The sequence below is a fragment of the Hyla sarda genome, chromosome 1, assembly GCF_029499605.1.
Source record: "Hyla sarda isolate aHylSar1 chromosome 1, aHylSar1.hap1, whole genome shotgun sequence".
Taxonomy (NCBI): Eukaryota; Metazoa; Chordata; class Amphibia; order Anura; family Hylidae; genus Hyla; species Hyla sarda.
In genome coordinates this window covers 556445402-557022117 of record NC_079189.1, presented here as the reverse complement: position 1 = coordinate 557022117, position 576716 = coordinate 556445402, and the positions used below count along the sequence as shown (strand labels likewise).

The window sequence follows — 576716 nt, the reverse complement described above, 5'->3', positions numbered from 1 at the left end:
TCCTAAGTGGCAAAATCAGTCACTATTTTAATATTTGCTATGGGCCCCACTCTCTACTTGAAGGGAAGACCATTATGTCCTAGGTGGCAAAATTGGTCACCATAACAGGACTACACAAAACTTTTCTAAAAGGCCTCTTCTTTTCTATGTCTTCCCTGTCTGTGTTCTGTGCTGTATACAGTCTCTAGCATCATAGCCTTATTATATAGCTTTATTATAACTCCTACTACTATTACCAATGTTACAGTTAATGCAATAAGAATATATGAATTCTAAATAAAGCAGAACAACAGAAATCACTGAGACTTAAAGTGGTTCTCCGCCTCTAGACATCTTCACTCCTATCCAAAAGAAAGGGGGTAAGATGTCGTCCCCCCCCCCCCCCCCCCCCCCCCGAGATCAGACGTTATATCCCCCATCCTTTGGATAGGAGAGAAGATTTCTGGGGGCAGAGTACCCCTTTAAGTTTGCTTTAACACATTAGGAGTACAAGACAGTAAGATGTGAACTGCTATGTAAAGTAGAAAAAAACAAAAAAACAAAACACACCCTTTTTCTGCTTTTGGTGTACTGCCACTAAAATGTATTTTTATTTATTTTATTTTTTTTATTCTCTCCAGGAGAACATCCCTCTGCTGTATTTCTATTCAACTAAGTATACAATAATATCCCAGAGCCACTTGTTAAGTATTTTATGAGACGAGATATTTTAAGCATATATGTGGAATAATGTATTACCCCGGAGAAAACTCATGACAGCGATTCATGTAGAGGGTTCTTGAGACATTATGATTTGGGCGGGAGCAGCTGCACATCTCTCCGTGAAGTGTCTATGAAATGAAAAATACATAAATAATAGTCAGACGTAATGTATTGCTTCCAGTGCTGCTCATTATAAAGCCCCGGAAATGTTCTTTTTGATAGTGAGATCCTTATATCGTAAGCTGAGATCAAACTATTTGCCGCAGGCATTTCTGTAATTTAAGGCATTTCTAGAAAAAAATCTAAAATTTAGGAATGGGCGAGTGACAAATATAAAATGACGGACCAAGACCATGTTTTCATCTCTGAGCTTAATCTTCTGTCTTTTCTTACTACCAGAGCTAATGTAAAATGTTGACACTTGGGTGGGTCTGTCACTAAGTATATTAAATAAGAGAACAACTCACTCTGATAAGGAAAGGATGCCTAGGAGAATAAGAAACGATTCTACCGAGTCTAGAGTCTTAGGCTATGTTCAGTATTTTGGTCAGGAAACGTGCAAATCTTCTCATAATAGTTTTTCTCTTTGTCTGTCCCACTTCTGATTTTGGCTACCATTTGCACCAAAATACTGAGCGAAAAACACTTTTTTGAACATAGGTTAGAAGCTTACTTACTTGTTTAATGTAATACGTAATTCTTCTCGCTCTTGTGGTCTAGTCAGGGTCACAATGCTTATCAAAAACATTGGGGGAGATTTCTCAAAACCTGTGCAGAGGAAGAGTGGTGCAGTTGCCCATAGCAACCAATCAGATTGCATCTTTCATTTTCCACAGGCCTCTTTAGAGGCCTGTGGAAAACGAAAGAAGCAATCTGACTGGTTGCTATGGGCAACTGCACCACTCTTCCTCTGCACAGGTTTTGAGAAATCTCCCCCAATGAGCTGAGCCTATGGGATTTTATGATTCTTCATCCTTAAATTGGTCAAAAGGGGTGAAGATAAATTGGCTCCAAGGCTGAAGTTGTGTAAATATAATAGACTATACTATAAAATACTCACCTCCTCCAGTACCGACATCCAATGCTCCCAGTCCCCCAGTCCCCCACCAGTCTTTGCTCTTTTCAGGTTCCTGTGCCACCCCACAAAAGCTGGTCCACTCAGTGTCCGGCCTCAGTCACTGATTGGATGAGTAGGCAGGTCCTGTCGAGACATGAAAGGAACCCCAAATAAGCAGAGAACAATGGGAGGCCAGGAGTATTGACCCTATGAACACTGTCTATCTCTCTATGACAACCTGCCATACATTAAACTCATACATGAACAGGAAAGATTCCACTAATGTCTTCCTTATACGGGCCCATCTTGCGAGGACATGTTGACCTTAAAGGGTGACTGTTAACTCCTATCCAAAGGGTGACCACAGCAGTTAAAACACGGAAGCTTGGAGCTTCCGTGTTTGTGACATCACGCCACGCCCCCTTGTTCATGTCTATGAGAGGGGGCATTATGGCTTGTACATAGCTGTCACACCTCTTCCCATAAACATGAATGGAGGGGGCATGACGGCTGTGGTCACCAGTCTTCCGGCACGGAGCAGAGATCGCTCCGTGCACTGGATGACTGGGTTTGCCTCCCCTTAGTGGCCGGCCCCTCAAAATCAGACATCTTATCCCCTATCCTTTGGAGGAAGATGAACCCTCTGCTCCTTGTTCCGTGGTTATGCAATGTTTCATAGTGTTATATTGAAATGCAAGGCAGCTATTTATAATTGGAATATATTATGTGACCTGGACGCATTGAGCATATTGTTCATCTGTACACGGGGTAGAGTGAGTGTAAGATGTTGCCCTCCGCCCCCCCCTCCTGTTGTTTGACTCTTCATTTTAACATCTTTTATCATTTGTATGTAATATTGCGGTAATAATAACATGATTTTTTTATGCATCTCTTTTTGAGTTGTTGTGTTTGCTCACGTGCCAGAATCTGTATTCATTGATTCTTTTGTTGCACGTTTCCTCCATTTAGTACCTGTTGGTTTACAACTATTATAACAATACAATACATTTGTATTCATAGTGACCTATTTGGCCTACTTTGATAGATAGACAGTTTATACAGTCATCATCTTCCCACAAACACACGCCTCACCCAAAAACTGCATGTCCCAAATTCTGCCTTCCAAGGGATTGATCTATTTTCCTATTCACAGAATGTGTCATTATTGTATTATGTGAATTGTGAAAATGTTACAAAACTCCGACCCTTCCCCTTTATAAAAATTCTACCAAAGTTTATGCAATATTATCTTGTCTCCTACAGTAAAAGAGAATAGAAAGATCTATTAATCTTAATAACTACCTGAGATGGATAGAAATTACGAAGGTTAAATGTTTAATACCTTGAATTAATTCTTAAGATACCATTATTTTTTCATTATCACATTAGTTGGAAGGATCATCAAACCCCAGGTAGGCTTCATAGAGGAAGTATCCAGCCTGCGTCCTATACAAGGTGAACATTTTTAACTGTCTCCATTAAATGTAGAAATTTTTACAAAATTTAGTAGCAGACTTTCCAATTTGACCTGCTGGAGTCTCATACTAGAGTTTCACTAAATAATGGTCAGTGTCAAGCACTGGGGAACTTGAAGAGGTAAAGAAACTTCTGTGATGTCATAGCAGATTTTTTTTTTTTAGACTTTTTCAAATTTTTAGTATAAAATGTAATTTTAAATGTAATTGTGATGTGATCGGGTGGTACCATAGTAATTGTGTTACTTGATACATAATTCTATTTTAACAATATTTTACACAGTCATAATAAAGTATAAAAATGTATAAACATTGTTAATTCTTATTTTTATTGGTTTAGTATCAACTTTAAGTGTTATTGTCTTCTTAATTAAAGGTGTATTCCAGGAAAAACTTTATATATATATCAACTGGCTCCAGAAAGTTAAACAGATTTGTAAATAACTTCTATTAAAAAAATCTTAATCCTTTCAGTACTTAGGAGCTTCTGAAGTTAAGGTTGTTCTTTTCTGTCTAAGTGCTCTCTGATGACACTTGTCTCGGGAAACGCCCAGTTTAGAAGAGGTTTGCTATGGGGATTTGCTTCTAAACTGGGCGTTTCCCGGGACAGGTGTCATCAGAGAGGCATGACCGTGCATGCTGGGAGTTGTACATTTGCAACAGCTGGAGGCACACTGGTTGGAAAACCTTCAGTTAGGTTCTATTACCTAACTCAGTATTTTCCAACTAGTGTGCCTCCAGCTGTTGCAAAACTACAACTCCCAGCATGTACTGACATACCATGCATGCTGGGAGTTGTACTTTTGCAACAGCTGTAGGCACACTGGTTGGAAAACCTTCAGTTAGGTTCTGTTACCTAACTCAGTATTTTCCAACCAGTGTGCCTCCAGCTGTGGCAAAACTACAACTCCCAGCATGTACTAATCGCCGAAGGGCATGCTGGGAGATGTAGTTATGAAACAGCTAGAGGTTACGCAACTACAACTCCCAGCATGCTGAGACAGCTGTTTGCTGTTTGGGCATGCTGGGACTTGCAGTTTTGCAACATCTGGAGGGCTACAGATTATAGACCACTGCACAGTCATCTCCAAACTGTGACCCTCCAGATGTTGCAAAACTACAAATCCCAGCATGCCCAGACAGCAAAGAGCTGTTTGAGCATGCTAGGAGTTGTATTTTTGCAAGATCTGGAGGGATACAGTTTAGAGACCACTGTATAATGGTCTAAAACTGCAGCCCTCCAGCTGTTGCAAAACTACATATTCCAGCATGCCCAAACAGCTGTCTGGGTATGCTGGGAGTTGTAGTTTTGCAACATCTGGAGGGCTACAGTTTCAGACTGTAGCCCTCAGATGTTGCTAGTCAACTTACCGGCTTCCGTAGAATCCAGGGAGCCGTCCTCTTCTGCCGCACGATGTCGCCGCCCGCTGATCTCCATTGCCGCCCGCCGATCTCCGTCGCCACCCGCAGCCTCCGGAGGGGTAAGTGGACCTTCAGCGTTCGGTCCCCTTCATTTCCACATTCTGCCCCGCCTATTGTGGGTGGGAAGGACGGGGAAAACTAAAGTAAACCCCACCGCCCCCGATCTGCTATTGGTGGTTGCGTCTAGACCACCAATAACAGGGATAGGAGGGGTGGCACCCCTGCCGCCTCTCTCCTATGCCTTCAGGGGGATCGTAGTTGTCTTAGACAACCGCGATCCCCCTTATATTCAGGGTCACCGTGTCACCATAGACCCATAATAACCCAGAATCGGCGCAAATCGCAAGTGTGAATTCACTTGCGATTTGCGCTGATCGCCGACATGGGGGGGTCTAATGACCCCCCTAGGCATTTGCACGGGGTGCCTGCTGATAGATATCAGCAGTCACCCTGGTCCGGTCCCCGTCCGGCACGCGGCGGGGACCGAAATTCCCACTGGCATATGGATACGCCCTTCGTCCATAAGTACCAGGACGGAAGGGTGTATGCATACGCCCTTCGTCCCCAACAGGTTAGAGGGGTACTCCCGTGGAAATTTTTTTTTTAAATCAACTGGTGCCAGAAAGTTAAACATATTTGTAAATCACTTCTATTAAAAAATCTTAATCCTTCCAGTATTTTTTAGGGGCTCTATACTAAAGAGAAATCCAAAAAAGAAATGCATTTCCTCTGATATCATGACCACAGTGCTCTCTGCTGACCTCTGCTGTCCATTTTAGGAACTGTCCAGAGCAGGAGAAAATCCCCATAGCAAACATATATCCTAAAATGGACAGCAGAGGTCAGCAGAGAGCACTGTGGTCATAACATCAGAGGAAATGCATTTCTTTTTTAGATTTCTCTTTAGTATACAGCCCCTAAAAAGTACTGGAAGGATTAAGATTTTTTAATAGAAGTGATTTACAAATCTGTTTAACTTTCTGGCACCAGTTGATTTAAAAATAAAAAAAGTTTTCCATGGGAGTACCTCTTTAAAGTCAAAGTGGGCTTGGTCCTTAAAGGGGTATACCGGTGTAATTATTATATATTTTTTTTTTTTAAAGAACTGGTGCCAGAAAGGTAAACAGATCTGTACACTACTTATATTTGAAAATCTTAATCCATCCAGTATTTATCAGCTGTTTTTCCTTTTGAATTTCCTATCAGTTCTTTTCCTTTTGAATTTCCTTTCTGTCTGACCACAGTGCTCTCTGCTGACACTGAGAGCACTGTGGTCAGATGAAAATAAATAAAAATGGGAAAAGAACGTCCTGTGGAGCATATAGCAGCTGATAAGTACTGGAATTATTAAGATTTTTAAATAGAAGTCATATACAGATCTTTTTAACTTTCTGGCACCAGTTGATTTAGGGTGCGTTCCCACAGGGCGTATACGCAGCGTATTTGACGCTGCGCAAAATTTAAGGCAGCAGCGGGAAATAAGCTGCGTATTCCTTGCTCACTATACACACAGGGCTTTCCGGCGGCAGCCCTATGTGTGAAGTGAGTTTTGGAGGCGGAGCCGCACGTCACAGACACGCCGGCACATGGCCCCGCCTCCAAAACTCCCTACACAGATAGGGCTGCCGCCGGAAAGCCCTGTGTGTATAGTGAGCAAGGAATACGCAGCGTATTTCCCGCTGCTGCCGTAAATTTTGCGCAGCGTCAAATACGCTGCGTATACGCCCTGTGGGAACGCACCCTTAAACAAACAAAAAAAGTTTTCGAGCGGAGAACCACTTTAGGGTCTATTCACATGTACAAATCTGTGCAGGATTTCAAGCTGCATTCAGTTTACATTGAAATCTGCAGCAGAAAATCCTGCGCGTCAAATCTGCACAGAATACTGTACATGTGAATAGACCCTTAAGGAGTTAAAAGGCCAGGAGGGAAGACGAAAAAGGCAAAAAATGGCCCTAAATGGGCTGTGTCCTTCAGGGGTTAATATTGCAGTAAAAAAAAAAAATTAAAAAAAAAAACACATGTATGTGAATATGTCCCCATTGATTCCGGGAGGGAAAAACTTCATACTTAGCACATAAATATTGTGTTGTCTCCTCCTTCTTTACCATCAGATTTGCTGGGATTTTCTTTTTTTCTAGACTTCTGAAAAACCAGAATATTTGACGGGAAGAGACATCATTGATCTGCTAAGCGGTGGTGACATGTATGGAGCAGCGCACTGGCGCAGGGTACGGTATTGCCACAGTGTTCTGCCGGCTGTGTGTCACAGGTTGTACTAGGCTTCTGACCTTGAAGTTTTTCCTCCTGTAAAGCGGATAAGCAGGTTAGTAAAGCAGCTCTCGGGCTGTCCTCAGGCTGACATGAAATTAGGAGCTAATTCTATTACACTGCATGTGCTAAACTTTAATCACTCATTGCAGAGCGTCTGCTCAGGGAGCCAAGTCGTTCACATCACTATATATTAGGGCTGTCATCTATACATTCACATGCCCCCTATTCTATGCTGCAGTTTATTCAATACATGTAAAGTAATGGAGGGAGAGAAAAAACCAGCTCAAGACCTCACAGCACGGATCCAGTTTCCCCAAACAATGCAAAAACAGACTTCAATGTCTACATGTTTCAGGTGCGACCGCACCCTAAGGGTGCTGTCGCACCTGAAACATGTAGGCATTGAAGTCTGTTTGTACACCGTTGCCTGCTTTTTAAATTTTTTGGAATAAAGATTACAATTTTGCAGAATTCACTAACCCAGTTAAAAGGGGTACAACAGTGGAAAACTATTATTATTATTATTATTTTTATTTTTTATCAACTGGCGCCAGAAAAGGAAACTGCCAGTGCCAGTCAATATTCCGGGAACCACAGCACCGATTATACACCCAGTTACAAATTATATTTTTCTCATTTACCTACATACATACACAATGCCATCCATGAGTTAACCTGTTGGGGACTGGACCAGGGTGACTGCTGATATCAATCAACAGGCACCCCGCGCAAATGCCTAGGGGGGTCATCAGAGCCCCCCATGTCGGCGATCGGCGCAAATCGCAAGTTAATTCACATTTGCGAATTGCGCCGATTCCGGGTCATTACGGGTCTAGGTTGACCCGGTGACCTGGAATATAAGGGGGATCACGGTTGTCTAAGACACCCACAATCCCCCTGAAGAGATAGGAGTGAGGTGGCTGCTATTGGTGGTCTAGACGTGACCACCAATAGCAGATCGGTGGGCGGGGGGGTTTACTTTCGTTTTCCCCGTCCTGTCCACCCACAATAGGCGGGGCAGAACGGGGAAAACGAAGAGGACCGGGCGCCGAAGATCCACTTACCCGTCCGGAGGCAGCGGAGCGACGGTGATCGGCGTGTGGCGTGCGGCAGAAGAGGACGGCTCCCTGGATCCAACGAAAGCCGGTAAGTTGCCTAGCAACATCTGGGGGGCTACAGTCTGAGACCATTATACGGTGGTCTCTAACCTGTAGCCCTCCAGATGTTGCAAAACTACAACTTCCAGCATGCCCAGACAGCTGTTTGCTGTTTGGGCATGCTGGAATATGTAGTTTTGCAACAGCTGGAGGACTGCAGTTTGAGACCACTATACAGTGGTCTCTAAACTGTATCCCTCCAGATCTTTCAAAACTACAACTCCTAGCAGTCTGAGACCATTATACGGTGGTCTCTAACCTGTAGCCCTCCAGATGTTGCAAAACTACAACTTCCAGCATGCCCAGACAGCTGTTTGCTGTTTGGGCATGCTGGAATATGTAGTTTTGCAACAGCTGGAGGACTGCAGTTTGAGACCACTATACAGTGGTCTCTAAACTGTATCCCTCCAGATCTTTCAAAACTACAACTCCTAGCATGCCCAAAGAGCTCTTTGCTGTCTGGACATGCTGGTATTTGTAGTTTTGCAACATCTGAAGGGTCACAGTTTGGAGATCACTGGGCAGTGGTCTATAAACTGTAGCCCTCCAGATGTTGCAAAACTGCAAATCCCAGCATGCCCAAACAGCAAACAGCTGTCTCAGCATGCTGGGAGTTGTAGTTGCGAAGCACCAGCTATTGCATAACTACATCTCCCAGCATGCCCTTTTGCGATCAGTACATGCTGGGAGTTGTAGTTTTGCAACAGTTGGAGGCACGCTGGTTGGAAAATACTGAGTTAGGTAACAAAACCTAACTGAAGGTTTTCCAACCAGTGTGCCTCCAGCTGTTGCAAAAGTACAACTCCTCAGTCAGTACATGCTGGGAGTTGTAGTTTTGAAACAGCTGGAGGTTTGCCCCCCCATGTGAACGTACAGGGTACATTCACAGGGGCAGGTTTACAGTAAGTTTCCTGCTTCAAGTTTGGGCTGCGGTAAATTTTTCGCCACAGCACAAACTCCTTGCGGGAAACTCACCGTAACATGTCATTGGGAATGTACCCTGAAAACACTACACTACACTAACACATAATAAAGAGTAAAACACTACATATACACCCCCTTACACTGTCTCCCCCCCCCCCCCCCCCAATAAAAATGAAAAATGTATTGTGTGGCAGTGTTTCCAAAACGGAGCCTCCAGCTGTTGCAAAACAACAACTCCCAGCTGGAGGCACCCTGTTTGGGAATCACTGGCGTAGAATACCCCTATGTCCACCCCTATGCAATCCCTAATTTAGTCCTCAAATGCGCATGGTGCTCTCTCACTTCGGAGCCCTGTCGTATTTCAAGGAAACAGTTTAGGGCTACATATGGGGTATTTCCGTACTCGGGAGAAATTGCACTACAAACTTTGGGGGCTTTTTCTCCTTTTAGAACTCATGAAAAGGAAAAGTTGGGGGCTACACCAGCCTGTTAGTGTAAAAAAAAAATATTTTTTTACACTAACATGCTGGTGGTGCCCCATACTTTTTATTTTCACAAGCAGTAAAAGGAAAAAAAAAAAAGACCCCCAAAATTTGTAACGCAATTTCTCCTGAGTACGGAAATACCCCATATGTGGGTGTAAAATACTCTGTGGGGCTCAGGAGTGAGAGCGCACCATGTACATTTGAGGCCTAAATTGATGATTTGCACAAGAGTGGCTGATTTTACAGCGGTTCTGACATAAAAGCAAAAACATAAATACCCACATGTGACCTCATTTTGGAAACTACACCCCTCACGTAATGTAATAAGGGGTACAGTGAGCATTTACGCCCCACAGGTGTCTGACAGATTTTTGGAACAGTGGTCCGTGAAAATGAAAAATTTCATTTTTCATATGCACAGCCCACTGTTCCAAAGATCTGTCAAATGCCAGTGGGGTGTAAATACTCACTGCACCCCTTATTAAATTCTGTGAGGGGTGTAGTTTCCAAAATGGGGTCACATGTGGGGGGGGTCCACTGTTCTGGCACCACAGGGGGCTTTATAAACGCACATGGCCCCTGACTACCATTCCAAACGAATTTGCTTTCTAAAAGCTCTGTTCTGGCACCATAGGGGCTTCCTAAAGGTGACATGTCTCCCAAAAACCATTTCTGCAAAATTCACTCTCCAAAATCCCATTGTCGCTCCTTCCCTTCTGAGCCCTCTACTGCGCCCGCCAAAACACTTTACATACACATAACAGGTATTTCCTTAATCGAGAGAAATTGGGTTAAAAATTTGGGGGGGGCTTTTTCTCCTATTACCACTTGTAAAAATTTAAAAACTGGGTCTACAAGAACATGCGAGTGTAAAAAATGATGATTTAGCATTTTCTCCTTCACTTTGCTGCTATTCCTGTGAAACACCTAAAGGGTTAACAAACTTACTGAATGTCATTTTGGATACTTTGAGGGGTGCAGTTTTTATAATGGGGTCATTTGTGGGGTATTTCTAATTTGAAGGCCCTTCAAATCCACTTCAAAACTGAACTGGTCCCTGAAAAATTCCGATTTTGTGAAAAATTTTAAAAGTGCTGCTGAACTTTGAAGCCCTCTGATGTCTTCCAAAAGTAAAAACATGTCCCCTTTATGATGCAAACATAAAGTAGACATATTGTATATGTGAATCAATATATAATTTATTTGGAATGTCTATTTTCCTTACAAGCTGAGAGCTTCAAAGTTAGAAAAATGCAACATTTTCAAATTTTTCATAAAATTTTAGAATCTTTCACCAAGAAATGATGCAAGTATCGACGAAAATTTACCACTACTATAAAGTAGAATATGTCACGAAAAAAGTATCTCGGAATCAAATTTATAAGTAAAAGCATCCCAGAGTTATTAATGCTTAAAGTGACAGTGGTCAGATTTGCAAAAAATGCTCCCGTCCTTATGGTCATAATGAGCTCCGTCTCCAAGGGGTTAAACTAAAAAACAAAATACATTGGTCCCTCAACATACGATGGTAATTCGTTCCAAATGACCCATCGTTTGTCAAATCCATTGTATGTTGAGGGATCCGTGCAATGTAAAGTATAGGAAGCTGTACTCACCTGTCCCCGCCACTCCGGACCAGGTCCTCACTGCTCCCGATGCTGTCCCAGGGGCTCCCGATGCTGTCCCGCTGCTCCGGTATCTTCTTCGCGATCCTCCGGCTTCTTCAGCATCTTCTGCAGGGTCCGGGCCTCGCTTTCTGGTGACGTTATTACGCTGCTGCGTCGGCGCGGCGTGCGTAGTGCCGTAATAACAACGCCAGAAAGCAAGGCCCGGACACTAGAGAAGATGCAGAAGATGCCGGAGGATCGCAAAGTGGACCCGGAGCAGTGGGAATAGGTAAGTGAACCTGTCCGGGATGCTTAAACTGCTATACGACAGCAGCTTAAGCATTTTGCGCTGTCGGATAGCAGTTAATGCGATGGCCCCGACATATAAAAGCATCGTATGTCGATGCTGACATCGACATGCGATGGCCTCTGAGAGGCCATCGTATGCCGATTTTATCATATGTCGGGGCCATCGCAGGTCGGGGGGTTACTGTAGTTAATCTTTGAGACACTTAAAGGGGTACTCCCGTGGAAAACTTTTTTTTTTTAAATCAACTGGTGCCAGAAAGTTAAACAGATTTGTAAATCACTTCTATCAAAATTTCTTTTATCCTTCCAGTACTTATTAGCAGCTGTATACTACAGAGGAAATTATATTCTTTTGGGATTTCTTTTTTGTCACAAGCACAGTGCTCTCTGCTGACACCTCTGTCCATTTAAGTAACTGTCCCAAGCAGCATATGTTTTCTATGGGGATTTTCTCCTGCTCTGGACAGTTCCTGGCATGGACAGAAGTGTCAGCAGAGAGCACTGTGGTTGTGACAGAAAAGATATCCAAACAGAAAAGAATTAACTCTGTAGTATACAGAAGCTGATAAGTTCTGGAAGGGTTAAGATTTTTTTTATAGAAGTAATTTACCAATCTGTTTAACTTTCTGGCATCAATTGATTTAAAAACCTGATGTCTAATGTCTCTCTGCAGCGCCATCACAGGGTAAATGAAGCATTACACAATATCCATTCAAATCAGTGGGATTGTGTAATACAAGACAGGAAAAGTCAGGTCCTCCAGAGAGAGAAAGTAAGATGCTCTTTGTAACCACTCTGTACTCTGGCCAAGAAATGAGTACAGAGTACAGAGTGGTTCTCCAGTACATTTTTTTTTTCAAATGAACTGGTGCCAGAAAGTTAAACAGATTTGTAAATTACTTCTCTTTAAAAATCTTAATCCTTCCAGTACTTTTCAGCTGCAGTATACTACAAAGCTGTATTTCTTTCTGGAGTTCTTTACAGTCTGACCACAGTGCTCTCTGCTGACACCTCTGTCCTTATCAGGAACTGTCCAAAGCAGGATAGGTTTGCTATGGGGATTTGCTTGTACTCTGGACAGTTCCTGACATGGACAGAGGTGTCAGCAGAGAACACTGTGGTCAGACTAAAAAGAACTACACAAGTTCCACTGTAGTATACAGCAGCTGATAAGTACTGGAAGGATTAAGATTTTAAACAGAAGTAATTTACAAACCTGTTTAACTTTCTGGCACCAGTTCATTCGAAAAAAAAAAGGTTTTATACCGGAGTACCCCTATAACCCTTTAACCCCTTAATGACGCAGGACGTATATTTACGTCCTGCGCCGGCTCCCGCGATATGAAGTGGGATCGCGGCGCGATCCCGCATCATATCGCATCGGTCCCGGCGCTCATCAACGGCCGGGACCCGCGGGTAATACCACACATCGCCGATTGCGGCGATGTGCGGTATTAACCCTTTAGAAGCGGCGGTCAAAGCTGACCATGGCTTCTAAAGTGAAAGTGAAAGTGACCCGGCTGCTCAGTCGGGCTGTTCGGGACTGCCGCGGTGAAATCCCTCTTACCTGCCTCCTCGGTGTCCGATCAGCGAATGACTGCTCCGTGTCTGAGATCCAGGCAGGAGCAGTCAAGCGCCGATAACACTGATCACAGGCGTGTTAATACACGCCAGTGATCAGGATGAGAGATCAGTGTGTGCAGTGTTATAGGTCCCTATGGGACCTATAACACTGCAAAAAAAATGTTAAAAAAAAGTGTTAATAAAGGTCATTTAACCCCTTCCCTAATAAAAGTTTGAATCACCCCCCTTTTCCCATAAAAAAAATAAAATAGTGTAAAAAAATTAATAAATAAACATATGTGGTATCGCCGCGTGCGTAAATGTCCGAACTATAAAAATATATAATTAATTAAACCGCACGGTCAATGGCGTACGCGCCAAAAAATTCCAAAGTCCAAAAAAGCGTATTTTGGTCACTTTTTATACCATTAAAAAACGAATAAAAAGTGATCAAAAGGTCCGATCAAAACAAAAATGATACCGATAAAAACTTCAGATCACGGCGCAAAAAATTAGTTCTCATACCGCCCTGTACGTGGAAAAATAAAAAAGTTATAGGGGTCAGAAGATGACATTTTTAAACGTATAAATTTTCCTGCATGTAGTTATGATTTTTTCCAGAAGTGCGACAAAATCAAACCTATATAAGTAGGGTATCATTTTAACCGTATGGACCTACAGAATAATGATAAGGTGTAATTGTTACCGAAATATGCACTGTGTAGAAACGGAAGCCCCCAAAAGTTACAAAATTGCGTTTTTTTTTATTTTGTCGCACAATGATTTTTTTTTCCATTTCACCGTGCATTTTTGGGTAAAATGACTAATGTCACTGCAAAGTAGAATTGGCGACGCAAAAAATAAGCCATAATATGGAATTTTAGGTGGAAAATTGAAAGGGTTATGATTTTTAAAAGGTAAGGAGGAAAAAACGAAAGTGCAAAAACGGAAAAACCCTGAGTTCTTAAGGGGTTAAGGACATACCGTTTTTCCGTTCTTGCACTTTTGTTTTTTCCTCCTTACCTTTTAAAAATCATAACCCTTTCAATTTTACACCTAAAAATCTTATTTTATTTTTTATTTTTTGCACCACCAATTCTACTTTGTAATGACATCAGTCATTTTACCCAAAAATCTATGGCGAAAACCAAAATAAAATAATTTTACGACAAAATTGAAGAAAAAAAAAAGCCATTTGTAACTTTTGGGGGCTTCCGTTTCTATGCAGTAAATTTTTCGGTAAAAATGACACCTTATCTTTATTCTGTAGGTCCATACGATTAAAATGATACCCTACTTATATAGGTTTGATTTTGTGGTACTTCTGGAAAAAATCATAACTACATGCACAAAAATGAATACATTTAAAATTGTCATTTTCTGACCCCCCTTATTTTTCTGCGTATGTGGTGGTATGAGGGCTCATTTTTTGCATTGTGATTTGAAGTTTTTAACTGTACTATTTTTGTTTTAATTGGACTTTTTGATCGCTTTTTATAATTTTTTTTATGGTATAAAAGGTGACCAAAAATACACTATTTTGGACTTTGGAATTTTTTTTTGCGCGTACGCCATTGAACGTGTGGTTTGATTAACAATATATTTTATAGTTCGGACATATTCACATGCGGCGATATCACATATTTTTATTTACACAATTTCATAAAAAATATATGGGAAAAAGGGGGTGATTCAAACTTTTATTAGGGGAGGGGTTAAATCATCTTAATTAACTTATTTTTTTCACTTTTTTTTTTTGCAATGTTATAGCCCCCATAGGGGACTATAACATGCATTATACAGATGGCAGGCACTGAGCAGTTCATTGCCATAGCATAGCATTGATCAGTGTTCTCACTGCTTGACTGCTCCCACCTGGATCTCAGGCACGGATCAGTCATTTGGCAATCGGACACGGAGGAGGCAGGTAAGGGACCCTCCTCATGTGTCTTAGCTGATCGGAACACCACGGTTTTACCGCAGTGGTCCCGATCAGCCTGCATGAGCTGCCAGGAAGCTTTCACTTTCACCTTAGACCCATGGTTAATGCCGTATATTGTCGATCGGGCTGATGTCCGGCAATAACCCTTCGATCATGGTGTCTAAATGCAAGGGTTAACAGGCAAAATCCCAATCAGCTGAGTGGACGGCAGGAGGGCCTTTATTTGTCTCCCCACCGTCTGATCGGTGCTTTGATGCTCCAGCCATGGCAAGCTAGAGCAGCAGAGCATTGATAACACTGAGGCAAAGCTCAGCATTGAACAGTGTATACAATGAAAAGATTGCATGTCATAGCCCCCTATGGGGACTTAAAAAAAAAAGTTAAATGTGTAAGAGTTGATAAAAGTTTGAATCACCCCCTTTTCCCATTTTTTTTAAAATAAAATAATGAAATATAGTCAAAAAATAAAAAAAATTCTTATTTGGTATCACAGCGTGCAAATGTCTGAACTATTAAAATATAAGGTTAGTTCACTGTCGATGGTGTACACATGAAAAAAATACCAATACCAAGTCCAAAATTTCGCATTTTGGGTTATTTCATATACCATAAAAAATTTATGAAAGTGATCAAAAAGTTCCATCAAAACAAAAATGGTACGGATAAAAACTACAGATCATAAGTGAGCCCTTCACACATCACCGTATGCAGAAAAATAAAAAAAAAGTTATAGGGGTCAGAAGAGGACAATTTTAAACATGCTTTTGGTGCATGTAGTTATAATTTTTGTAGTAAAATAAAATTAAAAACCTACCTAAATTGGTTATCCTTGTGACCGTATGGACCTACAAAATAAAGATAAGGTGTCATCTTTACATTTGTCAAAAGTTACAAAATGGCGTTTATTTTTTATTTTTTCAGTTTCACCCGACAAATATTTTCTCTTTTTTGCCGCTGTAGATTTTGTGGTGAAATGATTGATGTCATCACAAAGTACAGTTGGTGACATATGAGTCTGTAGGTGCAAAAGTGTAAAAACAAAATTGGCCTGGTCCTTAAGGCCACAATAGGCTAGGTCCTTATGGGGTTAAATACCATATAGCATAACTTTTTATTTTAAATTAAATACATTAAAAATTCTGAGGGGAATTTCTCTCTCATTAAAGGGGGTATCCAGGAATAGACAAACAGCTGATTTCTTCCAAAACAGCACCCCCCTCTCCCTGTCCCCAGATCGTGTGCCGTATTACAATAACAAACACAACCTGAGGACAGGTGTGGTCCTGTTTTTGGAAGAAATGATTTCTGTTTTGATTTTCCTGAATACCCCCTTTAAAGTGTTACTGTTTTGACTTCCTGCTTGTCAATGAAATCCGACTCTTTCACAACATTAGTCTCTATGGCAGTGATTCCCAACCGCGGTCCCGCGGCACACGTGTGTGTCGTTCAGCACTGCCCGTGGTGCCGCGGGATTTTGCCATGATTTTTTTATTCTTTACTATTATTTTTTTTTTTTAAATGTCCCGCCCCGGCCTGACGGTGCAGGGGGGGAAGGGAAGTCTGCGTGCGCACTGCGCACACAGCGTCCTCCTGCGTCTCCCGCGTCCTCCTCCCTCCCCCTCTGTTCCCTGTGTCCCCCGCGTCCCCCTCCTTCACCCTTCGTCTCCTGCGTCCCCCTCCTTCCCCCTCTCCCTTGCGGCGCAGTGAGCCGAAAATGGTGCCCTGGGGCGGAACGAGCTGCACCTGCGCCGAACTCCAGTGCCTCCTGTGGAACTGCAAGCTGCGCGGGCCGGCTTGCTTAAGGTACTGTACCCTTTCCACCCCTCTGTTCACCTTCTCAACCCTGTCTAAACCCCCCCACCGTCACCCAGTTCCACCCTCTACCCCCCCGTCACTCATGTCCACCCCCCCTGTCAGCCATTTCCGCCTTGTCCCCCTCCCTGTCCATCTCGATCACCCATGTCCACCCCCCCGTCACCCATGTAATCCCTCCCCGTCACCCATGTTCACCCCCCGTCACCCATGTTCACCCCCCCGTCACCCATGTCCACTCCCCCCCAGTCACCCATGTCCACCCCCCAGTCACCCATGTCCACCCCCCCAGCCACCCATGTCCAGCCCCCCAGTCACCCATGTCCACCCTCCCTGTCACCCATGTCCACCCTCCCTGTCACCCATGTCCACACCCTCTGTCACCCATGTCCACACCCCCTGTCACCCATGTCACCCATGTTCACCTTCCTGTCACCCATGCCCACCCTCCCTGTCACCCATGTCCACTCCCCCCCCAGTCACCCATGTCCACCCCCCCAGTCACCCATGTCCACTCCCCCCCCAGTCACCCATGTCCACCCTCCCTGTCACCCATGTCCACCCTCCCTGTCACCCATGTCCACCCTCCCTGTCACCCATGTCCACCCTCCCTGTCACCCATGTCCACACCCTCTGTCACCCATGTCCACACCCCCTGTCACCCATGTCACCCATGTTCACCTTCCTGTCACCCATGTCCACCCCCCGTCACTCATGTCCACCCTCTCTCACACATGTCCCCCCACCTATCATACCCGTCACCCATGTCCACCTCCCCTGTCACCCATGTCCACCCTCCTGTCATCCATGTCTGCCTTGTCCACTCCCCTGTCCATCCCTGTCACTCATGTTTACCCCCCCGTCTACGCCCGTAGTCTACCCTGTCACCCATGTCCACCCTCCCTGTCACCCATGTCCACACCCCCTGTCACCCATGTCCACACCCCCTGTCACCCATGTCACCCATGTTCACCTTCCTGTTACCCATGTCCACCCCCCGTCACTCATGTACACCCCCTCTCACCCATGTCCACCCTCCTGTCATCCATGTCTGCCTTGTCCACTCCCCTGTCTATCCCTGTCACTCATGTTTACCCCCGTAGTCTACCCTGTCACCCATGTCCATCCTCCTGTTCACCCATCTGTCCCTTTGTCACCCCAGTCCACCCCTCTCTGTCACTCCTGTCCCTCTTTTACACCCATGTCCACCCCCCCTGTCACCCATGTCCACCCCCCCCTGTCACCCATGTCCACCACCCCTGTCACCCATGTCCATCCCCCCCTGTCACCCATGTCCACCCCCCCATCACCCATGTCCACCCCCCCCCTGTCACCCATGTCCACCCTCCCTGTCACCCATGTCCACCCCCCCGTCACCCATGTCCACCCCCCCGTCACCCATGTTCACCCCCCCCTGTCACCCGTGTCCACCCTCCCTGTCACCCATGTCCACACCCCCTGTCACCCATGTTCACCTTCCTGTCACCCATGTCCACCCCCCGTCACTCATGTCCACCCCCTCTCACCCATGTTCACCCTCCTGTCATCCATGTCTGCCTTGTCCACTCCCCTGTCCATCCCTTTCACTCATGTTTACCCCTGTAGTCTACCCTGTCACCCATGTCCACCTTCCTGTTCACCCATCTGTCCCTTTTTCACCCCAGACCACCCCTCTCTGTCACTCCTGTCCCTCTTTTACACCCATGTCCACCCCCCCTGTCACCCATGTCCACCCCCCCTGTCACCCATGTCCACCCCCCTGTCACCCATGTCCACCCCCCCTGTCACCCATGTCCACCCCCCCTGTCACCCATGTCCACCCCCCCCTGTCACCCATGTCCACACCCCCCCTGTCACCCATGTCCACACCCCCCCTGTCACCCATGTCACCCATGTTCCCCTTCCTGTCACCCATGTCCACCCCACGTCACTCATGTCCACCCCCTCTCACCCATGTCCACCCTCCTGTCATCCATGTCTGCCTTGTCCACTCCCCTGTCCATCCCTGTCACTCATGTTTACCCCCGTAGTCTACCCTGTCACCCATGTCCACCCTCCTGTTCACCCATCTGTCCCTTTGTCACCCCAGTCCACCCCTCTCTGTCACTCCTGTCCCTCTTTTACACCCATGTCCACCGCCCCTGTCACCCATGTCCACCCCCCCTGTCACCCATGTCCACCCCCCTCTGTCACCCATGTCCACCCCCCCCTGTCACCCATGTCCACCCCCCCTGTCACCCATGTCCACCCCCCCTGTCACCCATGTCCACCCCCCGTCACCCATGTCCACCCCCCCTGTCACCCATGTCCACACCCCCCCTGTCACCCATGTCACCCATGTTCACCTTCCTGTCACCCATGTCCACCCGCACTCACACATGTCCCCCCACCTATCATCCCCGTCACCCATGTCCACCCCCCCTCTCACCCATGTCCACCCTCCTGTCATCCATGTCTGCCTTGTCCACTCCCCTGTCCATCCCTGTCACTCATGTTTACCCCCCTGTCTACCCCTGTTGTCTACTCTGTCACCCATGTCCACCCTCCTGTTCACCCATCTGTCCCTTTGTTACCCCAGTCCACCCCTCTCTGTCACTCCTGTCCCTCTTTTACCCCCTTCTCCACCCCTCTGACCCCCTGTCTCCCCTGTCCACCCTCCTGAAGTTCGCTCCGTTCCCCGGATGTCTGGGGTGCCGCAGCCCAGATTGCGGAGGTCCCCAGTGGCAGGACCCCCACGATTAGACATCTTATCCCCTATCCTTTGGATAGAGGATAAGATGTCTAGAGGCGGAGTACCCCTTTAAATGGGTACTCCGGTGGAAAACTTTTTTTTTTTTTTTTTTAATCAACTGGTGCCAGAAAGTTAAACAGATTTGTAAATGAGCAAAGTAGAAAAATAGTCAGCTCACCCGGCCACCGCACGGCAATACAATCCTCTAAGGATACGAAGAAAGCAGGTAGATGCCAGCGATTATGAAACTTCACCTTTATTGGAACCACGTAAAATCATCGACATGGAGAGACTTCAATAAGACAAACATTTAAAATTCCAGGAATCAGCGCCAAGCATGACTCGTTTCAGGTCATGTGACCTTTCATCAGATGCATGGTGGGAAGCAGAGGGGTGGAGGAATATATCCCAGCCTTCTAATGGAACAGGTGAGTAAAACATCTATCCTATGACAAGGGATTAACCCTGTCCATTCCAAAAGTTGAGGCACCCTTCTGCTAGACATAACAGGTATAAAGTCATAAATTATTAAGCACCTATAACATAGTTATAAACTGAGTGCAAACAATATATATGAAACCTGTATATTATTAAGGATACACAAAATGTACATTGGAAGGAAAAAAGGTTGCAAAAACACTAATAAATAGTGAAACAATAATATGTGTGAAATATCAAATGGCGACCAAAATGACGACCTAAAATGGCGACCTAAAAGATTTGTAAATGACTTCTATTAAAAAATCTTAATCCTTCCAGTACTTATTAGCTGCTGAATACTACAGAGGAAATTATTTTCTTTTTGGAACACAGAGCTGTCTGCTGACATCACGAGCATAGTGCTCTCTGCTGACATCTCTGTCCATTTTAAGAACTGTCCAGAGTAGGAGAAAATCCCCATAGCAAACATATGCTGCTCAGGACAGTTCCTAAAATGGACAGAGATGTCAGCAGAGAGCACTGTGCTGATGATGTCAGCAGAGAGCTCTGTGTTCCAAAAATAAAATAATTTCCTCTGTTGGATTCAGTAGCTAATAAGTACTGGAAGGATTAAGATTTTTTAATAGAAGTAATTTACAAATCTGTTTAACTTTCTGGCACCAGTTGATTTAAGTTTTTAAGTTAAGTTTTCCTCCGGAGTACCGCTTTAAGGATTACAAAACAGATGTCAGCATTAACTCTGTTGTACCAGAACCTACCTATTGCAGTGGCCCCTGTCTATACTAATCAGAAGCGCCAAGTTTATCAGGGATACATTGTTTTCTATAACTCCAAATGTCATAATCATTAGCCAAAAAAAAAAAAGTGAGAGCCTGGAACTGTATACCTCAGAGAGCACAATGAAGATCATTTGGAGATAAGTGCCTTTCATCACTTGTGTTGCTATGGAAGTACAGTCTCAAGTGGGAATATAATGTGGTTTTTCACTGATGAACACATTTTTGCCTATAGCTGGTGCTGTGTTTTGATTATATATTTTTGATGTTTCAGGCAATATCTTATTTCAGGTAATCACAATGTACTGCCTGCAGATAGATACCGCTCCTAACCAATTCATCTGTGAGATGTCATCTGCTGCTTCTGTTTTGAGGCTTCCTTTCACATTCCCATGGTCGATATGCCCGGAGGCAGCATGGTGGCACAGTGGTCAAATTTGACCAAGGACTATATCGGCATGGAGTTTGTATGTTTTTCTCCCACATTCCAAAACCATATTGAGGGGTTAATTTACTATTTGGATTGTCTGACCAAATTTTCCAATTTCCATATATATTATTGAGCTGCGAAAAAACATTCCCTAGTTCCTTTTTTAGGTTTTCAATAAGAAGAAGCAGTCCGGTAACAGATACTGAGTTCTATTTTCTATTTTCTGATGTTCTGCTGATTTCGGTGTCTCTGACTCATTTTGCTCTTATCAGATCCATTGTTCGCTGTTGAGCTGTGCGGCTTCTTTCATTTACTACTGACATCTCTTTGCTCCTTTGTTCACTTTCATCTTTGTACTGTGACAACTAAGCCTACAGGACCAAGCTAGGGGAAGCTTTGTCTTTGTCGCACTTCAGCCTCACCCTTGTCTTGCTTAGTAGATATTGGTTTTCCAATATTCTGACACTTGCCAGGATTATCGTATAACTAGACAAAAACTATCAGCCGTTACTCCCTAGTACACGATAGACTTTATATTAGTGGGGGCATCTAAAAAGGGGGACTTCAAGCACATAAGATACTCTGAGTCTTAACTAGTCAATCGGGGTAGTACATAACACAGGAATGTGTTAATTCCTGGGTCATATGTGACAGGTGACAAGAACCCCAAAGCAGCTGTCTAGGGTATCTCTTACTTCTGGAGGAGATTCTGGCTTAGCTGCTAATCCCCAGACTTGTTAAAGGGCTGAGCATTGACTTACAGGGAGCCTTCATCCAAAAGATGGCACCAGAGAGCAAGCTCTCTTCCTTCTGGAAGTGGACTACTGTGCATTTATTTAATTTTTTTACCCCAGTGGAACATTGCATGGCCTTTAAAATTCTACATGCCAGTTTTGTGCTCTCCTCCAGGAGAAACTTTACCCCTTTAGTTCTTTTAAATTCCATTTTTTGACTTCTTCACTAATGTGGATTCTCTATCCAGAGTCTTCACTATTCTTCTATGTTGATCTACAATTTTTCTGGGGTAACCTCTATCCAAAAAGTTATTCGCCATAGTGTCCAATTAATTCTTCAAGGTTCCTTCATCCTCCACCACCCTCCTCTAATGGAACGCTTTTGGCTTGTGAGGCATGGTCATAATCTTGTTCTGTCTCCTCTTTTTTCTCTAAGACTCCCCCCCTTCCCTCTTTTCCCTTTGGTTGATTTTGTTTTTGCTACATTTACCTGGGAGGCATGTCCCTAATATTACTGTCATGGTGATTGATGGTTTATGACCAGCAAAATGCCCCTGGCTAATTGATATGCCCTACTATATTATGGGATGTTACTGTTGATGTTTCTTTTTCCTTCTTCTTTTATTGTCTCTGCTGATGTTGTTGGAAAGTAAAAAAAAATATTTGGGAAAAAAAATCAATAAAACAAATAGTTTTGTGGGGCACTACAACATCGCCAAGGACCGCAGCGGGACAACTGAGGCATTTGGGGAGCAGCGGGAGGTAACTAGATGTTTGTTTTTTTATTACTCATTTAACATTAATTAGAAGACAATAAAACTGTCACTCTCCTGTCTGTGTATCTAACTCAGGAAAGATTAACTTTTCAAACTCAGTATCTTTTTTTTTTTTTTTTTTTTTCAAAGTAAAGTTTTATTAAGTTTCCAACAATAGGCAACAGCAGATGTCAAACAGGTCATCACCGACATTTCCATAACAGTAGTAAATGGTATCATATAGTCTGAACACAGGCCAGAAAAATTGAACTTCTATTTAAACAACACATGAAAATATGGCCCTAGTGGTGTGTCAGAATAGCATGCATATTGGTAGGTATATGGCATGACTAATTAAAGTGAGACAGGGTCTGGAGTGCAACAAACTAGAACTTAAGAAGTACATAAAAACTATCACCTCTCTTTACTTCGTCTTGTGTATTAACCGGAGATGTGTACGCATCCCATTAACGGCCAATTGCAACAATCCAACATAGGGGGTAGTACATATCTGTGGGAGTAAAGAAACGTGGTAACAAAACCTATCAATTACTACATGCATGCGGAGAAGAACTCTAGGTTATGCTATTTCCTAGACCTGTCTTCTTATATGTTTTAATGTCTGCTGTTATAGGTTGTGCATATATATATATATATATATATATTTGTGGTCAGGACTTATCAGTGTGCGTGGTCTTACCTGTTACCTGCTGCCAGGGAAACCTGATAGAGACATGATTAATACAACACGAAGCTTAACAACTACCTGCCCTTTGAACAGCGGTTGAAGTGTGCCTGAAAACCGCGTCGAGGGTCTGCCTTTAGAGGGCATCCCCTTATGTACATAATAAATGAAAGAAAGGGTGAGGCGGGTGGGTTTCGCCAACCCAGCATACTCCCCTAGGGAGGGGTAGCCGGGGATTAAATATCCTAAGCCCCTCCCACAAATGCAGCCTGATAGGCTTTCTACTTGTGGTCAGGACTTATCAGTGTGCGTGGTCTTACCTGTTACCTGCTGCCAGGGAAACCTGAAAGAGACATGATTAATACAACACGAAGCTTAACAACTACCTGCCCTTTGAACAGCGGTTGAAGTGTGCCTGAAAACCGCGTCGAGGGTCTGCCTTTAGAGGGCAAAAAGACAACACTATTAGGGTAATTTGAAAGTGAACTTTATTATAAAGCTAAATGATGAAACGCATCGGCCATCTCCCTTGAGGGATCTGGGACATACGTGGCGAACGCATCAGAGCGCCACCTGCCCAACTTCTGAATCACATGTACTGGCACCTTATGCCTGGAGGCCGCTGATGCCGCTTCGATCCGAAAGGAGTGCCCTGAGTATTCCCTGGAGTTGTGGCCTAACGTACGAAGTAACGTGCGAATATGTGACATGAACGTGGAAGTAGTGAGCGCCCCTGCACCGAAGGGCAACAGAGATGACTCCGGAGGTTTGTCGTGTAGCATGTTGGCCAGTTGTGACAACACCGCCACCGGGCACCATTTATTACCTGAAGGGAAATACCTCACCACTGCATCCCACCTGCATGTCTTAGTGACAGAAAGTGCAACCTCAAACCAAGAACCCTGCCCCCTCAAGTGAGCTTTCTGTAAGTGTGTGGTGCCCCGCCTAGCACACGAGAATTCTCCCGGACGGAGGAAACCATAAAAAGCCAGATACACCGCAGACTTTAGAATCAAGCTGCGCTCGAAACTGAACGGGTTACTGTCCAAAGCATCGGACAACGCCCTGAACAGGTCACCGCTGATAGGCCTCCGGAGAGCCGGAACTCTGGAGCTACGGGCCAAGACCCCTCTGAGCGCAGCCTTGACCGCCTGAGATGAAAGAATAGAGAGCCTGTCCGGGTGAGCTAAAGAAATGAAGTGCTGGATGCCTGACAGATAAGATTTGATGGTACTATGAGATAAGTGCAGAGAAGAGTGGCAAAAACCGATGAAAGATAGAATGACCTTAGTGTCGAAAGAAAAAGGAATATTGTGATGCGATAGATAAGACCTAAAAGTGTTGTAAGCCGCGTGGTATGCCTTCTTAGTGTAGTGGGTGCCAAGGCGTCAGACATTAAGTCCCGGGCCACTTTCGTGTAATAGGCTAACCCATGACTAGCTGGGCCAAACCTGGGGCCTGAGCTCCGACCAGCTCTGCCTGTGGGACCACCTGTGAAAAAAGACGGAAATTAGCCCTGGATAGCGCATCGGCGGCTGTATTCTCCACCCCCGGTATATATATGGCCACAAAATTAAACTTGAACTGCAGGGCCACCCAGACTAACTTACGAACGAACCTCATGACTGTGGTGTGATTGGAACTGCCTTTGTTTACTATGGCTACTGTCGCCTGGTTGTCGCATAGGAATTGCACCGTCTGCCCTGCCTATTTGTCACCCCACACTACTGCTGCTGCTACAATAGGCAATATCTCAAATAGAGCAGAAGTGCTGCCAAAACCCCCCAGCGTCAACATCTGTTCGGACCATTGCCCCGCCATCCACCTGTTGCCCCACACTGCACCATATCCGGTGGAAGATGACGCATCAGTGCAGACTTTGGGGGACCACTCGGAGGCTGGCGGAACAAACATTGCTGTGCCATTCCAATGCTCCATGTACCTGTCCCACATCCCAAGATCAGCCAGGGCTTGCCGATCCAGGGATACCCTACTGTGCTGGTGTGGGACATCGTGTAGGAGGGACAAGATCCTGGACACAAATGCCCTACCCTGCGGAATGACCCTCATGGCAAAAGCGAGCATACCTAGCAAGCTTTGTAATTCAACCTTGGTCGTGATGCGAGAGATCGTGAACTTGTGGATGGTCTGTCTGATTCTATTGAGTTTGTTGGTAGGCAGGCTAACTTGCATGGTAACTGAGTCTAGGATTACTCCCAGAAAGGTGAGGCATCTGGCTGGACCAACTGTCTTCTTGGGAGATACCGGCACCCCAATGTCAGCAAACAGCCCGAGTAATCTGGCCAACTGGTCTGGCTCTTCTCTCGGACCACTGAGCAGAAGAAAGTCATCCAGGTAATGGATGACTTGGCTGCATCCGGAGACATTGACCAGCAGCCAGTGCAATGCCTGGGCCAGTTGGTCACACAACCACGGGCTGCTTTTACAACCGAAGGTCAGCTTGGTAGCGAAATAATAAGAACCCTGCCACTTGAGACCGAACCATTGCCACTGATCCCTGCGTAACGGAAGCAACTTAAACACGTCTGTGACGTCTGCTTTAGCCATCCAGGCCCCTGGACCGAGTTTCAGGATGAGCTGAATGGCCTCGTCTATCGATGAGTACTGCATGCTAAATTCATCTGATGGTATGAGTGAATTGATGCTGGGAATTACTGAACTTCCCCGTCACCACCCCTACCGGGCTGACTCTCCATGAAGTGAAGGGAGAAACTGCAAAGGGCCCAATCATGTAACCTTTCAATAACTCAGTGTTTATTAAATCGGTGATGACTACGGGATCGTGCAGAGCCGTCAACAAATTATCACATTCATGTGTGGATTGTGGAATCGTGACCATGCCAGCGTGGAAACCCTCTGTCAACCCGGTGACCAACCACTGCACCCAGGCCAGGTCTGGGTGATCTACGAGTAAGGCAGCTAGGACTGCGGTGCGAGCCCCGCCTAGTCAAGCTGGCCCCTTTTGCCTGCAAGCCGAGCCCGGGTGTGCCCTAAAACAGTAAAAACAGACATGCAACAACCTGCAGTTGCTGTAGTTGCAGGAAGAGATGTTGTAATTGTTGCATATCTGCGAGCCACCGAGGTAATGCACCGGACGGCCCAACTTATCCACTGATGGAGCGGGCCTCGAGAAGGTATCTGAGGATGTGGATGGTCTGGCTGCCCCATGCTCCCCATGCTGCCCAAGCCCTGCGCACCATGCTGTGGCGTGAGTGATGGCCTGACAGTGAGCGCACGCTGGGAACTTCAGATTCGCAAAATGACTGCAAAACATCTGCGAATCCTCTAGGCTCCAGTCAGTCACGTAACCATCCTGGCTGAAAGCGTCCGCTGCCATAGCCGAGAAACTTCTATGATAGTCGTAGAAGTGGGTACCACCATACTTGTACGCATACTCAGTGACCCTCAGCAAGTACAGGTTGAGCTCCTCCCTTCTCTCCGGCCTGACAGAGCATATCACTTCCCTGTACTTGCTGAAGGCAATAACATACTCATGAATGTTTAATTTCCTTTTCAACCTAGCGTCCTTGCTTTTGAGGACCACTGATAACTCTGCACAAGCTACCGTCTTAGTGTCCTCCACATCAAAAGCAGATATCAGAAGTGAAGCCAAGTTAATGTCCTTCCCTTCCAGTATGTCCTTCCTCAGGGCCGCCGGGACAAAATGTACCGGTGACACCCTTGGTGGCCCTGGACGCCTACCTGGGTTGACCTCCACTACTGGGGCAGTCGCTACCGCAGGGGCAGGCCCCTGTGGGGCTACTGGGGCTGCCGCCTCCTGAGTACCCCTCTTCTCAAGAGACTCCAGTCTGCCCATCATGGATATCATCATGGCATGTAGTTCATTTAGTGTAGACTGGCTCGAGGTACCCTCCAGAGTGCCAGTAGCATCCTGATCCGCCAAGAGGAGCTTATATAAGTCCGCTTTACGAGCGGTGGCTGGGAAAGGAATTGCCCTCTTGCGCAATTCCTCCATTAGCTTGGGAATCGTCCACGCTCTGTATGCCGCAGAGGAGGACGTCCCTCGCATGGAGCTCCTGCCTGGAGTTTCGGGGATGGACATCGGGTCCTCGATGTCTGAAACGTGAGACATGACCTGTCCGGGCCGAAACGGGTGCCGGGGAAAAAGTGATAATAGTGAATATCTTGACAAAACTGAACAACATGTCCCCCTCAATGACAGCTACTGACCTGACCCCTAATGAAACCACAACAAATCGAAATATCCGATGGACACCTGTAACGCCTGTGGATAACCAAATGAGAACACTTATTACCTCGTACCCCTGACCGTGCCTGAAGTGTGCAAAGGTGTGGACCCTGAAACGAGTGATGACCGTAAGTCGAGTGCACCCCTTGGTACCCCTGATGCCACGTGCAAGGTGACTGACAGTGTGTAGGAGAGCGCTATGAAATGCATGACGCGTGAAGCCATGATGTGTATTATGACAGTGAATACCTCCTGATGGCGGGCCAAGATTACAGTACGCACCATCCCTGACTAACTAGCAACGGTCCTGAAGACGTGTCAGCAACCATCGCAGGTAAACGGTCACCCTTGAAGAAGAGTCAAGATAACAGCAACCGTTACCCATGTACCTGGAAATGCTCTGAACGCGTGCCAGACCAACGAATGCACTGTAACCCCTCTGACGGATTGGAGTCAGACTACTCTTGATAACAGCGTCTATGTGATACTGCTACTGTATGTACTATTTAAGTTGGTGTAGACCAATATTATGAGAACTGAAAACGGAAGGCGCGAACTGGCCTCACTACCAGGAAAGTGACAACCACAGTGTGACATAAGAACAGAAAAAGAAAAACCGAAATTGCCGTGCGGCTAGTACTAACCGAAGCCCTTAGGCGTAGATGCAATGTACAACACAGGAACGTAGCGACCATTTAACCTTAATACACCCAATCTGAAACAAAATAATAACCAGTGTTTCTGAGCTGAAACTAACCACAGAGTTACCTAGCTAACAAATCTGAAAATGACCCAACTAAACCCCCGCTAGCCCCCCTACTGCCCCACTCCCTGTTGATGTGAACCATAAACGTATGTGCGAGTTACTGGGTATCTATATGTATGAGTACATATGCGGGGGGGGGGGGGGGGGTCGGTGCGGGCATCCACCTTATCTTTTTTTTTTTTCGTACACATGCACATATATATATATACACACACATATACATGCACATATATACATATACACATTTTCTTTTTCTTTTTTTTCCCTCTGGTGCATGTATCCGAGGCCTGTGCCCCCCGAACACCGGTGCACCTGCCAGGAACCATGCTTCTTAAACCAACACTGCATGTACCCCACTACAAGTGCTCTCTTTTTTTTAATTTTTTTTATTAATTTTTTTTTCAATACGTGCATGTGTTTGAGGCCTATGCCCCCCCCAAACACCGGTGCACCTGCCAATAACACCACCTTCAATACCAACACAGTGTATGCATGAATATACCACTATACATGTCCCCCCCTCTTTTTTTTTTTTTTAACCTACCGCAGCACCACCTGCGGTCCGCAGGCGGAACTGCAGCCCAAACCAGCTACTCCCTTGGCCTGCTGACTCCCCTCAACCAGAGACCCAGCGCGTCACGTGAGACGCTGAAGCTGTGCGCCCACGTGGGACGCTTCTCCCGTCGCCGGCTGCGTTGAGAGCGACCGTGCCCAGCCGGTGAGGCCTGCCCCAGCACCCGCTGACCTACGTGAGGTAATACCGTCCCCCCCGAGTGCAACGGCACTCCAACCACGTGTGGATGAGGATGCGCAGGGAGGCTCCGGGTGTCGCGTCTCCCTGCCCACCCCCGCTGCAGCCACGCGCCACATGTCTCTGCATGACCGGCCAGCCTGGCCAAGCTGTCGGTGCCCCCTGAAGGATACTGCCGCCTTGCGGACCTTGGGTGCCGGAGACCGCCCGCCTGAGGGGAGAAAAGCTGCGGCCCAGGGCACCCAAGTGGGTGACCAACCCGCCGGTACTACGGCTCTTACCTGTATTACCAGTCCCACCTGTCTAGCGTACGCAACGACAATCCCAGCCGATTTCGCCAACCCAGCATACGCCCCTAGGGAGGGGTTGCCGGGGATTAAATGTCCTAAGACCCTCCCACAAATGCAGCCTGATGGGCTTTCTACATATATATATATATATATATATATATATATATATACATACAGTCAGGTCCAATATTGGGACATCAACACAATTCTAACATTTTTGGCTCTATACACCACCACAATGGATTTGAAATGAAACAAACGAGATCTTCTTTAACTGCAGATTGTCATCTTTAATTTGAGGGTATTTACATCCAAATCAGGTAAACAGTGTAGGAATTACAACAGTTTGCATATGTGCCTCTCGCTTGCTAAGAGAACAAAAGTAATGGGACGATTGGCTTCTCAGCTGTTCCATGTCCAGGTGTGTGTTATTCCCTCATTATCCCAATTACAATGAGCAGATAAAAGGTCCAGAGTTAATTTCAAGTGAACTATTTGCATTTGGAATATGTTGCTGTCAACTCTCAAGATAAGATCCAAAGAGCTGTCACTATCAGTGAAGCAAGCCATCATTTGGCCGAAAAAACTAAACAAACCCATCAGAGAGATAGCCAAAACATTAGGCGTGGCCAAAACAACTGTTCGACAATATTAAAAAGAAGGAGCGCACCGGTGAGCTCAGCAACACCAAAAGACCCGGAAGACCAAGGACAAAATCTGTGGAGGATGACTGAAGAATTCTTTCCCTGGTGAAGAAAACCCCCTTCACAACAGTTGGCCAGATCAAGAACACTCTCCAGGAGGTAGGTGTTTGTGAGTCAAAATCAACAATCAAGAGAAGACTTCACCAGAATGAATACAGAGGGTTCACCATGAGATGGAAACCATTGATGAGCCTCAAAAACAGGAAGGCCAGATTAGAGTTCGCTAAATGAAATCTAAAAAAGCCTTCACAGTTCTGGAACAATATCCTATGGACAGATGAGACCAAGATCAACTTGTACCAGAGTGATGGGAAGAGAAGAGTATGGAGAAGGAACATGATCCTAAGCATACACCTCATCAGTGAAGCATGGTGGTGGTAGTGTCATGGCATAGTGGGCATGTATGGCTGCCAATGGAACTGCTTCTCTTGTATTTATTGATGATGTGACTGCTGACAAAAGCAGCAGGATGAATTCTGAAGTGTTTCAGGCAATATCTGCTCATATTCAGCAAAATGCTTCAGAACTCATTGGATGGCGCTTCACAGTGCAGATGGACAATGACTCAAAGCAAACTGCAAAAGCAACCAAAGAGTTTTTTAAGGGGAATAAGGGGAATGTTATGCAATGGCCAAGTGAACCACTTGACCTGAATCTGAGTGAGCATGCATTTCACTTTCTGAAGACAAATCTGAAGGGAAAATGCCCCAAGAACAAGCAGGAACTGAAGACAGTTGCAGTAGAGGCCTGGCAGAGCATCACCAAAGATGAAACCCAGCAATGTCTTCTGATGTCTTTGCGTTCCCGACTTCAGGCTATAATTGACTGCAAAGGATTTGCAACCAAGTATTAAAAATGTAAAGCTTGATTTATGATTATTATCCTATCCCATTACTTTTGGTCCCTTAACAAGTGGGATGCACATATGCAAACTGTTGTAATTCCTACACCGTTCACCTGATTTGGATGTAAATACCCTCAAATTAAAGCTGACTTTCTGCAGTAAAAGCACATCTAATTCGTTTCATTTCAAATCCTTTGTGGTGGTGTATAGAGCCAATAGTTGTATCGGTGTCCCACTATTTATGGACCTGACTGTGTATATACATATTGGAGAAGCCGTGTTAGTCCAGTGATGCAGATACAAAACCATAATGACCAACAATTATATGCAGGAGGCATGACAGTCACATATACCATATTTTTCGCCATATAAGATGCACTTTTTCTTCCCCAAAACTGGGGGGGGAGTTGGTGCATCTTATACGGCGAATACACACCTATCGCTGCGGTTCCTGCGGCCATCAACGGCCGGGACCCGCGGCTAATACAGGACATCACCGATCACGGTGATGCCCTGTATTAACCCTTCAGACACGGCGATCAAAGCTGACCGCCGCGTCTGAAGCTAAAGTGACACTAACCCGGCTGTTCACGGCATCCCGAACAGCTTACAGGACACCGGGAGGGCCCTTACCTGCCTCCTCGGTGTCTGCTCCGTGCCGGGATCCCCTGCATGGCCGGTGCTCTCCTTTGACGTCATCACGTCGTCGCGCACGCCGTCCCGTCATCCAATAGGAGCGGCGTGCATAGCGATGTGATGACGGCGACGTGATGACGGCGACGGAGAGCGTGGATCCCGGGGAAGAAGACGTCCGAAGCATCGGGGACACCACGGGGACGCGGTGACAGCGATGGAGCGACATCCAGGGCAGCGGTGAAGAGCGGTGACGGGTCCGGAGCGGCGGGGACACGTGAGTACTACCTCCTATACCAGTGGTCTTCAACCTGCGGACCTCCAGATGTTGCAAAACTACAACTTCCAGCATGCCCGGACAGCCAACGGCTGTCCGGGCATGCTGGGAGTTGTAGTTTTGCAACATCTGGAGGTCCGCAGGTTAAAGATCACTGTTGGGTTCAGAATCTTTTTTTTCTAGATTTTGCACCTTTAAAATTGGGTGCCTCTTATATGCCGGTGCGTTCTATAGGGCGAAAAATACAGTAGCTACTGGATCAATGACTATGGAATGCTCTACTCTCATATTACCATTCTGCATCAAAAAGATGGAATACAATGACAAGGCTGCAAGGAGATTGCAGTATAACAGATTAATACTTGTCAGTAAGCACTTTATTAGTGCATCTTATATCTCCACTTTCAGACATTTTATCCCTGTAACTATTCAGAAGCTTTGATACAAATTCTACCCCTACACCCTAAATTAGTAGTAAACAAGTGTCTGTACAATAGTCGGTGTCTAATAGGGGTCAGTGCAGATCAGTGCAAGAGATCAGAATGTTCTCAACCCAGATGGTGCTGTAAGACAGATCCAAAAATAAGCATTAGGCACATGATTCCATTCAGCTTTTCTGTTAAATGACACAAATCCTGCTAGACTGTAACATGTAGTCGCAACTTTGTAACTTGTATTGAAGTAATTACAATTTTGACCGGATTGATTCCTAAGGATGAAGAAGGAAGAATGGCAGACTGAATGGGATTATGTCTGGAACATGAGATTCCTCCTAATATGATGACACATTTTTCATTCTCTCTAATTGACAATGTGTTATTTTATTTTATTTTTTTTACATCGGTATTCACAAAATATATAATTTTTTTTTACATCAGTATTCACAAAATATATAATTAAATTTAGCACAAAAACAATCACAAAATGCTGTGATTTATTGTAACACAGAGTACAGACAAAGCTCCTCGTATTCTTTATGATGACGCGTACTCAGTCACTTACTTGAATCTGCACTTATTTACAGTAATAGACTTTTCTTGTATATTTTCAGACTTTTCTTCAACCCTAAAGCAAAGTGATAGGTAAGGCAGTAGTCACACAGTATTTGGTATGGCTTTTTTGGTGTTTTCACAGCATTTTTTTTTTCAGTTCAAAATACAGTTTTCATAGTCTTTAGTACAATATTGTCAAGTGTAAATATACAGAGTTTTCATTTATGACACATTTGTAGCATTTTTGTTGTTTTTAAAAACCTCAGCATACCCTTGGGTATGGATGGCACTTTGTCTTGTGATTTCCTATAGGCTTCTGAAAAATGCATGTACAAAATCTTGCAAAATGAGTAATGCCATTGAAGTGTCATAAGTCACATGGTCTCCAGGGGGTGTGGCTATGCAGCAGTGGGTGGGTGGGTGGATAGCATGTACTACGTAATGGGTGGGTGGAATGGATGTACTACGTAATGCTATCCACCCACCTACTGCAGAATGGAGACTCTGGAACATGACTATAATAGAGGTCTGTATGGTGTGTTGTACATACCATGACTTGGGTGTGCATATTTAATGTATTCATATTTCATGTATTCAGCGTTGAGCACGCTTAGACAGCAGGACCTTACCTTGGTGAGATAACCAAGATTTATAGGGGTACTCCAGCCCTAAACATCTTATCCCCTAACCAAATGATAGGGGATAAGATGCCTGGTCACTGGGATCCCGCTGCTGGGGACCCCCACAATCTTGCATGCAGCACCCCGTTATCCTCAGCCTCTGGAGCTAACATCGCTCTGGGTCTGATGAATTACGATCACGGGGCCGGAGTATCATAATGTCACCGCTCTGCCCCATCAGTGCAAGCCTGTGGGAGGGGGCGTGGTGACTGTCACAACCCCTCACAAAGGCTTACATTGAGGGGGTGGAGTGTGACATCACACGGGGGCGGAGCCGTGACATCACAAAATTCTGGCCCCGTGATTCATCAGACCTGGAGCAATGTGTTGCATGACAGATTGTGAGGGTCCCCAGCGGCGGGACCTCTGTGATCAAGCATCTTATCCCCTATCCTTTGCATAGGGGATAAGATTTCTTTGGGCCGGAGTACCCCTTTAACAAGATCCTGCTGTCTAAGCATGGCCAGCACTGAATACATCCCCCCGTACATTAAATATTACTTCTCCCCCCCCCCCTCCCGTCATAGTTATTTCAAGAACACAGCCCATTTTCTAATCACCTTCCTGCTCCTCTGACAGATTACCTCAATTGTCAGATTAGACTATAGCTCAGGATCAGTAGGGGTTAACAATTGTCATGCTATAAAAAGTTACACCAACACCACAGGTCCTCTTTAACTATGCTTTTACCTTAATTATTTACATTAACATTATCGTGTTTACAATGATTTATATAACTATAATACAGGGTAGGGGGCAGGGATATGCAGGGCTAATCTCCACCTGCACCCCTGTCCCTACTTAATTGGTCTTCCGACGCTTAGAGGTAGTGAGCCCAACTGGGTCATGGTCCCTTCCTAGCTAAATGCACACAGAACCTAGCCTAACATGAGGGAAGGATAAATTAGATAATCAGGTCAGCAACAGAGAGTCACAACAGGGACAGAATCCAATTCAGAATTTGTGTCAATGCCAGAGCCAAGGTCAAATGCCAGGAGGTAGTGTCAGGGGAAAAGTTAGATACCAGAGTGGGGTGAGAAATCGCTCCAGGGGTCATAATATTAGGAGGGAACATCAATAGCAGAATTAGTAGTCAAGGCAGAAATCTTGCCTTCAAATCTTATAGAAACAGGGACTATTTTTATAGACAGGGGTCCCTGCTCATGTATGTACTTAGCATCAAGGAATACACTGTATGTCTCATCACTCAGCCCTTGTAAGATTATTGTTGTGTATACAGTGGGGCAAAAAGTATTTAGTCAGCCAAAAATTGTGCAAGTTCTCCCACTTAACTCCTTAAGGACATAGGACGTACTCATACGTCCTAAATCCGATCCGCGTCATAGCGAGATTTTCCCGGCGCCTATTCACAGCTGGGACCCGCTGCTAATAGCGTGCGGCCACGATCGTTCGGCCACGCGCTACTAACCCTTCCGATGCGCCGCATCGAAAGTGAAAGTAAATGCTTCCCGGCTGCTCAGTCGGGTTGATCGGGGTCATCGCGATAAAATTGCGATGCCCCGATCAGTTACCCGGAGAGAAGAAGGTCCCTACCTTCTTCCGTTGGTGTCCCGGCTCTGATTGATTGCTCCATGCCTGAGTTACAGGCTGGAGCAATCAACCGCCGATTGCACAGCTTGTTGCCATGCAATGGCAAGGCAACAATCTGTGTATGCAATCAGCCATTGCAAGCTCATAGGTCCCTATAGGAGCTATGAGCTCGCAAAAAAAAAGTGTAAAAAAAAAGTTAACCCTTTCAGGTATTCGCTTCTGAATTAAAAGTTTAAATCACCCGGCATTTCTTAGTAACAAAATAAAACAGTGTAAATAAAAATAAAAATAAACATATGTGGTACCACCGCGTGTGGAAATGTCCGAATGATAAAAATATATCATTAATTAAACCACACGGTCAATGGCGTGAGCGCAAAAAAATTCCAAAGTCCAAAATAGTGTATTTTTGGTCACTTTTTAAATCATGAAAAAATGAATAAAAAGTGATCAACAAGTCCAATCAATACAACCAGGGTACCTCTAAAAACATCAGATCACGGTGCAAAAAATGAGGAAAGGAGGAAAAAACGAAAGTTCAAAAACGGAAAACCCCCTGGTCCTTAAGGGGTTAAAAAGATGAGAGAGGCCTGTCATTTTCATCATATGTAAACCTCAACTATGAGAGACATAATGTCTGATTTTTAAATAATTTATTTGCAAATTATGGTGGAAAATAACCTCAGATCACGGCCCAAAAAATAAGCCCTCATACTGACCCATACGCGGTAAAAAAAAAAAGTTATAGGGGTCAGAAGATGACAATTTTAAATGTATAAATTTTCCTGCATGTAGTTATGATTTTTTTCAGAAGTACGACAAAATCAAACCTATATAAGTAGGGTATCATTTTAATCGTATGGACCTACAGAATAAAGAGAAGGTGTCATTTTTTACTGAAAAATGTACTGCGTAGAAACAGAAGCCCCCAAAAGTTACAAAATAGCGTTTTTTTTTTTAAATTTTGTCTCACAATGATTTTTTTCCCCATTTCGCCGTAGATTTTTGGGTAAAATGACTGATGTCATTGCAAAATTGAAAGGGTTATGATTTTTTAAAGGTAAGGAGGAAAAAACGAAAGTGCAAAAACGTAAAACCCCCTGGTCCTTAAGGGGTTAAAAAGATGAGAGAGGCCTGTAATTTTCATCATATGTAAACCTCAACTATGAGAGACATAATGTCTGATTTTTAAATAATTTATTTGTAAATTATGGTGGAAAATAACCTCAGATCACGGCCCAAAAAATGAGCCCTCATACTGACCCATACGCGGTAAAATAAAAAAGTTATAGGGGTCAGAAGATGACAATTTTAAATGTATACATTTTCCTGCATGTAGTTATGATTTTTTTCAGAAGTACGACAAAATCAAACCTATATAAGTAGGGTATCATTTTAATCGTATGGACCTACAGAATAAAGAGAAGGTGTCATTTTTTACTGAAAAATGTACTGCGTAGAAACAGAAGCCCCCAAAAGTTACAAAATAGCGGGTTTTTTTTTCAATTTTGTCTCACAATGATTTTTTTCCCCATTTCGCCATAGATTTTTGGGTAAAATGACTGATGTCATTGCAAAATTGAAAGGGTTATGATTTTTTAAAGGTAAGGAGGAAAAAACGAAAGTGCAAAAACGTAAAACCCCCTGGTCCTTAAGGGGTTAAAAAGATGAGAGAGGCCTGTAATTTTCATCATATGTAAACCTCAACTATGAGAGACATAATGTCTGATTTTTAAATAATTTATTTGTAAATTATGGTGGAAAATAACCTCAGATCACGGCCCAAAAAATGAGCCCTCATACCGACCCATACGCGGTAAAATAAAAAAGTTATAGGGGTCAGAAGATGACAATTTTAAATGTATAAATTTTCCTGCATGTAGTTATGATTTTTTTCAGAAGTACGACAAAATCAAACCTATATAAGTAGGGTATCATTTTAATCGTATGGACCTACAGAATAAAGAGAAGGTGTCATTTTTTACTGAAAAATGTACTGCGTAGAAACAGAAGCCCCCAAAAGTTACAAAATAGCGGGGTTTTTTTTCAATTTTGTCTCACAATGATTTTTTTTTCCATTTCGCCGTAGATTTTTGGGTAAAATGACTGATGTCATTGCAAAATTGAAAGGGTTATGATTTTTTAAAGGTAAGGAGGAAAAAACGAAAGTGCAAAAACGTAAAACCCCCTCGTCCTTAAGGGGTTAAAAAGATGAGAGAGGCCTGTAATTTTCATCATATGTAAACCTCAACTATGAGAGACATAATGTCTGATTTTTAAATAATTTATTTGCAAATTATGGTGGAAAATAAGTATTTGGTCAATAACAAAAGTTAATCTCAATACTTTGTTATATACCCTTTGTTGGCAATGACAGAGGTCAAATGTTTTCTGTAAATCTTCACAAGGTTTTCACACACTATTGCTGGTATTTTGGCCCATTCCTCCATGTAGATCTCCTCTAGAGCACTGATGTGTTGGGGCTGTCTTTGGGTAATACAGGCTTTCAACTCCCTTCAAAGGTTTTCTATGGGGTTGAGATCTGGAGACTGACTAGGCCAGTCCAGGACCTTTAAATGCTTCTTACAAAGCCACTCCTCTGTTGCCCAGTTTGGGATCATTGTCATGCTGAAAGACCCAGCCACGTTTCATCTTAAGTGCCCTTTCTGATGGAAGGAGGCTTCCACTCAAAATCTCACAATACATGGCCCCATTCATTTTTCCTTTACACGGATCAGTTGTCCTGGTCCCTTAGCAGAAAAGCAGCCCCAAAGCATGATGTGTCCACCCCCATGCTTCACAGTAGATATGATGTTCTTTGGATGCAACTCGGCATTCTTTCTCCTCCAAACATGACGAGTTATTACCAAAAAGTTCTACTATGGTTTCATCTGACCATATGACATTCTCCCAATACTCTTCTGGATCATCCAAATGTTCTCCAGCAAACTTCAGACGGGCCGGGACATGTACTGGCTTAAGCAGGAGGACACGTCTGGCACTGCATGATTTGAGTCCCTGTCGGCGTATTGGGTTACTGATGGTGGCCTTTGTTACTTTGATCGTAGCTCTCTGCAGGTTATTCACTAGGCCCCCTTGTGTGGTTCTGGTATTTTTTCTCACTGTTCTTGTGATTATTTTGACACCACGGGATGAGATCTTGTGTGGAGCCCCAGATCGAGGGAGATTATCAATGGTCTTGTATGTCTTCCATTTTCTAATAATTGCTCCCACAGTTGATTTCTTCACACCAATCTGCTTGTCTATTGCAGATTTGGTCTTCCCAGCCTAGTGCAGGTCTACAATTTTGTTTCTGGTGTCCTTCGACAGCTCTTTGGTCTTGGCCATAGTGGAGTTTGGAGTGTGACTGTTTGAGGTTGTGGACAGGTGTCTTTTATACTGATAACAAGTTCAAACAGATGCCATTAATACAGGTAACGAGTGGAGGACAGAGGAGACTCTTAAAGAAGAAGTTACAGGTCTGAGAGAGACAGAAATCTTGCTTGTTTGTAGGTGACCAAATGCTAAATTTCCACCATATTTGCAAATAAATTCTTTAAAAATGAGACAATGTGATTTTATCTCTCATAGTTGAGGTATACCTATGATGAAAATTACAGGCCTCTCTCATCTTTTTAAAGTGGTACTCCGGCCCTAATACATCTTATCCCCTATCCAAAGGATAGGGGATAAGATGTCTGATCGCAGGGGCGGTGTCGTGTTGTCACGATACTCCGGCCCCGTGGTCATCACGCTATACACTCGGAACTTCCAGCAGAGGCACCCCCGCAATCAGACATATTATCCCCCATCCTTTTGATAGGGAATAAGATGTATTGGTGGCTGAATAAATACTTTTTTTGCCCCACTGTCTTTATTCATACACAACAGTAAAACATTTGCTGGGTCAAATCCAAATCAATAGTCGATTCCCAGAAATCTCAAAATGAATTTCAGGAGGTTTGCTCATCCTTACTAGTCACCAATTTCTACAAATAAAACTGGTGACAGAAGCTGGTCTCTTCTCTACTATAGAGTAAGTTAGATGTAGCATGGGAGACGGTTGAAGAACACTGTCATAATGTGGATCAGCTTAGAGGGTGTGAATGGTATTTTTCCTGCAATGGTTATAGTGCAGCTGATATTTTAGGCTGTGAATATTCCACATAATCCTCTGTGTGCCATGGTGTAATGTTAGTAATAGTTAGAACATTGGGTGAGTTTAATAATCTGCGCAGGCATACATTTGCTGTGACAAGTCTAATGCCCAGTTATTTTGATGGAATAAAAACCACTTTCTGTTCTTGTCCTCTGGACTTAAAAGGTTAGAACAAAAGGCTTGCAGATAACAAATGGTCCCCAAGCCTTTTTCTATAAATACTGTGTCATTTCTTTAAGTAGATTACTATTCATACATCACTTAAAGTGGTGGATTTCTGCAATAATGGAAGCACAATTCAGGCTGCAGCGTCAATGGACCTGTGTCTCTCTTACTCAGACCTATCATTACCCATTCACCCAGACTTCTCATGCAGACTTTATATTTCTTGATTTGATTTAGATGTTGATTTTTTTTCTCTAAAATTTAGCAGAACTGAAGATCCAGGATAGCGGATCCTGATGTCGCTCAGACTAGACTGAGACAGCTGCACTTCCATTTCTTGGTGTGTGATGGTAGGGCTCCTGCACTCAACAGCATCATATACATGGACTTGCCCAAAGTACTTGAGCACAATTTACTGTATGTGTGGCTAAATTGTGTCTTCATTTGGCACATAATTATCCCCTAGAAGCAAAAAAAAATTATGCATTACATGTCTTTTTTATGTGTTTAGCTTTTTTTGCCTCACAAATCCCTTTGTTCTACTGCTCACTCATTCTCGCATCCACTGCTCAGGGAAGAGGCATGTCCGCAGAAAGTACTGAGCCCACCCTCACTCAACATGCATTCTCTTCCTCCCTGAGTCTGCTGTGCTGTGCTGGGCCTCTCCATCCAATCACTGCAGGCTGCTCTGTAACCCCCTCCTCTCTGTTTTCAATCTACAGTCTGATAGGACAGGAGTGAGCATAGAGGAGTGCTAGTCCCGCCTTCACTACCTGGACTTTGTATCAGCCTGTGCTTCACAAAGATGATGCTGCATCTGGACAGGATAAGGTTTTGGATGGTATGGGGACCCCTAGTGATCTTTTTTTATAAGCCATGATTTTTAAGAATAGGATATAAAATTCTTGTGAAGTATATATTGCCAAGATGAATAACAGATAAAAAGTTTTTGAATCTGACAGTGCCCATTTACAGTAACAGTTGCATCAACATTGGATAAACATTGTGAAAATGTAACTTTTTTATTGTATATTTTAAATAGATGTCTCAAGTAAATCTACCTGACACATAAGACAAGTACCTTAAGACAATTTTTAACCCTCTTAGTAACAGAATACATTTTTGTTTTAAAGATGGACCTTATATTTTGCAGGACAAGTTGTAGTTTCTATAGGAACCATTTTGGAGTACATATATTGTATAAAGTATTAAAAAAGAAATATTCTATGGAAAATTGGAAAAAAAAAAAAAAAACCTGTGATTCTACTGTTGTCTTTTCATAACATTTTCTTCTTCACACCCACACCTCAGCACCCTAGCATAGACTTTTACTAGAGCGATACATTCTGGACTGATGAACTGTTACTATTTTGTATTCTGTGTTTGGATTTACCATGTACATGTGTGTGTGGTTTGTTTTTTGCTCATTAAGTACTTTATATGAAAAAAAAATAATATTTTAAATTGTGCACTTTTAGGGAGGGAGTGGAAAGGGCGAGGACGGACAGGACAAATGACTTTTTATATATTTTTTTTTATCTCCATAGATGGCAATGTATTTTTAGGCAGATTCTGCAGAAAGAATTGACATGCCATTTCTTTCTGTGGAGGCTGGAATTGGAATTTTCGTGGCAGATGTTTCTGCTGTTAAAATTCCTCTGTTAAAACAATGGGAATCTGCTGCAATGGAATTTCTGAGTGGAATTTTTCCGCTGGATTAAACTCGGAAATTCCGCTGCGTCAAAGAAGCTTTAAGGGGTTAAGACATGCAATATAGCTGGCTACATTTTTTTTTAATTTAAGACAGTAGTGCACACCTATGTATAAAGCTTCTAGCTATTGGTACTGTACAGGCTAGACTTCAGTTTTTGATGCTACAGTACACTCCAAGGCTCAAAGCTTTTGGGCCTTTAATTCTGTTCCTGGAACCCTAACATCACATGACATTCATAAAACTGCTGATTATAATATGTGTAAATGATCAACCAGTAATTTCAAACATCAATACCAACTTACATTAAAGTCTGTGGGAATCCAGTGGCAGCACAATTACTTTTGGTCCAGGGCCTCGTGTTTATAAATCCAGGGATAAAAAATGAATAGCTTTCCTCATCTAGTGGTTCTGGTTTTATAATGTATGTATTTGGAGTCTTAAAGAGTGTCTGAGCTGCAGTGTCTACTGTGGGGTGCAGGTTCCTTAAAATATTTAGCCTGGCAGTCACATGGTTCCTAGGCCAGACCTGAAAATCTGAAAGGTCTTCTTTCACTCTTCCTCTTTTTTCTCAGAAGTCACTAGATAAGATCATTAGGACAGGACAGGGTTTATCACAGTAGCTTTGCTGCCCCAAGAAGTCTTGGTTTTAAGGCTACTCTAAAGGGAAAGGTTGCACTGTGCTTAACACATCCTGTCAGCTTAAGAGGCAGCACAAAACTGAACTAGCAAAACTGACCTAGAGCAAGCTCTCTAGAACATTCTCTGTGTAAGTTTATGGGAATACATGTAGTATATAGGTTAACCTGTTACTCAAAAGTGGTATAAATGTAATCACAGCACAATTAATACAAAACAATATAGAAACAATATAAAAGTGCTGAATCACATATAAGATGATGAACAATTAACCAATACCCAACCAAATGACACAGCCTGGAGGTGGCAGCAGCGTGGAGGTGCAGCAGCATGAGGACACCATATAGTGGCTAAATGACCCAGCATGGAGGTGGCGGCAGCATGAGTAGAACATATAGTGACTGAATGGCACAGCCTGGAGGTGGCGGCAGTATGAGGAGACCATATATTGGCTGAATGACAGCGTGGAGGTGGCGGCAGCATGAGGAGACCTTATAGTGGCTGAATGACCCAGTATGGAGGTGGCAACAGCCTGGCGAGACCATAGGGCCTCACAATTGAAAAGATTAAAGATATTTTTTTAACATTTAAATTGAAGATTTCAAATAGATGAACCTAAAAAGTTTTATTTAACCCCTTAAGAACCAAGCCTATTTTCACCTTAAAGGTGTACTGCCGTGCTGACAACTTATCCCCTATCCTTTAGATAAGGTGCCTGATCGCGCTGGGGATCTCACATGCAGCATTTTCTCATCAGGCCCCGAAGCGTACATCGGGGCCGGAGTATAGTGATGTCATGGCTCCGCCTCCATGTGACGTCATGCTCCGCCCCCTCAATGTAAGTCTATGGCAGGGGGAGAGACAGCTGTCTCGCCCCTGCCATAGACTTGCATTGAGGGGGCGGAGCGTGACATCTCACGGGGCCGAGCTGTGACGTCACGATCACCGGCCCCGTCATCTGACCTGGAGCGGATGTTCGCTCCGGGGCCTGATGAGAGCGGGATGCTGCGTGCGAGATCGCGGGGGTCCCCAGCGGCGGGACCCTGCGCGATCAGGCAACTTATCCTCTATCATTTAGATAGGGGATAAGTTGTCAGCACGGTAGTTCTTGTCCTTAAAGGGGTAGTCCAGTGGTGAACAACTTATCCCCTATCCTAAGGATAGGGGATAAGTTTGAGATCGCGGGGGGTCTGACCGCTGGGGCCCCCTGCAATCTCCTGAACGGAGCCCCGACAGCCCTCGGGAAGGGGGAGTGTCAACCTCTGCACGAAGCAGCGGCCGACACGCCCCCTCAATACAACTCTGTGACAGAGCGGAAGCGCTGCCTTCGGCAATCTCCGGCTCTGCCATAGAGTTGTATTGAGGGGGCGTGTCGGCCGCCGCTTCGTGCGGGGGTCGACACCCGCTATCTGGCCGGAGAGCCTGGTCCCCGTACAGAGAGATCGCAGGCGGCCCCAGCGGTCGGACCCCCGCGATCTCAAACTTATCCCCTATCCTTAGGATAGGGGATATGTTTTTCACCACTGGACTACCCCTTTAAGGACCAGAGCATTTTTTTGCACATCTGACCATTGTCACTTTAAGCATTGATAACTCTGGGATGATTTTACTTATGAATTTGATTACGAGATTGTTTTTTCGTGACATATTCTACTTTAAAATAGTGGTAAATTTTCTTTGATACATTTCTTGGTAAAAAAAATTGAAAATTTCATGAAAAATTTGAAAATTTAGAATTTTTCTAACTTTGAAGCTCTCTGCTTGTAAGGAAAATAGACATTCCAAATAAATTTTTATATTGATTCACGTATAAAATATGTCTACTTTACGTTGGCATCATAAAGTTGACATGTTTTTACTTTTGGAAGACATCAGAGGGCTTCAAAGTTCAGCAGCAATTTTCATATTTTTGAAAACATTTTTAAAATCGGAAATTTTCAGGGACCAGTTCAGTTTTGAAGTGGATTTGAAGGGCCTTCATATTAGAAATACCCCATAAATGACCCCATTATAGAAATTGCACCCCTCAAAGTATTCAAAATGCCATTCATAAAGTTTTTTTTTAACCCTTTAGGTGTTTCACAGGAATAGCAGCAAAGTGTAGGAGAAAATTCTAAATCTTCATTTTCATGTTCTTGTAGACATGGCCACTGGCCTAGCGGGATACCAGGAATATTCCTGGTAGGTCGACTGCACAGGGGGCCGGAAGGGGCCGGTTTTCTGCACTACACCGGCCCATGTGCGGCCACACAGTGGCTGCTCACTCACACAAGGTGCTGACACTAAGTTAGGACCTTCTGTGAAGTGGCCACAGAGAGGCGGAGCTATGAGCTGTAGTCTCCCAGCCCCCCCCCCCCCACTCAACCCAGTACCTGCACATCCAGAGTGCAGTGATTCCAAACCGTGATTTTTTTTTTATTTCCCTCCCCGGCGACGCAGGGGGGAGGGAAGTTTGTGTGCGCTGTAACAGGACCTGCGATGATGTCACCGTCATGTGATCAGTCACATGGAGGAGGAGGAGTCACATGATCAGGGGCTGCTGTTCTAGGCCTCAGCATACCCCTACGTCCCCCAGCCTCCCTTAGCATCCCCTCCCCCCTGCGGTCCAGAGAGGGGAAGTATGCGGAAGCTGCGCCGGGCCGGTGTAGTGACCCATGCCCCAGCGTCCCCCTCCCCCCTGCGGCGCAGTGAATGATTGCCTTGCCGGAGCCCTGAGTCGGTGCCCTGCCGGAGAGGGGAAGAACGGGGAAGAAAAATGGCTTGCTTAAGGTATTGTACCATATCCACCCCCCCCCCCTCTCACCCATGTCCATCCCCCCCTCCCTCACCCATGTCCATCCCCCCCCTCCCTCACCCATGTCCACCCCCCTCCCTCACCCATGTACATCCCCCCTCCCTCACCCATGTCCATCCCCCTCCCCCTCACCCATGTCCATCCCCCCCTCCCTCATCCATGTCCATCCCCCCTCCCTCACCCATGTTCATCACCCCACCCTCCCTCACCCATGTCCATCCCCCCTCCCTCACCCATACCCATCCCCCTCCCTCACCCATTTCCATCCCCCCTCCCTCACCCATGTTCACCTCCCCCCTCACCCATGTCCATCCCCCCTCCCTCACCCATGTCAATCCCCCCACTCACCCATGTCCATCCCCCCTCCCTCACCCATGTCCATCCCCCCTCCCTCACCCATGTCCATCCCCCCTCCCTCACCTATGTCCATCATGCCCCTCCCTCACCCATGTCATCCCCCCTCCCTCACCCATGTCCACCCCCCCTCCCTCACCCATGTCCATCCCCCCTCCCTCACCCATGTCCACCCCCCCTCCCTCACCCATGTCCATCCCCCTCCCTCACCCATGTCCATCCCCCCCTCACCCTTGTTCAACCCCCTCCCTCACCCATGTTCATCCCCCCTCCCTCACCCATGTCCACCCCCCCTCCCTCACCCATGTCCATCCCCCTCCCCCCTCCCTCACCCATGTCCATCCCCCCCTCCCTCACCCATGTCCATCTCCCCCCTCCCTCCCTCCCTCACCCATGTCCATCCCCCCTCCCTCCTTCACCCACGTCCATCCCCCTCCCTCACCCATGTCCACCCCCCCTCCCTCACCCATAAACACCCCCCCCTCACCCAAGTCCACCCCCCCCCTCCCTCACCCATGTCCATCCCCCCCTCCCTCACCCATGTCCATCCCCCCTCCCTCACCCATGTCCATCCCCCCCTCCCTCACCCATGTCCATCCCCCCCTCCCTCACCCATGTCCATCCCCCCCTCCCTCACCCATGTCAATCACCCCCTCCCTCACCCATGTCCACCCCCCTCCCTCACCCATGTCCATCCCCCTCCCTCACCCATGTCCATCCCCCCCTCACCCATGTTCATCCCCCCTCCCTCACCCATGTCCATCCCCCTCCCTCACCCATGTCCATCCCCCCTCCCTCCCTCACCCATGTCCATCCCCCCCTCCCTCCCTCACCCATGTCCATCCCCCCCTCCCTCCCTCACCCATGTCCACCCCCCTCCCTCACCCATGTCCATCCCCCTCCCTCACCCATGTCCATCCCCCTCCCTCACCCATGTCCATCCCCCCCTCACCCATGTTCATCCCCCCTCCCTCACCCATGTCCATCCCCCCTCCCTCACCCATGTCCACCCCCCCTCCCTCACCCATGTCCATCCCCCTCCCTCACCCATGTCCACCCCCCCCTCCCTCCCTCACCCATGTCCATCCCCCCCTTCCTCCCTCACCCATGTCCATCCCCCTCCCTCACCCATGTCCATCCCCCTCCCTCACCCATGTCCATCCCCCTCCCTCACCCATGTCCACCCCCCTTCCCTCACCCATGTCCATCCCCCCCTCCCTCACCCATGTCCATCCCCCCGTCACCCATGTTCATCCCCCCTCCCTCACCCATGTCCATCCCCCTCCCTCACCCATGTCCATCCCCCCTCCCTCACCCATGTCCACCCCCCTCCCTCACCCATGTCCATCCCCCTCCCTCACCCATGTCCATCCCCCCTCCCTCCCTCACCCATGTCCATCCCCCTCCTCCCTCCCTCACTCATGTCCATCCCCCCTCCCTCCCTCACCCATGTCCATCCCCCCTCCCTCACCCATGTCCACCCCCCTCCCTCACCCATGTCCACCCCCCTCCCTCACCCATGTACATCCCCCCTCCCTCACCCATGTCCATCCCCCCCTCACCCATGTTCATCCCCCCTCCCTCACCCATGTCCATCCCCCCTCCCTCACCCATGTCCATCCCCCCTCCCTCACCCATGTCCACCCCCCCCTCCCTCACCCATGTCCATCCCCCTCCCTCACCCATGTCCATCCCCCCCTTCCTCCCTCACCCATGTCCATCCCCCCCTCCCTCCCTCACCCATGTCCATCCCCCCTCCCTCCCTCACCCATGTACATCCCCCCTCCCTCACCCATGTCCACCCCCTCCCTCACCCATGTCCACCCCCCTCCCTCACCCATGTCCATCCCCCCTCCCTCACCCATGTCCATCCCCCCCTCACCCATGTTCATCCCCCCTCCCTCACCCATGTCCATCCCCCACCCTCACCCATGTCCATCCCCCCTCCCTCACCCATGTCCACCCTCCTCCCTCACCCATGTCCATCCCCCTCCCTCACCCATGTCCATCCCCCTCCCTCACCCATGTCCATCCCCCCTCCCTCCCTCACCCATGTCCATCCCCCCTCCCTCACCCATGTCCACCCCCCTTCCCTCACCCATGTCCATCCCCCCCTCCCTCACCCATGTCCATCCCCCTCCCTCACCCATGTTCATCCCCCACCCTCCCTCAGCCATGTCCATCCCCCCTCCCTCACCCATGTCCATCCCCCCCTCACCCATGTTCATCCCCCCTCCCTCACCCATGTCCATCCCCCTCCCTCACCCATGTCCATCCCCCCTCCCTCACCCATGTCCATCCCCCCTCACCCATGTTCATCCCCCCTCCCTCACCCATGTCCATTCCCCTCCCTCACCCATGTCCATCCCCCCTCCCTCACCCATGTCCACCCCCCTCCCTCACCCATGTCCATCCCCCTCCCTCACCCATGTCCATCCCCCCTCCCTCCCTCACCCATGTCCATCCCCCCCCCTCCCTCCCTCACTCATGTCCATCCCCCCTCCCTCCCTCACCCATGTCCATCCCCCCTCCCTCACCCATGTCCACCCCCCTCCCTCACCCATGTCCACCCCCCTCCCTCACCCATGTACATCCCCCCTCCCTCACCCATGTCCATCCCCCCCTCACCCATGTTCATCCCCCCTCCCTCACCCATGTCCATCCCCCCTCCCTCACCCATGTCCATCCCCCCTCCCTCACCCATGTCCACCCCCCCCTCCCTCACCCATGTCCATCCCCCTCCCTCACCCATGTCCATCCCCCCCTCCCTCCCTCACCCATGTCCATCCCCCCCTCCCTCCCTCACCCATGTCCATCCCCCTCCCTCCCTCACCCATGTCCATCCCCCCTCCCTCACCCATGTCCACCCCCCTCCCTCACCCATGTCCACCCCCCTCCCTCACCCATGTCCATCCCCCCTCCCTCATCCATGTCCATCCCCCCTCACCCATGTTCATCCCCCCTCCCTCACCCATGTACATCCCCCCTCCCTCACCCATGTCCATCCCCCCCTCACCCATGTTCATCCCCCCTCCCTCACCCATGTCCACCCCCCTCCCTCACCCATGTACATCCCCCCTCCCTCACCCATGTCCATCCCCCCCTCACCCATGTTCATCCCCCCTCCCTCACCCATGTCCATCCCCCCTCCCTCACCCATGTCCATCCCCCCTCCCTCACCCATGTCCACCCCCCCCTCCCTCACCCATGTCCATCCCCCTCCCTCACCCATGTCCATCCCCCCCTCCCTCCCTCACCCATGTCCATCCCCCCCTCCCTCCCTCACCCATGTCCATCCCCCCTCCCTCCCTCACCCATGTCCATCCCCCCTCCCTCACCCATGTCCACCCCCCTCCCTCACCCATGTCCACCCCCCTCTCTCACCCATGTCCATCCCCCCTCCCTCACCCATGTCCATCCCCCCTCACCCATGTTCATCCCCCCTCCCTCACCCATGTCCATCCCCCACCCTCACCCATGTCCATCCCCCCTCCCTCACCCATGTCCACCCCCCCTCCCTCACTCATGTCCATCCCCCTCCCTCACCCATGTCCATCCCCCCTCCCTCACCCATGTCCATCCCCCCTCCCTCCCTCACCCATGTCCATCCCCCCTCCCTCACCCATGTCCATCCCCCCTCCCTCACCCATGTCCATCCCCCCCTCACCCATGTTCATCCCCCCTCCCTCAACCATGTCCATCCCCCTCCCTCACCCATGTCCATCCCCCCTCCCTCACCCATGTCCATCCCCCCCTCACCCATGTTCATCCCCCCTCCCTCACCCATGTCCATCCCCCTCCTTCACCCATGTCCATCCCCCCTCCCTCACCCATGTCCACCCCCCTCCCTCACCCATGTCCATCCCCCTCCCTCACCCATGTCCATCCCCCCTCCCTCCCTCACCCATGTCCATCCCCCCCCCTCCCTCCCTCACTCATGTCCATCCACCCTCCCTCCCTCACCCATGTCCATCCCCCCTCCCTCACCCATGTCCACCCCCCTCCCTCACCCATGTCCACCCCCCTCCCTCACCCATGTACATCCCCCCTCCCTCACCCATGTCCATCCCCCCCTCACCCATGTTCATCCCCCCTCCCTCACCCATGTCCATCCCCCCTCCCTCACCCATGTCCATCCCCCCTCCCTCACCCATGTCCACCCCCCCTCCCTCACCCATGTCCATCCCCCTCCCTCACCCATGTCCATCCCCCCCTCCCTCCCTCACCCATGTCCATCCCCCCCTCCCTCCCTCACCCATGTCCATCCCCCCTCCCTCCCTCACCCATGTCCATCCCCCCTCCCTCCCTCACCCATGTCCATCCCCCCTCCCTCACCCATGTCCACCCCCCTCCCTCACCCATGTCCACCCCCCTCCCTCACCCATGTCCATCCCCCCTCCCTCACCCATGTCCATCCCCCCCTCACCCATGTTCATCCCCCCTCCCTCACCCATGTACATCCCCCCTCCCTCACCCATGTCCACCCCCCCCTCACCCATGTTCATCCCCCCTCCCTCACCCATGTCCATCCCCCCTCCCTCACCCATGTCCACCCCCCCCTCCCTCACCCATGTCCATCCCCCTCCCTCACCCATGTCCATCCCCCCCTCCCTCCCTCACCCATGTCCATCCCCCCCTCCCTCCCTCACCCATGTCCATCCCCCCTCCCTCCCTCACCCATGTCCATCCCCCCTCCCTCACCCATGTCCACCCCCCTCCCTCACCCATGTCCACCCCCCTCCCTCACCCATGTCCATCCCCCCTCCCTCACCCATGTCCATCCCCCCCCTCACCCATGTTCATCCCCCCTCCCTCACCCATGTCCATCCCCCACCCTCACCCATGTCCATCCCCCCTCCCTCACCCATGTCCACCCCCCCTTCCTCACCCATGTCCATCCCCCTCCCTCACCCATGTCCATCCCCCCTCCCTCACCCATGTCCATCCCCCCTCCCTCCCTCACCCATGTCCATCCCCCCTCCCTCACCCATGTCCACCCCCCTTCCCTCACCCATGTCCATCCCCCCCTCCCTCACCCATGTCCATCCCCCTCCCTCACCCATGTTCATCCCCCACCCTCCCTCACCCATGTCCATCCCCCCTCCCTCACCCATGTCCATCCTCCCCTCACCCATGTTCATCCCCCCTCCCTCACCCATGTCCATCCTCCCCTCACCCATGTTCATCCCCCCTTCCTCACCCATGTCCATCCCCCTCCCTCACCCATGTCCATCCCCCCTCCCTCACCCATGTCCACCCCCCTCCCTCACCCATGTCCATTCCCCTCCCCCCTCCCTCACCCATGTCCATCCCCCCTCCCTCACCCATGTCCATCCCCCCTCCCTCACCCATGTCCATCCCCCCTCCCTCCCTTACCCATGTCCATCCCCCCTCCATCACCCATGTCCACCCCCCTCCCTCACCCATGTCCATCCCCCCCTCCCTCACCCATGTCCATCCCCCCTCCCTCACCCATGTCCATCCCCCCTCCCTCACCCATGTCCATTCCCCCCTCCCTCACCCATGTCCATCCCCCCTCCCTCACCCATGTCCATCCCCCCTCCCTCACCCATGTCCATCCCCCCTCCCTCACCCATGTTCATCCCCCCCTCCCTCACCCATGTCCGTCCCCCCTCTCTCACCCATATCTATCCTCCTGTCATTCATGTCCACCTTGTCCACCCCCTGTCCATCCCTGTCACCCATGTTCACCCCCCAGTCTACCCTCTGTCACCCATGTCCACCCCCTATTCACCCCTCTGTCCCCCCTCTTTTATCCCCCTTGTCATCCTTGTCCACCCTTCTGTCATCCCTGTTTACCCCCATATCTCACGTGTCCACCCTCCTGTCATCCATGTCCACCTTGGCCACCCCTCTGTCACCCCTGTCCATCCCCCTGTCACCCATGTTCACCCCCCTGTCCATCCCTCTGACCATTCCCCAGTCTACACCTGTCACCTATGTCCACCCCCCATTCACCCCTCTGTCACCCCAGTCCACCCTTCTTTGTCACTCCTGTCCACCCCTCTTTTAACTGCTTGTCACCCTTGTCCAACCCTCTGTCATCCCTGTCACCCATGTTCACCCCCCATTGTCCACCCCTCTGACCACATACTTGTCACCCCTCTGTTACCACCTTGTCACTTCTGTCCTCCCCTGTCACCCCCGATGCCCCCTGTCACCCATGTACAGTCTTCTACACCCCTCTGTCACCCATGTACACCCCTCTGTCACCCATGTACACCCCTTTAGACCCTTCTGTCACCCATGTACACCCCTTTACACCCCTCTACACCCCTCTGCCACCCATGTACACTCCTCTTCACCCCTCTGTCACCCATGCACACTCCTCTACACCCCTCTGCCACCCGTATACCCCTCTCTAACCCGTTACCACCTTGTTACTCCTGTCCATTCCTGTCACCCCTGACAGCCTCCTGTCACCCATGTACAGTCTTCTACACCCCTCTGCCACCCATGTACACTCCTCTACACCCCTCTGTCACGCATGTACACCCCTCTGTCACCGATGTACACCCCTTTACATCCCTCTGCAACCCATGTAATCTACAGGACTGCTCCCTGGCCATGCCATCTGAGGGTTGTGTCTGAGGAGCCCACTGACTGTTGACTGGGGGTTTCAGATGTCACTTGTGATAAAGTGGATGACCGTGTTAACCAATCGATTACTGCAGATGGGTTGCTGGTCAAAATCAGGCAGTCTTGTGAGCCAGACAATTGGCCATCATCTGTATCGGCTCTCACATTTGGGGTTGTTTGTGATGAGACAACTTTATTTGTCTAGCATGTGTTTAAAATCCATTACATTTTATCTTATTGTTTATCCTTTGCTTGTTCTCCTTTCCCATTTAACATGTGTGGGTTTGGTTGTATAGGCTTTGATTTCATATGTTAGGTTTTGTGGAAAATAAAGTCATTCAAAAAAAAAAAAAGATATGAAGCATTAATTACACAAATATGAAAGTAGACAATATAAGTCACACTGTTTATTTACCATAAACCTCTTATTTTTCCAAAACAGCAAAACTAAATAACACTGTAATAAAAGATTGTATTAATATTTAACCATTGTGTTTTTTCCCCTCTTAGAATATATCATTATCTCAATTTTCTACAGGACTTGCAGAAAAAGCTCATTTGCAAACATTGCAATACCAGAAAGACTGTTAAACATGGAATATATATTGCTGAGTAAGCAATTTATGTTATCTGTAAATGTTGCTCTCTGCGGGTTATTCTGGGGTCTTTCTATTTTCATCTTCATTTTCCCTTACTCTCAGCAGCTTCCATATAAAGTTCTTGCTTTAGAATGCTGCCGTGAAACAAGACTCTCCATGAGGCTAGGTTTCCACGGGTTTTTTTTAAAAAATTTTTTGGAACCAAAACGCCAATACAGACGCCCATTCTGCCGCATGGCGTTTTTTTTTTTTTTGTGAAGAAACGCTGTGGCCAGATGTTTGCTGCAAGTCAATAGTTAACTGCACTCCACTTTTTTAAAAATGACCTCTTGTTGAGACTTTGGCTTTTTTTCAGAAAAAAAACGCCATGTGGGTTTTTACTTTGGCGTTTTTGCAGGTGGTTTTTATTCTTTTTTGGACTTTAGCGAAAAAAGTGATGGAGATACCTTTTTTTATTAACATTTCGTAGGGTACCATTAAAAAAAAATAATAAAAAAGATACAGTAGTGATGGAAAAAATTTAGCCGGCAATAATAAAAATGTAGTGTGTGTATGTTTTACATTTTTTTTAGTAGTACTACTACTCCCAGCATGGAACACACTGTTCCATGATAGGAGTAGTATTACCTGTACTAACTGACCGCCCCGAGTCCGTTGCATTGCTTCTGTATAATTTATAGAAGCTCCGGCCGCTTTTATGGTCCCCTGCACTGCAGTATATATACACATATTCATATTTCCCACAGAGAGCTGTGATTGGCCAGATGGTTCCAGCCAGTCCTTAGTCATTAGTGACACTTGCTGCGATCTGTCTATTAATGCAGGTACTACAGCTCCCAGCATGGAGCAGAGTGTGCTCCATGTTGAGAGCAGTAGTATCTGCAGTAAGGGACAGATCACAGCAAGTGTCAGTCCTGGCACTCACTCCTGCGATTGTCCTGAAGGGAATGTCGGGACCAGGGCCGGACTGGCCATCGGGCATACCGTGCATTTTCCCGGTGGGTTGGGCCGTCCATGGGCCAGGCCTATCTTGAATACTGCGGAGCTGCAGCCCGAGGCTGCCGCCTTAAGAGCTCTGCAGAGAGAGAGAGAGGCCTAATCTCCTCCCTCCTCAGTGATTACGGAGCTGACAGAGAGGAGAGACAGCCCGCCGCTAAGGAAGCAAGGCCGTGAGTTATGTCAGTCACTTATCTTAACTTATCTCAAGTCTCCTGTGATCCTGGCTGGGCTGTGAGGTGAAATCATCATCATTATCATCATCAGGGCCCAGGTCGAATCTCCTCTCTGGCTGCTCATCTGTAAGATTTGTTTATACCAGCAAGTTTAACACTTACACTGCCTGGCAGAGCAGCCAGTGATGAGGGGAAGGGAAACTTATAGTGCCATCAATGACATACAGTATGTCCCTTCTAAAGTCTTTTGTTCACAGTATGTCCCCAAGCCCCCCTTGTCCTCTCCAGACCACTCTGTCCATCCCTGATCCCTCCATCCATCCCTGATCCCTCCATCCATCCATCCCTGATCTTTACATCCATCTCTGATCCCTCTGTCCATACCTGGTCCCTCTGTCCGTCCCTGGTCCCTGCGTCCATCCCTGATCCCTCCGTCCGTCCATCCCTGATCCCTCCATCCATCTCTGATCCCTCTGTCCATCCCTGGTCCCTCTGTCCATCCATGATCCCTCCGTCCATCCCTGATCCCTCCATCCATCCATGGTTCCTCCATCCATCCCTGATCGCTCCATCCATCCCTGATCCCCTATTCTGCTGGGGAAGTTACTGTGGGGAGTTATCATTGGTATTACCCTGGTTTTGTGGTGTACATTTGTTGGACAGTTTGCCTCACATGCTGGTCAGAGACATTTCATTGCGACTTTTGCTTTAGAAGGCTTTTCACAAAGAATATACCAAGTGGTGATTTCAGTCGATATCATTCAGTGATCAGGAATTTATCATGTGCGACTTTTAGTTTGTCACATCTTTTGTTGTAACTGCGCTATCTGGGACGCAAATCTACACCAGCCCTGACTTGGCTTACAAAACTAACTGCAAACAGCATTGCACAGGCTAAAAAGTCGCAAACGGGGAACCATCCAAAGTGGCGTACTGAAGTCAAGGATGTGATCAGGTGCACGTCTTTTTACCCCATTAATTTGTGTGGTGGGAACTGTGTACCTGCACCAAATTTATCAAATGGTGCAGGACGTGATAAATCTGGTGCTGATCACATTTCTTACATCAGTGCTCCACTCTGTATGGTGATTCCTCTACGTTTTGTAAGCTAATTCAGGGCTGGTGTAGATTTGCACCTCAGTTAGTGTATTTACGCCAAAAGATGCAACAAACTGAAAAGGCGCACATCATACTTTCTGACCACTGCATGATATGAACTGAAATCACTTGATATGTTCTTTTTTTTTTTTAAACTTCTAAATGAAAAGTCGCTAAACTTTGGCACAAAAAAATTACTGCGACACAGAAAAGCACCAAAGAACAGCAAAAAAAGTGGTAAAAATATTCACAAATTTCCCCAAGTGTGTACATATTCTTCATTACTTATTCTGTACTGATCCTGAGTTATATTCTGTATTATACTCTAGAGCTGTACTCACTATTCTACTGGTGAGGTCACTGTGTACATACATTACATTACTTATCCTGTACTGATCCTGAGTTATAGTCTGTGTTATACTCTAAAACTGTACTCACTATTCTGCTAGTGAGGTCACTGTGTACATACATTACCTTACTTATCCTGTACTGATCCTGAGTTATAGTCTGTGTTATACTCTGGAGCTGTACTCACTATTCTGCTGGTGAGGTCACTGTGTACATACATTACATTACTTATCCTGTACTGATCCTGAGTTATATTCTGTGTTATACTCTAGAGCTGTACTCACTACTCTGCTGGTGAGGTCACTGTGTACATATGCTACACTGTGGTCCACTGTGCTCATACAATGTACCCGCTAACCACTGCCTGCCAGAGCTGCCACTGACGTAACAAGGAAGGTGAGAGCCCAGATTTGGAGGTACCACCACGTTTTTCAGCTCCTTGGTGGTTTAGCAAAATCGCAGCATGTTGAGCCTATGGCGTTTTTTCCCTGAAATCACGGCATTTTCCCCCCCGAAATGTGGGTTTTAACTTTGGCGTTTTTGCAGGCGGTTTATATTCTCTTTTGGTTTTTAGCGATCCAAAAAAGTGATGGAGATACCTTTTGTAATATAATTTCGTAGGGTACCATTAAAAAAAAAATTAGAAAAAAGCTACAGCAGTGATGGAAAAAATTGTATCTTTTTTATAACAACATTTTTATAAAATATTATTAATTTTTAAACAGGGATCAATTTATGTGGGCGGGCAGGGCACAAAAAATTTAGCCGACAATAATAAAAATGTAGTGTGTGTGTGTGTATTTCACTTTGTTTTCTTTATTTTTTAGGTAGTACTACTACTCCCAGCATGGAACACACACTGTTCCATGACTGGAGTAGTAGTACCTGTACTAATTGACAGATCGCCCCGGGTTCCGTTACGACCCTTCTGTATAGAGATCTGTGATTGGCCAGATGGTTAGTCAATATTTGTGGGAAATATGAATAGGTGTATATATACGTCAGTGCAGGGGACCATAGAAGAGCGGCCGGCCGCATCTATTATAATTTATACAGGAGGATCACAGCAAGTGTCAGGAGTGACATTCGCTGTGATCTTTCCTTAACTGCAGGTACCACAGCTCCCAGCATGCAGAGATGCAGAGCGGCTTTCTCTTGCTCTCCGCATCTCTGGCTATACTCTGGCCAGTGATGTGAATAGAACATCACTCATTCATATTTCCCTCTTAGAGCTGTGATTGGCTGAAACCATCCGGCCGATCCCCACTCTGGCCAGAAAATATGAATGAGTGATGTTCTATTCACATCACTGGCCAGAGTACAGAGCAGAGATACTAGCGCTGTATAGAGCCGCTCCGCATCTCTGCTATATTATGGACGATCGCATCGGGTGTCAGGACTGACACCCGGGGCTATATTTCTATTAGTACAGGTACTACTTCTCCCATCATGGAACAATCTCTTCCATGCTGGGAGTAGTAGTACTACCTAAAAAATGTTTAAAAAAAATATTGAGAAAAAAGGGAAACACATACAAACTTTATTAAAAATGTATTAAAGGTTCATTATAAAAATAAAAATGTCCTTAAATCATTTTTCCCATCCCTACTGTATCCTTTTTTTTATTTTATTTTTTTTGTTCCCAACACATTTTGAAAAAAAGCCAAAGGAGCCAAAAATGCTATTTCAACTCAAATGCAAAAACGCCAGAAAAAACATCAGGCCCAGGAAATTGCACTGGCGTGGAATCCTAGCCTAATATTGGTCTCAGTATACATTTAGTCAGTAACAGTACGATGATAATATGTATGGTGATAATATTCCTCCTTGTATACTGGTATTATTGGTAATATTGGTCTCACTATACAGGATTTGGTCAGTAACCGTATGATGGTAATATATATGATGATAATATTCCTTCTTGTACACTGGTATTATTGGTAATATTGGTCAGTATACAGGATTTGGTCAGTAACAGTAGGATAGTAATATGTAGGGTGACAATATTCCTTCTTATATACTGGTATTATTGGTAATATTGGTCTCACTATACAGGAGTTGGTCAGTAACAGCATGATGGTAATATATATGATGATAATATTCATTCTTGTACACTGGTATTATTGGTAATATTGGTCAGTAACAGTACGATAGTAATATGTATGGTGGTAATATTCCTTCTTGTACACTGATATTATTGGAAATATTGGTCAGTATACAGGATTTGGTCAGTAACAGTATGATGGTAATATGTATGGTGATAATATTCCTCCTTGTATATTGGATTTTGGTAATATTGGTCTCTGTATACAGGATTTAGCCGCAGAAAGATTGAGTCCATATTTTTAACACTAATTTGCTCTATGTAAGTTTATGGAAAAAAAGAATGTATTTTTTTACATCCGTGACTTGTCACTTTTTTACACAGTTATAGAAAATATGTCCTTTTGTTTTTTTTTTTTTACATACTATGTACACAGACACTACTTTTCCATAGACATAAAGCACATTAAAGGGAATTGTTTTATTTGACTATGCTACAGAGGCTGTAAAGTTAGTGTAGTTCATAAAATAGTTTCTGTACCTGGGTGTGATGGTTTTCTCACAATTCTAATGTGATTTTCACCCCAATACTTATTTTTAACAGTATACAAAATTACTGTTGTCTCAGATTTTTCCCAGGTTGCAATGCAGCCGAGACCTGACTCACTAGTCAGCTGATGACAGGGAGCCTGTCTGCTTCAATGGGTGGAGCGATCGCTTGGTGGGAGAGAGATCAATCTGCAACTAATGCAACAGCTGTAGGCACCCTGATTGAAAACCACAGATCTTTTGAATGGATGCGGCTCATTTATGTTTCAATAGGTGGGGTGGCTGATGTGTGGGAGAGAGGAAAATAGAATTATGGGATTTGTAGGCAAAAAAGAAAACTCAAACAGGAAATACCAGCTCACAAAGCGCTAGCCACAGTGTTCTGGTAATCTCACAACATAGCCATTTAGCCCCAAGACAAGTGCAGATCCTTCCTAAGCATGTCCATTACTGTCTGCCAGGTATGTACTAAAATCACCTTATGGTGGATAACCCCTTTAATGTTAAAAATACAGACACAATCTTTGAACAGTTTTGCAAATGCATTACTCACAATGAAAATGTCTAAAATACACAGTTTTACTCTAGCTTAATGTTTATATAGTATAAATTTTCTGTTACGTACCCAGTTATGATTAAAATTTGGCTCCTCCCATTTCTGGCCCTGCCTCCACATAGCCACTCCCACCATCAAAATGGGCTGCTTAATCTAAAATGCCCAGACCTATTTTTGGTCCCAGTCCGGCCCTGGTCGGAACTTAGCTGTGCTCACAGCTACAGAGTTGTATCTACAGATATACATATCTACTGCTCAGCAAGAACTTACAGTAAGCCTGCACAGCTCACTTAACCCTTTGCTGAGCTGTGCACTATGTGCCGGCCCAGCAAGGAAAGCATTAACTTACACTGCTGGACAGTATGTGTTAACCCTTTGGGCGGTACACACTATATACAGCTTTCTATAGATAGCTGTATATAATGTATACAGACAACGAAGTCCGCTTACTTCCCTCCAGTCCCGGCTGGGTCCATGTAGCTCCGCCCCTAGTGATGACATCATTAGAGGCAGAGCTACACACGGGAGCCAGGCTGGTAAAGGTCTGAGGCTCTTTTCACATTATCCGTTTTGTATAATGTGAACAGACCGTTCTGGCAGTGTCTTCCCAAGACAGGGAGACTCCAGCTGTTGCTAAACTACAACTCCCAGCATGCCCAGTCAGCCAAAGGCTGTCTGGGCATGCTGGGAGTTGTACTTTTGCACCAATTGGAGGCTCCCTGTTTGGGAATACATTGCATTATGGGCGCCTCCTCAGCAGACAGCGCCAAAAATGTCCTAACCAATTTTTTGTGTTTTTTTTTCTTCTCATTTCAGATCCGTGTATGCAGAGGATTACGGTGGATTCAATTTATTATGGCGGATGAACAGTTTTTTTTTCTTTTAATAAAATGGTTAACGAGGGCTGTGGGGGAGTGTTTTTTTTTAAATAAAATAATTTTTCCAATGTGTTGTTTGTTTTTTTTTAATTGAATTTTCAGGCTTAGTCGTGGAGGCTATCTTATTGACTGAATCCATTACTAAGCCGGGGCTTAGCGTTAGCCCCAAAAACAGCTAGCGCTAACCCCCAATTATTACCCCGGTACCCACCGCCACAGGGGTACCTTGAAGAGCCAGTACCAACAGGCCCGGAGCGTAAAAAATGGCGCTCCTGGGCCTAGGCGGTAATAGGCTGGCGTTATTTAGGCTGGGGAGGGCCAATATCAATGGTCCTCACCCACCCTGGTAACGTCAGGCTGTTGCTGCTTAATTGGTTTCTGTCTGTGAATAAAAATACGGGGAACCCTATGCCTAATTTTTTTCATAAATAATAAAAAAAACGCATAGGGTTCCCCGTATTTTTATTGACAGCCAGATACCAACCAAGCACCAACAGCCTGACGTTACCTGGGTGGGCGAGGACCATTGTTACTGGCCCTCCCCAACCTAAATAATGCCAGCCTGTTACCACCTAGGTCCAGGAGCACAATTTTTGATGCTCTGGGCCTGTTGGTACCGGCTCTTCCTGGCACCCCTGTGGTGGTGGGTACCAGGGTGATAATTGGGGGTTAGCGCTAGCTGTTTTGGGGGCTAACGCCCCGAAAACAAGGAGATGTGCGGCGGCGTGGGGGGAGATGAGTGGGGGCCCTTGCTCCCAGTGGGAAATATGAAATACCGCTCTGGCAAGTTTTGTAAGCCAGGTCCGGGCTGGCTTACAGTTACGCTGCTTTGGAGGTGGTTGAGACTTTTTGTGGGACTTTCGCACTTGATAAATCCCTGACCACTGCAAAGTGAAAACTTAAATTTGCTTTGGTAAGCTCTTTCGTAATTTTTTTGCTTGCAGCCAAAAGTCGCACAAGAAATTGCTTCGTAAAAAGAGCTCTAAATCGCTTGATAAATCTCCCTATGAGGTTATATAAGGTTAAGGATGTGGTCACACTACAAAGGTCATAGGAAGGTAAAAAAAAAATACAAGTACACCCAATACAAGTACCGTATCTCCAGAAGGATATAGATACTCTAGAGAGAGTTCAGAGAAGATACTAAACTAGTACATGGATTGTGAGATAAAACTTAAAAGGAAAGGTTAAAGGACCTTAACATGTATAGTAGAAAGAAGAGACAGAGGGGATATGATAGAGACTTTTATATAGATAAAGGTGATCAACACGGTAAAGGATCAGAGGAGATTTATAAGAAGAAAAACTACCACTAGAGGATATAGTTTTATATTAGAGGGGAAAGGTTTACGTAGTAATATGAGGAAGTATTACTTTACTGAGAGAGTAGTGTATGCATGGAATAGCCTTCCTCCAGAAGTGGTCACTGCAAATACAATGAAGGAGTTTAAGCATGCATGGGATAGGCATAAGGCTATCCTTCATATAAGATAGGGCCAGGGACTATTGATAGAATTCAGAATATTGGGCAGACAATATGGGCCAAATGGTTCTTATCTGCCGACACATTCTATGTTTCTATGGTTCAACCCCATTGTGCTGCAGTGCGACTTGGATTGGTCCAATAGAAAGCCATTTGATCTTTTGGTGGTTTCTAAGTTCAGGAGTTAACCATTAACCAATCTCCATCCCTCACATGAGTAGCACCCATAATAGGTTTTCACCAAATCGGTTAACTACTGGTCCAAACAGTATTGATGGCTAAAGACCAATGTCAGTAGTTTGTGTAAGGGGTAGAGGGGCTTCAGGAGGCGACCATTTCTAGGGAAGCTGAGAGACCTGGAAACATCCAATTTGTCCAATTCTTCCCAGTTAGGGCAGAGATTAATCCTATAGGAGGAAGAGAGCATTAGTCTATCAGTAGAGAGGGGGCCAAACCTGTCCAGAATGGCAGCCCAAAGAAGACAAGAAAGTACAAGAAAGAAAAAAGAAGAGTGAGAGAAGTGCTGGGGGATAAGAGGAGAGGAAGAAAAGAATATATTGTAGACATACAGGGAACAACGAGAGGAGAGGACGGGTGAGGATTTAGCAGCCACAAGGTACCTTACGACATCCATCACCCAAGAGTAAGTCCAGAACCAGCACCATTTCCTTCCCTCTGGTGCATGAGGATATGAGTGGTAAATCATCCTCTGTGTGAAGCCATGGCCCATTACCCTTAACAACCCTTTCAATTGACAAAAAAAGCATCATAAAGACCACTGGCAACTCGGTTTTTGCCAAAAGTTTTGAAACTGACACAAATTTTGGTTTCTGTGATTTTATTTAATTTAGCCAGATCTTTCTATGGTTACTGAAGTACAACTAAAATCGCTTTATTGCTTTTTATGTTTTATCAACAAAAACATTGTTTATGAAAACATTCAATATTTCTAGTGTTAACCCTTCTTCTTTTTCAAGACTTTTCACCCTGGCATGCTGGATATCTTATTGTGGGGCAAATCCTGATGAGACCCAATCCTTGCCTTATCAGTGCTTATCACAGATTCACAATTTTTACCTTTTTTTTTGTTGTTGTTGTTCTCCACCCGCTTTTTGAGGATTGACCACAAGTGCCAAATGAAATTGAGATCTGGAGAGTTTCTGGCCTTGGACATACATTTTTAATGTTTTGCTCACTAAACCTCTTATGACTTCTGCCTGGTGACTAGTGTTGCTCGGGAATATTCGCAATACGAATTTTATTCACGAATATCGCATATTCGCGAATTCGCGAATATTCGCGAATATAGCGCTATATATTCGTAATTACGAATATTCGTTTTTTTTTTTTTTCCACAGTACACATCACAGTGATCACCCCTCTCTGCTTCCAGCTTGTGTGGTGTAAAGAAGGCTCTAATACTACTGTGCGAGACTGGTGTGCGAATTTTCGCATATGCGAAAATTAGCATATGTGAATGTTCGCATATGCGAATTTTGCTTATGTTAATTTTCGTATATGCGAATTTTCGCATATGGTATTTTCGCATACGTGCATTTTTCGTATATGCGAAAATAAACCGAGAATATTACGAATATGCGAATATTCGCGAATATATGACGAATATTCGTCCATATATTCGCGAATATTCGCGAATTCGAATATGGCCTATGCCGCTCAACACTACTGGTGACATGATGCCCCACCATGCTGTATACATGTCCATCACCAAAATGATGAATAAGCCTATGTTCTCTGGTTGCTTGGTAGCATTCACCTTATCTTCTACAGACAATTATTCTTGCAGATGTCCCAAACAGTCTAAAGGGATTGATCAGAGAAAATAAATTTACCTCAGTCTTCTGTAGTCCAATCCCTGTAATTCCTTCAGAATGCCAATCTGTACTTGATGTTTTTCTTGGAGAGAACTGGCTTATTTGCTGCACCTTCTTGGCACCAGACACCTCCAAAATCCTTCACCTCACTGTACTACAGATGACACCTGCCTGCTGCTATCCTTGAGCAAGCTCTGCACCTTTGTTGAACTGGTCCCATAGCTGAATTCTCTTTTGGAGATAGCCCTGGCACCTGCTGGTTTCTAGGCATCCTTCAAGAGCAACTTCTCCTAACAATCCAGGTGCAATGGGGTAATGAACAATGCTATTAACACAGCATGATAGATCATCACATCACAAAGTAAAAGCAACAACTAAGTGACTCAGTGAACAAAACATTGAAATTATGGGTCCATGGCCAGAAAACTTCCCATTGCACACCTGTGATTAATCCTTAAAGGGGTACGCCACTCCCCAGCGTTCGGAACATTTAGTTCCAAATGCTGGTGCGGGCTTCAGGGGTCGCCATGCCCCCTCGTTACATCACACCCCACCCCTCAATGTAAGTCTATGGAAGGGGGCGTGACGGCCATCATACCCCCTCCCATGAACTTGCATTGAGGGGAGTGGGCATGATGTCACAAGGGGCAGGGCGTTACGACACGAGGGGGCGTGGTGATCCCCGAAGCCCGCACCAGCATTTAAAAAGGGGATGGATTAATTTTTTATGTGTCTAGCACCCATATTTCTCTCACAAATATCTTTTATCTGTTGCTCTGGTTTGCCATTCTGTGCTTCGGAGGGGACATGTCCTCACTCTGCATGACTCATTTTCCTTCCTGAGTGCTGGGTCTCTTCATCCAATCACTGCAGGCTGCTCTGCAACCCCATCCTCTCTGCTGCAGTCTGATAGGACAGTAGTGAGTACATAGGAGTGCTAGTCCCACCCTCACTTACTGGACTTGCCAGGTCCATGTTTTGCCAGGATGTACAACATATAAAAAGTTTTTGAATCTGACAGTGCCTATTTAAATAACTTGTGTATCAGTCTCAAAGCTTTTGACCACTACTGTATGTTTTCATAGGATATACTAAAAAGTCTAAGTCTGGGATTCTGACCTATTCCCACCTATCTACTGTATATACAAAGTAGATAGGTAGGAAAGACAGTGTTTTCCAACCAGGGTGCCTCCAGCTGTTGCAAAACTACAACTCCCAGCACAAAACTACAACTCCTAGCAACTCCCAGCATGCCTGGGCATGTTGGGGATTGTAGTTCTGCAATAGCTGGAGGTACCCTGGTTGGGAAACACTGGTATAGAGAAGGTGGTGGCACAGGAAACTTTGTTCTACTGCTACTGCAGTGTTAATCCTGAGAAATAAAAAGATTCTAAATTTTTTTCTAAGGTGGCCACTATTTTGCGTTTTCCCTGAAACAAATTGCAAAGCATATGGATTTGTAAAATCCTAATATTTTGAGAATTTCAAATCCCTTTCATGCTAAAACAATTCACTCCTCTCTAGTAAAAAAAAAAAAGTTGACTATTTGTGACATTACATGGCTTTAAATCTAACCAATTTCACTTCTGACAAAATTAGGCAGGAAGATATCTATATTATGTGTGTGGCCAGATGGGAGTTATTGGCTTCCTCTAATAACGAATCTCTGAATAATTAATTAATTCCCCTATGAAAAAAATACATTTTAGCAATTTAAAATCTTGTAAGAACCGTACGATGAACAATGACTTACCTACTCTGTTCATATCACCGGCTCCATTGTTACTGAAAATGAAAAGAATGGATCATAAATTGCACATTTAGCAGAAAAAAAGGTTACATTTCCTGACTCTGTAACTATTTTTGGAAGAGTTTGTTCTCTGGAGAATACATACTATTTCTGTACCATGGTTTTGCTGCTTTGCTATTACATAGAGATTGATAGTTCAGAGCACCATGTCCCAGATGTGTCTCGTCCTCTGGTTTAACATGTGCAGAATTGCAGCTTATTGCGAATGCTGGCCCGTGACGTAAACACTAAGTACTATGGGTAATGATAATGGGAACCACTATTAAAGCCACTATCTTACAGGGGTACTCAGGTGCTTAGACATCTTATCCCCTATCCAAAGGATAGGGGATAAGATGCCTGATCGAGGGAGTACCGCCGCTGGGGACCCCCGTGATCTTGCACGCGGCACCCCGTTTGTAATCAGTCCCCGGAGTGTGTTCGCTCCGGGACTGATTACCGGCGACTACAGGGTGGGCGGCATGTGATGTCACGCCCCCGCCCCCGTGTGATGTCACGCTCCGCCCCTCAATGCAAGCCTATGGGAGGGGGCGCGATAGTGGCGGGACTCCCTCGATCAGGCATCTTATCCCCTATCCTTTGGATAGGGGATAAGATGTCTAAGCACCGGAGTACCCCTTTAAAGTTATGGTAACTCAGTAAAGCAGGTAAAACATCTCCCCCCCCCCCCCCATTATATAAAATTGTTTATATCACTGTTGGACCACAATTCTAAATAGTTTTCGGACTGCTGTATGCAGGGGCACAGCCTTATCTTGTCACTGAGTACTAGGAAAAATGGCTTACAAGGGAATATGTTACATCAACATAGACCAAGATTAGTTTTGCTGCTTTGCTATTACATAGAGATTGATAGTTCAGAGCACCATGTCCCAGATGTGTCTCGTCCTCTGGTTTAACATGTGCAGAATTGCAGCTTATTGCGAATGCTGGCCCGTGACGTAAACACTAAGTACTATGGGTAATGATAATGGGAACCACTATTAAAGCCACTATCTTACAGGGGTACTCAGGTGCTTAGACATCTTATCCCCTATCCAAAGGATAGGGGATAAGATGCCTGATCGAGGGAGTACCGCCGCTGGGGACCCCCGTGATCTTGCACGCGGCACCCCGTTTGTAATCAGTCCCCGGAGTGTGTTCGCTCCGGGACTGATTACCGGCGACTACAGGGTGGGCGGCATGTGATGTCACGCCCCCGCCCCCGTGTGATGTCACGCTCCGCCCCTCAATGCAAGCCTATGGGAGGGGGCGCGATAGTGGCGGGACTCCCTCGATCAGGCATCTTATCCCCTATCCTTTGGATAGGGGATAAGATGTCTAAGCACCGGAGTACCCCTTTAAAGTTATGGTAACTCAGTAAAGCAGGTAAAACATCTCCCCCCCCCCCCCCCCCCATTATATAAAATTGTTTATATCACTGTTGGACCACAATTCTAAATAGTTTTCGGACTGCTGTATGCAGGGGCACAGCCTTATCTTGTCACTGAGTACTAGGAAAAATGGCTTACAAGGGAATATGTTACATCAACATAGACCAAGATTAGTAAATAAACAATGTGAGTTGTAGTGCAACGCCAGTAGGAGGGGGCAGTGGGGAGACTGAAAATGAACAGTGTTTGGTGACAGTAGTATGAGTGTGCTAAAAACAGAGATAGCCAGCACAATGACCAAATACATTGTGGCAGATACAAAAACACACAAAAAGACCAGCAGTAGCACTCTAGACCAAATATTGAGGCTCTTAGCGTACTTTTTGATCAAAACATGTCCCCAATCCACCACGCAGAGGTGGCCTCACTTCGGATACGACCCCAATAGCACAACTGGGCGCCAGTCCCTATAATGAACTAAAGTGCAAGGGCATCACAAGTCAAGAAAATAAACAGAACTGTACGGAGGTCAGGGAAACAGGTCAAGAAACAAAGGGTAAAAAGCTAGGGAAAAAAAGAGCCAAGGTAATGTATAAGGCAACTATTCAAAGTGGTAAAGTTTATCGGGAAGATATCACAGGCAGGTATATAGAGTACTGACTAACAGGTTCAGGACCAAAGTAAAACAACAGGTATCAGAGTAATGACAAGCAGGTTACCAGGAAAAATAGCGCACATAGCGGTTTACCAGGAATGAAGGTGAGTGAACAGGTAACTGAAGTCAGGACACTATACAGATCAGGATACACAGGCTCAGGCTATACAGATCAGGATCACATAAGAATAAACACAGAAAAACAAGACACCAGGCTAGGGGCAAATCAAAAAGCAATGAATCTGGACCTATACCATTGTGGAGTACAAAACTCAAAGAAGTCAGAATTTGGGTTCAAACAAGGAAAAATAAGAAATACTACACATGAGTATGGGCAAAGCAGAAAGCAATGGATCAGGACCTATACTGAGGTAAAGTACAAAACAAAGGTCAGAATGCAAGTCAGGATATAGGTTCAGGTAACAAATACAAACTAGACAGGATCAAACAGTCCATAATTACAGTCAGATTACAAGACAGACAGGACAAGGCTAAAAACAAGATAAATGGGTCAGAATTGCAACGCCATTGAAAAATAAAAAGAACAAGTCAGAACTGAAAAGTACAAGACTAAAATCAAGAAAATCTAAAATCAAGAGAAAGAGCCAGAAGGCTGAGGCAGAATGAAATACATGTCTTTTCTGCTGATTTGCCCAGGCCTGTAAATCCTAACTGACCAGAGCACAACATGCAAAGCCTGGCCAGGTGTAATCCTTACAGTAAATCTTTAGGACCAGAAGGGCGTTCTTCTAAGGCTTCTAGGTTGTCAATGAGAAGGCCTTGAAGGTGGTGGTTTACAGATAGAATATGAAATACAGTGTAAGAGTGTGGAAGCCATAGCTGATGCAGTCATAGTGAAGGAAGTGTTTGCTTAGAGTAGGGGCCAGCAGATAGGGGCAGCTGGCTGCCATGGGACATAGAAGATAAACTCAGAAGAGCATATACACTGAGACAGAGGGAAGAAGTGAAAACTCTATGGGGTGAAATTGGCCAAGACAGTGAGAGTGTACTGCCCCTTCCCTCCTTCATGCTGTGAGAGTATGAGCATTATTCTCAAGTTACACCCATGTTGCTGCATTGTTTCTTTTCTAGGCTAAAGCTGAGTGGTCCTTTAAATGGGCACTCTCATCAAAAAGTTTTTGCTATTGCACTCCTTATGGTAAATAAAAAGATCTTTCTAATATAGTTTGTTTAAAAAATGATGTTTTCTATGTTTTATTTGTGTTTAAAAAAGCTCCCACTAGGTGTCTCCCTTTTTGTCCAGAGCACATTTTCCCCCATCATTTGCACAGACTTTGGACTCCTGCTGGCCTGACAGAAGTCAAAAATCAGGAATTGCAGTCTGGAGTGCTGGGGGGGGGGGGCGGGGTGCAGCCTTAAGCAATCATATCTCACATCACACTGAACTGCTCTGGGCTGTGTGTAGCAGAGTGAGGGAGGAAGTTCTCTCCTGTATGGCTTCAGATGATGTCACGCCTGCTGGGGAACACCCCTTCCCAGTCTGTGAATCTGAATGAGACTGAGCAGAAAATACAGAGCAATAACAAGGTAAAAAACTAAAAAAATAATAAAATAAAGGCAGGGGGTGGTTTATCATGATGGGGGCAGTGAACTGGAAGGATTATACAATTTAACAAGATCATGAGAGCTTCTCTTTAAGAGAAGGTACCATTGCCAAGAAGGACTTGGACCCGATCTAGTGGTCAGTGGCGGTTATGGATGATTGTACACTAACAGCTGCAGGTAGTCGTGAAGGGACCTAGACAAAGTAGCTGGTGCAACTACTCGAGAAACACCTTGGCAGTGGGGATAACCTCCGATTTCTGGAGAATCTGTGGCATATGACATGGTCTTCAGGTGCTAGAATGACAGCAGTCAGGAGTTGTTTGTAAAATGTTATGTTCTGCAATCTTCAAAGAGGTTAACCCATGAAAAATATGGTGTATATTTCCACAGTATGTATGAAAATAAGCATCCTTTAAGCTTATATCACCTTTGTCATTAACATAAATTCCCACCCTCACTAGTGGGATGTTCTAGCATATAGGAAGTGAGCAAATAGCATGGGGGATGGGCATTGTCTTCATGGCCACTAACTTCCTCTGCACGATGGTGGGGGCGAGATGGGAGAGAGCAGATGGGGGAGGAGTGGACAAGTAACAGAGAAGTATGTCTTCATAGTAAATGGGCATTTTACATATACAGTATATAAAATTTATATATACACACATATACATCTATCACAAGCCCCCCTAAAATGACCATTTTCCCTTTCCCTAATTTCCATCATCCTAACTCATCTGCCTCAATTTGTTTTCTCGAACGCTTCACTGTACTTTAGACGACCCATGGCTTGTCCATGGAACCCCTTAGCCTCAGACTTTACACATATGAAGTTAGATGCTGTCCCTATGGGTCGCTGGTGTTATAGATGGCAGTAAAGCTCTGCAATGGGGTATAGGCTTCATCTGTAATCTCAAAGTCCACATTTGTCATCACTGGTGTGGCATTCTCGACGGTCGTCTCACACTTCATCTTTAGGCAAGGCAAAACACAACACACAACAAAGCAAGATTATTAGAATTATGAGTATGATTATTTTACCTGTCCTATATTGACTGAGATATATGTGCAACAAGTCTCCCCGAACATGTTATATACCCCCCTTTTTCCTCTTACACAATACATCATATCTGATTCTGTACCATTTTGAAATGTTATAGTGGATGTGGCTCTTAGTTGTTTGGCCTGACCTTAAAGAGCATTTACAAAGAAATGTATTAATCTGTGTTGGTAATAATAGATATAATTAATTTTACTCTTGGAAATCTGGGATATTATTGACTCAACTCTGGCTTTTTACTTGACCTATAGCTCTAAACTCATCTGGGGCCCCCCTTGGGACTCCTATAACATTAATATATACAAAAGGGATCAGTACATTCAGACAAGGAGATACTGATATTGGCCCACCCCAGGCAGTTAGATGAAGTCTACTCATATTCTCTGAAACAGGTAAGATGATTATGGAGTGTGTTGTCAGGTATCTTTATTGTTTTACCTAAGTCATAACAGATGTAAATAATGAATTCTGTACAAACCTTCTTTCTGCATTGTTGAATCCTGAGGCCACCCAATGTATGGACATTACTGCACACATAGCTACCCTCTGCTTAGTGTATGGGGCCATATATGTTACCATGGGGTACAGGACTGCTGGCACATACATTTTCTTACCAACTCTCCAGATGCCGTCTTTGCCCTGTACCATCTCTATCTTCTTCCATTGGTCTCTCTCAGCATGCATAGCTGGTTCCTGCAAGAGATCTAACCAGAAAATTCCACATTGCCCATCCACCTGTACACTTTGTACCATAACTATGGGGGAACAGGAGCGCTGCAGCCTTGGCAGCTTCCTTCACCATTCAGTCCCCTTGGCTTCTGGGGCTGTTTCCTTCATGTGGCTCTGATCTTTACGATGGCCACTTTCTCTGGCCGCTCTCGGACTTTGAACACTTGAATTACAAACTACAGATTGGTTCGCTCAAGGATTCAAAAACACTTTTACTTCAATAGGCCCATACTTGTGGGTGATAATAAAAGTGTACCCGTACTCATTGTGTCATACCTTCAGATATCTTACACATCTCAGTGAATACCTTCAACTCTACTTCTCTGAACCACCAGCTCAGATCGAGTGGCTTATTGTAGTAGAACTTCATTCTGCGTGTGGTCATTATATATCCTGTCTTATGTATTACAGATTTACATTACTTGGAACAAGCTTACATTTATAACTCAACATCAACCTTGGATTCTCTGATATCCTATCATGGCTCTTGAATTTTTTACCTTATAAGTTTAAGACAATCAGCATCTTCGTGTTACACTAAATTATCATTATAAAGTTATCCACTCAAAATTGATGTTATTCAAATAAATACAATGTAGAATGTATAGGTATATCACATTGTATATGCAGGTACTATAAACACATTAAAGTTTAAACAGTAGATATGTAGTTTCCTCAATCTGATGTGACTGTGTTTCAATAGACCAAGGCTGTTCTGTCAATCTTCCTATAAGCCCCCCCCATTCTCCTCCCACTCCTCTATGTCACTGGTCACCACCCCTTTGAGTCTGGCTTTTTGTCCCCCCTTCGGTTTAGTCATTCCTCAACAACTTTTGAGCAACCAGTGTCTCTATTAAAAAATCTTAATCCTTCCTGTACTTATTAGCTGCTGAATAGTACAGCAGAAATTATTTTCTTCTTGAAACACAGAGCTGTCTGCTGACATCACGAGCACAGTGCTCTCTGCTGACATCTCTGTCCATTTTAGGAACTGTCCAGAACAGCATATGTTTGCTATGGAGATTTCCTTTTACTCTGGACAGTTCCTAAAATGGACAGAGATGTCAGCAGAGGGCACTGTGCTCATGATGTCAGCAGACAACTCTGTGTTTCAAACGGAAAATAATTTCCATTGTAGTATTCAGCAGCTAAGTACAGGAAGGTTTAAGATTTTTTAATAGAAGTAATTTACAAATCTTAAAAATAAGGTGCAGCTCACAACAGAAGGACCGAGGCAATTGAAGCTAAAGCCGGACCCCACCGGCAACAATAATGTAAATTAATAAAAACCTATAGCTTATGCCTCTAGGACCTCACCAATGGTGCATAATGGTGTGGACAAAGATAAATATAACAGCATTTATTCAAAAATTGCTTTTAATTCAGATATAAAATGTAATATATATATATATATATGTATATATATATATATATATATATATATATATATATATAAATAAAATAGTAGCAAAATATCACATTATACTGGCATTTATCTAATGAAGATCTCACTGGGCCCTAGTGAGGTATCAAAGAATATGTGAATAAATTAATATTTAAATAAGTCCATGAATCTGCAGATAAAAAAATACATATACACATTTCTTCTGAGGAAGGGGTCGGAGGTCTTTGTTTCCCAGTACCCCGAAATGCGTCTAGAAATCTGGCACTATTCACACAGTCATCATCAGCGTCCATCTGCAAATACCTCAGCAACAGAGGAGTTAAACTTGTTCTACTCCGCCCTGCCTGGCTGTAACCTTACCATCCGTTGCATCGCATAGCCTCATCTCCTGCTTACACGTGGGACGCCAATCCCAGACCTTCCATTGCTCCTGGATTACCATCACCAGCAGACCCGTTGTCGCACCCGAGCTGACTGACACTCCTGCCGGAGTGCCAGACTAGTGCCGTCTGTGCTAAGCCGGTAAGCGAACCAGGTCCCGAGCGCTGCAACTGCCGCTTGCTCCCCTGCCATCGGAGGTCACGATACGCAACATCTATCTGTGCCCCCCTGCCAACGGGGCTGCTAAGGCAGATCTACCTATCTGTGCCCCCCTTCCACCCATTGGGGCACATGAGGATCATAAGGCTGCGACCCATCTACTACAACAGACCAAGCCAGAAGCAGTGGTGAGAGATACTCTGTATCATTCATTCATCAACTTTTTAATAATTTTTTCATTGACTTTATGTTACAATCATTTTGTTACAAATCCATACATTTTTCACGGAATTATTATTTTTTTATTGGTATTTTTATTTTTATATTTTTTTATCTGCAGATTCATGGACTTATTTAAATATTAATTTATTCACATATTCTTTGATACCTCACTAGGGCCCAGTGAGATCTTCATTAGATAAATGCCAGTATAATGTAATATTTTGCTACTATTTTATTTATATATATATATATTTATGGTCAGGGCCTTTCAGTGCGTATGGAACGTACGCCTACCTAACCTAACATACCATGATAACTATGACCCTATTTCCTATCCTGTAACAAGAATACCGGACATAACCTACCTTATCTAATCTGCGGCAGAGGTGTGCCCGTGCCGCCGTCGGTGGGTACACCTTAAGTGGGCATACCCTGAATGAGGCTGAAGGAAGACCTGAAAAAAGAGGGAGGGCTGATGGGTGGGACAGCGTGACGTCCAACGTGCACCTGAACCTGCACGTGCTGGTATTTATACCACCCAGGCCCCTCCCATAAACCCAGGTTGTCATTCAACCTTTCACTTATGGTCAGGGCCTTTCAGTGCGTATGGAACGTACGCCTACCTAACCTAACATACCATGATAACTATGACCCTATTTCCTATCCTGTAACAAGAATACCGGACATAACCTACCTTATCTAATCTGCGGCAGAGGTGTGCCCGTGCCGCCGTCGGTGGGTACACCTTAAGTGGGCAAAAAACAGCATGCCTAGGGGAGTGGTATAATATGCCCTTGTGATACCAGAGCCTGAGCTGCCGACCCAGCCTTCAGGCCATGTTCCCAACCCCCTCAGCGAATATCCGATATTACTGAGAACATCCCTATGATGACACCTACCTCACCAGAAGCCCTAGCTACCATCTAGACACCATGTGCATATTCGCCACCTGAACTTGCTGAATGGACTGACCAACCCGCTCCCTATCCTACTGTACCACATGACCAACTATCCGTAAACCTAGTATGTAGTTTCCAGGATTATGGCCAAAACCTGACAACTGTAGGGAGCCCTAAAAAGAAACCCAAGTGTCATGAGACACAGAACATTACAGATATATACTGCCGATTCCACAAACTATTCCCTAAATCAACGACCATAACTATGGGAGAAAACAACTAACTGAACCATGTTAACATGTGTGCACAGGTCACCTGTAAATGATCACTTAATACCGGTATAACAGTCGTATGCTGCAAACGAGTCAGAACATACGACTATGCAGTGCATCCCACCTGAGAACGTGACAGGCATGACGGGTATACAGCTGCCTATGTGTAGTGCCGTTACTGCTCTGAAAACGTGTCAGCAACAATAACCAAGTAGTATATCCCACCTGAGAACGTGTCAGGCATATCAGGTATATACTCCTCTATGTGTCCTGCTGCTACTGCTCGGGAAAACGTGCCCAAAACAATAGCCCAAATGATGTATTCCCCTGCAGACGTGGCAGGCAGTGTGAGAATATCCGTAACCTGTAAACGTAACCCGATTAAAAATGGTTGATAATGCGCCTATGTGCCTGATGCAAATGACCATCACGTGTAAGATCCGTGCACTGTGGTTACCATGAAAGTAAGCACTATGCCTAGCACGTAGTGTCATACCCGCAACAATGACGTAAGCGTATGACTACTGTATGCAAAGTAAGATAGCTTGACGTAGAACCTATAACGGTGGTATGTTAACGTAATCTGACCTATTCATGAACGTAGGATCAGGACTAAGTAACCTGCTTAAAATAACGTACGTGTACGGAGACCTTAACTGGGTACCCGAAACAAAAGGGCAGATAAGCATCGCGTCATGCAAGTAGTAACTTATACGTAGAATGCCCGAACTTACGTAGCGCATGTGCCGTAGTAAATGCTATGATAGTAAGCGAAATTACATAAGGTATACATACCCATATTATAGCAACCAGACTCAATACACCCGTAAATGATCACTTTAATACCGGTATGGCAGTCGTATCCTGGAAACGTGTCAGAACATACGACTATACAGTGCATCCCAACCTGAGGACGTGACAGGCATAACAGGTATACAGCTGCCTATGTGTGGTGATGTTATTGCTCTGAAAACGCGTCAGCAACAATAACCAAGTAGTATATCCCACCTGAGAATGAGTCAGGCATATCAGGTATATACTCCTTTATGTGTGCTGCTGCTATTGCTCAGGAAAACGGGTCTGAAACAATAGCCCAAATGATGTATTCCCCTGCAGACGTGGCAGGCAGGTTTAGAATATCCACAACCTGTAAACGGGACATGACCCAAAATGGTGAAAATGCACTCAGTAAGACATGTCTAACCCAATTACCATAGACACCTATGCTTACCACGGTGAGAAAACATGATCCAGTTATACTATAGCCCGGTAAGCGTGTAATATCGTATGGAAGGCCTACGGGTATGTGTAAGCTATATGGAATTTGATCGCATTAATCGTATGGAACACCACGTGTTATGCCGTATAGACACATAAGTGTATGATAACGTGTGGAAACCTATGCGTATGCCACGTATGTGACATGAGCGTGGTGTACCCTATGGTAAACAATAGTATGCAATGGCATATGGAAATATGAATGAAATCTCGTAATGCAACATCAACGTTTTAAGCCATCGGAAACCTGAGAGTCACACCATCTAAACCATAATCGTGTTATCCCTAATGGAAACTGAGCGTGTAACTGAATGGAACATACAAGTATGTATACTGTGTGCTAATTACCAGCACACACACCGAATGGTAAAACACCCGCGCGCACCCCGTATGCCAACCACAGGCGGGCACACCGTACAGAAAACACCGGCATGCCCGCCGTACAGTAGACCCCAGTGCGCGCACCCACAACCACCGGCATGCACACCGCATGGCAACCACCAGCGTGCCTACAGAATGGAAATGCCATTGTGTATACCGTTATGAAAATGCCATCGTGTGTACCGTACGGAAAATGCCATCGTGTATACTGTACGGAAAATGCCATCGTGTATACTGTACTGAAAATGCAACCATGTATACTGAACGGAAAATGCAACCGTGCCTGCTGTACAGAAGATACAATTGCGTATACTGTATGGAAAGTGCAATCATGTATACTGTACGGAAAAAAGCAATCATGTATACTGTACGGAAAAAAGCAATCATGTATACTGTACCGAAAGTGCAATCATGTATACTGTACGGAAAATGCAATCGTGCCTGCTGTACCGAAGATACCATCGCGTATACTTTATGGAAAGTGTAATCATGCATACCGTTCAGACAATACCATCGGAAAATACAATCGTGTATACTGTATAAAGAAAATACGAACGTATATTATATAGAAAAGTGAGCGTGTCTACTGTACTGGAAATACGAACGTGTATCCTGACCTGAAAATACTAGAATGCATACTGTACTGGAAATACGAGCGTGTATACTGTTCTGGAAATACGAGAACACTGTACTGGAAATACTAGCGTGTATACTGTACTGGAAATACGAGCATGTATTCTGTACTGGAAACACGAGCATGTACACTGTGTGAAAGAGTAAGCGTTCATACTGTACGAATTACAGTCATGTGTACCGTATGAAACACCAGTGTAAATATTGCATAAGAAACACGAGTGTGTACATCGTAAGAAACCCAAGCGTGTAATCTATATGGAAAATGCAAGTGTGCCTACCTTACAATACTGTGTGAATGTACAATCGCATATTTGTATGCAAATACCATCACATGTTGTAGAGAAAACGAGAGTGTATACTGTATGCAAATACAAGCATCTATACTGTATGCAAGACAAGCGTGCATTCTACCTGGATGATAAAAGCACTTACACTGTAGGACACACAGCGTACACACTGTATGCAAATCCAAGCGTGTACCCTGTATGAAAATCCAAGCGTGTTCTTGAAAATACAAGCGTGTCATACTGTATGACAATGCGGGCGTGTCCTTGTATGAAAACCCAAGCGTGTCCTACTGTATGAAAATACACGTGTGTTCTATTGTACGAAAATACAAGCGTATTCTATTGAACAAAATACAAGCATGTTCTATTGTATGAAAATCCAAGCGTGTTCTAGTGTATGAAAATACAAGCATGTACTGTAAGGACAATACGAGCGTGTATACTGTATGGTCAATACAAGCATGTATACTGTATGGAAATATAATCGTGTATACTGTAAGGAAATATAAGCGTGTATGTTGTATGGAAAAACAAACGTGTATACTGTATGGAAAATGCCAGCGTGTGTACTGTATGGAAAATACAAGCGTGTATACTTTATGGAAAATACAAACGTGTACACTGTATGGAAAATACCAGCGTGTATACTGTATGGAAAATACAAACTGGTATACTGTATGGAAAATACCAGCGTGTATACTGTATGGAAAATACCAGCGTGTATACTGTATGGAAAATACAAACGTGTATACTGTATGGAAAATACCAGCGTGTATACTGTATGGAAAATACAAACGTGTATACTAAATGGAAAATACCAGCGTGTATACTGTACGGAAAATACAAACGTGTATACTGCATGGAAAATACCAGCGTGTATACTGTATGGAAAATACCAGCGTGTATACTGTATGGAAAATACAAGCGTGTATACTGCATGGAAAATACCAGCGTGTATACTGTATGGAAAATACCAGCGTGTATACTGTATGGAAAATACAAGCGTGTATACTGTATGGAAAATACAAGCGTGTATACTGTATGGAAAATACAAGCGTGTATACTGTATGGAAAATATCAGCGTGTATACTGTATGGAAATGCAAGTGTGTATGCTATATGGTAAATGCAAGTGTGTATACAGTGTAGTAAATGTAAGTGTATACTGAACGAAAATATATGCGTGTATACTGTATGGTAACATGTAATGACTGCACGGTGTAAATGCTATGAGTGACTGCACGGAGTGAAAGCTATGAGTGATTGGACGGTATAAATGCTAGGTGACTGCCAGGTATGAATTCCGAGTGACTGTACGAAATAAAATTCTGTGAGCGACTGTGCATTATCAACTGTTATGAGTGACTGTATGGCACAACGTTGTGAGCGGCTGCATGGCATGGCTGCTACGTGAACCGTCAGCCACCATTAAACGTGGTCCGTGGGGACCCCGCGTCCGGCAGGGAAACCTCGGGTGTGATAAGTGGAGGAGGGGAATTGCACCGGAGACTTCTCCCTTGGCATACCCGCGGCCCTGTGGTCGCGGGGAGCCGGGCCCTTAGATGAGTCCCCCGTCTATAGGGAAGCCGGTGTATTGACCCGCTTGCAAGTTTTAGCTTCGCCCCTTTACATACCACGCGGCCCGGCGACGCCGCCCCCAGCCAACGGGGAGGACGCCGATCCCGCCGCCCTGAGCCACGGGGAGTGCGGAGGAGGAGAGCCCGACGCGAGAACCATGCCAGGCACCATGACAGTCATGGGCTCCGCCCCCCCCCGGACCACGCGGCCGGGCGACCGAACGAGGCCGAGCAAGAGGAGGAGGTGACCCGGCACAGAAATCCCGGTGAAGGACCAGGCGGGCACCGAGACGGCAGTGGGCCCCGCCCCCCCGCACACCATGTGACCCGGCGGCACCGCTCTGGTGAGGGGGGGTTGGGGGGCAGGGTGGGTAAACCGATCTTGCCACTCGGCCACGGGTGGCGGGAACCCCGGTAAAACTCCCAGGCAAGGGATTCGGACCCACACGCAGAGGTCAGAATCTCCTCCGCCGCTCCGGCAACCCAGTAGCCGCCAAGGCCCCTCCCCATGCACCGTCCAGCAGAGTTAAAATGGCAACGGGGGGGGGGGAGGGGTCCAGGGGCCATTGCAAAGAGAGCGGAGGAGAGTTCGGGACAGGGGAATCGGGGACGGAGTACGGGAACCCGGTGCGTAGGTGGGAACATAATAAAAAGACTGGAGGTGCTGAAACCGTGGCCGGGGCTGACCGAGGGCGCCCTCCGTGCTCCGGCTTACCTCCGGCGAGTGGGCTGCCGCGGATGTCGGCATGCCGGCCGGCCCCCGGCCGCTTACCATTACCCTGAAAACCGTGACTCCTGTGCATCAGCTGACTGGCGTGTCAGCTGATCCCCTACAGCGTGACGTCCAACGTGCACCTGAACCTGCACGTGCTGGTATTTATACCACCCAGGCCCCTCCCATAAACCCAGGTTGTCATTCATCCTTTCACATATTATAATTTACAAATCTGTTTAACTTTCTGGCACCAGTTGATAAAAAAAAAAAAAAAGAAAAGTTTTTCACCGGAGTACCCCTTTAAGGTAATATTCATTAATTAAATAGTGATCACTTTTTAATTAATTTTACGTTTTATTTTATTCTCCTTGGCCACACTTCTCTTGTTATTTCAATAATATAATCAGACCATTAATTGCATTTCCCTATAAATGTATTTTCTTTTTTTTTATCCATCTTGCACTCCTGTGAAAACAAACTTATTAAGAGGTTAACAAAATATCATCAAATAGGTTCATTATGACATAAACATGTACATACACAGCTTCACCAGAAACCATTCACTGGTCATACTCCATGTATTCCTAATTCATCATGCATGCTTCACTAGACTAGGTGTGTTAAAATGGCTGCCGGGGAGTGGAGGTGGGAACTAATTGGGTGAGCTAAAATGGCTGCTGGGGGAGGAACTTCCCTTCTGGGGGTGGTAACATGGCTGCCCCCAATACGGAGTAAGCACGTGGCAGAGACTAGCAGTCTCATTGCCAGCAACTCTATCAGTGAGGTCAGGTTACATCTGCAAACTCCATAGCCCCCTACTTGTCCCTGACTATATCTAAAGCCCCCAGCCCCCGCCCCCCCTTACCTTGGTGGGACCTATATTAATGTACCTCCAGCTGTTGTACAACTAAAACCCCTCTTAACCCCTGTACTTTTAAAAGATATCTTTAAAACACTAGTACATTAGATCTAGTATTAGAAGGGAAGTCCCCCCCCCCTTTGTCTAAAATTAGCTAGCTTAACATTAATCCATGGACACATTAAGATGAAACATGATACATTTACCCCATATACCATCAGTTGCAATGGGACAGGTCCCAGGAATATTGCAGGAATACACCGTCCTAGGCTCACATCCAGCGTCTATTTCATCTGGCGTCCTGCGCCAAACGTTCTAGACCTGCCGCCTACTTATGACAGCCTTGTCCTAGCCATGCCATGCCTTCTCATCCCAGACACGCAACTTGCTACTTACGACAATTTACTTTGCATTTCATTCCCCGATTATGACCCAGTCCCTCCGGCCAGGATCCTGCGTACTCACTCACTCACTCACTCACATTTCTTTTTTATTCCATACGTACAGGAAAGAATGGTGTCCCTCCTTTATTATCCCACATGCAAGAGAAGCATGAAAATAACCCAGAGGTCCTGCATTTCATTGGGTTGGAGAAAGTAGATAGTATAGTAGGAGAAAGATTAGATAAGACGCTCCTAAAGAATCAAACAAAATGGATTCTGCGCACCAATGCAACAGGACCTCTGGGGTTAAATGAAAGAACAGATCTTGCTGTGTGCTTTTGATTTCAAGAATCACCTGTCCGATACATCCGAGGTCACGTGTGAGGGTGTTACACTGGTGATTGGTGAATGTGTTTCACTTACCTGTATATCAGGGAAGCAGTTCCAGTAGGTAGTATGGCCGGAAGAAGCACTTCATTTAGTGCGAAACGGAGCTTGTTGCTGCTTCCCACTCCCCTATGTTTGTAAGTGAGTATTTTATGCAATAAAAACAGAAGACGAACATGGTGAGTGGACGGTTTTCCTTTTTCTCATTCAAATGTATTTTTCACTTGTCTTGAAACCAGAGCACCACCGTCATCGTACCTGCAAAGTATTTTCCTAATCCAGGGACCGGTGTTCCAACCCATTCACAGTGCCGTAGGAATATCCTTTTCTACTCAGTCACATATATATATATACATATATATATAAGGACCTATACCTCTCTGCACAGGCTGGCTGTGGGCAAAGCTTTTTTTTTCTTCTCTGCTCTGGTGCCACCTTCTTGCTGGGAGGGCACAGCACCCTGCATTAAATCCACATGCAAATCCCCAACAAGGAATCATTTTACTGCAGTTGTCACCCTGATTTTGCAGCCTCCTTTTGTGAGGGCATTAAAGAGCAGGTGCAGAAAAGGGCAGGGGCTTAAGGGGTTACTCTGCTCCCCAGCGTCCGGAACATTGAGTTCCTGAGCGCTGTGTGCGGGCTTCCGAGTTCACGCCCGCCCCCTCGTGACGTCACGGCATGCCCCCTCAATGAAAGTCCATGGGAAGCGGGCGCGACGGCCATCACGCCCTTTCCCATAGACTTGCATTGAGGGGGCAGGACGTGATGTCACATGATGGGGCATGACGACACGAGGGGGCGGGCGTGAACACGGAAGCCCGCACACAGCGTTCAGGAACTCAGCGGCGTAACCCTTTAAGCCCTCTTTTGAGCCTATGTATGCACATCCCTGGTGGCAGGGTTGTAAATGTGGGGAAGATGGCACCATGGTGTTAAACATGTTGTGCAGCGTCGGCACTGATATGCAGCAGGAAGTTGCGTCTGAGGGACAATCGTCTGAGGCATGACGGCGTTTTGGACGAGGGAGTTTCGATGAGGGAGGAGGGAGTTGTGGCTGAAGGAGGACGGCGATTGGTATGAGGGTGGAGGGGGGACACTGTTTCGCCTGATGGGGACGGAGTTGCGGCTGACAACTGACGGCGATTGGTCCAAGGGAGGAGGCGGGACGATGTTTCGCCTAACAGGAGACGGAGTTACAGCTTACGACTGACAATATCCTAAAATGGATGCCGTACACAAGGAACCGTTCAGATTCAGAGTTCAGGTTCTCCACAGCCCCTTTGGACATTGGGTATGGGGGGCTTTTTTGAGGGTTTGTTGCATTAATTGTTTCATACAAGCTGTCTTTTCCTATATTGGAGGAAAGCTCTGGCCTTGTATCCTAGGACTGAAAGGGGACCGAATAAATATATATTTTTGTTTTACTATAAAATATATCCATTTTTATTTACTCATTTAACTCCTCATTATAACATAGAGCAAACCTCTCATCTATTATATCTCGCATGATAATTCTTTAAACTTTAACAGGCCAATTGGAAAAGGGGCTCATACACCTTCAATAGCTCTCAGTCAAATATTTGCTCTATATACATGATGGTTAAAGGGTACATTATTGTGCAGCAACCACTAGGGTAGCGTGTATTTATAATGTTTTCTTAGAGTCCACTTATCAGTAGCACTCCAGCTATAGTTACAAAAGTGTGTTACTTGTGCATTCTATATTGCCGTATATATATATATATATATATATATATATATATATATATATATATGTGTGTTTCCATTAATTATTATACAGTATGGCGGCACCATTTATCAGTACTGTATGATGTCATTATTTAATTGTTCAGTATGGCAGCATTATTTATCTGTACTGTATGGTGCCATTATTCATTTGTACAGTATGGCAGTATTAACTTAATTTACTTTATTGTGACATTTTTGTTTACCATGAACCTATTCCTGGACAAACAAACAAGCTTCACTTCTATTGTGTGGGGTTACAAAGTGTACCTGTCACTTTAAAAAATGTTTTGACAAGTTATAGAGACAGGTCAAAGATTTTCATAGGTCAGGGTCTGAGTGTTTAGACCCTGACCAATTATTGAAACCCTATAGACTTAAATTGTAAATTTGTGCTCTTCTTTGAGCTTGTTCTAGTGATTCCAGTGTAGTTTAAAGTGGCAGTGCCAATTTAAATTACTGCATTACTATTTTATTTAGTTGTGTAAGGCCATGTTAACGCACAGTAAAAGCAGCAGATGTTTTCAGCCAAAAATATACAAAACTACGCCCACAAAGCAAAAAATTGCGATTTTACTGTGTGTGAATATAACCTAAGACTTGTGTATGGTCATTGGTAAAAATGGTGAAATGGATAATAAATATGTGCTGCCAGCGCAGATCATTCCGTCGCCCTGTCTTCTTAGGATCCTATGTTATATTAAGGACACCAACTTCTCTCTTCTATGCATGTTATATCAATTATTTATAGGTAGCATTAAGTATATATTTTAAAGGTTTTAAAAAAATCACTAAAGCCTTTCTTAAACCTCAATGTTGAAACAATATTTAAAAATGGTTAAATATCCGGCAGACAGAACTCTGCGGTGCGCAGTAAAAGTTCATGCATAATCAATGTGACGGCAACATTGGTTAGAGGAAGCTAAAAATAGAGCCGCTATATTAGGCTGTAGTAATTCCCATATCTCATCCCAACTCTGCTTTTCTACCTTAACACAAAACATCCCATTAATTCATCTGGCGGTATAATCTGGAAATTATCTGACGGGGATTCATTCTAAATGAAGTGTGTGTAGATTTACTAAAATAGGGAAAGCATGATTCATATTCATAACTTATAATGTAGTTAATTTGTATGTTCTTCTTATGTTTATATGGGTTTCCCCATGGTATTGTGGTGTCTACTGATGCTCCAAAAACATACTGTAAGGGTATGTTCACACTACGGATTATGAATTAAATTCATAAATCCATTCTGGAGGCCGCCGCATTAACAGCTATGCAGTGTTCGTGGACTTCCGTGCAAAAAATGAACATGTTCTTTCTTTGCGCTGAACAATTTTAGTGGTGGAGTTGTCCGCTGAAATTCCGCAGTGTGAACGGGTGTTGCGGAAACCCATTCACACTGATGTTTATGTTCACAGCACGCAATTCCAGTCATGCAATTCCGCAGGAATTACGTAGTGTGAACATACCCTTAGGGTAACTGACCTTAGTGTGTGTGTGTAAAAGGGGTATTCCATGATGTTTTTCTTATTTAACTATGCTACAGGGGCTGTACAGTTAGTGTAGTTCATAATATAGTGTCTGTACCAGTGTTTGATGGTGGTCTTGCAATTCTTACATGATCTTTTACCCCATGTTTATTTTTAAGAGTGTCGGTTTTTCCCAGGTTGCAGTGAGGCCTAAGACATTACATCACTAGTCAGGTGTTTAAAGGAGCCTGTCTGCTTCAATGCGTGGACTGCTGGGTGGGAAGGAGATCATACTGCAGTGAATTGTAGTTTTGCAACACAGCTGGTGGCACCCTGGTTAGAAAACACTGATCTATTGATTAAAGCAAAGCATTAAAGGCATTTCACCTGTTCTTCCATGGGTAGCTGAGGTTGGGAGGGAGAAAAGTGACCTCACACTTACAAAAAAGGAATCCTGAGACTTGTAGTTGGAGGGAACTTCAACAGGAAATAACCATTTCACAAAAAGAAATCAGCAGCGTTATAGTTGAATAACAACAGCCACAGATTCTTCCTAAGCATGCCCACTACTGTCTGGCAGGTAAGTACTACATTAGTAAATCACCTTATGGTGGATAACCCCTTTAAATATAGGAAAATTTAATTGTAAATCCCACTGGGACAGGAACAGGTGAATGACAATAATCTTTGTGCAGTGCTGCTGAATTTGTTGGCACCATATATAAAAAAGAATATCATTCTTTGAAGCACTGAGCTACAAGCTCTGCCTCTTTGGGTGCGTTCACACGCTATTACTAGCAGCGGGTTTCACGCTGCGGGAAACCTGCTGCGAGTTACACTACCATTGATTTGAATGGGTCCACAGACAGTTCGCAATAGTGTCAGATTTGGGGACTGTCCGCAGACCCATTTAAAGAAATGGTAGCGTAACTTGCACGGGTTCCCTTTAGTGGGAAACTCACTGCTAGCTACTAGCATGTGAACCCTTTAACTTTTTTCACATTTGATGTTGCGTTTTTTTAAATTTTTATTTATTTATTTTTTTTAATCAATTTTCCCCATCATTGCACTCAATACTCCATAATGATAAAGTGAAAACACAATCTTCACAAACAACCCAAGGAAGTCAGCCTGAAGGTTAGGCCACTCTTCATTGTGAGATGAAGGGAGAATGTACTAAGTTTAACCCAACAAGAAGTGTGGTGCCGCCTTAGTACCATTAAAACACACAAATCACCAGGCCCAGATAGCATCTAGTGTTGAGCGTGAATATTCGAAATGCTAATTTTCACCGCAAATATCGGCACTTTGTGATTTCGCAAATATTTTTGAATAGTGGTATATATTCTTAATCACGAATATTTGTTTTTTTATTTATGCGAATTTATGCGCATATTTATGCCCAAATTTATGCTAATATCGTCACTTCCAGATTGGACACTGATCCCTCCCTTCTTTCAGGTGAAAGATATTATTGCGCATGTGCACTATGTGAATTTCATTACAAATTTTCGTATGAAAAAAAAGAGAACGAACATAGCAAACATGCGAAATTCGCGAACATAGGACGAATATTCGTCCATATATTCGTTTGAATATCGCAAATTCAAATATGGACTCTGCCGCTCATCACTAATGGCATCCATACCAGAGTCTTGCAGGAATTATGTACCGTGCTAAACAAATCCTTATTCCTTATATTTAAAGATAATCTATAATGACAGGGATTGTTCCACAGGATTGTAACTTGGGAAAAGTGGTACCAATATATAAAAAGGGGTCAAAAAGGGATCCTGGGAACTATAGGCCTGTAAGTTTAACATCTCTTGTGGGTAAGATTTTTGAGGGTCTTCTCAGAGATACTATTCTGGAGTATCTTAATGAAAATAACCTTCTAACAGGGCACCGGTGGCTTTATGTGGGATTGGTCCTGTCAGACTAATCTTATCCGCTTCTATGAGGGGGTCAGTTATAGACTGGAACAGGGTAAATCTGCAGATGTCGTATATCTGGACTTTTCTAAGGCATTTGACACTGTGCCACACAAAAGGTTAGTACATACAATGAGGAGACTGGGACTAGGGGATAATATATGTAAATGGGGTAGTAACTGGATCAGAGATAGGAAGCAGATGGAACTTATTCTGGTTGGGTGACAGCCACAAGTGGGGACCACAGGGGGCAGTACTGGTTCCACTTTTCTTCAATATGTTTATTAATAACCTTGTAGAGGGATTACAGAGTGGAATTTCTATATTTGTAGATGACACTACACTGGGTTAGGTGATAACCAAAGAGGATGATAACATAATATTACAGAGGGATCTGGGGCAGCTGGAGAAAAGATGACATGACAAGGGGGCATCCTCTACATCTAGAGGAAAGAAGGTTTTACCATCATCACAGATGGGGATTCTTTACTGTAAAAGCAGTGAGACTATGGAATGCTCTGCCACATGATGTTGTGATGTCTGACTCAAGAAACCAGCTCGGGGGGGAGCTGGATTTTATTTATTTATTATTTATTTATTTATGTTAAGTATAATATTACATGTTATGGCCACTACATTTAAGGGGATAGAACATTGATCCAGGGATTTATTTTGATGCCATATTGGAGATGGGGATGAGTTTATCCTCTGTCATGGGGCAATTGGCATCAGCCTCTTTGGGATTTTTGCCTTCCTTTGGATCAACACAGTAGGGTTTTAGGTTAAACCTGATTGGACTCTTGTCTTTTTTCAACCTTACAAAGTATGTTACTATGTAAATTCTTCTATGCCAGGATTAGATAGATGGTGTGCTGGCATAAATTCTATAATGTTGCCTCACAGTTCTCAAAATAATGGTACCATACAGAGCTGAAATAATCCAGTGTACTGCCTATTTAAAGGGGTACTCCACTGGAAAACATTTTTTTTAATCAACTGGTGCCAGAAAGTTAAACAGATTTGTATATTACTTCTATTAAAAAATCTTAATCCTTCCAGGACTTATCAGCTGATGTTATGATCCACAGGAAGTTCTTTTCTTTTTGAATTTCCTTTCTGCCTGACCACAGTGCTCCCTACTGACACCTCTGTCCATTTTAGGAACTGTCCAGAGCAGAATAGGTTTTCTATGGGGATTTCCTCATACTGTGGACAGTTTCTTAAATGGACAGAGGTGTCAGCAGAGAGCACTGTGGTCAGGCAGAAAGGAAATTAAAAAGAAAAGAACTTCCTGTGGATCATACAGCAGCTAATAAGTACTGAAAGGATTCATATTTTTTAATAGAAGTAATTTACAAAAGTTACAAAATGGCATTTTTTCTTCAATTTTGTCGCACAATGAATTTTTTTTTCATTTCACCGTGGATTTTTTGGTAAAATGACTAATGTCACTGCAAAGTAGAATTGGTGGCACAAAAAATAAGCGTTATGATTTTTAGGTCATGAGGAAAAAATTAAAATGCAAAAACGGAAAAACCCTGCATCCAAAAGGGGTTAAATATGAGTTCAGGTGAAGTGACCATGAAAAAAATAAAATAAAAAGAAAACAAAAAAAATTTTTAAATAACATTTTCCAATAATAATTATTTATTTTTCAATAATTGATTAAATAACGCCTTTTCCCAAAGAACGAAAGAAAAAAAAAACAATATCTGAGATTTCTACATTTGCAAAAAGCTGGTGTGAAATTTTTTATGTACAATGGACTCTCACCCCTTTAAAAATATAATGTAAAACATGAGATTTACATAGCCACGCCCACTTTTGCCAAACTGGTGTGCCTAGTGTAAACCTTGGATAATTCTCATGTAAAACACTTTCAATATCTGATGTGAACTTTTTTGTGCAAAAATTTGGGTGTGAAACACGGCCGTTATGCCCCCTCCCATAGACATGCATTGTGGGGGCGAGGTGTGACGTCATGAGCTAACAATGCCGGCTCCATCGTTCGGAAGTGTTTGTTCCAAAAGCTGAGCAGTGGAGTACCCCTTTAAGCTTTGTGCTTTGGCATCTGACACTTTTGTATGTGTCCTATTAGGTGATGTAGGTTTGCGCAAAAAAGTAGGCTTTGCATAATAAAAATCTCTGCTGCCCACTGGTTTCTATAATTGAGCAAAATTTATCAAGTCCTGTGCGTCTTTTTGGTAAATTTTGAGCAACAGTGCATACAATACACCCATCAAACGGGTAAAATCCCTAATACCTTACACCATTGATAAATGTCCCCCATGTGTGTCCAATAGTATCTCCAGGAACATGCTGGTTTGCAGTCAGAAGGAACAAGTGGAAAGATTCAGCAAAGGCCCTGGTTACAATCAGAGTACGACAAAGACATGAGACAAGTATTGCAGCGCTCAATGGTGCAAGAAATTAGGATTGTTTAAAATGTTACTAACACTTAAAAAAATAAGCATAGATTGGAATGAGATATTGTCAGACAGATCCCAGAGACTTATCAACCTTATCATTAAATATGAAAAGCTTTGGAGGATGTCAGCCAGGAAATTATTACTATACAGTGTTCCCTCAACATACAATGGTAAACCGTTCCAAATGGACCATCGTTTGTTGAAACCATTGTATGTTGACAGTAAAGTATAGGACAGTGGTCTACAATCTGCGGACCTCCAGATGTTGCAAAACTACAACACCCAGCATGCCCGGACAGCCAACGGCTGTCCGGGCATGCTGGGAGTTGTAGTTTTGCAACATCTGGAGGTCCGCAGGTTGAAGACCACAGATATTGGAGGTTATACTCACCTGTCCCCGCTGCTCCGGACCCGTGACCGCTTGTCACCACTGCACTGGATGTCGCCTTCCATCGCTGTTGCCGCGTCCCCATGGTGTCGTCGACGCTCCAGCAAGGCCTCTGCTTCCCCGGCATCCTTGCTTTCTGTCGCCGCCATCACGTCACTACGCACGTCGCTCCTATTGGATGACGGGACAGCGTGCGCAGCGACGTGATGACGACGATGGAGAGCGCCGGCGATGGAGGGGATCCCAAAGAGGACGCGCTGGAGCCCCAAGGACAGGTAAGTGATCGTCAGCGGACCACACGGGGCACCGTAAACGGCTATCCGGTGGCAGCTGAAGCAGTCTGCACTGCCGGATAGCCGTTTATGCGATGGCCCCGACATACAAAAGCATCGTATGTTGATGCTGCCTTCAACATGCGATGGCCTCTGAGAGGCCATCGTATGTTGAAATGATCGTATGTCGGGGCCATTGAAGGTCGGGGGGCACTGTATCATGATATATCCAGTGTGAACAGTGATATCAGTGGGGGATCTGTGTAAAATAATAAAATTGCTTTTAACTTTGTTGATCCCCGGTTCGCAGGATGTCCTGTGTTTTCATATATTTAACTTGCACTGCAGCAGTTTTTAGTTTATGATTAGCCAAAGAAAGTTTATTCACTGTGTAATAAAACTACGACCAACGTTTATCATTGTCTTTAGACTGTTTTTTGTGTCTAGAAAAGGCGCAAAAAAGGAGCAAGCAGGGTTTTTTGCGCCTTTTTTGCACCTTTTGGTTTACACATTTCTGCTGATGTTGAGTAGCAATGATTTTGGCAATACACAATAGTGTTGAGCGGCATAGGCCATATTCGAATTCGCGAATATTCGCGAATATCTGGACGAATATTCGTCATATATTCGCGAATATTCGCATATTCGTTACATTCTCGTTTTATTTTCGCATATGCGCAAATTCGCGTATGCGAAAATTAGCATGTACAAAATTCGCATATGTGCAAATTCGCATATGCGAAAATTAGCATATGCGAATTTTCGCACGCCAGTCTCACACAGTAGTATTACAGCCTTCTTTACACCACACAAGCTGGAAGCAGAGAGGGATGATCACTGTGATGTGTACTGTGAAGAGAAAAAAAAAACAAAAAAAAACAAAAAAAAATATTCGTAATTACGAATATATAGCGCTATATTCGCGAAATTCGCGAATTCGCGAATATGCGATATTCGCGAATAATATTCGAATTGCGAATATTCGCGAGCAACACTAATACACAAGATATGCAAGGGTTTTCTGAACGCAAAGCCACTGAAAAGTCTCTAAAACTACACCAGCCCAGACTTAACTTAGCTTTTTGGTGTATGTGAAGAGTAAAATTTCAGAAAATGTTTCCTGCACAAAATGTATCAAATGCTCTGTGACCATTTAATAAATCTGGTTCCCCTACACATTACCAGCACACAAAAAAGTGTAGAGAAACGCTTCACTTACACCTACAATGATAAATGCTTCACTTACACCTACAATGATAAATGCTTCACTTACACCTACAATGCTAAATGCCGGCCTGTATGTTCAATTTATTTCCATTAATAACCATTTTTACCTCCTTCTAAGATCTATCTATGTATCTATCTATCTATCTATTACTAAAACTCAACACTTAATCAACACAATGTAACTCCAAGTCAATCAGACTTCAGTGAATTCCCACTGTCCACTCAGGAAGCAACACTGATTGACAATCAATTTCACATGCTGTTGTGCAAATGGAACAGACAACAGGTGGAAATTATAGGCAATTAGCAAGACACCTCCAATAAAGGAGTGGTTCTGCAGGTGGTGACCACAGACCACTTCTCAGTTCCTATGCTTCCTGGCAGATGTTTTGATCACTTTTGAATGCTAGCGGTGCTTTCACTCTAGTGGTAGTATGTGACGGAGTCTACAACCCACACAAGTGGCTCAGGTAGTGCAGCTCATCCAGGATGGCACATCAATGCGAGCTGTGGCAAGTAGGTTTGCTGTGCCTGTCAGCGTAGTGTCCAGAGCATGGAGGCGCTACAAGGAGACAGGCCAGTATGAGACACAGAGGAGGCCGTAGGAGGGCAACAACCCAGCAGCAGGACCGCTACCTCGACCTTTGTGCAAGGAGGAGCAGGAGAAGCACTGCCAGAGCCCTGCAAAATGACCTCCAGCAGGCCACAAATGTGCATGTGTCCAGTCAAACAGACAGAAACAGACTCCATGAGGGTGGTATGAGTGCCAGACATCTTCAGGTAGGGGTTGTGCTTACAGCCCAACACCGTGCAGGACGTTTTGCATTTGCCAGAAAACACCAAGATTGGCAAATTTGCCACTGGCACCCTGTGCTCTTCACAGATGAAAGCAGGTTCACACTGAGCACGTGTGACAGACTTGAGACGCTGTGGAGAATTTTCTGCTGCCTGCAACATCCTCCAGCATGACTGGTTTGGCGGTGGGTCAGTTATGGTGTGGGGTGGCATTTCTTTTGGGGGGCCGCACAGCCCTCCATGTGCTTGACAGAGGTATCCTGACTGCCATTAGGTACAGAGGTGAGATCCTCAAACCCCTTGTGAGCCCATATGCTGGTGCGGTTGGCCCTGGTTTCCCCCTAATGCAAGACAATGCTAGACCTCATGTGGCTGGAGTGTGTCAGCAGTTCCTGCAAGAGGAAGGCATTGAATGTATGGCCTGGCCTGCCCGTTCCCCAGAACTGAATTCAATTGAGCACATCTGGGACATCATTAGTGTTGCTCGCGAATATTCGAAATTCGAATATTATTCGCGAATATCGCATATTCACGAATTCGCGAATTTCGCGAATATAGCGCTATATATTCGTAATTACGAATATTCTTTTTTTTTTTTTCTTCACAGTACACATCACAGTGATCATCCCTCTCTGCTTCCAGCTTGTGTGGTGTAAAGAAGGCTGTAATACTACTGTGTGAGACTGGTGTGCGAAAATTCGCATATGCTAATTTTCGCATATGCGAATGTTCGCATATGCTAATTTTGTATATGCTAATATTCACATATGTTAATTTTCGCATACGCGAAAATTCGCATATGCGAAAATAAAACGAGAATATAACAAATATGCGAATATTCGCGAATATATGACGAATATTCGTCCATATATTCGCGAATATTCGCGAATTCGAATATGGCCTATGCCGCTCAACACTAGACATCATGTCCCAGCTCCATGCTCCACAGAGTGTCCAGGAGCCACCTCATCAGGAGCATGCCCAGGCATTGTAGGAGGTCATATGGGCACATGGAGGCCACACACACTACTGAGCCTCATTTTGACTTGTTTTAAGGACATTACATCAAAGTTGGAGCAGCCTGTAGTGTGGTTTTCCACTTTGATTTTGAGTGTCCATATCCAGACCTCCATGGGTTAATAAATTTGATTTCCATTGATAATTTTTGTGCGATTTTGTTGCAGCACATTCAACTATGTAAAAACGAAAGTATTTCATATGATTAGTTCATTCATTCAGATCTAGGATGTGTTATCTTAGTGTTCCCTTTATTTTTTCAGCAGTGTATGTATGTCCTAGCATAATTAAAATGGCTAGAGATATATCAATTAAACCAGGTATACAAGTTCAATTAGCCCTAACCCACCTTACACAAACCTTACCCCATTTGCAGGGGTGTTTATTTTGTCTAAAGTCTCATGCATGTCTATGAGACTTCCAGTACATCTCCTGATCAGGGTTACACTTGGGCTGCAGAGGTTGTCTGGGACTTTTAAACATCCTGAAGATTGTCTAGCAGGGAGGTGTAGAAAATAGTAACCGCTGGGTCGGGATATGAGGATGGGATATGAGATTAGAATATGATGTAGGGAATTGAACACAAGATATGAGATCGGATAATCATGAGGATGGGATATGTGGTTGGGATATGTGGAGGGGATACCAGGACGGGTTATGAGGTCAGGATATGAGGACGGGATAAGGGGACGGAATATAAGAAAGGGATATGAGGATGAGATATTTCATAGTTACTTTTCCTCTTCAACAAGGTTTAAGTAGGAAGAGTGGGCAACACTGGATACTCAGCTAGTCTCATAATTCTGGTTAGATAACAGACAGAGGAATTACAAATTAGGCTTTCTTCACAGTGGAACTATGTTTTGTTCTATGACATTTTTTCCTCAAAAATGGTATAGTTGCCACTAATATTTTTGGCATAAAAGTAAAAGAAAGAAACCCAAAACCTGATGAGATCAACAATAAGTCAATGGCAGCTTTCAATGTTCATTTGAAGCAAGTATAAAATGTCGATACTTTAAACTATATTGTACTCAAAGTGTTGTTAATGCATTGGAACAACACAAGAAAATGCCTACCGAATTTCATGATTGATACCATTTTTTAGGAAATCAATTTTTTGTAATAACATGCTCTGGCAGGGGATAAAATAAACACACACACACCTTACCTTCCTCGTTCTCATACCAACGCTGGTATCACAGAGCTCCAGTCCCTGCTGTGAAGCTCTTTTGGGTCAGCAGTGTCCTGCTTCAACCACTGATTGACTGAGGAGTACTGTGACATCACTAAATGACCCCTAGAACTCCTGGTAGCATAGGAGTAAGGAAGTTTAGTATTTTTTTTTTCATTGCCCCCTTCCTGAGCATACATATACAAACCATGCTGCCTGACAACCCCTTAGTTAAACAATATAGACAATTATAGAGAGGTAAATGCAAACAAAACAATTCACAACCAACTTGCTTGTTCATAGTTCAACTGCATTTCAATGATTGTATAAATGAAACAACCGTATAAACATGTGATCTTATTTTTGGAAAATGAAAGGGCTAGTATTGCTGATGAGCATAGAGCTCTATAGGATTTTTTGCAACTATGGTTATTCCTATATACTCCTGAATGCATAAATCAAAAGTAAAAGAAAATATGTAATATATTTAATCAGATAAAATGCTTTTTTCTTCCCCCACACTATTTTGCCCTGGGTTTACTCAGACAGATTTACTGAGGGATTAGTTACATGCTGCCTATACAAATGGAGACAGGAGGGTGAGGAGGGAGATAGAAGGGGGAGTGCCTTTAGAATGCAGAGTGGCACACAGAGAGGCTGCGAAGAGACTTCACAAGCTAACTGTAAGTAATAGGTCTCACACCAGGGCTGAATTTACAACTTAGACTGCTCACTACTGCTCCATAAAGCACTCAGTGGTGATGCTTCTTAGGATGTCTAAGTAGTTATATAAGGCAGGATCTCCTCGGTATATGTGCACTGTATGGAAGACATCATAGACCACAGGTCAGAAATGGTGCTGCTCCTTATGTCTACACACAGGACATCTTATTCTGGAAAGTTTAATTAAAGGAGTTTTACCATGATCCACATTCCAAAGCAAACTTAATACATTGTTAGGTTGAATGTAAACAAATATCTGCCTGTGAAAAATAACACATCATTTCCTTTTTTTTTATTTACACAATTTACCTTATTTCCATGACTCTTATTTCCATGGCTATCTTTGTATCCTCTCCCATTTTCATATGAAAATCTGTGTGGTGTGCAGAGCTTCTGACTATAGCATGATTTGCTTTGAACTTTATTTTCCAGAAGCCATTAGGGCAGATCCTTATTCTGGTGCTGCATAATGTGAGTCATCCAAAAATAAAATCTAATCTTCATAATCTCATGGTAAAGGTATCTCTTCTCTCCAATTCCTAGCACAGCATACAATGTTATTATAGTGAATAATATTCCTCTTCTCCCCTTCATCTAAGGGAATTTAGTATATAGGCTATAAAATAGACAGCTATAGCAGTAAATAATGTATATTTACCTCATGCTGGCCAGTGAATAGCCAAACTACCTCATACATACGTAATGCAGTGAATAATGTACTTCTAGAAGTTCTATAGTATCCAAGTGTACCTACACCTCCTGCACAGTGTATACAGAGACATTGCCTCTCCTCCCTGTCTCCAGCAGTAGCTGTAAGAACCAAGCAACTGAACATGCCTGCCCAGAAGAGAAATTGACCTACAAGACAGATCACATGGCATCAAGCAAAAAAAACAAGAGCATTCTGTCTATATTGGTAAACAACTGATTTCTGATAATTACTTGTGTTTGCTAATTTGTTTATTTTCCCCATAATGTATTAATTTAGACCTATTTTCCTTCTAGTTAACAGGGGTATTCCAGAAAGAAAAAAAAACAAGAAAGGGAATAAGTGTCAAAGCGGGGTCCTATGGCTGGAACACCCTGTGATCTCCAGAAGGGGGCTGTCTCTCCCCACTGAGCGCTACAGCCCACACCTTTCGAGATAAACTGGTCCTGGCAGCGATAGCCGACAGTCAACACTTTGCCTCAGAAGGTGTGGGCCGGAGCACTCAGCGAGGTGAGATGGGCCCCGTTCTGGAAATCGCATGGGAGGGTTGGGGGGATGGGTTGGAGCAGTTGGGGTTCCCACAATCAGCCACTTATCCCCTACACTATGGATTTACACACAGATAAATCCATGTACAAATAAATGTTTTTAATAAGAAAAAAATATATTTTGGAGAAATGGAGAATACGGTAAACAATAAAATAATCCGTTGATAGAAGTTTATTGTTAATTTTTTTATTAACTTTTTAATGTATTTATGGCTTTGAGCAAAGACAAAAGAAAAAATAAATAAAATCCTCCCTGATCATACAGTCAATCTGTAGGAATCAGTTTATCTATAAGATCATATTTTTCCAGCAGCATTATTTTCCAGTCTTTACAAAATACACTTCATCCTGTACAGAAGTGAAATTCCGTTTATATATACATACATACAGAGATTGCAGGCCAGCTTAACAATAGGCCTCTATAGTAAACGAATGTGAACTGTCCATCCAGATCATATATATATAATCTAAAAGTAATATAGCAAAACAAAGTAATATAGCATTGCATTGACTTCATTATATTCACATGGTTTCGGACATATGCCCTTTAGAAATTCCATTCTCATTTGATTCTAGAAATATTTTTGTTCTACTCCATCTTCACATCTTCTAAAAGTGAAATTTATGAATGATACAGACAGTAAGAATTAAAAAATGCCACACGGTTTTGATTCCATTTTTATTATTTCTTTTTTACAAAAAAACTATCATATCGTTGTAGTTAGTAATTTTCTTCATAATGTTAGAAATGAAATAGCATTGTAGTTACAAGTTTTAAAAATAAAGTTTGCTTTTTAAAGTAAATGAACAAAAAAATATTTATTTTCATATAAATTACATTTTGTGTATAGGATTAGCAAATCGTCTTGCAAACTGAAATATAAACATTTAATTAATTATTTTATGAAAAAGAAAGATTCTGCATTGCAGCGTATGTCTTCCTCATACTGGATTAACTGATTATTTGGTAAACTGATTTGAATGTACAATTTATTCAAAATGTTGTGGTTTCCAAAAGTTTAAAGGAGTTATATGGCATCAAAAAACTGTGTCAGCTCGCAGGGGGTTTGACCATTTGGAACTCTGCAATCTCCGGTATGGTGCAAAAACTCGTCCCATGAATGGAGACGTGTCGACCACTGCATGAAGCGACGGCCAACACGCTCGTTCCATGCATCTCTATGGGAGAGCTGGAGATACAGCGATTGGGTATCTCCGGCTCTCCCATAGAGATGCATGGAGGGAGCATGTCAGCCACAGCTTTGTGCCTTGGTTGACACACTGCATTTGTGCAGACAGCTGTGGTGCCGTCGGAGCACCCCCCCCCCCCATCCAACACCCATTGACCCCCCTAACCCCAACATGGGATAAGGGATACATTTTTGGATACTGGACTAACTCTTCAGGAGGAAGATGATAATATTCACTTATATATAACTGGTTGAAATACAATAATGGTTTATATAAATCTGGTTTTCAACAACATTTTCCTTTTGTAATTATCCATTTTTTTTAAGTGGATCACTCGATAAAACATTTTCCTACCAAAAGTCCAGAAAGACTGTTTTAGGGTAGAGTCACACATGCCATATTTTTCTGCAGCTGATTTTGTTACCCATTGACTTCAATAAGTAAAAAATATGCAGCAGCAAATAGGTAGCAGAATACAGCATGTGTAACCCTGCCCTTAAAGTAATTTGCAGTTTTATTTAACGTGTGTGATCCATTCATGCTGATCCTAAACTGTACTGCTGGGTGTGGGCTCTAGAGTCTCCTTCTGGCAGCTGGTAATAAAATATGTTATTTACCGTGAAAAAAAGCATTTTCTAAACTAAACTGCATAGGGGCAGAAAGTGGGGAAAGTGACTGAGCATGTGTGTCCTCCAACACTCAACACTCAGCTCAGTAGGTGGGCATGCACGAAGCTAAACACTCTGAATCCTAAGTGGTGCCATTCTATGTAAATATCATGATTCTATACTGGATTGTTTTTTAAGGGTAAGTATATGGAAAAGACTGTTAATTTGATCTATACAATGAATGTAATATCTAAGGCTGGGACAACCACTTCAAAGTACTATGCAGGGAGGTCTCCAGCAACATGTGGACACATGTGCCAAAGTCTCAGCTGATCTTCTATCAATATGTGTGTGCACTTTGCCATGGCTCTTCTAATCCTTAGTCATTTTTTAGAATTTCACAAAAAATAAATAATCACATAATTTTTACATGTAGAACCCCCCCCCCCATATATTTCATTATAAAAATAGGCCATATACATTAGCAGATAAACAACTGTAACTGAATACTTTCAAATAATGATATTAATTAATGAATATTAAACTATTGGATTGCATTTTTCAAAATGTGTTTAAAGGCCAAACACACGTAATATTTTAACAATTAAATTATAAATATTTATAGATATTTTGACATTTATTTTTCAATTTTTATATATTTTTGTCTAGTTACAGTATCCAAAGCCCTAACTTACATTGCAGTGTTGAACATAGTTTTACTTTTCAAATCAGGTTGGTTTCCATTTCCTTGGACTGGTATTTAGAAGCTTGTCACTTATTTTTATCCAATCTGTTTCCATTCTCCTTCCCTATCTTCCTTAGTAGAGCACTTTTTCTAAGCTTAAAGGAGAACTCCGGGATGTAACAACTTATCCCCTATCCTAAGTGTCCCATCAGTCGGACCCCCCCCCCCCCCGCGCGCGCGCGATCTCCCGCATGGAGCCCCAGTTCTCTGCATAAGAGAAGCCGTTTCGACCACAGCACTCAAGCTTTCCCACAGAGATGCATGGAGGGGCCGTGTCGGCCGCCACTTCGTGCAGTGTACGACATGCCCCATCCATGCAGAGAGCAGAGGATAGGGGATAAGATGTCTGAACGCTGGGGTCCCGTGACATCACAGCTCCGCCCCTCATGACATCACAGCCCGCTCCCTTCATGCAAGTCTATTGGAGGGGGCTTGACAGCCACCACACCCCCTCCCATAGACTTGTATTGAGGGGGCTGGTCATGATGTCACGAGGGACGGGGCTGTGATGTCATGATGATCTGGCCCCTGTATTGCCCATCATTATGCAGAGAGCGAGTTTGTTCTGTGCAGTAATGACAGCGGGGTGCCGCAGCCAAGATCCCGGGGGTCCCCAGCGGCGGGACCCCCACGATCAGACATCTTATGATGTCTAACGAGATGTCTAGGGGCAGAGTACCCCTTTAACCTCTATCCTTAGGAGATAAGTTGTTACATCCCAGCCCCATTGAATATGATATTTACTCTTTTTTTACCGTTATTTTGTAAGGAGTTCATGAATTTAAAGTTACTGTCTAGATTTCAAAATGCTCACTAATCCAGGCAATAGGTATTTATGCAGACCCATCAGATTATTCAAAAAGCTAAAAAAAAATTCAATTCCCCCCCAGAAAATGGTAATGGTATCATATACTGTAATAGGCATACATTTAGGTTTTAGACATGCCATTATGATATTTTTTTATGGAAATATTACTGTAGCTTCTCTTTTCATTTTCCTTTAAAATTTTATGAGTTTCAAAAAGGACTCATATTGATACTGGAATGGTTTCTGAAGTTTTTACTTAAGTCAGCATTACTGTCCTTAAAAAAATAAAGGTGATATTAATAAGTATAAAAGTCACTGCTATAACTAAACAAGGCTTTCTAATACCATAATGTAGCATTTGTATGTGCTACTTCTTATTAGGAAATCCTAATTGTAGTAGGGAATAATAGATTTAAACTTTACCTGTCATGAACATATTGAGAAGTTGGGGTCTGAGACCTCCACCAATCAGAAGAAATAGCAGGGATAAGAGTGCTCAGGCTCTTCCCTCTCCAGCTCACTGTGATTTCCAGAGCTGACAGATCTAAACAAATCTGTCATCTAAACACATGCTTCTCAAGGCTTGTTTTGCTGATTGGTGGGGATCTTAGCACTAAAACCTCTACCAATAAAAAACTTTTGCCATACCTCGTTTTTTGTTTTTGTTTTTTTACAACCTTCAGTCAAAGCCCTTGATCGGTATAGGCCTTGAATTGGAATTTTGCACCTTCCAATAATAATTTAGACTTAAGAGAATATGAATATTGCTTTACATATATTTAAAGGTAAAGGAATACAAGATAGAAAACATGAAAGATAGAAGATAATGGGAGTCTGTAATAAGTAGTGTTGCTCGCGAATATTCGCAATTCGAATATTATTCGCGAATATCGCATATTCGCGAATTCGCGAATTTCGCGAATATAGCGCTATATATTCGTAATTACGAATATTCGGTTTTTTTTTTGTTTTTTTTTCTTCACAGTACACGTCACAGTGATCATCCCTCTCTGCTTCCAGCTTATGTGGTGTAAAGAAGGCTGTAATACTACTGTGTGAGACAGGCGTGCAAATATTCGCATATGCGAAAATTAGCATATGCTAATTTTCGCATACGCGAATATTCGCATGTGCGAAAATAAAGCGAAAATATAACGAATATGCGAATATTCGCGAATATATGACGAATATTCGTCCATATATTCGCGAATATTCGCGAATTCGAATATGGCCTATGCCGCTCAACACTAGTAATAAGCACAGACACTTACACTTAGGACATTTGGAAATAACCCCATAAGAGGGATGTGTTCCACCACAAGGAGTTGTGCCTTTTAACTGAGCATTTCACTTGGCTTAATACCCATGCACTACTATATAACTGCATATCAATGGCAGACTATATACTAAAGTGTCATGACATAGCCCTACCGGTTTGTCTTCTTAGGGCATCTGTCAATTAAGTTAAATAATTTGGTCTGAATGACAGCTCCATTGTAAGCTTGATATCCATAAAGACTTTTAAGAGGTGGAAAGGAGAAGAAATTAGTGGACAGTTGGCCAAATTGGGCCGAACCTGCTTAAAGTGCAAATGACTCGACTGAAATTCTTGTATTTTGTAGATAGTGTAAGGAGAACCAATTCATGTGCATGACAACTATGCCTAGAAGAATTAGAAAGGGATGCCCATCAGTAAGATGGATGGATCCTATTAGAGAAATCACCAGCATGGCCTTCTAAAGCAGAAGACAGAAAATTCTGGAATAATGAGCTACTGTATATGGCTTTACAGAAGTCAAAACCATCCTGATGGCACTTACTGCATTGACAATGTCTGTCTCAAAGAGATTAATATATTCTATCTCTAGTTAGGCTGCATTCACACCACGATCTGACCTTCCGATGCACAGATACGATTTTAGAAGCTCAAATCCCCTGAAATTGTATTTGTGCATTGATAGGTACGGACAGATATGGAGCCATTAACTATCATGGGGCTGCGGACCCGATAGTAGTTAGCTAGTGACTACGATCTGGTCATTTTCTCAGGGGATCTAATTTTCAGTCCGAGTCTAAAATCGGATCCCCTGAGAAAATGACCAGATCGTAGTCACTAGCTAACTACTATCGGGTCCGCAGCCCCATGATAGTTAATGGCTCCATATCTGTTCGTACTTATCAATGCCCAGATACGATTTCAGGCGATTTGAGCTTCCGAAATTGTATATGCGCATTGGAAGGTCAGATCGTGGTGTGAATGCAGCCTAAGAAAAAACTCATAATTTATTATACCCCTGTTCAAACCCAGACTGTATAACGTTCTGTCCATGACACATTTTCCCTTTAGTAGTTTCCTGCTATTTGAATGATAAATTTACAGAACCAAATAAAATCATTTATGCTAAAGAAAAATGAATATTTGTGGAAATCCATTATTATTTGTGAATACTTTAAAATATGCTAACTTTATTATATTATTCCTTAATTATAATATATTATAATTGTTAAATGTAGTATATGACACAGTAGATGTGCTTTTATTTGTGGTTTTTATATTGAATCTCTTATAATATGGTTGTTTCCATTAAAGGGGTACTCCAGTGAAAAAGGGGATAAGATGTTTTTCGCCAGAGTACCCCTTTAAAGGGTTGTCCAAGGAAAGAAAAAAAACTATTAAATGAGTCTTGGCTTAAAAAAAAAGCCCAATACCCACCACTTCAATTCTGACAATGCCCAAGTGTCTGCTGCTCACTGCTTTATGGTGACCCTGAGGTCAGTCATTGCTGGCTGAGAAGTCACCAGAAAGCTGCGAGCAGTAGGGATCCAGGCATTGTCAGAATGGAAGTGGTGGAATATTGGACAGGTGAATATCCCTTATGGTCTATTTTTAAGGCACCCTGACCTCTTGTTTTACAGCTAAAATAAATAAAATAATTACAAATATCTGGCATTAATATAGCTCTGGGGATTTGGTGTTGTAACTGTAACTTGTAACTTTTGGGCCCCAATGAAAAAATCTTCAACAGGGCCCCAAGTGCCAATTATAATACTGGTCTCTTATGGAGCAGATGTGCTTTGGGGCCCCCTTAGGCACCAGGGCCCTGGTGCAACTATTTCCTCTGCACTCCCGTATAGCTAAACCCCTGCCACCAACCTAATAGTCTTGAAACCCCTTTAAAACTTGGTTCCACCTACAGCCTCTGCCGTTACACTTCACAGACAGGTTTTGGTTGAGTAGCTTGGGGGAATTTTAACAAGTCACTTGCCGAGGTATTTAAATACAGGGACACCAAACCATTGACAATGCTTATAAAAAATAACAAAATCTGTGCACCATACAGTAAAACCACACTAATAGAGAACTTGTTTTTAGGGGTTGAGAAGGCCCAGTTACCTTGCATGTTTATGCAAATTTAAGTTATAACCTGTAACTAATAAAAGGTTTTTAAACTTCGATTTTTAGGTGTGTCAACTTAATTGCATAGCAAAATACAGCGTAAGGGTGCGTTCCCACAGGGCGTATACGCAGCGTATTTGACGCTGCGCAAAATGTATGGCAGCAGCGGGAAATACGCTGCGTATTCCTTGCTCACTATACACACAGGGCTTTCCGACGGCAGCCCTATGTGTGTAGTGAGTTTTGGAGGCGGGGCCGTGTGCCGGCGTGTCTGCGACGCGCGGCTCCGCCTCCAAAACTCACTACACACATAGGGCTGTCGCCGGAAAGCCCTGTGTGTATAGTGAAAAAGGAATACGCAGCGTATTTCCCGCTGCCATACATTTTGCGCAGCGTCAAATACGCTGCGTATACGCCCTGTGGGAACGCACCCTAAAAGGGTAAGGCTATGTTCACACAATGGAATTTCCATGCGGAATTCCACAGAATGGAGTGCAATGCTGCTGCACTGTGCACATGGCGGAATTTCCACGAAAGTACATTGCTGTTTATGAGATGGCGCATTTCCCGCTCCGTTGTTGGTGGAATATCTGCACAGAGATTTTTCGTACACACATTCAGATTTTTAATTGCAATTATCATACACACAGTTAGGAAAATATCAGACATGAAGGGCACGTATAAAGGAAACAAGAAGACATGTATTTTTCCATTGTATTTACTATTATATCTTGTATTTGACAAAAAGCTCTACAAAATCTACTCTGAAAAACCATACTAGATGAGGACCAATGTGTTTCTAGATGCAAACAATCTCTTTATTAGGTCAGATTGAGTGCGGTGCTTTCATTTACCACACACACACTTAGGCTATGTTCAAATAATAGAATTTCCAGATGGAATTCCGCACAAAGATTCCGCGGCAGCAGAGTCCCATTGATATCAATGGGATTCTGCTGTGCTGTGCACATGGCCGAATTATCTGAAACATCTACTGCGGAAATAAATATTCTGACACGTCTATTCTTTCTGCGGAGTCTGCACAGAAATGCATTGCTGTCTATGGGACAGCACATTTCCTAGCGGTCCTAGTGCTGGCTCTGCTGTGAGTGGAATTCCTACATTCCCCATGTGAACATAGCCTTAATTTACTACTCTGCACTTTGCCCTGAATAGCAAGGGCAAATTGACAAAAAAAAAAAAGAGCCAAATGGACCCTGAAGTGGTCGGAGCACAATGGCAGTATGAATCTAGCCTTAAAAATCCCAGAGAAGAGGATTCCATTCTGCGCGTACTGTTACTTCACTGTACACAGACATCTATAAAATCTGATATGTTTATCCAGTATGTTAAAAGGAAAGATAATATTTGTGGACACGTTTACTTTTTTACCCTGCAAAATTACATAATAAGCCAAAAATTAGCCTATTTCATTTTATAGATAACCTACCGAAGACTGGATAAATGATGTGATAAAAAAGAGGTTGTGTATGGCCAGGTGCAGGCTATCCCCAGCACTAATCATTTACAATATCTTGACATATGTTTGGTAATAGCGTACATCATCAACCTTAAAGATTTATGGAAGAGTTTAACTGGACTCGGGAGAATTCCAAACACGTAACAAACTCCAGAAATTGTCACATCATCACACTAGAGCCTTGGTTTTCAAACTATGGCCCTCCAGCTGTTGCAAAACTAAAACTCGCAGCAGCTGGCTATCTGGGCATGCTGGGAATTGTAGTTCTGCAACAGCTAGAGGTCCACAGTTTGAAGACCTCTGCACTAGAGCTATTATTGGACTCTCTTCTGTACCAACAAAGTCATACAAATATTTGTGTATTAGCAATATCATCCAATTAAAACGCAACTGTCATCCTTTATTAACCCCCCCCCCCCCAGACTACTACAATGTTATTACTGATGACCATATAGTGAGTCTATTCATACCTTTATCACCGCTATTTCTTCTTTTCTATCTTATAAAATACTTTTATACAGTGCTCAGGCACAGTTGGATAGGCGTGGCTTGGGGTTCGCAAAGCCCCGCCGCCATGCCTATCCTCTCTCAGCGATGGGACTGCTGTGTCTTACTACACAGCGGTCGCATCTCTGAAAGGATAGGCACAGCCCATGCTCCCCTCCCTGCCGGCTCTAACGTGCGTGCGCCGCCGCCCTGCATTGACAGAGCGCCTAGACAGTGGGAGCGAGAGCTGAAGACAGCTGTTTCTTACCACATAGCAGTCCCAGCAGAGGATAGGCGTGCCGGTGGCGGGGCTTTGTGGACCCCAAGACACGCCTATCTGACTGTGCCTGACCACTGTATAAAAGTATTTTAGAAGTTAGAAAAGAAAGAATAGCGGCAATAAAGGTATGGTTAGACTCACTATATGGTCATCAGTAACAACATTTTAGTAGTCTGGGGACTTAATAAATGATGACAGTTGTGTTTTAAAGTGGATATGTCAGGTCTCTAATCTGAGAAGGAAATAGTATAGATGGAGAGACGCTGAGCTCGGTGATATATAATTTTTTATGATTTGGTTCAGTCTTTTTTTTCCCCCTCACCCACATAACGAAGGTCTGTGAGTTTTGCACTCCCTGCTCACACTCAGTGATTGAGAGCTCTCCAGGTATGCAAAACCATATAGCAAAAACTGTCAACCACTATGTGTTGAGAAGAACAGGCATTTTGTGTGGGTGGTAAAAGCTCTCCCCTCGTCTTACTGATGGGCTCCATTGACTTACTATGAAATCCATGATCTAAGAGGAGAAGCGCTCTTCCAAGTGCTTCTTCCAGCTTGTTCTAGCAATCATTGAGGGTCTAAACACCCATGCCTTAACCAATAAAAATTGTGGACATGTTTGACATGTCGTCTGATGAAAAAAGCAACCTGTGTATTGTGTGAAAAAGAATAATAAAGCAACTTACTAATATAGTGTAATTAGTCATAGTGAAGAAATATTCCATGTTAGCCATGCTCTTTCCCTTATAACCTGTGATGTCACAAGCTCTGAAAGCAGAAAGCTTTCCACTCCTCTACTGCCAGCACTGGACAAGAGCAGTGATGTGAAGGAGAGAGCTGGTATTACTGCTCATTAGATTTATAAATCATTAGATAAACCAGCAGTAGTTTCTGCCAAAACGGGCTACAGGATGCCTTATCTAATAAGTCATATATTTAAAGATCAATAATACCAGCTCCCCCTTTAAATCATTAGTCTCTTCCCATGTTGAAAGAAGGAAATGGGTGGCGGAGCAGACTACTTTTAGAGCCTGATACATGATGTCACAGCTTACTGGGGACAGAGCAGATCTGATATGGAGAGTCTTTACACTATGGCTAATAACATTATATTAGTAAGTTACTTTATTATACTTTTTGACACCATACATAGGTTGTTTCTCTAGCCAGCTAAATAAATGAACTGTGTATGGTGTCAAAAAGTATAATAAAGCAACTTTAACTCAAACAACCCCTTTAACTCATACAGGCAGTTACACAGTACAAAAACAATGGAGTGGATGGATCACCTAGACCAATATTTAAATATTATGTTTTATTACTAGACAACAAATAAAATACTATATAAATAATAAAATGATTTTATTAATATTTTATATAGTATTTTATTTGTTGTCTAATAATAAAATATAATATTTAAATATTGGTCTAGGTGATCTCTCCACTGAGGACTGAGAAAAAGTATATCTTTTTATATTTTCTATTATTTACTCTCAGGGTGTGGGAGTCCTAAGTTAACCTTGTCTACTCTATTGTGAGCTTCACAATATATATTTTTTGAAGAAGAAACTTTGATATTGAAAAGTTTACATGCTCCCAGTTGCTTTGTTCTCTGTCTAAATTTTTAGCCATCACACCCTATCCCATAGACTTGCATTGAGGGGTTAGGGTGTGATGTCACGAGGGGTCGTGTGGACCCCGAAGCCTGCAACCAGCGTTTATAACTAAATGCTCCAAATGCTGAGGAGTGGAGTACCCCTTTAAATCTATGTTGTCTAAAGGGAGAGATTGAAAATAAGTCTGTGTACTGTGGAGAGGGATTCTCCTGTACGGCAGATAAAACTTCCTGTGGCTGTATCAATATATATTACTATCTGATGAACAAAAAAACAAAAGCTAAATCTTTGCTAGGCAACCTGAACCCACATGTCAAAAAAACAACAATAACACATGTAAAGGTAAGTAAGGGTGATCAAACTGTGTATACAACCAATGGAACAAAGATAGGCATAAAGCTATAAGGCACAACCTAAAAGAATATTTAGTTAAATTTATAATTTGTATATAAGGCAGTAAATATCAGAAACAATGAAATATAAAATTCTATAGAAGCACAACAAAACACATTTTTTAGTTTAATTTTTCCCAACAAATCCCACCCTCAAATACTGAAAATTTTTTTGTACAATGGCAAAATATCTTCCTTTTTGTCTGCATCCAGCTAAGCTGAGATATACTATTGTTTTCACATAAAGCATATGTAAAATTCCAAAATGTTGACAGAAATGGGACACTATAATTATAGGTCTATTAAATCTTTGTTTTAACTAGTTGTGCTGAGTCAGCAGAGACGGACGTGCGGAGTAGGTGTTGGGGGGGGGGGGGGGGGTGGAAGCATTGTTAAGCCGCTCCTATTCACATTGAGAATGAATCTATTTTCCCAGTCTACTGTGACTCATTCTTAATTGTTAAGAATTCATAGGGATATTTTGTATTTGAAAGGAAAAGGCCATAACATAAAATAATAATAAGAAAAAACACCATCACATGCTCATCTATTTGTGGGCAGCATATTATGAAGCAGGAGTGGAAGACATACCTATATATACTTCCCATATTAATCTGTGAAACAAGCATTTCCCGCTTGGTTGGAAAGATATGCAAAGCAGCTCTCACACCGCTTTATTCAAGAAAATTTCCTTAAAAAAACAGTCTTTAAAAATTATCCCTTTTGTCCTACAAGGACAGGCCTCTCACTAGTCAGCCAGCACCCTGCTCTGTACTGGCCAGGGAAAACCCAAAACAGCTGTCTGCAGATGGGTATTGGTATTCTTTCCTACTGAAGTGATCTCTTGGCATACATTCCCAGTCAATTTCCAAGACTCCTAGATAGAGTGCAACAATGACTTTAAGAGAATGCCACTTGCAAAAAGTGAAGTGAGAGCTGCTATGCATAGCCTTTTTTCCAGAATTCCCAGTGGAGTACCAATGACCTATAAGTCTCCACACATCTTTAAGAGGCTCTCCTCAAAGAGAAACAGTACCCCTTTAGTTCCAGCTTGTTTAATTTGGATATTTATTTTAATAAGAGGGGGCATAAAGCTATAAGGCACAACCTAAAAGAATACAGGGGACACTATTACTATGTGGGGGAAGACATTGTGTTGGAGAAAGGAGCCTAAAATTTTCAAATCTCTCTTCTGGCATCAGGAAGTCCATATATAGATGTCTATATTGGAATGTTTGGCCACCTTTCATCGAAAGTATATTAATATTTTAAGGATATGCACATGAAATGTTCATTTTTAGTTTCTACTCAAAATAAATGCAACAAAAATTGAAGACAACATCAATGGTAATTGGGTCACTGCCTGGCCTATACATCTTCACGCTATGGCAGGATCATTATACAAATAAAACACTTCTTGTATATTCGTATTTTGACATAGATTGTAAGCTCTTGTGAGTAGTGCTCTGATTCCTCTTGTTTCAATTGATAATTAGTGTGTAATTCAGTAATGGACAATTTTTTTAGACGCTATAAATAAATTATTGCTATGATGGTTATTATAATTGGTATTATTACTACTACTATTCTCAGTTTTTTTTTTTTTTTTTACATTTTTCAAACTAATGCTTTGCTATTTAGATCTTCATAAGTCTACATACACTTTTATAATACAAGTTGAAATGCAGTTTAGGAAGGATCATGCTATTTAACACATCCTGATGAAAAAAATCCATCAAAACAATGTTCGAGTATGTCACAGATACATATAAGAATTTGGTATTGTAATTAGTCGTTCTCCTGTGGGTACACAAAAAAAAAAATCCATAATGACGGTCGCAGCCACTGATTCAAAAGTAGTTGTGCCCACTTTAAGAGAAGTTTGTAGTGGCTTCTGGTTCTAACTGACATCACTGCACCAAGACACAAAGCATGAGGACGAATGCGAACACTGGGCTGCTGTGAATGGTAACTACCTTGGTAGCTTTGGTGCTCCACTGCTCCTCTGGACAGGAGACTTACTGCTATGGGCCATAGCAGTAGGTCCCTAGACTGGAGGAGCAATGGAGCATCAAATTGGGGGCAGTATGGGGGGGCCTACAACTATATGGGTCTTAGAGGGGGCCTACAACTATATGGAGAGGGGGCCCAGAAAAGGTCTATTTCTGTATGGGAGCAGTATGGAGGCTGCCTACTATTATCTGGGGATACAGAGGGGACACTATTACTATGTGGGGGAATACACATGGGGAGTTTGCAGAGAGGTGGACATTGTGCTGGAGAAATGAGCCTAAAATGTTGGTCTGGCAGGTTCTGTGAAGACAAGTCTTGGGCAGGAGAAATCTCAATGGCGGTCATGGCCAGATAGTGAAGAAAAGGAAAAGTCAGCGGCTCTGGTCAGAGAAGACATCACCTGTAAGTAAGGGGGCCTGGGGAGATAGGGAGAAGGGCAGGGGGCCTGAGGGATAATAGGCAGAGGAGCAAGTGGCCTAATTGGGAGAGGACCAAGGGGCCTAAGGAGATAGGGGGGAGCAGGGGGCCCGAGGAGAGTATATTGAGTATAGAAAGCATATACAGTACAGACCAAAAGTCTGGGCACACCTTCTCATTCAGAGTGTTCTTTATTTTCATGACTATGAAAATTGTAGATTCACACTGAAGGCATCAAAACTATGAATGAACACATGTGGAATTATATACATAACAAAAAAGTGTGAAACAACTAAAAATATGTCATATTCTAGGTTCTTCAAAGTAGCCACCTTTGGTTTGATTACTGCTTTGCACACTCTAGGCATTCTCTTGTTGAACTTCAAGAGGTAGTCACCTGAAATGGTTTTCACTTCACAGGTGTGCTGGTGTGGAGGAGGAGGTGTGACGGTGTGGGGGTGCTTTGCTGGTGACACTGTTGGGGATTTATTCAAAATTGAAGGCATACTGAACCAGCATGGCTACCACAGCATCTTGCAGCGGCATGCTATTCCATCCGGTTTGCGTTTAGTTGGACCATCATTTATTTTTCAACAGGACAATGACCCCAAACACACCTCCAGGCTGTGTAAGGGCTATTTGACCAAGAAGGAGAGTGATGGGGTGCTGTGCCAGATGACCTGGCCTCCACAGTCACCGGACCTGAACCCAATCGAGATGGTTTGGGGTGAGCTGGACCGCAGAGTGAAGGCTAAAAGGGCCAACAAGTGCTAAGCATCTCTGGGAACTCCTTCAAGACTGTTGGAAGACCATTTCAGGTGACTAGCTCTTGAAGCTCAACAAGAGAATGCCAAGAGTGTGCAAAGCAGTAATCAAAGCAAAAGGTGGGTACTTAAAAAAACTTAGAATATGACATATTTTCAGTTATTTCACATTTTTTTGTTATTTATATAATTCCACATGTGTTAATTCATAGTTTTGATGCCTTCAGTGTGAATCTACAATTTTCATAGTCATGTAAATAAAGAAAACTCTGAATGAGAAGGTGTTTCCAAACTTTTGGTCTGTACTGTGCATTTAAAATAACAGCAACTACATTAAATGGGAACTCTCATTAAAACTTATTTTTGCTATTGCACTCCTTATGGTCAATAAAAAATATTTCTAATGTACTTTCTTTAAAAAAAAAAAAGCATTTTCTATGTTTTATTTGTGCTTAAAAAAGCTCAAGCACATAAAGCACATTTTCCCCCATCTCATATACAGCAATAGCAAAAATGAGTTTTAATGAGAGTTACCCTTTAATTACAAACATGTCGTTAATATGGGGAATACAATTTCTGGAAATGGGCTACCAAGGGGTACCACTTGGTTGGGAACTACTGGTCTACAATTATGGACCACCACTGTAATCCAGGAAAGCCTCTATAGAGCTCATTTTATAAGGGACCCTATAGAGCAGGGGTCTCAAACTGGTGGCCCTCCAGATGTTGCAAAACTTCAACTCCCAGCATTCCCAAAAGCCATTAGCTGCTGCAAATGGCTGTCTGGGCATGTCCATGCATGCTGGGAGTTGAAGTTTTGCAACATCTGGAGGGCTTCCAGTTTGAGACTCCTGCTATAGAGCCTTTTCTGGGAATCAATGGTGGCTCGAGATCACAGATCACCAATGAAGCCTTCTCACATGTATCTACGACAAATAACAAGAGACATCTTGGCTGCATTTTCCTTTAAAGGGTGTATTTACAATGGGTTGTGTCCCATACATCATTAACAGTCCATAGTATCTAAGATGCAAAATAGAAACTAGTGCCCCACATAAACCATACACAACCAAGAGTATATCATGGATTCAACAATGCGAAGCAAAGCAGCTATAGACAGTATCAATCAGTTTTTCATCTGCCACCATTTTTTGAAATTCAAAATGCAATGCTACTTATTGGAACTATAAGAGAACCATTAGCCAAAATGATGTGGTTTTCAAAACAACACAATCACTATTCCTATTTCTAACCTCGGGCAAGTTTGATGACTCTTTTTTTACTTGCTTCCCGCACTTATTGGGTGTCCACATTCCTTCATTCTGAAATAAGGTAATTGATCAAGGGGGGAAACTTTGTAAAGTATACAGTCGAAACGTTTCCACATCTAATGGAGGGAAATGAAGAAAGTTACTAGAAAGATCAAATAAAAGCTCAATAGATAATAAGCATTCCCATATTCCCGATGAAAAACAACTCTCAAGCTTATATGGCTCACTTATATCACGCAATATTTTTTAGTGCAACCTATATTAGGATTCCCCAAGTGCATAGTTTAGAGCAGTGATTTCCATCCAGTATACCTCCAGCTGTTACAAAACTATCATTCTCACCATGCCCAGACAGCCTTTGGCTGTCCGGGCATGGTGGGAGTGGTAGTTTTGCAACAGCTTGCGGAACACTGGTTTGGAATCACACCTTGTTATACTTGACTGCAGAACATATGGTTATAACTTTGAACAATCCCTTTTCAGGGGTTCCTGACATGAAGCTAACCATAGGATGTCCCAGTCAGCTGTGATCAGTGACAGAATCCCTATAGCGCCACCACAGGTAAAATAAAATAATAAAAAAGCCTATTAAAAATGTAAGTCTTTGGGCAATCTGAGTATTGAATGGACATGTTGGGTCCTTCAAAGTCCCCTTTAAAAAATAACCCTTTAAAGAAAACTTCCCACTCCAATTTGGCACTTTACAGGGCTGGTTGGCGGTAGTAATTGTACCCACTGGTGTAACTCTATTAGGGTACTATACTGCTGTACTTTCTTTCACAGTGACATATTCTCTATAGCCTGCCGACATTTGATACCATTATATTGTATATATGATCATCATGAGGCCTGTTGCACATAGCTGTACTGTGAAAATGAAATCTACAGGTCCATGTTGTACCTCTATATCCCTGGTACTAAACAGAGGCAAATGGAAGTTTTTCTTTTTTACAGAAAAAAAAGTCAATTTTCCATTGTTTGCTTTATAATGGATGTATAATATAGTAGCAAAGGCCTTTGTGCATACAACTTTTCCATGTGCATGAGACCGTAGGTAGACTCAGAAACCAAAATTGTAAGAGCACTATTAATTGTAATAAATAATGGGACAAAACATAGCTATCAATATACATCCAACAGCTTGAAAATGGTGCCGTAGGGAGCAGAAACGTTGCTTGACTGGATATGATGGAATAAATATACACTTTTTTCTGCGCCCTTTTGTTGGATATTGACTTGAAGTAACCCCGATCAAGGTTTTGGACGCTAACACCCACTGCACATTCTTTTGATGGTGCTGCATTTGATAATTTTCTATATATGTATATATAAAAAAAAAATTATATATATATATATATATATATATATATATATATATTTTTTTTTTTTTTTTAATATGAATAAATAAATTTGTATGTTTATACATGGGAGTGATCTATCCATCAAGGCTGGTAGAGTGGGAGGAGGCCACAAAGGACCATCTAGATGGTTCAGGCAGTATAAAATGATGACAGAGTCCCTTTAAATGGGGTTTTTATAATGTAGGTCACTATTTACAGAAGTCAAAACACTTTGGTAAATCATGATGTACGCTACACCCCTATTTTACTTATAGTCACAAATATCCCATCCATTTCACTTGAGGTCACATCATTGATCTGTGAAATGTGAGACACGGGGAGGTTATGACTACAATTGCGACCAAAGAAAAAATAAATGCTTCAAATAGATATAAAGGAACTGTCTAAAACCGGTGTAGATACAAAGTATACATTTTGCCAGTAGTAGTCAGAGTATTGTAATTAATTTCTTATCTCTTCTTATCTGAGTTTCTATTATAGACAATATCTCCATTTTAATACATGAAATCCAATATGGCTTTTCCAGCACCCCTAAGACCACCTTAGTGAGTGTTTAATTCTCCTCTGTTTACCCAGTTACAGCACCATATATGTTCTTATGGCTTTACCTGCCACTGTAGCTTATTTTCTTTTATTTGAATGCAGTGAAGTTGCAGTGTTCGCCACAAGAATAGTGCAGGCCCTGGGCAAACAATGGCTTGCTGCTACCCCTGATTGGAAGTGGAGTCAGATCCCACCTTGGCATTAAAATCTCCAGCTATAGGCTCCCACAACCTTCCAACATCAGTCATACTGGCATGGTATGGTGCTGCCATAGGAGGAGATAGCTCTCTGCATGGGCGATATAGCTGCTGGGAGGATAAATATGACAGAACACTGAACACATTGCACTAAGTACATGGCACCAGCTCTTATTCCCAGTTCAGCAAAAGGACTGTGATTTCATCAAATGGTTCCCCCTGAACTTGGGAGAAGCAACTGCATCCTAGCCCTGCTCACCAATCTAATTTAGATGCCTATTCGGAGGATGGGCTATTACAACCAAAGGGGAGTCTACAATAAAACCTTTTTTCAAACAAACGTATGTTGGTAAATGAAGATGTCTCATTAGTTTTCTTTCATACTTTCCTTCTGATTTAAACTGTCTGCTATGTTGTGTCTTTATTCCTGATTAGTCTGTCACTTCCAGTCTAGTGTACATCCTGTAACACACTTCCTGTTCCCACTGTACATTTTAGCTGGGAATTCAGTCAACTCTACCTGTTTCGCACTGTACCTGCTTGACTATATCCATGCCCACTACACCCACAGGAGCTTCCCATAAAGTGTTGGCTGAAATACCAGCTAGAGTGTACAACGGGAACAAGAAGTCCATTATAGCATGTACACCAGACAGGAAGTGAAGCAATAGGCAGAAATGAGCAGACAGGTTGTATCAGGAGCAAAAGGAAAGCAGAAAGGTAGTAAAATAACTATTTACCAATATATGTTTAATTATTATTCAGAAAAAAATATGTTTCATCACTGGAAAACACATTTAAAGGGGTTATATTAAACAGCAACACGAGCTGGGTCTGGTGTTGCAGCATTCACTTGAATAGAGCTCAGCTTCAGTACCAAACAGCTGTGTATCTAATACAGCCTTTTTTTTTTTTTTTTACAATAAACACTTCTTGTCATCATTGTAACCTGCAGCAACTCAATAGTCTTTCAGAAGAATGTGTGATTTGTATCAGTAATCTCAGTAGAAGGCATACAAGTGTATTAGCAGAATCTTATCATAGAACATTGCACATGGTCGTCAATAAAGCTTTGTCTTTTTGTAACGTTCTTACACATAAAGCTTACTATATACAGCCCTAAAATAAGGTTCTACGGTAGTTGTGATCTCATCACACATCAGGCTTGTATTGAGAAATAAACATATGTACACTTAATACATATATATACTGTATATGATTCCATACAAAAGTCGACAAACTGTCGTCACGATGGTCGCGCTGAATGAATATGTTTCTTGACGAGTTTAGGCACCAATGATTCCTAATGGATGAAGTCACCTAAATCACAAGACTAGTTTAAGGTCTAAACATTGAATTTGGCGTTCACAAAACAGTTGATCCCACTGCTTTTCTGTCCTTACTGACCCACCCCTATTTATTAAAAAATACATTTTATAAATTTATTAAACTATTGGCTAAGCTTTTATACTACATGCCTTAGGATATAATGATTCTTTACATTAACCACAGAGCAAACCGTGCGCATCTGGACAACATAATGAAGTCATTTTTATGAAACCGACACGTCTAAAATCTGAAGACACAATGAAGGGATGTTGTAATGTATGGATCACAAGAAGCCCACAAACAACCAGTGCTCTAGAATTTGTTCAGGCAAAAGAAGTGTTTCATTACATTCTCAAATACCTTAGATTATACATTGGTTTCTGCTATCCCTAAAGTTGGTCCAATTAGATTCTGCTTTACTAAAAGCCATGCAGTAGACATTGGTATTATTAATGATCGATTGAAAAAAAAAATCTGTGAGGTTAATTGAAAAAAAAAAAAAACAGCAAAAATTGCTTTACATTTTTGCAGTAAAAATACTGTATATACAAAGGACATGCAGATTTAGTCTTTGCAACAAGGAATTGGTTTTAAAGCAAATGTATTACTATTAGTAATTTCAATGACTTTAGAAAAATATTGAAGAACACGTGTAACTTCAACCTATTATGTAAAATCATAATTCTCAAGATGGCATGGAAAAAAAAAATATCCGATACAGCAGTATGATCTGGAAGCAGATGAAGTATAAACTTAAAATAAAAATTATACAAAACAGAGGGGTAAGTTGAAGCTCCTGGGATCCAATGCAAGATCTGTAAGAGAGCCCCCAACTAAAATACGTCATCTATAGTACTGGACTTCGTGTCCCATTAGGCCCCAAAGGTCAGCTTCCCACCATTATTGTGCCATCTATGACACTTATACATTGGGGGCTTCATGAAATAAAATGTTGATCTATAGGATAGGCATGGGCACTATAGAATTTAAAGGCCTGAATGTAGTCAGTTAGCAAAATATTAGGTTCATTTTCTGAATCTGAACATATATGTGTTTTGACTTGGACCCTAAGGCATTGTTTGTTTAGGGTCCAAGCACAAACACACACACAAGCCCAAGCATAGCCTATGCATGCTTTATTACGTCAGCATCTCATTTCGACAGGATGACAATGTATACGTGCCAAGGATGGCACAATTGTGGTTTGAATGCTTCCTGAGCTATACTCCAATATCTGTGACATGGAAACAGGGCTGTGGAGTCAAAGTCCAAATCAATTTTATGTGGAGCTGGAGTCAGAAATTATAGAAATGTACCAATCCTGACTGTAGCTTTAAAAAAAAAAAAAAAAAAAAAAGTATTATATCTAAATGTTAAATAATTAGAATTTTGAAAGGCTAAACATTTTATTTAAAAAAAAACATCCAATTAATCAGGCTATTCAGCAAAGTTTCCCTCCAATGTAGGGGACTCCGGAAGGAAACTGATGTCAATGAGGTCATTCCTGGCATCTGTCATGTCAGTTGCAACACTAGATGCTAGATAGGAGAATAAGCCTTTTTCTGTTTGGCTCAACCATTAGAAAATTGGTGAAAGTTAAAGCATTTTTGTATTGAGTTTTGTCATTAGTTTTGATGGACCTGATATATGAGGACCAAGTCTAAGTTGGACTGAGTATGGAGTCAGAGTTGGAAATCTTTCTTACCGAATCCACAGCCCTGAATTGATATATTTGAGAAAATACATTTTTCCGAAATGACCAGTTATTGGGGTAATTAGTCGAAATTGCCTATTACCAGTAAATTAGATTCCCCACTTTACGATTAAGGAAATGAAGCAGAAATGATTCGAAAATGTGAAGACAAAGAAAAAAAAGCAAAAAAACATATTTTTTTAATGTTTAAAGTAAAGGAAGACACACATATGTGAATTTATATGTATGGTTGTTTTAGTGCTAAACAGTATATATATATATATATATATATATATATATATATATATATATATATATATATTGATATTTACATTCTTTTTGTATTGTTGAGCCATCTAAAATATTTCTTGATATAGATATTAGGATTCTATAGATTTAAAGAGTTTTTTTTTTTGGGATGTTGTCAGTTTATTACAGTGCTGTTCATATGTACACATAAGAGGCATCATAAATTTGAAGCATAACGTGGTTTGTCTGTGTCTGTTTCTGTGGTTGGTCCTGTGGTGGTGGTGGTAGTGGTGGAATCCTTACTGGAAGCTGGGGCTGTTGATGGTGGAGTTGGAGCTGCAGCTCTTGCAGGAGGTAGAGCTCCTGAGGACATCTGGCGAAACAGGGCAACCCGTGGAGGGACATTGCCCCGGCTTCCAGATTGAGCACCTGTAGCTTGCACATTTGATACAGGCTGAGGCAGGGACGCCAATGACTCCCCTACAGTTGGATGTGGCTTTGCCACGAGAGTAGAAACTTCATGGGGTAAGGAAGGCTGTGAAGCAGAGAGAGGCCTCACATCTCTTGTTAGGTTAGAGTTTGGTAGAGCTTGGGTGCTCTTATGAACCTCATTGACTGGCGTTGCTCCAGATGTTGCTGCAGATTGTTGCTGCTGTTGTTGCATTAGAGAAAGTTGTGATGCAGTGGGGGAACTGTACTGAAATGTTCGGCCTGCCAATGGACTCTGTACTGAGGGACTACCCACAGCTGAAGTAAAAGAGGGTGAGAACATAGCAGCTTGCTGTGGTGTCTGTGGACTTGGTGTTGGAGACTGTAGGTTTCCATGGGAAAGACTGTTTGCAGTATAAACAGGTGGAGATTGGGTCCTCATTCTCAGTGATGTGTTGGTACTAGAATTTAGAGCTGGCATCTGTTGGTAGCTAACTGAGGGAGTCCCTTCTATCATCTCCCTGTCTTGTTTCACTATCTGCTTCAGTATCTCGCTCTCCTGGTTGTTGAATACTCCCGTGTTGAGGTCCTTTTGAAACCGTTGCTGGAGAATTGAGTTCTTCTTCCCTGTTGGGAAACACAATGGTATTAATATGTAGGTATAATGAATATCTATCAAACAAAGAGAGTTGGGGTACCAAGCACCATGATCTTAAACTCAATTAACATTAGGAAAATTACAACAGAACACATATGTGGACATCAAGAGTTCAGGTCCTTAAAAGCACTGTATGGTTTCCTTCAATAAGATTAAAAGGGATGAAGATAGATAGGTAGATAGATAGATGAAAAGATACATAGATATATATAGATAATATTAAAATATAATGGCAGCACTCTGTAAAATTGTAGTAGAAAAGACAGGTGCCATTTTTTTTTTATCAATTGCAAAAAAAATGTAAATTAACCAAAAATTCCTTTCGATACAGAATTACAATACATAAAGGCTTGTAAAACAGAAGGCACTGACGTAAGTCTTTACCATGTAAAGACAGTGGGTGGAAATGTGAAAATGTTTCTCAGCATCTTTCTACAGTATTCTTGAGACTGACACAAATTTTGGTTTTCACAATAATTTCTGCTTCAGTGTTGTTAGATCTTTTAGACAGATGTTAAATAGCTACTTAGTTATAGTTGTAAAAAAACATGTGCTCATTAAGTTCAACCAATGATGGGAGGAGTTGAACTATTTCTACATATACATTAACCCCTTAAGGACCAGGGGGTTTTCGGTTTTTGCACTTTCATTTTTCCCTCCTTACCTTTAAAAAAATCATAACTCTTTCAATTTTGCGCCTAAAAATCCTTTTAATGGATTATTTTTTGTGCCACCAATTCTACTTTTTTAATGACATCAGTAATTTTACCCAAAAATCTACGGCGAAATGGAAATAAAAAATCATTGTGAGACAAAATTGAGAAAAAACTTTTGTGGGCTTCTGTTTCTATGCAGTACATTTTTTGGAAAAAATTACACATTCTCCATATGATTAAAATGATACCCTACTTTTATAGGTTTGATTTTGTCATACTTCTGAAAAACATCATAACTACATACAGGAAAATGTATACGTTTAAAATTGTCATCTTCTGACCCCTACAACTGTTTTATTTTTCCGTGTATGGGGCAGTATGAGGGCTCATCTGAAGTTTTTATTAGTACCATTTTTGTATTGATCGGACTTGTTGATCGCTTTTTATTCATTTTTTCATGATATAAAAAGTGACCAAAAATATACTATTTTGGACTTTGGAATTTTTTGCGCATACGCCATTGACTGTGCGGTTTAATTAATGATATATTTTTATAATTCGGACATTTCCGCACACTGCGATACCACATATGTTTATTTTTTTTTTTTAAGGGGAAAAGGGGGGTGATTCAAACTTTTATTAGGGGAGGTGATAAATGATCTTTATTTACTTTTTTTTCACTTTTTTTCACTTTTTTTTTCACTGTTATAGCTCTCATAGGGGGCTATAACACTGCACACACTGATCTTTTAAATTGATCAGTGGTTTCTCATAGGAAACCAGCGATCAATGATTCTGCCGCTTGACTGCTCATGTCTGGATCTCAGGCACTGAGCAGTCATTCGGCGATCGGACACCAGGAGGCAAGGTAGGAGACCCTCCTCGTGTCCCAGAGCTGTTCGGGATGCCACAATTTCACTGCAGACATCCCGAACAGCCCCCTGAGCTAACTGGCAGTGATTTACTTTCACTTAAGACGCGGCGTTCAACTTTGAACGCTGCATCTAAAGGGTTAATAGCTTGCGGCACCACGATCATTGCTGCGTGCTATTAGCCACGGGCCGGGCCCCGCGTTATAGAAAGGGAAAGGTTTCAGGACGTACCGGAACGTCCTTGGTCCTTAAGAGGTTAATGTTATTTTGTTTTAAGAATGTTTCTAAAGTCAAATTTCTTATGGTAAAAGAAGGTTTGTTGCCTCTAGATATGAAACCTTTTTTTTCCCAGGTGGGAAAAGCCCCCTTTTGTTTTTAACCTCTTAAGGATGCAGGGTGTACCTGTACGCCCTACGCCCGGTCCTGCTACACAACGCGGGGTCACGGTGTGACCCCGTGTCATACCAGGTCGGTCCTGGCGGCTAATGACAGCCGGGACCCTGGGCTAATAGCCCCAATCGTTGTGCTGCGCACTATTGCCCCTTTAGACGCGGCGTTCAAAGTTGATTGCCGCATCTAAAATGAAATTGAAAGCTTCCCGGCAGCTCAGTCGGGCTGATAGGGACAATCGCGGTGAAATCGCGATGTCCTGATCAGCTAGAATGTGAGCGGAGGTACCCTTACCTGCCTCTGTTGCGCATGATCAGCGATTGATTGCTCCAAGCCTGAAATCCAGGCTTGAGCAATCGACCGCCGATAACACTGATCTTTGCCGTGTCAACCTTTTTTTCCCAGGTGGGGAAAGCCCCCTTTTGTTTTTAAGGGATTTTTATCTAAAACTATAAGTTGACCATATTTATCTTAAATGTCTCTTCTTAAGACTAAACACGTTTAATTTTTTTAATTAAATCTTTCCTCATAGCTAAGATGTCCCATGTCCCATATTAGCATAGTTTTGCATCTCTGTACCTTTTCCCACTCCACAAAATTATTTAACATCACATAATCATATAAATCTATAATTCACTTACTTGGTATTGTACAAGCTGATTATTTAACCTGTACAATACAGAGGTGGCCCTAAGATCAGAGAGACCACTTTGTAGCACAAATCTTATTACAAAAGCAAAAAAACATAGAAACACCTAGTCCATCTAGTTTGCCTTTCTATTTTATCTTAGGATAGGGCAGCTACATAAAACTAGATCAGTAAAAACCCCTCTAAATCCGAAATATAATTTGTCAGCTCAGATTATCATCTCTATTGACTTCCTTATATTTCACCTAATTAGAGTAATTTTTCCTTTCACCTGCTTTGACATCTATGATTTTTTATTGAACTTGGTCTAAACGTTCATACAGTAACACTGTCTTTTACATTAGTTAGGATATACCATAATTCATACCCCCATCTATAGAATGACCGGGACAAGCCCAACTGCGTGCAGCGCAGTTCCATTCAAGTGAAAAGGGTACAACTGCATTTCCTGCACAGTGTGAGCTGCATTCTTTGGGTTATGGCATAAAATAGGAATATAATAACAAGAAATGTTCTGCCACGCTGAATGCACTTAGGCAAGCAAATCATCAAGATCTACTGCTGACAGCTCTCTTTGTAAACAAATTACATCCCAGATGTACTCGATGGGAGACAATTCTTTAGGCGCTGACGGACATTGTAGCATGATTAGGCCACACAGGCTGCTCACTGTACCACAAGCAATGTGCAGCCTGGCATTGCTATTTTGAAAAATGGCTCCTGGGACACTTCCGACTAAAGACCATACCACTCGTTGCACATCTAAATGAATGTAACGCCAAGTTGTTAGTATACCAGGAATAAAGACTTGGGAGGGGGGGGGGGCAAGCTACCATACATTATGCCACAACATCATCCCAGGAGTATGACTGCGGTGAAGGCCTCTTCATGGCGTTGCCACATGGTCTCCAGGCAGTTGGATATCAACATGCCAATCATTTTTGGCTGAGCATTACATTAAAATAATTTAAGATGACTTCCATTCACTTGTGTCAGCATGAGCTATAATAACAAGCACAGGTCATGGTCAAGACTGGTGCTGTTCCTAACAAAAAGACATCCCCTGTAAGTTAATGCAGGGGTCTCTGACCCAGTCCTCAAGGCTTTGAATGTTTCCCTGTTCTATTCCACTAGAGTAACAAAAAAACGGAATGTTGGTGGGCCTGAATTACAGCATTCTGTATCATATACTGTACTCTACTGAGCAAATGGACAAAAATTGGAAGAGAAAACCCACTGTAATAAACATACGAAAGGAATGGTCTAGAAACTATGCTGACTACCAACAATGTCACATAACAAGATTAGTAGACAACTAAAAGTCTGTGTGCTTAAGCACATATATATGGACTAAAGAACTAAAAGGAAGCTAAAGATAACCATCATTTATGGCATATCTGGGACCATGACAAATGTTGTGTCAAGTGAAGTACCTACCAGCAACTAAATAGAGGAGAAGAAAGCATGGCGAACATGTGCTTCTCAATAGGAGCTGCTGGACAAGAACGCTGGTTTAGATTTTCCTCTTTTTTTTCTTGCACTTTAATGCATTCAGAATATTTTATTGAGTGGTGAGAACCTACAAAAGAATCCCCTCTACATAGATCCACCATGGTAACAAGTAAAAAACTGGGGAATCAACCCAAGAATAATGAAAAGAAGATGGGGATATAAAATAATTGTTTTAAGTTTACATAGGGGACTATTAATAACAATTGTTCAATCCATCTTTACAGCCTACTAGAAAGCAGACTATACAATTGTATCTCTAGGAGATAGTCATGTTCAGTAGGGATGAGCGAATTGAATCTGACGAATCCAAATTCGTTCCGAATTTCAGCCAAAATTTGATTTGCAACGAATGCGAATATTGCCGTGATTCGATTGAGTGAATCGCTTCATTAAACTCCATTTAGAGCGGTTCAGACTCCAGGGCATCTAAAATGTCGGATCCACATGTGAGGACATGGGTCAATGAATCCTGGGAAGGTGGGAACAAGGGTCGGCGGGATGACCCTGAATCACATGCAGCATGCAGCCTATCAGCAGCAAGCTACCCCTGTGATGTCACAGCCCTAAATAATCAACAGCCATCTTGTGGTCAGTCACATTAGTGTTCTATTACAGAGAGAGGGACAGAGTGCAGTGTGTGTTGCACAGAAAAGCATTTTTACAGCAGCGATTCACCTCCCAGTCACATCAGTGTTCTGTTGCAGAGAAAGAGGGACAGAGAACAGTGTGTTGCACTGGAAAGCTTTTTTACAGCAGCAATTCACCTCAAGCCGCAATCCAGCCTAGAAGCATTAATAGGGAAGGGTGTGAGATTGAGAGAGAAAGTGCAATTTTGGGTGTAGTACACAGCGACTGTGTGCTACAGCACTGGTGTGTACAACAACTGAAAAGCTAATAGTAGCCAGCCAGTTAGGGTAAGCAGAGCAAATCGTACTGTCCTCTATTAAGTGTAACCTGTACGTACATCTAAGTGGTGTACCATGTTGCTCCTGTTAAAGTCTTAAGGGCCTAGATACTGTGAAAGGCCAGCCAAAAGTACACACCTGTTGGTGTTGTAGACAAATATTGTTTTAAACGTACTGGAGCGCATTGTCCTCCCCTCATAAGTGCATACCACATAAGTACATCTAAGTGATGTACCATTTTGTTCCTGTTAAAGTCTTAAGGGCCTAGATACTGTGAAACGCCAAGCAATAGTATACACCTGCTGGTGTTGTAGACAAAACACTGTTTTAAGCATACTGGAGCGCATTGTCCTCCCCTCATAAGTGCATACCATATATGTACATCTAAGTGGTGTACGATTTTGTTCCCGTTAAAGTCTTAAGGGCCTAGATACTGTGAAAAGCCAGTCAAAAGTACACACCTGCTCGTGCTGTAGACAAATACTTTTTTAAGCGTAGTGGAGCGTATTGTACTACCCTTATATACGCACTAAGTATGTCAGGCAGAGAAGTACCAGGACGTGCACAGAGGAGTGGCAGAGGCCTAAATTCATCAGGTAGAGGTTGCAGCAGACTAGGGGTGAGTGGCAGCAGGAGTCGCAGTGAGAGGCCTGAGCTCCCAGTATCAGTTAGCGGTCATGTCTCGACCATCAACCCATCCACCGTCATCGATTGGTTAACACGGTCATCCTTTTCTTCACAAGTGACATCTGATACCCCCAGTACAGTCGGTGGGTTCCTCAGACACAACCCTCCGTTGGCATGGCCCGTGAGCAGTCAATGTTCACCCATAGCCTCTGTCCTATGCTGTTCCCTCCCCTAAAGAAGTATCTGATGATGTGGGTTCAGCTCCACTATTCAGTGAGGACGATCTAATAGAGGACAGTCAGCAGCTACTGCCAAGCCAAGAAGTGGAGGAGACATCTGCTAGGCAGGCAAGTAGTGATGAGGAGAGTGGTGTGGGAGGTGGTGTTGCCAGGGCTCAGGGTCCTGAAACAGACACTGTTGAGGAACCTGAGGAGGACATCAGTGATGTGCAGACACTTGTTGATGAAGCCTATCACACTTGGGAGCCGGGTGCAGAAGGGGCTTCATCATCATCAGGAGAAGAGAGTTGCAGGTTGCTTGTGAGGCAGCAGCTGAGCCAGCAAGGTGGTAGCATGGTTTGCAGTCAGCATGGTAGCAGAAGTAGAAATTCTGGAGCCAAACGTGCACCTGCTTCACAGCAGCCTACCTTCCCGGTAGTGGAACAGGGGTTCCTGGAGATGGCGGCAGTAGCAGTCAATTAATGTGGACTTTTGGTGGGAAAATAAGCCACTCGGCGGTGTGGCAGTTTTTTTTATCAAGCATCCGGATGAGGTTAACATAGCCACATGCAAGATATGTCGGCAGAAGGTGAAGCGTGGCCAGATTCCCAATGTTGGCACCACGGCCCTGCATCAACATATGCTTCATCACCACAAAGTGGCCTGGGAGAACCGTGGCTCCGATGTAGTGGTCCAGCCTGCTGCATCACCCAGTGGCACACCGCTCCCTCTTTCAGCCAGCCAAGGCTCCCCCACCTCAGCCGAAGGGAGCTGTGTGTCCTATGTTCACAGAAATAGAATAGTTAGCTCGTTAAAACGTAACCTTTAATAATATTTGTGATAAGATAGGTAGTCCTCGAAAAACTATATAAAATAAAACAGGTATAGGTAGGATGGAAATTAGAGCTCAGACAAGTGATATTGGGCTCCAAACCATCACTTATCACAACAACCAAATATCCTACAAGACATCATCTGTGCAAATACACACAAAGTGTTATTAATGCTGACGCATTCCCCCTCCAAAAGGGATAATGTGGAGCAATGCGGGGTTCATCAGGGGATACAGATGTAGGAATAAAATACATACACAGCGATGCAGCTGGTAATAGTAACTGCCAGCTAGTAAAAGATGTACGGTCTGATAAGGACCACTCACTCTGACCCAATGGTACAGTCCTTGATGTGAGATGAATAACCTGGGAAGCTGGGTGATGATGGCTGGTCCCCTCCTGGCAGCAGCAGCAGCAGCATGGCTCCGCCTACTCATCCTCCACCATGTCCTCAGCATCCACTGCCCGGACAAGTCTCAGTCGCCCTTCAGCATACCATGTGTGCAGGGCACGGCGGTGTCACGCTGTTCTTTTTTAATGGTTTGCCTTGGCGAACGGAGTCACACAGTAAAGAAATCGGAGCATGGCTTACTCCACGAAAACTGGAAATGGGAACCATGGTGACTGACAATGGGAAGAACATCTTGCATGTGCTGCGACTGGGAAGGCTGAGCCATGCGCCCTGCATGGCACAGGTGTTCAATCTGGTTGTGAAGCAGTTCCTGAAGTGTTCCCCCCATTTGCAAGACATCCGAACAATGGGAAGGAAACTTTGCATGCACTTCAGCCACTCGTACACCGCAAAGCACACCCTCCTTGAGCTGCAGCGTCAGAACGGTCTCCCCCAACATAGTCTGATTTGTGACGTTGCCACACGTTGGAAATCCACCCTCCATATGTTGGACCTTCTGTAAGAACAGAGAAAAGCCATCACCGATTTCATGATGATCCAAGTGGATAGGAGTACTCCCCTGTGTAACTTCAACGTGAACCAGTGGCAGCTCATACGTGATACCTGCTGTTTGCTCAGGTCCTTTGAGGAAGCCACATTATTAGTAAGTCGCCAGGATTACGGGATGAACGATGTCATTCCACTGCTTCATTTCTTACGATATGTGTTGGAAACGATGGCTGGTCAGGGCACTGGAGACGTTGCGCCTACATCTCATGGCCACATGAGCCCTGTGGGGGCTGAACTGGAGGGGGAGAGGCACAGTGGAGCACAGTTTAGGTTTCACCAAATGGACAGTTTCTCTAGTAATCTGTAGTGTTGCTCGCGAATATTCGCAATGCAAATTTTATTCGCGAATATCGCATATTCGCGAATTCACGAATATTCGCGAATATAGCGCTATATATTCGTAATTACGAATATTCGTTTTTTGTTTTTATTTTCACAGTACACATCACAGTGATCATCCCTTTCTGCTTCCAGCTTGCGTGGTGTAAAGAAGGCTCTAATACTACTGTGTGAGACTGGTGTGCGAATTTTCACGTATGCGAACATTTGCATATGCTAATTTTCGCATATGCAAATTTTTGCTTATGCTAATTTTGTATATGCTGATTTTCGCATATGCGAAAATAAAACGAGAATATTACGAATATGCGAATAGTAGCGAATATATGACGAATATGGCCTATGTAATTCGAATATGGCCTATATAATTCGTATATGGCCTATGCCGCTCAACACTAGTAATCTGAAAGGAGAGGAGGAGCAGGAGCAGCCAGAGGAGCTAGAGGGTTATGAGGAAGGAAAGACAGATGACCCGGACACGCCATGGCATTATGCAGTGGAGATGGAGGCCGGGAGTTCCTCCGAGTCACTTGCACAAATGGTATGATGCATGCTCACGTGCTTGCGTAGTGACAGCCGAATTGTCACCATTTGGCAGCGGAATGACTTCTGGATCTCCACCTTATTGGACCCTCACTACCACCACAAAATAGGGGCCTTTTTTTACACCCACTGAGAGGGAGGACAAAGTGACCTACTACAGAGGCATCCTATATAGTCAGTTGCCGATGCCTATCGGCGCCATCGTCCATCCTCTTGCAGGTCTGAATCGGGGGCCCCCCTGCACTCACCTTCCCCTGCCATGGCTGCTGGGGAGGGGTGGGCTGGCAGGAGCAGTACCAGCTCTATCAACAGCAGCCTGAGTCTACAGTCGCTGATGAGTACCTTTCTTCACCCGCACAGTGAAGCAACTCATCAGCAGCAGGTAGACCTGGAGCAGGACCTTAACCAGCAGGTGGTGGCATACCTTGACATGCCCATGTCAACACACCTTGAAAATCCGCTAGACTTCTGGGCAGCCAAACTTGACTTGTGGCCGCAACTAGCAGAGTTTGCCCTGGAAAAGCTGTCCTGCCCGGCCAGTAGTGTGCCATCAGAGCGGGTGTTTAGTGCGGCGGGGGCCATAGTCACCCCAAGGAGAACTCGTCTGTCCACAAAAAATGTGGAGAGACTGACCTTTGTGAAGATGAATTAGGCATGGATCAGCCAGGATTTCCACCCACCAATGCTTGTTGAACCAGAGTAGATTGACCATGGTGCCACACCAACACTTCACAAATATAGATAATGCCAAACAGATTTAAGGCGCTTCTCCCCAGTTACAAACATTCCTTCGCATCAGACCTTTTTTCACCCACCTACGTCACTGGGTACTGGTATTGCCACCCACCACACCACTGTATTACCGGGTCACTTTCAGGACTCCTAATGCTTCTGCTGCCACCTCCAGGCTGTGACATTTAGCCACTATATGGTCTATTCATGCTTCACCACCTCCAGGCTGTGCCATTCAGCCACTATATGGTCTCCTCATGCTTCAGCCAACTCCAGGCGGTGCCATTCAGCCACTATATGGTCTCCTCATGCTTCATCTACCTCCAGGCTGTGCCATTTAGACACTATATGGTCTCCTCATGTTGCCACAAACTCCAGGCTGTGCCATTCAGCTACTTTATGGTCTCCTCATGCTTCAGCACACTCCAGGCTGTGCCATTCAGCTACTATATGGTATCTTCTCATGCTGCCACAAACTCCAGGCTGTGCCATTCAGCCACTATATGGTCTCCTCATGTTGCCACAAACTCCAGGATGTGCCATTCAGACACTATATGGTCTCCTCTTACTTCAGCCACCTCCAGGATGTGCCATTAAGCCCCTATATGGTCTCCTCATGCTTCAGCCACCTCCAGGCTGTGCCATTCAGCCACTATATGGTCTCCTTATGCTGCCACAAACTCCAGGCTGTGCCATTCAGCCACTATATGGTCTCCTCATGCTTCAGCACACTCCAGACTGTGCCATTCAGCCACTATATGGTCTCTTCTCATGCTGCCACAAACTCCAGGCTATGCCATTCAGCCACTATATGGTCTCCTCGCGTTCCCACAAACTCCAGGCTGTTCCATTCAGCCACTATTTGGTCTCCACATGCTTCAGCCACCTCCAGGCTGTGCCATTTTGCCACTATATGGTCTCCTCATGCTGCCACAAACTCCAGGCTGTGCCATTCAGCCACTTTATGGTCTCTTCTTGCTTCAGCACACTCCAGGCTGTGCCATTCAGCCACTATATGGTCTCCTCATGCTTCAGCCAACTTCAGGCTGTGCCATTCAGCCACTATATGGCCTCCTCATGCTTCAGCCAATTCCAGGCTGTGCCATTCAGCCACTATATGGTCTCCTCATGCTTCAGCCACCTCCAGGCTGTGCCATTCAGCCACTATATGGTCTCCTCATGCTTCAGACACGTCCAGGATGTGCCATTCAGCCACTATATGGTCTCTCATGATTCAGCACACTCCAGGCTGTGCCATTCAGCCACTATATGGTCTCCTCATGCTTCAGCCACCTCCAGGCTGTGCCATTCAGCCACTATATGGTCTCCTAATGCTTCAGCCACCTCCAGGCTGTGCCATTCAGCCACTATATGGTCTCTTCTCATGCTGCCACAAACTCCAGGCTATGCCATTCAGCCACTATATGGTCTCCTCATGTTCCCACAAACTACAGGATGTGCCAATCAGTCACTATATGGTCTCCTCATGCCTCAGCCAACTCCAGGCTGTGCCATTCAGTCACTATATGGTCTCCTCATGCTTCAGCACACTCCAGGCTGTGCCATTCAGCCACTATATGGTCTCCTAATGCTTCAGCCACCTCCAGGCTGTGCCATTCAGACACTATATGGTCTCCTCATGCTGCCACAAACTCCAGGCTGTGCCATTCAGCCACTATATGGTCTCTTCATGCTGCAGCACACTCCCATTAAGCCACTATATGGTTTCCTCATGCTTCAGCCAAATTCAGACTGTGCCATTCAGCCAGTATATGGCCTCCTCATGCTTCAGCCAATTCCAGGCTGTGCCATTCAGCCACCTACAGGCTGTGCCATTCAGCCACTATATGGCCTCCTCATGTTTCAGCCAACTCCAGGCTGTGCCATTCAGCCACTATATGGTCTCCTCATGCTTCAGACACGTCCAGGATGTGCCATTCAGCCACTATATGGTCTCTCATGATTCAGCCATCTCCAGGCTGTGCCATTCAGACACTATATGGTCTCCTCATGCTTCAGCCACCTCCAGGATGTGCCATTCAGACACTATATGGTCTCCTCAGGCTTTAGTCAACTCCAGGCTGTGCCATTCTACCACTATATAGTCTCCTCATGATTCAGCCACCTCCAGGCTGTGTCATTCAGCCAATATATGGTTTACTGATGCAGCTGGGCCTGGACCTAAAACATTTTTTATGGTAGCACTAGCTACCATAAATCTTCGATTTAATTTTCAAAATGAATCTTTTAATCTTAGGGATTGTGAAGCCCTAGTGTCTACCCATGCTGCTGCCAGCTCCAGGCTGTGTCATTCATAAATTATATGGTCTCCTCATTCTTCAGCCAACTCCAGGCTGTGCCATTCAGACACTATATGGTCTCCCCTATGATGCCACAAACTCAAGGCAGTCATTTAGCCACTATATGGTCTCCTCATTCTGATGCCACCTCCAGGCTCTCTCATTGTGCTGCCATGTGACTCCTTGTTAGATTTGGTCTTTTGTACCCACACGCCGGGGCCTAGGACACTAAAACTTGGGAGTTAAAATTTCAATTTCAAAATCCTCAATTTCAATTTCAAAAGCTCAAATTTCTATTTCAAAATCTTAAGTTTCAATGGTCTCCTCACGCTTCTGCCAACTCCAGGCTGTGCCATTCAGACGCTATATGGTCTCCTCGTGCTTCAGTCCCCTCTAGGCTGTGCCATTTAGCCACTAAAGGGTCTCCTCATGAATCAGCCACCTTCAGGCTGTGTCATTCAGTCAATATATGGTTTACTGATGCTGCTGGGCCTGGGCCTAAAATAGCAATTAAAATTTCGAAGTTCATCTTTTAATCTTAGGAATTGTAGAACAAAGCAAAGTGTTCTACACCCCTAGTGAGGCTCTCTGTAGGCCAGAAATAGCCGTTTTTAATTCGACCTGAAACAAATTTTTTCGGAAAATTCGGCAAATCGGCCAAATCCAATTTTTCAAAAGTTCGCTCATCTCTACTCAATACTTACTTGTGCACACTAACACTTTTACAAAAGAGACCATTTTCTTCTGCCTACCTGCTTCAGCTACTATTCTGATCCTGCCACCTGCCTGGTGCCACACATCTCATGCCAAGTTCTCCTTTTTTCACCCACCTTCATCACCGGGTACTGGTATTGCCACCCACAGCACCGGGTCACTTTCAGGATTCCTGATGGTGCTGATGCCACCTCCAGGCTGTCTCATACTGCTACCATATGTTCTCCTCATGCTGCTGCCACCTCCAGGCTGTCTCATTCTGCAACTATATGGTCTCCTCATGCTTTCGCCACCACCAGGCTGTGTAATTCAGCCACTATATGGTGGTCTCCTCATGCTGCCGACAACTCCAAGCTGTGTCATTCAGCCACTATAGGGTCTCCTCATGCTGCCACCAACTCCAGGCTGTGTCTATCAGCCACTATATGGTTTCCTCATGCTGCCGCCAACTCCAGGCTGTCTCATTCTGACATAATATGGTCTCCTCATGCTGTCGCCAACTCCAGGCTGTCTCATTCTGCCACAATATGGTCTCCTCATGCTTCCGCCAACTCCAGGCTGTGTCATTCAGCCACTATATGGTCTTCTCATGCTGCCGCCAACTCCAGGCTGTGTCATTCAGCCACTATATGGTCTCCTCATGCTGCCACCAACTCCAGGCTGTGTCATTCAGCCACTGTATGGTCTCCTCATGCTACCGCTAACTCCAGGCTGTCTCATTCTGCCATAATATGGTCTCCTCATACTGTCGCCAATTCCAGGCTGTCTCATTCTGCCACAATATGGTCTCTTCATGCTGCCACCAACTCCCACTGTGTCATTCAGCCACTATATGGTCTTCTCATGCTGCCGCCACCTCCACGCTGTCATTCAGCCACTATATGGTCTCCTCATACTGATGTCACCTCCAGGCTCTGTCATTGTGCTGCTCTGCGACAGTGATTCTAATAGCGATGCCTATAATCTGCATATCATACTGAATAACAGTATTATTTCACTAACCCAGCACACACCTTATGTGTGTTACATTGGCCAGAAATAGCTGTTTTGAATACAGATTCACCGCAAATAAATTTGGCGAATCGGCTGAATCAAATTTTTCATAAATTCGCTTATCTCTAATGTTCAGCATAGATATTAATATCTGAACTGAAGTACTGAATCTTGTACTAGTACTGAATCTTTTGACTATAGATAGAGCTAATGATTGAATATTTGGACGCATCTGGGTGACAATGCTCTCTGAACAAAATCTATTTGTATGTATTTCTAGTTAAAACATTATATAGGTTATAAAAAGGTAGCAGAAGACGACTGGCTTAAAGGGGTATACTTACAATTGCACCCCCTCCCTCCAAGCCGTTTCTGTTATCACAGGGCTCTGGTCTCCTGTGCAGCACCTCTGGGGTTGGAGCCAGCATGTGGGATTATCTGATTAGCCAATCAGTGGCCAAAATGTTGTCTGGCCTCAACCACTTAGTGGCTTAGTGGACAATTCCACATGCCTACTCCGATCTAGGAAATGCAAAAGTTCCATGACAAAGGCAGCAAAAGGGGAGAAAGTATATGATTTTTTTTCATCATAGCACCTGCCTGAGCACAACTGGAGAATTGATACTCCCAGAATACCCCTTTAAAGGCATATTGCATTATTTATTAGAATATGATAACTGTGCCAATCGTCTTACCATTTCCTTGGTTTCCAAATCACCTTCTTCCATCCACTTAGTCATAAAGTTAAATTATGTTAAGCTATGCCTAGAGGCATCAATATGGGAACGTTGTAGTTTACAGCCTATATATTTACTATTGAGTTTAATGGGCCTATACCCCCTAGTGGATACTGGAATCAGGTTCCTTTATTTTCTTTCACTCTATAGCTATACAAACAGGTTTTACAACAATGGAGCTCCAATATCATTGCGCCCACAAAAATATTTACAGATTTGCAAGTCTATAAATTACTCTAGTGTGAATCCAACCTTGGTTGGCCATTTTTTTTTTTTTTTTTTTGCATGCTTCTGAATCCTATGGTACAGTTTCTATGCCACAAAACTGTCGACCTACCTATGCCTGGTCAGTCGTACATTGTAAAAGGGCTTTTCTAATGGAGCAAAAAGTCACATATTAATTTTTATAAATTGTTTGCAACATTTTTTAGTATCAATGAGCATGCTCCATTGCATAACATTTGCTCCACCTTCAAATAAATTCATGCACCCATTTAAGAAATTGGCGCACATCCAAACAACCCTTGCACCCTTTTTGCCGACTGTTAGCAATTCAGTTTTTTTTTTTTTTTTTTTTTGGAAATGTTTCCCACTGTCTGCCAATTTTAGTGCAACAATGATGTTGTCAAATAGTCCTATTCTGACCTAAGTAAAATATGTTTAAACCCCAATGTACTGCCATTGTAGCCTATGTTATGCTACCATAAGTCTGGTGGACTTAACATTCCGGATCCTATGCAATCACTTCACACTTGGGGCAACCACATTGCAATGCGGAAAATAATATGCATGCAAAGGAAAAATACAGGAGCATTCCTAACGTTCCCATGATGTAGCATAAAATAGGCTTCAGGAAGTCCTACAGAAGATTAGTATTCATGTCCATTATTAGTATTTAGGTCGCAGAAAAAAAATATATTAAAAAGAAGCACATCAAAAGTTGCAACATGAAGGTGAAGAGGTGGAGATTGCAAAGTAAAGGCGAAATACCACAGGACAAAATGGGAAAAAGCAGTGGTAGTTCGGTGGTGAAAATTCTCACGTATTTTCACCAACTTTCAGCAAAACGATATCTAGCCACACACAAGATCATGCTGTTGCACTGTATTCAGTTCACATAAAACCTCGGACTACCTACTATGCATTCAAGCTGTCGGAGAAATCTCACTTAGTTTCTAAGAAGAACAGTACAACTAGTAAGAAGCATAGTACTAACAGGAGAGTAAAGACAGCATTTATGTAAGAAAGCGTTAACAAATGAAACTAATGCTTTTTGGCTATTGTTTGAGGAAGGCAAAAACAAACCTGAATTTCTTTTCCAGGTCCTCTTTGAAGCCTGAATGTAAATTGCAATAAAAATAAAACATTATAAATAGAAAATTTTATATATATATATTTTTTTTTATTGAGTATAGAATTTAGTTTTTTTTTTTCACCATTTATAGTTAGAAACTTTGCGATGAATGCGGATAAAGTTTTGGGGAAAGAAAGGATAAATGTGACAAGATGGGAAAAACATTGTTCCTAATTTAAATTTATTTACAAAAAATAAATGAATAAATTAAATAAATAAATAAATAAAACATATTTTGTTCTACGTTTGATATTATGGTGGTATATCATTTTTGAATGAAAAAAATTGTTTTTCCATGATGGTGTTTTAAGTTATATATCAGTATCAAATAAATTAAAAAAACAAATAATCTAATTAAAAAAATTAAAAAGTCTGGCTTCAGCAATTCCCACTTACATTTTAAGGGCTACAGGTGACTGGTTCTGTGTTGGTAAGTTATCCACTTAATTTATTTTATATACACATTACAACGGAAAGACAAAATGTATGACAGCTGTAAGAATGTATATGAAAGTATGAGAAACAGAATAGGTACAAGTTGTTTTGAATGTAACCAAAAGTATGAAAAACAGAAACATCTAATACAGTGACAAGTTTTTCAATCCGAGGTTACTTTTTTTTAGTGTTTTGTTCACCATACAACGAATAAAAGAAATGATAAAATGAATTCATAATTTATTTTTCTTCTATTGCCTTTACTATAAAACTCTTTTTGGAGAAAAGCACAAAAATATATACCATAAAAATTCAAAAAAATTACTTTACTATCCCCTAACCCAAAAACAGACCACAACATAGTACCCATAGTATTTGTGATGTTGTGCCGGTCTTAATGTAATGTCTTATTATAGAGGCATTTTCCAATAAAGGATTCCTTCTAAGGGGAATATTGACTTTTAAGGCTTTACATGGAGTACTATATGGCAGCTCATTGAGTACGTATGGTTCTCCAATGAAAAGATGTAAGGAATTTGTGTCTGATGACGTCACAATTAAATGTTTTGAGTAAATAGAGTGCATATACCCTTGAAGTTTCTGACTTTACAACCATCTTAGAAATGTCTAAGAAGTTAGGCATGAACGATAATTAAAGGGGTATTCTAGCTGCAATTATTTATGACTTAGCTACTGAATAAGTGATAACAACCAGAGTCTGTTCTTGTGGCTCGGGGCACAAGGGATTAACCTGGAAATTGGTTAAAGTCCTAGTGGTCCAACCTTCATGAGGTTATTATTTATCACCTATCCAGTTGAAAGATGATACATTCTTCTGGGTGGAAAGTCATTTCAAGTGGTACAAAGTTTTTATTGATCAAAACTATCAGTGTTAAAGGGCTATTAAAAGAGCTCAGGGTGGGATGATGAAAAATAAAAATCTGTACTCACCTGCCACCGGTCCTCCACTGGTGCCATTCCAACACTGTTGGTTCCTGCTGCTGAGCTGTTCCTGGTCTCCTCTTGACACATAGGGATTACCTGCTCAGCCAACCATTGGCTGAAGAGGATCACTATTATAGCCAGTGATTGGCTGAGCAGGTATTGCTAATGTGTCAACAGGAGACCAGGAAGCACTTGACAGAGGGCACCTGCAGCATCGAGACAGCATCAGTTGCGGATTGGTGCAGGTGAGTAAAATTTTTTTTAAATGATCTCATTCTGATCTCTTATAAAAAGAGTAGGATTAAGGCTCCAGAATACCCCTTTATGGAGCTGAGAAGCAAATTACATGTTAAAAAGATAGAATCAAAAGTAGTGCAGCTCACAACTACAGAAATCGATGTTAAATAAAAATAATACAAATACCCAATGTGTATAATAGCTAATATGAAAGAAGAAGAAAAAAAATCATCAGTACCAAAAAAATTCCTAAATCACTTAAAATAGAGATTTATTCCCAAAATTGGTATAATATAATCAGTAAATGTTTTTGACCAACATGGTAGATGATAACAAAAACATGTACCCATTATATTATACCTATTTCGACATCGTTGGCTGAAATTACATTTTAAATTAGCAGTTAAAATTTCCAAAACTCTCTTATAGCTAAACAAATATAATGCAAAAAATTAACTTTGACACATCATTTTATAGTCTTAAAATATACCTAAAAAATATAATAAATAAAATACTCCACTACAGATAGCACTTGTTACAGAAACTGTATCACAAGGCAACAGATTCTTCCCATAATCCAATCATACCGTTTTAGTAATACTGTTTTTTGTCTGCTCAGGAGAAAAGAAATCAGTATGTTAACCCATGTTGCCCTGTCAGTGCCCTTGTCAACAGCGCTAAATTATACCTCTTGGAGAGCTGAAACCTATTTTCTTGGTGCTCCATAAATAAATGGCATTGTTGTCTTCCATCTCCGCTATCTAATTTGTCACCAGATAAAATCTGGATAAATAGATTATTTCTGCAGTTTAGAAAAATCCTTTTACAAATGTCAGAAATTGATGGCAAGGATTTCTATAAATATTTAATACTGTAAATAAATAAATAAATGAAAGGAAAATATCAGCTTGGAGGGGTACTCTGCTCGAAAAAAAAGGTTTTAAATTAACTGGTGCCAGAAAGTTAAACAGATTTGTAAATTACTTTTATTTAAAAATCTTCAAGTACTTATCACTTGCTGTATGCTCCACAGGAAGTACTTTTCTTTTTGAATTTCCTTTCTGTCTGACCACAGTGCTCTCTGCTGACACCTCTGTCCAGAGGAACTGTCCACAGTAGGAGCAAATCCCCATAGCAAACCTCTGCTACTCTGGACAGTTCCTGATATGGACAGAGGTGTCAGCAGAGAGCACTGTGGTCTGACAGAAAGAAAATTCAAAAAGAAAAGTACTTCCTGTGGAGCACACAGCAGCTGATAAGTACTGGAAGATTTTTAAATAGAAGTAATTTACAAATCTATTTCACTTTCTGGCAACAGTTGATTTAAAAGAAAATGTTTTCCAGCAGAGTACTTCTTTAAAGGTAAAATACAATGGGATTCAAAAAGAATGGGGCAAAATTATAGTCTGGGGATTCATAACCGAGAGAACATAACACAAATTTATTGCAATCTATCCACTATACACTACAAACGTTCAGAGTGATTTCCATTTGTGACGCAGCAGATGTCTAGGTGGTAGTCCAGTTCTGTCCAGACACAGCCAGCATATCCTCGGGTACGGGCTGTTTCAGTAATGCATGGTCTCAGGTTGGTCAGATCCTTGGCTGGGGAGAGAGCAGATTCACCAACGTTCCGGTAGAGTTTCATTCAGGAATTGGCAAACATCCACATGGAAATTTGACAAACATTTCCAGATAGGAGCAGCCAGTGACAAAATCCTAGCCAAAAAATAAGGTATACTTTGTTCCTGCTTATTTGACAGAACATGTTTACTACCCCATAAAGGCATGTATTTTTGAGCCCCAAATTTTAATGTTGTGGTGATAGACTTTCTCACTGAGGTGAAAGGTCGACTTATCATAGAACACAAGCCTGTTAGTGAATTTGCCTTCTTCCAATTGTCCCTACAAGTCAGTGCAAAAGTCCAAGCATTTTAGTTATTCATTTGGTTTCAACTCCTGAAGAAGATGCCATCTTTATGGCTTACAATGCAGATGTTTTCGTAAGATACACCATACTGTGATTTCTGGCACCTGTAGTTCCATACTAATCAGCCTGGTCGACTCCATGGGATTATGCTGGTACATGGCTCCAATCCTGTTCACTGTCTCTTCTGAAGTCTCCCAGGAGTGTAGAATTGCTTCACCCAACGAGAAATGCAGTTTCTATGAGGAGCCCATTTATTGTTAAAGTTTCTTTGTTGACACAACAGACCTCATTCTTGCCTATTCCAACATGTAAAAATATTTTCTTGCTTCAATGTCACCATCTTATGTCACACTATAGAAGCACATTTAGTTTTTGAAAATAATAGCTGTACTGTGATTGGTTGCTAAGGGCTGTATGTTGTCCTTGTCCTAGTTTTCAGTCACCAACCATTTACCACTGATGTTACTTTAACTATAGGACATTATTTTTGCACTATCCTTTTTGAATCCCCTTGTATTGGAGTGTTCAGTCACACTATATAATGTAATTATGGGTCATGTTCTTTGAACTTTTGATTTAAAAGTGATAATATACAAGATTAGTGAATAAAGTCCTATATTTCATGCATTTTCTTTTATGAGAGATATTGGGAGATTTATCAAAACCTGTTTAGAGGAAGGGTGGTGCAGTTGCCCATAGCAACCAATCAGAACACTACCTTAATTTTTCATAAGCCTTTTTAAAGATGAAAGAAGAAATCTGATTGGTTGATAAGGTCAATTGCACGACTGTTCCTCTACACAGGTTTTGATCAATCTCCCCCACTGTTATTAGCCCCAAAGAAGACCAAATTGCGAGAGCTGCACCATTCTATGGTCACAATTGTATGCTGCTATAGAGTATTTTAGATTAAATAAGTTCTTAGAAGGGATTGGAGAAACTTTCTAACAGCAGGGTAAAGAGCAGTACTCAATGCCAAGCAGGGGCGATGAAAGCAAATGAAATGTCAGGTTGCATAAAAATGTTTGACAGGTTTACGTCTGGATAAAGCTTACTATTAATAAAACAGATAAACAAATATAAAAACATATACCAAATGCAGACAACACCTAAAAACATATTTTGTCCCTTAGAAATATTTCAGAATACAACAGTATATATTTGTCTTATTTACTGTGTATCTGATGTATGACCTTTTTGTGATGTCAACCTTACTTTGAGCACTATTAAAGGGGTGCAGATGTTCTACCACATTTCTTTTGTTTTGGAAATTGAAGAGGGTCAACGCAAATCCCACCATCTCAATGTCTGTGTACCATGTCAATAGTTAGAAAGCCATTTTCCATAAGAATTATGTTTAAGACTAGGACATCTGTGAAGTGCTCCATTATCTTTGGGAACAGATCTAGGCTGATCTACCATCATAAATGTGATTGTTGGTGGTCAGAACTCCAGGAACCCCCACAGACAGTGAGAATGAAGGGTTGCATTTTCTGTGTAGAGATATGTCTCTTCACTGTTTTTCCCTCCCCAAGTGCTCTCAGTCAGCCAGTCATGCGGGCTACTGTAGCATAGCCACATCATTCACTTTGAAATATTAGGCTGCAGTTCCCTGTATACCCAGGAAGCCGGGGTTAGAAGGGTGGATGGTTAAAGGTGTATACATTGTATACTCCTCAACTTCACAGAATTGGGGGGGGGGGGGGGGGTAGAGGTTAAACCTTTAAAGAGTAATACAACTTTTATTATAGTGTTCCTTGTGTATTTAGCAGTCACTTTCCCACTCACTTGCTTTTACAATTATCAACATAAATATGTTTAAAATGTAATAGAAAAGACGGCCACTAGGTGGCTCTGGTCTGCTCCCTGCCACAATTAATACAGTGAGTTTGGTCTCCTCCCAGCCTGGCAGTGTTTCTCTGCACTGAGCTTGATTCACAGCTGCACATAGCCTCACTGAAAGCTGCACAGAGATTGAGATCTTCTATTCATCACAGCACTGCAACCATGTGAGGGTGGAAATGGTCCCCCAGCAGGCTTCAGTGATGTCATGCCTGCTGGGAAACGGCCACTTTCTCCTGCTGGATGTGAGCAAGAATAAAGGTATGATACACAGCTTTTTAAAGCTCTGAAATTTTTAAGGGTGGGAAGGGTGTTAGGAGTAGTTAGGGATCATAGTCTGAGTTAGTTTAGAAAAGTTTTTTTGGTGACAGGTATTTTTTAACAATTGTAAAGAGATAGCATATACTTGTGATTTGCCATAACTTTATAAGTTGAAAAAAACACCCAAGTTACTGTGTGTACCAATTATACATTTGAATAAATTCCTCTCTTGTTCATTCTAACAAAAGGATGCAACAGGATGCCATGTGTCTGTTATTTTAACGGACTATTTAAAAAATAAAATAAAAATAAAGGACAAGTGGCATCCTTTTGCATCCTTTTGTATCCTTTCACATCTTTTTGCATCCTTTATTGTTGGCTTGTGTTTTTTTTTCCATCTGACTATTTCCTGGTTGTTCACACCTCTTCTGAGCATGCTCAGAAATAAAAACGGATCAAAAATGAGTTGACATTAAAGGCTCTTCCATTTCCCATTGACTTCAATGTTAAATTTATGATATTGGTTTCTCTGCCTGTTTTTTGATGGGGAAAAAACCACTGCATGCACCATCTTTTTTCCTGTAAAATAAAAAATGTAATAGAAACCAAACAGATGCAAAAGGATGACAAAGGATTGTAAAAAAAAATCCCATTGACATCAATGGGATTCATCTACAACCGTTTGCAAAAGGCTGGAACAGATTTAATAACAGGCATGAAATAACGGGGACAGATGACTCTGTAAACAAGCCCTAAATTCACAGTTCAGCTTCTAATGGCTCTTCTAAAGGCTTTTATGAATTGAAGATTCTACTAGAAGAGTTTAGACTTATCAATGTGTACAAACGGGGGGAGATTTATCAAGAGGAAAAGTTGATGAGTTGCCCATAGCAACCAACCAGATCACTTCTTTTATTTTTCAGAGGCCTTTTCAAAAATGAAAGAAGCGATCTGATTGGTTGCTATGGGCAACTGGGCAACTTTTCTCCTGGACAGGTTTTGAAAAACTTCTCCCCCCTGTGATGGTGTCAATAAATACTGGCACTGAACTTTACATAAGAACTAATAATCTGACAGATGTTTAGAGATACAAGAAGACAAATTAGATGTACATTCAAAGTTGCTTTCAAGACTCGATCCAAGATAAGGCTATGTTCACATTTTGTCCAAGGAATACATTCAGGGTATGCATTGACAGAACAGTATGCCAGCACATACCCCAGTGTGCCAGGGCTGTGTTCATTCAATTGAACGGACCAAACATAGTCTTCTAGTGACTATGTCCAGTTCATTACTGAATGTATCATTTTGCCGGATTCCAAACCTCAGGCAACTGCACTTTTAAGCCCCAGAAAACTTGAGTATATGTTCAGAAATGAACCAAACCTGGTCACTAGAAGATTTTGGTTCATTCAACAGCAGATCAAACGTGATATTGCCTTTGTGTGTTAAGTTGGGGTATGGTGTGGATATTTAGAAAAGTGCACCCTTCAGAGTGTATTGCATTGGAGTGATGAGTGCCGCTGGATTTCTTTTCTTTATTATTGCATTTTGGATGTTGTTGGTTTACCTAACTGAGCACCACCAGTCTCCCGAACTCTGACTGTGAATTGCAGTGGAGTCGCTCTGCGATGGGCAGAGCTAGCACGGAGTTCTGGGTCCAAATTCTGCTTGCTATCATTTATCATCTAGTGTACCAGAAGTAAACACCCAAGAAACAAAAAGAATATCACATGACTGGGAGCAGATACCAAAGCCAAGTCAAAATCATGATACCCTAGACATAAATTACAAAGACCAGAAGACACTTTTGGCCAGGACAGAACTTAAAGGGCTACTTCACTGCCCCAGCGTTCAGAATATTTTGTTCTGAATGCTGGGTGCAAGCTGCGGGGGGTCATGACGTCATGCCATGCTCCCTCAATGCAAGTCTACAGGTCGTCATGACCCCCACAGCCATCACCCAGCATTCGGAAAAAAATGTTCCTAATGCTGAGGCAGTGAAGTACACCTTTAAAGCTAAAAGTACAATGCAAAATTGAAAACATTTCAGAAACATTTTTCTATTGTATGACAAAATATAACTTTTTACAAAATTCTTGGTTTGTATAGATGTTATTAAGCACTTGTGCCATATGTTTTGCATGCAGAAGTATTGGAGGAAAAAAGCTGCGTTGGCGCTCTCAAGGAAGTAACCCAAGTCGTGGGTATTGATGCAAAATAATTTATTCTTACAGCATAAGAAGTCAAAGAAAATAATAAATATAAAGCAAGATGCGTTTCGGGAGTCACAGCTCCCTTTTTCAATTGCAGGTGGTTGCTGTAATACAGCAACCACCTGCAATTGAAAAAGGGAGCTGTGACTCCTGAATGCTGGGGCAGTGAAGTAGCCCTTTAAGTTCTGTCCTGGCCAAAAGTGCCTTCTGGTCTTTGTAATTTATGTCTAGGGTATCATGATTTTGACTTGACTTTGGTATCTGCTCCCAGTCATGTGAGAATAAATTATTTTGCATCAATACCCACGACTTGGGTTACTTCCTTGGGAGCGCCAACGCAGCTTTTTTTCTCCAATACTTCTGCATTACTCTACAGACTCTCCTCTGGGCTCCGTCCTCACGCTGCTGGCCTGCATACCAAGCTACCATCACCGGCAAGGAACACGCTACCCCCACCTGGGTACGCACCTATACCGGATAAAGACCTACACCGCACCTGGCGCTACCTCCGCTTTTTTCCTCCATATGTTTTGCATGTATGTTGGGGAAGTTCCATGTTAAACATGTCCATTGGCTTCCATGGCCAGCAGAGGCCATATGAGAGTCCAACTGGCCTCCTTTTGACTGCTATATATAGTATCCCTCAGAGGCACTGTCACAATCATAAATTATTGATATGTAGCAGATGATGGAAGATTAAGACACTCTATAAAGTATTTGCGTAATGTTATGAAATGTTACAAATTATGCATCTTTTACCCAGTATTTGGCGGCTATATTTCCTGCCACTACATGTCCCCACACAGGTCAGCTTACAATCCACCGGACAACCTTGTCATTTGGGTCTCTGCGGCAAGTCATCTTTTTCTCTGTAGAGAGACAGACCCAGAAGGTGTCTGCAGGAGATGTAAGGGCCAGCAACATTCATGCTCACAGACATGCCCCCTGCTATGGAGAGGAATTCAGGAGACCTGAGCAGCACAATGATGCTGTTATCTGGTCATACTTGAGTCAACACAGATGAAAGTGACAGGAACATTATCTTAGTCACAATGTGAGTAACATCTTTGTTTTGCTTTTGTTTTTTAAATTTTACTTGGTGACAGATTTGCTTTAAGGATGGAAAAGCATAGTAGACTAAGTCATTCCTTCCAACAGGTTCCTATAAAATAAATAGATTCAACAAATGGGCATCATATGCCATTGTATGGGATTCATAAGAGGTGCACTATACCTGGCAAATCCCCAGTGATGTCCTGTCCATTTATCTCACTGACCATTTTTGCCTCCTTCCTTGCCCTCACCTCATAGACCCTAATTTATTTACCTACAGAGCTCTATATGGCAGAGATGAGGATGAGAGAAGAGTATGATAGGCTGTGGCACTTGAGCAGCTCTGCGCCACCTGCTTGACACTTCGCTGAGAAATAAAAAGGATTTTTTTTTTTAAAGTTTGGCAACCACCATCAGCTTCAAGAAAGGTACAGTTTGCTCTTATACCCTGGCGGCTATCCAACATGGTCGGCAGGTCTTAGCAGCAAATACAGCTGACAGATGTCCTTAAAACTTTTTAGAGAGTGTATATTACTGGGCTTCTGGCACATGGACCACACTATTAGCCCTTTATGCAGGATGGGAGGGGCTTAAAAAGTTCAGTGTAAAAAAAAAATCCAATATAAAAGATTAATCAGATTTAATAGAAACATAAAATTGCTTGCAAAAAATATGGGTTACATTACATATATCTGACTTGTGAGATAGATCAGGATGATCGCCCTTCACTGATACAATAAACAAAAGACTGTGGCGGAGACGACCTTCTACTCTTTTTTTTTGTCAATCAATCTTTGTCGGGATAAGCAGCAATAAATTTTTGGAATATAGAAGAAAGCAATATCCAGCATGCACATGCATAAAAGCACCGACAATAATGATGAATGATGTGCTGGCCTTAAAAATTGCATCTCTCAACAGACTAAACACACTAAATATATCACTGTCTGGAACTGGGAGAAATATATGGAAAAAATAATACCTATCCTGTCTAGTCTGTCAATGGCAACCGTCTCGAAGGCTCTCCTCATCATGGGATATTCCTCTAGTACTTCATTGAAATTCTCCACTGATAGGGAATACAGCCGACAGTACGTCTCAGCTCTCACACTGGCTGTTCGACGACCCTTTGTTAAAAGGCAAATCTCTGCAAAAGAAATAAGCATTATAAATTAGTTTTTTTTTTTTTATTGTAATTTTTGTTTATATAAGAGACAACACTTCTACCTATATGACATTCTCCTTTATTTGCCTTAATACATACCTGTCATTTATTGAAAACTTTTGATCACATACTAACCCCCACCAAAAAACCTTTGAGATGACCCTAGGACATCACAGGCTCAAATGTATTCGGGTATCTATTATAAATTTTGCTCAGCTTCTTTCTGTGTCAGGAACTGTCCAGTGTACAAGCAAATCCCCATAACAAACCTCTCCTGCTCTGGACAGTTCCTGACATGGACAGAGGTGTCAGCAGAGAGCACTGTCAGACAGAAAAGAACAATACAACTTCCTCTGCAGCATACAGCAGCTGATAAGTTCTGGAAGGATTAGATTTTTTAATAGAAGAAATTTACAAATCTGTTTATTTGGCAACAGTTGATTTTTCCTCCGGAGTACCCCTTTAACTCTTAATGTTTTTTTTAGAAGATTGATGAAGATTCCCAAAAGTGTTTCCCAAGTGCGGTCCTCAAGTACCTCCAACAGGTCACATATTTAGTCTTTCATAGGTGATATAATTATGGTCATTCTGTCAGGCATCACTACAATATCACCTGTAAAATACAAAGGAAATCCTGAAAAACATGACCTGTTTACGTACCGTAAAGGGGTACTCCAGTGGAAAACATTTTTTTTAAATCAACCGGTGTCAGAAAGTTGAACAGATTTGTAAATGACTTCTATTAAAAAATCTTTACCCTTCCAATTTTTTCTAGCAGCTGTATACTACAGAGGAAATTATTTTCATTTTGAATTTCTTTTTTGTCTCTTTTTGTCCACAGTGCTCTCTGCTAACACCTTTGTCCGTCTTAGGAACTGTCCAGAGCAGCATAGGTTTGCAATGGGGATTTTCTCCTGCTCTGGACAGTTCCTGATACGGGCATCAGGTGTCAGCAGAGAGCACTGTGGACAAGACAAAAAAGAAATTCAAGAAGAAAATAATTTCCTCTGTAGCATAGAGCTGCTAAAAAGTACTGGAATTTCCACCTTTAAGGACTGTGCTTGGGAAACACTGGTCTAGATGCAAGAGATATTTTTTCCACTGTTATCCATTGTGACCAGCTGATGTGGATTCTAAACAGACCCCCCATTATCAATTAGTAAGTTATTAATTATTCATTAATATTCACGAGTTAAACTCTATCAAAACTATATACAAAAAGTTATCTATGTATAAGATTAAGCTGGTCTATTTGTCCCCTAACCTGATGGTAATTCCTACCTGTGGAACCTCTATAGAGCAGTGGTTTCCAAATTGTGGACTTCCAGATGTTGCAAAACTAAAACTCTCAGCATGTAGTTTTGCAACATCTGGAGGTCCTCAGTTGGGAAACCACTACTCCATAGAGGTGACACTAAAGCCAAATTGGATGGTCCTAGCAACTTAATGTTGCTGTTCCTTTAAATGGGCACTCTCATTAAAACTAATTTTATGGTAAATAAAACAGCTTTCTAAAGTACTTTTTTTAATGTTTCTATGTTTTATTTCTGCTTTAAAAATCTGCCCATCTCTTGCACAGACTTTGGACTGCTGCTGGCCTGGCAGAAGTCCAAAATAAGTCCAAAATCAGAAAATGCAGTCTGGAGTGCTTAGGGGGGTTGTGCAGCCTTAGCCAGTCATAGCTCATCTCACACTGAACTGCTCTTGGCTGTGTGTAGCAGAGTGAAGGAATAAGTTCTCCCCTGTATGGCTTCAGATGATGTCACAGCCTGCTGGGGAACGCCCCTTCCCAGTCTGTGAACCTGAACCTTAGGCTGAGCAGAAAATACAGAGCAATATCAAGGTAGAAAACTAAAAAAATAATGAAAAATAAAGGCAGGGGGAGGTTTATCATGATGGGGGCAGTGAACTGGGAGGATTATAACATTTAACAAGATCATGACAGGTACTCTTTAAACCAAATGTCTCTATTACCCAAATATACCTATTCATCTCGGATACTGGAAATTCTGAAAAGCTTTTTCGAGTTCTAAACATTTTATGCATTTTTATGACTGACAACCTTGTACATCGTCTTTGCTTTAATGGTGCTTGAGGACATTTCATTAACACTACAGAAAGATGTGGTATCATGCATTAAGCAGTAAAGGAAATTCTTCTGAAAAATTTAAAAATGTTACAATTATATAAATCATTTCTGAAGTCTATTGTCAAAGTTATTTGACATTTATACCACGCTTGTCGGAATGCTTTTAAGATCTTAAAGATCGTAGTGTCCAGCCCCTTTAAAGATCACACAATTTTTTTTTTACAGCAACATGAAATTTATTTTTAATATGGAATCACTTGCACTTTTATGTACACTATTCTAGGGTAATACAGAGGCTGGACAAAATAACTAGAACACCAGGCTGACCGTATGTCCTTGAGACAAAAATGGAACATTTCGACAGCCAAAAACGGGATGGAGTTATGTAATGTTCCATGTTTTATTTCTGTGAAAGTTATTGGACGCAAGGTTAGATGTAGATAGTTTGTGCAAAAATGTTAGATTCACGGTTAAGATACTGAAGTTAAGGGTTAAAATCAAGAAAACAAGAAATTCAAATAAATGAAAAAAAAACTTTCATCTCCTTTCAACTACCTCCTCTTTTACCAGTCTTTCCCCAACATTAAAGGGGTACTCTGGTGAAAAACATGTTTTTCCATATCAAATGGCTCTAAAAAGTTAAACAGATTTGTAAATTACTTCTATTAAAGAATTGATATCCTTCCAGTACTTATCAGCTGCTGAAGTTGAGTTGTTCTTTTCTGTCTGAGCACAGTTCTCTCTGCTGGCACCTCTGTCTGTGTCAGAAACTGTCCAGAGTAGGAGCAAATCCCCATAGCAAACCTCTCCTAAGATAGACAGAGGAGTGTGAAGAGAGCACTGCTGTCAGACAGAAAAGAACAACTCAACTTCAGCAGCTGACAAGTATTGGTAGGATTAAGATTTTTTTATAGAAGTAATTTACAAATCTGTTTAACTTTCTGGAGCCAGTTGATATAAAAAAAACAGTTTTTCACTGGAACACCCCTTTAACCCTTTTTAACTTACAAATGCCGCATATATAGTTGAAGGCCCCTATATTGCCCCTATACATAGTTTTAGACCCTTATACTGACCCCTTTGTGCCCCTACGTAGTTGTAGGCCCCTCTTATCTATGCCCCCAATCATAGTAGTAGGTAGGCAGCCCTCACAGACATATTGCCCCCAGCGGCTCAGCCATACTCTCTCTCTCTGCTTCAGTGCTTGACTGCTCCTCCAGTTGGGGGTCAGGACCATCTGCAATGGCTTATCCATAACAGAAGGTCCCCAGACTAGAGGAGTAGTGATGCACTGAAGCTGACACATGCAGTAAATTAGTTACTGTCCCAGTGCCTGCTAGGGGTCCATGCCTGGGTCCAAACTTGAGCACTCCTGACGTCCCATAACGTTCTCCTGTTATGCTTTTCGAGGAGTGAAGTCAGGGGCATCACATGTTCAAGTACTGGCAGCCACTGTACACTGACTTAAAGTGTACGTGGTGCCAACTGCCACTTTAAAATCAGGAAGCACAGGCAACTTTTAGAAGAGTAGCCAGTGGCTGGTATACCACAGCAAATGTAAAAATTGGACATTTTTTAATAAAAAGACAATACTGTCTAAAAAAAAGTGACTGCCCTGTTCAACACAGGACACATGGTCAAAGTATAGAACACCTCTATATTTACATAGTGAAGGTGAACTTTTCCCGACACACCTGTTATCACAGGTAATGCCCCTTTTCTCTTAGTCACCTATATTGCAGTTGATAATCACTCATAGATTGTAAGCCCTTGAGGAAAGGATCTCTGTCCCTCACAGAGATCTTCACCTAACATCTGCTATCTCTAAAATGCTGCTGAAGCTATGTGAATAGGATTATAGTGGCTTTGACATCACCCCTATACTGCCTCCTGATTGGCTGGGAGAGCTGTTTGAAAGGCATTATGGGATTACCTAAGGTCATGTGATCCTCCCTCCTTCTCCTTTTCGCCATGTGGCTGATGTTATTTTAGCAGGTTCTGCCAAACTGAACTGGATGAGGTTCTAGCCAAACCAAACTTTAGGAAAGTTCTGACACAGGTTCTTTGGTTCGGTTCGCTCCTCTCTAATCATAACCAAATATTACCACAACAGCAGGAGACATGACAGATCATACCTTTTCTATCTTTGGTTGGATTTCCCTATTATTGCCAGCCTTGCCTTACCTTATTACCAGTGGTTATTAACATTTCTGTAAAGAAGACTTTCTCCCCATTTTTATCATACTGACCTCCAAAATAGGATCCATCAGTCAGTTTCATTTCCCTGCTGGATCTAGTAATGACACCGGCCACGCCGTGCTGAATAAAATACATCTTCTTCCCAACAGCTCCTTCACGGATGATATAATCTCCAGGCTGGAAAACCTCAAACCTCAATTTGCTGAGCATGGCTGTGACAAAGTTCGGGTCTGCATTAGCAAACAGAGGCATCGTAGCCACCAGTTTCCGACAATTAAAATTCACTATCTCCTGAAATTAGAAAAAAAAAAAAGAGAAAATAAATTAGACTATAATAAACTATAAAACCAGCTAAAACGTATAGTATATGAATTCACCTTATACCATTAAATAACAATAAGGGAGATTTATCAAAATATGTGCAAAGGAAAAGTTGCCCAGTTGCCCATAGAAACCAATCAGATCGCTTCTTTAATTTTGCAGAAGTCTTGTTAAAAATGAAAGATGCGAGCTGATTGGTTGCTATGGGCACATTTTCCTCTGCACAGGTTTTGATAAATCTCCCCCAGTATTACTACAATTATAATATGGTAATTATGTGTTCATTAAGACTGGCGTCACACACAGTTGTTTTAAAAAAAAAAAAAAGCACCACTGCAGTTTTTGGAGCCAAAGCCAAATATTGGTTGGCTTCCCAAAACCATCAACCAGATGCTTGCACAATTCTCTAACCTTCACAAATGCATAAAGGTTACATCCGAGGGTTAATGTTTTATATTATTAGAAAATGACATGTTGTTGCTAGCAGTACAAAGTACTTACCATCTTGCAGCATGAAGCCACATACCAACACACACTAAAAGAAATACATTATCCAATGTTATTGATTCCAATCACCTAAAATCTGATATAACGCAAACAGACAATCAAAACTAAAGTAACGTCATGTAACAAGCTGAAATGCTGCATTTGTAGATGTGCTGTAGAAGATGCTATATTTGGGGATCTGAGATAGGACAGGATGCAATAGATGGTGATGTTGCCTATTTTATCTTTAGTTTAATTCAGTTTGACAGAAAAATGTTAAAGGGGTACTCCTCTTCTTAAACTGACTGGTGCCAGAAATTGAAACAGATTTGTAAGTTACTTCTATTAGAAAATCTTAATCCTTCCAGTACTTATCAGCTGATGTGTGCTCCACATGAAGTTCTTTTCAGACTGACCATAGTGCTCTCTGCTGACACCTCTGTCCATGTCAGGAACTGTTCAGAGCAGGATAGGTTAGACAGAAAATAAATTGAAAAAGAAAAGAACTTCCTGTGGAGCATACAGCAGCTGAAAAGTACTGGAAGGATTAAGATTTTCTAATAAAAGTATATTACAAATCTGTTTAACTTTCTGGCACCAGTTGATAAAAAAAAAAAATAGTTTTCCAGCGGAGTGCCCCTTTAAGTTTGGATAATAAATGTCAGAATAGGATTTCCCCTTTGGAAATTATAGAATAAAATATAGAAAAAATAAATAAATAAAAAAAATAAAAATAAAATAAATAAAAAAAATATATATATATATATATATATATATATATATATATATATATATTATTATTATTATTATTATTTTTTTTTTTAAATGTTGTGCTGACAACTACCAGTCACCAAGATGTATGGTATATGATATATTACAATGTAGAGGGTTTCCCTTTTCTATCTGGCTATGTGTTATGTATACGCCAATCCTATGCTCCTAATGCCTTAGGAGACAAATGAGGCATGTGCCCCTCTGCTGTGTGCCTCACAATTAAATCTGTACCTGCACTAATGCAATTCTCAAAAAACAGTGCTGGTCAACCATTGGTTAGAAAGAGTCCTGATTTATGACCATATGCACCAAGCATTGACATCATTGCAAACATATTCTAACCATTAAACAATACCAATTTAGATGGATACTAGATTTTAAGGGCCACTCAGGCACAGTGCTATATTATCCTCCCAATTTAAGCATAATGAGGGTAAATCCTATCCTTCATATAAGATAGGGCCAGGGACTATTGATAGGGTTCAGATTGTTGGGCAGACTAGATGGGCCAAATGGTTCTTATCTGCTGACACATTCTATGTTTCTATGTTTCTAAATGGCGGCGCTGCTTCCCCCTCTTATCGTGGATCCATTTTTCTGGAAGGACACCACTTCCACTGACCAGCCGATTCACACTGGGATCTGTCTACAGGAAGCCACTTCCTTAAAGGAAATTTGTCATCAGTGACACTGCAGTAACCTGTTGGTACAGGCAGGTAGTGCAGGTAGTGCAGCAGAGCCCAACAGAGAAGCAGCTGCAGTGACATAAGGAAGCACAGTCATGCCCCAAGCTGGCTCCGGAACAAAAACAATGAAGAACAAGGAAGATAGCACAAGAACGGGACCACCGATCGGGGACAGGTAAGTATGGTTGTCATCAGTATCACCTGCACTACCAGTCTGTACTGACAGGTTAGAGCAGGTGACACTGATGACAGATTTCCTTTAAAGAAGAAGTATCAGTAAAAAAAAGGATAGGGGATACGTTTTAGATCGTGGGGGGTCCAAGCGCTGTGGCCCCCCGTGATCTCCTGTTTGGAGCCCCGGCTCTCCTTCACAGCAGCGTGTCATGACTCCCACCCGAAGCGGGGGCCGCCATGCCCCCTCTATATAGCTCTATGGGAGAGCCAAAGATTGCTGAACGGCTCTCCCATAGAACTATATTTTTTTACATGACACTGCTCCTTTAATGTAACCGTATAAGACACGCTAAACATCTCATAGAGTTACACTGTCACACCCTCTCCCATAGATTTGCATTGAGGGGGCGTGGCCATGATATCAGGAGCAGGGCGTGACCGTGACATCACGAGCCTCCGGTGCTGCATCCAAGATTGGGTTGCCGTCACGAAATTGATCAGACATCTTATCCCCTATCCTTTGGATAGGGGATAAGATGTCTAGGGACGGAGTACCCCTTTATGGGGCAAGCATTAAGGGGGGGGGCAACCTGGGCAGCCTGGGCAGTTGCCCAGGGCCCCCATCCTAAAGAACATCCTAAAGAACATATATTTGAACATATTCATCCATACTCACAATACTCTATTTTGCAAATCGTGGCAAAATACAGTCAGGGCCAGATTTGTCATTTTTCAGGCCCTGGCAGGGCCGAATACAACCCGACTGGCAGCAGCTATGGGACCCATGGCCGCACTAACATCCCTATACTCTACGGACACAGGCTGGTTTAGACCTGCAGGAGGGCATTGATGACATCATAGATGCACCCTCTGTGTCGGATCTCAGAGGTCACCTGCATGTTCCCCCTGTCTCATAGACTGCAGGTCTAAACCAGCCTGTGCAGTCTGTGGGGAGACACAAAGAAGAGAGGAGTGCTGAGGAGAGCCTGCAGTGCAAGAGGGAGATGACAACTGCCCCCTCCCCCCACACCGACCAGCCGGACTGCAGGCAGTGACAGTGATGGATGAAAGTACTTGTCACTGTCTGCCTGTGAATAAATGTAAGAAAATTGTCCTTATGGGGAGGGGAGGGCACACTGACAGCCCTTCTAGTACTACTACTCCCAGTACAGCAGAGCCTTATGTTAATGTTGCTTGTCAGATTGTAAATGTGAAATATAAACTACAACTCCCAGTGTGGTCTTTCTGTGAGGCCTATGTAATTACTCCCCACATACCTTTAAGGAAGACCACACTGGGAGTTGTAGTCCTATGTTGTATAATAAATTGTACCTCTAGAATTCTTTTTAACATATGACTATGACGCAGCTCTGTGCATGATATTAATTTGATTAATATGATTTCTTTTAAAATCAGCACCTAAAAAGCCAAACGGTAAGCTTTAAAGTGTACCTGTCGTTAACAGAAACTTTTGATATAATGTAGATAATACCATTATATGTATATTTGTAATATACATTTATTACATAATTTGTATATTTTTATGTGAAAAAATGCTGTCCCTATTTCTGTGTCTCTATGAGGAGTCCAAATACAGGAAGTGAGGGCAGGACAGGCAGGGCTCTGTGCGGGCTCCTGGCTTGTCAATCATCCTGATGTGTGAGCCGAAAGCATGTCACAGAGCCTCACTGCACAGAGCCCCGCTTGTCCTGCCCTCACTTCCTGTATTTGGACTCCTCACCAAAACATACAAACACAAGCTGTAGGGACAAAAATATACACATTTTTAACCAATGTATATTACAAATATACATATAATGGTATTATTTACATTATACAAAAAATTTTTGTTAACGACAGGTACACTTTAATCCTTGATATTTTCAGCTATATATCACTGTGCGGTGTAAGAAGAGGTTATCACTGTGTTTCCATAGGACCCATCTCCAGTGATGAGACCCAGTGCCTTAGAATCACATTATGCCGGTTCTCATCTCTCGAGATGGGTCCTATAGAGACACAGTGATAACCTCTTCTTACACGGCACAGTGATATATAGCTCTCCCTGGCTGACTTTTATGGGTGCTCTCTGGTATAGAGGTTCCCTGGCTGACTTTTATGGGTGCTCTCTGGTATAGAGGTTCCCTGGCTGACTTTTATGGGTGCTCTCTGGTATAGAGGTTCCCTGGCTGACTTTTATGGGTGCTCTCTTGTATAGAGGTTCCCTGGCTGACTTTTATGGGTGCTCTCTGGTATAGAGGTTCCCTGGCTGTAGTGCAATGTGGAAATGTATTATTTAGTTTTCTTTTTGCAAACATAGGTGATGGTCACAGCTCACCTTGACCCATTTCCCTAAAGAATGATCTCTGTGCAGGTCACAGAGCATGTCTATAACAATCTCCTATAGAAGTCAATAGGGCTCCCATCTATATAAGTCAGTAGGACCCCTGTTGCAAAACTACAACTCCCAGCATGCACAGGCAGCCACTGGTTGTCCAAGAATGCTAGAAGTTGTAGTTTTGCAACAGCTGGAGGCACACTGTTGTAAATGCATCGGACCACAAATTTCATCCTTGGTTCCTGATGGTGTAAAATTAACCGTTGTGGATAAGTAACCTGAACAATATATTGGTGTACTGTATGTGACTGAAGAGCCATTTTGTCAGCCATTGATAATAATTTCCTTTTGGATGTGATGGGCCCATCACACTGAATTCAGGGAATGATGATGAATATTGTGTCATGTCTCCATCCTATTGACTGCCTTAGCAATATTCATGAAGGAGGATATTGAATTTGAATGTCACCCCAAGCGAGTTATTGCTCATTAAGCGTAGCTAAATACAGTATTTAATAATGCAGCAGCTCAATTTTGTTATTTTTAGCTCTGTCAAAAATGTGTTTTATGGAAGGAAATATATTTAGCAAAAGTGAAAGACAAGCCTTCAGAATCTGCAGAATTCTGCTGGCTGGAGGTGACACAGGTACATAACCATTTAACCTCTCAATGGGAACCTGTCACACTGAAAATACAGTCCAGGTTGTAGAACAGGAGAAGCTGAGCAGATTGATATATAGTTTTATGGAAAAGTTCCAGAATAACTTTATTGATGTAAATCTCTAATCATTCTGGGCTAAGTAGTCAAATGGGCGGTGCTAGTCAGTGGGAAACAGCTCTTACTAGATGTCAATCATTGATAAGCACCACCTACATGACTACTTAGCCCAGAATGAGCAGAGATTTGCATGAATAAATGTCACGTTATCCTAAATCTTTTCCCATAAAACAATATATAATTTTGTTCAGCTCCTCTCCCTATCCCCCTAGGCCCCCTGCTCCTTTCCCTATGCCCCTTGGCCCCCTGCTCCTCTCCCTATGCCCCCTGCTCCTCTTCCTATGCCCCTAGGCCCCCTGCTCCTCTCCCTATGCCCCTAGGCCCCCTGCTCCTCTCCCTATGCCCCCTGCTCCTCTTCCTATGCCCCTAGGCCCCCTGCTCCTCTCCCTACGCCCCCTGCTCCTCTCCCTATGTCCCTGGGCCCCCTGCTCCTCTCTCTATGCCCCTAGGCCCCTGCTCCTCTCCCTATGCCCCCTTATCCTCTCCCTATGTCCCTAGTCCCCATGCTCCTCTCCCTATGCCCCCTGCTCCTCACCCTATGCCCCCTTCTCCTCTCCCTATGTCCCTAGGCCCCCTGCTCCTCTTCTTATGCCCCCTGCTCCTCTCCCTATGCCCCTAGGCCCCCTGCTCCTTTTCCTTTCTCCCCAGGCCCCCTGCTCCTCTTCCTATCTCCGAAGGCCCCCTGCTGCTCTTCCTATCTCCCAAGGTCACCTGCTCCTCTTCCTATCTCACCAGGCCCCCTGTTCCTTTTCTTATCTCCCCAGGCCCCCTGACTTACAGGTGATGTATTCTTTGATTGGAGTTGTTAACTTTTCCTTTTCTTCACTTTTCCGCCTAGACCGCCATTAAGATTACTCCTGCCCATGAATTGACTCCACAGAAACTGACAGACTAATATTTTAGGCTCCTTTCTCCAGCACAGTGCCCACCTCTTTGCAAATTCCCCATGTGTAATGCCTCACACAGTAAAACTGTCCTCTCTGTGTTCAAATAATTGTAAGCCTCCTCTGTGCCCCCATAAAGTTGTTACCGTCCACAGCAGTTCAGTATCAGCACTTCTCCTCTGCTGTCCTCCTGCACTGCTCCTCAGGGCAGAAATGGCAGCTAGTACCAGCAGCCCCTGCTTACTTCTCTTAAAGCGGACCATGGCCACTTTTGAAGCAGTGCCTTTAGCTGCCATTACAGACTTTATTTTCGCATACCCCCAGGGAGAACTGCCCTGAGGGTACCCCAGGTTGGGAATTGCTGCTCTTGATTATTTTAATTTACTACATTCAATATCAGTCATACTGCCACAATATAGCCAGTTTAGCTTTTTGGGGGGGGGGGGGGGAACAAAAAAAAACTGTCAAAGAAATAGGAATTACGACCATATGTATGTTAGATGAGAAATTATACAGAACTTGTTGTGCCAGAATTTACGTAAGAGGAATTTGAACATAGTGCATCTTAGGGTATATAGACATGTCTCTATATGTCTCCATATGTGAATAGGCTTACAGAGCTGGATCATTGGAGGACTACAGATGGCTTTGTTGTACTCTCAAGTGTGATAGACTGAACAAGCGAGATGAATGTAAAGAACTGTATGAAAAAAAAAAAAACTTAGATGCTGCCAGGGCTGGTGCAATGAGTTTTGCCACCCTAGGCAAAAGCTAATTTTTCACCCCCTTGACCCTGCCCATTGGCTCTGTCCTTTGACACGACCCCCTTACCACTGGAGAGACACACTGTAACAAACCTCCTCATGTCATTACCTTACTACTGGGTTGACACAATGTAACAAACCTCCTCCCTATGTAATCAATCAGAAATCTCCACTAAAGATGATGCCGACCTCACTGGGGTCTTGTCATTTGACATTATGCAGTAATGGGGTCCTGCAGCAGAAACCCTCAGTGCCATACATAATTGTGCACTTACACATGCTGTAAGAAGCCCCCAATAGTGCCATCATTGTCCTCTACAGCCCAAAGGGTGGTGGAGTTGTGATGTCTTGAGGCAGAGGATATAAGTGATCATGCCTGTCTGCCTCGGAGGAGCACGGCGCCCATGAAAGCAGTACTCCTCTGAGGCAGACAGACATGCACACTGTCATGGAGGGCGGGGTTGGTGTTGTGTATGTATGGAGGCACGCGCAATGTCAGAACGGTGGGCGCTGGCTAACTTTATTGCTACAGGCAGAGCAGCACCTCCATCACGAGTGCACTCTAGCCAGAGCCGGCCCTGTGTTTAATGTGTTAGAACAGGATGTCAGTTCTGTATTCTGACTTTCTGTGAACTACAGGATGACATCATCACCTGCCAGATCCCTTACTAGCAGCTTCTAGCAGCTCCAAGATGCCTCCCCACCCATATCATAGTTACATGGTTAGTATGGTTGAAAAAAGACATACCTCCATCAAGTTCAACCAAGGAATTGAAGAGAAGGGGTAGGGTTAGACGAACGGGAAGGGATGTGATTATATTTCTGCGAAAGCATTAAATGTTATTTTGTTCTAGCAATGTGTCTAACCCTGATTTGAAGCTTTCAACTGTTCCTACTGTGACCAGTTCCTGAGGTAGACTGTTCTATAAATTCACAGTTCTTATGGTAAAAAAGATGTGTCGCCATTTGAGACTAAACCTTTTCTTCTCCAGACGGAGGGAGTGCCCCCTTGTCCTTTGAGGGGGTTTAAGCTGGATCAGTTTTTCACCATATTTTTTGTATGGGCCATTTATATACGTTAGTCATACCCCCCCCCCCCCCTCCCTTAAACATCTTTTCTCAAGACTAAACAAATGTAATTCTTTTAATCTTTCCTCATAGCTAAGATGTTTCATGCCCCATATTTAGTCGCGCATCACTGCACCTTCTCCAGCTCCACAACGTCTCTTTTATGGACTGGTGACCAAAACTGAACAGCATATCCCAGGTGAGGCCGTACCAATGCTTTATAAAGGGGGAGTATTATGTCCCTGTCCCTTGAGTCCATGCCTCTTTTTATACATGACAATATCCTGCTGGCCTTAGAAGCAGCAGCCTGACACTGCATGCTATTCTGTAGTCTACGATCTACAGGTACACCCAGATCCTTCTCTACCAGTGACTCCCAGTTTAACCCCCCTAAGACATAGGATGCATGCAGGTTATTAGTACCCAGATGCATAACTTTACATTTATCTGTATACTGCTGCTGCTATCTCTATGGGATCAGGACATACAGTAATTATGCACCTCCCCCATTATATGTATACTGCTGCTGCTATCTCTATGTGATCAGGATATATAGGACTTGAGATAGTGTTCACACATTGCGTTTTTGCTGTATTTTAAGCTGTTGTTGCTGTGATTTTCACAACACTGTGGCGTCAGCTGTCCGGGCATGCTGGGTGTGGTAGTTTTGCAACAGCTGGAATTACACTGGTTGGGATAACCAGTTCTAGTACAATACAAAGACCTCAATCTTAGGTCACTGTAATATTGTCCTGTTTACATCTTCATTCAATTCTGCGTTTCCTGTCTGTATAAAAAAAAAATTAAAAAATCATTGGATTTGCAAGGAGGGATCCCTGATAGTAATCCGATTGCATCTACAAAGGCGGCATAAAAGAAACCCGCGACATAAATCATGCCATGGAGAGCTGCCAGAAAACATATCCTTCTCCTATGTCTTCTCCAAACGCGATGTATGACAGATAATGGAACCTCCCGACCTCATTTCCCGACTTCATATCCCTTCCTCACATGCCGTCCTCATATCCTGTCCTCATATCCCATTCTCATATCCTAACCCCATATCCCCACCTCATATCCTGTCCTCATATCCCATTCTCATATCCTTTCCTCATATCCCATCCTCATATGCCATTCTCATATCCTAACCCTATATCCCGACCTAATATCCCATCCTCATATTCCATCCTCATATCCCGTCCTCATATCCCGTCCTCATATCCCGTCCCGATATCCCGACCTCATATCCCGTCCTCATATCCTGTCCTCATGTCCCGTCCTCATATCCTATTCTCATATCCTAACCCCATATCCCATACTCATATCCCATCCTCATATCCAGACCTCATACCCCACCCTTATATCCTGTCCTCTTATCCGGTCCTCATATCCCAACCTCATATCTCTTCCTCATATCCCGATCTCATATCCCATCCACATATCCCAACCTCGTATTCCATCCTCATATCCCGATCTCATATCCCATCCTCATATCCCGATCTCACATCCCTCTATGTATAGCAGTATTATATTGTCATATAAGTTTCACATGACCAAATATTGTCCTGTTGTTCCAGCCTGTTTTCAACTCTGGAATTCTTCTAGAACAGTGTTTCCTAACCAGGGATCCTCCAGCTGCTGCAAAACAACAACTCCCAGCATGCCTGGACAGCCTTAGGCTGTCCAGGCATGCTGGGGGTTGTCGTTTTGCAACAGCTGAAGACACAAATCATGACATGAAGAGCTGCCAGAAAACATAGCCTTCTCCTATGTCTTCTACAAAAGTGATGTATTACAGATAATGGAACCTCCCAACCTCATATCCCAACATCATATCCCGTCCTCATATCCCAACATCATATCCCGTCCTCATATCCCATCCTCATAACTTGACCTTATATCCCAACCTTATATCCCGTCCTCTTATCCCGACCTCATATCCCAACCTCATTTCCCGACCCCATATCCCTCTATGTATTGCAGTATTATATGGTCATATAAATTTCACATGACCAAATATTCTCTTGTCGTTCCAGCCTGTTTTCAGCTCTGGAATTCTTCTAGTACAGTGTTTCCCAACCAGGGAACCTCCAGCTGTTTCAAAATGACAACTCCCAGCATGCTGGGAGTTGTCGTTATGCAACAGCTGAAGTTACACTGGTTTGGTAACCCAGTCCTAGTACAATGCAAAGACCTTAATCTTAGGTCACTGTAATATTGTCCTGTTTACATCTTCATTCAATTCTGCATTTCCTGTCTGTATAAAAAATAAAAAATAAATCATTGGATTTGCATTGAGGAAAGGAGGAGTCGCAGACAGTAATCCAATTGCATCTACAAAGGCGGCATAAAAGAAACCGGCGACACAAATCATGCCGTGGAGAGCTGCCAGAAAACATATCCTTCTCCTATGTCTTCTCCAAACGTGATGTATGACAGATAATGGAACATATGTGAGCTCTTCCCATCTGCAGCTGAATAACTCAGTCAATCCATTGCCGGCACCGGGAGACTGCTTTGTCTTGATGCCGTATTTCGATAATTCAGTCTGTCATGCGCTTGCGTCTATGACAAACACAAATATGCTGAAGTCCTGCACATTATTAATCTTTCTTATACTCATTTTTTGGGCCTTATCTTATCCCAAATGGTAAAAGTAAAATGGATTACACTTTAGAAGATAAAAAAAAAAGAACAAATTGGATGCAGGAGGATTCCTAAACATTAATCCGGGGCTTTGCAAATAGTCAGTACAGTGAATAATGATAAAAGTCGGCCGAGCCAATCTACCTGCTATAAGAACAGCTGCCTGGGAACAGTAGGGTGATTTAGGGTTGACTGTGCGGAGAAGAACGGCTCAGTCCGTTGCCGTCAGAGACAAGACGGTTTATCTTTCACATTAAGGGGGTGGTAAAACATAAAGGCCTATGGACCACATGAAATATAACCTTTCACAGAGGATAATGGCCTTTTCTAATTTAACAAGCCGCAGAGCTCATCAGGCCGGACGCCGGAAGCGTTATGACAGGCTAGTTTTGTGTGAAGGATTTGCACTAATCCGCCCGGTGATAGGCTCATTGCTGGTCTGGATGCTCTCTAATGCACTACGATCCTTTTAATATTTCTGAACTTATAATTGCTGTCATAAACCTTTTTTACACAGGAGCAGTATTGTGCTGGTCAGTAGGTGCTTTCTTACACCTTTATACCTGCACTAGCAGAGTACCAAGCATTTCCCGGTCTTTCTACCTAAACCTTATGGGAGAGGAAAAGCAACAATGATACTATTGACCTCATAGCCTTTTTTTATATCCTGACCTCATTTCCTGTCTTTATATCCAAACTTCATATTCCGTCCTCATATCTCGTCCACATATCATGTCCTTATATCCCATCCTCATATCCTGTCCTTATATCCGGTCTTCATATCCCATCCTCATATCCTGTCCTCATAGCCCATCCTAATATCCAGTCTTCATATCCCGTCCTCGTATCCAGTCTTCATATCCCGTCCTCATATCTGGTCTTCATATCCCGTCCTCGTATCCAGTCTTCATATCCCGTCCTCATATCTGGTCTTCATATCCCGTCCTCGTATCCGGTCTTCATATCCCATCCTCATATCCGGTCTTCATATCCCATCCTCATATCTCGTCCAGGGCTGGTGCAAGGATATTTGCCGCCCAAGGCAAAACCTCCTTACTACTTGGCTGACACACTGCAACAAACCTCCTCCTCATAAAATCTCCTTACTACTGGGGTGACACACTGCAACAAACCCTCTCCTTATGTAATTACCTTACTACTGGGGTGACACACTGCAACAAACCCTCTCCTTATGTAATTACCTTACTACTGGGGTGACACACTGTAACAAACCTCCTCATGTAATCACCTTACTACTGGGGTGACTCTCTGCAACAAACCTCCTCCTCATGTATTCTCCTTACTACGGGGGGTGACACACTGTAACAAACCTCCACCTCCTCATGTAATCTCCTTACTACTGGGGTGACACACTGCAACAAACCCTCTCCTTATGTAATTACCTTACTACTGGGGTGACACACTGTAACAAACCTCCTAATGTAATCACCTTACTACTGGGGTGACGCACTGCAACAAACCTCCTCTTCATGTAATCTCCTTACTACGGGGGGTGACACACTGTAACAAACCTCCTCCTCCTCATGTAATCTCCTTACTACTGGGGTGACACACTGCAACAAACCCTCTCCTTATGTAATTACCTTACTACTGGGGTGACACACTGTAACAAACCCCCTCCTTATGTAATATTCTTACCACGGGGGTGACACACTGTAACAAACCCCCTCCTCATGTAATCTCCTTACTACTGGGGTGACACACTGTAACAAACCCTCTCCTTATGTAATTACCTTACTACTGGGGTGACACACTGTAACAAACCTCCTCCTTAATGTAATCACCTTACTACTGGGGTGATGCACCGCAACAAACCCGGATCCTAGGTCTCCTCACCTCCTGCCGAAAATGTAATGGAGGCAACGGAGATCGCTGGACCGGCGCTGCTCTGTGGACAGAGTTGGCTTTTTCAGCAGCACAGCCGGGGTCCGGGGAAGGAACGAGGGCGGAGACAGGGAAACGTTAGGCGCTAGGAACAGACGTACGTGCCTGCACGGGGCACTTCTATCCCAGCAGCCCCTGACGTTTCCGGACCACGCCAAATTTTTAAAGGGCCAGCATGTTCTGTGTATTCATGAGGCAGAGCAGTAATGCCATCTGCCTTGCCACGCTGAGTGCTCTGATAGCGGTAGAAGGGGGGAGGGGGTATTAGTTAGCAGTAACTTGCGGCAGGCGCAGAGCAGAGTGGCGCCCACCTTCAAGAGGGCGCTCTAGGTGCCTGCCTCATTTGTCTATAGGTGACGCTGGCCCTGGAATCTCGTCCACATATCATGTCCTTATATCCCGTTCCCATATCTAGTCCCCATATCCCATCCTCATATCCTGTCCTTATATCTCATCCTCATATCCTGTCCTTATATCAGGACCTTATATCTCGACCTTATATCCCGTCTTCATATCTTGTCCACATATCCCATCCTCATATCTCGTCTCCATATCCTGTCCTCATATCCCATCCCCCACACTTACTATTCTTTGCACCAGCAGGATGTTTAAAAGTCCTAGGCAATCTCTGCAGCCCAAGAGTAAAGTGATCAGGAGTTGTACCGGAAGTGCGTAAACTTGCATGGGACTTCAGGGAAAAGACTTGCATAAAAGGTTAGTGTTAATTTAACTAATGCCTAGTGTATTGTACTGCACACTGAACTCCATAATATAGCAGTCTGGTAGCTGCAGGTAACCATTATTTATAATTTAAAGGGAACCTTTTACATTTAAATGCTGTTCAATCTACTCTATAGAGCAGGAGGAGCTGAGGAGATTGATAAATTGTTTTGTCTGAAAGGTTCCAGGATAACTTGTCATTTATTCATAAAAATCTTTGCTCATTCTGGCCTAGTAGTCAAGTGGCTGGTGCTAATCAGTGACTGACAGCTCTCTATATACACATACTTATACAGACATGGCTGTCAGTGACTGATTAGCATCACCCACTTGACTACTTAGCCAAGAATGAGCAAAGATTTACATGAATAAATGATAAGTTATCCTGGAATCTTTCAGACAAAATTATATATATCAATCTGCCCGATTGCCGGAGAATGACAGCATGGAACGGGACAAGGTAAGTACCGTTGTCTTCATTGTCACCTGCGCTACCTGTATGTACTCACAAGTTAGTGCAGGTGACACCTATGACAGATTTCCTTTAAGTTCTATAATGTGAGCACTGAATGATGCCATTATTTCTAGCAGCACTTTATCGCCATTATTAGTTCTTACAATTCAGGGCTTTTTTGTCACTGTATTTCACTGTTATGTGGACATGTATGATTTTATTATCTGTTTAGCAGCAGCATTGTAATAGCAGCATTTTGTATGAGCACTATGATGTAGTATTATTTGAGCTTTGTAATGGTATGAAGGAGCGTATCTGTGGCATTATTAATAGTTAATTTTATGGTGGTGTTATTAGAAAATTTTATAGCATTATTATGTTTGCACAGAATTGTAGCATTACAGTATTTGCACTTTCTATAGAAGTATTATTTCACCACTGTATGGTAGTTTTATAACAATTTTGCATGTAATATTGTAAGACCAGTTCTTGTGCTACTGTGTGATGTTTTTTTACAGTATCAATCATTTGAACACATATAGCGAAATTATATAAACCAGGCACAGATTTTATTTATTTTTTGTCAGTTTTTTTTGGCTGTAAAAAAACATATTTTTCCCATTCGTTTTAACAAAATTGAATGAAGGCCAAATTCACACGGCCTAAAATGTGCGGAATGTCCACCTGGCAAACACAGACGGACATTCCACACATTTGAATAATCTGGCGGGCGTTAGGACCACTCGAAAATGTGCTGTCTCATAGACGGCAATGCACTTCCGAGCTGAATCCACAAAAAGAATAGACAGATCCCTATTCCGGCATCCACAGAAAGAATAGACAAGTTTTCTGTGGATGCCTGAATCGGGATTTCCGCGGCAGAAATATCTGCCACCGAAATTCCCCACATCTGCACAGTGCAGCTGAATACCATTGAATCATTCACCATGTGAACATACCCTTATGGTCCAAAATATGACCCTAAATACCACTGTGTTTGAAACTAATTTTAATCCCTTAAGGACTCAGTGTTTTTCCGTTTTTGCATTTTCATTTTTTCCTCATCGCATTCTAAAAATCATAACACTTTCAATTTTGCACATAAAATTCCATATGATGGCTTATTTTTTGTGCCACCAATTCAACTTTGTAGTGACATTCATCATTTTACCAAAAAATCCACGGCGAAACGGGAAAAAAATTCATTGTGCGACAAAATTGAAGACAAAATGTCATTTTGTAAATTTTGGGGGCTTCTGTTTCTACATAGTGCATTTTTCAGTAAAAATGTCACCTTATCTTTATTCTGTAGGTCCATACAGTTAAAATGATACCCTACTTATATAGGTTTGATTTTGTCGTACTTCTGAAAAAAAATCATAACTACAGTAACCCCCCGACATGCGATGGCCCCGACATATGATAAAATCGACATACGATGGCCTCTCAGAGGTCATCGCATGTCGATGTCAGCATCAACATACGATGCTTTTATATGTCGGTCCCAACACATTAACTGCTATCCGACAGCGCAAAATGCTTAAGCTGCTGTCGGATAGCAGTTTAAGCATCCCGAACAGGTTCACTTACCTATCCCCGCTGCTCCGGGTCCACTTCGCGATCCTCCCGCGTTTTCTGCATCTTCTCCGGGGTCCGGGCCTCACTTTCTGGCGTCGTTATTACGTCCTGCGCAAGCCGTCCCGGCGCCGCAACGTAATAACGACACCTGAAAGCGAGGCCCGGACACCGGAGAAGATGCGGAAAAAGCCGGAGGATCCCGAAGGAGACGCCGGAGCAGCGGGACAGCAGCGTGAGCCCCTGGGACAGCATCGGGAGCGGTGAGGACGCGGTCCGGAGCGGCGGGGACAGATGAGTATAACTTCCTATACTTTACATTGCACGAATCCCTCAACATACAATGGATTCAACAAACGATGGGTCGTTTGGAACGAATTACCATCGTATCTTGAGGGACCACTGTACATGCAGGAAAATGTATACGTAAAAAATTCTCATGTTTTGACCCCTATAACTTTTTTATTTTTCCGCGTACAGACCTGTATGGGGACAATTTTTTTGCGCCGTGTTCTGAAGTTTTTATCGGTACAATTTTTGTATTGATCGGACTTTTTGATAGCTTTTTATTCATTTTTTATTATATAAAAAGTGACCAAAAATACGCTCTTTTGGAATTTGGGATTTTTTTGCGCGTACGCAATTGACCGTGTGGTTTAATTAATTATATATTTTTATAGTTCGGATATTTACGCACGCGGCAATACCACATATGTTTATGTTTATTTCAATTTACACAGTTTTTTTTATGGGAAAAGGGGGTGATTAAAACTTTTATTAGGGAAGGGGTTAAATGACCTTTATTAACTTTTTTTTTTCCACTTTTTTTTTTTGCAGTGTTTTAGCTCCGATAGGGAGTTATAACACTGCATACACTGGTCTATTACCCTGATCCCTGCAAAGCCATAGCTTTGCATGGATCAGCGTAATAGGGGGTTGATTGCTCAAGCCTGTAGCTCAGACTTGGAGCATAAAACGCCGATCGGACACGACAGAGCAAGGTAAGGGGGCCTCCGCGATATTCCCGATCAGCCCGACTGAGCTGTCGGGAAGCTTTTACTTTCGGTTTAGACGCGGCGATCAACTTTGAAGTGTTTATAGCGTGCGGCACAACGATCTGTGCCGCATGCTATTAGCCCAGGGTCCTGGCTATCATAAGCCGCCGGGACCAACCCGGTATGATGCAGGGTCACGGCATTACCCCGTTTTAAATACCAGGACAGGTGTACAGGTATGCCCTGCGTCCTTAAGAGGTTAATGTGTCCTTATCACAAACAGCAATGTTTTTGGGCTACAGCTTTTGCTACTCACCAAAAACCACGGTAAAAATATGTTCGGAAAAATTGGCCACAAAATGTGCATATTTTCTGATGAAGATTTGCTCCTGCAGATTTTCCTGCTCAGTGACTTCAATGGGCAGCAAAATCTGCTGAAGCAAATCTGCAGCAGAAAATACGTACGTGTGAACGCACCCTTATATTGGGATGGGGGTCATACATCGTGTATACACAACGTACGTGTGGACGCACCCTTATATTGGGATGGGGTAATACATTGTGTATACGCAATGTATTTCACGTTGCGCATAATCATATTCTCCTATGAGCAGACACACAGGGCTTTCCCGCCGCAGCCCTGTGTGTGCAGTGAGGTTTGGAGGCGGGCCGAGCACGCCCATGTGACTGTCTTGCACGGCTCCGCCTCCAAACCTCACTTCACGCACAGGGCTGCGGCGGGAAAGACCTGTGTGTCTGCTCATTGGAGAATACGCTGCATAAAATTGCAGTGGTCTTCAAATTGTGGCCCTAAAGATGTTGCAAAACTACAACTCCCAGGATGCCCGGACAGCCGTTGGCTGTCCCGGCATGCTGGGGGTTGTAGTTTTGCAACATATTTAGTTTGGAGACCACTGCCCTGGATTATGGAAGAATGATTAAGAACAATTCCTTTATACTATTTGATACACAGTGAATAGGTCCATGTGCATGGACTGCTGTGCACTTACCTCCCTTAGAGGATCATTCAGCTCACTGAGAATGTTGTCTTCATCGAAGATCTTCCCTTGGTACCTGTGCTCGTAATAGTCATGTATCTTCTGTCGCATGTCAGAAGGCAGCTTATGAAATGACATGTACTGTTCCACTTGCTTGTACTGTGAAAAAACAACATAGATGGAAATTAATGACCGGCAGTACATTTCTATTTATCGGGACATTCAACATCATGTTGGCCGGGGACTTACACTGTAACTATTTTCAACTATTTGCATCACCTTTTTTCTTTTTTCAAATTTCCAGACCATAGTGGGTCAAAGACATAAGGTTTCTCCTTGAGGAAAGCACCAAAACCAGAGGCAGAACTTGTAGCTTCTGGGCCCCAATGCAAATCTGTAACAGGGCCCTATGTCTACCATGTGCTCTTTATAATACTTCTAGGCTGCATTCACATCACGATTTCTCCATCCGACTTGAGTAAACGATTTTATAACTTAAAATCGTATGAAATCGCATATAAAGTCGGCTCCATTGACCTCCATTAAAAAATCGTATCCATTACACACATCCGATTTGATCCGTATCCGATCTCACACGATTTTTGTTCAGGTCTGAAATCGTGGTCAAACCCGAATTCAGACCCGAACAAAAATCGTGTGAAATCGGATGCGGATCAAATCGGATGTGTGTAATTGATCCGATTTTTTAAAGGGGTTCTCCACTGCCCTGTCTTCTGGAGCTCCGCTCGCATCGTTCCGGAAGTTTATTACTCCGGACGCTGTGTGCGGGCTTCTGTGTTCGAGGCCGCCCCCTCGTGATGTCACGCTCACCCGCCCCCTACACGAAAGTCAATGGGAAGGGGGCGTGACAGCGACCGCGCCCCCTTCCCATAGACTTTAATTGAGGGGGCGGGCAGGCGTGATGTCACGAGGGGGCGGGTGTGACATCACGAGGGGGCGGCCTCGAACACGGAAGCCCGCACACAGCGTATGGAGTAATAAACTTCCGGACACTGCGAGCTGAGCTCCGGAAGACAGGGCAGTGGAGAACCCCTTTAGTGGAGGTCAATGGATCCGACTTTATATATATGATTTTATATGATTTTAAGTTAAAAAATCGTGTACTCAAGTTGGATGGAGAAATCATGATGTGAACGCAGCCTTAATGGGTAGAGGTGCCTTTGGGCCCCATTAGACACCAGGGTCCGGTGTGACTACTACCTCTGCAACCCCTATACTTATGCCCCTGGCCATAACTGTGTGTGAAGATCTATAGGCTATTAGCATTCCGCTGGGAAGTAAGGATATGCAAAACAGCTCTATCACACGACTTTTTCAGGTAGCTTTCCATTATTATCAGTGTTTCAGTCTTAGGCTATGTTCACACGGTGGAATGTCTGCATGGAAAATTTTTGCGCAGACATTTCACAGACAGCGGAGCGTAGGCAGAACATGCTTGGAATTGTCTCATAGACAGCAATGCATTTCCAAGTGGAATCTGCAAAAGCATTTAACAGGTTCAATGTTTTTGTGGATGCCATTAACACAGCAGAATTTCCGTTGCAGGAATTTCATTGAACAGTATTGGTTGTGAATTAATGCAGAATTTTCATGCAGAATTCTATACAGATTCAGTGCAGTAATTCTGCCATGTGAATCTGGCCTTAGAAGCTGACTGGGAATGTATGCCAAGTAGGGCTGGGTGGTATGGTGTATCGCGGTATTTTTGTAACTTAAGGCGGTTCCACGGTATATAACGGTATTCCCCCCCCCCTCCCCCAAAATTAATTATTAGCCCAGCGCTGCACTGTCCCCATCAGGGTACTACTCACGTCACCCGCAAGCGCTGCTTTCCTCTTCATACTGTTCTTTGCGGCCGCCGGCGCTGACACTCTCTATACTGTGCGGTATCCCTATGTGGTATCCCTATGTCCGGGCTGCAAAAGGTAAACAAAATAAACTAACTCACGTTCCGACGTCGGCCTTACACTGGGGACGTGAACGTCGGTAGCCGGCAGCCTATCACCGGCCGCAGCAATGTTCCGCCTCGGCCGGTGATAGGCTGAGCCCACTGTCATGTAAGAAGCCGGCTTCTTACATGACAGTGGGCTCAACCTATCACCGGCCGAGGCGGAACATCGCTGCGGCCGGTGATAGGCTGACGGCTGCCGACGTTCCATTCCCTGGGAAGCAAGTCCGGACTGACTGGAAAGGTGAGTTAAAGTTTATTTTGTTTACCTTTTGCAGCCTGGGCATAGGGATACAGTATAGAGCAGTGGTTTGCAATCTGCGGACCTCCAAATATTGCAAAACTACAACTCCCAGCATGCCCGGACAGTAGTAGCGCTGGGCTGATAATTAATTGAGGGGGGCAGAACAGCGCTCGTGGGTCACATATGATTAGTTCCGCTGGGCTGATAATTCATTCATTACTGAGGGGGAGGGGCCAAACCGGTATTGCGGTATGGGTTGAAATTCATATCGTGCAGCACAAAAATGTTGGTATTCGGTATGAACCGGTATACCGCCCAGCCATAAATCTTTCAGAGGAGAAGAATACCCCTCTGCAGTCAGCAGTTTTAGGGTGATTGCCCATCTTTAGTAAAATGCTGGTTGTTGACTTGGCTGGTGAGAGGCCTGACAATGTGGGTCAGAGGGATAATGTTTCTCCTTGAGGAGATAGGCCTTTAGAACTTCACTGGGAATGCTGGGAAGAAAACATATGCAAAGCAGCTCAATCATGCCATAGTGTTAAGAATCCTAAGCCTACTTTGTCAGACTAATTAGACTTTATGGGCAAGATTTATCAAATCCTGTCCAGAGGAAAAGTTGCTGAGTTGCCCATAGCAACCAATCAGATCGCTTCTTTCAATTCTTATGGGCCTTTTCAAAAATGAAAGAAGCGATCTGATTGGTTGCTATGGGAAACTCAGCAACTTTTCCTCTGGACAGGTTTTGATAAATCTCCCCCTTAATGTTTTCAACCAGTTTCCATGAAAGTCTAAGTAAAGGGGGTATTTCTAAGTACCGTATTTATCGGGGTATACCACGCACCGGCCTATAACACGCACCCTCATTTTACCAAGGATATTTGGGTAAAAAAAGTTTTTTACCCAAATATCCATGAAAAAATGAGGGTGCATGTGTGCGCGTGTATACCCCGATATACCCCCAGGAAAGGCAGGGGGAGAGAGGCCGTCGCTGCCCGCTTCTCTCCCCCTGCCTTTCCTGGGGTCTAGAGCGCTGCTGTCGGCCCTTTTCACCCCCTGGTTATCGGCGCCGCTGCCCGTTCTGTCCCCCTGACTATCGGTGCCGGCGCCGACAGCCAGGGGGAGAGAAGAGGCAGCGGCACCCATTGCCGGCGCCGCTGCCCCGTTGCCTTCCCCCATCCCCGGTGGCATAATTACCTGAGTCCGGTCCCCGCTGCTCCAGGCCTCCGTCGTGCGTCCCCAGCGTCGATGCTATGCACGGCGCGGCGCTCTGACGTCATGCGCCGCGCCATTCAGCGCATAGCAATAACGCCGGGGACGCACGACGGAGGCCTGGAGCAGCGCGGACCGGACTCAGGTAATTATGCCACCGGGGATAGGGGGAGGCAATGGGTGCTGCTGCCCCTTCTCTCCCCCTGGCTGTCGGCGCTGCTTCTCTCCCCCTGGCTATCGGCGCCGGCACCGATAGTCAGGGGGACAGAACGGACAGCGGCGCCGATAACCAGGGGGTGAATAGGGCCGACAGCAGCGCTCTAGACCCCAGGAAAGGCAGGGGGAGAGAAGCAGGCAGCGACGGCCTCTCTCCCCCTGCCTTTCCTGGGGGTGTATCGGCGTATAACACGCACACAGACTTTAGGCTAAAAATTTTAGCCTAAAAAGTGCGTGTTATACGCCGATAAATACGGATACAAATGAATTTGTATTAAAAAAAATGGACCAGGTTTAACCCTTTAAGGACTCAGGGTTTTTCAGTTTTTGCACTTTCGTTTTTTGCTCCTCACCTTTTCAAAATCACGACCCTTTCAATTTGGCACCTACAGACCCTTTTGCTGGCTTGTTTTTTGTGCCACCAATTGTACTTTTACCAAAAAATCTACGACAAAACCAAAAAGAAAAATATTTGTGGGACAAAATAGAAAAAAACAAAAAAAACGCCATTTTGTACTTTTGGGGGGCTTCCATTTCCACACAGCGCACCTTTCTGTAAAAATGACACCTTATTTTTATTATGTAGGTCCATCCGATTAAAATGATATCCTACTTATAAAGGTTTGATTTGTTTTACTTCTGGTGAAAATTTTGAACTGTTTGCACAAAAATTAGTATGCTTAAAAATGTCCTCTTCTAACCCCTATAACTTTTTTATTTCTCCGCATACAGGGTGGTATGAGGGCTAATTTTTTTCACTTTGCATGATAAATAATGTTGTATTTAAGAGTTTGGACAATTGTGCCATACAAGAATACAAGATACCAAATATGTTTATTTTTATTATATAGACATATTTTTTATATAAAATTTGGGAAAAGGGGGGTAATTTAAACTTTTAATATGGAAGGGGTTAATTTATTCAAATTTTTTTTTATTGATCCCCTTAGGGGACTTTTAGTAGGAATCATTAGATTCCTCATAAAAATCAATGTACAGTAGTTCCATATAACATAGGGTTAAAGTGGTACTCCGGTGGAAAACTATTATTTTTTTAAATCAACTGGTGCCAGAAAGTTAAACAGATTTGTAAATTACTTCTATTAAAAAATCTTAATCCTTCCAGTACTTATTAGCTGCTGAATACTACAGAGGAAATTATTTTCTTTTTGGAACACAGTGCTCTCTGCTGACATCTCTGTCCATTTTAGGAACTGTCCAGAGCAGCATATGTTTGCAATGGGGATTTTCTCCTACTCTGGACAGTTCTTAAAATGGACAGAGATGTTGGCAGAGAGCACTGTGGTCATGATGTAAGCAGAGAGCTCTGTGTTCCAAAAAGAAAGGAATTTCCTCTGTAGTATTCAGGAGCTAATATGTACTGGAAGGATTAAGATTTTTTAATAGAAGTAATTTACAATTCTGTTTAACTTTCTGGCACCAGTTGATTTAAAAAAAAAAGTTTTCCACCGGAGTACCCCTTTAATAGCCAGCCGGACCGCATTTCGGCTATTAGCGGCCGGGTATGGTGCTGGCTGAAGTCAGGACCCCGCGCCATACACATGCACATTGACGTGTATACATGTTAATGGTCGTTAAGAGGTTAAGCACATGATGTCAAGTTATAATAATGTGTAAAATGCTTCTATTAACTCCATGCACCGCTTTGTCCTGTTTTCAAGTGCTTCTTATTTTACTGTTGTCTTTGACCTTTCCCAGCATTCCATGCAGTCAGAGACGATATGTCATAAACCACATGGTCTCCAGGGGGCTTTTTCAGGTTATTTCAAGTTATGTTGGCACAGTATACCGTATATTACAGTGTCTGCGCCAGGAAAATACGACAAACCAGACATTGCATTGTGAAAAGCTGAAAAAAGGGCATGGTATGTAACAAAGGGGGCGTGGTCGGCCCGTAAAGGGGCGTGGTTTTACAACATGACCTATTTACTATTGAATTCGCAGAAAATCCTGTGACTAAATGGCTGGAAATTTCCACCTAGAAAAAGCTGGTTAGAAAAACTTTCCGACTTGTAAATCTGTGAATCCCCATAGTAAACAGAGAGGAATCCTACAAATCTGAAACAACATTTCACACTTATACAAACCCAACACTATTAGCAAATGAGGGTCATTGTCTCTGGCCACATTGAATGCTGGGAAAGGTCAGAGACAACAGTAAAATAAAATAAAAACACTTGCACTAAAGCAAAGTGTAGGGAAAAGTGCAAAATGTAGGGAAACCTTAGTAAATACCGTGGAAAAGAGTTGTGGGGAATTAAAACCCACAAAGAAAACTACACATCAGGGCCATTGTGTCTAATGGGGATTGTGATGTCCCATTCACATAGCGGAATTTCTGCTTTCCAGATTCTGCAAAAACATTGAACATGTCTTGAAATATTGCTGAATTCTGGGCAGAATCCCATTGTAGTTAATGGAGCTTAGAATTTCGGTAGAATTCTGTATTTTGAGATCACAGAAATTCTGCCGAAATTCTACTCCAATGCTGCAAAACTGCAAAAACGTCAAAAAATATGCAGCAAGCTGTGCAGAATGGAATTTGAGCGGAATCACAGAATTTCCTCCGCGTGAACATAGCCATATGACGTAATACAATGATTCAGCGTATCTATTGAACATATTAAAGTTTTACAGAACTGTTTCACGTTGTAGAAAAACAAATGCTTAAAATAATAGACTTTCTCCAGTTCCAAGTGCCACTACAGCCACTTAAATATGTATTATTTGATAGATGTAATCTTAACGCATCTTATTTTCTATGAATATCAAGTGAAGAAACATGAAGGAAAAATGAAATGAATAGTATGACTTATCAAAGCTGACACGAGGCAATTTACTTGGAGTGTAGCAGCCGAGAACAAATAAGCTCTACATGGCGAATCGAATTCCCGCTGTCACCCCAAAATACTGGAAAGCTGTCACTCACGCTGGGAAGTGATTGAAACACCTATATTATCGCACATGGATGGCTGCCTACCCCTCTGTAATCACTGCCAGGAAATACCGGGCTGCAGACTACACCAGATTCTTACATTTTTCATGAAGATAGCGATTATGTAACCGCGGCTCTCAGGGGCTCCCCATGGACTCTTTTAGCTGATTAGTTTTCAGGTTATTCTCAGGTTCAAGACTATATTTTTATGGCAGCTTGTTAATAGGTCATGTGGCCTATTGATGGGGACGACAGATGGATAGCTGCGGGCCGTACATCTTGAGGGTGCAGGATGCCTCTATTCAATACTTGTTTGCCTCAGTATAGGAAAGTGAAATACCAGGTACTATTTGTACTTCTCACTGGGGAAATTATTGTTTGTAATGGAAATCAATCATACATACATGCAATGGTATCCTAGGGAGCTTGTGCTAATATACAGAAACCAATCAGAGCAGGTAGAAATGCAATACTACCCTACTAGACACATCTCCTGTATCAGATACCAGTACAGTGACCCCCCGACCTACGATGGCCCTGACATACGAACATTTCAACATACGATGGCCTCTCAGACGCCATCACATGTTGAAGGCAGAATCAACATACGATGCTTTTGTATGTCGGGGCCATCGCATAAACGGCTATCAGGCAGCGCAGACTGCTTCAGCTGCCACCGGATAGCCGTTTACGGTGCCCCGTGTGGTCTGCTGACGATCACTTACCTGTCCTCGGGGCTCCGGCGCGTCCTCTTTGGGATCCCCTGCATCACCGGCGCTCTCCATCGTCATCATCACGTCGCTGCGCACGCCGTCCCGTCATCCAATAGGAGCAGCATGCGTAGGGACGTGATGGCGGCGATGGAGAGCGAGGATGCCGGGGAAGCAGAGGCCTTGCCGGAGCGTCGGGGACACCACGGGGACGTGGCGACAGCGAAGGAAGGCGACATCCAGAGCAGCGGTGACGAGCGGTGATGGTCCGGAGCGGCGGGGAAAGGTGAGTATAACCTCCAATACCAGTGGTCTTCAACCTGCGGACCTCCAGATGTTGCAAAACTACAACTCCCAGCATGCCCGGACAGCCGTTGGCTGTCCGGGCATGCTGGGTGTTGTAGTTTTGCAACACCTGGAGGTCCGCAGGTTGTAGACCACTGTCCTATACTTTACATTGCACAGATCCCTCAACATACGATGGTTTCAACAAACGATGGTCCATTTGGAACGGATTACCATCGTATGTTGAGGGACCACTGTATTCTGTATTCTTGTTTATAGGATACATAATATATTACCTACTACTCTTTAAAAACGTTTTCTACACAAGGACGCATTACTTATAGTAACCTATTGTCCTGGACATTACTGCCAACCTCCTCCAATCACCTAACTAGAAGAACAGGAATTTCACCAAGTGTTCTTGCTAAGATAAAGAGGTGTCCCAGAGAAAGACTTTTACATTTGAAGCCGCTTAGTGTGTGTGTCACTGCTGTTCTGACTGTGTCTGTCCCCCCTTTGTCAACATTTCCTGTTCCCCGTCCCAAAACATAGAATCACTGGCCGCAGAGGGGACCTGCCCCATGTGTCAGGAAGGAGGACAGAAAGCGCTGACCGGCACCATTGGAGTGACACTAGTGGGGGATCAATGGCATGTGAGTACATGTTTTTATTTTTTCTTGAGAACTCGTTCCACCCTAGCTGCCCTAACTCATGCTTATTGTCATACAGGAGGCAGTGGTATATGCAGTGGAATGTAAATGCAGAGGCGCATCTAGACTTTGTGAGGCCTCAAAGGGGTACTCCGGCGCTTAGACATCTTATCCCCTATCCAAAGGGGACATCACACTCCGCCCCTCAATGCAAGCCTATGGGAGGGGGCGTGACAGCTGCCACGCCCCCTCCCATAGGCTTGCATTGAGGGGCGGAGGCGTGACGTCACACCCCGCCTGCCCCGTGGTCGCCAGTAATCAGACCGGAGCAAACATGCTCAGGGAACTGATTTTAACTGGGGTGCTGCGTGCAAGATCACGGGGGTCCCCAGCGGCGGGACCCCCGCGATCAGGGATAAGATGTCTAAGCACCGGAGTACCCCTTTAAGCAGTTCTCGAACATGAGGCCCTTACTGACACTTGTATTTGAAAAAGATATGCAAGCTGTAAGATAATCGATACATACAGTGTATACATTACCGCACAAGGGTGCACACAGGATTTTCTCAAGGGTTGGGGTATGGAAACATAAAATAATACCTCAACACCAAAACAATATATTACTACTGCAGTGACCTAAAAATAGTATCATACTGTTACTAAAAAAAAATACACAGACCAATATCACCAATAACACCACTATACAAGGGATAAATAACTGGGCCATACCATGACAACTACCATTACCACCACATAGTGACTGGATAATACCACCATACTGATTCAGAAAAAACAATATAAACAGACCAAAATCTCCCATACAGGAACCATATAGTGGTAGATACCAGTGACCAGTTACATCCAGTGACTCACAAGTAATGGCTTCTTGGAGTGGTTCTCTTTATTTTCATTTTCTATCTGGCTCAGACTGCCATGAAGACTCCTTCCAAGCATGACACGCCTCCACAGAATCTGTCAGAAAAACATCTTAAGCTCTACACTTTTTCAGAAGATTCCCAACCTTTCCCCTACTCATAGTGTCCCAAAAAATTCCTCTTTTGGTTCCCTGCATATTATAAAGGCTGTAGGTAAGTGTTTTAGGGGGAAGGGTAGGGATTGGTTGTTGATAGGTAGGTAATTCCCCCCATATTAGGTAGATGCCAGGTAGGTAGATAGATGGGTAGGGAATCTCACCAGTAGGAAGGTGGGAAACCCCCCCCCCCCATTAAATAGATGCCCCCAATTGGTTTCCTCCAAAGAAATAAAAAAAAAGAAGAAGGAAAAAAAAAGAACAAGAGTCACTCTAAAACATGTGGTCGGCATTTATGATTGTAGGTGTAAGTGAAGCATTTATGATTGTAGGTGTAAGTGAAGCATTTTTCTACACCCTTTTTTGTGTGCTGGTAATGTGTAGGAACACCAAATTTATTAAATGGCCACGGAGCATTTGATACATTTTGCGCAGGTCACATTTTCTGAAATTTCTCTCTTCATATACACCAGAAAGTTAAGCTAAGTCTGGGCTGGTGTAGTTTAAGGGACTTTACAGTGGCTTTGCTCCTTTTTGGCGCCATTTTACAAAAAGGCGCAGTTCATAAAACCCTTCCATATCTTGTGTATTTCCAAAATCTGTAGATTACAACTCAAAATCAGCAGAAATGTGTAAACCAAAAGGTGCAAAAAAGGCGCAAATAAACCCTGCTTGCGCCTTTTTTGCACTTTTTCTAGACACAAAAAACTGTCTAAAGTCAATGATAAATGTCGGGCGTAGAGTTTATTTATTAGCACAAAATTGCATACAATTTATAGGGAAACATTAATTATTTAAAAGAGGTCCTACTCAGGGAGAAAGAAAGGGACACCCTATACTCATTGTAGATATAGTACCTAAAACATTGTTACATAATGCTAGATCCAAGCCTACATAGTTTATTATAATATAGTTTACTTAGTAAAAATGCACGAGTTCTGTATTACCGTGGTGTGTATATGTACTAGTGCACAATGCTGGAGTTGAGCAAACTTTTGAATAGTTTCGCTCGACAGACTCGCAGAACTTTTCAAAAAGGTTCAGTTTGCTGCGAATAAGTTCAAACCAAAACCCCAATTCAATAGCCCTTAAAGTGTACCTGCCATCGACAAAAACTTTTATATAATGTAGATATTATATGTATATTTGTAATATACATTGGTTACAAAATGTGTATATATTTGGGGGGGAAATGTTGTCCCTGCAGCTATTGCCTGTGTGTGTCTCTATGAGGAGTCCAAAATACAGGAAGTGAGGGCGGGACAAGCAGGGCTCTGTGCAGGCTCCTGGCTTGTCAATCATCCAGATGGGTGAGCAGAAAGTGTGTCATAGAGCCTCCATACACAGAGCCCTGCTTATCTTCAGTGTACAGAACCCTGCTTGTCCTCAGTGAACAGGGCCCTGCTTGTCCTCAGTGTACAGGGCCCTGCTTGTCCTCATTGCACAGAGCCCTGCTTGTCCTCAGTGTACGGAGCCCTGCTTGTCCTCAGTGCACAGAGCCCTGCTTGTCCTCAGTGTACAGAGCCCTGCTTGTCCTCAGTGTACAGGGCTCTGCTTGTTCTCAGTGTACAGAGCCCTGCTTGTCCTGAGTGTACAGAGCCCTGCTTGTCCTCAGTGTACAGAGCCCTGCTTATCCTCAGTGTACAGAACCCTGCTTGTCCTCAGTGTACAGAGCCCTGCTTGTCCTCAGTGTACAGAGCCCTGCTTGTCCTCAGTGCACAGAGCCCTGCTTGTCCTCAGTGTACAGAGCCCTGCTTTTCCTGACTGCACAGAGCCCTGCTTGTCCTCAGTGTACAGCGCCCTGCTTGTCCACCCACACTTCCTGTATTTGGACTCATCATAGAGACACACATGCTGCAGAGACAAAAATATACACATTTTTTAACCAATGTATATTACACATATACATAAAATGGTATTATCTACATTATATAAAATGTTTTTGTTGATGATGGGTACACTTCAAAACTTGTGTATAACCCTGCCTAAGAGCTAACACTACTAAGTAAAACACTGCTAGCATCACCTAGGAATCTATTGAAGTAGTTTTAAAGTGGTTTTAAGGCTAACCCATGGCAACCAACAGCTTGATAAAAAAACACACTGCACTAGCAGATTGTGTATGCTTTTTAACATTAAAATAAAGCTTCGTAAAGTATTCCTGGTTGTTGGCAGATGCCTACCGTTGTTAAAATGTACACGGAGGTATCAGAAGATATAATGGCTAGTGGTAGCTGTAGGCAGTGGAGAACAGGCAGTAGTAGCCTATTGGTAGCTATAGTTATGGGACAGCAAGCAGTGGTGCACTAGTGGTAGATGTAGGAAGTGGACAGCAGGCGGCGGTGAACTGGTGGTAGTATAGTAGCCAGCAGACAGCAAGGGTGGTGGACTGGTGGTTGTTGTAGTAGCCAGCAGACAGGAGGAGTGATGGACTGGTGGTAGTGTAGTATCCAGCGGACAGCAGGCATTGGTGAACTATTGGCAACTGTAGATAGCAGACAGCAGGCAGTGGAGGACTAGTGGTAGCTGTAGCCAGTGGACAACAGGCAGTGTGGACTGGTGGTAGTTGTTAAAGCCAGCAGACAGCAGGGGTGGTAGACTTGTGGTAGATGTAGTATCCAACTGACAGCAGGGGTAGTGGACTAGTGATAGTTGTAGCCAGCAGATAGCTGACAGTGTTGGACTAGTGATAGTTGTGCTTGTACGTAGAGTGTGCTTACGTAGAGTCGTAATTCCTAAACTTGGGCTCTTGCCTACTGGTGGTTGTTGTAGCCAAAGGACAGCAAGGGTGGTGGACTGGTGGTACTTGTCGTATTCAGCAAAAGACAGCAGGCATTGGTGATAAGTGGTGGCTGTAGCCAGGGGACAGCAGACAGTAGAGGCAGGGCCGCCGTCAGGGGGGCACAGCCAGTACTCCAGTAAGGAGCTCGGGCTCCCTGGGGCCAGGGCCCACGCTGCACCCCCTGCAGCTGCCACAGCACAGAAGCAGGGGACCAATGTTTACACAGCAGTCTCCTGCTTCCATGGTCGGTTCAGGACACATTAAACTATAAGCGTGTCCTACAGATGCGCTATAGTTCAATGCGGCGCTTGGGCTCGGCTGATTGATAGAGCGAAGAGCCATTGGCTCCTTGCCCTGTCAATCACTCTTGTGGGCCGCCCACAATATGCAGGCGCTGACAAGAGGCCCGGGTATACGTCCTCTGCACTCATGATATTATCATGCTCTGGGACACAGATCGCAAAAGAATACAGAAAAGAAGAGACCATGGACCGTGCTTGAGCCAGGATTTTTTTTTTCTTTTGTTAAGGGGGCTACTGATTACTACCTATTGGGGCTACTGATTTCTACCTAAGGGGGCTACTGATAACTACCTAAGGGGGGCTACTGATAACTACCTAAGGGGGCTGCTGATAACTACCTAAGGGGGCTGCTGATAACTGCCTAAGGGGGCTACTGCTATTACTACCTAAAGGGCCTGCTGGCTATTACTACCTAAGGGGGTGCTGTTGGCTATTACTACCTAAGGGGGTGCTGTTGGCTATTACTACTTAAGGGGGGCTGCTGGCTATTACTAGCAGAGGGGGCTGCTGATTACTACCTAAGGGGGCTGCTGGCTATTAATAGATAATGGGGCTACTGATAACTACCTGAGGGGAATGCTGATTACTACCTAAGGGGGCTGCTATTACTACCTAAAGAGGCTGCTGGCTATTACTACCTATGGGGGTGCTGCTGGCTATTACTACTTAAGGGGGCTGCTGGCTATTGCTACCTAAGGGGGCTGCTTCTATTACTAACTAAAAGGAGCTGCCACTACTATTACCTAAAGGGGGTTGCTGCTAACACCTACCTAAAGGGGGGCTGCTACTACTACATAAAGAGGGGGGGGGGCTACTACTGTATTGTATATGGGGGGCTGCAACTATATACAGGGGGACCTACCTACAGGGAGTAACCCCTACTTATAGGGGGCTGCTAGTGCATACAGGGAGAAACCAGGCCTTGAGCTGTCTAAAGGGCCCCAAAATTTCTGATGGCAGCCCTGAGTAGAGGACTAATTGTAGCTGTAGCCAGAAAACTGAAGGGAGTGGTGGGCTGGTGTAGTTGTAGTAGCCATGGATATTGTTACCCCTAAAGGATTAAACGAGTGACTGTGCTTTACCAGCTTTCTATAATTTTTATCTGGCAAGGGATACCTTCTTGAGGGTGGTAGGTAGGAAGATAGTGGGGGCTGTAGTCAGCCTTACAGGTACCCATCCTCTAACTAGGGAAATACAGGGCCGATCAGGAATAGGACATAGTGTAGGGATGCTTAGGCTTTATACTAGGCTCACTAGGCCCCTTCTATAAGCCCTGTCCCCACTCTACTAGGATTGCCCTCATCCCTTGTCGGTTGTAGGTATGGATAAGTATCTTTATGAGCCGTTTTCAGTTGGTTGCTCCCTTTACTTGCTCTGGGCTCATTGGGTCCTGTGTCCTCCCACCCGGTCCCCTAGTTTGTTTGAATACACTGGGGTCCAAATGCTTTATCTTAGGTCCGTATGATTGTATTTTATTCTTGGAACTGGATATGTCACCAGACGCTGTCTTTCTCCCACATCTGCGCTAGCAGCCGGCAGTATCGCACGGCTCCCCGCCACTGCGGGTGCGCACTGGAAGAATCTGACAGGATGCCGTAACTGTTAGTTGATCGTCCTTTCCCTTTACAAGTGATGTCCCTAGTATGGACCACAGGCTGATGGTATCTTGTATATGTATTTTCTTTTGCAGGAATCACCGGAGTCTGTCCTAAAGCTATATTAAGATATGGTGGCACAATTTATTTGTACTGTCATTATTGCATTTGGGGTTGTAACTGTATCGGCAGCCCCAAGCAGTTGGCATATATGACCTATATGTGATGTAGGACAGACTGTATGGATGCACTGTCCTAACTTGTTTTGGACACACATTGTGGAGAGCCCCTGATGAGGTCACCAACTCGGGTGAAACAAAACGCATAGGACATTGTGTATGGTCCGATTGCTAGATCCTAACATATGGCCGTTACAATCTGTATGGGGACTGTGATTGGTCCTATTTGGTTGATATATGATGATATTTGATACAAGTTTTTGGCAGTATATTTTATTATATACTAACTGTAAGTCTTAGTTGTGTCCATATTGATCAGGGGTCACCATCAGTATCCTCTCAGTGAGTACATTATTCACTATATATATATATATATATATATATATATATATATATATATGTTACTTAACAGCATTTAATAAAAGTTAAGTTTTATTTCACTTCTCCCCCTTCTTATACCTGTTGTAGTATCCAGCAGACAGCAGGAGTGGTGGACTGGTGGTAGTTGTAGCCAGTAGGCAGTGTTGGACTAGTAATAGTTGTAGCCTGGTCTTGTCATGCCCCTCCATGTGCTTAAGTAGAGTTGTAATTCCTAAACTTGGGCCCTAGGGCCTACTGGTGGTTGTTGTAGTAACCAATGGATAGCAGGGGTGGTGGACCGGTGGCAGTTGTGGTATTCAGTGGACAGCAGGCATTGGTGGACTAGTTGTTGTTGTAGCAAGCGGACAACAGGAAGTAGTGAAAAGGTGGTTATTGTAGTATCCAGCAGACAGCAGGGGTGGTGGAATAGTGGTAGTAGTCAGCAGACAGCACAGGTGGTGGACAACAGGGGAGGTGGACTAATTGTTGCAGTAGCCATCAAACAGCAGGGGTGGTGGACTAGTGCTAGTAGTAGTCAGCGGACAGCAGACAGTACCCTCCAGCTTTGAACACCTCACCTCCTTGTTACCTGGTTCCCAGTTCCTGTCTAAAACTTCATCATCATCATCATCAAACTTCTCCTCATTGTCCCCAACACTCCTCTCAGTATAAACTTCTGATGTCTGATCTTGAGCGCCTTGCTCCCCCTCAACATATCCACCATGATGCCTTACAATATCACCACCACTGCTTCCACCTCCACCATCTCTGCAGCACACTCCAAAGACTGTCCTCCTCAAATAACGGCTCCCCATGGCTAATGTTATCCTTCTGCTTAGAACTAGGAGGGAGAAGACAGAGACAATGGAACAGACCTTCTAGAAAGGACATTTCCAGCGTGATATGTAACTGTAGATGATAAGGAATTCACTGACACCTGGCTCAAAGTCATATGGTCAGGCTCTTTCTGCTCCTGAGATGAAAAAAGAATGAGCAAACCAGTCCACAATGGCTGTATTATCCTACAAAACAACACAACCCCTGGAGAAAATGATGATGGTGCTGCTGCTGCTGCTGCTACTACTACCACCACCAGGCACCCAGCTGCTGCTGCTACCTGCACTGGGCCTGAGAAAATAGGTGGTGCCAACAGTGCTGATAATGCCAATAATATGTTTACTGGTAGATAAGATGGCAGGGGTGTTTCTTCTTCTACCCTGTCCTCGTCCTTGAGGTCCTTGATGAGAGTGCCCATTTAATTACCGGAGTTTCCCTTATATACATATATATTCTCTTTGTGATATGCCTGTTGGAAGTGATTTAATGGATTTGAGGTTAGGATTTTCTATATATATTTATTTCCTTTCTCTGTTTGAGCAACTAAGATTAAGAGTCCTTGAGACCTGAAACATGTAAATATTGCTCATTCTTTCATGAGTATGGTGTCTGCTGTCCATGTCCATGGCTTGAGATTTTAACTTCTTCAAAATGTTAAGTTTTACCATACTTGAGTATGATGGATTCAACTTGCTAAAGTAACATTTGAGGACACCAGTCCATGCACCTGAAGCATGCACAGGTGAGATGAGCACTCAAGTTTCTTCCTCTTTAATCTTTCTATGGCTGGGCTCACTAGTGCACACCCACTGCTGGGATCTGTAGTGTAGAACCCCTGGACACAGTACTGCAGGTCAGCACAATGCACAACTGCAATGCTACAATGCTTTGTTTTGTGTTGTACTGTGAATTCTTTCTATGGGTTTGTTGGTGCAGTCACACTGCTGGGATCTGTAGTGCAGCAGAATCACTGGATACAGTTATGCAGGTCAGCCCACTGCACAATGCTTTGCTTTGTGTTGTAGTGTGGAAGCTTTCTATTGCTGGGCTCTGTAGTGCTACGATGAGTTATTCTGTGCTCACTGTTCAGTTTGTCTCACCGAGGTGGAAGCCTCAACGCAGTGCATAAGGTTTTCATCACTTCTTTTAAACTTATCCCTATGCTGTCTCTTAATTGACCTAGGAGCTGTATGCATGCAATGAGTGCCATACCCGCGGTCATGTGATCTTGCTGCTAGCTGCAAAGTATTCCTGGCTAGCCTGACATCATTCAATGCTCCTAATTTTATCACCCAATGCTGAAATGGTGCCAGAACGCCATGTGCTCATTATCCTTTCTCCTATAATAGCACAGTTGCCAGGCTCACACAAAGCTAACCTGGCATAGTTCTAATGTTCGCCAAACATAATTTTAGGCAAAGTTCTGAGTGAAACGGGTTCTATGGTTGTGGCTCACTTATCTCTATACACTGCTTCTTATATGCCTGCATTCTGTTTTATATGCATGAGCATTCTTACTAAGAAAGATACAGTACAGACCAAAAGTTTGGACACACCTTCTCATTCAGAGTTTTCTTTATTTTCATGACTATGAAAATTGTAGATTTACATTGAAGGCATCAAAACTATGAATTAACACATGTGGAATAATATACATAACAAAAAAGTGTGAAACAACTGAAAATATGTCATATTCTAGGTTCTTCAAAGTAGCCACCTTTTGCTTTGATTACTGCTTTGCACACATTCTCTTGTTGAGATTCAAGAGGTAGTCACCTGAAATGGTTTTCACTTCACAGGTGTGCTGGTGTGGAGGAGGAGGTGTGATGGTGTGGGGGTGCTTTGTTGGTGACACTGTTGGGGATTTATTCAAAATTGAAGGCATACTGAACCAGCATGGCTACCACAGCATCTTGCAGCGGCATGCTATTCCATCCGGTTTGCGTTTAGTTGGACCATCATTTATTTTTCAACAGGACAATGACCCCAAACACCTCCAGGCTGTGTAAGGGCTATTTGACCAAGAAGGAGAGTGATGGGGTGCTGCGCCAGATGACCTGGCCTCCACAGTCACCGGACCTGAACCCAATCGAGATGGTTTGGGGTGAGCTGGACCGCAGAGTGAAGGCAAAAAGGGCCAACAAGTGCTAAGCATCTCTGGGAACTCCTTCAAGACTGTTGGAAGACCATTTCAGGTGACTACCTCTTGAAGCTCATCAAGAGAATGCCAAGAGTGTGCAAAACAGTAATCAAAGCAAAAGGTGGCTAGAACCTAGAATATGACATATTTTTCATACTTTTTTGTTATGTATATAATTTCACGTGTTAATTCATAGTTTTGATGCCTTCAGTGTGAATCTACAATTTTCATTGTCATGAAAATAAAGAAAACTCTGAATGAGAAGGTGTTTCCAAACTTTCGGTATGTACTGTATACAATATGTAGGCTTGTATCTAACTTTTTGCAACAATGTTTTAGAGGTACCCTGGTTGAGAAACACTGCATAACTTGCCTAGTGGTAGAGCCACCTGAATGTAACTGGATCTCACCAGAGAAGAGTTGACTTCCATTGTTTGGAGTCCTTTATTCTAAACAAAAAGTTTAATAAAATTCAGAAATAGAAGACAAAGGGGGAGATTTAACAAAAACCTGTCAAGAGGAAAAGTTGCTGATTTGCCCATAGCAACCAATCAGATCACTTCTTTCATTTTTCAGAGCCTTTTCAAAAATGAAAGAAGTGATCTGATTGGTTGCTATGAGCAACTCAGCAACTTTTCCTTTGGACAGGTTTTGATGAATCTCCCCCAAAGTGATTTAGTAGGCTTCCTGACGTTCTATGGACAACCACTAATAAAACATTCTCATATCGGCCTAAAATCATGTCAAATGACACACACAGCTCAGCTACATCTGTATGTTTGTTCCTTTTTTTCCACCACCTGTTTACTGTCTGGCACATTTTCTATATTCAACTTGTTCTCACTTGTCCCTGTTCTCCGATTCCTTGCACTGCTGCTGAGTTTATAAGGAAAAGTAGATTGTCAGCAGCCATCTGCTGTTCTCCGGAATCAATGACCACTACTTGATAGAGCGCACGTCTTTATGCCGCTTCTACTGACTGCTGTGATTAGCGTGTTCCCATCATTTATTGACAATTTTCTCACTGTATAATTTTATTGCAGCAAAAAAAAATAAAAAATCTTCTTACACTGCTAACTCTCTCCACAATATATTTAAAGAACTGATTTTTTTCCCCAACCGTTTCCAAAGAGTCACATGTTCTTCATAGAAAGCTAAATAAGTTTCAAAGGTCAGGTAGAGTTGCATCCAAAAAATGCAACAATGTAAATTTGTGGTAATGCGCTCAATGAACTGTACTTATAGTTAAGCATTTTGAAGAAATAACTTCAGGAAAATGTTAGGCAAAAAGTCCCAAATTTTTGGTGTAATTTGTCACTTGCGCAAAAGTATGCAACAAAGTTATTTCAAAGAGCCAAGTGTATATATAGAACTCCTGAATGGGGCTGCGGCAGTTCGCAGGAAGGGGGTTCTGTCCCCCGCATGACGTGGTGGCCGACACGCCCCCTCCTGTATTCCATAGAGTCTGCCGTGGCTTCCTGCAAGGGACAACATGGGGCTTCCTGTGGACTGCCGCGGCCCAGCGGTTGGACCCCCCGCGATCTATAACTTATCCCCTATCCTTCGGAGAGAGGATAAGTTATATTCCACTACAATATTTCTTTAAGTGCAAATAGTAAAACTCCAATATCGTTGGAACAGGATGGCATAGCAAAAAAGTATAAACCCTTTCAAAAGCTCCAAGGATTTTTTCTTTTTTTTTTTTAATGGCCACAGCTTCTTAATAAAGAGTAGTCTGGTATGTGGTCTGAGTCTGTTTTGTATTAAGGAGGAGTTTGGCTGGGGTCTGTATTAGGGGCCTTTTTGGATATTTTCTTCTGATATAGGGGATTACCTATATCACCTTTATTATACAGAACTTTTCTTCATCTGTATATAAAGACACTTCAATGTCTCTATCTTTCACTTGTAATAACTTTATTCTAGAATGATAAACAAATTAAAACCATTTTTTTTTGGTTATCTACTACATCTTATATGATGGAATTAATATGAATTATACCTCTGTCCTAGGTTCACATCAGAAACCAGAAACAGATGCCAGGGCCTGCTGGGCTTGGTGACCCATGGAAATCTAGACATGCATGCTCTGCATGACAAGCTGGGCCTGGCATAGTCAATCAGTCCACTATGACCCAATCATATAAGAGTCAACATCTACCTGGAGTCAACCATGTGTCTCTCAGTGTTTTGAATGCATACTAGCAATAAAGGAGCTTTGAAGTTACCGTATATACTTGAGTATAAGCCGAGTTTTTCAGCACGAAAACGTGCTGAAAACGCCCCCCTCGGCTTATACTCGAGTGAACTCTCCACCTGTCAATCCCTTCTCAGCAGTCTTCAACCTGCGGACCTCCAGATGTTGCAAAACTACAACTCCCAGCATGCTTCGTCATTATCCAGAACCCCCACCCCCCTTTTGTTTTGTACTCACCTCCCCTCGACGGGAAGTTAGGGTGAGCTGGTCCGGGCCATCTATGCTGCAGGGACTGTCCTGTGGGGATGGTCAGTCATTGCGGGCTGTCCATTTTCACTGGGGGGCCCTCTTCTCTGCGCATAAGGCCTGCCCCGGGCTAGTGACGTTGCCTTGACGACGACACACAGGGACGTTCTTGTGCAACGTCACTAGTCTGGGGCAGGCCCGAAGCGCGGAGAAGAGGGCCCCCGGTGAAAATGGACAGCCTGCAACGAATAAGCCTCCTCACAGGACAGTCCCTGCAGCATAGATGGCCTGGACCAGCTCACCCTAACTTCCCGCCGAGGGGAGGTGAGTACAAAACAAAAGGGGGGGGGGGGCTTGATGATGATGAAGGCCGCAGTGGTCTTCAACCTGTAGTCCTCCAGAGGTTTAAAAACTACAACTCCCAGCATTGTAGTTTTGCAACATCTGGAGGTCTGCAGGTTGAAGACCACTGATGAAGGGATTGACAGGCGGTGATGATGAATAGGGGGGATGATGATGACAAGGGTCTGGATGATTACATGGGGGGATAATGTATTTCCCACCCTAGGCTTATAGTCGAGTCAATAATTTTTCCTGGGTTTTTAGGGTGAAATTAGGCGCCTCGGCTTATATTCGGTTCGGCTTATACTCGAGTATATACGGTACAAAACCACCTAAAATGCCTTCTACCTGCGGATGTGCTTAATATGATACAGCATACAGTTACAATTTCCTTTGCTTATAAAAAAAACCATCTGCTGCTAAAATTAGGCATCCCATTGGCCTCACATCGAACAGTCGTGTTATCCATCTTATCTGACGTTTTGGACTTTTGCCACTGTATTGTGCACATTTACCAAGCTTCAACAACCTTGAAAGAGCACTGTGTCATATGAAAGACATCTGCTCAGGACACCAGACATTCTTTGGAAAGGAGAAAGGAGATCATTTTGTTTTTACTCAGAAATGTATTTTAATCTTTGAATAAAATAGCAGGGTTAAAGGAGTAATACGATAAGAGGTACCATAAAAGTCTGATAGGTGAAGGTCTCACTTCTTGGATTCCCACCTATCAGGAGAATGGTCGTCCTGTGACCCCATCTAACTGCAGAAGATGGCAGCTGGTACTTTTCTGGTTCAGCAACCCTTATAGAATGCAGGAAAGAACTCATCTCTTTCAGACATTTGTACCTAAATACTCCTTTAATAGTAAGTTACAGGGGTTTTAACAGAAAGCCCAAAATACATTTTTTATTGATGGTCTATTGTGGTGGCCAAGCACAGAATCACCAGCTGCCACAGTGAACCTAGTTCAGGGGGCTGTTATCTTACAAGGTTTGCTGCAAAAGTATTTCTCTAAAGTCCGGTTTGCCCATGCCACATCTGCCATACCCGCTTGTACCTGTTATTCATCGCTTTTCCTGAATAAAGCTGCCGTCTGGCATGTGGTGAGTGCCATCTTCTGTGTCCTTTTTGCACCTCCTGAACTAGTTGCTAAGGGCAGCTAATCCCTCTCCACCCCGCACTCAGTGTAGTGTATGTGCTCCTAGTTACGTTGGTGCCCGTTCGTTCTTCTTTCCATAAATACCTTCCTTTAAAGTGCGGAGGCCAATATTTTTGTGTTTATTACATTACAATTGTATTTCCTGGGTTTCTATGTGTTACATGCATGCATTGAGTCTTATATGGAGTGTAAGGGGTTAACTATTTCTACCCATAAATCTGTTGCAGTGCTACTTTGTCTTATGTCTAACCCCTTAACCATTCAATGCCAAAGACTGTCCTAATCACCCCTATTCCCAGGATAGGGAATGCAAAATCCTGATTCTATTCAGTCCAGCTTTGGCCTCCGGTCAGAGTGCATGTTAGTCAGTGTATGAGCTAACGCTCAAAGGTACAAAAAAGAGCAGCATTAAAGGGGATACTCCGCTGCTCAGCATTTGGAACAAACTGTTCCGAACGCTGGAGGCGGCACCGGGAGCTCGAGACATCATAGCCCCGCCCCATCATGATGTTACACGCCGCCCCCTCAATGCAAGTCTATAGGAGGGGGCGTGGCGGCTGCCACGCCCCCTCCCATAGACTTGCATTGAGGGGGCAGGACGTGGCGTCATGCGGGAGTGGGGCTAAGCTCCCACCTCCAGAGTTTGGAACAGTCTGACAGTTTGTTCCAAACGCTGAGCAGTGGAGTATCCCCTTTAAGGAGAAACATATTCTATGAACCTTATTGCAACAAAGAACTAGGTGTGTTAATTTCTCATGACCTGCCTAGTCTTGGGATTATCTTCTGGATACACTCAAAAATTGTGGCACAGCATTACCCAGACAATAAGCAGGAAGGGATCCTTGCAACATTTTCCATGGACCACCCTGGTGAAGACCCCAGACAGTTTGCTCAGTTACATTGGACTTAAAAGCTAGTGCAGTGTACAACTTACAAGCCTCACTGAAAATTTACGGTCCCAAGAACAAGTCGGCCTTACCTAGATGGACTGTATAATGCTCAGGGCAGACCTTGCCTTTGACTCTCATGCATACAGCAAGAGGGAAACTTGACCAAAAGTAAAGTAGGACTAAAATCATTAAAACCTAAAAAAAATATCTTCCAATATCTTCTGGACTGTGACTAGTGAAACTTTACTATTTGCTCCTAAAGTGTAACCTAAAGAACTGTACTTCATATCTGAGTGTTATTACTGTGTTGATCTTCACCAGGAGTAAAGTAAAGTACCGAGTGGTTTTCCATAAACACTGGCTTTAGAGGGTTTATTTCCTAGGGCCATGTGTATGGAAGAAAGCATCTATGAAATAGTGGATTGTGAAATCTTCATGGTGATACAGGGTTGCATCACTCTAGCCATGTGATACTACATTCCTCATCATACACCTACAGTATACTACACTCTGGCGTCACAAACTTGATAACTACTGCACCCCAGTCCTGTACTACAACTTTAGCGCCAAACATATCACAACCCCTGTGCTCCACTTTATCCTCATTGGAGGTCTGACACCCAGGCACCCTTACCGATCAGCTGTTTGCCAGCACCAACATATACAGAGAGTAGTAGAAAGCAACTGAAAAAAGCTTAAAAATATGCTGGAACTTTATGCTGGGAGAGAGACATAGAGAGCTGCTCAATTTACTGTTTGAACTTTGAGCTGATGATATATTTGCTAAAAGGGTCCCATCCTGAGATTGTGCAGGGCCTATGGTGCCTCCATAATACTGACATAACAACTATCAGTACCAGCCCCAGTGATCCCATGAGAACATAGTGCTCCTATCTGTGGCAAATTTTATGAACCCAATGAGCCCAGTCAATTTGTTCACCATGTCCAATAGTGCACTATGACGCAGCATGCCCCCATAAGGTACTCCAATATTTCTAGAAGAGAATACCTTCATATTGTGGCTTCTGAATGAAAGTGCCCCATTTCTATACAGGCTCTTTGATAAAAAATTTAAAAAAAAAACTCTGGTGCCCACATTAACCCCTTCATGACCCAGCTAGTTTTGTCATTTATTTGTTGCAGTCCGTTTTTTCAAATCTGACATGTGTCTTTTTAAGTGGTAATAACTTTGAACTGCTTTTATCTGGCAAAGTGATTCATAGATTGTTTTTTTTTTTTTTGAGACATATTGTACTTTATATTAGTGGTAAATTTGTGTTGATACATGAAGCAATTTTAGTGAAAAACTCTAAAATATTGTGAAAAATTTGAAAAAAATGTCTTTCTCTATGTTTGAAACTCTTTACTTGTAAGAGAATTAGTCATGCCAAATAAATTTAGTTATTAAAGGGGTTTTCTACCATGGGATTTTAGTACGTACCTGGCAGATAGTAATGGACATTCTTAGGAAGGATCTGCGCTTGTCTTGGGGTTAAATGGCTATGTTGTGAGATTACCATAACACTGTGGCTAGCTTTTAGTGAATTGGTATTTCCTGTTTGAGTTTTCTTCTTTTGCCTTCAAGTCCCATAATTCAATTTTCCTCCCTCCCACACATCAGCCACCCCACTCATTGAAACATAAATGAGCTGCATCCATTCAAAAGACCTGTGGTTTTAATCAGGGTGCCTACAGTTGTTGCATTAGTTGCAGATTGATCTCTCTCCCACCAAGCAATTGCTCAACCCATTGAAGCAGACAGGCTCCCTGTCATCAGCTGACTAGTGAGGTAAGGTCTCGGCCGCATTGCAACCTGGGAAAAATCTGAGACAATAGTCATTTTGTATGCTGGTAAAAAATTATATTGGGATAAGAAAACTGTCACACACAGGTACAGACACTATTTTATGAACTACATTAATTTTACAGCCCCTGTAGCATAGTCAAATAGGAACATTTACTGGAATACCCCTTTAATTTACATCCACAACATGGCTACTTTTCTACGAAAGTTCGAAAGCACATTTTCTTAGGGACCACTTAAATTCTGAATATATACGTGTGTATATATATATATATATATATATATATATATACAGTGGGGATCAAAAGTTTGGGCACCCCAGGTAAAAATGTGTATTAATGTGCATAAAGAAGCCAAGGAAAGATGGCAAAATCTCCAAAAGGCATCAAATTACAGATTAGACATTCTTATAATATGTCAACAAAAGTTAGATTTTATTTCCATCATTTACACTTTCAAAATAACAAAAAACAAAAAAAATGGCATCTGTAAAAGTTTGGGCACCCTGCAGTGTTAATATCTTGTACTGCCCCCATTGGCAAGTATCACAGCTTGTAAACGCTTTTTGTAGCCAGCCAAGAGTCTTTCAATTCTTGTTTGACGTATCTTTGCCCATTCTTCCTTACAAAAGTCTTCCAGTTCAAGAGATTTCTAGGCTGTCTGTCACGCACTGCTCTTTTAAAGGGGTATTCCAGGCAAAACATTTTTTTATATATATCAACTGGCTCTGGAAAGTGAAACAGATTTGTAAATTACTTCTATTAAAAAAATCTTAATCCTTCCAATAGTTATTAGCTACTGAAGTTTTCTGTCTAACTGCTCAATGATGATGTCACATCCCGAGAGCTGTGCATGATGGGAGAATATCCCCATAGGAACTGCACAGCTCCCGGGACGTGAGTCATCAGAGAGCAGTTAGACAGAAAACAACAACTCAACTTCAGAAGCTAATAACTATTGGAAGGATTAAGATTTTTTAATAGAAGTAATTTACAAATCTGTTTAACTTTCTGGAGCCAGTTGATATATAAAAAAAAGGTTTGTCCTGGAATACCCCTTTAAGGTCTATCCATAGATTTTCAATTATGCTGAGGTCAGGAGATTGTGAAGGCCATGGCAAAACCTTCAGTTTACGCCTCTTGATGTAATCTCCTGTGGATTTCGAGGTGTGTTTAGGATCATTATCCATTTGTAGAAGCCATCCTCTCTTTAACTTTAGCTTTTTCACAGATGGCATCAAGTTAGTATCCAAAATTTGCTGAAATGTTATTGAATCCCTTTTTCCTTCTACTCCTGAGATATTCCCTGTGCCACTGGCTGCAATACAACCCCAAAGCATGATTGATCCACCCCCATGCTTAACAGTTGGACAGTGGTTCTTTTCATAAATTTTTGTTCCCCTTCTTCTCCAAACGTACCTTTGCTCATTCAGGCCCAAAAGTTCAATTTTAACCTCATCTGTCCACACAACTTGTTTCCAAAATGCATCAGGCTTGTCTATATGTTCATTTGCAAAGTTCAAACGCTGATTTTTGTGGTGAGGATGTAGAAGAGGTTTTCTTCTGATGACTCTCCCATGAAAACCATATTTGTACAAGTATCTCTTTATAATGGAATAGTGTACCACAACTCCATTGTCTGCCAGATCTTTCTGGAGGGATTGTGCAGTCAAACGTGGGTTTTGAATTGTTTTTCTCACAATTCTGCGAGCTGTTCTGTCTGATATTTTTCTTGGTCTTCCAGATCTTGTTTTAACTTACACTGTACCTGATGACTGCCATTTCTTAATTACATTTCGAACAAAGGATATTGACATCTGAAAAAATTTGCTATCTTCTTATAGCCTTCTCCAGCTTTGTGAGCGTCAACTATTTTCAGTTTTCTAGACAACTGCTTAGAAGAACCCATTGTGCTGATTGTTGGGGCAAGGTCAGATGAGTCTGGGCATTTAAAACCTTTGAGATTGACATCACCTGGTTTTCCCAGATGATGATTGAGAACAATCCATGACACTGGCAGGTCTCAGCTTTGCAAAGGGGGCAGTGCATGCTATAAATTCTGCCGAGTGCCTAAACTTTTGCAGACGCCATTTTTTTGTTTTCTGTTATTTTGAAAGTGTAAATGATGGAAATAAAATCTAACTTTTGTTGACATATTATAAGAATGTCTAATCTGTAATTTGATGCCTTTTAGAGATGTTTCCATCTTTCCTTGGCTTGTTTATGCACATTAATACAAATTTTTACCTAGGGTGCCCAAACTTTTGATCCCCACTGTATATAGATATATATATATATATATATATATATATATATATATATAGATATATACCGTATATATATATATATATATATATATAGATATTTTTTTTTACTTCTGTACAACTAAGCAGCTCATTTACCCCCCCCCCCCCCCCCCCCAAAAAAAAAAAAAATTGTTGCACACGTTTTACCAGAAGTGAAGCATGCAGGAGGGCACAGCTGCGGGAGCTCGAGACCAGTAAGGGACACCAGGGAAGGGGGACAGGACACTGGTGACACTTAGCAGAGCAGTGTGTGTGTCCCGATCCCCATGATTGAGACACACACACTGCTCTGCTCAGGATTTTCATTGCGAAACGCTGGCATTGGCTAGTCAGATTTGACTAGCTGATAGTAGCGATCGCGGTGAAACCCCCCTAGATCCCAAAGCAAGATGGCTGGCTATCTTACCGTGTGCGTCGGGAGAAGCAGCCATTATCTGCATGACGTACATGCACTTCATAAGTCGGGAAAACCTTCCCGGTCATGACGTACATGTATATCATGGGTTGGGAAGCGGTTAAAGGGGTACTCCAGTGGAAATAATATTTTTTTTTAAATCAACTGGTGCCAGAAAGTTAAACAGATTTGTAAATTGCTTCCATTTAAAAGTCTTAACCCTTCCAGTACTTATTAGCTGCTGTATGCTACAGAGGAAGTTGTATAGTTATTTTTTGTCTGATTACAGTGCTCTCTGCTGATACCTCTGTCCATGTCAGGAACTGTCCAGAGCAGGAGAGGTATTCTATGGGGATTTGCTTCTAATCTGGACAATTCCTGACATGGGCCGAGGTGTCAGCAGAGAGCACTGTTGTCAGACTGAAAAGAACTACACAATTTTCTCTGTATATATTGTCATTTACAAATCTGTTTAACTTTCTGGCACCAGTTGATTTGAAAACATTTGTTTTCACCGTAGTTCCCCTTTAACTTTCTGCAATAGTCCTGCAGAGATGAGTCATGAGACATTTAAAAAAAATTTGTTGCAAAAGTCACTCAAAGCTGCCTCCTAACATCACAAATTATATATTCTGTACAACACTAAAATATATATATATATATATATATATATATATATATATATATATATATATATATATGTATAGCAAAAAGAAGGCTGTAGCACTCCATATACGGTGAAAAAGCAGTGGCGTTTATTCCAGCTCAAACATCAAGGCAACATTTCGGCTGCACACAAGAAGCCTTTCTCAAGCAGTTTCTATGCTAATTCTTCCCAGTTTTGGAAGAGTTAATGCTCTCAGCCTATTGGCAGCTTGGGTGGGGTTATTTAAACCCGAGCTCTGCTGGTACTCGCTGCTGGTGATTAGTGCTATTCTGACCATGTCTGGTTTATCTTGCACCTTTTATTTATCTTGTCATATATCTGAGTTTTAACCATGGTTAATAGTCTTGTATGATATAGATTTCAGTCAGTTTGGTTTTAAGTACATCTGTCAGTTTTTAGGATTATGTATGTCCACTCTGCTTAGTCTGTGTTCACACTGTGAGTCTTGCTTGTACCCGTGCTAAGTATTTAATATTCTTATTTAGAGTCCTGACCCGTATTCCTCCATGTTACAGAGTTTGGTTTTGTTAGATTCCGGTTTGGTATCCTGACCCATATTCCTCCATGTTATGGAGTTTGGTTTTGTAATATTCCTGTTTGTTATCATGATCCGTTCGTGTTCTGTGTATTATATTTCTGTTTCCTTCTAGGCCAGTATCTTGATCACATGGTGGAGGGTGCCCGCTGGCTAGCAGTCTATTTGGCTTTGTTACTGATATCCCTCCATGTTTGGAGTGGGTGTCTTGTTTGTTTCTTTGTTCAATGTCCAGTGTGAACTGTGTTCTATGTTTCCTGACTTGTTTAGTGTTTGACATTCAGTTCATCTGTTCATCCTTCATCCCCTGCATCTCCTGGTTTCTGCTGTATACTTATTCCATATCTAGTCTTGTTCATGTATTCATATCTGCCGTTTATCTTGATTCCGCTTTCTGAACTGTATGTTAGTACACTATATCCTGCCTTGTTTGTATATTTATATCCTGTCTGGTTTATCTGGTTATTTGAATGTTTTCCCATTATGTTTCTGACCTGTCCCCAACTGTGTAAGTATATTTGTGTTCCTTAAGCCCATTGCACTTTAGCGCAGGGAGAGTCCGGCTCCAAGTTGTCGATCCGCCGTTTAGGGTGGATGGTCAAGTAGGCAGGGAGAGTGTTTCTAGGGACAGCTTAGGGCTCACTCTCCATATCCACCCATGGTCATGACAGCTGGGCCCTACATCTACAAGGTACTAGAAGGGTTTATTGTATGGACGGAACATAATAAATTAGTGATGACATTCAGGTAATTTCCCAAACATTTAAGTGTATACATCCAAGTAGATATGCTCAAGTTAACTACATTCAGGCCATTCCCATGAATTGGGCTCTTGCCTGTATGTGCACGTATATGATGGAATCCTATTTCAACAGGACATACTGCATAATCATAATGTGAACACACCCTCTACATACATTACATTCTATATCAATATTTTATAACCATTACAGAAATTGTTTCTGTATAACTGAAATAATCCACAGAATTTTATGAGCAGAAAAAAAAAGAACTTCTTTTGAAATGCCCAAAGCAAATTATGTTTTAGCTTCCTACAAGGAGAAAGTAAATTATATAGTCACAATATGAAACACTCTGTGGGAGAGATTTAAATGAGAGAGAGTAGCCATCTGTACATTTGCCGGTCATTTCAGTATGACTTTACAGAGCGTTCTATTATGAACGGACTGCAGAAAACTGAACTCTTTCCTGATGCTGGTTAATAGGCTTTTACTTCTTTTTTACTTTTTTAATTATTTGTGGAACAAAACTTTCAAGCATCCTATAAATAGAAACCATGAGGTGATAGCCACACGCACACTCATAAAACAATTTTATTACACCACTTTAGTAAATTGCAGGGGAGCGTATTCTTCATCTGGCAACTGTACCATAATATGTACCATGAATATGTTTTAACATTTTAGAATATCAAGTGAAAAATAACAAGGGGATCCTGGGGAATTGCACAAAAATTATATCTGTGCATTCACTAGTCTGCCACTGGAGGACATAGTTAGTGGTGCCACATGACTCCATTAGATCACATGATGTCTTTTTCAATGTTACCATACTATAAGCTTTAGAAGAAAAAGCATCAATCACAAAGAAAAACAACAATATTATATTTTTATTTGACTGTGTTACAGGGGCTGTAAAAATGTTAGTGTAGTTCATAATATAGTGTCAGCACTTGTGTTTCATTGATTGTCTCATAATTCTTAAGTGATCTTTGCCCCGGATGTTCATTAGCAGCATACAAAAAGGAGAGTTACCCCAGCAGTGCGGCCTAAGACAATAGATCATTAGTCAGGTGTTGAAAGGAAGCCTGTATGTGCTTCAATGGGTGGAGTGACTGCTGGGTGGAAGGAAGATCACTCTCCACTGGGCTGCAGGGAATTGTAGTTTCAAGCACAGCACAGCATGCAATGTAGCTCAGCTGTGCTGCAATTGGTGGGGTGGCTGATGTGTGGGAAAAAGTAAAGTGACCTCACACTTACAAACAAGATCTTGGGACTTGTAGTTGGAGGGAGGGAACTCCAACAGGAAATAGCCATTTCACACACAAAAAAAAGGGGCAGCATTATGGTAGACTCACAACACAGCCATTTAGCCCCAAGACAAGCACGGGCCCTTCCTAAGCAGGTCCATTACTGTCTGGCAGGTAAGTTCTTAAGTCACCTTATGTTGGATAACACCTCTAAAAAGCACAAGAAGAGTATAAGGCACTAGACTGGACCAACAGAAAAATAGATGGTCGCACTAGCAGAGCAATAATAGACGGATGCAGAAAACTGTGTCAATATCAATCTAAAAGTACCTTGACCAACAATCTCAAAATGTATTCATGATACATGAGTACTGAAATAATGACAAGAAAGGGAGAAGGTATAGTGATCACATAATATCATAAGGACACAGTGCCTGTAGAAGGAAAGAGGGAGAAAAAAAACAGCAGAAAAGTGCAAAGAAACTACCACAAGCCAAAAAAAAAGACACCTGTCGTATTCTGCCTCAAACCAACCACCTGCATATCCCAATATACGCTTCGCACTAGGCTTCATCAGGGGATGTATTTTTCTGTAGTTTTCCTTGGAGTAATATTATAAGCTTCCAAAAACAAAAATCATTCTAAGGTAGGGAAATGGGGTACCCAACTCCATGAATTACCAAACCTCGTAGATCTTAGACAGGGGTATCCATAATGGGTTATAAACTCCTTCAATTAGGGAACTATTATTATAAGAGTATCCTAATAAAAGCTTAATTCTTTATTGGGACACTGTTATAATAATAGTTCCCTAATTGAACATGTTTAAACTCATATGTATTAACTTATTTCTTCCTCAGAGATGTAATTTTTTATATTGTATCAAAATTTAGCACTTCCTTAAAAACATAAACACACATCCTTCCCTACGTGTTTTGTAACACCAGGCATGTCATCAGGGGTAGGAGACTAAAACACTCACAACTGATGACATGACCGGTGTCTCAAATCCTCTACTCATTATGCGATTAGGAGTTCAGTGGGTGGCCCTATTCAGTGATTTACAGCCATCTGTAGGCACACTCATACAGAGATAACTGTCATTCACCGAGTAAGACCACCCACTGGACTCCTAGACCCAAAATGAGCAAAGGTTTAATAGAATAGTTTACTAGTCATATTGATAGCCTTTGGCTGTCCAGGCATGCTGGGAGTTGAAATCTTGAAAAAGCCTACGGCATACTAGTTGGGAAACACTGGCCTAAGGTGACAATCACTGCAAATTGTGTTATGGACTTCAATATCAATCACTGTCTGGTCACATAAGGACATCTACGAACAGAGTATCACAACATTTTTTATTTGGTCAATGTTCATCATGCATCAGACATAAATCCATCTTAAAGGAAACGTCAGCAAGGACAGCTCTGTATGTAGCATGTCAAAATATCATGTCATATAGCATATCATTTGCTCGCTTCACTTTTCTCACGGCATGCAGCCTCAGGGGAAGAAAAATTGCAGCTGTATCCCTGTCCACAATGTAGAAATGTTCTTGACTAATATAATGGTCCCAATGAGTGCCATCAATATGCCCCATATTGATGTTATGTAAATGGACCCATAGACAATCTATGAACTGCTAGAGTGTAAGGAAGATGCTGCTTTTCCTTTAACCCCTTGAAGGGGTACTCTAGGGAACTAAACCGATAACCCATCCTTTCCCTTTCATCAGCCTATTTAATTGCCTAAATATCATTCATTAGCTATGTAGAGTAGTTTCCCCTCTTTGGTTGTCACTTACATGCGTGAATTGGGGGAATTACATCATCCAGTCATCCACTGTTTCTGTCCAATTTCCTCTCTGAAAGCAGCCCCCACCCTCCTGAGACACAGACCATCAGACCATGTGGATTCTGCCCTGCACTGATGAGGCATGCTCTCTTTAGTGCTGACAGTTGGAAGGTGAGTGGTCTTAGCCAATGAGATACTGAACCTCTCTCTGCTCCTCAGGGCAGGAGGGTGGGGTTTTCTCTCAGAGAGTGAGCTGGCTAGCAGAGCAGAGCTGAAATAATTGCTGAGAGATGTAGGCAAGAGGAGGGAAGGATGGCAAAGAATATCAAGCAGCCAGAGAAGAAAACAGGGGCCACAGGAACCATGCATATCAGACAGAATGGTTCACAGGAAACATATCCAGGTAGTGTGGTAGCTTTGGAGCTTATATACTGTATATATATATGTATATATATATATATATATATATATATATATATATATATATATACACACACACACTCTTCCCTGGAGTACCCCTTTAAGGACACAGCTAATTTTGGCCTTGAGGACACAACCAATGAAAATTTTTTGCGTTTGCCTTTTATTTTTCCATCCTTCGATCCATTTGAGGGCTTGTTTTTGCAGGGGACCAATTGTACTTCACAATTACACCTTTCGCCAACCATAAAACATTATCAAAAAATAAATATGGATTTGTCTTGGTCCCAGAAAGCAACATATTAAAGACATAAGGTGCACCAATGATCTTCGTATGGGACGCTATGAACAGTTCTTTTTGCTACTCATCTCCATGACTTGTTCCTTAAACACCTCGGAAGTAGGTGACAAAATTTTAATGGTAATTGAACAAAATGATGTGATGAATCAGCCTTTTCTGCAGCTAACACGGAGTGATTCACATGTCTGGATAGAAGATTTTTCCATGGCTAATAAATGATTCACTGGCTGACTATACTCATTAAACCGCCTTAAAGAATCCATACAAAGGATGGACTGGAGTGATGAAAACAGCTTTTAGTGTAAAATGGGAATCATTAGATGTAGTCTATATTTATTGTCATGTGTGTTTTATATTCACAAATATTAAGGTAGAACAAGACAAAGAAAATCTGTGCTTGTCTTGGGGCTAAATGGCTATGCTGTGAGATTACCATAACACTGTGGCTAACTTTTTGTGAACTGGTATTTCCTGTTTGACTTTTTTTTCCTTGACTACAAATCCCACAATTCCATTTTCCTCCCTCCCGCACATTAGCCACCCCATTCATTGAAACAAAAATGAACTGCATTAATTCAAAAGACCTGTGGTTTTCAATCAGGGTGCCTACAGCTGTTGCATTAGTTGCAGATTGATCTCCCTCCTACCACTCGATCACTCCACACATTGAAGCAGACAGGCTGCCTGTCATCAGCTGACTAGTGAGTCAGGTCTCGGCCGCATTGCAATCTGGGAAAAATCTGAGACAACAGTCATTTTGCATGCTGGTAAAAATAAATATTTTTATGAGTTTATGAGAAAACTGTCACACACAGGTACAGACACTATATTATGAACAACACTAACTTTACAGCGCCTTTAGCATAGTCAAATTAAAAAAATCCTGGAATACCCCTTTAACAAAATGTTTTCAGATCAACTGGTGACAAAAAGTTGTAAAGGTTTGTAAATTACTTTTGTATAAAAATATAAATCCTTTCAGTATATATCAGCTGCTGTATTCTCCAGAGGAAGTTGTGCAGTTCTTTCCAGTCTGACCACAGTGCTCTCTACTGCCACCTCTGGCCATGACAGTAACTGTCCAGAGCAGGAGAAGTTTGGTATAGGGATTTTCTCCTGCTCTGGACAGTTCCTAACACAGACAATGTAGGAAGCAGAAAGCACTGTGGTCAGACTGGAAAGAAGTAAACAACTTCCTGTGGAGCATACAGCAGCTGATAAGTACTGGAAGGAATAATATTTTTAAGTAATTAACAAATCAGTATAACCTTCCACACCAGTTTATTAGAGAACATTTTTTCTCCTTTAAGGAGGCATGGAGATTGCTCACCAATCCTCTACATACCTGTCAGGTGACAACTGCTCTCAGCAGCAGACAGCCTATGTCAATAACCAGCAGGGAGTGAGTTCCAATGCTGGTTATTTATTGTCAATGCTGACAGCAGGAACTTGGTGGTTAGAAACCACATCAAGGGTCTAACCACCAAACACCACCTCCTTGCCTGTGAGGCCATTATGTTGTCATAATGGGTTGAAGCCTTTTTATTACAGCCTGCCTTAAAGGGGTACTCCGGTTAAAACCTTTTTTCTTTTAAAGGGGTTGTGCGCTGCCCTGCAGTTCGGAGCTCCGCTCACAGCGTCCGGAAGTTCATTACTCTGAACACTGTGTGCGGGCTTCCGTGTTCACAGCCGCCGGGCATGATGTCACGCCCGGCCCCTCGCGACCGCTGTCACACCCCCTTCCCATAGACTTTGGTAGAGGGGGCGGGTGTGATGTCACAAGGGGGCGGGCGAGACATCACGAAGGGGCCGGGCGTGACGTCACGCCCGGCGGCCGCGAACACGGAAGCCTGCACACAGCGTTTGGAGTAATGAACTTCCGGATGCTGTGAGCGGAGCTCCGAACTGCAGGGCAGCGCACAACCTCTTTAAATCAACTGGTGGCAGAAAGTTAAACATATTTGTAAATTACTTCTATTAAAAAATCTTAATCCTTCCTGTACTTATTAGCTGCTGAATACTACAGAGGAAATTCTTTTCTTTTTGGAATGATCTCTGATGACATCACGACCACAGTTCTCTCCGCTGACGTTATTATAATGATAATAATGCTTTATTTATTGTTGTCCTTAGAGGAATTTGAACCCAAGTTCAATACGTACCTTAGGTCCAGAGATATGTCCCACCAAAAATCTGCTACTATACTGTCTGAATTGCTTGCTGGAGGTGGGCCCAGTCAACTCAATTTGCATAATTATTGTCTGTGACTTCACGTCCTAGTGCTGAGGAGTCACTGGTTACATGAGCACTCAGTCAGCACATGCACTCACGTGACCAGCAGGGAGTCAGTGGGGCGTTTCCCAGCACACAATTCACAGAATATAGACTTCTGTTCATCCGCTCTTTACCCACTGTAATGGGATTAGTGTGGGTGAACAGATGACCATTTTTCTTTCAAACGCTGGTACTTAACAACTTATCCACTTTCCACAGGACAGGGGGTAAGTGTCTGATCACGGGGGCCCAACCACTGGGACCTCCTGCAATCTTTTGCCCATTGGCTCTCCCCATGCACTAAGCAACCACCGTTCTGTGCAGAAAGCAGTGGCTGACACACCTCCATGGCTCTCCCTTGGAGATGCCTGACTTAAGGATGTGTTTTTTTTATTTCTTTAAAGTTTACCTATACTTTGAGAAAACCTTTCAGGATGAGATGTTGTGTGTATACATATAGAATAGCGCTATTTTAGGCTTTAACTCCTTGGGGACGGAGCCCATTATAACCCTAGGGACGGGAGCATTTTTTGCAATTCTGACCACTGTCACTTTAAGCATTAATAACTCTGGGATGCTTTTGCTTTACATTCTGATTCCGAGAAAGTTTTTTCGTGACATATTCTACTTTATGTTAGTGGTAAATTTTTGTCGATACTTGCATCATTTCTTGGGGAAAAATTCCAAAATTTGATGAAAAAATTTAAAATTTAGCATTTTTCTAACTTTGAAGCTCTCTGCTTGTAAGGAAAACAGACATTACAAATAAATTATATATTGATTCACATATAAAATATGTCTACTTTATGATTACAACATAAACTTGACATGTTTTTACTTTTGGAAGACATCAGAGAGCTTCAAAGTTCAGAAGCAATTTTCCAATTTTTCACAAAATTTTCTAAATCGGAATTTTTCAGGGGCCAGTTCAGTTTTGAAGTGGATTTGAAGGGCCTTCATATTAGAAATACCCCATAAATGGCCCCATTATAAAAACTGCACCCCTCAAAGTATTCAAAATGACATTCAGTAAGTTTGTTAACCCTTAAGGTATTTCACAGGAATAGCAGCAAAGTGAAGGAGAAAATTCTAAATCTTCATTTTTTACACTCGCATGTTCTTGTAGACCCAGTTTTTGAAATTTTACAAGGGGTAATAGGAGAAAAAGCCCCCCCAAAATTTGTAACCCTATTTCTCTCGAGTAAGGAAATACCTCAAATGTGTATGTCAAGTGTTCAGTGGGCACAGTAGAGGGCTCAGAAGGGAAGGAGCGACAATGGGATTTTGGAGAGTGAATTTTGCTGAAATGGTTTTTGGGGGCATGTCACATTTAGGAAGATCCTATTATGCCAGAACAGCAAAAAAAAAAAAAAACACACATGGCATACTATTTTGGAAACTACACCCCTCAAGGCACGTAACAAGGGGTCCGGTGAGCCTTAACACCCCACAGGTGTTTGATGACTTTTCGTTAAATTCGGATGTGTAAATGCAGTTTTTTTACACAAATGTACAATTTCTACAAAGGGTAATGGGAGAAAAATCCCCCCCAAATTTGTAATGCAATTTCTCTCGAGTACGGAGATATCCCATATGTGGCCCTAAACTGTTGCCTTGAAATACGACAGGGCTCTGAAGTGAGAGAGCTCCATGCGCATTTGAGGCCTGAATAAGGAATTTGCAATAGGGGTGGACCCGGTTACAAGGATGGGGCTTGTCTCCACCAAAACCCTACAGCAGTGTTTCCCAAACAGGGTGCCTCCAGCTGTTGTAAGACTCCCAGCCTCTCAGGACAGTCTATGGCTGTCCGACAACACTGGGAGTTGTGGTTTTGCAACAGCTGGAGGCGCCGTTTAGGAAACACTGCCGTATGAGACGTTTTTCCTTTTTATTGGGGGGGTGGGGGGGTGGGGGGCGACGTGTAAGGGGGTGTATGTGTAGTGTATTACTATTTATTATTTATTAGTGTAGTGTTTTTAGGGTACATTCACACAGGCAGGGGTTCACAGTAAGTTTCCTTGAAAGAAACCCACTGTAAACCCGCCCGTGTGAATGTACATTCACATGGGGGGGGGGTCCCGAACCTTCAGCTGTGGCAAAATGACAACTCCCAGAATGCACTGACAGACTGTACATGCTGGGAGTTGTAGTTTTACAACAGCTGTAGGCACACTGGTGGGGAACCACTGAGTTAGAAAACAGACTCTAGCTCAGTGTTTCCAACCCATGTGCATCCAGCTGCTGCAAAACTACAACTCCCAGCATGTACGGTCTGTCATTGCACTCTGGGAGTTGTAGTTTTGCAACAGCTGGAGGCACACGGGTTGGAATCACTGAGTTCGGAAACGGACTCTAGCTCAGTGTTTCCCAACCAGTGTGTCTACAGCTGTTGCAAAACTACAATTCCCAGCGTGGCCAGACAGTCAGGGATGCTGGGCGTGTAGTTCTGCAATATCTGGCCCTTCAGATGTTGCAGAACTTCAACTCCCAGCATGCCTGGACAGTCTGGGTATGCTAGGAGTTGTAGTTATGCAACAACTGGGGAAGAACAGTTTGGAGACCGCTAATTAGTGGCCTCCAAACTGTAGCCCTCCAAATGTAGCAAAACTACAACTCCAATCATGCCCAGACTGTCCAGGCATGCTGGGAGTTGTAGTTCTGCAACATCTGAAGGGCCAGATATTGCAGAACTACACGCCCAGCATCCCTGACTGTCTGGGCATGCTGGGAATTGTAGTTTTGCAACATCTGGAGGGCTACAGTTTGGAGACCACCATATAGTGGTCTCCAAACGGTGCCACTTCAGATGTTGCAAAACTACAACTCCCAGCATGCCCAGACAGCCTTTGGTTAGTTTTGCCGGGCCATTCTCCCCCCTCTCCGCCCTTGTTCCCCTGCTCTGTACCGACTTCCGATCGGTGGCCAGAGCGGGGGAAATGAACTCTAACCCCCCCCCCCCCCGCCCCCCTCCTGCCATTGGTGGTCAGCCTGACCGACCAATGGTAGGGGACAGGAGGGGGTGGAAAGACTGCCACCTCGCTCCTATGCTTTAGGCTGGCCGGAGCTGGCTCTGACAGCTCCGATCAGTCTTATTTTCCGGGCGATCGGGTCACCAGTGACCCGATTTGCCAGGCTCGCGGCAAATTGCTGGTCTGAATTGACCAACGATTTGCTGTGATCGCTGACATGGGGGGGGGTTCCTCAGGACCCCCCTGGGCATTGCCACAGGATGCCTGCTGATAGATATCAGCAGGCATCCCGGTCCGATCACCGCCCGGCGAGCGGCAGTGATCAGAAATGCCGAGGGCGTATGGATACGTCCTCCGTCCTTAAGTGATGGGATGTGAGGGCGTATGCATACGCCCTTCGTTGCCAAGGAGTTAAACCCGTTCACAAACCCCAAAAATTTGATTTGTGGCTTATGTATCATGACCGATCAGGGGGGGGAGAGTAAGTCCTAAACTGACCCTAAAACATCTCTCCCTGCCTACTTGCCCATCCATCCTTAACGATGGATTAACAACTGGGAGCCGGTCCCTTCCTGCGCTAAAGTGGAGTGGCGTAAAAACACATAATATACATAGTCGGTCACAGGCCAGAAAAGGAAAACTACCAGACAACCAGATATACCAGATAGAATACAAACAGGGCAGAATATAGTGAATTAACAAACAGTTCATAAACCGGATATCAGATAAATGTCAGACATGATAAAATGAACAAGACTAGGCGTCATGTGAGTATACAGCAGAATCCAGGAGATGAAGGGGATAAACAGAAGCCAAAACACTAAACTGAACAGGTAAGTTACTAAGAACTATCACAAGCAGGTACAAGTACAAAGAACAAAGATCAGATCAACCAAAAAGGATATAAATATAGGACACTGTTCACACTGGGACACGGAACGTACTACTGGACACCCCACTCCGCTATAGGAGTAGCCATTAATAATAAATCCAAATTTTATGGCCAGCGGCACACTCACCAGTGTGGACAGGATGCTGGCCCAGTAGGAAAACAGAAATATAAAGCACAGAACTTCATATAAACAGATACGAGAGAAAACACAGTGTGAACAGACACATTGCAGAAAAGATATGCAAATCCTAAAACTGACTAATGTAACACAGACTAAAATACAATTAGCATACTATATAACCATGGCTAAAAACCCAGATAAAAAGACAAGATAAATATAAGGTAAATGGTCAAGCAGTCGTAGTCAGAATATTGCACAAACAGACATAGTAGTATTGCACTCAATAACCAGCACCAGAATGCAGGAGAACTCTGGTTAAAGGGGTACTCCCATGGAAACCTTTTTTTTTTTTTTTTTAAATCAGCTGGTGCCAGAAAGTTAAACAGATTTGTAAATTACTTCTATTAAAAAAAAAAATCTTAATCCTTCCAGTACTTTTTAGTGGCTGTATACTAAAGAGAAATCCAAAAAAGAAATGCATTTCCTCTGATGTCAATACCACAGTGCTCTCTGCTGACCTCTGCTGTCCATTTTAGGAACTGTCCAGTGCAGCATATGTTTGCTATGGGGATTTTCTCCAGCTCTGGGCAGTTCCTAAAATGGACAGCAGAGGTCAGGAGAGAGAACTGTGGTCATGACATCAGAGGAAATACATTTCTTTTTTGGATTTCTCTTTAGTATACAGCCCCTAAAAAGTACTGGAATAATTAAGATTTTTTAATAGAAGTTATTTATAAATATAGAAGTTATAAATAAGTTTAACTTTCTGGAACCAGTTGATTTAAAAAAAAAAAAAAAGGTTTCCACTGGAGTACCCCTTTAAAAGATACACCCGAGTTTCTCATTTGTTCAAAGAATTAAGTACTCCTTGTCCAGGTAAAATAGCAAACTGCTCTGAACAAACTAGTGTGTGAATACACACCTAAACAGAAAAATACAAAAACAAATAAACGAACATTACATATGTTTTGTTTTCCCCATATATCCACTGATATAGCTGTATTAGAGCATATTTTTTGTGGGACAAGTTGGACTTTTCAATGGCACATATAATGTATTATGAAGCCAAAAAATTACATGCTAACTTTATTAATGAGCAATAGATTTTAACAGTACCACTTGTGTTGTTTTTTGATCACTTTTTATTACATTTTTCTGGCATGCCGGATCAGTAGTTTGGACAACGGTGATAACAAATATGTTTATGCTATTATTTTATTTTAGAGTGTTTTATTTGCAAAATAGGAAAAGAGGGTGATTTGAATATTTATTTGGGGTGGATTTAAAAAAAAAACAAATGTATTAATGCCCCCTAGGGGTCTATTTTAAGAAATCAGGCAATGGCATAATTGGTGTGCCTGTACCTTGGTGTGTTCCATGGCTTGACTTTTGTTATTGATTGCCAAAGACAGGCTTTAACAAAAGCCAAGCCATGGAAGACACAAGCAAGACACAGGTAAGGCCTCTAGCTTTACCAGTAACCCATCAACACTCTGCAATTACATCCTGGGGGGGGGGGGGCAATGGGGCCGCTAGACACCTGGGAGGACCACCAGGCTCAGGCCAATTATTAATTATTCCAAAATATTTTGTTGCACACAAACCATGTCCCTTTTCCTACAAAGCCACATCCATTTTACACTAAGCCATGACTTGTGAAAGGTGCAAAAGTATCTATAAATTCTAAAATACAAGAGTGTACATTAGAGATGAGCGAACTTACAGTAAATTTGATTCGTCACGAACTTCTTGGCTCGGCAGTTGATGACTTATCCTGCGTAAATGAGTTCAGTCTTCAGGTGCTCCGGTGGGCTGGAAAAGGTGGATACATTCCTAGGAAAGAGTCTCCTAGGACTGTATCCACCTTTTCCAGCCCACCGGAGCACCGGAAAGCTGAACTAATTTATGCAGGAAAAGTCATCAACTGCCGAGCCGAGAAGTTTGTGATGAATCAAATTTACTGTAAGTTCGCTCATCTCTAGTGTACATAGGATAGGGGCAGACCTCTGACTGCTATGGGGCCCTGGGAAAAAAGAGGGGCCTTTTCCTGATTGGCCCTATACATTTTTCTATTGGTAAGAAAATGTACAGGACCCTTCTTCCAGGGAACTGCATTGTCAGCAAATTAAAGAGTAGGAATTAACCAATGGGTCAAGGAAAGAAAAGAAAATAAACGTAGCTCAATTCCCGTAAGCCATTTTTGTTTGTGTAAATTGCGTCAGAATTCTGGCATATTTGCAATAGTAAATCTGTCCCATTGTTTATAAACAAAGATCAAAACCATGTTAAAGGAACTAGCAAATCTCCATGGTTTCTAACTTTACTGTTTTGCTATTGTGATGTTTGTGTATGGCCAAGACTGAGGATCTATCCCTGTGCGGGCACAATACCCATTTATTATTCTGTTCTTCCCTGTGACCTTTCCCATATGACAGTATCCACACATACACAGTGTATATGTCCCCCGGCATCTGCCGCAGAGAAACAGAACATACTGACCTAAATGTAATTACTGCAGTGTGTAGAATTCCTACAGATCACGTACCTTTTTGGAAGGAGAGGTACAAATTCCAGATGCTATTTTCAGTGCGTACACCTTCAGTAATAACTTGCTGACTGTGAGGGTTTATACTGAAAACCAAACATTTTTCTACTACCGGCAGGATTTATGGCCTACGTGCTGTAATTCAGCATGTCTGAAGTTGCTGGTTACACTTTCTCCTCTTCACATGGTTTGTCTATTTTTTTATTTATCAGTTGTTGTTAATATATACAGTTTCTTACATGGATTAGACCCCATTCACACCATGATTCCTGTACATGATGCCAACTTGTCAAGAAGGTTTGCCGACGTATACCGTGAGGCGTTTCCGCAGCCTCACTGATGTTAGTAGCCTGAACTTAGTGTTAGAATGACTATTTTTGGTTTAATATCCAAATGTATACTGTTTCTGCATGTGACACAAAAGTGCAAAAAGACTATGCACAGAAGCAATTTAGGAAATGGACCACAGTCACTATAAGGCTATGTTCACACAATGGAATGTTCTCCTAGAGAAATTCCGGCACACATTCCGCACAGTAGGCACCAACTAATTAAGTCAGTTAAAGGACCGTTCGGACATGTGACATCACCATTGACATCAATGCATGTCCGAGCAGATTCCGACAAAAATTCTGCATAATCCCATTGAAAACAACGGAAGGCTGCTGCACCAAAATTGGTTGGAAACTCCGTAGTGTGAACATACCCTTAGACAGGGTTAGGGTGCATGCACACCACGTTTTTGCAATACAGTTCCTGTATCAGGTTTTTGGATGAAAAACGGATTCCTCAAAACCTGACTAAACTGTATCAAAACGTGTGTACAAATTCTAACCCATGTACGGTTGAAAACTGTATACGGTTTGAAAAATGAAGTCCGGTTGCATCCGTTTTTTAAGTAAACGTTTTTAACTTTTCACTTCATTTTGAATAAAGTTTCACTTGTTTGATTGAAATTGCAAGAAAAAAAACTTTGCAAAGTGAAAAACCGTATGGTGAAAACCGTATGGAACTGTACGCACATACAGTTCTGTACGGTTCACATTGACTCCCATGTTATTAAAAAAACGTATACAGTTTAATACAGTTTTTTACCCGGACCAAAAAACGTGGTAGACTACGGTTATGGGTACGGGGTAAAAAAAATTGACAAAACCGTATAAGATGCAAAACGGACTAAACCGGATGATGCGTTTGACATATGGTTTACAATGTTAAGTCAATGCATACGGTTTTCTATACAGTTCCATACGGTTTTAACTTGAAACCGTATACAGGAACTGTATAACAAAAATGTGGTGTGCATGCACCCTTAACATGCATTATTTTGAGGAATAACTCATCTGTTCTGCACCTTAAAAATTGAAAATTTTTCGTCTGTTTTTCCCATGAAATTGCATTAAATTCAGTTGGAAAATCTTTGACATTTCACATGTAGTTTAATTTTACAGCCACAATTATACCTGCTATAAACACAAGTGCATAGTTCTTGTTTTGGGGATTTTTACTTAAGTTTTTTTGTGCACTTTTTTATATTTGCATAAACACTTCAAAAGACTTGGAAATTGCAAGAAAATAACTTATTTACCTAACTCACCTGTACACACCTAAAAAGCAGTCCAAAAAGCACTTGAAAATGTCAGGCTTTTTTTGCTTTAAAAAATGCATGTGCCCCTTAAATTAACTTTGCCCCCTTAAAATACACAGTAAAAACATAGCCTTTGGCTATCTTAACACATCAGAACTTCTGTGTGGAATTCCACATTGGAATTCCACACAGAGATTCTGCGGTAGAAGAATCCAATTGATTTCAATGGGATTCTGCTGCTCTATGCACATAGCAAAATTTTGGCACAGAACTTTTGATTCCAGTGTCTGCAGGAAGAATGGACATGTCCATTCTTTGTGGGGACTCCGCACAGAATGCATTGCTGTCTATGAGATGGCGGATTCCCTTGCGGTCCAAGTGCCAGCATGTCATCCCACCACCCGCAGTCTACAGAATGTTGGTATGGTAATTTTCTGTGCGGACATTATGAAATGTGAACATACTCTTAAACTATGTTCAATCCATCAAGTCAATAGGACCCACCAGAAATACATTGCAGTATATGTTGGCAAATTGTTTTGACGGGTTGCTGACTTACTTGTGACATGCAGGGATCATGATGTGAATGGGGACTTCATTTCTTACTGCACTTATTTAGTCAGTTGCTGTTTTAGTACTTGGAGGACACTAACTTCCTATCAACAAAGCCATATAAGGATTATATTTTTGTGGGACTAGTTGTGTCCTTTAATAACACTCTTTTTTTACTATACTGTTTAAAGTATTACAGTAAAGAATCTCTGTCTGTATTGATGGTGAAGCCTTCTTTCCTCTAGATGTAGAGGATGTCCCCTTGTCATGGTTACCGGACTAGCAATAGGCCGGTAACCATATATATTTGTATATATTGTATATATTTGTACATATGTACATTGTAATCAGATCACCCCTAAGATGTCTTTTCTCCAAACTAAAAAAAAACAAGCTTGATAACCTGTCTTGGTCCTGTAATTCTCCCATACCATTAATTACCTCTGTCGCCCTCCTCTGCACCCTCTCCCCTTCAGCCATGTCCTACTTATATACAGGTGCCCAAAACTGCACACAACACTCCATATGTGGTCTGACTAATGATTTATACAGAGGTACTATGTCCTTGTCACCAGCCTCTATGCCTCTCTTTATACATCCAATGACTTTGTTAGCCTTGGCCGCCGCTGCCTGGCACTGATCACTAAAGTCGAGTTTACTGTCCACCAATACCCCCAAGTGCTTTTTGGTAGAAGTTTTACCTATTGTCTTTTTTTCTAGTCTAGTGTTTTTACTGCATAACATGACATTTATCCACATTAAACTTTGTTTGCCATGTCTATGCTCAAGCCTCGAGCTTTACCAGATCCCTCTGTAATATTATGTTAACTTCCTCTGTGTGGTTAATTATAGTTTTTGAATATGCAATTACTTTATCACTTCTATATGTTACTTTGCAGGCTGTAATAGTAGCGCAATCATGGCAGGCCTAGAAGCCTTACCAGGACCCTGGCTGCCATGACAATGAAATTACACTTTACTATTGAGTCATGGAGGTGGCATCTAGCCACCTAGATACTGAGGTTGATATTCATTGCAGGTTACATGGCCAGGGTCAGAATTATCTCTTATCTTGGTTGCTGATGGGGGGTGTCAGTTTTAGTTAACAGCCAGCTCCTAAGGCTACTCCCTATATCTCCAGTGTACACTTGCTGGACATGTATTACAACTTAAAGGAGTACTCCCCTGTAAAACATTTTCTTTTAAATCCACAGATTTGTAAATTACTTCTATTAAGAAATCTTAATCCTTCCAGTACTTTTTAGATGATGTTTACTACATAGAAAGTTCTTTTCTTTTTGAATTTCCTTTCTGTCTGACAACATGCCCTCTGCTGACACCTCTGTCCGTGTCAGGAACTGTCCAGAGCATGAGAGGTCTGCTATGGGGGTTTGCTCCTACCCTGGACAATTCCTAAAATGGACAGAGGTGTCAGCAGAGAGCACTGTCGTCAGACAGAAAGGAAATTCAAAAAGAAAAGAACTTCCTCTGTAGTATATAGCAGCTGATAAGTACCTCCTGGTTTGGCGGTATTTCACGCACCAGGACATACATTGACATCCTGTGTATGACCGCGAGCATTGGAGCGGTGCTCGTGTCGTACACGTCAGTTTCCGGCTGCTAGCAGCAGCTGGGGACCAGCTGGTAATGGCCGACATCCGCGATTGCGCGGATATCCGCCATTAACCCCTCAGATGCCGTGATCAGTAGAGATCATGGCATCTGCGGCAATGCGCATATTAAAATAAATGATCGGATCGGTCGCAGCGCTGCCGCAGAAATCCGATCATCTGTAATGGCAGACGGAGGTCCCCTCACCTGCCTCCGTTCGTCTCCCGGCGTATCCTGCTCTGGTCTGAGATCTAAGAGACTAGAGCAGAAAATAGCCGATAATACTGATCAGTGCTATGCTCTATACACAGTATTAGCAATCAAATAATTGCTATAGATAGTTCCCTATGGGGACATAAATAGTGTAAAAAAAAAAAAGGTGAAAAATGTAAAAAAAAATAAAAATTAAAAAAAAAGGGAAAAATCCCCTACCCAATAAAAATTGTCAGTTTTTCCCATTTTACCCCCAAAAAGCGTAATTTTTTTTATAAACATATTTGATATCGCCAAAAGAAAAGTCCAAAAATGCAGCTTTTTTGTCACATTTTATTCCAAAAGAAATTTATAAAAAATTATCTAAAGGTTTTATATTTGCACATGTGGTAGCAATAAAAACTACAGTTAATGACGAAAAAAATGAGCCATCATACTGCCCTATATACAGAAAAATTAAAAAGTTATAGGTGGTCAAAAAAGGGCGATTTTAGATTACTGATTTTGTACAAAATGTTTTTGATTTTTTTTAAGCGGTACAAAAATATAAAAGTATCTAGCCATGGGTATCGTTTTAATTGTATTGATCCACAGAATAAAGAACACGTCATTTTACCAGTGTACAGTGTGAAAACGAACCCCTCCAAAATGTGCACAATTGAGTTTTTCATTTAAATTTCCTCCCTACTTTTTTGGGTTCGCCGTACATTTTATGGTAAAATGAGAGGTTTCATTACAAAGTACAATTGGTCACGCAAAAAAACAACCCTTATATGGGTCTGTAGATGGAAATATAAAAGAGTTATGCATTTTAGAAGGCGAGGAGGAAAAAACGAAAACGCAAAAATAAAATTGGCCTGGTCCTTAAGGTGAAAATGGGCTTGGTCCTTAAGGGGTTAATAGAAGTAATTTACAATTCTGTTTAACTTTCTGGCACCAGTTGATTTAAAAGAAAATGTTTTCCAGTGGAGTACCCCTTTAACAGACCTAACAGATGGGTTAATAATGTAAGACTCCGATATCTTGAGCCCACAAGAGGAAATGATTATGTGGGCCCGTCAGACCCTCCATGTACACATGCACTTTTTATTGCATCACAAACTTCACTTTGACATTGTAGGTCATAACATCAATAAGATCTAATAGGTCATTTGTGAACTATCCCATAAGATACAGACCCTAGCGAAAAGTAACTGGCTCCAAAGTCACCTCCAAATGGGTTTGTGTTCTGTTTGACTTTCACGGCTCATTATTTTGTCTAAGCTCAATAGAGAATCCTATGGTATCCAGGTGGCCCAGCTCAATAAGTAGCGCAGAGTTTCTTAAATAAAGTATAACATTTTTAATTAGATTCATAAAAAGAAAAAAATCTAATACTGAACATAAAGCATATAAAAATGATAAATGAGATAAATATATAAAAAAGGTTTTGACTTATAGCACGTTCTTTCTTCCAAGTAATGAGACTGTACGCTCACAGAACATACAATTGTCTTGTTATCGTACTGTAGCCTTCAGTGGTTACAGATAATTTGACAGAGATACAAAGTGGTTTATTTGGGGTCAGAGTAAACATTTTCTTGCCATTTTTCACTTCATTACACAAACCCACTGTGGCAATATTCATACCAGTCCTCCCCGACCAGGCGGTGCCTCCAGCTACCAATCAACTTGTCAGGGAAGAACACGCCATGGTGGGCAGGAGTCTACTCATTCCCATTTGAGGTTTCCAGGGTCATTGGGATTCTATAAGCCGTCAGTAAAGAGAAATAAACACGGTAACGTACGGTATAAATCGCTACATTTATGCCATTCCCGATAGCTTTGCATTTGCTCTGTATTCGGATTTCGCTTGCAGGAAACAACAGACAATTGTGACACAATATAACAAGAATGTCAGAATGAGGACACGAGAAACCTAAAGCGTCTCATAGAAAAATCAGACTTTCATCTTCAAAGACTGACAGATACTCGGTTACTGTTAGATATTCCTTTACTTTGCATGAGTGAAAATAAAGGAAAATGTGATGTTCATAATGTGGGAAACCACCAGTCAGTGAAGCTGGGTATGACAGGCTGTGCGTAATGTCAGTACAGAAATGGAAGTATCTACTGTACATTCATATACTACAGTGCTCCATCACTTAACCCATTTGTGTCTAATGTATTGTTCAGCTGAGAAAAGCTTTGTCTTGGGATCCATGAATTATATAGATCCATGTTGTTTAGTACCATAACATGTCAACCCATACCATGCATACCTCTGATTTCATATGAAGGTATATATAGAAATATATGGAGGAAAACACACATGACTGGGTGTGAAGGGTAGGGCTAGTGGTAAAATTGTGCGGTACCAAAAGGATAAGATGGGTGTGATAGTGCAGGCTAGCTGGAAGTAGTAGTCCGATAGGGAAGCAGATGGTATTGATGTCCCATGGCAAAGTGGTGTAGCTAACCGTTGGTCCCCTGTGACCCTCTCACAAGGGTTTTACCCTATAAAATAGCTCACACTGTACTATGGGATCTTTAAATAATCATTCCTACTATGTCTATGGTATAGCAGGCTGTTGGTGCAATCCCCAGTCAGGCTTCGTGTGCCAATTACTACAAAGTAGTCATTGGAGCCTATTTATGGCTGAAACTAGTCACCTTCATTTGCCTATGATGACACCTCAGCCTGTTTACATCACTATCTGCGGCCACTCAGCTTCCGGGCATCACTGCACCTGCATGTGATTGAAAGGAGGCCACAGGATCGCAAAGGGTCACCTCCAAAGGAGGCCAGGGGATCATCACTGGACACATTTCAGGACTTTTATGCTGCTGTCTAGGCTTACATGATACCCATTCCGGCTAAAAGGGTAAAACACTGCCATGCCAGGGTGATTCCTGGGTTCTGGAAGGTGTCCTGTGCCTCCTCAAGGCTATTACATGCAGGTGCAGGGATGTCCTGAAGCCAACACTTTGACATAGGAAGCTCTTTACCTGTTGAGGAGTGACCACATGCAACCAGCACTAACTAGTTTTGGCCATGAATCCACTCCGATGACTACATAGTAGTAATTAGAATACGGTGCACAACACTTTTTCTGTGGATTACACCAACAGCCCGCTAAACCATGGCCATGATAGGAATAGTACAGTGTGAGCGGTCCAATAAGGTAAAACCTGGTGACAGGTTCCCTTTAAGTAGTCGTTATATTGCGAACTGCAAGAATAAGACCAATGAACACCACAATTATGTGATAGCAACTTGTAATTGAGTTAGCGGGTCATTTTGTGGCAGACCTGAAATTCATTAGATTTTTTTTTCCCACCTAAGGTTCATTTATATGGCAAGGACTGAGGTTGAAATTTATAGATATTCATCTGATCACTTTTCAGAACAATCTAGAGTTAAGAAAAATTGCCACAATAAAAAATGAAGCAGGAAACTGTGTTAAAAACTAAAAAGAAAGTTAAAATGACGGTAACCATTTAAGTCTCTGATCCGTTTTGGAGGGAATGATGGGTTTGGATGAGAATGGGTTGGGTGCATTGAGCACTGGATTCATTGCTTATGATTGGTTTTACCCTTTTATTTTGGTGTTAAAATGTCACAATTTTTTTGTGCAGATCATTTAGACTCTTAAAAAAATAGACTGTAGTGTGGCATGATAGCTGTTTGCAGTGGTCATAGATTTATCAACTTAGACGTTTTTAAATTGTTGCATCATTTGTGCATCATCTGACACCACACTTAAAAACTTGTCTACATTTAGGCTACCTTTCTATTTATGAAGAACGTGCACCTCTGATAAATTTTGGGGTACACACGACACATGACATAGGCCAAGATCTTTTCTTAGAGAGAACAGGAAAAAAAACGTAAAACACCATATTATATTGAGGCTTTTATGGCTTTGCCATATGTGAGAGCCTTTAAACTGTCCTATAAATTTTTGTCTATGTTTATGGGGATAACCTGACTTTGTCTGGATGGGAAAGATAGATCAGGACTGAATTCTATCCTTGCATCCAATCCTTCAGTCAAGTCGCATCAATGTTCATCTTCTTCCCTCCTTAGAAATAATATCCCCATTTGACTGGTGAGTTCTCTTTAACACCAGTTTAGGCAGGGATAATTATGTCGATTTGGAAAGGAAAGAAGAAAAGTGTTGGTATAAGAGAACACTGAAAATGTATTTTCATTGTGAAGGATTCTTTAGAGTAAGAGTAGTTAAGCTGTGAATACTCCATGACAATAAGTAATAGAATTAATAAACAATGACTAATAATAATGACTCTAAATAAAAAGGGACACATGGAGTTAATTTGTTCCACAGAACTAATCTGACTGTCCTTGTTGGGTCGGCAAAGAATTTTCCTGACCCTGGGAGGCAAAATATGACACTGTCACCCGAAAGGTATGTTTTGCTTTTCTCTGGTAGCAAACAACTAGACTTGAGAGAAGTTGATGACAACGTATCTTTCCCAGTCTATCTCTATCCCATATCTATGTTAGTTTGATATGAAAGCAAAAACATCTTGAAGGTAATACACTTCTCCAGAGAGTTCGGATGCTATCAGCTGCTCTGGGACCAGGAAACAAACACAGTACTTAAACATAAAGTGATAAATCAATGGTTTAAATATTGTCATCATTAACTCTCGATAACCCAATTAAAGTGACAGTCTAACAAAGTACTCTGGCAGCATATGTGCGGCAGCCCAAGGACATGGAGTGGAGCTTTTTTTTCCCTCTTTACAGAAGTCTAAGGAAGTCAGAACAGAAACAAGGAGAGTAATTTTCATTTATCAATGTCATTTGTTTCAAGTACAAACCACAGAATGTTCAATCTTCTCTATTTATTTACCAATTCAACTCTATTGATTTTTACTGCATTCTATCCAATATATTCCTTGTACACAGCTAAAAATGTGTAACAAAATTATTTCTTTCAAGGTTCAGGAAAATACCCAACGTGACCTTCAGAGCAATTCTCAAGTGTTGCCAATTCAAATCCATATACGGCCGTAACATCCAAGAGAAAATAGGTCTGTGTGGATATATATATATATATATATATATATATATATATATATATATATATATATATATATATCATGAAAGAAGAGCCTAAAAAAAAACCTTTCAGATACCTTATTAGGGTATTTTGAGCAAATACCGTTCCAAGCAAGTAAAATGTTTTTCATGCTCTAATAGACCCAGTTTACCTGTCGATTACACAGACAGCCCATTGATCTTAGTAGGCATCAGACAATGCTTGTAATAGTGCTGAGACTTCCTGCTGGGAGAGATGCAGAAAGAGCAGCTTCATTCAAAGAAAGCTGCTCATAGCCTGTCTTTTACACGTATGGTGCTTTTTTGGAATGTTTTTGTTTTGTTTTTTAATCTCTGGATAACTCCTATAAAATAACTGTTTATTAATCTTAATGTACTATATTTAGGAAATGTGTACTCAGCTTTTCCTCTCCCTTGTCGTCATTCTGAAGATGGCTGATTCTGCTGGGGTCAGCCTTAAAACAAGGAATTATCTGCTTAGCCAATCACTGGCTGAAGTGGTGCCCTGCCTCAGCCAGTGACCAGTAAGTTCTGAGCAGCAGGATGGGGCATGATAAGATCAGTAGCAGAGGTGGGGAATCAGGGAAGGTAAGTACACATTTACATAATTACATAGTATCGTTCAAAATGTTGAAAAAAGTCCATCAAGTTCAACCTATATCCCTATTGTGTCCCTACTGTGTCGATCCAGAAGGTAGAAGGTAAAAAAAAAAAAAAAAAACTTTTGAGACTGATGCCAATTGCCCCATACAAGGGGGAACAATTATTCCTGACCACAAATATGACAGAATCAATCCCTGGATCAATGTTCTGTTCACATAAATCTATTATCCAAAACCTGTAATACTATTACTCTCCAGAAATGCGTCAAGGCCCTTTTTGAGCCATGACCACTTTCTCTGGCAGAGAGTTACACAGTCTCACTGCTCTTACAGTAAAGAACCCCTGTCTGTGCTGGTGTAGAAATCTTTTTTAATCTAGACTCAGAAGATGCCCCCTTGTTATAGATACAGTCCTGGGTATAAAGAGATCATGGGAGAGATATTTGTACTGCTCCCTGATGAACATAGTTATTAGGTCTCCCCTAAGCCTTCTGTTTTTCTAAACTGAATAACTCTAATTCTGATCATCTTTCTGGGTACTGTAGTCCTCCCATTCCCCATATTACTCTAGTTCCCTGTCTTTGAACCCTCTCTAACTCCACTATATCTTTCTTGTACACTGGTGCCCAGTACTGTGCACAGTATTCTATGTGTGGTCTGAAAGTGATTTGTACAGTGGCAGAATTATTTCCTTTTCATAGGCATCCATCTTTGCAGCATCCCATGATTATATTTGCCCTGGCAGCAGCTGCCTGATACTAGTCACTACAGGTAAATTTACTGTTAAACAGGTACTCCGCGCCTAGACATTTTTTTCCCCTATCCAAAGAGTAGGGGATAACATGTCTGATTACGGGGGGGGGGGGGGGGGGTGTCTGGCTGCTGGAACGACGCCGACGCCACCCCATGCCCCCCCCCCCCCCCCGGTGTTACAGTGGGAAGGGGAATTTATTTAAGGACTTGTTGTATGTTCCTTTGTATGATTGTTTATAAAAGATGAAATAAAAAAATAAAATAAAAGTGCCAACATTTACATTTTTAATACTGATACACAACAGATGAACCCTGGTACCACTATGCCACTAACTCCATAGCTGCTAAGCTCCTCCAGCCGACAGACCTTTCTGGTGCTCACATGAGAAGATCAAAGGTATATCCACACAGAGGCATATGAAAAGAATGAAGCACTCACCTTGTCCTTGCTGTGCCAGTAGCATTCTTCTTTATTGCATTACAGCGTACAAACATATGCGGGAGAGCGGATGGAAACAGAGGGGTGGGGGAGTGCGGTGGGCTGCCCAACCCACTCCCCCACCCCTCTGTTTCCGTCCGCTTTCCCGCATGTGTTTGTAAGCTGTAATGCAATAAAGAAGAACTCTACTTGCACAGCAAGGACAAGGTGAGTGCTTCATTCTTTTTATATGCCTCTGTGTGGATATACCTTTCATTGTTAACCTTTTTACTATTTATATGGTTAAAGAACATGTTAGGGTTAGCTTTACTCTTTTTGCCAATTAATCTTTCTGTCTCCACTTTTGCTGCTTTTATCTGATTTTTTTATTTTTTTCCCCCCGATAGCTTTTTAGTGCTCCTTCACTACCTTCCTGTTTTAGCTTAAATGCTTTTTTGTCATTTATTGCCCCTGTACATTTTTGTTCATCCACATTGGTTTTCTCTTGTTCCTGCCTCTTTTATTCATATATGGTATGTACTTTTCACAGTGAGAATTTAGATATTTTTAGAAGTCTCCCATTTAGTGTTTTCACTCTTGTTTTTGAGGATATTTTCCCAATTTCATATCACAATTGCATTAAAGGGGTACTCTGGTTATGTAAAACGTATCAATTTTAAGTGTCTGATAGCGGCGGTCTAACCAAAGGGACCCCCCCTCTGTCTACAGAACAGGGCCTGTCTGTTACCTTGTAGCACTCTGGCCCCACCTTCAGAGACAAACTGGTCTCGGGAGTGACCTCCAGCTCCGCTAATCGCCGGCTAAGGTAAGACACCAGTATGGCCGGTGATTGGTGGAGCGGACTGTCACTCTCAAGACTCAGCTCATCTCGGAAGGTGGGGCCTGTGTAAAAAGAATTTTCACTTCACTTAAGGGGGTACTCTGCCCCTAGACATCTTATCCCCTATCCAAAGGATAGGGGATAAGATGTCTGATCGCGGGGGTCCCGCCGCTGGGGACCCCCGCAATCTACCATGCTGCACCCACCTGTAACGGCTTCCGGGAGCGCTGGAGGCCCTCAGGCTAGTTTCATCCCATCCATGGGGGCTGAAGATCGTGACGTCACGACTCCGCCCCTGTGTGATGTCACACCCCGCCCCCTCAATGCAAGTCTATGGGAGGGGGCGTGACAGCTGTCACACCCCCTCCCATAGACTTGTATTGAAGGGGCGGGGTGTGACGTCACATGGGGCGGAGTCGTGACGTGACGGGATAGAATGTCTAGGGGCGGAGTACCCCTTTAAACAGTACATTTGTTATAGTCCATGACAGGATGTTGCTATGTATCACGCTGCGCTATATATAATCATTATAAATTACCATTGGTTCATAGTTAATTGACAAAAAAAAAATTACCTTTTCTTGATATTGCCGACGTGAAGAGTCTAAGGACTGGATTAAGGCTGTAGCGTGGCCAACAAACATGGCGTAGCACGTGGCACCAACAATCATACTCAGCATAGTTATCCATAGGTCGGACATGCTAACAGGAGCCCTAGCTCCGTAACCAATGCACAGCATATGGCTCATGGCTTTGAAGAGTGCATACGAATACTGTTTTCCCCAGGAATCATTCTGGAAACCAAAAAAAGAAAGAAACATTTTAAAAAAGTACTTAAAGATTTACAATGAATACACTCAAATGCATAAAATAAAAACAAAATAAAGTAAATGCGCTCAGGCGTACAGTAAAAACTCTCGTGCAGACCTCTTCATGCATGTCTAATGTATGTACAGTGTTCCACCTGCACTGACAAGCAATGCCTGGGAGACCCTGTCTAATGTTGCGGATCACACTGAGTGAAGATGATTAGATAGTTTCCCTAACTCTTCCATGTATCTACTCGTGCTTCCACATCAATTGTGTTTAGCTAAAGGGGAATAACATTCCTCCACTGTCTGTAAAACTAAAGATAGATCTTTTTTTTTTTTTTTGCTGGCTCGATTAACAATAGGTATAATGGGTAAAGACCTAAAACACTTGACAGAATAATAACTGGAGAATATTTTCTTCTAAATCAACTGGTGCCAGAAAGTTAAACAGATTTGTAAATGACTTCTATTTAAAAATCTTAATCCGTCCAGTACTTATTGGCTGCTGCATACTACAGAGGAAATGATTTTCTTTTTGAATTTCCTTTCTGTCTGACCACAGTGCTCTCTGCTAAAATGGACAGAGGTGTCAGCAGAGAGCACTGTGGTCAGACAGAAAGGAAATTCAAAAAGAAAAGCACTTCCTGTGGATCATACAGCAGCTGATAAGATTTTTTTTTTTACAAATCTGTTTAACTTTCTGCCACCAGTTGGTTTTAAAACAAATGATTCCCAGTGGAGTACCCCTTTAAATGTGCTTATAGATATATACTGTTTTATCGCTATACTTAATTCACAGTAAATATAAAGGGGAGAATAAAAATAAATAAAAAAAAGGAGCACATTTTTGTCGCACTACACCATGCTCGCAAGTTGGTGTAAAGGCGATGTATTATTTCATAAAGGGGGGCATGCCTCAGCATACACCAACTTTCCATCCTACCAGGCTTTCCAGGATAACCCCTGCTACCTTATAACAGCAGCATGGCACATGAGGCTGGAATTCCCCAGCACCAAGTTACTTAAAGGGGTACTTTGGTGGAAACATTTTTTTTTTTTTTTTTTTTAATCAACTGGTGCCAGAAAGTTAAACAGACTTGTAAATGACTTCTATTTAAAGGAAATCTGTCATCAGAATCACCCGCACTAAACCTGTTACACGGGCTTGTAGTGCGGGTGATCCTGATTAAAACGCTTCTTACCTGGTTAAAAATGGTTCAGCGCTTCTTAAGATATCTATATTTTTAGTTTTCTGTTATTCCCTGGCTTGGGACTCAGTGGGAGGTGTTATCATCTCGGACTCGGCCACACATCATTCTAGCTGGGCGGAGCTGCCGCCCGGCTCATGAATATTCATGAACTTATCCTCCTTGTCTAATTCTTCTTTCTCGGTCTGGTGTGGAGGGCCGCGCATGCGCCGCGTTTCGTACACCCGGAAACGGCGTCCTCCCCCCGGCTTCACTCAAGCTGCGGCCCTATACAAGTAAGAAGACGGGCTGCATAAGTGAAAAGCCGGCGGTGGGAGGAACAGAGGGTGTATTTATTCACAAACAGACCGAGAAAGAAGAATTAGACCAGGAGGATAAGTTCATGAATATTCATGAGCCGGGCGGCAGCTCCGCCCAGCTAGAATGATGTGTGGCCGAGTCCGAGATGATAACACCTCCCACTGAGTCCCAAGCCAGGGAATAACAGAAAACTAAAAATAAAGATATCTGAAGAACCGCTGAACCATTTTTAACCAGGTAAGGAGCATTTAAATCAGGATCACCCGCACTACAAGCCTGTGTAACAGGTTTAGTGCAGGTGATTCTGATGACAGATTTCCTTTAAAAAAATGTTACCCCTTACAGTACTTTTTAGCAGCTGTTTGCTACAGAGGAAATTTTCTTTTTGATGTTCTTTTTTGTGTTGTCCACAGTGCTCTCTGCTGACACCTCTGTCCGTGTCAGGAACTGTCCAGATCAGTATAGGTTTGCAATGGGGATTTTCTCCTGCTCTGGACAGTTTCTGATACAGGCATCAGGTGTCAGCAAAGAGCACTGTGGACAAGACAAAAAAAGAAATTAAAAAAGAAAAGAATTTCCTCTGTAGTATACAGCTGCTAAAAAGTACTGGAAGGGTTAAGATCTTTTAACAGAAGTCATTTACAAACCTGTTTTACTTTCTGGCACCAGTTGATTTAAAAAAAAAAAAAAAAATGTTTTCCACCGGAGTACCCCTTTAACTCCACAGAAAACACAGCCAATTCTCATGACATAAAAGAAATGTTAAATATGCAGTTTGCACAGGAATCACTATTTGGCAAAACATTACCTACTTATAGAAGATCGTTATATTGCTATACTGTGTCTTTTTCTTCTAAATCTTTCTCAAACGGTAAATATTTATTAACCACCAGTCTACTACTTAGGCTAAGTGCACACTGCCATTGTGCTCCACCCCGTTCTGGGTCAGGTCGGCTTTTTTTTTTTTACGCCGAACAGACCCAAAATGGGTCGGAGCACAACTGACCCCACGGGGTCCTGACGGATTATATAGACTTGAATAGCGTCCATTGAGGATCTAGTATTTTAACGGAGTTGAGTGGAGAAAAAAATAGGACTTGCAATATTTTTTCTCTCAAGCCGTTCTGACAGACTAGCCAACGGAGCTCCCTTAATGTGAACGATAATGTGAACGAGACCTTAGTTCACAGCCAATGGAAAGGGGAAAATTTGTCAAGGATTGCACCTGGCACAGAGCAGAAAAAGGAGCACATTTTGTCACTCTACGCCATGCTCGCCAAGTCGGTGGAAAGGGGGTGCAGCTTTGCACAAGGTTGGTGTGGACCCTGCATTCACCAAATTTCTTAAAGGGTACCTCTCATCAAAAAAACTTTTGATATATTATAGATTAATATATGCAGAATAACTTTACAATTGCATGTTATTAAAAAATATGCTTCTTTCAATTTAATTTTCCACTTTGAAGAAATGGCCACTAGGGGTCTCCCTACCAGTCCTGGCAGCAAGCATTTCAGACTCATGCTGGAGTCCTAAACACTACCAGCTGCCAGTCTGCTTTGTTCACAAAGGAGAACACTCAGAGCTGCCAGCCTGCTTTGTTCACAGCCTGTCTGGCTGTGAACAAAGCAGGCTGGCAGCTCTGAGTGTTTAGGACTCCAGCATGAGTCAGAAATGCTTTCCGACAGGACAGATCGGGAAAAATACAATAGAAAGAAGCATATTTTTCATTAACATGCTATTGGAAAGTTATTCACCATTCATTAATCTAAAATATATCAAAAGTTTATTTGATGAGAGGTACCCTTTAAAATAACTCATTGCAAACAGGCATAAATTATAGTTAAAATCTTTGCCAACTCGAATCTGGTGTAGCTCTCTAAGGCTGCTGCATGGACAGCTGCATATTCGCTGGATTAATTACGGTAATAGGCAGACACCTCTCATTAAATTCAGTGCAGTGGACACGGCCGGAATGTAACATAAGAGCAGCGTATAAAATTCCACTCTTAGTAAATTCCACCCATAGTCTCTGTATTCTAACACAGTTCTTCCAGAGGCTCTCAATGTACATTCAGGCTTTGGACCCTTGTGACCCCTTTTGACCAGGACTCTCACTATACTGGCATAGGCTCTTGTTTTGACAGCTACTCACAGTTACACTTGACTTCCTAATCAGACAATCTAAACTAAGTCTACTGCCACTGTGTTAACCAAAACAGGACTGGGAACCCTGCCTGTTTTATGAGAGTATGGGGTAGTAAGTATATGCCTGTATTTGTCTTTTGATGGTCACATGATCAGACGTGCATTGAACAACTTCATCCTACCATGCTACTGAGGTTAAAGGGGTTATCCGGGAAAAAAAATTTTTTACATATCAACTGGCTCCAGAAAATTAACCAGATTTGTAAATTACTTCCATTAAAAAATCTTAATCCTTTCAGTACTTATGAGCTGCTGAAGTTGAGTTGTTCTTTTCTGTCTAAATGCTCTCTGATGACACCTGTCTCGGGACCTGTCCATAGCAAACCTCTTCTACTCTGTGCAGCTCCCGAGACAAGCAGAGATATCAGCAGAGAGCACTATTGCCAGACAGAAAAGAACAACTCTTGGAAGGATTAAGATTTTTTAATAGAAGTAATTTACAAATCTGTTTAACTTTCTGAAGCCAGTTAAAATTTAAAAAAAATAAAAAAATTTTTCTGGAATACCCCTTTAACCCCTGCTATCTTATAAGAGCAGAATGGTGCATAAGGCTGGAATTCCCCAGCGCCAAGTTATTTAACTGCACTGAACATATTCACATAAGATAAAACAATGTTAAATATACAGTTTGCACAGAAATCACAATTTGGCAAAGCATTAGATTTTTTTTTAATAGGAAATCAACAAAAAATAGCAGTTAGGGAGAAGGCACACATCACTTATGTGCTCCACAATGTTACCCATCTTATAATGTACTGTTACCAGTTTTGAAGATTGTTTAGACTGTCGTTGTTTTTCACTCCTGGTTCTGAGCTTGCCAACCACTATAACCGAGAGTCACCAAGTCATGTCAACATGGGATTTCCCAATACTCAGGATTTGTTTATCATATGTATGTCTATATGTGGTCAGCCAATGTTTGGAATGTAAATTGCATCCTGTTAAAGGGGTTATCCAGGATCTAAAAAATAGACATCATTTCTTTAAAAAATGCACCACCCCTGTCCTCAGGTTGTCTGTGGTATTGCAGCTCAGTTCCATTGAAGTGAATGGAACCTAGCTTTAATATCACGCACAACCTTAGGGCAGGTGTGGTGCTGTTTTTTTGAAAGAAATTTGCTGTTTTCCATCCCTGAATAACTATCATGTCATAATAACGTATTGAATTTATATTGTAAGAAATTGGAAGACCTAATAACCTTTGTGAAAAGGTAAGGGTGGGCATATCGATAGGTCAGCTGACCACATTATCTGAGGAACAAATGTATCTTAATTCAATATGATGACTGCATCTCAAGTTCAGTCAAAACAGCGGCTATGCATGAACACATGGGGGGGCATTTAACAAGACCTGTTTCTGACACGTCAGCCAGAGCCCTGAGCAGCTAAGGCTGCCCGAAACTGGCATCGATTTTAGTTACAATTTACTCTTCTTTGCAGTCGTAAATTGTAAAAAAATGGCATGTCCAAGACGCCACTCAATCCATTTGGCAAGAACGGAGCAAAGTGTCAAAAAGTTGCAAAATTTTAGCACAGGGTGGGTTTTTACACGTAAACATTGTGAATTTTGCCATTTACGCCAGACAAAGGGAATTAAACAAGCTCTATATGTGTTGTGTCCCAGACCTGGTGGAGTCCAACAAGAGCCACCAGAACTCCTTCATAACAGTTTCCCTACAACAGTGACAGCCACAAGTCAGTGTGCCCTCATAAGTGTCAGATATAGGAAAACAACCCTCTGTACATGTGTGCCACGATTGGCGCAAACCATTTCCAACCAACTGCTCTTAGTAACACCCTTCTACTATGCCAGAGGCAGCCTATCTGGCAGAAGAGAAAGACCAGGGAAGCGGTCACATTGCCACCCCAATGTTCCTGTTTAATCCTTGCTCTCTATCCGACTTTGCATTGCTGGAGGCAGCACTTCTCATGTAGTCCTTGGGCTGCCAGTTGGGCATCACTGCTATAGATACTGTAGTCATTTTATAAAGCTATGTGCCAGACAAGATAATTACAACTTTGCATAACTTTTCAATTGCTAACACCTGAATTGTAGCTTCCCACAGCATGGATCAATTTGAAATAAGTATACGCCTGTATTCAAGTCTTATTACCATAAATTAACATGATGTTAATTCCAATTAGCTTAATTATGAAGCGTATATTTGCATATATTTATGTTGGTAAATAGGTTCCAATGAAAACCAAAAACTTGTCAATCAAGTTTAATATATTCCTTGAAGCATAAAGAGACATTACAGAAAGACACAATCTTCTATAGGAACATTTTTAAACTCTCTGTATGGTCTGGTGCCAACTACAAATATATTATATCATAGAGCAAAAAAGAAAGTGCCACTACTTCTATTGAGTCCACAAGTAATGTCAGAACAGTTTTACTCTATACCATTGTGACAGCACCAGTAAAAAAAAAAAAACAATAGTGTAAAAATTAAGTAAAACTTATTTTCTATATTCTTAACTGTAATACAAAGTGGATATTTTGAGAAGAACGCCTTGTCATCTCAGGATGTTAAGTCGATCATGGGCTAAAATCTGTGGAGGAATCCAAAAGTAAGTGAACAATTTCCCTGCAGGGCCATGACTAGGAATATGGAGCATGATCCAGTACCTATTGAAATGTTGTGTTTGGTCCTGCAAAGCAAGAGACAGTCTTTAACTCAGGTTTCCTAAGAAATATTTGATTAGGTTCAAGTCAGGGCTCTGCCTGGGACATTCACAAAGTTGTCCCTTAGCTACTTCTGTGTTACTTGTCTGTATGCTTAGGGCCATTGGGGGAGATTTATCAAAACCAGTGTAGAGGAAGAGTGGTGCAGTTGCCCATAGAAACAAATCAGATTTCTTCTTTCATTTTTAAAAAGGCCTCCAAAATAATAGAAACAATCAGATTGGTTGATATGGGCAACTACCATATATACTCAAGTATAAGCCTACCCGAATATAAGCCGAGGCCCCTAATTTCACCCCAAAAACCCAGGAAAAGTTATTGACTCGACTATAAGCCTAGGGTGAGAAATACATCATCCCCCATGTCATCATCCCGATCCCGGTCATTAACCTCTTCAGGACACAGGGCGTATGGATACGCCCTGCATTCCGAGTCCTTAAGGACCGAGGGCGTATCCATATGCCCGTGGGAAATCCGGTCCCCACCGCTAGCCGGTTGGGGACCCGGAGCCAGATGCCTGCTGACATCATTCAGCAGGCACCCTGGCACATTGCCCAGGGGGGTCCTGAGACCCCCCCATGTTGGCGATCGGAGAAAATCGCATGTCAATTCAGACATGCGATTTTCTCCAATTCCGGGCTGATCGGGTCTCTGGTGACCCAATCACCCGGAAAATAGGGCTGATCGGAGTTGTCAGCAACAGCCCCGATCAGCCTAAAGGATAGGAGTGAGGTCGCAAAGCTGCGATCTACTCCTATCCCCTGCCATTACTCAGAACGGAGTTCTGACCAATGGCAGCGCAGAACAGGGGGTTGCCATGGATGTCTGCCCGCCCCTGGATGTCGAGGGGCTCTGGGAAGAAGATGGAGGCCGATACCTGCAGGAGAAGATGCCTGGGGACCTGGGATCTTAGCTGGAGCCTGCTGGATCCTGATCAGGTAGGGAATCGACAGTGGTGGGGGGGGGGGGGGAATTGAAAGTGAAAATAAATCGATCTTTACTATGGCAACCACTAGGGGGGCCAAACTGCAAATCCCAGCATGCCCAGACAGCCAAAGGCTGTCCGGGCATGCTGGGAGTTGTAGTTTTGCAACATCTGGAGGGTCACAGTTTGGAGACCACTGTTACAGTGGTGCCCAAACAGTAGCCCTCCAGATGTTGCCAAACTACAACTCTCAGCATGCCTCGACTGCCCAGGCATGCTGGGAGTTGTAGTTCTGTAACATCTGTCCCTTCAGATTTAGCAATTTTCATGACATTTTTGAAAATTGCTGCTCTACTTTGAAGCCCTCTAAGTTTTTTTCAAAAAGCAAAAGAATGTCCATTTTATGATGTCAACATAAATTGGACATATTGTATTTGTGAAGAAAAATAAAATTTATTTGGAATATTCATTTTCCTTACAATTAGAGAGCTTCAAAGTTAGAAAAATGCAAAATTTTCAAAATTTTCATGAAATTTTGGGATTTTTCACCAAAAAAGGATGCAATTAACGCCGAAAATTTACCACCAAAATAAAGTAGAATATGTCACAAAAAAACAATCTCAGAATCAGAATATTCGGTAAAAGCGTTTTCGCGTTATTAATTCGTAAAGTGACGGTGGTCATAATTGCGAAAAAGGGCTCAGTCCTTAAGGTGAAAAAGGGCTGCGTCCTTAAGGGGTTAACACTCCCATCATCATCACCCCGTCATCATCACCCCCCCGTCATCATCACCCTGTCATCATCACCCCCGTCATCATCACCCTGTCATCATCACCCTGTCATCATCACCCTGTCATCATCACCCTGTCATCATCACCCTGTCATCATCACCCCCGTCATCATCACCCTCGTCATCATCACCCCCGTCATCATCACCCCCGTCATCATAACCCCCGTCATCATCACCCTGTCATCATCACCCTGTCATCATCACCCTGTCATCATCACCCCCATCATCATCACCCTGTCATCATCACCCCCGTCATCATCACCCTGTCATCATCACCCTGTCATCATCACCCCCGTCATCACCACCCCCGTCATCATCACCCCCGTCATCATCACCCCCATCATCATCACCCCCGTCATCATCACCCTGTCATCATCACCCTGTCATTTTCACCCCTGTCAATATCACCCCGTCATCATCACCCTGTCATGATCCCCCTCGTCATCATCCCCCCCTTCATCATCACCACCTGTCAATCCCTTCATCAATGGTCTTCAACGGAGCGGAGAAGAGGGCCTCCCGGTGAAAATGGACAGCCCGGAACGACTAACCCTCCCCACCGGACGGTCCCTGTAGCATAGATGGCCTGGACCAGCTCACCCTTCCTTCCCACCAAGGGGAGGTGAGTAGAAAACTAAAGGGGGTCTGGATGATGACAGAGGCCACAGTGGTCTTCAACCTGCGGACTTCCAGATGTTTCAAAACTACAACTCCCAGCATGCCCGGACAGCCGAAGGGATTGACAGGTGGAGTGTTCACTCGAGTATAAGCCGAGGGGTGCGTTTTCAGCACGAAAAATCATGCTGAAAAACTCGGCTTATACTCGAGTATATACGGTAGTGAACTATCCTCTCCACAGAACTTGATAAATGTCTGCCCATAGTCTTTTTGGAAGCTGAACCTTCAGTCCTTCCTGAGGTCCAGAGCACTCTGGATGAGGTTTTCATCAAGAATATCTCTGTACTTTGCTCCATTCAACTTTCCTTTAATCCTGATCAGTCTCTTTCTCCCAACAACCCCCCCCCCCCCAGCATGATGAGGCCCCATGGGGAGGGTATTGGGCAGGTGATGGGCTGTGCCTGGCTTCCTCCAGACATGATGCTGCCCCCACCATATTTCACTGTAGGGATGGTATTGGGCAGTGGCTGGTTTCCTCCAGACAAAACACTTAGAACTGAGGACAAAAAGTTAAATCTTGGTTTCATCAGACCAGAGAATCTTCTCTCACATAGTCTGAGAGCCTTTTATGTTTTTTTTGTTTTTTTTTGCAAACTCTAGTTGGGTTTTCATGTGTCTTCTACTGAGAAGAAACTTTGGCCACTCTTCCATAAAGCCCAGATTGGTGGAGGCAGTGTTGTTGAACTTCTGGACAATTCTCTAATCTGCTTACAGGATTTTTGGAGCTCAGCCAGAGTGATCATTGGGTTCTTGGTCACCTCTCGTATCATGCCCTTTGTCCCCTGATTACTAGGGCGGCCACCTCTAGAAGAATTCTGGTTGTTCCAAACTTCTATCATTTAAGAATTATTTGGGCCACTGTGCTCTTAGGAAGTTTTAGTGCAGCAGAATTTTTTTCTACCCTTCTCCAAGTTGGTGCCTCCACGCAATCCTGTTTGAGCTCTGCAGACAGTTCTTTCCCTCTCACGGCTTGGTTATGCTCTGATGATATACATTGTCAGCTTTGAAACGTTAAATAGACAAGACTGTGTATTTCCAAATCCTATCCAGTCATACAAATTTACCACAGGTGACTCCAACCAAGGTGTAGAAACATCTCAGAGATGATCAAGACGAATGGGAAGACCAAGAACAACATTTCAAGTGTCATAGCAAAGTGTCTAAATACTTTGCAGATTTATTAAAAAGGAACATTTTAAATTTCTAAAATTTCTAAAATTCTGTTGTTACTTTATCATTATGGGGTATTAAGTGCGAAAGGATGGGGGGAAACATAACAAAATGTGAAGGCCTCAACATAACAAAATGTGAAAAAAAGACTTTCCAAATGCACTGCTTGTTATTTGCGTGGAGTATTGTACCTGCTGCTGCAAACCTCTGTTTTTCCATTGTAAGACAGGTCCCATCTGTCTGCTGTCACTTGAATGATGGCAGGCAGATGTTTTTCATTGGCTGGCTTGGAAGTGCCCTAGGTTTGCAATGCAAATGCATTATGCGACTTGTTTGACCTATTCTAGAAAAAGTGATCAAGCAAAGAATGAGGACTGAAAAAAAAGATTCCATAGTGGGCATTTTTGTATTTCACTAAATGTACTTCAACATTAACATTTGTAAGAAAGAATGCTTATTGTAGTGTCTGTAGTTAGGGAATTCTTTAAAAATGAATTACAATCCACCCAGTCTTATGTTCTTCTGTTGCCCTACCTATGTAATGGCATTAGAAAGAGATAACAACCACAAACTTCAAAAATGTTCAAGTTCAAGGAGTTTTCCAGACATTTAACATTACAGATGTTACACAGGAACAGATAAACAGAGCTGAATTCTTAAAAAAATAAAAAAAATAAAAAAGCACCACAAATGTCTTGCAGCTCAGTTCAATTGAAGTGAATGGAAATATAATACACTGCTCAAAAAAAATTAAGGGAACACTTAAACAACACAATGTAACTCCAAGTCAATGACACTCCTGTGAAATCACACTGTCCGCTCAGGAAGCAACACTGATTGACAATCAATTTGTGAATGGAACAAACAGCAGGTGGAAATTATAGTCAATTAGCAAGACACCCCCAATAAAGCAGTGGTTCTGCAGGTGGTGACCACAGACCACTTCTTAGTTCCTATGCTTCCTTGCTGATGTTTTGGTCATTTTTGAATGCTGGCAGTGCTTTCACTCTAGTGGTAGCATGAGACGGAGTCTACAACCCACACAAGTGGCTCAGGTCGTGCAGCTCATCCAAGATGGCACATCAATAGGAGCTGTGGCAAGAAGGTTTGCTGTGTCTGTCAGCGTAGTGTCCAGAGGATGGAGACGCTACCAGGAGACAGGCCAGTACATCAGGAGATGTAGAGGAGGCCGTAGGAGGCCAACAACCCAGCAGCAGGACCGCTACCTCCGCCTTTGTGCAAGGAGGAGCAGGAGGAGCACTGCCAGAGCTCTGCAAAATGACCTCCAGCAGGCCACAAATGTGCATGTGTCCACTCAAATGGTCAGAAACAGACTCCATGAGGGTGGTATGAGGGCCCAACGTCCACAGGTGGGGGTTGTGCTTACAGCCCAACACCATGCAGGACGTTTGGCATTTGCCAGGGAACACCAAGATTGGCACATTCGCCACTGGCGCCCTGTGCTCTTTACAGATGAAAGCAGGTTCACACTGAGCACATGTGACAGACGTGACAGAGTCTGGAGACAACGTGGAGAAAGTTATGCTGCCTGCAACATCCTCCATCATGACCGGTTTGGCGGTGGGTCAGTAATGGTGTGGGGTGGCATTTCTTTGGGGGCAGCACAGCCCTCCATGTGCTTGCCAGAGGTGGCCTGACTGCCATTAGGTACCAAGATATGCGGTTGGCCCTGGTTCCTCCTACTTGATTGATGCTATGGACTGGCCCGCCCATTCCCCAGACTTGAATCCGGTTCAGCACATCTGGGACATCATGTCTCGCTCCATCCACCAACGCCACGTTGCACCACAGACTGTCCAGGAGTTGGCGGATGCTTTAGTCCAGGTCTGGGAGGACATCTCTCAGGAGACCATCCTCCACCTCATCAGGAGCATGCCCAGGTGTTGTAGGGAGGTCATACGGGCACATTGAGGCCACACACACTACCGAGACTCATTTTGTCTTGTTTTAAGGACATTACATCAAAGTTGGATCGGCCTGTAGTGTGGTTTTCCACTTTGATTTTGAGTGTGACTCCCTATCCAGACCTCCATGGGTTGATAAATTTGATTTGCATTGATCATTTTTGTGTGATTTTGTTGTCAGCCCATTTAACTATGTAAAGACGAAAGTACTTCATACGATTAGTTCATTCATTAATATCTAGGATGTGTTATTGTCAGGATTCGGCAGGCTGGAGGTGGATCCTCTGTGTCAGAGAGGGATTGGCGTGGACTGTACCGGTGGACCGGTTCGAAGTTGCTACTGGTATTCACCAGAGCCCGCCGCAAAGCGGGATGGTCTTGCAGCGGCGGTAGCAACCAGGTCGTATCCACCGGTAACGGCTCAACCTCTCTGACTGCTGAGATAGGCGCGGTACAAGGGATTAGGCAAGAGCAAGGTCGGACGTAGCAGAAAGTCAGGGCAGGCAGCAAGGATCGTAGTCAGGGGCAACGGCAAGAGGTCTGGAACACTGGCTTGGGACATACAAAGAATGCTTTCACTGGCACAATGGCAACAAGATCCGGTAAGGAAGGGAAGGGGAAGTGAGGTTATATAGGGAAGTGCACAGGTGAATACACTAATTAGAACCAGGCGCCAATCAGCGGCGCGCTGGCCCTTTAAATCGCAGAGAGCCGGCGCGCGGGCGCCCTAGAGAGCGGGGCTGCGCGCACCGGGACAGTACAGACGGGGAACGAGTCTGGTAAGCGGGTTGGGATGCAAACCGCGAGCGGGCGCGTCCCGCATCGCGGATCGCATCCCGGCTAGGGACATTATCGCAGCGCTCCGGGAGGAGCAGGAGAACGCTGCGAGCGCTCCGGGGAGGAGCAGGTACCAGGAGCGCTTGGCGTAACAGTTATCTTAGTGTTCCCTTTATTTTTTTGAGCAGTGTATGTAATAATAAACACAACCTTAGAACAGGCGTGGCGCTGTTTGTGGAAGAAATTAGATCTGTTTATCTATTCCTGTTTTACCGCTTTAATGGTTTATCCACAGCAACACCAGAAGGTGATGGTGACTGTCACATAATGGGTGCTATAAGACCAAATTCTCTTCTGTGAATCATCTAATAATTGTCCAGGCAGAGACAGAGGTGTGTAATACAGAAACCACCTGTGTCTGGATGGTAGACAAGGAAACTGTGCGGATCAAGCAATCTTCTCTACTGGTGGTCTGTCTGGAGCCTGTTTGCCATGTGTGCGTGCCCTTATGTAACCACTGCTCCAACACCTCCTAACAGCTTGGTCAAAATGGTCATTCAGCTATTCACAGTCCAATGATGTATCCCCTCTCAAAGTCTATCAATTGAGCAAAATGTTTTCAAGTGCATTGTAGACAGGGGCGTAGCTATAGGGGGTGTAGATGTACCAGTCGCACCGGGGCACAGGTGCCTAAGGGGGCCCCAAGGCACATGTGCCCCATTAGATAGCAGTATTATAATTGTCTGGCAGTAAGCCACCAACAGGTACACTACCAAAAGTAGCATCTGAGAGCCCTTCTTTATAGGGCACTGGTGGAAGCTTTTTTACATCCTCTGTGTAAATGTTTACATGTCTGCATGAGCCATAACTGCAAGTCAATCCAACGTTTCTATTGTTGTTTTTTTGTCAATATAGTATTGTGTGACATCACACTGATCCCAGCAATATATAAAGATGGAATACCAAAGGTTAGTTTTCCAATTCATGTGATAATTTTATTGATTATATCCTATAGTATTATAACGGTGCATAATGCCACATTTTGGGTAGTTTTTTTTTAGGAAAGAATAGAGGTGTCAAGTAAATGAATGTGGGTGAAAAGTATTTAAATCATTTACAATACAGGATGTAAATGTAAGAGGTTCTTAAAGCAGTCCCTTGGGGTCCGCTGCGTTCAATATATCATTGTTTGGTAAGTTAATAAAATGTAATTGCTCTGCTTCACCCTCCTGGGAATCGACACCGATAGCCATAGATTGTATTGTTAAGTGCTCCGGATTTTTGCTTTGACAGTCACTATGCTGACAACTGTGCTTGCCTGCAATACCCGGTCCTAATGTTACAAGCTGCTGTTCTATAAGCATATGTAAAATAGTTGGCAGCGCAAAAGAAGAAAACCTACATCTCGCAGCCTGAAAGCGAAAACAAACTGAAGCTTTCTCATGCCTAAGCCATTATGACTACATGATGAAAAACACATTTGCATAAGTATTCCACTGTTATGTATTTATGTGAGGCTTTCGCCCCCAGCACGGTGGCAATGCATAGAAATACATACATTATACCTTTTTCTGCTGGAGTTTCTATTTCCAATTTGTTTTGTCCTCAGTGAGATTTATTACTTAAAGGGGTACTCTGGCACTAAGACATCTTATCCCCTATCCAAGGGATAGGGGATAAGATGCTGGATCGCGGGGGTCCCGCCGCTGGGGACCCCCGTGATCTTACACGCAGCACCCCCTTAGAATCAGTCCCCGGGTCTGATTACTGGCGATCACGGGGACGGAGTGTTGTGATGTCACGGCTCCGCCCCCGTGTGATGTCACACTCCGCCCCCTCAATGCAAGCCTATGGGAGGGGGCATCACGCTTAGGGGCGGCGCCTACTGTGGCCTGATACTGGCATAAATTATAGCTGAAATCTATGCCAGCTATCAGCTGACATAGATTTCAAAGTGTGGCGCAAGATGTGGTGCCTTTTGTGGTGTATAACTCTCCCTTAGGACTGGCATGTAAAAGTGTCACTTAAAGCTTTTGAAATGTCACATAAAACTTTCAGACAGGGTCTTCATGCGCAGACCCCCTCCAATCAGTAGAACGAGCTGGGACAAGGCCCAGTTCACACTTTAGAAACTCAGGATGTAAAACTTCCATCTGCTGGAAAGCTTCCGAGTGCAGCCAGTGCCGATTGAATCTGTCGTCACCAGGACCGCCATAGACGGCAATGTCTGCAGAGCTAATTCTGCCAGAACATTGAGCAGGTTCAATGTTCTGGCAGAATTTTTTTTTTGCGATTTTCTGACGGAAATTTCGACCAGTGGATTCCGCAGTGTGATTGGGTTCACCGAAAACCATTCACCTGCATGTTTAAGGGGTACTCCACAGGAAAACATTTTTTTTTTAAATCAACAAGAAAGTGCAAGAAAGTTAAACATATTTGTAAATTACTTCTATTTAAAAATCTTAATCCTGCCAGTACTTATCAGCTGCTGTATGCTTCAGAGGAAGTTTAGTTTTTCTTTTCCATCAGGCCACAGTGCTCTCTGCTGACACCTCTGTCCATGTTAGGAACTGTCCAGAGTACAAGCAAACCTATCCTGCTCCGGAAAGTTCCAAAACTGGACAGAGGTGTCAGCAAAGAGCACTGTGGTCAGACAGAAAGGAAATTAAAAAAGAAAATAACTTCCTGTGGAGCATACAGCAGCTGATAAGTACTGGAAGGATTTATAGAAAAAATAGACTTAATTTACAGATATGTTTAACTTTCTGGCACCAGATGATTTAAAAACATTTTTTCCACGGGTGTACCCCTTTAAGCTTCATGCCGCAGAATTCCTGTCAGAAATGCCGTAGTGTGAAACCACCCTAAGTGTATGAAAAGTCTTAGACTGGAACGAGCGTTCTGCTGATCGGTGGGGGTCTCAACACTGAGATCCCGACCGATCAAAACTTTTGACATGTCTCTAACACGATGAAAGATTTTTTAAGCTACACTTTAATAAATGTCCCTTAGTGTTCTTGTCAGTAACTTGCATAACCATGCCGCACAACTCACCGTACTTCAGTGGTCTCCAAACGGTGGACCTCCAGATGTTGCAAAACTTCAATTTCCTGCATGCCCGGACAGCCAACTGCTGGGAGTTGAAGTTTTGCAACATCTGGAGGTCCAACGTTTGGAGACCACTGTCCTACATGATGAGACAGATGATTTCTTCAATGACTATATTAAGCACCGAGAATAAAGTATCTGCATACAAGACAACATTATTGAGCCATAGGATGAGATGCCAACGCCAATTAGCTAACATTACAATGGATCAATGCTAAAATGGAACTTTCTGCTACCGATAGAGATCAACTTCTGGGAATTTCAGAAGCGACTTATGTGTCACTGGAGGAAGAAAAATCTCTTTTAATATTGTAATGGAATTAAAGATTTCCATGGCTGTTGGACAAATATGTAACTGAAGGATTAGGCAAATAATTTTTATAGGCGTAAAGCTGAACCACAAGATAAGGTACATACTGAGGATTAAGAAAAAAAAAAAATCATCAGAGCATCACTCACATGGGGATTTCATTTTATCCCAGTAAATTAAAACTATTATCAGTTCTTCAAAATTCACTTCTTAATTTATATTGAGCACCAAGAGTTCAAACATGCAACCCCAACGATATACAGTATCTCCCATAAGTGACCCCACCCCTCACATTATATATACAGTATATCCCATAAGTGAGTCCACCCCTCACATTATATATACAGTATCTCCCATAAGTGACTCCACCCCTCACATTATATATACAGTATCTCCCATAAGTGACTCCACCCCTCACATTATATATACAGTATCTCCCATAAGTGAGTCCACCCCTCACATTATATATACAGTATCTCCCATAAGTGAGTCCACCCTCACATTATATATATACAGTATCTCCCATAAGTGAGTCCACCCCTCACATTATATATACAGTATCTCCCATAAGTGACTCCACCCCTCACATTATATATACAGTATCTCCCATAAGTGAGTCCACCCCTCACATTATATATACAGTATCTACCATAAGTGAGTCCAACCCTCACATTATATATACAGTATCTCCCATAAGTGACTCCACCCCTCACATTATATATACAGTATCTCCCATAAGTGAGTCCACCCCTCACATTATATATATACAGTATCTCCCATAAGTGACTCCACCCCTCACATTATATATACAGTATCTCCCATAAGTGAGTCCACCCCTCACATTATATACAGTATCTCCTATAAGTGAGTCCACCCCTCACATTATATACAGTATATCCCATAAGTGAGTCCACCCCTCACATTATATATACAGTATCTCCCATAAGTGAGTCCACCCCTCACATTCTATATACAGTATCTCCCATAAGTGAGTCCACCCCTCACATTATATATATACAGTATCTCCCATAAGTGACTCCACCCCTCACATTATATATACAGTATCTCCCATAAGTGAGTCCACCCCTCACATTCTATATACAGTATCTCCCATAAGTGAGTCCACCCCTCACATTATATATATACAGTATCTCCCATAAGTGACTCCACCCCTCACATTATATATACAGCATATCCCATAAGTGACTCCACCCCTCACATTATATATACAGTATCTCCCATAAGTGAGTCCACCCCTCACATTATATATACAGTATCTCCCATAAGTGACTCCACCCCTCACATTATATATACAGTATCTCCCATAAGTGAGTCCACCCCTCACATTATATACAGTATATCCCATAAGTGAGTCCACCCCTCACATTATATAAATACAGTATCTCCCATAAGTGACTCCACCCCTCACATTATATATACAGTATCTCCCATAAGTGAGTCCCCCCTCACATTATATATACAGTATCTCCCATAAGTGAGTCCACCCCTCACATTATATATACAGTATCTCCCATAAGTGATTCCACCCCCTCACATTATATACAGTATCTCCCATAAGTGAGTCCACACTCACATTATATACAGTATCTCCCATAAGTGAGTCCACCCCTCACATTATATACAGTATCTCCCATAAGTGAGTCCACCCCTCACATTATATATACAGTATATCCCATAAGTGAGTCCACCCCTCACATTATATATACAGTATCTTCCATAAGTGACTCCACCCCTCACATTATATATACAGTATCTCCCATAAGTGAGTCCACCCCTCACATTATATATACAGTATCTCCCATTAGTGAGTCCACCCCTCACATTATATATACAGTATCTCCCATAAGTGAGTCCACTCCTCACATTATATATACAGTATCTCCCATAAGTGAGCCCACCCCTCACATTATATACAGTATCTCCCATAAGTGAGTCCATCCCTCTCATTATATACAGTATCTCCCATAAGTGAGTCCACCCCTCACATTATATACAGTATCTCCCATAAGTGAGTCTACCCCTCACATTATATATACAGTATATCCCATAAGTGAGTCCACCCCTCACATTATATATACAGTATCTCCCATAAGTGAGTCCACCCCTCACATTATATATACAGTATCTCCTATAAGTGAGTCCACCCCTCACATTATATACAGTATCTCCCATAAGTGAGTCCACCCCTCACATTATATATACAGTATCTCCCGTAAGTGAGTCCACCCCTCACATTATATATACAGTATCTCCCATAAGTGAGTCCACCCCTCACATTATATACAGTATCTCCCATAAGTAAGTCCACCCTTCACATTATATACAGTATTTCCCATAAGTGAGTCCACACTCACATTATATATACAGTATCTACCATAAGTGAGTCCACCCCTCACATTATATACAGTATATACCATAAGTGACTCCACCCCTCACATTATATATACAGTATCTCCCATAAGTGAGTCCACCCCTCACATTATATACAGTATCTCCCATAAGTGACTCCACCCCTCACATTATATATACAGTATCTCCCATAAGTGAGTCCACCCCTCACATTATATACAGTATCTCCCATAAGTGAATCCACCCCTCACATTATATATACAGTATCTCCCATAAGTGAGTCCACCCCTCACATTATATATACAGTATCTACCATAAGTGAGTCCACCCCTCACATTATATATACAGTATCTCCCATAAGTGAGTCCAACCCTCACATTATTTATACAGTATCTCCCATAAGTGAGTCCACCCTTCACATTATATATACAGTATCTCCCATAAGTGAGTCCACCCCTCACATTATATACAGTATCTCCCATAAGTGAGTCCACCCCTCACATTATATATACAGTATCTCCCATAAGTGAGTCCAACCCTCACATTATATATACAGTATATACCATAAGTGAGTCCAACCCTCACATTATATATACAGTATCTACCATAAGTGAGTCCACCCCTCACATTATATATACAGTATCTCCCATAAGTGAGTCCACCCCTCACATTATATATACAGTATCTCCCATAAGTGAGTCCATCCCTCACATTATATATACAGTATCTCCCAAAAGTGAGTCCACCCCTCACATTATATATACAGTATCTCCCATAAGTCCACTCCTCACATTATCAATATACAGTATCTCCCATAAGTGAGTCCACCCCTCACATTATATATACAGTATCTCCCATAAGTGACTCCACCCCTTACATTATATATACAGTATCTCCCATAAGTGAGTCCACCCCTCACATTATATACAGTATCTCCCATAAGTGAGTCCATCCTTCACATTATATATACGGTATCTCCCATAAGTGAGTCCACCCCTCACATTATATACAGTATCTCCCATAAGTGAGTCCACCCCTCACATTATATATACAGTATATCCCATAAGTGACTCCACCCCTCACATTATATATACAGTATATCCCATAAGTGACTCCACCCCTCACATTATATATACAGTATATCCCATAAGTGAGTCCAACCCTCACATTATATATACAGTATCTCACATAAGTGAGTCCATCCCTCTCATTATATACAGTATTTCCCATAAGTGAGTCCACCCCTCACATTATATACAGTATCTCCCATAAGTGAGTCCTCCCCTCACATTATATATACAGTATATCCCATAAGTGAGTCCACCCCTCACATTATATACAGTATCTCCCATAAGTGAGTCCACCCCTCACAATATATATACAGTATCTCCCATAAGTGAGTCCACCCCTCACATTATATATACAGTATCTCCCATAAGTGAGTCCACCCTTTACATTATATACAGTATCTCCCATAAGTGAGTCCACCCCTCACATCATATACAGTATCTCCCATAAGTGAGTTGACCCCTCACATTATATACTGAAGCGATAAAAGTGCATACTGTAATCATCAAGTCTCCTCGTTTTGTTGTGGGTAATCAGGGTTTTTACCCGATTCTAGATCTTCACCTATGGACCAGGAGCTTGTTATGCAAGAGTTAAAGGGGTACTCCGATGGAAAACAATTTGTTTCATAACAACTAGCTCCATAAAGTTAAACAGCTTTGTGAATTACTTCTATTAAAAATCTTAATACTTCCAGTACTTATCAGCTGCTGTATACTCCAGAAAGTTGAGTAGTTATTTTCTATTTGACCATAGTGCTCTCTGCTGAAACCTCTTTCCATGTCAGGAACGGTCCAGAGCAGGAGAGGTTTGCTATGGGGCTTTTCTCTTACTCCAAACAGTTCCTGACACAGACAAAGCTGTCAGCAGAGAGCACTGTGGTAAGACTGAAAAAACAACTCAACTTCCTCTGGAATATACAGTAGATGATAAGTCCTGGAAGGATTAAGATTTTTTTTTTATAGAAGTAATAAACAAATCTATTTTACTTTCAGGAGCCAGTTGATATGACATTTTTTTTTTCCACCGGAGTACCTCTTTAAATATGTTACAGAATGCCACAGGTAGTTTGGGGCATGGGAACTTGTCCAGAGATAAAAAAAAAAAACTTGCCATTAAACAGTCTCTGAGGTAAGAGATGGGCACCATCCGAGGTAAAAGACGGGCACCATTTTAATTCTCTATTAAAGGGGTTATCCTAAGATCCAAAGTTACTGGGGCGCCCACTGATTTTGAGAATGGGGTATAATTGACTTTGAAATGAAAAGAATGTCCAGCACTCAATTTATTTTTTATGGGGCTTCCAAACATTACCAAGCTCAGTGTCTACAAAGTAAACTATAGGGTGGGCCATTTATATGGATACACCTTAATAATATGGGAATGGTTGGTGATATTAACTTCCTGTTTGTGGCACATTAGTATATGTGAGGGGGGAAACTTTTCAAGATGGGTGGTGACCATGGCGGCCATTTTGAATCCAACTTTAGTTTTTTCAATAGGAAGAGGGTCATGTGACACATCAAACGTATTGGGAATTTCACAAGAAAAAAAATGATGTGCTTGGTTTTAACGTAACTTTATTCTTTCATTAATTATTTACAAGTTTCTGACCACTTATAAAATGTGTTCAATGTGCTGCCCATTGTGTTGGATTGTCAATGCAACCCTCTTCTCCCACTCTTCACACACTGATAGCAACACCGCAGGAGAAATGCTAGCACAGGCTTCCAGTATCCGTATACACTGCTATATACTACTATATACACCGCAGGAGAAATGCTAGCACAGACTTCCAGTATCCGTATACACTGCTATATACTACTATATACACCGCAGGAGAAATGCTAGCACAGGCTTCCAGTATCCGTATACACTGCTATATACTACTATATACACCACAGGAGAAATGCTAGTATCCGTAGTTTCAGGTGCTGCAGAATGGGCAAAACAAAAATTGGAACAGGACCCTCAGTTTACGCAAAAGATTTTGTTCAGTGATGAGGCAAACTTTTATGTGAATGGTGAAGTTAACAAACAAAACCACCGCTATTGGTCTGACACTAACCCACATTGGATAGATCCCTCCAAGACTGTTGGAACACAACAATTGATGGTATGGTGTGGTATATGGGGTACAAAGCTAGTGGGGCCATTCTTCATCAATGGAAACCTCAAGGCCACTGGAAATGTGAAATTGCTACATGATGATGTGTTTCCCTCTTTATGCACTGAAGCTGGCACGTTCCCTGAGTTTTTCCAGCAAGATGGTGCACCACCACATTATGGGTGTCAGGTCCGAGCATTCCTAGATGAACAGTTTCCTGGAAAGTGGATTGGTCATCGTGGGCCAGTTGAATGGCCCCCAAGGTCTCCTGATCTGCCCCCCTTAGACTTTTATCTTTGGGGTCATCTGAAGGCAATTGTCTATGCTGTGAAGATACGAGATGTGTAGCACCTGAAACTACGGATACTGGAAGCCTGTGCTAGCATTTCTCCTGTGGTGTATATAGTAGTATATAGCAGTGTATACGGATACTGGAAGCCTGTGCTAGCATTTCTCCTGCGGTGTTGCTATCAGGGTGTGAAGAGTGGGAGAAGAGGATTGCATTTACAATCCAACACAATGGGAAGCACATTGAACACATTTTATAAGTGGTCAGAAACTTGTAAATAACTCATGAAAGAATAAAGTTATGTTAAAACCAAGCACATCATTGTTTTTCTTGTGAAATTCCCAATAAGTTTGATGTGTCACATGACCCTCATGATCCAAAAGTTGGATTCAAAATGTCCGACTTCAAAATGGCCGCCATGGTCACCACCCATCTTGAAATGTTCCCCCTCTCACATATACTAATGTGGTTGGTGATACTAATTTCACCAACCATTCCCATTTTATTAAGGTGTATCCATATAAATGGCCCACCCTGTACAATAGCTGTCCATGTGGTTGCCTTGATAACAAAGCCGAGCAAAGTTGATAAGAGTCGAGCCACTTTTGGCTTGTGCCCACCCAAGGGTTAACACTGAGTATTCAAAAAACTTTTGATTTATCCTAATGTATAATTCCCCATTTGTCTCTTTCGCTGTATGACATGGTCAGCTTTCATCACTGCATGGTGGACGTGAGCTGTATACACCATGTTCACAATAGTTTTTCACCTTACAAAGAATTTACTATATAAACAAAAATATTGAGTCTCAGCTCCACAGGTCCTATTGCCACAGGTATATAAATCCAGGATTCTAGAGCTAAATAATACCAGTGTGGCACTGCAATAGGAACCACAGCTGCAACAAGGCAGTACCCGAAATGTATTCTTTCCTAGATCCTCTATTATCAGCTATGAGCAGCATTATTGAGAAGGGGAAGCATTTAGGAGCAACTCAGCCACGACGTTGAGCCAATGTAAAGTTACAGAGCGGGTTCACCAAGTGCTGACATGGCATCATGGCATGGGTTTGTCACCAGTCATGATCACAGCTTGGTTATTTTCGGCTACCCTTTAGGTCAGTAATGGAGCTCCCAAACTGTTGAGGAAATGATAGTGATTTACAATTACAGAAGGGAATCTTTATGCCTTACGGTGGTAAAGTCCATACAATTGTTCCAATTTGAAGAGTCACCTACAGGAGACTTGTTAACACTAAGTGACTACTGCTGTTTGATAATAAATAAAAACAAAAAGAAATAAATTGATATTCATAAGACCCAACTACATAAAGAACTGTAGACACTTCTCACAGCTGGAATTTATGAGCTGGCTAGTGTTCATAAACTGTGTGTATCCAATATCAACGGGCAACGATGCATAACCTAATGTGTTTACATTTGGAGAAAGCCAAGGATGCCTTCAGCCAACAATGTCGCATGCCAGCTGTTCGAGGGGAAAGGATTCATGGTAGTATGGGGAATTAGCTTGTGGGCACTATAAAGTCTCATGCTCTTCATAGCCATAAAAACATGTCACTTTCTTTACACTGGATTTGCTAAAAATTGGACATTTTTGCTATAAAACATTGAGAGTGAGTTGTTTGTTACAATACATCGCCTGCAGTTCAGCTTTAAAGGGGTACTCCGGTGGAAAACATTTTCTTTTTTAAATGATCAGGAGCCAGAAAGTTAAACAGATTTGTAAATTACTTCTATTAAAAAATCTTAATATTTCCAGTATTTATTAGCTGCTGAATACTACAGAGGAAATTATTTTCTTTTTGGACTACAGTGCTCTCTGCTGACATCACGAGCACAGTGCTCTCTGCTGACGTCTCTGTCCATTTTAGGAACCATGCTGAGCAGCATATGTTTGCTATGGGGATTTTCTCCTACTCTGGACAGTTCCTAAAATGGACAGAGATGTCAGCAGAGAGCACTGTGCTTGTGATGTCAGCAGAGAGCTCTGTGTTCCAAAAAGAAAATAATTTCCTGTAGTATTCAGCAGCTAATAAGTACTGGAAAGATTAAAGGGGTTATCCAAGAAAAAACTTTTTATACATCAACTGGCTCCAGAAAGTTAAACAGATTTGTAAATTACTTCTATTAAAAAATCTTAATCCTTTCAGTACTTATGAGCTTCTGAAGATAAAGTTGTTCTTTTCTGTCTAAATGCTCTCTGATGACACGTGTCTCGGGAACTGCCCAGTTTTGAAGAGGTTTGCTATGGGGATTTGCTTCTAAACTGGGCAGTTCCCGAGACACGTGTCATCAGAGAGGACTTAGACAGAAAAGAACAATCTTAACTTCAGAAGCTCACAAGTACTGAAAGGATTAAGATTTTTTAATAGAAGTAATTTACAAATCTGTTTAACTTTCTGAAGCCTGTGGATATATATAAAAAAGTTTTTCCTGGATAACCCCTTTAATCTTTCCAGTACTTAATAGCTGCTGAATACTACAGAGGAAATTATTTTCTGTTTGGCATTTCACTGGACAAAATAGAGCATTTAAAAATAAAATGTTCTGTGTTGTTATTCGGATGGAACCTGTAATGGAGGCACCCAAGGGAACCTCCAATGCAGGTATGAACCCAGCGTTAGACTGTCTAGTCTATGTTTTGATTATCCATTGCTCATCTTACTATAGGCCAAAATTGCACATCAAACTTTTGGTGCAAAGCATCCCATTTTAAAAACACCCATTTATGTCAAGCCACACCCTTTTTCAATAAACCCTGCCCCCTCCTTGCTCATTTTTGGCCCTCTATGGGTAATAAATGCATCTCAATTACTGTGCGCTACAATTATGATGCAATTGAAGCCAAAATTTTGGTACAGCAAGAACAGTAAATCTGAGTTTCATCTGCATATTCCAGAAACAGTGCCACTCTCGTCCACAGTTTGAGGGTGGTATTGCAGCTCAGTTCCATTGAAGTGATTGGAGCCAAGTTGAAATATCATACACAACATGAGGGCAGCTATGATTTTCTAAATCCTGGATAAACCCTTTAAAGAGGACCTGCCAGCTTTCCATTAAGTAATGATTCTGGAGGAATAACAGAGGAACGGCACAAATAGAAACTTTTTTTTTTAAGGAAAAGATGCTCCGGAATTGTTATTATATTTAAATATGATAATAAGCTAAAAATCACTACAAGATATATTATTTTTAACCAAAACAAAAATATAGTACAAAGAAGTATAAGTGGCAAATACTGTATGCTTGATCTGTTTATTATTACCGTATATACTCGAATATAAGCCGAGTTTTTCAGCATGATTTTTCTTGCTGAAAATGCCCCCCTCGGCTTATACTCGGGTGAACTCTCCGCCTGTCAATCCTTTCTCAGTGGTCTTCAACCTGTGGACCACCAGATGTTGCAAACTACAACTCCCAGCATGCCCGGACAGTCATCATCCAGACCCCCCTTTAGTTTTCTACTCACTTTCCCTCGGTGGGAAGGTGAGCGGGCCCAGGCCATCTATGCTGTAGGGACCGTCTGGTGGGGAGGGTTAGTCGTTCCGGGCTGTCCATTTTCACCAGGAGGCCCTCTTCTCTGCTCCGTTGAAGACCACTGATGAAGGGATTGACAGGTGGTGATGATGAAGGGGGGGGGTGATGACGAGGGGGATCATGACAGGGTGATGATGGCGGGGGTGATAATGACAGTGTGATGATGACGAGGGTGATGATGAGGGGGTGTTAATGACAGGGTTCTGGATGATGACAGGGGGGGTGGATGATGTATTTCTCACCCTAGGCTTATAGTCGAGTCAATAACTTTTCCTGGGTTTTTGGGGTGAAATTAGGGGCCTCGGCTTATATTCGATTCGGCTTATACTCTAGTATATACAGGTATTTCAAATACAGATTTACGTGCTTGTCGATATCATTAATGTATAGATATTGGGGGTATATACAATAAATGCTACACAGGCTCTTTGCAAATTCAATGAAGGGTATAAAGGGTTTCATGCCCAATATTATTGCATCACCATTTATATTACATACACAATGTGAAACGTAAGGTCTGAGATGCATTATAGAGACAAGTGTTTAATATACATACCATATACTCGAATTACAGGCACCGGCTGTGGCTTTCAATGCTCTATATATTGATTCAGTAAGAAGGACTTGTTACTTACAGCAGGGACTGGGCCATCACTATAAATGATATCTCTGAAGGCCACAGAGCACTTATCTGACTGCACCACAAGGTCACCTCTAGAGTACATTACATGAAGTTCACTTTATCAAAATATACAGCAATTAGCAAAATAAAGAAACATAAAAAATATTTGCCAAGACATCGTAATATTTTACAGGTACTTGAAACCCATACAACTATCCCTTTCCCATGGGATGCACACTTGTCCAACATATTTCATTCTATAAAATCTACTAATACAAAAAATAATTACTGTATTTTTCGCCATATAAGACGCTCCAGCATATAAGACGCACCAAATTTTAAAGGAGGAAAATCTAGAAAAAAAAGATTCTGAACCAAATACAATGTAAAGTATAGGACAGTGTTCTTCAACCTGCTGACCTCCAGATGTTGCAAACCTACAACTCCCAGCATGCTCGGACAGCCGTTGGCTGTCCGGGCATGCCAGGAGTTGTAGTTTTGCAACATCTGGACGTCCGCAGGTTGAAGACCACTGGTATAGGAGGTAATACTCACGTGTCCCCGCCGCTCTGGACCCGTCACTGCTCGTCACCGCTGCCCTGGATGTCGCCCTCCATCACTGTTGCCTCGTCCCCGGGGTGTCCCCGTCGCTCCGGAACATATCTGTTGCACGGTATCCTCGCTCTCTGTCGCCACCCTCACGTCGGATTGGATGACGGGACGGCGTGCACGACGACGTGATGACAACTAAGGAGAGCGCCGACCATGCAGGGGATCCCGGCACGGAGCAGACACAGAGGAGGCAGATAAGGTCCCTCCCGGTGTCCTGTAAGCTGTTCGGGATGCCGCGATTTCACCGCGGCGGTCCCGAACAGCCCGACTGAGCAGTCGGGTTAGTGTCACTTTCGCTTCAGACGTGGTGGTCAGCTTTGATCGCCGTGCCTGAAGGGTTAATACAGGGCATCACCGCGATCGGTGATGTCCTGTATTAGCCGCGGGTCCCGGCCGTTGATGGCCGCAGGGACCACCGCGATAGGACAGGGTTTTAATGTATATTTATAAGACGCACCAACTTTTGCTTCCCCAACTTTTTGGGGAAGAAAAAGTGCGTCTTATAAGGCGAAAAATATGGTAACTTTGCAAATAGTCCTGATTAAAACCTATATGTCCATATGGTTACAGACTACAAACAAATCCTTTGTGTAGTCTGTTACTGCAAGTCCAATTCCAAAGTAACCAAATACCACAAGAATAGACTACAGGTTTGTTTGTAGTATGAAACTACAGCATATATGACTATATTTTACGAGAAATGAAATATTGGTGACTATGACATGAATGGCTATAATTTGCGAGTTACCAGACACAGTAATACTAGTGTGTAAGGTAGGCGGTTCCACAGACATATGAATAAGAAATATAGGATAATATTAAGGGAAGAAGAAATTATGGAATAAAGGTATGGGTAACAACAAAGGTGAACAATACATAAAAAAATATAAACAGTGACCCCTCGACCTACGATGGCCCCGACATACGATAATTTCCCCAGAGGCCATCTCTCAGAGGCCATCGTATGTTGAAGGCAGCATCAACATACAGTGCTTTTTTATGTCGGGGCCATCGCATAAATGGCTATCCGGCAGCGCAGACTGCTTCAGCTGCCACCGGATAGCCGTTTACGGTGCCCCGTGTGCTCCGGTGATGTCTCTTACCTGTCCTCGGGGCTCCGGTGCGTCCTCTTCGGGATCCCTGCATCGTCAGCACTCTCCATCGACGTCATCAAGTCGATGCGCACGCCGTCCCGTCATCCAATAGGAGTGGCGTGCGTAGCAACGTGATGGCAGCGATGGAGCCAACGGCATGCTGGGTGTTGTAATTTTGCAACATCTGGAGGTCCGCAGGGTGTAGACCACTGTCCTATACTTTACATTGCACGGATCCCTCAACATGCGATGGTTTCAACAAACGATGGTCCGTTTGGAACGGATTACCATCGTATGTTGAGGGACCACTGTATATATATATATATATATATATATATATATATATATATATATATATATACACACAGTGGGGATCAAAACTTTGGGCATCCCAGGTGAAAAAATTGTATTAATGTGCATAAAGAAGCCAAGGAAAGATGGAAAAATCTCCAAAAGGCATCAAATTACAGATTAGACATTCTTATAATATGTCACCAAAAGTTAGATTTTATTTCCATCATTTACACTTTCAAAATAACAGAAAACAAAAAAATGTCATCTGCAAAAGTTTGGGCACCCTGCAGAGGTAATATCATGTACTGCCCCCTTTGGCAAGTATCACAGCTTGTAAACGCTTTTTGTAGCCAGCCAAGAGTCTTTCAATTCTTGTTTGAGGTATCTTTGCCCGTTCTTCCTTAAAAAAGTCTTCCAGTTCTGTGAGATTTCTGGGCTGTCTGTTACGCACTGCTCTTTTAAGGTCTATCCATAGATTTTCAATTATGTTGAGGTCAGGAGATTGTGAAGGCCATGGCAAAACCTTCAGTTTATGCCTCTTGATGTAATCCCCCGTGGATTTCAAGGTGTGTTTAGGATCATTATCCATTTGTAGAAGCCATCCTCTTTTTAACTTCAGCTTTTTCACATATGGCATCAAGTTAACAATCAAAATTTGCTGAAATTTTATTGAATCCATTTTTCCTTCTACTCGTGAGATGTTCCCTGTGCCACTGGCTGCAATACAACCCCAAAGCATGATTGATCCACCCCCAAGCTTAACAGTTGGACAGAGGTTCTTTTCATTAAATTCTGTTCCCCTTCTTCTCCAAACGTACCTTTGCTCATTCCGGCCAAAATTTTAACCTCATCGGTCCACAGAACTTGTTTCCAAAATGCATCAGGCTTGTCTATATGTTCATTTGCAAAGTTCAAACACTGATTTTTGTGGTGAGGACGTAGAAGAGGTTTTCTTCTGATGACTCTTCCATGAAGACCATATTTGTACAAGTATTTCTTTATATGGGAATAGTGTACCACAACTCCAGTGTCTGCCAGATTTTTCCAGAGGGATTGTGCAGTCAAAAGTGGTTTTTGAATTGTTTTTCTCACAATCCTGCGAGCTGTTCTGTCTGATATTGTTCTTGGTCTTTCAGATCTTGCTTTAACTTCCACTGTTCCTGATGACTGCCATTTCTTAATTACATTCCAAACAGAGGATATTGACATCTGAAAACGTTTTGCTATCTTCTTATAGCCTTCTCCAGCTTTGTGAGCGTCAACTATTTTCAGTTTCAGATTTCTAGACAACTGCTTAGAAGAACCCATGGTGCTGATTGTTGGGGCAAGGTCAGATGAGTCTGGGCATTTAAAATCTTTGAGATTGACATCACCTGGTCTTCCCAGATGATGACTGAGAACAATTCATGACACTGGCAGGTCTCAGCTTTGCAAAGGGGGCAGTGCATGCTATAAATTCTGCAGGGTGCCCAAACTTTTGCAGATGCCATTTTTTTGTTTTCTGTTATTTTGAAAGAGTAAATGATGGAAATAAAATCCAACTTTTGTTGACATATTATGAGAATGTCTAATCTGTAATTTGATGCCTATTGGAGATTTTTCCATCTTTCCTTGGCTTCTTTATGCACATTAATACAAATTTTTACCTGGGGTGCCCAAACTTTTGATCCTCACTGTATATATATATATATACACACACACACACACACATATATATCTAATCACACCCAGTTGTGACAAATAAACACCTCATCAAATAAATATGTCAAACATGTGACCAACAAATTAAATTCAACAGTGTCCTACAACTGTCCCTCCATTTATACTTACGTAGGTAATGAACTAACTAAATACTATGTGGAAATGTGATTATTTTTGCACCAACCCAATATGATAAACACATAGCATACAGGACCATTATAGTATTTGTACCAACCCATTTGGTTAAACAGGCGTATTGGGATATATAGCACTTACAAGTAAGTGCACCAGATGCATCGACCAATACACCTAATACAAATAGTACCCAAATAACATCCATATTCACACCAAGTAAACCACAAGGTTTATATCACTATACAGCAAGATGTGTCTAAAAGAGTAACTAGTAAATCCCAAATTACCGGGCCATTCTTAATACAATAAGTGAAACTCAACCATTAAATTAGATCTACTCTGAATGACCCATCCATCCCTATAAACCAAAAAGAACCCTCCCCCCCACCCATGTGCATAGAAATAAACAGGTGTATACTTGGTGTCCATACCCACAACTAAAACAACTACCACTGCAATGCCCAATAATACCATATCCCTATCCATCACTGTCCACTAATCCCAACCCTCATGTTGGGAAATCACTTTCACTTAGTATCATAACATAGTGGAACTGGACCTTCATTATGAAGGCTCAAATACCCTATGCCATAGCCAACTATTATGTAGATAAATTGTATACATTTGGGTCCAAGTGACCCTATGCTATTTGGTGTGAGACAGACCCCACCTTCCAGGTACCTACCCTCAGTAATAGAAATAACGTTTGGATAATATTAGCGTTCTGGATTTTATTCTCACATTATAAGTATTAATACAAAAAGAGGGGGGCTCACCAAATCATACAATGGGTGCTACTACTCAGTAAGCAAAAAACTTTCTATACAAGGGTAAGGATTACTGTAAAGAGTGCACACCACAAGATCAATATTCATATAAGTAACAAATTTTATTAAGTATCATATAAAGTTTGCAAAAAAGACAAAAAAGGGCTAAAATCAATTAAAAGCTCTCAATCGAGCAACCTCTACAACATGGGAGAGGGGCCATGAACCCCCTTCTCACCAAAGTCCCGTCCCTCTGTGGTACAATACAATGGCTCAAGCAGTGGTGCTAACTAATAAGATGGTACACGTACAGCATCAATCTATGTCACCAAATAAATAATCCTAACATCAAATGAGAAGAAATACACGGTGTACAAAGAAAAGATAAATAAATACATATCACCAGTGCACAGCAACCACAGAACAAAGGAGCCGAGATGGTAAATAGCGGGACGGGACCCCTAAGCCCCACGCGTTCCGTCACCGTTTGTGACTTCCTCAGGGGTGTTGTAGTCCACCTGCCCTTAGGGTCTTATATATCAGCATAATATATTGAGTAATACCTGTCAGGTGAGTACATCGAGGGTCAATCACGCTGTGTATAGTGGAGCCGGCGTACACTTCCGCCTCCGCCACCCACTTCCGCTATGCGTGCGTCACGGGAAGTGCAGATCATGTGACCACCTAGTGGTCACATGATCTCTTCTCCTTGATATTAACTGTCATGCGCGATAGTGCCGCATCCAGGAGTAAGTGCGTCCCACGTGACCGAACGGTCACGTGAGGCGTCATGTGATCACATGTTGTTAAGAACTTTGTTGTGCCTTAGCGCATGCGCACCCCATGTGTTAAGACACCAGGTAAGTACATAACAATGTATTAACACAATTTGAACTCAATAATAAGGCTGTAATATGCATGCAAATTGATGGTAAATGAACTGGCCCGTCACATGATATAGACGTTATATATAAGAAAAAAAATAAAATAAAAAATTATAAATAAATAAATAATTGGGAATAAACAATATACATATATATGTGGATAATATGTGAAGAATAGTACGTGAGTAATGAATGATAAATGATAGATATCATTTATCATTCATTACTCACGTACTATTCTTCACATATTATCCACATATATATGTATATTGTTTATTCCCAATTATTTATTTATTTATTATTTTTTATTTTATTTTTTTTCTTATATATAACGTCTATATCATGTGACGGGCCAGTTCATTTACCATCAATTTGCATGCATATTACAGCTTTATTATTGAGTTCAAATTGTGTTAATACATTGTTATGTACTTACCTGGTGTCGTAACACATGGGGTGCGCATGCGCTAAGGCACAACAAAGTTCTTAACAACATGTGATCACATGACGCCTCACGTGACCGTTCGGTCACGTGGGACGCACTTACTCCTGGATGCGGCACTATCGCGCATGACAGTTAATATCAAGGAGAAGAGATCATGTGACCACTAGGTGGTCACATGATCTGCACTTCCCGTGACGCACGCATAGCGGAAGTGGGTGGCGGAGGCGGAAGTGTACGCCGGCTCCACTATACACAGCGTGATTGACCATCGATGTACTTGTTACGCCGAGCGCTCCGGGTCCCCGCTCCTCCCCGGAGCGCTCGCTACACTCTCGTTACTGCAGCGCCCCGGTCAGATCCGCTGACCGGGTGCGCTGCGATACCACCTCCAGCCGGGATGCGATTCGCGATGCGGGTGGCGCCCGCTCGCGATGCGCACCCCGGCTCCCGTACCTGACTCGCTCTCCGTCGGTCCTGTCCCGGCGCGCGCGGCCCCGCTCCCTAGGGCGCGCGCGCGCCGGGTCTCTGCGATTTAAAGGGCCACTGCGCCGCTGATTGGCGCAGTGGTTCTAATTAGTGTGTTCACCTGTGCACTCCCTATGTATACCTCACTTCCCCTGCACTCCCTCGCCGGATCTTGTTGCCCTTGTGCCTAGTGAAAGCGTTCCCTTGTGTGTTCCTAGCCTGTGTTTCAGACCTCCTGCCTTTGCCCCTGACTACGATCCTTGCTGCCTGCCCCGACCTTCTGCTACGTCCGACCTTGCTTCTGTCTACTCCCTTGTACCGCGCCTATCTTCAGCAGTCAGAGAGGTTGAGCCGTTGCTAGTGGATACGACCTGGTCACTACCGCCGCAGCAAGACCATCCCGCTTTGCGGCGGGCTCTGGTGAATACCAGTAGTGACTTAGAACCGGTCCACTAGCACGGTCCACGCCAATCCCTCTCTGGCACAGAGGATCCACCTCCTGCCAGCCGGCATCGTGACAGTAGATCCGGCCATGGATCCCGCTGAAGTACCTCTGCCAGATGTCGCTGACCTCACCACGGTGGTCGCCCAGCACTCACAACAGATAGCGCAACAAGGCCCCGAGCTGTCTCAACTGACCGTGATGCTACAGCAGCTACTACCACAGCTTCAGCAATCATCTCCTCCGCCAGCTCCTGCACCTCCTCCGCAGCGAGTGGCCGCTTCAGGCCTACGACTATCCTTGCCGGATAAATTTGATGGGGACTCTAAGTTTTGCCGTGGCTTTCTTTCACAATGTTCCCTGCACTTGGAGATGATGTCGGACCAGTTTCCTACTGAAAGGTCTAAGGTGGCTTTCGTAGTCAGCCTTCTGTCTGGAAAAGCACTGTCATGGGCCACACCGCTCTGGGACCGCAATGACCCCGTCACTGCCTCTGTACACTCCTTCTTCTCGGAAATTCGTAGTGTCTTTGAGGAACCTGCCCGAGCCTCCTCTGCTGAGACTGCCCTGCTGAACCTGGTCCAGGGTAATTCTTCCTTTGGCGAGTACGCCATACAATTCCGTACTCTTGCTTCTGAACTATCCTGGAATAATGAGGCCCTCTGCGCGACCTTTAAAAAAGGCCTATCCAGCAACATTAAAGATGTTCTGGCCGCACGAGAAATTCCTGCTAATCTACATGAACTCATTCATCTTGCCACTCGCATTGACATGCGTTTTTCCGAAAGGCGTCAAGAGCTCCGCCAGGATATGGACTTTGTTCGCACAAGGCATTTTTTCTCCCCGGCTCCTCTCTCCTCTGGTCCTCTGCAATCCGTTCCTGTGCCTTCCGCCGTGGAGGCTATGCAAGTTGACCGGTCTCGCCTGACACCTCAAGAGAGGACACGACGCCGCATGGAGAATCTCTGCCTGTACTGTGCCGGTACCGAACACTTCCTGAAGGATTGTCCTATCCGTCCTCCCCGCCTGGAAAGACGCACGCAGACTCCGCACAAAAGTGAGACAGTCCTTGATGTCAACTCTGCTTCTCCACGTCTTACTGTGCCTGTGCGGATATCTGCATCTACCTTCTCCTTCCCTACTATGGCCTTCTTGGATTCCGGATCTGCAGGAAACTTTATTTTGGCCTCTCTCATCAACAGGTTCAACATCCCGGTAACCAGTCTCGCCAGGCCCCTCTACATCAATTGTGTTAACAATGGAAGATTGGACTGTACCATACGTTACCGCACGGAGCCCGTTCTAATGTGCATCGGACCTCATCAAGAAAAAATTGAGTTCTTGGTCCTCCCCAATTGCACTTCCGAAATTCTCCTTGGATTACCGTGGCTCCAACGCCATTCCCCAACCCTGGATTGGTCCACGGGGGAGATCAAGAGCTGGGGTATCTCTTGTTTCAAGGACTGCCTTAAACCGGTTCCCAGTACTCCCTGCCGTGACCCTGTGGTTCCCCCTGTAACCGGTCTCCCTAAGGCCTATATGGACTTTGCTGATGTGTTTTGCAAAAAACAAGCTGAGACTCTACCTCCTCACAGGCCTTATGACTGTCCTATTGACCTCCTCCCGGGCACTACTCCACCCCGGGGCAGAATTTATCCTCTGTCCGCCCCAGAGACTCTTGCTATGTCTGAGTACATCCAGGAAAATTTAAAAAAGGGGTTTATCCGCAAATCCTCCTCTCCTGCCGGAGCTGGATTTTTCTTTGTGTCCAAAAAAGATGGCTCCCTACGTTCTTGCATTGACTACCGAGGTCTTAATAAAATCACGGTAAAGAACCGCTACCCTCTACCTCTTATCTCTTAACTCTTTGATCGCCTCCAAGGTGCCCACATCTTTACCAAACTGGACTTAAGAGGTGCTTATAATCTCATCCGCATCAGGGAGGGGGATGAATGGAAAACGGCATTTAACACTAGAGATGGACACTTTGAGTATCTGGTCATGCCCTTTGGCCTGTGCAACGCCCCTGCCGTCTTCCAAGACTTTGTTAATGAAATTTTTCGTGATCTCTTATATTCCTGTGTTGTTGTGTATCTGGACGATATTCTGATTTTTTCTGCCAACCTAGAAGAACACCGCCAGCATGTCCGCATGGTTCTTCAGAGACTTCGTGACAATCAACTTTATGCCAAAATGGAGAAATGTCTGTTTGAATGTCAATCTCTTCCTTTCCTAGGATACTTGGTCTCTGGCCAGGGACTACAAATGGATCCAGACAAACTCTCTGCCGTCTTAGATTGGCCACGCCCCTCCGGACTCCGTGCTATCCAACGTTTTTTGGGGTTCGCCAATTATTACAGACAATTTATTCCACATTTTTCCACCATTGTGGCTCCTATCGTGGCTTTAACCAAGAAGAATGCCAATCCTAAGTCCTGGTCTTCTCAAGCGGAAGACGCCTTTAAACGGCTCAAGTCGGCCTTTTCTTCTGCTCCCGTGCTCTCCAGACCTGACCCATCTAAACCCTTCCTATTGGAGGTTGATGCCTCCTCAGTAGGAGCTGGAGCGGTTCTTCTACAAAAAAATTCTTCCGGGCATGCTGTTACCTGTGTTTTTTTTTCTAGGACCTTCTCTCCGGCGGAGAGGAACTACTCCATCGGGGATCGAGAGCTACTGGCCATTAAATTAGCACTTGAGGAATGGAGGCATCTGCTGGAGGGATCTAAATTTCCAGTTATTATTTACACCGATCACAAGAATCTCTCCTATCTCCAGTCTGCCCAACGGCTGAATCCTCGCCAGGCCAGGTGGTCTCTGTTCTTTGCCCGGTTTAATTTTGAAATTCACTTTCGCCCTGCCGATAAGAACATCAGGGCCGATGCTCTCTCTCGTTCCTCGGATGCCTCGGAAGTAGAGCTCTCTCCGCAACACATCTGTTACGCCGAGCGCTCCGGGTCCCCGCTCCTCCCCGGAGCGCTCGCTACACTCTCCTCACTGCAGCGCTCCGGTCAGATCCACTGACCCGGGGCGCTGCGATACCGCCTCCAGCCGGGACTGCGATTCGCGATGCGGGTAGCGCCCGCTCGCGATGCGCACCCCGGCTCCCGTACCTGACTCGCTCCCCGTCGGTCCTGTCCCGGCGCGCGCGGCCCCGCTCCTTAGGGCGCGCGCGCGCCGGGTCTTTGCGATTTAAAGGGCCACTGCGCCGCTGATTGGCGCAGTGGTTCCAATTAGTCTGATCACCTGTGCACTTCCCTATATCACCTCACTTCCCTTGCACTTCCTTGCCGGATCTTGTTGCCATCGTGCCAGTGAAAGCGTTTCCTTGTGTGTTCCTAGCCTGTGTTCCAGACCTCCTGCCGTTGCCCCTGACTACGATCCTTGCTGCCTGCCCCGACCTTCTGCTACGTCCGACCTTGCTTCTGTCTACTCCCTTGTACCGCGCCTATCTTCAGCAGCCAGAGAGGTGAGCCGTTGCTAGTGGATACGACCTGGTCACTACCGCCGCAGCAAGACCATCCCGCTTTGCGGCGGGCTCTGGTGAAAACCAGTAGTGACTTAGAACCGGTCCACTAGCACGGTCCTCGCCATCCCTCTCTGGCACAGAGGATCCACCTCCTGCCAGCCGGCATCGTGACAGTAGATCCGGCCATGGATCCCGCTGAAGTTCCTCTGCCAGTTGTCGCTGACCTCACCACGGTGGTCGCCCAGCAGTCACAACAGATAGCGCAACAAGGCCAACAGCTGTCTCAACTGACCGTGATGCTACAGCAGTTACTACCACAGCTTCAGCAATCATCTCCTCCGCCAGCTCCTGCACCTCCTCCGCAGCGAGTGGCCGCTTCTGGTTTACGCCTATCCTTGCCGGATAAATTTGATGGGGACTCTAAGTTTTGCCGTGGCTTTCTTTCCCAATGCTCCCTGCACTTGGAGATGATGTCGGACCAGTTTCCCACTGAAAGGTCTAAGGTGGCTTTCGTAGTCAGCCTTCTGTCTGGAAAAGCCCTGTCTTGGGCCACACCGCTCTGGGACCGCAATGACCCCGTCACTGCCTCTGTACACTCCTTCTTCTCGGAAATCCGAAGTGTCTTTGAGGAACCTGCCCGAGCCTCTTCTGCTGAGACTGCCCTGTTGAACCTGGTCCAGGGTAATTCTTCCGTTGGCGAGTATGCCGTACAATTCCGTACTCTTGCTTCAGAATTATCCTGGAATAATGAGGCCCTCTGCGCGACCTTTAAAAAAGGCCTATCCAGCAACATTAAAGATGTTCTGGCCGCACGAGAAATCCCTGCTAATCTACATGAACTCATTCACCTAGCCACTCGCATTGACATGCGTTTTTCCGAAAGGCGTCAGGAGCTCCGCCAGGATATGGACTCTGTTCGCACGAGGCGTTTCTTCTCCTCGGCTCACCTCTCCTCTGGTCCCCTGCAATCCGTTCCTGTGCCTCCCGCCGTGGAGGCTATGCAGGTCGACCGGTCTCGCCTGACACCTCAAGAGAGGACACGACGCCGCATGGAGAACCTCTGCCTGTACTGTGCTAGTACCGAACACTTCCTGAAGGATTGTCCTATCCGTCCTCCCCGCCTGGAAAGACGTACGCTGACTCCGCACAAAGGTGAGACAGTCCTTGATGTCTACTCTGCTTCTCCACGTCTTACTGTGCCAGTGCGGATGTCTGCCTCTGCCTTCTCCTTCTCTACTATGGCCTTCTTGGACTCCGGATCTGCAGGAAATTTTATTTTGGCCTCTCTCGTCAACAGGTTCAACATCCCAGTGACCAGTCTCGCCAGACCCCTCTACATCAATTGTGTAAACAATGAAAGATTGGACTGTACCATACGTTTCCGCACGGAGCCCCTTCTAATGTGCATCGGATCTCACCACGAGAGGATTGAACTTTTGGTCCTCCCCAATTGCACTTCTGAAATTCTCCTTGGACTTCCCTGGCTTCAACTTCATTCCCCAACCCTGGATTGGTCCACTGGGGAGATCAAGAGTTGGGGGCCCTCTTGTTCCAAGGACTGCCTAAAACCGGTTCCCAGTAACCCTTGCCGTGACTCTGTGGTTCCTCCTGTGACCGGTCTCCCTAAGGCCTATATGGACTTTGCGGATGTTTTTTGCAAAAAACAAGCTGAGACTCTACCTCCTCACAGGCCTTATGATTGTCCTATCGACCTCCTCCCGGGCACTACTCCACCCCGGGGCAGAATTTATCCTCTATCCGCCCCAGAGACTCTTGCCATGTCTGAATACGTCCAGGAAAATTTAAAAAAGGGCTTTATCCGTAAATCCTCCTCTCCTGCCGGAGCCGGATTTTTCTTTGTGTCCAAAAAAGATGGCTCTCTACGTCCTTGCATTGACTACCGCGGTCTTAATAAAATCACGGTTAAGAACCGCTACCCCCTACCCCTCATCTCTGAACTCTTTGATCGCCTCCAAGGTGCCCACATCTTTACCAAACTGGACTTAAGAGGTGCTTATAATCTCATCCGCATCAGAGAGGGGGATGAGTGGAAAACGCCATTTAACACCAGAGATGGACACTTTGAGTATCTGGTCATGCCCTTTGGCCTGTGCAACGCCCCTGCCGTCTTCCAAGACTTTGTTAATGAAATTTTTCGTGATCTTTTATACTCCTGTGTTGTTGTATATCTGGACGATATCCTGATTTTTTCTGCCAATCTAGAAGAACACCGCCAGCATGTCCGTATGGTTCTTCAGAGACTTCGAGACAATCAACTCTATGCCAAAATAGAGAAATGTCTGTTTGAATGCCAATCTCTTCCTTTCCTAGGATACTTGGTCTCTGGCCAGGGACTACAAATGGATCCAGACAAACTCTCTGCCGTCTTAGATTGGCCACGCCCCTCCGGACTCCGTGCTATTCAACGCTTTTTGGGGTTCGCCAATTATTACAGGCAATTTATTCCACATTTTTCTACCGTTGTGGCTCCTATCGTGGCTTTAACCAAAAAAAATGCCGATCCCAAGTCTTGGCCTCCTCAAGCGGAAGACTCCTTTAAACGGCTCAAGTCTGCCTTTTCTTCGGCTCCCGTGCTCTCCAGACCTGACCCTTCCAAACCCTTCCTATTGGAGGTTGATGCCTCCTCAGTGGGAGCTGGAGCTGTCCTTCTACAAAAAAATTCTTCCGGGCATGCTGTTACTTGTGGTTTTTTTTCTAGGACCTTCTCTCCGGCGGAGAGGAACTACTCCATCGGGGATCGAGAGCTTCTAGCCATTAAATTAGCACTTGAGGAATGGAGGCATCTGCTGGAGGGATCAAGATTTCCAGTTATTATTTACACCGATCACAAGAACCTCTCCTACCTCCAGTCTGCCCAACGGCTGAATCCTCGCCAGGCCAGGTGGTCTCTGTTCTTTGCCCGATTTAATTTTGAAATTCACTTTCGGCCTGCCGATAAGAACATTAGGGCCGATGCTCTCTCTCGTTCCTCGGATGCTTCTGAAGTTGAACTCTCTCCGCAACACATCATTCCTCCTGACTGCCTGATTTCCACTTCTCCAGCCTCCATCAGGCAAACTCCTCCAGGAAAGACCTTTGTTTCTCCACGCCAACGCCTCGGAATCCTCAAATGGGGTCACTCCTCCCATCTCGCAGGTCATGCAGGCATCAAGAAATCTGTGCAACTCATCTCTCGCTTCTATTGGTGGCCGACTCTGGAGACGGATGTTGTGGACTTTGTGCGAGCCTGCACTATCTGTGCCCGGGATAAGACTCCTCGCCAGAAGCCCGCTGGTTTTCTTCATCCTCTGCCTGTCCCCGAACAGCCTTGGTCTCTGATTGGTATGGATTTTATTACTGATTTACCCCCTTCCCGTGGCAACACTGTTATTTGGGTGGTCGTTGATCGATTCTCCAAAATGGCACATTTCATCCCTCTTCCTGGTCTTCCTTCAGCGCCTCAGTTGGCTAAACAATTTTTTGTACACATTTTTCGTCTTCACGGGTTGCCTACGCAGATCGTCTCGGATAGAGGCGTCCAATTCGTGTCTAAATTCTGGAGGGCTCTCTGTAAACAACTCAAGATTAAATTAAATTTTTCTTCTGCATATCATCCTCAATCCAATGGACAAGTAGAAAGAGTTAACCAGGTCTTGGGTGATTATTTATGACATTTTGTTTCCTCCCGCCAGGATGACTGGGCAGATCTTCTTCCATGGGCCGAATTCTCGTATAACTTCAGAGTCTCTGAATCTTCCTCCAAATCCCCATTTTTCGTGGTGTACGGCCGTCACCCTCTTCCCCCCCTCCCTACCCCGTTGCCCTCTGGTCTGCCCGCTGTGGATGAAATTTCTCGTGACCTTTCCATCATATGGAGAGAGACCCAAAATTCTCTCTTACAGGCTTCATCACGCATGAAGAAGTTCGCGGATAAGAAAAGAAGAGCTCCTCCCATTTTTTCCCCTGGAGACAAGGTATGGCTCTCCGCTAAATATGTCCGCTTCCGTGTCCCTAGCTACAAGTTGGGACCACGCTATCTTGGTCCTTTCAAAATTTTGTGCCAGATTAATCCTGTCTCTTACAAACTTCTTCTTCCTCCTTCTCTTCGTATTCCTAATGCCTTTCACGTTTCTCTTCTTAAACCACTTATCATCAACCGGTTCTCTCCCAAATCTGTTCCTCCCACTCCTGTTTCCGGCTCCTCGGACATCTTCTCCGTCAAAGAAATTCTGGCATCCAAAAAGGTCAGAGGGAAAACCTTTTTTTTAGTGGATTGGGAGGGTTGTGGTCCAGAAGAGAGATCCTGGGAACCTGAGGACAATATCCTAGACAAAAGTCTGCTCCTCAGGTTCTCAGGCTCTAAGAAGAGGGGGAGACCCAAGGGGGGGGGTACTGTTACGCCGAGCGCTCCGGGTCCCCGCTCCTCCCCGGAGCGCTCGCTACACTCTCCTCACTGCAGCGCTCCGGTCAGATCCACTGACCCGGGGCGCTGCGATACCGCCTCCAGCCGGGTTGCGATTCGCGATGCGGGTAGCGCCCGCTCGCGATGCGCACCCCGGCTCCCGTACCTGACTCGCTCCCCGTCGGTCCTGTCCCGGCGCGCGCGGCCCCGCTCCTTAGGGCGCGCGCGCGCCGGGTCTTTGCGATTTAAAGGGCCACTGCGCCGCTGATTGGCGCAGTGGTTCCAATTAGTCTGATCACCTGTGCACTTCCCTATATCACCTCACTTCCCTTGCACTTCCTTGCCGGATCTTGTTGCCATCGTGCCAGTGAAAGCGTTTCCTTGTGTGTTCCTAGCCTGTGTTCCAGACCTCCTGCCGTTGCCCCTGACTACGATCCTTGCTGCCTGCCCCGACCTTCTGCTACGTCCGACCTTGCTTCTGTCTACTCCCTTGTACCGCGCCTATCTTCAGCAGCCAGAGAGGTGAGCCGTTGCTAGTGGATACGACCTGGTCACTACCGCCGCAGCAAGACCATCCCGCTTTGCGGCGGGCTCTGGTGAAAACCAGTAGTGACTTAGAACCGGTCCACTAGCACGGTCCTCGCCATCCCTCTCTGGCACAGAGGATCCACCTCCTGCCAGCCGGCATCGTGACAACATCATTCCTCCTGACTGCCTGATCTCCACTTCTCCAGCCTCCATCAGGCAAACTCCTCCAGGGAAGACCTTCGTCTCTCCACGCCAACGCCTCGGAATCCTCAAATGGGGTCACTCCTCCCATCTCGCAGGCCATCCGGGCATCAAGAAATCCGTGCAACTCATCTCTCGTCTCTATTGGTGGCCGACTCTGGAGACGGATGTTGTTGATTTTGTGCGGGCCTGCACTGTCTGTGCCCGGGACAAGACTCCTTGCCAGAAGCCTGCTGGTCTCCTTCACCCTCTTCCCCCCCTCCCTACTCCCTTGCCCTCTGGTTTGCCCGCTGTGGATGAAATAACTCGTGATCTTTCCACCATATGGAAAGAGACCCAAAATTCTCTCTTACAGGCTTCATCACGCATGAAGAAGTTTGCTGATAAGAAAAGAAGTGCTCCCCCCATTTTTTCTCCCGGAGACAAGGTATGGCTCTCCGCTAAAAAGAGGGGGAGACCCAAGGGGGGGGGGTACTGTTACGCCGAGCGCTCCGGGTCCCCGCTCCTCCCCGGAGCGCTCGCTACACTCTCGTTACTGCAGCGCCCCGGTCAGATCCGCTGACCGGGTGCGCTGCGATACCACCTCCAGCCGGGATGCGATTCGCGATGCGGGTGGCGCCCGCTCGCGATGCGCACCCCGGCTCCCGTACCTGACTCGCTCTCCGTCGGTCCTGTCCCGGCGCGCGCGGCCCCGCTCCCTAGGGCGCGCGCGCGCCGGGTCTCTGCGATTTAAAGGGCCACTGCGCCGCTGATTGGCGCAGTGGTTCTAATTAGTGTGTTCACCTGTGCACTCCCTATGTATACCTCACTTCCCCTGCACTCCCTCGCCGGATCTTGTTGCCCTTGTGCCTAGTGAAAGCGTTCCCTTGTGTGTTCCTAGCCTGTGTTTCAGACCTCCTGCCGTTGCCCCTGACTACGATCCTTGCTGCCTGCCCCGACCTTCTGCTACGTCCGACCTTGCTTCTGTCTACTCCCTTGTACCGCGCCTATCTTCAGCAGTCAGAGAGGTTGAGCCGTTGCTAGTGGATACGACCTGGTCACTACCGCCGCAGCAAGACCATCCCGCTTTGCGGCGGGCTCTGGTGAATACCAGTAGTGACTTAGAACCGGTCCACTAGCACGGTCCACGCCAATCCCTCTCTGGCACAGAGGATCCACCTCCTGCCAGCCGGCATCGTGACAGTACTCACCTGACAGGTATTACTCAATATATTATGCTGATATATAAGACCCTAAGGGCAGGTGGACTACAACACCCCTGAGGAAGTCACAAACGGTGACGGAACGCGTGGGGCTTAGGGGTCCCGTCCCGCTATTTACCATCTCGGCTCCTTTGTTCTGTGGTTGCTGTGCACTGGTGATATGTATTTATTTATCTTTTCTTTGTACACCGTGTATTTCTTCTCATTTGATGTTAGGATTATTTATTTGGTGACATAGATTGATGCTGTACGTGTACCATCTTATTAGTTAGCACCACTGCTTGAGCCATTGTATTGTACCACAGAGGGACGGGACTTTGGTGAGAAGGGGGTTCATGGCCCCTCTCCCATGTTGTAGAGGTTGCTCGATTGAGAGCTTTTAATTGATTTTAGCCCTTTTTTGTCTTTTTTGCAAACTTTATATGATACTTAATAAAATTTGTTACTTATATGAATATTGATCTTGTGGTGTGCACTCTTTACAGTAATCCTTACCCTTGTATAGAACATTATAAGTATTGTCATAAAGAATTGTAGACATAGTGTATCCTTATAACATCATTAAGATGTCCAACTGTCCCAACGTATTCACAATTACGCAGCCTTGCAAGCATCTATATTCTCATCCATGAGGCTTGATGCATCAAGTTCAAATATATGAATAGGTTTCATGACGAAACAAACAAGTATGTCAGTGTATGGCTTAAGCCAGGGTTCTTTTCCGATTCTCAGTGGCGAAACCATCACAAGTCCATCATCCCTCTTTTCCAACTATGATCACATTTAAAGATTCTGAGAATTGTAGTCCTGATACATCCTTATCAGGGATTGCCTTCCCCATTCCAGACCATCAATGCAATGGGCGTATTTAAAGATTCTAAGAATTGTCGTCCTCATACATCCTTATCAGGGATTGTTTCCCCGCTCCAGACCATCAATGTTATGGACGTATTTAAAGATTCTAAGAATTGTCGTCCTCATACATCCTTATCAGGGATTGCCTCTCCCATTCCAGACCATCAACCGGAGATCTTCCATCATGCCAAAAGGGACCAAGTGCGTTTTCTTTCATCTCAGTATAGCCCACAAAGATCCCTTCCATTGTAGATAAATACTCCTCTAGACTGGTGCCATAGAACCTCCAACTCACAAATGTTTCCAAGAGCCTTTGTTAGACACCATGAGATGCTATAAGATGTTACATATCTAAATAAGTCAAAGAAAACATGGATGAATGACTTAATGGGTAAATGATTTTATTATGCAGTGGATCCCTGGTTTGAACCTTCGTATAGTGACTGATTGTGGTTGTGTCTGTGACTATGAGTGCAAGTGAACTGTGGGTCAAGGTGCTACTGAAAACCATGTGTATGTGATACCATGTAAAAATGTGTGAGAACTGTGTGCAGTATTTACATGAGTGACTTGTGTGCATATATGCATGCCCGATAGTGCTTGCACATGTACACACTGAATATGTGTGAAGTGTGAAAATGTGTACTTGATTGACTATATGTGTGTATATGTGACTGTGTAATACCAGTGAAAAAAATTTATAATTAAATATCTATGTGTATGTGTATATGTGTGATAACAGTGTCTGTAATGTGCACTAACTAAAATATGACTAAATGAGTGCAATTCGCTGAAGTGCCCCCCAAACACACCCCCTCAGTCGTGCAAAGGGTTAAAGGGGTTATCCAGGAAAAAAAAATGTTTTATATATCAACTGGCTCCAGAAAGATAAACAGATTTGTAAATTACTTATTAAAAAAGCTTAATCCTTTCATTACTTATGAGCTGCTGAAGTTGAGTTGTTCTTTTATGTCTTAGTGCTCTCTGATGACACGTGTCTCGGGAGCTGTCCAGAGTAGAAGCAAATTCCCATAGGAACTGCACAAAGCAGAATAGGTTTGCTCTGGGAATTTGCTTCTACTCTGGACAGCTCCCGAGACACGTGTCATTAGAGAGCACTAAGACAGAAAAGAACAACTCAACTTCAGCAGCTGATATTTATTGGAAGGATTAAGATTTTTTTTTATAGAAGTAATTTACAAATCTGTTTAACTTTCTGGAGCCAGTGGATTTAAAAAGATTTTTTTTTTCCTGGAATACCCCTTTTAAATATGGGGTTGTGATGCATGAGTGAGGGTGTGTGTTGTGTGTTTGGGGGGGTTCTTGAGTGAATTGCACCCACTTAGTCATATTTTAGATAGTACCATACCAATATTAGATTTTTAATATGTATACGAGACACCTATCATATATATATATATATATATATATATATATATATATATTAGGGATCGACCGATATCGGTTTTTTAGGGCCGATACCGATAATCGGTGCAGGTTAGGGCCGATAGCCGATAACTTATACCGATATTCCGGTATAAGTTATCGGCTATTTACCCCCTGCGACACCGCTGCAGATCATTGATTTAAAGCGGGCGCTTTAAATCAATGATCTGCAGTGGCTTTTGCGGGGCCATAGACCGCCGCCGCCACCACCCGCTTCTCTCCCCTACCTGTCAGGGTGGTCCGGGCCATCCATCCATCGTTCATGTAGTGTCCGGGGGCGTTCCGGGTGGAGGGTGGTCCGGTCCGGGCTGTCCTTCTCCCACGGTCTTCTTCTCCACTCCGGGCAGGCTCCGGCCTAGTACGCTGCATAGACGTCGCTGCACAGTGACGCCCGTGCGCAGCGACGCACCTGACGTCACGGCGTAGCGGCGTCTATGCAGCGTACTAGGCCGGAGCCTGCCCGGAGTGGAGAAGAAGACCGTGGGAGAAGAAGGACGGCCAGGACCGGACCACCCTCCACCCGTAACGCCCCCGGACACTACATGAAGGAAGAATGGCCTGGACCACCCCCATTACGGGTAAGTTTAATTTTTTTATTGACTCGGAGGGTGGGGGAGGGGCCCGACTGGTATAGCGGTATGGGAAAAAATCCATACCGGTATACCGCCTAGCATCATGGTGGGTCGGGGGTGCGGCGGGTCGAGGGGGTGGCGGTCGCGGTGCGGTGGGAGCGGTGCGGGGGCATTATCGGCTTATCGGTAAGATAATTGCCGATACCGATAATCCCCAAAATCGTGATTATCGGCCGATAATATCGGCCATACCGATAATCGGTCGATCCCTAATATATATATATATATATATATATATATATATATATACTTGTTTGCCACATGCAAGTCCACGGCACATGTTTAGGTTGTTATAGGAGTTGGCTCCGGTTGGCGCTGGTAGAAGACTTTATTTTCTGGTTTTGTCTCAATTAAGAGACCATCAGAGCATTTAACAGATAATAGCTTTTGGGTATATGACTCCGTCACACTGTGATTGGATCCAAAGTACCGTACAGGCCTCTTTTAATGTTTGAGGTTTGCCAAGCCCGAGGATCGCTATATTCAGTGATTTATTTTTCAAAAGACTAGCTGACATTTTCCATTAAACATAATAATCTTTCTGCCATCATTAGGGAGAACGGGCGCTTTGAATAGGAAATACATTAAAAATAGTGATACAAACTCAGTACTCCAGCCTCTGTGATAATGAAGATCAAACCTCAACCACTTCACAAAGGCAAATTAATCATATGGCAAAAAAAAAAAACAACAACCTTGTAAATCATTACACCTGCTATCACTGGAGAATATGGAGGCACTTTGTATGTAATGCATACCTAGAGGGAGAGTCAGGAAACACACAGGACTTTCTTTTTGTAGCAAAAATGTCCTTTACACTAATGATGTTAAGTCATAAATCTTATTATGCTCCATTTAGCTGTCATAACTACAATAAAATATATGGATAGCAAGGTGATGACTTATAATGAAGTAACCCATGTTATGGTCCCAGTTGAATACAGATAGTAGATAAATGAACCTACCTACATTTACATAATTTTTGCACTCAGCCTTAGAGCAGCAGCAGCAGCAGCATTTCTGCTTCCATCTTCGAAAGTGGCATTTTTTTTTAAATCAACTGGTGCCAGAAAGTTTAACAGATTTGTAAATTACTTCCTTCCAGTACTTATTAGCTGCTGAATACTACAGAGGAAAATCTTTTCTTTTTGGAACACAGTGCTCTCTGCTGACATCTCTGTCCATTTTAGGAATTGTCCAGAGCAGCATATGTTTGCTATGGGGATTTTCTCCTACTCTGGACAGTTCTTAAAATGGACAGAGATGTCAGCAGAGAGCACTGTGCTCGTGATGTCAGCAGAGAGCTCTGTGTTCCAAAAAGAAAAGAATTTCACCTGTAGTATTCAGCAGCTAATAAGTACTGGAAGGATTAAGATTTTTTAATTGAAGTAATTTACAAATCTGTTCAACTTTCTGGCACCAGTTGATTAAAGAAAAAAAAGTTTTCTAGCGGAGTACCCCTTTAAGGGTTAGAACCAGGGAAATACTTTGATTCTGCTCTTAAGTTTGGCCCAAAGTCAAACAGGTAGGTTACACAAAGGTTCCACACCCCTTTAGGCATTACATTGGCCCACTCCTTATAAGAAAACTGCTCCAGCTGTCTCAGGTGTGAAGGTGTCTTCTCCAGGCTCATAGAAGCGACTACACAATAGTTCAATGTGTGGTTCTTAGCCATTCTTGGGTGTTTTCAGCTATGTGTTTTGGGTCATTATTATGTTGGAAGACCCATGACCTGTGACTGAGACCAAACTTCCTTACACTGGGCAGCAGTGCCTTGATAGATTTCATTGTATCCTGTAGTGTTGAGCGGCATAGGCCATATTCGAATTTGCGAATATTCGCAAATATATGGACGAATATTCGTCATATATTCGCGAATATTCGCATATTCGTTATATTCTTGTTTTATTTTCGCATATGCGAAAATTCGCGTATGCGTAAATTAATATATGCGAATCTTAGTATATACAAAATTAGCATACGCGAAAATTCGCATATGCGAAAATTAGCATATGCAAATTTTCGTATATGCAAATTTTCGCACGCCAGTCTCACACAGTAGTATTAGAGCCTTCTTTACACCACACAAGCTGGAAGCAGAGAGGGGTGATCACTGTGATGTGTACTGTGAAAAAAACAAAAAAAAACAAAAGGAATATTCGTCATTACCAATATATAGCGCTATATTCGCGAAATTCGCGAATTCGCGAATATGCGATATTCGCGAATAATATTCGAATTGCGAATATTCGTGAGCAACACTAGTATCCTGTACAGATTCAAGACACCCTGTCCCAGATGTAGCAAAGCAGCCCCAAAACATAAACCAGCCTCCTTCATGTTTCACAGTGTTTTCTTTGTATACCCAATTTTTGTGTCTGTGAACATAGAGCTGATGAGACAAAAGACAACCTGCAAAGTTTATGGGAGAATGTCCTTTGGGAATACACCCTAAAGGAAACCTGTCACCACATTTTACCCTACAAAACTGTTGGTAAAAGAATGAGTAGACAGACAAGCCTCAACTCTGACTGGTCATTGACATCATGCATGACGAAGGATGTTGTTATTGGTAACCTCAGAAACGTGTTACACTATATTGGGAGTAATAAACTTTGGTAAACTATTTGCCTGATGTCGGAGTGCCTATTGTGGACTGGGGATTGCTGTATTTGTCTACATCCTGGTGTTTAAGGATACAAGGCAGTCTGGGAGGGGAGGGGGGGGTGTAGAGTTGTCTCCACATCCCCCCTCAGTTGTCTCCACATCACCCCACATCCCCTCGAGAGTAGTGGATAATACCCCTGACTAAGAGTTGTCAATACACATTATTATACCACTACCTTAGAGTGCTGAATATTTTTCTTCTTTTTTATATGAACTTGGACCGAACCATTTCATGTGAATCGAGAACATTCTAGCGCCCTGTGGATACTCCACACAGTGATGGAAGAGGTTATACATACATTTTGACATATTCCTGGCTCTGTGGTGTGAGTGACAGGTATCTAAAGGATTTCTAGGGCCTTCCACATGCGCCAAGGGAATCTGCCTTTGAATCGCTAGTAGCATCCTTGTCTGGTTGTATTGCAGCCACCTATTTTTTAGTTATAATTGTCACGGACCTTGACATGACAAGACGGAATTTACACTTTTTCTAAATATCATCTCCCAAATTAATACATGAAACATATGAAATGGTACATAAAAAAACGAAATATACAAAAGGCACTCTTTATCCTTTTTGTTTTATGTGCAAAGAGGAAAAGAAGCATAAAGAGTGGAGGTGGGGCCAGAATAGGAAGGGTGGAGTTTGCAGAGGAAAGGGTCGCTCTTAAACAAGAAAAGGGGTGGGGTGGGGGGCTTAGCTTACAGGTGTGCATAAGTTTAATCAGGCCTAGGGCAGCCCAAAACCTAAATACACCACTAGGTGAGGGTGCAGGGTGTCGAACCCAGACAGATCAGATTTCGATTACCTTTAGATTTGAGGCTATTAATGAAAAGGATCGGGTTTATGATGGTATAACATTTGTTTGGCAGAATATGGATGTTGAGAAGAGAAGAGAATGGTCATAGATAGAAACTGTTACAATTGTTGCTGTGATCAACTGGACTTGATCCTAATATCCCAAATGTCATAGTTTTTGGCAGAGCATAGTGGAAAAACTCCAAATTATAGTTGATATTATGATCCAAACATCTTTAAAGCTGTTTGTCTATGTAAATCGGTAATAGGGAGGGCAATGTTTTTTTGGCCAGAAAATTGGTGGCTAAATTTTGGCTGTCAATAACTAGTATGAAAAAATAATGAGGAAAAGACAATCATTTTTTTTAAATTTTTCATGAAAGTCTATGTCCTATATAAAATGTTACACGGAAATGCAAGTTTAAAAGCTTTTCTTTATACAGTAACATAGTAACATAGTTCATAATGTTGAAAAAAAGACCAAAGTCCATTAAGTTCAATCTATAACCCTAATGAGTCCCTACTGAGTTGATCCAGTGGAATAAAAAAAAAACTTATACTCAAGGTAAAAATTCCTTCCCGACTCCAAATATGGCAGTCAGAATAGATCCCTGGATCAACCTTCTGTCCCTATAGATCTAGAATCCATAACCTGTAATGTTATTATTCTCCAAAAATGCATCCAAACCCCTTTTAAATTATTTTACAGAGTTCACCATGACCACCTCCTCAGGCAGAGAATTCCAAAGACTAACTGCTCTTACAGTAAAGAACCCCCGTCTGTGCTGGTGTAGAAACCTTCTTTACTCTAAACATAGAGGATGCCCCCTTGTTATAGATACAGTCCTGGGAGAAATCTCTGTATGGTCCCCTGATATATTTAGACATAGTTATTAGGTCGGCCCTAAGCCTTCTTTTTTCTAAACTAAATAACCCTAATTCTGATAATCTTTCTGGGTACTGTAGTCCTCCCATTCCCTGTATTACCCTGGTTGCCCATCTTTGAACCCTCTCCAGCTCCACTATATCTTTCTTGTACACTGGTGCCCAGTACTGTACACAGTATTCTATGTGTGGTCTGACTAGTGGTTTGCACAGTGGTAGAATTATTTCCTTGTCATGGGAATCTTGACAGCCTTGGCAGCAGCTGCCCGACACTGGTCACTATAGATAAATTTACTGTTAACTAAGACTCCTAAGTCCTTTTTCATGTCAGTCGTCCCAAGTGTTCTCTCATTTAATACATAATCCCAGTCCGGATTTTTCCTCCCCATGTGCATTACCTTACATTTATCAGTGTGTTGAAACTCATCTGCCACTTTCCAGCCCAAACCCCCAACCTATCCAGATCCATTTGTAACAGTGCACTGTCCTCTATAGTGTTTACTGCTTTACAGAGTTTAGTATCATCTGCAAAGATTGCTACTTTACTATTCAACCCCTCTACAAGGTCATTAATACATCTATTAAATAGAACAGGACCCAAGACGGACCCCTGTGGTACCCCACTAGTAACAGTCACCCAATCAGAATAAGTACCATTAATAACCACCCTCTGTTTCTTATCACTGAGCCAGTTACTTACCCACTTGCACACATTTTCCCCCAGCCCAATTCTTCTAATTTTATGCACCAACTTTTTATGTGGCACCGTATGAAATGCTTTGGAAAAATCCTGATATACCACATCCAGCGATTCCCCCTGGTCCAGTCTGGAGCTCACCTCATCGCAGTGAAAACAGTAGTTTTATTTACATAGAAAATACAACTCAAGGCTGTGGCTGACAGTCGACTTTTTAGTACTATAAACTGTATTATTTGATCGACTACATTGAATATACTTTAAATATTACATTTACAATTACGAAAATTTGTTCTATTTTGTGTGGCTTATCTCCAAAATGCCATTTCATTTCCAGAGGGGAAAACGCTATTAGAAATGTCAATACTTGCAATAAATCTCCAGTGAAATGAATTTAAGCAGTTGTTTTATATTAAGTGGTAGAGAAAAACATCAGATACTGAAGAGTAAATGTCAGCAGCTTGTGTATGGTACAAGCAGTAACTTTTCTTGCCTACTCTTTACAGCTAAGGCTGCATTTACATCACAATTTTTGCCTTTTGCCTCTGAGGCATGGATACATTAGCAGAAGCTGAAGTATTGGTACTCGGCATGGGCTACATTCAATCCAATGAACTGAAGTTAGTCACCTAATGACTACATTAAGGTAAATTTCCAACTGAAAACTGTGGTCTGCTACACTTTTCGAGCCAAGCCAACAGTTGGATACTTTCGGAAAAGGCCCTGAATACTTGCTGACTACGTTCAGGTCATTGTATTGAATGGGGCTCGTGACGATCCGAGCACCGGTACTTCGCAAGCTGATTTCAAGCTTCGGCTGCCACATCCATGCCTTGGAGGTATAAAGCATGATGTTAATGCAGCCTTTCGGAAACCAACATGGGCGACACCCAGTATAAATTTGATACACTTTGATTTTACTCAGATCTGGTAGAGGGCAATGGAAAGTGGACTATGATGGATGCCAACATCTAGTGTGATCTTCCTTTTAGCCATGGGGTGTTGTTTCTACTTCAATCTTAAGAGACAATGGAATAAAAAGTCATGGATGAAATTCTGGATGGTGCCGTTTCTGGTGATGACTGAACAAGCTAATTGTGAAGTCATTCTGCTTTCCTCTTATTGTAAACCCATAAACCACCCCTGTGCTGTTGTAGACAATAGACTGCACATTAATGATGGACAGCTGTCAATACACTCTAGGGGCCATCAAAGGACATCAAAGGACAAGAACGTAATTCAATGCAAGTACACCACCTATAGGAGGGTATTGACCTCCACAATATGGATTGCCCATGATTTACTTCCTATTTAAAACTACCCCTTTTCCCCTTTCCTTGTACCCTAAGTTAGGTATCTGTATTATTTACTTTGTAATAAACCCTTAAAAATTCACTTGTCCTCAATAATTAAGCCCCCCCCCCCAAAGCCAAGCACTTTCTACAGAGCATAAGAAAATAAGGTCATATGTGTATATATATATATATATATATATATATATATATATATATATATATATATGGTTGTGACTGTTTTATAGTAACTTATATGCTGCGAAAACCGGAAAACCGTCTAATGTAAAGCCGACAGTGCATAGGGAGAATATAGGGTACACATTTTTTGGGGGACTCATGTCTACTATGTATTCCACAAGCAATTCAGGGAAAGGGTTAGTGGGTTTGCACACCTTTACTAGGCTCATATTAACAGAAAGGACAGTCTGCAATGTAAGGCTGGGTTTATATATAATAGGGAAAGACTGATTTTTTTTTTTTTTACTTGATAATGTGCTATATTAAAGGGGTACTCCGCCCCTAGACATCTTATCCCCTATCCAAAGCATAGGGGATAAGGTGTCTGAATGTGGGGGTCCTCCCGTTGGAAACCCCCACAATCTATCCTGCAGCACCCCTGTCATCAGGTGCACGGAGTGAACTTTGCTCTGTGCCTGATCACTGGCTTCGCAGGGGACAGATGATCGTGACGTCCTGGCCCCTCGTGATGTCACGCCCCGCCCCGTCCCTTGGACTTACATTGAGGGGGCAGGGTCGTGATGTCATGATCCTCCGGCCCCTGCAAAGCCAGTCATCAGGCATGGAGCGAAGCTCTCTCCATGCACCAGATGCCAGGGGTGCTGCGGGAGAGATTGCGGGTTTTCCCAGTGGCGGGACCTCCGCAATCAGACATCTATGCTTTAGATAGGGGATAATATGTGTAGGGGTGGTGAAACCTTTAAAGACTAGGTAAAAACAGCCATCAGTGCACACATTGGGGTGGGTGGGACATGGGCGCATTGATCATTGCTTTTTACGTCTTTTGATTGGTTTTCCAAAATTGTAGGGTTTTAGGTTGAACTCGATGGACTTTTGTCTTTTTACCACCTTACAATCTATGTTACAATGTTACTATGTAGTTAATACCAAGTATGCCTGGTATTAAATGATGTGCTATTTGCACCCTTATTTTCAGATGACCAAACACTCTTATGAAAAAGAGGCACTGTTAACACTCTTTGAGGTGCAAAATAAAGATCTTATGTAACACAAGTCTTTGAATATTCCCACCATTGTATATTGTGCAGCTTATCTCAGAAAATGCTCTTTCGTTTCCAGAGGGGAAAACTCTATTAGAAATGTTAATACTTACAATAAATCTAGGGTGAAATTAGTTTAAGCAGTTGTTTTATACTACGTGATAGAGGAAAGTAACAGCAGATACAAGACGATGCCAAATAAAATGTTCTAAGGAGTAAATGTCAGCAGCTTGCGTGCAGTACAGACAGTGACTGCCCGTACCTACTTTAGTCTTAGCAACTAAGATTATGGGTAAATGTATCAGATAAGTTTGGCAGCAAGGAATGGCTATGGCAGTGTTTCCCAAGCAGGCAGAGTGCCTTCAACATTCGGCTGTCCGGGCATGCTAGGAGTTTCAGTTTTGCAACAGCTGGAGGCACCCTGTCTGCTTGGGAAACACTGACATAGCTTCCACCTGGTGACTAGGTGATTTTAGTGCTTTCCCTGCTGTTATTGAGCCCCTGAGAGTCTCCTTACTGTGGCACATCGGTTTCTCAGTCACTCCATTTCAGGGGATGGGAGCAGATCAGGGCTGTGTGCCAGTAGTACATACATAGTTATTTCCTCCCTTAGTTCTCTGGCCACAACACAGCACTAACTCCTCTCTGCTAAGACAACATGCTGATGAAAATGCACTTGACAGAATAGGCTGGTACTGTACTAGGGAACAATTTAAACAGTAAACTAATATAAGTGGCATGTGGGAGGAGAGGGTAGTTACTAAATGCACTGGCTTTTCGAGGGGCTGTTGGAGCAGAAAGGAAATAAATCAGCAGAAGCACAGCAAGGAACTGAAGCTGCTGATATTAAAAGAAAGCATTGTATCTTACAAAACAGTGCAGATCCTCTGAAGGATAGAGAAAGCCTCAGTTTGCATACACACAGCACAGGGTCACTCCCTTTTTCTCTCCCCTTTCCTGCACATAGCAAATGTTACACCCTGCCCCCACGCTTTGTCTAACTGCCTAAGTTACTAGAGACAAATTTCCCCTAAAAACTGAAAAAGAACGAAAGATTGCAAAGAACCGAGGCACCTAGTGGGCAAGACTTTAGAGCTGTTTTTCTGGGGCTATGGGGTTACAATTATATTACAGATTACCAATATCAGTGTTTCCTAACCAAAGTACCTTCAGTTGTTGCAAAACTACAACTCCCAGCATGCCTAGACAGCCAAAGACTGTCCAGGCATACTGGGACTTGGAGTTTTCCAAAAGCTGGAGGGAAACACTGATTTATACAATCAAATGGAAGGAAGTTGTTTAATATGGCAGTGGCCATGTATAAACTGAGTAAGTTTAAATAGTCTACTAGAAGTGAGAGTAAGCATGAAGATGTTCCTAATATCAAGACACTCAATGATCACAGATATCAGCCAAGTAGGAGGAGAAAGCCGCAAGACCTCTTAAAACGATGAAAATTGGTCATCCCTAGGGATGTCATTTGTACTCGTACTCTTTCAAATTTGTACTGGTGCAAAATACCCATCCCGATACCTGAAGACCATGAAAATTCTGATAAAAATCCCTTTCCCCTTCCCTCCGCTCCCGAGCTGAGGCCTATTCCCCATTTGCTCCATTATTAGAGTGATGCACTTTTCCATTAACAAATCGGAGGATGCAGAGGAATCAAAAAAGTAGCGGAGGTAAGGTGAGATTATCATTATTTTGTTTTAGAGGGGACTCATTGGGGAAAAACCACTTAATGGGGGCATCTACCTAAAAAGAGGTTCCCTGCCTACCAAAATACATAAGTACTGGATCAGTGAGGGCCTCATTATGGACTTTCCCTTAGGATTCACAAACTCTAAAACCACCTATGTTGTCATGGTGATAAGTACTTAAGGGGTACTACACCTCTAGACATCTTATCCCCCTATCCAAAGGTCCCGGCTACAACACCCCAGTCATCCGGTGCACGGAGCGAACTTCACTCTGTGCCAGATGACTGGCGATGCGGGACGTCCGTCACACCCCCTCCCATAGACTTGCATTAAGGGGGCGTGGCCGTGATGTCACGAGCAGGCTGTGGCCGTGACGTCACGAGCATCCAGCGATGAACCTGATGCTCTAAACAAACACCAGGGGCAGCACAGAGATTGTGGGGGTCCTTTGGATAGGGAATAAGATGTCTAGGGGTGGAGTACCCATTTAACCACTTAGGGACCACGGGCATAAAGGTACACCCTGACACCCTGGTACTTAAGGATCAAAGGCGTACCTGTACGCTCATGGGAATTTCGGTCCCCGCAGCGTGCCGGGCGGGTACCAGACCGGGATGCCTGCTGATATCTATCAGCAGGCATCCTGTGCCAATGCCCAGGGGGATCCTGAGACCCACCCATGTCGGCGATCACCGCAAATCGCAGGTGAATTCACACCGGCGATCTGCAACGATTCCGGGTCATACAGTGGCCCGGAAAATAAGGGGTATCAGGATTGTCCAAGACACCCCCAATCCCCCTGAAGGGATAGGAGTGAGGTGGCAGGGGTGCCACCCCTCCTAACCCTGCTATTGGTCGATCAGAAGCGACCGACCAATAGCAGATTGGGGGGGGGGGTTAAAGTTCGGTTCCCCCGTTCTGCCCACCCACAGTAGTCCAGGCAGAACGAGGGAACCTACAGTGACCGGCGACGAGGTCCACTTACCCATTAGCCATCAGCAGTGGACGGCAGAGGACGGTGATGTGGCTCCCTGGTGTGGCGATGACGTGCGGCAATCCTACGGAAGGCGGTGAGTAGTTGCCTAGCAACATCTGGAGGGCTACAGTTTTGAGACCACTATACACTGGTCTCTAAACTGTAGCCATCCAGATGTTGTAAAATTACCACTCCTAGCATGCCCAGACAGCTGTTTGGGTATGCCGGGATTTGCAGTTTTGCAACAGCTGGAGGACTGCAGTTTGGAGATCACTGTGCAGTGGTCTCTAAACCGTGGCCCTTCAGATCTTGCAAAACTACAACTCCCAGCATGCCCAAACAGCTGTCTCGGCATGCTGGGAATTGTAGTTGCGTACCTGCAGCTGTTGCATAACTACATCTCCCAGCATGCCCTTCGGCGATCAGTACATGCTGGGAGTTATAGTTTTGCAACAGCTGGAGGCATATTGGCTGGAAAATACTGAGTTAGGAAACATAATCTAACTGATGGTTTTCCAACCAGTGTGCCTCCAGCTGTCGCAAAAGTATAACTCCCAGCATGCACAGTCTGTCAGTGCATGCTGGGAGCTGCAGTTTTGCAACAGCTGGAGGTTTGCCCCCCATGTGAATGTACAGGGTACACTCACACGGGCGGGTTTACAGTGAGTTTCCTGCTTCATGTTTGAGCTGCTGCAAATTTTTCTGCCGCAGCGCAAACTCCTAGCGGGAAACTCATTGTAAACCTCCACCCGTGTGAATGTTCCCTAAAAGCACTACACTAAACTAGACTAACACATAATAAAGGGTAAAACACTTCATATACACTCCCTTACACTGTCCCCCCTAATAAAAATGAAAACATATGGTACGGCAGTGTTTCCAAAACGGAGCCTCCAGCTGTTGCAAAACAACAACTTCCAGCATTTGTGGACAGCTACTGACTGTCCAGGCATGCTGGGAGTTTAGCAACAGTTGGGGACACCCTGTTTTGGAATCGCTGGTGTAGAATACCCCTATGTCTACCCCATGCAATCCCTAATTTAGACCTCAAGTGCGCATGGCGCTCTCTCACTTCGTATTTCAAGGAAATAGTTTAGGGCCACATATGGGGTATCTTCGTACAAATTGTAGAAATTGCGTTAGAAATTTTGGGGACTTTTTATCCCTTATGAAAAGGAAAAGTTGGGGTCTATCCCAGCCTGTTAGTGTAAAGAAAAAAAATATAATTACACTAACATGCTGGTGTTGCCCCATACTTGTTATTTTCACAAGAGGTAAAAGGAAAAAAGCCCCCCAAAATGTGTAACCCCATTTCTTCTGAGTAAGAAAATACCCCATATGTGGATATAAAGTGCTCTGCGGGTGCACTACAATGCTCAGAAGAGAAGGAGTGCCATTGGGCTTCTTGAGAGGAAATGTAATGTAATAAGTGGTACAGTGAGCATTTACACCCCACAGATGCCAGACAGATTTTTGGAACAGTGGTCAGTGAAAATGAAAAATGTAATTTTTCATTTGCATAGCCCACTGTACCAAAGATCTGTCAAATGCCAGTGTGGTGTAAATGCTCACTTCACCTCTTATTAAATTCTGTGAGGGGTGTTGTTTCCAAAATGGGGTCTCCACTGTTCCGGCACCACGGGGGACTTTGTAAATGCTCATTGCCCCTGACTTCCATTCCAAACAAATTCTCTCTCCAAAAGCTCAATGGCGCTCCTTCTCTTCTGAGCATTGTAGTGCGCCAGCAGAGCACTTGACGTCCACACATGGGGTATTTCCATACTCAGAAGAGATGGGGTTACAAATTTTGGGGGGCATTTTCTCCTATTCCCCCCTTGTAAAAATGTAAAATTTGGAGAAAAAACTGCATTTTAGTGAAAAAAATGTTTTTTCATTTACACATCCGACTTTAACAAAATGTCGTCAAACACCTGTGAGGTGTTAAGACTCACTGGAGGGGTGTAGTTTCCAAAATAGTATGCCATGTGTTTTTTTTTTTTTTTTTTTTGCTGTTCTGGCACAACAGGAGATTCCTAAATGTGACATGCTCCCCAAAAACCATTTCAGCAAAATTCCCTCTCCAAAATCCCATTGTCGCTCCTTCCCTTCTGAGCCCTCTACTGCGCACGCCAAACACTCGACATACACATATGAGGTATTTCCTTACTCGAGAGAAATTGGGTTACAAATTTTCAGGGGGCTTTTTCTCCCTTGTAAAAAATTCAAAAACTGGGTCTACAAGAACATGCGAGTGTAAAAAATGAAGATTTTGAATTTTCTCCCTCACTTTGCCGCTATTCCTGTGAAACACCTAAAGGGTCAACACATTTTCTGAATGTCATTTTGAATACTTTGAGGGGTGCAGTTTCTATAATGGAGTCATTTGTGGGGTATTTCTAATATGAAGGCCATTCAAATCCACTTCAAAACTGAACTGGTCCCTGAACTTTGAAGCCCTCTGATGTCTTCCAAAAGTAAAAACATGTCAAGTTTATGATACAAACATAAAGTAGACATATTGTATATGTGAATCAATATATAATTTATTTGGAATGACTATTTTCCTTACAAGCAGAGAGCTCCAAAGTTAAAAAAAAAAATGAAAAATTTTAAATTTATTCAGCAAATTTTTGAATTTTTCACCAAGAAAGGATGCAAGTATCGACGCAAATTTACCACTGACATAAAGTAGAATATGTCACGAAAAAACAATCTCGGAATCAGAATGAAAAGTGAAAGCATCCCAGAGTTATTAATGCTTAAAGTGACAGTGGTCAGATGTGCAAAAAACGCTCTGGTCCTTAAGGTGAAAATGGGCTTGGTCCTTAAAGGGGTACACCGCCCCTAGACATCTTATCCCCTATCCAAAGGATAGGGAATAAGATGTCAGATCGCCTTGGTCCCGCTGCTGAGGACCCCCTGGATCTACAATGCAGCACCCACCTGTACCGGCTCCCGGAACCGCTGGAGGTCCTCAGGCTGAGTCCATCTCGACCACATCGACTCCGCCCAGTGTGACATCACACCCCGCCCCTCAATGAAAGTCTATGGGAGGGGGCGTGACAGCTGTCACACGGGGGCAGAGTCGTGACGTCACGATCTTCCGTCCCGGTGGTCGAGATGGACTCAGCCTGAGGACCTCTGGTGGTTCTGGAAGCCGCTACAGGTGGGTGCTGCATTGTAGATCCAGGGGGTCCCCAGCAGCAGGACCCCGGCGACCTGACATCTTATTCCCTATCCTTTGGATAGGGGATAAGATGTCTAGGGGCGGAGTACCCCTTTAAGAGGTTAAAGGGGTATTCCAGGCAAAAACATTTTATCCCCTGTCCAAAGGATAGGGGATAAGATGTCTGATCGCGGGGGGGGCAGCTGCTGAGACCCCCTGCGATTTCCCTGCAGCACCCGCATTCTATGCGGGTGCTGAATCTCCAGTTTCGGAAACCTCTGGGCTTCCGGGACTTGGGACATGACGTCACACCACTCCCCCTCCATTCATGTCTATGGAAAGGGGCCTGTACTCTCTTATACATGGCTATATTGTGGCTTGTCACGGGTTCTCAAATTAGATATATGAAGTTTCCATCAAAGCAAAGTATGTATGTGTGCTTCCATAGTAGGACAGTTGAAGTTGACATCTAGTCGTAACCTCACATTGTCTTCAGATATCGTATGTGTCCTCCAACTTTCCTGGTCTGGCTCCTTCTGCTTTGCACATACCTGTTTGGTTTAGTGGTTAACTATATTGATATTTCATTGCTAACCAACTTAGATCCCAGGAGCAAAACTGTATTATAAACATTAGAAATATAAAAGAAATAAAAAGGTGGAAAGTGATTATTTACAGCTTAGTATATAAGGCAAGATTTTCGGGACTTTACAGTAGGAGAGAATTATGCTTTTGCATTTTCCATTGTCACGAGGGTATCCTGTGATTTGCAGTGACATTAAAACAACAAAGGGTTTTCCTCACTCCCTCCTAAATTGTGTGACTGTTGTAAAGATGCATTGCTTGTTTTCCTTTCCTCTTCATTGATCATGACGGGTTCACTTAAATCAAGCCAGTCCTCGGTTCCCCCTCTATCCTCGTCCTTGCAAAGATTTACACAAGTAGTATTTAACATACTCATATATGCAACATTCACACTACTACAATATACATTCTTTAGCACAATTATTCATTATTTCAAGGTTGTATCTATAAGGGTGTGCAAAGGTAGCAATTACTGGAAGAAACTTTGTATACATGTTATTTATATGTCAATTGAAAATAGTTAAATCCGAGTTAAATCCCCTTAAAACCAAGGATTTTCTCTCTAAAATCCCAGGCAAGTCCATAGGACTTCTTGTACATCTCCTGATCGTGTTACTATCAGGCTGCAGAGATTGCCCTGGACTTTTAAACATCCAACGGCTGTTCAGAAGGCAGCACAGAGAATATTTACTGTGGGATCAAGATATGGGGGACAGAATATGGGGATGGGATATGAGGTTGAGATATAAAGACAGATAAGGGGACAGCATATGAGAACGAGATGAGGTTGGGATATAAGTTTGGTATATGAGGTAGGGATATGAGGACGGTATATACAAACGAGAGCGCCATTGTTGCTTTTCCTCTCCCACAAGGTTTAGGCAGAAAGACAGGCTAACGGCAGATACTCAGGTAGTCTATATAATATATGTAATGTATGTATGTTCCAGCATGACTATTGTCACGATGCCGGCTGGCAGGTAGTGGATCCTCTGTGCCAGAGAGGGATTGGCGTGGACCGTGCTAGTGGATCGGTTCTAAGTCACTACTGGTTTTCACCAGAGCCCGCCGCAAAGCGGGATGGACTTGCTGCGGCGGTAGTGACCAGGTCGTATCCACTAGCAACGGCTCAACCTCTCTGACTGCTGAAGATAGGCGCGGTACAAGGGAGTAGACAGAAGCAAGGTCGGACGTAGCAGAAGGTCGGGGCAGGCAGCAAGGATCGTAGTCAGGGGCAACGGCAGGAGGTCTGGAACACAGGCTAGGAACACACAAGGAAACGCTTTCACTGGCACGATGGCAACAAGATCCGGCAAGGGAGTGCAGGGGAAGTGAGGTGATATAGGGAGGTGCACAGGTGAACACACTAATTGGAACCACTGCGCCAATCAGCGGCGCAGTGGCCCTTTAAATCGCAGAGACCCGGCGCGCGCGCGCCCTAGGGAGCGGGGCCGCGCGCGCCGGGACAGGACAGACGGAGAGCGAGTCAGGTACGGGAGCCGGGGTGCGCATCGCGAGCGGGCGCTACCCGCATCGCGAATCGCATCCCGGCTGGAAGCGTAATCGCAGCGCCCCGGGTCAGTGGATCTGACCGGAGCGCTGCAGTGGGGAGAGTGTAGCGAGCGCTCCGGGGAGGAGCGGGGACCCGGAGCGCTCGGCGTAACAGTACCCCCCCCCCCTTGGGTCTCCCCCTCTTCTTAGAGCCTGAGAACCTGAGGAGCAGACTTTTGTCTAGGATGTTGTCCTCAGGTTCCCAGGATCTCTCTTCTGGACCACAACCCTCCCAATCCACTAAAAAAAAGGTTTTCCCTCTGACCTTCTTAGATGCTAGAATCTCTTTGACAGAGAAGATGTCCGAGGAGCCGGAAACAGGAGTGGGAGGAACAGATTTGGGAGAGAAACGGTTGATGATGAGTGGTTTAAGAAGAGAAACGTGAAAGGCATTAGGAATACGAAGAGAAGGAGGAAGAAGAAGTTTGTAAGAGACAGGATTAATCTGACACAAAATTTTGAAAGGACCAAGATAGCGTGGTCCCAACTTGTAGCTAGGGACACGGAAGCGGACATATTTAGCGGAGAGCCATACCTTGTCTCCAGGGGAAAAAATGGGAGGAGCTCTTCTTTTCTTATCCGCGAACTTCTTCATGCGTGATGACGCCTGTAAGAGAGAATTTTGGGTCTCTCTCCATATGATGGAAAGGTCACGAGAAATTTCATCCACAGCGGGCAGACCAGAGGGCAAGGGGGTAGGGAGGGGGGGAAGAGGGTGACGGCCGTACACCACGAAAAATGGGGATTTGGAGGAAGATTCAGAGACTCGGAAGTTATACGAGAATTCGGCCCATGGAAGGAGATCTGCCCAGTCATCCTGGCGGGAGGAAACAAAATGTCGTAAATAATCACCCAAGACCTGGTTAATTCTTTCTACTTGTCCATTGGATTGGGGATGATATGCAGAAGAAAAATTTAATTTAATCTTGAGTTGTTTACAGAGAGCCCTCCAGAATTTAGACACGAATTGGACGCCTCTATCCGAGACTATCTGTGTGGGCAACCCGTGAAGACGAAAAATGTGTACAAAAAATTGTTTAGCCAACTGAGGCGCTGAAGGAAGACCAGGAAGAGGAATGAAATGTGCCATTTTGGAGAATCGATCAACGACCACCCAAATAACAGTGTTGCCACGGGAAGGGGGTAAATCAGTAATAAAATCCATACCAATCAGAGACCAAGGCTGTTCGGGGACAGGCAGGGGATGAAGAAAACCAGCGGGCTTCTGGCGAGGAGTCTTATCCCGGGCACAGATAGTGCAGGCTCGTACAAAGTCCACAACATCCGTCTCCAGAGTCGGCCACCAATAGAAGCGGGAGATGAGTTGCACAGATTTCTTGATGCCCACATGACCTGCGAGATGGGAGGAGTGACCCCATTTGAGGATTCCGAGGCGTTGGCGTGGAGAAACAAAGGTCTTTCCTGGAGGAGTTTGCCTGATGGAGGCTGGAGAAGTGGAAATCAGGCAGTCAGGAGGAATGATGTGTTGCGGAGAGAGTTCAACCTCCGAGGCATCCGAGGAACGAGAGAGAGCATCGGCCCTAATGTTCTTATCGGCAGGCCGAAAGTGAATTTCAAAATTAAATCGGGCAAAGAACAGAGACCACCGGGCCTGGCGAGGATTCAGCCGTTGGGCAGACTGGAGGTAGGAGAGGTTCTTGTGATCGGTGTAAATAATAACTGGAAATCTTGATCCCTCCAGCAGATGCCTCCATTCCTCAAGTGCTAATTTTATGGCTAGAAGCTCTCGATCCCCGATGGAGTAGTTCCTCTCCGCCGGAGAGAAGGTCCTAGAAAAAAAACCACAAGTGACAGCATGCCCGGAAGAATTTTTTTGTAGAAGAACAGCTCCAGCTCCCACTGAGGAGGCATCAACCTCCAATAGGAAGGGTTTGGAAGGGTCAGGTCTGGAGAGCACGGGAGCCGAAGAAAAGGCAGACTTGAGTCGTTTAAAGGCGTCTTCCGCTTGAGGAGGCCAAGACTTGGGATCGGCATTTTTTTTGGTTAAAGCCACGATAGGAGCCACAACGGTAGAAAAATGTGGAATAAATTGCCTGTAATAATTGGCGAACCCCAAAAAGCGTTGGATGGCACGGAGTCCGGAGGGGCGTGGCCAATCTAAGACGGCAGAGAGTTTGTCTGGATCCATTTGTAGTCCCTGGCCAGAGACCAAGTATCCTAGAAAAGGAAGAGATTGGCATTCAAACAGACATTTCTCAATTTTGGCATAGAGTTGATTGTCACGAAGTCTCTGAAGAACCATACGGACATGCTGGCGGTGTTCTTCTAGATTGGCAGAAAAAATTAGGATATCGTCCAGATATACAACAACACAGGAGTATAAAAGATCACGAAAAATTTCATTAACAAAGTCTTGGAAGACGGCAGGGGCGTTGCACAGGCCAAAGGGCATGACCAGATACTCAAAGTGTCCATCTCTGGTGTTAAATGCCGTTTTCCATTCATCCCCCTCTCTGATGCGGATGAGATTATAAGCACCTCTTAAGTCCAGTTTAGTAAAGATGTGGGCACCTTGGAGGCGATCAAAGAGTTCAGAGATGAGGGGTAGGGGGTAGCGGTTCTTAACCGTGATTTTATTAAGACCGCGGTAGTCAATGCAAGGACGTAGGGAGCCATCTTTTTTGGACACAAAGAAAAATCCGGCTCCGGCAGGAGAGGAGGATTTACGGATAAAGCCCTTTTTTAAATTTTCCTGGACGTATTCAGACATGGCAAGAGTCTCTGGGGCGGACAGAGGATAAATTCTGCCCCGGGGTGGAGTAGTGCCCGGGAGGAGGTCAATAGGACAATCATAAGGCCTGTGAGGAGGTAGAGTCTCAGCTTGTTTTTTGCAGAAAACATCCGCAAAGTCCATATAGGCCTTAGGGAGACCGGTTACTGGAGGAACCACAGAGTCACGGCAAGGGTTACTGGGAACCGGTTTTAGACAGTCCTTGGAACAAGAGGGCCCCCAACTCTTGATCTCCCCAGTGGACCAATCCAGGGTTGGGGAATGAAGTTGAAGCCAGGGAAGTCCAAGGAGAATTTCAGAAGTGCAATTGGGGAGGACCAAAAGTTCAATCCTCTCGTGATGAGATCCGATACACATTAGAAGGGGCTCCGTGCGGAAACGTATGGTACAGTCCAATCTTTCATTGTTTACACAATTGATGTAAAGGGGTCTGGCGAGACTGGTCACTGGGATGTTGAACCTGTTGACGAGAGAGGCCAAAATAAAATTCCCTGCAGATCCAGAGTCCAAGAAGGCCATAGTAGAGAAGGAGAAGGCAGAGGCAGACATCCGCACTGGCACAGTAAGACGTGGAGAAGCAGAGTAGACATCAAGGACTGTCTCACCTTTGTGCGGAGTCAGCGTACGTTTTTCCAGGCGGGGAGGACGGATAGGACAATCCCTCAGGAAGTGTTCGGTACTAGCACAGTACAGGCAGAGGTTCTCCATGCGGCGTCGTGTCCTCTCTTGAGGTGTCAGGCGAGACCGGTCGACCTGCATAGCCTCCACGGCGGGAGGCACAGGAACGGATTGCAGGGGACCAGAGGAGAGAGGAGCCGAGGAGAAGAAACGCCTCGTGCGAACAGAGTCCATATCTTGGCGGAGCTCCTGACGCCTTTCGGAAAAACGCATGTCAATGCGAGTGGCTAGATGAATGAGTTCATGTAGATTAGCAGGGATTTCTCGTGCGGCCAGAACATCTTTAATGTTGCTGGATAGGCCTTTTTTAAAGGTCGCGCAGAGGGCCTCATTATTCCAGGATAATTCTGAAGCAAGAGTACGGAATTGTACGGCATACTCGCCAACGGAAGAATTACCCTGGACCAGGTTCAACAGGGCAGTCTCAGCAGAAGAGGCTCGGGCAGGTTCCTCAAAGACACTTCGGATTTCCGAGAAGAAGGAGTGTACAGAGGCAGTGACGGGGTCATTGCGGTCCCAGAGCGGTGTGGCCCAAGACAGGGCTTTTCCAGACAGAAGGCTTACTACGAAAGCCACCTTAGACCTTTCAGTGGGAAACTGGTCCGACATCATCTCCAGATGCAGGGAACATTGGGAAAGAAAGCCACGGCAAAACTTAGAGTCCCCATCAAATTTATCCGGCAAGGATAGGCGTAGACCAGGAGCGGCCACTCGCTGCGGAGGAGGTGCAGGAGCTGGCGGAGGAGATGACTGCTGAAGCTGTGGTAGTAACTGCTGTAGCATAACGGTCAGTTGAGACAGCTGTTGGCCTTGTTGCGCTATCTGTTGTGACTGCTGGGCGACCACCGTGGTGAGGTCAGCGACAACTGGCAGAGGAACTTCAGCGGGATCCATGGCCGGATCTACTGTCACGATGCCGGCTGGCAGGTAGTGGATCCTCTGTGCCAGAGAGGGATTGGCGTGGACCGTGCTAGTGGATCGGTTCTAAGTCACTACTGGTTTTCACCAGAGCCCGGGATGGACTTGCTGCGGCGGTAGTGACCAGGTCGTATCCACTAGCAACGGCTCAACCTCTCTGACTGCTGAAGATAGGCGCGGTACAAGGGAGTAGACAGAAGCAAGGTCGGACGTAGCAGAAGGTCGGGGCAGGCAGCAAGGATCGTAGTCAGGGGCAACGGCAGGAGGTCTGGAACACAGGCTAGGAACACACAAGGAAACGCTTTCACTGGCACGATGGCAACAAGATCCGGCAAGGGAGTGCAGGGGAAGTGAGGTGATATAGGGAGGTGCACAGGTGAACACACTAATTGGAACCACTGCGCCAATCAGCGGCGCAGTGGCCCTTTAAATCGCAGAGACCCGGCGCGCGCGCGCCCTAGGGAGCGGGGCCGCGCGCGCCGGGACAGGACAGACGGAGAGCGAGTCAGGTACGGGAGCCGGGGTGCGCATCGCGAGCGGGCGCTACCCGCATCGCGAATCGCATCCCGGCTGGAAGCGTAATCGCAGCGCCCCGGGTCAGTGGATCTGACCGGAGCGCTGCAGTGGGGAGAGTGTAGCGAGCGCTCCGGGGAGGAGCGGGGACCCGGAGCGCTCGGCGTAACAACTATCCAATAGCTGGAGATATTTCGATTAAACTTGGCACGTGTTACTTATACGTCAACTAAAAATATAGCAGAGTTAAATCAACCCTAACCCTTGACCCATGAAGGTCTGTGGGACTTCTAGTACTTCTGATCTCCTGATTGTGTAATCCTTGGGCTCCAGAGATTGCCTAGAGCTTTAAAACATCCCCTGTTACTATTTTCCTGCATTTGTACGCATCTGAAAATCTTGTGGGGGAAGAGCACATATCTTCTTAGTGTGGTGTCCCGGTACCGTATCCTATCCGGTTCCTGCGTGTGTGGGTCCCCTTAGCCAGAGTCCCTAGGACGTCGGGGTCCCCATTGTCTAGTTCACCCCTGGTCACCTCTCACCTAGATAGTTATTGAGCTAATGGTTTATTTAGGATGCATGTAAATATGATTGTATAAATGTCTATAAATTACCTATACAGCGTAGCAGGACCTGCGGGTCACGTGATCAGGAAAACTCTATGGTTTTTGCTTTAGGACCTTTGGAGGTCCCTGTGACGTACTCTACCCATCACTCCTTGTAACGGTGAGTGACAGTTACTGGGACCAATCCAAAACGGCCCTGCCCATATAAGGAAGCGGCGGCCACTGCTCTTTCTCTTTGCTCCTGACGAGGAAAGACCTGTACAGCTATCTCCCGCAGTGAGTTAGGCCTGAGCCTTGCGACAACGGCTGATCGATTCTAAATTGAGAGTGTATCAATCCCTAAGCACTCTGCATGATCACCGGACCTTATCTATCCCCTAAATCCGGATGGATCTGCAAATATTACCCTAAATTCAGAGACTGTGTCTAAAAGTCAAGGTCCGCAACAACTGTCAGTCATTGCACTATATAGAGACTGTATTCCTGAGACTGTTATTGTGCATTGGATGTACCGCAAGCCTTTTTATCCAAGTTCAAGTTCAAGCACCTTGTGGACCTTCAGTCATTTTGTATATGCACCTATTGTTACTGGGAAGCCACTGCCATCCTGCTGCTATTATGCTATGACTGCCAATGCTGCTGAAGTCTCCCTGATGAGCCAAAGATGAAACGCTGCGTAGGAGACACGCTGCAGTTAGGTTTATTGCACTGAACAGCACTCTGCACTTTTATTCTTTGCACCTTATTACTGTGTATGAAATCAGGGACAGTACAGAGTAGGAAACAGGTTCCTGAGGCACGGGGGTCGCCCTTTCTAGGGCGAGTGCCCCAGTTACGTGCCACACAGCTAGGGTGCATATAGAATAGGGAGTCTTGCACTACACTATAGGGATTGATAGGGAACATAGGGAGAGATACATATACGGTTTCCCAGCAAGTTTCCTAATATAAGCCACTTCTTTTTTGGATATCCCCCCACTTCTATTACCATTATCTGTGTCATTTTTTGTTGGGCACATGTGCAATTTATCCCCGGTCTATGCATCATACTGCTTGTATGTTTAGAATCATGTTTAGATTGATTGACTGATAATTCATGACTGATTACGAGTTTATGGGCATAGGAATGTGCAAGTGCAATATTGGACTACGTGCAATATATTATTGATTGTGTGGATTTTTTCACCTTACTTTATCTATTATGGTGATCTATGCACTTTAGAGGTGTTTATGATTTATTACTTGTGTCTATACATTTTATCAAGTATTATTAAAAGTTATATTTTAAATTGGTACCCCAGGACTTTAGGATTTGTTACCGGGAAGGGCGGCGATAGGCCGGAGAATTACCTCAGCATACTAGCCCTCAGCCTGGTGTCACGAACTATAGGGTTAACATTAACCCCTCATTTACCGAAACAACACCCCAACTACCATACACCCCCCAAGGGCTACCACATTAGCATCACCTGGAGTGAGCTTTATCTTAAGATCTGATTCCCACTTCAACAAAAAAGGCTAGTGATAGGGGGAAGATAGGTGTTTATATAAAGTGGAGATGAGTTTAGAGGTTGTTGTGCTGCAGCCGCCAATTTACCAAACCAGGATAAAGATTGTCAAGTTTCCTATCCCTAACAATTGATGTAAGGGACGCCCTCAATGAGCCCAACAAGAGGAAATTGAAAGAAGAAAGTTTTAGGTGTGCGACTAGTGCATCATCTTCCGCAGTACAGCCATCCTCTTGGAAAAGCAGTGTAACAAGATATCAAGAAGACCGAAGGCTTAGAGGTAGGTAAGCCCTACCATCTCCAGTAGGGTGGCTGAGGGTGTCCCTCACCTGAACCAGCGGGAGCATGTTATGGCCATCAGACCCATCACCCAGGAATTTGGACCATACCACCATAAAAGTCCTGGTAATTGGACACAAGGCGCAATGGAGTCTTCTATAGTTTCCCTTATCTAGTCCACAATTCTGGCCAGATGGATGGCCTGGTAATATCTCTCTGGCTCAGGGAAATTGATGCTGCCAGATGATTTCAGTTGGGATTTGACTGCCTGTAATAAGAGGAGGAAGTTCAAAGAGAAGAGGTCACTAAGATTTGAGCTAATTTGAATTTCTAGATATGTTATGGTGCAGGAAGACCAGTTGAAAGGAGAATAATCCTGCTAAACTTTTCAACATATTTAGAGACAGGTTAAATGCTGGGGCGTGAGTCATTTGCTTGACTAATTTTTAAAAGTGATATAAATTAACAACATTCTCCATTTGGATAGCAGTTTGCTAAGATAAGAAGAAAAAAAACAAGCAAACAATAAGAAAACATAAAAGCTCCAAATTATGTTGGTACAAAAAAAGTAAATAAAAATAAATAAACACACAGGGCCCCATACTGTCTAAGGCCAGTCCTAGTGGCCATTTCCAGTCAACCCTGCAGTCCACCCTACTAAAAAAAAGCTAATTACGGTACACTGTTCATTTGAATGGTATGCAATGGGAAATTTCACTTAAATAAGGTCCTGAAATTTTGGATGGCAGCTCTGAGAGTAGAGCTCTGTGCGGGACTGTTTTCTTAATCCCGCATAGTTCTTAGGGTTCCACTCCCACCTGCTCCCACAACATGTGTGTCCAATCACGCTCACTCCTGCAAACATTTTGTCACAGCTTTTAGAGATAGTATCCCCAATGCCATTTCATTACCCCCTTGTGCCATTACATCCCCCTCTTGTGCTATATCATCAGCACCATGTGCCAATTCATCACCCCCTTGTGCTATTTCTCTATTTCCCTGGCACTTCAGAGGTTTGCAGTAATGCACGGGATTTAGGGGGCCCGCTGTATGGTCTGTGTCGGCTCGCTCCCGCCCGCAACAACCTTTTTTACCATCTGTGCCCACAAGTATGTTATTCGGTCTCTCGCAGGACCCGCGGGATCCCAGTCCTGATGCAGGGCTCTAGCTCAGAGTGGCTAGTTGAAGTGGTTACAGGGGTGTCAGGTTGAGTAGATTTTTGCTATGGGAACCTCCCTCCTCAGAGTACACTCAAAGATGAGTAAAACAGCAAACAATTCAAATATCTGTACAAGAAGCAAGAGAACAATAAGAGAATAATAAGACTAGAAAAAAAGATAATTTTCTAGAAATACAAAGTATCTTGTGCATCTAGAATCATTGAAATGTAATTTACTGTCCCATCTGTTCCTGCCTCAAGCATCTTCAGTCCCTTTATAGCTCCCACACCCTTGCTCTGTGCACACACAGAAGAACCAGAACACATGAACATGATGCCATAATTCTATAAGACTTCATCAGAATGAGGCGTGAGCCCTCTACAATCTGCAGGCGGTATATATTACACATAGAGCGGGAGGAGCTGAGCAGATTTATACATAGTTTGTGGTCGGGGGGGGGAATTAGGATAACCTGAATTATATTCATGTAGATCCCCACAGTATTTAGGTAAAGAGTCTAGTGGGTGGTCCTAGTCAGTAATTGACATTCTTCATCATATCACTGTGTATATGACATGCTGCTGGTCAATAATTAGCACCACCCACTGGACTCCTAAGTAACCTAATCTAAAAATAAAATCTGACGGCAGATCAGGGTGCATCTTCAAAAACAGGTTCCCTTTAATGTATGTTGAAGTTTTAGAGCACTAATCTCCAAACTGTGGGCTCCAGCTGTTGCAAAACTACAACCCCCAGCATGACCGCTGGCTGTCAGGGCATGCTGGGAGTTGTTGCTTTGAAACAGCTAGAGGTCCCCAGTTTGGAGACTTAGATGTGGCCCTTGACGTCACCTAAAGTTTGCACATAAGGTCCAGAGCAGTCGAGTCTAGGAGTGTGTCTGGAGTCATAGGAGGCCTCAAGTCAAGTCTGCAGCCACAAGCTACAAGTCTACAAGTATGCCACAGTCACAGCATTGTCAGTCACAAGTCAGTCAAGTCAAAGTCATCTGTCAAGTCAGCATGGCCTGCACTAAACTGTCCCGTTCTACTGCAAGTCCCAGCAAGCCCTTAAGGTCTCTGAAGTCACTGGTCACCTCCGTGAGCCCGGCTACACTGTATAGACTGTACCATCTGTCACTCAATAAAGCTACCGTTGTCCGTAACTTGCCGTCTGAGTCATAATTGCCCCCTTGCCTAGCACAGGATCCAGCTGTATACCTGAGGGTGGTATTGAGGATAAACCACGCCCTGGCGTCACGAATACAAGGGATTAATGCCATCTGCCCCTAGGGTAATTCCATCTGCCTTGCATCACACCCCTTACCACACAATATATACTGTATAGGGAGTGTTTGTATCTTATGTATTCAGCAGCCCAAAGGGAAAGCAGCAGAAGGAATTGGAACTGCAGGACACATGTAGATAGTGACAGTTCCCCCAGGGCACACCCTGGATTGTGTCTGGCTCAATTACATTGAGCTGATGCCCATTATAAAGAGGTGCAGGAATAAGCCAAAAAAACAGGTAGAGCTAAACTACTACTACTACTACTACTTAAATACATTCCTAGGTGACCCTAGCAGTGCTATATAGGGCTTTAGAGTACAGCCCTGCATTGGGATCCCATGGGACCTGTGGGGCCCATTGCAAAACATGCAGGTGGGCAGTAATGAGGCTGCTGTGGGCAGAAGAGGCAGCTTTGGGTGGTCTAGCACTATGCCTATGGGTCCCGCAAATCCTGTGCAATTCTGTACCACCGCAGCCTCTAAAGGTTAGGTTACACCCTACAGGTCTAGTCTGTAGTGTACACACTACTACATATTTGGGGGTATGTGCAGAGCATTGCACCCTGGTGTTTGTAGTTCTTTAGAGGTCTAGGTCAGTGTTACACAAGTGTTTTGAGGCTTATTTCATTGCCATAATCTGTTTGCAGCAAACCAAACTTTCTCGGAAAGTTTTGCGAGTCTGCCGAGCCGAACTTCTGAAAAGTTTTCTGGACTCTTTTAAAGGGTATGTCAATGGATACATGCTACTACAGGGCACTCACTGCCCCCTGTAAGTGCTCATTCATGCTACAGAATTTCCATGAGAAAATTATGTGAGGATCCTGCAACTGCCGCCCCCATCAGAATTGGCATCTTATCCCCTATTCAGAGGTCGGACGCCCACCATCTCCTGCCCGGCGCCCCAGCTCTCGTCATGTAGGAAGCGATCTCTGCTTTGTGCCAGGTAACTGTCGACCATCGCACAAAGCTGTGGTCAACACAACCGCTCCATATATCTCTATGGGAGAACCAGAGATACACGAGTTCTCCCATAAAGAAACATGGAAGGTATGTGTCGACCATGGACGCACCGGACAAATGTTCATAACACTGGAGCACCGGGTAGGAGATCTCAGGTGTCCCCCTGGGATCGAACACTTATCCTCTATTCTGTTGACAGGGGACTAGATGTTGTGTACCGGATTTCTGTTGCCATCTGCCATGGACAGTTAGCGTTAGCTGTTCACTACAGAGTAGTTATGGGGCTTTTCCAGAAGATTTCGCCAAGGATTGAACTTGTTCAATTTTCAGATGGAATCTAATTTCACTACAGAAGTTTCACTATGGAACTTCCACAGAGTGAACCGAGCAGCAGAGTCCCATTGGCATGAATGGGATTCTGCTGCAAGTCGTGGACATTCCGTTTTGTGAACGGGCCCTAATATTAGAAGTTATAGTTAGAGGCCCTATAACATTGTCAGCTGCACCAAACAGGGTCAACCACACAGACCCTAGACCAGTGTATTCCAACCAAGGTGTCTCCAACTATAGCAAAACTACGTATAAAGAAAAAAGTACTCGCTTGGACTCACCATCCTCATAGTAAGTATCTTCATGGACCCTCCGTACAGCAGGGAGACCTTAGATGTGGGCGTTCAGAGGCTAACAGCCATTTTCAAACACAGCTGTGTGCTTCTTCCGGCCTCCTGTAGCAAAACTACGACTCCCAGCATGCCCGGACAGCCGAAGGCTGTCCGAGCATGCTGGGAGTTGTAGTTTTGCAACTAAAAATGACACCCTACTGGTTTTTAACATTTTAGAAATGTGGTTTTCCGATAGATAAGTCTGTCTGTTGTGTTCACACACACACAGTGATGGATAGCTTCAGGGTGGTAGATGTTGCGTTACAAATGGTTCCGCTTTGCAGATCATTTGTTGTTTTTTGGGATTTCATGCCTTATTTTGGCAGTTTTTTCACAAAAGTTTTAGCTCGAAACCATAAACAACACAATACGAACATAATGAAAGAAAATTATCAGGAAGATGGCAGCGTAGAAACATAAAAGTCAGTGTGAAGCTGACAGTGACCTACTTTTATGTCTGAGCAATTACAATTTCAAAGGTTACAACTCGCTCTCTCAGAAAGCTTCGCTGGGATGGTACAGCTGCATTTTTACTAGCTTTTTTTTATACCACTTTTTGTTATTTATTTTATTTTTTTAATAAAGTACTTGACAACTTCTCTTTGTACTCTGTACTCACTTATTTACTAGAATAGAACAGACTTAAAGGGGTACTCCGCCCCTAGACATCTTATCTCCTATCCAAAGGATAGGGGATAAGATGTCTGATCACGGGGGTCCCCAGCGGCGAGACGCCCGCAATCAGACATCTTATCCCCTATCCCGGCACCCGGCATTCGTTTAGAGCATTGGGTTTAGCGCCAGAGGCTTGTGACATCATGGCCGCACCTCGCTAGTGATGTCATGGCCACGCCCCCTCAATGCAAGTCTATGGGAGGGGGAAAGGCGGCCATCACGCCCCCTCCGATAGACTTGCATTGAGGGGGCATGGCCGTGACGTCACAAGCCTCCGCCCCACATCGCCAGTCATCCGGCACAGAGCGAATTTCGCTCCGTGCATCAGATGTCTGGGGTGCTGTAGCAGAGATCGCGGGGGTCCCCAGCAGCTATCAGACATCTTATCCCCTATTCTTTGGATAGGGGATAAGATGTCTAGGGGCAGAGTACCTGTTCTATTGAGACGGAAAATTTCTGAGCGGTCCCAGCACCGGATTGTTTTGCTGTTGGTTGCACCAGACTGAATCTTTGCCCAGAACATCTCCAAGATTCCACAGTGTAATGGTAGGGTAAAATACACAGAGCATAAGCAGCGCATTTGACGCTGCAAGAAATCTGACGGGTAGTGGGAAATCCGCTGCGTATGCTCCATGAGCAGACACACATGGCTTTCTCTGCCACAGCCCTGTGTGTGCAGTGAGGTGCAGAGATTTTAAACCTTATTGCATACACTCGGTTGCGGCAGGGAATCCCTGCATGTATGCTCATAGTGCATATGCAGCGTATTTCCAGCTGGCCTGAGTGTGACCTTACCCTAAATGAGCCCTGATGATGTGGTGAGTGCTCTATTGTGTTCACAACTCTGACCATGGAACAAAAACTTTGTGTTCTTTTCTGTCATGGAGTTTGTAGAGTGGTAATGGTGTGGCTTTCTGCAGGTTGTGAATAAACCTAAAGGGTAGGCTTAAATAGAAATATTGCAGATTTTTCACAGCCGAATTTCCATGTGAAAAATCTATAGCATTTTTAGTAGAAGCAAAGCGGGTGAGATTAAAAAAAAAGAATAATTCACTTGCACACTGCAGAAAAAATCTGTTCAAAACGTGTGTGGAAACTGACACGCAACGCAGATTTCAAATTCACAGGTCAAACATAGTAGCCCTGGTTTACTAATGTCAACCCGACTCTTTTTGTCGGGTTGTGCGACCAAATTTGTGTTGCATAGCCCATGGGACACAAATTTGGTCGCACAACCCGACAAAAGATATCATCACTCCGAGTGTTTTTTATAGGCGTGGTTATCCCAAAAAGGGGCGTGTTCCCTACAAAAAACAAAAAACACTCGGAGTATGATGAAAAACTCACAGGAAAACCTGTGAATTTTTGTTAACCAAAACCAGACAGCTCTACCCCCATAATGGAACAGAGTCTGTTCCACGTTGGGGGTAGTAGTACAGGCGCTGAGGGATTGATCGCATCGGGTTTCACTTCTGAGACCCGATCCAATCAAAAGTTATTAAGCTGGGGAGCGGGGGCGGCAGGCTCCGCTCCCCAGCGATGTATGATGTGTTTTACTTTCATTTTCAAATTCCCCGTCAGGATACCTGATTGGCCTGTACTGAAGAGCCATTCAGGGATCCCGGCAGGGTTCTCAAATAGAAGAGCTGCAGTGGGGAAAGATATATAGAATTGCTGGGGGAAATGTATATTTCTGGCTTCCCACAGCTTCTATATATCATATGCCTCTAAAGCTATGAATGACAAGGATTCTTTTAGCAGCGCACACCGGCTTCCGACCACATACGCTGCTAATAGAATGCTTGTCAATCATAGCGCTTGAGGGGCAAATGTTTATAGAAGCGAAGTGGGGACCAGACATATAGCATTATCTGGTCCCCACAGTGCATCTATATACATATGCTTCTGAAGCGCTATCATTGACAAGGATTCTTTTAGCAGCGCATCGGGCAGCGGCTTCCTGACCAGATGCACTGCTAATAGAATGCTTGTCAATGATAGCGCTGCCGGGAGCTTATGATCGCGCTGCGGGCGGCATATATATATATGATAGCGCCGGGGGGAATATATACTGTATATATATACATGCGCTGCTGGGGGCTTAGGATGGCTGGGGAGGAGCATGCCACCCGCTCCCCTGCTTAATAATTCTGTGATAAGGGCGACAGAGAACTTCCCTGCAACAGAAACAAAATTTGAGATGGGCGACAGATTAGTAAATCAGGAAGAAAAATTCTGTGGATTTAGTGTAGACTATTAAAGGGGTACTCCGGTGAAAACCTTTTTTCTTTTAAATCAACTGGTGGCAGAAAGTTAAACATATTTGTAAATTACTTCTATTAAAAAATCTTAATCCTTCCAGTACTTATTAGCTGCTGAATGCTACAGAGGAAATTCATTTCTTTTTGGAACACTGATGACATCACGAGCACAGTGCTCTCTGCTGACATCTCTATCCATTTTAGCAACCATGCATAGCAGATGTATGCTAAGGGCAGCATGGTGGCTCAGTGGTTAGCACTGCTGTCTTACAGTGTGGGGGACTTGGGTTCAAATCCCACTAAGGACAATAATAAATAAGCGGTATTATTATTATTATTATAATAATAATAATGTCAGCAGAGAGAACTGTGCTCGTGATGTCATCAGAGAGCATTCCAAAAAGAAAATAATTTCCTCTGTAGTATTCAGCAGCTAATAAGTACAGGAAGGATTAAGATTTTTTAATAGAAGTAATTTACAAATATGTTTAACTTTCTGCCCTCAGTTGATTTAAAAGGAAAAAAGGTTTTCACCGGAGTACCCCTTTAACTACAATGGGGGTAGTCAAAATTCCCAAATAAATGTAAATTTTTAAAATTGCTATTTTTTAAGAAAAGTAGAGGGTGAGGCAATTATAAAACACTACATAAGCATATATATATATATATATATATATATATATATATATATACATTGTGAGCTTAGATTTGCTTTGGACTTGATAAAGGGAGGAATCCCAAAAGCTTGTCTCTACAAAATTCTGTTAGTCCAATAAAAAAGGCATTACAAGATACTGCAACATTTTATGATTTGCATCTGCATCACTGGACTAATACGGCTACTCAAATTTACTATATATATATATATATATATATATATATATATATATATATATATATATATATTGATGCTGACTTCCAGTATTGCTGTACAGATGATTATGGGCAATAGCAGGTGCCAGGTATTGGTTTGTGATTCAGGAGACTTGCATTATAATTTATGCCAACCCCCAGCCAGCAAACCCGTGACATCACAAAGTCACTAATAAGGCGTCTGCCCCCCAATAGACACCGCAAGGGAGTGACTAACTCTGCGAAGGAACCAACCAAGTAGCTTACTCATAAAGTCAGTCACCCCCATGCAGGCGCACTATCAAGAATTTTGGAAAAAGCAAAAGTGTGACCCAAGGAAAAATTTAAAGTGGGGCCCCAAATAATGAAATATTATACCAATAACACAGTCACATTCAGGCATTTCAGAAGGTGGTTTGCCACAGGCATTCTAGAGTCTTAATGGGAATCTGTCATATTTATGATATGAGCTGCAGACACATCAAATAAGTGACAGGACAATGATATCAGACATATCTTTGGTAGTTACAAACCTACAATTCCGGCCATACACCGACTAAAGTCCATAAATGCTAGAATGAACTAACTATAAACCTATAACTAGCACCCAATAAGAATCCAAAAATATAAAGTCAAAAAATGAAAATATTTTATTTAGAACATTTAGATATACACAATAGGGGACCCACCCAATTAAAACAAGTCACCCTTAAAAATGAACCCCACAAAAATAGACAGGGGATAGCTCATCTCTAGACCCTAGCATACATGAAAGAAATCCCAAAAATATCAAAATCAAGGAAAGAAATAATGTGGTCATGTGTCATTACCTAAGGTAGTCATACTGGGTCCTGCAAGATCACTATGCCCCCGCCGCCGCCTCAACACATGTTTCGTATTCTTCCTCAGGAGGTCATGTGTTCTTTCATGTATGCTAAGGTCTAGAGATGAGCTATCCCCTGTCTATTTTTGTGGGGTTCATTTTTAAGGGTGGGTTGTTTTAATTGGGTGGGTCCCCTATTGTGTATATCTAAATGTTCTAAATAAAGTATTTTCATTTTTTGACTTTATATTTTTGGATTCTTATTGGGTGCTAGTTATAGGTTTATATATATATATATATATATATATATATATATATATATATATATATATACCTTTGGTAGTGTTGATGGGTTTGCCCCAACTTATAAAATTATGATTTTCTCCCTGGACTTGAGTGTCAAAGACATGGGGCTGAAGTGCCATAATATTGTGCAGGATTTGGAGACTTTGCACCCTTTTCAATCCATCCCAGACCACTTTGATGACTTTATGCCTACCTTTGAGCCTCCTACAAAGTAATAATACCACCTTTTTCCAACCACACAGTAAGAATGCCCACCTTAGTGCCGTTCTACAGTGTAATATTAACATGTTTTGCCTAATTTTGGGCTGAGGCTCTTCTGACCAGTGAAGTAATTGGCACAGCACTGGTAGTGATGTTATCTCACTGCCTGCATTAGGAACCAGCAAGTGGTCCTGGTACCTTGTGGGCAGCAGGTATAAGGCAGCCTGTGGCTTATAAGACAGAGAATGACAGGAATAGAAGCAAGTGGCTATATACACTTCATCTCTATCCACATCAGGAGGATGTGTTTATAATCGAAAGAGGAGTTTGTCTGGGAATCACACTGTATCTACACACACACTCAAAGTCACTGTATTGTTCTAAGTTTAATGGGTTTATCCAGCAATTATTGTTGTAAGTTATGTGCCCAGGCTGTGTTTTAAAATAAAAAAGCCTTTACTTACCTTTATTGCTCCCCTTGCAGCCTCCAGTACCAGTGCTGCCGGCCACAAGTAACATCACTGTTCAGCCAATCACTGGAACGTCGTTGGGCCAGTCACTGGCTGAACGTAAATGTGACCTGCTGTCTGTAGTTCTGGGAATAGACGTGCAGTGGAGACCGGAGGCAGCAGAGGAAACGAGGTAGGTAAGTACAAGCTCTTTTTGTTTCCTTAAATGCAGCCTGGGTACACTACTAAAAATTAATTCATGAATATCCTCTTGACAGTTTCTCACGTGCATTTAATTCTGGTGGCTGGAGCAAGTCAAGCAGCAAAAGGAAATATCTGCACCATTAAGCACCAATTCCAGAAGCAGCTTCTGCAAGCGAAATCCACACTGATTTTCTGTAGTGTAAATAAGCCCTAAATCAAACTGATTTACAAATCTGTAAAACTTTCCAGGACCTGTTGATCTGAAAATATTTTTTCCTCCCAAATACCCCAAGGCAATTGCTGCCAAAAACCAGTCCATACTACGGAGCCATATGACTCTGTGTTCCACCATTCAGTGCCTTAATATAACCCCATATTATTGTTATTTTGTCCTCAAAGCAATACTTGGAAGGAAGAATACATTGGTAGGAAGCAAATTAATAGAAAAATCTCTTTATTGTTCTCCCATTTCTGAAACTGGAGATTAGATTGTAAACCCCAATGAGTCCAGCGACTGATAATCTATGTAAAGCATTGCAGAATATAGCGGCACAATATATAGCCTTTTTATGTTTTACCTTACACCTTGGGATAACTTCAAGACGGAAATGTCATAATGTTCCATAAACAAACAATGAGTCACTTCACTTACTCCGGGAAATACATCTGCATTTTCCCCATATACATTCTGAAATCAATGCAATGAATTCACTGTAAATAGCTTCTCAGCTGGATTCTTCATCTCATTCCCACTTCTGCGAGCATCTATTTATGAGTCAGCATTCCATGGATTATTGCGGTATAATTACTTCATTATGCATCAGATTGGCTGGAAAATCCTGTTACTGAAAATACGAAATTAAGGGAAGCTGCTCTATGCAAAAGTGCTCTGCTCTAATACTGCGTGCGAATAGAAGTTGTCAATTGGGCCCAACTTCTTTCAGTCGTGGCTCTCAATGTCAAATAAAAATTTCTTGGGACAAATAAATTTTTGCGATGGAGGACTCATCTAACAATGCAGTCCAATGTAACGTGCCCCTGAAAGATTTAAAGAGGTACTCCACCCCTAGACATCATAAGATGTCTGATCGCAGGGGGCCCGCCGCTGGGCACCTCCGTGATCTCGGCTGTGGCAATCCAGACATCCGTGCACGGGGCTAATTTTGCTCTGTGCCACATGACTGGTGTTGCAGGGCGGAGGTCTGCGACATCACGCAACATCATGGGCACGGCCACGCCCCCTCAATGTAAGTCTAAGGAGGGGGCGTGATGGCTGTCATGTCCCCTCCCATAGACTTGCATTGAGGGGGCATTGCCGTGACTTAACGAGCAGGGTGTTGCCGTGACTTCATGAGCCTCCGGCGCTGCACCCAACGCTCTAAACGAACATCGGGTGCAGCAGGGAGATCGCGGGGGTCCCACCGCTGGGCATGTCTGGGCATGCTGGGAGTTGAAGTTTTGCAACATCTGAAGGGCGACAGTTTGAGACCACTGCTCTAGCTGGTCATCATTACAAAGCTACAGATGGCCGCTAAATTTAAAGGGGTACTAGACATGTTGTCCATTATCCAAAAGATAGGAGATAAGATGTCTGATCGCGGGGTCCGGCTGCTGCACCCCCCCCTGCCCACGATCTCCAGGCTGGCACCCCGGCTTTTGAACATTTATGTTTAGAACGCCAGCTGTGCTAGGCTGTGGGTGTCACACCCCCTCCATTAATGTCTATGAGAAATATATGGAGGAGGCATGACTGCTGTGGTCGCTCGTAATCCTGCACGGTCAGAGTTCGCTCCATGCATGTGGATTACTGGGGTGCCGGACCGGAGATCAAGTGGGGGGGGGGGGGGCCAGGGGCCGGACATCAGACATCTTATAAGATCGTATAAGATAAGATGTCTAGGGGAGGAGTACCCTTTATGGCCCTTTTACATGGACCAATTATTGGGCAAATGAGCATTTCTAGAAATGTTAGTTTGTGATAATCAGCCTGTGTAAGGGTCTGTTCACACGTTCAGGTTTTTAATCGCAGTTTTTGAATACAAAACCAGTAAAGGATTTCCTAGTTATGCTCTGTTCCAGGTTTTGTACTTAATAGCTGCAATTAAAAACCTGAACGTGTGAACACACCCTAAAAGACCAGGAATCAGCCGACGAACTAGCAATTGCAATTTTTTTGCGCAGCCAATAAAATTGTTTTCAACCACATATCATCCATCATAAACAGGTGATATACGTCTGACACAAATGACGCAGCAATTGTTCATGTGGCCCAGGTGCATGTTCAATTAAACCAGGTAAAGGCTCTATAAACAAGAACCGAACACAGAAGTCGGTGCTCACTAACACCCCCCCACCCCCCCATCAGCCCATGTAAAAGGGCCTTCAGAGTAAGTTGTTCTACTAGCAACCGATGAACAAATCACCAAAAGTTCATTTGGGTACATTCGCTCAAATTGGCTGTCGGATTCAATTCAAATTCAACAGCTATATTGAATTCACTGTAGACACTCACTCACTCACTGGGTAGAGTTCAGGCCCAGCAAATGTAGTAGTAAGTGGAGATGCATACAGCTTTACTACTTACCTCTGGGCAGCTGCACATTCACTGTTAACTGAGCAGTGAGGTATAAAGTGTATGCCTTGTTGCTCAGTGTGCAAGAACAGGGACTCCTGCCTTTGAAAGGAGATCATGCTCCTGCATATACTGTCGTGGGTATCCTATGCTATTCAATTCAAGCACCAATGGTATTTTTTTGTGAAGTAATGATGTTGCGCACATTCATCAGACTCTCCTGCTTTGGAATGTCAAACCCCATTGTATTCTACGTCACCAATGATATCATGTTGAGGAGGCTGGCTTTACTCTCCCTGATAGCAAGCATGCATGGCATCAGTAGTAGTGTTCTGTTGTAGGCATGCTCAGTACTGGTAAGTTTCCGCAGAGAAGAAAATACTATGGGAGTGGGGGTGGAGTGTGGAGGCAGGAGAATTACATTAAGATATACTGAATAATCCCCACAAATGGAAAGCAGAGGCCATAGGGACATGCTAATGTTATGTAGATCATTGTACCTAGCGGGTGGCCGCTGATCTTTCAGGAAGACTGAAGTTGTATGTAGCCGCTGATATAGTGACTAGTTTAGTGAGATAAGCTGAGAGAGAGAAGCCATCTGTACGTTGTGAGTGAAATGGAATAGTTTAGTTGTCAGGTATTGCTCCAGAGACCACAAGAGGCCTATACTAAAAGTGTGTGTGATGGGTGTGGAGAAGGAAACTATCAGCTGGAGATGTACTGGGGAAAGCCTGTGTTGTGCCTGTTTTGCCTGCTCCTTCCCAGCTGTGAAGAGAGACTGGGTCTAGGACCTAGGACTTTATACAACAGTTTCTGCTGGGCCCCCAAGAGTGTGAGGGACAAGTAGCAACTACTAGTAACTTGTAAAGTTTACCCCCTATCTGAGAAGAAGTTACCGTATTCCTCTGTGTGACCATTCCAGTAAGCAAATAGTTAACTAGCCTCTCTGTGTCCTCTGCTTGCTTTTCTAACACCCCTTGAAACTTAATTTATAAGCTGGTGATCCATAGGGTTATACTGCACATCCTCTATCCTATGCCTTAGGGTAACCTATATTGTTACACGACAATGGCTTACAGGTCAACTAGACGTGGTACTAGAGAGATAGTTTCTTTCCTCTGGATGAGAGCTATTTTGCCTACTTCCTTATGTGCGTTGCCCAAAGGTCAGGCTCTTGGATTTAGTTTCCAACTTTTTTTCAATTGTGTCCTTTACCGCTTTTTATATCCGAAATGTCCATATGGTTCTCAGTTGCGCCTTGTCCACACAACAGATTTTTCCATTGTGGAATCTATAGGCTGGGTGCGGGCGGCGAGGTCGTGACGCAATGGCCACGGCCATCATAATGTCATGCCACGCCCCCTCCCACAGACTTGCATTGAGGGGGCATGATGTTAGGTCACGAGGGGGCGTGGCCCGCTCCAAGCATTCAAAATAAAATGTTCCAAATGCTGGGGCAGCAGAGTACCCCTTTAACCCAGTGGAAACACTGCCTTAACCATTTGTAGCCATACAGAAAACTATTGCATCTACATCGGAGACTGGCTTACAGCCAGTCATCTACTTGCTGTTTTTCTGAATATCTGATACACTGACAGCTAAGTTTTGACTAAAAAATGTTAAAACAGACTGTAAAGAAAGAAGCTAGGAGAAATGTACATAAAATGTATTTTATTGTCACAAATGGAAGTGACAAATCCTCTGGAATCCGCATAATTATCTGTCAGGAGTCAGCGTTTGAATAGTCCATCTGTGAACAAAACTTGTCTTTCCAGAACAAAGGAAACTATCAGAAAGTGAATATTGTCAGATTTAATGGAGCTCTACCTGTCTTCACGCCTATAGTGCCTACGTTCTGATCAGTATCTAAAACTAATCAAAACTCAAGCACAAAGATGTCAGCTTCCAGAATAACATGAATACCTTAGAATAAAATATCTACTCTGTCATATCACATTTGTCGCTTTCCCAAGGGAAAGGCTTTTCTTGCTACTATATGTCTTTTTTGGAAATGTAATTGATACATTGAATTGTTTTGATTTATCAAAAAGTTGACTAGCACTGGCTTTAGAAAGGAATTGTATTCCCACTCTGGGGGTATAGCTGTCATGGTACAGGGTTCATGGCCTGGTCCTGTGACTACATGGAATCATTGGAGTGCTCGTGTGACTAGGAGGCTATAATAGTTTTGTATGTCTTCCAGATGGGGAACACCGATTGTACAAGAAGGTTAAAGTGCTACTCATAGACAGTAAGCCCACCACAATGTACATGTACGTCACGTGTGCTCTAGAGGTTAAACATTGTGTGCACTAATGGCTACTTTTCCATAGGCTTTCATTGTGCAAATTATTAGATTACAAATATGCCTGTGTTTTATTCCTATTGCTATTAATTTTACACTGTGTGAACATAGACTTAGGCTGGTTTCAGCCTCATATCAGTTTTTTTTTTTGTTCAAAGTACCGTGGGGTAGGACAATTTATCCCCTATCCAAAGGATAGGGGATAAGTGACTGATCTCCTGTCCTGCACCCAGCTCTCTTTGTGCATGAAGTAGTGGTCAACATGTTCCCTCCATGTATATCTATGGGAGAGCCAGAGATACACGAACACTGTATCTCCAGCTCTTCCATAAAGATGCATGGAGGGGGTGTGTCAGCCACAGCTCCTTTCATGGGGAGCTGGGGCGCTGTGCAGGAGATGGCGAGAGGTCCTAGCGGTCAGACCCCCAAGATCAGACACTTATCCCCTATCTTTGTATAGGGGATAAATTATTCTACACCACAGTACTCTAATTTCTCTAAGTACTCTAACACAGTACTTTAATTTCTAAAAAAAAAAACTTTTAAGGGAATGTATCATCAGAAAATGACCTATATTTAAATCAAGTTTTTATGGGAAACATCCTAAAATTGTGTACTTTTCATTCCGGCTACCAAGAATTGTATAAGTCTGACACTTCCTGCTCTGTAGAGAAAACTTTTCAGCAGTCTCTTCCCTATTATGACAGACAAGATTACAGAAAAAGGTGACACCAGTATATACATAGCACAAGATCAGGCCATTCACAATAGGTGATGATCAGAGCCTTTCCCTGCTTGTACATTGACATCTGCATGAGTCACAGATCATGACCAGTAGCTCTCAGAAATATATATATATATCACTAACAGATTCCGCAGAACTTTACAGGTGTGTTTTATAGAAGTTATTCGGTACAGAATTTTTTAACCATTTACATGGTACTCAATGGAAGACATTTACTTTAGGATTTTTTGACAGGCGCATCAATTCTAAAAGACAGGAACCTAATACTTACAACCATATTGTTTAATGACACCCAGCAATCGCTTGGAAATTCCTGAAGAAGAGGAACCAGGAACTGCAGGCAGCCATCCCAGTGGCAGAGAAGCAGCATCATGCCAATGAGGTTAAAGATTCTCACCACGGCACTGGCAAGGTCATAGGTCATGTGGAAAATCTGTGTAAGAAATATAGAACATATTAGTCCCGAGGATTGTGGGTATTTATTATGAAGTAAAACTTTGCAAATCTGTGGTTTTTCATCCTTATCGCTAAAGAGCAATCGTACAGCCCCAATATAGAAACTGAGATCGGGCCCATGGGGTCACCGGAAGTACTTTGGTGACCAATTTTTAGTAGATATTGCCCACCTTCCAGTTCTGATTTCAGTCTAAACTCTCTCAAGAAATGTACATTATTTGATTTCAAAGGTTTTTTATAAGGGTTAAAAGGATGTGATAGTTCTGATGTGATATATTAGATATAAGTCCAACACATATAGAGAAACATAGCCGCAAATCCACCATTTGTATTTTGATCTACTTGCCTCTCAGCATAATTTAAAAAACTAACAGGTTGTTAGTATATATTTTGATATAAGTCCATGCATCAAACGCTAGTATCTAAACGATAACATAACACCTACTACATATGGATCAAACCTCTCTTAGGCTCGTATATTGGGCGCACTAGAACTTTTTGCTACATAGATTTCTGTTTAAACTTAACACATAGTTTGGAGTAGCCTGTTAGTCCAGTGATGCTTCTGTATCTCTGGACTATTACGGTCACTCCAAACTACTGTACTATGGAAGATACTGCATACAGTCACTTACCAAAATCAGATCTTTTCGCATCTGTTTAAATTTCAAAAAGTTTACATTCACTATATGGCAAATTTACTGTAAAATGTTGCATTCACTCACTGCAAATGGGTGCACAACATCATGCACAGCGCCATGTGATGGCACGCAAGCCTAATGGTGAATTTTTTTGGCTGCACCAGAGCTATGGGATTCAAACCTTCTTTGTCCAATGTTCTTATTTGACCTCACAAATGCTCTTTTGGCTGAATAGGCACAACATCCAGGAATTCCCTAAATGTTGAGACTATTATAGCCAGACTAAGCAACAATTATCATACATGGGTTTGTAAAGGGATGTCCAAAAAGATGATGTGTGAGGGGTGCTGATCAGGTGTCTATGTAGTGTTGACCAAATAGTGCGTGTTAAAGGGATATTCCAGGATTTTTGTTTTATTTGACTATGCTACAGGGGTTGTAAAGTTAGTGTAGTTCATAATATAATGTCTGTACCTGTGTGTGATGGTTTTCTCAAAATTCTTATGTGATTTTCACACCAATATTTACTTTTAACAGCATTCAAAATGATTGTTGTCTCAGATTTTTTCCCAGCTTGCAATGTGGCCAAGACCTGACTCACTAGTCAGCTGATAACAGAGAGCCTGTCTGCTTCAATGGGTGGAGCGATCGCTTGGTGGGAGAGAGATCAATCTGCAACTTATGCAACCACAGGTCTTTGAATTGATGCAGCTCATTTATGTTTCAATGGGTGGGGTGACTGATGTATGGGAGGGAGGAAAATGGAATTGTGGGATTTGTAGTCAAAAAAAGAAAAGTGAAACAGGAAATACTAGTTCACAAAAAGCTAGCCACAGTGTTGTGGTAATCTCACAACATAGCCATTTAGCCCCAAGACAAGCGCAGATCCTTCCTAAGCATGTCCATTACTGTCTGCCAGGTACGTACTAAAATCACCTTATGGTGGAGGACCCCTTTAAGTCTAATGTCCAAATCGAATGTCCATGTCTGAGCATTGCTAATTTACATTCACAGTCCGAACGTCCACCTCCTGTTTTATCATTTGTTCATACTGCGGCTCTGTTCTTCCCTGCTTAAAGGGGTACTCCATCCCTAGAAATCTTATCCCCCATCCAAAGGGTAGGGGACAAAATGTCTGATTGCGGGGTCCCACCGCTGGTGAACCCTGTGATCTCCCTGCTGCAACGGCGTTCGTTTAGAGTGTCGAGTGCAGCGCCAGATACTCGTGACGTCACAGTCATGCTCCGCTTGCAATGTCATGGCCACGCCCCCTCCATAGACTTGCATTGAGGGGGAGTGGCCGTGAAGTCACAAGCAGGCATGACGTCACAAGGCTCTGCCTTGCATCACCAGCGAAGTTCGCCCTGTGCACTGAATGTCTGGGGTGCCGCAGCCGAGATGCTGTCACGCCCCCTCCCATAGGCTTGCATTGAGGGGCGGAGCGTGACGTCATACGGGCCGGAGGTGTGACATAACACGCCGCCGGCCCTGTGGTCGCCGGTAATCAGACCCGGAGCGAACATGCTCCGGGGACTGATTTTAACTGGGGTGCTGCGTGCAAGATCACGGGGGTCCCCAGCGGCCGGACCCCCGCGATCAGGCATCTTATCCCCTATCCTTTGGATAGGGGATAAGATGTCTAAGCGCCAGAGTACCCCTTTAACAGATTTACAGCCTTCCCTGTATGAGCATGCAATCAAGGATAGCTGTCAGCTACTGAGTAGGGCCGCCCACTGGACTCCTAAGGCCACAATGAACAGAGTTTTGAATGAATAAAATTCAAATTGTACCAAACTCTTCCCACAATACTACATGTCAGTCCCTTTAGCTCCTCCTGCTCTATTATGTTCTACTGGCAGATCAGCATGTGAATCAGCAGAAGCCTTCCAAAAAGCTTAGTATTTAGAACATTGGTTTTCCTTACAGGAAGGCTATAAGGATTATTAACTACGAGCTCCATGTATAATGAGAATAGTCTACAGTATGTTTATTTATTTCCTCTTATAGCACCAACATATTGTGTAGCACTATTCACATTGGGGGAGATTTATCAAGACCTGTGTAGAGGAAGAGTGGTGCAGCTGCCCAAAGCAAAAGGCCTCTGAAACATAAGAGAAGTGATCTGATTGGTTGCTACCCTGTTTCCCCGACAGTGTCTTATATACATTTTTGCTCCCAAAGATGCGCTAGGACTTATTTTCAAGGGGTGTCTAAGCCTTCTGTGACATTTTATTGATTCCCTCCTCTGATCCCCCTGTGTCATTTTAAGGGATCCCTCTGTGCCATTTCAATCCCCCACCCCTGTGCCATTTCAACCCCCCCTCTGATTTTCCTGTGCCATTTTATGGCAAGTGATCCCCCTCCCCCACTCCTGTGCCAGTGGACTATGGATGTAGTCTCTCCCTACCAACCCCCCCCCCCCTCCCCATCATCCCTGTGCCATTGGATTCTCTAGTCTCCCCCCCCCCCTCACCTCACTAGACATTCCCCCCAACGAATACCCATCCCACCCCCCTAAGTGTGTGGCTATTTTTTTCTCACAGTCTGGTGCCGCTACTCACTTTAACTTACTTTCATGGAGCGAGCAGCAGACAGCAGCTTTTACTTGTGTGGCAGCAGCAGCTGTGATGAAAAGTGACATCCCCCTGTGCAATGTCAGGGAGAGAGCCGGCTGCGGCTGACTGCTGACTCTCGCTGCAGATCACTGCCGGCAATTTCTGATCTGCGCAGCAGCGCCCACCGCTACACTGCAGAAAAATGTGCCGCATACCGGTACTACATTTTCAGGGGGAGGGGAAACCTTATTTTCGAGGGGAGGTCTTATTTTCGGGTGGGGAGGGGGTCTTATATTTGGGGGAGGCCTTATATTTAGCCTTGATTCAAAAGGTCCAATAGGCCTTATTTTCGGGGGATGTCTAATTTTCGGGGAAAGACTCTCCCCCATTGCCCTTGTCTTCATTGCAGCTCACAGTCTAACAGCCCCCTCTTGACACTGCTCTATCAGCACAGAAGGATCCAGCATGACCATGTATTATACAATCACCTTCAATACAACTCTTCCAGGAAAAACTTTTTTTTCTTGCAAAGAAAGTACATTTGTTTTAAAATGTGATTTATTCCAGGAATAGAAAACCAGAGCTAGTTTCTTCCAAAAACAGCACCACCCCTGTCCTCAAGTTGTGTGTGGTATTGTAGTTTGGTTGTTAGTTGGTCAATGGAGACAAGTTGTAATACCACACACAAACTGAGGACAGGATGGCGCTGTTTTTGGAAGAAGTTAGCTTTGGTTTTCTATTCCTGGATAACCTCGTTAACATAAATTCAACTTTTGGATAAAAGTTCTTTATTTCTAGAATAGACTTGTGTTAGATATAAAGATTGTGAAAGAATGAATTCTTGTCTTTAGCCGAATCTTACCTTAGTCTACCATTTTGAGTTTCGGAAGTTACATGTAAAGTGGGTGAGATTTATCAAAACCTGTCCAGAGGAAAAGTTGCTGGGTTGCCCATAGCCACCAATCAGATTGCTTCTTTCATTTTTAAATGGGCCTTTGAAAAATGAAAGAAGCAATCTGATTGGTTGCTATAGGCAACTCAGCAGCTTTTTCTCTGGATAGATTTTGATAAATCTCCCCCCACTGAGCTTAAGAACAGATAGCTGTCCCAGTTTGACATACAACCCACTGCTGACAACCTACAGGAATACACATCAGGGGAGATTTATGAAAACCTTTGCAGAGGAAAAACTGACCAGTTGCCCATAGCAACCAATCAGATCACTTCTTTAAGTTTTAAAAATGAAAAATGAAAGAAGCAATCTAATTGGTTGCTTTGAAAGAAGCGATCTGATTGGTTGTGATGGACAACTGGTCAACTTTTCCATCTCCCTCATTCTGTTAATTGTTTTCCACTCGTCAACATCATCCCCCATTTTGGCCTGAGCAAGCCCTTTATTGCCTATTTTTGCATAAGTTTCTATTCTCCGTGATCAGACAACCCTGTGACCAAAAAGTGAATTGCCAAGTCACTAACTACGTAGTCTTAACAGTGAATAACCTCACGCTATTGTGAATAAAGGAGGAACTCTTATAACAGACAACTGTTTGAGTCTTGAGTCTCCCACTGCCGGCTTTGATCCCCTGGGTTATGATGAGGAGCGGGGTAATTTTCCTGACAATATGATGAACATTTGGCTGTGTTTCACAGCTTCTAGCACACAGCATATTGTACATTGCTAAGAAAAAAATAAAGCTGTCAATGGGCATTCTAGTCATTATTTTGTGAAATAGAACTTAATACGTAATTTGGGTAATTCAGAATTTAGAAAAACGTGTAATTATATTTTATTAAAAAAAATAGAGTTCACAATCTCTTTGGACGAACTGTAGGGGAACTGTATGAACTGCATTGACCTTTGAATTAGGTACTCTGTAACCGATAAAATTGAGTTTAGATAAAACTGAGTTTATGCTAAATTGTTGTGGTCGTTTCAACAAATTTTGCATAATTCAATAGTACAAGCAAAGAAACTTTGTAATATATCTTATCAGAGAAAAAAAATTCCTTCTCCACTTATCAGGTTCCTTTCCTGCTACCCTCCCCAAACTCATTTACTCTGAAAAACAGCTTAACTCTGTCTTGCATTTACTAAACAGACTATTAGCTCACTGAGAGATTACTTGCATGCTACCCATACAATTCTATAGAGAAGGGAGAGGAAGGGGAGGTGGAGTAGCTGTGGAGAGCCTGGGGCAGACACAGAAAGTTCTTAGAGAGTACACAAGCATAAGATCACATCCCAAGGCTTAATTCACAGCTTACACTGTTCAGTACAGCTCTATAATGTCCTACTGCTGCTTCTGATGGTGTGCTTTTGCAGTGTATGGGAGACATCATAGACATTAGGCTCCACCCACTAATTCTGGGACAACATAAAATTAGTAATAGAGATGACAGAGGGGAAAACTATTGAAAAACACCACATACAATGATATTATGGACAGAAATAGGGCAGCATGTGCACACGACAGGTTATCCTAAAAAAAGATACAGGTACACTTTAGACTGGCTACATACATTAATGCAGAAGCGGGCAACCAGCTAATGTGTTTGGGATTCTGCTGAGTCTCTTTATACAGCAGATATTAGTAGGATCGAGTGGCTGGATATTAACATAAATGTAGGCATGGTTGAGCCCAGTGTACATGTGTAGGGGTGAGCCAAGTTAGATATCTGACGGCAACAATATTCTATAGGAAATGTGACAGCCAATATGGTCATTGCCACTTTAACAGCAATATCATCATATGCTTTTGACTCAATACAAAGTCATGCAGAGATTTTTATGCACAGATTTTGTAGTATGCTGTGTACACTGACAAATTACATATTCGTTGTTATTGGGAGAGAGTAATCCTGTAATATGACACCTTACCAAATACCCGTAAAGGGGTTCTCCACCCCTAGACATCTTATCCCCTATCCGAGGGCGGCCGTAGTTGTGACGTCACGCCTTTCCCCCTTGTGACATCATGACCACAACCGCCCTCACCAAGCGTTCTGAACATAATGTTTAGAATACTGGGTGATGCATGGAGATCGCATGGGGGTCCCAGAGACCAGAAACCTTATCCGCTAGTCAAAGGATAGGGAATAAGATGTCTATTGCCAGAGTACCCCTTTAAGGGACACATGGAGTACGGGTCTATGGGTACTCAAAAAAAAAAAAAAAAAAGAAAAGGGTTCTGGGTACCTCTATAGAGTCACCATGGAATCATTAAGTTTTGACATCAAACTGTAATATTAATTTATTGTTAAAATATTATTATTGTTTCATATTGTTTATTTTTTATTTTTTTTTACTATAAATCTTCTCGTATAAACAGGTAAATTTGTGTATAAATAGGCGACTGTCACATGACTGCCCTGGAGGGACGTGTCTCCTCATCAGCATCTCTGACCCTTAATTTCATCTCCAGCCAGAAGGGAAAATGTTTTTATGTTGATAAATGCTGCACATTCCCGCCAAGATAAGGACATTCCTCGGCTGGCAGCCATCACTAAATCTTCACTAGAATGCCTTTTATTCCAAATGGCTGAAGCTTTATGGAACATCTGTAACTGTGAAGTATTCATGAATGTAAATTACTGCTACATAAAAAATCAGCTAATGCCGTCATCTCGTCGGTTCATTCCAAGGTTATGGGATCAATGCTGGCTGCATGGAAGATTATTGGACATCAGAGAGAAGGGAAGATTATAATGAAAGCAAAAACTTTAGAATCATTGGGCTCCAGTTTATGTTACTTGAGCATGCAAAAAGTCCAAAATTCTTAATAATATAAATTACTAAAACACAAACTCTATGTAAACGTGTCCCTGCTATTATATTGTGGGGTTTTAGTTTTATTTATTTATTTATGTTTTATTTTTTCATTTATTTACTTATTTATTTATTTATTTTGCATAAAGCAAAACAAAACAAAAAAAACAAAGAAACACATTAACTGAAAACTGTAATAAGGGAGCCAGTCCAGTTTCAAGGTGCCTGTGGTTCAGGCAGCATGAAAATCATAACAAGTTGTCTTTAAAGAGACTGTACATCATAAAAGTGCATATTATTTATTCAGTTTAGTTTCTTTTTATAAGTGCACACAATAGGTTGCAGCTTCCTGTTTTTTCTGCACTATTAACAGTTTTTCAGTATAGGCTGTGACATAATAGCAGAGTCATCTCATTATTATCAGCTGGTGGACAAGTTAAAAACATATTTATTAAACAGGATAGTAACATTAAACACAGAAATTGGGCCCTGTATGCAGCTTCCATGTAACTTCCAGGACTCTACTCCATGACTTCCTGCAGAAATGACAGACCCATTGAGATCAACTGCCATAAAGCACATACACGTTGCTGTGCTGCCTACACAGAGAATACAGGAAGGGGGAATTTACGCACATTATACCTCTCTCACATTTACTTAGTGAAATGAATATTTAACACATTCTCTTTATTGAGTCCAACACAGCTGTGGAAGGTTCCATTATGCTCAAAATATTTCAAAAACTTTTTCTTGTACGTAGCATGCGTTTATAACCGCGCAGAATGATTTCTATCCAAGAGTAAGGAAGGAGATTTCTGCATATATTATTTCACAAGTTATGAGTCACACAGCTTTCTAATACCATGCATATAGAAGATTATACACATCTATGGCACATTGCTTATAAAACACGGATGTTATAGCGCTAAAAGATTCCAAATGTTGCTTCAATAATATTGAGAAATACTTAAAATGAAATGTGTACATCCGGAAGGTTATATGTTGCTTTAGCATAGCATAGTCTGCTAGGGCTATTTTGTTTGTTACATGGGCTGGATTTCCTGGACTGGAGGACAGGTTGGAAATGGGAGTGCTCCAGTCCCCACCCGTGCTCCAGTCCCCACCCCTAGTCCACTACGGGTTTCCCTACTCCAAGGTGTTCTCAGGTGAGGCTTCCTGTGATGATTGCTAGGGAGGAAGCCCTATAGCAAAGGGGCTGTTCAGGTTTAAGTGCTGGAGAGACTGAGATACGAAGCAGCCACAGCCAGAACTGCAGCTCAAACCTACCAGGTCTGAACCTTCCTCTATGAACATTTTGTGAGTTTGCTTGGGGCCAGACATTAGGCCCACAGTAGCATAATGAGGTATCCTGATGTTTAGTTTCAGCCGGTCAGGCTTAGGTTTTGTTGTTTTGTTTGCACTGTGCTTTGTGCCTAAAATCGTTTAAAGGGGTACTCCCGTGGAAAACTTTTTTTTTTAAATTAACTGGTGCCAGAAAGTTTAAACAGATTTGTAAATTTACTGTAAGTTCGCTCATCTCTAGTCATGACTACAGTGCTCTCTGCTGACCTCTGCTGTCCATTTTAGGAACTGTCCAGAGCAGGAGAAATCCCCATAGCAAACATATGCTGCTCTGGACAGTTCCTAAAATGGACAGAAGAGGTCAGCAGAGAGCACTGTGGTCATGACATCAGAGAAATGTAAAAAGTAAAGCATTTCCTCTGTAGTATATAGCCCCTAAAAAGTATTGGAAGGATTAAGATTTTTTAATAGAAGTAATTTACAAATATGTTTAACTTTCTGGCACCAGTTGATTTAAAAAAAAAGTTTTCCACGGAAGTACCCCTTTAAATAAACATTCTCTTTGACGTTTGAAACCTGTTGCCTGTGTGAATACTGTCATTGCCGACCCCACCGTGTGAGCTGTTCCCTACTTTTATTTTGCTGCTCATATTCGGACTTTCCTATTGATAAATATATTTTGTTAGGGACGCCTAGTGACCTTTCACATTTAAGCCTAAGGGTCATGAGAATATGAGTGTTCACTATCAGGAAAGAAGAAATCTCTGGGATAATGTAAACAACTTATCATGGGGTCATATACTACTAATGGACGTGTTGATATATCCTACTAATGGATAACTTAAATCTTTACACTACATGGCAATTTTTTTTTTAAGACGTTCTCATGACAAGAGTAATATGTGTTTTCACTATACAGTAGTTGGCAACAAAATAAGACAAGGTACTTGCTGCAATAGACAAATAATCCCCCCCTTCCCACTCCATGCTGTATATTTATGGCACAGTAATCACGTAGGCTTATGTAGCTGATACATTGCTGGAATGGCTTTGATTGAAGCTAGCCCATTTGGCTAGTCCAGTGTTTCCCAACTAGGGTGCCTCCAGCTGTTGCAAAACTACCACTCCCAGCATGCCCGGACAGCCGAAGGCTTTCCGGGCATGCTGGGAGTTGTAGTTTTGCAACAGCAGGAGGCACCATGGTTAAGAAACACTGAACTAGTCAATAGCAACTGTAGCATCTAAGCGGTTAAATAAAGATAGGATGCAGATGTGTTGCTATTGCCAGTGGTGTATTTAGGTTTTGTGCTGCCCTAGGTCTATGAGGAGGGGGTTTCAGGTTAGTGTGGGGGTGCCACTGTGAGGCTACGTTATGGGTGCGGCACTTTACTGGGAGGGGTGCAAACTCAATACATATTGTATTACTTGGTGAATGGTAAGAGCAACAAGAGCAAAAATAAATAAATAATAATTCTGTCCCCAGTCGCCACCACCTTATAAATGCCACCCTAGGCCTAGTTAAAGATACCTGGCTGGATATTCCTAAGTATATTTAAAGGGGTTATACAGGGAAAAAAAACATATATATCAACTGGCTCCAGAAAGTTAAACAGATTTGTAAATTACATATATTAAAATATCTTCATCCTTTCAGTACTTATTAGCTTCTCAAGTTGAGTTGTTCTTTTCTGTCTAAGTTCTCTCTGATGACACCTGTCTCGGGAACCGCCCAGTTTAGAAGCAAATCCCCATAGCAAACCTCTTCTACTCTTTGCAGTTCCCGAGACAAGCAGAGATGTCAGCAGAGAGCACTGTTGCCAGACAGAAAACAACAACTCAACTTCAGCAGCTGATAATTATTGAAAGGATTAAGATTTTTTAATAGAAGTAATTTACAAATCTGTTTAACTTTCTGGAGCCAGTGGATATAATATTTTTTTTTTTTCTCGAATGCCCCTTTAAGCGCTGCCAGAATAGTAAACTAAACCATATAAGCAGAGTAAGTGTGACCACCAGCATTGAGGGGAACTTATCATTCTCTGCACCAGCGCAGAACTTAGTCCTACACAAAAAGAATTGCGCAAACTTCGTTACGCAAAAAACTGGACATGTGCAAAAATTGTGGTGCAGAGAAGAATGATAAATTCCCCCCATTAGGTAAATAATCTGAAAAGGAATGAAAAGAACACCAGGGGGTACAATACCAAGTGTGTAACACCAATATTTAGATAGCGGAACCTTTTTTTTTTTTTTTTTTTTTTTTTATTCCAGTTGGAATTGAAACATAATGTATGTACAAAAAGGGGATTAGTACATTATGGAGGCTCAAAGGAGATGAGATTACCATGTAAAGGCTCAAAGCCTTTAACTATGCCCCTAGACAAAATCCTTCAATAACTCCTAAAGATCTACAGCAGTGGTCTCCAAACTGCACACCTCCAGCTGTTGCAAAACTGCAACTCCCAGTAGTTGTAGTATTGCAACAGCTGGAGGTCTACGGTTTGGAGACCACTGCTCTTCAGTATATAAAAACTACACACAAATATGATGCAACACTGTATACAATACATAAAGTAGTAATCTGTAAACACATGATATCTAATAAGTACATGTGGATAACCATATGTGCAGTAGAGAATAGTCTAAAGTAAAATGTCTAATTCCCGTAGTCACAGCTCTTAGGTTTACACTCCAGGGACATGGGGATTGCTAGAACCATTCTACAGCGGAGAATTAGCACTTTAGGAATAAGCACATTAGTAAATTGAGTCCGAAGTGACACATGTCCTCCAATCATTACCAATGACACGAGGAAAATCTTTCTTTTAACCCCTTCCTCCAAAAGCCTTAACCTTCTTTTTTTCCCCAGCATTACACTTGTTTTATAGGAGATGAGTTGTACTTGTAATAGCTTCCTTCATTTTGCAACATAATTGATTGAAAAATCTTTAAAGAATTGTAGTGTAGAATGGGAAAATTCCACCACTGTTTTTGGGTCTGTTTTTATGAAAGACTAGTACCCGGCATTGCCCGTTTTTTCCTACCTAATCCTTGTGGGGGGTCATATCCCAACCTCATATCCCGTCCTCATATCTCATCCTCATATCCCGACCTTATATCCTGATTCCATATCCAATGCTCATATTTTGTCCTCCTATCCCGACTTTATATCCCGACCTGATATGTGATGAATATATCGGAACCCGAAAATAGAAGGGGACGTGGCTTTGTGAGAGTGGCCAAGATTTGCAAGCCAGACCAATGTACAAAAGGATAGAAATTAAAAGGGGTGTGGTTTAAAGGGTGGGTGTGGCATACAGGGAGGGTGCGACTTACAAGCCAGACTGACGCACATTTACCAGGAGATGCAGAGTGGAGCTTGTGAAGTAACGTACAGGAAGCCCCATATATTTGCATGGGACTTGAAACAAAAACCTCATCCTTTTATGTAAGGGGGTAGATTAGGGTAATTTAACTATCCTATATTTTAAGTGGACATATAAGTAACATGTGACCAAGTATTATAGAAATATCTCCAGCTGTTTGGAAGTTATGCAGTAAAGTATCCTATAGACTTGTATGGGACTTTAAACAAAAACCCCGACCCTGGCAAATGGGGGCAGGTAAGGGTTAATTTAAATATATTAGTAACATGTGTACCAAGTTTCATGGAAATATTTTTAGCCCTTTGGAAGTGATGATGGAACATACATACATACATTGAGATATATCTATATATATATATATATAACTCAACGTGTGTGTGTGTGTGTGTATGTTCCAGCATCACATCCAAACGGTTAAATATATTAACATGAAACTCACCCCCATTTGCCAGGGGCGGGGTTTATGTTTAAAGTCCCATACAAGTCAATGGGAAATATATGTTACTGCATAACTTCCAAACGGCTGGAGATATTTCGATAATACTTGGTCACGTTACTTATATGTCCACTTAAAATATAGGATAGTTAATTTAACCCTTAACTACCCCCATTTGTGAGGGTTGGGGTTTTTGTTTAAAGTTCCATGCAAATCAATGGGAAATGTATACTCCCACATAACTTCCGTACGGCTGGAGATATTTCAATACCTGGTACACATATTACGGGATGGGATAGGAGGACAGGATAGGAGGACGGGATAGGAGGATGGAATAGGAGGTCGAGATAGGAGGTCGAGATAGGAGGTCGGGATAGGAGGTCGAGATAGGAGGTCGGGATATGACAACAATATATGAGGACGGGATATGAAGTCAAAAGCTTCCTCCTTTGTTTATTTTCCTCCCCAACAAGGATTAGGAAGGAAAAACCGGGCAACACCGGGTACTCAGCTAGTATATATATAAAACTGAATGTGTGTGTGTGTATGTTCCAGCATCACATCCAAATGGCTAAAGATATTAACATGAAACTTGGCACACATGTTACTTATATGTCAACAACAAACATAGGATAGGTAATTTAACTCTTACTCACCCCCATTTGCCAGGATCGGGGTTTTTGGTTAAAGTCCCATACAAGTCTAGGGGAAATATGTTACTGCACAACTTCCAAACAGCTGGAGATATTTCAATAATACTTGGTCACATGTTACTTATATGTCCACTTAAAATATAGGATAGTTAGTTTGACCCTTAACTACCCCCATTTGTGAGGGTCGGGGTTTTCTTTAAAGGGTAGCTCCCACCATCCTATTTTTTTTTTTTGCTAGCCCGTTCCCCCTCCCCCCCAGCTCCCCCCCCCCCCCCCCCCGCTACGGCACTAGGTCCGTTCCCTCCCCCCCCCCCCCCCCCCGCATACCACGTTCCCTCATTACACTTGCAGTTACTGCAGAGTCCGGCAGCGGGCGTGCAGGGGCAACGAGGCGGCGGCGGCGATGTGCGGGTGGAGTGGCCTCCCAGCCAGTGGCTGGGAAGCCAATGCGCTCGCTCCCGCCTGTCTGATTGACAGGCAGGGAGCGAGTGCAGCCTAACTGAAAAAGGACTGATTGCCACTCCAAAATCAGTCCTTTTTCAGTGGCCGGTTTTTAATGAAAAAAATAAAAATAAAAGTATATTAGAGATATGTTGTAGTACATAAGTACTACAACATATCAAAAAATAAAGTTGGTGATAGTGCCCATTTAAAGTCCCATGCAAATCAATGGGAAATGTATGTTCCCACATAACTTCCGTATGGCTGGAGATATTTCAATACCTGGTACACATATTACGGGGGAGGAGGACGGGACAGGAAGACGGGATATGGGTTTGGGATATGACAACAATATATGAGGACGGGATATGAAGTCAAAAGCTTCCTCTGTTGATTTTCCTCCACAACAAGGATTAGGAAGGAAAAATCAGGCAACGCCGGGTTCTCAGCTAGTGTGTGTGTGTGTGTGTGTGTGTGTGTGTGTGTATATATATGTGTATATATATATATATATATATTTATTAATGCTTTAAGGCACCATACTCTGGCACCTATAACAGGGGGTAGAGAGACAACCAATGACAAGCCCCCTTCCTTCTGCCTACTGGGGAGTCCATTGTTTAGGGGCTATATACACAGCCAGGATGAGAGTCATCCCTGATCCCAGACAGTGCATTTGGGAGACAGCTGTATAACATGCAGAGTACCTGCTAAAATAGAATAGGTTCCCACACCAGAAAAAGAGGGAAATACAACTCTAACATAGAAGTATTAAAGGACTCATATAACAAGTATATGTTGAACTAGATAGATAGATAAACAAACAAAATTCCAGGGCGGGCAGCACATCAGATCAGTCCAACAGTAATTTGGTGCAAGCAGCTGATATGGCTCAGGTCTGGAGCCTGGTAATCCACAAAATGCAAAGGTAACTGCAGCACACAAAAGTACGGTGAAGTTAAGTAGCTTTATTCCATTCCAAGGAAGCAACGTTTCAGCTACCTTGGAATGGGCGGTTGAAACGTTGCTACCTTAGAATGGAATAAAGCTACTTAACTTCACTGTACTTTTATGTGCTGAAGTTACCTTTGCATTTTGCAGATAGATAGACAGATAGAAATGTAGGTTGATAAAAAGGAAAACTTGGTCAGCACATCCTAATACACAACTATTGTATGAAATAAGAATACAGGTGCACGCTGCTGCTGCTGAACTACAGATACAAGCTAAAGAATTACAGCAGCACACTGCTAGTGCTAAGCTATATGTGAAATATGACAGGTTTCCCTTTGCAATACTGCTGCGGTAAATAATAGAGATTCTTAGCTTATCAGTTGGCCAAATAGTGTGTACCATCCTACAACAATAAGGGGACCTCATGTGGAACGGACCCTTCACTATGAATATGCCTCTCCTAGGCTACCACTGAGCCTCAATAGCTGGGCATGTAAGGTCTAACACATCCCTCACCTCCCTCTTGTTTGTATTTGTAGTTCAGCCACAGCAGCGTACACCTGTATACTTATTTTACACAATAGTTATGTATTAGGAAGTGCTGATCAATTTTTGCTTTTTATGTTACACACGTGGGGGGAGTGGATGCCTCCATCTTGGATCGTGCACCCCCCTATTCCACTAGGTGAGAGATGTGCTAGCATCTTTACATGCCCAAAAATTGAGGCTCAGTGCTAGCCTAGGAGAGGCATTATTTATAGTGTAGGGTCTGTCCCAAATGAGGTCACTTTATCCTGGTGGGATGGTACACACTATTTGGCCAAATGGTAAGCTAAGAACCTTTTCCCAATAGCAGTATTGCAAAGTAAAACCTATCATATTTCACATATAGCTTAGAGCTAACATTGTACTGTTGTTATCCTCTTGTTTGTATTCGTAGGTAGGTAGATAGATAGATATGAGGTAGGTAGGTAGGTAGGTAGATGGTGAAATCAAAACAAACTTAAAGAAACTATTCTGCTATGTCTCAGAAAAAGAAGTTTCTAGAATACCTATAAAAGATTCCCCCAACCTGAAGTTCTACAGCTGATAAAATCTACAACCCCCTCATCCCCTTAAATTGTGATAAAAATCATATTTTTGGAACAGCCATGGATTGGGAAACGGAAACCCCTTGTCACAGATGTCACACCCCCTCCCATAGGCTTGCATTGAGGGGGGCGGAGCATGACGTCACACGGGGGCAGGGCCGTGACATCACAATGCTCCGGCCCCGTGATCCCCAGTCAGACCTGGAGCGAACATGCTCCGTGGACTGATTATAATGGGGTGCTGCGTGCAAGATCACGGGGGTCCCCATGTGCATTTGAGGTCTAAATTAGGGATTTGCATAGGGCTGGACTAGGATTCAAGCATTACGTTTGCCTCTCTACCAAAAATCCCCTACGTCAGTGTTTCCAAACAGGGTTCTTCCAGCTGTTGCAAAACTCCCAGCATCCCTGGACAGTCAATAGCTGTTTTGCAGCTAGAGGCTCCATTTAGGAAACAATGCCGTACAAGACGTTTTACATTTTTATGGGGGGGGGGGGGGGGTAACTGTTTAACGGTGTGTGTATGTAGTGTTTCACTCTTTATTTTGTGTATGTGTAGTGTAGTGTTTTTAGAGTACGTGAACATTTGTGAGGGTTTGCAGTGAGTTTCCCATTGGGAGTTTAAGCTATGGCGGAAAATTTGCCACAGCTCAAACTCGCATCGGGAAACTCGCTGCAAACCCCCACCCATGTTCATGTACCCTGTACACTTTTTTTTTTTTTTTTTTAACTCATACCTCTAGGTGTAGTTTTGCCACAGCTGGAAGCACACTGGTGGGGAAACAGAGTTAGGTAACAGACTAACTCTGTGTTTCTCTTCTAGGGTGCCTCCAGCTCTTTCAAAACTACAACTCCCAACATGTACTGACAGCTGAAGGGCATGCTGTGAGTTGCAGTTATGCAACAGCTGGAGACATACAACTACAACTCCTAGCATGCCCAGACAGCTATTTGCTGTCCGTGCATGCTGGGAGTTGTAGTTATGCAACATCTGGAGGGCCACAGTTTAGAGACTACCACACAGTGATCTCCAAACTGTGGCCCTCCAGATCTTGAAAACAACCAATTCCAGCATGCCAAGACAGCAAACAACCCAACTTACACTATATATGGGAGATGAACAGGGGTCTACAGCTATATAGAGGGGGCCTAACTTCTATATGGGGCACAAAGTGGGCCCTATTACTGTGTGGGGCAATACACATGGGAAGTTTATAAACAGGTGGGCATTGTGATAGAGAAAGGAGCATAAAATGTTTTTTTTGGCTAGTTCCTGGCCAGGATAAGTCTTAATGGCAATTTAGGCCGGATAGTGAGTTGGAGGCCTGGAGAGATAGGGGAAAAAAAAACAGAGAGTCTGGGGAGAGGATATGAAGTAAAAAATATATAAATTATACTATATTATTTACAAAAAATGTCTCACATATGGGGGGTACAATTTTGGAAATGGTCTGCAAAAACCAAGCTCTCATATGGCTACTTTGATTTAAAGAAAAAAAAAAGTTATGGCTATTTGAAAGTAAAAAAAATTACTTGGGTCATCAAATTATATATGGACCTGCTTGGCCTGGTCATTAAGGGGAGGGGTTTAGAAGAACATTTTCTCTCTTCTACTCCACAACATTGCTTTGTGAATGTGAAGCAAACCATGTAACAAATGGTTTTATTTTGCTGACTGTAGCAAAAATGACACTTGTTATAAATATGCGCCATAGTAAAAGACCCAGAATACAGGCAGATAATTATACTTCTCTGAGCAGAAGGAACAACAAGACACGATCCCCACATGATAGATGGATACCATCCCTGAAACCATGAATGCACCATTGAGAAACCATAAGAGCCAATAGGAAATTAGGACAATCTAAAGAAACACTAGTCAAATGTAAGAAAAGCTCACCTATGTAAGAAAGAGACCATGTGATCATTCTGTAGGTGAGTTTACATAACTGCTTTAACATATCTATCCTGCTCCTATCAATCTACCTATCTATCTATCTACTTATCTAACCTATTTTATCTATCCTCTCTATTCTATTCTATCAATCTTTGTATTCATAGCTATCTATATAATGTGTACATGTATATCTATCTACAAAGGTTGGGGAAATAACTAGAAGACCAACTACAGAACTCATTTTTTGCACATAATGCAGCTTAAGTACAGTACATGAGAAAAGACCTATAACTAATGAACATTTATGTCTATTATGTTCTACTCTTCAGCTAATAGATTTGCTCCTGTTATTCCTTGACGAAAGAAGGTGATGGATCTAGCCCTGTTCTTATTCTCAAGAAACAGACTCAATAATATTCAAGTCTTGTGGCTGGTGGCCAGGGTCAATACTTAAAGGGGTACTCTGCTGCTCAGCGTTTGGAACAAACTGTTCTGAACTCTGGAGACGGCGCCGGGAGCTTGTGATGTCATAGCCCCGCCCCTCATGACATCACACCCCACCCCATCAATGCAAGTCTATGGGAGGGGGCGTGACGGCTGTCAGTTTGTTCCAAATGCTGAGCAGCGGAGTACCCCTTTAAATTCACTTTCATGTTCCTCAAACCAAGATCCAATATACCAAGCAGTATAGATAGAAGCATTGTCAGAAGAACAAGGAACAGAAGGAACTGGAAGATTTTATTACCTTCTGAAAAGTCTGGGCAGCGGGATGGATTTTGTCACTAAGAATATCCAGATATTTTTAGGCCAGTGTTTCCCAAGCATAGTCCATAAGTTCCCCCAACAGGTGATGTTTCAGGATTTCCTTAGTATTACACAGTTGATACAATTGTGGTGATGTCTGATGCACTGACCATAATGATATCCCCAGTGAAAGACTAAGGAAATCCTGAAAACATCACCTGATATTTGGCGACCAAGCTTGGGGACCACTGTTCTAGGCTGCTAATTTACCTTGATTGGTAGTCAATGATTGGACCCAGAGTACCATGATCTATTGTAGGCCTCATCCGGTGACCTGCAAAAAATACACAAGCCCGGAAATGGTAAACTGTGCAACTGGACTCAGCAGAACATACCAAGTTTCCAGTGTCCATGTTTTGTGGTCTTTTCACCACTAAACATGATGATTGATGTTTTGTAGTGTCAACAAAGGTTTGGCTATTGCAGCTAGTTTTGTGAGGTTTTTCCCTATAATTCAATGAGGAGCCCTTGTTTTAAGCGTTGACTTTCAACCACAGCTACTTTCAGTGATTGCCACATCTAAACAGAGTTTTAAGTAACCTAATTGGTTAAAAAAATATTTTGGTTAAAATCGGTGTTGAGAGAGGAGCGGGCTCTAAGGTGGAGAAGCACATTGCTAAGGTATTCACTGGACTCAGTACCATGAAAGCAAAATCGTAGTTATTTAGTTTGGAGAAAAGACGGCTTAGGAGGTGATCTGATTACTGACTATGTCAAAGGTCAGTACAGAGCAGTGATCTTTTTATAGCTGGGCCTGTTACCATAACCAGAGTCTTAAAAGGTCTTCCTTCACGTGAAGCAAAGATTACATTTGCAGTCCTCTTCTTACATGTATATATCTCCTGGCAAAGTGGCTCTGTGGTTCGTCCCTTCTGCTCAGCTCCATCCTGATCAGGGGATATCTACTAGAGTAGTGCTACCCAAGCTCTGGTTCTCCTGCTGTTGCAAAACTATGACTACCATCATGGTGAAAACGGTAAATTCACAACAACTGGTGAGTCCCAAGTTGCAAAACACAGCAAAGAAAGACCATCAACCTAGAAATGGTTCTGAACTGTAATAAGACCATGGAACGCTCTGTTATGAGATGTTTTTTTTTTTTTCTTTATTAAAAGTTTTAATAACCCCCTAAGTACAAAACCCATTTTGGCCTTAAAGGGATGCTCCGGCCCTAAGACATCTTATCCCCTATCCAAAGGTTAGGGGATAATATGTCTGATCATGGGGGTCCCGCCGCTGGGGACCCCCGCAATCTCTCATGCAGCACCCACCTGTGTGAGCTGAACGCCAGCGCTGGAGGCTCAAAGTCTGAAGCCTCACGACTACAGGGCCAGGATATCGTGACGTCACTTGATGTAAGACCAGAGGAGAAGACCCCGGGATGATGGCCGGAGCAGGTGAGGGGACCTCCGGCCGCCAAGTTGGACAATTAGTTCCCTGCAGAAGTGCCATAGGTGATTCTATCATCCATTTAAACGACCGCACTGCCGCAGATGCCGTCATCTATATTAATCACGGTATGTGAAGGGTTAATGGCAGACATCAGGGCGATCGCTGATGTCTGCCATTACCAGCGGGTCCCTGTCTGCTGATAGTATCTGGGACCTGCCGTGCATGATGCGAGCACCGCTCTGGTGCTCGCATCATGTATAGGACTTTAATGTGTGTCCTTATGTGTTAAGTACACTCCGTAGTCGGGAGAAATTGCATTACAAATTTTTTCCCTTTTACCTCTTGTCAAAATGAAAAGTATGGGGCAACACCAGCATGTTAGTGTAAAAAATTTATTTTTTTACACTAACATGCTGGTGTAGACCCCAACTTCACCTTTTCATAAGGGGTGAAAGGAGAAAAAGCCCCCCAAAATTTGTGTCCCTAAACTGTTGCCTTGAAATACGACAGGGCTCCAAAGTGAGAGAGCGCCATGCGCATTTAAGGCCTGAATTAGGGATTTGCATAGGGGTATTCTACGCCAGTGATTCCCAAACAGGGTGCCTCCAGCTGTTGCAAATCTCCCAGCATGCTTGGACAGTCAACGGCTGTCCGGCAATACTGGGAGTTGTTGTTTTGCAACAGCTGGAGGCTCCATTTTGAAAACAGTGGCGTACCAGACGTTTTTCATTTTTATTGGGGAGGGGGGCTGTGTAGGGGTATATGTAGTGTTTTTTACTTTTTTTATTTTATTTTGTGTTAGTGTAGTGTAGTGTTTTTAGGGTACAGTCACACGGGCAGGGGGGGTTACAGCAAATTTCCCGCTGCGAGTTTGAGCTGCCGCGCAAAATTTGCTGCATTGCAAACTTGCAGCCTGATACTCACTGTTTCTAAACAGGTGGGCATTGTGATAGAGAAAGGAGCATAAAATGTTTTTTTTGGCTAGTTCCTGGCCAGGATAAGTCTTAATGGCAATTTAGGCCGGATAGTGAGTTAGATGCCTGGAGAGATAGGGGAAAAAAACAGAGTCTGGGGAGAGGATATGAAGTAAAAAAAATATATAAATTATACTATATTATTTACAAAAAATGTCTCACATATGGGGGGTACAATTTTGGAAATGGTCTGCAAAAACCAAGCTCTCATATGGCTACTTTGAATTAAAGAAAAAAAAAAAGTTATGGCTATTTGAAAGTAAAAAAAATTACTTGGGTCATCAAATTATATATGGACCTGCTTGGCCTGGTCATTAAGGGGAGGGGTTTAGAAGAACATTTTCTCTCTCAAGCCAAACCTCAGGATGTACATTTACGTCCTATGTCATTAAGGGGTTAAAGTTTTCAAAAAGAAGAATATAAGTAAGAAAACGGGGTAAAGAAACCAAAAAGAAGGGGGAGGGGAAATAAAACCACAAAAACAATGGTTCCAACTATAGATATAGCAAAAACAAAGCTAAAGACATCAAAAGGGAAAATAAAAAACATATAATCAAAGTGAGGGGAAGAAGAGCAGAGAAAAAAAATAGGGAAACATAAAAAAAGCCACAGGCTAGAAAGGATACAGGTTCCTATATTCATCAGAGAGGGAAAACTCCATCCACAAAAGTTCATGTTGAACTAAATGTTTATGAGAATCAGCAAGGAGTTCCTCCATACAATAAATATAGATAATTTAAGAATGTACATCATGTTTTGTTCTAATAAATAATTTTGCTTTAATAATTTAATAATTTCTAATAAATAATTTTGCTTTCATAATTTAATAAATAATTTCTAATATAATTTTGCTTTAATATATATTTGAAATATAATATTACAATTTAAATTCCGTTGGCATTTGTAATTGATCCAGAGATTTATTTTTATATATTTGCAACTATGAAGGAATTTTATCCCCTTACAGGAAGGTATTGGGCACGTCATGGGAATTTTTTTCCGCTTTCCTACGGCCAATACTGGATAGTAACAGGATGTACTAGATAGATGTGAGTCTTTTCCTCAGCCTGCTGTATGTAACCATGTATCTTGACAAAAAATGCTTCAGATAACAGGTCAAATGTCGCGTACATGGATAAACCAAGAGAACAAAGGTCACACAACGGTTGAACATCTGGGGTCTGGTTGCACAGAACTTTATTATCATTTTACTTCTCTACGTAACATGAGGTACCTACCATCTTCCTCTTATAAATAGTCAATTCATGGAGATAAAAGAAGGTCAGAATTACATGCTTGATAGGCCTTGAAACTATCAAAGTATCCAATTGTAGACTTCTTCTATTCTTCTCGTGTTCCATGACCCTAAACCTGATGATTGTGCCTGAGTAACTCGGGAACTGCTGCTTTCTATAGTATCCAGACAGCAGGTGCACAGTTAGAGATAGTCGAAGAAAGAGTATTGAAAAGTCATTGTATGTGTATTTGCAACACCTTGCATTGAAAATGCTTGGAAAGATTGGCCTTATTTTCTTTTTATGCTTCTATATACCGGATTGTCTTTTCTAGATTTTTGTCTTGTCATAATTTGGATTAATTTAGTCCCCCCCCCCCCCCTTCATTCTGCACTAAATAACCCTTAAAGGGGTACTTCACTGCCCCATCATTCGGAACATTTTGTTCCGAGTTCTGGGTGCAGGCTGTAGGGTCGTGATGTCCCGGCCACGCCCCCTCAATGCAAGTGTATGTGAGGGGGCTTGGTATGATGTCACGACCCCGCAGCCCGTGCCCAGCGTTCAAATGCTGGGGCATTGGAGTACCCCTTTAATGACAAAGTGAAAACAGAAGGTTAGAAATCTTTGCTAATTTATTAAAAAGGAAAAATTATACTAAGTTTATAATATACTAATAAGTATTTTGGCCTTTTAGGTGTGTCACAAGGTTTGCACACCTGGATTTTTGAGGATTTTCTGCCATTCTTCTCTGCAGATTCTTTCCAAGCTCTGTCAGGTTGGATGTGGACTGTCGGTGGAAGCCATTTTCAGGTCTCTCCAGAGATGTTTTATTGGATTCCAATAAGGGCTCTGGCCAGATCACTCAAGGACATTCACATAGTTGTCCCATAGCAGCTCCTGTGTTGTCTTGGTTGTGTGCTTAGGGTCATTGTCTTGTTGATAGGAGAACCTTTGTCCCATTCTGAGGTCCAGGTTTTCATTAACACTCAATGCTGACCAGTCTCCCTGTCCCAGTCACAGAAAATATTGACACCACAATGCTTCACTGTAGAAATGGTATTGGGAACGTGATGAATAGTGTCTGGTTTCCGCCAGACATGACACTAAGAATCTTGGTTCCACCAGACAAGAGGATCCTGTTTCTCAGTCAGTGTTCTTTTAGGTACTATTTTTTTGCAAGATCAAGACAGGCCTTTGTGTTTTCTACTAAGGAAAGGCTTCTTTTTGGCCACATTGGTGGAGACTGAAGTGATGGTTGACGTTCTGGAGGTTTCTCCTATCTGCACTCAGGATATTTGGAGCTCAGCCAGAGTGACCATTGGTTGCTTGGTCACTTCTCTTACCAGGAGCCTTCTCCTTGGATTATTTAGTTTGGTGGGGCAGTCAGCTCTAGTAAGAGTCCTAGTTGTTCCAAATTTCTAAGAATTGTGGAGGCTCCTTAGACAGTATTTTTTGTACCATTTTCCAGATCTGTGCCACCATACAATCCTGTCTTTCAAGGCTACAGAAGAATAGAAACAGAGTGCACACCCTAGGGTAAATCCAGATGAAGGCTCTACAGTAGGGGGTGGGTGGACCTGCTCACCTGGGGGTGTTGTGTAAATATCAGGCATAACACTTGCAAGAGGTTGGTAACTCTATATCCCCGATAAAGTTCCCAGTGGCTCCAGCTTCCTTGGCATCCAGAAGACTGTGCAACTGGATCAGGAAGTAAAGAGACAGGAAAACAAGGCCAAACCGCAATTAGTTTTCTTTTTCCATCTCTTCTGAGAATTATCACATATACCTGCTTAGCTCACTCCAGCATAGTTCTCTGTAACTACAGCAGAGATATTACTGAACATCCATAGCTACAGAATCTCTAATGTTGTCGGGTCATAGGAGGAGCAGGTACATTCAACAGGTAGTTGTGTTTATTTTGGGGAAAAACTAAACTCACTTTGTTATTACAGACTAGTGTATAGTTTACTTTAGGATAAAAAGAGATAGTTAAGGTTGTAGATTTAATGGCAGCAAATAGGTGAGATGAATGGAGCAAAGAAATAAATGCTCCTCTGACTACTGATGCAGACTACACAGTCCCCCCCCCCCCCCCCCCCATCACCAAAGCTTCTGGTGCCTTAGGTACAGGCTCATGCCCAGGGGATAAGATGTCTGATCGTGGGCGATCTCGACTGCCGCACCCCAGACATCCAGTGCACGGAGCAAACTTCGCTCCATGCCGGATGACTGGCGATGTGGGGCGAAGGTCCGTGCCGTCACAGGTATGCCTCGCTTATGCCATCACAGCCACACCCCCTCAATGCAAGTCTATGGGAGGGGGCATGGCGTCCATCACGCCCCCACCCACAGACTTGAATTCAGGGGGAGTGTCCATGATCTGGCGCTGCACCCAATGCTCTAAACAAATACTTGATGCAGCAGGACGATCAGGGGATAAGATGTCTATGGGCGGAGTACCCCTTTAAGGCTGGGTTCACACTACGTTTCTCACCTACGGTTCCCGCATACGTTTTCTATCAAAAACCGTATGGGAAAAAAACGGATGGAACAGTATGGGAAAAAATAAACTGTATGCGTTTTTAGACAGTATACTGTTTTTAAAAGTGCATACTGTTCCGTCCGTTTTCATTAAAAAAAAACATACGTTTTTGAAAATTCTGTTCATTTTTAATGGGAGGGGTCTTTGGTGGGGACTTTAGAATGCAAATGCGCATGTGCAAAGAAAAAACGCATACGGTTTTGCCGTATGGAACCGTATACATATGCATTTCCCATTGACGTCCATGTTAAAAAAAAAAAAGGTATGCGGTTGCAATATGGTTTGGAATACTGTTAAAATCCTTATTGCAAGCAAACCGTACGCAACTGTTTGCATCAGGGTGCATACGGTTTGCAATGCTTTGCCTATGTATAAGGTTTTCAATACCGTTCCATACGTTTTCACTAATGAAAACGTATGCGGGAACCGTAGTTGAAAAACGTAGTGTGAACCCAGCTGAAACGCTGGTCTAAGTAAATTCCCCTCTTTAGTGTTTATTTACCATATCATGAAAAAGCATCATTATACAAAACACATGGAGGGGTATGTATGAAGGCTTTTACACAGTTATGTGGCTATTTCCTTTTATATCTTACTTTTTGCGACAAACAGTTGTGCCAAATGGTTTAGAACATTATCACTGAATTGACGGTATTAGTCGTGATTTTAGTTAAAATCATGTATTGGTTTGGAATTCGTCATTTGCGACCAGGGCCGACCTTAGGGGTGTGCGAGGTGTGCGGCCGCACAGGGCGCCATAGCAACAGGGGCGCCCGGCAGCCGACACAGCTCGAACCAAATATATATAATTTGTATTGCCCGATGCCCGGGATTTAGCCCTGCTTCGTGCAAGCAGCGCTAAATGCTGGTGTAATGAAGAAAACTGTGCCCTGTAGCGGAATTTGACCCTCCGCACAGGGACACAGTTTTCTGCTTTGCTGGCCGCTCCCTCTCATTACATTCCCACTACCCTCCCTCAACTGTGTCCCTATGCGGAGGGTCCCATTCCGCTTCAGGGCACAGTTTTCTTCATTACACAGGGAGATTTCACTTATCCTGACCTCCTCCGCATCTCCGGTTGGCTGGCGGCCTGAGTCTGAAGAGGGTTGTCGCACATGTGACGTACCTCCGCAGACCCGCACAGGACGTCAGTCCGCCGCCGGAGAGAAGAGAAGCGCAGCGCAGGTCAGGTAAGGTTGTCTATGTGTGTGTGTGGGTGTCTGTGTGGTTGTGTGTGTGTGCGCATGTGTGGTTGTCTGTGTGTGTGTGTGAGTCAGTGGGGGGAGGGGGGGATGGGTGAACGACAATGCTACCGAATTTGTGGAACCTGCTACTACCTAATGTGGGGAAACTGCTTCTTCCTAATGTGGGGCTGTACTGCACCTAATGTGGAGAGCTATACTGCACCTAATGTGGGGAACCTGCTTCTTCCTAATTTGGGGCTATACTGCACCTAATGTGGGGAGCTATACTGCCAACCTAATGTGGGGAGCTATACTGCCAACCTAATGTGGGGAGCTATACTGCCAACCTAATGTGGGGAGCTATACTGCCAACCTAATGTGGGGAGCTATACTGCCAACCTAATGTGGGGAGCTATACTGCCAACCTAATGTGGGGAGCTATACTGCCAACCTAATGTGGGAGCTATACTGCACCTAATGTTGGGAACTATACTGCACCTAATGTGGGGAGCTATACTGCACCTGATGTGGGGGAGCTATACTGCACCTGATGTGGGGGAGCTATACTGCCAACCTAATGTGGGGGAGCTATACTGCACCTAATGTGGGGAACTATACTGTACCTAATGTGGGGAACTATACTGTACCTAATGTGGGGGAACATTATACTGTACCTAATGTGGGGGAGCTATACTGCACCTAATGTGGGGGAACTATACTGCACCTAATGTGGGGGAGCTATACTGCACCTAATGTGGGGAGCTATACTGCACCTAATTTGGGGAACTATACTGCACCTAATGTGGGGGAACATTATGCTGCAGAAAGGGGGGGGGGGGTATCCAGCTCCCGAAGGAAAAAATAGAGTAAAACTTAACGTTTAATGGAACATATTAAAAACTAGAAGCCACGTGAGTGGCAAGTGACATGTCCCAAAAAACAAGTGGAATGCCGACGCGTTTCGAGCTAACGCTCTTAGTCATGGCTAAGAGCGTAAGCTCGAAACGCATCGGCATTCCACTTGCTTTTTAGTGACATGTCACGTGCCACTCACGTGGCTTCTAGTTTTTAATATGTTCCATTAAACGTTAAGTTTTACTCTATTTTTTCCTTCGGGAGCTGGATACCCCCCTCTTTCTGTTTCTACTACTACGAGGAGAAGCGGCCCCTTCATTACGTGCTTCCGGACCTATGGAGTGGTGTCTTCCATAAGAACATTGTGGGGAGCAGATCCACATTTTTTCCTTGTACCAACATTATACTGCACCTAATGTGGGGGAGCTATACTGCACCTAATGTGGGGGACTATACTGCACCTAATGTGGGGAACTATACTGCACCTAATGTGGGGAACTATACTGCACCTAATGTGGAGGAACTATACTGCACCTAATGTGGAGGAACTATACTGCACCTAATGTGGGGAACTATACTGCACCTAATGTGGAGGAACTGTACTGCACCTACTGTGGGGAGCTATACTGCACCTAATGTGGGGGAACTATACTGCATCTGATTAAGGGGACATAGGACCGATTAAGGGGGCAGGGGAATGATGAAATATAAAAAAATATATATTTGTTACAAAGATTTTTTCCTCTTTGTGTATGTTTATGGGGTAATGGGGGGGGGGGGGGGGGGCACAAGGTTAGCTCGCACAGGGCGCCTGAACACTTAAGGCCGGCCCTGTTTGCAACTTTTCGAGTTGGTCCAAATTTTGGTGCAATAACCTTCATTAAGGCGAAAATCCCCACAAAAAATAAATTGACAGAGAAAATAGCTACAACAATAGAATGTAGAACATTTAAACAGTACCCAACCAGAAAGTGGAAAAAGGACCCTGACTAATAAAGGAAACAACTTGGCTGCAAAGGGAAAATGCAACATTTTTCCCAGGCAGAGGTCTGGATGAATATCCCCCCCCTAATGCCCAAATTAAAAACAGCCAAAAATGCCCTGGCTGTGCGAGCTTTACCTCTGTAAACCGGCCAAAGTCCCACAGTCAGAATTAACTGCCACACAATCAGAAAGTTTTGCCTGGAATTCTGGGGCAGGAGTCTGCGCCTTTTTGTAGGGCTGCATTTGTGCCAAAATTACAAACTTGTGTGCGACAAATGATAATTTTGGCACAACTACGCTCCATTTGACCCAAAAAACAAACATAAAATTACACATTGTTACACCATTATTGATAAATACCGCCCATGGTGCCCAGGCGTACCCTGACTCCTGAATGGTCAGCCTCGCTTCAAGACAGACTAGGGATGAATTCTACAGTATGTATTCTTTATGTAGGATATATTCTATACAGTTTTACAGTATTCATGATAATTTTCACAAGATTGGGTCAGAACATACATTAAAATAACAATGTATGAAGATACTAGATAAGTAGGAACACTTTTTCAATGGGTATTGTCCATTGACGTATATTATAATAATGTGTGTATTTTTATTGACAACCTTGATGACATTCACCAATAATGACTCATGTCTAACAGATGTATACCTGAACTTCTTATTCCACTTTAATTATGGTTCCTGCAAAGTCTTTAAAACTTTCCTTTCCAAGTCATTGATCGATGCCTTTTTTTAGTCCAAGCCATATTGATTGTTACTTTGCTCAGAAGTACAACTCCAAACAATTATTATGCTTTCAAGCGTATATGAAAGATAAATAAAAATACATCTAAGGAAGTGAGAATGCCCAAAAGCAGTGAATAACCAAACCATGCTTAGGGGTAAGTCTGTAATGTCTTAAGAAAATGAAAGACTATTATCAGTGTGAACAACTCGATATAAGTTCAAGGAACTCCAGTGTCAATTTATTACTGAGACCAATGGCAATGTACTTGCTAACCCTTAAAGGGGTTATCCAGAAATAGAAAAACAGTGCTAATTTCTTTCAGTAAACACTCATCGTCTGTCTCCAGGGTGTGGTTCAGCAGCTCGGTTCCAGTGAAGTTCATGGAGCCAAGTTGTAATACCACACCCAACCTGGAGACATATGGGGAACATTTTTTTTTTTAAATTAGCTGTGTTTTTCTATTCCTGGTCAACTCCTTTAAGCTTTGTTTACACACAGTATTTTGGTCTGCTTTTTTTAACCTAAAACTGCCAAAAACAGCTAGTTTACATCTAAAAAAATATATATATATTTTTTTTATATTGAGTTATTGGGAATTGTGCTTATGCATTATCTTGTTTTGTTATCCAATATCATGGCCACATGCTATTTTATTGCAGTCTGTGTCCTGAGAACAATTGCGTTAGCCTAATGCTAACCATCAAGATGGTTGACAGAGTTTCTGGGAATAAGTTTTCGGTTGGTTGGTCAGGTGTATTCCTCTCTCTGGTTGTGTGCGGCTCTGTGCAATAGGATTTTTTGGCACTTGATACACTTTCCTGGTGATCTACCACCCTTTAACTTTTGATGCATTATCTGAAACTTAATTTTCCCTAATCCCCCTCCCCATCTGTCCTTGACACTACCTACATCTATCCCTGTATTTTATTTAATTCAAATTCTCCTTAAAAATACCTTTTTTCAACCAGCTTCGGTAGCTCTGAGTTGAAGCAGTCTCCGGAGGGCAGGAAGTGGGTGGCCCCGGCCGGTGTGACGTCATCTGAAGCCTGGCCGGGCTCGCTTCTGCCTGTCTTCCTGTATGCTGCACTCCCTCTCGGGAGCACACATACAGGCGTTTGACAGGGCAGGGACAGCAGCCTCTGAGTCTCCTCCTCTCTGTTTTGCTATACACGTGCCATACAGAGAGGAGGAATGTCGGAGGACATGCGCTGCAGTGAGAAGAGGCATATGAAGGGGTGGAGATATTCAAATTTAGCGTGCCGCGCGTGAACGAGCGCTGTGCTCGCTCTCTGCCTCTTTCATATACAGGCAGAGAGCGAGCTGTGAACGAGCATTTTGGACCAAGCTGCCCAGCCAGCAATGGTCCGAACGTGCTCTACGTAAGTCGGTGAAAAGGATTCCTGAGCCATGTAGGGTGACACCTAGTGGCCAGGTTTTCTAATGTGAAAAAAACTGTAAAACCGATATTCTTTTAAATTAAATTTAGAAATATGTTTATTTTTGCTAATCTTTTTAATAAAAATGTTTACTTTAATGAGAGTACCCATTTAAAGGGGGATATATCAAGACTGGCATCTCACATGCTGGTTTAAATGATGTAGAGGCGCACACCTACCTAGATATCAAGCAAGAATAAACTGTTATAAATTTGGCAAACAGAGGTGGCCATGCCCCTCACTCTTCCCTCAAGGCCACGCCCACTGTCCGTGTGTTACGGAAAAAGAGCAAATAATTACTTCAATTTTGTGCACTGCTGGATCTTGTGCAGGAAAAAAGTGATATTAATATCGTGATCTTCCAATAAATAAGATAAATAGAAAAGCAAACCCTCATAAAGTGGTTAACACATTTTAATAATAATTGATATATAGCTCTGTCACCATGTGCAGCTGCTGGACACTGTGATATACTGTACTAATGTGCAGCTCATCACATCTTCGAGTCTGTGCTGCACAATTTTTGCTGAAGTCAGCGTGATGTGTTGTGGGCATCAGTCATGTGCATAACAAACAATTCTGTATTGACAAAGAATGAAGAATTTTCTTTCTAAAAATAAGTTTACATCGAACGTAGAGAGAAGAAATAATAGCAACATCACGACTAACATGACTAACGGCTTATATTAATGGAAATCTGCGATTATAAACCCTCAGAGCCAGAGCCGGGCATTGTCTGTTACCATATCAGGTTACATGGAAATTGTCAGATAGAAATGTGCCCACGGTGGCTGAACATTAAAGGAGTACTCCAGTGCAATAAAACTTATCCCCTATCAGGACAGGGGCTAAATGTTAGACTGCGGGGGGGCTGGTGTCCGACCACTGAGGCCCTCTGTGATCTTCTGCACTGCAACCCGGCAGCCTGCCAACCCCTGCATGAAGCAGCTGCCGATAGGCCCCCTCCATGTATCCCACAGAACTATAACTTATGTATGCCTACGATCTAAAATATATCCCCTATGCTGTGGGTAAGTTTTATTGCACTGGAGTACTCCTCTAATGATACCCAAGTCTGTGCCTTTAAAGTGTTTCTCTGATATCAGAGAAAAAAATAATGCTTATATATGTTACTAGGTCCTGCAGATTCTTTACATGTGTTTATGTGTCTAGCTTTTGTATTTGGCTCACAAATCCCTCTGTTCTGCTGCTCACTCATTCTGACATCTACCACTCAGGAAGGGGCCCATCCTCACTCAACATGCATTCATTTCCTCCCTGAGTCTGCTCTGCTGTGCTGGGTCTCTTCATCCAAACACTGCAGGCTGCTCTGTAACTCCTTCCTCTTTATTTTCATGCTGCAGTCTAATAGCACAGGATTGAGCACAGAGGAGTAGTTTGTCCCAGCCTGTGCTTCAACTTTGACAAAGATGATGCTGCAGCTGGACAGGATTATGTTCTGAATAGTATGGGGACTCCAAGTGGTCCTTTTTTTTCTTTTTTATAAGCCATGATTTCTATAAAAAGAACATTTTTTTTATAAAGTATATTAGAAAGATTAATGTTTTGAAAAGATGTACAGTGCCCATTTAAACATTTTTTGCAATCTGTGAAGGATTCAGGAATTTGGTATATGCTTTTTTACTGTGGATAGAAATCTTCTTGTAAAGTAAAACAATGCCTCTTTCCAAGTACAAAATGGTAAAAAGCAACTTGTTACAGGTGTTAATGACCCTTAGTCATGGTATGATACCATGACTAAGGGTTGTTAAGACCCGAAACACGTCTATGTTTATGCTCTTAGCCATTTTGTAGTTTGATTTTTATGGTTTATTATTATTACTATTTACTCCTGCTTGATAAACCAATTTAATATACACATATGTAACAGTAACATAAAAATGATTGTCAGCAAACCGTCACGCCTTTCTGCCATAATTCCTCTTTTTCAGTTTATGCAAATTAGGTCTTTGGGGCATGGGCAGAGCTACGACCTGAACTCCCGCACTCTGTCATATTCGCCGGGTGGGTGCTCTGCCTGGCTCATCTATATTCATAATCCCCCTCCCTGCTTGCGCTGCCATGTTACTGTACGGCAACTGCGCTGCTTCCTGGTGTGACGTCAGAGTGCCCAGAGCTCAGGTCGTAGCTCTGCCCATGCCCCAAGGACCTTATTTGCATATACCGAAAAAGAGGAAATATGGCAGAACTGCGTGATGGTTCAGGATGCCGCAAGTATACTTTTGATCAGTATCACCCGCACTACAAACCTGTATGACAGGTTAGTGCAGGTGATACTGATGACAGATTTCCTTTAATAGTATAAATATTCCAAATAGAAGACTGTGAACCAGTCCCAATAAATTCATCAAAAGGGGTTATCCAGCATTTAAAATTTAAAGGTCACAATAGGTCTTTGTCACGATCACACCCTATCGGTCCAGCCAAGATGCTAGAGAGAGTGAGATGGTGCAAGGGTAAAAGTCGCCAGACCTCTGGGTATCCACTACTAGTCCCAGCAAGTCACCAAATTAACCCTTAGATAAACGTGTTTTCACCAGAGCTGCCTTCAGAAAGGTGAGCTCATATATTTAGAGATCAAAGACCAGAGCTGATTAATTAAACATTTAATCTGATAAAAGGTATCACAGTGCTATATATATATAAAAATACAGGAACAAATGACATACAGGTACAAAAAAATATAAAATAGTTTTGTAAGGCAAGTTCAGAAAACAAAAGATGAAGTTCTTACAGCATGATGATATAGCAGTCCATGAGAGTGAGTTCCAGCTGTTCTTAGGATGGTCTTGTCAGCTTGTTGCACAGCCTTCAACAACAGCTGAGTCCAGCATTTTAAGTCTTATCTGCTTCTTTGGAGGGAAACTCCATTCTCCCCCTCCCCTCTGATCCCACCAGGTGGGGCATCTCTCTTCCTGACCCCTTATCTCTTTGATCATATGATGAGACCAGAGTGCATGACTTCAAAGGAGATACAAACAAACAGCCAGACCCCCCAATAAAATGCAATACACAAAAAACAAAGGATACACCATCTGAATGACCCCTCACCCATGTCTTATAAAACACATATATGTTTCCATAATCAGGCCTTGGGCCTGACACCTCCCCCTTAAGATGGAGACAGAGAGATCTCGCCTCTTCTAGGCTGATAGATCTGTCTCCATTAACCGTCTATTTTTCCCTGACGCGATAATCCATCTGCATTTTGATGCAGGCTTCCTTTCCTGTGTTGGACAGTGAAATTATATTGTTGGAGGATAAGACTCCAGCGAAGCAATTTTCCATTGTTACCTGACACTCTGTCCAACCAATGTAGGGGGTTGTGATCAATTATGACAGTAAAATCCCTGTCGTACAGGTATGGCTGTAATTTTTGCAAAGCCCAGACCACAGCTATGTACAAACAAGGAGAGCGCTCCTAGTGTGATACCGTAATGCAAAGAGAACATGAACAAACAAGAAAACCTGCTCACCAAGTATAGTTGTACTGCTACCAAGTACAACTATGGTGAAGGCGTGAAATGACCCTGCAACGGGCGAAGAACGGCAGCTGCTCCTGGACACACAGGTGAAGCACTTAGACGGATCCCTCCAAGGAACAGCCCAGGATACAGGCAGCGCACAAGACTTCAAAGGTAAAATGGTTTATTTACCCGGCATGCAACGCGTTTCGCTGGATAACCAGCTTCATCAGGCATCAGGATGCCTGATGAAGCTGGTTATCCAGTGAAACGCGTTGCATGCCGGGTAAATAAACCATTTTACCTTTGAAGTCTTGTGCGCTGCCTCTATCCTGGGCTGTTCCTTGGAGGGATCAGACCACAGCTAGATATTCCTTCTCTATGACTGCATAGGCCACCTCTCTAGGCAATAGCTTCCTACTAAGGTAGAGAATGGGGTGTTCTTCTCCATTGGAGTTTACTTGGCTAAGAACAGCCCCCAGCTCAAAATTGGAAGCATCTGTTTGTACCACAAACCTCCTACTGAAATCTGGGGCCTGGAGGACCGGAGAGTTGGACAATGCAGTCTTGAGGGCAATGAAGGACTTATCACAATCCTCATTCCAGGTAATTTGCTTGGACACCTTCTTTTTTGTCAAGTCTGTGAGAGGTTTTGCTATCTTACTATAGTCTGGGACAAATCTACGATAAAACCCTGCGGTCCCCAAAAAGGACATGACCTGCTTTTTGGTCTTAGGAATTGGCCAGGCCATAATAGACTCCACCTTACTGGGCTCAGGGCGTAGGGACCCGCCTCCTACCCTATGTCCTAGATACTGCACTTCTGTCATACCAACTTTACACTTTTCTGGTTTTATGGTAAGCCCTGCCTCAGCTTTATTTGCTTTACCACCTTGCCCAGGTGACTCAGGTTCTCCTCCCAGGTCTTGCTGAATATGGCAATATCATCTAAGTAGGCCACGGCGTATTCCCTGTGGACCTCTAGCAGCTGATCAACCAGTTGTTGGAAAGTGGCTGGGGCATTTTTCATCCCAAAAGGCATGACACAGCACTCAAACAACCCAAAGGGAGTGATAAAGGCTGACCGCTCCTGGGCCTCTGGGGTCATAGGGATCTGCCAGTACCCTCGGCTTAAATCCATGATAGTCACATATTGGGAACCTGCTAGCTGATCAAGTAGTTCATCTATTCTGGGCATAGGGTATGCATCAAAGGTAGTGACAGCATTTAACCTTCTGTAATCCACACAGAACCTAGTAGATTTGTCTTTTTTAGGCACCTGAACTACTGGGGAGGCCCAAGGGCTTTTTGACTTAATTTCCCCTAACTTCAACATGTCCTCAATCTCCTTGTGTATATGGGACTTTACCTCTGGGGATACCCCGTAGGCTACCTGTCTTAGCGGTGGCTGGTCCCCCGTATCAACATGATGGGTGGCTAGAGTAGTTCGCCCTGGCTTCCCAGTAAAGGTGGCACTGAAGCGGCCTAGTACCTGACTTAGCTGCCTCTTTCTTTCCTCTGAGAGCTGTGGATTGATCTCCACATCCTGAAGGGAACCCTGGCTCTTAGCTTCCTCCATTAGATCAAGTAAGGGATCACTATCCTGCCCTTCCTCTGGTGCACTGCATACACTGAGTACCACCTCCTTAGGGTCATAGTATGCATATTAATGTGGTACTGTCTCTGCCTTTGACCTTTCTCATCAAGAGCAACTACATATGTGGTGGGTTCTAGGCGCTGCAGAATGGGGAAGGGACCCTCCCAGGCAGCCTGCAACTTATTCTGCCTGATGGGGCTCAGAACCATTAGCTTCTGTCCCACTTCATAGACCCGGTCCCTTGCATTGCGATCATACCAGTACAAAAGCCTGGACTGTGCTGCTGTGAGGTTGTCATGTACCAGCCCAGTCAATGCCTGCATCCTGTCCCTGAATCTCAGAACATACTCAGAAGTCTCAGGGGCATGTAGCCCCCCTTCCCATTCTCCCCTAACTAAATCTAGGGGTCCCCGCACTTTGCAACCATACAATAATTCAAAGGGCGAGAAACCTGTAGACTCTTGGGGTACCTCCCTGTAAGCGAATAACAGATGGGGTAAATACTTTTCCCAGTCCCTGCCCTCTGATTCTACAAAGGATTTTAGCATTTGTTTCAAGGTGCCATTGAACCTCTCGCAGAGATCATTTGTTTGGGGGTGGTATGGGCTTGCTACCAAGTGCTGTACATTCACCTTCTTACAGAGACTTTGCATGAGATTGGACATGAACTGGGTGCCCTGATCAGTGAGCATTTCTCTGGGGAACCCCACCCTGCAGAAAATACTGATCAGAGCATCTGCCACCTTATCTGCTCGGACAGAGGATAAGGCAACAGCCTCAGGGTACCTGGTTGCATAATCTACAACAGTAAGAATAAATTGTTTCCCTGTGCTGCTGGATATAGCCAGAGGCCCCACAATATCCACTGCCACTCGTTCAAAAGGTACAGATATGACTGGTAGGGGCACTAGGGGAACACGAGTTACATCCCAGGACTTACCCACCCTTTGGCAGACATGACAGGATCCACAGTAATTTGCAACAGCAGTACCCATACCTGGCCAATAGAAATTGTGTGCCAACCTGGACTTTGTCTTGGCCACTCCCAAATGTCCTGCCAGGGGGGTCGCATGGGCTAACCTCAGCAGCTCTTTCCTGTACTGCCTAGGAACCACTAACTGCCTTTCTCTCTCCTGGGCCCCTAGCTTGCCTTTGGAAAGGGACTCCCAGTACAAGATATAATTTTCCCAATATACCCGATGCCCATCTGTGTCAACACCTGTATGTTCAGCATGTTGTCTCAGCCCTTCAAGGGAAGGGCCACTGCGCAGAGCTTCCCAGAAATGCTAATTTCCCTCCCCCCATCTCGTGGTATCAGGGAGCACATTTCCCCCAGGTGAACTAGCATCTCCACCTTCCTCTGCTGGGGCTTGCAAGTCACACAGCTTGCCCCTAGCATCACCATCCTCCCTTCCTGTTAAAGCTGCAGCCCTGGCATGCTGCTGACACATTACCACTGCCACCATTGGTATGCCTCCCTGGGGTTTACCTTCCTCCCCCTCAGTTCCAGACATAACAATACAGGCATCATACACAGGGCTATCACTCCTTCCATCCTCCTCCTTAGGCTCACAGGATTGGGATATATCACTCACTGCTGGTCCCTCATCCTTACATGTCACCAGGGGCACACCAACCCCTCCCCCTAGCCCATCTCCACTAGGTTTTGGCATTGGCAATGCATTGTCACCACATTTTACAATACACCCCATTCCACTTTTGGAAAACATTACTGGTTCAGTCACAGGTAAACAATTATCAATCCCCTGCACCCCCTCCTAGTTACCACATTTCACAGTGTCTCCCAAAGTCTTGCACAGTACCTCAGAATGAACAGGGCTCTCTCCTAGCCCTTTCGGTGTGCAGGTAGTGTCCTCTGGAGCATAATGACAGAGCATCCGACCCAAATCATTCCCCAGCAGAACATTAACAGGGATGTCCTCAGAGACCCCCACCTCCCGCAAACCCTTGCCTGTACCCCAATCCAGGTACACACGGGCCATTTGCACAGAAGGCCGCACACCTCCAATTCCTTTTAAAGCCATGGTTCTTCCAGGGATGATGTCCTCTGTATCCACCACTTCAGGCCACACCAAGGTAAAGGAGGCTCCAGAATCTCGCAAACCCACTGTCACTCGGTCACCCACAGTTACACTCTGCAGGTTATCCGCTCTTTTCTCCACTGCTCTGGACACCAGAAGAACAGCTGTGTGTCCTCCAGCTACTGGTGGAGAATTTTTGTTGTTGGGGCAAGTGGCATTCAGGTGCCCAATATTGTTGCATCTGTAGCATCGGCGGGTGTCCCCCTGACCCAATGTGGCTCCTGTTGCTTTTGGGAATGATGGCAAGACTTTCTCGGCTGACCTGGTGGTGCTTTGTGGTTGTGTGGCTCCCCTCCAGGTACTTGCTCCAGCTTGTGCAGATCCACGCTTTGCTGCTGGGGCCCGGTTGTTGGCAAAGTCATCTCCTAGTTCTGCTGCTTTCATGGCTGTCTTGGGCTTGCGGTCCAATATCCACTCTCTGGCTTCAAAGCTCCGTGTTTGGAGAAACTGATCCAGGGCCATCAAGTCCTCCAGGGCCTCATAGGTAGTGACTTGTAGGCCCCCAGTCCATTGCCTGAATGCAGTCCTTAGCTGACCTGCATGTTCAGTGCAGCTTTCTGTGGTGCTTTGTTGCAAAGTCCTAAATCTTTTCCGATAAGCCTCTGGAGTCAGATTAAAACTTTTGAGCAGGGCAGATTTTATTGCCTCATAGTCCTGGTCACTTTCAAAGGGAAGCGAAGCAAACACATCCAGAGCTTTCCCTCACAGCCGTGGGGTTAGATATCGTCCCCACTGTTCTTTAGGTAGATGGAACTGCCGACAAACCTTTTCAAATCCCCTCAGGAACACATCCAGATCACCATATTTCTCCAACATGGGGAAATGTTCAAAGCGGGGTTTGTGGTCTCCTTGATCCTGCACATCACTCCGTGCGGAGGAAGTATCCCCTCTCAGCCTCAGAACCTCCAATTCATGCCTTCGCTGGGCCTCTCTTTCTGCAGCTTGTGCCTGGGCTTCTCTTTCTGCGGCTCGACCTGGGCCACTCTTTCTGCGGCTCGTGCCTGAGCGCCTCTCGCTCTGCCGCTCGTGCCTCTCTCTCAGCAGTTTGGTACTGGAGAAGCAGTTGGAGTTTCATATTGGCATCCACATTCCCAAGGTGTTGTAAGGCAGTCCACATATAAGAGTCCAAGGCCTGATGTGAAGTACTGTCCTGATGGGGAGTAATGTTGTATTCCCCAGGAGATATCAGTCCTTGGATGGCAGTTCCAGCTGTAGGACTTTGTCTCAAGTCACTCAGCTCTTCTGCATGGGCATCATACTCCACAAGATCAGCAATAAGTTGTTCCTTGTTCTTTCCTGCAGTAGGGATGTCCTTTTCTTGGCACATTAGCTCCAGTGCAGGCTTTGACTGCTTGTGATATGCCTCCATATTTCCGAGATGAGACAGAGGAGGTAAAACAGGAGATTGGGAGGACAGAACTGCCTTGCACTCTTTTTGTATGTCTTTTAAACCAGCACTGAGCTCTGTCTTTGGAATTTACACACAAGAAGATGTATGCAATTTCTTTTTTAGTGCTAAGATTTCCTTACAGGTAAAATCCAGCAAGCACTAAAAATCTCTAAATATATCCCGATGCTGCCACCAGTTGTCACGATCACACCCTATCGCTCCAGCCAAGACGCTAGAGAGAGTGTGATGATGCAAGGGTTAAAGCCGCCAGACCTCTGGGTATCCACTACTAGTTCCAGCAAGTCACCAAATTAACCCTTAGACAAACGTTTTTTCACTAGAGCTACTTTCAGAAAGGTGAGCTCATATATTTAGACATCAAAGACCAGAGCTGATTAATTAAACATTTAATTTGATAAAAGGTATCACAGTGCTATATATATATATATATACAGGAACAAATGACATACAGGTACAAAAATATATAAAAGAGTTTTGCAAGGCAAGTTCAGAAAACAAAAGATGAAGTTCTTACAGCATGATGATATAGCAGTCCATGAGAGTGAGTTCCAGCTGTTCTCAGGATGTTCTTGTCAGCTTGTTGCACAGCCTTCAACAACAGTTGAGTCCAGCATTTTAAGTCTTATGTGTTTCTTTGGAGGGAAACTCCATTCCCCCCCTCCCCTCTGATCCCACCAGGTGGGGCATCTCTCTTCCTGACCCCTTATCTCTTTGATCATATGATGAGACCAGAGTGCATGACTTCAAAGGAGATACAAACAAACAGCCAGACCCCCCAATAAAATGCAATACACAAAAAACAAAGGATACACCGTCTGAATGACCCCTCACCCATGTCTTATAAAACACATGTATGTTTCCATAATCAGGCCTTGGGCCTGACAGTCTTTAATATAAGATCATTAGGGGTCTGATTCCTGTAACTTCCACTCATCAGCTGTTTAAAAAAGTGAAAACATACATGTAATTTCAGGTAACTTTCCGAGAAAAGCTGCCCTGTGTGTGTTTATATGAAGAGCAATGCTATTCCTGGTCATTATACAGCTTGTATATAGTATTTTCCAGCAGATTTCTGCTCTGAAGGCTTCATCTCTAATTTGCAGTTCTCCCAGAGTTGGTGAACGAAGTTCCCTCCTCCCCCCTCCATAGACTTGTATTACTTGTCTTGCAGATGCAGGACAAATCTGGGATGATTTTCAGATAAGAAGGGGGAGAAGTTATATAATAGGAGAAAGAAGCATGTTTCTCTATTAAGATACTGTATTTATCGGGGTATACCACGCACCGGCCTATACTATGCACCCTCATTTTACCAAGGATATTTGGGTGTAAAAATTTTTTTACCCAAATATCCATGGTAAAATGAGGGTGCGTGTGTGCGCGTGTATACCCCGATACACCCCCAGGAAAGGAAGGGGAAGAGAGGCCGTCGCTGCCCGCTTCTCTCCCCCTGCCTTTCCTGGGGTCTAGAGCCCTGCTGCCGGCCCTTCTCTCCCCCTTGCTATCGGCGCCGCTGCCCGTTCCATCCCCCTGACTATCGGTGCTGGTGCCCCATTGCCGGCACCAATAGCCAGGGAGAGAGAAGGGGCAGCGGCACCCATTGCCGGCACCGCTGCCCCGTTGCCTCCCCCCATCCCCGGTGGCATAATTACCTGTTGCCGGGGTCGGGTCCGCGCTGCTGCAGGCCTCCGGCGTGCGTCCCCTGCGTCGTTGCTATGCACGGCGCGGCGCACTGACGTCATGCGCCGTGCCGTGCAGCGCATAGCAACGACGCAGGGGACGCACGCCGGAGGCCTGCAGCAGCGCGGACCCGACCCCGGCAACAGGTAATTATGCCACTGGGGATGGGGGGAGGCAACGGGGCAGCGGCGCCGGCAATGGGTGCCGCTGCCCCTTCTCTCCCCCTGGCTGTCGGCGCCGGCGCCGATAGCCAGGGGGAGAGAAGGGCCGGCAGCAGGGCTCTAGACCCCAGGAAAGGCAGGGGGAGCGAAGCGGGCAGTGACGGCCTCTCTCCCCCTGCCTTTCCTGGGGGTGTATCGGCGTATAACACGCACATAGACTTTAGGCTAAAAAATTTAGCCTAAAAAGTGCGTGTTATACGCCGATAAATACGGTATATTACAAAGTTTCTTATATTCCCTTGTATTATTGATCTGTGCATAGGTTGTTCAAATTACAGCATCTATTTAAATTGCAACAAGTATTCACTTTCACTGCAGCGCCACTGCAGGGAAAGTTAAGTATTACACATGTCTTATTGTAATCAATGTCCTGTGTAACACATGGATGAGTCCTCCAGACTAAGAGATGCTTTTTGTAATCATACCCGGGAATTCTAAATGAGGGACTCCATCTTATTTAAAGATAATTTCTTAATGGGGGATTTTTTTATTTTTTATTTTATTTTAAGCCAGAAAACCCTATAGATTACAAGGAGAAGTTTATTTGAAGGAGAACACAAACTTAATAAGAAAACTTCTCGTGCCATGCTCCCAGTAATGTGCTGTACACCAGCCTAATGATCCTTGGATTACATTACACCAATTACTGGTGCAGAATACCCACAACGCCTTCTTTAATTCCCTACGGTGTGAACAAATAGAGCACTCGTAGCTAATAAAACAAAGAGAATATTTAGTTAGAAGTGAAGCTTGAAACTCCTGGGACCTGGTGCAAAGTCTGTGTTGGATTTTCTTATTTCATAATAACATTTAAATATTAAAATAACCATCTACAGTTACTGTATATGATTGGGAAAGTATTACCAGAACACCCTGTCATCATCACCTCAGCTTTATTATACCTTCTATTACTACTGTTTGTTTTCATATTGCAAAAGGGTCTTTTGGGCACATTAATGGGGTACTCCGCCCCTAGACATCTTATCCCCTATCCAAAGGATAGGGGAAAAGATGTCTGATCGTGGCAGTCCCAGTCTCTGTGCAGCACCCAGCGTTCATTTAGAATGCTGGGTGCGGGTTGTGGGGTTGTGATGTCACGGACAAGCCTCTCGTGATGCCACACCCCCTCAATGGAAGTCTATGGGAGGGGGCGTGGCGGATACCACGCCCCCTCCCATAGACTTGCATTGAGGGGGTGCGATCTGACGTAATGAGGCGGTGTGACCTGACGTCACAAGGAGCGTGGCTGTGACGTCACGACCCCTGCCAACCGCTCCAAGCGTTCGGAACAAAATTAGTATATCCTTTATTCCATTTAATTGTTGTTAATAATAATAATAATGATGATCATTTTTATTATTTGTTAATTAATTAATTTATATATATATATATTTTTTTTACAAGATTTTAGTTTTTGTGTGCAACCTATAAGAATATCTCTGTTATTACATTAAATAGCGCTGTCAGATTTAAAAAATTTTTTTATGTTTTACATCTTGGCAAAACATTAACCTTTCTAATATATTTCATAAGAAAATGTTATCTTCTATTTATAGAAACTATGACTTCCTGGCAAGGTCCAGAAAGTGAGGGTGGGACTAGTTCTTCACTGTGCTAACTCCTGTCCTGTCTATAAAATAGCAATATGAAAACAGAGAGGAGAGGGTTACAGAGCAGCCAGCAGTGACTGGATGAAGATAGAAGTAGAAGGAGTCGGCACTCGTAGCTGTAGTGTGGTGCACGAGGACTAGTTGGCATATAGTAATGTGGTGTCCCAGTACCGCATTTCATACGGTACTTGTCTATTTGTGGGTCCCCATGGCCAGAGTCCCTAGGACGTAGGGATCCCTGTAATCTAGTCTACCCCTAGTCGCCTCTATCTTAATGTATAATTAGTAATTTATGCATAAATAATATAAATGGTATAGTATAAAGGTAAATAAATGGTTAATTGCTTGTTTCCGTGGTGTCGCAGGGCTTTCGGGTCATGTGATGCGTTCCAAGCCTCACTCTGGATGCGTTCCAGGCCTCACTTTGGTATCTCTAGCCTCGTTTTGGTTTTATAATGTATATAGATTCTGTGACGTAAGCAATCCCATCACATCGTGTGGGGTGAATGGCAGACGTTCGGACCAATCTGATTTGCCACGCCCCCATCCCATATACTCGTGGGCTGTCAAGCAAGCAAGACCTGTACAGCAGTAATCACAATGAGTTAGGCCCGAGCCTCGCGGAAACGGCTGAACGATTATAATTATAGAGTGTATCACCCTCCAAACACTCTGCAGCATTTCCGGACCTAATACCTCTCCTAAATCCGGACGGATCTGCAAATCTCTTCCTAAATTAAGAGACTTATTGTCTAGCTCAAGGTCCACAACTACTGCCAGTCGCTAAGTAACCAAAGGACTGTTTGTATGAGACTGTGCCGTGAATATTGCAAGCACTTCAGTAAACGTTGTTCAAGTTCAAATTTCCTTGTGGACCTTCAGTTATTTTATGCACCTATCGTTACTGGGAAGGGTGGCAATAGGCCGGAACACTGATTCAGCATACCAGCCCTCAGCCTGGCGTCACAAACTCTTCTAGGGTTAACATTAACCCCTTATATACCTATACCATACCACCACTACCATACACCCCCCAAGGGCTACCACAGTAGGTAGAAGAAATCCCGGCACACACGGATAGATGCAAATCACCTGAAGGGTTTATTCACATATATGCATAGCAGCATAGTAGTATAGCGGCATACAGGATGCATTTCAGCCACGTTGTGGCCTTCATCAACCGATCTGATTGGATGAAGAGACCCAGCACAGCAGACTCAGGGAGGAAGATAAGTCATGTAAAGTAAGGACACACCCCTCTAAAGCAGAGAATAACAAATCACGTCAGCAACAGATAGAAGTAATTTTTGCAAGAGATATAGGTGCTAGACGCATAAAATTTATATGTACATGGTCAGGATTAGGTACTGAGTAACATGTAACTTTTTTTTGTTGGATATGACCGGTACGCTTTTAGGCTAGAGCTCCTCTATGATGAAACAATCATTAACCAGAATGTTTGGTTAATGACTGGTCATATGTTACACTGCCAAATTAAGGGTTAGAGGCAGAGGCCAAGGTAGAAGTTAAATAGTTGTTAATATATTGTCTTCTTCTACATGGAAGCTGCATCTCACTGTTCCCTACCCTTTTGTAGACAGTCAATATATGATAAAGGACAGCTTGGTACATCCAATAGAGGCCATTAAAAAATTAGAACTCCAACCACAAACACTGTTATTTCCAACCTTGACTAAAAATACTTGTAGTGGTATTTGTCTTAAAGGGGTACTCCAATGTCAAGTTTTTTTTTTTTTAAACATTATCCCCATGTTGTCTGCTTATAAAACAAAAAAAAATGGACTTACCTGCTGCCGCTCCCATGGTGCCCCGGCATCACTGATTGCATCCTCCTGCTCCGGTCTTCAGCCTGGTTGCCAGTGGTCGACACATCAAACTACGCTCAGCTAATTGGCAGCCGATGGGATGTCCCGCTTCAGTAAGTGATTGAGCGGCAGTGTGATGTATTGATCCCTGGCACTGGTCTTCTTCCATGCGCAAAACAGTATACAATTAGATAGTATACATTTTAGTGTATGATATTTGAGCACCTTCTGTGGCTTCTGTACAACTGTATACACATTTGGGTTGTCTTAAGGTGCCCATACACACACGCACATATAGATGGATATGCAAAGAAGAGAAGATGTCCAGCGCACACACGTATAGAGGAACTTCTTTTATTCAGTTGCCATGGGATACAACAGGTACTCAGGTAACGTGACGCGTTTCGGCCCACAGGGCCTTAGTCATACAGATGGATAGATAGATAGATATATGTGGAGGCCTACCAAATCTAACCTGATTTAGAAGAAAAGAAAGATCAGGCATGCTGGATTTCATCTGTCCAACCCTTTTGTCCATCTCTAGGCTTTCGAAAAAGTGCTTTAAACCGGCCAATGCATTGCAGTGGAATAAGAAGGGTCAGGCATGTTGGGATATTAACAAGTTAAATATTCCTTTAGACTGCTATTTAATAATGAATCTGAATTCAATATAATAAAAAAGTAGAAACAGAAGACAATTTTTATACTGTAAAGTGAAATGAATAAAGCAACTCTACTATAGGGGAACCATATCTGAGTGTGTTATTGCCTATTTATATTGTGTTTCCTTGTGGGATTGCTGTTATTTTATCCTTTTTCCTGTATAGTGCCGTATTCTTATATGTGGCATAAATGGCCCTATTGAAAACCACATGATCCAACTGCAAATACTGTTGAGAGCTTGAAGCTTAGGTATTGAGCATGTTTTAATTCTCTACTCCGCTGATCCCCAAAAAAACAGAATTTACTCTATAAATCAATTCTACCATCTGTAATTGGAATGCTACTAGGGCTATAGGGAAAGGTAATAGCTACTAAGCAATTTCTGTTAAAATACAACTATTCCCTAATGTAGTCAGATTAATATTATCAGTGGTGTCCGCTAAAGGTAAGATGTGACAGTAGAGCAGGGCAGTCTGGGGGATTTCAGGCTTGTCATACTTGTCCAGGCTTTAATTTACTACAGTCTATTGTCTGCACATTATAAAACAAGATAGATAAATATAGTAATTTCTCTGAGTAAATAAAGAGCTTTACTATACCCTATAGTATCATGGAAAAGAAAATATTTACTCTCAAGCGGTGACACGCCTTCTTTACCATAAAAACTGTGAATTTATGGAACAGTCTACCTCAGGAATTGGTTCATTTTGGAATCAGACCCTGACCTTAAAGATCTAGTAACCCCTAAACCTATTATTGCTTATAGAAAGAACATCACCCCAGGGGACAAATTAAAAACGGCAGAGTCATGTACTGATAAGAAAGAAAACTGGTTAACCCAAATGGCCTCTAAAGGTAACAAACCATGTGGTCACTGTTCCTTCGTTCTCCTAAATATTAACATCAGAGTCACTGCTATAGGAGGTCATATACAAGTGATCCTTTACTTGATCACCTATCTTACTACATATGTTGTAGACATATTAAAAGAGTCCTGTTGGATTATTAAAGGGGTATTCCAGGAAAAAAACTTTTTTTTTTTTTTAATATCAACTGGCTCCAGAAAGTTAAACATATTTGTAAATTACGTCTATTAAAAAATCTTAATCCTTCCAATAATTATCAGCTGCTGAAGTTGAGTTGTTCATTTCTGTCTGGCAACAGTGCTCTCTGCTGATATCTCTGCTTGTCTCGGGAACTGCACAGAGTAGAAGAGGTTTGCTATGGGGCTTTGCTTCTACTCTGGACAGTTCCTGAGACAGGTGTCATCAGAGAGCACTTAGACAGAAAATAATAACTCAACTTCAGCAGCTCATAAGTACTGAAAGGATTAAGATTTTTTAATAGAAGTCATTTACAAAATTGTTTAACTTTCTGGAGCCAGATGATATATATAAAAAAAGTTTTTTCCTGGATATCCCCTTTAAGTTAAATGCCTTGGGACCAACTGGTCTCAATGATAGACAAGATTTAAGTGTCTTTTTATAATGTTTATTGCATATTTCACTGTGTCACTATATGTTTTTGCTTTATCCACCTTGTATGAATCTTTGCTGAATCTTCAGAACTTCTTTATTAAGACATACAACAATGGGGGAAGGGAGGAGGTGTGTAAACAAAAAGACAAAAGGGGTGTGCAGAGGAAAGGCAACAGCCGTTTCATGCCTGCACTTTGTCAGGACTTGGTAAGTGTGGCTTAATAAAATAAAGTACTGAAGATTCAAAAAAGATGAGTGATTGCCGCATTTTTTTTATTTTTTTCATACCTTTCTTACTTATTATTTTCAATGCAGACAGTTCTAGCCTTAGGCAGTAGAAAAGCTCAAATACACCTTAAAGGGGTACACCGGTTGAAAACATTTTTTTCTTTTTCAAATCAACTGGTGCCAGAAAGTTAAATAGTTTTGTCAATTACTTCTGTTTAAAAAACATAATCCTTCCAGTAGATCAGCTGCTGTATGCTCCAAAGGAAGTTGTGTAGTTCTTTTCAGTCTGACCACAGTGCTCTCTGCTGACACCTCTGTCCGTATCAGGAACTGCCCAAAGCAGGAATGGTTTGCTATGGGGATTTGCTTGTACTCTGGACAGTTCTTGACATGGACAGAGGTGTCGGCAGAGAGCACCGTGGTCAGACAGAAAAGAACTCCAGAAAGAAATACAACTTCCTCTGTAGTATACAGCAGCTGCTGAGTACTGGAAGGATTAAGATTTTTAAATAGACGTAATTTACAAATCCATTTAACTTTCTGGCACCAGTTGATTTGAAAAAATATGTTTTCCACCGGAGTACTTCTTTAAGGTTAACAGTTCTAAAAGAACCAAGATCCAGTATTGTAAATGATATACCATATGGTAATGAACTTTTACAGATGTTCCATTAGGCACCAGATGCTTTGAGTAATTCTTCTGAAGTAAGTGATTGACTTCTGGAGGCCAGCCCACTCATCAGGAACACTATATGCTGCTGCGGTGAGTCCACCAGACCCGGCCTCGGCCTACCACATGATGGGCTTTTCACCAACTCCTTGTCAGCCGTTTCATGCATTGACTCTTGCACATCACTATATGTAAGTCCCCCCTAACAATGGTGGATTTGGCTATCTAAAAGATAAATTGGCCAAATCCCCCATTTTTTTAATAAGATTAGCTGATTTCTATGGCAAATTCCTGACTTTCCCCAACAGATAAAATGGGGGGAAAGAAGCATTCTGAACTTCAATTCCAGGTTGTCCTGATTAGAAGTGTCCGACTGACTCTTTCCTTTCCCCCCTGAAAACACATGGACAAGTAGCATGTGTATGGGGGCACTGGGAGGAACAGCTGAACAGGTGTATGGGCACCTTTATACAACACAGTGCCAACACGGATCAAAACTTTACCACTTTGTGATCATAATGGTACAAAAAAAGTTTTTGTTTACATCCGGATTAGCGATGTTGTATTCTCCGGAAAGTAGCTGTGAAGTACAAAGCAGCTCTGCCCCTCTCCCAGATAGATGCGATGTACTGAGCTTATTTCCATCGATTTGCTTTATTCTTCGCAGGTTGCACATTGTGACCTAGTTTCAGCTTCTTTTGGAGTAAAAGCAACAGAAAACAAGGGTGGTAGAAAACAGGCTTCATACTACCTCAACCACAATATAGAGGACAATCCACAGCGCCGCTCTCACCCTATCAATGCCGGAGGCTTATGCTAATGTGACTCTCAACACGTTTACATCAAAATTATATATATTTTTTTGATGATAACAAAAACAAATATTTTAATATAATAATAATATAACAAATTTTCCCAGTAAATATAGTATGTTATCACTGCATCCCCCCCAAATCTCACTGGTAAAATGTATTTTGATAATGGGAGTGGCGATCAGGTGATGGGTGGGATCATACAGTCAGGGGGTGTGAATGTTGTACATTGAGGGACGTATGCCTAATACACACCCCTGACTGTATTTACTGGGAAATATGTAAAAAAGACATTTTTATTATCATCAATAAAACATATATAATTTTATATAATGATTGATGAAAATGTGTTGAGATTCACATTAACATAAGCCTCCGGCATTTCCATTATTAGAATTAAATTCACTCCCACCTGACTGATTCCCTGATATAAACCCTTATATCTCAGTAATGGGAGGATGAATCAAGACACTTTAAAAAGGGGTTTGATCAGGACACCCTAAGATATTTAATGATAATGTAATCTCATTTTGGGGGTTACCCACAGGTTCTCTATAAGGATAGACCATCCACATGTGATCAGCAGGGGTCTGTACCCTGAAAAACTCCATGATCAGCAAAATGGATCTGAACTCCAGTATCAGGTAACACATGCACATACGGCTGCAGTGTCTGGACAGATGCTGGAAGGGATGCAGCACAACTTCCATCAATAACAATAGTCTATCCTAATAGGCCATCAATATACTTTCCTGGAAAAGCCCTTAACCGCTTAAGGACTGAGCCCTTTTTCACCTTAAGGACTGAGCCCTTTTTTGCAATTCTGACCACTGTCACTTTATGCATTAATAACTCTGAGATGCTTTTACCGACACCTACTTTACCGACACCTTTCGTGACACCTACTACTTTAACATAGCGGTAAATTTTTGTCGCTACTTGCATCCTTTCTTGGTGAAAAATCACAAAATTTCATGAACATTTAGCATTTTCACGGACCACTGTTCAAAAAATCTGTCAGACGCCTGTGGGGTGTAAATGCTCAGTGCACCCCTTATTACATTCTGTGAGGGGTGTAGTTTTCAAAATGGGATCACATGTGGGGGGGGGTCCATTGTTCTGGCACTATGGGGGCTTTGTAAACACACATGGCCTTCAATTCCAGACACATTCTCTCTCCAAAAGCCCAATGGCGCTCCTTCTCTTCTGAGCATTGTAGTTTGCCCGCAGAGCACTTTACGTCCACACATGGGGTATTTATATACTCAGAAAAAATGGGGTTACAAATTTTGGGGGACTTTTTTCCTATTACCCCTTGTGAAAATGAAAAATTTGGGATAACACCAGCATTTAAGTGAAGAAAATAAATTTTTTCATTTTCACGTCCAACTTTAACAAAAATGTGACAAACACCTGTGAGGTGCTCAGGCTCACTATACCCCTTGCTATGTTCCGTGAGGGGTCTAGTTTCCAAAATGGGGTCATATGTGGGTATTTCTTTTTTTGCGTATGTCAGAACTGCTGTAAAATCAGCCACCCCTGTGCAAATCACCAATTTAGGCCTCAAATGCACATAGTGCGCTCTCACTCCTGAGCCTTGTTGTGCGTCCACAGAGCACTTTACGCCCACATATGGGGTATTTCCGTACTCAGGTGAAATTGCGTTACAAATTTTTTTTCCTTTTCCTTCTTGTGAAAATGAAAAGTATGGGCCAACACCAGCATGTAAGTCAAATTTTTTTTTTTACACTAATAGGCTGGTGTAGACCCCAACTTTACCTTTTCATAAGGGGTAAAAGGAGAAAATGCCCTCCAAAATTTGTTGGTCAATATTTCCAGAGTACGAAAATACCCCATATGTGGCCCTATACTGTTGCCTTGAAATACGACAGGGCTCCGAAGTGAGAGAGCTCCATGGGCATTAGAGGCCTAAATTAGATATTTGCATAGGGACTGTTAGGTTCGACCCCAAAGGTTGAGACGTCTTCTGTTGGAGGATTCCCAATTAGTGCGTGGAAGGCTTGTAAGGGGCTGCAGTCACCCTACTTTCCTCCCAAAGCCACCCTGCCACTCAAATCAAGACACAGACACTGTGCTGTCTCTAAGCCGAGGGCAGTAACAAGTCTGACCCTCTTCTCAAGGGTATTTTCTTATATACTTGATTTTCAATATGACATGCGCAGTAAACTTTACATTGTATGAAACACAGGAAACCATAAATCATTTGCATAGTCAGCAGAAACTTGGATACAAAGATACATAGCTTAAGCTGAAATATAATGAACCATTGTTTCAAGGACACATCTGTGGTAGAAAAAGATAAAAGTTCTGCATCCTGCGTCCTTGAAGATAAGACACCAAGTTTCTAGTCCATAAATTCAAGAATTATGTTGAAAAGACAAAAATGATAGAATGCAGTCACTTAGATCGAGAATATGGAGTCTCTAGAAGACAAAATTGAGTCTCTTCTACCCAATTCCATCAGGGACAGACCCGGATGCAAGAGTTAGACTTGCCTCGGATACCAAAATTACCCTACGGCAGTGTTTCCCAAACAGGGCGCCTCCAGCTGTTGCAAAACTCCCAGCATGCTTGGACAGTCAATGGCTGTCCGGCAATACTGGAAGTTGCTGTTTTGCAACAGCTGGAGGCTGCGTTTTAGAAACCATCAGTACCAGAGTTTTCTCATTTTTATTGGGGAAGGGGGTGGGTAACTGTGTAGGGGTATGTGTATATGTAGTGTTTTACCCTTTATTTTGTGTAGTGTTTTTAGGGTACATTCAGACTGCCAGGGGATTACAGCGAGTTTCCCGCTGGGAGTTTGAACTGCAACGGAAAATTTCCTGCATCTCTAACTTGCAGCGAGAGACTAACTGTAAACCCGACCGTGTGAATGTACCCTGTACATTCACATGGGAGGAGGGGGCAAACCTCCATCTGTTGAAAAACTACAGCTCCCAGCATGCCCTTTGGCTGTCCGTGCATGCTGAGGGTTGTGGTTATGCACGGAGTTAGGTTGGGAAAGATTGTCTGTTTCCTAACTCAGTGTTTCCCAACCAGTGTTCCTCCAGCGGTTGCAAAACTACAACTCCCAGCATACATGGTCTGTCAGTGCATGCTGGGAGTTATAGTTTTCCAACAGCTGGAGGCACACTGGATGGGAAACACTGAGTTAGGAAACAGACAATGTTTCCCAACCAGTGTGCCTCCAGTTGTTCAAAACTACAGCTCCCAGCATGCCCAGACTGCCGACGGGCATGCTGGGAGTTGTAGTTTTGCAAAATCTGGAAGATCACAGTTTGGAGACCACTATACAGTGGTGCCCAAACGGTAGCGCTCCAGATGTTGCAAAACTACAACTTCAAGCATGCCCAGACTACTCAGGCATGCTGGGAGTTGTAGATGTGGAACATCTGTCCCTTCAGATGTTGCAGTACTACAACTCCCAGCATGCCTGGACAGTTACAGTTTTGCAACATCTGGAGCGTTACTGTATGGGCACCACTGTATAGTGGTCTCCAAACTGTGATCTTCCAGATTTTGCAAAAATACAACTCCCAGCATACTGAGACTGTCCAGGCATGCTGGGAGTTGTAGAACTGCAACATCTGAAGGGACAGATGTTACAGAAATAAAACTACCAGCATGTCTGGGCATGCTGAGAGTTGTAGTTTTGCAACATCTGGAGGGCTACTGTTTGGGCACCACTGTATAGTGGTCTCCAAAACGTGGCCCTACAGATGTTGCAAAACTACAACTCGCAAATAATATTGGACTTATAGTTTATAAACTAACACAGTAGTTAATATAAATCACATTTTATAAATCACATTATTAAAATACATTATTAACAAAAAGTGTTACAAAATTAATAAAAAAAATATATATTTTCACAATTACATGGCCCCTTTATCCATTTTTAATATGGCCAGCTACATTTTTATGTCCCTGCCCTCTCACTTAAATTGTTCCCTGACCCTAAAGGTGTTTACATTAGCAAAGCTACAAGGGGGAATGGGACCAAGCTGGACCCCTTCTGGTGACAGCTTTTCTTCCCTCTTTATTCTAACACCTGCCTTTGGTGGAGAGTTAGGGGGCTTCCTAAACACTTTTGATGGTGAGCTAGCCCTGCCTAAATAAGAAGGTTTGGGTGACATTTTCTAATGTGTATGGAGCAAGCTTAAAGAGGTACTCCGGCCCTAAGACATCTTATCCCCTATCCAAAGGATAGGGGATAAGATGTCTGATCGTTGGGGTCCCACCGCTGGGGACCCCCGCAATCTCCCACGCAGCACCCACCTGTCTCAGTGGCACGCAGCGCTGGAGGCTCCATGTCTGAAGCCTCACGACCACGGGGCCAAATTATCGTGATGTCATGACTCCACCCCCTTGATGTCATGCCCCACCCCCTCAATGCAAGTCTATGGGAGGGGGTGTGGCGCCCCCTCCCATAGGCTTGCATTGAGGGGGCGGGCATGGCGTCACAAGGGGGCGGAGTCGTGACATCACGATACTCTGGCCCCCTGGTCGTGAGGCTTCAGACATGGAGCCTCCAGCGCTGCGTGCCACTGAGAAAGGTGGGTGCTGTGTGGGAGATTGCGGGGTCCCCAGAGGCGGGACCCCAACAATCAGACATCTTATCCCCTATCCTTTGGATAGGGGATAAGATGTCTTAGGGCCGAAGTACCCTATTAAAGGAGAAGTATCATGCTGAAAAACGTATCCCCTATCCAAAGGATAGGAGATAAATTTTAGATCGCGTGGGACCCCCGTCAATATCCTGTTCAGGGCCCCGTCTCCCCCTAGGTGTGGTGCATCAGGAGCCCCACATGAAGCGGCAGCCGACGCGTCACCTTTATACATCTCTATGGGAGCGCCGGAGATAGCCGAACAGTCATGACTCCCTGCTCCTGGAGAGAGCCGGCACCCTGTACAGGAAATTGCGGGATGACCCAGAGGTCGGACCCCCCCACGATCTAAAACTTAGCCCTTATCCTTTGGATAGGGGGAAAAGGTTTTTAGCATGATATATCTCTTTAAAGGCTAGATTTACTTGCTGGATTACATAACGATTGCATATAATGGTACCAGGACTGTTTTCATAGGGTGGCATTCTTACAGTTTGCTTTTCCTGCCTCTCTATAACTGGGTTATTTTGATATCCTAGAGCCATATTTTCTGCATATAAAACAATAGAGGCTAAAATACTGGATGCTAATAATGTTTAGCTTATTATCATTTTTTTTTTTTATAGCGCCCTTGGTTCCAGGCTGTTATAGAAATGTTTTTGAAAAAAGCTGACAAATATCCACAGACTTGCTCATCCTTTCTGACAGCCTATAATAACTATGTACAAATAATAGGGCAAATTCTAATGTGCGGCCATCAAAGTTGACTGCCGTGTCTGAAGTGAAATCGAAAGCATCCCAAGAGCTCAGTCAGGCTATTCTGGACCGCTGCGGTGAAATCACGGCGTCCCGAACAGCTTGCAGGACACCAGGAGGATCCCTAACTGCCTCCTGCATGTCAGATCGCCAAATGACTGCTCCATGCCTGAGATCCAGGCAGGAGCAGTCGAGCGCTGATAACACTGATCAATGCTATGTTAATGCATGGCAGTGATCAGTGTGTGTAGTGTTATAGTGAAAATAAATGTGATTTAACCCCTTCCCTAATAAAAGTCAGAATCACCCCTCTTTTCCAATAAAAAAAATGTAACTAAAAATAAATATAAACATGTGTGGTATCGCCGTGTGCGTAAATGTCCAATCTATAAATATATATCATTAATTAAACCGCATGGTCAATGGCGCACACGTAAAAAAAAATTACAAAGTCGAAAATAGCGTATTTTGGTCACTCTTTTTATACCATCAAAAAATGAATAAAAAGTGATCAAAAAGTCGAATAAAACAAAAATGGTACCGATAAAAACTCCAGATCACCGTGCAAAAAATGAGCCCTCATACATCCCCATATGCAGAAAAATAAAAAAGTTATAGGGGTCAGAAGAGGACAATTGTAAACGTATAAATTTTCCTGCATGTAGTTATGATTTTTTCCAGAAGTTCAACAACATCAAACCTATATAAGTAGGGTATCATGATGATAAGGTGTCATTTTTACCAAAAAATGCGCTGCGTAGAAATGGAAGCCCTAAAAAATTACAAAATGGCGTTTTTTTCTTCAATTTTGTCGCACAATTAATTTATTTTCCATTTCGCACTTGAATATTTGGGTAAAATGACTGATGTCATTACAAAGTAGAATTGGTGGCGCAAAAAATAAGCCATCATAGGGATTTTTAGGTGCAAAATTTAAAGGGTTTTGATTTTTAATGTGTAAGGAGGAAAAAACGGAAATGCAAAAAAAGAAAATGCCTTAACTGAGTCCTTTAATGGGGTACTCCGGTGGAAAACTTTTTTTTTTTTTTTTCTTTATCAACTGGTGCCACAAAGTTAAACAAATTTGTAAATTACTTCTATTAAGAAATCTTAATGCTTCCAGTACTTATTAGCTGCAGAATACTACAGAGGAAATTCTTTTCTTTTTGGAACACAGTGCTGACATGATGACCACAGTGCTCTCTGCTGACATATCTGTCCATTTTAGGAACTGTCCAGAGCAGCATATGTTTGCTATGGGGATTTTCTTCTACTCTGGACAGTTCTTAAAATGGACAGAGATGTCAGCAGAGAGCACTTTGTTCCAAAAAGAATGTCCTCTGTAGTATTGAGCAGCTAATAAGTACTGGAAGGATTAAGATTTTTTTAATAGAAGTAATTTACAAATCTTTTTAACTTTCTGGCACCAGTTGATTTAAAAAAATATATATATTAGTTTTCCACCGGAGTACCCCTTTACGGAGTTAAGAAACCATTTGCCTCCACGCGGGTGCTGTGCTCTCTGTTCTCTCTGCTGGTGTAGCCAGCATCTAGTTTGTTAGCCTTGGTTTTCTGCTCGCCTGCTCTTGTTTCTGTGTTTTCCGAGTCTCTCTGCACGATTGTGTTGGGCAGTATATGTGGCTCTTGCCAGTTAATAGTTTCTACAACTACTACTACTCTAATCTTTTGCAATCATCCTAAGGAAGTAGTTGCTCCCTCATCATGCAAGTTCTCTTCTCCTGTCGTCTGCAGCCACCCTGATTGAATGGTTTCTCTATTATACTGTAAGGCTAGGTATTCACACACACCTGAAAAAGTGCCAGAAAAAATGCCACAACTTTACCCTGAATTTTGGCAGTTTTTCAGGCATTTTTCCTGGTGTGTGGAAACAGAGTCCACAGGTAAGGAGACGAGGAGGGATGTATAGTATCACTACTCACCTCCCTCAGCCGTATAATATACAGGGGTGAATAGTGTACCCGTGTATACTATACAGGAGCCGGGAATCCCATTACTATACTGACAGAACTCCCTGCTCCTATACAGGGTATACAGCTATCTTTAGATCACTCCGGTGGAAAACAATTTATGTTAAAGGGGTACTCCGCCCCTAGACATCTTATCCCCTATCCAAAGGATAGTGGATAAGATGTCAGATCGCCGGGGTCCCGCTGCTGGGGACCCCCGGCATCTACCATGCAGCACCCACCTTTAGCGGCTTCCGGAACTGCTGGAGGTCCTCAGGCTGAGTCCATCTTGACCATGAGGACGTAGTATAGTTTCGTCACAGCTCCGCCCCGTGTGACCTCACGCTCCACCCCTTCAATGCAAGGCTATTGGAGGGGCTTGACAGCTGCCACGCCCCCTCCCATAGGCTTGCATTGAGGGGGTGGAGCGTGATGTCACACGGGGCGGAGCTGTGACGTCACTATGCTCCGTCCCCGTGATCGCCAGTAATCAGGCCCGGAGCGGACACTCTCCAGGGACTGATTCTAATGGGGTGCGGCGTGGAAGATCATGGGGGTCCCCAGTGGCGAGACCCCCGCGACCAGGCACCTTTGGATAGGGGATAAGATGTCTTAGCGCCGGAGTACCCCTTTAAATCAACTGGTGCCAGAAAGTTAAACAGATTTGTAAATCACTTCTATTGAAAAATCTTAATCCTTCCAGTACTTGTCAGCTGCTGTATACTACAGAGAAAGTTATTTTCATGTTGAATTTCTTTTCAGTCTGATCACCGTGCTCTCTGCTGACACCTCTATCCATGCCAGGAACTGTCCAGAGCAAATTTCCATAGCAAACCTCTCCAACTCTGGACAGTTCCTGACATGGACTGAGACATCAGCAGAAAGCACTGTGGACAAACAGAAAAGAAATTCAAAAAGAAAAGATCTTTCTCTGGAGTAAAGCAGATGATAAGTACAGGAAGGAGTAAGATTTCATATATATATATATATATATATATATATATAATATATAGAATTCATTTACAAATCTGTTTAACTTTCTGGCACCAGTTGATTTAAAATAAATTGTTTTCCACTGGAGTACCCCTTTAAGTCCTGGGGGCATCTGAGTATGAGAAGCCATTATTAGGACCCTGGGAAAGTGGCTGTTATAGGTGACATCTTGTGCTGCATTTCAGTGGCTCTTCAGTATCATTTCTCAACTCTGATAATGGATAACCTGAATTACAATGGACAGCAGTAGTATTCTTTACAAGTCATTTATGCCATGATTATCATTAGACATGATCAAAATTAGCTGGATCATGTAAAAAAAAAAAAAAAATTTAAAACATAGGTTACTAAGTGTGTAAGGGTGCGTTCACACTGAATAATTCAAGAGGAATTTACTTGACTAATTCCTCTTGAATTCTCCGCTAAAAACTAATGCACATCTCCTCTGCCCATTGACTTTAATGTTATTTCTGCTGTCCTGTTCACACTGCGGAAATTCTGCTAGCGGAATTCCGACGCTGAATTCCGTCCTGCTTGAAGAAAGAACTTGTTCATTCTTCAAGCAGAATCCGCTAGCAGAAATCAATAGAAGTCAATGGTAAAAAAAAAAATCCGCCCAACATCGTTATCGCGCGGAATTTGCGCAGAAATGGCTGAAAAACCCTTCACTTCTTTCCCGCCCATTTCCGCGCACAATTCAGCGCAAATTTTTGCACAAAAATGAAATTATTTTTTCCGCTTGTACATTTTTCGGCATGAATTCCTCTTGATTTGCTCAGTGTGAACGCACCCTCAGTTTTAACCCCTTCCCGCAAATGGAAGTTCATAAACATCCAAAGTGCGGTCCCTGTCTATAATAGTGTGGCTAATAGCGCGCAGCCGCGATCGTTCGGCCACGCGCTATTAACCCTTCTGATGGGGCGCTCAAAGCTGAGCGCAGCATGGAAAGTGAAACTAAATGCTTCCCGGCTGCTCAGTCGGGCTGATCAGGGTCATCGCGATAAAATCGCGATGCCCCGATCAGCTACCCGGAGAGAAGAAGGTCACTTACCTTCTCTGACGGCGTCCGGGCTCCGATTGATTACTCCCAGCCTGAGTTACAGGCCGGAGCAATCAATCACCGATTTCACTGATTGTTGCCATGCAACAGCAAGGCAGCAGTCTGTGAATGAAATCAGCCATTGCAAGCTGATAGGTCTCTATGGCATCAGCTTGCAAAAAAAAGTGTAAAAAAAAAAGTTTACCCTTTCAGGCATTCCCTTCTGAATTAAAAGTTTAAATCACCCGGCATTTCCTAGTAACAAAATAAAACAGTGTAAATAAAAATAAAAATACACATATGTGGTATCACCGCGTGCGGAAAGGTCCCAATTATAAAAATATACCGCTTTTTAAACCGCACGTTCAATGGCGTAGGCGCAAAAAAATTCCAAAGTCCAAAATAGCGCATTTTTGATCACTTTTTATACCACAAAAAAGTGAATAAAAAGTGATCAAAAAGTCTGATCAGAACAAAAATGGTACCGCTAAAGACTTTAGATCACGGCACAAAAAATGAGCCCTCATAGCGCCCTGAACACAGAAAAATAAATAAGTTATAGGGCTCAGAAAATGACAATTTTAAACGTATACATTTTCCTGCATGTATTTATGATTTTTTCTGAAGTAATGCACGATCAAACCTATATAAGTAGGGTATCATTTTAACCGTATGGACCTACAGAATAATAAGGTGTCACTTTTACCAAACAATGTACTGCATAGAAACGGAAGCCCCCAAAATTTACAAAATTGCATTTTTTCTTCAAGTTTGTCGCACAATAAAAAAAAATTCTGTTTTCCCGTGGATTTTTCGGTAAAATGACTAAAGTCACTGTAAAGTTGAATTGGTGGTGCAAAAAATAAGCCATAATACAGATTTTTGGGTGTAAAATTGAAAGGGTTATGATGTTTTAAAGGCAAGGAGGAAAAAACGAAAAATGCAAAAACGTGAAATCGCTCAGTCCTTAAGGGGTTAAAGACTTCTGGAAAAAAAAATGCTACAATTTTTGCCCCAAATATAAAATCTGTAACAAGACGGTCACTAACCATGTGCCTTTTATAATTTTGGTGTCTTTTTATATGATAGAAGGATTGTTGGGTCCCCTTGGGCACCAGGTTGACTATTACGTCTGCATCCCATACAGCAATGTTTCCCAACCAGGGTGCCTCCAGCTGTTGCAAAACTACAACCTCCAGCATGCCTGGACCAGGGTGCCTCCAGCTGTTGCAAAACTACAACCTCCAGCATGCCTGGACAGCCGAAGGCTGTCCAGGCATGCTGGGGGTTGTAGTTTTGCAACAGCTGGAGGCACCCTGGTTGGGAAACACTGCCATATAGCTCTGTTCCTGCCAGAATCATCTAACAAATGGCTTCTTGGCAGCTCAAGAATCTCTACATCTACTGCTGCTATTAACTTGTTTCAGCCAGGCTATTAGCAAAGTCATTCTGTAACTATTATACTGTACATTGCCAAAAACAACATTCACTTAAGCTTTGATTTCAGTCATTGTCACCGCAGGACACTCTACTTCAGGTGTTCTATCCTGTTACAGCCATTGAGTGTTTGCAATATACAGCACCACACTGCTTTCAGGAACCAAGCCCATAAAAAACTGTTAGCAAAATAAAAAATAAATATAAAAAACATAGAATTTGCACAATTTTAGGGGGGTTGTTTCGCTATGAAAAAAAAAAAATAATAGTAAAAATAACAACAATTTTGGAGTTTGGAATTGTTTTGTCTTTACCTCATTAACCATGCAGGATCAGAAATAATTTTATAGCTTTGACAATTTCACACATTCATTTTTTTACTTTTTTGGGGAAAAAATTTGGAAATGTGGGATCATTTGATTGTTATATAGATCAATGTAATGACTATGCATTACATTGATCTGATCGATTGGCAGAACATTAACCTTTCTAATATACTTCATAAAAAGTGTATCTCCTCTTTATAGAAATCATGGCTTATAAAAAAAAATTATTTTATCACTAGGGGTCCCTATTACATCCAGAACATAATCCTGTCCAGCTGTAGCATCATCTTTGTCCCATCTGAAACACAGGCAGGGACAAAGTCCTAGTTGGACTAGAACTCCTCTGTGCTCACTTCTGTCCTATCAGACTTCTGTCTAAAAACAAGGAGGACGGTGTTACAGAGCAGCCTGTAGTAACTGGAAGAAGAGAACCAGGACAGCACAGCAGACTCAGGGAGGAAGTGAATGCATGGTGAGTGAGGGTGGGCTCAGTACTTGCCTAAGACACGCCCCTTGCTTAGCAGAGGATGTCAGAATGAGTGAGCAACATAACAGAGGGCTTTGTGAGCCAAATACAATAGTTACATACATAAGAAAAGACATATAAAGCATCTGCATGACCTAGTGAGAAACATATATAAGCATATGACAGGTATGCTTAAAAGGGGTTACCCACCATAAGGGGATTTTAGTACTTATCTGCCAGACAGTAATGGACATTCTTAGGAAGGATCTGCGCTTGTCTTGGGGCTAAATGGCTATGTTGTGAGAGTAACATAATACTGTGGCTAGCTTTTTGTGAACTGGGTATTCCCTGTTGGATTTCGTTCTCAAACTATGCATCCCATAGTTCCATGCTTGTAAGTTTGAGGTCACTTTCCTCTCTCCCACATATCAGCCACCAAACCCATTGAAATACAAATGAGCTGCATTCCATTCAAAAGACCAGTGTTTTCTAACCAGGGTGCCGACAGCTGTTGCAAAAGTATCTCTCACTCAGCAGTCGCTCCACATATTGAAGCAGACAGACTCGCTGTCTAGTGATGTCACTCTACTCTACTCCACTCTACTAGTGATGTCACGTCTCTACGCACTGCAACCTGGGAAAACCCGAGACCTGAGTAATTTTGTATGCTGTTAAAAATAAATATTGGGGTGAAAAACACAGACGACCGCCGTCACACACAGGTTAAGACACTATATTATGAACTACACTAACTTTACAGCCCTTGTAGCATAGTCAAATAAAAAAAAAAATCCTGGAATACCCCTTTAGTGACAGATCAAGAATATAGAGTATACAAAAAAGAAGATTGCAGCAGCACACTTGGTCAAAAAATGTAGGCTCTTAGCGCACTTTTTGATCCAGCATGTCACCCAGTCAGCGGCTATATGCCCAGCAGAGGAGAGTGTTATGAGTGTTAGGCTCAGAATGTGTGTTAGGGTCCCATCCGAAATGAGGCCCCCTCCGCGTGGTGGATGGGGGACACGTTTTGATCAAAAAGTGCGCTAAGAGCCTCAATTTTTTGACCAAATGTGCAGCTGCAATCTTCTTTTTTTGTATGCTCTGTATTTGCCACAGCAGCGTGCACCCGTGTATTAGGTTGTTGTGCTGGCTATTTTTCTTTTTGTTTGTTAGATCAAGAATATACGCCAACATCCTAGCACCTTGGTTGGGAAACAATGGGAAAAGGGGTCTCCTGGTACTGAACAACTTATCCCCTTTCCACAAGATAGGGTATAAGTGTTTGATCGCTGGGGGCTTACTGCTGGGACCCCTGTGATCTCCTGCCCAGCATTCTGGCTCTCCCATGCAAGGAACAGTGGTCCACACACCCCCTCCATGCATCTTTACAGCTCTAGTGTATCTCCGGCTCTCTCATAAAGATACATGAAGTGGGTGTGTAAACCACCGCTTCACGTGGTGGTCGACAAAGCGCCGTCCACCTACCAGTGCATGGGTAGAGTCGGGGCGCTGGGCAGGAGATTTTGGGGGTCCCAGCAGTTGGACCCCTGCAATCAGACACATCCTGTGGAGTAAGTTGTTCAATACTGGAGTGTCCCTATAATATAGAAAAAAAACATGCAGGTTTACAGAAAATATTTTGAAATTACAGGTACCCTTTAACTAAATAAGAGTTAAAAGTAGGTACGCTATTAAATGGACAAATCCCCCTAAAGTTTAAATATCAGATACCACTAACAATAGAAAGAAAGACTGATTTTTAGGAAACAAAATTCATCACACTGAATTTGGTGTTAGATGACCCCCTTTCTTTATTTTATATTAGTCTTCAATCTCCATTATTTGTAATACATAACTACCGAATACAACATCCTCCATCATACCCACACCGGCAGGAGAAACGTCTGGCTTTGTGCTTATATAAGGTCTATATATAAGTCCCAGCTACATGGAGGCAGCTGTATAAGAGCTGACAAGTGCATCTTGTGCTTCTCCTTAATAATTCATGGATTCCCTGCTAAGCACTGGGCTAAAAACTAAGGAACGACATGTTACATGTGTAGGTACATATATCATGTGAAAATGCCATTGTCTGTTTTGCGGGTGAATTACTATTTACAATGTATTGTACTGCAAATAGCATCAGGCACTTACCTTCTGGAGAACCTTATTATGGTAGACCACCATGTCAACATGAAAGTATATTCATAAATACGGAAGGTGCGGACAAATCAGGATCACAGTAGTTTATACTAAGGTAGAAGTGTAGGGAGAGCACACATGGAGAACTTATATCACCTAATGACGTATACAGCAAGGTCCACGGCGACCTCCGATACCAGTCTCCTGCGGGGGTGCACGTACACAGATATGAAGTATAAAGTAGAACAACAAAAAGAAACGTAGATGCACTCACCGAGAAGTTGAGACTGTCACGTCTGGATGTCCGGTGTCGGGTAGCCGGGTCACGGCGTTCGGCGCTGATATCTTGTGGCGCTCAGAGGCTACGCCTCTGAGCGCCACAAGATACCAGCGCCGAATGCCGTGACCCGGCTACCAGACACCAGACATCCAGACGTGACAGTCTCAACTTCGCGGTGAGTGCACCTACGTTTCTTTTTGTTGTTCACAGTAGTTTATGTCCGTAACCAGTGTGGTCTTTCACCAACGAAATAGAAAACACTCATAGGCTATGTTCACACAACACATTTTGGTCAGGATTTTGCTCAGTATTTTTAACCAAAACCAGGAGTGGAACCAACACAGAGAAACACTATACAGAAAGATTTACAAATTGTCGATACTACTTCTGATTTTGGTTAAAATAGACAGAGAAAAATTTTGACAAAAATAATACGTGAATGTAGCCTACAGAGGAAAAGGTTCCTCACAGAAATTCTGGACCCAAAAATATCCTTTAGGCCCAAGTTCACACAGTTGAAAATTGTGCGAAATGTCCACCTGGAAAACACGGGCAGACATTCTGTATATTTGAATGTTACGGCGGGCCTGAGGACGGCTCGGAAAAGCGCTGTCTCATAGAGAATAGACATGGTCCATCTCAGTTCTTTTATACTGTCGAGTATATTCGGACTTCTTTATTTCTTTTGCTTACCATAACAAATATTAGGAACATTTTATTAACCTTACATTTTTTTTTAATACTGTGTGATAACCGTCAAATCTATCTGAACCTACAGGATATTTGGGGGTGGGGGGTTATAAAATGGGATAATCTATATTTACAAACTGCCAAGAATCCTATTGAAAACAATGGGACTTTGCTGCAATAGAATTTTTGCAAAGTGGATGAGGCCTTATAGCAAATGTCCACCCTTAAAGGGGTTATCCAGGAAAAAACTTTTTTTATATATCAACTGGCTCCAGAAAGTTACAGATTTGTAAATTACTTCTATAAAAAAATCTTAATCCTTTCAGTACTGATGAGCTACTGAAGTTGAGTTGTTCTTTTCTGTCTGTGCTCTCTGATGACACATGTCTCGGGAACTGTACAGAGTAGAAGCAAATCCCCATAGCAAACCTCTTCTACTCTGTGCAGTTCCTGAGACAAGCACAGATGTCAGCAGAGAGCACTGTTGCCAGACAGAAAGAACAACTCAACTTCAGTAACTGATAATTATTGGAAGGATAAAGATTTTTTTAATAGAAGTAATTTACAAATCTGTTTAACTTTCTGGAGCCAGTTGATATATAAAAACTGTCCCCCCCCCCCCCCTGGAATACCCCTTTAAACACCATTTAAATTATGTGCATAATGGGAAACATTTTCTGTCCGCAGTGTTTTGGTGCAACATTCTGCAATTACTGTGGAGATTATGGTCCAGATTTATCAAGCTGTGTGAGAAATGTGATTGGAGCAACGAATCACAGCTCCGCTTTCAATATACCAGAGCTCCTTATCTGCGGTGTGATTGGTTGCTGCGGTAAAATCTCTCCAGTTTTTTCCCTCTCACACAGTTTGATAAATCTTTCCCAATGTGCCCGTTTTATGGAAAGTGACAATAGCAAAACGGCTTTGGAAACTGGAGATGGTGTTGAAGCCCTAGGTGCAAGTTTGGAAACCACTACAACCAGTGAGAACGTTACCAAACTCACAGAATGAAGGTGCAGATAAATCTCCTTTTAACCTTCTTTTAGTCATTGTTTGCACAGGGAGTTTAATAAGCAGTTCTGTCACCAATTACCAATCACCATGCAATTTTACCGCTTCTGACATCATGGTAAAAATTATGCTATACGTGGTAAAATTTGCAAAATGTTTAATGATTTTGGATAATAGCTATAACAGATATTTAGTGTGAACACAACCTCAAAGGGGTTACTCAGCACTTAAAGGGGTTCTCCACTGGAAAAAAATAGTTTTTAAATCAACTGGTGCCAGAAAGTTAAACAGATTTGTAAATTGCTTCTATTAAAAAATATTAATCCTTCCAGTACTTATAAGCTGTTGTATGATCCACAGGAGGTTCTTTTTCTTTTTTAATTTCCTTTCTGTCTGACCACAGTGTTCTCTACTGACACCTCTGTCCATGTCAGGAAATGTTCAGAGCAGGATAGGTTTGCTATGGGGATTTGCTTCTACTCTGGACAGTTCCTAAAATGGACAGAGGTGTCAGCAGAGAGCGCTATGGTCAGACAGAAAGGAAATAAAAAAATAAGAGAACTTCATGTGGCTCATACAACAGCTGATAACGACTAAGGTTCTCTGAAGAACCGAAACGAGTCACCTGTCTACCTTGTCCATGTACCTGTTGCTGAATTTACAATAAAGCTGAGTTTTTACAGGAGCTGCGCTGGACTTCCATCCTTTTCTTCCATTTATCTCATGGTGTAGTCCACACCTGTCCGGGCGCGCAGGAACACGGAGGTGAGCTGGACTTTCTTGTATGCTGGTTCTAACAGCTGATAAGTACTGGAAGGATTGATTTTTAAATATAAGTCATTTACAAATCTGTTTAACTTTCTGGCACCAGTTGATTTAAAACATTTTTTTTTTCCAGTGGAGTACCCCTTTAATAGATGCAGATTTTTGGTCTACATTGGTCCTTTGCTCTATGCTTACAAATGTAAATGCCTTAGTAAATGTCCCCAACAATTTTACAATATCATCTTTAAGGGGGTCGGAGCTCAGTTATTCTGCTATACTGTAGACCTCCAAATCCTCTTGCTTGACATGGCCATTTTGCAAAGGATTGCACCATGTAATAAGATATGTAAGGCCAATAATCCAAAAAATAAGTAACTCACTAAGATGTCAAACAACATAACATTTGTGTAGACATCGAGCTCTCTGTGTTTCCACACAGACATCGGTTACTTTGGATTAGAAAACAAAGAACTGCTTTTTCCAGAAATAGCACTACTTTTGTCAACAGGCTGCATCTGGTATTACAACCTGCTCCTCCAATCACTTTTCTGTATGTTATGTCTATTCTATTTGCTTGAGGAAGAACCGTGTATGTCTGAGACATAGGGGGCATGTATGAAGGATTTTACACAGTTTTTTTTAACTTTTTTTCGACAATCAGTTGCGCCATATGGTTTAGAACATTATCACTGATTTGACTGTGTAAGTCGTGATTTCAGTTGAAATTATGCCTTGGTGTGAAATTCGTCAATTGTGACCTTTTGTTTTGGTGCAATTTTGGGCGCAATCATTTTCGTTAAGTCGCAAACTTACACCAAAAAAAAAAAATGACAGAGAAAATAGCTACAACAATAGAAGGTAGAACACTCAAACACTGACCAACCAAAGTGTGTTACAAATGTTTGTTTACATTTAAAATATTTTGGGTTTCCTCCAAAAAAATCATATTGTTTATAATAATAATATAATAAATATATATATATATATATATATATATATATATATATATTTTTTTTTTAATAAAAAAATAGGAACGTCACATAACTTATTTTTTTTATATAAATTTTTAACGCCTTGCCGCAAAACGCCATTTATAAATGGCACTTCGGCACGGGAGGGTTATGAAGCGAGCTCAGGAGCTGAGCTCGCATCATACCTGCGCAGTCCCAGCTGCTATCAGCAGACAGGACCCGTGGCTAATGCCAGACATCACCGTTCAGGGAGATGTCCGGCATTAACTCTTTAGACGAGGCGATCAACTTTGTCTAAAGTGAAAGTGAAAGCTTCCCGACACCTCAGTCGGGCTGATCGGGACCATTGCAGTAAAATTGTGATGTCCCGATCAGCTAGGATGCATCATGAGGGTGCCTTACCTGCCTCCTGCGCATCCGATCGGTGATTGATTGCTCCAAGCCTTTAAATCCAGGCTTGAGCAATCAACCGCCGATAACACTGATCAATGCATTGCAATGCAATGGCATTGATCAGTGCATTGAATCAATGTACTGGATGTTATAGTCCCCTATGAGGGCTATAACATTGCAAAAATAAAAGTGAAAAAAAAAGTTAATAAAGATGATTTAACCCTTTCCCTATTTTTGGTCACTTTTTATACCATAAAAAAATGAATATTAAGCGATCAAAAAGTCAAATAAAAAAAAAAAAGGTCCCGATAAAAACTTCAGATCACTTTGCAAAAAATGAGTCCTCATACCGCCCCTTACATGGAAAAATAAAAAAGTTATAGGGGTCAGAAGATAACAATTTTAAACGTATAAATTTTCCTGCATGTAGTTATGATTTTTTTAAGAAGTACGACAAAATCAAACCTATATAAGTAGGGTATCATTTTAATCGTATGGACCTACAGAAAAAGATAAGGTGTCATTTTTCCCGAAAAATGTACTGCGTAGAAACAGAAGCCCCCAAAAATTAAAAAATGTATTTTTTTCCTCCACTTTGTGGCACAATTATTATTTTTTTTTTTCCGTTTTGCTGTAGATTTTTGGGTAAAATAACTGATGTCATTACAAAGTATAATTGGTGATGCAAAAAACTAAGCCATCATATGGATTTTTAGGCGCAAAATTGAAAGGGTTATGATTTTTTAAAAGGTAAGGAGGAAAAAACTAAAGTGCAAAAACGGAAAAACACATTGGGGGACATTTATCAAAACCTGTCCAGAGGAAAAGTTGCCCAGTTGCTCATAGCAACCAATCAGATTGTGTCTTTCATTTTTAACAAGGCCTCTGCAAAATGAAATAAGCAATCTGATTGGTTGCTATGGGCAACTGGGCAACTTCTCCTTTGCACAGGTTTTGATAAATCTCCCCCTATGTCCTTAAGGGGTTAAAGTTACAAAAAGGACCTAGCTGTGTAAAATTTACCTTTGTGAACCTGGCAAAATTCAAAGGTCAGATTTAACACTTATCAGCTGCTGCCACACAGCCAGAAATTTTTGCCTGGAATTCTGGGGCAGGAGTCTGCGCCTTTTGTAGGGCTGCATTTGTGCCAAAATGACTACAATACGTGCGACAATTGATAATTTTGGCGCAACTACGCTCCATTTGACAAAAAAAAAAACATACATACAATCACACATTGCAACACCATTATTGATACGTGCCCCCATAGACTTTTGATATCACTGGATATATGTACTATTTTGGCAAAGGTATGCTCTAACTTGTTGGATTACTACTGGTCCTATGAGACCGGGATGTGCACCAGACATGCACACAAGAGCATTAAAAAATACCAAATTCCCAAATAATTTAGCTTTACAAAACTATTTGGCATTGCAGCTCACCCCCATGCTATGAACAGAGCTAAGCTGCAATACCAGACACAGCCTATATAAAGGGGGGGCACTGTTTCCTATAAAAGCAGACCCTTTTTTCTAATTCCAGACAATCTCTTTGAAATAATTTGTTTTCTAACCTCATGTTGTCTTTTACATTTATAGCCTTTAAAGCATTGAACGTGCAGCTCTAAACAGCTAAACAAACGCTGAGGTTTATGCTGAGTCTTTGTCATATCCATAATTTAGAATTAGCTCGAATTGAATTCATATGAATTACAGAATGAGTCGCAGACTGTGCTGAATACATTGTAATACTTGGAGTGAAGATCTATTTATTGTGGATTTGTAGCTAGTTAACAGCTGCATTGAGGTAATTTCTGGTGTGACTTTTCACATCTCTTCATAAAACTAGGTCACAATATGTCTGACTAATATCTCAATCAGTTGCGTCCATTCACCATTCCTCCGAGGATGACATAATAATGATAAGAATTAAACCAAACAATGTTGCTGCGAGCAGTAAATACACAACCCTAAACAGCCCGTGCCTCATGGACACGTAGCGATGAAGCATATTACGTAAATACCAATGTGTCACAGATCCCTAGAGCATATGCCTGCTGCGAAGCTGGTGCTTAGCTGCTGCGGCCATCGGGTGACGGGAACATGTGACAGAACAGAAAGACAGATTAACACTGGAGAGACTGTAATAATGCAACTGAGCTCCAAGATGTACAGGCTCCGTCATAGATTCTCAACACATAAACACATACCTGGAAAGAGGAATAAGACTAGGACACTGCAACTAGGTACTACCCCAAAGTGTAGAAACGGAGCTACAGTCATATTAAAGAAGAGGATAAAGAGGTTGCCAAGGCCATAAGTATCATATAAGGAAGTCAAGGGGACTACCCTAGGCAGGGGAATGACTAAACTCCATAGGTCCCCATTTCAAAATCAGATGGGCCCCCACCACAGGAACCCAAAGTAGCCATAAAAGTATCGATAATTGCATTATATATCAGAGAACAAAGTTAGTGCTATGAAATGGAAAGCTACTCTCTTGTTATTCCCCATGAAAAGATAATATTCTTGTATCTGAATGAGACCCTCAATTTATGGCTATAGTTACTCCTACAGGGTTGCCACCTTTCTTGCCCAAAAATATAGGCCATGCTAATTTGCATAATTAATTATATATGTGTGACATCACAGGATACACATATGCAGGGGAAATGTCCTATTCTGAATCCTATAACTTTTTTTTTTTTTTTTTCAAAGTAAAGCTTTATTGAATTTTATAGATAAAGTGATTCTGAAATACAAACTGAGATATTAGAGCATGGAATACAACAATCTGTAAGTAGTCTCGCAACATCAGTTCAGAACGATAAACATGAGTACCGGAGAGGCCTACAGTAAAACCTGGTTCGTTAATGACATGCTGATAAATTAGGTCTAGTCACATAACACAATTGTCATAGTGCTGAAATGCATTAATATTACTGCAAAACCAGGGGCTACCGTGTAGAATGCACATTAGCAATTGCGAGAAGTAACAAAAGGTAACCAGATAATAGAAGAAAAAGAACAGTAGGAGAAAAAGTAAAGGGGGGTGAGGGATAGCCAAGAGTATGTAAACCAGCAGGAAGATAAGGGACTGGACTTACCTCTCGATGCGGAACAAGCGAAGAAACTCCAGGGCACACGAGCGAGGATATTGGCAGTGATATAATATTCTCGCCTATGAGAGCGAGGATCAGATGGCTAAGTGGCTTCTAAGTGAAGGGTCTCAAAGTCAGTCCTATAACTTTTTTTTATTTCTCCTTATACGGGCCTGTATGAGGGCTGATTTTTAAAAAAATTTTTGCCCCGATCTGTAGTTTTTAACAGTACCATTTAAGTTTTCATGTGACTCTTTGGTCGCTTTTTTTTTTTTTTTTTTTTTAAGCCAAATTCAGGAGTTGCAGTTAGTTACTAACTACAACTTCCAGCATGGCTTGATACAGCCTGGGACTCAGCAGATGCCCCGAATAAAAAATAAAAAAACTGCAACTCACAGCATGTTGGACTATATAGTATAAGTCAGTGTTTTCCAACAAAGGGTGCCTCCAGCTGTTGCAAAACTACAGCTCCAAGCATGCCAGGACAGCCATTGGGAGTTGTAGTTTTACAAGAGCTGGAGGCACACCTGGTTAGGAAACACTGGTATAGGTTGTGGTACAACATTTCGGAAGATGGAGGATTGGTTGGATAAATACCGGCCATTGCATGGCCGGTATTTTCAATATAAAAATACCAGAAGGGTAACAAAAATACTGGCTGTGCAGGTAAAATACCGACCAGCTGGTAACCCTACCAAAAGAAAAGCGAACCTCCAAAGATTCATTTCGGGAGGTTTTTCTTGAATAGACAGTCAAATTTATTTCAGATTTGACATCAGATTTAGATTTGGCCCAACTCTGGCTGGCCCAGGTGCATAGCCTCCAGGTCAAGGAGTGTAAGGCGTTATTTAGTTAAGCAATTCCATGTGCTCCCTCTAGTGACCATATAGTGATCACTAGAGGCCGCAAAGAAAAACCCTGTAGAACAATAGTGATCACTAAATGGTCACCTAAAGTAGCAGCGGAAAAAAGTACACATGTATACTTCCCTCCATAAACAATGTCCTCTACCAATCATTTTCACAACATTAGCCCTGGACTTCATGGTCTATTTAGGGTGTCTGTATATGATTGGCAAAAAAATAAAAATAAAAATGATAACTAGAATCTGAAAAAAGCATATGTTTTATTTTAAATGAAAAGACTAGAAATTACACAAAATAATATATTTATTCAATTATGTATCGAAAATGCTCAAAAGAACCTGCATTGACCGTAAAAGAAAACGTTACAGCCATTAACGTAACATATAAAACTAAACTGTGCACGGTCCGCAAGGCCCAAAATACCCTGGACCCTGAAGGGGTTAAAAAAATGTTTGTGTGATAAACTCCCAATACAATGTAATATAACGCTCCCTGATTGCCGTACCCTTGCTGCAGGCCAGGACAATTGCGCAGTAAATGATGAGCCCTCTGAAATGAATCCCGTATTTTTTGCGCACATTGATTCATTTTGTTATATCGTCTCTAATCAGAGGCCGGAGCCGCGTCGTGTTTGGTAGCTGAGCGGTAAATATCAGGACGCATTCATTACCAGAGGTTACAAGTTCAGCTTACTGAGGAGGCTCACACACTGTAACCTTCATACAGATTTAAACCGGCAAAGCGGTAAAGCTGGAAAATCTCCCTGCAGAGCGGGCAGCGTGCCAGTCCATAGGAACAACAGGGCTGCAATTCCCTCACCTGCTCGAAAACTACAAGTCCTCTTGTTATTCTAATGCTGTTGCATCCCTCCTCATTGATCATACGTCTTCCTCTATCCCAACCTTTGATTTCTCCTCTTTATTTGCCCTTGGCGGCACTTATATTACACAGAGCCATATTTGACTTCCCGAGCCGAGTCTTTACACTCTTTGCCTTTTAACTTGCTTAGAGGAGGATTTCCCCTAGTAGCTGGCAGACCATTTCTGTAAATAATTCAGGTATTTTGGAAAGCTCCGCTATGATCTTGTACATTCCCGAATTTTATAGCAGTTGCCAACCTGTGTCTCTCCGGCTGTTGCAAAACTATATCTCCCAGCATTCTCTGACCATGGGTGGGTGTCCGGGCATGCTGAAAGTTCTAGTTTTGCAACAGCTGGAGAGCTACAATTTGGAAACCACAGTACTGAAATAATGATGACCTTAAAGGGGTACTTCCCCCTAGACATCTTATCCCCTATCCAAAGGATGGGGATAAGATGTCTGATGTGGGGGTCCCACCGCTGGGGACCCCCGCAATCTTGGCTGCAGCACCCCAGACAAGCGAGCTTCGTGCCGAATTAGTGCGATGCGGGGCGGAGGATTATGACATCCCGGTCATGCCCCTTGTGAGGTCACCGGCATGCCCCCTTAATGCAAGTCTATGGGAGGGGGCGTGACGGCCGTCACGCCCCCTCCCATAGACTTGCATTGAGGGGGCGTGGTCATATTATCATGAGCGGGGCACTGTCATGATGTCATGAGCCTCTGGTGCTGCACCAGATGCTCTAAACGAATGCAGGTTGCAGCAGGGAGATCATGGGGTCCACAGCGGCGGGACCCCACGATTAGACATCTTATCCCCTATTCTTTGGATAGGGGATAAGATGAGTAGGGGCTCCCTAAGCTCCAGAACGCCTTGAACACATTACATTCATTGTCAGCCCGCTGCGTGGAAGAGGCCCTGCCTGTGCGCCCCACTGGGAGACCACTCACCTCATCGCCTGTACCTCTCCCTTCTTCTTGCTTCTACCTCTTCTTTTCTCTGTGCTGTACTTTTCTCCTTCTCCCCTTATCCTTCCTCTTCCCCTTCCGCGCCTTTCATACACTCCCTTTGAATATACTGGAGCCTCACCACAGAAAGGACGAGTTCACAAAGCTGCATTAATGTATGTGTTCTGTTCATAGGCGTGCGCAGCCTATTGCATTAGGGTGTGCACCCTAAAGCACAAACTCACGCAGCACACGCGTGTGTGTGATATATATACACACACACACTCTTGCTTGCATGCACACATACATAAACATACATACACTCATAAATATCAATACAAACAAAATGAAAAACTTTATTAAAACTTTTTTTTGGATTGGAGGCTCCATTATACATACACTGTACAGCAATCATACCTCCATTATACATACACTGTGACTGTACAGCAATCATACATCCAATCCATTAATAATGGATTGGATGCATGATTGCTGTACAGTCACAAACAGTGTATATATAATGGAGGTATGCTTGCTGTACAGTGTATGTATAATGGTGGTATGCTTGCTGTACAGTGTATATATAATGGAGGTATGCTTGCTGTACAGTGTATGTATAATGGCGGTATGCTTGCTGTACAGTGTATGTATAATGGTGGTATGCTTGCTGTACAGTGTATGTATAATGGATGTATGATTGCTGTACAGTGTATGTATAATGGATGTATGCTTGCTGTACAGTGTATGTATAATGGAGGTATGCTTGCTGTACAGTGTAAGTATAATGGAGGTATGATTGCTGTACAGTGTATGTATAATGGCGGTATGATTGCTGTACAGTGTATGTATAATGGATGTATGCTTGCTGTACAGTGTATGTATAATGGTGGTATGATTGCTGTACAGTGTATGTATAATGGATGTATGATTGCTGTACAGTGTATGTATAATGGAAGTATGATTGCTGTACAGTGTATGTATAATGGAGGTATGATTGCTGTACAGTGTATGTATAATGGTGGTATGCTTGCTGTACAGTGTATGTATAATGGCGGTATGCTTGCTGTACAGTGTATGTATAATGGCGGTATGCTTGCTGTACAGTGTATGTATAATGGAGGTATGATTGCTGTACAGTGTATGTATAATGGCGGTATGCTTGCTGTACAGTGTATGTATAATGGCGGTATGCTTGCTGTACAGTGTATGTATAATGGAGGTATGATTGCTGTACAGTGTATGTATAATGGCGGTATGCTTGCTGTACAGTGTATGTATAATGGCGGTATGCTTGCTGTACAGTGTATGTATAATGGCGGTATGCTTGCGGTACAGTGTATGTATAATGGATGTATGATTGCTGTACAGTGTATGTATAATGGCGGTATGCTTGCTGTACAGTGTATGTATAATGGCGGTATGCTTGCTGTACAGTGTGTGTATAATGGATATATGCTTGCTGTACAGTGTATGTATAATGGATGTATGATTGCTGTACAGTGTATGTATAATGGATGTATGATTGCTGTACAGTGTATGTATAATGGATGTATGATTGCTGTACAGTGTATGTATAATGGATGTATGATTGCTGTACAGTGTATGTATAATGGATGTATGATTGCTGTACAGTGTAAGTATAATGGATGTATGATTGCTGTACAGTGTATGTATAATGGATGTATGATTGCTGTACAGTGTATGTATAATTGACAGGGCCGTCTTTAATTTTGATTGGACCCTGGGCAAGCAATTTTTTTTGGTCCCCCCGGTCCCCCACCCCCATCCCACACACACTCGGGATCAGTACAGGATCAGTAATGTAATGTATGTACACAGTGACCTCACCAGCAGAATAGTGAGCACAGCTCTGGAGTATAATACAGGATATAACTCAGGATCAGTACAGGATAAGTAATGTGATGCATGTACACAGTGACCTCACCAGCAGAATAGTGAGTGCAGCTCTGGAGTATAATACAGGATATAACTCAGGATCAGTACAGGATAAGTAATGTAATGTATGTACACAGTGACCCCACCAGCAGAATAGTGAGTACTGCTCAGGAGTATAATACAGGATATAACTCAGGATCAGTACAGGATAAGTAATGTAATGTATGTACACAGTGACCTCACCAGCAGAATAGTGAGTACAGCTCTGGAGTATAATACAGGATATAACTCAGGATCAGTACAGGATACGTACGGGGGAGGGGATTATCAGATTATACATGTGAGGGGAGGATAATAGTGATTATTATAATCCTCCCCTCACATATATGTAACATCTCCCCCTCACATATATAATCTGATAATCCCCTCCTCACATTGATTATCCCCTCACATATATATATAATATCATACTCAGATTATATGTGAAGGGATAATCAATGTGAGGAGGGGATTATCAGATTATACATGTGAGGGGGAGATGTTACATATATGTGAGGGGAGGATTATAATAATCATTATTATCCTCCCCTCACATGCATAATTTCCTCCCTTCTCACATTATATAATAAATCCCCCCTCACATTATATAATCCCCCCTCACATTATATAATAAATCCCCCCTCACATTATATAATAAATCCCCCCTCACATTATATAATAAAATCCCCCCCACCCCCACACTATATAATAAATCCCCCCTCACATTATATAATAAATCCCCCCCACACTATATAATAAATCCCCCCTCACATTATATAATAAATCCCCCCACATTATATAATAAATCCCCCTCACATTATATAATAAATCCCCCCACCCCCACACTATATAATAAATCCCCCCTCACATTATATAATAAATCCCCCCACATTATATAATAAATCCCCCCCACACTATATAATAAATCCCCCCTCACATTATATAATAAATCCCCCCACATATAATAAATCCCCCCTCACATTATATAATAAATCCCCCCCACCCCCACACTATATAATAAATCCCCCCTCACATTATATAATGAATTCCCCCCACCCCCACACTATATAATAAATCCCCCCTCACATTATATAATAAATCCCCCCCACACTATATAATAAATCCCCCCTCACATTATATAATAAATCCCCCCCACACTATATAATAAATCCCCCTTCACATTATATAATAAATCCCCCCCACCCCACACACACTATATAATAAATCCCCCCTCACATTATATAATAAATCCCCCCCACACTATATAATAAATCCCCCCTCACATTATATAATAAATCCCCCCCACCCCCACACTATATAATAAATCCCCCCTCATATGATATAATAAATCCCCCCCACACACACACACACTATATAATAAATCCCCCCTCACATTATATAATAAATCCCCCCACACTATATAATAAATCCCCCCTCACATTATATAATAAATCCCCCCCACCCCCACACTATATAATAAATCCCCCCTCACATTATATAATAAATCCCCCCCACACTATATAATAAATCCCCCCTCACATTATATAATAAATCCCCCCACCCCCACACTATATAATAAATCCCCCCTCATATGATATAATAAATCCCCCCACCCCCCCCCCCCACACACACACACTATATAATAAATCCCCCCTCACATTATATAATAAATCCCCCCCACATTATATAATAAATCCCCCCCACCCCCACACTATATAATAAATCCCCCCTCACATTATATAATAAATCCCCCCCACACTATATAATAAATCCCCCCTCACATTATATAATAAATCCCCCCACCCCCACACTATATAATAAATCCCCCCTCATATGATATAATAAATCCCCCCCACCCCCCCCCCCCCACACACACACACTATATAATAAATCCCCCCTCACATTATATAATAAATCCCCCCCACACTATATAATAAATCCCCCCTCACATTATATAATAAATCCCCCCCACACTATATAATAAATCCCCCTCACATTATATAATAAATCCCCCACACTATATAATAAATCCCCCCTCACATTATATAATAAATCCCCCCCACACTATATAATAAATCCCCCCTCACATTATATAATAAATCCCCCCCACACTATATAATAAATCCCCCCCACACTATATAATAAATCCCCCCCACCCCACACACACACTATATAATAAATACCCCCCACACACACACACACACATTATACATACTCTACTCACATATCCGGCGGTGGGTCCCCTGCTGCGGCCTGGATCCTGGAAGTGGCCGTGTGGGGACTGAGAGGAGCGGGAGACTCTCTCTGCTCCGCTCCTCTCTCTGCTCCGCTCCTCTCTATGATGACGCCCGTGACGTCGCACGTCACGTCACGTGACCATCTCCCAGACAGCCATTGCGGTACTGGCTGCCTGGGGATGAGTGACGACGGCGGCGAACATAAAAAGGTAGCGTGTGGCGCAAACCCGCCCCCCCCTGACGCCTGGCCCGCCAGCCTTTATCAGCTTTATCAGGGCCCATGGGGCAAAAGGGGCGAGCTGCTTTTGGGCCCCCAGGAATTACAGGGCCCGGGGTAGCTGCCCCTTTTGCTCCGCGGCCGCGGTGATTAGGGTGTGCCTGGGCACACCCGGCACACCCTGTGCGCACGCCTATGGTTCTGTTTGACATGACATGTCTAACCTAAAGTTCTTTATATTCTTGGATTGATTGTCGCTTCCATTACATCTAACTATGTCGTGCCTTATGGCGTTTGTGCGCCCATTGTATTGCCATCCGTTCACATTTGCTTCTGTAGTTTTTTTATGTTTATTTTTTGAAAATCTACAATAAAACTTTTTTTGAAAAAAAAATGTCTAGGGGCAGAGTACACCTTTAACAAAATTACTTCATGGACTCAGAACAACAAACTTTGTATATCGGGGTGGGGGGCTCTCATATCTTATCTAAAATGTATACAATATTATATATAGATAAGAAGTAAAGCATGGCACTCACCACCGAGTCTTCCGGAATTCTGTAAGTTTTATTGTAACATTGTAGCAGAACAACAGATCCTGGAAATCTATCACACTTGTTTCAAGTACAAAATATAAGATAAAATTGTTCCTGAAAATAAAGCCTGAGCTGGAGAGTTGGGTCCCGCACCATAACCGGCATGTGCTTATTGCTATCACCAGTAAGAATCTGCTGATAATGATGGACACCGGAGATCACTCCCATGTTCACCATTTAACTGTTCAAATGTTATAACTGGTATAAACATTAAGTTCAAGTCATCGCTGGTGTCTAGTGGCTTCAGGAATAGAGAGCTAAATGGCTGATGGCTTATAATAAGTCCCTGGGGGTAGGAGGTGGGTAAAAAAATATACCGCATATAAAAAATCCCCCTTTTCTCATTTTACAAAGGAAACACTGTAAATAAATAAGCTATAATTGGTATTACCGCGTGCATAATTGTTCAAAGTATTAAATTATTACATTCCTGATTCTGCGCGGTCAACAGGTAAACGCAAATAAATTATGTTCGCCAAAACTTGCGATTTTTGGTCACATCTTATTCCTGAAATTTTTTTTTAAAAAGTAAACAAAAAACAGTACCGCAGCAACATGGTACTGTTATAAAACTAAAGGTCATGGCACAAAAAATAAATCCTAACATAGCTCCGAAGATGGGAAAAAAAAAAAAAGGTTAGAGGGATCAGAACATGGCAATAAACAAGTTTTATATTTTTTTTTTCAAGATTTCTTGAAACATAAATGATCGAAGTTTGGTATCAGTGAAATCATACTGACCCATAGAATAAAGTTATACATCGTACTGACCCATAGAATAAGGCTTGTCAGTTTTTCCCTATTTTGAACCCAGAAAACATATTGCCCAACAAAATACCAAAAATAAATTGTGCCAATGAAAAGTGCACCTTGCCCCACAAAAAATAAGCCCTAATAAAAGTATGTCTTTGGAAAAATGAAAAAAATATGGGTCTGAAAGTACGAAGCAAGAAAACATAAGCCATAAATAAAAATTCAGGGGGTCGTAAAGGGGTTAAAGCAGCGGGGGCACCAGCGTCCCACCTCAGCCTCTCAGTCTCCTAACCCAGGAGTGCAAAACAGCAGCAACCAGAGCTTTGTGACACCGGAGCCGGCACAGGAACAAGAAAGGTAATTGTTCTGATTTCTTTTAAAGGGGTACTCTGGTGAAAACCTTTTTTTCTTTTAAATCAACTGGTGACAGAAAGTTAAACATATTTGTAAATTACTTCTATTAAAAAATCTTAATCCTTCCTGTACTTATTAGCTGCTGAATACTACAGAGGAAATTCTTTTCTTTTTGGAATGCTCTCTGATGACATCACAAGCACAGTGCTCTCTACTGACGTTATTATATTAAGAATAACGCTTTATTTATTGTTGTTCTTAGTGGGATTTGAACCCAAGTCCCCAGCACTGCAAGGCAGCAGTGCTAACCGCTAAGCCACCATGCTGCCCTTAGCATACATCTGCTATGCCATGGTTGCTAAAATGGACAGAGATGTCAGCAGAGAGCACTGTGCTCGTGATGTCATCAGTGTTCCAAAAAGAAAGGAATTTTCTCTGTAGCATTCAGCAGCTAATAAGTACTGGAAGGATTAAGATTTTTTTAATAGAAGTAATTTAAAAATATGTTTAACTTTCTGCCACCAGTTGATTTAAAAGAAAAAAGGTTTTCACCGGAGTACCCCTTTAATTACCCTCCCTTGGCATATGTATGAACCACAATGTCTGGAAAACCCTTTTGGCCTTGGGATAAGCCTTTTTAATAAAAAATAAATAAATAAATAAAAAACCTAGCTTATATGAGGTATGATTCACAAAGACAGAATGTTTTGCTATTTAACAAACATTATTTTGTGTCATATCTGTGATTCGTGTATTGGCTACCAGGCTTATAAAGAAACATATGCTCACATATATCCTGTGAGATACAGTAAATCCCTAGGTGTGATAAGATTATTGACATTCACTTTCAATCAAAATGTTCAGACACCTTGAAAGCTGGAGTGACCAGTGACATATAACACACAAGTCTAGATTCTCCAGTCTAAGAAACATTGCGGCAATCATTGAATCGCACTGCTTGGAAAGGTCACCTAAAATAGAGCACACATGTTTAAAATCTTCCTAGTGTGGTACAAGCAGTGCATATCAATGGCATCGACAACCACACAGAATGAATGAATACATCAAGTTTAATGGCTGCAGAGGAATTCTTATGGGGAGGTGTTTACAATATTTCATGATTTTATCACAACACAATATCATTATTATTATTAATAATAATAATAATAAAATAATAATAAGAAGAAAAATAGTACTAATCCTTATAATAATAATAACATAACAATCCTTATATAGCAACAACAGATTTCTCAGTGCTTTACAAATAAGTAATTAACAAATGAGCAGAAACAATAGGTACATACTAATAATCCACCATTGGCCCATACCCCTTGAAGATGCTGGTATATGGCAAAACATGTTGGGGAAGCTTTGTTAAAGGGGTACTCAACTGGAAAACATTTTTAGATAAATCAACTGGTGCCTAAAAATTAAACAGATTTGTAAATTACTTCTATTTAAAAATAGTAGTCCTTCCAGTACTTATCAGCTGTTGTATACTACAGAGGAAGTTCTTTTCTTTTTGAATTTCCTTTCTGCCTGACTACAGTGCTCTCTGCTGACATCTCTGTCCATTTTAGGAAATGTCAAGAGCAGGATAGGTTTTCTATGGGGATTTGTTTCTGCTCTGGACAGTTCCTGACATGGACAGAGGTGTCAACAGAGAGCAATGTGGTCAAAAAGAAAAGAACTTCCTCTGTACTATACAGCAGCTGATGAGTACTGGAAGGATTAAGATTTTTCAATAGAAGTAATTTACAAATATGTTTAACTTTCTGGCACCAGTTGATTTAAAAGAAAATGTTTTTCAGTGGAGTACCCCTTTAATGGTTTTATATTGATGTATAATTCAGTGGACAGTAATAAGAGCAATGCTAATGGTGCAGCCCTCTACTGACTCTTTAAAAAGGTTATCCAAATTTAGGGAAAATGTTGCTTTCTTCAAGAAACAATTCCATCCGTCCTCAGGGCATATATGGTATTACAACTACTCTCCGTTTACTTCAATAGAACTGAGATGCAAAACCACACACAAACTGAGAGTGTCGTTGTTTCTGAAAGAAAGCAGTTATGTTTTCCCAATCCGGAATAACCTCTTAAATATATCAGTGCCCGTCGCCTTTACTCCTATGCAAAGTGAAATACAGATGTGGAGGCTAACAGCTCTATCAGTGGTGCTCTGCTGTTTGCATGGCACATATCAATACAGTGTGTCTAGATGCCGTACGCAGAGCGTTATCCAGCTGAGAACAAGGAGAACCTAAAGAGTAGGAGACTGGTAGACCATGTGTGTTGGGGCACTTGTGTGGTACGGTCTTTGTGCTGCCTCATTGATCTGGAAAAAAAAACTATCAATGAGAAGAAGTAGAGATGAGCAAATTTTTTAAAAATTTGATTCGGCCGATTCGCCGATTTTTCCCCAAAAATTAGGTTCGGTCCGAATTTATTTGCAGCAAATCTCTATTAAAAATGTCTATTTCTGGCTTAGAGAGAGCCTCAATAGGGGTGTAGAACACTTTGCCTTGCTGTAACACACATAGGGTGTGTCGCAGAGTGGCACAATGACAGAGCCTGGAGGTGGATTCGGTATGAGGAGACCATGTAATGGCTAAATGACACAGCATGGCGTTGGCGGCAGCATGAGGAGATCATATAGTGGCTGAATGACACAGCATGGAGGTGGTGGCAGCATGAGGAGACCATATAGTGGCTAAATGACCCAGCCTGGAGGTGGCAACAGCCTGACGAGATCATATGGCCTCACAATTGAAAAGATTAAAGGGGTATTCCAGGCAAAAACTTTTTATATATATATATATATATATATCCACTGGCTCTGGAAAGTTAGACAGATTTGTAAATTACTTCTATTAAAAAATCTTAATCCTTCCAATAGTTATTAGCTTCTGAAGTTTTCTGTCTAACTGCTCAATGATGATGTCACGTCCTGGGAACTGTGCATGATGGGAAAATATCCCCATAGGAGCTGCACAGCTCCTGGGACATGAGTCATCAGAAAGCAGTTAGACAGAAAACAGCAACTCAACTTCAGAAGCTAATATCTATTGGAAGGATTAAGATTTTTTAATAGAAGTAATTTACAAATCTGTTTAACTTTCCGGAGCCAGTTGATATATATAAAAAAGTTTTGGCCTGGAATACCCCTTTAATGGTCTATTCACACGTACAGTATTCTGCGCAGATTTGATGCTGAGGATTTTCTGCTGCAGATTTCAATGTAAACTGAATGACTGAACACAGCTTGAAATCCTGCGCATCACATTTCAAATACATGAATCTAAAAAGTTTTATTTAATGTGCCAGCAGCATGAGGAGACCACATGGCGGTACAGCAACACAGCCAGGAGGTGGCGGAAGCATGAGGAGACCATATAGTGGCAGAATGAGCTCAGGTCTCTTGCTGCGACTCCTGCTGCCACTCGCCCCTAGTCTGCTGCGGCTTCTGCCTGTGCCTGATGAATTTAGGCCTCTGCCACTCCTCTGTGCACGTCCTGGTACTTCTCTGCCTGACATACTTAGTGTGTATATGAGGGGATTACAATGCGCTCCACTATGCTTAAAACAGTATTTGTCTACAACAGCAGGTGTGTACTTTTGGCTGGCCTTTCACAGTAACTAGGCCCTTGAAACTTTTTCAAGAACAAGATGGTACACCACTTAGATGTAAGTATGTGGTATGCATTTATGAGGGGAGTACAATGCGCTCCAGTATGCTTAACACAGTATTTGTCTACAACACCAGCAGGTGTGTACTTTTGGCTGGCCTTTCACAGTAACTAGGCCCTTGAGACTTTAACAGAAACAAAATGTTACACCACTTAGATGTATGCACAGGTTACACTTAATAGAGGACAATACACTTTTAGTGCTTTGCACACCCGATCTGGTTGGCTACTATTAGCTTTTCAGTTGTTGTACACACCAGTGCAGCAGCACACAGTCGCTGTGTACTACACCCAAAATTGCAATCTCAATCTCACTCCCTTCCCTATCAGACAGGTCTGGAGTGGACAGCATGGGAACGGTAGGGGTCCATGACAGGGGGCAGAGCAGGAGCGTAGCAAGTGAGTTTGGGGTGAACGGGAGGTAAGGTCAGACAGTTAGAGGGGGCCTGTGGGGAAGTTTATATAAGGAGGGGGCATAAGGTGAGGGGGTGCAGTGTGTGAGGAGAGCCCAGCAGGAGAAGAAGTTGCTTGCCCGCCCTTGTGTTAGACAGGGTTGGGGTAGCTGCTGCAGCAGCAGGAGCTAGAGGGGGACATTGGAGAGAGTTGGTCGGTGAATGGGATGTGAGGCTGGGGGCGGTACCCAGCCTGGTGTGGCGAACCCCTGCGGGAGAGGCTCAAAAGGGAAGTTGTCTCTGAAAGCGGTGCCCTGGGGTCAGGTGAAGGACGACCCAGGGCAAAGTAGGAGAACAGAGGGAGGAATATGGATGCCTCTAAGTCCCCCTCCGGCTAGTCCCCCTCCAGCTGACTATAAGGATTTGTACTATTTTTTGTGTTTGATAAAGTATTGGACAGGTGATGTTCACATGTATATTCATAAATGTTATTTAAGTTGTTTTTTGTTATTTAATAAAGTGGTCACTGGGGCCTTTTCTACCAAATCAGTAGTAAGTGTGGTTTTAGAAGGGGAAGGGTAGTTGGGTCCAGCAGATGTTGATGATCCCCTAGTCAAGTACTTCTAGGCTGGATTTGGGTTTGAGGTGAATCGCTGCTGTAATACACCCACAGTCTCTCTCCCTTCACTATCAGTGCTTCTAGGCTGGATTTGGGCTTGAGGTGAATCGCTGCTGTAATACACCCACAATCTCACTCCCTTCCCTATCAGTGCTTCTAGGCTGGATTTGGGCTTGAGGTGAATTGCTGCTGTATAAAAGCTTTTCTGTGCAACACACTGCTCTCTGTCCCTCTCTCTCTGCAATAAAACGCTGATGTGAGTGGCCGCAAGATGGCTGCCGATTATATAGGGCTGTGACATGGGGGTGACTGGCTGCTGATAGGCTGCATGCTGCATGTGATTCAGGGTCATCTCGCCGACCCTTGTTCCCGCCTTCCCAGGATTCCTTGCCCCATGTCCTCACATGTGGATCCACCATTTTAGATGTCCTGGAGCCTGGACTGCACTAAATGGAGTTTAATTAAGCGATTTGTGCCATCAAATCGCGACGATATTCACATTCGTTGCAAATCGAATTTTTCCTGAAATTCGTAACAAATTCGGATACGTCAGATTTGATTCGCTCATCCCTAAGAAGAAGCAGAGCGAAATGAATCGGAGGATGAGGAGGGGGAACACGAGGGTATCACTGTGGTTACCATGCCCACAGATTATAGTGTTCATATGTGATTACTTTATACTGTACTGTTAGTGCAGCAGCCTTCGCTTATTGCTAGGTGATACATACATCTGTAAGGCTGTGTTCACATTACGGAAGGTCCACCTGAAAAGATTATGGGACATCCAGTGCACAGCAGCGGCGTCTGATTCAGACGCTAGCACCATCTGGATATCTGCCGTCACCATTGATGCCAATGCATTTCTTAGAGGACCACCTGAAAGAATGTTTAATGTCTATATTTATCCAGCACGGTGCAGCAGAATCTGATTATTACAAATAGGTGGCTGTTGCATCGGAAATTCGGTAATTCGACATCATAGACCTGGGCACAGCACAATTCCAATTACTTTATTTGTTATTATTCCAACACATGTTTGCATTATTTGCACATTATTATGGCCAGCTAAATGTGCATATTTTTCTGCATCAATTGTACAAATATGAATACATTTTTCTTCATATTTATACAGTAAATGAATTGACATTAAGTGTGTATTCATTAATTTACTTTATATTTGGGCAAAAGTGTAATTTCTATGGACTCTGTTTACCATTTTATACACTACATTGAAGGGAATTATTTTTTCCATGTCCTTTCTCGTGCTCGCTCACCACTATTTGTATTGTGTCTTCTGTGCATATGCTTTTAGGGACTATTGTTTGGAATTATTTTGTGTCAGATAAAACATGTTTTGTAGTATAAGAATCATTTTGTTGTGTTTTCCTTTAGGGTAAAGTTTCTGTAGGTTCCTTTACTTTAGGGTTTTCTTTGCCATTTTCGTTTTTATATAAGTTTGCATTTTCTGCGGTTGCTATTAATGTGGTTTCCTGGCACTCACCAGCAAGGGCCGCCCTGGCAAGATGTAGTGCCTTGACAATCTAGAAGGCACTACCTCTGTTTGGTACTAGATCAGCTGAGCACATATAGAACCTTGTCGGATCATAATAACTTTGGCCCATCTTACTGCTGTATGACACACACTGATGACCATATCAGCTGCACATTGGTGGGATGTTATCCAGCTACTGACTGGTACAAGACTTTGTACTGGAAGAAAGGCAAAGTAAGCTGCATTCTCAGTGTCTGTGGTCACACAAACTGTTGAGGATAAGAGTAGTACTTTATGCTGCTGATCCGCTGATGTCAGAGTACAGTGTGCATGCGAGCAGCAGCTCGTTTGTCCCTGTGTGGCGGCTTGTAGCGTCGGACTGCTGCTGCGAGCATTACACAAGGGGGGACAGCTGGAGGCACACTATAGGGTTGGGTCACTGGTGGGTCCGCATGGTAAAATATACTGTGGATCTGTTGTGTGCGAGCCTACTCGAAATCAAGACTAAATTTTCTGGCCTCAATTCTAAGGGTTCATTCACACAAGGGATGTTCTGTGCAGAAGTGCAGAAATAGCAACTGCATGGTCTGCAACTATGGGTATGATTATGTATGTCAATGCAATATTTAAATAAGCAAAGATTTCTAACATTCTAATTCCACTTTCCAATTATGGGTTATAGAGAGCGGGATGGGGGATGGGAGGGGGGGGGGGGACTTTTGGTATTTTAGCACAAGGCGGCAACATGACAAAATGTGGAAAAAGCAAGGGGGTGTAAAGACTTCCGAATGCATTGTATATTTTATAGAGGGAACTCCAGGAAATTGAACTTATCAGACACTTATCCCCTATCCACAGGATAGGAGATAAGTGTCTGATCGGGGGGGGGGCACTCCAAACTAGTTACCCATCCTCATCGTGCTCCAGCCCCCACCTTCTTGGAAAAGAGCAAGGGACAGCCTAAGTGACAGCCACAACTATGTCCCGCCTCAGCAGCTGATTGGCTGATTGTCACTTGCTTTTGTCCGGCAAGCTGGGGGTCGGTGTGTGCCAAGGATGGGTAAGTAGCCAGGGTCTTGTACAGGAGATCGCACAATCAGATACCTATCAACAGAATATGTGTCTGATTGATAAGTTCAGTTCCCCAGAGTACCCCTTTAAAGGGGTTATCCAGGAGTCGAAAAACAGACCTAATTTCATTCAAAACCATTCTCTATCTGTCTCCACTTTGGGTGTGGTATTACAACTAGGCTCCATTCACCTCAATGAAACTGAGTTGTAGAACCACACCCAACCTGGAGACAGACTGGGAGTGGTCTTTGATGGAAATGATCTCTGTTTTTCAATGCCTGGATAACCCCTTTAAGTGAATAGAGCTCCATAATGTTAAAGAGGTTCTAATCATTTCTGTCAATACCAGGCGGCAAATGTAATACTAATGTCCTTGTACTGCAATCTACAAATCCATTCGCTGAGAACCAGTAATAGCATCTACTGTGCCGGCTAAATCACCACCATACATTGCTCTTCTATATCTTCATCCTCTAAAGGGAGGGAGAGCCTTGAAATGATTTTGTATACTGTAAAATCGCTAAAGCCTTTCTGTCATTTTTTTCACAGCTTGAACAGGAGAGCTTAGCATACAGAAAAAAAATAACATTTTGGAATAAAAAAAACAAAAAAAGAACAAAAAAACGATAACTCTTGTAACCGTAAAGAACATTTCAACCTAAGTAATACGAAGTTCTACGAATATTCTCCTTCATACAGCAGCAATTTGTTCCTCCGAGCCCTTTAGGTGACCTTGCTATACAACAATTACTGTTTCCTCATCTATATGTGACTACTGTCCTGTCTGTACGGATGTGGATTGGTACAGAACAGTGTGCAAAACTACAACTCCCAGCATGCCCGGACAGCCAATGGCTGTCCGGGCATGCTGGGAGTTGTAGTTTTGCACCCTCTGGTGGTCCCTTTGGAAACAACTGGTATAGAAGAAATGACTATGTGATAGTGTACATGCACGGACAAGCAACACAAATGTCTAGTCTTCAGATTTTCAGTAGAGGATACATTCAAAATGAAAAGTATATAAAAACAGTATAAAATCAAGCAAAAAATAAATAAATAAATAGTGATTGAATATTGAATGCTTAAAGGGGTACTCCGCCCCTGGCATCTTATCCCCTATCCAAAGGATATGGGATAAGATGTCAGATCGCCGGGGTCCCGCTGCTGGGGACCCCGGGATCGCCGCTGCAGCACCCCTCCATCATTACTGCGCAGAGCGAGTTCGCTCTGTGCGTAATGACGGGCGATACAGGGGCCCGGAGCAGCGTGATGTCATGGCTCCGCCCCTCATGACATCACAGCCCGTCCCCTTAATGCAAGTCTATGGCAGGAGGCGTGATGACCGCCACGCCCCCTCCCATAGACTTGTATTGACGGGGGTGGGCCGTGATGTCACGAGGGGCGGAGACGTGACGTAACGATGCTCCGGCCCCTGTATTGCCCGTCATTACGTGCAGAGCGATCTCCCTCTGCGCAGTAATGATGGCGGGGTGCTGCAGCAGCGGGACCCCGGCGATCTGACATCTTATCCCCTATCCTTTGGATAGGGGATAAGATGTCTAGGGGCAGAGTACCCCTTTAAGATGACTGTGCTGGCATAATGGTTATGATGACAGGAAGGCCCAGGATGAACAAAGTATAGAAATTGTTAAAGTGTTCCTGTCGTCAACAAAAACTTTTTATATAATGTAGATAATACCATTATATGTATATTTGTAATATACTTTGGTTAAAAAAAAGGTGTATATTTTTTGTCCCTGCAGCTATTGCCTGTGTGTCTCTATGAGGAGAGCAGGACAGTGTGCACTGAGGCTCTATAACCTGCTCTTGGCTCATACAAGATGATGATTGACAAACCAAGAGTCTGCACGGATCCCTGCTTATCCTGCCCTTACTTCCTGTTATTGGACTCATCCCAGAGACACACAGACAATAGCTGCAGGGACAGCATTTTTTCACCCAAAAATATACAATTTTTTTTTTACCAATTTATGTTACAAATTTACAGGGTGGGCTATTTATATGGATACACCGTAATAAAATGGGAATGGTTGGTGATATTAACTTCCTGTTTGTGGCACATTAGTATATGTGAGGGGGGAAACTTTTCAAGATGGGTGGTGACCATGGCGGCCATTTTGAAGTCGGACATTTTGAATCCAATTTTAGTTTTTTCAATAGGAAGAGGGTCATGTAACACATGGGAATTTCATAAGAAAAACAATGAGGTGCTTGGTTTTAACATAACTTTATTCTTTCATGAGTTATTTACAAGTTTCTGACCACATATAAAATGTGTTCAATGTGCTGCCCATTGTGTTGGATTGTCAATGCAACCCTCTCCTCCCAGCCTTCACACACTGATAGCAACACCGCAGGAGAAATGCTAGCACAGGCTTCCAGTATCCGTAGTTTCAGGTGCTGCACATCTCGTATCTTCACAGTATAGACAATTGTCTTCAGATGACCCCAAAGATAAAAGTCTAAGGGGGTCAGATTGGGAGACCTTGGGGGCCATTCAACTGGCCCATGATGACCAATCCACTTTCCAGGAAACTGTTCATCTAGGAATGCTCGGACCTGACACCCATAATGTGGTGGTTCACCATCTTGCTGGAAAAACTCAGGGAACGTGCCAGCTTCAGTGCATAAAGAGGGAAACACATAATCATGTAGACCACTGGATATGTGAAATTGCTATATGATGATGTGTTTCCCTCTTTATGCACTGAAGCTGGCACGTTCCCTGAGTTTTTCCAGCAAGATGGTGCACCACCACATCATGGGTGTCAGGTCCGAGCATTCCTAGATGAACAGTTTCCTGGAAAGTGGATTGATCATCATTGGCCAGTTGAATGGCCCCCAAGGTCTCCCGATCTGACCCTCTTAGACTTTTATCTTTGGGGTCATCTGAAGGCAATTGTCTATGCTGTGAAGATACGAGATGTGCAGCAACTGAAACTACGGATACTGGAAGCCTGTGCTAGCATTTCTCCTGCGGTGTTGCTATCAGTGTGTGAAGAGTGGGAGAAGAGGGTTGCATTGACAATCCAACACAATGGGCAGCACATTGAACACATTTTATAAGTGGTCAGAAACTTGTAAATAACTCATGAAAGAATAAGGTTACGTTAAAACCAAGCACATCATTGTTTTTCTTGTGAAATTCCCAATACATTTTGATGTGTCACATAACCCTCTTCCTATTGAAAAACAAAAGCTGGATTCAAAATGGCTGACTTCAAAATGGCCGCCATGGTCACCACCCATCTTGAAAGTTTCCCCCTCACATATAGTAATGTGCCACAAACAGGAAGTTAATATCACCAACCATTCCCATTTTATTAAGGTGTATCCATATAAATGGCCCACCCTGTATATATAATGGTATTATCTACATTATATAAAAAGTTTTTGTTGATGACAGGTACACTTTAAAAGATACAGAAGAAGTGACCTAGATACTGGCTAGTTATACCCAACCAATAGTTATATACTGTGGAATGTGGAATATTCAGGGCGATATAAAATAAACACACAAAATTAAAGCAAGACGTGTGATCTACACTTTGTATAGGTCATTTATTCAGGGCTGGTGCAAGGATTTTTGCCACCCTAGGTGAAAGCTAATTTTCCGCCCCCTGGCGCTGGCCATTGTCTCTTTGATCCGCCCCTTTTTCACGGCTCTACCTATTACATTTTTTTTTAGCTGTAAGCTACCAAAACATGCAGGGATTTGTAATTCTGCACTGAACTCAAACTAGTAAGCTCTCCATTTATGTAAAAACTACAAGTTCCAGCATGCTTTGACAGTTAGAGGCTGTCTGTTGCTGTCAGGGCATGCTGGGAGTTGTAGTTTAGCAACAATCGCAGAGCCCCAGGTTGGAGATCTACATTGAAAGCACCCTCCCAATGGATAAATGACACAGGAGACAAAGGAGCTACTTATCAGCTTGCACTACAGAGGTGAACCCCTGTACAGTTTAACGTTATCAAATTCACGTATCTTCTAAGGCTGGGTTCACATATATAAGGCGTCCGGCATGGTTTCCCTCAGGCCAGCACTGGAGGGAAACTGATGCTAGAACTGATCCCATTCATTTGAATAGGACAGTTCAGAATCATCCAGCATCTCAATTTTGATGCCGCATGGTTGGACGCGCCAGAGGGCACCGGACAGGAGAACACAGCTTGCTGCCCAGACACAATGGACGCCGGATGCCATACAACTGATGACAAGTCATCAGTCATGGCATCAGCTGAGTCAGATCTAGGCTGAGTTCACCTAGGTCGGATGCCGGACATATGTCAATCCAGTCTTACAGTGAGTCACCCAGGATGAGCAACCCATGGCATCCCAACTCTTCCCGCTGAGGATAATGAATACACTCCATGGGTCATGTGCAGTGTGTCTGGCTCACAGAGTATAAGGGGGCGTTCACACAAGTACACAAACGTATTATATTTCAAACCCACAGTGTGTTTCTTGCTACAAGTTTGAAACAAAATTCGCTAACATGAATGAGCCCTTATGCAGTAAGTAGTGTTACATAGCACTGCTGTACTCCAATAAGTGGAGCCCCTGCTCTGTACTAGCTGTGTCCGCAATTATTTTGGTGCCTCTTGGCTAAGCAGGAGTACGGTGTCCATTTTAGGACATCGTCAGTTGTCAGTAGTACCTCCGTCCTCCGTCAGGCAAAACAGCGTCCCGCCTCCTCACTCGGACCAATCTCCGTCAGGCGTCAGCAGCAATTCCCTCCTCCCTCCTTTGTCATCCTAAAGTCTCTCATCCAAAACGCTTTCATCCTAAAGTCTCTCCTCCAAAACTCCGTCATCCCTCAGACGAAAAACCTTCCTGCCAGAGCCGAGTCAGTGTCGGCTCCCTGCTATATGGGTTCTGCCATACATGCTATTCAATGTCGGCTCTGCTATGCAGCAGGAAGTTGTGTCTGAGGGAGAATTGTCTAAGGCATGATGGCATTTTGGATGACGGACTTTCGGATGAGGGAGTTGTGGCTGAAGGATGACAGCGATTGGTGTGAGGGAGGAGGCGGGATGCCGTTTCGCCTGACGGAGGACGGAGTTGTGGCTGACTGCGATTGGTCTGAGGGAGGAGGCAGGACGCTGTTTTGCCTGACGGAAGACGGAGTTGCGGCTGACGACTAACTGTGATTGGTCCGAGGGAGGAGGTGGGACGCTGTTTTGCCTGACGGAGGTATGGCTGACAACTGACGATGTCCTTTAATAGACACTGTACAGGAGGTATAAATTGTATATCTCCTACTTGGACAGTTAAACACTAGTGTTGAGCGCAAATATTCGAAATACAAATTTTTACCGCGAATATCGGCACTTCACGACTTCATGAATATTTACAATATAGTGATATATATTCGTAATGACGAATATTCTTTTTTTATGCGAATATGCAAATAATCATGAAAATCGTCACTGATCCCTCACTTCTTTTAGGTGAAAGATATAATTGCGCATGCGCACTATGCAAATTTCATTGTGAATTTTTGCATGGAGAAAAATAGAGAACGAACATAGCGAATATATTCCTCCATATTTTCGCAAAATATTGCAAATTCAAATATGACCCCTGCCGTTCATCACTATTAAACTCTTAAGGAACACAGGGTTTTCTTTTTATCTTTGCACTTATGTTTTTTCCGCCCCCCCCCCCCCCCCCTCTAATAGTTATAACAGTTTTAATTGTTCACCTACAGACCCATATAAGGATTTTTGTAGTTTTTTTGTGCCACCAATTGTAATTTTAATGACATCATTCATTTTAACAAAAAATCTTCGGTGAAACCAATATTATCTATATTCTGTAGGTACCAATTCCCAACTTTATATGGGTTTGACATTGTTGTACTACCCTTAAAAAATCTGGAGGAGATTTAACAAAACCTGTCCAGAGGAAAAGTTGCTGAGTTGCCCATAGCAACCAATCAGATCGCTTCTTTCATTTTTCAGAGGCCTTTTCTATGTTGCTATGGGCAACTCAGCAATTTTTCCTCTGGACGGGTTTTGATAAATCTTCTTGTATAACTTTTTGTACGACAATTGGTTTGTCTAAAATTGTTCTCTTCTAACCCCTATGCCAGTGTTTCCCAAGTAGGGTGCCTCCAGCTGTTGCAAAACTACAACTCCAAGCATGCCCGGACAGCCATTGGCTGTCCTGGCATGCTGGGAGTTGTAGTTTTGCAACAGCTGCTGGAGGCACCTTGGTTGAGAAACACTGCCCTATGCTACAATTCTCTTATTTTTCTGTATACACAGCTGTATGAGGGCTCATTTGATCTGTAGTTTTTATGTTATTTTTGTTTTGATAGGAAATATAGATAACTTTTTATAATTTTTTTTCTGAAGTTATCAATCATGCATAAACTGAACAATCCTGTGCCATAGAACAGCTTTAATCATTATCAGCCCTTAGCTACCAGCATTTGGGTAAGAGGCGTGCTCAGGGACTAGGGCATACATGTACGCTGGATATCCTTTAACCCCTTAAGGACCAGGCCATTTTACACCTTAGGACCGGAGCGTTTTTTGAACATCTGACCACTGTCACTTTAAACATTAATAACTCTGGAATGCTTTTAGTTATCATTCTGATTCCGAGATTGTTTTTTCGTGACATATTCTACTTTATGTTATTGGTAAAATTTTGTCGATACTTGCATAGTTTCTTAATGAAAAATTCCAAAATTTGATGAAAAATTTGAACATTTTGCATTTTTCTAACTTTGAAGCTCTCTGCTTGTAAGGAAAATGGATATTCCAAATAAAAAATTTTTTTTTCACAAATACAATATGTCTACTTTATGTTTGCATCATAAAATTGACATGATTTTACTTTTGGAAGACATCAGAGGGCTTCAAAGTTCAGCAGCAATTTTCCAATTTTTCACAAAATTTTCAAACTCACTATTTTTCAGGGACCAGTTCAGGTTTGAAGTGGATTTGAAGGGTCTTCATATTAGAAATACCCCACAAATGACCCCATTATAAAAACTGCACTCCCCAAAGTATTCAAAATGACATTCAGTCAGCGTTTTAACCCTTTAGGTGTTTCACAGGAATAGCAGCAAAGTGAAGGAGAAAATTCACCATCTTCATTTTTTACACTCGCATGTTATTGTAAACCCAATTTATTTAATTTTTACAAGGGGTAGAATGAGAAATTTTATAATTATGTTTGTAGCCCAATTTATCTCGAGTAAGCACATACCTCATATGTCCATGAAAAGTGTTCGGCGGGCGCAATAGAGGGCTCAGAAGCGAAGGAGCGACAAGGGGATTTTGGAGAGTACGTTTTTCTGAAATGGTTTTTGGGGGCATGTTGCATTTAGGAAGCCCCTATGGTACCAGAACAGCAAAAACTTCCCACATGGCATACCATTTTGGAAACTAGACCCCTTGGGGAACGTAACAAGGGGTAAAGTGAACCTTAATATCCCACAGGTGTTTCACGACTTTTGCATATGTAAAAAAATATATATATTTTTTCACTAAAATGTGTGTTTCCCCCAAATTTCACATTTTTGCAAGGGTTAATAGCAGAAAATACCCCCCAAAATTTGTAACCCCATCTCTTCTGAGTATGAAGGTACCCCATAAGTGGACCTGAAGTGCACTACGGGCGAACTACAATGCTCAGAAGAGAAGGAGTCATATTAGGCTTTTGGAGAGCAAATTTTGGTCTGGGGGCATGTCGCATTTAGGAAGCCCCTATGGTGCCACAACAGCAAAAAACCCTCACATGGCATACCATTTTGGAAACTAGACCCCTTGAGGAACGTAACAAGGAATAAAGTGAGCCTTAATACCCCACAGGGGTTTCACGACTTTTGCATATGTAAAAAAAATATATATCTTTTTTCACTAAAATGTGTGTTTCCCCCCAAATTTCACATTTTTGCAAGGGTTAATAGCAGAAAATACCCCCCAAAATTTGTAACCCCATCTCTTCTGAGTAGGAAGGTATGCCATAAGTGGACCTGAAGTGCACTATGGGCAAACTACAATGCTCAGAAGAGAAGGAGTCATATTTGGCTTTTGGAGAGCAAATTTTGCTCGGGGGGCATGTTGCATTTAGGAAGCCTCTATGGTGCCAGGAAAGCAAAATAACCCCAACATGGCATACCATTTTGGAAACTAGACCCCTTGAGGAACGTAACAAGGGGTACAGTGAGCATTTACCCCCCACTGGTGTCTGTCAGAACTTTGGAACAGTGGGCTGTACAAATTTTTTTATTTGCACAGCCCACTGTTCCAAAGATCTGTCAGACACCAGTGGGGTGTAAATTCTCACTGCACCCCTCATTACATTCCATGAGGGGTGTAGTTTCCGAAATGGGGTCACATGTGTTTTTTTTTTTTTGTGCGTTTGTCAAAACCGCTGTAACAATCAGCCACCCCTGTGCAAATCACCTCAAATGTACATGGTGCACTCTCCCTTCTGGGCCTTGTTGTGCGCCCCCAGAAACACTTTGCGCCCACATATGGGGTATCTCCGTAGTCGGGAGAAGTTGCATTACAAATTTTGGTGGGCTTTTTTTCCTTTTACCTCTTGTCAAAATGAACAGTATAGGGCAACACCAGCGTGTTAGTGTAAAAAATTTATTTTTTTACACTAATATGCTGTTGTAGACCCCAACTTCACCTTTTCATAAGGGGTTAAAGGAGAAAAAGCTCCCCAAAATTTGTAACACAATTTCTCCCGAGTACGGCGATACCCCATATGTGGCCCTAAACTGTTGCCTTGAAATACGACAGGGCTCCATGCGCATTTGAGGCCTGAATTAGGGATTTGCATAGGGGTGGACATAGGGGTATTCTACATCAGTGATTCCCAAACAGGGTGCCTCCCGCTGTTGCAAAACTCCCAACATGCTTGGACAGTCAACGGCTGTCCGGCAATACTGGGAGTTGTTGTTTTCCAACAGCTGGAGGCTCCATTTTGGAAACAGTGGCGTACCAGACGTTTTTCATTTTTATTGGGAAGGGAGGGGGGCTGTGTAGGGGTATGTGTATATGTAGTGTTTTTTACTTTTTATTTTATTTTGTGTTAGTGTAGTGTAGTGTTTTTAGGGTACAGTCACATGGGCGGGGGATTACAGCGAGTTTCCCGCTGCGAGTTTGAGCTGCCGTGCAAAATTTGCTGCATCGCAAACTTGCAGCCTGATACTCACTGTAAGCCTCCTGCCCATGTGAATGTACCCTGTACATTCACATGGGGGGACCTCCAGCTGTTACAAAACTACTACTCCCAGCATGCACAGTTTATCAGTGCATGCTGGTAGTTATAGTTTTGCAACAGCTGGAGGCACACGGTTGGGAAACACTGAGTATGGAAACAAACAATGTTTCCCAACCAGTGTGCCTCCAGTTGTTGCAAAACCACAACTCCCAGCATTCTCAGGCATGCTGGGAGTAGTAGTTCGGCAACATCTTTAGAGCCAGATGTTGGCGAACTACAACTCCCAGCATGCTGGGAGTTGTAGTTTTGCAACATCTGGAGGACTACAGTTTGCAGACCACTAATACAGTGGTTCCCAATCTGTGCCCTTCCAGATGTTGCAAAACTACAACTCCCAGTATGCCAAAACTGTCCAGGCATGCTGGGAGTTGTAGTTCTGCAACATCTGAGGGGCCAGATGTTACAGAACTACAACTCCCAGCATGCCTGGACAGTAAGGGCATGCTGAGGATGTGTAGTTTTGCAACATCTGGAAGGGCACAGTGGTCTCCAAACTGTGGACCTCCAGATGTTGCAAAACTGCAACTCCCAGCATGCTCAGACGCCAAGGGCTGTCTGGGCATGCAGGGAGTTGTAGTTTACAGGGTCCCATTACAGCAATGCATGTCGCTTTACGGCGACGTTCATTGCTGTAAAGGGCCCGACCGCGGCTGAAGATCTACTCACCTGTCGCCGCCACCGCCGTCTTCATCGCCGGGATCCGGGTCCTCAGGGAAGAGGTAAGTACCGGGGCCGGTCCCCAGCACTCCCCCGTCCCCCGCCGCGTCCTCCGGTCTTCCTCCGGTCTTCCTCCCGTCCTCTCCGGACTTCAAGGGGCCGGGCAGGGCGGGAGGAAGTAACCGCCCCCCCTGCGATTGGTCGGTTAGTTAACCAACGGATCGCAGGGGATCGGAGGAGGTGGCAGGCTTGTCACCTCGCTCCTAGTCTTCAGCATGGTCCTGGCTGTCTGTGACAGCCGGGATCATGCGAAATTACCGGGCGGTCGGGTCCCAGAGACCCGATCAGCCCAGTATCGCCGCAGATCGTAAGGGCGATTTCCCTTGCGATTTGCGGCGATCACCGACAAGGGGGGCCTACATGGCCCCCCTCGGCGTTTGCCCTGGATGCCTGCTGAAGGATTTCAGCAGGCATCCAGTTCCGATCTCTGCCCGGCGCACGGCAGAGATCGGAAATACAACAGGACGTTCTCTAACGTCCTTGGGCATTAAAGCCCAGGTAGTGGGGACGTTAGAGAACGTCCTATGTCCTTAAGAGGTTAAAGGGGTACTCCGGTGGAAAACTTTTTTTTTTTTTTTATCAACTGGTGCCAAAAAGTTAAACAGATTTGTATATTACTTCTATTAAAAAATCTCAATCTTTCCAGTAGTTATTAGCTGCTGAATACTACAGGAGAAATTATTTTCTTTTTGGAACACATAGCTCTCTGCTGAATCACGAGCACAGTGCTCTCTGCTGACATCTCTGTCCATTTTAAGAACTGTCCAGAGTAGGAGAAAATCCCCAGAGCAAACATATGCTGCTCTGGACAGTTCCTAAAATGGACAGAGATGTCAGCAGAGAGCACTGTGCTCGTGATGTCAGCAGAGAGCTCTGTGTTCCAAAAAGAAAATAATTTACTCTTTAGTATTCAGCAGCTAATAAGTCCTGGAAGGATTAAGATTTTTTAATATAAGTAATTTACAAATCTGTTTAACTTTTTGGCACCAATTGATAAAAAAACAAAAAAAAAAGTTTTCCACCGGAGTGCCTTTTTAAGGAGTTAAATAGCAAAGCTGTATACATGGGGTGCATGCAGCTAGCCAACATGATGCAGCTAGCAACGTGTGGTCTCCGGTGCGGTGGCATATGTGCAATTATGTGTGACTTTTGCAAAAGTTGCACATAATACATCCTGGTGTGAGAAATATGCCAAGAAAAACATGCCCACTCTTTATCCACACAACACCTGCTTATTGGTGGTCATCTGCGCCATCAATAACACTATATAACATGCGACCATGCAAGTGTGTCATTACAGTGCCAGTGCCTATTGTGGCCTCAATACATTACATGACCCCCTATATCTTCCATAATAAGAGAACAACTGAACCCACATTTTCCTGAATAAGAGCCTCGCCCCCCACTTCATATTGCCAACTTTGCTACTTGTTACCTGAACTAGCGTGGTGCGATGTATAGATGATTTGTCTCCCAGCCTAGGTGTACTCAACAATAGGTCTGCTCCAGTCCACCTCTCACCAACATGTGCTTATCAGCAGGTCTGGTCCGGTTTTCACCAAACGGAAGGGGCACTCTGCCACTACATGCAGGGGGGGGGGGGGGGGGAGCTGTGTTGGTCTGTCACTGCCTGAGCCTGACTGTCTTTAGTTTGATGACAGGCCAGCGCTTTGCTCATTGTAAGGTTGGATCGCTTAGTGTGTTGTCAGTGTGACAGGGGCACCGCAACGCCACACAGGGGAGGGGGGGCGGGGGTGCTGCTGATGCAAATCGCTCAGTGAGTGAATGAAGCTTTAGTTTGTTGACACGGGTGGCAGTAGGCCCCCCTCAAAAGTGTGCTATAGGTGATGGCCTACTTCGCCTATAGGAAGAACCGACCCTGCCTTTATTGTCTATTACAATTCCCTTGTTTTACAAAATGATCATTAAAGGGGTTATTCAGGATAAGCACAACATAGCTGTCATATTTTAGAAACAATGTCAGTCTTCTGCTGAGTCTATGCTTGGTATTGCAGCTCAGTTCCCTTAAAGGGGTACTCTGCCCCCGCGATCTCCAGGCCGGCACCACGCTGTTCTGAACACAGAAGCTTGGGGTTTCTGTGTCCGTCACATCACACCATGCCCCCTCCATTCATCTCTATGGGAGGGGGTGTGACGACTAGAACGCGGCAGTGCTGGCCCGGAGATCACGATGTCTGATCGTAGGGGCTCCGGCCTTTGCATAGGGGTAAGATGTATAAGGGCGGAGTACCCCTTTAAGGCTACATTCACACTACAGAATGTGGATTCTTCTGCACCATGCACACTGCAGAACTACTGTACCTTTCTCTTCTGTAGTCTTTAATGCTTTCCTTTTGCGTTTGATAAAAATTCTTTGCTCATTTGTCCTCAGTCCTATACCCCAGTGTACATCCTGTAACAGACTTCCTGTTCCTGCGCACACACTAGACAGGATCTCAGCCATCTCTTTCTCTCATTCAGCAGGCATCCCATGCATCCCATCCTGAGACCGGCGACCCCCGGCGATTCCGAGTCATACGGGTCTCCGGTGACGCGGAAAATAAGGTAATAGAAGCAAGCAACCAATAGCAGATTGGGGGCAAGGGGGGTAAAGTTTGGTTCACCCGCTCTGCCCACCCATGGAAGTTCGGGCAGAGCAGGGGAACCGTGATGTGAGCCGCAGCGGTGGAGGTCCCTTAACGGGCAGCGATTGGCGGGCTGCGATCCTCCAGCTTGCGCCGTGATGCTACTGACTACAGAAGCCGGTAAGTTATTGTCTAGCAACATCTGCAGGGCGACAGTTTGGAGACCACTATGCAGTGGTCTCTAAACTGTAGCCCTCCAGATGTTGCAAAACTACAACTCACAGCATGCCCAGACAGCTGTTTGGGCATGCTGGGATTTGTAGTTTTGGAAGATTTTGAGGGGTACAGTTTGGAGATCCCTGTGCAGTGGTCTCCAAACTGTGGCCCCCTAGATCTTGCAAAAACTACAACTCCCAGCATGCCCACACAGCATTTTGCTGTCTGGGCAATCTGGGATTTGTAGTTTTGCAACATCTGGAGGACCACAGTTTGGAGATCACTGTGCGGTGGTCTCTAAACCGTGGCCCTCTAAATCTTGCAAAACTACGACTCCCAGAATGCAAGAACAGCATACCACTGTCTTGGCATGCTGGGAGTTGTAATTGCGTGCCTCCAGCTGTTGCATAACTACAACTCCCAGCATGCCCTTCGACAATCAGTACATGCTGGAAGCTGTAGTTTTACAACAGCTGGAGGCACACTGGTTGGAAAATACTGAGTTAGGTAACAGAACCTAACTCAGTGTGCCTCCAGCTGTTGCAAAACTACAGCTTTCAGCATGTACTGATGCAACTCCCAGCATGCACGGTCTGTCAGTACATGCTGGGAGTTGTAGTTTTGCAACAGCTGGAGGTTTGCCCCCCCCCCCCCCCCCCCAATGTGAATGTACATTAACACGGACGGGTTTACAGTAAATTTCCTCCTTCATATTTGAGCTGCAGCTAATTTTCCACCGCAGCGCAAACTCCTAGCGGGAAACTCACCGTTATACCCCGCCAGTGCAAATGTATCCTAAAAACACCACACTACATTACACTAACACATAATAAAGGGTTAACACTACATATACACCCCCTTACACATTGTCCCCCCCCCCCCCCCCCCCAATAAAAATGAAAAACGTATTGTACGGCAGTGTTTCCAAAACAGAGCCTTCAGCTGTTGCAAAAAAACAACTCCCAACATTTCCGGACAAACATTGACTGACCAGGCATGCTGGGAGTTTAGCAACAGCTGGAGGCACCCTGTTTGGGAATCACTGGCATAGAAAATCACTACGTCCACCCCATGCAATCCCTAATTTAGTCCTCAAATGCGCATGGCACTCTCTCACTTCGGAGCCCTGTAGTATTTCAAGGAAACACTTTAGGGCCACATATGGGGTGTTTCCGTGCTCGGGAGTAATTGCTATAAAAATTTTGGGTGGCTTTTTCTCTTTTTACTCCATATGAAAAGGAAAAGTTGGAGTCTACACCAGCCTGTTAGTGTAAAAAAATTAAAAAATTTACACTAACATGCTGGTGTTGCCCCATACTTTTCATTTTCACAAGAGGTAAAAGGAATTTCTCCTGAGAATGGAAATACCCCATATGTGGACGTAAAATGCTCTGTGGATGCACAACAAGGCTCAGAAGTGAGAGCGCACTATGTGCATTTGAGGCCTAAATTGGTGAATTGCACAGGGATGGTTAATTTTACAGTGGTTCTAACATAAACGCAAAAAAATAAATACCCACATGTGACCCCATTTTGGAAACTGCACCCCTCACGGAAAGTAACAAGGTGTATAGTGAGCCTTAAAACCTCACAGGAGTTTGATAAATTTTTGTTAAATTTGGATGGGAAAATGAAAAAAAAAAAAAAAAAATTCACTAAAATGCTGGTGTTACCCAAAATTTTTCATTTTCACAAGGGAAAAAAGCCCCCAAAATTTGTAACCCCATTTCTTCTGAGTAAGCGCATACCCCATATGTGGATGTAAAGTGCTCTGCGGGTGAAGTTTGTACAGAATTGAAGGCCACATGTGTTTACAAAGCACCCATGATGCCAGAACAATGGACCCCCCCCCCCACATGTGACCCCATTTTGGAAACTACACCCCTCACGTAATGTAATAAGGGGTGCAGTGAGCATTTACGCCCCACAGGTGTCTGACAGATTTTTGGAAGAGTGGTCTGTGAAAATGAAAAATAAAATTTTACATTTGCACAGCCCACTGTTCCAAAGATCTGTCAAATGCCAATGGGGTGTAAATGCTCACTGCATCCCTTATTAAATTCTGTGAGGGGTGTAGTTTCCAAAATGGGATCATGTGTGTGTGTGTGGGTCCACTGTTCTGGCACCATGGGGGCTTTGTAAACGCACATGACCCCTGACTTCCATTCCAAACAAATTCTCTCTCCAAAAGCCCAATGGTGCTCCTTCTCTTCTGAGCATTGTAGTGAACACATGGGGTATTTCCATACTCATAACAAATGGGGTTACACATTTTGGGGGGCATTTTCTCCTATTACACCTTGTAAAAATGTAACATTTTGGGAAAAAACTGCACTGAAAAAAGATTTTTTTTAAGTACACATCAGAGTTTAACAAAGAGTCATCAAACATCTGTGGAGTGTTAAGGCTTACTGTACCCCTTGTTACATTCCTCAAGGGGTGTAGTTTCCAAAATAGTATGGGATGTTTATTTTTTTTTTCAGGCATAGAAGAGCCAGGATATGCAAAGAGGAGTGGCAGAGGCCTAAATTCATCAGGCAGAGGTCGCAGGGGGGTGAGTGGCAGGAGCAGTCGCAGCGAGAGGCCTGAGCTCCTATTATCAGCTAGAGGTCGTGTCTTGACAAGCAACCCATCTGTCATTGATTGGTTAACACCACTTCATCACAAGTGACATCTGACACCCCCAGTCAACAGTCGGTGGGTTCCTCAGACACAACCCTCAGTTGGCATGGCCCAGGAGCAGTCCCTGTCCTCCCATTTCCTTTGTCCTTTGCTGTTCCCTCCCTCATAGAAGTATCCTATGATGTGGGTTCAGCTCAACTATTTAGTGAGGACGATCTACTAGAGGACAGTCAGCAGCTACTGCCCAACCAAGAAGTGGAGGAAACATCCACTGCTTCCTCCACTAGGTGGCCAAGTAGTGATGAGGAGAGTGGCGTGGGAGGTGGTGTTGCATACGTTCAAAATCCTGAAGCAGGCACTGTTGAGGAACCTCAGGAGGATATCAGTGACGTGCAGACACAACTCGATGATGATGAAGCCGATCAAACTTGGGAGCCGGGTGCAGAAGGGGCTTCAACATCATCAGGAAAAGAGTGTCGCACGTTGCTTGTGAGGCAGCAGCTGAGCCAGCAAGGTGGTAGCATGGTTGGCAGTCAGCATGGTGGCAAAAGTGGAAAGTCTGGAGCCAGGGGTAGACCACCTGCTTCGCGGCAGGCTACCTTCCCGGGAGGTAGTGGAACAGGGGTTCCTGCAGTCAACGGCAGTAGCAGTCAATCAGTGCGGACTGTTGGTGAGTAAATCAGCCACTCGGTGGTGTGGCAGCATTTCTTTAAGCATCCGAAGAAGGTTAACATGGCCACATCCAACATGTCGGCAGAAGGTGAAGCGTGACCTGGGTCCCAATGTTGGCACCACAGCCCTGCGTCAACATAGGCAGCGTCACCATAAAGCGGCCTGGGAGAACCGTGGCTCCGATGTGGTGGTCCAGAATGATGCATCACCCAGTGGCACACCGCTCCATGTTTCAGCAAGTCAAGGCTCCACCACCTCAGCTGAAGGGAGCTGTGTGTCATCAGTGTGTCACCCATCTTCTGTCGTTCCAGATGCTCCTGCTCCTCCTACTTTGAGCCAGTCATTCTGCCAGCAAACCATTTGCGAAGCCATGTCCAAGAAACAACAGTATGCACCTACTCCAACGGCACAGAAGCTGAATGTGCTCCTGTCCAAGTTGCTGGTGCTGCAGTCCCTCGCTTTTCAAGTGATGGACTCTGCGCCTTTCAGAGAACTGATGGCTTGTGCCGAGCGAAAGTAGAGAGTCACAAGCCGTCATTTCTTTGCGAAGAAGGCAGTACCAGCCCTGCACAATTTTGGGGAACAGAAGGTGGGCCAGTCCTTGAGCCTTTCGGTGTGTACCACAGTGCACGGCAGCGCCAACATGTGGAGCTGTAACTACGGTTAGGGACAATACATGTCCTTTATGGCCCACTGGGTGAATGTGGTTCCTGTACAGCCACAACAGCAACTTGGACAGGTCACGCCACTTCCGCCTCCACGCTCTCAGGCCGTTGGTCCTGTGACAGTGTGTGACTCCACCTCCTCATCCTCCACTGTGTCCTCAGCCTCCACTGCACGGCAGTGTCCCGCTGTTTCTCGCATGTTTTGCCTTGGGCAACTGAGTCACACAGGGGAGGAACTGCTAAAAGTCATTCATCAAGAAATAGAATCATGGCTTACTCCACGTAAACTGGAAATGGGAAGCATGGTGACCGACAAGAACATCTTGTCTGCGCCACTACAAGGAAGCCTGAGACATGCGCCCTGCATGGCGCACGTGTTCAGTCTGGTTGTCAAGCGGTTCCTGAAGGGTTCCCCCCATCTGAAAGACATCCAAACAATGGGAAGGAAACTTTGCATGCACTTTAGCCACTTGTACACCGCAAAGCACATCATCCTTGAGCTGCAACATCAGAACGGTATCCACCAACATAGTCTGATTGCCACACGTTGGAATTCCACCCTCAATATGTTGGACTGACTATACGAACAGAGAAAAGCCATCACCGATTTCTTGAGGATCCAAGCGGATGGGGTGACTCCCCTGTGTAACTTCAGTGTCAACCAGTGGCAGCTCATATGTGACACCTGCCATTTGCTCAGGCCCTTTGAGGAAGCCACCTTATTAGTCAGTCGCCAGGATTACGGGATGAACAACGTCATTCCACTGCTTCATTTACAACAACACATGTTTGAAACAATGGCTGGTCAGGCCACTGGACGTGGTGCCTACATCTCAGGGCCACATGAGTCCTGTGGGGGCTGAACTGGAGGAGGGGGAGGGGAACAGTGGAGCACAGTTTAAGTTTTGCGAGATGGTGGTTTTTCTAGCCATTTGACAGGAGTGGAGGAGCAGGAGCATCCAGATGAGCTAGAGGGTTATGAGGAAGGTGAGACAGAGGACCCAGACACACCGTGGCAGTATGCAGTGGAGATGGAGTCATGGAGTCCATCCGAGTTACTTGCACAAATGGCACAATTCGGCCGTCAAACTCTTTTATTTCTTTTTTTGCATTTTGCCGGCCGTAATTTTGCTGGAGCATACCGGCAAATAATGGGTCCAGATGGACCCCATTGTATTCAATAGCAGCCGTTATTTTTGGAGAAAAAAGATGGAGAAAAAGACGGTGCAAGCACTATTTTTTTCTCCTGCTTTTCTCGATCCTAAAATAACGGACTTCACACTACCGGAGACAGGTTTTCCACTCTATGTAGAAGAGAAAGTTTTTACATTTTTAAGCTGAACACACTGGTCCCTAATGGTTATTATGAAGTTATTGAGTGTCCTTGAATGTTTTTATATAGCAGAGAAAAAGGCAGGTTTTTGTATTTTGTAAGGGAATTGAGGAATGTTCCACCTTGGGAATGTGCTTCTGGTGAAAAGGAGACAAAGAGGAGGTATATAAGATGGCCACAGTTAAGGAACAGCATATCCCTGAGGAAGGGGAATAATCTCCGCAACGCGTCAGATCTAGATGTACTACTCCGTTTTATATATTGGTTTTATGAGAATAAATTGCTTACCATTTTAAAAGAAAGTGTGTGGAAATCGATTGCTTTGGGAGTTGCACAGAGGACCGATGAGTGGCTGCTACAGCGAGGAAGAAGTCTCGAGTACATTGGTTGAAGGCTAGCAGGATTTGAGGGGGGTCACAGACACATAGACCCCTCTCAGTGAAGTAAGTGAAGATCAGCTATTGAAAACGAATTATATGCACTTTAAGTGGAATTTTTTTATTTTTGTTCTTATTTTCTTCACTTCAAGTGGAATTTTTTTTATTTTTGTTCTTATTTTCTATGTTTTTACACTATAGGATAACATATATGTACCTACATCTTTTTTTATATCAAAGAAAAGAAAAGGTGTGCAAAAAACACCATGTGCCACCCACACCACCAAGTATTGATGTGATGCAAAGACCTCTAAAAGGTGGAAGGGAACAACGTATGATCCATTATAACCGGTGGGGGTAAAAACTTCCACTGTAAGGCTCTACTATCGCATTATGAATTCACCTCTTGGCAAATGTTACTCTCCCTAAAAAGGGTGGCCCCACACAGGAATCTCTCCCTATTTCCACCTACAAACACTGCCATTTCACAGGGTTTTCAGGTGGAAATATGTGGTGGTCACAGCAGGAACAATTAACAGCTTTAAAGCAGGGTTAGATACATTCCTGGAACAAAATAACATTAATGCTTATGCAGAATTATAAAACTACATCCCTTTCCCTTATCCCCTTACATCCTTCCCTTCAATCCCCTGGTTGGACTTGATGGACGTATGTCTTTTTTCAACCATACTAACTATGTAACTATGTAACTATGTAACTATGTAACTATGTAACTATGTAGTAATAGACATACACTATTATCATTCATAAATAAAAGCCGTGGGCCCCACCCCGACTTATTCTATTTTCACTTTCATCCATGTGACCAGATGTTTTTCTTCTAGTATATAGTGTGAGGAGAATAACCCTGGTAATTGTATGGCGTGTTGGTAACAAGGATGTGATACATTATTGCCACTGACAGACGTAATTGGAGTCGTAATGCACTGGGATTGTAATGGGACATTTGTGTTTAAATAATATGTCTTTAATTCTATGTTCTTGTTCTAGCAATGAGATGGTCTGAATGTGGAACTAATAACATGCCATTAACTGCTCCACTACTCTGGATGTTACATATCAAGGGGAATTAAAGAAATTAACATGGTGACAAAACTATCTACAAACACCAGCATGAAAAAAGACAAAACATAAATGATTCTTCAACTTTACGAAATTCTGCAACTTTAAAATATAAGATACATTGGCCCAGATTGATCCATCTGCCCTAGACCAAAACTGTCTGAGTTTGCCCATAGCAACCCATCATTTTACCAGAGCTTGTTATGAGATGAAAGCTGAGCTGTGATTGGTTGTTTTGGCTTCAGGAAGATATGTAAACCTGGGCCATTATATTTTAATTTATTTGATATTTTAACATTTGTTTGTTTTTAGTAAATGGGAACATTCTTGTTAACAAACCGTAACGGCACTAATACCGAATGTGCTACAAATGTATCCAGTTAGACAATCTCCGGTGAGCTAAGCAGTTCCATCACTAGACAATTGATACATTCTAGTTAAATGAAGATACAATAAACTTGTACTACTGATATATTTCCTTATACAGTTATAAAGCTTAAGGGAGGGGGGGTTGGGAGCTGCATCAATAATTTTGACATGGAGCAAATGATCATTATGATTGATGGTTACCAGTATTGCAGCAGGATCCATTTACTGTCTAGGGGGCTGCTGTTCTTGAGATTACAGGGAGTCCCGGCTGTTAAGATAACCAGTAATCATACATTTATCTTCTATCCTGTGTTAATGGTGGGGCAATCCCTTTAATGATTCCCAAGGGCAATGCAATGTCTATGGGGCCCACACTTCACTTTAAGGGAGAACTGCAGCAAACATTTATCCCCTATGCACAGGATAGTAGATGATCACGGGGTGTCTGGCAGCTGTACTTGGGTCTCTTCAGTGCTCCCATAGAATGAATGGAGCACATTTCATCTACCATACGTGCCCTTCACTGACAGTTTGGAGATCACGGGTCGTCCCAGTGCTTGGACCCCCCGTGATCAGCTACTTATTTTTGCGGAAATTCTCCTTTAACCCCTTAATGACCGGGGTTTTTTCCGTTTTTGCATTTTCGTTTTTTGCTCCTTGCCTTTAAAAAATCATAACTCTTTCAATTTTGCACCTAAAAATCAATATGATGGCTTATTTTTTGCGCCACCAATTCTACTTTGTAATGACGTCAGTCATTTTGCCCAAAAATCTACGGTGAAACGGAAAAAAAAATCATTGTGCGACAAAATTGAAAAAAAAACCCTGTTTTGTAACTTTTGGGGGCTTCCGTTTCTACGTAGTACATTTTTCGGTAAAAATGACACCTCATCTTTATTCTCTAGGTCCATAAGATTAAAATGATACCCTACTTATATAGGTTTGATTTTGTCGTACTTCTGGAAAAAATCATAACTACATGCAGGAAAATTAATACGTTTAAAATTGTCATCTTCTGACCCCTATAACTTTTTTATTTTTCCGTGTATGGGGCGGTATGAGGACTCATTTTTTGCGCCGTGATCTGAAGTTTTTAACGGTACCATTTTTGCATTGATAGGACTTGTTGATCGCTTTTTATAAATTTTTAAATGATATAAAAAGTGACCAAAAATGCACTGTTTTGGACTTTGGATTTTTTTTGCGCCCACGCAATTGACCGAGCGGTTTAATTAATGATATATTTTATTATTCGGACATTTCCGCACGCGGTGATACCATATATGTTTATTTTTATTTACACTGTGTTTTTTTTTTTTTATGGGAAAAGGGGGGTGATTCAAACTTTTAATAGGGGAGGGGTTAAATGATATTCATTCACTTTTTTTTTCACTTTTTTTTTTGCAGTGTTATAGGTCCCATAGGGACCTATAACACTGCACACACTGATCTTCATCATTGATCACTGGTTTCTCATAGGAAACCAGTGATCGACGATTCTGCCGCATGACTGCTCATGCCTGGATCTCAGGCACTGAGCAGTCATTCGGCGATTGGACAGCGAGGAGTCAGGTAGGGGCCCTCCCGCTGTCCTGTAAGCTGTTCGGGATGCCGCGATTTTGCTGCGGCTATCCTGAACAGCCCACTGAGTTAACCGGCAGCTTTCACTTTCGGTTTTAGCCGCGCGGCTCAGCTCTGAGCGCGGGGCTAAAGGGTTAATAGTGAAGCCTGGACCCGCCGCTAATAGCGCACAGCGCCGATCGCGGAGCCGCACGCTATTACCAGTACGTCCTTGGTCCTTAAGGGGTTAAAGGTGTACTCCGGTGGAAAAAAATGTTTTTTAATCAAATCAACTGGTTCCAGAAAGTTAAACAGATTTGTAAATTATTTCTATTTAAAAATCTCAACCCTTCCAGTACTTATCAACTGCTGTATACACCAGAGGAAGATGAGTTGTTTTCTGTATGACCACAGTGCTCTCTGCTGACACCTCTGTCCGTGTCAGGCACTGTCCAGAGCAGGAGAGGTTTGATATGGGGATTTGCTTCTACTATGGGCAGTTCCTGATATGGATAGAGGTGTCAGCAGAGAGCACTGTGGTCAGACTGAAAAGAACAACTTCCTCTGGAATATAAAGCAGTTAATAAGTACTAGAAGGATAAAGATTTTGTAATAGAAGTAAAGGTGAAACTAAAAAAATTGATGCATTGACCCTGCCTCCTAGGGTGCGCATGCCAACTCTTCTAAATTTAAAGGGCCAGTGCACCAATAATTGGTGCCTAACAGAAACAGTCCCTATTTAGTTATGGCACTTCCTGCGGCTCGCTGCCGGATCTTTGTGCCCTAGTTGCCAAGAGAAAGCGTATATTGTGTCTTGTCTGGCCTTGCCGTATATCTGAGCCCTTGCTACAAATACTGATCTTGCTCCTGTGCCGCCTGCCTTCTGACCTCCTGCTACGTGACCTGACCTTGCTTCATTGTCGCCTGTCCTGACCTACTGCCTGTCCTGACTATGTCTGTGTCTCATTCTACTTATGCCATGTTATTCCTCAGCTGCCTGTGGAGACGAGTTGTATCAGGGGTAGCAACCTGGGTGCCGCCTGCCGCAACAAGTCCATCCCGATTTGTAGCGGGCTCTGGTGAAAACCAGCGGCACCTTAGACTACGCTCCCTGGTATGGCCCAAGCCATCTTCCTCAACAGGTCAATGGATCCACCTACCACAGTATTTGTGTACAAGTATGGTGTGTACTTTAGCCTTTCACAATATCTAGGCCCTTAAGACTTTCACAGGAACAAGATAGTACACCACTTAGATGTACGTATTTGGTATGCACTTATGAGGAAAGTACAATGCGCTCCACGATGCATTTGTCTAAAACACCAGCCGGTGTGTACTTTTGGGTTGCCTTTCACAGTATCTAGGCCCTTAAGGCTTTAACAGGTACACCACTGAGATGTAGGTATGTGGTATGCACTTATGAGGGGAGGACAATGCGCTCCAGTATGCTTAAAACAGTTCTTGGCTACAACACCAGCAGGTGTGTGCTTTTGGCTGGCCTTTCACAGTATTTAGGCCCTTAAGACTTTAACAGGTACAAAATAGTTGTTACGCCGAGCGCTCCGGGTCCCCGCTCCTCCCCGGAGCGCTCGCAACATCCTCGCTACGGCAGCGCCCCGGTCAGACCCACTGACCGGGTGCGCTGCGATACCGCCTCCAGCCGGGATGCGATTCGCGATGCGGGTGGCGCCCGCTCGCGATGCGCACCCCGGCTTCCGTACCTGACTCGCTCTCCCTCGGTCCTGTCCCGGCGCGCGCGGCCCCGCTCCCTAGGGCGCGCGCGCGCCGGGTCTCTGCGATTTAAAGGGCCACTGCGCCACTGATTGGCGCAGTGGTTCCAATTAGTGTCTTCACCTGTGCACTCCCTATGTATACCTCACTTCCCCTGCACTCCCTCGCCGGATCTTGTTGCCCTTGTGCCTAGTGAAAGCGTTCCCTTGTGTGTTCCTAGCCTGTGTTCCAGACCTCCTGCCGTTGCCCCTGACTACGATCCTTGCTGCCTGCCCCGACCTTCTGCTACGTCCGACCTTGCTTCTGTCTACTCCCTTGTACCGCGCCTATCTTCAGCAGTCAGAGAGGTTGAGCCGTTGCTAGTGGATACGACCTGGTCACTACCGCCGCAGCAAGACCATCCCGCTTTGCGGCGGGCTCTGGTGAATACCAGTAGTGACTTAGAACCGGTCCACTAGCACGGTCCACGCCAATCCCTCTCTGGCACAGAGGATCCACCTCCTGCCAGCCGGCATCGTGACAATAGTACACCACTTGGATGTACGTATGTGGTATGCACTTATGAGGGGAGGACAATGTGCTCCAATACGCTTAAAACAGTATTTGTGTACAACACAAGCGGTACACACCAGTGCTGCAGCACACAGTCGCTGTGTACTACACCCAAAATTGTACTTTCTCTCTCAATCTCACTCCCTTCCCTATCAGTGCTTCTAGGCTGGATTTGGGCTTGAGGTGAATTGCTGCTGTAAAAAAGCTTTTCCGTGCAACACACTGCTCTCTGTCCCTCTCTGTAATAGAACGCTGATGTGACTGGGAGGTGAATCACTGCTGTGAAGTGCTTTTCTGTGCAACACACACTGCTCTCTGTCCCTCTCTCTGTGCAACAGAATGCTGATGTGACTGGGAGTAGAATCGCTGCTGGTAAAAAAAAAATTCTGTGCAACTCACAGCTCTGTCCCTCTTTCTCTGCAATAAAAGGCTAAAGTGACTGGCCGCAAGATGGCTTCCGATTATATAGGGCTGTGACATTACAGGGGTGACTGGCTGCTGATAGGCTGCATGCTGCATGTGATTCAGGGTCATCCCGCCTACCCTTGTTGCTGCCTTCCAGGAGTGTCTTGCCCCATGTCCTCACATGTGGATCTGCCATTTTAGATGCTCTGGAGCCTGGACCGCACTAAATGGAGTTTAATGAAGCAATTTGCGCAATCGTATCGTGGCAATATTCGCATTTGTTGTGAATAAAATTTTTCCTGAAATTCAAAATTAATTCGGATTCATCAGATTTGATTTGCTCATCCCTAACATTGACGACAAGGCAAAAGCATTTCAGAACAAAGCAAAGCGTGACACATTTGCCCTTAATGACGAAAGCCGAGGTGTTACCAATCACAGTGACTAAGGGAAATGGACTTCATTCATAATTGATCGGTGTGTAGGCGGGCAGACGGATTTAAATATAGACCACGGGTAGGTGGCATGGGGATTCCTGATCAGGATAGCATATAAATTGCTCTGACAAGAGGACAGCGAGGTCATGGTTGGCAAATTTTCAAAGTGCATTTTAGAAGAATAAAGCTGGATAAAGTGACAAGATTATACTTGTCTGGGTCCTACATTGACTGTTTATTCACATCTGCAATATCTGATAATATGAGAAGGGTATCAGTTATATAACAAAGCTATAAAACTGCCAATTCTGTGCCGTTAAATACATCTGTCAAGGCTTACAAGGGGAAGAAAAAGAATTAAGCACATTGTTGGCCACCATAACGCTGCGAAGTACTGTAAGATGTCAACAAGTGTATCTGTCTCCATAAATAGTTAATTTTCCCAGTGTCTTACTGGCTGTAAAGGGGTGACATTTTGGAAATCATGCTGCCCATTAGTGATGAGCGGCATTGGCCATATTCGAATTTGTGATATTTCACAAATATATAGACAAATATTCATCCTATACAGTAACCCCCCGACCTACGATGGCCCCGACATGATAAAATCGACATACGATGGCCTCTCAGAGGCCATCGCATGTCGATGTCAGCATCGACATACGATGCTTTTATATGTCGGGGCCATCGCATTAACTGCTATCCGACAGCGCAAAATGCTTAAGCTGCTGTCGGATAGCAGTGTAATGTGCCCCAGCAGGTTCACTTACCTATTCCCGATGCTCCGGGTCCACTTCGCGATCCTCCGGTGTCTTGCGCATCTTCTCCAGGGTCCGGGCCTTGCTTTCCGTTATTACGTCACTACGCACGCCGCGCCGACGCAGCAGCGTAATAACGTCACCGGAAAGCAAGGCCCGGACCCTGCAGAAGATGCGCAAGACACCGGAGGATCGCGAAGAAGACACCGGAGCAGCGGGACAGCATCGGGAGCCCCTGGAACAGCAGCGGGAGCGGTGAGGACCTGGTCCGGAGCGACGGGGACAGGTGAGTACAGATGCCTATACTTTACATTGCACGGATCCCTCAACATACGATGGATTCGACAAACGATGGGTCGTTTGGAAAGAATTACCATCGTATGTTGAGGGATCACTGTATTCGCGAATTTCGTGTATTGGTTATATTCGCATATTCACATATGTGAATATTTGCATATTCGAGGAAGAAAACAGTGAGGGGGTGGGCAACTTTACTATTGGTTGCTAGGGATGTTGTTGATAACCTCTGACAAGTGTATCTGCATCTTTCTAATTGGCCCACAAGTGAAAAGAAGGAATATGCGAATATGCGGAAAAAAGTGAATTCGTAATTATGAATATATAGCGAATATATTCGCAAATTTGCGATATTCGCAATAAAAATTTGAAATGCAAATATTCACGGCCAACACTACTCCCATCCCATCCCCACACTAAGCGCTATGCCACTGAAGTGGTTGTGATCAGAAACAATAGCATTTCTTCTGTAAACATGTTCCAAACTATGTTCCCTGACGAAGGAAACAGCATCCGTTTCCGAAACGCGTTGGAGAGTATTGTGGACCTCCGCAGCACCAGTAGTGACGTCACCACTGACCGTTCCACTCCATCGAACTGACCGCGAAAAGAGATTGAAAGGGTTGAGACGCCACCGGCCAGGTGTTTTCACTGACATCTCCCTAACACTGTGGACAGGACTCATCCCGCCTCCCGAAGCATCCGCATCTGAGGACTTCACACTGAAAAGAAAGTGCATTGCCAAATGCGGGCAAGAGAACATCGCAAGTACACTATATATAAAAAAAACTCACTTTTCTGTAACGTGACAAGGACTGAGTAGAGACTTATTTCTTTGCAGAGTATATAGTGCAACTAAAGGAAAAAGCCATACCGCCACACCATTTGCACATAAGTGTCAATTACTTATACATCCTTACTGCATATAGGTACAAACATATTCACTCCTGTTTCAATACTAAGTACATTTAAATTACTTGAACATCCTTTTATTTGTATCTCACGTCCCAATTTGTCTTGCGTTATAGCCTTCTTACTGCAAAATTATTTTCTCTACCAACTGCGGCACATACCTCTATCTTTACCACAGATATGTTCACACAATACTATTTTTAATTGCTAAGTCCCATAGAGCGCTGTCTAATATAACACATTATATTGATCCATTCATTTGTGTATGCCTTACGGGAAAACATACCATTAGACTAAGCAGCATATACTCTAGCGCACACTCATATATTCTAGCGCAACTGTTATACCAATTTTTATCCTATTTTCTAAACCTATTTACAATGGCGGATAAAGAGGGAATGGAACTGAAAGTGTAAATACAAATTAGGAGTGGTGGCAGGATACACATCTAAAAAACTCTGCGACTTCATAGCCTATGGTCTACAAAATGTCTCATGTATAATTTAATGAGTAGCCTTGGAGCACTATAAACCATTTATAGCATCTGACGCACACTACCTTTGCTGACCTCTACACCTGGTCCAGCGAATGTAACTCATTACTAATAGGCCTTCCCTTCTCTAAACTCTTCTCCAGTCCATCCAAAATGCTGCAGCCAGACTCATTTCTTCTCCAGCTGTTATATTGGTTCAACCCCCCTCCCCAATCCCCCCCATACGGGACCAGTCACTACACTGGTAACCCATTCAGTCCAGAAAAGAGCACAAAATCTTCACTCTCACCCATAAAGCTCTCCACAGCACTGCACCTGCCTACATCTCCTCCCATTCGCAATGTAAATTCGCGAATATAGCACTATATATTCGCAATTTTGAATATTGTTGTTTTTTTTTTTCACAGTACCCATCACAGTGATCATCCCTCTCTGCTTCCTGTTTGTGTGGTGTAAATAAGGCTCTAATACTACTGTGTGAGACTGGCGTGAGAATTTAGCATATGCGAAAATTAGCATATGCAAATTTTAGCATATACAAATTTTCGCATATGTGAAACGCGAATGTTAGGAATATGCAAATTTAGCGAATATATGAAGAAAATTCGTCCATATATTCGCCAAATATCGAGAATTTGAATATGGCCTATGCCGCTCAACACTACTAATGATCTAACATCTTCTATAATAAGAACCTCTCACTCCAGTCGCCAAGACTTTGCTTGTGCTGCACCAATTCTTTGGAATACAATACCCCAAATCCTCAGATTTATACCCAACATCCACAGATTTAAATGGGCCCAAAAGACACATCTCTTCATGCAACCTTTAACATGCCCTAACTGGCCTCCCCTACTACCACTTTGCCCCCTTTTAAAACCTCTGGGTCTAAGAGACATCAAAAGTGCCATATTCCGCAGTCTCCCCTTACGCTCTCTGCACTTTAGACATTCCGAAATTAGCTAATGACTGGTTCACCCTCCTTTATGTAACCTCCTCCATTTGTTGATACAAGGTCCAGCCATGTTTTATAGTTTCCTCATTGACTGTAAGCTTCCATGAGCAGGGCCCTCACTCCTGTTGTTTGAATATTTAGTGTGTAATATTGCAATATCTGTAATCTGTTGGCACTGTATAAATAAATACAATTATTATCTCAATGGTGATGTCACGATTCGGCTTCCAGGTAGTGGATCCTCTGTGTCAGCGAGGGATAGGCGTGGACCGTGCTAGTGGACCGGTTCTAAGAGGCTACTGGTATTCACCAGAGCCCGCCGCAAAGCGGGATGGTCTTGCTGCGGCAGTAGCAACCAGGTCGTATCCACTAGCAACGGCTCTACCTCGCTGACTGCTGAGAAGGCGTGGGACAGAAGGACTAGGCAGAGGCAAGGTCAGACGTAGCAGAAGGTCGGGGGCAGGCAGCAAGGTTCGTAGTCAGGATGGGTAGCAGAAGTTCAGGTACACAGGCTTTGGACACACTAAACGCTTTCACTGGAACAAGGCAACAAGATCCGGCAAGGGAGTGCATGGGAGGAGGTCAGATAAAGGCAGGGAGCAGGTGGAAGCCAATTAAGCTAATTGGGCCAGGCACCAATCATTGGTGCACTGGCCCTTTAAGTCTCAGAGAGCTGGCGCACGCGCGCCCTAGAGAGCGGAGCCGCGCGCGCCAGCACATGACAGCAGGGGACCGGGACGGGTAAGTGACCTGGGATGCGATTCGCGAGCGGGCGCGTCCCGCTGTGCGAATCGCATCCCCAACGGCCAAGACAGTGCAGCGCTCCCGGTCAGCGGGACTGACCGGGGCGCTGCAGGGAGAAAGACGCCGTGAGCGCTCCGGGGAGGAGCGGGGACCCGGAGCGCTAGGCGTAACAGTACCCCCCCCCTTAGGTCTCCCCTTCTCTTTGTCCGGTAACTGCCTCCCCTGGGATGAGGACACCGGGAAAGAATGGAGGGTTTCCTCAACGGCAGGCAGTACAGCAGGAGTGGGAATGGGGAGGGAGGGCAGAGGGCGAGGCCTGGCACGGGGCAGTGTGACACCAGGACGGGGGCCATGGGGAGGCACAGAGGCTTGCCTGACGGGACTGGGAGGGGGGGAGAGGCACTTCCTGTGGCAGGCAGAGTCCCAGTTCCTGATCTCCCCGGTGGTCCAATCAATGGTGGGGGAATGAAGCCGGAGCCAAGGCAGACCGAGGAGGACCTCAGAGGTACAGTTGGGGAGAATGAAGAACTCAATCCTTTCGTGGTGGGGTCCGATAGACATCAGGAGGGGTTCTGTGCGGTAACGCACGGTGCAGTCCAATCTGGCTCCGTTGACCGCGGAAATGTAGAGCGGTTTGACGAGACGGGTCACCGGGATGCTGAATTTATTAACAAAGGACTCCAAAATAAAATTTCCAGAGGCACCGGAGTCCAAGCAGGCCACGGCTGAGAGGGAGGAGTTGGCTGAAGAAGAAAACCGCACGGGTACCGTGAGACGTGGAGGAGCAGACTTGGAACCAAGAGACGCCACACCCACGTGAGCTGGGTGCGTGCGTGCGTTTCCCAGGCGTGGAGGACGGATAGGGCAATCCACCAAGAAATGCTCGGTACTGGCACAGTAAAGACAGAGATTTTCTTCCCTACGGCGATTCCTCTCTTCCTGGGTCAGGCGAGACTTATCCACTTGCATGGCCTCCTCGGCGGGAGGCCCAGGCGTAGATTGCAACGGATACTGTGGGAGAGGTGCCCAGAGATCTAAGTCTTTTTCCTGGCGGAGCTCTTGGTATCGCTCAGAAAAACGCATGTCAATGCGGGTAGCTAGATGGATGAGTTCTTGCAGATTGGCAGGAATCTCTCGTGCGGCCAGCACATCCTTGATGCGACTGGATAGGCCTTTTTTAAAGGTCGCGCAGAGAGCCTCGTTATTCCATGATAACTCGGAGGCAAGAGTACGAAATTGGATGGCGTACTCGCCCACTGAAGAATTACCCTGGACCAGGTTCAACAGGGCAGTCTCGGCAGAAGAAGCTCGGGCTGGCTCCTCGAAGACACTCCGGAGTTCAGCGAAGAAGGCCTGGACTGTGGCTGTGGCAGGATCATTGCGGTCCCAGAGCGGTGTGGCCCAAGACAAGGCCTTTCCTGAAAGAAGGCTTACTACGAACGCCACCTTAGACCGTTCTGAAGGAAACAAGTCCGACAACATCTCCATATGCAGGGAACACTGAGACAAAAATCCACGGCAGAGTTTAGAGTCCCCATCAAATTTGTCCGGCAGGGACAAGCGGAGGTTAGGAGCGGCCACTCGCTGCGGAGGAGGTGCAGGAGCTGGCGGTGGAGATGGTTGCTGCTGTAGCAGAGGCAGAAGTTGCTGTAACATGGCGGTCAACTGCGACAGCTGCTGTCCTTGTTGGGCAATCTGCTGCGATTGCTGAGCGACCACCGTGGGAAGATCAGCGAGACTTGGTAGCAGCACCTCAGCGGGATCCATGGCCGGATCTACTGTCACGATTCGGCTTCCAGATAGTGGATCCTCTGTGTCAGCGAGGGATAGGCGTGGACCGTGCTAGTGGACCGGTTCTAAGAGGCTACTGGTATTCACCAGAGCCCGCCGCAAAGCGGGATGGTCTTGCTGCGGCAGTAGCAACCAGGTCGTATCCACTAGCAACGGCTCTACCTCGCTGACTGCTGAGAAGGCGTGGGACAGAAGGACTAGGCAGAGGCAAGGTCAGACGTAGCAGAAGGTCGGGGGCAGGCGGCAAGGTTCGTAGTCAGGATGGGTAGCAGAAGTTCAGGTACACAGGCTTTGGACACACTAAACGCTTTCACTGGCACAAGGCAACAAGATCCGGCAAGGGAGTGCATGGGAGGAGGTCAGATAAAGGCAGGGAGCAGGTGGAAGCCAATTAAGCTAATTGGGCCAGGCACCAATCATTGGTGCACTGGCCCTTTAAGTCTCAGAGAGCTGGCGCGCGCGCACGCCCTAGAGAGCGGAGCCGCGCGCGCCAGCACATGACAGCAGGGGACCGGGACGGGTAAGTGACCTGGGATGCGATTCGCGAGCGGGCGCGTCCCGCTGTGCGAATCGCATCCCCAACGGCCAAGACAGTGCAGCGCTCCCGGTCAGCGGGACTGACCGGGGCGCTGCAGGGAGAAAGACGCCGTGAGCGCTCCGGGGAGGATCGGGGACCCGGAGCGCTAGGCGTAACAGGTGAGACATACAGTATATCCATGTCACTCAATGTACAGGGGCAGGGACTTCTTTCGTTTTACAGAAATCCCTGCTCTTGCACAAATCAGAATTGGCTGTACAAATACAAATTGAAATTGATGGCTGAAACCAATTTTGGGAGGTTCAGTCATTTCTATTCCCCACTCCTCCCTCTGTGTCATTTCCTTCTTTTATTTGTCTCCTAGTGGTCTGTATTCATGTTCATGTTGTCACTTTTTATCATCCTTGTGATTTCTGAGTGGGTAGCTGCTGGATCCCATGGCCCATGCTATCCTGGTAGATACTCCAATGTCCCATGGCACTAGAGTGTAAGGGGAAACTCTGGCACACTGATTCCTAATTTATTATATACAGATGTACAATTGAGCATAACCAACATACAATGCAATACAATACAATACTCTAACACACTCTCTAATAGCTACTGACTTGGAAGACACAAGTTTGGGACATAAATTTCAGACATAATTTAGGCATTAAAGTACCTATCACCAAATAAACTGTTCTAAGCTAACTCAGGCTATGTTCCCTAACTACTCCTAACACCCCTCCAGCCCATAATTTTTTTTTCAGAGCTTTAAAAAGCTGTGTATCTTACCTTTCTTCTTGCTTACATAGTGCAATTTTCCAGCAGGAAAAAGTGGGCGTTTCCTAGCAGGCATGACATCACTGAAGCCTGCTCGGGGACCACTTCCACCCTCACATGGTTGCAGCATTGTGATGAATAGAAGACCTCAAGCTCTGTGCATGTTTCAGTCTGTGTTGCTATCAGTTAGGGTCTCCTGCAGGTTTCAGTCTGTCTGGCTTTCTGTGAGAATCTGTGGAGCTTTCACTTTCTGTGTAGCTGTCAATCAAGCTCAGTGCAGAGAGGAGAACTTCCTGAGTTTGGACTCCTGCCAGGCCGGGAGGAGACCAAACTCACTGTATTAATTGTGGCATGGAACAGAACAGAGCCACCTAGCTGCTGTTTTTTATATTACATTTTAAACATTTATGTTGATAATTTTAAAAGCAAGTGAATGGGAAAGTGTCTGCTGTTTACAAGGAACACTATATTAAAAGTTTTATTTGTTGACAAGTACTCTTTAAGTGATACAAAGGAAGCAGGAGGTAATAAAATAGTGCAGAGATTCTAAATCATCACCAGTTATGGAGGACTTTTAATTAAGTAATACAAAGAGTGAGGATGGGGATGATAAGGAGGATGCCTCAGGGCTATCTCCGCAGAGCAATTGCAATTAAAACAGCAATCACATCCTAACAATAATGATCTTTCTGGAAGCCATGTTTCAGACTTGGGAGCCCAGATAACAGCTCTGATTACTTTGTCTGTCTAATGATAAATCACAGTAGAACACAATGTGGCACTTTGATGTTGATAAACGAGAACACACACCGTAGGGTGTGAGACTTGAACAACATGCGGTGATGAAAGATGATGACTACACAAATGTAAGCCATCTATCTTGGCTGTAAAGAATTAGGTCTAAAGCATGGCATGCATGTACCACTGTAAATGTACATGCTTGGCTTGGCATGTATGTTCATTTCAATGAGGAGAGGGGATAAGCCCCTGCAAACACCTCTGGAAGCGGCTTATGTCCCACAGTCGATAAGTTTTGTTGAAATCACCCAGGCTTGATGTAGGTCCCCCCCTCCCCGACTCCTGCTACCAGCTGTCACCCTCAGGCTGCGAATAAATGGAGAAGTGGCTGCTAGTAAATCTCCCAAGATTCATTTTGGTACTATTCAGCAAATCTAAGGATTTAGGCTCCAATTCAGATTTAAAAATGCCTTTATTTCCCTACCTTTGCATATTATGTACAGGAACAGGGACTCCTGTCAAAGGTAAGAATCCCTGCTTCGGATTTTATTAAATCAAAATTTTTTTGAAAATCGGACAGAATATGATTCATGCTTAAATAATTCATCTCATCTCTAGCGGCTGCACAGTCACTTCTATGGGAGGTATTTCTTTCATATATAAACCCCACGTCTCAAAACGCATCCTTGTTCTGCACACAACAACCTCCATTTTCTCCTCCAGGACTTCTCCTGTACACTGATAAAAATGATTCTGGATTTTAATAAATGTATCAACGTCAACAAAGAAACTAATGTTTGGTAATTTACTTTGATATTTTGGGAACCTTACTTCATAGGAATTAGTTCTTAAAAAACACTTTTTAAGATACCAAAGAAAACATAATATGTTGAGTAATCTAAGCAAAGCTTTTAAGCCATGGTCTATTTTGAAATACAAGTTTAAGGAGCACTCCCGGATGCAATTTATTTTCTTTTAACCTGCTCAGAATGCCAGCTTTAAAAAAAAAAAAAAAGAAAATAAAAAACTGGACATGGTGGATTCATCACACAGGCATAGCTAGCTGCCAGCCCCAGTGATGTCACCCCTTAGCCTGTGAAATGCTGAGCAGCAATGTGACGTTCTAGTCCCAGCACCAGGAAGAAGACCGGGGCTCAATGTCACACTTCTGCACAGCCAATCACCAGCAAAGGCGGGACATCATTGTGGCTGGCGATTAGCTGAGCAGCAGTGTGACAGGTTGACCACAAGAAGCAGGTAGAAGACCGCAGAGGAGGCTGGGAGTGGGATACTGGAGGCACTTGGGGGAGTGCCAGGAGGCAAGTCCAGATTTCTTTTTTCTTTTTGTTATGCTGGCATTCTGTGCAGGTAAAGAAAAAAATGTTATCCCGAGTATTCATGTAAGTTATATTTACTTTAAAAAAATGCCCCTGTTAATGTTGACTACTGATCTGCATGTAAACTGATAGAAAACATATAGGAGAGATTAATCAAAACCTATCAAGAGGAAAAGTTGCTGAGTGGTTCATAGCAACCAATCAGATTGCTTCTTTAATTTCTCAGAGGCCTTTAAAAAAATGAAAGAAGCTATCTGATTGGTTGCTTTGGGGAACTAAGCAGCTTTTCCTCTGGGCAGGTTTTAATAAATCTCCCCCTATATCTATAACAAGTATATTCATTACTAATATCACCAAAGATTTGCAATCATTATGGGGTATTGAGTGCAGAATCATGGGCTGGACAAGGCTGCTCCATAATAAAATGGGAAAAAAGAGAGAGTCTGACGACTTTCCTAACGGATTGTAGTATTCTCAATACAGAACTTTACAGACTATATAATACTGAATAATACGCTTGTTTAAAAAGTGAAAAGTAGGGATGCTCTTAACATATCATAGTCAACATAATGACAAGAAATGCTCAAAAATACAAAAGACAATCAGGTATATACAAAAGCATAAAAATATACGGTACTATCCAGCAAATCCTCTCCGGCACTTTCCATGTAAGGTGCTTGGACTACACATATTAGGCAAAGTTTACACACAGGTTTTTTTCTGGTGTTTTTTTGGAAAACAAAAAGACACTGCAGTTGTTGAGCCAAAGTCAGACGTGTATTAAAAATAAAAGGAAAATATAAAGCAAAGACTTATAATTCTCCCTTCTGATGGATCCACTTCTGACTTTGGCTTAAAAACTGCAGTGGCTTTTTGTTTTCCAAAAAAAACACCAGAAAAAACCCTGTGTGGAAACCTAGCCTAGGACGTTTTAATACAATTTCTCTGACTCTCTTGAGTAACTTTACATCTGCTCTCTTCTGTGAATACTATGGAAGGCAGTAAGCAGTTCCTAGATTATTCAAGCACATACATTGAAGTCATGAAGACAATGGGATGCCTCAGGTTTAGGGTCATGGAACATAAGAACAATAGAAAAAGTCTACAATAAGATAAGTTGATAGTTTCAAGGCCTATCAAGCATGTAATTCTGACCTTCTTTTATCTCCATGAATTGACTATTTATAAGAGGAAGATGGTAGGTACCTCATGTTACGTAGAGAAGTAAAATGATAATAAAGTTCTGTGCAACCAGACCCCAGATGTTCAACCGTTGTGTGACCTTTGTTCTCTTGGTTTCTTCATGTACGCGACATTTGACCTATTATCTGAAGCATTTTTGTCAACATACATGGCTTACACTTTTCACCATAATGGTAGTCGTAGTTTTTCTACAGCAGGAGAACCACAGGTTAAGGAACATTTCTCTAGCAGATCCCCTGTTATGATCAGGAAGGGGCTGAGCACAAGGGACGAACCACAAAGCCACTTTGCCTTGGTCAGGATATTTGTATGTAGCAATAGGACTGTAAATTAATCATTGTGTCACATGAAGGAAGACCTTTTAGGACCCTGGTTATGGTTACAGGGCAATCTATAAAAAGATCATTGCTCTGTACTGACCTTTGACATACTCAGTAATCAGATCCCCTCCTAAGCCATCTTTTCTCCAAACTAAATAACTACGATTCTGCTTTCATGGATACCTTAGCAATGTGCTTCTCCACCTTATATCCTACTTCTTAGATCGCACTGGGTCTCAGGCTTGAGACTCACTGCCATTGTGAGTTACAAGTTGAGGATCTGGTCCAGCCTGCTCCAACTCCTTTATAATCTATGAAGTGAATGAGCAGCCAGCCAGGGAGTAAAGAGTACTGCCACACACTTCTTTGGCTTATAACTTTCTACTTATAACTTACATCTTTCTACTGCTACTACCTCTCCCTATACACCCATGAACACTTTCCTCTTTCCACTGCTAATACCTCTCTCTATACACCAATGAGCACTTCCCTCTCTACTGCTAATACCTCTCCCTATACAGCCATGAGCACTTCCATCTCTACTGCTTATACCTCTCCCTATATGCCCTTGAGCACTTCCTTCTCTGCTGCTAATACCTCTCCCTATACACCCATGAGCACTTCCCTCTTTACTGCTAATACCTTTCCCTATACACCCATGAGCACTTTCCTCTTTACTGCTTATACCTCTCCCTATACCTCCCTGCACACTTCCCTCTTTCTACTGCTAATACCTCTCCCTATACACTCAAGAATTATGTTCATACTTTCTGTTGCTCTATGACATTGTCTGCCTACGTTTAAGTCTTCTGAAATAATGACCCCTAAAATCATCTATGTGTTTCATTACTCTAATTTGGTCATGTGATCACCACTATGACTCACTGAATGTTACAGTGCTCTTTATGTGTCAAATATAAGTCAGTCTTGGGTCAGCTGACTTCCTGTGAACTACGGGACGATATCATCATCCATTAAATCACATCTGCTGGCCCACAAAGCCCTTTCTGAACTATCTGTATACTGCTGCTGTCTCTATGGGATCAGGATACATATTAGTTGTAAACCTCCCCTGAGGATGTGGTCACACATTGCGAATTTGGAAAATTGCTGTAAAAACGTGCGAAAAATGCTGTAAAAATGTTGTGACCACAGCCTAAAGACTTTAAATCCTCATAAAAGACAACAATTGTGATTAAAGGACAAACCACTCCTGTCTCCTAACAATATTTCTCTAAAAACTGCACTGTGAATAAAAAAAATACTTTAAAACTGCACACAATGTGAACGGGCCTCAAACCCGTTTTGGGTCTAATGAGTTCATCAGGTAGACTGCAGCACCAGCAGCTGATTACATAAACAGGTACAACAATCAAACACCCCACCCTCAGCCAGAGGATCCGTAGGAAATGTAGGCAGCATTGCAGAACCCATTCCAATTTGGAGCCTATCCCATGCCTGCTGCATCAGCTAAAATAGGCAAGCAGAAGGCATACACAAGACCTCTACATTCTTTTCTAATAATAGCTGTTGCTGCACTAAATAAGCAGAAAGAGTTCCTCTTTAATTCATCAATATCTGTCAGGAGTTGTTAATGCTATATGTGTCAGCCAAGCAATTTCAGGTTATGAATTGCAGCCTATTGGAAGTTTGGCTATCATGTTGTAATAATGTTTTGATTTAATAATTTTTTTTTATACAATTGGGGTGCAATAAAATTAGCAGAAAGGTAAGAGTAGTCAAGAGATGGCCTGACACAGGCATCCTAGAAAGAATCCATTAAAGTCGAAGTTTTTCTATAAATTATATTTTTTTCTTCATTGAGAGCCACACAGTAGCTAAAATATGCTCTATTTTCAAATAATTTTGTTATTAATTTTGTTATTAATACTGAGCTGATAAATTATTGAATTGTAATCTGACATAGTGATGTCAAATTACCATCTTCCCTTTATATTGTGAAGAGATTATGAATACAGGAAATACCTTTTATTACATTTCAGAAGCTGTATTTCCCCAAGAAGGTTAATTACTGTAATGTGTTTATCTGGTTCTCCAACAATAATTCCCTTAGTCACATGGCAATATCGCTTTAAAAATAGGCCAGATTAAACAAATCTCTTTACTTAGATTGTAAAAATAACTGTTGGGGTTAGAAGACGCTGTGTATCCAAAAAAAACCTCAGTTTCATGCAAGAGAGTAATTACATAAGATGATATAAGAACCGATGAGCGGCGCCTTACAGCATGTAATAGGTAAAGGAAGGTTTTATCCTAAAGAAGACTAAGGGACAGTTAACAGATTTGCCAAATTACTTAAAGGGGTATTCCAGGCAAAAACTTTTTTTTAATATATCAATTGGCTCCGGAAAGTTAAACAGATTTGTAAATTACTTCTATTAAAAAATCGTAATCCTTCCAATAGTTATTAGCTTCTGAGGTTGAGTTGCTGCTTTCTGATGACTCACGTCCCGGAAGCTGTCCAGCTCCTATGAGGATATTCTCCCATCATGCAAGGGATATTCTCCCATCATGCACAGCTCCCATGACGTGACATCATCATTGAGCAGTTAGACAGAAAACTTCAGAAGCTAATAACTATTGGAAGGATTAAGATTTTTTAATAGAAGTAATTTACAAATCTGTTTAACTTTCCAGAGCCAGTTGATATATATATAAAAAGTTTTTGCCTGGAATACCCCTTTGAGTTAATTTTTCAGATAGGCGGGTGTATATAAGCACGTAAACCAGTTTTTCCAACCAGTGTGTCTCCAGCATGTTGGGAGTTGTAGTTCTGCAACAGATTTGTTTGGAAACACTAGTAACCTTGGGGGAACCATTGAAAATCTTAGAATGGCAGCCAACCTTTATAGCACATCCATTTCTTTATTAACCATTATCTACCTTTAAAGGGGTACTCTGGGAAACTAAACCTATAGCTCATTTTTTTCCTCTCATCAAAATATGTAATTGTCAAAATATCATTAATTAGCTATATTGAGCAGTTTGCCCTCTTTGGTTGTCACTTACAAGCAGGGAGTGAGAGAATAACTAAATCCAGCCATCCACTCTGTCTCTGTCAAACTCCCTCTCTGAAAGCAGCCCCCACTGTCAGCATTCGGCAGGCTGGAGGTGGATCCTCTGTGTCAGAGAGGGATTGGCGTGGACCGTGCCGGTGGACCGGTTCTAAGTTGCTACTGGTTTTCACCAGAGCCCGCCGCAAAGCGGGATGGTCTTGCAGCGGCGGTAGCAACCAGGTCGTATCCACCGGCAACGGCTCAACCTCTCTGACTGCTGAGATAAGCCCGGTACAAGGGATTAGGCAAGAGCAAGGTCGAATGTAGCAGAAGGTCAGGGCAGGCAGCAAGGATCGTAGTCAGGGGCAACGGCAAGAGGTCTGGAACACTGGCTTGGGATACACAAGGAACGCTTTCACTGGCACAATGGCAACAAGATCCGGCAAGGAAGTGAAGGGGAAGTGAGGTAATATAGGGAAGTGCACAGGTGAACACACTAATTAAAACCATGTGCCAATCAGTGGCACACTGACCCTTTATATCGCAGAGAGCCGGCGCGGCCGTGCCCTAGGGAGCGGGGCCGCGCACGCCGGGACAGCACAGACGGGGAACGAGTCTGGTAAGCGGGTCGGGATGCGCACCGCGAGCGCGTCCCGCATCGCGAATCGCATTCCGGCTAGGGACATTATCGCAGCGCTCGCGGTCAGCGGGTCTGACCAGGGCGCTGCAAACAGGAGAACGCTGCGAGCGCTCCGGGGAGGAACGGGGACACGGAGCGCTCGGCGTAACACCCACCCTCCTGAGAGACACAGACCATGTGGTTTCTGCCTTGCACTGAGGACTCAAGCTCTCTTTAGTGCTGAGAGCTGGAAGTTGTGTGCAGCCTAAGACAATCAGACATTGAACCTCTCTCCGCTGCTTAAAGCAGTTGTAATAGGAGCCAGCCATGCATATCAGGCAGGATGGTTGACAGGGAACATATGCAGGAATTGTGGTGGCTTTGGAATATATATATATATATATATATATATATATATACTTCCCTGGAGTACTCCTTTTAGTCAACATAGTTATCACTGACTGTACCTCACCTCAAGTAGAGATGGTTGCTCAGTTCCTGGGTCATATAGCAGTTGCTATATCTTTGACCCATAACATCACTGTAGCAAATTAGAGTATTGTTCATTGCAAATGACCTTACACGTTCATACAATTGGCTTAGGACCTGGTTCACACTGCATTCTCTGTGCACATTTATCGTATGCAGTAGGAAAGGTTCCTGCAGTAAATGTATCCATGGACCCTTATTACTCAGCAGAGGCCAAATAAGTGTTGTTTTTGGCCTCCGTTCAGATGGTGTGTGTTGAGGGTTTTCTGGATGGAATAATGCAGTCATAAAGGGGTTATCTAGGCTTAGTAAAGACAAAGTTTGTCCTGAGTTTGTGTGCGGTATTGCAGCTCAGTCCCATTACAGAAAATGGAGCTGAGTTGTAATGCCAGACATAACCCAAGGACAAGGAAAAAAAGCAGCTATGTTTTTCGAATCTTTGATATCAGTAGAAGAAATATTCTACTGAGCTAGATATAGTAAAGTTTTTTTTATGACATTCATCAAAAAATTATCTCCCAGTCCCCCAATATTTCCGATCTCATTCATTCCCACATTTCGTCTTCATCAATCTGTTTTCGAGTCTATAACTGAGAATGAAGTTTCCTGGCGCCTCTCCTCCTTCTGCCCCACTACCTACACTAGTGACCCTATATCCCCTCACACCTCCTCCAGTCTCTTTCCCCCACTATCTCCAGTCACCTAACTAAAATCTTTAACCTCTCCTTCAGTATCTTCTCCTCCTCCTTCAAATATTCTGTTGTAACCCCACTACTGAAAAACCTACCTCTGAACCCGTCTTTTGCAGATAATTATCATTCAGCCTTTAATCTCCGCTTAGTCTTCAACCTTCTAGATAGCTTGTTCTATTCCCACCAAATCCACTATCTCCCTGACAACTATGACCTGACAACTTTGGCAAAACCAGCTATCCATCAAAGGTGTATGGTGGTGACTTGACTTTCTCTGATGGCAGACATTAAGGAAAACATGGATCAAGCATGTCTGATTTGAGAAGTCTAAAACTAAATGGAAGAGTGCTCCATAGCGTAATACCGCCTGCGAGTAATCCACACAATAAGCGGTATGGGCTCTTACCGTGGGTGTGAGCTTAGACACAACAATGGTTAGCATGGGTAAGAGCAGGGTCCTGTCTGCAGCCTTCCTGACCGAATGAACAATTCAATGGAACGACTTCTCGGGGTGCGGCAGGATCGTATCGGTGATGACCAGGACAAGCACGGGAGATGAAGTAGGGAACGGGTTATTATAATAAAATGTGACACATTTCACCTCACTTGTTCGGTGAAATGCGTCACATTTCATTCTAATAAACTGTTCCTTACCTCATCTCCCGTGCTTGTCCTGGTCAGCACCAATTCGATCCTGCTGCACCCAACAAAGTTGCTCCATTCATTTAAGAAGTGTCTGGCAGCAGTTTATTCCACACTTCCTTTTGCCAAATGTACATGTATAGTATATAAAAGCGTGGGGAAGAATAGTTGTTGGATAAGTGAGCTAACATCTTTTCTAAGGTTCACAACCATCTTAAGTGATGTAAAGTACAACGAAAAAATCAATGAACCCCAAGCACTTGTAGAGACACTCATGATAAAGGTGATTAAATAAGTAGTATCTCATGCAAAAATAATCAGGGATGTGGAATTCCTATCGCCCGACGCCCGGGACATGCAGTTCCGGGCACCGGGCAGGTGAATTCTTCGGGCAAGCAGGGCCAGACCTGACAAGCGCGGCGGCGCTCAGCAGTCTGTATGGAGCGGGCTCCCGACTCCGTATTTTACAGCCCCCAGCTGTTCTCAGTAGCCAGGGGCCGCTGACAGCGGTGTCTAAAGGGACATGTGAATGCTCCCTGCTGGACTAGTGGGGTGATCGCGGGGGGGATCCACTATAGAGGTGGCTGCAAGGCTTACCTCTGCTTCCCTGGTGTCTGTGGCTCTGTCATTGATAGAGCCTGGATGGACTGGGCTCTATCAATGGACTGCAGAGCACACAGATCAATGGAGTTCAATAGAACTCTATTGATCTGTATGAGAAATCTAATGATTCCTCCTAAAAGTTTAATAAAGTGTAAAACAAAAAAGAGTTTTAAGAAAAGTTTAAAAGACACACATTAACCCCTTCCATGTTAAAAGTTTAAATCCCCCCTTTTCCTATATAAAAAATGTAAACATAATAAAAATAAACATATTTCTTATTGCTGTGTGCGTAATTGTATGAACTATTAAAATATAACATTATGTATCCCGTACAGTAAATTACGTAAATGTAAAAATAAATACCAAATCACAGAATTGTAATTTTTATAATATCCCAGAAAAAAAGTTAAAAAGCAATTAAAAAGTCAGATCAATACCAAAATGGTACAGATTATGGCGCAGAACCCTGGATGGCACTGGTATGCAATTGTTTTCTTTTTTAAAGCTACAGGGGTAAAAAAATGGCAATTAAAAAATTTCGAAAATGTTCAGTATTTTTTTAAATTTGTAAAACATGACTATACAAATCTGGTATTGCTGTAATCAGGCTGGCCTAAAGTATCAAAACAACATGTTAGTTCAACCACAAGGTAAATGGTGTAGAAAAGAAAACCACCAAATTTGAAAAATCATATTTTACTATTTCAATTTCACTTCACAGATTATATATATATATATATATATATATATATATATACACATAGTTTTTTTGGTTCGGAGAATGTTATTGAAAAATTTTAAGGTATCATTATAGTAGGTAGTTATGGCTATTAGAGAGTGTAAAAGCGAAAATTGGTCCGGACAAGTGGATCGTCATCAGGGACAAGTAGATTTTGCTCCGTTTTAGTCCCATGGACAAATAGTTTTTTATTAAATTTCCACTACCCTCATAATGCAAAAATGCTCTGTGTGGGAAATTAAGAGAGTAAAACAGAAAAAAGTACAGTTAAGGCCCTAATATAGAGGGTGATTATGATCTAAATAAGCTAATAGATGCCCAGTGTAATAGGTCCAGCAATCAGCCGACCATTGAGTAAATTCTAGTTCTTTGGCTGATTCCATCATTTTGGGAGTTCTCATTCATCAGTCACACATCTCTCTATATAATACGTAATGTTTGACTGAGGAGTGATGGAAATAAAGAGCCGAATGAATGACACAACTGCATATGATGGTACATACATTATGGTTGTTACATCACACCACATCCCCTCAATGCAAGGCTATGGCCATAGACTTGCATTGAGGTTGTAACACGTTTCAGAAGACAGGAACCCCAGTGGATGTGGATCCGCTGGACCAGTGTGGCAGATGACTCGGACCGTACCAGGGAGCGGAGTCTAAGGTGCCGCTGGTTTTCATCAGAGCCCGCCACAAAGCGGGATGGACTTGCTGAAGCAAGCAGCACCCAGTTCACTACCCCTGGCACGGCTCGATCACACTGAGAAGATTCGAGGCACAGGAGGGATAAGACAGCCCGTAGTCAGGATAGCAGAAGGTCAGGGCAGGCGGCAAAGTAGCGTAGTCAGGAACGTAGCAAATGGTCAGTAGGCAGGCGGCAATGAGCAAGGTCAGGTCATGGAGCCAAGGATCAAATACATAGCAAGGCAATAACAGGAATGCTTTCTCTCAGGGTCAAGGCAACAAAGATCCGGCAGGGAAGTGAGGAGGGTGGAGGAATTTATCAATGAGCCACAGGTGAATTACACTAATGACCACACTGGCCCTTTAAATCTTAAAGCTCCGGCACATGCGCACCCTAGGGGACAGGGACGCACGCGCCGGAACAGAAAGGCAGAGGCAGGGGCAGGAGAAGCACCAGGTGAGTGAGACTGGGACTCGCATGCAGGCACATCCTGTGATGAGAGTCCCAGCTCCGCCAGCAGCAGCGGATAACGGGACCTTGCGCTCACGGCTAGCGGCCGGAGCGCATAACGTAACAGAGGTGGTGTGGTGTGACGTCACGACCCCAGCCACCCACACCCAGCATTCAGAACAAAATGTTCCGAACGCTGGGGCTACAGAGTACGCCTTTAAACGCTGACAACCTATTGTTCTCATGTATATGTGAACACCCCTTATTCTAGTATTGTCATTCCTTTTAAACCGAATAAAATGACTCTATTAGACCAGCACAAGAACAATACTATTAGTCCCTTATTATCAAACCATTGTATCATAATGAAGTAGCTTTATTGGTCATTTGTCATAATTATTATAATTGTACAAGAAAGTAAAAGAAAGGATTCTATGCTGGAATATTCAAATCCTATTACAAGAACTTTCTGTAATTTACATTAGCTGACATGTAATTATTTTAATCACATATTAGAAGAAATAGCAGAAGATCTATAATAAAATCTTTTAAGTATGTTTGAAAAATGTTATTGTCCTTTAAAAGAGACACATTCTTATTGCTAAAAGGTCCCATGACAATAAGCAGTCCACCTACTGGCACCCCAACAATCAGCTGTTATCTGTGGAGAATCCAGGTAGTAAGTGATTAGTTTCCCTGCAGTGCCACCCCAGGGGAAATAAAGTATTACACATTGCCCATTCGTACAAGTAGATTGTGTGTAATGCAGGACACGACTGGTCCTCCAGAGCAAATAATGCTCATTATAGCTCTCCACCATGCCCAAAAGATAAGAATTCTAAACAGAAGTCCCCCTCTACATCAGAATACTGAGGTATGGGGTAATAACCACTTTAACCAACAAAGACCCACTTGTCAAGCTCACTGGTTTTTGCCACTCAACACAGTGGCGGCTACTGCCTTGTTCTCTGTGCTCCTATAGTCTGCCTGGGTACACTTGGCACATGTGTTCTCGCTCTTGCTTTCTTAAAGGCTACTTTTCTTAAGAGATACCCTATTAGGACCCCTTTTTCTGTAACCCTTGCGTGGCAATACATTACCTTTGATCCAGTATGCTACAAGGTAGTATTTCTGATATTGTTCCCTAGTTCTGACTTGGCACCTGGCTATTCTCTTCATCTGCTGCCTGCCCTGCTTGGTACCTGTTTTGATCGCACTTCACCTGTCCTTTGCCTGATCAACCACATCTTCTATTTGCTTACTGGGGTATCGACATGATGGTTTCTTGCAGTATTCTCCAGTGTTGTACATGGGTAAAAGGGGGGGGGGGGAGGGGGATATATTATTGGATGCCAACTGCTTTTGTTGTGTATATTGGGTGCATATTTTGCTGCTGTTCAGTGGTTGCGCCTTTTCAATGTGCCTTTTGGTGCAGATGTTTTCCAAAACCCATCTGTAGTGGAGTGCTTTATGGTTACGTTTTTGCAGTGGTCATGCATTTATCATTTGCGGCTTCTTGCATTTAGGCACAAAAAAGGAGCAGATCAGCACAATTTAGCACAAATCTACACCATTATTGGTCAGACTATAAAAAGTGCTTTCAACGACATACCTGCATGACACCTGTGGACTTGAGCCTAATTTATCATTCAGTGTGCACCTCTTTGATAAAATAGATGTATGTACACAAAAGTAATCTGCAACAAATTGTGTAGAAAATCATAGAAATCATAGAAAGTGTCAGCAGGTAAGATTTGGCCCATCTTGTCTGCCCAATATTCTGAATACTATGAATAGTCCCTGGTCCTATCTTATATGAAGGATAGCCTTATACCTATCCCATGCATGCTTAAACTCCTTCATTGTATTTGCAGCGACCACTTCTACAGGAAGGCTATTCCATGCATCCACTACTCTCTCAGTAAAGTAATACTTCCTGATATTACTGCATACTAGTTCTAATATAAAACTGTGTCCTCTTGTGATAGTTTTTCTTCTTTTAAATCTCCTCTCCTCCTTTACCGTGTTGATTCCCTTTATGTATATAAAAGTCTCTATCATATCCCCTCTGCCTCTTCTTTCTTCTATACATGTTAAGGTCCTTTAACCTGTCCTGGTAAGTTTTATCCTGCAATCCATGTACTAGCTTAGTATCTTCTCTGAACTGTCTCCAAAGTATCTATATCCTTCTGGAGATATGGGGGGGGGGGGGGGGTAATTATCAATTTTGCCTGTTGACAGTTTCTTTTTACCCTTTTTTTTTCACTTTGGTTTTCGTGGACATGCACCAAATTTATCATTTGGTGCAAGTTGTTAGTAATTTTGGCTCAAATGTTGAAATCAGCTGTTCACAGCGCCTTTTACACAGAACTTACCGCCATAGAGGACGGCGGATTTTACCCTGTAGAGCAGCCATTTCGGAGTCCCTCCTGCAGTATATCAGCAAGCGACATGAGTTATTTTCTTTTGTGGGGTTTATAGCCACCAGGTGAAATGGATTTTATTTTCAACTTGGGTATTTTTTTTTTGTTACTTTAGTTAAGTGGTCTTCAACCTGCAGACCTCCAGATGTTGCAAAACTACAATTCCCAGCATGCCCGGACAGCCGTTGGCATGCTGGGAGTTGTAGTTTTGCAACATCTGGAGGTCCGCAGGTTGGAGACCACTGCTTTAGTACTTACCTTTCCTGAACCTGTGTGGCCATGTCCAATACTGGCTCAACAGAGGGTGAATGTCCCTCAGAGACAACTATGTATTGAGCATCCCTGGAGGCGTCGCTGCTTTCACAAAAATATTTTTTTATGTATTTTGACGCCTTTACATTTTCTGACATTGCTAAGTGTGTTTTCCATGTGCAAAATTTCTTGGCGGGGATTTGCGCCAAAAAAAGGGGATTTGCGCCAAAATTGCGCCAAAGATCGATTGGCGCAAATGATGAATTACTGACTAAAGTTAAAATCACACACAGGACCATGTGATTTTGAGAAAGTTGTAAAAATGACAGTGGAGAACATGCGCCAAACTTTGGCGCAAAAAGACACTGCGCCAAAGTATTGCACCAAAGTTATGTGAAAAAAAACACATAAATCCTTTAATAAATACCCCCCATGGTCTCCAGTACTGCGCACAATACTCCAAGTGAGGTCTCACCAGTGTTTTGTACAGCGACATGATCCTCTTTCAACTGCTAATACCGCTCCCTAAATACCGTTGAGCACTTCCCTAAATAACCATGAGCACTTACCTCTCTACTCCTAATACCTTTGCCTATATACCCATGAGCACTTCCCTTTCTACTGCTAATACCTCTCCCTATACACCCATGAACACTTCCCTCTCTACTGCTAATATCTCCCCCTATACACTCATGAACACTTTCATCTCTACTGCTAATACTTCTCCCTATACACACATGAGCGTTTCCCTCTCTACTGCTAATACCTCTCCCTATAGCCCTAGACTTCCCTCTCTACTGCTAACACCTCTATCTATACAACCAAGCATTCTGCCCCTCATACTCTTTAGTTTACCCCAAATTGCCAAATCCAAAGCAACCAAGAAGATTCAATATTATGACCAAGTAGGTCTCAAGTCCATCTCTCTTTGATTGGTAGAACAGCAGCAGTGGCTAGCAAAGAAGGACATCAAAGGAGTGCAACACGTTAAGGTTATTTTATGTCTATATTATATGTCTACTGTGCTCTGTTAAGAAAGGGATTTTTGCACAAAATCTGCAAGAAACAGATTTCTTAAATTCTTTGAATATACGCCTCTTCTCAGTACAAGAAGCAGTGCAGAAAATGAGGACACACCACTGCAATCCGGCAGAGATAACCTTTACTCTTCTTTAGTACAGTAAGTTTCACATAAGTCAGATCTTGACATGCGGCCTTCATAATCAATGGAGTAGATAAGAAAGCATTCTAACAACTACCCAGGTCAGGCATGAAAATCTGAGAGTCTTGGCTCCGCTCTTAAAATAAATTGTAGCAATCTTACAGCCCTGAACGTGTTTTCTGGGAAATGGAACATCTAAGAGCATGTATAAAGGATCCGCCATATAATCTGTATACCGCAAAGAGAGGGAAAAAAGAAAAGACTCTAAAAGACTGAATAGCAATTGGCTTGTGATTCCTTTTTTTGTCTCCAACAAAGATATTTTTGGCAATATAATAAAAAGGGTATGAGATTTTTCCAGCATACACCATTGCTAGAGCCAAACTCACTGTTTTATGTCTTTGATGTACAAAATGTGTATAAGAGGCTTTACAAGTGGAGACTCCAATATTGTACCGAATTGTTCTTGTAGAACTTCCAACAAACTGTAGCTTGTCCTCCAAGGATCAGGACGTTAATGCCACCTACATTAAAGGCTACGCCTACCTTTACAAACAACTTTTTTATTGATTCACTGCTTAAAACGTTTAAAGCAAAAAATAAAGCAACAATTATATAAAATAGTCTTCATGTTAACATAGAAATATTTGGCTGTTTTGTGCATACAGCTTCTGTGCAGAGATATGTGTCTCCATAGTAACAGACTACGAACAAACCCAGTGTAGTCTGATCCTGCAGTCGTACTAACTTTCTTTCTATTTGTGCTCAGGCTCCACACATGTACTAGTGACAGGAAAGATTGCCTACATACCTATACAAGATCTTACCCTAGCATAGTGGTCTGAGTTGTGCCATAACCGCGCAATGAGGGCACGCCTATAGAGGGCATGTCCTATAGTGAAGGAATGAAATAAGGGAGGATTGGGAGGGTTCCACAAATGACACGTGCTCCGCCCCTGTAGGAGAGGGGGGAGTTATATACACACGCCCCCACCTGTTCCCAATAAGCCCCACCTGGAAGTGCAAGGAGCGATTCATTACTTCCGCCCCTCGCACAAACACAGCCCTGCGGGCTTTATACTTCTAACTAACTTAGGGCTTATATGGATAGGTAATGACTACAGTAGAGAAGCCCCATCCCTTTAATGAGGCCCCTCCCCCTACTGTGACATCAGAGTTACTTGTTGATCATATTAATTAAAGGGGTAATCCAATCAATAAAGGCTTTCCTAACAACTGATTGGTGGGGTCTGACTGCTGGGTCCCCCATTGATATTGAGAAGTGAAGAGACTAAAGAGAGGGGAGTGATCTTATCTATATAGGACTGTAGGAGAGAGATTGATCTTATCTACATGGGACTGTTGGGGAGACATTGGTCTCATTTACATGTGACTGAGGGTTAAAGGGTACTCCTGTGGAAAACTTTTTTTTTTTTTTTTAAATCAACTGGTGCCAGAAAGTTAAACAGATTTGTAAATTACTTCTATTAAAAAATCTTAATCCTTCCAGTACTTTTTAGGGGCTATATACTACAGAAGAAATGCTTTTCTTTTTGGATTTCTCTGATGTCATGACCACAGTGCTCTCTGCTGACCTCTGCTGTCCATTTTGGGAACTGTCCAGAGCAGGAGAAAATCCCCATAGCAAACATATGCTGCTGTGGACAGTTCCTAAAATTGACAGCAGAGGTCAGCAGAGAGCACTGTGGTCGTGGCATCAGAGAAATCCAAAAATAAAAGCATTTCCTCTGTAGTATACAGCCCATAAAATGTATTGGAAGGATTAAGATTTTTTAATAGAAGTAATTTACAAATCTGAAAAAAATAGAATATTAGTCCTCAGCTCAATATCAGAAAAAAGATTAATGGAGGATGTCTGGTATCAATAATAGAGAAAAAAAAAAAAAAACACAATTAGTGTATAAATGGTATTTAATAAATATTATATAGTGCGTTCCCGCAGGGCCCTACGGTAGCGCACAATTAGTTAAAAAAGAAATATAAAATACAACAAGTAGTTACACTACAGAGCGAGTGTATCTATTAAGGCTAACAGCCGTATAATGATTCACTGGATGATACACTGGGTGATGGTATGTTAAAGTGTTACTCTGATCAGAATAATAGTAAATTCAGTGTGCACAAAAATAAGAATAAAAATAATAATAATAAAACGTTTAACGATTTAATTGCAATATCCACTATTCAAACAATTCATATGGTATCACCATATACAGTGTACGTTTTTTTGCAGGACATTATTTTTTGCAGGACATTATTTTAGACCAATTATAGGATCTATCCTACAGGTCATAACTCCACCATTCACAGGACTGCTACTTTTCACTTTCAGGACCTATTTTTCAGGACTTATTTTTCTTGTATCATCCATTTTTTCTATCAAACCATTTTTCTTTCCAGGAGGAACGTTTTATTATTATTATTTTTATTCTTATTTTTGTGCTCACTGAATTTACTATTATTCTGATCAGAGTAACACTTTAACATACCATCACCCAGTGTATCATCCAGTGTATCATTATACGGCTGTTAGCCTTAATAGATACACTCGCTCTGTAGTGTAACTACTTGTTGTATTTTATATTTCTTTTTTAACTAATTGTGCGCTACCGTAGGGCCCTGCGGGAACGCACTATATAATATTTATTAAATACCATTTATACACTAATTGTGTTTTTTTTTTTCTCTATTATTGATACCAGACATCCTCCATTAATCTTTTTTCTGATATTGAGCTGAGGAATAATATTCTATTTTATTCACTTTTCTGCATCTCTCTGTGGGGGAGAGCTTTTAGTTAACCTCGCTCATTTTTCTGTGGTTGAGCTACACATATCTACATTTCCCTAATTTACAAATCTGTTTAACTTTCTGGCACCAGTTGATTTAAAAAAAAAAAAAAAAAGATTTCCATGGGAGTACCCCTTTAAGATACTTATTTAGTTTTTTTTTTTACATAAAACTGTGTGTTGCATGGAGATGCGCAAAGTTATTTACATGGGGCTGCATGTTAGAGGAGGCTGAAAGGAGGAATGTGATGTTTTTAACACGGGACTATATTTTGGACGAGGCTGAGGGTAGGGGCAAATTGTTTTTTACATGGGAGGGTATATTGAAGGGGCTGAAGGGAGGTCAGAATGTGGTCTTAAACTGCACCTAGCAGCATGTTGGCAAATCATCAGCAAAGCAACATGATGCATCTCGAATAGTACAGAATGAAATTTACACCTTAAGAGCCGCCTGTTCTGCACAAATCTGTTACTGTATATATGACCCTGTACGTTGAAGTCTTCAGTTTAATGTAAAATATAATAAACCCTCTGGTGTTTGGATATTTTAAAGTATAAAGATTATGATCCTCGGTAAAATACCCGGCTGGCTGAACACCAGCGCTTACTGATGCCAAAGATATTCCCGGTCAGTGCTCAGTGACCTGTACATAAAGCCGCTGATATACCCTTCAGAAAATGGGAGGCCGGCACTCACAGAAGTCCCATGCTGTTTTTACTGAACTGAATACACCTTTGGCTTTTATGACATGTTGGACAACTGATACAAAATAGAAATTGTTGTTGCTTCTCGCTGGAAAAATGTGATAGAAAACATGAGCCAGAGGTTATAGAAAAAATAAAAATCTCCCTGTCGGCTATAGAGAATGTTATGTAACAATTTTTACAGCTTAAGAAATAACTACAAACAACATACATACTATTATATCTATTAATCTATTTATCTGCTGTATTATCTATCTATCCATCTATCTAAATATGAAAATAGATGCAAATATCCATCTATCTATCTACTGTATTATCTAACTATCTCATGTCTATCTATCTCATGGTGGTGTGAGACTATCGAAACGTAGCTTCCTTTTGCTTGCCTTTGATGGAAGAAATTAACTTTTTTACACCGTAAATCTTTTTGTGTGCTGTGGTCCTTTCTACTGCTATCTATCTCATGTCTATCTATCTATCTCTCCATCTATCTATCTCATGTCTATCTATCTGTCTATCTATCATATCTATCTAACTTTATCTATCTATTTGAAAAATGTTGCAGTACTTTAAAGAGTACCTGTCACCAAACAAAACTTTTAATATAGTGTTCCTTGTGTAATTAGCAGACACTTTTCCATTCACTTGCTTTTAAAATTATGAACATAAATATGTTTAAAATGTAATAGAACAAACGGCCTCTAGTTCCCTGCCACAATTAATACAGTGAGTTGGTCTCCTCCCGGCCTGGCAGTAGTCCAAACTCAAGAAGTGCTTCACTGCACTGAACTTGATTTACAGCTGCACAGAACCTCATTGAAAGCTGCAAAGAGCATCACTGAAAGCTGCACAGAGCTTGAGGTCTTCTATTCATCACAGCGCTGCAACCATGTGAGGGCAGAAGTGGTCACCCAGCAGGCTTCAGTGATGTCATGCCTGCTGGGAAACACCCACTTTCTTCTGTTGTAAGCAAGAAGAAAGGTAAGATATACTGCTTTTTAAAGCTATGAATATTTTTTTAAGGGTGCAAAGAGTGAAAGGAGTAGATAGGGAACATTTTAGAAAAGTTTATTTGATGACAGGTACTTTTTAAAAGGTGCAATGTATTTATTATTTATTTAAGTATTTATGTTTAATGTGACATTTTAGCCCAACCCTTGGACATTTTTTTAAATCCGCATGATATATGCAGGTCACAGGGTCCATATTGGGCCTTATGGGTAAAATTCCCCTTTGGCCCTTGTGACCTATTGGACAACTGATAAAAATTAGAAATTATTGTTGCTTCAGGCAGAATAAGCCAGTGTTTATAAAAAAAAAACAGAATTTCCTTGGCAGCTATGAAGAATTTTATGTAACAATAATATCTACAGCTAAAAAAAACTACAACATATCTCAAAAATACACATTAACAATGTATTCAAAAAGTCTTTAGATCCTTTCATTTCTTTACATTTGTTATCTTGTGCTAAGACCTGAAAATGGCTTTAGTCCCCTTCCAACCCACCATGTAACCCCACCATTTGCCATTTTTCAATGTGATACATGCAGGTCACAATATCTATCTATCTCATATTTATCTATTTATCTATCTATCTATCTATATCATATCTATCTATCCATATATCTATCTATCTCCTATCTTTCATATATCTATATCATATTTATCTATCCATATATCTATCTATGTCACATCTTTCATATATCTATATCATATCTATCTATCTATCTATCTCTTATCTATCTATCTATCTGGTGCCAAAAAGTTATACAGATTTGTAATTTACTTTGAATTAAAAATCTTACTTCTTCCAGTACTTATCAGCTGCTGAATGCTACAGAGGAAGTTGTGTAGTTCTTTCCAGTCTGACCACAGTGCTCTCTGCTGACACCTCTGTCCGTATCAGGAGCTGCACAGAGCAGAATAGGTTTTCTATGGGGATTTGCTCCTGCTCTGAACAGTTCCTGACACGAACAGAGGTGTCAGCAGAGAGCACTGCGGTCACAACTTCCTCTGTAGCATACAGCAGCTGATAAGCACTGGAATGCCTAAGATTTTAAATAGAAGTAATTTCAAATCTGTTGAACTTTCTGGAACCTGTTTATTTTTTTAATTTTAATTTTTTACCTCAAAAATACCTCTTTAAGTTATCAATAAGGAAAAACCCTGTCCTTTGTTTATGGACATTTTATAATGTTACATCATACCCACATAAATGGCACCCCCCCAAACTAATCCAAATAATATATAGAGATTGGACTGAACTATAATTACATATATTTTTAAAAATTTTATACATAGTTTTTTTTTTACCATATTTTATTTACATTAACTGTACCTTGTCGAGTTGGAAAAAAAATTCTCACAATACTCAATTTCTACACACACACACACATATATATATACCGTATTTTTTGTCCTATAGGACGCACCGGCGTATAAGACGCACCCAATTTTTAGGGGCAAAATCTAAAAAAATATAGATTTTGAACCCAATAGTGGTCTTCAACCTGCGGACCTCCAGATGTTGCAAAACTACAACTCCCAGCATGCCCGGACAGCCGTTGGCTGTCCGGGCATGCTGGGAGTTGTAGTTTTGCAACATCTGGAGGTCCGCAGATTAAAGACCACTGCATAGGAGGTAATACTCACGTGTCCTCGCCGCTCCGGACCCGTCACCGCTGCCCTGGATGTCGCTCCATCGCTGTCGCCGTGTCCCCGTCGCTCCGGAACGTCTCTGCTGCCGGCCGGGTATCCTCGCTCTCCGTTGCCGCCATCACGTTGTTACGCACGCCGACGCACGTACGCCACGACGTGATGACGAGGAAGGAGAGCGCCGGCCATACAGGGGATCCCTGAACGGAGAAGACACCGAGGAGGCAGGTAAGGTCCCCCCCGGTGTCCTGTAAGCACTAACCCGGCTATTCAGTCGGGCTGTTCGATGACGCCGGTGAAATCGCGGCGGTCCCGAACAGCCCGACTGAACAGCCGGGTTAGTGTCACTTTCCCTTCAGATGCGGCAGTCAGCTTTGATCGCCGCGTCTGAAGGGTTAATACAGGGCATCACCGCGATCGGTGATGTCCTGTACTAGCCGCGGGTCCCGGCCATTGATGGCCGCAGGGACCGCCGCGATAGGGGTGTATTCGCCGTATAAGACGCACCGACTTTTTCCCCCCAGTTTTGGGGAAGAAAAAGTGCGTCTTATACGGCGAAAAATACGGTATATGTATATATATATATATATATATATATACATACATACTAAAAATTTTTATTTTTTTTAATTTTTTCGTTTGGCTCATTAGCAGGAGACCTGCAAGTTTCCCAGGATTTGGCATATATATATATATATATATATATATATATATATATATATATATATCCTTTTATCAAACTAATCGCATCACCTATTTAGGACATATAAATGAATAGATTAGGGGAAACTTTAGGGCATGATACTGATTTTTTCCATAAAATAAAGAGCTGAAAAGACTAGTTGAGCAGTCCCCGTTACTTATTGTCAGTGATCCTGTGTGATCTGTCCCCAGCTTCACAATAGAGATTTAACCTTTCATTGTAATCCTGCATTCTGATAATAATGAGATGACGCCAAACCCCGCTGCCAGTGTACACAGCACCAGCTAAAAAGTGATGTGTACAGCGCAGGAGGTGTGAGCCTATTGTAAGGGTTTAGTGGTAAAAGTCACAATTAAAATACATAAATGTAACTTAAAAAAAACAACAAAAAACTAAAGCCTCAGTTAAGAAAATCTCATTAGTGGAAAGATATGTAAAATTCTTGAAAATTTAATGTGAAATCTCTACGAAACTGACTGAAATAACCAAGCTGTGAATTTTATCTTTCATGTTCACTTCAATAAGGATCTTGTAGTACAACAGTGACATTCAGGAATTCATGTCTCTTTCTCCAGCTACACAAAGGACTGGGAGGCCTGCTGCTGGGAGAACCCAACTGTGTTTTCCCTTTTCATACAGATAATTGGTGTTAAAATGTTCATAATTATACCTTGTGTGCATCAGCGTCGCCTTCTCGTATTGACCAAAAGCAGAAGAATTAAACATCATTTCTGTTTCCATCTAGGATTCTGGTCTGGTGGGATTGTAGGAAGTATAAAAACCTCAGTGATGTGTTATTTTGCATTGTATCTTATTCCAATTGGTGAGTGACTGACAGATGTTGAGGAGAAAACTAGACATTATTATTGCAGTTCTTCTGACAGGAGTCCCTGCTCATTTACAGTGAGCAAAAAAGGCTCTGTGCATCCCACTGCCCACTGTTCCTAGGCAGTTTCCTTGTCCACTATCCAAACACAGGCAGTTTCCTTGTCCACTATCCAAACACAGGTGGCCCCTTCATTACACAACCCTGTCTCATCCTGGGCCATTGCAGTGCCCATTAACTGTCTTGCCATTGACAGCCAGACCCTGTCACCTTCATTTGAGATGGTGTCATAAACAAGAAGCCTGCTGTGGACTGGATCTGTATCATCTTAAGAAATCTATCCATGAGGCCTCCAAACTTACAGGGGTACTCCACCGAACGCTGTTTTCGCACTGTGGGGGTCGGCCACGCCCCTCATGACTTCACGCCCATGCCCCCTCAATTCAAGTCTATGGGTGGGGGCGTGACGTCCCCTCCCATAGACTTGCATTAAGGGGGTGTGACCATGACATCACGAGGGGCATGGCCAACCCCCACAGTGGGAAAACAGCGCTCTAAACATTTAGTTCCGAATGCTGGCCAGTGGAGTACCCCTTTAACCATTCGGGTTTGGAAGCCTCATGGAGTGACATATGCCCATAACTGCCAGCGTGATGATTTGAGGAGCCATCTCATTTGACAGCCCCTTGTGGTGATATAAGGGACACTAACAGCTTACAGGGATGTGGAATTCCTATCGCCCGATGCCCGGGACATGCAGTTCCGGGTGCTGGGCAGGTGAATTTTTCCGGACCATAGCCCTGCTTCAGTGCCCAAAGCACGGGGGCGCCCAGCAGTCTGCCCGCTCCATACTCTGCAGCCCCCATGCTGTTCTCAGCCGCCGCTAATAGCCAGTATTAGGAGATCGCCGCGAGTGGCTATTAACCCTTTAGATCGCAGCTGTCAAAACTGACAGCGGCGTCTAAAGGGACATGTGAATGCTCCCTGGTGAGCTAGTGGGGTGGATAGCCCCCCTGCAGCGTGATCGCGGGGGTGATCCACTATAGAGGTAGCCAGAGGGCTTACCTCTGCTTCCCTCGTGTCCATGGCTGTGTCATTGATAGAGCCTGGCTGGACTGGGCTCTATCAATGGATCGCAGAGAACAGAGATCAATGGAGTTCAATAGAACTCTATTGATCTGTATGAGGCATCTAGTGATTCTTCCTAAAAGTCTAATAAAGTGTAAAACCAAAAAACTAAAAAGTTTTAATAAAAGTTTAAAAGACACACATTAACCCCTTCCATGTTAAAAGTTCTAATCACCCCCGTTTCCTATATAAAAAATATGTAAACATAATAAACATATTTAGTTTTGCTGGGTGCATAATTGTACGAACTATTAAAATATAACATTATTTATCCCATAAGGTAAATGACGTAAATGTAAAAAAATTACCAAACCACAGAATTGCAATTTTTATAATATACCAGAAAAAAAAGTTAAAAAGCGATCAAAAGTCAGATCAATACCAAAATGGTACCGATACAAAAAACAGATTATGACGCAAAAATTTGCCCTCATACAGCCTGGTATGCAAAAGAAAAATAAAATAGAAAAGCTACAGGGGTCAAAAATGGCAATTAAAAAAATTTGAAAAAGTTCCAATTTTTTTTTTAATTATTAAAACATGATGGAAACTATACAAATCTGGTATTGCTGTAATCAGGACAACCTAAAGTATCAAAATATCATGTTAGCTCAACTACAAGGTAAATGGCGTAGAAAAGAAAACCATCAAATTTGCTAAATTATCTTTTACTATTTCAATTTCACTTCACCGATTTTATATATATATATATATATATATATATATATATATATATATATATATATTTTTATTGGGGGGGGGGGGGGTTCGGAGAATATGTTATTGAATGGTATCATTATAGTAGATAGTTATTGCTATTATAGGGCACAAATGGGGTCCGGACAAGTGGATCATCATGAGGGACAAGTAGATTTTGTTCCGTTTTAGTCCTGTGGACAAGTAGTCTTTTATTAAATTTCCATGCCCCTGAGCTTTGCACAATGTGTGAGACATCCTGCAGCCACATGTGTTGCCTTTTATGGCAAAGCTTTTAATTGGTATTTTTCAACAGGATATTTTTCACACAAGGGTTTACCAGGAATGACTTCTTTGGCTGCCCGGTCGCCAGATTTATGGCCAATTGAGCATTTATGGAAACTGCCGGGACGCCAGCTGTGGCAACCTATGAATGTGCAGGATCTACAGAACTAGCTGCAACATCTGTAGCCAAATGTGATGCAGGATGCCATAAGGAACCCGTATGCGTCCATGCCCAACAACATCTTATCTTGTATCCTGGATACAGGACTAGAGGTCTTCCTTTCTTCGCACAGTTTTTCCAATAAACTTATCACTTCCATATATCAGCATTACATTCACACAAAGTTTCATTCCTTTCTAACAACTCCTTCTTGGTGTGTTTTTCTTGTTAAAGAGTGTGTGTGTCTATTGCTGAGACGCTGTACTCTCCTGTCACTATTACTGATTAGGATATTGTGACAGTAAACATGCTGTCTGTTTTTGGGTGACTACGGTTTTTAGGGAAGGCAAATGCATTAAGAAGTGATCTGTTACTCTTCGTGTATCCGATTCTTGTGAAGTGTTTTTGGCAACTATCTCCAAAACATAAATCTATTGCTCGAGTCTGTCTGTGCTGTGGACATTGTCCCTGATTCATATCATATACGACATTGCTATAAAATGCTTTCAGCATGACATGTGGATGACAGTGGCTGAATGCAATGGCTGATACTGATAGTTGGAATGAGGACTCCCCTAGCAAATTCTTAGGAAACACTATGCATTTAAGTAAATCTGACACCTGCTTCACCCGCACTTAAAGAGGTACTTCGGTGGAAAACATTTTTTTTTTTTAAATCAACTGGTGCCAGAAAGTTAAACAGATTTGTAAGTGACTTCTATTAAAAAATGTTTACCCTTCCAGTACTTTTTAGCAGCTGTATGCTACAGAGGAAAGTCTTTTCTTTTGGAATTTCTTTTTTGTCTTGTCCTCAGTTCTCTCTGCTGACACCTCTGTCCATGTCAGGAACTGTCCAGAGCAGCATAGATTTGCAATGGGGATTTTCTCCTGCTCTGGACAGTGAGGGATACGGGCATCGGGTGTCAGCAGAGAGCACTGTGGACAAGACAAAAAAGAAATTCAAAAAGAAAATAATTTCCTCTGTAGCATACAGCTGCTAAAAAGTACTAGAAGGGTAAAGATTTTTTAATAGAAGTCATTAACAAATCTGTTTAACTTTCTGGCACCAGTTGATTTAAGAAAAAAAAAATTCCACCAGGGTACCCCTTTAACCTAATATGCAGGGTTATAGTACGGGTACACCAAATTACAATGATGTAATATTCACATCTTTGTTCTGGTTCCAGAGATGCATGCTGTTATTTACCCCCATTTGCCCAATGGAGACAGGGAGTATTGATCTGAGCTTCCCTGCCTTCATTCTCTCTACTCCAATTGTCTGCCCACCTAATATATATTCATAGAGTCTTCATACAAGTGAACACAAGGTGGGTGAGCACATTTAAGCAGAGAGGATGGAGTCAGGGAAGCTCAGAACACCATTGGGCAAAGAGAATTAATTAACATATAAGCCATGGACAATGATATAGAATACATCTCCAGATGCAGGTGAGTAATACATCATTTTAATCAGTATGATTAAGGCTGAGTATATTGGCTGAAACCCGTCACAAGCTGTGCTGGACGTCTTTTCTCATTGTCATCATTTTAATCTGGTTCACCGGCACTATAACTCTCCCTGTGCATTGGGTTTAGTGCAGGTAAACCAGTTGTCAGATTTACTTTAAACAAAAAAAAAACACCTGTTAAAGGCCTTGTAAGGCTGGGTACATATTATTTTGGTCAATCATTGATCAGTATTTTAGACAACATTAGGAATGGGTTCAAAAAACAAAATAAAGGTGCAAAACCATCCATTACAGTTTGTCACTGTGTTGGCTCCACTACTGGTTTTGGCTAAAAATACTGACCAAATACTGTGTGTGAGCCCAGCTTAATGGTTTGAATTTTTGGTACTGTAAAGCATCATTTATGGTGAAGCACCAGACTATAACTAAGGGGGAGAGTTATCAAGAGTCATCAAGACTCAAAAAGCCCCACTAGCACACAGGCTGTTTGTGTAGATATATGTAGAGGCGCACGCCCTCTTTGCTTAAAGCCATGCCCCTTTCTGATTAGCTATGCCCATTCTGCGGAGACTGGCAAAAACGGTAAATATTCGCACAACATCTGGAGTTTGTTCAAAAACTGTGAAAATCGTTGCCGTTTTCGCTAGTTTAAAGGGGTTCTCCACTGCTTTAACCTTCTTGGGGCAGTTAGGTAGTACTGTGGCTGTATGTTATTACCCCTTTGTTTCCTGCTGGTAACGCTACTGTAGTTGGGTTATTTTTTACCTTATTTTCAAACCCGGAAGTTGGTTACTTCATTAGTTTGCTGGCTTTTTTCGACCACTGTTTTTTTTCAGCCGCCGCCATCTTTCCATCGCTACTGATTGGGCTGCTCGCGGCAAATCGGCTCTGTTGTTGGGCGCATGCGCAGTTCGTCCTCGATCGGGAGGGTCATCTGCGCATGTGCCATTGTGTTTTCATCTTCGGGACTAACGCGCTGGGGTATTGTTAACACTCCCGAAGGTTTGCTAGGCGCTCTCTGGCAGATGACCCTCCCGACCGAGGACGAACTGCGCATGCGCCCAACAACGGAGCCGATTCGTCGCGAGCAGCCCAATCAGCAATCAGCTTATAAGAAGCTAAAAGGAAGGAGGTCCGCGATTATGACGGGGGAATATTTATCAGCGCGGGAGGCGGGCACGTACAGAGCGTGGGGCAGGCCGGCCTCCAACACAACACCCTGCAGGGTGACTTGGCGATGGAAAGATGGCGGCGGCTGAAAAAAAACAGTGGTCGAAAAAAGCCAGCAAACTAATGAAGTAACCAGCTTCTGGGTTTGAAAATAATGTAAAAAATAACCCATCTACAATAGCGTTACCAGCAGGAAACAAAGGGGTAATAGTATATAGCCACAGTACTACCTAACTGCCCCAAGAAGGTTAAAGCAGTGGAGAACCCCTTTAAAAAAAATGCTATGATACATATCCTCCTTAAGACTTTATAAAACCTAGAAGAACACAAAATGGTGGTTAACTTTTTAGTCCAACTTACTGACGTTACGGTCACTCTTCCAGTTGGGTGAGGCACAGTGTAAGTTACAGATAGATACAGATAGATCGCACCAAGTATACCAAGTATACCTCTATCTCTCTATTCTCTATCTATCTACTATCTATCTATCTATCGATCTCTCTATTCTTTATCTTTCTATCTAATTCAACAAAACAGCAGCACACCGAATTAGATGAAAGTGTGTCAGGCATTATTCATCAGATGCCACAACGTTTCAAGCGCCTCACACGGTGTGTTGCTGTTTTGTTGAATTGGCTATCTGTGGGGGCCCTTGACCCAGGCTCGACCAGCTTGCACCTGTGTACACCTTTTTGGGAGTGCGGTCCTTCTTGGGAATATCTGTCTGCTTGCCTGTCTGTCTGTCTGTCTGTCTCTATCTATCTATTAATAAACACACAATGGGCCATCCGGTATTTGCAAAGGTACGGTGAAAATTTACTCACATCCAAGACGAGCGTTTCAGGGGGACTCATCCTCTGAAACGTCGAGCAATGGCCTGGGAGACGCAGAGGATGTGATATACTTCTGTAATGCTCTCGCACCTTTTTGTCTTTGAAGACTTGTAAAAGAATTATGAATAAAAGAGAAAAAGTTAACTGAAAACGCTCGTCTTGGATATGAGCAAATTTTCACCGTACCTGTGCAAATACTGGACGGCCCATTGTGTGTTTATTAATAGTTGCAGTTAGGAGTTTTATGGAACTCTGAATACTGGGATGGTCCACAACTGTCAGAAAGACTAACTTGGTATTTGTGCAATATTGTTGTATATAAAGTATCTATCTATCTATCTATCTATCTGTGCACTTATCCAAATGAATAAACATGATGCAAAGGGGTAAAGGTTTACATAGTTTCTGATACATGGCTGGGACAGTCCCAGGCTTCTTCTGAGACATTGACATAGAAACAGGACCAGTCAAAAAATAGGCACATACGCTATAGTTAATACAACAATTCTTCATTCTTTATATATATTTCATCACTGTTACAAAAATCCAACAATAAGTATTAACCCGAAGGGTGTCAAATTGTCCGCAAGATGTTGGCAGGAGACATATACGGCTTCTAAGGCTTCCATGTACAACTGCACCAACACTCTCTTATTCAGCCGTCTCCATTAACTGCAGGTCTGGTAGGAACATTCCTATTAGACCTGCAGTGAATGGAGGCGGCTGGATAAGAGAGTGTTGGTGCAGTTGTACATGGAAGCACCCAGCCACTATGCTTTCACCCGAATATCACGTATCCCATATTGTGTTTTGAAAGACTGATAGAAACAGGAGTGTCCCTCCTCAGTCATTGATTGGCTGTGCGGGTAGGTCCGGCTGAGAAGTTCAGAACAAATTGTTTCCAATGGAAGACCAGAGGGCGATGAAATGGGAGCTAAAGGGGGACCGAGGTAGGTAATGACTTATGACTTATTTTTTTATAGTTTACCATAGCAGCAACACATTGATTTTTAATATTATTGTCTTTTCTTGGTTTTATCATTTCCTCTCTGCCCTTCCATTATCCTGATAGTTTTCTGTTACAGAACTTACAGAGCAGACTCTAACTGCTGATCACCTCTGCAGCTTGTTTAATAGTGAAGATCTGGCCCTTTAATGATTGATTATGAGCCACTGTTACAATGTATATATGTAGTTATAAATATATGTATATATATATATATATATATATATATATATTCACGATATATATAACCTACAAGTCGTTACCTACAAGTCATGGGGCAAAAAATAAATAAAAAAAAAGATCTCTAAAGTTCGAGCTTAGAAAACTTTTGCATCTTGGTGATAAAATCAATTAGCAGAGAAATAAGTGGGCCCAGAGCATCCGCTGCCCTGCCGTGCATGGATCATTTCCAAAAGGTGCATCTTCTCACCCCTCAGCAGTAAGATACACGCAGCGGCAACCCATAAAAGCACAACCACCCACACAAAAACCTAAAATGACTAACAGTTGTCAGTGTTTATTTGGACTCTCTGCAGTCTCTGAGTGTTCATGTGGGTTCAGCTCAGCAGGGTTTCCCTCCTATGATCTCCATGCCGTTAATAAATGAGGCAGTGACTTCACCATTTGAATATATGATGAGAAGAATACAACCAAGGATAAAGGGTGGTTGTCAGGATTCTGCTCAGCAAGTGGGCTTGGGGATAAATGTTGTTTACAATTCCAGTGTGTTTCTTATGACAGTTATAAATAGATATTATAAAAAAAAATAAATTATTTATGATACATAGGGAAAATTTGCAGACGGTCATTTATTATCTTCCGAAAATCCAAAACTTTTGCCTAGAAAAAAAGTTATTTCAGACCAGTAGCTGGACTGTAGCTGGTGTGTGACAGGCAGGGTCACTTATTGGTGAAGTCAAATAGAGCCAGGAGAAACGGATACACCTGTTTAAGTAAAGCCTATTGCTTAAATGGGCACTGTCATTAAAACTAATTTTTGCTATTGCACTCCTTATGGTAAATAAAACATTTTTTATGTACTTTGTTTAAAAAAATTCAGTTTTCTATGTTTTATTTGTATTTTAAAAAGCTGCCATTGGGTGTCTCCCTACTTGTCCAGGGTACATTTCCCCCCATCTCTTGCACATACTTTGGACTACTGCTGGCCTGGCATTAGTCCAAAATCAGGAAATGATGAGAGGAGGGAGGGGGGGGTCAGCCTTACCCAATCATAGCTCATCTCACACACTAAAATGCTCTAGGCTGCGTATAGCAGAGTCAGGGAGGAAGTTCTCCCCTGTATGGCTTCAGATGATTTCACACCTTCTGGGGAATGCCCCTTCACTGTCTGTGAATCTGACTGAGCAGAAAATATAGAGCAATATTGTTACGCCGAGCGCTCCGGGTCCCCGCTCCTCCCCGGAGCGCTCGCTTCACTCTCCCCGCTGCAGCGCTCCGGTCAGATCCACTGACCCGGGGCGCTGCGATTCCGCTGCCAGCCGGGATGCGATTCGCGATGCGGGTAGCGCCCGCTCGCGATGCGCACCCCGGCTCCCGTACCTGACTCGCTCTCCCTCGGTCCTGTCCCGGCGCGCGCGGCCCCGCTCCCTAGGGCGCGCGCGCGCCGGGTCTTTGCGATTTAAAGGGCCACTGCGCCGCTGATTGGCGCAGTGATTCCAATTAGTGTCTTCACCTGTGCACTTCCCTATATCACCTCACTTCCCCTGCACTTCCTTGCCGGATCTTGTTGCCATTGTGCCAGTGAAAGCGTTCCTTGTGTGTTCCTAGCCTGTGTTCCAGACCTCCTGCCGTTGCCCCTGACTACGATCCTTGCTGCCTGCCCCGACCTTCTGCTACGTCCGACCTTGCTTCTGTCTACTCCCTTGTACCGCGCCTATCTTCAGCAGCCAGAGAGGTTGAGCCGTTGCTAGTGGATACGACCTGGTCACTACCGCCGCAGCAAGACCATCCCGCTTTGCGGCGGGCTCTGGTGAAAACCAGTAGTGGCTTAGAACCGATCCACTAGCACGGTCCACGCCAATCCCTCTCTGGCACAGAGGATCCACTACCTGCCAGCCGGCATCGTGACAGTAGATCCGGCCATGGATCCCGCTGAAGTTCCTCTGCCAGTTGTCGCTGACCTTACCACGGTGGTCGCCCAGCAGTCACAACAGATAGCGCAACAAGGCCAACAGCTGTCTCAACTGACCGTTATGCTACAGCAGTTACTACCACAGCTTCAGCAGTCATCTCCTCCACCGGCTCCTGCACCTCCTCCGCAGCGAGTGGCCGCTCCTGGTCTACGCCTATCCTTGCCGGATAAATTTGATGGGGACTCTAAGTTTTGCCGTGGCTTTCTTTCCCAATGTTCCCTGCATCTGGAGATGATGTCGGACCTGTTTCCCACTGAAAGGTCTAAGGTGGCTTTCGTAGTCAGCCTTCTGTCTGGAAAAGCCCTGTCTTGGGCCACACCGCTCTGGGACCGCAATGACCCCGTCACTGCCTCTGTACACTCCTTCTTCTCGGAAATCCGAAGTGTCTTTGAGGAACCTGCCCGAGCCTCTTCTGCTGAGACTGCCCTGTTGAACCTGGTCCAGGGTAATTCTTCCGTTGGCGAGTATGCCGTACAATTCCGTACTCTTGCTTCAGAATTATCCTGGAATAATGAGGCCCTCTGCGCGACCTTTAAAAAAGGCCTATCCAGCAACATTAAAGATGTTCTGGCCGCACGAGAAATTCCTGCTAATCTACATGAACTTATTCACCTAGCCACTCGCATTGACATGCGTTTTTCCGAAAGGCGTCAGGAACTCCGCCAAGATATGGACTCTGTTCGCACGAGGCGTTTCTTCTCCTCGGCTCCTCTCTCCTCTGGTCCTCTGCAATCTGTTCCTGTGCCTCCCGCCGTGGAGGCTATGCAGGTCGACCGGTCTCGCCTGACACCTCAAGAGAGGACACGACGCCGTATGGAGAACCTCTGCCTGTACTGTGCTAGTACCGAACACTTCCTGAGGGATTGTCCTATCCGTCCTCCCCGCCTGGAAAGACGTACGCTGACTCCGCACAAAGGTGAGACAGTCCTTGATGTCTACTCTGCTTCTCCACGTCTTACTGTGCCTGTGCGGATGTCTGCCTCTGCCTTCTCCTTCTCTACTGTGGCCTTCTTGGACTCTGGATCTGCAGGAAATTTTATTTTGGCCTCTCTCGTCAACAAGTTCAACATCCCAGTGACCAGTCTCGCCAGACCCCTTTACATCAATTGTGTAAACAATGAAAGATTGGACTGTACCATACGTTTCCGCACGGAGCCCCTTCTTATGAGCATCGGATCTCATCACGAGAGGATTGAACTTTTGGTCCTCCCCAATTGCACCTCGGAAATTCTCCTTGGGCTTCCCTGGCTTCAACTTCATTCCCCAACCCTGGATTGGTCCACTGGGGAGATCAAGAGTTGGGGGTCCTCTTGTTCCAAGAACTGTCTAAAACCGGTTCCCAGTAACCCTTGCCGTAACTCTGTGGTTCCTCCAGTAACCGGTCTCCCTAAGGCCTATATGGACTTCGCGGATGTTTTCTGCAAAAAACAAGCTGAGACTCTACCTCCTCACAGGCCTTATGATTGTCCTATCGACCTCCTCCCGGGCACTACTCCACCCCGGGGCAGAATTTATCCTCTCTCTGCCCCAGAGACTCTTGCCATGTCTGAATACGTCCAGGAGAATCTAAAAAAGGGCTTTATCCGTAAATCCTCCTCTCCTGCCGGAGCCGGATTTTTCTTTGTGTCCAAAAAAGATGGCTCCCTACGTCCTTGCATTGACTACCGCGGTCTTAATAAAATCACGGTTAAGAACCGCTACCCCTTACCCCTCATCTCTGAACTCTTTGATCGCCTCCAAGGTGCCCACATCTTTACTAAATTGGACTTAAGAGGCGCCTATAACCTCATCCGCATCAGAGAGGGGGATGAGTGGAAAACGGCATTTAACACCAGAGATGGACACTTTGAGTATCTGGTCATGCCCTTTGGCCTGTGCAACGCCCCTGCCGTCTTCCAAGACTTTGTTAATGAAATTTTTCGTGATCTGTTATACTCCTGTGTTGTTGTATATCTGGACGATATCCTAATTTTTTCTGCCAATCTAGAAGAACACCGCCAGCATGTCCGTATGGTTCTTCAGAGACTTCGTGACAATCAACTCTATGCCAAAATTGAGAAATGTCTGTTTGAATGCCAATCTCTTCCTTTTCTAGGATATTTGGTCTCTGGCCAGGGACTACAGATGGATCCAGACAAACTCTCTGCCGTCTTAGATTGGCCACGCCCCTCCGGACTCCGTGCTATCCAACGCTTTTTGGGGTTCGCCAATTATTACAGGCAATTTATTCCACATTTTTCTACCGTTGTGGCTCCTATCGTGGCTTTAACCAAAAAAAATGCTGATCCCAAGTCTTGGCCTCCTCAAGCAGAAGACGCCTTTAAACGACTCAAGTCTGCCTTTTCTTCGGCTCCCGTGCTCTCCAGACCTGACCCTTCCAAACCCTTCCTATTGGAGGTTGATGCCTCCTCAGTGGGAGCTGGAGCTGTTCTTCTACAAAAAAATTCTTCCGGGCATGCTGTCACTTGTGGTTTTTTCTCTAGGACCTTCTCTCCAGCGGAGAGGAACTACTCCATCGGGGATCGAGAGCTTCTAGCCATTAAATTAGCACTTGAGGAATGGAGGCATCTGCTGGAGGGATCAAGTTTTCCTGTTATTATCTACACCGACCACAAGAACCTCTCCTACCTCCAGTCTGCCCAACGGCTGAATCCTCGCCAGGCCCGGTGGTCTCTGTTCTTTGCCCGATTTATTTTTGAGATTCACTTTCGTCCTGCCGATAAGAACATTAGGGCCGATGCTCTCTCTCGTTCCTCGGATGCCTCAGAAGTTGAACTCTCTCCGCGACACATCATTCCACCTGACTGCCTGATCTCCACTTCTCCTGCCTCCATCAGGCAAACTCCTCCAGGAAAGACCTTTGTTTCTCCACGCCGACGCCTCGGAATCCTCAAATGGGGTCACTCCTCCCATCTCGCAGGTCATGCGGGCATCAAGAAATCTGTGCAACTCATCTCCCGCTTCTATTGGTGGCCGACTCTGGAGACGGATGTTGTGGACTTTGTGCGAGCCTGCACTATTTGTGCCCGGGATAAGACTCCTCGCCAGAAGCCCGCTGGTTTTCTTCATCCCCTGCCTGTCCCCGAACAGCCTTGGTCTCTGATTGGTATGGATTTTATTACTGATTTACCCCCTTCCCGTGGCAACACTGTTATTTGGGTGGTCGTTGATCGATTCTCCAAAATGGCACATTTCATCCCTCTTCCTGGTCTTCCTTCTGCGCCTCAGTTGGCTAAACAATTTTTTGTACACATTTTTCGTCTTCACGGGTTGCCTACGCAGATTGTCTCGGATAGAGGCGTCCAATTCGTGTCTAAATTCTGGAGGGCTCTCTGTAAACAACTCAAGATTAAATTAAATTTTTCTTCTGCATATCATCCCCAGTCCAATGGACAAGTAGAAAGAATTAACCAGATCTTGGGTGATTATTTGCGACATTTTGTTTCCTCCCGCCAGGATGACTGGGCAGATCTCCTTCCATGGGCCGAATTCTCGTATAACTTCAGGGTCTCTGAATCTTCCTCCAAATCCCCATTTTTCGTGGTGTACGGCCGTCACCCTCTTCCCCCCCTCCCTACCCCCTTGCCCTCTGGTCTGCCCGCTGTGGATGAAATTTCTCGTGACCTTTCCATCATATGGAGAGAGACCCAAAATTCTCTCTTACAGGCTTCATCACGCATGAAGAAGTTCGCGGATAAGAAAAGAAGAGCTCCTCCCGTTTTTTCCCCTGGAGACAAGGTATGGCTCTCCGCTAAATATGTCCGCTTCCGTGTCCCTAGCTACAAGTTGGGACCACGCTATCTTGGTCCTTTCAAAATTTTGTGTCAAATTAATCCTGTCTCTTATAAACTTCTTCTTCCTCCTTCTCTTCGTATCCCTAATGCCTTTCACGTCTCTCTTCTCAAACCACTCATCCTCAACCGTTTTTCTCCCAAATCTGTTCCTCCCACTCCTGTTTCCGGCTCCTCGGACATCTTCTCTGTCAAAGAGATCTTAGCTTCCAAAAAGGTCAGAGGGAAAACTTTTTTTTTAGTGGACTGGGAGGGTTGTGGTCCTGAAGAGAGATCCTGGGAACCTGAGGACAACATCCTAGACAAAAGTCTGCTCCTCAGGTTCTCAGGCTCTAAGAAGAGGGGGAGACCCAAGGGGGGGGGTACTGTTACGCCGAGCGCTCCGGGTCCCCGCTCCTCCCCGGAGCGCTCGCTTCACTCTCCCCGCTGCAGCGCTCCGGTCAGATCCACTGACCCGGGGCGCTGCGATTCCGCTGCCAGCCGGGATGCGATTCGCGATGCGGGTAGCGCCCGCTCGCGATGCGCACCCCGGCTCCCGTACCTGACTCGCTCTCCCTCGGTCCTGTCCCGGCGCGCGCGGCCCCGCTCCCTAGGGCGCGCGCGCGCCGGGTCTTTGCGATTTAAAGGGCCACTGCGCCGCTGATTGGCGCAGTGATTCCAATTAGTGTCTTCACCTGTGCACTTCCCTATATCACCTCACTTCCCCTGCACTTCCTTGCCGGATCTTGTTGCCATTGTGCCAGTGAAAGCGTTCCTTGTGTGTTCCTAGCCTGTGTTCCAGACCTCCTGCCGTTGCCCCTGACTACGATCCTTGCTGCCTGCCCCGACCTTCTGCTACGTCCGACCTTGCTTCTGTCTACTCCCTTGTACCGCGCCTATCTTCAGCAGCCAGAGAGGTTGAGCCGTTGCTAGTGGATACGACCTGGTCACTACCGCCGCAGCAAGACCATCCCGCTTTGCGGCGGGCTCTGGTGAAAACCAGTAGTGGCTTAGAACCGATCCACTAGCACGGTCCACGCCAATCCCTCTCTGGCACAGAGGATCCACTACCTGCCAGCCGGCATCGTGACAAATATAAAGGTAGAAAACTAAAAAATAATAAAAATAAATGCATGATGGGGGCAGTGAACTGGAAGGAATATAAAATTTTACAAGATCATGAAAGGTACTCTTTAAGAAGATACCAGGAAATGCTTTGTTTGCCACATTGAGTAAGCGTTAGACAAGAGGATTATGATAGACAGGAAAGACAGCTGTGATGTCATAGCAGTTTGGGCTGATGCGCTGAGGGGGTAAGTGAAAGACAGCATTAGGGCTCATTCACACTATGGAATCTGTGCCCAGAGATATTCGGGAGCCCCAGATTTCACCTGGAGTGGATGCAGGCAAAACAAGTCACGCTAGGACGGCTTGGAAATGCGCCATTTAGAGAGCAATGCATTTCAGAGCAGATCCATTGTGAAATGCAGCATTCACACTATGGAATTTTGGACCCCAGACTATGCCGAAAGATTGAATATTCTTTGGTGGAGTCTGGGGTCTGAAATTCTGTAGTGTGAATGGTGCAATATAATCTCATTGAGAACAATATTTTTCAAGCGGAATTCTGGAGCTGAATTTCACTCAAAAAATCCGTAGTGTGAATTGGCCCTTACTATTTCTTGCAAGTAAAGTGTGTGCCCTGACAAGATGAGAAGTCAAACGGATGTTATAGTTGTGATGTTCATGTAATAAAGGTACAAAGTTGCATTAACTGTTAGAAGGATGTACTGTGCCTAAGGAAAACAATTACAGCTTCACACAAACATAAGAAAAGCATACAAACTTCACATATTAAGTACCTAATCTAATTGGACCCACAGTCCATATACAGCAGAACATCACTATATACTGTAGTACACTCAAAGGCCACGGACATATATATATATTTATTTTTTTTATTTTTAACACGTTGGTGGTGACCTTGAGGTAAATAGGCTGCACTAATTTTGAGTCTGCAGTCTTCATTCTCTCTTAAAGGAGTGTTAGACACTTATCCGCTATCCGCGATCTCCTGTACGGGGTCCAGGCATTACCTCAGCTCTGCCCGGTCAATGTGCGTGTCATCAACCTCACTGAGGTGGACACACCCCCTCCATACAGCTCTATGGGAAAGGTGGGGATGCACAAATGCTGTATCTCTGCCTCTGCCATAGAGATACAAGGAGGGGGCATGAGCCAGGTCCCAGTACAAGATTTGGGGTGGGGGACGGACCCCCACAATCACACACTTATCCCCTATTCTGCGGATAGAGGATAAGTGTCTAGGGCTGCAGATCTCCTTTCATTTTGGGCCCCCTGATATTCAGTTTGTAGCCTGCTCTTAGGTTCAGATTTTCTCGTGTTTGAGTGTCCTCCCAGTAACACAGGCTGGATGTAGGGGTGCCTTCTTACCAATAAATTCCCATCCAGCCAGTATTTACACAGGGAGGCTGATGAAGTCTTTCTGCTCAGGAATCTGCAGTTTTCTCTTCATTCTTTCTAGACCTGTACACAGTCTATGTGATCCCCTGTGCTGAAGCTAATATGCTGCAGAATGGAGCTCCACTCTTCAACATAACACTTCTCCGTTTGCACAGCCGTCATGAAGTGAAATCTCTCTTCTCGCAAGAAAGTTTATAACAGTGGAGGAGAGGCTTTATACTGCAGAGTTGATCTCTATTCTACAGCATAGGAACCTCAACACAGAGGGAGGAAGCACTTCCTATGGAGGTTGAAGATGGACGTCCCAGACGTGCACCAGGCTCCTAATAAGCATAAGAAGAAAAAGCAGAACATTACGAGAACGGAGGCACGGATCAGGAAAAGTAAGTATCAATGTCATCAGTGTCACCTACACCACAAACCCATCACAATAGCTTAGTGCAGGTGATACTGATGACAGATTTAGTTTAACCCCTTAAGGACGAAGCCCATTTGGGCCTTAAGGACGCAGACAATTTTATTTTTACGTTTTCCTTTTTTCCTCCTTGCCTTCAAAAAATCATAACTCTTTTATATTTTCATCCACAGACTAGTTTGAGGGCATGTTTTTTGCGCGACCAGTTGTCCGTTGTAATGCCATCACTCACTTTACCGTAAAATGTATGGCGCAACCCAAAAAATACTATTTGTGTGGGGAAATTAAAAAGAAAACCGCAATTTTGCAAATTTTGTAAGGTTTCGTTTTCACGCCGTTCAATTTACGGCAAAAAGGACATGTGTTCTTTATTCTTTGGGTTAATATGATTAAAATGATACCCATGAAAATATACTTTTCTATTACTGTTGCGCTTAAAAAAACATTGCAAACTGTTTAACCAAATTAGTATGTTTAAAATCCCCCTATTTTGAAGACCTATAACTTTTTCATTTTTCCGTATAAGCGGCGGTATGAGGGCTCATTTTTTGCGCCATGATCTGTACTTTTACTGATATCATATTTGCTTATATAAAACTTTCAATACTTTTTTTATTAATTTTTTTTGGGAATAAAATGTGATAAAAAAGCAGCTATTTTGGACTTTTTTTTTTTTACATTCACGCCGTTCACCGTACGGTATCATTAACATTTTATTTTAATAGTTGGGATATTTACACACGCGGCAATACCAAATATGTATATAAAATATTTTTTTTACACTTTTTGGGGGTGAAATAGGGAAAATGGGGTAATTTACGTTTTTATTGGGGGAGGGTTTTTTCAAATTTTTATTTTTTTATTTTAATTTTTTTACTTTTATTTTTACACTTTAATAGTCCCCATAGGGGACTATTTATAGTAATCATTCGATTGCTAATACTGTTCAGTGCTATGTATAGGACATAGCACTGCTCAGTATTATCGGTGATCTTCTGCTATGGTCTGCTCCATCTCAGACCAGAGCAGAAGACCCTGGGAGACGGCCGGAGCAAGGTGAGGGGACCTCCGGCCGCCATGCTGGATGATCGGATCGCCGCGGCAGCGCTGCGGGCGATCCGATCATCCATTCAAAGTACCGCGATGCTGCAGATGCCGTGATCTGTATTGATCATGGCATCTGAGGGGTTAATGGCGGACATCCGCGATCGCGCTATCAGCAGCCGGGACCTGCCACGCATGACGCGAGCATCGCTCCGATGCTCGCGGTTATGCATAGGACGTAAATGTACGTACTGGTGCGTTAAGTACCACCTCACCAGGATGTACATTTACGTCCTTCGTCATTAAGGGGATAAAAGGGGATTTTCTAGACTTTTTGGCTGATGGCCTATCCTTAGGCCTTCAATATTCAAACGGTTTGGGTCGGACACCCAGCATCCATGCCGATCAGAGCAATAGCACCTGCACATACAATGAAAAGAGGAACAAGGAGTAAATTCTATGCATTGTGTTGTGTAGCATCTAACTGATCTGCAGGAGTTCCGGGTTTCGCCCCCCCCCCCCCCCCCCTATTCAATCGATCTGAAGGACGACCATCAATAAAAAAAAAAAATACTTTTAACCTAATTAATTAAAATAGTGTATAAAATGACAGTTTTAATGTTGTCTACCCTTTTCTGACATCATAACTCTAAAGAAGTTGGCCACTTCTATGTAACTTTACTCAAACTTGTATTAACCCCTTGGGGGCGGAGCCCATTATAACCCTAAGGTCGGGAGTATTTTTGCAATTATGACCACTGTCACTTTAAGCATTAATAACTCTGGGATGCTTTTACTTCTCATTCTGATTCCGAGATTGTTTTTTCGTGACATATTCTACTTTATGTTAGTGGTAAATTTTTGTCGATACTTGCATCATTTCTTAGTGAACAAGTCCGAAATTTTATGAAACATTTTTAAATTTTGCATTTTCTAACTTTGAAGCTGTCTGCTTGTAAGGAAAATAGACATTCCAAATAAATGATATATTGATTCACATATACAATATGTCTACTTTATGGTTGCATCATAAAGTTAACATGTTTTTACTTTTGGAAGACATCAGAGGGCTTCAAAGTTCAGCAGCAATTTTCCAATTTTTCACAAGATTTTCAAAATCAGAATTTTTCAGGGACCAATTAAGTTTTGAAGTGGATTTGAAGGGCCTTTATATTAGAAATACCCCATAAATGACCCCGTTATAAAAACTGCACCCCCCCCCCAAGTATTGAAAATGACATTCAGAAAGTTTGTTGACCATTTAGCAGCAAAGTGAAGAAGAAGATTCAAAATCTTTATTTTTTACACTCACATGTTCTTGTAGACCCAGTTTTTGAATTTTTACCAGGGGTAATGGGAGAAAAAGCCCCACAAAATTTGTAACCCAATTTCTCTCCAGTAAGGCAATACCTCATGTGTATGTGAAGTGCTCGGCGGGTGCAGTAGAGGGCTCAGAAGGGAAGGAGCAACAATGGGATTTTGGAGAGTGAGTTTCTCTGAAATGGTTTTTGAGGGGCATGTCACATTTAGGAAGCCCCTAAAGTGCCAGAACAGACCCCCCCCACATGGCATACTATTTTGGAAACTACACCCCTCAAGGCACGTAACAAGGGGTCCAGTGAGCCTTAACACCCCACAGGTGTTTGACGACTTTTCGTTAAAGTCAGATGTGTAAATGGAAAAAAAAATTTCACTAAAGTGCAGTTTTTCCCCCCAAAGTTACCATTTTTACAAAGGCAAATGGGAGAAAATGCCCACCAAAATTTGTAACCCCACCTCTTCTGAGTATGGAAATATCCCATGTGTGGACGTAAAATGCTCTGCGGGTGAACTACAATGCTCAGAAGAGAAGGAGTCACATTTGGCTTTTGGAAAGTAAATTTTGCTGAAATGCTTTTCGGGGGGAATGTCACATTTAGGAAGCCCCTATGGTGCCAGAACAGCAAAAAAAAAAATGGCCTAATATTTTGGAAACTACACCCCTCAAGGAACATAACAAGGGGTCCAGTGAGCCTTAACACCCCACAGGTGTTTGGCGACTTTTTTTTTAATTCGGATGTGTAAATGAAAGAAAAACATTTTTTCACTGAAATGCAGTCCCCCCCCCCCCACAAAATGTTAAATTTTTACAAGGATAGGCACCCCTGCCACCTCACTCCTATCCCTTCGGATTGGACAATCCCGATCCCCCTTATTTTCCGGGTCAACGGGTCACCGTAGAACCGTATGACCCGAAATACCCGCAAATTGCTTGTGTGAATTCAGGGGGGGGGGTCTCAGGACCCCCCTGGGCATTGGCACAGGATGCCTGCTGAATGATTTCAGCAGTCATCCTGGTCCGATCACCGCCCGGCAAGCTGCAGTGTTCGGAAATGCGGAGGGCGTACAGGTACGCAATCTGTCCTTAAGTACCGGGATGAAAGGGCGTATTCATACACCTTCTGTCCCCAACAGGTTAATGATAATGTTATTTCACTCATGTCCTCTGTTGTAATAAAGGTTTGGCTTGGTCTGTCTAATGAGGACACTCTGACATGGCGTTCTTTGGAGGAACATAAGCAGTGGAGGGGGGATACCTTTTGTCAAACTGCCCACCAGAAGTAAAGGGACAGATGCCATGACCCCTTTTCTATCAAAGCCTCACTAGGCCACGCCCCCTTTCTCCCACAGTCACTGACATAGTCTCCTAAATGGATGTGAATGTTTATAGTTTGGGGCCCCCCTCTCCCCAAATTATATGTACCCCCTTCCCTGCATATCTTCACCCCCCCCCTTTCTCCCACATTCATTGACGTAGTCTGCTTAATGGATGTGAATGTTTATAGTGTGGGCCCCACCCCGAGTATCATGTAAACATGTAGTGACAAGTCTGCGTAACAGAATGTCTTATAGTAAAAAAACAGACAGCAATGTATAATTCTATAAAGCTTTATTAATAAAAGTAATTATATATTCAAACATGTTTTAAAGATTGTTTCTACATTTATAGGGATAAATACATTTTATGTAGTTTTTAAAACATATATCAGAATAGGGGCTCTCACAAAAAATTCCCACAGGCTGGTTATTCCTTTTGACTAAATACATTCCAGCTGTTGTTAATCATAGCACGGGGCTCATATTCTGGGTTGTGTTTTCTTTCTTTGTAAACCACAATATTCTCAAAGTTCACAACTTAAAGTTACAGTTATTTTACACCGCTCTATAAGCGCTTTAGGTACTGTATACATGACTAAGATTAAGGAAAATATTACGCCTAATAATATACATTGCAATCAGGTATTGTTCCAAATGTAAGGAAAATAAATATATCCAAACCAAGCTGTATAAACAGTTTTCCAGCAGAAGCAAATTTTTTCTGTACAGAAGCCACACATTCCACAGAGCAGTGTAAACGGGGTACAGGCAGGTGTTTCTATTACACCCTTAAAAACTGTGCAAAAGCAGCGTACATAGCTGTATCCCAGAACAGTTGTATAAACAAAGCATTTTCCAACAGGCAACCCCCCCTATTTCTCACATTAGATACTCCTAAAAGTAACATAGCCGTGTATGTAGGGGCTATATCAATGAATAGAGACGCCTCTATGTAAGTGATCATAAAATATTTTAGTGTGGGATCTAAAACAGATAATTTATAGTATTGTATATTGCATAACATTAATACAACACCTATTATTATGTCCCATCAGCCATAATATTAATACCACTGCCTAATATCGTGTCTAAGTTGAACTCGACGGCCTCTTGTCTTTTTTCAACCTTACAAACTGTTACTATGTTTCCCTTTGGAGCATTCTGGGTTTTGTTTTCTTTCTTTCTAAACCATGATATTCTCAAAGTTCACAACTTACAGTTACAGTTATTTTACACTGCTCTAGGTAATGTACACATGACAAAGATTTAGGAAAATATTACCCCATTAATATACATTGCAACCAGGTATTCTTCCAAATGTAAGGAAAAAATATATATCCAATCATACAAATATTACTAACATATAAACTAAGAGAAAATACTATATTTATGATGTTATATCATTATAATACATAAATAATTCTATTTATTATTATCAGTGACAGTAATAATAATATCAGGACATGTATGAATATTGTAAACACTAGAGTAGATGCATTTTAGGCTTCTGAGTCAAAGTATTTACATGAACAGGTCCCATTCATTTAATATAAATCTTAATTTTATACAATAAAAGGGTTGCTAGAGAACGCAGGTAAGTAACAAAATAAATGAAGGCACTACCAATGTAATTAACTGGCAGTGCTGAAGATCATGGTATATTCTTAGGCTCCCGGTAGCATGTAATGTTCTGATGAATTGTAAGGTTACACATATTCAATGTAGCAATCTATGTCAGGTGGGGTCAATCCAAACCTACAAGGCCCGAGAGCGTATGTTTGAGTGGTAGACCAAGTGAGAAACAGTGCTAGTGGTTGTCATTTTACAGATGTAGTTTTAAACTCCAATAGTAGAGGTTAATTTATAAAATAAACATCACACAAATGTACGGGGGATGGAGTCTATTATTTTGAGCATTTTTCTGTTTTGTTTGCTTTATTCGTCAATTACAGTCAGGCTAATTCCTCTCCTAATTTTGGCTAGAATAATGACCAAAATTCCAAGAATATTCCTAGGTGCCATTTGAAGTTTGTCCCTAACTAGCTGATATGAAAACAATAAGGAATACATTCATTAAAAAATGCACACAACATTCCATTAGATCTTTGAGGCTTCATGGTATATTCACACATGTAGATATAATCAATACATCTGAATAGTTTGTCTATACAATATGTGAATCGATTTAGCCATCACAGAGACAAAGTCCTCCAACACATTTCAATTTTGCGATGTTTGGACATACCCAAAGTTTCAAACTTTAAAAGTGCACAATTTACAGTTACATGTATTACGCACCCACTCCATAAGTGTTTCAGGTACTATATACATAACAAAGATTCATAAAAAAAAAGCTTGTGCTAACCAAGTAATATCCAGGGCAAATGGGCACTGTGCCTATTGTAAGTAAAATAAATGTGTTTAATCGTAGAAGATTTAGTAACACATAAACTTAATGAAAATACTATAATAAAAATAATAATAATGATGATATATATTTATAGCACATGATAAATAATGGCATTAATCATTGTCAGTGACAGTAATATTAATAGGACATGTATGAACACATAGTAAATACTAGAGTAAAGGTTTTTCAGGTTTTACCAATCATTCTCACATGAACGAGACATCACAGGACCCACAATACTCCTCCAGAGACGTGAAGGAAATTCCCTCTTGTCATTTACACTGTAGCACTGAATGTCCTCTAAACACTGCACAATTCTTTGGTATTCTCACAAATGCTGGCCTTATACTTACTGCACTTTCACTAATAAACAGGCTGCATTCTCTAGAGGTGCTGAGACACGTGACTGTAAGCTAGTGGCTTCTCCCTACAAATACGTGGGGGCCCCTCACCTCTGTAGCAATGTGTAGGGTCAAACCATGAAGAAACTGCAGGCAGTGTAAAAGTTTACAATAGTGGCTCTATAGTATTCCATTCCTGAAATAACCAACACAAATCTGTAACATAGTACCATAGTTCATAGAAGCATAGTTCATAAGGTTGAAAAAAGACCAGAGTCCATCAAGTTCAACCTATAACCCTAATGAGTCCCTATTGAGTTGATCCAGAGGAAGGCAAAAAACCATCATACTAGAGGTAAAAATTCCTTCCTGACTCCATATATGGCAGTCAGAATAGATGTCACCTTCTGTCCCTATAGATCTAGAATCCATAACCTGTAATGTTATTATTCTCCAAAAATGCATCCAGACCCATTTGAAATTCCTTTACAGAGATGACCATGACCACCTCCTCAGGCAGAGAATTCCACAGTCTCACTGCTCTTACAGTAAAGAACCCCCCGTCTGTGCTGGTGTAGAAACCTTCTTTCCTCTAAACGTAGAGGATGTCCTCTTGTTATGGATACAGTCCTGGGTATAAATAGATCATGGGAGATATCTCTGTACTGCCCCCTGATATATTTATACATAGGTATTAGGTCTCCCCTAAGCCTTCTTTTTTCTAAACTAAATAACCCTAATTCTGATAATCTTTCTGGGTACTGTAGTCCTCCCATTCCCCGTATTACCCTGGTTGACCATCTTTGAACCCTCACCAGCTCCACTATATCTTTCTTGTACACTGGTGCCCAGTACTGTACACGGTATTCTATGTGTGGTCTGACTAGTGATTTGTACAGCGGTAGAATTATTTCCTTGTTGTGGGCATCTATGCCCCTATTGATGCACCCCATTATATTATTTACCTTGGCAGCAGCTGCCCGACACTGGTCACTACAGCTAAATTTACTGTTAGCTAAGACCCCTAAGTCCTTTTCCCCCTCAGTCGTCACACGTGTGCTCCCATTTAATACATAATCCCAGCCTGGATTTTTCCTCCCCATGTGCATTACCTTACATTTATCAATGTTGAACCTCATCTGCCACTTCTCAGCCCAAACCTCCAACCTATCTAGATCCATTTGTAACAGCGCACAGTCCTCTATAGTGTTTACCCCTTTACAGAGTTTTGTGTCATCTGCAAAGATTGTTACTTTACTATACAACCCCTCTACAAGGTCATTAATACATCTATTAAATAGAACAGGACCCAAGACGGACCCCTGTGGTGCCCCACTAGTAACAGTCACCCAATCTGAATAAGTACCATTAATAACCACCCTCTGTTTCCTATCACTGAGCCAGTTACTTACCCACTTTCACACATTTTCCCCCAGCCCAATCCCTCTCATTTTATGCACCAACATTTTATGTGGCACCGTATGAAATGCTTTGGAAAAGTCCAGATATACGACATCCAGCGATTCCCACTGGTCCAGTCTGGAGCTCACCTCCTCATAAAAGCTGATCACATTAGTTTGACAGAAGCGATCCCTCATAAAGCCATGCTGATATGGAGTCATACATTTATTTTTATCTAGATACTCCAAAATAGCATCTCTTAGAAAACCCTCAAACAATTTACATACAACAGAGGTTAAACTAACATGTCTATAATTCCTGGTGTCCCTTTTTGACCCCTTTTTAAATATTGGCACCACATCTGCCATTCGCCAGTCCTGGGGAACCTTCTTTGTCACTATAGAGTCCATGAATATTAAAAATAGGGGTCTGTCTATTACATTACTTAATTCCTTTAGAACACAGGGGTGAATGCCATCTGGACCTGGTGATTTGTTTATTTTGATTTTTTGCAGGCGGCACTGTACTTCTTCCTGGGTTAGACATGTTGTTTAATATATTTGCTTTTTCCTGATCACCATTTATAATTTTTTCCTTATCATTTTTTAAAGGGCCAACACTTTCATTTTTAACTTTTTGCTATTTATATAGTTAAAAAACATTCCCTTATTGAAGAACAAGTTATAATGTTTTATATTATGATCACTATTTCCAAGGTGTCCTTCTACTTGCAAATTAGTTACTCTGTCAGGTCTGTTGGTTAATATTAAGTCGAGTAGGGCACCCCCTCTGGTCGGGCCCTGCACCATTTGGCACAGATAACTGTCTTTAGCTATAGTCAGAATGAGATTCACAGGTCTCAGTCTCACAGTTTATATCAGGATAGTTATAGTCCCCCATTATTATCACCTCATTCTGATTTGCTGCCTTGTTTCTTTGCCTCAGTAATTGATATTCTGCCTCTTTCATTATGTTTGGTGGCTTATAGCAAACCCCTATCAGAATTTTTTTTATCTCCATATATTTCTACCCATAATGACTCCACTTTATTGTTTCCCTCCCGTATATCCTCCCGCAGTGCGGCCTTCAGACTGGACTTTACATAAAGACAAACCCCTCCCCCTTTCTGTTTTGTCTGATCCTTCCTGAATAGACTAGAACCCTGTATGTTGACAGGGTCCATGTCACAGCTATCGTCCAACCAAGTCTTTGTTATACCCACTATGTCATAATTTTCCTCAGACATCAACCACTCCGGTTCGTCAGTTTTATTGGACAGACTCCTGGCATTAGTCAACATGCAATTCAATGTGTATGTTTTTTTTCCCCCTATGAAGCCTATCCCTATTAACTATTCTAACCCCTCCCTATGCTCCACCCCCAGGTACATTTATAAGTCCCACCTCTCTACCTACACTATCTTCCCTCTCTACATTGCAGGTTTCCTCTCCCCCAGTCCCTAGTTTAAACACTCCTCCACCCTTCTAGCCATCTTCTCCCCAAGCACAGCTCATCCCTACATAAGAGCAGGTAGAACAGCAAAGTCAGACCAGTTCTCCATGTTTCTTATTACATGAAAAATAAATAACTTTCCCTTATTATTAATATTTAATATGTATTTATTTATTCATTCATTCAGCTTTTCTATTATTTGTTGTTGAATGATATGTAAACACAACCAACTGCTCAGGGTTAAATTGTAAACTTTAAAATAACAATCAATTTGTTGCTTTCAAAATATATTCTTCGGGTCGTACGGACACCTAAACGTCCACTAATCCGGTACAAGTATACACCACTTAGAGTCTATGGCATGAGGGTCAACTGTATAGTCCTAAGGGTGGTGCTCCTCTATCAGAAAAACAGCTTTCCATACAATACAGCCAAAGAATCAGAGCGCACTCACCCAGAGTCGATCGCTGTCCAGAAATTCCAACACCGGTTATCCTCAGTCCATCAGGAATGTCGCGGGAGAGAGAGTGGGGGAGTGGCCACGGTCCATATCACGCCCTCCGGCGCTTCGTCAGGCCATACAGTGGTCCCCCAACATACGATGGTAATCCGTTCCAAATGAACCATCGTTTGTTAAAACCATCGTATGTTGAGGGATCCGTGCAATGTAAAGAATAGGAAGTTGTACTCACCTGTCCCCGCCGCTCCGGACCCGTCACCGCTGGTCACTGCTGCCCTGGATGTCGCCCTTCATCGCTGTCGCCGCGTCCCCGTGGTGTCCCCGCTGCTCCGGAATGTCTCTGCTGCCCGGGTACATCACTCATCACGTCACTGCGCACGCCGCTCCTATTGGATGACGGGACAGCATGCGTGGCAACGTGATGACGATGATGGAGAGCGCCGGCGATGGAGGGGATCCTGAAGAGGACGCTCCGGACCCCCGAGGACAGTTAGGAGACCATTACCAGAGCACACGGGGCACCGTAAATGGCTATCCGGCAGCAACTGAAGCAGTCAGCGCTGCCGGATAGCCGTTTATGCGATGGCCCCGACATACAAAAGCATCGTACGTTGATGCTGCCTTCAACATGCGATGGCCTCTCATGTTGAAATTTTCGTATTTCGGGGCCATCGTAGGTCGGGGGTCACTGTGTGTATATATATATATATATATATATATATATATAAAATTATTATTCAAATAGAGAAAACAGACATGGTAACACATCCACAACATGCACAATGATCTAATACTTCTCCGAAACATTTATTAAACTAACAGGTCGGTAGTGTACTTCGTGATCATGAAGTTCAAGCCTGATAGCCATGTCACGGCCACCTGTAAGTAGAGGGTCCCTAACGTCCCTAACATAAAATGACGTAGCACTGAGCGGCGACCACCACCGCCGCAACACCAGTGCCCACAGACGGAATGACCCACTGGCAGAGCAGCCCCAATGCCACTCAAACCAGTCCCTGGGCCACTCCTCCTCACAGAAACGGCGCTGCAGCGGCAATGGATGCCGCACAGCACCTTACACATATACTGGTTTTCTACCAAGTTAGGGTTTTAGAGAGGTCATGAGGTCAATCCATAGAGTCTTTAATGTGGTTGTTCCACTGGCGCCCCAATACTGTAACACTTTCCACACAGTGGCACTATACAGGAAACACTGTAATCACACTCCCATTTTTAACGTAAAACAGATCTAGGAAATTTTTTGCTTATTTTGAAATCAACGAATTGATTGTTATTTTAAAGTTTTCAATTTAGCCCTGAATAGTTGGTTGAGTTTACAAATCATTCAACAACAAATAATAGAAAAGCTGAATAAATAAAAACATATTAAATATCAATATTAAGGGAAAGTTATACATTTTTCAGGTGGTTATTTCAGGAATGGAATACTATAGAGCTACTATTGTAAACTTTTAAACTGCCTGGAGTTTCTTCATGGTTTGGCCCTACACATTGCTACAGAGGTGAGGGCGGCTACGTATGTGTGGGGAGAAGCCACTAGCTTACAGTCACGTGTCTCAGCACCTCTAGAGAATGCAGCCTGTTGTTTATTAGTGAAAGTGCAGTAAGTATATGTCCCGCTTTTGTGGGAATACCAAAGAATTGTGCCGTGTTTAGAGTCAATTCAGTGCTACAGTGTAAATGACAAGAGGGAATTTCCTTCACGTCTCTGGAGGAGTATTGTGGGTCCTGTGATGTCTCGTTCATGTGAGAATGATTGGTAAAACCTGAAAAACTTTTACTCTAGTATTTACTATGTGTTCATACATGTCCTATTAATATTACTGTCACTGACAATGATTAATGCCATTATGTATCATGTGCTATAAATATATAACATCATTATTATTATTTTTATCATAGTGTTTTCTTTAAGTTTATACGTTACTAAATCTTCAATGATTGGACACATTTCTTTTACTTACAATAGGCATTTGCAATGGATATTACTTGGTTAGCACAATATTTTCATGAATCTTTGTTATGTATATAGTACCTTAAACACTTATGGAGTGAGTGCATAATAACTGTAAATTGTGCACTTTGAAAGTATTTACCTTTGGGTATGTCCAAACATCGCAAATTTGAAATGTGTTGCAGGACTTTGTCTTTGTGGTGGTTAAATCCATGCACATATTGTATAAACAAACTATTCAGCTGTATTGATGGATTATCAGATTATATCTACATGTGTGAATATACTATAAGGCCTCAAAGATCTAATGGAATGTTGTGTGCATTTTTCAATTAATTTATTGCTTTTTGTTCTCGTATTGTTTACCTATCAGCTAGTTAGGGGCAAACTTCAGATGGCACCTAGGAATATTCTTGGAATTTTGGTCATTATTTAACCAAAATTAGGAGTGGAATTAGCCTGACTGTAATTTACAAATAAAGCAAACAAAACAGAAAAATGCTCAAAATAATAGATTCATTTGTAAATCCGCCACAAATCTGTGTGATGTTTTTTTTTTTTATAAATTAAACTCTACTATTGGGGTTTAAAACTACATCTGTAAAATGACAAACACTTGCAATGCAGGTCACTTGGTCTACCACTAAAACATACGCTCTCAGGCCTTGTATGATTGAATTGACCCCGCCTGACATAGATAGCTACATTGAACCTGTGTAACCTTACAGTTCATCAGAACATTACATGTTACCGGGAGCCTTAGAATATACCATGATTTTCAGCACTGCCAGGCAATAACATTGTTAGTGGCTTCATTATAGAATGTGAGCTTGTATAATTCTTAGAGATGAGATCCATGCCTCAGATTTTTTTTGTCTATGTTACTTACTTGTATAAAATTAAGATTTTTATTAATTGAATTGAATCTGTTCATCTAAATACTTTTATTATTATTACTGTCACTGATAATAATAAATGGAATTATTTATGTATTATAATTATATAACATCATCAATATATTATTTTCTTTTAGTTTATATGTTTATAATATTTGTATGATTGGATATATTTTTTCCTTACATTTGGAAAAATACTTGGCTGCAATGTATATTATTGGGGGTAATATTTTCCTAAATTTTTGTCATGTATACAGTACCTAAAGCACTTATAGAGCAGTGTAAAATAACTGTAACTGTAAGTTGTGAACTTTAAGAATATCATGGGTTACAAAGAAAGAAAACAAAACCCAGAATGCTCCAAAGGGAAACATAGCAACAGTTTGCAAGGTTGAAAAAAGACAAGAGGCCTTTGAGTTCAACCTAGAGATGCGATATTATGCAGTGGTATTAATGTTATGGCCGATGGGACATAATATTAGGCCATGGTATTAATAATATAGCTCATGGGACACAATATTAGGCAGTGTTATTAATGTTATGGCTGATTAAACACATTAAGCGGTGGTATTCATTTTATGGCTGCTGGGTCACAATATTAGAGGGTGGTATTAATGTTATGGCGGATGAAACACAATATTAGGTGTGGTATTAATGTTATTCAATGTACGATACTTTTAATGATCTGTGCTAGATCCCACACTAAAATAATTCAAGAGCCCTTACATAAAGGCATCTCTATTCATTTGATATAACCCCTACATACACCGCTATGTTACTTTTAGGAGTATCTAATGTGAGAAATAGGGGGTTTGACTGTTGGGAAATGCTTTTTTTATACAGCTGTTCTGGGATACAGCTATGTAAGCTGCTTTTGCACAATTTTTAAGGGTGTAATAGAAACACCTGCCTGTACCCCGTTTCACTACTTTGTGGAATATGTGGCTTCTGTACAGAAAAATGTGTTTCTGCTGGAAAACTCTGTTTATACAGCTTGGTTTGGATATATTTATTTTCCTTACATTTGGAACAATACCTATTTCCTAAATCTTTGTCATGTATACAGCACCTAAAGCACTTATAGAGCGGTGTAAAATAACTGTAACTGTAAGTTGTTAACTTTGAGAATATCATGGTTTACAAAGAACGAAAACAAAACCCAGAATATGAGCCCATGCTATGATTAACAACAGCTGGAATGTATTTAGTCAAAAGGAATGACCAGCCTGTGGGAATTTTTAGTGAGAGACCCTATTTTGATATATGTTTTAAAAACTACATAAAATGTATTTATCCCTATAAATGTAGAAACAATCTTTGAAACGTGTTTGAATATATGATTAATTCTATTAATAAACCTTTATAAAATGATACATTACTGTCTGTTTTTTACTATAAGGCATTCTGCTATGCAGACTTTTCGGGACATGTTTGCATATTACTTGTGGTGGGGGGGCCCCGACACTATAAACATTCACCTCCATTTAGGAGACTACATCAGTGAATGTGGGAGAAAGGGGGGGCGAAGCTATGCAGGGAAGGGGGTACATATTACTCGCGTTGAGGGGGGCCCCACATCATAAACATTCACATCCAATTAGGAGACTACGTCAGTGACTGTGGTAGAAAGGGGGTGTGGGCTAGGGATGGAAAGTCCTTGTGAGGCTCTGTTAGAAAAGGGGGCGTAGCACCTGTCACTTTACTTCCGGTGGGCGGTTTTTAAGAAAAGTATCCCCCCTTCACTACTAACATATAACTATAACGTCGCTACTCCATAGAAATACACTGTGCACAATAAACTAGTTTAGGAACAGTAGAGGAGGCTGAGTGAGTTGAATGGTCACATGCTACTCCACAGGACACCATGTTAAAGACAGGAGAGCCATCTGGTCGTATAACAAGGACATGGAATCGACCAGGCTAGAGGGTCCTTATTATCTAGAATGAGCCAGAACTTTATTATAGCACAAGACATAAATAAAATTACTTTATCAAGTATACCAGACTGTTCGGTGGAATTACCAAATAGCCGGGATATAAATTAACAAACCACAGACAGATTAAGTAAAGATTCGGTCTGTCACATCTCCCTATGCCCTAACTATTGGTGGCTGCACCTTGGTACTTTATTCAGCAGTTTAAGTTGGACTTTAATTGACATAGATGTGGCCAATCCCTTTATGGAGGATTTTAGGGGTGTATTTAAAGGGTTATACCCATCTTAGACACTTCTGGCATATCCACAATCGAGACATTGAGAAACAGCAGTGGCAACCAGTACTATGGCCTCATGGTTCCCAAAATGGACGTAATAATATATAGAAGGAAATGCAGTCACTTGAAAAAACAAATCCAATAAAACTTTCTTTGTGGGGAAAATGCATCACAGAGAAACTAAAATGGCACATTACATATTTATGATAGGACTGTCAGAATAAATGAATTTACCAAATGTTACTAAAAAAATAGTTTCTTAGGGCAAAATAAGCCTGGGATCTGCAACAAACATAATTAACTATTCCAGGTCCTTATGGCGCCTCCAATAGACTTTATTTCCCCTTTGGCTATAAATATATCAAGGTCATACTGGGTGATTCCTCATGTATGTCATATTACAATGTGCATTGCTGGCTGAGCCTGAAAATTAAAAAGAATATTAAATATAATTCAATATTTGATTTAATAGCAAAGGTTAAGTTTAGCATTTCTGCTTAGTACGCAGTACAATCTTATTTATTTTTTCACTCCGTTGATTTTTTAGTGAATACATTTCCTTGGTCCATTAGTATGTAGAAAGGATGGAATATTTATTTCTGAGCAACAATGAAAAGCATATTACAATATGTTCCTGTGATGTAAATCAACACTTATGGGATAACTTAAAGCTAAGATTTAATGGGATTTATGAACATTTCAATATAGTGAAGGGAAAAAAATGTATCTAGGACAAAACTGTACAAAATAAATACCCAGGAAGACTGAGATTGAAGCATAAATGCAGATGGCATCTGGGTTGCAGATTTTGCCACCAGAACTAAGGGGGTAATACTTCTCCTTGAGGAGACTGCAAAACTGTCATGTGGGGTCTTATAGGCCATGCAATGCTCTACTGGGAAAAAAAGTAGTTCTCCATAAGTAAGGGAGCTGGTTCTCTGGTGTCACCTATTGGAGGTCATATACCTGCAGGGCAATGCTTGCCTTTCAAGAAGCAGTCTGGGAACTTTATTACTTGTATAGTGCAGCCTATGATTGTTTCTTGTGTTTCCTTGGCTAATGAGGTGTCGCTTTTATGTCCACACCCTGCTAGCTCTGGCTATTTAAGTCTGCAGTGTTCTCTCAGACAGTGCCTGTGAAAGAGATTATACTTTGCAGCTAGCTATATCCTGCATCTGAGTCTGCATTCTGGTTCTGTGACTTTGGCTTTGATATTGGTTTACCCTTTGCTATTAGATTCGGTACTTCTGTTGTCCTCTTGGCTTTTTGATCTGGCTTGCTGACTATCCTTTCTGTTTGTTTGTCTCCCTCTAAGTTTAGTATCCAGTGCATGTTAACCTTTTGTGTCCTGAATGTTTATCCATGACCATTACTGTATTGTGTGTAGTTTGTTGTTTTGACCTGAGACGTCCCTGCACTTATTTCAGCGTAGGGTTCGTCTTCTAGTTGTGGAGTTGCCGTTTATGGTGTTAACGCACTAGGCAGACACAGGGGTTCTGGGTGAAAGCTAGAGTGCCCTGTTTCCTTGCCAAAACATGACAAGGATATTATTGGAGAATAAAGTAAAGGTTCTTGTGTATGCCTTTTTCTTACCTCTTTTTGCTGATGTGGCATACATGTGATAGGCTCCATTTTAGTTTACACAAGCACAAAGATGTGGTTTGTGTAATGCAGCCTATACTTCACATGAAATATCTGGTGTGGTGTTTGATCACTGCACCTGGTCATCCTATCAGGCTGCTAGTGCAGGAGATCACCCAGGTGAACTTAAGTGGACTGGTGTCAAATCACATTATGCAGTTCTGATGCTTTTTTTTACTCAAAGTGTGATTTTTTTTTTTAGAGAAATATTGCCATTGAGGAATTGTATGGAGATTTCTTAGATCTTTAGGCTTTGGTCACATGTTGACTTGTTGAAAATGCACAATTTTAATGCAACTTGCAGCAAAAACACATGCGGTAATCAGCTGCTGTACCGCTAATGAGCTGCAATGCGTAAACACAGTCTTACTGTTTTAGTAGTGATTTTTCAAAACCGTGGTAAAAATTACACTTTTTTGATTATATTTTGCACAATTGCCATACATATATTTTTGCCATGATTTGGGGAAAACCACAGCAAAGACTCAGGAGAGATGTATAACTACTATATATCCTAGTGCCATAGAGATAGTAGATGCAGCTGGGAGGGGTGAGGAGAGGTCTGGGAGCTAGTAGGAGGGATATAATGCATCTTGTAGTCTTGTGGGCCGATAAGGGGTTAATGCAAAATCCCAATACACCCATCCTCCACTCTATTTTATCAAACTAGTCAGAATCCATAGTTAATTCTCAAGGTCATTTTGCTTTGTGAAAGTTTTGATGCATTAGGCCCATATTTTAATTACTAAACAGTTATTTTTTCACTGTGAGAAAAGAGATTCATTTCAATAATAGATCTTTACAGATTTTAGAATACATGTTAAAAATTGACTTAATGGTAGAATTTTTTTTTATAATAATACAAAATAACCACCCTTAAAAAATAGTAAAACTCACTCTGTACCCCAACGAGGGTTTTAATTGATATTTGGCTGAAAGTGAATTAAAGGGATACCCCGATGATATACATCTTATCCCCTACTTAAAGGATAGGGGATAAGATGTCTGATTGCAGGGGGTCCTGCTGCTGGGGCCCCCACGATCTCCTGCAGCACCCAGCGTTCTAAACAGACACTGAGTTCCTGCCACAGTGGTCGTGACGTAACAGCCACACCCCCTTGTCACGCCAGGGGGGCGTGACGTCACAAGGGGCATGACCATAATATCACGATCACGGCCTCCGGATCCGAGCGTTATGAACACAATGTTCAGAACACTGGAGCACCGGAGTACCCCTTTAAGTACAAAATCAATATTTATGAAGATGTACTAGAGATCAATATCAGTCTTTTGAAGATGGTTCATAGTTAGAACTGAAACAAAGAAGCATTATGGAATATCCATATATTAAGGGCGGCTTCACACTACAGAATTTCTGACCTGAATACCTTTTAGAAATTCCGCTTTGAAATTCCAGTGCAGCAGAGTCCCATTGGCAATGGGATTCCGCTGCACATTTCACACTGAAGAAAATTTGCTTGAAAAATTCTGCCAGAATATTGATTTGTTCAATGTTCTGGCAGATCTCCGCTTTGCAGGCATTGCCGTCTATGGAGCCGGCAATGTCTGTGTGGTCCCAATGCTAGTCAGCGCTGCCGGCACTCGGAATATGTAGTGTGAAGCTGGCCTTACTGTACATAATTGCACAGACTACTATGCTGTACTATACAGTAAAGAAAATGAAAAATAAAATGAATCAGAAGCCTGTCAAATGTAAACAAATAGGAACAATCTGTATGTCTTACACCATAGGAGTCAATGTTTACACATATGTAAACAAATAGAAATGCGACATCTCATAGACAGCAAAAAACTTCTAGTGAAATCCACAAAAAAAAATAGATATGTCTATTCGTTTTGCAGATGCCAGAATTGGGATTTCTGCAGCAGAAACATCTGCCACGGAAATTCCACCATGTGAACAGTCCCGCAGAATCCGATTGAAATCAATGGGATTCTGCTGCCAGGGGAATGTCTGTGAGGAATATTCTGGTGGAATTCCACACGAACATTCTGCCACATGAACATACCTTTTGAATGCTGGCCATATAATCAAATATTTCAGAATCTATTAAAAATGCCTTTGTAGGCTGAGGATTATTATTATTTTTTTAATGCATGTTCCTATCTACAATATGATTATGCTATAATTGTGTTGCAGCCATGATTAAGGACGATAGGTCTGAAACATGTCAGCTCTGTTTGTGGTGATGAATATTTAATGAGAAAAATTGGAATAAATGTTTTTTTTTATTTTGTCCATTGGAGCTGAAAGTCGCTTTCTTTACATAGTGTACTAAACCTAGCCTTACCACGAGGAGACAGTGATCACACAACAGGGGAAAAGAAAGTTTGTGAAACATGAAATATAATCTGGATTGAAAATAAATTCCTAAAAGATCTTTAAGACATTCAGTTACTCTATATAACCAATCCAAAAATAAACTTTTTCAAAATCTTAAATTTCGTTAACGCATAAGGCTATGTTCACACTATGAAATGTCCGCACCAAGAATCTCTGTACGGACATTCCGCAAACTGAAGGCGCCGGCATAAACATGCTGGCGCTGGGACCTATAGGACTGCTGAGTCTGCAAAAAGAAGTAGATTCTTTCTGCCGACATAGAATTCGGAATTTCCCGCCAGAAACATCTGGCATGGAAATTCCGTCCTGTGCACAGCGCAGCAGAATCCTGTTGAATTCAATGGGACTCTGCTGCAGTGGAATCTCCGAGACAAATTCTGATGCTGACTCTGGCACGGAAATTCCAATGTGTGAACATGGCCTAATACATTCAAACTGAATTTGGAATTGTACATTTAATTGCTCATATAATTTCAATTTTATGAAATAATTCAGCATTGAATATAATGTAAACTAAGTAACCTAATTGACCATTTAACTAATATGATTATATATATATATATATATATATATATATATATATATATGCTAAGAAGTCAAGACTTCAAAACAGTTTTTTAGAAAACAATTTAGAAAACGATCATCTTTGCATACAGACAATGAGCAAACATTGGGACTTGCGATGCATTTCTTACCTCTTCCCACTGATGAATGTATCTTATTAATCTTGAAAGTCGCAGCAGGCGTAGTAAACTGAGAATTTTTGTAAATCTCACAATGCGGAGTGCTCTGGCAGTCTTATAAACCTCCGAATCCATGCCTTTCTCCACAATGAGAAAGATATAATCCACGGGAATAGAAGAGATGAAGTCCACAACAAACCAACTCTTTAAATAACTCATCTTTATGACTTTGGGATCTAGTATTATTTCAGAACTGTCTTCAATAACAATCCCAGTTCTAAAATTCATGAACAAGTCAAATAAAAAAACGGTGTCGGATGCCACATTGAATATAATCCACGGTGTTGTTGTCTGTTCTGTAAAGAAGGTTATCCCGACTGGAATAATGACAAGATTCCCTACCATCATAATAAGCATTATTAGGTCCCAGTAAAACCTGTAAAAAAAAAAAAAGAAAAAAAAAAAAACATAATTAGAAGGCAGAGATTACATCATGTACTTCCGCATTTAATTTGCATGATAATAAGACGGGCGAGTACTGTGTTGTGCGAGAATGCATTATAATGAGCCATTCTCCATAGCAATCACTGGAAGCATAGTCTTCACATTTACATCCAGTCTTTGTGAATGCTGCAAATTAGTGGATATTGATTCAGCTCAGTCTCATTAAAGTACACAAGAAATACCGTAATAATAGCACGTGAATATACAGCTTCTAGGGTTCATTCACTCTTTATTTCCTTATGAATTACACATGTAGAGCAGTCAGTGCGCTTGGTTTATTGTATGTTACAGTAGGGATCACAGATTCATATACACTTGCCACCTTTTTGGGCTATTTCTATTTTAGAAATGTGACCAGGACACTCCAGCTGATAAAAGCCGTGTTAATGTTTAATAGTGTTTTTATTAGACTTGATTCTGTTCTTATGTAACATGTTTTATATGATTGTATTGTAACACAGGGCAATGGTTCCCCAACCAAGTAATGTAGAGTAAGGTTCCATTAATGTAGAGCGGGATTCCATGAAGTGAAAAAACCTAGACAGGTAAGACAAGGCTTGTGCTCCTAGCTAGGGGTGTGGATTGTATGGCTTGGATGGAATGAGTGTTTAGGGACAGCATGTCCAGTGAGTGCAGCAGCACACCTCATGTCTAAGGCTGCGTTCACATGGCCGTCTATACCCGTCCCGTTCTACTCCCGTCAAAAATAAAAACGGACTTAAAAAAAAATGGACAATAAAGGATGCAAACTGATGTTATCCATTTGTATCCGTTTGGATCCGTTATTGTTCAGTTAATAAACCCCCCCCAAATTTTTTTTTTTTTGTTCTGAGCATGCTCAGAAATAAAATTGGATCAAAAAACGGAGTGAAAAAACGGATGCAAATGGATTACATTAACCCCTTAAGGACTCAGCATTTTTCCGTTTTAGCATTTTCATTTTTTCCTCATCACCTTCTAAAAACCATAACGCTTTCAATTTTGCACAGAAAATTCAAATTTTTTTTGCTTATTTTTTGCACCACCAATTCTACTTTGTAATGACATTAGTCATTTTATCAAAAAATCCATAGGGAACTACAACACTGCACACACTGATCTTTTACCCTGATCCCTGCAAAGCAATAGCTTTGCATGGATCAGCGTAATAGGGGGTTGATTGCTCAAGCATATAGCTCAGGCTTGGAACAATCAAACACCAATCGGACGTGACAGAGCAAGGTAAGGGGGCCTCCGCTCGCATCCTAGCTGATCGGGACATCACGATTTTATCGCGATAGTCCCGATCAGTCCGACTGAGCTGCCGGGAAGCTTTTACTTTAATTTTTGAAGCGGCGATCAACTTTGATCACCGTGTCTGAAGGGTTAATAGCGCGCGGCACAACGATCTGTGCCACACGCTATGAATAGCAGCCAGGACCGACCCGGTGTGACCCAGTTTTAAACACCGGGACCAGGCGCAGGGCGTACAGGTACGCCCTGCGTCCTTGAGAGATAAAGGCTCATCTGTTTTCCATAGACTTCAATGTAAAATTTACTGTATCCATTTTTTTCTTCCGTTTTTTATTTAATTTTTTTTGACGGAAGTGTGCCAAGTAAGACAGGTCCCATATAGAAATACCCAGGACCCCTTTTCCTGCCCCTCCCCCTTTTTATTTCTGCATATCTTCTCCCTAATTTTATTGCAAAAAACTGTAATAATACTTTGAATAAGAAAAAAAGAGACAGCATGCTAAACATGTGACCAGATACGCTAGTAAGTTATCCTACTCAATCCAGCAAGTAAGAAAGAGTAAAACCTTAGCTAACAACGGCTAATTAATATGCTTAAAATTGTCAAATTCTAACCCCTATAACTCTTCTATTTTTGAATATACAGGAATATATGATGGATAATTTTTTGCGCTGTGATCTGTAGATTTTATTGGAACCATTTTTGTTTAGAATGGAATTTTTGATCACTTTTTGTTATTTTTTCTCTTATATATGAAGTTACCAAAAATACACAATTCTTGACTATTTTTTACATTTACTCCATTCACTGTAAGGTTTAATTAACATTACATTTTAAAAGTTCAGACATTTCCACACACAGTGATACAATGTTTATTTTTGTTTACATTATTATTATTTTTTTTTAAATGGCAAAACGGGGTCGATATGTGAAAGGGGTTAATTCACATTTATGTACATTTCTAAAAATATTTTATTCCCTATTTTTTTGTCTCCATAGGGACTTATATATGGAGTCTCTTGATTGCAAACACTGAACAACGCTGTGCTGCAGCACAGTATTGATCAGTGTTATTGGCAGTGCACTCTGCTTGTCAGTTTCTGTTCTGTATTTTATATTCACTCTAATGTGTCAGGAATTGCTGGAAGTTGCAGTTAATTACTAACTAACTACAACTCCCAGCATGCCCTGATACAGCCTATGGTTCTGCAGCTGCCCCAAACCAAAATTACAACTCCCAGCATGTTGCACTAATAGTAGTACAATTTAGGTCATTTGTAGTTTTGGAGCAGCTGCAGATACCGTATTTATCGGGGTATACCACGCACCGGCCTATAACACGCACCCTCATTTTACCAAGGATATTTGAGTAAAAAAAGTTTTTTACCCAAATATCCATGGTAAAATGAGGGTGCGTGTGTGTGAGTGCGTGTATACCCCAATACACCCCCAGGAAAGGCAGCGGGAGAGAGGCCGTCGCTACTCGCTTCTCTCCCCCTGCCTTCCCTGGGGTCTAGAGCCCTGTTGCCGCCGCTTCTCTCCCCCTGGCTATCGGCGTCGCTGCCCGTTCTCTCCCCATGACTATTGGTGCCGGCGCCCCATTGCCGGCGCTGATAGCCAGGGGGAGAGAAGCGGCGCTGGCAATGGGGCAGCGGCGCCGACAGCCAGGGGGAGAGAAGGGGCAGCGGCACCCATTGCCTCCCCCCATCCCCGGCTGCATAATTACCTGTTGCCAGGGTCGGGTCCGCGCTGCTTCAGGCCTCCGGTGTGCGTCCCCTGCGTCGTTGCTATGCGCTGCACGGCTTGCGCACTGATGTCATGCGCCGCGCCGTGCAGTGCATAGCAACGACGCAGGGGACGCACACCGGAGGCCTGAAGCAGTGCGGACCCGACCCCGGCAACAGGTAATTATGCAACCGGGGATGGGGGGAGGCAACGGGGCGCCGGCACCGATAGTCAGGGGGAGAGAACGGGCACCGGCGCCGATAGCCAGGGGGAGAGAAGGGCCGTCAGCAGGGCTCTAGACCCCAGGGCGGGCAGGGGCAGAGAAGCCGGCAGCGCTGGCTGTCTCTGCACCTGCAAAGCCGCTGCAGTTCATTGATTTAAAGCACCCGCTTTAAATCATTGAACTGCATCGGCTTATCGGCGTATAACACACACATAGACTTTAGGCTAAAAATTTTAGCCTAAAAAGTGCGTGTTATACGCCGATAAATACGGTATATAGGCTGGATCAAGAAAGTTGTAGTAAGTGGGTACAAATCAACTGTAAAACATATTGAATAATAAAAAAATGAAGCTTTAAAGGGGTACTCCGCCCCTGGCATCTTATCCCCTATCCAAAGGATAGGGGATAAAATGTTAGATCGCCGCGGTCCCGCTGCTGGGGACCCCGGGGATCCCCTCTGTGGCACTCCGCTATCATTACAGCACAGAGCGAGTTCACTCTGTGCGTAATGACGGGCGATATAGGGGCCGGAGCAGCGTGATGCCATGGCTTCGCCACACCCCCTTCCATAGACTTGTATTGACGGGGGCGGGCCGTGACGTCACGAGGGGCGGAGCCGTGACGTAACGATGCTCCGGCCCCTGTATTGCCCGTCATTACGTGCAGAGCGATCTCGCTCTGCGCAGTAATGATGGTGGGGTGCCACAGCGGCGATCCCCGGGGTCCCCAGCAGCGGGACCCCGGCGATCTGACATCTTATCCCCTATCCTTTGGATAGGGGATAAGATGTCTAGGGGCGGAGTACCCCTTTAACATGCAGGAATTTATAATTTGGGGACAGCAGCAGACCCAAAGAGTGTATCAGGGCATTGGAGTGCTCAGGAGTAATGTAAGCTGAGCGGCGAGCGCTCGGCCCCATATAGGAGAACAGACACGTATCCCCTATTTTGTGGACAGGAGAGAAGTTGTGTTCCCTGCTGTATGGAGACACCATACAGCAGCATACAGAGTGCCTATATGTTTTGGTGTTCAACCATATTGCAGTTTATGAACCACTATTGAAGATTCATTCACATGGCAGAGATGTGTTTATTAGGCCTTCGGTTCATAGTATTCATTTCTATGAGACTCAGACTTACTAAATCAGTTTATATCTGAAGTAGAGCAAAAACATACTGCAAAATAATGTATGAATGTAGCCTTCACAATGTAATATATGGCAAGAGCTTATATGTTAAAGGGGTACTCGGCTGCTCAGTGTTTGGAACAAACTGTTCCGAACGCTCGTGACATCATAGCCCCGCCTCCTCATGATGTCAAGTCCCGCCCCATCAATGCAATTCTATGGGAGGAGGCGTGGCCAATTAAACCAAATAAGTAAGAATAAGGAATGACTACAGAAGACGTCACCTGTGAATCACTGAATGTCATTGTGTATTCTGTTTATGCCCCATCAGTGTTGTGTTTACTTCTTAGATCTGCAGCAGTGATGGGTGAAACAATAACTCTCAGCTTTAACACTACTGCTGTAGTTGGTAAAAAAAATTCTATTGTGTGTTAAAGGGATGGTCCAGCGAAAAACAACTTATCTGCTATCCACAGGGATAGGGAGAAATGTCTGACCGATGGGACCCCCCACGATCTCCTGAATGGGACCCTGACTCACTGAAAGAGCTGGTGCTATAGATGGCAACATTGATTTCTATGGGAGTGTCAGAGATTCAGCATTCGGGTCTCTTTGGTTCTGCCATGGAGAATGATTGGAGATCGTAATTTCTATAGCCCGGGTTCCTTTCATACCGAATACCGAAATTTTTGTGCTGCATGATATGAATTTTAACCCATACCGCAATACTGCTTTGGCTCCTCCCCCTCTGGAATTAATTGTCAGCCCAGCGCTGTGCTGTCCCCAGGAACTAATCATATGTGATCTGCGAGCGCTGTTCCACCCCCTCATGTTTTCTGCGGCCGCCGGTGCTGAGACTCTATACCAGTGGTTTCAAACTCCAGATTCAAAATCCACATTCCGGAGGAATACCGTTATATACCATGGAAACGCCATAAGTTACAAAAATACCGCGATACACATATTTGGCCATACCGCCCAGCCCTACTGGGGTCCTGATCAGGGGATCGCGGGCGGTCCCAGCAGGCTGACTTTAAGCAATCAGACGTCCTGTGGATAGGGAATACGTTGTTTTTCGCTAGACCACCCCTCTAACCTGGTGGTTGGTAATATTTATTAAAATGGAAACTATTTTCTGCAATGTGCTTATATTGGTAATGTGCATAAAACTAGGGGGTTTTTATGGAGACACCTTGTTATTCCGACTTTTAAGGTATAAATTGTAGCAAAATTGTAGCAAATAGTTAGAAACATAGGGATGCACCATTGGTATTCAAAATCGTGCATTCTCAGTGGCAGCTGATAGGAGGTGGGGACCAGCAATATTTGGAAAGAACTTGTTTTGTCTGGGGATTGATATGCGCTTCAGTTTAATACTGATCTTTTCTCGTCATATTCTGCAGCTCTGGCTGATTGCTCATTGTGAACAATCTCTTAATCAGGAACAAACATTACCATAGTCATTCAAGACAAAAGCTATTTCTGTGCTAATAATCAAACCATATGCAAGAATATAGTCTCTGATGGCGAAAGTAGAGATCGCTTCTCTGGTTACGTACTGTGATACTGTACCAAGACCAGGAATCAACTGGACAGTATTATTACATAGGGACAATTAAATTAACCAATAGATCCCTGCAAAAACATCCATAAAACAAGGAATGTGAAGACTGGAGCAGCCTCGTTGAGGGCGGTAAGCTGCTGATTGAAGATCATCTTGTAAGAAAATCATTCTCCGTTGAGTAACCATGACATCTCTGGTAATTAAAATGCTTTCAATGGAATACTGAATGCCTATTACCATCGCTGGAGACGGTTCTTGCGCACACAGTGTGATTTCAGCCATCTTCAAAAGGGGAAAAAAACTGCATCTCCTGTTTAGCATGCGTCGGCTGTTGCAAAATGCACACTTGAAATGCAATAAATTATGCAAAGGAAGGGTGCAATTCGGAAAAAGAGAATTCAAAATTGTGTGGATTTTCAATACGCTCCAAGAAAAAACAGGTTGTCCCCAAGCTAGACATATGTGTGGCTCAGTGCAAGACTTCAATTCATTTCTTCATCAAAAACTGGTTTCTTCATAGTAGCTGTCCCAACATGTCATACTGTACTAATTATAATTACAATGGAGATTAGCATGACTTGCTGGATAAAATGGATCTACTATGAAGGACGATATGCACTACCAGTTCTAACTTGAACCCAATGGCTGTAACTAATACCCATCTGTTCTTTAAACCAGGAAACATATCTTGAAGCCCCTATTATACTATATAATATACAATGGCTGTACATTTGGCAAGGCTTTTAACTTTAACTTCTCTATCCACACTTTAGCGACAACACCCACACTTTAGCTTTTGACTCCAGCTCTGATATACTTTTAAAGTAATTAGCAAAATTATTTTAATATAGAAAATAACATTATATCTATATTTTGTAATATACATTGGTTAAAAAACGTGTATATTTTGTCCCTGTACCTATTGCCTGTGTGTCTCTGTGAGAAGACCAAATAAGGGAAGTGTGGGGAGGACAAGCAGGGCTCTGTACATGGAGGACAAGCAGGGCTCTGTACACTGAACAAAAGCAGGGCTCTGTACACTGAGGACAAGCCGGGCTCTGTACACTGAGGACAAGCAGGGCTCTGTACACTGAGGACAAGCAGGGCTCTGTACACTGAGAACAATCAGGGCTCTGTACACTGAGGACAAGTAGGGCTCTGTACACTGAGGACAAGCAGGGTTCCGTACACTGAGGACAAGCAGGGCACTGTACACTGAGGACAAGCAGGGCTTTGTACACTGAGGACAATCAGGGCTCTGTACACTGAGGACAAGCAGGGCTCTGTACACTGAGGACAAGCAGGGCTCTGTACACTGAGGACAAGCAGGGCTCTGTACACTGAGGACAAGCAGGGCTCTGTACACTGAGGACAAGCAGGGCTCTGTACACTGAGAACAATCAGGGCTTTGTACACTGAGGACAAGTAGCGCTCTGTACACTGAGGACAAGCAGGGCTCTGTACACTGAGGACAAGCAGGGCTCTGTACACTGAGGACAAGCAGGGTTCTGTACACTGAGGACAAGCAGGGCTCTGTACACTGAGGACAAGCAGGGCTCTGTGTACTGAGGACAAGCAGGGCTCTGTACACTTAGGACAAGCAGGGTTCTGTACACTGAGGACAAGCAGGGCTCTGTGTACTGAGGATAAGCAGGGCTCTGTACACTGAGGACAAGCAGGGTTCTGTACACTGAGGACAAGCAGGGCACTGTACACTGAGGACAAGCAGGGCTCTGTACACTGAGGACAATCAGGGCTCTGTACACTGAACAAAAGCAGGGCTCTGTACACTGAGGACAAGTGGGGCTTTGTACTCTGAGGACAAGCAGGGCTCTGTGTACTGAGGACAAGCAGGGCTCTGTACACTGAGGACAAGCAGGGTTCCGTACACTGAGGACAAGCAGGGCACTGTACACTGAGGACAAGCAGGGCTCTGTACACTGAGGACAATCAGGGCTCTGTACACTGAGGACAATCAGGGCTCTGTACACTGAGGACAAGCAGGGCTCCGTACACTGAGGACAAGCAGGGCTCTGTACACTGAGGACAAGCAGGGCTCTGTACACTGAGGACAAGCAGGGCTCTGTAGATTGAGGACAAGCAGGGCTCTGTACACTGAGGACAAGCAGGGCTCTGTACACTGAGAACAATCAGGGCTCTGTACACTGAGGACAAGTAGGGCTCTGTACACTGAGGACAAGCAGGGCTCTGTACACTGAGGACAAGCAGGGCTCTGTACACTGAGGACAAGCAGGGTTCTGTACACTGAGGACAAGCAGGGCTCTGTACACTGAGGACAATCAGGGCTCTGTACACTGAGGACAAGCAGGGCTCTGTACACTGAGGACAAGCAGGGCTCTGTACACTGAGGACAAGCAGGGCTCTGTACACTGAGGACAAGAAGGGCTCTGTAGATTGAGGACAAGCAGGGCTCTGTACACTGAGGACAAGCAGGGCTCTGTAAACTGAGAACAATCAGGGCTCTGTACACTGAGGACAAGTAGGGCTCTGTACACTGAGGACTAGCAGGGCTCTGTACACTGAGGACAAGCAGGGCTCTGTACACTGAGGACAAGCAGGGTTCTGTACACTGAGGACAAGCAGGGCTCTGTACACTGAGGACAAGCAGGGCTCTGTACACTGAGGACAAGTGGGGCTTTGTACTCTGAGGACAAGCAGGGCTCTGTGTACTGAGGACAAGCAGGGCTCTGTACACTGAGGACAAGCAGGGTTCCATACACTGAGGACAAGCAGGGCACTGTACACTGAGGACAAGCAGGGCTCTGTACACTGAGGACAATCAGGGCTCTGTACACTGAGGACAATCAGGGCTCTGTACACTGAGGACAAGCAGGGCTCCGTACACTGAGGACAAGCAGGGCTCTGTACACTGAGGACAAGCAGGGCTCTGTACACTGAGGACAAGCAGGGCTCTGTAGATTGAGGACAAGCAGGGCTCTGTACACTGAGGACAAGCAGGGCTCTGTACACTGAGAACAATCAGGGCTCTGTACACTGAGGACAAGTGGGGCTCTGTACACTGAGGACAAGCAGGGCTCTGTACACTGAGGACAAGCAGGGCTCTGTACACTGAGGACAAGCAGGGTTCTGTACACTGAGGACAAGCAGGGCTCTGTACACTGAGGACAATCAGGGCTCTGTACACTGAGGACAAGCAGGGCTCTGTACACTGAGGACAAGCAGGGCTCTGTACACTGAGGACAAGCAGGGCTCTGTACACTGAGGACAAGAAGGGCTCTGTAGATTGAGGACAAGCAGGGCTCTGTACACTGAGGACAAGCAGGGCTCTGTAAACTGAGAACAATCAGGGCTCTGTACACTGAGGACAAGTAGGGCTCTGTACACTGAGGACTAGCAGGGCTCTGTACACTGAGGACAAGCAGGGCTCTGTACACTGAGGACAAGCAGGGTTCTGTACACTGAGGACAAGCAGGGCTCTGTACACTGAGGACAAGCAGGGCTCTGTGTACTGAGGACAAGCAGGGCTCTGTACACTTAGGACAAGCAGGGTTCTGTACACTGAGGACAAGCAGGGCTCTGTGTACTGAGGACAAGCAGGGCTCTGTACACTGAGGACAAGCAGGGTTCTGTACACTGAGGACAAGCAGGGCACTGTACACTGAGGACAAGCAGGGCTCTGTACACTGAGGACAATCAGGGCTCTGTACACTGAACAAAAGCAGGGCTCTGTACACTGAACAAAAGCAGGGCTCTGTACACTGAGGACAAGCCGGGCTCTGTACTCTGAGGACAAGCAGGGCTCTGTGTACTGAGGACAAGCAGGGCTCTGTACACTGAGGACAAGCAGGGTTCCGTACACTGAGGACAGGCAGGGCACTGTACACTGAGGACAAGCAGGGCTCTGTACACTGAGGACAATCAGGGCTCTGTACACTGAGGACAAGCAGGGCTCTGTACACTGAGGACAAGCAGGGCTCTGTACACTGAGGACAAGCAGGGCTCTGTACACTGAGGACAAGCAGGGCTCTGTAGATTGAGGACAAGCAGGGCTCTGTACACTGAGGACAAGCAGGGCTCTGTACACTGAGAACAATCAGGGCTCTGTACACTGAGGACAAGTAGGGCTCTGTACACTGAGGACAAGCAGGGCTCTGTACACTGAGGACAAGCAGGGCTCTGTACACTGAGGACAAGCAGGGCTCTGTGTACTGAGGACAAGCAGGGCTCTGTACACTGAGGACAAGCAGGGCTCTGTAGATTGAGGACAAGCAGGGCTCTGTACACTGAGGACAAGCAGGGCTCTGTACACTGAGAACAATCAGGGCTCTGTACACTGAGGACAAGTAGGGCTCTGTACACTGAGGACAAGCAGGGCTCTGCAGACTGAGGACAAGCAGGGCTCTGTACACTGAGGACAAGCAGGGCTATGTACACTGAGGACAAGCAGGGCTCTGTAGATTGAGGACAAGCAGGGCTCTGTACACTGAGAACAAGCAGAGCTCTGTACACTGAGGACAATCATGGCTCTGTACACTGAGGACAAGCAGGGCTCTGTGTACTGAGGAAAAGCAGGGCTCAGTACACTGAGGAAAAGCAGGGCACTGTACACTGAGGAAAAGCAGGGCACTGTACACTGAGGACAAGCAGGGCTCTGTACACTGAGGACAATCAGGGCTCTGTACACTGAGGACAAGCAGGGCTCTGTACACTGAGGACAAGCAGGGCTCTGTACACTGAGGACAAGCAGGGTTCTGTAAACTGAGGACAAGCAGGGCTCTGTACACTGAGGACAAGCAGGGCTCTGTACACTGAGGACAAGCAGGGCTCTGTACACTGAGGACAAGCAGGGCTCTGTACACTGAGGACAAGCAGGGCTCTGTACACTGAGGACAAGCAGGGCTCTGTACACTGAGGACAAGCAGGGCTCTGTACACTGAGGACAAGCAGGGCTCTGTAGATTGAGGACAAGCAGTGCTCTGTACACTGAGAACAAGCAGAGCTATGTACACTGAGGACAATCAGGGCTCTGTACACTGAGGACAAGCAGGGCTCTGTGTACTGAGGAAAATCAGGGCTCTGTACACTGAGGAAAAGCAGGGCACTGTGCACTGAGGAAAAGCAGGGCACTGTACACTGAGGACAAGCAGGGCTCTGTACACTGAGGACAATCAGGGCTCTGTACACTGAGGACAAGCAGGGCTCTGTACACTGAGGACAAGCAGGGCTCTGTACACTGAGGACAAGCAGGGCTCTGTACACTGAGGACAAGTAGGGTTCTGTAAACTGAGGACAAGCAGGGCTCTGTACACTGAGGACAAGCAGGGCTCTGTACACTGAGGACAAGTAGGGTTCTGTAAACTGAGGACAAGCAGGGCTCTGTACACTGAGGACAAGCAGGGCTCTGTACACTGAGAACAATCAGGGATCTGTACACTGAGGACAAGTAGGGCTCTGTACACTGAGGACAAGCAGGGCTCTGTACACTGAGGACAAGCAGGGCTCTGTACACTGAGGACAAGCAGGGCTCTGTGTACTGAGGACAAGCAGGGCTCTGTACACTTAGGACAAGCAGGGTTCTGTACACTGAGGACAAGCAGGGCTCCGTACACTGAGGACAATCAGGGCTCTGTACACTGAGGACAATCAGGGCTCTGCACACTGAGGACAAGCAGGGCTCTGTACACTGAGGACAAGCAGGGCTCTGTACACTGAGGACAAGCAGGGCTCTGTAGATTGAGGACAAGCAGGGCTCTGTACACTGAGAACAAGCAGAGCTCTGTACACTGAGGACAATCAGGGCTCTGTACACTGAGGACAAGCAGGGCTCTGTGTACTGAGGAAAAGCAGGGCTCTGTACACTGAGGAAAAGCAGGGCACTGTACACTGAGGAAAAGCAGGGCACTGTACACTGAGGACAAGCAGGGCTCTGTACACTGAGGACAATCAGGGCTCTGTACACTGAGGACAAGCAGGGCTCTGTACACTGAGGACAAGCAGGGCTCTGTACACTGAGGACAAGCAGGGCTCTGTACACTGAGGACAAGCAGGGTTCTGTAAACTGAGGACAAGCAGGGCTCTGTACACTGAGGACAAGCAGGGCTCTGTACACTGAGGACAAGCAGGGCTCTGTACACTGAGGACAAGCAGGGCTCTGTACACTGAGGACAAGCAGGGCTCTGTACACTGAGGACAAGCAGGGCTCTGTACACTGAGGACAAGCAGCACTCTGTACACTGAGGACAAGCAGGGCTCTGTACACTGAGGACAAGCAGGGCTCTGTGCACTGAGGACAAGCAGGCTTTTCATCATCATCATGTACATCATCAGCTTACTGAGATATGTATATATGCAGTGCTGTGCAAAAGTTATAGGCAGGTGTGAAAACTATGTTTTATTGTACTACTGTAATACATCAGGGAGACATCTGGTTGGCTCCAAATGTATTCTGGAGCAAGACAATGACCCCAAACATACAGCCAATGTCATTAAAACAAATTTCTTAAAATCAAATGGTGCCAAAAAGTTAAACAGATTTGTGAATTACTTCCTTCCAGTACTTCTCAGCTGCTGTATGCTACAGAGGAAGTTGTATAGTTCTTTTCTGTCTGACCCCAGTGCTCTCTGCTGACACCTCTGTCTGTGTTAGGAGCTGTCCAGATTAGGAGAAAATCCCCAAAGCAAACCTCTCTTGCTCTGGAAAGTTCCTGACATGGACAGAGGTGTCAGCAGAGAGCACTGTGGTCAGACAGAAAAGAGCTATACAACTTCCTCTGTAGTATACAGCAGCTGATAAGAAATGGAAGGATTAAGATTTAAAAAAATAGAAGTAATTCTCAAATCTGTTTAACTTTTTGGCACTATTTGATTTTAAGACATTTTGTTTTCGACTGGAGTACCCCTTTAAAGAGGTACTCCGCTGCTCAGCGTTTGGAACAAACTGCTCCGAACGCTGGAGCCAACACCAGGAGCTCGTGATGTCATAGCCCCGCCTCCTCATGACATCACGGCCCCCCCTCAATGCAAGTCTATGGGAGTGGGCGTGACAGACGTCACGCCCCCTCCCATAGACTTGCATTGAGGGAGCTGAGCGTGATGCCATGAGGGGGCTATCCTGGTCTAATAGACACTATGCTGGGAAAAGAAGTGCACCCCAGCATGTCTCCCTCCTCGCTGCTTTTGGTGATCGGTCAGGGTCTGAACACTTAGACCCTGACCGATATTAAAAGTTTTTTATCGACAGGTACACTTTAATTTTAAGACAGTAATCCAAAAATGTATAACACCAGTAACACAGCCTAGACGGAGTGAAAACCTTCACTTTGTGACTAGACTGACTCAGAACTCTGCCATCTGCTCTTCTTCTCTTACTAATTCAGCCACTTGTTGACGACATTAATTAATTAGTTGGTCCTAATGTCATTCAGAATTTCCATTTTATTTTTACAGCGCTTTGTTGTCAGAAATGTAGACTCTTATGACATTAAGAAAAGGACATACACAATAGAAAGCCATCGCTATGTGAATGACATCTCACTCACACACTGTCCCTCACTGCCACTCACACCAATACATACGGTACATTCAGACTGTAGATGTCTAATAAATCAAAAAAAAGAGAATTCATGTATATATTGAACATAGTCAAAGACAATGAGAACGTTCTTGACCACAAATGAATAGTTATTGTACTTCAAAATACTATGATAGGTCTGCTTCTTACACCCCAGCATTCAAGCATACCTGTCATATGAAAACATGATGCTCATTAGGTTATGCAGATGCCTTACATGTTTTTTTTTATGTGCCTATCTTCTGTATTTGGCTCACAAACCCCTCTGTTCGGCTGCTCACTCATTCTGACATCCACTGCTCAGGAAGGGGGGGGGGGGTGTCCAAGGCAAGCACTGAGCCCGCCCTTGTTTACCATGCATTCACTTCCTCCCTGAGTTTGCTGTGCTGTGCTGGGTCTCTTCATTCAATCACTACAGGGTGCTCTGTGACCCTTTGTTTTCAAGCTGCAGTATGAAAGACAAGAAAGGAGAGAGCACAGAGGAGAGCTAGTTCTGCCCTCAATCCTGACTGGACTTTGTCCCAGCCTGTGCTTCAGCGGGGACAAAGATGTTGCTGCAGCCGGACTGCATTATGTTCTGGATAGTATGAGGACCCCTAGTGGTCTTTTTGATAAGCCATCATTTTTAGATCCTCCAGAAAACGGTGATGCAAAACCAGATAACACCTTTAGTGTACTTTAATGTACACTGTATTGTATGTGTATTGTTTGTGTTTTACAATGCTGGGGAATGAGGGTCTTCCTTATAATTATCAGAGCCACCATGACCCCTCAGGACAAAGAACTACTACCTTATTTGCTAACCCTATTTTGTGTGTGTGTGTGGGGGTGGGGGGGGGGGGTGTCGGAATCATAGGCTCTATCAGGGCATGCTGGGTGTTGTAGTTAGTAACTGCAACTCCCAGCATTCCTTGATACAGCCTATGGCTCTGCAGCCATTACAACTCCCAGCATGTTGCACTATATACTAGTATAGTATAGGTTATGAAGGTTGGTTTGGCTCAGCTGCAGAGCCATAGACTGTATCAGGGAATGATGGGTGTTGTAGTTAGTAACTGCAACTCCCAGCATTCCTTGACACAGCCTATGGCTTCGCAGCTGATCCAAAACTACAACTCCCAGCATGTTGCACCATAACTTATACTATACTAGTGCAACATACTGGGAGTTATAGATTTGGTTTGGGTCAGCTGCAGAACCATAGGCTGTATCAGGGCATGCTGGGTGTTGTAGTTAGTAACTGCAACTCCCAGCAATCTTTGACACAAGCTATGGTTTTGCAGCTGACTCATAACTACAACTCCCAGCATGTTGCATCTTAACCTATACTACTATATAGTGCAACATGTTGGGAGTTATAGTTTTTCAAATGACGGGAGAGCCTTACATTTCGAATTAAATGTGAATAATCCCTCCCCTTAATAAAAGTTTACATTACTCCCCTTTTACCATTTTTCAAATAAAATAATTTTAACAAAAATAAACCACATTTAACCAAATTTCGTTTCGCCACATGTGGAAATATCTGAACTATTAAAATATAACATTAATTTCATTATATTAAATATATTGAACATTTTTGTTCACTTTGTAAAGTCTCCGACTTGGGGAGAACCAGTCTCATCTTCACAGATCAGATCTTGAGATTCCCTGCCACCAGCATCAGCCAAAGAGGAGACAGACACCTCCGTCAGCATCAGCCTCCTCATTGATTGATTATGTTGAGATGGCCCCATGAGTTGTCAGTCCACCCCTGACAAACACATATATACATATAAAGACATATATACACAGACACATGCAGGCACAAATATACAGACACACACATACATTTAGTCACATATATACACACACATGCTCAGTATATAAGTTGGTCGGCACTTTCATTGGGGGTGGTGCACGCGGTGGATCAGGTCCAGAAACAGTGTAAATAAAGTCCCAGCACCCAGCAAGTAAATACAGGAATAAGTAACTTTATTGCATATTCTTTAAATCAAACAGGACGCATTTCGGCAGTTGCCTTTAGACAGCAGAAGAAGACTACCGCCGAAATGCTTCCTGTTTGACATTAAGGATATGCAATAAAGCTAATTATTCCTGTATATACTTGGTGAGTGCTGGGACTTTATTTACACAATATATACACACACAGGCATATACAGGTACCCATATACATTCACTCACACACACATTTATTTAGGAAACAACTCAAAAGAATTGTTAAGTATCTTAGAGAAGTAAAAAAAAGGAAGGACTAGTTGTAACTTAAAGGGGTAATGCGGGGCGCATTACCCCTTTAAGTTACAACTAGTCTTACCCCTGTTGAACGGATAGGGGATAAGATATCTGATCTGAGGCTGCAGCGACCCTCTGCGATCTAAGGGCCGACATCCCGGCGTTCTGAACATTAAGTTCAGATCACTGGATTCGGGAGGCCGTTGTTGTGACGTCTTGCTACGCCACCTCCATTCATGTCTATACATAATGGGGGAGATTTATCAAAACCTGTGCAAAGGAAAAGTTGCCCAGTTGCCCATAGCAACCAATCAGATCGCTTCTTTCAGTTTGCAGAGGCCTTGTTAAAAATGAAAGAAGCGATCTGATTGGTTGCTATGGACAACTGGGCAACTTTTCCTCTGGAGAGGTTTTGATAAATTTCCCCCAATGTTCAGAACGGAGTGCCAGTGTGGAGATGGTGGAGGGTCAGTGGCCAGACCCCTGCAATCAGACATCTTATCCCCTATCCTTTGGATAAAGGATAAGCTGTCTAGGGGCGGAGTACCCCATTAAACTTTTTTGGTAGACATCTTCTTAATTGAGGCTATTCCATCAAAGAATTTCCCAGCTGGAAACTAGGACTCCAGAAATTCACTTGGAAAATCCATTTAAAAGTTTAAAACAATACGAAACGAAAAGAACAATCGGGAGCACTTCTGCACAGAACTTCCGACATCTTCCACCATCCACCAACTAAACAGTGATGATTAATTTGCTCTCTGTATGTGGCACTCTCCATACCACTCATAAGGCTATGTTCACATGACCAAAAATCTGCAATTCCGCTAAAATTTTTGCAGAATTGTGGAAATTGAGTGTAATTTTGCCAGAATTTTGGCTGAATTTCTTTGTGAATGTGAATGGGACAGTGGAATCCCTATTGAACATAATGGGCAGTGAATTATATAGAATTCCAGAGAGGATTTTTTCTGCAGAGTTCCGACCAGACATGGCCAAAGGCTTCAACAGCCTTATATATAAGATTCACACCTGTTTGTTTCTATCCACACCGGTTAGCCCAAAAAAAAGCAGGTACAGTATCACAAAATAAGAAAACAAACTATATTAAAAAAGGGAGAGCAACATCAGGCAGGTGCCACTGTTGTATACAGCTTCTTGTGCTTGTTCACACCTACTTCTCACCCCTCTGCTGCACGTCCACTTTTCAGCCATTCAACTTATCTTTTTTTTTCCGCTATTGTTCGGGATCTTCTATATATCACCCTTGGCCTTTTCTCAAGAAATTTCAGTTGCTTTGCAAAATCTTCATACTTGCTTTATCATCTTCAGAATATCTCATAACAAATGCAAAGGCTATGTTCAGAGATGAGCGAACTTACAGTAAATTTGATTCGTCACGAACTTCTCGGCTCGGCACTTGATGACTTTTCCTGCATAAATTGGTTCAGCTTTCAGGTGCTCCCGTGGGCTGGAAAAGGTGGATACAGTCCTAGGAGACTCTTTCCTAGGAATGTATCCACCTTTTCCAGCCCATCAGAGCACCTGAAGGCTGAATTAATTTACGTAGGATAAGTCATCAACTGCCGAGCCGAGAAGTTCGTGACGAATCAAATTTACTGTAATTTCGCTCATCTCTATGTTCAGACGGTGGAATATCCAAACTGAAAATTTCTGTGTGTAAATTTCACCAACAGCGGAGCGCCGGCAGAACATGCCAGCACTAGGATTGCTTGGAAATGTGCCGTCTCATAGACGGCAATGCATTTCTGTGCAGACTCTGCAGAAAGAATGAACAGGTAGGTATATTCTTTCTGCGGACTCCGGAATAGGGATTTTCGCAGGAGAAACATATTCTCCAGAAATTCCGCCCTTTGCACAGTGCAACAGAATCCCTTTGCTGCTGCGGAATCTCTGTGTGGAATTCTGATGTGGAATTTTGCACAGAAATTCCATCGTGTGAACATAGCCTAACTCATACTCTTCTCTTTTATCTGTGTTTTCAAACTATCTTCTCTACACAGGTTTTGCACTCTCTTCATCGGATAGTGTTTCTCTTCTTTGCTATCACTTATACTCGTTCCGGGAAATCCTCTTCCTTCAAGCAATTTCCTCAAGTGTCCACCATAAGCCTATAGGGCATACAGTGACCCCCCGACCTACGATGGCCCCGACATACGATCATTTCAACATACGATGGCCTCTCAGAGGCCATCACATGTTGAAGGCAGCATCAACATACGATGCTTTTGTATGTCGGGGCCATCGCATAAACGGCTATCCGGCAGCGCAGACTGCTTCAGCTGCCGCCGGATAGTCGTTTAAGGTGCCCCGTGTGGCCCGCTTACGATCACTTACCTGTCCTCGGGGCTCCGGCGCGTCCTCTTCGGGATCCTCTGCATCATCGGCGCTCTCCATCGTCGTCATCACGTCGCGGCGCACGCTGTCCCGTCATCCAATAGGAGCGGCGTGCGTAACGACGTGATGGCGGCGACGGAGAGCGAAGATGCCGGCGAAGCAGAGGCCTTGCCGGAGCGTCAGGGACACCCCGGGGACGCAGCAACAGCAATGGAGGGTGACATCCAGGGCAGCGGTGACGAGCGGTGATGGTCCGGAGCGGCGGGGACAGGTGAGTACAACTTCCTTTACCAGGGGTCTTCAGCCGTTGGCTGTCCAGGCATGCTGGTTGTTGTAGTTTTGCAAAATCTGGAGGTCCGCAGGTTGTAGACCACTGTCCTATACTTTACATTGCACGGATCCCTCAACATACGATGGTTTCAACAAACGATGGTCCATTTGGAACAGATTACCATCGTATGTTGAGGGACCACTGTATTAGCCTCCCACATCTTGAGATGCTTACTCCCAAAATTCAAGTGGCTGCCATGCCCCCTCTCATAGACTTGCATTGAGGGGGCAGGGCATGAAGTCATGATGGGGTGAGGCTATGACGTAACAAGCTCCCGGTGCCGGCTCCAGCATTCAGGACAGTTTGTTCCAAATGCTGAGCAGCGGAGCACCCCTTTAAGATAAGGGGATCTGTTTTCATATCCCGGAGTACTCCTTTAACTTTTTATAAAAAGTAAAGCAAACAAACACTGCAGTGTGGATATCATCGACGAATGGTATAAGCCTAAACCATGCTGAAAATGAACATGGAGCAGAGGGGTGAGGGGAACGTTCCTCCACCTCTTATTAGTGTGAACAAGCACATCCCATAGGCCTTCCATTAAATATGTATAACCCTGACTGCGCTGTTAAAGTGACACAATCTCTTTCAGAACAGATCCATGCGCTGGACAAGACCTGACAATTGCATCTTATCTGTCAGTAAATGGTTTCTACATTTTATTTGATTCTCTTGCCTATGTGATTAGTAACTTTATCCAAGTACTAAGTGCCCGAGGCAACTGCAGAGAGGAGCAGAGTGGATGTAGTGACTGTGAGCCGCGGTTTCTAGATTACTGTCTTCAGGCAGATAGGTTAGTTATTCAGTAGAAATGTTGAAGTAGTGCCAGGCCTGCAGGAGTTATCTTCAAAAACACATTTGTGATGCTATTTTTGAAGAGTCGACTTAGGTTACGCATGCAGCTGAGGTTTTATCCTCCAATATTTGCAAAGTGCACTTCTATAATGTCTCAACATTTTAAGAAACTGGCAAATATATTCTCCACTACTTGCCATTAGTCATATAAATCCTTAGAGAGTTAAGTATTAATTGTGACTTTTACATATGTTCATTCTGCTTCTGTGGCAATAGCTGCAAAAATGTATATGAATATGCTTTTTTATTCTATGTTGGCCTGCAGGGCTATGTTATGCATTGTACCAAGTATAGATGTGGAAGTCAAGTAGAATGGTGACCACCCTTCAAAACGTAATGGTGCCGCAAGATCCGCATCGTTTTCAGTAGTTTGCCTTAACTCAAGATTACTTTATTTGCTTGATGGTTAGAAGTTTACAAAGCACGTATCAGATGTACAAAGATGGCTGCGGCAGTGAAGCCGAGGGGAACGCCCCTTCCGGGAGTACACTAACACTGGCGAAGGAGCAGGGAGGGTCATTATGAGTATTGATGAGCCAGGCGGAGCGGCCGTCCGGCGAAGATGATGTCAGCGTGCCCCAAGCTCGGATCGGAACTCTTCCCATGCCCCAAGGCCCTCATTAGCATAAGTAGAAAAATGTAATTTGTGGCGGAACGGCTGGGCGAAGCTAGACAATGTGAGTACTGTTTTAATCAGCATCACCCGCATTAAAAGCCTGTGTCACAGGTTCAGTGCGGGTGATACTGCTGACAGATTTCCTTTACGCTCAAAGTTAAATACAGATGATTGAAGTTTTCCTGAACAGAGCGGGGAGGGGTGTGTCATTGCACATGCCCAGTACAAGACCAGCTGAGCTTGTGTCACTGAAAGTCACGTGTGTCCGGATTTCTTAAGGGTCTGGTGAAAATGACACAACACTGGCAAATTCCGCTCCAGTTACCAAACCTCAACCACAACTTCCACTTATGGCTGCATCTGTATGGCACTTCACACACACAGTCACTTTAAAGGAAATGTGTCATCAGAATCACCCGCACTAAACCTGTTACACAGGCTTGTAGTGCGGGTGATCCTGATTAAAACGCTTCTTACCTCATTAAAAACTGTGCAGCGGTTGGCCAGATATCTTCATTTTTAGTTATATGGTATTCCCAGGCTTGGGACTTAGTGGGAGGTCCGCAGCATCAGCACGGACTCGCTTACGTCATTTTCGCCGGGCGGAGCAGCTGCCCGGCTCATGAATATTCATGGCTGCCTCATCGCAGTCTTCCTCCTGGTGTAGGTCACGTGGGTAGCGCCGCGCATGCGCCACGCGCCGTACACCCGGAAGCGGCATTCTCCTGCATAGATAGATATGTACCCACGTGACCTACACCAGGAGGGAGACTGCGTTGAGGCAGCCATGAATATTCATGAGCCGGGCAGCTGCTCCGCCCGGCGAAAATGACGTAAGCGAGTCCGTGCTGATGCTGCGGACCTTCCACTGAGTCCCAAGCCTGGGAATACCATAGAACTAAAAATGAAGATATCTGGCCAACCGCTGCACAGTTTTTAATGAGGTAAGAAGCGTTTTAATCAGAATCACCCGCACTACAAGCCTGTGTAACAGGTTTAGTGCGGGTGATTCTGATGACAGATTTCCTTTAATAGAGTTAGTTCTTGCTCAAATAAACTCCTTCCTTGGGATACAGGTACTGCCCTTCTTGCACTCTCAGCCCAACAGGAAAGTCCTCAACTATGTAAGATCAACTTTTGGAAGCTCTATTCAGCTAAGCACCTTGTTAGCAACACTTTTGCTGGCGGGAAACCGATCGGTTTTGTAACCTATAATCCTCAGCAGTTGTCGTATACCCTTACATACTGTAAAACAAAGAGAATAAGATGTAGATTGCACTCATCCAAAATTCAGTCCATTAAAAACAATGCACCCATGGAGGCAGAGAGTCTGTAGTCAGCACAAGGCTGAAAGAACCGGCTGGAAGCTAAGCCTCCAGCCGGTTCTTTCAGCCTTGTGCTGACTACAGACTCTCTACCTCCATGGGTGCATCGTTTTTAATGGACTGAATAAAGTTGAGCATTTTAACTTCTTTTGGGTGAGTGCAACCTACATATTTTTCTGTTTGTTTTGGTGTTTGCACATGCTATGTTGCTATAGGTAATGCACCTCCAATTGGTCCCAAAAAATCTCTCTGCTGATCTTAAAATGTTTTAAGGGATTTTGTAGACCTTTTTTTTTTTTTTTTTTTTTTAAGCAATAGTGCCTGCCCTACCTTTCTCCTAGCCTAGTGCCTTTACATACTGTACCCAGGGCTCAAGTCCTGCAGGAACGTGTGGGAACTGAGATCCTGCACTTTTTTTTAAAGCTGGAACACTGTTTCCATAAGGAAGACCAGTCCTTGAGTGGAAATCTTGGGTGTGTTCCCTTACTTTTTTTTCCAGAACTTGACCCCTGACTGTATCTCTCATGGTTCACCACCACACTGATATTGCCATAATTTATTTTGCTCTGTCTCACAGGCCACAGCTTCCTCTAGGCTTCCTTGACCCAGAACAGCTCAGCACAGCTTCTCCTGCCATATACCAACATTGAATGGACAAGAACCTTGCCTATTTACAGTGAATAGGTGACTCAATGAGCACATGCTCCCACACCATTAAGCTCCTACCTAAGCTTAGTGTATGAGTCCAGAACTTCCAGTACCATGGTTCTTACTCACATGGTCAATGCAGCAGTGTATACACAAAATAAATTCAACGGCTATGCAATATACAACAAAAAAATAAAAAAATGAAAAAAATTACAGGGGAAAGTTTCATAATACATACATATTCCCCAATTGTAAAGCTGGGAAATAAAATTACTTTCCTTCTAAGTAAAATATTCTTCAGTAAATAAAACACATGATCACGATCAGTATGCAATGGTGTGTTCATAGCTGCAATCTTAAAGAGCCTAAGGAATAGCTCTAACCCAGAAACAAATTTGGTTCATGTAATACACATTTACTTTAATGAGTCATAAAAATTACAAAAGTATCAAGTTAATAAATAAATACATGTAAGACGTCAATGTAGAGGCTCTGGCACTATCAATTATGTATCATACGCCTATTTAGAATATTCGCATGTCTATATACTTTAACCCAAGCCCAATCTTCTATGAGAAAAGTTGTTACACTAGTAGCAACATATAACATATTGACAGCGCTTTATATTTATTGGACAATAATAGTATGAGCAAAATATTCTGGAATTATATAAAGAAGTATAAAAAAAAAGTATAGACTGCATCAATGGTTAGCTTACAGGAAGTGGTGTAAGTAACAGCATGGGAAACAGGAAAGAGGCTGATGTTAGATCAATAAATATCCCACTCATTGAGCAGGCATCTTTTTCTAATGTGTAAACCTTTAAAGGAAAACTGTCAGCAGAGTCACCCGCACTAACCAGTGGTACTGGCTGGTAGAGTGGGTGATGCTGATTAATACTATGCCTACCATGCCTGGGTCCGTTGCGGTGTTCCTCCGTTATCTTCAGAAATGTTATTATGCAAATGAGCAGTCAGTGGCACGGGCAGAATTGTAATGGTGGGAAATTGTGCCCCCCCCCCCCACTGAAGTGGAGCAATACACTGTATATGGCTTGAGGCTGTATGTCTGTGGGGGCCACTGCCAACCTAATGTGGAGGAACTACAACCTAATGTGGGGGATCTATACTGTCAACCTAATGTGGGGGGAACATACTGCCAACCTAATGTGGGGGGAACTATACTACCAACCTAATGTGGGGGAACTATACTGCCAACCTAATGTGGGGGGAACTATACTGCCAACCTAATGTGGGGTAACTATTCTGCAAACCTAATGTGGGGGAACTATATTGCCAGCAAAATGTGGGGGAACATACTGCCAACCTAATGTGGGGGAACTATACTGCCAACCTAATGTGGGGGGAACTATACTGCGAACATAATGTGGGGGAACTATACTGCCAACCTAATGTGGGGGAACTGTGCTGCCTACCTAATGTTGTGGGAATTGTGCTGCCTACCTATTGTGAGGAAACTGTGCTGCCTACCTAATGTGGGGGGAACTGTGCTGCCAACCTAATGTGGGGGGAACTGTGCTGTGTACTTAAAGGGGTAGTCCACCGCCCCAGCGTTCGGAAAATTTTGTTCCGAACGCTGGGTGCGGGCTGCGGGGTCGACACGCCCCCTCCCATAGACTTGCATTGAGGGGTTGTGGCGTGATGTCAAGAGCGGTGTGGACGTGACCTCACGCCACACCCCCCCCCAATGCAAGTCTATGGGAGGGGGCGGGTCGACCACCGCACAATACTCTGATTGTGCCCCTCCCGAGACTAGACTCTGGATCCGCCCCTGTACCAGGGGCAGACATTTTGATGGTGAAGCCAGTTCGGTTGCACAGGGGCCAGGGGAGGGCCAGATTGGCCCACCAGAGGATCCATTCGTTTTAGTTTTGTTTTGTTTTTTTTTTGTTTTTTTATGGGGTCTGTTGGGGGTACAGAGGAGGCCTAATTCTACATGGGGGAACAACATTTTGGGGGGGGGGATTAGCAGGATGATAATAAAAGTGCAGCAGGGTCTGAAAAGGAGGCAAGACGTGCTATTGAGCTACTGGTCTGTGTTCAGAGAAGGATTAGTCACAGAACAATGTGCAAATCTTTCCATTAGAATTTTTTTTCTATGCAGGTTTCATTCTTGGTTTTGGCTGCAAATACTAACCACAGTAATGATCAAAATACTATGTGTTAACATATTCTAAGGGCACGATTACACAGACAAAATCAGCATGGTTTTTGAGGTAAAAAAAAAGGCAAAAAAATGTTGTAAAAAACTCAGTTTTAGCTTGAAAATCACCACCTATTGCTTTAAATTGGAGCCTTGTGAAAATCATTTTTTGTTTCATGTTTTGAAAGAGACGTGACACAACACTTCTTTGGTGACGTTCCGCCTGTAAGTAGAACTTTTTTTTTTCCTACAGAAATCAATGGTAGAGCTCGAAAACCACTTGCTGTACGTAAAAAAACAAAAATACCTTACACATCAAAAACACAAAATTTTAAAAAGCTCACAAAAAAACATGTTTGGTAGAAGTGTTTTTTTGGGCTGTTGAGGCAGATTTTTGTCTTGAACATGAGTTTGTTTGATCACTAAAATATGTATTGCAATGTATTGTGCCGATTGCTTACCTATTCCTGGTAAGATATTGTTGTAATTAATGAATGTGGCATCCAAGTGGTTAAATGGACGGAATCTGAGTTTTCTCGAGTCCTGGCCCCTATATTAGAGCATCAGCTGTCATAAACAATTGTCACCCACTGGGTATGAAATAAAGTAGGGAAGAAAGAAAATCTGCTGAATGACTTTACTGTTTGATGTGAGATTTTACCTTATTTGGAGCCTCTTAGACACATTTATTTTGTTGTGAAATATTATTGCTAGTAGGGGTCCTATAAAGTATACTGCACAAAATATTCCCATTAGAGACAGAATCATAAGTCTTTCCCTTATCTTTATTCTTCACATTCCCTTGATTCACTGCTCATTTGAATATTCTGTTACTAAAACATTAAACCACAACTCTTTTCCTAATATGAATTTTATTTTCATAAAAACTGAAAATACATTAAATAATGTAAAAAGTGAAAAGAATCCCTTTTTCCTTTCCGTCTTTCATCTCGAACGTTCTATAGATCCTACAAAGGATAGAGTTACATATATCCGGCAACCGCTCCGGCAAAACGTGCCACAATTGGTGCCACAATTTATGTCAGATCAGTTGGCATCAGTTCGGCCCTTTGTGATCGCTGAACAGGGGAACGCAGCAAGATGAGTTCCCCTGTCTGTGCCCATTCGGCTTCCAAACTGAAATGCCTGATGATTGTGAACTGTCTAAGGGTGCATTCACACCACGTTAAGTACATATGGGTGCCGGATCCGGCGGGGGGAGGGCAAACTGGGAGCTACCGTCTCCCGGCCGCATCAGCCCGTGACTCCATTTACTTTAACGACCCGACCAGAGTCAAACGGTGACTCCGGTTGGCTCAGTTTTGACCCGTATGTGGTTTTGGACCAGACCTAAAACCGTAGTAAACTACGGTTTTACGTCCGGTCAGGAAACCGCATACGGGTCAAAACTGAGCCAACCGGAGTCACCGTTTGACTCCGGTCGGGTCGTTAAAGTAAATGGAGTCACGGGCTGATCCGTCCAGGCGATGGGAGCGCCCGGTTTGCCCCTCCCCTGCCGGATCCGGCACCCGTATGTACAAAACATGGTGTGAATGCACCCTATGTTTTTGCAATACAGTTCCTGTATCAGGTTTTTGATGAAAAACAGATTCCTCAAAACCTGACTAAACTGTATCAAAAAGTGTGTAAAAATGTTAACCCATATACGGTTGAAAAACCGTATACTGTTTGAAAAATGATGTCCGGTCGCATCCGTTTTTTAAGAAAAAAACTTATATGTTTTTAACTTTTCACTCCATTTTGAATAAAGTTTCACTTGTTTGATTGAAATTCCAAGAAAAAAAACTGTGCAAAGTCAAAAACCGTATGGTGAAAACCGGATGGAACCGTATGCACATACAGTTCTGTACGGTTCCTATTGACTCCCATGTTAAAAAAATCTGTATACAGTTTAATACAGTTTTTCACCCGGACCAAGAAACGTGGTAGACTACAGTTATGGATACGGGTAAAAAACTGGACAAAACTGTATGAGATGCAAAACGGACTAAACTGGATGATGCATTTGACATACAGTTTACAATGTTAAGTCAATGCATACAGTTTTCTATACAGTTCCATACGTTTTTTTAACTTGAAACGGTATACGGGAACTGTATAACAAAAATGTGGTGTGCATGCACCCTAATTCAAAGGAATGGGATCAGTTCTTGCTTAATTTTCCCTCTGGTGCATTTTCTGTAGCGATGGAGGGTGAAAAAACTGACAACGCACATATGTGAAGGAGGCCTAAAGAAGTCAGTGTATTTTTTTGGGTCCATTAGTGAATTTTATTGAATTTAGCGCTTACTAGTGCAAAGGACAAATCTGGGGAAACAACCAGTTTTTTTTGATACTTGAGAAGCTTTATGTCACCATCGAGCCCAAAGGTCCTTTAATATTTCAAGGTATGTTTCTGAGACAGGATATTGCAGGTCAGTGGTACTGGATGAGGGCTAGCAGGCTCTTCCTTAGCATGATACACCCTGGATCCAAACATGAAACATACAGAAACAGTAGAAAACAGGTAAATATTTTGATACCTATTTTGATTTTATTCCTTAGGGGCTTTCATGGCAGGAAGGTCTTTTTTTTTGCCTCTGGGTGCAATGAAAATAAAATAGATGACATACTCACCTACCCTTATCTCCCATCCTTTACATTCTGACGGTGCTTGGTCCCAATGGTTCTTTGATTCTTCTTGCTTCCTGGAATGTTTACTTCCTGGAAGAAATGCCTGTACAGCTCCAGAATACGTGGGTATTTCCTGCAGGAACTAAATGTCACTAGGACTATGAAAGAGAGGATAGTCGAGGGGACCATCAGAATATAAGAGGTGAAGGATCGTGACCGTTGAGTATGCTAGCTTGCTGGCCATGCTAAGAGTTGTAGCTTTGTAACATCTGGATAAAAAGCATGTTTGCATGCATATTTTTCCCAAGGGAAACAAAGAAGACATTCCCGAGGGTAGACATTCCAATTATGGAGCTGGCATAGAATTATAAGCCTACTGCATGGTCAGTTTTAGATGTACCTGGATTTATGGAGAAGCGTACACTCCTCAAAAATCCAGTGCAGCAGAGCAGAATTCCCCCTTTGTACTGCCCTAGCCTTTGTGGGTTTTGAGTTATTTCGATATGATCCTATCCAACTCAATTTTAAAAGTGTGTTTTACAATCGCTTGCTTTAGGAAATTCCAAATGGGCTGTGTATTGGGACCAGCAGTCATCCAAATATCTAATACATGCTTGTTAAGTGCTCACAAATGTACTTAATAATTCATTGTCTAGTTCTAAAATATATCTTACTGCTTCTTCTCACAGAAGACTATTTTACTCTAAGAGTTTATTTTGGGGAAGGTCTGCAATTTGTCTATTAGGTATAAAAAGGTTTCCCTCCCTAAAGCTTTATAGAGCCAAACATACAAAATGTTACAGGAGCAAATGACATTTAACCCCTTAAGGACACAGCCTCCTCCTTTCAATTGCAGCAATACCTAATTTGTACAGTTTTATTTTTGAATGTTTTTCTACTTTTATTTTGCATAATAAAACCTCCTTCAGCAAGAAACACAGATTACTTGGCTGGGATGGAGCTTGTGACACCGGACATCATCAGAACCACACAGGGACTATTCACTTTCAGTAGGGTGTGTCAGGGTTCCGTTAGATGCCCGTTATTTGTGATTATTTTTCCTGGAGAGAAAAAATATGACATGCAGAATTTTTTTTCTAAAGTTGTCATTTTAACAAAATCAGTAAACAGAGCTCCCAACGCTGATGTGAACATAGCCTTAAAAAATAATGGGGGGAGATTTATCAAAACCTGTCCATAGGAAAACTTTCTGAGTTGCCCATAGCAACCAATCAGATCGCTTCTTTCCTTTTTGAAAAGGCCTCTGAAAAATGAAAGGCCTCTGAAAAGGCCTCTGGTTGCTAGGGGCAACTCAGCAACTTTTCCTCTGGACAGGTTTTGATAAATCTCCACCAATTTGTTTATGTGTCACTGTATTCAAAGAGCCATAACATTTTATATATATTTTTTTTTATTGATGTAACTCTATAAGGGCTTGTTTCTTGCAGGATGACTTTCTAATAACATTTTATTAAATTTTTTGGGTGTAAGTATGAACAATAAGCAGCAAGTTTGGTATTATTATTTATATTCTGAACAGTTGTTTCCTTCCCTACAGGATAAAGCAATGCACTATTATGGTCCAGGGTAGGGGTTACATTTCCTATAGCTACCTTATGGACATCCACCCTTCCAGCATCCATTATTACTGGCCCTTCTACTGAGCCCAACTTAGACCAAGACATTGTGGTGATCTAAGTTTGGGTTAGTAGGGTTTTGTAGCCATAATGCAAACATGTAATAAAAATGTGAGATATCTTCTCAGGTAACCAACAGGTTACTTACTATCTGGGGTAGGGGGGAGGAAGTCTAGCTGGTGCAGCCACGTGGTACCTAGGCTTGACCTTAAAGAGGCACTGTCATTATGAAAAACGTTTTATATTTTGTAGTACTACTTATAAGATAACTTTTTTAATTATACATTTATTTAAAAAATTTAGAAAATAGCCACCACTAGGGGTCATCTATCTTTATGCAGACAGACTACTCTGTATTTTGCATCATACTGGATACCGGCCGTGAAGTGTGTTGGTATCCAGTATAGGAGATCACCATTGCCCCACTGCAGCCTTCAACTGTTCCTAAACTACAACTCCCATGATTTAGAGCTGTGTATACTCCAGCTGTGTGCCTCCAGCTGTTGCAAAACTACAGACAAAGGATGTGTGGGCATGCTGGGAGTTGTAGTTTTGAAACATTTAAAGGCAACACTGCTCTAATACAGTGCTTTACAAACACTGCAGCTCCAGCTGTTGCAAAACTACAACTCCCAGCATGCTTGAATAACCATAGTTTTCTCTGACTCCTGAATGAAAGAAAGCTGATCAGACATTCTGGAGTCTGTGAAAGCTGAATGATGCACACAGTGGCAGCAATATATCACCAGTATTCAATGCAATCTGTTAAGTCTATGCAGTCCCGGGCTTAGACCTTACAAACAGGCCCTCTTAAAAGGAAAGGCTATTATATGTTTTCCTAGCCTGAGAGGCTGGCTTTGACTGTTTCTAATGTTCCCGTCTAAGGATCTAAGTGCTGTAAATGGCAACAGCACTCTTGGTCAAAAAATGGAGGCTCTTAGCGCGCTTTTTGATCAAAATGTTTCCCCCCATCCACCACGCGGAGGTGGCCTCATATCGGATGGGACCCTAACATGATAACTCACCTCTGCTGCACATATAGCCTCTGACTGTGTGACATGCTGTGACATGTTTTTACTTTGTAAGTTGGGGGGTGTGGCACCCTCTTTAGCCATGCACCCCACCCCTCTCAGACTGGAGGTGGTTTAGTCAATGGCTGATCCAGCATGTCACACAGTCAGAGGTTATATGCACAGCAGAGGTGAGTTATCATGTTAGGGTCCCATCCGATATGAGGCCACCTCCGCGTGGTGGATGGGGGGACACATTTTGATCAAAAAGTGCGCTAAGAGCCTTCATTTTTTGACCAAGAGTGCTGTTGCAACGTTCTTTTTTGTACATAATTTACAAATATGTTTAACTTTCTGGCACCAGTTGATTTAAAAGAAAAAAGGTTTTCACCGGAGTACCCCTTTAATCCTTTACTCACCGCCAAGAACAGGTATTACAGTATAACTATGTTGTTAAAGATCACAAATTAGTACAAAAGAATCTAATATAGTAGAAAATGATGTCTGGTACAGCCGCCGCAACTACACTCCAGTTCAAATCGAGTGTACTAACCCAGCTTGGCATAGGTGAGTTCTTACATCGCGTTTAGTGTTGCCATGCTTCACATGACTCTTGAGCTAACATATTCCTAACATATGAAATAGCGGCACTCACCATTAACCGTGGTATCTTCTTATTTATTGAGTCAAATATTTGCTTACCTATTTACAGGGGGTAGACAAAAAACAGTAGGGGTGTACAGCTGAATGGAGATGACAGCCGTTTCACATGTCTTAGTGCTTCATTGTCTTAGTGCTTCAGCTTAGTGCTTCATCTAAGTGCTTTAGGTGTCTTAGTACTTCATTTATAGGGGGGGGGGAGACGAACAACAGTATAGGTGTACAGCTGAATGGAGGTGACAGTTATTTTACACATCTTAGTGCTTCATTTATTGGCGGGAGATGAACAACAGTAGAGGTGTACAGCTGAATGGAGGCGACAGCCGTTTCAAATGTCTTAGTGCTTCATCTTAGTGCTTCACGTGCCTTAGTGCTTCATCTTAGTGCTTCACATGCTTTAGTGCTTCATCATAGTGCTTCACACGTCTTAGTGATTCATTTACAGGGGGAGATGAAGATGTGTGAAATGGCCATTCAGCTGTACACCTCTACTTTCCCCCTGTAAATATATAAGTTAGTAAATGATTCAATAAATAAAAATATATACCATGGTATATGCTGAGTGCCGCCATAAATATTTTTTTTATTTTTATACAGAAAATAGTACAAAAGCACAAATGATATAAAACACATAAACAGGTAGCGTTAACCACCAAATTGTGAACTGTTACATTGCTACTCTACATCTACAAATCAGGTCTGGGCAAAATCTCGACAGAGAAAGTGTGACAGTCCCTGTCATGATAAGAATTGCCACCAACTCTCTAAGAATTAGTGTGTGAGAACAGCATCAAATATTCAGCGACTTCTCTCAAGAGGACAACCCAGGGACTTCTCCAGAACTAACAGGTGATTTTTGGATTACCAGGGGATATGTTTATAGCGGATCCTGAGTTCATATTCTCATGCTTGCTCCTTGTTAACCTACATTACATCAGGTAATTGGATTTTGTGTTTCAAATTAAAAAGAAGAAATCTCTTCCCCAGCACAAGAAATTATTTATTTTAACCCTTATGTGAAGTGATGGTGACTAATCGGGGGTCATTTCACCTTAATTGGTTCTAAATATAAATCTACTGTGTATAAACAGCAAGATACTAAATATTTATAAATATTTGAAGTTTGTATCTTTGGAAATTCAAAAGTGTTCACATGAAGCAAAAACCTATTTCATTAAAAATCATCTAAAAACAAATGTGACAGGAATATGTTATTAGAGGCGCGTCTGTAACAGAAATAGTCATTTCAAAGACTGCTAAACTCAGAATTGAATTTCAGACACGAATCATGAAGGTCAATGATATTACAATGACATTTTATGCCAGCAGTAGTAATAACTATACTCCTAGCCTATTATCTCCAACCTGTGGTCATCCAGCTTTTAAATAACTACAATACCCAGCCAATGCATTTCTGAGCGCTGCAGAACCACATTAAGGGTATGGTCCCGCATAGCGTGTATGCAACGTAATTTCCTACCCATTGAGATCAATGGGTAGCAAAATCAGCTGCAGAAAATACGCAGCAAAATATACTGCGCATGAGCTACATGGGACCATACCCTAAGGCAACATTTACATACAGTTCCTTTTGAGTAGTCCCCGAATAAATGGCCATTTTTTTAGAACCCCAATCACACGGGTATGGCTAAAGCCAGTGTGGGTTGTCGACTATCAGGCCTTCCACAAGTGGCCTCTCACAAGTGGCGCTCCACACAAGGTCCTTCTTCTGTCCCAAAAAACAAGTGGTCTACAAACTGCACAATAGCATTTTTTGGAGCAAAGAGAAAAAACAAAAAAGCACCGAAGCATTAAAGGGGTACTCCAAAGGATAGGAGATAAGATGCCTGGTCACGAGGGTCCCTCCGCTGGGGACCCCCATGATCTTCCACGCCGCACCCAGTTAGAATCAGCCCCCGGAGTGTGCTCGCTCCGGGTCTGATTGCTGGCGATCACGGGGACGGAGCATAGTGATGATACGGCTCCGCCCCCGTGTGATTTCACGCTCCGCCCCCTCAATGCAAGCCTATGGAGGGGCCGTGACAGCTGATCTTTCTTACTATTATATGTAAGGACTTGCTTTATCTCTATTAGTTATCTACTTATTTTTCCTATTTTTAGATGACCTTTTGGTGGCTTCAGAACCAATTGCCAGGTTTCCATAGAGTTATGGTCTCAGCATACAATGGTTTCAACATACAATGGTCACCTTGGAACCAATTAATATTGTAACTTGAGGGACCACTGTAGTGTCTGTACCTGTGTGTGAAGGTTTTATTACGATTCTTCCCAATATTTATTTTTAACAGCATACAAAATGACTGTTGTCTCAGATTTTTCCCAGCCTGCAATGCGGTCGAGACCTGACTCACGAGTCAGCTGATGACAGGGATCCTGTCTGCTTCAATGGGTGGAATGATCGCTTGGTGGGAGAGAGATCAATCTGCAACTAATGCAACAGCTGTAGGCACCCGGATTAAAAACCACAGGTCTTTTGAATGGATGCAGCTCATTTATGTTTCAATGGGTGGGCTGGCTGATGTGTGGGTGGGAGGAAAATGCAATTATGGGATTTATAGGCAAAAAAGAAAAACTCAAACAGGAAACACCAGTTCACAAAAAGCTAGCCTCAGCATTATGGTAATCTCACAACATAGCCATTTAGCCCCAAGACAAGCGCAGATCCTTCCTAAGCATGTCCATTACTGTCTGCCAGGTATATACTAAAATCCCCTTATGGTGGTGAACCCCTTTAAAGTCAGTGATGTCCACTGGGCTCCCTTTGTATCCATCATGCAGCTTACTCTCCGACTCTGTTTACCAGTGATAAACAGAATCTGCGAAAGTGACCCTGAACAGAACCCCTGACACAGATGTGAACACAGCCTTAGGGTAAAAACATATGAGCTGTTGGCTGCATGCGGCCAGAATGTGGCAGCCAACCTCCACATGAGCTTAACAGAAAATTTGTATAGTGATTGGCTGCCCCATTTTAGTCGCATGTGGCCAACAGCTCACGTGTTTTGCCCCGTTGCCTTACCTTGCAAGAAAAAAGTCAGCAAACTCTTTGGAATGCGAGTGTGTCCTTCATCTTCAGTTATTTTGATGAACTTTATGCTAAGAATGGATCACAAATGGAGGAGGAGCAATAACCCCTTTAACGTATGTCCTCCTTACCTTCTAAGGCTGGATTTTTACATTATTTAGCAAAACCAGCAAATTTGAATCTGCATATCCCTTTCTTTTCTGTGTTTTTTTTTGGGGGGGGGGGGGGGGTAGGGGCTGTATTAACAAGGGAACTTTGACATGTTGTCACTCGATCACTCATGTAATACAATGCACATACATGGCAGACTTGCCATAGAAATCCATCGGAACCCAGCAATCATGAGGGTGACAGATGCCTAATCAGCACTTCCATTTGTTGAGCTGAGCGTTCTGTAGCTGACCCAGCAAATTTGTATGGTGGCATTGAATTAAGCGGAGATGCTGCCGGCATTGCTCATTGGTGTACAGAACCAGGGGCTCCTGTCTTTGATAGAAGTCCCTGCTCCTGTATGTAATTTCAGTGGAAAGGCAAGAGTCCTTTTTCCTGGCCACTCATTGTCTATGCATATAGTACTGTATGCACGGCCGCTCACTTATTACATTCATTGGGCCAGACAATCTACACAAATGTGTACACTGGCCCAGAGGTAAGCGACAATGCTGTGTTTGTTGCCACTCGCTAGGTGTAGTGTACATAGTTAAAGGTAGTAGACCCTGCTCCTGTATGTACTATACATTGTATGCTACTTCAAAACTATAGTGCACCATTTGAAAAGAGTGGGGTGCTTCTGAGCTGACAGTGTATACAATAGCTAAAAAAAAGTTTAAAAATACTTGAGTTATTTTATTTAAATTGGCACTGTCAGAATCAAAAACACTTTATACTTCATAAAAAAATGTTGTCTCCTTTTTTTTTATAGAAACGATAAGGTCACCATACCATCCAGATCATGCTCCTGTCCAGCGGCAGTATCATCTTTGTCCCAGCCGAAGCACGGGCTGGGACAAAGTCTAGTAAATGAGGGTGGGACTAGCACTCCTCTGTGCTCACTCCTGTCCTATCAGACTGCAGCAGAGAGGCAGGGGGTTAGAGAGCAGCCTGCAGTGATTGGATGAAGAGACCCAGCACTGCAGAGCAGACTCAGGGAGGAAGTGAATGCATGGTGAGTGAGGGCGGGCTCAGTGCTTGCCTCAAACACACCCCTTCCAGTGGATGTCAGAAAGAGTGAGCAGCAGAAAAGAACACAAATACCTAAGCTAAACATATACAAAAGACATGTAAAGAATCTGCATGAACTAGTGAGGAACATGTATAAGCATGATTTTTTTCTGTGATATGGCAGGGACGCTTAAAAGCTGATACCGTTCATTAGGACATTGTGGAATGTGGCACAGGTAGAAAACAAAAAGCTACGGATAGGATAGACAGAAGTCAAAACATTATTCCCCCGCCTGTATACTGTATATGACTCAATCAATTGTGACAAACCTCATGCACCTGTCATGTCAGCTACAAAGTATCTTACGCTGCGAGTGACAAGTCTGAACAGAAACATTGCAACAGTACAGAGACGAGAGTGGTTTCCAAACTGTGTACCTCCAGATGGTTTGAAACTACAACTCCCAGCATGCCCGGACAGCCATTGGCTGTCCGGGCATGCTGGGAGTTGTAGTTTCGCAACATCTGAAAGTCCACAGTTTGGAGACCACTGATCTAGGATATCAAGAATAATATGAACATCCAGAATAATAACTGGTATCACTTTCCTATCAATGTGCACAGCTTTTTAACTGAAGACGAGTCCCCAAGGAGAGGTGCGGAAATGTTCATTGCTGTAGACGATAACAGCTCAAATATAGTATTTTAATATTTTATTTCACAGAGAGTGAATCAGAGCTCTTACATGTCTTCCTTCCTCTTACAGAATAATAATAATAATAATAAAAAAAAACCTTACACAATCCCTGTAATAATTACCCTTGTCACTTTGTTTTATAGTCCCCTTCACTACAAAGGAGTTCATTATCTCGCTACTATTCGCAATAATGAAATGATTCAGCCGGAGACAGCGCCAAAGCCCAATACTAGACAAAATTCATGAACTGATTAGAATTTATGAGGTCGTTTTTTTTATTAAAAGAGCAATTGATCCCTATACGGAAGAGCCAAAAGTGGCGCTCTGCCTCAAGGCCGCTTTAAATCTCATTGGCGAGGATTGTGCCGTCGGCAATTGCTGTATTGTTACTATGAAACCCGCAATTCCACTGATTGCAGAACTTTGTCATTTTATTAGACGGGACTGTAAACTGGATAACGTGGACAAGTCAACATAGCGCTGGCCTATAAACAGCATCTCTCTTGGGTGTAATCTGCAATATCCCTCAATCCCAACATGGTAAAATTATCGTGCATGAGCCAAAAGGTATGAGAACTGTAGGTATACTTTTTAGGAACAAAGCAAACTTTTTTTTTTTGGGCGAGCTCGGCGGGATTGTTTTCTAAAACTATGGGGGGGGGGCAGTTATCAAAGACAGGCATTTTACATATTGGTATAATAAAAAGCTGCAGATTTATTTACAAAAAAAGTCTGGAGGAAAAGTTTACAACTTACCCAAGTTCCTTTGTTGGAGCTCTTTTTTTGTTTTGGAACTTTTGTGATTGATAACAATCTGTTTCCCATTTTTTAGTGGATTTAGGAAATATATGAGAAGCTGATGCCGCACGTCACCTTGCGGCCCATTTTCATCCATAATTGTACAAGTGGAAAATAAGTTTTTGGTCACCAACAAAAAAGCAAGATTTCTGGCTCTCACAGACCTGTAACTTCTTCTTTAAGAGTCTCCTCTGTCCTCCACTCGTAACCTGTATTAATGGCTCCTGTTTGAACTTGTTATCAGTATAAAAGACACCTGTCCATAACCTCTAACAGTCACACTCCAAACTCCACTATGGTAAAGACCAAAGGGCTGTGGAAGGACACCAGAAACAAAATTGTAGACCTGCACCAGGCAGGGAAGACTGAATCTGCAATAGACAAGCAGCTTGTTGTGAAATAATCAACTGTGGGAGCAATTATTAGAAAATGGAAGACATACAAGACCACTGATAATCTCCCTTGATCTGGGCTCCACACAAGATCTCACTCCGTGGTGTCAAAATGATCACAAGAATGGTGAGCAAAAATCCCAGAACCACATGGGGGACCTAGCGAATGACCTGCAGAGAGCTGGGACCAAAGTAACAAAGGCTACCATCAGTAACACACTACGCCGCCAGGGACTCAAATCATGCAGTGCCAGACGTGTCCCCCTGCTTAAGCCAGTACATGTCCCGGCCCATTTAAAGTTTGCTATAGAGCATTTGGATGATCCAGAAGAGTATTGTGAGAATGTCATATGTCAGATTAAACCAAAGTAGAACTTTTTGGCAAAAACTCCACTCTTCGTGTTTGGAGGAGAAAGAATGCTGAGTTGCATACAAAGAACACCATACCTACTGTGAAGCATGGGGGTGGAAACATTATGCTTTGGGGCTGTTTTTCTGCTAAGGGACCAGGACAACTGATCTGTGTAAAGGAAAGAATGAATGGGGCCATGTATTGAGAGATGTGAGTGAAAACCTCCTTCTATCAGCAAGGGCATTGAAGATGAAATGTTGCTGGGTCTTCAGCATGACAATGATCCAAAACACACCGCTCAGGCAACAAAGGAGTGGCTTCGTAAGAAGCATTTCAAGGTTCTGGAGTGGCCTAGCCAGTCTCCAGATCTCAACCCCATAGAAAACCTTCGGAGGGAGTTGAAAGTCCATGTTGCCCAGCAGGAGCCCCAAAATATCACTGCTCTAGAGGAGATCTGCCTGGAGGAATGAGCCAAAATACCAGCAACAGTGTGTGAAAACCTTGTGAAGACTTACAGAAAACATTTCACCTCTGTCATTGCCAACAAAGGGTATGTTACAAAGAACTGATATGAACTTTTGTTATTGACCAAATACTTATTTTCCACCATAATTTGCAAATAAATTCTTTAAAAATCAGACAATGTGACTTTATGGATTTTTTTTCTCATTATGTCTCTCGTAGTTGACGTATACCTATGATGAATTACAGACCTCTCTCATCTTTTTAAGTGGGAGAACTTGCACAATTATGGCTGACTAAAGCCTAAGTGTACAAACACATTATGTTACAATATGGTACAATAGGGCATGTTGTGCTCTGGGGTAAAACTGAAAACTCTTTTTCTATGGTAAATACACACAAAAAAAAATGTCAGACCACGTTCACACTTTCGGAATTTCTGTGTGGAATTCCGCACTGGAATTCCGCTGGAGATTCCGCAGCAGCAGAGTCCCCTTGTACACACAGTGGAATTCCCGCAGCAGATGCGATGTACACCCGATGGAATTTCCGCACCAGATGTTTTTGCCACGGAAATTCTGATTTCCATGTCCGCAGAAATAATGAACCTGCACATTCTTTCTCTGGACATTCCAATGTGTCAACTGGGCCTAAAGTTCCCAAACTTGGACCTTTCGGATTTTAGAATTTATTTTCAGACCGTCCCTTTAATTCAATTGCTTACATTTTTTGTAAGCATTTGCTCCTAGCCCCTTAGGGACCACAGGTTTTTCCATTTTTGCACTTTAGTATTTTCTACTTCACCTTCTAAAAATCAGAACACTTTCAATTTTGTACCTACAGACCTAATTACATCAACCATTTCACCACATAAACCACAGTGAAACAAGAAAAAAAATCTTTGTGGGGCAAAATTTAGAAAAAAAATGCTATTTTGTAAATTTTGGGGGCTTCTGATTCCACAAATTACACTTTTCGGTAAACATGACACCTTAGGGTTATTCTGTAGGTTCATACGATTAAAATTATACCCAACTTATATAGGGATATTTTGTTTTACTTTTTGTTTTTAAATTATAACTCTTTGTACAAAAATTTGCATGTTTAAAAATGTCCTCTTATGACCCCTATACCTTCTTTATTTTTCCGTATACGGGGCTATATGAGGGCTAATTTTTTGCACCATGATCTGAAGTTACCATCGGTACCATTTTTGTTTTGATGGGACTATTCGATCGCTTTTTATAAATTTTTTTAGGGTATACAAAGTGACCAAAAATACGCAATTTTGTACTTTCGTTACATGTACACCATTGATCCTGTGGTTTAATTAATGTTATATTTTTACAGTTCAGACATTTACGCATATGGCGGTGCCACATATGTTTATTTTTGTTTACATATTTATTTTTTTTTATGGGAAAAGTGGGTAATTCAAATTTTTATTAGGGAAGGGGTTAAATCACATTTATTAACTTTTTTATTACTTTTTTTTTTTACCCTATTTTTTAGTCCCCATAGGTGACTATAACATGCAACCCTTGGATTGCATACACTGAACAATGCTATGCCATAGCGTTGCATTGATCAGTGTTATCGGTACTCTATTGCTTCAGCCTGCTGAATCTGACTGGAACATCGAGGATCAGATCGGACGGCAAGGAGGCCAGTAAGAGCCCTCCTGCCGTCCTCTCAGCTGTTCACCGCAGCGGTCCCTAACAGCCCGTGTAGCTAGCCGGGATGACTTTTCTTCCATTTTAGATGCCGCAATCAACTTCGATCACAGCGTTTCAAGGGTTAACACTGAACATCTGCCTGATCGGAGATGTCCGGCATTAGCCGCGAAACGCGCTCAAGAGCTGAGCTTCATATAACGGGAGCGGGCAATGGACGTAATAATGCGTCCATTGTCCTTAAAGGGGTACTCCGGTGCTTACACCCCCTCATCACGCCCCCTCCCGTAGGCTTGCATTGAGGGGCGGAGCGTGACGTCACCCTGCGGTCGACCTTAATCAGACCCGGAGCGAACACGCTCCGGGGACTGATTACTAACGGGGTGCCGCGTGCATGATCGCAGGCGTCCCCAGCTGCGGGACTCCCGCGATCAGGCATCTTATCCCCTATCCTTTGGATAGGGGACAAGATGTGTAAGCTCCGGAGTACCCCTTTAAGGAGCTAGGGATGCAATATGGCGCCACGCTGCAGTACATATACATAGCACACACTGCTCCACATGCATAAGGCTAAACAGGAGTAACTCCGAGCACAATTTATACCGAAGCTATCTTGCAAGGGGAATGCTAAATATACAAAAACATTAACTTTTTTTCCCCTTACCATAGTGATACTGTCACAATTTTTTTGGCTCGCAGATTTGATATCGTTTATCACCTCATCTGTTTTGTGAAGCAGTAAAAGGATTAATTAGATGAGCGCCACTATCGGAGTATAGGTCATTTAATTAATCTGGGAGCTCAGCCCACACATGTGCTATGGAAGCTTTGCTACTGACCTCATTCTTCAAAGAATTATTTGAGCTGTGTCTGTATTGGGATATGGGACACAAGATTGCATAAGTGCAAGTTAGTAGTGGCTTACGTGTCATAATTCCATGTAGCATGGACAATCTAAAGACTTTTTTAAACCTAGGTCCATAGACATGACAATGGAATATCATCTATATCTAAAGCAGTGTTTTCCAAACACTGTTGCAAAACTATCACTCCCAGCATGCCCGGACAGCCACTGCTTGGGAAACACTGCTCTAGAAGAAATAGTATTTTGCCACTATCAAAGATGAGGATTCTTTACAGTAAAAGCAATGAGAAGATGGAACTCTTACACACTCTCGTGCTGGGAGTTGTGGTTTGGCAACCGCTGGCAGCCCACTGGTTGGGAAACACTGCTCTAGAGCAAGGAAGGTTTTCGTCACCATCACAGATTAAGATTCTCTACAGCAAAAGCAATGAGACGATGGAACTCTCATACACTCTTTGGCTGGGAGTTGTAGTTTTGTGTGTTTCACTTTTTTTCTCTATTTTGTAAATTTTTTAGGTAGTACTACTACTCTCAGCATGGAACAGACTGTTCTATGATGGGAGTAGTAGAACCTGTACTAATAGACATATTGCCCCGGGTGTCAGTCGTAACACCCGATGCGATCGTCCATAATATAGCAGAGATGTAGAGCGGCTTTATACAGCGCTCACATCTCTGCTCTGTACTCCGGCCAGTGATGTGAATAGAACATCACTCATTCATATTTTCCGCCCAGAGTGGGGTTTGGCCGGATGGTTGCAGGGAAATATGAATGAGTGAGTGGCCGGCCGGAGTATAGTGAAGAGATGCAAGCGCAGAAAGCCGCTCCATCTCTGCAATAGACAGGACGATCACAGCGGGTGTCAGTATTGATACCCGCTGTGATCTGTTATTGCCTGCAGGTACTATTACTCCCAACATGGAGCACACTCTTCTCCATGCTGGGAGCTGTAGTACCTGCATTAATAGACAGATCGCAGTGAGTGTAACTTCTGACACCCGCTGCGATCTGTCTATTAATGCAGGCACTACAGCTCCCAGCATGGAGAAGAGTGTGCTCCATGTTGGGAGTAGTAGTACCTGCAGGTAAGAACAGATCACAGCGGATGTCTCTCCTGACACCTGCTGTGATCCTCCTGTATAATGTATAGATGCGGCTGCTCTTCTATGGTCCCCTTCACTTACGTATATATACACCGATTCATATATCAAACAGAGAGTTGTGATTGACTGGAACCATCTGGCCAATCACAGCTCTCTGAAGGAAATATGAATAGGTGTATATATACGGCAGTACAGGGGACCATAAAAGAGCGCCGCCAGCATCTATACATTATATAGGAGGATCGCAACGCGGGATCTGTCAATTAGTACAGGTACTACTACTCCCATCATAGAACAGTGTGTTCCATGCTGGGAGTAGTAGTACTACCTAAAAAAAAATAAAAAATAAAGAAAAATGTGAAAAACACACACACACACTACATTTTTATTATTGTCGGCTACATTTTTAGTGCCCTACCCGCCCACATAAATTGATCCCTGTTTAAAAATTTATAAAAAAATTTGTTATAAAAAAGATACATTTTGTTAGATACAATTTCTTCCTTCACTACTGAGTCTTTTTTATTTTAGTTTTTTAATGGTACCCTACTGAACATGTCTACATAGCACTGGCCTATAAACTGCGTCTCTCTGGTAATCTGACTTCTTCTGTAATATTTCTCAATCCCAAATTGGTAAAAGTCTGGTGTGTGATCCTCAGTAGGAAGCAAAAAGTGTGAGAACTGTAGGTACAGTTTTAATGAACAAAGCAAAGATTATTAATATATATATATATATATATATATATATATATATATATATATATATTTATATTTTTATTTTTTTGGGGGGGCGAGCCCGGCGGGATTGTTCTCTAAAACTATGGAGGGAAGTTATCATAGACAGGCATTTTACATACAGGTCTTTGATGAATACATGTAGTAAATTTCTCCAAATGTATTAAAGAATTGTTGATCACATCAGGTTTCACTGCTGAGACAATTTTTGTAAATCATTTATTATATCTTTTCATATGACAACACTGAAGAAATTACACTCTAAAGTAGTTTAATGTTCTGTCCTCTCAAAATAACTCAACATACAGCCATTAATGTCTAAACCTTGGCAAGTGAGTACAGCCCTAAGTGGAAATGTCCAAACTGGGCCCAATAAGCCATTTTCCCTCCCTGGTGTCATGTGACTCGTTAGTGTTACAAGGTCTCAGGTGTGAATGGAGAGCAGGGGTCTTAAATTTGGTATTATTGCTCTAACACTCTCTAATACTGGTCAGAAGCTTTAGCCTTTTAATGGACTTGATGGACCTGTTTAATATTTAGGTCTTAGGAATCAGATAACTTTTCTATTCTGTAAGCGGTCCACTAACAGAGGCTCCTGATATGAGGTCAGGATAATATGAACATGGGCCTATGTGTCTTTATTGCAGTCTTATTTGGATATAATCTGATCTCTTCTGCAAAATTTCTGCATTTCAAGATGGTGGAAGTCTGACGTGTGAGCCTCAATTCAATTTGTGTGAGAACTGTATATCCAGGATTTATCCCAAAACGGCATTTTACATTTAGTAGTAGTAGTAGTAGTAGTTAGTCTTTAGTAAAAAAAAAAATAAAGAAAGAAATAAAAAGACTGTCTGTACATAACAATATTTGCCAGCAAGTAGCTGTGTGTAGATCTGTCTGAAATTCATGCCCAACTACCAAACCAGCACTATTGCAATCTTTTGGTATGAAATATGGCCATAGAGTAAGCCAATCAATAGGTGGCTAAAACTTAGATATGGTGTCTATTATGTCTAATGCAATGCCCAAATGCACTATACAACATAAATTTGACACATCTTTAGCCTGCCTGGTCTAAGCTTGTGTGGGGAATTTATCAAGCACTGAATAGCTGAATTTATCAAGCGCTGAATAGCTTTAAAAAAAAGGGACACATTTTTGCACAATCATTCTTTGATGCAAACATTTTTTGCTTTTTGGTCCCTTTATGTCAAGCCTGACACTTTTGAAAAAGTTGGAGGGATTCATGGCAAAGAGAGCAAGGAAAACACAGCTTGCTGCATTTACTATAATTTATGCCAACTACACTCACACAATAGAGGTGGTTGAATTCCCAGCTTGAGTGCACAGCAGGAACAGAAAGTCAGTTACATGAAGGGTTGGCATGTAGCTGTTGCGGACGCATGGAGGTCCATACCCAATCACTCCATGGTCTATAATTATTGCATATGCTATGTATGTTCTAATGTTATTATGTTTAAAAGAAAAACTCTCCATTCTCAACGTTGACCAATAGAGTGATGTTTAGTCTGCTGTTACATGGTTACTGTGGGGTGTATTATAGACCTACCAAAATGTTTATTCTCTGTACAGTATTTAACATTAATTAATATGTTCACTCTCAATATCTTGAATTTATATTAGAGTTGTGGCTACATTTTATTGTTACATCTTTCTTTTAGTTTCTTTCTCTTTGGGTACTTATATTGTGATGTCCCAGTACGGGATAAGCTCCTACAGTCCTGTCTCCCCACGTTGCAGGGGGGCCAAGTTGTAAAAAAAAAAAGGACCCGAATTAAACCGCAGGTGGATGGGAAAACTACAGGTGGCTACCTTCTTCATCTCTTCTGTGTTGGTTCCATCAAGTCGCACAACAAACCCAGCAGGCACCAACTGTCATTCCACCAGTGGTGCAAGCTGCTGCTGTACAAGTGGTGGTCACTGTGAGTCCGATCATCACTGAATCCCATTTGTTCCATGTCTCATGGAACACACTTGTCAACCCCATGGAGGGGGCCCAGTCTAGCAGTCCTAGGTATATGTCCCGGCCTAGAAAACAGTCTGACTGACGAGGTTGGAATGGAAGAGTACATGTGTAAAAGAAATGTTCTATCTAGTGTGCAGTAACTTTACCAAACTTGGTCGTAAGACTATCTGACTTTTGTGCGCAAGCACAATCTTTTGTTGTTCCAGGTTTACAAACAACGTTTAAGCACAGTGCCTGACGAACTAGTCAAGAAAATTTTGTGGTAACCAATCTTGTAAGTGATGTGCCCGGCTACGTCCAAGAGTCTCCTCAGGAACCTGACAGAGCCTGAGCTCTTAGAACCTGAACTCTGTAGTATCTGGACTACTGAGCGATACATGGGCATCTGTGTAAATACTGCCATAGTAATATATTTTTGCTCACCATTATGCGCAAGGGATATATTTGTGTTTCCGTACTAAAAGTTTTGTAGTATAATAAAATCTATATAATTTGTTGTGCACCAAATGCCATGGTGTACTGTGTTTTCTGATGGCTGGCAGTTTTCTTTGCAGGGGTATCCTGAACAGTCGGGAGAAGCAACCGTTAACCCCATCGCTAGCATCATGTACAGTCAAAGCTTAATAAAGAGTAAAGTCATGTACTACACATAGTTCATAAGTACACATAAAGTCATGTACACATGTCTCATGTACATTAGGGCTGTAACACTCACAACTACCCAGTCCATACCAAAATCTTCTATGTCTAAAATGTCTAATGTGATTTTTCTTGTGTCCACGTGCTCAGGATACTTTGCTGGCCAGAAGGTATTCCTGTTTCCACAAAGCACATAACCTAAGAAGTCAAAGGTAACAAGTGTCAAATGTTATCTTATAAATGTCTAAATATATCTAGTGTTCTGGGGAGGAGTGTGTAATTCCAAGGGACCCCAGTGGCCAAGGAATTGGTCAGAAAGCCTCCGGCAACCCAATCCACCAGCGTCATGTCTTAGTCATATGTATCTTCATATTTGTAAATAACTCATGAAAGAATAAAATTACGTTAAAACCAAGCACATCATTGTTTTTCTTGTGAAATTCCCAATAAGTTTATGTGTCACATGACCCTCTTCCTATTGAAAAAACAAAAGTTGGATTCAAAATGGCTGACTTCAAAATGTCCGCCATGGTCACCACCCATCTTGAAAAGTTTCCCTCCTCACAAATACTAAAGTTAATATCACCAACCATTCCCATTTTATTAAGGTGTATCCATATAAATGGCCCACCCTGTAGAGGCGGGCTACACAAGAAGAGGCCCAGGCCAGCAACGAGATAAGTGTCACTCTCTTTTCTGAATACATTATACAGCCATACCGATGGCTGTATAATGTATACACCCTCCTAATGAATTAACTAGCACTGCGCATAGCGTACATCTCAACAAGGTATTACAGTGGACCAGCTGATTTGCTGGTTTAATGAGACAAATCAACAGCACAACTTAACCCTTTCACTGCCTGTTTGCGGCAAACCGAACACTTCCCAAAAGTTTGGCGAGCTCAACTCTAGCCTTAACAATGCCTACACGGAACATGTACAATAGTTTACACTATATGAATAATTTTCTATGGATATTGTACCTTATTTAAAAAAAATCACTTGTTTTTGACAAATTCTTGAGCCTGTACAAGTTGGTTCTTGTTTGTCATTACTCTGCACACACATCAAGAATGGACTCATTAACACCACAATTCTGCATTAAAACTAGTGCCATCCAAATTGGAGAGATACAGGACATGATCACACTATACTGATTATTAAAGAAGTGATCACATTATTTCATGTCTGTCTGCAAGAAGGAAATTGTTGGAGTTGTAAATTTTAGCTTTTTTCTTTCTTTTTTTAAGTTCAATATGTATATTGTATTACTTGCTATTACATTTACAATGTGGGTACACTGCTGCTACCAGTTCAGCACATGGTGCTGGGGAATTCTAGCTTCATGCACCATGCTGCTGATAAGAGATAGCAAGGGTAAACATATGGTGCCTGTTAGTTAAGAGTTGGTTGGTGTGTGAGAGTATGTGACTGTTTAGAGAGAGTACCAATGCTTTGAATATATGGGCACTGCTATCTCCCAAACAGTGTGTAATGCCGTTGTGTGCAAGAGTGAAGCTGGACAACATACTAAGGAGGTGGGCACTCTAATGTTGCACAAAAAGCAAGGATGCATTTCTTATTACTCCTATTGTGGTAAGCCACGGGGTGTGAGGTGAGGTGTAAGGGGCAGATGGTTTTGCCCAGGGGTAGATGGTATTAACCCCTTCGTGTCCGTGATGTCAGGGTGTGGTTTGCCTGTGTAATCACCCGAAGGTAGAACCGCTAGTCCTAGGTTAGGCAGGACAAATAATAGTCCAAGGCCAGGTAAAGGTTAATGGTAGCTTTTACTGAGGTAGACATCTGGTTCAGTCTTTACGGCCAGGATCCCAGAGAGGCGGTCAGCAACACAGGGGACCTCACAGCTTGTTGGGACTTGCAGTGACTTGACAGACTTTAGGCAGCCACGCTGACTATAACTGACTTAACTGAAGATAGTGACAAAAGACAAAGATGACTTGACTTACTGACTTGTGGCTGCAATTCAGGCTTGAGGCCTCCAGATGTGCTGGACACTGGCTCTGAGATGACTGGACTGGACTTGACCTCAGGATTTAAGAGCGTGTAAGAGAGAGATTGTAGTACCTGAGCAAGGAGCCCATAGGCTAGCTGTGGGTCACCTGGCATTGTTCCAAAGTTGGGTGAGACGCGAACTCCTTCGACTTCTTATCAGATTCAGGTTTGAGGGGCCAAGCTCGCTCAACTGTAGTTAAGACCAATGCAGCAACCTAGCATAAACTAATAGCATAAAAATTATTATGTGCTAAATGACAATTATCTAGTTAAATGACAATCATCTATCTGTTGAATTCATAAAGTACAGTGATCCCTCAACTTACAATGGCCTCAACATACAATAGTTTTAACATACAATGTTCTTTTCTGGACATTGTAAGTTGAAACCAGACTCAACATACAATGTACAGACAGTCCAGATCTGTGAAACGTGTCAATGAACTGACCAATCAGAATGGGCATTCAATGGTAAAACTCCTGTATTACTGAAGTGTATGCACTGACTGGTATCCGGTAGCGCCCCCTACAGTACAGGGAGGTATTACATGTTCTGTACACTTTACCTGTACCAGGGTTAGCTGCTCCTTTGGACACCAGGTGAGGGCGACTCCATGTTACTTTTTTAGGACACTGCGTACTGTACAGGACCCTGAAGAAGCTCCTGTCCTCTACATAGACCAGTGTTTCCCAAGCAGGGTGCCCCCAACTGTTGCAAAACTTCAACTCCCAGCATGCCCGGACAGCCAAAGGCTGTCCGGGCATGCTAGGAGTTGTAGTTTTGCAACAGCTGGGGGCTTCCTGCTTGGGAAACACTGAAATAGACAGTGATTTACAGCTCCCAGCAGATCTTTCTTACTTTTCTATGTAAGGATTTGCTTTATCTATATTAGTTATCTACTTATTTTTATTTAATCCTCACTTTTTCCTATTTTTGGATGACATTTTGGTGCCTTTGGAACCAATTACCAGGTTTCCATAGAGTTCTGGTCTCAACATACAATGGTTTCAACATACAATGGTCGTCCCGGAACCAATTAATATTGTAACTTGAGGGAACACTGTATCTAACAAAGAAAAACTTTAATATGCTTCTGTATGAAACTGGAGGTGTACAGAGATGCAACAGAATTCCCATGCCTTAGAATAGGATTTCTATTACAGCTCCATACAAAAAAGTCCTAATATAGCTATGTACATGAAGCCTTTAAAGAGGTGTTCTGAGATAATATAATACACACCTAGCCAATTCAAGCACTGCCACTCTGCTCCACCCTGGCCCCTCTGTTCACTTTCCCTAATCATGTGCTCTCCTTGCCCTGCTGATGTTTTAAACAAAAGGCTGCACTGTCTATAGGACATCATCAGCATTGCGGGGAGAGCGTGTTATCGGGGGAAGTAAACAGGTGAGTGTGCTGTATTTTATTATATTACATCCCTAGTGGGTAGTTATGTGTTTTTTTCTTTTTTTTTTTTTAAGCCTTAAATGGGTACCCCGGTGGAAAAAATTTTTTTTTTCATATCAACTGGCTCCAGAAAGTTAAACAGATTTGTAAATTACTTCTATTACAAAATCATAACCATTCCAGTACTTATCAGCTGCTGTATGCTCCAGAAGAAGTTGAGTTGTTCTTTTATGTCTGACCACAGTGCTCTCTGCGGACACTTCTGTCCATGTCAAGAACTGTCCAGTGCAGGAGCAAATCCCCATAGCAAACTGCTCCTGCTCTGGACAGTTCCTGACATGGACAAAGATGTCAGCAGAGAGCATTGTGGTCATACAGAAAATAACTATTCAACTTCCTCTGGAGTATACAGCAGCTGATAAGTACTGGAAGGATTAAGATTTTTCTTTTATATAAGTAATTTACAAATCTGTTTAACTTGATTTCTACTGGAGTACCCCTTTAATAAGGAACCTGTTAGGTATCCACACACCAGCCCTGGAACCTGGCAGGTCAGAAGAACAGCTGAGAATTCTCTGATGCTACAGAGAGCAGAAAATGAACTTTATTTGTGGAGGCCATGACTGGTTTTACAGTCACGATCGCTGTACTACCATGCAGACTTGATTGACAGACTGAGTGCAGGGCTTTTCCACCAATCTAGGTGAGAGAGGTGCAGCAAGCATGACTTTAACCGCTCGGTGTGACTGTATAACCAGTCACGGCCACCACAACTAAAGAACATTTTCTTCTCTTTGCAGCATCACAGAGAACTCAGGAGGACAGTGTTGGAATTCCATTCTCCTGACCTGTCAGATCTTGCGGCCAGTGTGTGAGGGCCCTAGGGCGCTGGACACAGACCAAGCAGGTAGGTGATAGACAAGGTGTTTAATTACCCAGAATGCAACGCGTTTCGCTGCCTAAGCAGCTTCATCAGGCATAGCCAGGTTCCTTTTAAGATTACACTTTCTAAAATGCAAATCATCAGGTCAGGTTCTGTGCAGACACTGAGCCACCAGGGACTGCCAGGAGATTTCAGCTCTGGGACTTGCTGAATTATGAATGCAGCTCTGGACTATATGCAGATAATGCAGACTATAACTCAGTAAAAGTAAGATGTAAAATAGTATTCAAATTTTGTTCTACCTTTTAGTTTGGCGGTACTGCCTGCACTTAATGAAAAATGTTCTTAATGCTGTGTACTGGATGTTTCTACATCTGCCTCTGCATTACCATGTTCAATGTCATTTTCATTTCTCCCTTTCCACATTTCCTCTTATCATTTATTGATCCATTTGTTTAATACCCTCATAGAGTGGCTGGAACAAGAACACTTTCCTATTAATAGCTGATATTATTGTAAAACAGTGACAGAATTCTTGCCATTAAGGGACCGGAGAACCCTGAAGTTTTCAATGCATTTACTTTCAGTCATCCATTAAAGGTATCACCGTTACAGCACTTTTGTTATACTTAACTCGTATTATGTAATTTTTGCTCTGTCTCTTTTTTTAATATCCCATCTTCCTATTTTCTCAGCCCTTTTAACTTTTTCCACTGCTCATTCGATTATCTTGTTTTGAATAAGATTTGTATCTAAACAAGGAACATGAAATGGAAAAATCTAAACTCAAACATTTAAAATGACCCAAAGTACACACAGCGGATACAAATCGTATCATGAAAAACAAAAAACAAAAAAAAGAAACATTTTGTACTGTGCAAAATTCAAGTAGCAACAAATTGCAGAAGGCCCCCTGTGAACCCACTTGCCATTAGTCTCTATTTCTTAAAAGGGTACTCCATTACTTCGAAACTTATCCTATATTTGCAGGAAAGGAGATAAGTGTTTGAATGCAGGTGGTCTGGCCTCTGGGACCCCTCACAATCTCTAGAACAGGACCCCGTTTCTACCTGTGCCTGGAGTAACATGTTTGGAAAAAACGGGAAACAGCGCTCCATGGTGTATTAAAAGAAGATGAAGGACTGTTTAAAAAGGCGTGTAACCTGCTCACCTGGTAGGGTTGTGTAAGCACATACACAACAATGGTGAGCACATGATGGGTCTCCGCAGCCCTCCGGCACAAGAAAATGTATACGAGTAAGCAGCTTCAATGGAGACGCCGGCTCAACGTGGCGCTGGACACAGACCAAGCAGGTAGGTGATAGACAAGGTGTTTAATTACCCAGAATGCAATGCGTTTCGCTGCCTAAGCAGCTTCATCAGGCATAGCAAGGAGACGTCTGGGCATCACATTCTGCAGAGAGAAGTTTTAGCTGGAACAAGTCCTGGTGGTATGTACCATCTGAATTAGATAAGGAAAGACTATGGAGAAGACGACACCTGTAATCACTGATATCATTGTACATTCTCCTCACTATAGAGAAGACGTCACCTGTAGTCACTGATATCATTGTACATTCTCCTCTCTATGTCCTATCAGAGCTGTAGTCACTTGTCAGTTCTACAGTTATGGTGAGTGAAACTACAACTCCCAGCATAACCTCACCACTGCTCAAAGGGGTACTCTACTGGAAATAAAAAAATTTAATCAACTGGTGCTACAAAGTTAAACAGATTTGTAAATTACTTCTATTTAAAAATCTTAATCCTTCCAGTACTTCTTAGCTGCTGTATAAGCGATTCACAGGAAGTTCTTTTCTTTTTAATTTCTTTTATGTCTGACCACAGTGCTCTGTGCTGACACCTCTGTCCATGTCAAGAACTGTCCATAGTAGGAGCAAATCCCCATAGCAAACCTATCCTGCTCTGGACAGTTCCTGACATGGACAGAGGTGTCAGCAAATAGCATACACCAGCTTATAAGTACTGTAAGTATTAAGATTTTAAATAGAAGTAATTTAAAAATCTGTTTAACTTTCTGGCACCAGTTGATATAAAAGTAAATGTTTTCCAGTGGAGTACCCCTTTAAGTAATTCTGGGAGCTGTATATTTAAATGGTGAAAACTTCTTTAACACTTTCCCATTCTGTGGCAATTGGTATATCTGATTATTATACTGGAATTTCTCACAATGTGCTACAACAGTGGTGTCTGTCACAACAGGCCAAAAACTTACTGGGGGGAGGGGGTAGGTATGGGGGTGACACCATTTTCTACCGCACCGGGTGACACCAACCCCAGCAACGCCACTGCTTCCGATCAAGGTAGCATGTTTAACTTTATAGTTGGGAGTTTTATACTCAGGACTTTCATGAATTTTACAGTAGAGCGTGCAGGACCCAACACATCAATGTATTTCAGTAATAGCGCATTCATTTTAATTTCGGATGTGTACTGCTTCATTTCTCCTGTGGTGGCACTGCAGGGAAACTAAACACTTGCTACTGGTTGACCCCTTAGATCATGGCTTATCACTAGTAGTAGGACCACTAAGACTCATATATTGTCAGGAAACCCTTAAAAAAGAGAGGAAACTATAAAATAGACAACCCCTTTCAAGTGAAAGTTCTTTATTTTTCATAAACTATGTTTCTGGACAATAGATGAGATAGTTACCATTCTAGCTGATGGTACAAATGTACAAATAATATGCAAGCTTTGCCTAGTTGTATCAATTATTAACAACACTGGATACATCAGTCGTGAAAACTGACATTGAGTGGCATTTGGTACAGCGCGAATGAAAGATCCCAAAAGATCCATCTTCAGATGTAATGATGTGTGTCTACAACAACAAGAGTGATACAGTGTCTATTGCTGTAAAAGAGGAGCAATAAAAAAAACATAGGCCAAGAACAGTTATTTTCTTTGAACTGTCGTCTTGTCAGAAGCTTTTCAGAATGCTGCAAATATTTGGAAAAATAAACAGGTCGAATTCTATAGAAAATTAAGTCTAAGATCCTACATTAAACTCAAAATACCCAAATTAATGTTATTGTGGACAAACTACTGTACAAGAAGACACAAGTATCTTAGGAAGAAATAAAGGGAGTAATGTCCTTAAAACAAGTCAAAATGAAGCTGAGTAGTGTGTGTGGCCTCCATGTGCCCGTATGACCTCCCTACAATGCCTGGGCATGCTCCTGATGAGGTGGCGGATGGTCTCCTGAGGGATGTCCTCCCAGACCTGGACTAAAGCATCCGCCAACTCCTGGACAGTCTGTGGTGCAATGGAGTGAGACATGATTTCCCAGATGTGTTCAATCCGATTCAGGTCTGGGGAATGGGTGGGCCAGTCCATAGCATCAAGGCCTTCCTCTTGCAGGAACTGCTGACACACTGCAGCCACATGAGGTCTTGCATTAGAAGGAACCCAGGGCCAACCGCACAAGCATATGGTCTCACAAGGGGTTTGAGGATTTCACCACGGTACCTAATGGCAGTCAAACGACCTCTGGCAAGCACATGGAGGGCTGTGTGCCCCCCCCCCACACACACACCATTACTGACCCATCACTAAACTGGTCATGCTGGAGGATTTTGCAGGCAGCATAATGTTCTCTACGGCGTCTCCAGACTCTGTCACATGTGTTCAGTGTCAACTTGCTTTCATCTGTGAAGAGCACAGGGGCCAGTGTTGAATTCGTCAGTCTTGTGTTCTCTGGCAAATGCCAAATGTCCTGCACGGTGTTTGTCTGTAAGCACAACCCGCACCTGTGGACGTCGGGCCCGAATACCACCCTGGAGTCTGTTTCTGACCGTCTGAGTGGCCACATGCACATTTGTGGCCTGCTGGAGGTCCTTTTGCAGGGCTCTGGCAGTTCTCCTCCTGCTCCAGCTTGCACAAAGGTGGAGGTAGCGGTCCTGCTGGTGGGTTATTGAACTCCCACGGCCTCCTCCATGTCTCCTGATGTACTGGCCTGTCTCCTGGTAGCACCTCCATGCTCTGGACACTACGCTGACAGACACAGCAAACCTTCTTGCCACAGCTCACATTGATGTGCTGGATAAGCTGCACTATCTGAGCCACTTGTGTGGGTTGTAGACCCTGTTCCATGCTACCACTAGAGAGAAAGCACCGCCAGCATTAAAAAGTGACCAAAACATCAGCCAGGAAGCATAGGAACTGAGAAGTGGTCTGTATTACATAGAAACATAGAATGTGTCGGCAGATAAGAACCATTTGGCCCATCTAGTCTGCCCAATAATCTAAATCCTATCAATAGTCCCTGGCCCTATCTTATATGAAGGATAGCATTATGCTTATCCCATTCCCTTTATGTATTTAAAAGTCTCTATCATATCCCCTCTGTCTCATCTTTCTTCCAAGCAATACATGTTAAGGTCCTTTAACCTTTCGTGGTAAGTTTTATCTTGCAATCCATGTACTAGTTTAGTAGCTCTTCTCTGAACTCTCTCTAGAGTATCTATATCCTTTTGGAGATACGGCCTCCAGTACTGCGCACAATACTCCAAGTGAGTTCTCACCAGTGTTCTGTACAGCGGTATGAGCACGTCTCTCTTTCTACTGCTTGTACCTCTAAGCATTCTGCTAGCATTTCCTGCTGCTCTATTACATTGTCTTCCTACCTTTAAGTCTTCTAAAATAATTACTCCTAAATCCTTCTCCTCAGATACTGAGGTCAGGACTGTGTCAAATATTCTATATTCTGCCTGAGGGTTTTTACGCCCCAGGTGCATTATCTTGCACTTGTCCACATTAAATTTCAGTTGCCAGAGTTCTGACCATTCTTCTAGTTTTCCTAAATAATTTTCCATTTGGTGTATCCCTCCAGGAACATCATCCCTGTTACATATCTTTGTGTCATCAGCAAAAAGACACACCTTACCATCGAGACCGACCTCCTGATACACATTATTAATGAACATGGCCAAATATTCCTGTGATTTCTATGTAGAGGGGAGGGGTAAGCTACAGATGGACAGCTCTGGCACTGGCTTATTTGTCCAAGAAAAATATGGTTCTCTTCCTTGACATCACCTGTCGGATGAGAGTTGGAAGGCTGCCATACACTTTAGATTTTCTACCAAATGGTGTTTGGGCACCTTTATACTTGACTATAGATGACCAGGTCAATTCATCTTCTTCTCTTATTTGTGGCCACAGCTCAACGTTAACCAATGAGGCCAATTACTGCCCTCATATGTGAGCCACTATAGGAAATGACTGGCTCCTGTACTCATATGTCCTTGTCAAAAGAGACCAGGAAGTTAAGTGTATATGTTAAGTTAAGTTAAGGAAGCATAGCTATATGGGGTGCAGAGGTAGCAGCTGCACCAGGGCCCAAGTGTCTAAGGAGCCCCTAAGCACATCTGCCCCATAAGGGACCAGTATTATAATTGGCACATGGGGCCCTTTCGTAGAGTTGGCAATGGGGCCCAAAAACTACAAGTTACGCCTCTAAGTGTAGGAATTGTGGATAATTTCCCTGCAGGGAAATAAATGATCTTTACAGCTCCTCTCCACCTTGTGTGATACATAGAATTTCCTTTACAAAATTATATTTGTAAACCAAACAACTACCGTATTTATCGGCGTATAACACGCACTTTTTAGGCTAAAATTTTTAGCCTAAAGTCTGTGTGCGTGTTATACGCCGATACACCCCCAGGAAAGGCAGGGGGAGAGAGGCCGTCGCTGCCCGCTTCTCTCCCCCTGCCTTTCCTGGTGTCTAGAGCGCTGCTGTCGGCCCTTTTCACCCCCTGGTTATCGGCGCCGCTGCCCGTTCTGTCCCCCTGACTATCGGTGCCGGCGCCGATAGCCAGGGGGAGAGAAGCGGCGCCGACAGCCAAGGGGAGAGAAGGGGCAGCGGCACCCATTGCCGGCGCCGCTGCCTCGTTGCCTCCCCCCATCCCCGGTGGCATAATTACCTGAGTCGGGTCCGCGCTGCTCCAGGCCTCCGTCGTGCGTCCCCGGCGTCATTGCTATGCGCTGAATGGCGCGGCGCTCTGACGTCATGCGCCACGCCGTTCAGCGCATAGCAATGACGCCGGGGACGCACGACGGAGGCCTGGAGCAGCGCGGACCCGACTCAGGTAATTATGCCACCGGGGATGGGGGGAGGCAACGGGGCAGCGGCGCCGGCAATGGGTGCCGCTGCCCCTTCTCTCCCCCTGGCTGTCGGCGCCGCTTCTCTCCCCCTGGCTATCGGCGCCGGCACCGATAGTCAGGGGGACAGAACGGGCAGCGGCGCCGATAACCAGGGGGTGAAAAGGGCCGACAGCAGCGCTCTAGACCCCAGGAAAGGCAGGGGGAGAGAAGCGGGCAGCGACGGCCTCTCTCCCCCTGCCTTTCCTGGGGGTATATCGGGGTATACACGCACACACGCACCCTCATTTTATCATGGATATTTGGGTAAAAAACTTTTTTTACCCAAATATCCTTGGTAAAATGAGGGTGCGTGTTATAGGCCGGTGCGTGGTATACCCCGATAAATACGGTACTTTACTTTATTGTCTTACATAACGTCTTTGCTCTTTGGCTGCATTTTCACATCCCAGGAAGAATACGATGGCACTTATATTAGCATTATCTATGGAAAATACTAAGAATGAGATCGATAAATATCATGGACAGATATAAAGGTCATAAATGTCTAGCAGCACTCAAGTTCAGTGAATTTAACATATTTAAAAAATCTTCTACACATGGTTCCATAAAGACTAATCCTTGTCTATACATTAGGAAAATCCAGAGCCTGGAATCCTATTATAGTTCCTGATAAACCCTATGTTCAGATCTGGAAAGTAGCGATACAAGAGATTATCATACTAAAGTAGAAGGAGCAATTATTCATTCATTTAGCATATTTCAGTCCGTCTTAGAGGACACGCCATTAAGTAGCTAAGGATGAGCAGTCGGTATGTTTTTGTCCGCGTTACCAAGAGATAACTGCTGGCAGGGAATGCGTGAGAGGAATCTGTGTGAGACAATAATGTTTTGCATTGATGACTTCATGAATGGAAAAAGCAAATGGCAGTCGACAGCACATAGTGCATTTATAGTCATTCACCTACCTAAATGCCATGAATTACATAAATCAGCTAATTTTTTGTTAAAAATGTGATGTTATGACCAACCCTGCCCCAAGTTCCTCACCTATAGTGCAAAAAATTAGTACATACCAGTACAATGCCCTATTATTGTAAATTGTGAAGTGCAGCCTTCATGGATCAGGTCTGATGGACAAACCTCATAGATGCCTAATCTTGAGATTTGAGGAATTTGGAAGCCAAATCAGCTTCTTTTTCCAACAACTCTGTCATGTTCCTCAAACATTCCTCAACACTTTTTGCAGCATGACCGGGCATTATTGTGCTAAAAGAGGCCACTGCCAAGAGGGAAAAGCATAGCCATTAAGAATAATATTTAAATAATCTCAATAATGTTTAAAGGGGTACTTCGCCCTAGACATCTTATCCCCTATCCAAAGGAGATCACAGGGGCCCCCAGTGGCGGGACACCCCTGATCTTCCTGCTGCACCCGCCGCTTGTTTAGAGCATCAGGTGCAGCCCCAAAGGCTCGTGATGTCATGGCCATGCCCCCTCAATGCAAGTCTATGGCAGGGGGCGTGGCAGCTGCCACGCAGCTTCCCATAGACTTACATTGAGGAGGCATGACTGTGACGTCAGCAGCCTCCACCCCGCATTGCCAGTCATTCGGAACTGAGCAAAGTTCGCTTTGTCCACCGGATGTCTGGGGTGCCGCAGCTGAGATAGCGGGGGGTACCTACTGGTGGGACCCCTGCAATCAGACATCTTATCCCCTATCCTTTCCATAGGGGTTAAGATGTCTAGGGGCGGAGTACCCCCTTTAAGTAGGTGGTACGTGTCACAGTATCATCCACATTAAGGCAAAGACCAGGCCACCTTCTTCCATTGCACCTTGGTCCAGTTCTGATGCTCACATGCCAAATGCCGTCACTTTCAGCAGTAGACAGGGATCAGCATGAACGATCTGACCAGTTTGCCGCAACACTACCCTATACACAGCAAGGTATGATACAATGTGTGTTATGATACCTTTCTAACATAGCCAAAGTAACTTTTTCAGAAATCTACATTACAGTAGCTCTTCTGTGGAATAAGCTCAGATAGGCTAGCCTTCACTTCCCATGTGCATCAATAAGCCATGGGCGCGCATAACCCTGTTGCCGGTTCAGTGCTCGTCCTTCCTAGCACCAATAGTTCTACGTACTAACAACTTCATTCTGGAAACACTACACAAGACCACCAGTTTTATAACCCTGTGTCAAGTCAGGATCTACTTCTAAAGTATTGGTGCCATATACACCTTCAGGGGTGTTGTGGATTCCATGCATCAGTTGAGTGCTGTTTTAGCACCATGAAGGTGGTTTTAATGATTGTTATGCAGTAAGTTCCCTTTTGTATTTGTACAACTTTGGTAGCATACATCTTTTTACATTTTTCTATTCTATAGTAATGTCCATCATTGATGTATTCTAACAGTAAATATACTTTACTATTGCCCATGTCAGTGCTATATGACTCCTTTGTTGACGGTGTAAATCACTGTAAGGGTGATATGATCCACTCCGCTTGTCTCAGTGAACCTACTGTATTCTTGAGGGATCGAATGGCAAGAAAACAAGAAGATACATAAGATCAGCCAGTAAGGAGATTCGTGTTGCTTTTTGCATGTGGTTACATTGGGCTGTGTATCTCCTCTTTGCTTCTCCAATGATTATTTGTGAGAAAATGACATTAAGGAAGTTATAAAGTCAGATTTACTTATATACAAAGGCGCAGTGGAAAAATAAGCCTAAATAATAAACCTCTCTATAATTACTACTTTATGTATATCTATTTATTATCTATCTATCTCATTTCTATCTATCTATCTCATTTCTATCTATCTCATTTCTATCTATCTATCTCATATCTATCTATCTATCTATCTATCTATATCTATCTATCTCATATCTATCTCATTTCTATCTATCTATCTCATATCTATCTATAAATCTATCTATATCTATCTATCTATCTCATATCTATCTCATTTCTATCTATCTATCTATCTATCTCATATCTATCTATATATCTATCTAATATCTATCTATTGATCTAGCTTTCAAATTTGAAGCTGACTTTGGAGTTGATTTCTTGGCACAAAGTTTTATTTCTTATGAATGATTAACATCTAACCTACTAGATCTTATTGCTAATATATCCTGTGTGTACAAAGCAAACAAGGATTATGAGAAAATAAGAAGTGTGCATGTGCATATTATTAATAGATCTTGGGTAGACCATTGGAGTCAGTTCCTCTGGTGGACTCTGGGGCCAAAAATACAATTATAACAGAAACCCAGGATATCCGCATGACACATTTGTTGCCACACATCTCCCCACATGCTCCATTTCCTGTTCTTTATGATACAAAAAGGTACAATGGCAGCATATCTTTCGTAGATTTACAGAAGAACAGTTTAGTGTGTTTGTGTGTGTGTGTGTGTGGGGGGGGGGGGGGGGGTCATTTTGTTGCATTTAAACCTGAATTTGGGCTTTACAAGGCATGATATGACAATAGTTAAAATAGTTAAAAATATGTTTGCAGAGACAACAATGCTAAAAACACAAATAAATATACAAATTACATCCACGCCATAACCCTTCCCTTCATCCATCTCCTCCCCTTGGTTGAACTTTATGAAGGTTTTCTTTTTCAACCGCACTATGCGACCTTGGAAAGTAGACCTTTAAACTGAAGTTGTCCTGACAATGACCAAATTGAAGCTCAGAGTCTAAAGGGACCTTTCATTCCTCACCAGGGACCCCTGCAAGGAAAGCTGGACATGTCAGAAAGTAAGAAAGTAGACACCATTTGACCTGAGAGAATCATTGGCAATGAGAAGAAGCATTTCTCCTCCTCAGCCTTCTTCTCTATGTCTTATTAGATAACTGAAGGAGGGCAGACTGTAGGAACCGGTACTGGCCAGTGCAGAGGCATGGGAAATGATGGCAGGTGCGGCCAATATGGGGGATAATCCATAGGCCACCGAGCATTTATCTGAAGAGCTAAACCTTGGTTAACCCCCAGCTGTGTACAGTTGTGGGATTAAATTTACTGAGCTGGACTAATATATTCTTTGCTTTCCCAAGAAGATCAAATTATTTCATTGTAAGTGAATCAAGGGAAATAATAAAATGTAAGATTTATTGAAACTAGATTAAAATGAACGAGCGCCAAATTGTATAAACCAGAACAAATAACATTAATTTGTGGGCAACACGGCCCATTGTCAGCATAACTATCTGTTCTATTGACACACATTTATTTGGGATTCGGATGAATAATTCAATTCTATCTTTTCTTGAAAAATAGATGAACTTTTTAAATGGAATATTGAGCAGATCAGCTGTGTACCTTAAATAGCCTTAGGTGTTTCCTAACTTAGATACATGATTAAACGGGTTATCCCAAGATGCAAAGTTATCCCCTATCAACAGGAACTTAGCACTCAGAAATGTCTGCAAGCCCCAGAGTAAATGAATGTAGTGCTGGCTGCACACTATTTCTCCATATGTTTTGGGGGGACAACTGTCCTCAATTCTTGTGATCCAACCACTGGGATCCCCACCCATCATCTTGGAATTATCCCTTTGTTATAACCAAACTATCTGCATGTTGGCATGTGTGGCATGAAGAGAGGCATAGTCGTACTATTGGTACTAGGATGTATAAGTATCTAATAATTACTATCACCCCTCATTACTAAATCCCAACAAAAGCATATCATGATATGTAATTTAGTGTTGAAATAAAATTGGTGCAAGCAATGTAATAATTAAATTGCTTAGATCTATACTTGCACATTAAATATAGACCAAAACTGATAAAACTGACCAACTGAAAGCTGTATCTTAAAGGGGCATTCTGGGTTTATACATCTTATCCCCTATTCAAAAGATAAGGGATGAGATGTATGATCACAGGGGTCCTGCTGCTGGGGACCCCCATGATCTCGGTGCAGCCCCCGGCATTCTGTGCCGGTTGCTGCCACCGAGACGGGGTTGTCACGGCCACACCTCTAGTGATGTCATGCCTCGGACCATCAATTCATGTCTATGGGAGGGGCATGACGATTCATCAGACATGAATGGAGGGGGCATGGCCAGTGATATGACACAGGGGGGTAGTCAAATAGAAACTTTGAGTAAGAACTGAACACCCAACGAGGGAAGACAAATTTAGAACAAGTATAGATTTGTAAACACCAAAAATTTTTAGAAAAAGTCGAACATGCAGCTCTTCCCAGAAGACACAAGGTCAAGTTACAGCCTATGATAGACCAAACTTAAGAAAAGCAAAGCCCAATTCATTTTCAATTAAGACAAACAATTAAAGTACTGTATATGTTTGCATATAATGCCAAAACTTGACTCTAAAAGGATTGGGAAAATTTTAAGAAAGTCAATAAAAACCTTTGTGATTATAAGAAGGACAAAAACTACAAATATTGCTTCCAGGGGAGAGGTGGGGGATTGCGGTAGGGAAGTGACTAATGGATGAAAGGGTCAAATTGTGCTGGGCTCTAACTGCCAAGGGAAACACCCCGTGGGCTACAAAGCCTAATTTGCATTATAACTCTGATATCTCGGCGCTAAAGGGGTCAAGATATGTATGGAGTCAGGGTCCAAAGTCCGATACAGCCATGCCCTTTCCTTATAACATAAAAACCTGCTGACACGTGCGCTTTAAACCCAATACAAACCAGTAAAGCACATACACTATATATTATGTACAGCCAGGCATAGTGTTATAGGCTAGTATTCTTTGCATAAAGAGGATGTCCAATGAAGACAATTTTGTTCATATTTATTAGGGACCAGCGATAAGGCAATCCTGGCTTCAAGAGCCTGTGTCAATCAGTTTATACTGAAAAGCTGCACCTAGCGACATAGTTCCCCATAGTACGGAAACCTCTTGCATAGAGAAGAGCTAATAGATTTGGCACAAATCAGATTCGGTCCAAATCTAGAAACAAAGTTTGCATTTGTCAGAATACTATTTTTTTGTTACTTGTTTCTGATTCATTTCATGCTTGCTTCCATACACTAAGTGGCAACTTCCCTGCTCATGTATACACCTTGTCTGGTATCATGATACTTCAGAATCCCATGCAGTATCCAAATCCAAAATAAAATGCTTATCCGGTCCCAATCTTTTAGCCAAGTGTGGATTCACTCATCTTTACTCTTGGCGAGCAGAGTCCTAAGTGAGGGACCCTCCATGAAATCTATAGGCCCTACTAGGCCTGAAGAAGCAGAACTCCCGCAAAACGCGTTGCATTGTGGGTAATTAAACACCCTGAATTTTATCTTGGTCTCAGCACTTTATTTTACCTTGCTGTCATTTGGAGGAGTATTTTATCTATTGTGGATTATGTAAGCTTGGAGTGGCTGCAGAGACCTCTGGTTTCATCAGCTTTCACCACGTTTATCCATTGTTGTACTTGGACCGAGTACAACTACACCTGGTAAGCACAGTTCACAATGTGAGGTTGTGCCTCTCACCTGATGATAATACACCACAGAGCGCATCCTTTTGTTTTTTGTCCTAGTAGGAAGGAGACATTTTCTCAATAAGACCACCCCTTTATTCCACACCAGCTTTCCCTCAGGGGTAGTCACACAGCTCTAGACTTTTGAATAGCGAATTTTCCTGCTCATTCACTGAAGCATTCCTCAGAACATATAAACTATACTGCCATTCAGAAGTGAAGAAAAGTAAGGTGGCAACCCCTGTGGAAGCCAAATTGGGAAATGTGGCCTAATGGCTGTTTATCCCAAAATCTTTGAGAAGCCATTAATCCCTAAAGGACGCAACGATTTTTCATTTTTTCATTTACATTTTTTCTTCTGCCAAAACAGACTGGATTAGCCTTACCGGCACAGAGGCAGGTAAGGGACCTCCCACTGTCATCTCAGCTGATCGGGACACCAAGATCACCCCGTAGAGGTCCCGATTATCCCACCTGAACCCACCAGCACATGTAATTTCAACTTTTAGATGCCATGATTGATTTTGATCACAACAGGATCTGAAGGTTTAAAGGGGTACTCTCGTGGAAACCTTTTTTTTTTATTTATTTTTTTATATCAACTGGTGCCAGAAAGTTAAACAGATTTGTAAATCCCTTCTATTAAAATATCTTAATCCTTCCAGTACTTTTTAGGGGCTGTATACTAAAGAGAAATCCAAAAAAGAAATGCATTTCCTCTGATGTCATGACCACAGTGCTCTCTGCTGACCTCTGCGGTCCATTTTAGGAACTGTCCAGAGCAGGAGAAAATCCCCAAAGCAAACATATGCTGCTCTGGACAGTTCCTTAAATGTACAGCAGAGGTCAGCAGAGAGCACTGTGGTCATGACATCAGAGGAAATGCTTTTCTTTTTTGTATTTTTCTTTAGTATACAGCCCCTAAAAAGTACTGGAAGGATTAAGATTTTTCAATAGAAGTGATTTAGAAATCTGTTTAACTTTCTGGCTCCAGTTGATTTAAAAAAAAAAAAAAAAAAAAGTTTTCCACGGAAGTAACCCTTTAATGCAGGCATTGATAGCAGCCATTACTTATCATATTTGAAGCGAGCACAGCTCTTGAGCTCGCTTCACAGCCTTGTAATGTACAAAGGGGGCATATATGTACACCCTGCATTCTTAAGGTGTTAGACTTTTTTTTTTTCTATGATTATTCAATTTAAAGGGAAAAAAAATTATTTTCTGGCTTATCATAAGAAAAACATTCCCAGTGAACCGATGTAACTTTCTGCTAATGAAGTCATAAAAGAGAACAATAAACTACAGTAGAGTTTTTACCGTGTAGATACCGTAGATAACCTGCAGCGTAAAACCCTCAACAATTATTAAACATTAATGCAATAATAATAAATCTGAAGCTTCTCTCATTGAACTGATGCCTGAAATGATATCCGCTGCTTTAGTAATTAAAATGTTCCTCCGCTATTAATCTGGATTACTACGATTCATGTTTGTTACTTCTACTATTCTATTATTAGAAGATCAGGTACAAATATTAATACCACCAGGTAAAAGCTTCAGTGCCGTAAACATGTTATTTGGATGGATGTCACCGCTTGGCTGTACTAATGTCGAATAGCTGAGTTTGTCAACAATTTACAACATCTCATTGAGGAATATGCCGGAATTTTTTTTTTTTTCACTTTCAAATGTTTTATTTACGAAAACGGCTTCCGGAGGCTTAATACCTGCACAGACTTGTTAATCATGATTTGCAACAATTGTATCCAGTCTAGACAATCCTCTGGGAGCGGAATAAATCAGCAGCGCAAATTTCTCTCCTGTCCTCCTGATAGTTTGACACATTGCGGGACTTTATAAAAGTGTGTGTGCCAGAATTTGGTGCCAAAAAAACAGGTGCATGTTATTCGATTTTCAAAGCAAATTAGAAACTGAGAATTAAAGGGGTACTTCGGCCCTAAGACATATCCCCTATCCAAAGGATAGGGGATAAGATGTCTGATTGCGGGGGTCCCGTCGCTGGGGACCCACCCAAACTATGCTGTGATCCTCTTCCCAGTGCTGGGGGTCGATGTGTCAGACTGCAGCTCAGCTTATCGCTGGCTGCACCGGTGCCCTGCCTCAGCCAGTGCTGATGTATTGGGGTCCGGTACCAGGAAGAAGACCGGTGCCTGGGCTCAATACATCACACTGACACTCTGCCGATCGATGACCAAGGAAAAACACTGGTGCGTCCAGCATTTCGCTAAGCTGCAGTCTGATGCGTCAACCCCAGACACCAGGAAGAGGATTGCAGTAGAGGCAATTTTTTTTATTTTATTTTAATGCCGGTAGTCTGGACATAATTTTGAATTAAAGTTAAACGCCAAAGTACCCCTTCAGGTTATTCGCGGTCCCAGTGCTGAGACCCCCCCCCCCTCTGATTGTTAAATATAAAGGGGTAAAGCATGTGGCATGGCACTTCACACCCCAGCTTGACGTTGAATGCAGGAGAAGAGCTCCTTAGGCTAAAATAGAGTCTCCTGTAATAAGTTGAGCTACATGCAAAGCTGGGGAGTGAAATGTGCTTCCCCGATTGATTTAAACTTTTGATATGTATGTGCAACATGTGATAAGTTAATTCCAATGACAGTAAAACTTTAAAAATGAGTACGGACCGGTTCACCTGTTATTTATTTCCCTCAGTTCTTCCTGTGTAGCTGCTTTTTACCTCAGCTTCATTAAAGCAGAGCTGTGATCTGTGACTACAGTATAGTTACAATGTCTATAGGGATTCTGAGGTAGTTTGAGATCCCCCCCCTTTATAGTGGTCATATCTACAGGGGGTGCAGAGGTTGCAGTCTCACTTTGGCCCAGTAGCATGAGGGGGCTCAACGGCCCATTTGAAACATAATAAGATTTTTAAACCCTTTAAAAAGGGTTATCAGACAATAAAACCTATTTGTAACTGTCCAACATATATCAGTAAATAAAGTTACTTTGCAACCTTTCTGTGGTCTTTCATGATTTCCTTCTGCTTTTAATCCAAACTGTTTACTTTATTGTCTCTATTAGCCAGAATTCCTTTATGTTGTACATCCTGTAAAGGACTTTCTGTTTCTGCTGTACACTCTAGCCAGAAATTCAGCCAGTGGGAAGGGTTTTAAATTAATCAAGAAGGTAAAAAGGGAGGAAGGTAGAGTTGGCAAGGTGGAAGGTAGGGCTAGAGTGTACAGTAGAGTTGAGCGAATTTACAGTAAATTCGATTTGTCACGAACTTCTCAGCTCGGCAGTTGATTACTTATCCTGCATAACTTAGTTCAGCTTTCAGGTGCTCCGGTGGGCTGGAAAAGGTGGATACAGTCCGAGGAAAGAGTCTCCTAGGACTGTATCCACCTTTTCCAGCCCATCGGAGCACCTGAAAGCTGAACTCATTTATGCAGGATAAGCCATCAACTGCCGAGCCGAGAAGTTTGTGACAAATCGAATTTACTGTAAATTCGCTCATCTCTAGTGTACAGCATAAACAGAAAGTCTGTTACAGCATGTACTATAGACAAGAAAGTGGGCTAATAAAGACAACACAGCAGGCAGTTTGCTTCAAAGGTAGAAAAAAAAGATGAACGACCACAAAACTATTAAACTAACTTCATTTGCCAGTATATTAGCTTATTGGGCAGTTGAAAATAGATTTCATAGTCAGACAACTTCTTTAAGGATGCAACTCTCTGGGGCTTTAAGGACAGAAATCTTTATTTTTAGCATTTCAAAAGCTGTAACTTTTTATTTGTAATTTTGCATCAGTACAGTAATACGATAGCTCATTTTTTTTGTACAAATTGTAATTTTCAAAGCCACCAGTTTGGGTACAAATTACTTGTTTATCAGCTTTTATTGTCCAATCTATACTTATTTTCTAAACATCTTTGTTACTTTTGCTAAATAAAAATGTTATTGTTTTTGTGGTGCTATATTTTGTGTAGGGCATGCTGTAGTTTTATATAATGGAGTACAAACATCTTTTTTAATCACTTTTCATAGCAATTCTTGGGCTGAGTTTTTTGTTTAGTTATTTTATTTATTTTCTTTATTTGCTTATTTAGTTATATTTTTACTCTGTTCATTAAAAAGGAAACAATATGTGTTTTATAGTACTTGTCATTCTTGATAGCACACTTCCCTCTTATTTTTAACATAACTGCTGAACTGTCCTTGAGGTGCTGACAGTCACTACCTTTGATTTGTGATGTCATATATGAGAGCGGTTATTGCAGGAGAATCTAATGTGGCTCCGTCTTCTTCACCTTGACCTCAGATATCAGCATTTGTCAAGGCAATCGTGCTAATCCTCCTCACCATGCTGAAGCTCATGACATCTTAAATTAAGAAATGCTTTTCCGGTGCCAAAGCTGATGTTCTGTAATTTTTTTTTAATAGCTCCTTTTGTTGTTTTTTGTTTTATTATATTTTATTCATTAAATGGGCACTGTCACCAACTTTTTTTTTTGATATGTTGTAGTACTTATGTTTTTTTTTTTATTATTAGGGTGAAATTAACGTTTGAAAATCGGCCACTTGGGGTCTCCCGATCCTAATTTATTTAGGCTGCACTCGCTCCCTGCCTGTCAATCAAACAGGCGGGAGTGAGCGCATTAAATGCTGGGGCTGCGCGCATTGGCTGATTAGATTTGCTCGCAGCCCATCCATCCCCGCCCCCAGCATGTAAACTGCAGTGGAGACAGCGTGCGCACACTAGTTATCAGTGCCGCGCTGAAGCTCCACTGCAAGTTTACAAGCTGATTCTGTGTCCCGAACAGCTGATAAAAGTGCTTCAAGACACAGTTTTCTTCTCTACATCGGTTCTCGGCAGGTGTCTATTTCTATGCAGGCTACTCCTATACTCCTCCTCCTTGGATAGCACATGTACTGCTAAACAGGGAGGAGCAGACCCCGGAGCAGCCTGCCCTGCGATTCGCTGATCATCTATGCGTGCTCCCGACAGGAACGCAGCATAGATGAAGTGGGGGCGGAAGTCGGCATCCAGCAGGTGTCAGTGACGTCGCGCCTGCTGGGGAAGCCATCTTCCAGGACAAGACCGCACAGCAAGAAAGAAGAGTAAAGATGAAGACTAGGTAAGTCCCAAAAAATATTTTAAAGGCAGGGAGGGGGTTATGGATAGATTTCCTATAGGTAGGGAAAGAATAAAACAATAATGAGAGGGTGGGAGCTACTCTTTAAACATGCTCCGTGAAAAAAATTGAAAAATAAAAACATGCAAATGTGAAAAGTAAACACACGATTGAAAGTAAAATCCCATGATATGACTTAAACCTATATCTGGTACTCGGAGACATAGCCACTGGGTTTCCACATAGGATGGGTACAGAGGAGAGGACATAGGGCAGGTACAAAGGCACTTGGTTACTTGGTTACTGACCTAGGCTAGGGCACATCTGTCTGGAGATGGTCAAAAAATAGAGTGAGAAAAAATTCCTACCAAAACTGTCCAACAATCCACTAGGCATGTCCACAATACCCATGTGGATCCCACCTTAATGCTTGGGATACTGACCATGTTGAACAGTATATGATATTGGAAAGACTAATTTACAAGAGTTCTTTAGATACAGATACAGGCCTTATAGTTATGATCACACTTACAAAGCCCATGATAACATTTTATATATTATTATTTTATGAGGAAAACATTAGATTACGGTCTGGAGAATGACTAGGCCATCTGATGGTTCGTATGGGGAGAGGTATGGATCTCCATGCCTTGCAGATTTGTTATAATTAAACTAGAATACTGTCATAAATTATAGCAGAAACATATGGCAGAATGGACAGTGAAAGATGTTCCGCATTTATTTAAAGTGTGCAACTTAGTTAAGAAAAAACTTTTATTAGGAAGACCAACCTATACAGCACTTGATGAATTCCCCTCCAAAGTTTTACATTGTATAATGAGACGTAAGTGTAGATAGTTGAATGAGCACCACAGGGTATAAACATCTGAAACCCCAACTATTGTAATGATGAGAAGAGCCCTTCCATATGCTGGAGTCAAGCATGGAGCAACTATAAAGCAAAAAGGTTGAACAACATATCTTTAAAATTCAGAAAGCATAGAAATTACATACAAGCCAGCAAAAGTCCTAAATAATGACAGTCCCATAAGGGTGACGCGTTCCAGACTATACAGTTCTTAGTATTATCACTGCTGCTTCTCCAGAAAAGGACAAAAACCTCTGATCCCTCGTTACTAACAATAAATGCTGTCTTATGGCATTGTATTTACTGAATATAATATAAAGATATACACAGAGGTTATGGATTACCAGGCCCCTATCTCTCTCCTCCTCTCTCCATCCTCTTTCGTTCCATTGCTCCTCCTCTATCCGCCTCTCCCCTTCGCTCCCTCCTTCCCCTCATTACTAAAGTTTACATTAACTGTATCTCCTTAACTACACATGGAGCATATGCAGAATCCATCAAAGTGATCACGTAGTCAATAGTCCAAGAAGATAGTCAGGTAGTCAATATTAACTGCGATTAGCTACAGCTAAATTGGCTTAAAGTATATATATTCTACAATACTACAAGAAAGTGCTTATAGGGAACCTGTCATGTTGAACACGCGGTCGGATCTGCCAACATCCTGTTATACAGCAGAAGAAATTTAGCAGATTAAGATACAGTTTTGTGGGAAAAAGATCAACAGATCTTGGTTTTGGGGTCCAGTAGGTGGTCCTAATCAGTGACTGATAACCAATGCAATATATATATATACAGTGACCCCCGACCTACGATGGCCCCGACATATGATCAAATACGATGCTTTTTTATGTCGAGGCTATCCCATTAAGTGCTATCCGGCAGCGCAAAATGCTTAAGCTGCTGCCGGATAGCAGCTTAATGTTCCCCGTGTGGTGCGGTAAGTATTACTTACCCCTCCACGATGCTCCGGGGTGCCCTCCGGGTCCAGCGCTGGTCTTCCGGTGTCTTCTCGGCCCTCTCCAATGACGTCAATACGCTGCTGCGCACGTCATCCAATAGGAATGGCATACGCAGCGGCGTAATGGCGTCGCTACGCAGGCCCAGTAAGGCCTTGTGGAAGACAGCAGAGGACCGGAGAAGACAGCGGAGAACCGGAGAAGACCAGGAGAGCCCAGCGGAGGCCCGGGGTCACCATCGCGAGCGGCGGGCACAGGTGAGTACAGCTTCCTATACTTTACATTGAACGAATCCCTCAACATACGATGGATTCGACAAACGATGGCTCGTTTGGAACGAATTACCATCGAATGTTGAGGGACCACTGTATATATATATATATATATATATATATATATATACTTAGACATATAAATGTACACACACACAACTGTCAATTATTGTTTAGGACCACCCACTAAACTCCTGCGCCCAGAATGAATAAGAATTTGTGTTAATATTTCCCCATAAACATATATATTGTAACATTTGGTGATTTAATAAAGCCACTATTGATCACTACTCCAGGAGTGATGCTGTGTTTCCATTTGCTATATGAAGAGGGGCTTGTGACCAGGGCCTAACCACTAACCAGTGCCTAACCAGAGCCTAACCACAGCTTGCACCCGCCTACTCAGTGTGTGCTCCTCCACTTGCTAGATATATATATATATATATATATATATATATATATATATGTATATATATGTCAATATGTCCTGCTCTATAGCATGGTCAATGAATATACAAACCCTACAAATCAATAGAGCACAGACCACTCATTTTTTATATCAGAAATGAAAGGATAGTGCAATGTATGAATTCTGCTGTTCAATAATACCATCTCCTCTGACTAAAGTAGTGTTTTTGTGTTCTTGCAGATTATTCCATTGGGAGGTAAAAGGACTCCATCATGAATGGTTACTATAGGTAGCTCAGGCTTGCACCAGAGGTCCCCTTTAAAATTGCACCAGCTCCATATTGGAAAGTTGAGCACTGGTCTCATATTGTGGTACATAAAAAAAATTAAAAAAAATAAACAATAAGCGGAGAAACATAATAACATTTAGAACATGGGGGGAGATTTATCAAAACTTGTCCAGAGGTAAAGTTGCCCTGTTGCCCATAGCAACCAATTAGATTGCCTCTTTCATTTTGCAGAGGCCTTTTCAAAAATGAAAGAAGCAATCTGATTGGTTGCTATGGGCAACTAGGCAACTTATGCTCTGGACAGGTTTTGATAAATCTCCCCCATGATATCTAAACTTGTCTAAAGGCTACAATATGTTTACATTTGCTTTACAGTTTACAGTTACCACAAAAACATACAACCAATGGTGGATCCATCATACAATAGATACCAATAGCTCCTACGGACTTACAATAGGGTTCATTGAGCTATGCAATGGTCCAACAGTTTGATGGGGAAAATAGAGCTGCCTGAAACGGAGCATCTGACACAGACATGATGGACTGAAGGGGGTCTAACAATAGCTGTGCAGCCAAGCATGCATGTTTTCTTAATGGAGGACAATAAGCCCCTGCCAGACACCGCTGGCACTGGCTTGTCTGTTTTGAGAGCAAAAGGATTGGGCATGAAAATGTCAACATGCCCGATCCTCCCTTCACACCAACATCATCTTGTCTGGAACAACCCAAATGATGAAGATAGTAACTGATGCTATTAAAATAGATGGGTTCTGAGTTTTTTATTATGTTTATGGGCACCCTATTTTTTTTTTTTAGTACTGTATTTTGGTATACGGTTACATTCATTTGGCTTATCAGTATCCAAAGCCAATCTAAATATCCTACTTATCATGTCGGTATTTGTTTTAGTGAACAATAAGCTATTTTTTTTTTTTTGTGTTACAGTAATTGTTGTTTATGTGCATGTTTATATTCAGGAATGCCTTTATATATTAAAGTCAATGACTGAAATATTTACATAGATGAATATACATATACAGAAGTCTGTAAATGTTTGGATCTGTCTAAACAAAAAGAAAATTATCATTTCCCAGTTAAATTTTTTTAAAATAATGGATTTGTTTAACAGATGTCAGCTGTATGCAATACTTCATAGGAAGGATCAGTCAAAATAAGTGGCATACAGTATGCTGACATACACCATACGATTACATACAAACACTTAAGAAAAAAAAAAAAAAAGATGCCACTACAGGTTTGAATATAGTAGAATAAAAAATATTCCAACCTACACTACCTAAACCTATGATTTTATATATATATATATATATATATATATATATATATATATATATATATATATATCATTGCCCCTTTATAGGCAGTGGTATATATGTTAATGTACAGAAAAAAATTAAAATGAACATAATTTTGGTTATTATGGAATTTAGATTACAGGTAACACACATACATAGCAAAAACTAGGAAAGTTATTCCTGTAGGCCCATATTGGAAACATAAGAGAATCTCTTTGTAAGTCCAGTTTTGTATTACATTGCAGAAGCATATTTCCACATGGGAACCATTATACAACATCAAAGCACTGTAGATACAGCAGGAAAATCACAAGTGGTTCAAAGGCATTGACATGTGGTATAATGGTTCCCAATGTACACGCTGATCATTACTATAGATAGTAACTGAGCGAAGACCTCCAAGTCCTGCTGGATATTACTCAACTTACACATTCAATCAAATATTTATATATATATATATATATATATATATATATACAGTGACCCCCCCCCCCCCGACCTACAATGGCCCTGACATATGATCATTTCAACATACGATGGCATGCATCAACATACGATGCTTTTGTATGTTGGGGCCATCGCATAAACGGCTATCCGGCAGCGCAGACTGCTTCAGCTGCCACCGGCTAGCCGTTTACGGTGCCCCGTGTGGTCCGCTGATGATCACTTACCTGTCTTCGGGGCTCCGGCGCGTCCTCTTCGGGATCCCCTGCACCGTCGGCGCTCTCCATCGTCGTCATCACGTCGCTGCGCACGCCATCCCGTCATCCAATAGGAGCGGCGTGCGTAGCGACGTGATGGAGGCGACAGAAAGCGAGGATGCCGGGGAAGCAGAGGCCTTGCCGGAGAGTCGGGGACACCCCGGGGACGCGGCAACAGCAATGGAAGGTGACATCCAGGGCAGCGGTGACGGTCCGGAGTGGCGGGGACACTTGAGTATAACCTCCAATACCAGTGGTCTTCAACCTGCGGACCTCCAGATGTTGCAAAACTACAACTTCCAGCATGCCCGGACAGCCGTTGGCTGTCCGGGCATGCTGGGTGTTGTAGTTTTGCAACATCTGGAGGTCCGCAGGTTGAAGACCACTGTCCTATACTTTCCATTGCACAGATCCCTCAACATGCGATGGTTTCAACAAACGATGGTCCATTTGGAACGGATTACCATCGTATGTTTAGGGACCACTGTATATATATATATATATATATATATATATATATCTCCAAATGGCGGAGGACAGCACAACCACTAAAGATCTTGAGACAGTAATCCGGGTGCAATAGGCAAAAAACGTGGTCCCAGTCGCAGACCACATCCATAGATACCAGCAATAAGTCCAGCAGCACTCACGGGATCAAGTAGAAACACAGCAGTGTTTATTAAACCATGTATAATGCAACGTTTCAGTGATATCCACCACCTTTTTCAAGCATGGTATACAAATGTGCAAAACAGACCTTTATATGGTATCATATTAAGTTAATTACAAAACTCCAATCAATATAATCAAATAAAATTCACACAGTAAAAAAGACATAAACAATACAAAATTCATAATATAGAAAGTGCAAGTGATGACAGTGTGTTAAGAAACAACAATGGTCACCGTATATACAATAGATCATCGTTGTTATTAAAAATACAAAGTGTAGTTAATAAATTTATTAACTACACTTTGTATTTTTAATAACAACGATGATCTATTGTATATACGGTGACCATTGTTGTTTCTTAACACACTGTCATCACTTGCACTTTCTATATTATGAATTTTGTATTGTTTATGTCTTTTTTACTGTGTGAATTTTATTTGATTATATTGATTGGAGTTTTGTAATTAACTTAATATGATACCATATAAAGGTCTGTTTTGCACATTTGTATACCATGCTTGAAAAAGGTGGTGGATATCACTGAAACGTTGCATTATACATGGTTTAATAAACACTGCTGTGTTTCTACTTGATCCCGTGAGTGCTGCTGGACTTATTGCTGGTATATATATATATATATACATATATATACTGCATCATTTGCACTTCATTTTATGATACGCTTTTGAGATGATAAATTTATAGCAGTGTAATACACCACAAGATGTTACACATAAAGATACGGCATACAACAACTCTTATATGAAACTCTAAACTCAACAGCTACAGTATATAGAGGGATGTAGCAGACAGGAGTTTGTCATCTGACAAAACTTACAACGCATTATCTGTCGTTTGACATAAGGGCACAGGTACAACTACTACAGTATCATATATTTGAGACTTATCTCAATGCATGATTACCACTATATCTAGATATCCAAACAAATTCCCAGTTAAAGGGGTTATCCAGGAAAAATTTTTTTTTTTACATATCAACTGGCTCCAGAAAGTTAAACACATTTGTAAATGACTTCTATTAAAAAATCTTAATCCTTTCAGTACTTATGAGCTTCTGAAGTTAAGGTTGTTCTTTTCTGTCTAAGTCCTCTCTGATGACACCTGTCTCGGGAAACGCCCAGTTTAGAAACAAATCCCCATAGCAAACCTCTTCTAAACTGGGCGGTTCCTGAGACAGGTGTCATCAGAGAGGATTTAGACAGAAAAGAACAACCTTGACTTCAGAAGCTCATAAGTACTGAAAGGATTAAGATTTTTTAATAGAAGTAATTTACAAATCTGTTTAACTTTCTGGAGCCAGTTGATATATATATATATATATATATATATATATATATATATATAAAACATTTTTTTCCTGGAATACCCCTTTAAGTTATCAACAACTTGCTAACACCCCTTTAACAATATAACCTTTGCCATCTGTAGGACTGTGCCGCCTATTTATAGGGCAGATGTTTTACTAGAAGGAAAATGATTGATATACAGTATGGAACAAACAGTTTATACATAGTCAAAATTCGATTTTTTTTTATACTGGGCAGTAGGAAGAAATACAATAGTATCCAGTGTGCGTCTCAGAGTGCTTCAGGACCATGGACAGCTCCAGTGCTGGTCCTCATACTGCCAAGGATCCTGAGCACACTGGTTACACTTAGACACTCCTCCCTGAACTTCAATGTCCATAGTTTACAATGATACCACACAGTGAAGACCATAGGCCACAATATCTATCTATCTAGATATAGCTATGGTACAGCTCTCATTCAAACTGTACTGTTGCATATACATTCAGTATATTTATATAAGCAATTATGTATTGAGATCACATATTGTCCCACTCTGTTATAATAACATTGGACAACCAGAAGGACAGGCACCCCAGCTATGGCGGTGTCTTATATGTCTATAATATCCAATTACCTTCTGTTATAATACAACACAATATACATTAATGCATACAGTACGACATTCCCTTGTTACAAGCATGGACTAGTTTCAAGGTCATTGTTACAAGCACTCTATAAATCACTCTCTGCAGATACAGGCTCCCTATGTAAGTCAGAAGACAGTGTTTTAGTAGCACCAAGTCCTACGTTACACGTACACAGTTCTCTGCACATTTCAGCGAATAGAATGTTCATATATATATTCTAATACATCTACTGCTTATTCTTGTACTGTATATTTTACTGAACAGTCTTCTAATACAACACATCGTGACAAATAAAATGCTCACACTAAACACTGTAAAGCAAAAGAATGCTCATACTGTATATAGTAAGGAATAGAGTGCTCCTATGTGATACTGTAACAAAGAGAACGCTCGAATTGTACAGAACATTCTAAGTAGCAGAATGCTCGCATGCAATGTTCTGTTGGTCAGAATGCTAATATTGGATATTTTACCGGAGAGATAATACACTCTGTATATTCTAATGGACAGAATGCTCAAATTGTACATGGTAAGAAAGAGAATGCTCATATGTGATATTTGAAGAGATAGAATGCTAATGTTGGACATTTTGCTGGAGAGAAGATACACTGTATATTGTAATGAACAGAATGCTCATAATCAATTTAAGGAACTGAATGTTCATATGTAAGAGCCTAATTTATAGAATGCCCATGCTGTATGTTCTAAAGAACAGAATGTCCCTACTGTATATTCCAGTTACCAGAATGTCTATACTGTATATTCCAATGACCAGAATGCATATACTTTACATTCTAATGATCAGAATGCTCACTCTGTGTAGTATAATGTATAGAATGTTCATACTTACTATTCCAATTAATAGAATATACTGTGATATATTATATAATGGAATACATTGGAATATACTGAGAATGAATTTACTGTACCCTGTAATCATTAGAGTTGCTCGAACAGTATACTCCCGCTCCCCTAGTACAATCCAATAGAATGCTCAGATTGTATAGTGTACATATTAGAATGCCCACTTAGCATTTCTAAATATTACAATTCCCAACCTGTATATGTGTAAATATAAGAATGCTCATCCTGTATACTTGTAAATATAAGAATGCTCGGCCTGTATATGTGTAAATATAAGAATGCTTGGCCTGTATATGTGTAAATATAAGAATGCTTGGCCTATATATGTGTAAATATAAGAATGCTCAGCCTGTATATATGTAAATATAAGAATGCTCATCATGTATATGTGTAAGTATAAGAATGCTCATCCTGTATATGTGTAAGTATAAGAATGCTCAGCCTGTATATATATAAATATAAGAATGCTCAGCCTGTATATATATATAAATATAAGAATGCTCATCCTGTATATATGTAAACATAAGAATGCTCATCCTGTATATATGTAAACATAAGAATGCTCATCCTGTATATATGTAAACATAAGAATGCTCAGCCTGGATATTTGTAAATATAAAAATGCTCATCCTGTACATATGTAAGTATAAGAATGCTCAGCCTGGATATCTATAAATATGAGAATGCTCATCCTGTATATATGTGTAAATATAAGAATGCTCAGCCTGTATATATATAAGTATAAGAATGCTCATCCTGTATATATGTACATATAAGAATGCTCATCCTGTATATATGTAAACATAAGAATGCTCAGCCTGGATATTGTAAATATAAGAACGCTCATCCTGTATATATGTAAGTATAGGAATGCTCAGCCTGGATATCTATAAATATGAGAATGCTCATCCTGTATATATGTAAATATAAGAATGCTCAGCCTGTATATGTGTAAATATAAGAATGCTCAGCCTGTATATATATAAATATAAGAATGCTCATCCTGTATATATGTACATATAAGAATGCTCATCCTGTATATATGTAAGTATAAGACTGCTCAGCCTGGATATCTATAAATATGAGAATGCTCATCCTGTATATATGTAAATATAAGAATGCTCAGCCTGTATATGTGTAAATATAAGAATGCTCAGCCTGTATATATATAAATATAAGAATGCTCATCCTGTATATATGTACATATAAGAATGCTCATCCTGTATATATGTAAATATAAGAATGCTCAGCCTGGATATCTATAAATATGAGAATGCTCATCCTGTATATATGTAAATATAAGATTGCTAATATCAGAAACCTCATTCTGTACATTCTAACCACAAGCCAGCAGCCACACAGCCCAGGAGCCCGATTAGATGTGTGTACATCTGAGCTGACATTCCATAAGTGTCATGAACCTGCTGCATTATCCACAAGTTAGATAAAAGTTGCTGCAGTCCTGATATCTTTCTCTTATACCAGAAAGAGCCCACACACATTCACACACATACACACACACACACAAACAGACATGTACAATACACACATACAATACACACATACAATACACACATACAATGCACACATACAATGCACACATACATACAATATACACAATACACACACACAATGCACACACACAATGCACACACACAATGCACACATACATACAATATACACACACACACACAATACACACATACAATGCACACACACAATGCACACACACAATGCACACACATAATGCACACACACAATGCACACATACATACAATATACACACACACACAATGCACACACACAATGCACACATACATACAATATACACACACACACACACACACAATGCACACATACAATAAACACATACAATGCACACATACAATGCACACACAATGCACACATACATACAATATACACACACACACACACAATACACACACACAATGCACACACACAATGCACACATACAATAAACACATACAATACACACATGCACAACCCAGCATTCATGCACTTGCAAAGTCACCATGCACTACTTGTGGCATCTGCCACCCCTAAGGAAGCAGCAGGGATTATGGACAAGGTAGATTTGCATGAGATTACCTGAAATCACTATAGGGATGTATGATCCAAACGCCTGCAGTTTTAACCCTTTCTTGTTCTTTCTCCACTGCCTTTTGACTGCCAAACATGCGAAGGGAGAATTTATTGACTCCTGGCTGCATCAGAGAGCTGAACTGTCTCTGCATAAACCCATAGGGCCTGCTGGGCCCCTCTGCATCTTCAAAGCCAACCACGGGGTCCTCGCCATCTGCTTTGAAGCACACAGAGTTACCATGCTCCTTCACGCTGGAACTGCTTGCAGTCAGACTTTTCTCTGCTTTCCCCTGGAACACGTTATTGCCTTCATCTCTGCTGTTAGACGACGAGTTTAATTTGCTTTCCATGCTCGGGGAAGGTGCAGAATTTTGGGGGGAAGATGTGGAGAAGAAAAAGACTGGGCTCAGCGAGCTCCTGGTCTACACCTCTCCTGCTCTCATCTGATGCCCTTCAGGAGCTCAGCCTCTCTCCTCTGCAGATGATGTGGGAGCCTAAGACCCGGCAGAGCTCTGCGGCTGCCTCTCTCCAGCGCCACCTGCTGCTTCAGAGCCGCCTAGCACTCCGTCCTTTTCCAGCAAGGCAAGAGACTTGTACCTGGTTGACATTGAGATCAGTCCTTGAAAAAAAAAAAAAAGAAAAATTTGTAATGCTGCAAAAGGAGATAATGTGCATAATAATACTTATGCATACATAATACAAAATGTTGTAGGAAAGCAGTAGATTAAAATACTATATTAATAATAATAATAATAACAACAATAATAATAATGATGCACACTTAATAAAAAACTGTTGCAGAAATGCAGTAGATAAAAATACAAAAATAATAATAACGATAACAATAATAATAATAAAAATGTTGCAGGGATGCAGTAGATTAAAATACAATAATAATAATAATAATAATAATAATAATGTTGCATACATAATAAAAAAAATGTTAGGAAAGCAGTAGATTAAGCTACAATAATAATAATAATAATAATAATAATAATAACAACAACAACAATAATAATGATAATGTTGCAGGAAAGCAGTAGATTAAAATGCCATAATAATAATTATCATAATAATAATAATAATAATGTTGCATACATAATACATTTTTTTAGGAAAGTAGTAGATTAAACTACTATTATAATAATAATAATAATAATAATAATAACAATAATAACAACAATAATATTAATGGAAATGTTGCAGGAATGCAGTAGATTAAAATACAATAATAATAATAATAATAATAATAATAATGTTGCATACATAATAAAAAATGTTAGGAAAGCAGTAGATTTAACTATAATAATAATAATAACAATAATGATGATAATGTTGCAGGAATGCAGTAGATTAAAAATGCCATAATAATAATAATAATAATAATAATAATAATAATGTTGCATACATAATAAAAAAATTAACAGACCTTAGATACAGGATCCGGCACTGCTGTGCATACAGCCAATAAGTAGCTACAGGTGGATGTTAGAAGCAAAAAACTATTCCTATGGTGCTCAATCCAGAAATAGCAGATATATCCAACAATAAATGAAGTGAGAATAGAGGACGGCACTCACCCAGGATAGTAGCTTCAAAAGTTCTTTATTTTATGAACACTGTGGCGGTGTCAGACAGGTCAATGGATAGGAACGCCGAGGGCCCTCTGTGTTTCTGTCCATTTACCTGTCTGACACCGCCACCGAGTTTATAAAATAAAGAACTTTTGAAGCTACTATCCTGGGTGAGTGCCGTCCTCTATTCTCACTTCATTTATAATAAAAAAAAAATATTGCAGAAATGCAGTAGATTCAACTACTATAATAGTAATGTTGCATATATTAATAGGAATGCAGTAGTTAAATACTATAATAATAATTTTGCATACATAATAAAAAGGTTGTAGGGATGCAGTAGATTTAAATTGAATTCTGAAGGGGAGCGGGTAAGGAAGCTCACATTACATGACTGGTATATGGAAATAGTAAGCTTGCACCCTTCATCCTAGACAGACATAGTCATAATTTGAATTGATTTGGCACAAAATGGATTCAGTGCAGCTTCCGGGCATGCTGGGACTTGCAGCTTTGCAACAGCCGGAGGCACACTGTTTGGGAAACACTGTTGCAAAACTATTGCTAAATTACAACTCCCAGCATGTCTGGACAACCTATGGCTGGGGCATGCTGGGAGTTGTAGTTCTGCAGTAGCAGGAGGCTCACTGTTGGGAAACATTGCGTTAGACTCTGGAGACAGTCAGGTTGTTATCAAATTCGGTGCAAATTTCACCAAACAATTGTAACAAATGTGTTGCACCATTGTTTCCCAACCAGTGTGCCTCCAGCTGTTGCAAAACGACCATTCCCAGCATGCCCGGACAGCCTTTGGCTGTCCGGGCATGCTGGGAGTGGTCGTTTTGCAACAGCTGGAGGCTTACTAGTGGCTCCAGAAAGTTAAACATATTTGTAAATTACTTCTATTAAAAAATCTTAATCCTTTCAGTACTTATGAGCTTCTGAAGTTAAGGTTGTTCTTTTCTGTCTAAGTGCTCTCTGATGACACGTGTCTCGGGAACCGCCCAGTTTAGAAGCAAATCCCCATAGCAAACCTCTTCTAAACTGGGCGGTTCCCGAGACACGTGTCATCAGAGAGCACTTAGACAGAAAAGAACAAGCTTAACTCCAGAAGCTCATAAGTACTGAAAGGATTAAGATTTTTTAATAGAAGTAATTTACAAATCTGTTTAATTTTCTGGAGCCAGTTGATATATATATATATATATATATATATATATATATATATATATATATAAAGTTTTTTCCTGGATAACCCCTTTAATCTGATGGTAAAATTCACTTAACCAGACCTGAAACAAACCTTGGAAGATTCGCTCATCTTTATTGAGAAATATATATTATTTATTATATTCTGGAATATCCACCTCAAGAGCTTATACTAGAACAGTGCACGGGGGCTATTTCTAACAATGCAAATGTTTGTATTATTTATCTGCCGCATGGATCTGTAGTCCAGCACCCATAATAATTTAGGAGCACCTACTTTACGTCTATATGCTTCTATGAGAATTTCTATGGCACACAGTTTTATTAACATCACATATTGGGGATAAATGGAGGCATCAATTTACAGTCAAATGGAATTCCTTGTGGCCCATAGCCTGCGCCCATATGGGCACTGTATACTGTGTGTGGCCATTTATGGAATGTGTGTGGCTGTAAAATGATACATAATCTCTTTACACTTCTCTGCCCATCAATGACATGCATGACCAGCCCTGTTACACCATTCTTTAAGTGCTATGTGCTGTGCAACAAAGTGCTTAGTGCTAAGCAACAAAGTGCTATGAGCGATGAAATATAACCTCAATACTGTAACTGAGCCCACCTCAGGGATCAAGTCCTTGGGAAAAAAAAAAGTGCAGGAACTCACCCAAGATATCCACTCAAGGGCTGGTCTTGCAAAACTCCAGCTAATGGGAATGGTGTTCCTGCTGTGAAAAAAGCGCAGGAACTCAGTTCCCACGTGTTCCTGCAGGACTTGAGCCCTGGCCCACCTCCTGTGTTGTTGGCGACCACTTTATTGGTTTACCAAATATACAGCAATTTGAGGAGTCGTCTTTTTCCTTTAAAGGGGTAATCCAGGAAAAAACTTTTTTTTTCATATATCAGCTGGCTCCAGAAAGTTAAACAGATTTGTAAATTACTTCTATTAAAAAATCTTAATCCTTTCATTACTTATGAGCTGATGAAGTTAAGGTTGTTCTTTTCTGTCTAAATGCTCTCTGATGACACGTGTCTCGGGAACCGACCAGTTTAGAAGCAAATCCCCATAGTAAACCTCTTCTAAACTGGGCGGTTCCCGAGCCAGGTGTCATCAGAGAGGATTTAGACAGAAAAGAACAATCTTAATTTCAGAAGCTCATAAGTACTGAAAGGATTAAGATTTTTTAATAGAAGTAATTTACAGTGACCCCTCGACCTACGATGGCCCCGACATACGATAATTTCAACATGCGATGGCCTCTCAGAGGCCACCGCATGTTAAAGGCAGCATCAACATACGATGCTTTTGTATGTCGGGGCCATCGCATAAACGGCTATCCGGCAGCGCTGACTGCTTCAGCTGCCACCGGATAGCCGTTTACGGTGCCCCGTGAGCTCCGGTGATGTCTCATACCTGTCCTCGGGGCTCCGGCGCGTCCTCTTCGGGATCCCCTGCATCGTCGGCGCTCTCCATCGACGTCATCAAGCCGCTGCGCACGCCGTCCCATCATTCAATAGGAGCGACGTGCGTAACAATGTGATGGCGGCGACGGAGAGCGCGGATACCGGGGAAGCCGAGGCCTTACTGGAGCGTCAGGGACACCTCGGGGACGCGGCGACAGCGATGGACGGCGACATCCCGGGCAGCGGTGATGAGTGGTGACGGTCCGGAGCGGCGGGGACAGGTGAGTACAACTTCCTCTAACAGTGATCTTCAACCTGTGGACCTCCAGATGTTGAAAAACTACAACTCCCAGCATGCCCGGAGAGCCGTTGGCTGTCCGGGCATGCTGGGTGTTGTAGTTTTGCAACATCTGGAGGTCCGCAGGTTGTAGACCACTGTCCTATACTTTACATTGCACGGATCCCTCAACATGCGATGGTTTCAACAAACGATGGTTCATTTGGAACGGATTACCATCGTATGTTGAGGGACCACTGTACAAATCTGTTTAACTTTCTGGAGCCAGTTGATATATAAAAAAAAGTTTTTTTTCCTGGAATACCCCTTTAAGCTAAAAGCCTACACAGTTTATTTCAAAGATACAGTGGTCCCTCAACATACAATGGTAATCCGTTCCAAATGAACCATCATTTGTTGAAACCATCGTATGTTGAGGGATCCGTGCAATGTAAAGTATAGGAGGTTATGCTCACCTGTCCCCGCCGCTCCGGACCGTCACCGCTCGTCACCGCTGCCCTGGATGTCGCCCTCCATCCCAGTTGCCGCGTCCCCGGGGTGTTCCCGACGATCCAGATGTCTCTGCTTCCCCGGGATCCTCGCTCTCCGTCGCCGCCATCGCGTCACTACACACGCCGCTCCTATTGGATGACGGGACAGCATGCACGGCGACGTGATGACGTTGATGGAGAGCGCCGGCAATGCAGGGGATCCTGAAGAGGACGTGCCGGAGCCCCGAGGACAGGTAAGTGATCATCAGCGGACCACACGGGGCACCGTAAATGGCTATCCGGTTGCAGCTGAAGCAGTCTGCGCTGCCGGATAGCCGTTTATGCGATGGCCCCGACATACAAAAGCATTGTATGTTGAAATTATCGTATGTCGGGGCCATTGTAGGTCGGGGGGTCATTGTATAGGAACGATATCAGTCAATATGGCAAATATTACAGCTCCTATACAGGTTGTCATCAAGATCTCGCTAATCTACTTAATTGTATACCAATACAAGAGCAGGAGTTGGATAACTGTATAACCAGGTAGATTTTCCATTAAAGGGGTACTCCGGTGAAATACAATTTTTTTTTAACTCAACTGGTGTTAAATAGATTTGTAAATGTCTTCTATTAAAACAACCTAATCCTTCCATTACTTATCAGCTGCTGTATGCTCCACAGGAAGCTCTTTTCTTTTTTAATTTCTTTTCTATCTGACCACAGTGCTCTCTGCTGACACCTCTGTCCATGTCAGGAACTGTCCAGAGCAGGAGAGGTTTGCTATGGGGATTTGCTCCTACTCAGTTCCTGACATGGACAGAGGTGTCAGCAGAGAGCACTTTGGTCAGATAGAAAAGAAATTAAAAAGAAAAGAGCTTCCTGTGGAGCAAACAGCAGCTGATAAGTACTGGAAGGGTCAAGATTTTTTTAATAGAAGTAATTTACAAATCTGTTTGACTTTCTGGCACCAGTTGATCTGAAAAACATTGTTTCATCACCGGAGTACCCCTTTAACTTTCTGGCACCAGTTGATTTAAAAAAAAAAAATGTTTTTGCCGAAGTACCCCTTTAAGGGACCTGGAAAAGCTGTAAAGTTGGCCACACTGTTTGTACCCAGCTTTTCCACAGATAAGAGACGAAAGAAAGTTTTGGCAACACATTATCTATCTATGTATCTCCTATTTATCTATCTATCCGTCTGTCTATCTATGCATCTCATATGTATTTATCTATCTATCTGTCTCATATCTATTTATCTATCTATCTATCTATCTATCATCTCATATCTATCTATCTATCTATCTATCATTTCATATCAATCATATCTATTTATCTATCTATCTGTCTCATATCTATCTATCTATCTATCATCTCATATCTATCTATCTCATATATATCTATCATCTCATATCTATCTATCTATCATCTCATATCTATCTATCTCATATATATCTATCTATCTCATATCTATCTATCTCATATATATCTATCATCTCATATCTATCTATCTATCTATCATTTCATATCAATCATATCTATTTATCTATCTATCTGTCTCATATCTATCTATCTATCTATCATCTCATATCTATCTATCTCATATATATCTATCATCTCATATCTATCTATCTATCATCTCATATCTATCTATCTCATATATATCTATCTATCTCATATCTATCTATCTCATATATATCTATCATCTCATATTGTTACGCCGAGCGCTCCGGGTCCCCGCTCCTCCCCGGAGCGCTCGCTACACTCCTCTCACTGCAGCGCTCCGGTCGGTTCCACGGACCCGGGGCGCTGCGATACCGCCTCTGGCCGGGATGCGATTCGCGATGCGGGTAGCGCCCGCTCGCGATGCGCACCCCGGCTCCCGTACCTCACTCGCTCTCCGTCAGTTCTGTCCCGGCGCGCGCGGCCCCGCTCCCTAGGGCGCGCGCGCGCCGGGTCTTTGCGATTTAAAGGGCCACTGCGCCGCTGATTGGCGCAGTGGTTCCAATTAGTGTTTACACCTGTGCACTTCCCTATATCACCTCACTTCCCCTTCACTCCCTCGCCGGATCTTGTTGCCTTAGTGCCAGTGAAAGCGTTTCCTTGTGTGTTCCTTGCCTGTGTTCCAGACCTCCTGCCGTTGCCCCTGACTACGATCCTTGCTGCCTGCCCCGACCTTCTGCTACGTCCGACCTTGCTTCTGTCTACTCCCTTGTACCGCGCCTATCTTCAGCAGCCAGAGAGGTTGAGCCGTTGCTAGGGGATACGACCTGGTCACTACCGCCGCAGCAAGACCATCCCGCTTTGCGGCGGGCTCTGGTGAAAACCAGTAGTGACTTAGAACCGATCCTCTAGCACGGTCCACGCCAATCCCTCTCTGGCACAGAGGATCCACTACCTGCCAGCCGGCATCGTGACAGTAGATCCGGCCATGGATCCCGCTGAAGTTCCTCTGCCAGTTGTCGCTGACCTCACCACGGTGGTCGCCCAGCAGTCACAACAGATTGCGCAACAAGGCCAACAGCTGTCTCAACTGACTGTTATGCTACAACAGTTACTACCACAGCTCCAGCAACCATCTCCTCCGCCAGCTCCTGTACCTCCCCCGCAGCGAGTGGCCGCTTCTGGACTACGACTATCCTTGCCGGATAAATTTGATGGGGACTCTAAGTTTTGCCGTGGCTTCCTTTCCCAATGTTCATTACACTTGGAGATGATGTCGGACCAGTTCCCCACTGAAAGGTCTAAGGTGGCTTTCGTAGTCAGCCTGCTGTCTGGAAAAGCCCTGGCTTGGGCCACACCGCTCTGGGACCGCAATGACCCCGTCACTGCCTCTGTACACTCCTTCTTCTCGGAAATTCGAAGTGTCTTTGAGGAACCTGCCCGAGCCTCTTCTGCTGAGACTGCCCTGTTGAACCTGGTCCAGGGTAATTCTTCCGTTGGCGAGTATGCCGTACAATTCCGTACTCTTGCTTCTGAATTATCCTGGAACAATGAGGCCCTCTGCGCGACCTTTAAAAAAGGCCTATCCAGCAACATTAAAGATGTTCTGGCCGCACGAGAAATGCCTGCTAATCTTCATGAACTTATTCACTTAGCCACTCGCATTGACATGCGTTTTTCCGAAAGGCGTCAGGAGCTCCGCCAAGATATGGACTCTGTTCGCACGAGGCGTTTCTTCTCCTCGGCTCCTCTCTCCTCTGGTTCCCTGCAATCTGTTCCTGTGCCTCCCGCCGTGGAGGCTATGCAGGTCGACCGGTCTCGCCTGACATCTCAAGAGAGGACACGACGCCGCATGGAGAACCTCTGCCTGTACTGTGCTAGTACCGAACACTTCCTGAGGGATTGTCCTATCCGCCCTCCCCGCCTGGAAAGACGTACCCTGACTCCGCACAAAGGTGAGACAATCCTTGATGTCCACTCTGCTTCTCCACGTCTTACTGTGCCTGTGCGGATGTCTGCCTCTGCCTTCTCCTTCTCTTCTGTGGCCTTCTTGGACTCTGGATCTGCAGGAAATTTTATTTTGGCCTCTCTCGTCAACAGGTTCAACATCCCAGTGACCAGTCTCACCAGACCCCTTTACATCAATTGTATAAACAATGAAAGATTGGACTGTTCCATACGTTTCCGCACGGAGCCCCTTCTAATGAGCATCGGATCTCATCACGAGAGGATTGAACTTTTGGTCCTCCCCAATTGCACCTCGGAAATTCTCCTTGGACTTCCCTGGCTTCAACTTCATTCCCCAACCCTGGATTGGTCCACTGGGGAGATCAAGAGTTGGGGGCCCTCTTGTTCCAAGGACTGTCTAAAACCGGTTCCCAGTAACCCTTGCCGTAACTCTCTGCTTCCTCCAGTAACCGGTCTCCCTAAGGCCTATATGGACTTCGCGGATGTTTTCTGCAAAAAACAAGCGGAGACTCTACCTCCTCACAGGCCTTATGATTGTCCTATCGACCTCCTCCCGGGCACTACTCCACCCCGGGGCAGAATTTATCCTCTCTCTGCCCCAGAGACTCTTGCCATGTCTGAATACGTCCAGGAGAATCTAAAAAAGGGCTTTATCCGTAAATCCTCCTCTCCTGCCGGAGCCGGATTTTTCTTTGTGTCCAAAAAAGATGGCTCTCTACGTCCTTGCATTGACTACCGCGGACTTAATAAAATCACGGTTAAGAACCGCTACCCCTTACCCCTCATCTCTGAACTCTTTGATCGCCTCCAAGGTGCCCACATCTTTACTAAATTGGACTTAAGAGGCGCCTATAACCTCATCCGCATCAGAGAGGGGGATGAGTGGAAAACAGCATTTAACACCAGAGATGGACACTTTGAGTATCTGGTCATGCCCTTTGGCCTGTGCAACGCCCCTGCTGTCTTCCAAGACTTTGTTAATGAAATTTTTCGTGATCTGTTATACTCCTGTGTTGTTGTATATCTTGATGATATCCTAATTTTTTCGGCCAATCTAGAAGAACACCGCCAGCATGTCCGTATGGTTCTTCAGAGACTTCGTGACAATCAACTCTATGCTAAAATTGAGAAATGTCTGTTTGAATGCCAATCTCTTCCTTTTCTAGGATACTTGGTCTCTGGCCAGGGACTACAAATGGATCCAGATAAACTCTCTGCCGTCTTAGATTGGCCACGCCCCTCCGGACTCCGTGCCATCCAACGTTTTTTGGGGTTCGCCAATTATTACAGGCAATTTATTCCACATTTTTCTACCATTGTGGCTCCTATTGTGGCTTTAACCAAAAAAAAATGCCGATCCCAAGTCTTGGCCTCCTCAAGCGGAAGACGCCTTTAAACGACTCAAGTCTGCCTTCTCTTCGGCTCCCGTGCTCTCCAGACCTGACCCATCTAAACCCTTCCTATTGGAGGTTGATGCCTCCTCAGTGGGAGCGGGAGCTGTCCTTCTACAAAAAAACTCTTCCGGGCATGCTGTTACTTGTGGGTTTTTTTCTAGGACCTTCTCTCCGGCGGAGAGGAACTACTCCATCGGGGATCGAGAGCTTCTAGCCATTAAATTAGCACTTGAGGAATGGAGGCATCTGCTGGAGGGATCAAGATTTCCAGTTATTATTTACACCGATCACAAGAACCTCTCATACCTCGAGTCTGCCCAACGGCTGAATCCTCGTCAGGCCAGGTGGTCTCTGTTCTTTGCCCGATTTAATTTTGAAATTCACTTTCGGCCTGCTGATAAGAACATTAGGGCCGATGCTCTCTCTCGTTCCTCAGATGCTTCTGAAATTGAACTCTCTCCTCAACACATCATTCCTCCTGACTGCCTGATTTCCACTTCTCCAGCCTCCATCAGGCAAACTCCTCCAGGAAAGACCTTTGTTTCTCCACGCCAACGCCTCGGAATCCTCAAATGGGGTCACTCCTCCCATCTCGCAGGTCATGCGGGCATCAAGAAATCTGTGCAACTCATCTCTCGCTTCTATTGGTGGCCGACTCTAGAGACTGATGTGGTGGACTTTGTGCGAGCCTGCACTATCTGTGCCCGGGATAAGACTCCTCGCCAGAAGCCCGCTGGTTTTCTTCTTCCTCTGCCTGTTCCCGAACAACCTTGGTCTCTGATTGGTATGGATTTTATTACTGACTTACCCCCATCCCATGGCAACACTGTTATTTGGGTGGTCGTTGATCGATTCTCCAAAATGGCACATTTCATCCCTCTTCCTGGTCTTCCTTCAGCGCCTCAGTTGGCTAAACAATTTTTTGTACACATTTTTCGTCTTCACGGGTTGCCTACGCAGATCGTCTCGGATAGAGGCGTCCAATTTGTGTCTAAATTCTGGAGGGCTCTCTGTAAACAACTCAAGATTAAATTAAATTTTTCTTCTGCATACCATCCTCAATCCAATGGACAAGTAGAAAGAATTAACCAGATCTTGGGTGACTATTTACGACATTTTGTTTCCTCCCGCCAGGATGACTGGGCAGATCTTCTACCTTGGGCCGAATTCTCGTATAATTTCAGAATCTCTGAATCTTCTTCCAAATCCCCGTTTTTCGTGGTGTACGGCCGTCACCCTCTTCCCCCCCTCCCTACCCCCTTGCCCTCTGGTCTGCCTGCTGTGGATGAAATTTCTCGTGATCTTTCCATCATATGGAGAGAGACCCAAAATTCTCTCTTACAGGCTTCTTCACGCATGAAGAGATTCGCGGATAAGAAAAGAAGAGCTCCTCCCATTTTTTCCCCTGGAGACAAGGTATGGCTCTCCGCCAAATATGTCCGCTTCCGTGTCCCTAGCTATAAGTTGGGACCACGCTATCTTGGTCCTTTCAAGATTTTGCGCCAGATTAATCCTGTCTCTTACAAACTTCTTCTTCCTCCTTCTCTTCGTATTCCTAATGCCTTTCATGTTTCTCTTCTTAAACCACTTATCATTAACCGTTTCTCTCCCAAATCTGTTCCCCCCACTCCTGTCTCCGGCTCCTCGGACATCTTCTCCGTCAAAGAAATTTTAGCATCTAAAAAGGTCAGAGGGAAAACCTTCTTTTTAGTGGATTGGGAGGGTTGTGGTCCTGAAGAGAGGTCCTGGGAACCTGAGGACAATATCCTGGACAAAAGTCTGGTCCTCAGGTTCTCAGGCTCCAAGAAGAGGGGGAGACCCAAGGGGGGGGGTACTGTTACGCCGAGCGCTCCGGGTCCCCGCTCCTCCCCGGAGCGCTCGCTACACTCCTCTCACTGCAGCGCTCCGGTCGGTTCCACGGACCCGGGGCGCTGCGATACCGCCTCTGGCCGGGATGCGATTCGCGATGCGGGTAGCGCCCGCTCGCGATGCGCACCCCGGCTCCCGTACCTCACTCGCTCTCCGTCAGTTCTGTCCCGGCGCGCGCGGCCCCGCTCCCTAGGGCGCGCGCGCGCCGGGTCTTTGCGATTTAAAGGGCCACTGCGCCGCTGATTGGCGCAGTGGTTCCAATTAGTGTTTACACCTGTGCACTTCCCTATATCACCTCACTTCCCCTTCACTCCCTCGCCGGATCTTGTTGCCTTAGTGCCAGTGAAAGCGTTTCCTTGTGTGTTCCTTGCCTGTGTTCCAGACCTCCTGCCGTTGCCCCTGACTACGATCCTTGCTGCCTGCCCCGACCTTCTGCTACGTCCGACCTTGCTTCTGTCTACTCCCTTGTACCGCGCCTATCTTCAGCAGCCAGAGAGGTTGAGCCGTTGCTAGGGGATACGACCTGGTCACTACCGCCGCAGCAAGACCATCCCGCTTTGCGGCGGGCTCTGGTGAAAACCAGTAGTGACTTAGAACCGATCCTCTAGCACGGTCCACGCCAATCCCTCTCTGGCACAGAGGATCCACTACCTGCCAGCCGGCATCGTGACACATATCTATCTATCTATCATTTCATATCAATCATATTTATCTATCTCATATCTATCTCATATCTATCTATCTATTTCATATCTATCTATCTATCTAGCAACAGGAGAATACAGCAGCACACTGCTAGCACAAAGATATAGATAAAACATGAGTATATAGATGAAACATGAGTATATAGATAAAACATGAAAAGCTATACAGCTGTAATGCAATAAATGAAAATATGAAATTATGAAATAATGAGGTACTTAGCTTGCAAATTTGGCAGCCAAATAGCTTGGACCGTAGCTTGGACCAAGCTATTTGGCGGCCAAATTTGCAAGCTAAGTACCTCATAATTTCATATTTTCATTTATTGCACTACAGCTGTATAGCTTTTCATGTTTTATCTATATACTCATGTTTCATCTATATACTCATGTTTTATCTATATATTTGTGCTAGCAGTGTGCTGCTGTATTCTTCTGTTGCTGTATATTTAGCCCAGCAGCCTGCACCTGTAAGCCAGGTCCATATAATAGTTTGGAATCAATAGTGCTGGCCAACTTATTCTTTGGTTGTATCTATCTATCTATCTATCTATCTATCTATCTCATATTCATCTATCTATCTATCTATCTATCTCATATCTATCTATCTCCTATCTATCTATCATATATCTCCTATCTATCTATCTATCTATCTATCTATCTATCTGTCTGTCTGTCTGTCTGTCTGTCTGTCTATCTTTCTATCTCATATCTATCTATCTATCTATCTATCTATCTCCCATCTATCTATCTATCTATGATATCAATCTATCTATGTCTATCCATCATCTAGGTCAGTAATCTCCAACCTGCGGACCTCCAGATGTTGCAAAACTACAACTCCCAGCATGCCCGGACAGCCAACGGCTGTCCGGGCATGCTGGGAGTTGTAGTTTTGCAACATCTGGAGGTCCTCAGGTTGAAGACCACTGATCTAGATCAAATCCATGTTTTATAGTTACACATTTGCTATGTGTGCAGCATGCTGTAAGCAACATGTGGCTTACATACTACAAGTCCCAGCATGCTCAGTCCCTGATGCACAGTGGTAATAATCCCTGTAATCCTTATTCACATGCAGAATTGTGACTATGTACCAGTTGATGCATGCCCGTCATTCCCTCCAGCACTTGTGGATCTGCCCTGTGCACTGTATGAATGGGCTCATTACAGTCCAGCCTGCGCAATGCAGATGTCTAGTGTGACTGCCTGGTATTTCCAACACACATGAATGTATCTGAGTCATTTTAGGTTCCTGTGTCTCCCCCTCCCCCTTCTGGATGACAGCAGAATTTATCAGCAGCAGGCTGGATTCTCTTTCTCCATCAGCTGAGCCTCCGTTAACATTGCTATTTCATTCCTTCCCAGATTTTGCATTGCCAGTGTTTGTATGCCAAGGTCATAAGAGGATGTAGACTGCACACACACTCTCATCTGCATGCACTGCACAGGGTGCTATGCCGGTTAATGACACATGACAATTTCTGGTGACATAAGGGTAGTTCTGACTGTAGTCCCCTTGAATTTGCTTCCCACAGCTTTGATGTAGCAACAGTAGGTGGAGGTCCAATAGGTAAATGCATTACAACAACCACCGTCATTGGAAAACATCCTGCAATTGGCTGCAGGTTTATTAGCTGGTGCTTGTATATACTGTGCCATAGGAAAATGGATTAGAGGGTTTACACAGCTCAGTAGAAGAGTCCTGCTCTATAGAAGGAGAAGCTGGGATTGCATCAGGATCCTGGGATACAGAGGGCAGTGGGAGGGGGTTGACTGCAGAGGTACCTGCCGAAATTCCTCACTCATTCACCTTGTCTGTATCACAGCTACCGTAACTGATCTGCTCCCATTGCCTGAAGGTCCTGGGACATGTGACAGGACAGGAGCATTGTGAATGGAGAAGAGCTCAGATACAAAGGGGCTGCTGGAGACTGAGACACAGCTGCAGTGACAATGTGGACATGAGGGGGTTAAATAACATTTTATCCCGCTCTACTAGGATGACAAGTTCTTGGTGAAGCAATGAGTCCAACAAAGCTAGGGATAAAAAGAGAAACTGTGCATTCCTCATATAGGGGTTCTCTAGAATTAACCCCTTGGGGACGGAGGGATTTTCCATTTTCGCACTTTCGTTTTTTCCTCCTTACCTTTAAAAAATCATAACCCATGTTGCACCTAAAAATCCATATTATGGCTTATTCTTTGCACCACCAATTCTACTTTGTAATGACATCAGTCATTTTACCCAAAAATCTACGGCGAAATGGAAAGAAAATCATTGTGTGACAAAATTGAAGAAAAAATGACATTTTGTAAATTTTGGGGGCTTCCGTTTCTACACAGTGCATTTTTCGGTAAAAATGACACCTTCTCTTTATTCTGTAGGTCCATACGGTTAAAATGATACCCTACTTATATAGGTTTGATTTTGTCGGACTTCTGGAAAAAATCATAACTACATGCAGGAAAATGTATACGTTTAAAATTGTCATCTTCTGACCCCTATAACTTTTAATTTTTCCACGTATGGAGCGGTATGAGGGCTCATTTTTTGCGCCGTCATCTGAAGTTTTTAGCGGTACCATTTTTGCATTGATTGGACTTTTTGGTCACTTTTTATTCATTTTTTCATTATATAAAAAGTGATTAAAAAATATACTATTTTGGACTTTGGAATTTTTTTGCGCGTACACCATTGACCATGCGGTTTAATTAACAATATATTTTTATAGTTTGGACATTTCTGCACGTGGCGATACCACATATGTTTATTTTTATTTACACAGTTTTTTTTAAATGGGAAAAGGGGGGTGATTCAAACTTTTATTAGGGAAGGGATTAAATGATCTTAATTTACTTTTTTTCCCAACTTTTTTTTTGCAATGTTATAGCTCCCATAGGGACCTATAACACTGCACACACTGATCTTTTACATTGATCACTGATTTTTCCTAGGAAACCATTGATCAATGATTCTGCCGCTTGACTGCTCATGCCTGGATCTTGAGAACTGAGCAGTCATTCGGTGATTGGACAGTGAGGAGGAAGGTAGGGACCCTCCTGCTCTCCTGTAAGCTGTTCGGGATGCTGTGATTTCATCGCATCGATCCCAAACAGCCCCCTGAGCTAACCGGCAATGGTTTACTTTCACTTTAGACACGGCGTTCAACTTCTAAAGGGATAATAGCGCGCGGAACCGTGATCAGTGCCGCGCGCTATTAGCCATGGGTCCTGGACGTTGCTAGGTGCCTGGCCTGACCCACTATGACGCAGAGCCACGGTGTCACGTTATAGACATGGAGCGGGCTGAGGGCGTACAGGTACTCCACTAGAAGGTGATTTTAGTACGTACCTACCAGACAGTAATGGACATGCTTAGGAAGGATCTGTGCTTGTCTTGGGGATAAATGGCTATCTTGTGAGGTTGCCATAACACTGAGTCTATCTTTTTTTTGTGAACTGGGTATTTCCTGTTAGAGTTTGTTCTCTCAAATTACACATCCCATAGTTCCTTGTTTGTAAGTGTGAGGTCACTTTCCTCCCTCCCACACAACAGCCACACCACCAATTGAAACATAAATGGGTTGCCTTCCATTGAAAAGACCAGTGTTTTCTAAGCAGGGTGCCTCCAGCTGTTGCAAAAGGATCTCTCTCCCACCCAGCGGTCGCTCCACCTATTGAAACAGGACAGGCTCCCTTTGCACACCTGACTAGTGATGTCATGTCTTGGCTGCACTGCAACCTGGGAAAACCTGAGACTTGAGTTATTTTGTATGCTGTTAAAAATAAATATTGAAATTCACAGAAGAAAATCACTTAAGAATTGCGAGACCAGCCCTCAAACACAAGTACAGACACTATATTATGAACTACACTAACTTTACAGCCCCTGAAGCACAGTTAGATAAAAAAAAAATTTGGAATACCTCACTAAAGAGAGTGTGCACAATTTAAGGTGTTAGTCAGAAATAGAAAAACTGAACTAATTTCTTTCAAAAATAGCACTACGCCTGTCATCGGGTTGTGTGTCTTGGCTATAGTCACTTCAACAGAACTGAGCAGCAATACCACACACAACCCGAGGACAGATGTGGTGCTGTTTTTCTAATCCTGAATAATAATATCAGGAAATGTTGATTTGTGAGTTGAGACCTGCACCACCTATAATACTAGTAGGATGTAATGTCTGAGCCTTCAATGATCTTGGAACTCCACTACTACCATTTGACTAGCTTTGCATATATACAGTGTATAGGAAGTGAGGGGTAGTGTTGCTCCTTGGGGAGATCGGCAAACTGGCATATGGAATCTTATATGTCATGAAATGTCCCATGGGGAAAAAAAAGTATGCAAAGTAGCTGCCCTCCAAAAGGAAAAAAAAGCTTGCTCCTCATTGCACCTAATGGAGGTAAAAATCTCCTTAAATCAATGTTTGACCCACAAAGAGCCTTGAAACATGACTAGTGAATATACGCCCAGCCAGAATTCCTCCCGGAATTGAAAATTACAAAATCTGTGAACCACTTTTTCAGGATTCTTGCCCCTCACTAGTGCAAAAAAAGGCTGCTGTCTGGCAGGTGAAAGCCCATGTGGGAATGAGAGGGAGATATCCATAGGACTATAAATAATACAATTATAATAGACATACACTGCAACCCCAAGAGTTAAAGGGATTATCTGGGATTAAAAAAAAAAAAAAAAAACATTTCTACTTTCTTCTAGAAACAGTGCCGCCAACCTTTCCTCAGGTTGGGTGTTGTATTACAACTCAGTTCTATTCAATTAAATGAAACAGAGCTGCAATACAAAAACACAAACTGAGGAAAAGACTAGTGTTGTTTTTGGAAGAAAACGCTGTGCTTTTTTTAAATCCTAGACAACCCCTTTAACTCTTCTTTGCATACAGTTACACAGCAATTGTAAAGGTGAAGTTCTGAGATGAGAACAGTTTTAATGGTCTCCGTTGTCTCAAACAACTTCCATCCATGCAATAATGACTACCCTAGAAATACAGCTGTAAACTCTTAAAAACTATGTGCCTTACTTCCATGCAATCTGCAGTCCACTGGCTGCTGCCACGTGAAATCTGTCTCTAGTAACAGCCAGATCAGGACAAGTTATAGGAAGGGGGTGGGGCTTGTGCAGAAGAGAAAGAAGAGAGTGAGAGAGAGAGAAAAAGTGAGAAAGCATCAGAAAGCTGAGCCTGTCTGCCTGCTGAAGATGATCCACAAATGTAATCAAGGTTTCCTTCTTACCTCTCACCACCCATAAAGCTTAGAGTCACTATACCTTGTGTTAATACTAGTGTACCTACTGCTCTATGTCCACAGTGCTGCAGTGTGATCTCCCCTACCCCTTTCTTTATCTTCTCAGCAGCAGTAGCAGCAGCTCAATGCTTCATGTAACCCTTTCCTTGCTGGGATCCTGCTGCTGTTTCTTTCCTTTGTGCACACATAGCAAATTGCAAACAAATTGCATCAGTAGTCCATTCTCCCCTGTTCTCCCTACTATGCTGTCTATAGTAGTGTACTGTGTAAATCATCCGCAGCCCAGCTTGTTTAGTCTACTGCGCCTTCTACAGTACTATGTCATGGCATGGCAGAGAGGAGCATGCTGTCCTGTGCTGTGATTGGCTAATGAAGTAAAGTAAAGGAAGTACATGTATGTGTACTACTGAAAAAAAGCACAGCTCTTGTTTCTTCCCTCAAAATTGAAAGAATGAGAAACAGCTGTGTACCATGAAGGGTACTATCAGAGGCTCAATAATAACACTTTAATAGATACATTTACCCTGGGTGGTACTATTGCTTGCACAGAAGTATAACAATATTCTACTGTGTATAATCTGTTTTAGTTCATTGTTTTCTTCACAGGAGCCCTCGGAGGCTTGTGTTAATTCACACAGGTCTACACCCATCACACAATTCCACATTATATCTACTGACAGTCTCTCTCCCTTTTAGACTTTGCCCTCAAAGGTTCTGTCTATCACCTCCAACTAATATACCATTTAGTTGGCTATATCCCTCTACCGGCACCTCTGGCCTCTCTAAGGCCTGCCATATACATGGAGTCTGACCACATGATCAGGGTTCCCATCTCTCTTTGCCTTTTACTATCTGAGACACACTTCATGCCTTACTATCCAGTTCTTTCTACAGTCCATGCAGGAAAACCTACACATGTACCCAACGCCAAACATGTGGAGCACATGATACTCTGTTTCTGTGGTGCGCTGAGCTGTAGCATGCTCAATGTAGCATGCTATAGAAAGTACATTTAGGAGCAGGGACTCCCTGCCCCTGTTGGTGCACTTAAGGAATTGTCTAGAATCAAAAAACATGGCTACATTATTCCAAGAAAAGCTTCAAGCACTTTACTAAGCTGTAATACCAGACTAGACCACTAACAAGTATGGTGCTGTTGTAATTTTCCCCATTACAACATTCCTGCTACTCCTTTTTAAGTTTGCCAAAACTAATGAATCCAGACCCTGCTGCTTTAAAGAATCGACTTGTGTCCACATTTAATCACATAGTAACTCTGCTGCTATCATTGTACACAAAGGAGACATAGGTAATTGGTAGAATAACTCTAAACCTGACATACCCAGGCCGCACGTGAACATCTCCCTACCAGCACAATACTAGATTATAAGGCTGTTTTATTACCGTACTATATTATAAATATTGTTGTATTCGCTTATAGGAGAGAGCAGAGAATCCAGTATCTGGGACTTCAGCAAAAAATGTATATAATAGCACAACCAGGATCAGCAGGAGCTATAAATAAGACCACAGCAACCTCCATGGGAGAAATATTTCCTAGTGACATAATAACATAAGTGATTGCCTATGGCCCCCTGACCTCACCCCGAAGGCCATTTGCTGACATGATCGTTGGGGGTGAGGTACCTGAAAATATAGAATCTTATAATTCATGGGGTCATGTGATGGCAGGTTTATGACGGTCATGTCAGATGTTGACGCATGCAGTGTGCAGCATTTTTATGAACGATATTTACGGCAGAAATGCTGAATGCAGAATTCTTCTAGGGATCCAAGGTGGTCGCCACTGACATATAGCTGCGATGTGACATTTTCATTGCTTTCATAATTGCTGGTATTTTTAGCAAAAGGATTTCACAATCAGCCTGGTGTATACTGTATATTCTGAATAATAAAACACTAAATTCGTTAAATATACCTAAAAGCATCTTCTGGTTCATATGCGAAGTCGCGTGGCTCATGGTGCACTACTAGATATGGTATAACTAGCTGTACATAGCCATAATAATAATCCCATAAATTGCTATGCGTACAGATTGTACAAAAATAGGCACTGTTAGAATCAAAAACTTTTTATATGTTGTACATCTTGGCAAAATGTTAACCTTTCTAATTTAATTCGTAAAAAAGTGTATTTCCTTTTAATAGAAATCATGGTTTATACAAAAGACCACTAGAGGTTCTCATCCCATCTAGAACATAACCCTTTTCAGCTGCAGCATAATCTTTGTCCCAGCTCAAGCACAGACAGGGACAAAGTCCAGTAAGTGAGGACTGGACTATCACTCCTCTGTGTTCACTCCTGTCCTATCAGTCTGTAGCAGGAAAACAGAGTGGAGGGGGTTACAGAGCAGACTGCAGTGATAAATAAAAAAACCTAGCACAGCAAACTCAGGGAGGAAGTGAATGCATGGTGAGTGAGGACGAGCTCAGTGCTTTCCCCAGACATAGCCCCATCCTGAGCAGTGAATGTCAGAATGAGTTAGCAGCAGAACAGAGGGATTTGTGAGCCAAATACAGAAGCTTGTCACATTAAAAACATATAAAGAATCTATATGACCTAGTGAGTAACATATGTATGCATTATATTTTTTCTGTCTTATGACAGGTACGCATTAAACATAGTGGCCGCCTCCAAATGATCACTAGCGGATCTGTATTTATAAAAGGGATTGGATAGCCGGATTGGATCAGCAGTTTAATATTTAATAAGCCAAGATTCCTTGAGGGTCTAACATGTTTATCTTATTATCAGGATACAATATCTCCTGAGGTTAGAGCATTAATACAGTCATTTCCAATTTATTTAGATCCCCCTGACTTCCAAGCTATAATTTACCACACCATACCACTTTCATACTGTGTGCAGTGAATGCTGCAGCTGATGCCAAACAGGTACTTACAACTACAGAGTGCAGAGTCCTATACAGAAAAGAGACAAAGATAGTGTCTTGATGAAAGAAGAAAAACCGCAAGTCAGCTCACTATCAGTCTGAATGGGGTATAATCTATGTCATTGGAGTAGTCCGAAGCAGTGGCGGATCCAGGGGGGGGGCAACGGGGCAATTGCCCCCCCCCCCCCCCGAGATTGCTGCCCCCCGCCCCCTAGAATGGTGGAGCAGAAGCTGTAAGCTTCCGCTCCACCATTCACTAACCTTGGCTGTCACACCCTGTGAGTACACAGCGTGGAGCTGCGGGGTCGCGATCCACTGCAGGCCGGCGCGATGACGTCACCTCGCGCCGGCGCCCAGAAATCCCGTCCCCGCGGCCAGCATACAGTAAGTACTAAGAATATGCTCAATGCCCAGGGGATTTGGGGGACAGAATATGTGCCACTGTTAAGGGCACTATATTGTACAGAAGGAGGGGGATTTAAAAACTTGGGGGGGGGGGGGAGAGAAAGGGAAATTTTTAATGTGAGGGGCTGCAGGGCAAAGCACTGGGGGCACTATATGTGAAGAGCACATGACAGGGGCCCCCCCTGTGCTGTGCCCCTCACATATAATGCCCCCTGTGCTGGGCCCACACATATAAATTATATGTGTGGGGGGCGCAGCACAGGGGGTATTATATGTGTGGGGCACAGCACAGGGGGTATTATATGTGTGGGGCACAGCACAGGGGGCATTATATGTGAGGGGCACAGCACAGGGGGCATTATATGTGAGGGGTGCATAATGGGGGCATTATATGTGAGGGGTGCATGATGGGGGCATTATATATGAGGGGCGCATGATCGGGGCATTATATGTGAGGGGCAAAGAACGGGGGCATTATATGTGAAGGGCACAGCACAGGGGGCATTATATGTGTGGGGCATATAACAGGAGCATTATATGTGAGGGGCACAGCACGGGGGGCATTATATGTGAGGGGAACAGCACAGGGGGCATTATATGTGAGGGACGCATGATGGGGGCATTATATGTGAGGGGCAAAGAACTGGGGAATTATATGTGAAGGGCACAGCACAGGGGGCAATATATGTTAGGGGCACAGGGCGTTATTATGTGGGGGGAACAGGACGGGTCATAATTATTATATGTAGGGGCACAAGATGGGGCATTATTACTATATGTGAAGGCACAGAGTGTTCTGCATTTCAGAAGTATATTGTAGATTATGAGGAATTTCTGGGGTGGTACATTTTTTTATGGGCAACAATACATGGGTATTTTATTCAGAGGGTGCACTGCACAGCAAGTTATATTCAGAGAGTGCAGTGTGTGGTAGATTTAAATTTAGAGGGCACAGTGTGTGGTAGTATTATATTCAGAGAGTGCAGTGTGTGGTAGTATTAAATTTAGAGGTCACAGTGTGGTAGTATTATATTCAGAGGGCACAGTGTGTGGTAGTGTTATATTCAGAGAGCGCAGTGTGTGGTAGTATTATATTCAGAGGGCACAGTGTGTGGTAGTATTATATTTAGAGGGTGCAGTGTATGATAGTATTATATTCAGAGGGTACGGTGTGTCGCGGTATTATATTCAGAGGGAGTGTTGTTTATTCAGGGGATACAGTGTGTCAGAATTATATTCTGAAGGTATGTGCCAGTATTATATTCGAAGAATACAGTGTCTGGCAGGTTTATAATAATTATTGTTTTCATATAGAGGACCAGAATCCGCTGACATAGTGAGGAGCCATCTGGGCGTCAAGTTCTGCAGAGAGAAGATTTAGCTAGAACAAGTCCCGGTGGTATGTAGCATTTGAATTAGATAAGGAAAGACTATAGAGAAGACGTCACCTGTAGTCACTGATATCATTCTGTATCCTCCTGTGTGTGTCCCATCAGAGCTGGAGTCACTGAAGAAGTTCTGCAGTAATGATGGGTGAAACAACAACTCCCAGCATCCCCTTACCACTACTTAGGTCATACTTGAAGCTGTAGTTTTAAATGGTAAAAACTTCTTTAGCGCTTTCCCATTCTGTGGCAATTGGTATATTTGATTATTATTCTGACATGTGAGCGTGGCCAAAAAGTGTTAAACAAGGTTAGGACTGTATGAAACATTTAATAATATTGTAAGTTCCGTAAGCAACATCTTGTTTTCTGTCCGCCAACACAAAATACTCTAATAGTGCCCCTCCCGAGACTCGACTCTGGATCCGCCCCTGGTCCGAAGCATGGATGGCTGTGGGCCGTGTCCCATGTGGATAAAATGCAGAACAATAGAATAGAAATCCAGCTCCCAAAAAGGTGAAAAAAATAAAAACTACAAACTTTAATGTTATGCGTTAAAACATAGTAAAAACTGCAACATGTCACGTAAAACACGTGAAACTCCAATGCGTTTTGGGCTGGGTACTAGACCTTAATAATGGCCATGGCTAGTACCCAGCCTGATATGCGTGGGCATTTCGTGTGTCATGTTTTTTACTATGTTTTAACCCATATCATTAAAGTTTGTAGTTTTTATTTTTTCACCTTTTTGGGGGCTGGATTTCTACTCTATTGTTCTGCAGAGTGTCTTGATATCTTACTAGTATCTTCTAAGAGAAGAGGAAATAATCCTTGAGCAGCATCTCATCTACTAATCATGCGAAGTCCCAAGAGTCACCCACAGAACACTAGTTCACTTCAGAGCATTTTGCCTCCTACTCAATATGCCTCACAGTAACTTAGTGTGGTTTTTCTAGGACTTTTTCATTGATGGTCTCTCCTTCTCAGGATAGGACATCACTATAAGATCAGTGGGGTGCCAACACCTAGTATGCCGCTGATCGACTGTTTGCCATAGCTGTATCACCTGAATATACAGACTTTATTGTTTGACATTGTTTTTAAAACGTGTGCAGGAATGTTAGTGTAGCCTGTGGTATGTTGTACTGTAACGCTATGTATGGTAATTGCCAATTGTTTTATTCTTACTGCTTGTGAGTGTGTACTGAGATTAGGCAGGAGTTTATTTGTGGACCAATGGACAAGTAAGGGTAACTTTCTGCATTCCAATGGAGCTGCCAGCAAGATTTAGTATTTTAGAGTTTTACAATAACATATGTTTGAGAATGGACTGAAGTTAGTCGCCAGTAGACCAGCTTAAACTCAGTGGATCTGGCACAGGTATATCACAGTATTGGTTTACATACTTGTGGTAGCTTGGGGGATGTAGGGTATGGGGAGTGTAGCTGTGCAGGTATTAAAGGGTGCTTGTTAACTCTTGCTATTCGTGACGCCAGGGTGTGGGCTCCTCAATAAAGTTTTACTACCCTCGCCCTTCCCAGGAACGATAAGGAGGTAGATGATAAAAGGTTTGTCGTAGTGAGTAATAATGGATTGTCCACAATCGGAAAGCTTCTGCAAACAGCGTTTACTTTACTGAAGATTTTCTGTACACTTCATTAACATAACAGTCTCTTATCAATACAACAGCTTCCTTTTGGAGATTGACAATGGTTGGGACTTTAGCTTTAAAAGTCTTTTAGTCTATTGCGCTGTTCCACTGGATTTAGGGGAATTAGTTGCGGTCCAGTAGTCACTTGCTTTAACAGGGATTAAAGTAAAACTCACAATTTTTGGTTCCAGCGAGGCCGTAGGTTTTGAGGCCTAGCGTGTCTTTGAAAGTTGCGTAGAAAACCATCCTGTTAGTCCGGCATCCACGAGAGCAGCAACCCAAGAGAGCGATAATTGGACGCAGCTCCCTTATATGGGCAGGGGCTGGACTTACGCTAATTGGTCCAAACGGATGTCAATCACCTTTACAGAGATTTGTGGGTAACACGTGACCCAAGGACCTCCTAAGGTCCTGCAACATACCATAGAGGTTACTAGCATGGTCACATGACCGAAGGTCATGCGACGCCAAACAAGGTAAGTACTGTACATTTCTATACATTTCTATACAATATAGATGTAATTATTAATATATACATTTATGAACATTAAAGGGGTACTCTGGTGCTTAAACATCTTATCCCCTATCCAAAGGATAGGGGATAAGATGCCTGATCTCGGGAGTCCCGCCGCTGGGGACCCCCGGGATCATGCACGTGGCACCCCGTTTGTAATCAGTGCCCGGAGCGTGTTCGCTCCTGGACTGATTACCGGCCACCGCAGAGCCGGCGGTGTGGGACGTCACACCTCCACCCCCGTGTGATGTCATGCTCCGCCCCTCAATGCAAGCCGACGGGAGGGGGTGTGATAGCTATCACGCCCCCTCCCGTAGGCTTGCATTGAGGGGCTGAGCGTGACGTCACACGGGGGCGGAGGCGTGACGTCACACGCCGCCCGCCCTGCGGTCGACCATAATGAGACCCGGAGCGAACACCCTACGGGCACTGATTACAAACGGGGTGCCGCATGCATGATCCAGGGGGTCCCCAGCGGCGGGACTCCCGCGATCAGGCATCTTATCCCCTATCCTTTGGATAGGGGATAAGATGTTTAAGCACCGGAGTACCCCTTTAAAGTTAGACTTAAGGAGAGGCGACTAGGGGCTGTCCAACCTGAGGAACCCTACCTTAATATAGTTACTCTGACTTTGGGGACCTCTACACTAGGTACTGGATG

At 43.1% G+C, this 576716-nt stretch overlaps 1 protein-coding gene across 2 annotated transcripts; it reads right to left on the bottom strand.

Moving 5' to 3' along the window:
* Window positions 1–114353: 114353 nt before the first annotated feature.
* Window positions 114354–552084, bottom strand: HCN1 (hyperpolarization activated cyclic nucleotide gated potassium channel 1). 2 transcript variants are annotated; one of them, XM_056542019.1, is made up of 8 exons: window positions 551592–552084; window positions 474853–475276; window positions 300591–300752; window positions 216181–216399; window positions 162660–162806; window positions 145132–145372; window positions 140611–140775; window positions 114354–115343 (listed from the first exon to the last, which is right to left on the bottom strand). In XM_056542019.1, exons 1-8 carry the CDS (start codon window positions 551933–551935, stop codon window positions 114505–114507), a joined length of 2541 nt encoding a protein of 846 aa, XP_056397994.1. In that variant the 5' UTR covers window positions 551936–552084; the 3' UTR covers window positions 114354–114504. The 2 variants fall into 2 exon arrangements, with proteins under 2 accessions (XP_056397994.1, XP_056398002.1); XM_056542027.1 differs by lacking the exon at window positions 551592–552084 and adding an exon at window positions 491086–491256.
* Between the last annotated feature and the right edge of the window lie 24632 nt (window positions 552085–576716).

Coding starts and splice junctions, on each gene's coding strand:
- HCN1 (XM_056542019.1), bottom strand. CDS start 551,935: ATGGAAAGCAAATTAAACTCGTCGTCTAACAGCAGAGATGAAGGCAAT. Junction 162,807..216,180: donor GTCGGCAATATCAAGAAAAG/GTAATTTTTTTT, acceptor GTTTTTTCACAG/TACAAGCAAGTGGAACAGTA. Junction 145,373..162,659: donor TGAATGATCCTCTAAGGGAG/GTAAGTGCACAG, acceptor TTCTAATTTCAG/GAGATAGTGAATTTTAATTG.